At 47.9% G+C, this 576,716-nt stretch overlaps 7 protein-coding genes and 4 long non-coding RNA genes across 18 annotated transcripts; 6 read left to right on the top strand and 5 right to left on the bottom strand.

Moving 5' to 3' along the window:
* The first annotated feature begins 28,067 nt into the window (after nucleotides 1-28,067).
* On the top strand, nucleotides 28,068-29,247 carry LOC100722113 (ubiquitin-conjugating enzyme E2 variant 2-like). Its single transcript, XM_063237813.1, has one exon. The coding sequence runs from the start codon at nucleotides 28,212-28,214 to the stop codon at nucleotides 28,503-28,505; it is 294 nt and encodes a 97-aa protein (XP_063093883.1). The 5' UTR covers nucleotides 28,068-28,211; the 3' UTR covers nucleotides 28,506-29,247.
* A 22,731-nt stretch (nucleotides 29,248-51,978) lies between these two features.
* Rab7a (RAB7A, member RAS oncogene family) lies at nucleotides 51,979-114,191 on the bottom strand. The gene is made up of 6 exons (XM_003461493.5): nucleotides 113,969-114,191; nucleotides 64,208-64,268; nucleotides 61,769-61,895; nucleotides 56,214-56,432; nucleotides 55,577-55,705; nucleotides 51,979-53,260 (listed from the first exon to the last, which is right to left on the bottom strand). The coding sequence occupies exons 2-6, from the start codon at nucleotides 64,258-64,260 to the stop codon at nucleotides 53,165-53,167; spliced, it is 624 nt and encodes a 207-aa protein (XP_003461541.1). The 5' UTR covers nucleotides 64,261-64,268; nucleotides 113,969-114,191; the 3' UTR covers nucleotides 51,979-53,164.
* Nucleotides 114,192-144,204: 30,013 nt separating this feature from the next.
* On the top strand, nucleotides 144,205-180,852 carry Rpn1 (ribophorin I). The gene is made up of 10 exons (XM_003461492.5): nucleotides 144,205-144,527; nucleotides 156,694-156,758; nucleotides 157,966-158,272; nucleotides 162,365-162,574; nucleotides 164,380-164,572; nucleotides 169,988-170,087; nucleotides 175,186-175,324; nucleotides 175,407-175,526; nucleotides 179,214-179,459; nucleotides 180,315-180,852. Exons 1-10 carry the CDS (start codon nucleotides 144,267-144,269, stop codon nucleotides 180,495-180,497), a joined length of 1,824 nt encoding a protein of 607 aa, XP_003461540.1. The 5' UTR covers nucleotides 144,205-144,266; the 3' UTR covers nucleotides 180,498-180,852.
* Nucleotides 180,853-186,085: 5,233 nt separating this feature from the next.
* LOC134473452 (uncharacterized) lies at nucleotides 186,086-193,412 on the bottom strand. Its single transcript, XR_010043649.1, has 3 exons — nucleotides 193,059-193,412; nucleotides 192,147-192,283; nucleotides 186,086-186,268 (listed from the first exon to the last, which is right to left on the bottom strand). It is a non-coding gene; the product is annotated as an uncharacterized LOC134473452 (long non-coding RNA).
* Nucleotides 193,413-202,590: 9,178 nt separating this feature from the next.
* Nucleotides 202,591-206,049, bottom strand: LOC134473478 (uncharacterized). Its single transcript, XR_010043715.1, has 2 exons — nucleotides 205,793-206,049; nucleotides 202,591-202,868 (listed from the first exon to the last, which is right to left on the bottom strand). It is a non-coding gene; the product is annotated as an uncharacterized LOC134473478 (long non-coding RNA).
* A 1,187-nt stretch (nucleotides 206,050-207,236) lies between these two features.
* LOC134473621 (uncharacterized) lies at nucleotides 207,237-210,645 on the bottom strand. Its single transcript, XR_010043972.1, has 3 exons — nucleotides 210,122-210,645; nucleotides 208,422-209,122; nucleotides 207,237-208,231 (listed from the first exon to the last, which is right to left on the bottom strand). It is a non-coding gene; the product is annotated as an uncharacterized LOC134473621 (long non-coding RNA).
* Nucleotides 210,646-269,831: 59,186 nt separating this feature from the next.
* Gata2 (GATA binding protein 2) lies at nucleotides 269,832-276,888 on the top strand. The gene is made up of 5 exons (XM_063237811.1): nucleotides 269,832-270,060; nucleotides 270,338-270,979; nucleotides 272,396-272,541; nucleotides 274,436-274,561; nucleotides 275,004-276,888. Exons 1-5 carry the CDS (start codon nucleotides 269,832-269,834, stop codon nucleotides 275,301-275,303), a joined length of 1,443 nt encoding a protein of 480 aa, XP_063093881.1. The 3' UTR covers nucleotides 275,304-276,888.
* A 3,168-nt stretch (nucleotides 276,889-280,056) lies between these two features.
* LOC134473477 (uncharacterized) lies at nucleotides 280,057-283,069 on the top strand. Its single transcript, XR_010043714.1, has 2 exons — nucleotides 280,057-280,964; nucleotides 281,443-283,069. It is a non-coding gene; the product is annotated as an uncharacterized LOC134473477 (long non-coding RNA).
* A 6,920-nt stretch (nucleotides 283,070-289,989) lies between these two features.
* Dnajb8 (DnaJ heat shock protein family (Hsp40) member B8) lies at nucleotides 289,990-290,960 on the top strand. The gene has a single exon (XM_003461491.2). The coding sequence runs from the start codon at nucleotides 290,154-290,156 to the stop codon at nucleotides 290,856-290,858; it is 705 nt and encodes a 234-aa protein (XP_003461539.1). The 5' UTR covers nucleotides 289,990-290,153; the 3' UTR covers nucleotides 290,859-290,960.
* Nucleotides 290,961-322,057: 31,097 nt separating this feature from the next.
* Eefsec (eukaryotic elongation factor, selenocysteine-tRNA specific) lies at nucleotides 322,058-529,778 on the bottom strand. 7 transcript variants are annotated; one of them, XM_063237805.1, is made up of 8 exons: nucleotides 529,466-529,776; nucleotides 447,331-447,538; nucleotides 432,907-433,003; nucleotides 430,856-431,020; nucleotides 367,098-367,754; nucleotides 362,971-363,111; nucleotides 351,697-351,853; nucleotides 322,058-322,548 (listed from the first exon to the last, which is right to left on the bottom strand). In XM_063237805.1, the coding sequence occupies exons 1-8, from the start codon at nucleotides 529,734-529,736 to the stop codon at nucleotides 322,358-322,360; spliced, it is 1,887 nt and encodes a 628-aa protein (XP_063093875.1). In that variant the 5' UTR covers nucleotides 529,737-529,776; the 3' UTR covers nucleotides 322,058-322,357. The 7 variants fall into 7 exon arrangements, with proteins under 7 accessions (XP_063093875.1, XP_063093877.1, XP_063093876.1 ...); XM_063237807.1 differs by lacking the exon at nucleotides 529,466-529,776 and adding an exon at nucleotides 509,243-509,415; XM_063237806.1 differs by lacking the exon at nucleotides 430,856-431,020 and having other exon boundaries at nucleotides 529,466-529,777.
* A 13,056-nt stretch (nucleotides 529,779-542,834) lies between these two features.
* Nucleotides 542,835-574,415, top strand: Ruvbl1 (RuvB like AAA ATPase 1). 2 transcript variants are annotated; one of them, XM_003461489.5, is made up of 11 exons: nucleotides 542,835-543,076; nucleotides 547,050-547,136; nucleotides 552,257-552,389; nucleotides 558,977-559,128; nucleotides 562,451-562,540; nucleotides 563,299-563,448; nucleotides 564,918-564,981; nucleotides 566,136-566,334; nucleotides 569,685-569,787; nucleotides 573,429-573,520; nucleotides 574,096-574,415. In XM_003461489.5, exons 1-11 carry the CDS (start codon nucleotides 542,936-542,938, stop codon nucleotides 574,253-574,255), a joined length of 1,371 nt encoding a protein of 456 aa, XP_003461537.1. In that variant the 5' UTR covers nucleotides 542,835-542,935; the 3' UTR covers nucleotides 574,256-574,415. The 2 variants fall into 2 exon arrangements, with proteins under 2 accessions (XP_003461537.1, XP_063093874.1); XM_063237804.1 differs by lacking the exon at nucleotides 542,835-543,076 and adding an exon at nucleotides 545,698-546,142.
* The last annotated feature ends 2,301 nt before the right edge of the window (nucleotides 574,416-576,716 follow it).

Raw genomic sequence — 576,716 nt, 5'->3', positions numbered from 1 at the left:
ACCTGTTAGTCATTAAATGTTTGTTTTGTGTTTTCTTGTGAGATAATCAGACTTAAAAGCAGCTTTTGGTTAAAACTTTTAACCTCTGCTAGGATCCAATATATAGCTAAAAGTAGAACAAATCCTGACATTATAGTTTTTCAAAATTCTGGGTCAAATTCTTTCAAAATTCTGACTCAAGTTCTGCATTTTAAATGTGTATAGGTATGTTAGACATGTAGGAAATATGTATTTGAAAGTTAGCAAAATCAGGCCAACTGGCACGAACCTGAAATCCCAATACTCTAAGAGATTGTGGCAGAAGGATCAGAAGCTCAAGCCCATCTTGAATAACTGACTTTATTTGTCCCTTAAGATGTAGCTCAGTGGGAAGACCCTGGGTTCAATCACCAGTACAGAAAGAAAAAGAAAAAAAAGTTCATTTGACTAAGTTTATTGGTCCTAAATTTACCTAACTGATCTCAAGACATAGGAAAACAAGATAAGAGAAACTAAAGTAACTTTCAGGACTCAGAGGGACATCAGTCTTTACAAGGTCCAGTTCCAGACCCTTTCTCTTAGAGTGAATCCACTGTCTTCAACTGGGAGTCAACTAGTTCCCATGAATAGCAGAACCTTACAGCACTGGGACTGCCACACAGACACAGGTAGTCCCCGGGTGCGTTCTAGCCCTGCGATTCCTCCAGGGCCAGGAAACCAGCACTGAGGCAGTGACCAAGCACCCCATTGCTGGCATCCCTCAACCTGGCCCCTCCTCCTTCAGGGGTGTCCTGCACCACTCCATGGAAGCCCCTGTGGTTGCCCAAGCTGGCCCACCCCTCTTTCTCTTGCTCCCCCTTGCTAAGGGGTAGATACCTCCTTGCTCTCTCATTTCCCAAGTGCATCTCTTCCTCCCAAACTCTGCTTTGGTTCTGCTTCCTGTTTTCATGAAGCAAGGATCCACACCACCTGGGACAGAAGGAGCATCCTGGGGACTTAGACACCTGTGTGACCTGGCTTTCTAACTCCAACTCCCACCAGAAGTCCCTGCCAAGGTCCTGTCCCAGGACTGGCTACCCTGCCTGAGAACCATAGAGTTTGCCTGCAAACTCGGAAGCCTCCTGGTGGCCCATCCTACACCTCCACTGGACCTCCCAGCACAGGTTCTGTGCCCTTGTGCCACTGTCATTCAGGGATCTGGGAAGACCCCAAAAGTTTGCTCAGGAGCCAGTGGCGGGCATCCTCCTTAGGAACTTCAATATCATGAAAGCCATCATACAGACGTGGCCCTTGCAGAGAGGAGCCTGGCCTGGTTGCCACTGGTCCATAGCCTGCTGGTTATCTTCTTTCTTTGGGTGCCAGGGTCTTCTAGGCCTCTTAAAGCACTCCCCTCCCATGCATGAGGCCCTGTCTGGCTCCGAGTGCTCCTCTGCTTGTACCCCAGCCTTGCCTCTGCCCACAGGAACGGGTCTACTCCTTTGGGGAGTGAGCCTGAGCTCTTTTCTGGCTGTCGACTGTTGGGAGAGTCCAACATTTCTACCTCAGGCCTCGTGGAGCTGGGATGAGGCACCCTGATGCCTGGTGCTGACTAGGCACCAGGGTGACACCTGATGCTGGACAGCAGAATCAACAGCCTGTGTCCACGAGAGCCCCACAGACAAGGGAATTGTTCCCAGGAAGCAGCCTGCCTCAGCTGTATGCCACAGAGGAATGGGAGAGTGCAGGTTGAGGGAGGGCAGCCCCTAGAACAGAGCTGAACAGCGGGAAGTAGTGCCCACCTCTACTTTCTCAGTGAGGAAATGGGCTTGAGAGAGGGAGGCAGGGAGACTGGGCAACATCCTGACGCCTGCTAGGAATCTGGGCACTCAGTCTATTTAGGGTGCACTTGCCTCTGTTGTACCCCCTCACCATTCCTATTCTGTCATCTTGACTCCTTTGCACCTAAATTTACCTGGCTGAATTTTGTGTTATGCTCTGTCCCTCATCCTAGACCTCAACATTTTGAGACACAGAAGTTGCTCTTCGTACTTGGCCTTTGTTGAAGTAAAGAAAGACAAAAATAAACCCCCTAGGAAATACCAAGCCCAGTAGAAAGAGACCCTTGGAAACATCCCCTCTCTTTCTTCCCCTGGAACCAGGTCATTCTTTTGCAATTAGTGGTCCTGAGGAAGTGGATGGGAGCCATTGTGGGGAGCAATGGCGGGTCTTCTGGGCCCACTTGTCCACTCTGTGACTCTGGGCCCCTTTGTCCATGAAGAAACCGAAATGGGGCTGTGGCAGGGGCATGGAATTTGCTTCAAGTCTAATGAGCAGCCCAGTACCCTTCCCCTCAAGTGCAGGTCTTAGAGGCCGAGGATGGGCTCTGGGCAGGTGCAGGGCTTGGGGAAGCTTCTGACTGCCTCAGTGTGAGAAGCGTCCACAGTGTGTTGTCCTGGGCAGTGCCCTGGGACCTGCAGCCGTGTGGCTGCGTGGCTGGAGGAAGACCCTGAGCAGGACTGGGCCTTTCTGAGGAGCTTCCCAGCCCCTCTAAGCATGGGTCCTGCACATCTGAGGCAGCCTCTTAGTGGCCCTTGTGCTGTCTCACTCTTGCAAAGGTTTTTCCCTCCAGGCCCCTGCTGGCAGCGCTGCTGGGAACTGGCTGAGAAAGTAAAAATAAGAAGAAGAAGAAGAAAAAAAAATTGTCCACTTCAGGGCACGTCCCTATTACCATGTCCCTGAGATCTGAGGGCAGTGTATAACCCCAGCAACCCACTTTCATTTCCACTGAAATTCAGGCTGGCTTCTGTCTGTGAGGCTGGAACCTGGTTAAGTCTGCAACTCTCCATGTACCTCCTCCCAGTTTGAACTCTGCTCCCTGACTTCCTGGTGGCTTGAACTCTGTTCTACTATACCCTGACACCTTGGAGTCGCTAGGTGGATTCAGCCCACAGCCACTCTGAGTTCTGAGCTCAGTTGGCCCCTCTCCAGTATGCCTCCTGGCAAACTGCCCTCTCCAGGGGCAAGTCTGACCAGAACAACTCATCACCCGCTTCAGTCTGCTGCATCCACTGCTCCAATCCACTGATGTGTTTCTCCATGGAGGAGTCTGGTGTCAGTAGTCACCCTGTGTCTACAGGTTTGGGCTGCTCTTCCCATGCAGCTCAGGGACAAAGTGCTGCCTGCCACCTCCTTCTGCACGGAGGTCCCTCTCTTTGCTCTCCCCGTAGGCTTCAATTCTGACTTCAGATCCTCACTGGATCTTGGGAACCCACTTCCCTACTTCCTCACATTGCTGTATATCAGTGTCTGGACCCAAATCTCAGAGAGGCTGTTTCTTTGGTGTTCACCACTTCACCATCTTCCCAGATATCTTGTTACAAGTCTTTCTTTCTCTGTGAGCTTTCTTTTAGCACCCGAGTTTAGGAGTTGACAATCCAGTCACTCTACATTTGAGATTTATGATTCTGGCCCTAAAGAGGCGGCACTAGGTTTAGGATTCCAAGGAAAGATTTTGTGCACTGCATGTCATGTAGGCACAAGCATATGCCATACAGCCCTGACAGCTGATTCGAGGTCATTCAGCCCACAGCCACATACACCTGAGTAGTTCCTGAGCATAAAATCTCTATCTCCAGCCCTGCGATGCCTCCAGACCCAAGAAACCATTTTTAAGACAGTGACGGAGCACCGCATTGCCATCACTCCTCTATCTGATCCCCCCCTCTTTCAGGGGCAACTTGCACCACTTCATGGAGACCCCTGCAGCTGCCCAAGCTGACCCACCTAGGTTTCTCTTGCTATTCTTTATTCACAGGTATCTACTGCTTCACTCTCTCATTTTCCAATCACAGCTCTTTCTGCAAAATCCTGCTTTGTTTCTGACTTTCATTGTAATTGAAACAAGGAACCACACTAGCTGTGGAAAGGAGGACCAACCTGGGGACTTCAGATATCCCTGAAGGGGATTTGTCTCCTCCTGGAATCCTCTGCAGGTCCTGTCCCAGGCCTGGTTACCCTTCCTGCATACCTGGGGTTGCCTGTGAACACAGAAGCTCCCTGATGGCTCATGCTGGAGCCCCGGTGGACCTCCCAAGACCAGTTCTGTGCCCATGTGCCAGTCCCAGTGTCACCCAGGGCTCACAGCGGACCCTAAGGTTTGCTGAGGAGTGAGGGTTGGGCTGTCTCCCTAGGAAGTGCAACACCAGGAAAGGCACTGTGCAGGGGTGGCCCCTGCAGAAAGGAACCTGGCTTGGCCTCCTCCAGACAATAACCTGCTCAGCATCTCCTTGATTTGGGCCCTAAAGCACCCTCTTCTCATCTTCACAAGGCCTTCCCATCCTCTCCCATCTGCTTGCCCCTAGTCACTGCTGACAGGAAGGGGTCTGCATCCCCTGGGGTATGAGCCTGAACTCTTTTCTGGCTACTGACCATTGGGAGAGTTTGACATCTCTATTCCAGGCCCTGGGGGAGCTAGATGGAGACAGAGAGGCCATGATGGAAGTGGCCAAGCACCAGGGTGACACCTGATGCTGGACAGTAGAACCAACAACCTGTGGCCATAGAGCCCAACTGTGTACAAAAGAATTGTCCCCAGGAAACAGGCTGCCACAGCTTCAGCCACAGAGGAATGGGAGGGTGCAGGCTCAGACAGGGCAGCCTCTCGAGCAGAGTTCAGCAGTGTACAAAACCAAGTGGATGGCTCTCCTTGAATGCAGAACTATTACCTCTGCGTAATTTAAACTAGGTCTGTCTCCATATTATAGTGATATGTACACAGCTGGTCATGTTATTTCCTTATCCCTTCAATTGGCTCTAAGCAAGGAAAATAATATGTCATCTTTGAAGCCAACCTCTTTTCTCACATTGTGTTTCCTGGTAAAAGGTTGAAAATAGAGGGATGGCAGAGCCAGAAAGCTGCGGGAATAACAGCTGGGTGTGAACCTCAAAATAAGAGACTATGACTTCCCAGGTACAAAATTTCACATATCAGAAACTGAAGCAACAGCCAACTACATTCATTCATATGCTGTTCCAGCTGAATTATGTAGACTGGTCTGTTGGGAGCAGAAACCAGGGGTCCGGCAGTGAACGGGTATGGAAAACCACACACTGAACCTGGACCTCAACCAGTTCCTTATCCTGCAGTAACCTCAGCCTTCTAGACAAAGTATCGCGCTAATATGAACCTGGGAATAGCTTCATAACATAAAGAAGTTTCTCATGGGCCCAGGAACATGTTTACCTTTGCTGCATGCACAAGAAAGTGTCCGGAAGTGACTTGTACTGCTCTTTGTTTTGAAACACTATAAAAACTCTGGAGTCCTTTAATAAATCGCCTTTGCCTCCTGAGCAATCCGTTTTCCCTGCCTCTTCAGTCTCTCGCCTGACTCCTTCCCCGCGCTGGCCACGGCACTGGTCTTCCTGCATAGCTTTCTCCTTGCATATCGTAGAGGTGCTTGGTCTCTATCTGACTAGATCAGCTCACGTTGCTCACCTAATTCCCACTGTCCTCAGTGTCACTCATCCTTGAATCACTCCTTTCTGCATGAGATAATAAATTCTAGGAGAAGGCTTGGTTCAGGGTCTATATATCCTCACTTGAATTGGGACCCCTTGGCTGTCCATAACTTTGAATATGTCTTAGTGTCTTTGGTCTCACTGTGGGCTGCATTGGAGGTAGTTTGGAATTAACTTGCTGAGATGCCAATAACATCTCAATAAGATTACAAATATAACTTTCCAGATTGTTAGGAGGACTGGAAAAGGGATTACAATACTCAATACTTGGATTACAATAAACAGCAGGAAGCAGGGTCCATCTCTAGTTTCACAGAGAGGAAACAGGCTTGAGAGAGGGAAATTGATCAATATCCCTAATGATGCAGGCCAGGGATAGAGACCCTAGTCAGGTTAGAGTGCACTTGGATGCCTGTGTTGCTCCACTTCTCCATTCCCGCTCTGGTCATGTTGACTCCTTTGCACTTAAACTTTCCCTGGCTGAATTTTTTTTCTGTTATTCTCTGTCTCCCTCCCCAGACCACAACATGTAAGACACAGCAGTTGACAGTCTGTGCTCCTCACACTTGGCTCTTTATTCACAGAAGAAATGAACAAAGACAAAAAAATCCCACTAAGCAGTACCAAGTCCAGCAGAAAGAGACCCTCAGAAACACCCCCTCCCTTTCTTATCCTGGAACCAGGTCACTCTTTTTGCTATTAGTGGCCCTGAGGAAGTGGATAGCAGCCACTATGGGGAGCAATGGTGGGGTCCTCAGGACCCATATTGTCCACTCTGTGACCCTGAGCCATTTTGTCCAAGAGGAAGCCAGGGTGGGGCTATGGCAGGGGTGCGAAGGAGAGAGGAAATGGAGAGCTGTGGTGTGGGGAGTCCAGGCATGTGGAGGGAGAGACAGCGTCAGCTAGAGTACTTAGCAGTGAGGCTCTAATAGGCATTGAGCAAATTATGAGGCCTGAGGAGGGCCCCACTCTGTCATAAACGGCATATCTGTTTTGTCTAAGGAGTATTGGGGAAAGGAGGTGTTTTGTGTGATTATATCTAAAGTGATGTGTTATTTTGTTGGTTATAGTTAGGTCTCATGTCTGTGTGGAGGAAACAGGCTTGAGAGAGGGAAATTGATCAACATCCCTAATGAAGCTGGCAGTACAGGAAGCAGTGACAGATGTGCCGACGGCTGTGTAGTTTGTCACAAGGGTTTTGTTATCAGTTTTGGAGATGGTGGAGGTGGAGGTGGCGGCATTGTGGGAGCTCCTATAAAGGGTAGGGAGAGGCTGGATTTGAGTTGGGATATTTGTTGTTTGTTGTAGTACTGGAGAATTTTGGGTTGAACTTGGGATTTTAGGCTGGGATGTATGTGGGAGAGGGTAATAGTGAGGATGAAAAGTGTGGAGTGGGACTTCCGGGAGAACATGGCGGACAGATAACAGCAACTACCGGAGGCTCTCTGAAAGACTCGGCTCAGAAGCCAGGAATGGTGCAGACTAAGGAGACATAAGCAGGTGGAGATATGCTCTGCTGACTCAGGAACGAACTGGGCTGAGAGAAACCAACTTGGAATGCAGTCCTGGTGCTAAAACAGGAACAGAAAAGCCTCGGTGTGGAGGCTGGACCCCGCGCCATTGTAAGCCGCGATTTGGGTTTCCCGCCGCGCGGCGGCTGGCCGCCTCTACATCGGCTCGGCAAGGAGAGAGACGCGCGGAAGCTCTGAGAACGGCAATCTGCGAACGGCAGGGAGGCGTGCACTGACTTGTGGAGAGGTGAGTGAGAGAAACTGACACTCTACCACAGTTTGACTCCAGCAGAGGACTTTCTGGGCCCCAGCAGTCCTGCGGGAGCAGGGCGCGGTGGCGACTCCAGCCACACATCCCCCTCTCGAGCGGGATTGGTGAAAAGTGCCTGGCCTGCGTGACGCTGCCGGCGGACCTGGTAGACTGTCCCAACCCAGATCCCAGAGCCTGACAGTGGCCGGGAGGGGAGACACGTAGGCTGCCTGGTCCGTAACTCCCTGGTGCGCAGCAGTGAGCGGGAACACCTAACTGGCGCAATTCGATCAGTCTGTGGCTGACTGGGAGAGAAGCTGGGCCTCTTATATAAGCTTGCATATATAAGGAACAGAGAAGAAGAGGCAGCATGGGAAGAGGCAGCAACAAGAAAGGCTCCTCGGCCCCCAATTCTGAGAATCAGGCAATAGCAGACACCGCACCAATACACATAAGGCGCCATATAGAGAGCCTCATAGACCAACTCAGGAATGAAGTTATCAACGACCTGAAGCTAGAAGTATGCAGAATAGTTAGAGAAATGCTAAGCACCACCCAGGAAAAAACAGGTGGTGGAATGGAAGAACAGAAAAAAAGGGGAGAATTGTTTGATGGAGAAAACAGAGAAAGCATAGAATACGTGAAGCAGGTTCAAAGGGACTACCAAGATACTAAGAAGTCTATAGAAGACTGGCATAACAGCTTGAAAGAAACTAAGGACAGACTATCTGAACTGGAGGGCAGACTTGTAATATGGGAGAATGAAATGAAAAACTTCTTAAAAATAACAAAGAAACAAACAGCAATAATACAAAGACAAGAAGATGATAAGAGGAGCCATAACTTAAGGATTAAGAACATAAAAGAAGAAGTAGGGACACAAACAAGTGAACTACAAAAGCTACTCACAGAAATAATCCAGAAGAATTTTCCTAATTTAGCAAAAGGTAAAGATATTCAGATGTATGAGGCATACAGGACCCCAGCTACCTACAACCCAAACAGAGAAACACCCAGGCATATAATAATAAAAATTCCAGAAATTCAATACAAGAACAGAATATTAAAAGCTGTAAGAGACAAGAAACAGACCACTTACAAGGGAACACCCATCAGAATTGCAGCAGATTTCTCTGCACAAACCATCAAATCACGAAGAGCGTGGGGGGAAATAATTCAAGCTTTGAAAGATAATAATCTCCAGCCAAGATTGAGATATCCTGCACAACTGTCCCTGGAAATTGATGGAAAAACAAGGTGCTTCCAGGATAAAGAGGAACTGGGGGAATTTGCAACCACCAATTCAACTCTACAGAGATTATTACAGGATATTCTAAAAAAAGAAAAATACAAAGAATCCAGAAATAGTGGCAGAGAGGCCACAACGAATGGAGCAGAGAACAAAATGAAGAAGACAAACTGACAGCTACTGACAGAAAAAGAGCTCAACAGAAATGAGGCAGAGAAGATTGGATGATAGGAACAGCTATTTTGGAGAAAATGACATCTTAATAGGTAATGCTGATTTAGTATCATCTTGTTTTGAAGTCTCATCTAGCTTTTGTCCTTCTGTCTCCAATGGTCTAAATAGGCTGTATCTTATTGGATTTTATTATGTACGATAGTATAAGCAAAAACCTTTTAAAGACAAGGAGACTATACAGAAACCATTGTTCATTTTCTGTTAGTCGATTCTAAATACTCTGTAATGCTGTCATTCTCTTGAATGGTTTTATATTGTTTTGATATACTTAATGCTACAGTATACGAAGTTGTACTCAAGGATTTCAAAGAAAGAAACAATATGGTAACTACTTTTAGGTTAGGATTATCTGGTGGTGAAACACTATTCTGCTTAAATGGTTATGTTTTGATCTGCGCTGTTTCGTTGTTATGCCCTCTTTTATCTCAATCTCCACTCCATTATTTACTTTTTTAATCTTTATCCTTTTAATTAAAGGAAAAAAATAGCAGGATATATTATAGTAACCCACTTTGACTTTTCATTACCTTGATTTAAAGCCCTGTATTACTCTCACCATATGGTTTTTAACTGATGTTCCCCTATTCTGTTTTGCTGGATAGTATCAGGTTCGAAAGTTTAGGCATCAGCTGTGAAGATAATGAGATTCATTATGACGCCCATTCTTGTTGACTTTTATCTACTTTTGAAGACCTACAATGTCTCCAATGTTTTGGTTTTGTCGGTTTTATTCTTTACTGTTTTGTTCAATTGTATTATAACTAACGATATAGGCAATTCTATTAGAGATAGCGGGAGGCATTATGGTAACCATTGTTGATCACCTTGTATTATGTTTTTACATTATCTATTATGTCCACCCTTTTGACTTGACCGATTCTGTTCTGTTATGTCACATTTGGTTTCACTCTCTTCCAAAAAAGTAATAAGAACCGTGGGAGCAATGAAACCCAAAATGTGTAATAGTCATGGTACAAAAGAGAAGAAAAGAAAGTGCTCCAAACTATATAACTGCATGTATATTTAAGTGTATAAGATAGAAAATGATATCACAGAGTTTTATTGGATCAATGAACAGAACTGTTTGCAGTATCATTGATGGAATGTCCACTTTACAAGCTTTAATTTTGTGACTTGAACAATTATTTCTAAGATGACAATATGTAATCCATTAACTAGTGATTTCCTACTGTTCATTTTTTTCTGTAAATCTGTATAACTTGTACCCTTTCCCTGCTTTTTTTTTCTTTTCTCCTTAAATAAAATTAAAAAAAAAAAAGAAAAGAAAAGTGTGTAGTGGGCTCTCAGGAAAGCCGTGTGCCCTTGAAGGAGAATAAGCAGGATAGAGGAGGAGGGAGTCAGACCGAGGGCTTCTCTCCAGGCAGTGTAGGGTGTTTGAACCCAAAATTGTAGTAAAAAATAGAGTTTTGATGTCATAGGGAGACACTGAAGTATGACAGTGAAGCTGAGAACCACAGTAAAAATGAAAATGGAGGTAAAGGGAACAACACGGCTATGAACGGGCGAGGCGCAGGCGCGCAGGTCTCCTGACGAGACACGTGTGTAAAATCTATTAGCTTCTCTGGAGTGTGGCCACAAAATCAGTGGGTTAGGAAAGAGCCAGGTTGGTGTCTCTGAGGCAAGGTTTTGGCACAAAGTTGGCAGTTGTGAGTGACTTGATGGATAATATTTTTTAGAGAAGGATGAGAAGTAACTGGTTAGTTTATATATGGCTGGAGTGTCCATATGAAAGCAGCTATGTACATTAGTGATGGTGTCTAAGGCTTGTTGATCTGGGAGGAGGAGCTTTGATTTTTGAAAAATGTATCTCTGAGTGTCTTGGCTATAAGTGCATTTGTGAATTAACCATGGATGTGTAGGTGGACACTGTGGTGAGGGACAGGGGTTTGGGAGACAGGGGAAAAGGTGAGAGAGATGGCTGTCATGTAGCTAATTTGACCTCTGTGTCCACAAAGATGTTATCCTGAGAGATAGAGTCTGGTAATGTTTGGTGTCTCTTGTAGTGAATGATTATTATCTGTTTTGGAAGTTGTGTTGTCTCTAGCAGTTTGAGAATGAGGTGCATTAGTGATGGGGGTCACTGAGTGTTAATTAGATCTCTTTTTTGTTGTTAAATGGGATGAGAGTAAAAGGGTGTTAAATTTATATTTGGAGTCAGTATAGATGTGTATGATTTTGTCTTCAGTTAGTGTGAGGGCCCATGGCAGGGCAATTCGTTTTGCTGTCTGTGAAGATGTTTTGGGTGGCAGTGGGCTTCCCTCTGTTACCTTAGAACAACTGATTATAGCATATTTTGTCCTCTTGTGTTGGTTTTCTTGTCATCTATGAACCATGTATCAGAAGCCGTAGGCAGAGGAACACTTTAATGTGAGGGGAGGGAGTAGGGGTGGTCTGTAGAACCTCAACACAATAGTGGACAGGGGACTGATCAGAGGTGGGAAGGAAGGTAGCTGGGTTGAGGGAGCTGCTGGTAGGGGTGGTGATTGTAGGATCTTGTATGAATATTATGTGAACTTGTAGGCAAGAACGTATCATTAAGGCAGGATGTGTCGTGTGTGAAATAACGCCATCTAGACAATGGGGTGAGTGGACTGTAATTGTTTTAACGTGAACTTTTTGATCTTGTGTGTTTGTGTGGCTGCTGAGGTATGTGCTCAAAGGCAGGGGGTCAGCTCCGTATCATGTCTAATTATTTGAGAGGTGGGCTACTGCTTGGAAAGAAGGGTAAGTCTGTGTGTGTCTCTGTGTGTGTGTGTTTCCTAAAATTCCTACAGCATTATGATCTTGAGAGGTAGAAAGCTTGGGTTGGTTTAGGGAGAATGAGGGCTAGGACCTCTTTTAGTTTAGAAATGAGGAGTGTATAGGAGTAGCGGAGTTGAGAGGCTCTGAGAGGGAACCTTTAGATGTCTTAGAAAGAAGTTGGGCTAGTGTAGCAAACTAGGAATCCAGAGATGAAAGAAGTTAGTTAAACATAGAAAAGACAAAACTGCTTATATTGTAGTAAGCACCTGGAGATCATGGAGACAGGCTTTGTGGTCTGAGGTTATAGAGTGAGGTATTGGGGCTGAGGGTGAAACCCAGTTATTTAACCTTTGGTGAGGTTATTTGGGCTTTAGTATGGCATGCCCTGTGTGTGTCGTGAGGGAAAGTTGAGAAGGGTAGTCGTGTGCTGTACAGTTAGAGCACAGGATGGGGAACAGAGGAAAAGATCAACCATATATTGGGGAAGAATGTTAGGTTTAAGATTGAGAGCCATGAGGTCAGCAGCAAGGGCTTGGCTGAAGAAGTGTGGATCATCCCTGAAGCCTTGAGGAAGGACTGTCCAGATAAACCATGTAGATTGCAAAGTGTTTGCATTTGTCCATGTAAAGGAAAAGAAATCTTGGCAATCTGGATATAAGAGAATAGTGAAAAATGTATTCTTAGGGTCTAATACAGGAAAGTGAGAGGTACATGGAAGAATTCGAGACAGGATTGTGTAAGGGTTCGGCACCACTGGGTGAATTGGCATTACCGCAATGTTAATAGCTCTGGAATCTTGGATTAGGTGATAGGAGCCATTGAATTTGAGGACAGGGAGAATAGGGTGTTGTAAGGTGAGTGAGTGACCTTTAGAAACCCATTAGTTAACAATTGGAAGATTATAGGTTTGAGCCTCCATTGATGGTTAGGGGTTACTGGGTATTGGGAAACACAAGGGAAGACTGAGGAGTGTTTGAGGTGAATTAGCAGTGGGGTAGTGTGGGTGGATTGGAGGTGTCTCGGACTGTAGGGTCAATGAGGGAGGAAGGAGAGGGGCTGTGTCAGTGGCATGGGATGGTTGGGCTTGGAGTAGGAGAGCTGTGGGGAGAGAGAGTATAAGAGAAATTGAATATTTGGAGCAGATTTTTATCAAAAAGTGTTCAGGACAGTTTGGGATAACAGGACTGTTGTACACTAGCAAAAAGAGCTTCGTTATATTTGTATTATCCCAAAATACCTGTAATGTGGCCTACTGTTCTGTATGCGTTTTTCTTTTCCTCTGGGTGACCTAATTGATATGTTAATCAATGCTCCCCTCTGTAAAGAGTTATAAATCCCTAAAAATCTTACCTAATTGATATGTTAACTATTGTTGCTCTCTACAAATAACAGATGTGGTGCTAGAATAAGCTGACAAAGATTGTTAATTACTGCTAGATCTCTACCCCCTGCTAAGGAAAACAAAGGTGTTCCTCATTAGCAGTTTTCTTGACCCATACCCATACCCCCTTACTTTGTAAACTGTGACAGGTACTTAAAGGCAGCAAGTATTGAGGAGCAACACACAGCTTTTGCAATCTCCAACTGCACTGTGTCACTGGGCCCAGGATAAAATAAATCAGCACTGCTTTTTAAAATATGTTTTTGCCTCATTTTTTGAACTTGAGTTTGGGGGCTCATTGGTAGATTACAGGAACGACAATTGTGCATTAAAAAAAGTGTTTGGGACCTGCAGGGAGTAGGTCCTATCTTGGGGAGGCTGTGTACATTGGCTGTCAACTCCCACAACAGAGTCTGCAGACTAGAAACAATGGCCTTAAACCTCAGGAAGAACACTATTGGCAGCCTCCACATCAACAAGGAAAGAGAAGGTTTTACCTGAGATTTCCAGGCATACTTGGGGCTCTGAGAGAGATACCTAGGTGGGGCCGTGGGCCCTGAGCCCCGCCAATTCTCTTTAGCAGCAGTGCTGAGCAGATCAGGCAGTGAGGAGGTGCCAGTGTCTTATTCTGTGAGGGCGGGGAAGGTGATGACTGCTTTCTGGTGGACAGGGCAGTCGCACTTCCAGTGGCCCTCTTGGTTCCAGATGGGACAAGTTCCCAGTCATGCTGCAGTCAGGGCAGGCTTTTGTTCAGTGTCCTTTTTCTGACACACGGGAAGCATGGTGGGGAGGGACTCAGGTTTTTAGATTTTCTTCCAGCCTGTATTTTATCTTGAGCCCCGAGTGCTGCTGCAGCTGCAGCTACTGAGGCCAGAAATTGGCCTTGGAGTTTAGCCTGGAATGCAACCTTTTTAAGGTCATCCTGTTTTTGTTGTTTTTTCTATTGTCCAAGACACAGAAAACCATATCTAAGAGGTTACCCTGGAGGGACTGAGGACCAAGGTCTGACTTTTTGAATTTAGTCTGAATGTCTGGTGCTGCTTGGGAAATAAAATGGGAGTTTAATCTTTTGTTAAGGGGACAGAGTGGAAATGAGAATAACATGAGGATCTTTCTAGATAGGATTGAATAATGATTTTAAGCTTTTTGATAGAATTGTATGGGTCAGCAGCAAAGGATGCTCTATGCTGGAAAATATGTAAGAGACTGGAGGGGAAAAGGGACATGAACATGGACTGTCTTTGATACCTGTCACCTCACAAAGGGGAAGGGGGGTTGGGGTGAGATCATGTCAAAGATAGCTGGGTAGGGATAACGAAGGCAACACAAGGGAAGGATGGCCAGAGGTAGAGGGTGTGAGGGGACCCAAGATGGTGGTGAGAGAGGGGAGTGAGAGCTGGTGTGATGTGGTGGTGGAGAAAATGGTGATGGTGGAGTGGAGGAGGAGCAGGAAGGGGAGGGAGTGGTGAGGTGAGGAGGAGAAAATGGGGACAGAGGAGCAGTGGGGGAGGTAGGCGGTGGAGGAGATGGTGGCAGAGGAGGACAGGGAGAGTTTTGTAGCTATGTGGGGGGTGAGAACAGAAGGGATATTGTCTGTGAGGTCAGCGGGATTGTCAAGTAAGAGTTCTGGCAGTGTGGAGCAGGCCAAAAGTGTTTGGGCTGCCCCACATGCCTGAATGGGGGAGAGGACACAAAAGAGTCCTGAGGATAAGGAATCTGACCATTTGCCATTATGATAGCAGTAATTATCTAGATCCCTGATTTCGTAATCAAGAGTATCATCCTCTGGCCTATATTCAGTGTTGCTGAGAGGGTACATTGGCCAGAAAAATAAATTGTTTTGGTGTAATAACTTGTTTAGGCCCAGGTGCCTTGAGGCATCCAAGAAGAGTATGTTTTGTTTTGTTTTGTTTGTTGTTGTTGTTCTTCTTGTTGTAGAGATTGGGTATTTCCCATAATGACCGAATGAACAATGAACCAACAAGCATGAGAAATGGGTCACAAGCCTGTAGTGGGCCATCACCAACCACAGGAGCACATCTGAGTAGAGAACCCAACCACTGAGTCTACCAGTTGTCACCAGGGGAAACAAAGGGGACACCCCAAAGGGCAAGCCAGGCCCTGATGGAAGATGGCCTGTGTTGATCCGGGAGCCCCGCTCCCGGGCATTTTGTGTTTTCCCCAGTGAGACTGATCTGTCCCAGGCTTTCTTGGGAGCAGCTTTCCTGAGAGGGCAGCCAAAAGAGCAGCCTCGTGATGTTTATGGCCTCTCTTCTAATATCTCTTTGTCTTCAAAAGCTTTCTTGGCCACCTGAAGTAGCTGGGAGGCAGTCAGGCCAGAGAACCCTTCAATTTTGTGAGCATTTTTGTGGATATCAGAGGCACACTGGGTCACAAGGACTGAATTTATCATCTGCTGGTTTCCTGGGTCATCAGGGTGGAATGAGGTGCAGGCTCTGTAAGCTTTGAACAGTCTCTCATGGAACCCAGCTGAAGTCTCATTTCGTTCTTGGGTGACTTCCGCAATCTTAGCAATGTTAACAGGCTTTCCCCCTCAACTCTGCAATCTCTGACAGATTACCTACATGGCAGGGTCAACAACAGAGTTTGGGATTCTAGTCTATATCCAGTTTCGTTCCCTCATAAATATGAATACACTCTGCTGTACTGAAGAGGGTCAGGAAAATTTGCTGACAATCTTCCCAGGTAGGCTGATGTGTCCAAAGAATCAGAGGCAGGAGATCAATCACGGACTGGGGCTTTTAAGAAGTATAGTGCTCCCAGTTGAGAAGATCGGTAACCGAAAGACTGATAGTACAAAGCAGGTTGCTGGTTTGGTCCTCTCTGGCTGTGGAAATATTCATGGAGATGCATCCGGAGATGTGCTGAGCAGAGTCAGTGACTGACCGGGCTGGGCAGGTGACTCTTGAGGACTGGGTTGAACTAGGACAGAATGTACTGTAGAGACATAGTCAGCAGTTGAGATGGTGCTGTTTGTGTGGGGAGCTGTGGCACAGAAGGCAGAGAAAAGCAGTTGTGGGGCTGAGGAGGACAAGACTGGCTGACACGCTGAGGGCGTCAGCAATGGGGACAAAACTGGCTGAGGTGAAGGAAGTGTCAGCGCTGACACTGGGGCTGCAACAGGCTGTGACTGGGACAGAGCTGTAGAATCTGTGAGAATGGCTAGCAATGAGCTGGGAGTGTCAGGGATACTCTTGGGGACAGTGATGCAGCTGGACCAAGAGCCCCAGTGGCTGGCTGTTGGCTCGCTGGGAGTTGCTTTTGGGCTGGTGGTGGTTCAGATTGTCATCAGATACTGTGGCAGAAAGTCTTCCTCAGGACTTTCAGGCAGGATGGGATAAATCTTTTTGCCTTTTGAGTCCTTGTGCATCTAGGGAACTTTTGTTGTTTTTAATGACCAAAAGACTTCCTTCCTCCTGCCACGCATATGCTCAGCGCCAGGGTGGCAGATTTAGACACAAGTTCATCCAGCCATTGATATTGGGGAACTTTTCCAGGCTGCTCCCAGCAATCTGGTGCCAAACTTAGTGAACAATTTCTGTGTTCGGAGTGCCCTCTGGTGGCCTAGCACAATACAGATGAGGCCATTTGATTTGGCCAAATGCAGGGATGCTTTGGTTTCAGTTTCATGCCATGGTCTTCCACACAGGCTTTCTTGAAGTTTTTCATCATACATTCCAAGGGAATCATTTAATTCTGACCAGTGCCCACAGTTACTGGCTCCCCATAATGTGTGTAGTGCCTTTGAACAGAGTCACGATAGACAAAGGATGGGAACCTCTCACAGAGAAGCCATTCAGATGCAGTCAAGCCCCACAGCTAGCAAGCACCAATGTTGGTGCACAGGCAGAACCATCTGACTTACACTGCTCACTCTCACTGAGTTCACACACTCATGCACAATCAGACAGAGGTTAAATACAGTCTCACCCCCATCCCCGGGGTGAAATCTGTCTACATGGGGGAACAGAACTTGGTTGTCCTCGTGAATGCAGGCAAGGTGTGATCAGGGCCTCCCTCATCCCAGAATGGGATGGAAACAGGAATTGGCAGGCTGAGGCTGTTTACCGGTGTCCTAAGGGAATCTTACATTTTCCGACAGCTGACCAACTTAATTGGGTTCCGTGTCTTCTTAGAGTCTGATGAGCTCACTGATACCATAAGGGCTCCCTGTCCATAACTGCTGAGGAGACTCGGAGAAAGAATTGGAGGGCACGCTGCCCTGTCTGCGGTGGGGAGAGTCCCTAGTAACCAGCAGGCTCCTCACCAGTGACTGAACGGTCAGCACGGTGTATCCCAGATGAGCCCCCAGGTTATGACGTGGAATTCAGGGCCAGGCCAAATGGAGATGTGGCACCAGAGGGACTTTAGAAGGCAGCTTTACTGTGCGACTGGGCTGACGGGATTCTCAGTTCCAGATCACCAGCCTGACTGGCGTTTTCCAATCATTTATATTTCCAAGAGAAAGTACAAAAGGCAGATAACGGAATATCCTATAGTTGGTTACGCATGTCTTTGTCATTAATTGCTAGGCACAATTTACTCTTATAGAAACAGCAATTAAAGGAGGTTACCATCATACAACAGAGAGAAAGAATCCACCATTGTTTGAGTCTGGGCAGAGATGTCCTTGCAGTGATAACTCTCTGGAACTTGGAAGTAAGAAAAATATCTTTTTCTGGCTGAGCTACAATTACCTTGCAGTTGGCTCCTAGGGTGTCAAGGCTCATTAAGTTTGTAGCTTTCTTAACCACAGGAACAGGCTGTGTCTCCTAGTCTCACCATGAACAGTGTTAGAAATGTACTTAGTATTAAATTTATAATTTAACCTTTTTTCTCTGTATTAAAAAAGCTTCTACTGATTTAGAAACAACCCCAGACATACTAAGCCACCTTATCTTTGAAAAAGGTGCCAAACACATTCACTGGAAGTAAGATAGCCTCTTTAATAAATGGTGCTAGAAAAACTGAATCTACACATGCCAAAGATTAAAACTGAACCTATATCTTTTACCATGTACCAATCTAAAATTAGAATGAATCAAAGATCTTAACATTAAAACAGAAGCATTAAGTCTGCTGGAACATAAAGCAGGGAAAACCTCTTGAAGACATTGCTATAGGCAAAGGCTTTGTGAGCAAAATCTTTTGCACAGGAACTATCACAAAGAATGACTCTTTCAGAGGCTCTCACCCTCTGAAAAGCTTTTGTGCATCAAGAGGAACCACCAACAGAGTGAAGAGACAACACATAATGTGGGAGAAAATGCTTGACAGCTGTTTCTCAGATAAAGGATTATTACTGAGAACATATAAAGAATTTTAAAAATCAGTCCTCCAAGATTTAAAGATCCAATCCAAAAATGGGCATCTGAGATGAATATATACTTCTTAGATAAACAAATACAAACAGCAAATAAATACATGAAAAAATGTTCAGTATCACTGGTCATTCAAGAGATGTGAATTAAAACAACAATAAGATACCACCTCACCCTGGAAAGAATGGTTGTTATCAAGAAATCAAGCAATAACAAATGCTAGGCAGTCTATGGGGAATAAGGAGCCCTTCTCCACTATTGGTGGGAGTGTAGGCTGGTGCATCCACTGTGGAAATCAATGTGGTGATTCTTCACAAAACTAGGACTTATTTGACCCATCTGTTCCCGTTCTGGATGTCTTCCCCAAAGAATTAAAAGCATCAGACCACAGTGATATATGTGCACCCATGTTTATAGCAGCACAGATTGTAACAGCAAGATCTTGGAAACAACCTAAATGCCCATCCACTGAGGAATGGATAAAAAAGATGTGGTCTTTTTGTGCAATGGAGTACTACTTAGCCATAAAGAAGGATAAAATGGAGACTTTTATAGGTAAATGGATGCAACTTGAGACCATACTCATAAGTGAAATAAATCAAACCCAGATGTGAAAACATTGTATTGTTCCACTGGTGTGAGAAGCTGAAAGAAACAACATATGTACATGTGTATAAAAAGACAGTTAAGGTAGTTATACTACTGATTTCTCTGAGTTCACTGAGGAGAAAGATTTGTGCTGGTATTGTTCAGACAATTGAACGTAGTGTCTTGTGCTCTGGTTGAATGATTTAGGGATGACAGAGTGTAAGTATGTATCATTGATGCCGCTGATTGACATGGTTTGAAATTTTGTTGTACTTTTTTTCTTCTCCTCCTCCTCCTCCTTTCTCTTTATCCTTGAATAAAATGGATTTTAAAAAATAAACTAAAATAACTTCCACAACAGATGGATCCCACTGTGGTAGGTGACTGAATTAAATGTGTTTCTAACACGCGTTGCCTCTTCATCCATTCTGCAAGTCTGCTTTGTTTGACTTGTTGAGACCATCAACATTGGTGGTTATAGCCAATATGGACGGGCTCACCCTTGTCACATCATTTTCCTTTCGCTGCTTCTCTCTTTTCCCCTCTGTTTAATTTCTTGCCTTCCCTGGTGGATTCCTTCTGTTGGGTTCACGGAGTTCTTGTTATCTCTTTCTAGAATGTCCTTCAGAAGATTTTCGAGTGCTGGTTTGGTAGTCATGAGTTTCCTTGGGTGTTCTTTGTCACAGAACTATCTTTTTCTCGATAAATTCTGACAGATTCTTTATTGGGGTACATAATCGGGCCTAGAGTTTGTTTCCATTTGAGGTTGAAGTATTTCATTCCAAGTCTACTTTGACTTGACGGGTTGTGCTGAGAAGTTTGCTGATTCTCGTGGGCTTTCTTTATCGGTGATTCATTTCTTTTCTCTAATAGCTTGTAATATTTTGTACTTATATTGAATTTCTGGAATCTTGACTATTCTATGCCTTGGTGTACATTTTATTTGATCCTGGCTAATTAGCATTCTAATATTCAAAATATATTCTATATTTCACTTACCCATATGTCAAATTCTTTTTCCCAGTTTGGGGAGTTCTCTGCCATTACCTGTGTGGGCAGGGTTTTTTTTTTAATGTCATCTGCCCTCATGCTTTTTTAAATTGACTCTGATAAACCTTATATTAGTATTCTTTGCGTCATCCAGCAGCTGTTGCAGGCTTTTTCATGGTCCCTTGCTATTTTTAAGAAATCTTTCTTTTTATGCTAGCTAACCACAATCCTGTCTTGTATATCTGATATTCTGTTCTCACATTGCCTCATTCTGCTGCATATAGTAATCACAAATATTGAGTACAATAATCCAAGTATTATAACACCTTTTCCAGTCTTCCTTTCAATCTAAAAGGTTATTTTTGTAATCCTATTGAGATATTATTGGAATTCCAGCAAGTTAATTACAATATACCACCTGCAATATGACCCAAAATGAGAGTAAAGACACCAAGACATATTCAGAGTTAAGGGCAGCCAGGGGGTCCTCAATCCAATCCCTGTGAGGATGTGTAGACAAAAGTCCTGATCCAAGGTCTCTCCCAGGATTTATTATCTTGTAAAGAAGGGAATGGCTTGGGGATGAGTGACAGTGAGGGTGGCAGGAACTACACGAGTAGCTCGAGCTGGCTGGCCAGGTAAAGAGAAAAGCATCTTTGCAAAATGCAGACATAATGACACGCAGAAGCATCATCTGCATAATTCAATCAAGGTAGCAACTGAATTGTTTCTGGAGGCTGTTTCTTCAGTTTCTGACATATAAACTTTTGGGCCCTGGGGAAACATGGCCTCTTTATCTCGAGGCTCATACACAGTTGACATTCCTGTGCTGACTGGCTCTACCATGCCACTGTGTTCCTATCTTTTACAGAGACCAGTATTCCAGGAAACAGGAGAATGTCTGATGGCTTTAGAGATCACATACCAGGAAATACTATTGTCAGCTCTGAACATATCAGTATATGAAAATAAGTCTCCATATAATCAAAGGGCCAGTATATGTTCTGCATTCAAGGAGAGTCACACAAGTTGACTCCTACATAGTTTCAGAGGGATTTTTAACCTCCTGGATATCTGAATCTGTTTCATGGGTTCAATTTCTTAACTATGTGTGTGTTCACAGTTTCCATTTCTCTCTGAACTCCTCTTTGCATCTGCTCTAGAGTCACCAACCATGTCTATCATTATGGTCACCATTTCTGCACCTCACTCATCTCCTTAGTTACTTCAGAGAGTCCAGGCAGTAGCTTTCAAATCTTTCTACATCATTCCACCTGAATTTAGCTTTGGTGAGCTGGACTTCTGGGATTGCAGCTTCCATAAATGTTTTCTTATTTTCATTCTTTTAAGTTTAATCCTTGAGTTGATGCTCATAAATCGCTAATGGCAAGTACCTTTATTGCCAGTGTTTAGAATCCTTAGGAAATGACCACTCAGAGATGTCTCACAGGTATAGCTGGCTTTTGGGAGGTTTTTTTTCCTGGTGTAACAGCCTATCTCTTTAATTTATGGGGAATGAGAAGTTACTGCCTATTTGGCCTTGCCCCTGGTTCTTTGGCACTGGACTATAGTACTGTTTATGACCCTTAGGCAATCTTAGCCTAGGTATACCAGGAAGAGCAACTGATTAGAACAGTTTTGTCACCTTGGCTGAAGTATTACCATCAGCATTGACAATCACATGAAACACAGTCTAGAAAGTGACAAATTGTGGGAACTATTAATTTGCTACCTTTAACCATCTGGACTAGATTTGTGTAGAGGTAACAAAATGTAAAACAAAGCAGCAAATTGTATGCAGTGAACATGCCCTCAGTATGGTGATTTTACCCGCAGGGAAGAAAATTTGAAAGGGGTCGGGGGGAAAAATAGAGGAATTAAGAGGAGAGCTTGGAAACAAGGCTAAAGGACAAAGGAAAATTATACAAAGTTGGGAAACTGTTGAAGATAGGAAAAAAGAAAGAAGAAATGAAAAAAACAGAACAACAAAACTCTATAAATAATGTTCATACTCATTTAAAAACGTAATGCTTTTTTTTTTTTTTTGGTACTAAAAATTGAACTCATGACCTCACATTTGCCAGGCAGGCATTTTTGCCACTAAGCTAAATCCCTGGCCCCATACTCCTATAAAAGCAAAAGCAAAATCAAACAGTCATGAGAAAAGAAAATGAAATGAAAACAAGAGAAAAAGAAGAAGAAAATAGTCATCCACTGCAAGGCATGTCCCTATTGTCACTGGTATACAACATAGGCAAACGAAGTCTAGATCTGAGTTGATTAATCCCAGGAACTAAATTGTAACTTTATAGCAGGGTAATGGATAATCCAGGCAATCTGCACCTTCACCTCCACTGAATTTCAGGCTGGCTTCCGTCTGTGAAGTCAGAACCCAATTCATTAAGGCTGCAACACTCCATATACATCCTGCCAGTTTGAATCAACCTCCTGACCTTGGTTCCACTTCACTCTGCCACCTTAGAGCTGGTAGGTAAATTCAGCCCACAGCTGCTCTGAGTTTCAATTTCAGTTTGCTCCTCTCCAAGATGGCTTCTGGCAAACTGCCCTCTCTACAGGGAAGTCTGATCCAAACAACTCACCACCCACTGCAGCCTGCTGCACCCACCACTCCAATCCCCTGGTGTGTTTCTCCATGGAGGACTCTGGTGTCACAGTAGTCACGGTGCGTCTGCAAGTTTGAGCTGCTCCTCCCTGCAGCTCAGGGAGAAAGTGCTGCCTTCTTTCTCCTTGTGCACTGAGGTCCTTGTCTTTGCTCTCCCTGTGGGCTTCAGTTCTGGGTCCAGATCCTTGCTGGATCCTGGGAGCCCATGTCCCTCCTTATCTTCTTCACATTGCTGTATTCCAGCACTGGGACAAAAAAATCTCAGAGAGGCTGTTTCTCACCACCTTCCAGAACTCTTCTTGTATCTCTTTCTTCCTCTGCGAGTTCTTTTAGCACTCCTCCAGTCATTCCACATTTGAGATTTATGGTTCTGGCCCTAAAGAGGTGGTACTAGGGTTAGGAAAAGACACTGGGCTCCACATGTTGTGCAGGCACTCACCTCGGCCTGACAGCCCATGTGCAATGAATGAAGAGTTTTTTAAATTCAATTGTAAAAATGTTAGACTGGGCATGGTGTGCACAGCTGTAACCCCAGCACTGAGGATCGCTGTGAGTTCAAGGCCAACCTGAACAACCTGAACTCTGTCTCAAAAAACCAAAATAAAATGGCTGAGGGTGAACTGGGTATACTATCCCAGCATTCTGGGAGCCAGAGGCAAGAAGACAGCAAGTTCAAGTTCAGCCTAGGGGTTTTAGTGTGATGCTGCCTCAAAATAAAAAAATTTTTAAAAAGCAGCAATGTAGGTTAGTGCAAGGATACTAGGTTCCATCCCCAGTGCCATAAAACAAAACAAAACAAAACAAAAATGCCCTTTTTGTTAGCTCCCTGGACATCCCACATCCATATGTGGCTGAGCCCTCTGTCCCCAAGGCTGTATGGCACAGCTCTGTGCACTCCTGAGGGCTGGTGCTGCTCTCCTCTGAGGTTTTCTTAGTAGCTGGAGAAGCTGAGTGAGCAGATGTCACACCAGTCCTGACAGCTGGCTCTGTGTCGTTCTCTGGCCCTCTCCCTGTTGTGTGCTGCCTCTACTGCTGATGGCCAGCAGGGTGCCCGCTAGCTCCCTGTAGCTCCCTGCCGCAGGTCTGGAACACTCCATAGCACCACTGAGAAGAGCAAAACCGGATGAAGGCCTGGCCATTGCCACAGGCCTGGCAGAGCTCAGACCCCCACATGGCTGGACAGCTGCAAGGATATCATGGGCTCCTTTCTCCCTGGCCAGTTAATCCCAGCACTGGTGCTCAGCAGCCCTCTTGTTCCCTGAGCCATTGATTCCTACAGGTCCAGGAGGGGATTCCCAAAAGGACAGGCAAGCCATAGCTTCCTTGGGCGACCATATTCATAGACACACAGGAGGGGCCAGCTCACAGACCTTGCAGAGCTGCAGATGATGAAGGAAGAAGAGATATAGTTGCTTTTCAATAAACTTAACAACAAAAAGGGTGCTGGGCAAGTTGGTGCTGCTGTAGAAAACAAACTAAACACAGGAAGAAATGGCATCGAGGAGGTTAAGGAGGCAGTTTATTACACTGGCAGGCTGCTGACTAGCATCTCTTCAAAAGAGCCAGAGCCCTGCCTGGTGCGATTGCAGGGGTTTTTAAGGGTAAGTTAGTAGGGAGGTGCATAGGCAGATTTGGTACATATGGTTGGAGTATTGGGTGACATCACGGGTTGCTAAAGTAGTTTAAATTTTTCAGATTCTATCACTAGGCTATTAGCTATTCAAAGCATGGGTTGTACAAAAGAAATGTACTGTTACATTTCAATTTTATTTTAAAAATAGTAAAAATAGCACCCAACAAAACAAAGCATAACAAAGCCAGTCAAAATAAAGCAGCAAAACTAGCTCAGAACTTCAAAGCAGGACACTAGAAAAACAATAATAGCTAACATAGTATATCTTGTTATCTTCACAATAGTTGTCCATTCCATCAGATATAGCAAAGTCAAACCCAACACAAAACAGAATAAAACCAAGCAAAATAGAATACTGAATAAAACAAAACAATCAGAACAAAGCAAAACAGAACAATATAGGCCTTCAATGACAAGATAGAAGGAAATTCCCCAGATTTGCTATATTGCATACAGTCATCCTCCCAAGAGATAATCAACCAAATAATACAAGCATTCAGTTGCTTTATGGACCTTAGTTGCTATAAACTCTGCCTCTCCTCTGAATAAGCTCATTGCTTACAGGGGGGTGGCGGTGGAGAGGGGCAGGGGGAGTGTTTGAACATCAGTGTGTGCCCAGTAGGCTCACAGCAGGCGCTATCTGACTTCTTCCTGGGACCCGTGAAGCTTGTGCAGCTTACCAGAAAGCCTGGCTAGTTGGCTTCTTGTTGGGTCCTCCCAGTCCCAGCATGCCCATTACATCTTAAGTTACATTGTAAGTCCATCAGTTACACAACCGCAGCAAAGGCAGAGGTTTACACAAAGAGTGCTCTGTTACCAGGCCTTGGTCTTGGTGGGCATCCTGGGCAGGCTTTTATTTAAAATTTTAATTTTCTCCCTTCAATGCAACCTGGAATCCTGGAATTCAATGCACCTGGGAGATGGAGGCGGGAGGATCCCAAGTTCGAGGCCATTCTGGGCTACACAGTCTCAAAATTCAAAGATTCATTTTTAAAGGAAAAAAATTGAAACATGGCTCACTCAGTATGTAGCTCAGTGGCAGAGCATTCTCCTAGACTGTGGGAGGCCCTGGGTTCAACTCTCCATCACTGAAAACCAAATCACACCGTGACTCCTCCCAGACCAGGCCCTGAGGAAGCTTGACAGTGCACATGGGCAGGGGAATTTCCTGAGCTCAGCCTCCCAATGCTGTGGTCTGAACACCAAGTATCCCCCAAAGACTCATGCACTTGATGGGCTTGATGCCCACCGCAGTAGTGCTGGGAGGTGATCAGATAGCAGGAACACCAGCCTCGTGCATGCTGACAAGCGGTGAGCACACAGCTGAGGGGGCATAGCCCTGATGACCACATTGGGGTTCTGCCCCCTTCCTCTGGGCTGATGGCCCTGAGGTGAGCAGTGTTCTTCCACCCTGATGTTCCCACCTCAGGGTCAGCTCCCTGGCCCTGACACTGGTTGTGCAGGTGACAGAGGCTAGAAGCGTCCTTCCCTGGGCCTGTCCCATAGGGGACAGCAGATGGCATTCCTGTCACCTCTTCTGGAGGCAGGAGCTGCCAGAGATGCAGGCAAGCATTCTCGGGGTAGTAAGGCGAAGGAAATCCCCTCCCATCCCGCGACCCCACTCCCTCCAGTGACACCCTATAGCACGTGGCAGAGGTTGGAGCATGGAGCTCTGGACTCCAGTGGAGACCTGACCTGGTAGAGGGGACAGTGGTGAGGCACAGAGATGGGGGAAGGCAGATCCTGCCTGCAGCAGGGCAGAGAGCTGGGCCCTGGGTAGCACAGAGGCAGCTGTGGTCTGGTAAGGCTAAACCTAATATCCAGGTTCGTGTCACCTTTGACCTTCTCAGGACTGAGGATTGGCACCCCCCACTATGGTGAGCTACATTTCAGCTTTTCTAATCTTCAAACAGTGTTTTGCCAAATTACCCAAGCTGGCCTTCAGCTAGCCGTCATCTTGCTTCGGCCTCCTGAGTGCTAAGACTGCAGTATGCACCACCACTGTTGGTTATTCTTTTTGATGCTCTTGTAAATGAAATTTTTTGAACTGCTCATGGTTGGTGTATAGGAGTGCAACTGACTTATGAGTGGATTTTGTGATCTGTAAGTTTGTTGAATTAGTTTATCAGCTCTTAACAAGTTTTCATTTTTGCATTTCTGGAAATGGAACCCAGGGCCTCATGCAGGCTCGGCATGTGCTCTACAGCCAAGCCACATCCCCAGCCCCTTAGTGTTTTCCACATAAGGAACTGTGTCATGTATGAAAGATAAGCTGACCTCTTGCTCTCCATCTGGATGCCTCTGCCTGTATCTGTGGTCTGACCATCCCTTCTATGACGTGTGGTAGTTTGTTGAATAGAGGTGGCAAAGCAAGCACCCTTGCCTTTTCCCTGATCTTACGGTGGAGAGTTTCCACCAACGTTACGAGGTTAGCTCTGAAGCCAGGCCTGGTTTGCACACCTGCAATCCCAGCACCAGGGAGGCTCAGGAAGAAGGCGTGCCACAAGTTAAAGAACAGCCTGGACTTCACAGGAATGAAGACCAGTGTAGAATACACAGTGAGACCTCGTCTCAAAAGCGAAAAAGGAGGGTTAACTTTAAGGACTTCATATATCTGTTATTTACTTATTTAACCTTTCTAAAAAGATTTTAAAATATTTTTATTTAAACATTTTTCTCAAATCCACTTTATTTCAAAGTGAAAAAAGACAAGACAAAAAATACAACAAAATTTCAAAACATGTCAACTGGGGGCAACAATGGTACATACACTGTGCAATGTCATCCCCAAATCATTTACCCAGAGCACAAGACATCTACATTCAATAGTCTGAACAATACCAGCACAAATCTTTCTCTTCAGTGAACTCAGAGAAATCAGCAGTATAACTACCTTAACTGTCTTTTTATATACATATACATATACATATACATATACATATTCATATACATATACACACATGTTGTTTCTTTCAGCTTCTCACACCAGTGAAGCAATACAATGTTTTCACATGTGGGTCTGATTTATTTCACTTATGGGTATGGTCTCAAGTTGCATCCAAAAATTGGAGACCTATAAAAGTCTCCAGTTTATCTTTCTTTATGTACAAAAGTCTCCATTGTACAAAAAGACCAAATCTTTTTTATCCATTCCTCGGTGGATGGGCATTTAGGTTGTTTCCAAGATCTTGCTGTTACAAACTGTGCTGCTATATGTGTGCGTGTACGTGTGCATATATATCACTGTGGTCTGATGTTTTTAATTCTTTGGGGAAGACTCTAGAATGGGAATAGTTGGGTCAAATAGGTCCTAGTCTTGTGAAGAATCACCACATTGATTTCCACAGTGGATGCACCAGCCTACACTCCCACCAATAGTGGAGAAGGGCTCCTTATTCCCCATAGCCCGTCCAGCATTTGTTATTGCTTGATTTCTTGATAACAACCATTCTTTCCAGGGTGAGGTGGTATCTCATTGTTGTTTTAATTCACATCTCTTGAATGACCAGTGATATTGAACATTTTTTCGTGTATTTATTTGCTGTTTGTATTTGTTTAAGAAGTATATATTCATCTCAGATACCCATTTTTGGATTGGATCTTTAAATCTTGGAGGACTGATTTTTTAAAAATTTTTATGTGTTCTCAATAGTAATTCTTTATCTGAGAAATAGCTGTCAAACATTTTCTCCCATATTGTGTGTTGTCTCTTCACTCTGTTGGTGGTTTCTCTTGCTGTGCAATAGCTTTTCAGAGGGTGAAAGCCCAGTCATTCATTCTTTGTGATAGTTCCTGTGCAACTAAAGTTTTGTTCATAAAGTCTTTGTCTTCATCCATGTCTTCAAGAGTTTAACCTACTTTATCTTCCAGCAGATTTAATGTGTCTGTTTTATTTATTATTTTATTTTGTTTTTTTGTACCAGGGCTCAAACTCACAACCTTTCGCTTGCAAGGAAGTTGCTTATGCCACTGAGCTAACTCCCCAGCAATGTTTCTGTTTTATTATTAAGATCTTTGATCCGGTAGGAGAAGATGGCGGTCTCCACAGGAGTTAAAGTTCCTCGTAATTTTCGCTTGTTGGAAGAACTTGAAGAAGGACAAAAAGGAGTAGGCGATGGTATGGTTAGCTGAGGCCTTGAAGATGATGAAGATATGACACAAGGTGGACAGGCATGATTATTGGGCCACCAAGGACAAATTATGAAAACAGAATGTATAGCCTGAAAATAGAATGTGGACCTAAATACCCAGAAGCTCCTCCATCAGTTAGATTTGTAACAAAAATTAATATGAATGGAATAAATAATTCCAGTGGAATGGTGGATGCACACAGCATACCAGTGTTAGCAAAATGGCAAAATTCATATAGCATTAAAGTTGTGCTTCAAAAGTTAAGACGTCTAATGATGTCCAAAGAAAATATGAAGCTTCCACAACCACCTGAAGGACAAAGATACAACAATTAGTTTTAGTGGATCTCAAACTTGTCTTAAATCAACTACCTTCTACTCATATTAATGTCTTAATTAAATATCACAATGCAAAATACCCACACATTAAGTAAAAGAATTCCAGCTGATAAACATGACCTGGACATTTGTAAGAATATATTTAATATATGTTCACCCATTATGTTTTCAGGTAACAGGAGGAAAAATGTGGCACAATTTTTCTTTCTCTTGTTAAGGCACTGTCATTTAAACATGAACCTGGAGTACTCCAAATAGAATTCAGGTTTACAAGATGAAAGCATGGGAAAAATTGTCAGATGTCAGTGGAAACATGTTTCTGAAAAATAAAATCTCAAGAAGGAAAAACAGAAATGGCATACTTATCCATCTTGCTTAGTGAAAGAGCTGCAGTTTGAAATTGTTCAAGTAGCAGGTACAATGACTATTGTCACAAATTGTGTTAATTTTTGAAGCAGTGTGGGTGCTGACTACTAGTAGTATCAAAAATATGTTCAGGATTGTTTTGATACCTGTATTTATAATAAAAAATGTTGGGGGTTGATGAAATTCTGTCAAAAGCTGTTCTGTGTGTTACATGTAACAGACATGGTAATATTTGCTTACAGTCTTTGTTAAGTAAACCATGCATTTAAGTTTAGGGGAAGTCAACAAAAGGAAATAGGTGTATGGATATGTGATTTTGAGATTAGTCTTAAAATGTAAATAAAATGTGGAACGTGTCCTCAGGGGAAAAAAAGATATTTGATCCATTCTAATTTTAGCTTAATACATGATAAAAGATATAGGTCCAATTTTAATCTTCAGCATATGTAGATCCAGTTTTTTCAGCACCATTTACTAAAGAGGCTGTCTTACTTGCAGTGAATGTGTTTGGCACCTTTGTCAAAGATGAAGTGGCTTAGTGTGTCTGGAATTGTTTCTGCATCTTCTAATCTGTTCCACTGATCTTCAGGTCTTGTGTGGGTTTTTTGCCAGTATCACACTGTTTTTATCACAGTAGCTTAATAGTATAATTTCAAGTCAGGGATTGTGATGCCTTCTGTCTTGTCTTTGTTGCCCAAGGTTGCCTTTTCTATTCTAGGTCTCTTTTGGTTCCAGATGAATTTTAGGGTTGTTTGGCTAATTCTATGAGATATGCTATTGGAATTTTGATTGGGATTGCACTCAATCTAACAGTTTTAGAAGTATGGCCATTTTCGGTCTATTGGTTCTTCTTACTCAAGGGCACAGGATCTCTCTCCATTTTCTAATATCCTCTTCAAGGGGCCAGGGATTTAGCTCAGTGGCTCAAGTGTGCTTACCTTGTAAAGTGCAAGGTTGTGAGTTTGATCCCCGGTACCAAAAAAAAAAAAAAAAAAAAAAAAAGAAAGAAAACTTGTTCAATCTAATATCCTCTCAAATTTCTTTTTTCAGAATATTCTAGTTTTCAATGTAGAGGTCTTTTACATCCTTCTTTAAATTTATTCTTAGGTATTTCTTTTCTTTTCAGATGGTATTGTGAAAGGTGTTGTTTCCCTGATTTCTCTCTCAATGAGTTTATTATTTGTGTGCAGGAAAGGTATTGATTTTTGAGTGTTGACTCTGTGTCCAGCTATGCTATTGAATTTGTTTATTAAATTTACCAGTTTTTTTTGGGGGGGGAGTTTTTGGGGTCTTCTATGTAGTGTATCATGTCATCTGCAAATAATGATAGTTAAATTTCTTCCTACCCTGTGTTTATTCCTTTTATTTCTTTCCCTTGTCTAATAGCTCTGGCTAAAGTTTCCAGGACTATGTTGAATAAGAGTGGAGACAGTGGACAGTCTTGTCTTGTTCCTGATTTTAGAGTGAAAGCTTTCAGTTTTTGTACATTTGGTATGATATTGCCTGTTGATGTTGGCTGTGGATGGCTTTTATCAGATTGAGATCAAGACCAACAACTCCCAGTTTTCTGTAGGGTTTTTATCATAAATGAGTTCTGTACTTTGTCAAGAGCTTTTTGGGCAGCTATTGAGATGATTGTATGATTTTTGTCTTTGGCTCTATAAATATGGTGTATTACATTTATTGATTTGTGTATGCTGAACCATCCCTACATCCCTGGAATGAATCCCACTTAATCATGGTGTGTAATCTTCTTGATGATTTGCTTCATTCTGTTTGCCAGTGTCTTATTCAGGATTTTTGCATCTATGTTCATTAAGGAAACTGACCTGTAATTCTCTTTGTTGGTTGGTTCCTTCTCTAGTTTTTGGTATAAGGGTAATGCTTGCTTCCAGGAATGAATGAATTGCTTTCCTTTCAGTTTCATTAAAGAGTTTTAAAAGTAGTGGTAGTAGTGGATATTCTCTATATTTCTTGCAGAATTCAGCCATGAATCCATCAGGGCCTGGGCTTTTCTTTGTTGCTGTTAATTACAGCTTTGACTTCATTTATTGATACTGGGTTCAGATTTTTATATCTTCTTGAGTCAGCTTTGGTAATTCATATGTATCTAGGAATCTATCCATTTCATCTGTATTTTTCATCTTATTAGAATACAAGTTTTCAAAGTAGGTATAAATAATCCTCTGAATTTCTGCAAGGTCTGTTGTGATTTCACTCTTTTCTTTCCTAATTGTGTGCATTTGAGTTCTTTCTTTCTTTGTTTCTTTTTTTTTTTTCCTTCTGATAAGGTTGGCTAAGGTTTTATCAATTTTATTTACTCTTTCAAAGAACCAACTCTTTGATTGTTTGTATCTTTTTTAGTCTTCAATGCATTAATTTCTGCTCTAGTATTTATAATTTCCTACCTCTTATGAGCTTTTGGCTTAGCCTGCTCATCTTTTCCTAGAAATTTGAGGTTCACCACTCCATTATTTATATGTTTTCTCTGTTTTTTTCAATGAGTATTTATTGCTATAAATTTTCCTCTTAAAACTGCTTTGTGTTCCTTAAGTTATGATATGTTGCATTGTTATCATTCAACTGTAAAAATCGTCTAATTTCTTCTTTAATTTTATCTGTGACCCATTTGTTGCTCAGCAGGGTGGCTATTTAATTTCTATGTGTCTATGAAATTCTCATGATTACTTTTGCCATTGATTTCCACTTTCATTGCACTGTAGTCTGATAGTATGCATGGCATAATTTGAATTTCTTTGCATTTATTTAAGCAGGTTCTATGGTTCAGTACATGGTCTATTTTGGAGAATGTCCTGTGTGCAGCTGATAAGAATGTGTATTCTCATGTCATAGGTGGAATGCTATATAGACATTTACTAAGTCCATTCATTCAGTTTGGTTAAGTTCTGGTTGATTATTAATTTTTTGTCTGGTTGATCTGTCTTTTTGTGATATGGGCTGTTGAAATCTCCCAATACAACTGTATTAGGACTTATTTGATTTTTCATGTCTGTTAGTAATTGTTTTATAGTTTGGTGCATATATATTTATGATTGTTATTTCTTCCTCTTGAATTATTCCCTTTACAAGGATGTAATGACCTTTTTTATCTCTTTTAATTAGTCTTGGTTTGAAATTCACTTTGTCTGCAAATAGAATAACAACCCCTGCTTTTTTCTGGCTTCCTGTCACATGGAGTATTGTTTTCCATCCTTTGATTTTCAGTCAATGAATTTCTTTTTGAATTAAATGCTTTTCTTGAATGCAGCCTACTGTTGGATCTTTCATCTTTATCCATTCTACCAGTCTATGTCTTTTGATTGTTGAATTGTGACCATTAACATTGATGGTTATAACTGATATATATTGACTTATCCTTGTCATGTTATTTTCCTGTTGTTCCCTTGCCTTTTCCCTCTCTCTCAAATTGCTTGTCTTGCTTGGTAGATTCCTTCTGTTGGGGTTCATAGAGCTATAGTCCTTATGATTTCTTTATAGAATGTCCTTTAGAACATTTTGGAGAGCTGGTTTGGTGATTATAAGTGAAAATATCCTATTTCTCCATCAGTTTTGAAAGATAGTTTTTCAGGATACATCAATCTGGGTTGAAAGTTGTTTTCCTTCAGAGCTTGGATTACTTCACTTCAAGTTCTCCTTGTTTTGAGAGTTTGTGCTGAGGAGTCAGCTGTGCTTCTGATGGGTTTTCCTTTATAGGTGATTTGGTTTTCTTCCCTAATAGATTTAAGATTCTATTCTTTTTTTTTTTTTGTACTGAGAATCTAACTCATGACCTCACGCTTACAAAGCAGGTGCTATTGCTGCTGAGCTAAATCCCAAGCCCAAGATTCTATTTTTATGTTGAATTTCTGGAATCTTGACTGTAATATACCTGGCTGTAGAATTTTTTTGATCATGGCTAATTGGAATTCTATATGCCTTGCCTTTCTGTATGTCAAATTCTTTTTCTCTATCTGGGAAGTTTTCTGCCATGGCATCTATGAATATTTTTTAACTTTCATTTGTGGTGTATCCTACTTTTTCATTGACTCCAGTCAATCTTGTTATACTTCTTTGTCTCATCTAGCAGCTGCTAGATGGATTTCTCATGGTCCATATGTTTGAGAAGTCTTTCTTTTCCTGACCACTAACTACAAGCCTTCCATATCTGAGATCCTATCCAAACATTGGCCTCATATGCTTTGAATACTTTCATTGGAATTTTTATTCTCCTGGATATCTGCTTGAATCTGCTCTATAGATTCCATTTCTTTCATATGCTAATCTTTCATAATTTTTTTAATTTAAAGAGAGAAGAAAAAAAAAGAAAGGACAAAAAACAATGCAGTAAAAGGGTACAAATATTATAGTATTTCAAGAAAAAAATAGATACAGTATGAAATCACCAGTTAATAGTTTACACATTATCTTCCCAGAAACAGTTGTCCATATCACTAAAGCATATAAAGTGGACATTCGTACAGTGAAATTGGAGACAGTTCCATTCAATGATCCAACAAAAGCTCAGTTATAGGGGCTGGGGATTTAGCTCAGCGGCATAAGCGCCTGCCTTGCAAGCAGGCAGTCGTGAGTTCGATCCCCAGTACTGATAAAAAGGAAAAAGACAAAAAAAAAAAAAAAAAAAAAAAAGCTCAGTTATATGGTTTTCCATTTCATAATTTTCTTGAAATCATCTATTTTTTGTCTATATCTGCTCTAGCATCACTAAGCATGGTGTTTATCTGAAAGAATATTTCTAATTTCATTTTTTAAAGAGCCTCATCCAATTGCTTTGCTGTTGCCTGTTGTTTTCCCACTTCAGGGAAACCAGATGGGAGATTTTGGATTGTTCTACATCACTGGCCACTGGATTTGCCTTTGCTGAACTTGATGCCTAGGGTTGCATTTTAGTGTCTTTTTTTTTTTTTTTAGTTTAATTCCTGGTGTGATGCTTGTAAATTTCCTATGGTGCTTTATTGCTAGTATTTAGGATCCCAAGGTGATGGCTACTTCTCTGAGGTATCTTTCAGGTGTAGCTGATTTTTGGGTTGGAGCCTGTTGGAAGATCCTACCTCTTCAGTTGGAGATGAGAAGTTGTTGCTTATTCGGCCCAGGCCCTGGTTCTTTAATACTGTGCCACAGTATTTTCTGTGACCCTTAGTTAATCTCAGTCATAGAAAAGCAGGATGAACAGTTGTTTAGAACAGTTATGTCAATTTTGGCTATAGTAGTACCAACAGCATCAGACACACCCTTTTTAATGACAAATGGAGCTAGCCCTTAATTTGTCACTTTTAACTGTATGAACTAGACTTTTTGGTTATATAACAAAATCTAAGACAAACCAAAAAATTATACACAGTATACAAGTCAATTTTGCCCTCAGGGGTTAGAATTTAAAATGGATTAAGGAAAAAATAGATAAGTGGAAGAAGAGGAAGAGATTAGAAGCACAGTCAGAGGACAAAGGGGGATCATGCTAATTTCAGGAAACTGGTACAGAAGACTGGAGGAAAAGAGAGATGGAAGGAAGAGAGATAAAAGGAAGAACCGAACAGAACCATAACCACAAAGAGGCTAGGAATCACATTCACACTCATGCAAAAATAAGATCAATAATAAGAAAGAGAAAAAGTAGAGAAAAGAAAGAAAAAGTGATTTCAGTCCTCTTTTATGACTTTGAAAGTCATAAAAGCTACTGGGAATCTCAGTTTTGAATGACTAGCCCCGACCTGAGGTTAGCAGTCTACTTCCAGGATTCTGTTTGGTTCCACTAGTAGACAATGTATGGAGACAGGGTCCTGATCTGTGCAAATCTTTCCTAGCAAGGCAGCAGTAGCTTTCTGGCGGGGCAGTGGATAATCTCAGCCAGGCCTGCCCGGAGATCAGGATCACTGGGCTCACTGCTACACAAGCAATTTTTGTGGGTCTGAGCCCAGCTGGGAGCTGCTAGATGGAACTGGCAGCAGTTCTGGGTCCTGGGCTTATCTAGCCCATCTCCAAGATGGCTCCCAGCTAATCACTGTCTCCTGCAGAAGGAGTCCTCTGCATTCACCACCAACCAGTGCAGTCCCTCATGCCTGCTGCTCCCTCCACCACCACATCTCCCAATAGAGGGAAGCCTCCAGAGTTGCCAGCCATCAATCTGGGTCAGCAGATTTGAACTGCTCCTCTCATGCCGTGAATCCCACCTCAAGGAGAAGGTGCTGCTAGCTACCTACTTCATTAGAGTTTCTCTCTTTATTGTCCCCATGGGCTTCAATTCACACTTTGGATTCTTCCTGGGTCCAGCAGACCCACTTCCTTCCTTCTTGTCTTCCCCATGATACTACAGTCCAGTGTCTGGATGATGACTCTCAGAAAGGCTATTGTCTCTGCCCCTCCTATTTAAAGATTTATTTGATATTTTTATTTAATATTTTTGAGACAGGATCTCCCTATGTAGTTCAGGCAGGTCTTGAACTCATAACAATCCTTCTGATCTAGCCACCCAAGTATTGGGATTACACTTGTGTGCCACCACATCTGGTTCATTTATCTTTCATTATGTTGAGGGCATTTTGTTTGATCATAAAAGGCTGTTGGATTTTGTTAAATGGCTTTCCTGCATCAAATGAGAGTATGTTTTACTTACTCTGTGAATGTGATGGGTCTTGCCATGTGGAGCTGCCTGGTTTCTCAGAAATGAATGCCCTTGGTCATGCTTTAGAGCAATGCTGCGGCAGCTTCCTTAGAGCTCTGAGACTTGGTGACCTAAAAGGGTTTGGTCTTCTCTGTAGTGATTTCAGTCCCTGACAGAGGCCTGGAGAGGCTGTGCCCTTTTCTAGGGCTCCAGCCAAGCTGACAGTCCCCTGGGTACTCAGTGATGGGGGCTCCGAAAGGCTGTTTGCTGTGTGGTAAAGAGGTATGTCTGCCATGGCCCAAGAAGCGTCCCTTCCTCTTCTAAGGAAGGAGGTGGAACAGGGTGTGTAGGCTGACCCCCATTGCCCTGCCTCTTTCAGCATCTTCCAGCCATCCTGAAGTTCAGGACAGGGAAATGTGCTACAGAATTCAGGACCAGAGCAACAGAAGATCAGAGGAACTTTGAAAGTCATAAAAGCTACTGGGAATCCCAGTTTTGAATGACTAGCCCTGACCTGAGGTTAGCAGTCACTTATATGGATTTTTTAAAGGAAGTGAAAAAGACAGATAACATAATATTTTACAGTTGGTTATACATGTCTTGTTACATATTGTTAGGCAGCATTAGGCAGGATTTATTTTATACAAGTTAAATGAAGTTACTATTGTATAATATGGAAGAAAACGCTATCATTGTCTGAGAATGGGCAGAGGAGTCCTTGAAGTTATAACTCTGGGACTTTAAAGCAAGCAAAACATCACTGTCTGACAAGTCTCACTTATCTTGCAGTTGGCACCTGGAAGATCAAGGCTCATTAAGTTTTGTTATGGGCTGTGTTTCTCAGTCTCATCCTAGAACACTGTTAGAAATATACTAGTATTAGAAATATAAGACTTTAAAGTTTTCTTTTCATTTAAAATAGCCTCTACATTTTCCTTTTGTTTTACATAGAAAACTCATTTTCCCTACTTTCAAGCTAATAGAAAGAAGCAGCCTGTAGGAGAAGTTTTTTATGTATGGCTTTAAATCATTTAGACAGAAACTGATTTAGAAATTGAATCCCAAAGAAGCCAGAGGAAGAACTGACAACATGGCCATTATTAGTCCATACAACACTCCTGTGCAGTGAGGAAGAAAATCCATGGATCTCCAACTGGAGGAAACTCCTATCCTGTTTTCAGCTCCTTGCTCCAGAGTTTTCAGAGCTGATGGAAGTTCTTTGCAGTATTCCTGACTTGTTGCTAGTAAAAGCATTTTTCTTCCAGGAAAAGACAAGTGTCTCCAAGCTGGGCTGTCAGGACATCTAAAACTCCTTTTATTTTGGCGGATGATTGCAGCCAGAGGGTTTATTTGATATTGTAGTGTGTATAAAGGTTTGTATGTTAGCAAACTCTTCTGATATCGGAGCACTTAACTGTGAATCTTGTTGTTGACCTATACCGATGGTTGTGACACTAAGAATTAAGCTCCCTGCTATCACTATCTCGGCTACAGTGGCCACTATAACAGGGTTATGCTTTTGATGTGACTGGTGAGTACATGTAGAGCCTCACTGGCCTGAGTAAACAGAGAAGTCAGGGACCAGAAAAGCAGGTACACAGAGGCTCACTGTAGCACTATTAAACTTGGGGTGAACCCCATCAGAACAAAGAAACTTCGTGGCGAGCCACTAGGGAACCTGAAGTAACAGTCAACACCTTTATACAGTCAGCAGAGACATTGTGTCCTTTGGAGGAACCTAGGAAACGAGGTATTTCCTCACAATACCTTGGGACATAGCTGCAGTAATTGCTCAGGGGCACTTGTAGAACTGAGTTCACAGTTATTCTGGATTAGGCCTGGAGCTCAACAAGAAAGCATTGAAGCGGGTACATAAAGCCAGCAGTCACTGCCCAACTCTGGATTTATAGGTTAGAGGACCTGAAGGGCATCATTAACCAGCAGGTCAGGGCTCAGAAGTCCTATGGGATTTGCAACAGGTGCAGGAGCCAGTAAGAACAGCAGAGTCTTGGGGAAGGAATTTTAATGGGGGGGGTACCCAGACTTTTATGGTTTTTAAAATGAACCATGGATTTTGCCCCTGCCCATGCACCTCAACTCTTATTTGGTGACCTGATGACAAGTCTTGATGGGAAGGATCTGGAGTAGTGTACTACAATGAGTTACAAGCTCCCCATAGGCAGGTTGGACTTGAGGGAAGCTGAGTTAGGAGACCATCTTTAGTTTCACCCCATTCTGTAACACAGTTCCACCTTGGACAGAATGTAGCTGGAAAAGGGGTTTATAGCACTTTTTGGTTTGTCACCATTCTGGACACCCATACTTATTATTGGAGAGATATTCTCATTCCCAGTCTAGTCCTCCGCATCCTGAGGAGTAGCAACCATTTTTCCAATTTGGTGTTTCAGCCTGAACTGGGCATGCATCAAAATAAAGGCACACTTCAAGTTGAGAGGAGTACCCTCTGGTCTGATCAAGAGTTATAACAGGATTTAAACTGTAAATTTGAATTTTCATTTCTCAGTAACCTTAATTACTGTATGTTCCCAGTATGTTTAGGCATATTATCCATAGAAAAATTACAACAGTTAAGAGTAATTAGTCCAATAACCACAACAAGATAGAAAAGAACAAAAGCAACCTTTTCCAGAACTCCCCAATCCTCTGGGGACACAGTCCAAAGTTCAACAGCAAATATCAAGACTAATGGGAGGAAAAAAGACTAAGAATTCAACAGAATAACAATATATCGAAGCTATAGCTATTCCAGGGTAAGATGTCCATTCAATTTTCAGTCAGGCAGTGACTCCCCAGCTTCCAGGGTGATGAGGGAAGGGCTTAAATGCATTGCTTCTTCAGCTTCAGGAGAGCTGTCTTCTGAGGTAGGCCTTCTAGCAGTTGTCAGGATAGGCCCTTTTGATTCAGAAGGGATGAATTCAGGGATGGGTCTCTGCTATTTTTACTGCAGTGGGAGCACTCAAAAAGATATGATCTCCTTCACCCAAGGGATAATAGGTCCTTTATCTAATCTTTAACCCAAACAATGTCACCTTTTAGGTATATGTAGGAATATCAGCAGGAATGGGTGCCCATTTAGCTATACTTTTGTGTATCTGAGAGAATGTTTTTCCTAGCTGAATAAGCTATTCCTATAAGTATTTCCCAACTTACATAGTCTACCTGGAGACTCTTTATTGGAGTCAGGGGCTTCCCAAACAGAACTTTAAAAGGGAGACATCTATCTAGTGTGCCCAGTTGATGTCCTGACCTTCAAGTGGGCCATGGGTAGCAAATCTAACCATAGTACCTGAGCCTCTTGATAATATTTAGTCAGTGTTGTCTTTAAAGTTTGGTTCATTCATTTCAATCTTACCAGAACTTTGGGGCCCACAGGCAGTGTGAAGTTTCCATTTAATTTTCAGTTGGATAGCAAGGTTTTGGGTTATTTTTGCCACAAATTACAGCCCATTGTCACTGCCTATAGTCAAAGGTATCCCATATCTTGAAATAATTTCTCTTAATATTCTGCATGCTTTAGAGGCCTTTTCAGTCTAAGTGGAGAATGCTCTGGCCATCCAGAATAAGTCAAAACAAGGACCAATAAGTACTTATATCCCTGGCATGGCTTAATTTCAGTAAAGTCTACTTGAAGATCCTCAAAAGGAGAGAGACTTATATGCTGAATTCCAGATGGTGGTTGTGGGCCTGCTGAGGCCTCAGCCTTTGCAGAAGTTTGGCATCTTTAATCAACAGTTGCACAGATTGATGTCAATTTTTGTATGTAATAGTAGTGGCTCAGAAGCTGAATCATAGCAGTCTTACTCTGTGGGTGATGTCATGATGATGTTTTACCCAGGAGTAAGGTAGCTTTCTGGTACGATCATTTGATCATCTGGCAGGACCCACATACCATTAGGATTTACAGCTGTCCCTTCCTGTTGTGCCCATTTTATTTCCGCTTTAGTATAATAGAGAGGACCTTGTTGGGAAACAGAATGGTCTTTGGTGGAATCTCATATAGTTCTTTTAAGTTCTGAATGAAATTACTCTCTCCCTATGTTGAGCCTTCCACGGCCAGCTTGGCAGCCTCATCTGCCTTCCAGTTCCTGAGGGTGATGATGTCTTTTACATTTTGATGCCCTTTGCAATGTATGACAGTGTCCAGAAGTTGCAGAATTTCATCTTTGTGTTTAATTTGTTTTCCTTCAACTGTCAGAAGGCCACATTCCTTGTATAGCATCCCATTAACATGAATTGTAGCAGAGGTATAATTATGTGTTTGCCTTTTTTCCTTTACTCAGTTGAGGGCTTGAATAAGTGCCCAGAGTTCAGCTCACTGAGCAGACCAATCTTGAGGAAGAGGCCCTGCTAAAAGCACTTTCTCAGTAGTAACAACAGTGTAGTGAGCCTTGCATTGTCCATCTTTAACAGAGCTACTTGCATCCATGAACAGAGTGTACTCAGTATCTCTTAAAGCCTCCAATTTGAGATCAGCCTAGTAGAATATAGGTCATCTGTCAACATAAGGCAATCATGATCTGGCTGACCATGCTCTGTGAGAAAATATGTGTCTAGGTTCAGAGCTTTAACTGGCTGGAAAATGAGTCAGGAATTTCCGACAAATAGTACTTGATACTGGGCATGCAGTTACTTGAAATCCATCAGTGTCCCTGATTGTTGAGAAATTCAAGAACAGCATGAGAGGCGTGGATTATCAGGCTCTGTCCAAAGTCAGTTTCTCTTCCTCCTCAACCAGGAGAGTAGTAGTAGCAAGCACCTGAAAAAAAGGAGACCATCATTTTGATACTGAGTCCCAAATAATAGAAAGGTAAATGACTGGCCTTTCCCAGGGTCTCAACCATTTGAGTTAGGACTCCTGAAGCAATATGTTATCAATAAACAGGTTAAAAAGATGAGTCACAACTTGGATTCCTAAGGTTGGGACTAAGACTAGAGCCCCTTTGACTTGCTTAAAGTCTTCTTTTTTCTAAAGTCAAATTTTTTCTAAAGTCAAATTAATCAGTGTCCCCCTAAGCCTCATGCAGTCATGGAAGTTGCTGAGTCTAGCACTTGTGATTGGTTTGTTGTCTAGAGCTAAGATTGCCAGTATGAGTGCTGCACCCACCCAGGGGCATATAGCCAGTGTACAGTATAAGGGAGGAAAGGCTGTGTGCCTTCCCCTTTTGCTATTTTTTTCCCCTTTGCTCTTGTCACTTGTGGAAGCCATGAATGGCTGCCCCTCAGTAATGCCACCCTGCCTTGAGTGACCTAAGTATAGACTGAAATATCCAAAAACTGTAAGATAAATAAACTTTTCCTTTCCTAACTTTGGGCATCAGGTATTTTGTCTCAGAGAGACAAAGACTGAGAGAAAAGTAACTAAAACAGAATTTGGTACCAGAAGTGGGGTCATTGCTGCGACTATACCTGACCATGTGGTTCAAGAGCCTTTTGAAATGTCTTATGGGAATAGTTTTTAAAGGTTTGGATATATTGCCTTAAGAAGCGGTACTGGAACAGCTTAGGCTGTTCTGTATGAGAGACTCTGGTCAGAGCTCAGAACACCAGAAGGCTGATTAAAAAATAAAAACCCTGCCAGTAAAGGCTAGGCTCAGGAAGTTTCTGCTGGAAAGGACTACACTGGTTGCTGGACTCAAGACAATATGTGTTATAGCTTGGCAGGAAGTTTGTCTGCATTTTGCTCATGTCCAGATACTTTGCCTGAGACTAAGATTAAGGGCAGGGAACTGATAAATTTGGCAAAAAAAAAATTCAAAACAGTCAAATGTTGAGACAATGGTGTGGCTATTGTTGGTGGTTTTTAGCCAGACTTACATTGCAAATCAAGACCAAAGGGTCCAGCAGAGCGATTTAAAACATTGTGAGTTTGGCCATAAAGCTGTAAACTATAAAGATAGAGCTGAGATCTCAATTGCTGAGAAAAAACAAACAAAAATAATAAATAAAAAGGATGACCTGTGGGCATCACAGGAAGAGGCAGTGTGTTCCCACCCTTTGCAGCCTCAAAACTGCAAAAGTGAAAGATTTGCTCAGAAGAAAAAGCTGCAGAGTGCCATGCTCCAGAATGGCAGTGGTGGTTGCATCAGATTCCAAAATGGTGGCAGCACAGAGAATCTGTTCCTCACAATCAGGTTCACAGTACTCAGCTATCCAAGCACTAAACCTCTACAGCCAAGACAAAAACAGTGTGGCTACTGCTCCAGTTGGCAGCAGATCTTGGCAGCATCCACATGGGGCTGGTTTTAGGTGCATAGAGAACACAAGAGTTCTGAGGTTAAGGCAGCTTCCACCCCAATTTCAGAGGGCTTGGGAGGCCAGGCAGTGTGCCCCTGACAGGGAAGTATGTAAAGCTATGAGTATAAAGACAAAGGCACAATAGAGACCCTAAAAGTTTTAAAAAGTCAGGATTGTGTATTGTCTAAGAAAACCTGCAAGGAGAGAGCAAAGCCAGCCCAAGAAAAAAAGCCATGGGAACTAAAACCCCTAAAAGTGCCATGGGGGTGGAATCACTCAAACTTCTAGAGCTCACAGTTTGCCACAGGTTGCTTCAGATGCTGGGCACAAAACTCCAGGACTTAATGTTTCTTTTTTCCCCCCCAGGACTTAATGTTTGCCCTGCTGAATTTTAGCCTTTCTTTGGTCCCATTCCTTTGTATTCCCGCTTGTACCCTTGGAATGGTAATGTTTATCTTGTACCATTGTATGTTGGGAGTGTTTAACTTTGTTTTCATTTGAACAGGGTGTTTCAGCTAAGAGTTTGCCTTAGATCTACGAGGAGACTTGGGACTTAGACTTTTCAGCAATTCTGAAACTGTTAGGACTCTGGCAACTCTTCAAGATGGACTAAATATCTTTTGTATAAAGAAATATATGTAAGTCTTTGGGGTCATGGGATGAAATGTTATGGTTTATGTCTTGGTGTTCCCCTAAGCCTCATTTACTCATGGGCATGAGTAAATCTAACGTTTATGATTGTTTTGTTATCTAGTGCTAAAATTGGCAGTGTGAGTGCTGCACCCACCCAGGGTGGGTAGGTGGTATACAATACAAGGGAAGGAAGGCTATGTGCCTTCCCTTTTTGCCCGTTTTGCCCTTTTGCTCCTGTCATTTGTGGCCTCTCAGCCATGCCACCCTTGAAGCCACCTGAACACAGACTAAAACCTCCAAAAACTGTAAGATAAATAGACTTTTCCTTTCCTAACTTTGGGCATCTGTATTTTGTCTAAACAATGAGAGAAAGTTAACTAAGACAGTGTGGTCTTGCCTTTACAGGAAACATAGGTATCCATATCCTACAAAATCCAGCTATTCCCAGGAATTCTATTAAGTTCCCTTTTGCACTTGGGCCATTGAATGAAGCAGATTACTTTCTTCTCTCTGAACCCAGTTCTTGCTCTAAGTGAAATTCTCAATATCTGACTTTTTGTTTACAAATCTGAGCCTTTCCCAAGAGACGTTATAGCCAGTGACCAGCAGGTGGTAGAGGAGGGCTTTACTTCCCTTCCAACAGTTTTCTGTGGTAAAATGTCATCCTAATGTGCAATGTATGCACCATTGTTGCCCCAACTGATGTGTTTTGTAATTTTGTTTTAGTTTTCTTCTTCTTTTTTCCCTTCAAATAAAATGGATTTGAAAAAAAAAAATCATGAGAACCAAAACTGAAAATAAAATAAAATGTCATCCACATACTACAGGACTATACAGTTATGTTTTCCATTGGCAGAACTTGGCCAGATCTGTAGCCAGAACTTCCCCAAACAAGGTCGGAGAATTTTTAAACCTCATGGCAAATGATTCCACGTAAGTTGTTGTGGGGAACCACAAAGATGATTGTACTTGACTCTCCTTGGAAAGAAGAGCAATTATCCCCATTTTTGATGGACTTGGCCCTATCTCCATGTATTGGTATGTACAGAGCTGGCTAGGCTATTTCTTTGTCCCTTCAATTGGCTTTAAGCAATGTAAATTGTGCTGATTGAGGAGCTGATGTGCAATCTCTGAAGCAAAGTGACAGGTCAATGTTACCCCACCCAGTGACTCCTCAAATGCATAGTTGAGCCAGGCTAGATGGTGAGCCATGTTCCACACTGTCAGCTGAGACCAAGCCTCAAGAAAGAGGCTATGACTTTCCAAGGCAAAAGAACTAAAGCACCGACCCCAAATTATCATTTGTGTTGTGCTGATTACTCTTTCTGCATTTCTTGCCCTCTGCATATCACAGAGGTGATCTCAGTCCTCCTACCGAGCCCAGCTCACAGTAGTCATGGCAGTCATGTATTTCCACCACTCTCACTGTCACTCATCCCTGAGGCACTCCCCTCATGGAGAACTAATAAAACCTGGGAAAGGCTCTGGGTCAAAGCCTTTGTTCTGGTGAATCACCATCGTGGCAGGTCTTAGGACCCGTTAGCACCCCATAACTGTATATATGTCTTAGTGTCTTTATTCCTTCCATGAGTTGCACTGGAAGTAGTAGATTGGAATTAACTCACTAGAATTCCAATATCTTCTCCATAGGATTACAAATATAATCTTCCTGGACGGCAAAGGAGGGTCCTCCTATTCAAAGGCAAATAAAGTTTGGATGACAGGGATCAATTGCAAGAAGAAAGTATCTTTTAAGTCCAAACAGGTGAACCAGGCAACATCAGGAGGAAGCCAACCAAGGAGCATGTAGGGGCTCAGGACTATTGGGTGTAAAGTCACATTGACTGTATTGATGGCCCGAAGATCTTGCATGGGACAAAAATCACCATTTGGGGGGCTGGGGATTTAGCTCCGCGGTATAAGTGCCTGCCTTGCAAACAGGCAGTCGTGAGTTCGATCCCTGGTACCAATAAAAAAGGAAAAAGACCAAAAAAAAAAAATCACCATTTGGTTTTTTTACTGGGAGAAGGAGAGTGTTCCATGGTGACTGACAGTTTGTTAAGATCCCTGCTTGCTATTATCTGGAGATGTGGGCAGGAACCCCAGGTAAGCTCCTCTCAATATTGGGTATTGTTTGATAGCAACAGGAGAGACAATGGGTTTGAGTTCAATTATCAGGGGGATAGGGTTAATAGTTCACTTCAGCAGTGAGACGTCTGCCCATATGTGAGTTCAATCCCTGGTACAAAAAAAAAAAAAAAAAAACACTTCAGGATTGGGCTGGGGATATAGCTCAACAACATGGAGCCTTCCTGACAGGTGCAAAGTCCTGAGTTCAATACCTAGTTTAAAAAAAATGTGGGCTGGGGATTTAGCTCAGTGGCATAAGCACCTGCCTGGCAAGTGCAAGATCCTGAGTTCAATCCCCGGTACCAAAAAAAAAAAAAAAAAAAGACGTTAAAACCTCAGGATTAGTCTTCAGGCATTTCTTATTGTTACATTTGCCATTCTTCTTCCTGGAACACAGTCAGTGCCAATATCATCTGGAGCCTCAGGCCTAACTGTAAGAGATGTACACTGGTTTGAACTAAAGAAAATAGTTTTTACCAGCTTTAAGAGGAGGACCCTCCTAGAAGAGAGATGGAACATTCAGGCATATACAGGAATGCATGTTTGACAAAATGTCCACCAGTTACACAAGTTCTGCTCTGGCAGAAGTTCTTCTCAGATGAGGTTCTAGTGGCATCAATACTTGCATTTTCTAGGCGTTAAAGGAGCAATGGGATGAGTTACTATAGAATGTTCTGCTTCACTGTCCACCCGAAAGTCGCTGGTTTGGCCGTGGTTCTAACGGAATTTCTGGAGACTCAGAGTCAATCTAGCAGAGCTTAGTCATCCCTATGTGTCATTGTTGAAAAATGGGAATAAGGATTCAAGCAGAGAGTGCATGTTCACCACCCTGGAAGCTTTTTGATGCCTCAGGCAGAGGACATTAGTTCTTTCAGTGTCCCCCTTGTTTATATTGGTCACATTGGTATGGAGCCAAAGCATTGGAGGACTGACTATTTTGAATTGGGAACTCTGCGGGCCTTTGTGGTCTTTTCCTTGCTGGAGAGACTGATTCATCTAGAATTTATCCAGAAGTAGTTTTTTCCAAAATCACAGTCAAAAGAGTAGTCTCAGGTCATTTGCATTCTCTCTATTCTTCTCTATTTACAGAAACCTTCTGGGCTATCTGAAGCAGCTGAGAGGCATTCATGCTGGAAAGTCCATCAATTTTTCTGAATTTTTCTGTGGATGTTGGAAGCACATTGGGTTACAGAGACTGAATTGACCATCTGCTGTTTTTCTGGAGCCCCAAGGTCAAAGAGACAATATGTTTTGTAAGCTTTGCATAATCTTTAATAGAACCTAGTTGGCCTTTCATTTGGTACTTGAGTGACTTCAGCTACCTTAGACATGCCAGTAGCTTTCTTCTCCCTTCTTTTATCCCTATCAGAAGAGATTCGTGGTATAATTTCAAAGCATCAAGGCTCTGTTATATTGAAGTCCCAGTGTGTATAGGTAGAAGGGAAGGCTCTGTTTACCCAAGAGGCAGAGTCAGCAACAGAGTCTGGAATTTTAGTCTTTATACAGTTTTTCTACCCTTGTAGAGACAGGTGCGATTTTCAGTACTAAAAAGAGTCAGAATAATTCACAACAATCTTTCCAAGTAGGCTGATGTGTCTGAAAAAATCAGAGTCAGGGGATCAATCATGGCTTGGAGTTTTTCCAGGCAGAAGAGGGTGTGATGCTCTAGTTCAGGAGACTGGTGAAGCTAAAAGGTTGATAGTACAATGTGGGTTGCTTATTTGGTACCCTCTGGCCACGAGGATATCCTTGGAGAGGAGCCTGGAGATGTACTGAGCAGAGTTGGCAGCTGACTGGGCTCAACTCAGGCGACTCCCAGGAACTAGGCTGAGCTGGGGATGGGATAGGCTGTAGAGATGAAGCAGCCAGCAGGGAGGGAGTTGCCTGTGTTGTGAGTGGCAGTGCAGATGGCAGAAACAGGGCAGATTGTGGTGTGGAAAGTTCCAGTAACAGGGACAAAACTGGCTGAGGCTTGGGAAGTGCCGGTGATGGGGAAGAAGTTGTCTGGGGTATAGGAAGTGCTGGCATAGGCTGTGATGGGAACAGAGCTGTAGAGTCTAGGAGAATTGGTGGCAAACTGTGTGGCAGCGTCAGAGGTGGTGCACTTAGAGATAGTGATGACACGCCAGTCCCAGAACCCAATAGGATGGCTTGTGGCTGGCTGGAAGGAGGGATTCTGCTAGATTCAGGTTATTGTCCCTCGATGGTGGTGGAAAATCTTCCTCAGGACTTTCAGGCCGGATGGATAAATCCTATTGTCCTTTTGATTCTTTGTGCATCTGTGGGATTTTTGCTCTGCTTTTGTTACCAAGAGAGTTCCCTTCTCCTGGCAAACACATGCTTACAGCTGGGGTGGTAGATTTTGACATGTTTATCCAGCAATCAATATAAAGAAATTGCTCTGGGCTGCTTTTGGTGATCTGGTTACAAACTTGAGGAATGATTTCTGCATTCAGAGTGACTTCAGCAGCAAAGCAGGACACAGGGATGGCCACCCAGTTTTGCAAAATGTGCAGAGGCACTTTGGTTTCAGTTTCTTCTGTAGCCTTCCACAAAGTCTTTTTTGAAGTTTTTCACCATATACTTCATGGGAGTCAGCTTATTCTAGCTAGTGTGCACACTGACTGGCTCCCTATATTGTGTGTAGTGCCCTTGAACAGTCACCACAGGCAGAGGAAAGGAGTCCTTCAGAGAAAAGCCATTCAGATGCCACACCTCTTGCAGAGTCTTAGGTAGGACCTCGCTAAGGAGGATTCAAGGCCCTTGTTATGCTGTATGTTGATCACCATGGAAACACAGGTAAGAGCCCAATCAAGCACTGTGACCAGTGCTTCCAAGTCTTGGTGCACAGATGGAATAGCTTATTGCATATGCTGTGTGTTCTCACGCAGCCTACACATCCACACCCAAAACATAGAGGTTAAATACATCCCTGTCCCCAACCCCCAGGGCAATGTCTCACTAAATTCAAAACAGAATCCGGCTGTGCAGGCTAACACAAGCAGGCAGGTATGATCAGTACCCCACCATCTCACATGGGAGACAGAAACAGAAACAAACAGACTGAGGATAGCTAACAACTGTCCCTGTGGCAATCCTATTTTATCCATCAGCTGGTTGGCTTTGTTGCATTCAGCATCCACTTAGGGTCCAATGAGTCACTGCTGCTACAGAAGGATTCCCACTCCTTTCCCACTGTGGGGACTCCAAGGAAAGAATTAAAAGGGTGTACCTTCTCATTTGCAGTTCAGAGATCAAGTACCCAGTAGTCAGCGGGCCTCCTCACCAGTGACCAAATAGTCAGCATGGTGTTTCCCCAAGCAAGTCTACATGATATGCTGCAGAATTCAGGACCAGACCAAATGGAAGACAATGGGCACCAAAGGAACTTTAGGAGACATACACATTTATTACTCTAGCAGACTAGTGGGGACCTCAGTTCCAAATCACTAGCCCTGACTTCAGGTTAGCAATCATTTATATAGGTTTTCAAAAGGAAGTACAAAATGCACATAATATTTTACAATTGACTACACATCTTGTCACATTGTTAGGCAGTGTTAGGCAGGATTTTTTCTAAACAAATTAAGTGAAGTTACTATAACATAGAGGAATAATCCATCATTATCTGATGCTGGGCGGAGGTATCCATGAAGTAACAAGTCTCAGGGACTTGAAAGCAAGCTAAACATGACTGTCTACTTTATACTCATCTTGCAGCTGACACCTGGAGCATAAAGGCTTGTTAAATTTTGTAGTATCCTAATCATGAATATGTTGCCCAGTCTCATCCTTGAACAATGTTAGAAATGTACTAGTATTAGAAATACAAGATTTTAAAATTTCCTTTACATTTAAAATAGTCTCTACAAAGGGAGTCAGTGGAAAACAGGCAGCAGTCCTGCTAGCTGGCACCCAGCCTGGCCCTGACCAGGCTCCTCCAGCTGTCCTGAGAACCCAGTGGGTTATTTCCCTTGGCTAGTGTCACACTGGCAGTGATCCTCCTGCCTCAGCTTTACAAGTGCTGGCTATAAGCTGCCTTTCTGACTCAGGAGCCAGGTGGGCAAGATTCAACTCCTCCATGAGCTATCACTAGGAGATTTTCAAGAAGGGAATCACAGGGTCGGGTAACCCAGTTTTCTTACAGAAAAGCCAGAACCTTGAACTTGGTGTACTACTTTCCAATTTGAGACTATGTAGAGAAATTGGATCACACAAGACATAGAGAATGCTGTTTCTTGCCTCTGCAATAGACTTACACTGCTGAGATACATTTAGATTAGTTAAGTATTACCTACATATCAGAATGATGTGGAACATTTTTGTTTTCCCTGGTAGTGGAGATTGAACGCTGAGGGCAATCCCTTTGGCCAGAGCTACCTCCTGGGCCCATGATTATTAAATTTTGAAATAGGATTCTGTAATGGTTGTTACATTATGTCAACTTGAGAAATATAGCTGTTTAAACATTCTCATCTTGTGCAAGAGGAGGATATGGAGATGGTGTGAGTGCGACAGCTGCCCTAGGTAGAGGAGGGGGTAAGGGGTAGCCTGCTTACAGTGTAAGGGAAGAGGCTTATTCTCCCGTTTTTGCTCTCGGTGCTCTGGCTGTCTTCTGCTGCTATGAGCTGTTGCCCCTGTGCCACATCATCCTGCATTGCAGTCAGTTGATTACGGACTGAAACGTCTACAAACTGTGAACTAAATAAACCTTTACTCCTTTAACTTTGGGTGTGGGGATTTTTCTCAGCAGTAAGAGAAAAGTAACAGAATTTGGTACTAGAGGAGTGGGGTAGTTGCTGTGATTATACCTGACCGTGTGGTTCCACAGCCTTTGAAGAATGTCCCATGGGAAGAGTTTGGAAAGGTTCAAACATGCCGCCTAAAGGTGTTAGAGCTAGAATAGCCTGGGAGAGTCTGGTCAGAGCTTAGAAGACCAGAAGGCTGACAGAAATTCTTCCAGTAAAGACAAGGCTCAGGTTTCTGCAGGGAAGAAGCTGCACTGGTTGTTGGACTCCAGACAAAGTGTGTTACACGTGGGCAGATCATTTGTCTGCGTTTTACTTACATCCAAGAGACTTTGCCTACACTGAGATGAAGGGTGGTGGACTAATTAATCTGGAAGAAGAAATTTCAAGGCAGTCTAATGTTGAGGCATGGCTACCACTGGGGGCTTTCAGCCAGATCTATGTTGACTCTCAAGAGCAAAGACCCCAGCAAGACGATTTAAAGTATTGTGAGTTTGGCCAGAAAGGAAACTCCAGTAAAGCTGTAGACCAAAACATAGAACTAAGATCTCAATTGCTAAGAAGACTAGAAAGGATGGCCAGAAAGCATCACAGAAAGCAGCAAGTCGCTATCCTTTGCAGCCTCAAAACTGCAAATATGAAAGACTGCTTTGAGGCTTTGAGGACAAAGCCACAGAGCACAAATTCAAGAATGGAAGCATTGGGGCTGGGGATTTAGCTCAGCGGCGTAAGCACCAGTCTTGCAAGCAGGCGGTCATGAGTCCGATCCCCGGTACCGATAAAAAGAAAAAATAAACCCTGAAGAATGGAAGCACGAGATAACATTTGTTCCTCAGACTTGTATTCAGAGTACCCAGTGATCCAGGCACCTGACCCCTACAGACAAGAAACAGTAAAGCCTGGTTGCTGCTCCAGCTAGCAGCAGACCTTGGCATCATCCACATGGCACTGGTTTTTGGTGCATGCAGAATGCAAGAGCTGTGGTGTTAAGATTTCCATCCCATTCTCACAAGGCCTGGGAGGCCAGGCAGTAACTGAGAGGGCAGTATGAGAAGCTGTATGAAAACAAAGGTATAGTGAAGACTAAAGTGTGGAAAAGCCAGGAGCCTGGATTGTCTGGGGAGAGCTGCAAGAAGTGAGCAAAGTAGGTCTAAGAGAGACCTGTTGGGAGCTCTCCCAACAAGTGCCATAGGTGTGGAGCCACCCAAGGCCTTTGGAGATGACGATTTGCCAGACTGCCTTGGATACTACACATGAACTACAGCACTTATTTTGTCCTGGATTTTGGACTTGCTATGGTCTCAATCTTTTGTATTCTCATTTTTAACTTTTGGAATGGAAATGTTTATCTTGTGCCATTGAATGTTGGAAGGGTTTCATTTTTTATTTGTACAAGGGCTTGCAGCTAAGAGTTGCCTTATATTATGGAGAAGACTTGGAACCTGAACTTTTCAGCAATGCTGAAACTGTTAAGACTTTATATAAAGGGATGTGCATGAGTCTTGGGGGGGGGATGCTATGATTCCAATGTTATATAATGTTGATAATCTTAATACTGGTTCCTAAATATTCAAGTTGTAAAATGATAGTAGCTCTTTGTATCTGGAAAGCAGTTTAAAGAAATGTGTTTGGCTGTCAAGTTAACAAGGGCTGGATACATTTTGTCAACTGGGGAAGTTTAACCCAGCAGGGTGCCAGGGTCCTCACTTTGCAAATATCTCAAACTCTGCAAGAGGGCACATAGTATGAGTGCTACTCCTGCCCTGGGAAAAAGGGGCAGTCTGCTTCCAATAGGAGGGTTAGAGGCTTGTTCTCCCTTTTTCGCTTACTGCTTTTGTCTTCTGCCAACCTTGAAGTATTGCCTGGAATTGCTGCCCTTGTGTATCCCACTCTGCCTTGCAGCCAGCTGATTATGGTCTGAAACCTCTACAAACTGAACTAAATAAACCTTTCCTCCTTTTAACTTTTGGTGGCAGTATTTTCTGAAATGAGACAAAACAGTGAGTCTTATTTACACTGGCTGGGCCTCCAATCCTGAGGTCAAGTGATGCTCTTTCCTCAGCCTCCAAAGTAGCAGGACCTACAAATGTATGCTGGGTACCAGAATCTTATTACTTATCTTTGAGACAGAATCTTCCTATATATAATCCAGTCTAGGTTTGAACTCACTGTGTAGCTCAGCCAGCCCAGGCTGGCCTCAAACTTGTGGCGACCCTAATTCAGCCTCCCAAGTGCTGGGCTTACAGGCATGTGCCACCACAACAATAGAGAATGGTATTTCAAAGACAGCAGTAGGAACCTAAGAAGTCATCAGACAATGTCATCCAGGTAGCACAAAGGGCTACGTCAGAAGGCACACCTGCAAAACCTAGCCAGATGCTCTGGAGGACTCATCAGTGCTTTCCTGAAATCATTCAGTGGCATCTAGTCAGGTCCAGTTTGAGACTGACACCATGTTGGTGTCAGGAGCCTTGTTGCTCAATCTTCTGATTACATAACACCTGAGTGTTAACCACATGGTCAGGTGACACTGACACACCCACAGGCAACACATGGCCCCAACCACCAGGAGTTCACTCTGTGCCTCCACTCAGGGTCCTCTCGCTCATCCTGGGCATCAGAAATTGCCCCATCCTCCTTAGGACACACACCACAGGGCCCCTCAGAGAGCTGGTGAGTCCAGGGTCTACAGGAAGGAATAAAGACAGGGCAGAGGCTGTTTGCTTTGTTTTTGTTACATTTTATTGGCATCGCTTTCATCTCTTTACAGGAGAACTCAGCCTATACCTAACACAGAGACCTCTGGTGAGGCGTACTCTGGCCAGGGCTCCAGGCAGGCCCAGGGCAGGGGCCGAAGGATGGGACAAGGCCTGCAGGGAGCGCCTTCGAGGATGGAGGGAGGACACCAGGACAGATGGCCGAGCCTTGTCTGGTCCTCACCTCGAACAGGGGAGGATGATCTAATAGGAGTTCTTGTGTGAAGCAGAAAAAGAAACAACTGAAAAGGGAGTGAGCTTCAATTTCAGAAGTAACAGCCGGGGATCCATTGCATACACCGCTGGATTACGCAAATCAACCTTGGGGAGAATCCAGAGCCCCGGGAGCCAGCAGCTCCCCTGCAGGTGCAAGCTTTCCAGCTCAGTCTCTGAGAAGAGGCGTGCGTTGCTCGGGTCTGCTGTACACAATACTGCTGACAGCTGGATGCCACACCTGGGTCGCCAACCCTGCCATCTGTACAGGGTCTGACCCTCCGCCTTCCATGCCTACATCACAGGACTTCAACACATCATCCAAGGGTTTCTTACACTAATTTATACATTTTAATTGGTTGCATATATTAACATGTACTATAAGATTCTTTTCTAAGAAGCATTACATAATAAATGGATACTGTAAAAAGATCTGATTAGTTAAAAGTAACAAGCATTAACAGATACATACAAAACAGCCTGATCGACTGGGGTATGGGCAGGGACAAGCAAGGGCACCAGCCTTCCCAAGGGGCCTTCGAGGATGGGGATGGGGAGGGTAAAAAGACCACAAGACCGTTAAAAAAATCAGGTGACTAATTAGACACAGATTAACTGTAAACAGTTCTCTCTCCAGTGGACAACAAGCCTATGCTTCCCATGCCGACTGCTCGCCAGAATGGTTTCTAGAGAATCCGGCCCACCGCTGCCAGGCTCAGGGCTCATGGGCTCAGAGCCCTAGGACCATTGAGGCATGGGCTGCCGTGTGTGCGTGTGCGTGTGCATGTGTGTATGTGTGTGTGAAGGGTGGGGGAAGGTTCCTTTTGGCAGCTGACTGTGAGAGATCCATGTCTTTGTGTCGAGAGAAGGGGGCTGTGTTGAAGGCCTAAGTGTGTTCTTGGTTCTGAAGGACTCTGTGCTTGGTGCCTGTCGCCCTCAGCAGCTGCAGCTCTCGGCCGAGGGCTTGGCCCGGTCGTTCTTGTCCAGTTTGATGGGTTCGGGGAATTCATTGTACAGCTCCACCTCTGTCTCCTGGAGTGGGGCGAGGGAGAAGGACATGGTCATTATCAGGGCCTACAGGGCGAGGACAGAACATCACCCTCAGAGGGCAACAAGAGGCAGTGGACATGGGAGCTGCTGCCCAATGTCCCCAGCCAATGGCCACATATGGGCCGCACCAGCCGGCAGTGCTCCATGGATGATGCAGGCTTCACTGTGCTCTCTGCTGCCCTGAGAATCACGGTCAGGGCTGTGCACCGGCCGCCGCAGCCCCACACACTCACCCACACCCCACTGCAGGCTGGTCTTTCTGGGCTGCTGCTCTATGGCTTGTTTTCTTTTTCTCCAAAGGCTTCAGAGAGATCTGCTTCTCAAACGCTTCAGGCTAAGTGCTACTGTTTGTGTCTAGATTTCCCCCTTCTAAGCCTCACACAGTACACATGGGGATTTTTCAGAGGGGATGCTGGGATAATTCGCAGTGCAATGCTAGGACCAAGGGTGATAGATTCAAGGATTAGCTGTGAGTGCTACCTGCCCTAAGTAGGCTGCATGAGCTATACAAGGCAGAAAGAGCATCCATGGTCGTCCTTCCTTGCCCTCGCCTGCCTGCTTGCTATGGAGTATTTCTCCTCTGTGACGCCCCTTTGCTTATGCACCCTGCCTGGGGCCAGCCAACTATTTGAGCTGAAACCTCTATAAACTGTGGACTAAAAGAAACCTTTCCTCCTTTCAATTTCTCTCCTCGAGAGTTGGGTATTTTCTCTCTGCGAGCAAAGTAACCAAGACACTTAGGAACACAGGTACGCAGTACCCTATTTTCCATCCCATGTGTGGGAACTGAGCTCCGTGCTTGGCTCTGGAGGAAAAGCAGGGGGGTTTCCTAAGACTGGGCTGTGGCTCAGGGCAGAGCACTTGCCCAGTGTTCGCGGGGCCCAGGTTCCATCCCCAGCCTTGCAATAGAAGAACTGCCTAGAAAAATTATTCATATGCTTGGTAGTCAGATGGGCTGCTTCATGTACTTACAAACTGGGCAGTCATCACTACTGTCAGTCCAGAACATTCATCACCCCACAGTGCAGCTTCCGCCACTCTAACCCTGGCTCTGGCAGTCACTCATCTATACCCTGTTTCATGCATTTCCTCTTCTGACCTGTTTTGTTCTTCTGCAGTACAAGAGCTGGAGTCCAGGGCCACCGAGCCATGTCTTAGGCCTAGACATTCCTTTAAAGGGAACCATGGCATGTGAGGTCCCTGTGAACTGCCCTTTCTGCTCAGCATCCTGTTACAGCATTTGTCAGCTCTTTCCTTCTTAGAGATAAATTAATATTCTAGAGCATAAATAACTTTTTTATGTCTTTCTTTTTTTGGCTTTTGAGACAGGGTGTGGTGACATATTCTGGATTAGCCTTAAACTCACTATGTGGCCAGGCAGGGCTGACCTTCAACTCTCAGTGATCCTACTGCTCCAGGCTCCCGAGTGCCAGGATGATAGGTGTGTGCCTTCACACATGGCTTAGACCCTGTTTATTCATTTGTTACTTGGACTTTCAGGTCTACTTTCCGATCATGACAAGTAACAGCGTTCTGCACACCAAGTACCTGGAAGAGTGTGCAACATGAAAGGCAATGGAGCTGAAGAAGTATAAAGCCCTACTGAAGGGTATAAGACAAAACCTAAATTAGCAGCTGCTGTGGGCAGGGTGGCTTTGTCCTTGCCTGTGTCCTGGCCTCACTGTGGGTCCTTGATGGGCATCTGTCCTCGGGACACAGCTTGTAACGGTTCCCACGACCTCCCCTCAACAATGTGCCTTGCCTGGTGCCACTGAGAGCCAGGGACCCCTATTGGTAGCAGATCCTGCCTTGCCCTTCCCAGCTATCACTGCTCCTCCAAAGCTCCCCTCACACGCCAGCAGCTGTCACCGTGTGTATGTGGTGACACCTGGAGCCCACCTTCACCTGACTTGGTCCCCAGTAGAGCTGCTCCACCTGCACCACCTTTGTCACACCTGTGGCCATTGTGGAAGGGATGGTTGACAGGAGCTTCAGGACTCTGAATCCTTGCTAACCTCTTCCTGCATTCCCTTTCCTAATACATACTTCAAAGTGTGCCCTTGCAAAGCAGGTGAGAGGACAGCGTTTCAGAGGACATTAAAGCCCCCATTTTAGGACTGACATCTGTCCAGGCCTCCTGAAGGCCTGACCGCCTAAGAGCACGGAAATGAGCCAGGGAAGCACAGACATGTGGGCTGGCCTTGGCCCAGGGCTTCATGGCTCATGCCTCCCACAGGATCTGATGTGAGCAGGCTCCCAGGGTTGGAGCAGAGCTCAGCATCTTCCCTGAGGACTCACCTGCTTGAGCGCGTTCCGGGCGATTGTCTGGAACGCCTGCTCCACATTGATGGCTTCCTTGGCACTGGTCTCGAAGTAGGGAATGTTGTTTTTGCTGTAGCACCAGGCCTGTGCCCTCTTCGTGGCCACCTAGAGAAGGAAATGGGACCCCAGTGTGCTATAACACAGATGGCTGCCCTGACTCGGGAATAAGACAGGGGGACCACAGACCTGGCCTTGGCCACCTGCCGGCCAGCTCAGATCTTTTAGCCAGGGCTCCCTTACAGCCATTAGGAAGTGAGTGCATCCTCCCTGTTACTTCTGTCTCAACAGAGCCACAGGCTCTGTGCCAGCATTCTGAAGCTCTTGCCCCTAACCCTACCCCAATCCAGCCCAGGATGATCTTGGCAGAGGGCTGAAAGGCAAGCATGCTGTCACCAGTGTAAGGGCACGTCTTCACAGAGACACATGCCTGACATACACAGGTGATGCCACCCATGCCTGAGCCATCTCGTGCACACCAGAGACCCCACTGCAGGTGACAAGTTAACTCTCCTCTTGCCAAGTACAGGAACAAGGTCTGGCTCTGAGAGCAAGATACAGCCCAAACCACAAGGTAAGGGACCCTTCCAGCATAGCACTAGTCTCTGGCACTTACTTGTCGGTTTTCGAGGTCGATCTTGTTCCCCAGCACGACAAAGGGGAAGTTCTCAGGGTCCCGGGGGCTGGCCTGGATGAGAAACTCATCCCTCCAGCTGTCCAGGGTCTTGAATGTGTTGGGGGCTGTTACATCGAACACCAGCACACAGCAGTCTGCGCCGCGGTAGAAGGCTACGCCAAGGGACTGGAACCTTTCCTGACCGGCTGTGTCCCAAATCTGCAAAAGACAGCTGGGCGTGGTGGCTCACGCCTGTAATCCCAGCACTTGGGATGCTGAGGCAGGAGGATCGTTGCGAGTTCGAGACCAGCCTGGGCTACAAAGTGAGCTCAAGGCCGGCCTGAACTGTCTCAAAAAGACCAAAAAAAAAAAAAAAAACAACTGCAAAAGAAGGACAATGGTTGCTAGGGACAAAGGCAGGGTGCCCTGGAGATGCACCAGGATAAGGACAGGGACTCTAGAGCAGTATCCAGAGTGGCTCTACATTCAGACTGAGTCTTGCAAGCAGTCTGTTTCTGGGCTACTAGAAAAGTTTTCATATACTTTCAGAGTTGACAGTAAAACTATGGCAAGGCATGTACTGGCTGAGAGCATTACCTGCGAGCTACATTCCTGGGTCTTTTTAAACATTTCTCAGGCTGGTCTTCAACCTGTGACCTTCCTCTCTCTCAGCCTCCAAGTAGCACTGTATGGAGACACTCTGGGCTCGGGGGTGCATACCCATAATCTTAGCCACTGAGGCTGAGGCAGGAAGACTGCATGCCCATACCAGTTCAGGCAACTTAGCAGGACCCTCCCTCAAAACTGAAAATCAACAGGAGTGGGGTGTTTGTCTTGCATGCAGAGGGCCATTAAGTTTCTTCTCTAGTACTGCAGAACAAAATGAACTTTAAAAAGTTTGGCTTCTGCAGTACTGGACGTTGAACCCAGAGCCTGCACAATGAGTGACAAGCACAATTCTCTTCTATTTTTTATTTTTAGGCAGGGCCTCACTAAGTCTCCAGGCTGTGCTGACTGAAACTTGCAATTAACTATCCTGCCTCAGCCTCCCAAAAAGCCAGGATTACAGGTGTGTCTGGCTCAAAAGCCAAGCTTTAAAGACGAAATGTGAATCCAGAGGCAAATTAATCACACACACACACACCCATCAGGAAAGTACAGTCTCGCAAACATCTGGAAAATAACTAAACAAAGCCAAAACCAAAGCCACACCTAACCCCAGCCCTGGGCCTCACGCAGCAATCACTGTTCTCAGAGCCACACCACCTCTCAGTGCTTTTCGTGCCCTCTCTGCATGCCCCTCGGTCCTGTAGGACAGCACGCCACTCTCCTGAGATGGGGCCCAGCTTCACTTCTGCCCAACAAACTCGGCAAGCTGCTCACTCTGGCCCTGAGAACACTGGTCCATTCTTGCCAACAGCTCTGCATTATACTCACGTGTAGCTCAGCTTTCCCTTGGAAAATGGCTTTTACCAGCAGTGCTGGGAACGAAAGCCCTGCACTCTACTAGTGCTCCAGCCCCAGCCCTTTCCCTTTCCGTGTGGAGACAGACCCCACATTAGTCTCCCTCATGGCTGGGATTTCAGGCCCATGTGGTCCCGTGGCTTCCTCTGGACAGAACCCCAACAGTGGCATTGCTGAGAACTCTCTTTCTCCCAGGCGTTCGGAACCCGTGGTGATTTGGAATTCAGATAAACGAGAGAAGGCCAAGGAATGGTTAGCTGAAACAGGAGGGGCTGTTTCCAGAAACTTCCAAAGGTAATATAAATTCAAATTTTTATCTGAGTGGTCTTTTACATTTAAAAAAAAAATTTTTTTTTTTTGAGACAAGGTCTTGTTATGCAGTACAGGGTGGTCATAAACTCTTAGGTGGCCCAAGCTGGCCTCAAATTCATGGCAATCCTCTTACCTCAGCCTACCAAGTGCTGGGATTAAAACATGTGCCTCAATGCCTGGCACATTTTCAGTATTTTAATAGAAATATTTTATTTTCTACATTCAAAATTATACATTTACCTACTCACTGCTTTAATGTAACAAAACAAAACTGTTTGTAGCAAATGGGCAGCGAGTCCTATGCAGGCATGGCCTAAGCACACGTCCTACTGCCCATGCACCCAGAGGTGACAAGCTGTGCTGACACCACGACTTCCATCATTTTATAAAAAGAGAAAAGTTCAGAGTCACCTTTCCCCATGACATTGCTCCCCAGAAATTGGTGGCCCCAAAAGACAGCTGTTACACAACTCTACTCTGTGTGTCTCTGCATTGGTCCCCGCTTGTGCTCACAGAGGGCAGCCATAGGCCGGCAGTGCACAGCCCCACACCCTACTGTGACCTCCGTAGCCTCAACCAAGTATCTCTCCTCCTAACCTTAGGTGGCAGCCAACAGCACTATTCTGTCCTCCTCCCCTGCCCAAAGGGACTCCTTCAGGTCGCAGCCAGGACTCAGAGCCCTGAGACTACCACTCCATCCCACCCCCAGACACGAGCTTCCCTGCTAGGCACTAGCCTTGTCTGAGGGGCAACTCCTCAAGACCCAGCGCTGACCTCCAGTAAATCCTCGCCCACCACCCTGAAGGCTGTCTGTCATCTGGGTCTGTCTGTATTCTTTGGGAGTCTTGTTTTTCAGATGTGTAACATCTTCAACCTTTTATGATTTGGGTCTTCTCTCTTCTAAACGCCAAAGGTCTGCTGGCCTAGAATGAGTGAGGTCCTCACCTCTGTCCAATCCCCAAGGCTCTCCTGTCACCCCTCAAAAAAAAAAAAAAAAAAAAAGAAAAAAAATGCCAAAGCTCTGAACGTCTCTATTTTTAGTCAGAAACAGTAGGCACAAGCCTGCTTTCCCTGTATTCTGGGATGTTGAGGCAGAGGGATCAGAAATTTGAGTCCCACTTGGGCAATTTAGCAATGTTCTTTCTCTAAAGACAAAAAGGGCAGGAATGTAGCTCATGGCAAAGGCCCTGGGCTCAGTCTCTAGTACCAAGAAATAAGGGTCTGGGATTCACCCAGCAGCAGATTGTGATGTAGTCACATACATTTTTCTGCCTTGTCCTTATTCATTACACGATGGGAACGATGCATGATAGGCACTACTTCCATACAGTCAGCCACAGGTGACATAGGTAGACACACAGGAGGACATGCCTAGCATATTTCAGGGACCTGAGTACCTGTGGAGGAAGGGGTGGGGATCACCTGGACCAAGCCCTGTGGACACCAAAGGCCGAAGTTTGGAAACTGCACATCTACTTTCCTTCTTTTTATTTTCCCAGTCCCACAGAGTGAACCCAGGGCCTTCATGCTGAGTTACATCCCTGCTCCTTTTGATCTCAGATTATAGACAGGCACCACTGCACACAGTCTTTTCTTTTCCATTTTTGTTTTCAAAGCCTAGGGTCTCACATGCACTAGGCAAATGCTCTGCCAGTGAGGCACAACCCAGTTTAGGAAAGAATACTTTCAGTTTTTTCTTGACAGAGGGTCTTGAACTCACTATGTAACCTAGGATGTTCTCAAACCCAGGATTCTCCTGCCTTAGCATCCCAAGTGCATGCACATCCTGTCAGCTGCACACTGTTACCTACAGAACACAATAATAACATACAGCACCATGCTACATGGTGCTCTAGAGGCCTGGGTGACAAAAACTGGGTCTTGGTTATTACTGTAAATGAAAAACACTCAGAATGACTAGGGAGGATGCATCTGTGTTCCTCCTAAAACCCTTTTTTTTCCTTTGATTTTCTTTTACTGCTAAAAGTCCTTAAAAAGCATGTAGGGGTCCCTTGAGATCTAGGATGATAGCTGGGCACGGGCATGTGCTGGGTCAGATTATGAATTCAAGGACAACCTTGGGAACCCCAGAAAGACCAGGCCTTTAAAAAAAAAAAAAAAGAGGCTGGGCATGGTGATGCGCCCTTGTGATTCTAGCACTCGGGAGCCTGAGGCAACGATCAGTTCAAGTTTGAGGTGAGTTAGAACTACATGACAAGACCGTGCCTCAGGAAAACAAACAAACAAAAAAAAAGAGGTAGGGTACCATCTTGCCCAGACATGACACTTCTGATTAGCTTCTGGGTTGCAGTCTGAACTTAGCTTCAGTCACTTCAAGGCCCTTGAACTTAAGCATGGGCTTCTCGGGGTAGCCAGGCCAGGCAGGGGACAGGTGGACCCCCAGAGTATCCAACTCTGTAGGCCATAACACACAGAAACATACTCCCAAGCTCTGCAGGGAGGGGGGCAGGGAGGTCCAACCCCTTCTCTGGCCTAACCACTGCCCATAGATCCACTTAATCTTTCCTTCTCTGGTGGCTCTTAAGATTTTGCCTTTGGTCTTCTACAATTCTGAAGTTTTCTTCTAGGAAAAATTCTTGGTTCTAGGAGTTTACTGTTTTCTTCGGCTGTGTGTAATCTAAGGTTAACTGTTCATTTAGTTTATTTCAGGAATCGTTTTTCACTTTCTTTTTTTTTTGTTTTGTTTTTTGCTTCTTGAGACTGGATCTTGCTGTGTAGTTCAGACTTTTAATTCACTATGTAGCCCAGGCTGGCCTCAAACTCACAGTGATCCTCCTCCTTTCTCAGCCTCCCAAATGCTAGGATTACAGTTGTGAATTACCAAGCCTGATGGTTCTTGCTTCTTGAGGATCTGTGTTTTCCATATTCTCATTTTACAGTGCCTTTTTCTACTGCAGTTTCTATTCCCCCAAAATTCTGTGTTGTTAACATTTCTCCTGGCACATATTTCCTCGTGTAGCTATGTACACATTTGCCCAGTTTCAGGTGTCCCTGCAGACTTCTCTTTGCCATGATAAACTCTTCAGACAGACTTCTGTTCTTGACAGAGTACAGTCTCTGAATCCTTCTGTGATGGGGCAAAGCTCCAAACCTGCAGGATCATAACACGTGCCACCTGCTTCGGGGGAGACACCCAGTCCCTTCCAAGCCTCGTGAGGGCTGGTTGGGCAAGCCCCAGTGCCACAAAGAAAGGGAGAAAAAGTTCAGACATTCTGAAACATACGCAGGAACCTGTAAGATGCCAGATTTAGCAAAAACCAAAACTCCAAGCCCTGGACAATCAGCAACAACCAAAAAAATCAGGAAGCCCAATTAAACTCCAATTTCACAAAAACCATGAAACAATTTTAGTGTGTCTTATCATGCATGTGTTATGACATTCCAGTTTACGGCTAAGTTGTGGCTCAGTGGTACAACTCCGTTTTTTGTAAGGGTGCTGGGAATGGAACCCAGAACCTCAAGCACACCACAAATGTGCTCTCCACTGTACTGTGTCATTTCAAGGTCCTCAAACTCAGCATGGGTTCCTCAGGGCAGCCAGGCCAGGCAGGGTAGGTGGCCAGGGGTGACAGTTTTAACTCTGCATGCAGGAGCCAGAGGCTCCATTCTTACTGGCACTAAAATGGAGGGCGGGGGGAATACATTTCATCCAGGTGTGTGCTATAGGTTTGACAGGCCCGTAGCAGGCCACCCACAAACACAGCAGTGAGGTGTGGGACAGCGAAGGGAAATACTGAGCTGGTGAGTGGCAGGCCTACCTGCATGGTGACTAGTCTGTCGTCCACCATCACCTCCTTCGTCAGAAAGTCTGCTCCTATTGTGGCTTTGTACTGGTTACTGAATTTCTTGTTCACATACTGATTCATAAGTGATGTCTTTCCGACCCTAAAAGTAGAGAAAAACCACAAGTCTAAGTCAAAGAGGAAAAGACTGAAAGCGACCCTGATACCCGCAACTTCATAAGGAACCTGCAGGTCCTGAAGCAGGAGCAAGGAAAGGAGGAGCTGTGCTCAGTAGCCAGTGCCAGGAAATGGCCAGTGCCAGCAAATGCCAGCAGCATCCCAGGCGCTCTACTCTCTTTTCTGGGTGAGAACACTATGCAGGGTGGAGCTCAATGGGGAGCCCCATCTTAACACAGCCAGCAACCACATAATGGGGCCGGCACTGGGGAGAAAAGGAAATGACAAAGAAAATAGAGAGTCCTGATGTATACCAAATGTTGAGAAGTTCTGGTACAGGATGCTCTGTGTAAAACCTAGTTATCAATCTTTTCCTTTCCAGAAGGATGTCAGCAAATCGCTCCTTCTAAAGAAGCTGCAGAAGCTGGGCGTGGTGGCTCACGCCTATAATCCCAGTACTCGGGAGGCTGAGGCAAGAGGACCACTGCGAGTTCAAAACCAGCCTAGGCTACAAAGTGAGCCCAAGATCAGCCTGAACTGCACAGCAAGACCCTGTCTCAAAAAGACAAAAAAAAAAAAAAAAGAAGAAGAAGAAGCTGCAGAAATAAGATTGCTCCATTATTTCAAAATATTCCTGCAGTCTGGGTGTTTCTCCTCTTGGTGGCTGTTATACAGCTTGATGCATCAAGGCTGGAAAGAGCATGCTGCCCCAGAGCAAGCAGAGATGTGACCAAGAAGTCTACCATATCACAAGGCAGCCACTCCAAAGTGCTTTCTCTACGCCACGTTCACCACGAGGTGGCGTGTGGCCTTTTATGGGCCAAGGCGAGGGCAGCCTAAAGACTAAGTAGAAGCACCCAGGCCAACAGCATCACCTATGACCCCCAAAGAAACGTATTATTTTCCTTCATTCGCAGGGTTACTAGCCGGACAGCATCCACAGAGTGCCCGTCCACCAGACCACCAGAGCCAGATCTGCCAGGGGAAAGGAGCAAGTACTGCAAGGAAAGCTGGAATGAGAGAGCCTACTAATTCTTCTCAGGTCCATCTGGCAATGCAGGCCTAAGTATATGATGGTCCTGACAGTGCAAGGGGACAGGGCACTTAAACCCCACCCCACTGATCTAGGACTGGCTTATTAAAAGGTCCTCAAGCTGTTTGTAGAAGCCAGCAAAGAAAGAAAAATCACTAACTTTCTGAAGCGAAGGGCAGCAAGTCTGGGACACAAGGGCATACCTGTCTATAGTTTTTATTATTCTGAAGATAGGGTCCTGCTATGCTGACCAGGCTGGACTTGAATTCCTGGGTTCAAGTGACTGTCCTGCCTCAGCCTCCTGAGTAGTTAGGACTACAGGTTTGTATACCATATCCAGCTTCTTACTGTTATGTTTAACAAATATGTAAGCCTCCCATGAGTTAAGGCCTTCCTGAGTCATTTCAGACACTGTTATGATTGAGACACTGTTGTGATTGATATATTACACCAACTTGAGAAGTCTAAAGTTAACTACATGATTCAGCATGGAGCCAGGGTCCTTACTTTGTAAACATCCTCATTCTGTTCAAGAGGATGGCACAGAGGTGGTGTGAGTGCTACACCAGCTCTATGGTTATAACATACGGGAGTAAAAGACGCTTGCTTTCCAATCCCTTTTACTCTTGCTGCTTTTGCTGTCATCTGGGCCATGCCACCCTGCCTTGGAGTCAGCAGAATATGGACTAAGACCTCTAAACTGTGAGCTACATAAACCTTTCCTTCCTTAGCTTTGAGCATTAGGTATTTTGACTCAGCAATGAGAGAAAACTATCCAATACAGATACCAAGTCTGAAAAGCCCACCAGGAACTCTCAAAAGTTAGTGGCAGATTTAGAAGTGGAAACCTGGTCCCCCTCTGCAGGCCTAAACCACAGGTATCAGAGGCAATGCACAGTGCATGTTGAACCCACATCTGGTAGAAAGCTACAGGCAACCCTTCTGCAGCAGTGGCACTGCATTGGCATGAGCAGGCCTCCCCGCACAGGCTAACTCGGAAGAAAGACACTCATGAAAATGAAACTGCTGAGCTCCACCCGCAGTCTTCCCCCTGCCAATCATGCTACGAAAACCAGGAAGCGTAAGAAGGCTGCAGAGTATGAGACCATTATCATTTCTTTGCTGTACCCTACCAGCAGGTGAGGAACAGCCCAGAGCAGGACACAGCAATGCCCACCAGCCCAGCCAGGGTGGAGAAAAGGAGATCCTGGAGGTGAGGCTCAGCTCCAAGCCAATGTGATGGTACAAATACAGGGGATGCTTACCCTGAGTCGCCCAGGATGATAACCTTCAGCAACACTTTCTTCCTTGAGGTCATCCTTCACACTGCAAGGGGAAGGAAAAAGCACAGTGAGCACAGGAGGAAACATGCCTTAGCAAAGCCAAATGCCTCTGGGACCTCTCTGATAAAAGGTCCATTACTGGAACCTGGGATGGGACCGCTTGGCCAAACAGCATGCTGAAGAGGAGGAGGAGGAAGAGAAGGAAGGAGAAGGATGAAGATGAAGGGGATGGAGGAGGAAGGCTGTATTCTCCCACTCATTACTTGTGGGGCTCAGGAGTTAGGATAAAACCTCCAAGCTTCCCTGGAAGCTTGGTCACTGCTTCACCCAGGTTCTGTAGCACTGTGCAGCAGAGAGGCCACTGCTCTGTCTGAAGCATGACCTCCCCTGTCCCTCATCCCACTAGATGGTACCACTCACTGCTGTATTCAGCATATGCATCATCCTCACACTGCATCTGTCTGTCCTCTTGAGGACAGGGCCACAGCCCGTGGCACACAACGTCCAAGAAATAACCTTCAGTGTGGGCCCTGTGTACAAACCACACTCGAAGCTGCAGCTAGATGACACCTCTGCAGAAACCTGCAGCCTTCCCTGCCAACCACAGTACTGCCCTCTTCCGGCAGAGGCCGTGCCAGTATAAGGGCTCCTCAGGAAAGTGACCTTGCCCTAACCATGTCTCCATCACCAGAGCCTGCCTCAGTGACTTTCAGAAAAACTAGGCATTAGCTGATTAGGATCTGGTAAGCAGTTAGTAAGTATTGGCTGTTATTATTTTTAAATGCACCTAAATTAGAGATGAATAAAAATGGAACTGAGTCCAGGAGTCAAGGAGAGAGAAGCAGATTTGGAGAACTGGGTCTCACCCCTTTTCCAGACACCTGGCCGTCACCTGGTCTTTCCTAGCAGGTGGCACTGCCCTGAAGACCAGTTATGGTTTGTGTTCGGATGGCCTCCCCAGGCCTCATGCATTCATGGACATGGCTGGATCTAGTATGTGACTGGTTTCGTTGTCTAGTGCTGGGATTGGTGGCATTACTGCTGCATCCAGCCAGAGGTGGAGCTGACACGTACAGTGTAAGGACAGGAAGGAGGCATGTTTTCTGTTTTGTCCTTTTTGCCCTTGTTTGCAGCTGCCAATGAACAGCTGCCCCTCAGCCATGCCACCCTGCCTTGGAACCCAGCCGAGTATGGTCTGAAACCTCCAAAAAGCTGTGAGATCAATAAACCTCTCCTTCCCTAATTTTGGGCAGCAGGTATTTTGTCTTAACAATGAAAAAAAAAACAAGTAAGACAACATGTTTCAGCCTAACAGACTGATACAACATGTTAGACCCCACTGCTGTCCCATAGGACAGGGTCAGGTAAGGGACCTATTCTTGAAGTCACCTCCATGGTTTCCACATCCATCTCTGGCTCCAGGCACAGTGTGGGAAAGGAGAGTTATGTTCATGAGCTACCCTGAAGGTGATGCTCTCTCAGTGCCCAAGGTTGGGTGCCCATGGCTGATCTAGCAAGATGCCACTTCTCAGCTGCCTGCCTTTGTTCAGACCGTTCCTTGCAGGCAGGAGCAGCAAGGATGTTGGAATTCCTCAAGTCTGTTTCCTCGGTCCTCTTCGGTCCTGAAGGGGGTCTCTTTGATCAGCAGAGAAGCAGAGGCCATTTCAAGCCTTTCATTACATGGCCCCTCCTGCCTGGGGACTGACTGACCAATCCATGTCTCAGTCTAGTGTCACCCTGGTTTTGACACACACTGCAAACTGGAGATCATTATGGCACCAGGGTGAGGTCCAGAGCCAAAGATGGGCAGACTGCACAGACATGAGCAGCTCTGCAAACTGTGCTGGAGAATACATATGAGCACACTGCCCTGTATGTGTGTGGCGGGGCAGGCCCTCTGAATCACCTATCATCAGTGTCTCTGGACACTGATGCTGCTTGTTAAGGCTCTAGAGGACTGCACCTCCATCTTCAATGGAGACCACTACAAAATGGCTCTGAGCAGGATTTAAGATTAACTAATTGGCTTTCTATGTTTATCTGTGAGTCTATCCTAGGCCTAAGCCCCTTGTCTGGAGACGGGCAGCCAATTCATAGTAAGTGAACTCTATGAATCACTGGTTCTGGCTAAGACTTGTAGTGGCATGTAATGCCAGAGATGCCTCAAAGGGCAGGGTAAGGCCACAGCTGAGGACACCTGGCTCCAATCCCAATTAAGTATCAGAGACTGCAGCTGCAGGCATCTCACTCCTGTCTCATTCCCACCATAAACATAATCACGGAGATAAAACAGTTCTCCTAAATTGGCATAATTTACAATTTGGAGAAGTCTTTGAAGTAACTCCCAAGGTCCAGCTCAGTTTCCACACTTTCCTCAGTATCTCCTCTCTGTTTGAAAACCTAATAAATATGGATCACCCAGAGAAGTTCTTTGTCTCAGGCCCCAGAGTCTCAAACTCTGCTAGAGGGTTTTGATCCTCCTGGAGTCCTAAAATCATACTACTTGTCTCATTTAAGCCTTCGTCATACATTCGTTTGGGAGACAGGATCTTGGCCAGGTCCCCAGTCCACTTCTGCACTCCTGCAGGATCCATCCCCACTTGTTTCCTTCCCATGTCCCATGTGGCTCCGAATGGGGTTAACCTTCCTGTGTACTGCAGCCACAGTGATTCTAGAACCTGTCTGACATGGCCCAAGCCATCCAAAGCCCACCACAGCAGTGCACATGCCCATGTGCCCACTTCCTTTATAGGAGACGAGAGAAAGGGTGTGCTGTAAAGAACTCTCACACCTGTCTGTGGGACGGCCCACACCTGTACAGGATGAGGGGACCTCAGGTAGCAACTGGCAGTGGGCAGCCTAGGCTGGGAAAAATCAGCAGCCCAGATACCTGACCTAGGCACCCCTACAAATGAGTGAATCCTCCACAGGGCTACATGGGTTCCTGTGAGGGACACAGTATGGTAGGCTCTCTACCCCGACAAAGGCCATGTGGCTTACTACATACTGCCAGCCTCTCAATGACCAGCAGTGACATGCCAACCAGAGGACACAGACAATCAGTACCAATAGTAACAGGGTCTACCTGGTCCCATGGAAAGCAGCTAGAAAAAAGAGCCAAAAGCCTGGTGTGGTGGCTCATGCCTGTAATCCCAGCACTCGAGAGGCTGAGGCAGAAGGATCTTGAGAGTTCGAGACCAGCCTAGGCTACAAAGTGAGTTCAAGGCCAGCCTGAACTGCATAACAAGATCCTGTCTCAAAAAAAAAAAAAAAAAGACAATAGAAAGAAAGAAAAAGAGGGGACTGGGGATTTAGCTCAGCGGCATAAGCGCCTGCCCTGCAAGTGTGCGGTCATGAGTTCAATCCCTGGTACCGATAAAAATGAAAAAGAGAGGGCTAGGGATTTAGCTCAGTGGCATAAGCGCCTGCCTTGCAAGCAGGCAGTCGTGAGTTCGATCCCTGGTACAGATAAAAAAGAAAAAGACAAAAAAAAAATGAAAAAGAGAAAAAAAAGAAAGAAAAGAGAGCCAAAGGCTATATTCAAAGGCTAGGCACCCAATCCACAGATGCAGCTCAGAACAAGGTAACTCAGTCAAACATCTTCCTGACTTCTGCTAACTCACTTCCTGATGAATTTTTCCAATTTTTACTGCAATCACTATTATAGTGCTTCACAGGTATTAAATGATGGGAATAATAATTTTACTGGGATGAAGAAAATCTAAATAAAGAAAGAGACTTTTTTTGATACCGGGAATTGAACTCAGGACCTTGCATTTGCCAGGCAGGCACTGTGTCACTGAGCCACACTCTCAGCCCCAGAAAGACACATTTTTTTTTTTTTTTCTTTTTTACTGGTACCAGGGATCGAACTCACGACTGCCTGCTTGCAAGGCAGGTGCTTATGCCGCTGAGCTAAATCCCCAGCCCCTGAAAGACACATTTTTAAGGAAGAAGCCTTAATGTAATTATGTGAATCCTCCCTTATTAAAAACATTCTAATAGCTGAGCACAGTGGCAGATGTCTGTCACCCTAGCATTACTGGAAACTAAGGCATACCGATTCAAAGTTCAAGGTCAAGCCGGGTATGGTGGTACACCTGTAATCCAGGCACTTAGGGGGCTGAGGCAGGAAGATGGCCATGAGTTTGGGCCAGACTGGGCTACATAGTAAGTATGAGGTCAGCCTGAACTACATAGTGAGCCCCTGTCTCGGGATCAAACAAACAAGACAAAAAGGAAGAAGGTAAGTTCAGAACAAGCCCCTGGCAAGGGGTAGGGTGGGGACTCAGAGTGAAGCTTGGTGACAGAGTACTCGCCTAGCATGTATGAGGTCCTGGGCTCAATCTCTACCCCTGGAATAAAAAACAAATTCAAGATTGTACGTTGCTTGGGTTTTTTTGTTGTTATTATTGTTGAGACAAGGTCTTGCTATGCAGCCCAGGCTAGCCTTAAACTTTGCAGCAATCCTCCTGCTTCATTCTCCTGTGCTTTGGGATTACAGTCGTGTGCTACCATCCTCAGCTAAGGTTTTTTTTTTTGTTTGTTTGTTTGTTTGTTTGTTTTAATTTAATGAAATAACTCAACTATGTTCAAAACAGTAAGAGTATAGTAAACCCCTTCTCCCTTCTTCCCCACCAAAGATAGTAGTGGCAAGGGACTTGCCCTAATTGTCTTAGAAAGCATGCCACAGTAGCAAGCTGGACATGATGGGACATATACCACGATGGTAGTCCCAGCTACTGAGGTGGCTCAGACAAGAGGATCACTAGAGCCTGGGAGTCTGAGGTCAGCCTGGACAACACAGTGAGACCCCATCTCATAAAAAGGAAAGTACACTGTGTGTGAGGATGCTCACATACATATAAACACAGACTTGGGAGACTGAGGCAGGAGGACTGCCATGAGTTCAAGGCCAGCCTGGGTCACATAAACAAGTATGACATGAGACCGTATCTCAAAAAACATACAAATAAGCAGAAACAAAATAAAAAACAAACAAACAAAAAAAACAAGACAAAACACAACACAACCTGACACAATACAGTGTGGGAAGGAAGACTAGATAGATCAGTGCAAGACACTTTGAAAAATCTAGTAATTTTTCTTTTTGGTGCTGGTGATTCAGTCCAAGGTCTCATCCATGCTAGGCAAGTACTCTATCACTAGCTACATCCTTAGTCGAATGTTTTCGTTTTGGCCTTAATCTTGAGATCTTCCTGCCTCGGTCTCGTGGGTAGTTGCAATTACAGGTATATGCCTCAATGGTGGCTAGAAATGAGTAATTCTGACAAATATAGAATAAGATTCAGGTTACAAAAAAATAGACAACTCCCCAAATGGTTAAAGCCAGAAAATTTCACTGAGAGTTAAGATCCCTACACTTCATTTTTCAAAATGAACCTTTCAAAAAAAAAAAAAAAAAAAAAAAAAGATTTCCAAAGGAGTTAAAGATTTAAACATAAAAATGGTTATAAATGAAGTGAAAGGCCCACACAAAAATGCTAGCAAGTTTGTCTGGGTAGTAGGATTACAAATGGCTTTGTTTCCTCATGCAACATGAATTTACCATAGTTTTGTTTTCCTTTTTTTTTTTTTTTTTTTTTTTTTTTAAGACAGACTCTTGCTATATAGTTCAGGGCCATCTTGAACTCACTATGTTGGCCAGGCTAGACTGGAACTCATGGCATTTCTTCTGCCTCAGCCTCCCAAGTGCTGGGATTATAGGCAAGCACCACCACACCAGGCACTTGCTGCAATTTTTAGTACATCATGTTAATTTTTTTACATACAGAGTCTCACTGTGTATTCCAGTTTGGCCTTGAAGTTACTATTTAACCCAGACAGATCTCAAACTGGTGGTGATCTTCCTGCCTCTGCCTCCTGAGTGCTCAGATGACAGGTATGCACCACTATGGCCAGCAAGCACATTACTTTTATGTTCAAAAAGCTGTCAAACTGATTTTTTTCAAGACAAACTGCCCTCAGCTGCAGATCTACTGTGAGGTCTTGCTGTGCCCCTCGAAGATGCTACAAAGGGCAGCAAGCAGGCAGCTGCAGGAATTCCACATCTGGCTTGCCAGGGCGCCTGTAGCTTGAAACTGGCTTAAGTTCAAGGCTATGTTTTTGTACTTCATGTTCTCGAGGATCAAGAACCTCAGTCCTGCTTTTAGAAGAGTGCTATGAAACAAAACAAAACTAAAATCCAACTAAATAAACACAGATAACTTCCCCCCAGGAAGTAACCCTAGCAGAGGCTGACTACACAATAGCGCTGGGCAATTTCTGCTTCTGCTCTCCATTTCTTTTTGTTTTGTCTTGTTTCCTTTTTAGTTTTCTGAGACAGTCTCCCTATGCAGCTCAGGCTGGCCTCAAACGCACTGAGATTCTTGCATACTCCACTATGCCTGGCTACTTCTGTCATCCATTTCTATTACCCACTTCAGGTGTGTATGAGGACATTATCATTTAAATATTGCCAACACTGAGAATTTAGCCCAGGGGCTCAAATGCTTGCCTGGTAACTCTGAGGTTGTGAGTTTGATCCCTGGTAACAAAAAAGACAAAATAAAATACTGCCAAATTGAGATTTCTAAGTGGCGAACAGTTCTCCAAAGCACACTTCCCCCAGAAGAGTCTGTGGCAGGCTGAGCAGAAAAGAAGGAAGGGTTGCTTGGGGCCTCTGAGTCCCTGCCCTGGCACTGAAGGCTTCAGATAGCATTTGATGACACCAATGTGCAAAGAGCCTTCGCAGTGCGGCGACCACTGCTGCCAACAGACACCAGTGGAGTCCAGGACTGGCAGATGAGAAGCTAGGATCCCTTCAAGCAGTCGCAGCTCTTCATCCCCGAAGCACAGCTCTAAGCCAACAGCTGCCAGTGAGCAGCCAGGCAGAGTCAGCAAGGATAGAGAGGGGTGCACAGGGGACTCGGGGCACATCTCACCTCCTGAGGTCAATGGTCTTGCTGTTGCACAGCTGTCAGAGGGGATTCTAACTATTCCCACTACTTTTACACATACAGTGTTCATAAAAAGATTAAGGTTCCACACCCAGCAGCACAAAAGTTTTAAAAAGAAGTAAACAAATTACCTTTGACAAACATCTGTGGCAAATGTGTCTCAGTAAGGCTTGATCATCTCTGGCTGCCTCTGATAAACTTTAGTTACAGGGTGAACCCGACTGTTTTGATACCATAGAAACCTGAGGTTACAAACATGTAGCACAGAACAGGTATGGTGATACACACCTGTAATCTGTAATCCTGGCACTCAGGAGGCTGAAGCAGGAGGCCTGCCACAAGTTCAAGGCCTACATAGTGGGAGGCCATGTCACAAGGTCCTGAAGCCACCAAGCAATAAAGAGCCCACCCTGTGGTGCTAGGAGGGAGCGTCCAAGGTGCGGAGCCATCCCCTTGCTGGGTGGAAGTAGCACAACAAGGAGGCTGCTCCCAGTTTATAGCTGCTTCATGGCTGTATGAGGTGGGGGACCTTCTGGGGCCAAGGCAAAGGGCACAGCACTTAACAGTCGGCCCATCACAGTGACTAAGCAGTAGGAACTCCACATGGAACCTGCCTAGGTTTACCTCTGGAGACGGCAGGGGGCCACAGAGAACTGTTTAATTCTAGATATACTACATTTTAGCCTGTACTCTACACCAGTATTTTGCATTAAAGCTCACATGTCTGCCAAACTGGTACTCACATACTCCAGGAGCAAACGGTGTAATAAGGGCCCCACAGCTACTGTGGGTGGGGCCACCTGTGACCAGTCAGGGTGGAATAAGCCAGAGGGAGCCTGCCCCTGGCAAGCCCAGCCACATCTGTGCTGGGGGGAGAGCAGGGCCTGTGGCATCGCCGGCATGCTAAAGCTGAGCATACTCTGAGAATTTCAAGAGCTGCACCATTTGTAGCCAGACTGAAGGATCTGGCAGTGAACACTTACAAAGCCACATTCAATACTTCCACACAACAGGGGACAGGAATTCGAAGATTAAGGACAACAGCAGCTGGAGTGAATCTCATCACCTGGGGTGACCCACCAGCCCGATCTACTTTTAAAGACAAAGATGTATGTAGGGATATCTTCAGTTCACTGTAACAGAGGGAATACTTGTTTGGGCTATGATTTTACAACTGAAGCCAAATGCCTGTGCTAAACTGGGAACATCAGCATTCAGACAGAGAATGCAATACAGGCAGCAACAGCCAGCTGGCCCTGCCTTTTTTTAGAGGTGCGCAGTCTGGTGAGGCAGACAGCTTCATCAAAGCACCTGGCAACGCAAGCACTACTAGCAGCACTTCCCAACACTTCAAAACACAGCATGCACTACAACACTGAGCCCTGGTCCATGCAACACCTAAGGACTAGCGTGCCTTCTTAGGCACTGTCAGAATCAGTCAGTGGAGACATTTTACTTGTTATTAATCCTTACAAGCCTCAAAGCAGCTCTCAGGAAGTACTGTGGGACATGGTGAGGGGACTAGGATGAGAAAGAAAAAACAGAGTGTTAGTTCAGAGCAGAAAGCCAGAGTTACAGGGCATAGATCAAGGAGACAGCTGGAACACAGCAACACAGTCTCAGGGTACAGGGCCACCAAGGTCTCGGCTAGTGTACAAAACTATAAACAGTCCAGACCTCACAACCTTTCTCCAGCATAGGCCCTACTCCCAGCCCCAAAAGCTGGTCCCTCCCCAGGGTCCTGTTCACATCACATCCTCTTTAATAGCTGCTTATCTGGGAGGGGAGGTCCCCTGACCAGCCCCCAAACCCCATAGGGTGAGAGGAGCTTTAGGTTTCTGACTGTCATTACCCACTCACTGGGGGACATGCAGGCCAGGAATAGGGAGCCTGGGAGAAGCACTGCCTTTGTTATCCTCATCACAGGATCATTTTAGGTTCCTGCTTCCAGTGCTGTCTGCTGCAGAAGGTGGCTTGGTAAACCACTGCACAGAGGATGTAGGGACCAGAGGCCAAAGGAGGGACAATGGCCTCCTTTGTTCAAATGCAGGCTTTTGGGTTCCTACCTGGAAGGGCCACTTCCTAGACTCAACTGAGGGTGGAAGAACTCTCAGAATTCACATGGAGGTTTTAAGCTTCCTGTCCATTACGACAGTTACATATGCCATACTAAATAAGAAAAGTTGGGTGCACATCAGAAGTAACAAGTACTGTCCCCTTCTCACTTAAAAGTCAGAAACAGTTCAGATCCGAAGTGTTATGTGGTCAGAAGATGCAGGCTACTGAGGCACCATCTGCAAGGGTCTGTTTTTGTCCCTGGATTCTCCCCTTTACACTCTGCTTCCCGACTGTCATGAGCTAGACAATTTTCTTACACCAGGCCCTCTCCCACGAAGTTTGTACCCAACAGCTGGCCTACTACCAACTGAACCTTCTGAAACTGTGAGCCAAAAATAAACCTTTGCCTTTTAAATTGTGGAAGTTGGTATTTTATTCTAGCAACAGAAGAGTGGACTATTTTTTTTTTTAATGTTGGGCATGAACCCAGGCCCTTAAGCGTGCCAACCAAGTGCTCTGCCACTGAGCTCCAACTTAGAAAACTTCTTGCCAGGTGTGGTGGCGCACTCCTGTAATCCCAGTACTTGGGAGGCTGAGGCAAGGCAGATCACTGCAAGTTCGAGACCAGCCTGGGCTACAAAGTGAGCCCAAGGCCAACCTGAACATCACAGGGAGACCCTGTCTCAAAAAAGACAAAGGAAAAAAAAAAAAAAGAAAAGAAAGAAAGAAAACTTTTTGGTGCTCAGTAGCTTGTGATCCTTCAACAGTACAGGGCTGAGTATATGAAAATCCAGACGGTTCACACATGCCTGTGGCATTGCCGGCATGCTAAAGCTGAGCATACTCTGAGAATTTCAAGAGGTGCACCATTTGTAGCCAGACTGAAGGATCTGGCAGTGAACACTTACAAAGGCACATTCAATACTTCCACACAACAGGGGACAGGAATTCGAAGATTAAGGACAACAGCAGCTGGAGTGAATCTCACTCCAGCTAATTTTTTACTCCAAAACAGGCCACCTGAATTCTCTCTAACCAAGTGCCTGTAACTGTTTTCACAAGTTACAATGAATTCTGTCAATAGCCCCATGCCCTACAACGGTGAGAGACAACCGAGGCAAACTGCATGTGTTCTGTTCCCACGACAGAGCAGCTAATATCAGAGAAGACAGTCATTTCTGGGGTCACTCAGCATGGGCAGGCCTAGTGCAGAGACAGCAGTGCTGTCCCTTCCATGCCAGCCCAGCATATGTGGTGCCAGCCCTTTGGCACACTGCTGGCAATCACAGTGCTTATTCATTCAGCCTCACCTGAAGTGGTAATTTTTTCCTTTGCCAGAAGACACATAAAGAAAAGTAAGGTACCTCGTCCAAGCCACATGCAAACCTGGGCAGTCTGTGCTCTGAAATGATGCCTTTCTAAGAGGACCCTTTTCCAGCATTCATACATTCTGGGACTGAGTACAGGACACCAGGCCAGGTTCTGGTCACTTCTGCTTGATCATTCCATTCAAAGATGCTTGTGGATCCTGAGGCCACGGCCCCACCACAGCCTACCAGAGGGGCTGCTCCCAAACTCTCATGCTAAATGGTTATACCAGACACTGAAGAAAAAAGTCTGGCCAGAAATCACCAAAACAAAGCAACTGCAAGCCTATACTTGGCTGGTGGACTGTAGCAGTGGTTCAAATCCCATCTTAAACACAAGCAGCCTGCTCTCTTATGTAAACCATGGGCCCTCTACAAATAAGATAAGGCCTAGAAAGTTCCTGGTGTCTCACCTCACACAACAAACCTATTTCATGAATGGCTACATTACATGAAGGTTAGAGTTAGGGTCCGAATCTCACTCCTGTAGTCTCTTGTGCTAGTGTGACTTCTGCTGCACTCAAAGTTAACTCCCTGAATGCACCTACTCCTTCCTTCCTGTGCCAGCAACACTCTTAATATGAGTGTTCATCCATGCACTGCCTGAGACCAAGTCACGGTCAGCACAATGCACCGCATTCACAGCAGAACAAAACCCAAGTGGAGACTCAGGTATGGTTTAAGACCCCTGTCAAATGAAAAAGACGTAAGGAGACTTCTATGACCCTGAACTGGCCAGGGCAGGAAGAAGCACAAAGCAGCATCAGACACATGGCACTGGGTCACTCACTGACCAACTCCCATGTTCTGACTCAAATTCCTACTACAGGTGCAGCCCCCTAAGGGCTTGGGGACTCCCGCGATCCTACCACTGTAGGCTAAGACAGTGCCTGTCCTGACACCACTTCCACAAGTCCAACTGTGTGCCCCATATAAATGCTGTGATGCTGCAGTCACTGATCATGACCTAGTGGTGAACACAGCTGTCAGCGCTGAGGATTGCTAAGCACCCATGAGATGATTACTAGGTTGCTGGACTTGGGGGATGAGCCATAGACTAAACGCAAATAATTTTTTACTCCAAAACAGGCCACCTGAATTCTCTCTAAGCTGATAAATACAACATTCTGCTTTGTGGCTTTGCAAATGTTAAACTGGAAACCGCAAAGGGCAAATTCTGTGGCTACCTCGCAACTGTAGAGAGGACAATGGGACCTATGTTAATTTATAAGCACAAGCTAATTATGAAAAAAGAAGCAAAGCACTTTAAATTCAACCATAATGATTCCTGAGCAGTCATTTGTTCTCAACTCTTCACCGCTCCAGACACTTGGTCCACAGCACTGCCACAAGGCAGACAGATTTCCGCCTCCGTGACCCAAGTGACAATGCCCAGCTCCTAACTGGTGCTTGTTCCCAGACAATTCCAAAGTAACTGAGTGTTCAACAACCCTCTCTGATTCTTCTACAAAGCTTCCTCTTCCATGAGGCCACCTGTGACCAGCCTCAGCCCCTCCCAGATGACACCTTGTGTTTGGAGTCGTTTGGGTCACTAGCAGTGAACGTTGGCATGGGTGCCACAGCAGGCAGGCATAGAGGACCTTCTCTATCTGAGGCTGACCCACATCCCCCCAGCAACCAAGCATTAGCTACCAGCTGTTTTTTCTAATGTAAAACCACAGTATTCAGGTTTAATTGCATTGTTGGCATTGTATAGTAAATAACTGGGTTTTGGGTTGCAGTTTGGGCAGTGGGTCTCAAAAAGGGTTTCCATCACTGTCCTAATCTCTCTACTACCAAACTAACATCCAGGTCCTGAAGCCTTCATCGCACAACATGGCTTTCAGCTCCCTAACCTTTGGCTGCCTGCCTCTGGCTGGGCCAGATGAAGCACATCTCTTTAAAGGCCTGTATCTCTTTACCACTGCAGCCCAGTTCTCTAAGACTGCCACCTACGGGAAAAGTCTGGCCAAGAGTCCTGCTTAAGCTTCACTATGATGCCAACCCTTGATTAGTCTAATGAACCATGCCCTTCCTAGAGGGGTGATAGTAATAATTATTTGTGGCCCTAGATCTAACAGCCACTGTCTGTATGTGAGATGGGAGTGTATGTAGCATATTGTTTTATTAAAAATTTCCCTGTAGTTTGAGTGTGGTATGCACACTAGGAGGCTGTGAGGCAGGAGGACCACTTTAGAGATCAAGGCCAGCCTGAGCTACACAGCAAGACTGTCCAAAAAACCAAACATAAAAAAAGTTAAAACTTCCCTGGGAACTAAGGAATGCAGCTCAATGCTCAAAAGCATTTGCCTAGCATGTATGAGACCCTGAGTTTGATCCCCAGCACTGAAGAGAAAGAAAATGAAAATAATAATAACAATGATAACAGAGGCAGAGGAGACATTAGAAGACTTACAGGGTAGGAGAGAGGCATGATAGTCAAACAAGGAGTGGGTACACTGGCCTAGATGTGACCTATCTGAACCAGTGGTACCAGCCCCAAGCAATGCTACTGTATTTCAAGAAATTAGGGCAGCCCCTCTGCCAGGCTAGCACATGCAGGTGGCTGGTGGTTACCACAATGAACAGTGTACATACAAGATACTTCCATCACTGCAGGAAAAATTCAACATTTGGGGGCATTTTACTAGGATCATTAGAGAGTCATCAGCTATCTCTATCTCAATTTATGACCAGTGTTTGTTTTACCATTTGCTATCCAGTCCACCTCCTTTCACTCCCAAAAGCACAAGTACAAACACTGGCCCCATGAAAATGGGTCATTTTCCACCGCAGTTCCTCCTCTGAATGCTACTCTGTGAACCATAGGATGAGGATTATATCACAAACACTTTGAAATATATTCAGCCATAGTCCTGGGCAGACTAAGATGCCCAGACACCATCTAGGCTGAGGTTGAGCTCCTTACTGCTTCTAGCCATGGCACAAGAGTCACATGTATTTAGTCAAGGAAGCAGCTGGCCAACAACATGACGCAGTGAGGCCAGGGCTGACCCAATGTCGTGAGTGGCCTTCACAGAGCCCTTGCCGGACTGGGTGAATGTGAAAGGCTTTGGCCATGGTCTCCAGCCCTGTGCAGCACCGAGCCTTCTGGGAGAAGTGTCCAGCTCGCTAGTGGCAGATTAGACTCACCAGCTACACAGTCTCCAGGAATTCCATGCAGTTCAGTAATGCGCTCGCATGTCACATGTATTGTGTTCTCTAGTATACATGTCATGATGTGAAACCACCCAGTTGAAAAGAGGTCAATACTCAAAATGTGCAGAGTAACAAGTCAATTAAAAGTGGGCAAGGACTTTTCTCGAAGATGGCCAATAGCATACCAAAAAAGACAGCCACATGCCAATAGTTACCACAGCACTATGCACACAACCTACAACACAAAGTCCATGTAGTACCCAGGGAAAAACAAATGGACAGAGAAAGTATGGTGCACGTGTACAACAGAGCACAATTCTACCACAAAGACACATGTACTCTGGAATTGTGGCTAAGTGCACGAAGGCCATCAAGTCACACAAGATCAACCCAACACAGAAGCAATCAGTCCTGCACACGCTCTCACACGTGGGAGCACAAAGTGTTGATCTGGAAGCACAACAGTGACAACTAGAAACTGGGAAGAGTGGAGAAGATGAAATATGTCAGGGCCAGGTGAGGCTGGGTTTGATCAGAGTGCATGTACAGAACCTGCTAATATGTACAACTAATTCCTACTACACATTCTGAAAGATACAAAGCCAGGTGTGGTGTAGTGGCTTTGTAATCCCATTACTTGGGAAGCTGAGGTAGGAGGATCACCCTAAGTTCAAGGGCAGCTTGGGCCACACAGAAATGAATAAAAAATTAAAAACTGAAGACATGTAAGATGCAACAGTCATTACATGTCGATATCTAGGGTGTGAAGTGAGAAACCAGTTCCATACTCATTGCCCTCAAACAGGGAAACCCATCAAGTGTGCTGCAAAGAATGGGGGTGCAAAGACAGCACAGTACACAATCATAATGGAACAGACCTCAGCCTCTAACAAGACGAACTCAAAGAGAACACTGTGCTAAACCAGGCCCTGATGACAAGTGTAGCAAGCCCTTCCTCCCGTGGATCCAAGGAGTGGATGTCAAGTGTGGTTACCAGGGGCTGAGATGTTGGTCCAAGGACGTAAAACATCTCAGTTAAACAGAAGTAAGTTCAAGAGACTGATTGTACATCACGGTATCTAGAGTTAGATATCAGCAAACCCAGCAACATATCCAGTCCAAGAGCTAGATATAGATACAGGTGTAGATATAGCTATTATATATATCTTACAAACAGTTCCATTTCAGAGGAATATTTCCAAGTCAGATTCATTTGTTGAGCTGGACAAAATGAATCTTTCACTGTATTTTCATTTTCAGTTCTATGGTTATTGCTTTGTGCTTCCTAGCAGTCCCATCCACATCACCACTGCTTTCCCTCTATTTCCAACATCCCCTGGGCTCGGATGGGAGAGCTGTACTACTTACACACTATGTCATTGTATAACGAGCACACAACAGCACAACTATGACAGAGTCCGACAGACACATGAGCTACTTTGGCAACCTGTTCCTATCTACACATATTCACGGCCCATTAGCCTCTGTGAAAGTTCTTAACTCAAACATTAAGTTGGGGACTTGTCACAGTGTGTAACTATGGCAGTGCAGAGAACAAATACTTACTGGACGACTTAGTTCAAGCACAGAGAGGGGCAAAGGAACTACTCAACCAAGATCACCCAGCATAGGGACGCTGTCAGGAGTAGCTGGGAACTCTCAGGCATTTCAAATATCAGTGTAAGAGAAAAAAAAAAGCAGAAGGAAAGCAGTTTGGGCAAGGAGCTGTCTCAAGGGTAGGCAGTGTTTTGGGTGAAGAAGAATGATGGTGAGACACAGACACAACACAACTCACTACTCTGAACTGTATAACCATTCATTCCTCACAGTCCTGCAGTTTAGTTGTTTACTTCCTGACTGCCAAGTAGCCCACGTTTCCCTCTTTATGGTTTTACAGGATCAGGGGTCAGCATAAGCAAGAAATATAGTGTAGACAGGTACTGAAGAAGGTCATCAGGGGGAACTACATATACATAAAATCTATGTATATATACACACACACACACACTGTGAACTTTGAAACTGAAAACTGCCGAGATTTTTTTTTTTTTTTTTTTTTTTTTTTTTTTTTGTATCAGGAATTGAACTCATGACCATGCTGTGCTTGCCAGGCAGGCACTGTGCTGCTGTGCTATATCGCCAGCCCAAGAATAATTTTAAAGTGTTCTCACAACCAAAAATGGTAAGCAAGCTGGGTATGGTGGCACACACCTGTGACCCTCAGGAGTTTCAAGCAGGATGATCACCTCAACTTTTGAGGCCAGTTTGGGCTACACAGTACACTCAAGGCCAGCTTGAACTACAAGGCAAGACCCTGCCTCAAAAAAAAAAAAAAAAAAAAAAAAAGTAAGCATGGTAACTAGTTTGAGACAGCTACTTCACAAGGTACTTACAGCATTAACATGTTATATACCATAAACAGGTTTCATTTTCACTATTTTAGGGTTTGTTTGTAGTCCTTAGGATTAAATTCAGGGCTGCTCTATCACTATATTCCAAGCTCTTGATTGTTTGACAGATGAATTTTTGTGGTAGGGATTGAGTCCAGGCAATGCACATGCTAGGTAAGCACTTTACCACTGAGCTATAATTCCAGACCTTTAATTTGGTTTAATTTTATTTTGAGATAGGGAAATTGGGCCTGCTAAATTTCCCAGGTTCGCATCAAACTTGCAATCCTCCTGCATCAGTCTCCCATTGCTAGAATTACAAGATTGCACCACTGTGCTGAGCTAGGACAATGTATCTTAAATTTGCTGAATAGGATTCACTGTGATAGCAGCTAACATATTGTGAGCATTGTAGCCCATAGAACCAAACTCAAGTGGAAAAAGATATACTCCTGAAACTTCTTCCTAGAGACCAAAATTTATTGATTTTCTGTTTGTTTGTTTTTGGTGAAATAGGGTGTCACACTCAATATGTATCCCAGTCTGGCTTTCAACTCATGGTCTTCCTGTCTGAGTGCTGCAATTGTAAGTGTGTGCCACTGATACAGGAGGAAAATGCAACTCCCAATCTGCTAGATGTTAGGTCCACCTGAGTTCATATTCCTTGAAATCTAAGAATGAATTTTAAAATTTATTGTGAAATAGGGATGGAGAATAGGAATGAGGAGTAAGAATAACTCCCAGGACACAGAAGGAGTATTGAGTGGGTTACATTTCTTAAAATTGAGACAGGACCTCACTTACCAAATTGCCCAGACTGGCCCTGAACTTACAATCTCCTGGCCTCAGTCATCTGAAGAGCTAGAATTACAGGGATGTACCACACAGATCAATTTTACTTTTTAAAGAAGTAGGGCTGGGGATTTGCTCAGCGGCATAAGCACCTGCCTTGCAAGCAGGCGGTCGTGAGTTCGATCCCCGGTACCAATTTAAAAAAAAAGCCATTTTTAAGAAGTTAAGTGGTAGATGTGGTGGTACATATTTCTAGTCTCAGAACTTTGGGAAGCCGAGGCAGAGGGATCCTCAATTCAAGCCCAGCCTATTACTCAAAAGCACTTACTTCACACTGTTTTGCTTCTTCAGAAAGGAAGACTTGGGATACTTAGAAACTTTTCAGGAAGAGAAAGATGGGATCTGTTCCCACTTCCTTTTTTAAGTATAGCGATCAAACCCAGCAACACATCCAAGAGTAGCTTCTTAAACATGTTTTTCATAAGTTGTCAGCACTGGCTCTTATCTATATGCATTCGTTTGATTTTTTGTTGTTGATGCTTTTGTTTTTTGAGATGGTTCTGTGCGGTAGCGTCAGGTGGTCTCAAACTCAGGACTCTCCTTTCTCAGCCCTGTGTCCCCACTCCTGATCAATACATTCACTTGAGAGCACACAGAATTAAGCCATAAGCTATGGAGACCCAGGGTGAGAAGACCCCACATCAGAAAACTGGCTGACAGGGTATGCTGCACATTAGTGACAGACAACTGAGCAACTATACGATGAGCTCTCTAACTTCTTCCCACACACCTGGAGGCTATAGTGCATCCTGCCAGAAAGGTCACACATGTGAATTTCTGCTGGAAGAGACACACAGATGAGAAAATATTTTAAACCACGTATCTAAAGACACAGACAACATATAAAAGGCACCCAAACTCGGTAAGAAAAATGCTAATAAAAGGGCACAGGATTTAACAATTCCAATGTTCCATCAAAGAATGAGCACACAAAAGGTGCTGCGGTGCCATTACTCATGAGGGAACAGTGAATCAAAGCCATGTGACACCACTGCACACCTAGAACAGTTATAAAGTCAATGGCCACTCCAAGTGCCAAACAGGACAGCTGCAAGCAGCATCGCTTCACATGCTGAGGGATGTGCAAACAGAAACGCATTCAGAAGTCAGACATGCACTGTTTCAGACTGGTGAAAACACTCTGGACTTATGCAAAGCCGATGGTCACATATATGTGCATGGATACTAAAAAGCAGTCAAGTATACACTTCAAGTGGGCAGACTTTATAGTATAGGAACTATTTCAACTTTCCAAACTAGGTTATACATAGACCTCACCACCACCACGCTCAACTGCCTTCTGAAGTACCTACCCAAGGAAGCCAGGGGCAGGACCAGGCAGACTGGGCACTTGCGTTCACATCAGCTTTCACCTAAGAATCAGCGCTGAGCATCAGCCCCACCAACCACCCAGAGAGGAAGGACCTGTGGTTCAACTGCACAATGGGACACCACTCAGGTGCAGAAGGTGCACAGGTGGACCTCAGAATAATGTGGAATGGGAGAGCCCAGATCAGTCCACAGCACTCCCACCAAAGTTCCAGAATGGACACACACAGTGCAGGCACAGGTCTCCTTACACAAGGTTGGTCAGGAAAGACAAGGCAATAAGCACAGCAGCGGTTACCAGGAGAAGCGTGAGGAATGGGTGGAGGGCAGGAGGCACCATCACAAAGGAACCAGGCAACTCTGGAGACAATGGTTTTGTCCACATTCTCGACTGCAGTGGACTGCGGTGACTTCATGGATACACACTTACACCAAAACTCAAAGCAGCTGCGACTACCTTAATACAATCATTAAGTTATCACTTATTACACCAACAGGAAGACAATAGAACATTAACTGGATAGCATCTCCCATCAGGCATGCCGATACATGCCTATAGCTCTGGAACTCAGGAGGAATGCCATGAGTTAAAGGTCAGCCTGAGCTATACAGTGAAATCTTGTCGGAAGAAAGAAGGGGGGTGGGGGGAGAAAAGACAAGCAAGCAAGTGAGAAAGTGAGCACTAGCACACACCTCCCAAGAATTGTGGTCAAAAACATACACTGTACCAGGGATATGGCTCAGCAGCATAGCACTTGCCTCGCAAGTGCAAAGTCCTGAGTTTGATTCCTAATACCAAACCAAAAAATAAATAAATAAAATAAAATAAAAAATAAAAAAAATCCCATACTGTGCACCCCTGTAATCCTGTAAATAGTCAGATACAGTGGTGGAGGGAGCTGGGGAGTGGAAAGAAACCTCCCTCTTTACATAGAGAAATACTTTAAAACTTAAGGAGACCCAAACCTTCCCTCTTTATCATACACATCCAAGAAGAGGGCAAGAATGTCCTAAGAGGCCAGGGATTTAGCTTAGTGCACGAGGGCCTGCCTGACAAGTGGGAGGTCAGCAGTTCCATCCTTGGTACCTCCGCCCACCAAAAAATGGCCTGGGGTAGTGATGGTGAACCTTTTAGAGTTTATGCCCAAACTGCAACGCAAAACCCACTTATGGCAAAGTGCCAATAGTGCAACTAAACCTGAATACTTAGGTGTTAGTTTAGATAGAACAACTCTGTATTAATATCTTAAAAAGAAAAGCAAATTAATGCGTGTGCCATAGGTCTGTCACCACTACCTTCCTGTGAGCAACCTGGCTCTACTCCATTTTCCTGAAAACCAAGACTTTGTCCCATGTATGATCTCTCACTATTCATCCTGGGCAGGCCAAATGAAATTGCCTTAGGCTCCCAAGAACCAGGATGGATAATCTGGGTTACAATCCCAGCAACTTGGTAGCTGAAACAGGAGGATTACAAATTCAAGATCCATGTGGGAAAGCTGATGAGACTTGTGTCTCAAAATAAAAAATGAGTACTGGGCATGGTGGTACACACTATAGTCACAGCACTCTGGATGTAACGAACCAAACCTAGAATTTGTGTATTCTGTTGGGACAAGCCTGGGCTTGGGGCATACCACACCAGTAGAGCACTTACCTAGCAGGCCCAAAGCCCTGTATACTTACCCTGAGCTTTTCTATGATAAAGACAAAAAGAAGAGGGGAGCCCACATTCGACACTCACATATTTATAAGTATGGATCTACAGATAAAGCATTATGATGCCTAATTCACTTTGTAGTAGTCCAATCAAAAAGGCAGATAAACTAGATGTGGTGGTACACACCTTGTGATACCACCTGATTGGAAGGCAGGGGCAGGAGGATCTCAAGTTTGTGCCCAGTCTCTGCAGCTTAGTCTCTGCAACTTTAGTTTCTAAAGAAAATAAAAGGGTCTGGAGATTTAGCTCAGTGTGGGCCCCTGAGTTCAACTGTCCAGTATGGCAAAAGGGAAAGAAAGGAAAAGAAAAGGAAAGAACAGAGAGAAAGAAAAAGGAAAGCAGGGGAGAAGAAAAGAAAGAGAAGGAAGAAGAGAAAAATAAAAGGTAGGTAGAACAAATACATAGCAGATAAAACTTCAAATTACATAAGAAGCTGCAGAGATGCTGTAACTACTCACAGCAAGATGAGTGCAACTTCGAGCCAATCCTAGGCAATTCAGCAATCCATCTATGCGTGCAACTTCTTCATAAAAACACGTTAATGAGAGATGGTGGCCTTGAGCCACCTAACAAGCAAAAATGCTTCAAGTCAACCTGCCAAAGCATCAAACTCCTTAGCGTGCCCTCAACCAGGAATGTATTTTTCCCATTTGAAGAGGATGGAGTTTCACTTCTCTTTCACATTCAAGTGGCCTCCAGGTCTTTAGGTAATTTCTTCCAAGGTTGGGCGTTTTTTGGTTTGTTTTGGAGGGATAGTGGTGGAAGGATAAGACTGCAGGAAGTAAAAACAGAGGCTTAATAAAGAATAAATAATATGGTTTGCTTGACTGACTGTTGGAGGAAGGAACCTGAAAGGGGAATGGAACATTTCAAAAACACTTCCAATTGTTGGGAAGAGTGGAGAGAAACTAAAAGATGCAGTAGGATAACAAGTTTAAGCCCAGCTGGGCCATTTAGTGACTTGCTAAGATCCTGATTCAAAATAAAAATGAAAAGGAAATGGACTGGGGCTCCAGCTTGCTGCCCTACATTTGATTCCAAGTACTGCAAAAATATGTGCACGTGTGAGCGTGCGCACACATATGTACACATACACATAAATTACATAGGCTAAGACTGGGCGTGATGACACAGGCTTATAAACTCTGGGAGGCTGAGGCAAGAAGATTGTAAATGTCAGCCCAGTCATAAACAAAGGGCTAGGTATATGTCCGTGGGTTCAATCCTTAGTAACAGAGGGAAAGGTATTGTTTATTATAATTTATGTATTTTAACTTATCTTGCCATTCTTATCACTTCTAGGTATACAGTTCAAACAAATTTATTTTACAGCAGACTTAAAATCTCACTTTAAACTAACTGGTAGGCGAGGTGTGGTGGTACACGTCTGAAATCCCAACACTTGAGAAACTGATGCAGGAGGATTGCTGAGAGTTAAAGGCCAGCCTGAGTTACAAATGAATTCACAATCCAGCCTGAACTGCATAATGAAATCCTGACTCAAAGAAAAAAAAACTGGCAAAACAGAGATTAAACACAGCCAAGTGCAGGGCCACCAAACAAAGGCCTGCCAGTGGGGGAGCCACGAGAACACTACATGCCCAATGCTTTCAGCAACCCCTAGAACTGTCTCATTTTGATGACTAGTTCCACACTTGAACTGAATTCTGTAGTCAGACCCTGCCCTCATAATTGAAAACAGCAATTATTTTAAAAAGAATTTACAGATTGACAGTTATGGCTCAAGTGGATACTCCTCACTTTTAAAGAATACTGTAGGGGCTGGGAATTTAGCTCAACGGCATAAGTACCTGCCTTGCAAGCAGGCGGTCCTGAGTTCAATCCCCAGCACCGATTAAAAAAAAAGAATACTGTTGCAGAGAACTAAATCTTGGTGATCTAAATAAATAAAAGGTTCTAGCTTGGAGGTCACACCACCTTCAGCTTCAGCGTCAGGCCCTGATACACAGGCCTACTCAGGAAGTAGCAACTTCAGATTCCACAGATTTGTTTCTGAAGCACCTGCACCAGGCAAACTGCTCAAGACAAAACGATGGCTAAGAAATTTTCCCTCTTTGAGCTTGATCTAATAGATACTTACTGCAAAAGCAAACATGGAGACGTTATGTGTGTGATGTTACAGGAATAGTCAAGGTTTCCTCCTCAGAGTGGAACAGAAAGGAATGACAAAAATACATAAATAAACATACACATGTGCGCTGCCATAATTGAACTGTTAAATTAACAAGCAACTGTACTCAAAAGAAACAACAGAAAATAGGGAGCTGAAGGTGATCGGGAACCTGGAGCAACCTAGGCTGATGGTTCAGAGACTGTTCATTCAGTCTTGGTGTTTCACTTGCTGTGGTTGCTGGATGACTGCACATGAAGGACAAGCCGGTTTGGTGACAGACCTGACCTTCTGACTAGGACATCTGGCTAGTACTCACAGACTTCAGTAGCCAAAACTATGAGGCTCGGGTATAGAAATTATCAATAAGGATGAGTCAGGGCAAAACCCAATCCTTGGGCAAAAGTGATTCTATTAATGCTGGGTGTATTAGGGATTCTCCATAGAAAAAGAACCAACAGGAGATTACATTGAAGAGATTTATACTGAGGAATGGTTGTGTGACAATGGAGGCTGAAGGTCCCACAATCTTCAATCAGAAGGTCCAAGGACCAGGAGGGTCAGAATATAAATGCCAGTTGAGACCCAAACGCCTCACAACACCGATGTCTCAACTCAAAGACTCCGTCAGGCAGAAAACATGAATTCTCTCTTGCGCAGCCTTTGTACAAGCCTGGCCTCTGAGAGAGGAAGTCACAGCCGAGGGCAGTTGACTGGACTTGCTACCAGTTCAAATACCTACCTCACACAAAAACACCAGCACACTCAGTCAGAGGCCAAACAAGTGACACACAAGATGAACTGTCACCTGACTAGATAGGAAAGCCTCATCAGGCTCACCTAGCTAAAGTTCAGGTAATAGGGGATGCTGTAATACTCAGGCACAAGCCAAGTTCTGCATGCTGCAGAGGAAGCACAAAGGACAGAAGGTTGAGTTGCACAACACTCTGCTTCTGTGTCATAGTTACATCACTGTAAACTAGGTTTGAAGGGACTCAAAAACCATCCTTACACTGCAATGACTTGGCTTTACAAAGGCCCACCCACCTCCAAGATCACCAACACATAGCCTCCCTCAAAAAGCCTTTACCGTTAACCACAGAACCAATGACACTGCGCAACAATGGTGACTGAGGAAAAGGAACCAGTGTTCTCTCAAACACTGGCTCCTAAGCATACTGTTTACTCGGCTGTACTCCCAGGGCCAGTACATTTACTTTATAGTTCTCAGTTTCCCTGGAGCTACCCAACATCCTCCATGTAACTACACAGCCACAGCTCTTGGCCACAGGCCATCACTGATGATACAGTTTGGCACTTGGGGAGGAATAATCTGAAAAGAGGAAACATACTGATCTCAATTTCCTCTTATAAAATCTAGGAGCTCCAGGGTGGAAATTCCTTTCACTGAACATTAAGGCAGACATCAAGTTGTACAGTGTTTACTACTTAACCAAAGTTGAGGTGCATTTAAAACCAGAAGACCCCTAGATTTTGTTCCTTGTAGTAACACCCTCATTTCAACTGAGTTTTGAAGTGAAGCCTTAGGTCTCAACAGTAGAGCTCTCGAGTGGGCAAGAACAATTTAATGCCCTGCCACCAAAATAGGATGTCTACAGAGTTCAAGTTCTGTCCCTAGCATGACACTGATCTGTCCTCTCACGGTCGTTATTTGGCATGACTACACCAATGCTCACAGACATAAGCACAGCATACCTGCACAGGAGCCCAGGAGTGACATCTCAGAAGCTGTTTAGAGTCACTCATTCTTGACCAATTAAAATACCAAACATTCCCCTCAATACTGCCTCCCTGCCCTGGAATGATACAACTGCCCCTTGGTCCTGTGTCCATCTGTGGTTCAGGCACCACCTTCCCTGACCACAGGCATGGCATGCTGTCACTACAACCGGCATCACATGCCAAGTCACTGTTCTCCAAAGCACACTCTAGACAGATGTATGCTGTCTGTCAAGTAGAAGCTAGGTAATAACAGGTTAACTTGCAGTTGCTGCTTGGTTTGTGACAAAGCTGAAAAGCAGACAGCAATGGTGGCTAAAGCCAAGAACTGTGTGCTTAAGGCCCTGGGCTCCATCCCCCACATACTCCAAAAGGAAAAGGATAAAATGTCCCCACACAAAAATCAAATACAAGGGATAAAATGGCAAATTTTATTACAATTTTAGAAACTAAAAAATTTTCCTGCACATGTTTGTTATTTCGTTATTCCTAACATCAACACATGCTCAATTACTATTATTAAGAAAAAGAACCACAGGACAAATCTGAACTTCTCACCATTATCATGCTGCTTTCATTATTTCATTAGTGTAGCTTGTATTAGGTTTTAAAATAAGGAAGTGTGACAACTCTACACCTTGGGTTTAAGCTTTCAAGATTATATTCTGGTTACTTAGGGACCCACACCAGGTTTTCTACTTGTACAACAACCATCTCTTGATTTCCTTCAGGACTGCACTCTTCTTCAGTTTCTTCCAGGAAGGTTCTGACCCTAGACAGAGGCCCTGACTAGGCCCATGCCTAGACAGAGGCCCAGGTTAGATCATGGTCACCCAGGAATCAAGGTGAACAAGGTGGACCTCAGGCTGCAGACTGGGTCACACTCCAATCCCAGGAACCCGAAACCCTGGAATTTATGCTTTGGACAGGACAAGACAAAGAACAGATCCAGGAATCTATGCTAGGCCAGGAATGTGATGAAATCAAGGCCAAGTACTGGATACTGAGCCACAGGCAGCTCGAGGAGGCGGCCTCCACCATGACGATGAAGCTCCTGCCTGAAGCAGGCTGCGCCAACCTCTGTTCTTCCCCATCTGCCCATTTTCTTTCTTTTTTTTTTTTATTTAAGGAGGAAAAAAAAATGAAAAAGGGTACAAGTTATACAGAATTTCAGAAAAAATAAACAGTAGGATTACATATTGTTATCTTAGAAATAGTTGTTCAAGTTACAAAATTAAAACATATAAAGTGGACTTTCAAACAGTGAGACTGGAAAAAGTTTTGTTCAATGATCCAACAAAACTCAGTAATATGGTTATCCATCCTACACACCCAAACATACATGCAGTTATATCATTTAGAGCACTTTCTTTTCCTCTCTTTTGTACAATGACAATTACACACTTTGGGTTTTATTACTCCCACAGTTCTTATTACTTTTTTTTTTTTTGAAGAGAGTAAAACCAAATGTGACATAACAGAACAGAGTCAGTCAAATCAAAAGGATGGACATAATAGATAATGTAAAAACAAAATACTAGGTGATCAACAATGGTTACCATCCTGCCTCTTGCTATCTTAAAAAGAATTGCCTATATCATCAGTTATAATAAAATTGAACAAAACAGTAAAGAATAAAACCAAAGGGGCTGGGGATTTAGCTCAGCGGCATAAGCACCTGCCTTGCAAGCAGGCGGTCGTGAGTTCGATCCCCGGTACCGTTAAAAAGTTAAAAAAATAAATAAATAAAAACATTGGAGACATTACAGGACTAAAGAAGGTAATATTCAACCGGAATGGGCGTCATAATGAATCTTATTGTCTTTACAGTTGTTGCCTATACTTTCGAACTTGGTACTATCAAGCAAAGCAGAATAGAGGAAAATCAGTCAAAGCAAGATGGTGAGGGCTGTACAGGGTTTCAAATCAAGTTAATAGGAAATCAAAGTGGGTTACTATAATGTATCCTGCTATTTTTTTTTTCATTTTTCCTTTAATTAAAAAGAAAAAAATAAAAAAGTAAATAATTTTAAAAAAGGAGACTGAGATAAAAGAGGGCATAACAACAAAACAGTGCAGGTCAAAGCATAACCATTTAAGCAAAATAGTGCTTCACCACAAGATATCCTGACATAAAAGTAGTTACCATAGTGTCTCTTTCCTTGAAATCTTCGTATACTGTAGCACCAAACATATCAAGACAATGTAAAATCATTCAAGAGAATGACAGTATTACAGGGTATTTAGAACCAACTAACAGAAAATGAACAATGGTTTCTGTATAATCTTGTCTATAAAAGTTTTTGCATATATTATCACATATAATAAAATCCAGTAAGATACAACCTGTTAAGACCGATGGAGACAGAAAAATAAAAGTTTGATGGGACTTCAAAGCAAGATGATACTAAATCAGCACTAGCTATTATGATGTCTTATTTTCTCCAAAATATCTGTTCCTACCATCCAATCTTCTCGGCCTTATTTCTGTTGAGCTCTTTTTCTGTCATTTGTTGTCAGTTTGTCTTCATTTCGCTTTCTGCTCCATTCATTGTGGCCTCTCTGCCACTGTTTCTGAAGTCTTGGTATTTTCCCTTTTTAGAATATCCTGCAGTAAGTATTCTCTGTAGAGTTGAATTGGTGGTTGCAAATCCCCTAGTTCCTCTTTATCCTGGAAGTACCTTGTTTTTCCATCAATTTCTAGGGATAGTTGTGCAGGATACATCAATCTTGGCTGGAGGCTGTTATCTTTCAAAGTTTGAATTATTCCCCCCCACACTCTTCGTGATTTGATGGTTTGTGCCGAGAAGTCTGCTGTAATTCTGATGGGTGTTCCCTTGTAAATGATCTGTTTCTTGTCTCTGACGGCTTTTAGTATTCTGTTCTTATATTGGATTTCTGGAATTTTGATTATTATATGCCTGGGGTGTAGCTCTGTTTAGGTTGTAGGTGGCTGGGGACCTGTATGCCTCATACATCTAAGTATCTTTACCTTTTGCTAAATTAGGGAAATTCTCTTAGGATTATTTCTGTGAATAGGTTTTGTAGTCCATTTGTTTGTGTCCCTACTTCTTCTTTTATGTTCTTAATTCTTAAGTTATAGATCCTCTTATCATCTTGTCTTTGTATTATTGCTGTTTGTTTTCTTGTTATTTTTAAGAAGTTTTTCATTTCATGCTCCCATATTACAAATCTGCCCTTCAATTCAGATAATCTATCCTTAGTTTCTTTCAAGCTGTTATGCCAGCTTTTGATAAAGTATTTAGTTTCCTGGTAATCTCTTTGAACCTGCTTCACATATTCTATGTTTTCTCTATTTTCTCCATCAAACAATTCTCTCCTGTTTTTCTGTTCTTCCATTCCACCATCTGTTTTTTCTTGGGCAGTGCTTAGCATTTCTCTAACTATTCTACTTATATCTTGCTTTATTTCGTTAAATACTTCATTTTTCAACTCATCTATGAGGCTCTGGAGATAGTGCTTTATGTCTTTTGGTGCCGTGTCTGATACTGCATGTTTTCTATCTTCCTTTACGTTTTCCTTTCCTGGATCAGTGTTCTCAGGATTGGGGACTAAGGACCCTTTTTTGTTGCTTCCTCTTCCCATACTTTTTGTTCCTTCCATACAAGCAAATGTAGGAGGCCCGATTTTTTTCTCTTTTTCAGTTACAGTTTGTTTGAATTGTGCCGGCTAGGTGTTCCCACCCACTGCAGTGTACTAGGGAGACACAGACCTGGGCAGCCTCTGCTGGATCCGCCCCTTGAGGTCAACCTACTGAAGGCTTCACCACTAGGGTGCACCTCCAGGCGCTGGGACCTGGTTTGGGCTAGCCTACTGGGTCTTAAGTCAGTGGCTTCACGTAGGCCAGGCACTCCCCACCAATCCCACTTGAGAGGGGAATATGCAACTAATGTCACTGTGGCACCTGTTCCGGCTAGTCTGCTCTCCAGTATGTCCTTTGCTGGAGCCTTCTCTATGAAAGGGTCCCCGTTCCGCTCACTCACCGCAAGTCGATGTAGGGCTCCCTGCTAGTCCTACTCTCAACTCTGTTCGCAGATTCTCACTCTCAGAGCTTTCATGCATCTCTCTCCCTGCCCGGCAGATTTGGACGCAGCAGCAGCAGGAAATTCAAATCGTGGCTTCCAGTGGCACAGGTTCTAGCTTCTGCGCTGAGATTTTATCTGTTCCACACCATTCCTGGATTCTAAGCGGGGTATCTCAGAGAGCCTCCGTAGCTGCTGCTATCTAGCCGCCATGTTCTTCCGGAAGTTCCATCTGCCGATTTTCATCATCCACCTGCCACCACCCAGAGAGGAATGGGCAGCTGCTCTCATGCTGCCACTGTCACCTTAACGGAGCACCAAAGGCAAAGGCAATGGGCAGCAGAAAAGCCAACATGTCTGCCAATCCCCTGAGCAGTGCACATACAAGACCTCTGCCCACAGCACACCCCAGGTCCATGGTGAGACCCAGAGATCAGCAGCAGAAGGAAACTTGGTGCTATGCCCTCTCTGAGGCAAGAGCCAAGGCAGGTGAGGTAGCTATCAGCCTGCTGCTGGCATTCTAAGCACATGGAAGACGACTTCCCGGATCCTAATGATACAGTGCAGAGGTGAGCTGGACACATAAACCAAGTAAGCAGGGTGAGTGGTCAAGCTATCCTTTCTGCATTGTTTTTATGTTCTAAGTTTTTATTAGTATTTTTGACAAATTATTATTCCATACATGTATGTGTTATAATAAAATGTTAAGATATATGTACACAATGTGGAATGAGTGAATCTGTTAATTAACATACATAATCTCAGAGAAACACTGAATGACCGTGCTTCCTGTTAGAATCTACATAGAACTCACCAAACCAGAAAGCAGGATGACAGCTGGGGATGGTGGCACATGCCTGTAATCCTAGCACTCTTGGAAGGCTAAGGCAGGAGGATTGCTGCAAGTTTATAGCCGCCTGGGTTACAAAGTGAGTTGAAGGCCAGTCTGAACTGCAGAGCAAACCCCTATCTCAAAAAGGAAAAAAAAAAAAAAAAAGCAAGTAAGCGGGATGATGGACACTGAGGAGAGGGCGGGTGGGAGATGCTGTTGGCCAAAAGGAATCAAGTTGCAAAGGATGGAGGGGACAGTTTTCAGGTCTTCTGCACAATAAGGTAACTATAGTCAAAACACCAAAGAGAACCAGTTTCGTTTTGAAGGGAAAGAACACCTGGACTCCATGAATCCTGCCATCATGTGTGGGAGCCAGATGCAGACTCAAACAACTGCAGTGAATTAGCAGGCAGTAAATATAGGCTGCTATGCACCTCTGTTCAGCAGAGAGGGAGGCATGCAGCACGTCCTATGGAAGCCTGCATGGGGCACCCCACACTGCACTGTTTCCCCTGGATACCACTCCCAGGGCTGCTCCTCCTCATTTCATCCCTGCTCCTAGAGGAAAGGGGAGGTCCTTAGTCAGTAAGTTTTCTTCCAAATCTTATTTAAAACTGATCCCCCAGAAAAACGGATGCAAGTATTTTGCTGTTTAGCATCCTCTTTGGATGGGCTTCTGTTTGAATACTGTGTGTTATAATCTGAAAAATTTAGCCAGAATCCAGCAGATCTCCCCAGCAAAGACCACCAGCCCATCAGCCACTCAGGATTACCAGGAATCAAAGCATTCCAGCATCAGGATGTTTGTGCTAAAGGGACCCTTGCTGTATTTGATGGTGGCCCCAAAGATCAACACAGTAGAGCTGGCAATTTAGTTAGCCAAGAGCAGCACATACTTCAAGTGGCAACATCAAAGCTCTCAATTTAGGAAAGGGAAACAGTCACAGGCTGAGGTTGGTAAGATATATAGCAAGAGTAACTCTACTATCCATGAAACTGTGAAGAAGAAATAAATAGGAGACGTTTCAGTGTTTGTTTTATTTCTAGTGGTGCTGGGGATTGAACCCCAGATACTTGCGCATGCTAAGCACATGCTCTACCACTGAGCTACTCAGTTCAAGCTCAAGCTATTTCTGTTGTACCATGTCTTACTTTTCCTGTTGCTGAGCTGCAGTCCCGGACATTCACAACTCAAAGTGGGAGAGGTTTATTTTGGTCCATGGTTACAATCCACGGTCAGCCTGCTCCAAAGAAAGAGCATGGTAGAGGTCAGAGTAGAGAGTGCAAAGCCAAGAGCCAGGAAAAGAGGTATATCTGCCTCTGCCTACCAGATCCCACCTGCTCACACCAAGTCAGCCAGACAACCCCATGGTCCAGTCACCTTTTCAAAACTTCTAGCTATGAGTTAATGAGGCTTTGAGGAAGGCATCTAGACAGAAACAGTAACACAGTGCAAAGGTTGTATCCAAAGGTCCACGATAAATCCTCAGTTAATTAAGGTGAGAAAGACATTCAACTTTAGCCATGAATGGTTGTGTGTGCCTGTAACCAACACTCTGGAAGGCTGAGGCAAAAGGATCCCAAGTTTGAGTCCCATCTGGGCAACTCAGTGAGACCTTGTTTCAAAATAATACATATATCCCAACATTCAGGAGGCTGAGGCAAGAGGATTGCAGTGAGTCTGAGCTCAAGGCCAGCCTGCACTACATAACAAGTCCAGCTCAAAAATAAATAAATAAATAAATAAAGGGCCGGCCGGAGATTTAGCTCAGCAGCATAAACACCTGCCTGACAAGCATGAGGTCATGAGTTCAACCCCATACCAAAAAAAAAAAAAAAAAAAAAAATCAAAATTGCATATAAAAAGGGTTAGTGATGGCGCTCAGTGTGTGTAGGTCTTGGATCCAAGCTAGTGCTGCCAAAACAAGACAATCTGTGAGTAGAAGACATGAACAGAAAATGTGCTCAAACTGACAACAAGAAAAGAATGTAGTGCATGCCTGTAAGCCTAGCACTGGGGAGACTGAGGCAGGAGGACTGTCACAAGTTCAAGGCCAGCCTGGGCTACAAAGTGAATTTAAGGCCAGCCTAAACTGCAAAGCAAGACCCTATCTCAAAAAGACAAAAGACAAAAATAAAAAAGAAAGCACTGTAAATACAGTCAAACTGCTTAACAGAGGTTAAGTTTTGGGAAACGTCTCATTAGGCAAGTTCTTCTTGTGCAAAGACCATCAAGCATGCTTACACAAACTAAACTGGTTACACAGTCACCAGGAGATCACTGTCATAAATGTAGCCCACTGTTGACAAAAACATCATGACACAGGCATAGGACTACATGGGGTCCTGCAGGGTTTTCAGCATCTACATATCTCCTGTGGTAAAGGGAAATTACAGTACTGTACTGTATTTTTCTGTGCCACCATTCACATTCATTCTTTCTCTCTGCTTCTCTTATCCATGTCTAAGTATTCTCATTTTGTTTAGAGACTGTACTCCAGATCTCCTTTAGTTCAGTCTGTGGTTTCCTTTAGCTCTTTGATCTCATATTCCCTCACAAATGTGCAACTTCCAAGTGGACCATACTCTGTTGTACATTGTCATTTCTGGGGGAAATGGATGCTCTTGAGTTGAACGTGACACTCTGGCAATGTGGGTCTCCCACTTTCCTGAGTGCCTGTTTGTGTTTTGGAGCACCAGCTCACAGAATAGCCTCTCTTTCAAAGAGCTCTCCAGATTGCTGTGACTTATAACAGGTTACAAAGTCCCCAAAAAGTCCTTGTTAATCACTCTCCAACTTCGTCTAGCATAAAAACTGGTCTTGACACTTCTCTGTTTCTGCCCTTTTGCCCAATCTCTTTCCCAGTCTAGAAAGCTAATAATTTAAATGACCCATTCAGATGTCAGGTCTTTGACCAAATCACCACTAATTCTCTCAGCACAAAATTTCAGGTCTGTGCATGTCCAGAGGACAAATGGTTGGGATCTTTTTGTCTATGAGACTACTACAGAAAGAGATCTGAAACATGACAGAAACAAATCATCTAGAATTAAAGCAGACTGAGTCCATCAAACTAGCAGATCCTGGGTTGGGTGTAGGTACTGTTGAAAATATCAAAGTGAAATTCAGCGTAAGAATAGCAATACACTCTGGCAAGGGGAGACAAGAGGACCAAAAATTCAAGCCCAGCCTGAGCAACTCAGTCACTTAGGAAAATCACTGTCTCAATACAAAATTAAAGAAGAGCTGGGGTCTGTATGTAGCTCAGGGGTAGAGCACTTGTCTAGATGCACAAAGCCCTGCAATTCAATCCCCAATATTATGCACATGCACAAAGCCTGGAAGGAAGAGATAAAACTTACATCACGAGGTTTTTAGTGTTATTATTCACTTTGCTTTTAAATTTTCCTATACTGGAGATTTGCCCAGGCTGGCCTCAAACTTGCAATCCTGCCTTAGCTTCCCAAGTGGCTAGTATTATAGGTACATGCCACCACACCCAGCAAGGTTCTTTACTCTCAAGGTTCTTTACTCTAGAAACAAAAAACTCCCCACTACTCTAAAGCTGCAGATGAAGTTAATACTTCTAATTCTGAGCCTAGTATTCATCAGAACTTTTATTGTGTTGCTAAACTATTTAATTGTCTTTGTTTTATTGGAAGCACAGGTAAGAGAACATACCAAGACAGTTCTCCACAGGGAAAGTACAGCAGATACCTTCTTCAATCTCTGTCTTAAAAAAAAAAGCCCTTTTTGAGCAGCTAGATTCTATCAGCAGGATAAACTAGGACTTAGCAAGGACTAACAACAGTTCTCAATCTAAACCTAAATGAGGAACCAATCTTCATTCTGTGCTGATGCCAGCATTGGTAAGTGCACAGGGGGAGATGACAGAGTGACTCACAAGCTGCCCAAGGCCCATGCTCACTCCTCTTCCCCTACTCCCTGTGCCCTGTACCCCACGGGCCTGCAGCAGGCTTCACTTCCCAGCTTTATGGCACATCAGGCTTGCAACCCTGTGCTGGATTAGCTGTAATGCCTCAGCCAGAACAGCCTTCATCTGACATCATCTTCTTGTTACCCTTTCTCACTATCCTACAGGGGCAGATTATCATGAAAAATGCCTTACTGCAAGAACTTAGGGAGGCATTTTACTTTCTGTCACTTCATGGCCCCTCCCATCCGAGCTCCCAAAAGATACCACACTGGAAAGCATCAAGCTCCTGAGGCCACCTGAGTAACCCCAGCTCGCTCCTTACCACCATCATTGCCTAGCCATGATCTCCTGCCAGTGGCACACACCTGTGACCTCAATCACTCAGGAGGCTGAAGGAGGACTGCAAATTCAAGGCCATTCTGGTAAACTTCAACCCTGCATCATAACAAGAGAAAAGGGCTGGGGTTATAGCTCACTATAGAGCACTCAAAGGGCATACAGGCACTCTAGGCTAAATCCTTGGTTCTACCTAAACCAAACACACACAGACTTTACTAACCTAGAGAGCTGGATGCCAGGTTCTGTCACATTTCCATAGGTGAAGCAGGTCCACTTCTCCCTGCCACATGCACAATTGTGTAAAGAGCAAAATCAGCCAGCGTGGTGGCACACACCTATGGTCCCAACACTCAGGAGGCTGAGGTGGAGTATCAACCTTGAGTTCAAGGCCAACATTAACTACACAGTGGGGGCCCTGTTTCTAAAATCCAAAACAAAAGATAAAAATGTTTTTTTTGAAATTTTGAGATACAGTCACACTAAGCTGACCAAGTTAGCCTGGACTTGTAATCATCCTTCCTCAGCTTCTTGAGGAGCTAGGGCCACCGTACCTGCCAATATTTATACATTTTGTTAAATGTAAGATGGAGACCAAGTTGTGATTCTCTTTGTGTCTTAACCTATAAATTTTTTTTGTAGGGCAAAACACAGTAATTCCACAGGGCTCCACAATTCTCTTACTAGTACAGATTGAGATGGGACGAAGATTTTCAGGATTTCCTTTTGTACAACTAAGCCTATCAAGATACCACTATTCATGCATAAAATGAAAAAAAATGGCCAAAAGTCTGCTTTCAAATTTTAACTTTTAGCTGGGTATGGTGGTATGTGCCTGCAGTCCCAACACTCTGGAAAGCTGAGGCAGGAAGATCTCAAATTCAATACCAGCCTTGTGTTCTTCCTCTTGTAGGTAGCTTTTCATCATCACAGTCAAGCAGACAAGTTCCTCCAGGGCAGACTGCCTTGCTATTGGGCCCAGCACTCAGCACAGAGCACCCATGGGCATATTCCTCTTGGTTTCACACTCTCCTCCCCTTGATCCCAGGGGTAGAGCTGGCACTGATCCCTGTGCAGCACTGGGAAGCCAAAATACTCGGCTAGGGCCAAACACTGTTTGCACTGGTGAGGTTACTCAAAAACAGTCTACACCCAGCACCTGGCGGGAGTGGAGACAATCCAACATCCTCAGGAGAAGACTCTAACACAGAGACAGAAAGTTGTGGCTATGAGCAAATGCCACAGGGGCCCGGAACTGCAAGCCATGAAGAAAGTCATCTGGCAGTGACAACTGGAGATGTATGTGTAGACAGGGGTCCTAGAACAGCTTGCAGAAATGATTAGCTACACTTTCAAGTACTGGGGCCTATGTGATAGATTATGGGGGCCCTGATTATATGACTTAAATCCCGTCGTGCCCCCCCCCAAGTCAAGTGACCGTGCTTCAGCAACAGGGATGCATATGAAAACCACATGTCCTTGATTTTGGGCAGAATGCTAATAACTTGGCCCTCCTGAGCATCTGGTGAGGATAGTTGTCAATTACAGGCATTTGGCTTTAAGAGAAAAATCTGGTTCCTCATTAAATTAATGCTTATCCACTCATTTCTATCATTGCTCTTCCATGAAATGCATGATACCCCCACCCCTGCACTTCTCGCTAGCCAATAAAAGCCAGCCAACCTCGGAGACAGGTGAGCCAGTCCAGTAGAAGGGAACTCCTCTTGGTCCCCCTTGTACCCTGAAATTTGTCTTTGTCTTTCTTTATTCCCTGTCATCCCCCCTACAGGTTTCCAAGGATCTGATCAGCCTCTCAGTATTTGAGAGGTGTCAAAAAGCAAGGACTTGACTGACCCATCATACTTTCCTTGTGCCTAAAGGCAATCCTTTCTCCCACTCCGACTGCTAATGTTCCTTTAAAAGTTCTGAAGATATAAACTGGCCCAATGATTTATTCTGTGAAAATTAACTCTCTTAAATATATTAAAATTAACAGGAAAGCAGTAAGGAACATTTTCAACACATACAAAGCCTGAGATATATCTTTATGCAGTTTTTCATTAATAACCTCCCACAGGGGTTGAGGATTTAGCTCAACAGCATAAGCGCCTGCCTTGCAAGTGTGTGGTCATGAGTTTGATCCCTGGTACCGGTAAAAATACCAAAAAAAAAACCTCCCACAATAAAAATCACATGTCTTATTTTTGTGTTGCTGGTAATGCTTATGCTTGGCAAGTGCATACATTGAGTCAGCCAACAAACACCTTGCAGGTGAGTGGCTGTGTAATGCTCACACCAAACAAGAAAGCCAAAGAAGGCAAAGCAAGGAATACCTGGAAACTTCAGAAACATAGTTAAACCTAACACTTGCTTTTCCAAGTCCTTTTGAACCCATTCCCTATGGATGAGAAGATAGGCACTACGACTCCACAATGCCCTGAGCTCCTTGGAGGTAGGAACCAAGTTTTCTACTATTCCTAATTAACTCCTTACACAAGGCCAGGGACACAGCAGGTGGTCAATAAAACCAAATGCCCACACAAACAATTTTACAGCCTTTGCCCCACATATATTGCAAGAAAAGTTTTTCTTCTCTCTACTGACATTAACTTTATTTTTACTGGGCAAGGTGGTAGAGGCTTGTAACCCCAGCCTGGCTGAGACAGGAAGACTACGATTCTGAGATCAGCCTGGGGATGAGTTCTAGGGTAGCTTGGGCTACATAATGAGACCTAGTCTAAACAAACAAAATTTTCATTTTCTTTTTTTTTTTTTTTTTTTTGGTAATACTTAGGATTGAACTTGGTGCTGTAGCACTAACCTACCTCCCCAACTCTTTATTTTTCATTTTGAGACAGTCTTGCTAAATCCCCAAGGCTGACCTCAAGCTTGTTACTCTCCTGCTCCAGCTTTCAGATTAGCTGGGCTTATAGGTGTGCACCACAGTGAGATAGGAGATTAAGGTGTGGCAAAAACTGGCTGGGGGAGTAGGTGTGACCTATTAACTACAAAACCCCAGACACAAACACAGAACAGTTCCCAAAACCCTAAAAATGGACTTCTCTTATGAGAAGTCGAGCATGTTTCCCATAGCATAGTCAAGACCTGACCTATGCCTGAGGTGTGGGATCTCAGCACGAACTTGAAGGATCCAGACCTTTATGTTCATGCACGTTTCCTGGAGATGTGGACAGTACAAAAGAAAGACAGCCATGAGAAGCCAGTGCTATCAAACTCTCCATGATCACCATACTGTATTTGCCAAATTCAGCACGTACTATCTTTGCTCCAGCCCTCTTTTTCTATTAACTCAGTCCAAACTTGCTCTCAGAACCAGTTTCTCCCCCACTACTCACTTTTCCTTTCTCAAATAGTTTGCCACTGCTTTTTGGTCTTTTCATTCAGTTCTTTGTTATGAGTTGGGAAGAACCTGGAATTCAACTTCAGGAGGAGCAAACAATCTAGAACCCAGTAACATGTATTAGGCAAGCCACTTTTTAGAAGAGAGCTACCCAGAAAGTACAGCATGGCCAATTTCTTGATGTCTGAGTCTCCCAACCAAAATGACCAAGGGACCAGGAGAGCAACAACACCACTTTCATCAGAAGCAAACGATGAGAACCAGATGTGGTGGGGTGCATGCCAGCAATTCCAGTAATCAGGAGGCTGGAGCAGGAGGATCATCAGGAGCTTAAGGTCAGTTGGGCTACACAGTGAAATCCTGTCTGCAAAAATAAAAAATAAAAAAAGGCAGCAGCAGCAGCAACCATGCATTTGAGCCCAATTTCAGCAGAGTGTTATGTAAGATGGAAAACTGCCTTGCTTCTAAACATACCACGAAGTAGAAGTGAATAAGGTAGTAGAATAGCCCCAGAGACCAAGAATGAAACGTAAGGATTGAAAAAAGATGCACATGGGTGAGAAATTATGATAAAATAACTTAGAGTCAGTGAGGAAAGGGTAACACGATGAAAGAGCAGTGCAGCTATGCATCTGGAAAAAGAACCTGATGTCATACAGTGGCACTCCAAACAGGCTAAGTTCTGGAAGAACTCCTTGTCCTGAAGTGGGGAAGGACTAAAATAAAACCTGGAAAACAAAACTAACTGACAGATGTGACAGGAGAGAACAAACCAGGAACAATGTTTACAACCTGAAAAAAGACCAAGGGGCTGGGGATTTAGCTCAGCAGCATAAGCACCTGCCTTGCAAGCGCATGGTCGTGAGTTCGATCCCTGGTAACAATTACCAAAAAAAAAAAAAAAAAAAAAAAAAAAAAGATCAAAAGTCTTGCCCTATGAAAAGCTTACAGGCACATGTGATAACTATTTACCTATAATCCCAGCACTCAAGAGGCTGAGGCAGGAGGATCAGGAGTTCAAAACCAGCCTAGGTCACTCTGGGAGACTCAGGCTAAAACAAATAAAATTAAAATACAATAAACAGTTTATAAATGGAATGAGTTATTTCAGGCTTTAAAGAACAAGAGCCAATTCACAAAAGAATATAAATGACAACTGGGAGAGGTGGCCCTCTCACTGTGGTGAGGCAACAGACAAAAGGCCAGCAAATTCCAGCCCAGCCTGGGCAATTTAGGGAAACCCTACCTCAAAATAACAGAAATTAGCTGGGTGTGGTACCACACACCTGTAATCCCAGCACTCAGAGGCTGAGGCAGGAGGGTCACTGAATTGAGGCCAGCCTGGGCCACACAGTAAATTTAAGGCCACTCTAAACTATTCAGTAATACCGTGTGTCAAAAAAAAAAAAAAAAATGGATCCGGGGGTGTAGGTCAGTGTGAGGGCCTTGGTGCAGAGGCATTGAGGGCCAAGGGAAACCACTAATATAGTTTTGTTTTGTTTTTCTTTTTTGTACCAGAGATCAAACTCACAACCTCACACTTGCCAGGCAGGCGCTTATGTCACTGAGCTAAATCCTCGGCCTCTAATATAGTCTTGAACATTAATCTTTAAGAAAAAAAAATTCTGGGCTGGGTGTGATGTCACATGCCAGTAATCCTAGCACTCAGGAGGCTGAGGTAGAAAGACCTGCTATGGGCTCAAGGCCAGCCTGAACTACATAGTGAGATCCTGTCTCAAAACAAAACAAACAGAGCCAGGCGTGGTGGCTCATTCATGTAATCCCAGCACTCGGGAGGCTGAGGCAGGAGGATTGTTACGAGTTCAAGACCAGCCTGGGCTACAAAGTGAGCTCAAGGCCAGCCTGAACTGCATAGTGAGACCCTGTCTCAAAAAGACAAAAAAAAAAAAAAAAAAAAAAAAAAAAATCAAAGAACCTAGTACCTATCTATTCTGCAATATAAGGACAAGAGATTAGAGTGTGGCAACATTGGCTGGGGTACTAGGTGTTACCTGTTAAATTACAAAATCCCAGGGTATATCCACAGAACAGTTCACAAAATCCTGCATGTAGACTTCTTGCAAAAACTCAGCTTTTTGATAGGAGACTGACATCAGCCTAAGAAGTACAGGATACAGAGAAACAGTCACCATTGATCTTTTTGCCACTGTGTCCTCTCTTGCAGGGATGCCTCACTCTCACACTATAGGTGCACTTCCTTTCTGACTTTTACTTTGCCAAACTCACTGTGCAGAGCCTTTTTTCTACCTCTAATTAAACTCTGCTACCATTGTGCTTGTCTTAACCAATTCTTTGAGCAAAATAACCTAGTAACCACCTCCAGGAGACTTTGCTACCCCAAAATCTGGTATCAGTACTGGTGATTGTGCCCAGAAATGTGAACTGAGCTATATTACCAGCCTGCTTAAAATTTTTTATTTTAAATCACTACCTTGGTCCTACTAACTTGCAAAATTACCAGGCTAGGCTCAAACTTATTCTCTTGCCTTAGCCTCCCAGAGTGCTGGTATTATAGGCATGTACCACCATGCCCAGTTTCCAAATTGTAAATGTTGAGTTGTCATTTAAACTTTCCCTGTTCATTAAAATAGCAAAGATTAAGAAAACTGACAATTGGCACCTATACTAACGTAATCCCTGGAGAAAAAGAAAGAAAAGTTTAAAAAAAAAAAAAAAGGAGAAGAGAAGAGAAGACAAGGAAACAAAGCTAAAAGCTTGTGTTTGGCAACACAAGTTACATCATGTACAGGTACAAATTCTCTATGATGAATGTGATCAATTATGTATATCTAAAATGTGGTTTGGAAAAAAGAAATGTAGTCCTTAAACTACAAATGTTAAGTATACCCAACTTTCCTGGAGGATGCTGGGCAAGGAAAACTCAGATACTGAGGACTGATCCCAGGGCCTTCATATTAAACTTCTTGAGTGCTAGGATTAGAGGCCTACACCACCATGCCCTACCTGGTGGTACTTACACTTTACAATTTATTAAAATAAGTTCTGGATTTTTGTCATCAAATTATCCAGAAGGGGTAACAGGAAAAACTACTGTACTCTGCTTAAAGACTTCTAGCAGAGTGTGGTGACACGTGCCTATAAGCATGGCACTCAGGAGGATGAGGCAGGAAGATCACCATGAATTCAAGGCCATCCTGGGCTACAGTGAGTTCAAATCAGCCTGGACTACAAAACAAGACCATATCTTTAATTTAAAAAACAAAAAAAGACTTCTATCCTGCTACTATAATTTAGAAACAGGCCCATGGCCCTTTGTTAAGGAAAAAAAAAATCTAATAGTAAGGTTATCCTCCCTTTCCTAAAATGTGCATGCAAAGCCATCAGCATAACCTGGCGTCTGTGTCAAAAAAAAAAAGGGTCACATAGCTTCACTTCTGAGGCGTCAGTTCAGGTTAGGTTAATGTGAAAGCCAGAGCCTATGACCAAGAGCCAGGGAGTGTCAACACTTGCAAGGACATAAGGATGGCTAATGCTTCCTTTTTCACAAGTGGAGGTGGAATCTCACTAGCATGGTCTTGAAGACCATTCTATGGTCCTGTGTGAAGGAGACAGGACAACCTCATAGCTCGTGACCCCACTGCTAAGATCAGACAATTTGGGGAGTTTATGGGTGCTGTTTTTTTCAACCAAGAATCACAACAGATGTGTTTGTACCTACTAAAAGCCACGTGGGTCCCATCTTTTAGTTCTGTCAAGTGGCTCAGATCTTTAGGGTGGGGAGGAGAGACCTACACTGCAGCCCACCTCTCCTAGATGGTAAAACAAACAGGTTTGGTCACAATGTGAACTGCCACAAGCCAAGAGAGTTCTAGAAAAGATGAGACTGGTATGAATTGGTCAGGAGAAGCTCAGATGGATGGGTGTCAATAGATTAAGTACTAAAACCAAGACAGAAACAAAAAGAAGTCTCAGGAAACAAGACCAAGGAGGTGAGGGACAAAGTGTGGTAGCAAAAAGATAAGCAAAGCAATCAGCATAACCTGGGATCTGTGTCTAAGAAAAGGACTAAGTTGGATACTGGTGGTGCAAGACCTGAGCAGAGGTCTGAAGACGGTGGCAGGGACCAGCATGCTATCCTGTACTTCAGAGCTACCAATCCACACAGGAGGCATGGGGGTGCTGCACAGGGAGCAGGGGTCCCAGGCCAGGGACACTGGGGATAGGAAGGAGCCATCTGTCCATGGGATGGATTTCAGCACTAAAACATGGGAAGCCCACCCTGAACGACTTCTTTCACACCTACCTTTGTGTTTCAAGGCATGAAGACTGTGAAATTGATCCCTTAAAGGAAACAGGTTTCTTAGAACAGAAGACAAGTGAAGACAGCTCAGCGTCCAGAAGTGAGCTCTTTTTAGCATTTAAACCACCCATTGACTGGAACAGGATCTATAAATGAGGGCTTCTTTCTCCCAGCAGTTAGGAAAAGCCAAGTCTGCCACTGGTGCTGTTTCCCAAATAGTCTGGCTGGGATGCACAGTGGAATACACTTAACTCCTGTCACGATGTGACTCCTTACAGCCAGTGAGTGGCCAGCAGAAGGGATGTGCCACTTCCGCGTTTGACCAGCTAAACAAGTACCCACCTCTCCCGGACTGTAAAACACATTGTAGGACCAAGAGTCCCCCAGCAGTTCTTTTCCTCTGGGCCAAGACAGCCAGCTTTGTTCCACAAGGTGGCAGCTTCTTCCGCAGTAAGGTATAAGGAGGTGCAGACAGAGAGCCTCCAGCAAGCCTACTGGACCCCAGGGTGAATGGGGAAGGACAGGACTGCCCCAATTGCTCAGGCTGTCACTAGAGACAAAGTCAGCTTGGTTTGTAGATACTGCTGGGAAACTTGTCACCCAGAAACTCTTAACTTCACAGAAACACACACAAGCCCTCAGATCTCTCTGAAAAACATTCATATGCAACTGTCAGCTAAAATGCAAATCATACATAGATGATATATTCTTCTTGCCATTGTGAGGGCTACTCAGCCCTCCCACCCTAAAACCTGAACCCAAAGCAGCTTTGGCCCAACTACAGATTGGCTCGACAACACCAGCACAGTGTGTCCTCACAACCACTTTCCTCATCTGCAGGAAGACTGACCCAGCAAACGGCTGAGTTGGGACTTGTGTCGCTTAAATTTTATACAACAAGAGAGCTCTACAAACAGGAGAGGCCTATTCAACATGCACACTATCTGACAGGTCGGACTGTTTATTTAGTGGACACATTCTGGTGTCACATTCCCAAAAACAAAGGCAGCTTTTACAAAGCAGGAAGCTCCGTGGGAAGTAATTCTTATTTGGAGGACTCTGCCTCTCAGAACAGCCCCTAGAATATGAGAACACCATGCTGCCTATCATCCAGACCTTTTTGTTTCCGTGATACTGGGGATGGAACCCAGGCCTCCCGCATGCCACACAAGCACTCTACCACTGAGCCATGTACCTGGGAACCTCCTCAGCTTTCTAAACTCGCACACTAAGCAAAGAGGGATTTTCAATAAGAGATGAGGAGGACATGCCTCAACAGACAAGAAGGCAGATAGGTGGTAGCAGATGATTATGTAAGGCATCACTGCAGCAGCTCCAAGCCTTTGCTCTAGTGCTCGACAGGGCAGGCATTCCCCAGTAGACACCCTGCCTGTGTGCACTTAGGAGCCCATGCTGGGCTGGCAGGCGAAGGAGGAAAACCAGAGTGAGCATGAAATGCTCTCTCCTCCCCCATCCGCATCAGCTTCTACTCTGCCCTGCAGTCAGGGCAAGGTCCAAGCACAACACCTGCTCCTCAGCCCAGCCCAGCCCTATTCCCTGGTCTCTTTAATTTGTGCCAGTTCACCTCTTCCAGAAGAGAGAGGGATCCCCATTCAACAGAACCACAGGCGCCACAATACACCATTTCCAACAAAGTTACTACCCTGGTAAGCATAACCCTGTGACAGAAGCACCTGTCCCCTGTTCCCACATTCCTCCCTCCTCCCAGGCCTGGCCCCCATACTATGATGAATGGTTCCCAAATCAGAGACATTGCAGTCCCTACACCTTTCATCTATCTCCTCCCAATCCCTGCAACCATAATGGTTCTCCCACATCTTCCATCTGTCCACTCGGCCCCTCCCTACCCACCCCAGCTGTCCAACAATGATAGCATTTTCATTTTCTTTAAGCTATTTTTATGCTTCTCATCTGCCCCATTTTCACAATAATTCCTGACCCTCTAGGGCTCTTATTTTACATTCCCCACAGCTGCCAGCAGTGTTTTCTTATAGTAGACAATCAAAACCTCTCAAATGAGCACAGAATACAGTCTATCATTTTCCTGAGAGCTATACATACTAGCTATGGGCTTCATGTGCTACAAGGAGCAACCTACTCTGCAGTCAGATGGTAAAACTATAAAACAAGCTTAGTAAGTAATATCGTCCAGAGTTTCTACAGAACAGTGATTCATCCCTGCTCTCAGGGGCTTGGAGGTGGGATGGGGCAAAGTCATCTGATAATTATCTTACTCAATTGAGATATGAAGCCTATGTTCAAAGCTCACGATCAGCCAGGCATGCTGGTGCTCTCTGCAATCCCAGCACTCTGGGAGGCTGAGGCAGGAGGATCTCAAATTTGATCTGACTCTGGGCTACTTAATCAAACCCTGTTTCCAAATTAAACAATAAAGCAAAGCTTGGGTTGTAGTCCATTGCAAATGCCCCAATACTTAAACACTAGAGTAAGAATATGCAAACAGGCAAAACAAACCCATTTCTAGCATATGTATGAGGAAATCCAGTATTTTAAAGACTCAAGCAGCAAACTAAAATGGTGAACAAAGTACTGTTTACTTGGCCAGCATGGAGGGTTCCTTCCTTGCTCCCTCCTCAGATTGAGGCCACTTTGCATTCCTATCTCTGACACAATGAAACAGCATCACAAGGTGTCTTCAAACCATGACACACCTTGCTTATGACACACCTTTCTCTTAGCCCTTCAAGGTTTCAGTCCACTACAGATAAGGAAACAGGCTGTACCCAGGGATGCGGAAAAGACCGGTTCCTATCAGAATAGCAGAAAATTAACAAGGCTAAGGCAGGAGGATCATTTTAAGTTCAAAGCCCACTCTGGGCTACAAAGTGAGTTCAAGGCCAGCTTGATCTGCATGGTGAAACCCTGTCTCAAAAAAAAAATTTAAAAAAAAAAAAAAAAGAAGGTGGCCATGGTGGTGTGTGCCTGTAATCTATGTAATCCCTGCACACAGAAAGCTAAAGTAAGAGGATCTGAGTTCATAGTCCAGCCTGGGCTACATAGTGAGTTCAAGGACAGCCTGAACTACATAGGGAGAGTGTCTCAAAAAACAAACAAACAAACAAACAAAAGGAATGAACAAGAAAAGAAATGTGGGCCAGGGATTTAGCTCAGCGGCCCTAAGTGCCTGCCTGGCAAGCACAAGGTTGTGAGTTCAATCCCCGGTACAAAAAAAAAAAAAAAAAAAAAAAAGGAAGGAAGGAAGGAAAGAAGGAAGAAGGTTAGCAAGGATGTGAACTACTTAGAGGTCCCATGTATTGCTGCTACTACAAGTGTAAACTAGTGCAACTGTTGAAAACACCCTATTCAGAAGAAATACAATCCACAGTACCTCAGGAGGTGACTATTTGCAGAGAGAGTCCTAAATGAGGTCCTCAGAGTAGGCCCTTTCTGTGTGTCCACAGCCAAGGAGGCTTCAGAAGAAACTAGCCTCTCCAGGAGCCTGACCTCCATACTTTCAGCCTCTAGGATTGTGAAAAACAAAGTAACTTCTGCTGTGAAAGCTGCCCTTAAATCTTAACTTACTAAGACAACCTTAGCAAACAGACACATTCTGTGCCTGTCCTCTCTTTCACCCTGAATGGACTGAGAGGCTCCACCAGAGGGGACTGGATTGCAGGGCACTGTGCTCACTAGCAGACAAGCCACGGGAGGGGGCTCAGCTGGAGGAGGTTCTCTAGGGCACACCTTTGTGAGGGTGTGCCTCTTTCCTTTTATTTTCATCTCTAAAGGATCTATCGCTTGCTAGTTGGGGTCCTCCCTTTGCTCTGTGTCCTGGCCACCATAAAGTCAACAGCTGGGCTCCCCTCATTTTCTTCCAGGACTTTCTGCCATGGCGCCAACCATACAATGCACCCTCTAAAATCATGAGTCTTTCACACTGCGTATGTCAGGCATTCTGTACCCACAACAGAAAAGCCAAGCAATACACACCCTGAAACTCAGGCTATTTAATTCTATTTTTTTCTGGCATTTAATTCTGAATGTATTATGATCGAGCAAATCCTGGAATACTAAAGGGTAATAAAAGTGAAATTAAAACCACTTGTAACAACACAAAGTCTCACAAACAACACCTACTAAAGAAACCAGGCACAGAACAATACATACTATATGGTTTACTTATACTAAGTCCAGATTAAGCAAAATTAGTGTGTGAAATCAGCACATTATCCAGAGTAAGGGATGATAATGGGTTAAAGGAGACACAAGGGGGCTTCTAGGTTTGTAAGACATTTTGTCATTATGCAGGCTCAAATTCAAAACTTTATCAACTGGAAATCAACTTTTAAACAATTACACTGACTGACACACAAAGTGGAAACTAGGGAAGGAAGGATCTGCCTTATGCAGTAATTCCTTAGGGCTCCTCTGAAGTGAGAGTTATCACCCAGGGAGACAGGAAGGTCTCTCAGAGGGCTGGCAATGAGACCTTCCAGCACTCACGCCAGCAGGCAGCTCCCAGCAGGCACATAACCTACCCCTCTTGAGGCTGCAACCATACACAATTCCTAGGACTGGCCCAGTCCCCGGGCCAGCTTTGTGCTAACAGCAGTCTGCCCCAGGCTGAGGCAACAGGGAAAGGGACAACAGAATCATGCAGGCCGAGCATCAGCAGTGGTGACGTCATCTAAACAGAAAGCCTTGGCGAGGGCGACAAGGCCTGATGCGCTCACTGGTCTTCCAGCAAATGAGCTGCCCTGCCTAGGCTGCTGTCACCACTGGACCAACTCCCAGGCTTTCTTCCTCCCCCAAGGAGACATTTGCAAGTAGCTATTCTTAAATTTGTTTTTTGGAATCAGTTGATTATGAAAACTGAAACCAGTCACAGAGACTAAGAAGACTGTTCTGCCTTTACTATACCAATCACCTTTACCTTTCACTCACAGATGACTGTCCCCAGACACCATTCAGAAACTGAGTAAATTTACATTTTAAAACATAAATGGATTCCTCTTGATTTTCCAGTTTTGTTTAGAATGACTGTTACAGGTTTTATTTGGCTGCTTAAAGCCAAAATTAGCTCTTAATTCTGACTTCATGGACACTGTTGGGCAACATACAGTGCATGGTGCACGTATCTGTCCACTCTTAGAGCATTGCTTACCGGTTTTTAAAAAGATGCTGTGCTGTAAGCCGGGCGTGGTGGTACAGGCCTGTAATTGGAAGGCTAAGGCAAGAGGATCATTGCAAATTCGAGACCAGCCTGGGCTACAAAGTGAGCTTAAGGCCAGTCTGAACTGCATAGTGAGACCCCGTCTCAAAAAGACAAAAAAAAAAAAAAAGGATGCTATGCTGTAAAATGGTGTCTGTCATATTTGCTATTTCCTGAATCAGTGTAGTTTTTCACCTTTCATTTGAATAAAGCATAGCACCAAAAAAATAAAAATAAATAAAACACAAATAGAAACTTTTCTAGCCTTTAATGCCATATGAAAGGAACAAAAACAACCCAGGAAAGATGTGAGTCAATAATTGAAGCGGTAACACCTTGCAAAATAAATGCTCCTGCAGCAACTGCAGACGGCAGGCACAGCCCTATTAGATGACACTCCCAGACAGGTGTGTGATGACACAAAGAAGGGGTGCCCAGGAACACCAAGGCAGCCTCCAATGGCAGTGTCAGCAGCAGCCAGGAGGCAAGACAGCAGTCTGCATGGTCAACCTCACACTGTTTAGGGTCATCGGTCAACCTCTATCTCAGGACTCCTCCCACCACCTACATGCCCAAGAAGAGTCTGCCCATGGCTCCCAGCCACTATGAGGCAAATAAACCCCAGCTTTAAATGCTTGTTTGTATGGATGGAACCTTGGGCCATTTATCACAGGAAAAAAGGTTTTGTGTGTGTGTGTGTGTGTGTACCACACACACACACACACACACACACATATATATATATACATATACACATATATATATTTCAAATTCCAAAGAGTACCAGTGTGATAAGGCAACTGTCACTCCTGAGGTTTGAGGTCTAGATTTGTTTCACTTGAGCACTGAATGGTTAACACCAGAGGGCATGGTGGAGTGAGCACACTTATAATCCAAGCTACGTGGGAAACTGAGGCAAAAGATTGTAAAGCTGAGGTCAACCTGAGCAATTTAGCAAAACCCTGCCTCAAAATAAAAATTTTAGTTGGGTGCAGTGGCATACAATTGTAATCCTAGCCCTCAGAAGGCTGAGGCAGGAGGATCACTGAGTTCAAAACAGCCTGCACTGCAAGAAGAGACCCCGTCTCAACAAAAACGAACAAACAAATAAAATTTATAAATGGGATTAGAGAAATATTCAGTGGTAAAGAACTTCGTTACCATGTACCAGGCACTGGTTCAACTGCCAATACAACCAAAAACAAAAAAATTTAACTCCCAGCGTATAGGCTAAAATGTCTTGAGTTCAGGCCAGCCTGGGCTACATAGTGAAACCCTGTCTCAAAAAACAAAAAAATAAAATGAAATGTTAATAGTGCAGATCTTTTGAAGACTGATTAACAAGCCAATCGAATAACCGAAGCTTTGTATTTCACTTGGTGGAGTCAGACTCAGGAGTTGCACTTGAAGGCACTGCTCTTTTGATTGTAGGGCTTAAGGGGTTTGATTAGGAGACACAGTTGGCACAAAAGGGAAAAAAAAAAAAGAAATTAGCCCTAGCAATTACCTGAAGGTGATACTAATAAACTATTTTTAGAGTGCCTTCTGCTAAACTGCACCTTCTGCCTCCCCATGTAACTCTAACAAAAACGTAAAATACAAATCCTCCTTTACAGAAGGAACCCAAACAACCTGGAGACTGGGTAGCATTGGATCTTTCCTAAGACAGTACTGATACTGTGACTGGCAGCTGCCACAGTAAGTTCTCTTGTCAGCTGAAGAAAAACACAGCATGCCAAATGTGTCTCTGCTCGAAGACGTTGCAGTGCAGTGTAATGACAGTGTCACAGATTTCCTCTTGAGTGATCAAAAATGCCACTAAAGCAAAAAGAGAAGTTTGTGGAAGGTTACTCTTCAAAAGAAAAAAAAAAAAAAATCAGCCAGCCATGATGGCGCACACCTGTAATTCCAACACTTGGGAGACTGAGGCAGGAGGGTCACCGAATTCAAGGTCAGCCTGAACTACATAATGAAACCCTGTCTCCAAAAAAAAAAAAGCCAAAAAAAACCAGAGACATAATTATCAGAAATGGTACTATCATCTTCTGTTCTCTTTTAAGAACACACCATACAAATGCTGTTAACATAAACAAAATTTCCCAATTAGACTTTTTACTGACCCCAATGGAGGAGAAATAACTCCTCTTTCCAGATGCCTCAAGTTTTGTTGCCAAGTTATTCCACAATGGCCATGATCACTCACCATTTTACAATTCCTTAAGCACAGGAACCATGCTGACCTCATTGACACATGCAGAGTAGACAAAACATTTCATGAATGAATGCAAAGGCACTCACCATCAGGCTCTTCCAAAAGCAAACAAGCGAGCCTGCAGCACTCATTAGTTACTCACATGTACCAGATCAACGAGCAAAGTAAAATGAAATAAAACAAACACAGACTAGCTAGAACACAACAGGCATGAAAGCACTATCTTCACAAGCACTCGTAACTCACTTTCCAGTCAAAGACTCATCTGAAGTTTGAAGACAGGAACACAGTAACAGGAGACTTATTAATCAAGGATGAAAAGTCATGTGGCTGATCAGCTGTTTAAGTCACAAGGAAGAAACAAGAGACTGTTCTTTTGGAATCCAAAGATTCAATAGGGAAGAACCACCCATCAACTGTTGCTGAATGGGAAGGTTCACATGGCAAGTCTGCCAGAGCTAACTCAATTTAGAAACAATTTAGATAGTGAAAACTTTCAAAATTTCAAATTCTGCCAGGCATGGCAGGGCACACCTGCAATCCCAGCATTCCCAGCACTCAGGAGGCTGAGGCAGGAGGATTACTGTGAGTTTGAGGCCAGCATGGGGCTACATATCGAGGTAAAGCCAGGCTGTACTGCTTAGTGAGACCCTGTTTCAACAAAAACAAAAAACAAAATCTCAAATCCTCTGCCAGAATTTGAGAGCCTCTCACATGGTAGTACTACACTACAGTATCATGACTTATAAGCCCCAACTGCAAATAAATATAGCTTTAAGGTAGAACTAATTAAGGCAGATGGGCTCTTAAAAGTCATCACTGGAAAGAGGTGGGATACCAGAGGTGATAGACACCAGTGGGTAAAAAATAAATCCAAAGCTTTAGGGGCAGTTAAAAGAAGTTCAATCCAAAGGCTGTGGGTACAGTGCCCTGGAAACAAGGTCCTGGGACTTGAATCTCTTGCTCTGTACTGACCAGCGGCCTGACCTTGAACAAATAACTTAATCTCTGTATTCTTCAAGTTCTCAACTTCTAAGAGGGCACAACTACAGTACCCGAGTTCGTCAGAGAACTAAACATAACAATGGGTAAAGATATTGCTGAGCTGCCCGGCATACAAAAATACTCAGGTCTTTGCCACCGTTCTTACAAGTTTACCACTTCCACGAATCCTTAGGTACCCAGCCTGAACTGAATGCACCTCGTGGTCGCCAAGGCGGCCGGAATCCAAACACAGCTCTGCAACCCACTACCATCTTCCCCTATTAACTTTGGAAACTTCTCTCAGGATTTGCTGTCCATACTGTGACAAAGATTCCCTGTCTCGCGGGGCTGCGGCGCTTCACAGGACACAAGTGTCTGGGGGCGAATCCAGCCAGGACTCGACTCACAGCCAGACCCTCACAGGTCGCCAGCGACCCTCCGCCCTTAACAGGGTCAGGCAGTTCACAGGGGATGAACGGTGGCTCAGTCCTGGGCGTCTGCCCCGGCGTCTGCGATCCGCGACACCGCGGCGGGCGGGGACGGTGCTGACACCCCAACTGGCCAGAGCGGCCGAGTCAGGACATCCTCCTGGGCCCCGATCTCGACGCCACCAGTAAACAAGGCGACCAGAATCTGAGGTCTGGAGGCTGCAACTCGGGAGGAGGTCAAGCCCGGCGACCTCTAACCTCTCCCGACCGGGGCGGTCAGGTCTGAATCAGATAGAATCCTGAGAGACTCCAAGGTTCCCCGCGGGGCGCAAGCCAGACCACGAGCAAACCGAAGACGAGGAGGGCGCGAGGCCCCGGCGCCAGAGGGGCCGAGCGGGGGATGGGGCCCAGCTGGGCCCGCTGCTTACCGCGGCCGCTGCGCTGGAGACTCCGGGCCGGGTGGGTCGCAAGAGCTCCCGCCGAGAAGGAGACGACGGAGGGCTGGGGCAGGGAAAGCCAAGTTCCAATTTTCAAAGGCTCTGCCGCGTGCTCCTAACCTCCAACACCGCCGCCGTCGCCGTCGCCGCCGCTTCAGGCTTTATGGCCAAGACTCCGGCCCCGCTCCCACTTCCGCCACTGCCGCCGCCCCGAGCGGAAGTGCTTGTCACGAGACTCTGGACGCCAGGGGGCGGGGGCGTAGCTCCGCCTCAACCTTGCGTCATTTTCCGGCCTCCCCGAGTTTAGGATTGGGTCACGTGTTCTAAACATGTCTGCCCCCATGTGGAGATTGCCATTTTTGAGACCACCATCAAGATCAGGACAGCGCCATATTGGACCCGTGAACGCTTTCTCAGCCATCCCTTTACCCCAGAATAAATGATGCTAGAGGAGAGAAGCCTAGCGGAAACTAGCTTGACAACATTGTCCCTCTCGCGAAAGCCCTGATCACTCAACCAAGTAGTCCTACTGGATACCCCACTGTGCAGAACCCACAAAACTTGCTGTTGAAAAGGATTAACCCCAAGTGGAAATCTCCAAGTAGTGAAGGCGTTTCTGTGTTAGGTGGGTGGATGAGGTGTTCCTTTTTTGTTTCTTGAGTCATGGTCTTGTTATGTAGCCCAGGCTGGTCTCCACCTCCTGGTGATCCTCCTGCCTCAGCCTCCCAAGTGCTGGAATTACAGATGTATACCACCATGCCTGGCTGGAGACAATGTTATTAGATGAATGTAGAGAATGGGAGTGTGGGCCATTATACTTACTGTGCACTTTTATACTACATCTTTTTTTTTGTTGGTACCAGGGATTGAACTCACGACCACGTCCTTACAAGGCAGGCGCTCATGCCGCTGAGCTAAATCCCCAGCCCCTATACCACATCTTTTGATTGTCTCCATTTGCCCCTACTTTAAGGAATGCTTAAGGAATGATAATTGTCACAATTTCACACAAAAAGAACAGAGATCCTGGATTTGTCTCCATCCATCCAAATCTGGAACACAGCTAACCTCTGTCTTTTTTTTTTTTTTTGGTCTCTTTCCTTTTTATCGGTACCGGGGATCGAATCCACGACTGCCTGCTTACAAAGCAGGCACTTATGCCACTGAGCTAAATCCCCAGCCCCCTAATCTCTGTCTTGTCATATTCGTTTCTTGTCTGGCTCCCAAGAACCCCATTCTTTTGGTCGTTCCACTCCAAAATCTTGAAATCCTTCTTCACTCCTGTAGTGGGTAAACAAAAGACCTCCATTGCAGCACGTGTAACTGTGACTTTTCTTTTCTTTTTTTTTTTTTTTTTTTTTTTTGAGACAAGGTTTTACTATGTAGTTCAGGGTGGTCTCTTTATGTATCTCAGGCTGGCCTTGAACTCATGGCAATACTCCTGCCTTAGCTTCCCCAGTGCTGGGGCAACAAGCCTAGACCACTATGCCTGGCTTGTGACTGCAACTTGATTTGGGGAAGGATTTTTGTACATCATGGATCTCAAGATGAGATCACCTAGATTATTTGGGTGAGATCAACATCCAGTAACAAATTTCTTTAAATGACACCAAGAGAACAGTGGTGAACACCTGGAAACCCTGAACTCTGGAAGGAAGACAGGAAGGTTATAAATACAAACCCAGCATTAACAAGAGCCTGTCTCAAATAAAATAAAAACATTTTAGGGCTGGAAATTTAGCTCAGCAGTAAAATCACCTGCCTGACAAGCACTAGGTCATGAGTTAAAGTCTGGGAATGTAGCTCAGTGGATAGGCCCTGGATTAATACCTAGTGCCTCAAAAAAGAGAGGGATGAGCCAAATGTGCTAGGCTCTCACTCATGAGCCTACAGCAGCCCAGTGTGGTGGTGCCAAAAAAAAAAGAGAGAAAGAGAAAGAAAGAAAGAAAGAAAAGAAAAAATAGAAAGAAATGAACCAAACAATTATATATAATAAACTGGGTGTGGTGGTGCATGCATGTAACCCAGGACTCGAGAAGCTGAGGAGGATCATTCCAAATTCCAGATCAGCCTGGGTTACAAAGTAAGCTCAAAGCCAGCCTGAACTGGAGAGTGACACCCTGTCTCAAAAAGTATATATATATATGTATATATATATATAATATATTCTCAGCCACTGAAAATTCAGTGAACAATAGCACCAAGCTATACTTTTTTTTTTCTAAACAGGAAATGGATTAAGAAATATTATTATACTATAAAGTGAGGTGCAGAAGCAAATTATGACATTGAAGCTTCACTGACAACTTGTTTTCTGAGACAAGTTCTCACTGTATAGTTCAGACTTGGATTTAACATAATTCTCTTGCCTCAGCCTCCTGAACGCTGAGTTGACAGGTGTGTACCACCACACCTAGTCCTCAGACCACTTTGTCAGGCTACCAATCCCATTAGTGAGGCTACACTGTGTGACAGTCGTCTCAGGTCATGGCTTAGATCTAAAATGTCTCCCACAAGCCTCATGTGTCTGAAGGAAGATGAGTCTAGTTGGAAAGGGCTAGTCAGTGGAATCATGAACCGGAATACCTGCTTCCTGGCTGCTATGGGGTGAGCACCTGTCTCCTTCCAGGCCCTCCCATCTTGGTGGTGGTGCCCACCAACCATATATGGAGCACATATAAACCGTCAGCTAAATCGACCTCCCCTCCTTTAACCTGTGGGTTTTGGATATTTTGTCCCAGCAACAAGAAAGCCAACTTATATAGCTCCCAGAAGCGCCCAGTTCCCAAAACCATCACCTTGGAGGTGAAGTATCAGTACAGATATATTCTATGAGGCCAGCAAGAAGACACTAATACTTAGACCATCAAACAAACCAAAATCAAGTTGGAGTGGTGGTACACAGGCCTGTAATCCCAGCACTCAGGAGGCTGGGACAGGACAGTTGCCACAAATTAGAGGCCAGCCTAGGCTACATAGTGAGTTCAAGAACAGCCTGAACTACACAGTGAGATCTTGTCTCAAACAACAAAAAGTCAAAATAAGGAAAGCAAGAAGTTGGATACAATTTTGGGCTCCTCTGTCATCCATGCCATATCTACATATCCCCTCCCTTTCCTTCTTGGTCACCACTCCCAATTGCAGCCTGTCACTCTGTTTCATGGAAGGTCAGTCTCACCAGGGACTATGGCAGAGTCAGGCCCAGGTTCTTCCTGAATGGACTCAGAGGGCCTGGCCTGTCCAGTGGCCACCTAGAAGAGCCATGCAGTGGAGCCCACGAATGTAGGGGCCTATACCTCCTTGCTAGAGCCTAAAACTTAGATGGCTCCTGAAGGGAAGTCTTGATAAATTTACTAAGTTTCCCAGGCAGGGCTTGAATTTATAATCCCCCTGCCTCAACCTCCCAGAGTGCTGGGATTACAGGCATGTACCACCATGCCTGGCACCTTTTCTCTTTAAAACTTATCATCTCCGATATTTACTATAGTGATGAGAAGCTAACAAATCCCCAGGCAAGTCTGACCAGGAGGACTCAGGATTTGGAGGAGCAGAAAGGTGCAGTTGACTTCGCCCCTCCTCAGTAGCCTGTTCTGTGGGCTCTCTGGAGACATCTGCGGGCCTGGGGCTCTCAGATGTGGAAATACAAGTGATGCTCGGGATGAGTGTCACTCGAATTGTCTGAAACTCAGATTTATTAAGCACTTGTGTTTGAGCTGCAGCCCTGTGTTGCAGGGTTGACTGAGAATCCTCTTGTCTCTTAGTGTGCCCGGGTGTCCACTTCTCCTTCCTCCCAAGCTCTTCACCCTTTATTCCCTGGCCCAGCATGGGGCTCCCAGGAAAGGACCCCCAGGCAGCTGGGTGTGGGGCTCTGTGGCAGCCGGCCAAGGGAAGCACAGACAGTCCCAGCAGGGTGTCTCGCTTGCCTCCTCGGAATCCTCACCACAAACCTGTGTCCTCTGTGTCCTCTGTGTGCAACGAGGATGACAATTCTTGTCCCCCTTCCCCCAGGGCCTTGGATGAATGAGAAAACTCAATGGTCTTCAAAGGGAGGGCAGTTACACCACTGCAGTCACCCCTGCCACCCTGAGCTTGTGGGTGGGGCTTGAGAACATGGTGGCTCATGTCACATGGACATCTCTCTTATCCCACTGCACCTATTTTGGGGCTCCAAGGGGACCAACCTGCTCTGTCTAGCAATTCTCTCTGCAGTGGATGGAGCCCTCCTCTGTCCTTTCCCTGTAGGGCTGTGGGTGACTGCCTTGGTCCTGGGCTCAAACCCCAAGCATGATCCTGCCCCTGGGGACCTTTGCCTATGGCCCCAGCCCATTTTCTGTTGCTAATGTCAGAATACCACACATAGACTGGGTCAGGAACATTATACAGAGAGGGAGATTGTTTATTTACTTTGTTTGGGGATTGAACTCACGACGGTGCGCCTGCAAGGCAGGCGCTTATGCTGCTGAGCTAAATCCCCAGTCCATGGTTTGCTTCTACTTTTGAGACAGGGTCTTGCTATGTACTTCAGGTGCTATGTGTTCCAGGCTGGCCTTGAATTCTTGCCTCAGCCTCCTAAAAGCTGGGATCACAGGTGTGCATCACCACATCCGGCTCATTCCTTCTTTGGCTGAATAAGATAAACTGTACTTTCACTATTTGCTTATTGGCTGGTGGACATTCAAGTTGTGTCTGTTTCCTGACCTTTGGAATAGCAAGATCCTGCACCCACTCCAGTAACTAGGAGTGTGCTTAATATATGAGGCATCCAGTATGACTGAGGCTAGAAACAGATCCTCAAGTAGCAGTGACAACCATTTCCCCCCACCTCCAAATGCCTCCACAACTCCTAACACAGTGGCCAGGTTGGAACCTGAAGTGGTTAAGGCTCAGCTTGGTGAGGTCTTTGGTGCAGGTGCTGATCCCACAGGACCTGCTTTCCTACTGCATGGAGACACCCAGGGCCTGCAGTATCTCCCCTGTCTATGCCGACAGAGGACCCGTGAAGACAGCAACCAGACAGTGAGCCGTGAAAAGGGCAGGGACCTCCAGAAACAGTCTGCCAGCATGTTTTCCCTGGTAACTGAAACTCTGGGAAACTGAATTTTGCTTGTTTTTCTTTTTTCTTTTTGAGGACCTATGACAAAGAGTATCTCTAGGTAGCCCTCAAACTCAAACTCACTATAAAGCCCTCTGACCTCAAACTCACTATAAAGACCAGGCTACATAGAACTTACAACCTTCCTGCCTCAGCTTTTTGAGTGCTGGGGTCCAGGTGTGGGCCCAGCTCCCTTTTTTTGTATAAGTCTCAGTTCAAGTGTCACTTCAGGGAGGCCCTCTAAGATCTTCTCCACTGCTTAGCCACTCTTCTCCAAATCCACATAATCAGAAATGATCCTTTGCCAGGCATCATGGTCATATCTGTCATTCCAGCACTTAGGAGGCTGAGGCAAGAGGATTCCCTTGAATTCAAGGCTAGCCTGTGCTGCATAATGAGTCAGGGACTAGCCTGGACTACATAGTGAGACTCTGTCTCAGAAAAAAAAAAAAGACCCAGGCTCAGTGGCACATGCTTGGCATCATCACAGCACTTAGGAGGCTAAAACAGGAGAATTGCCATTAGATCAAAGCAACCTGGGTTACACAGTGAGTTCAAGGCCAACCTGGACTATAAAGTGAGAAGCAGCCTCAGAATAACCAAACCAAAACAGAACTCAGCTCTGGGAGGCCCTGTAATCCCTGTGCCAAGAGCTGCACCTGGGTTGTCCTCAGTCTCTAGTGAATCACTGAGGTATTCCTGGCTCCTAGCCCCCAGGAGGAATTCCTGCTTGTCCTGTAAGACAGGTCTGGTAAGGAGTTTTCTCATTCACTCAGCTGCTGGACAAGTCCCCTCCCCAGGGTCCAGTACAGACTGGACTGTAGAGCACTCCCCTCCCTCAAGACTCAGGAGCCTACCTCTCCTTCCCAGAGGCCACCATTCCCTAGAGAACATCATTATCTCAACACAGCTGGCACGTGCCCACACCTACTTCCTAAAAAGAGGTGTGGAAGTGACGTGGGTGGCTGCTCAAGTTCCTTCTCAGGAGCCAGAGTGTACCCACACCTACCCCACAGCGGGAGCGGGAAATGGGGAGGCGCATTTGCACATTTCGGTGGACTACTTTCCACTTGTTTCACAGATACAGCATAATAAATGCCAGAACAAGAGGCAAGGCACCGGGGCTGGGGATTCAGCTCGGCAGCATAAGTGCCTGCTTTGAAAGCAGGCAGTTGTGAGTTCGATCCCTGGTACTGGTAAAAATGAAACACACACACACACACACAAAATAAAGAGGCAAGGCACTGGGCGGCCTAAGAGAGGCACCCAATGTAGCCAGGAGACAGTTGTCAAGAAAAGACAGATTTGTCAAATCATTTTTATTTTATGTAATAGAACTCAGGACCTTATGCTTGCTAGGCAGGCACTATGCCGCTGAGCTATATCCCTGGCCCCAAGAAAGGACAAATTAACAACAACAACAGGGCATGGTGGCGAATGCCTATGATCTCAGCACTGCGAAGCTGAGACAAGAATTCCATGAGTCCCAGGCCAGTTTGAACCACATAGCAAGATCTGTCTTGGAAAAGAAAAGAAAGGCAAAGCTTGCACATGTGACTCAGGAAGATGAGTAAGATCTCTGCCACCAGAACGACACTGTGTGAGGGGCTTGGAGGACGTGGCATGTTGCACTCTTTCTGGAAAGTACTGAGGTTGTCACCAGGGCAGCAGAGTTAGGGGAAAGGAAACTTAGACAAAGGCCAGGTCACAGGCCACAGAAACCTGGACTCATGTGGAGGGATCTTTGTGCATTCTTGGGTTGACTAGCGGGGCCCCACATCAAGGAACCTGCAGAGCTGTCTGGTCAGACAGGAAATGAATGAGCCCCAGTGCATGGAGAGGCAGCAGAACCAGTCCCAGGGCAGCCCCACTCTGCCTGATACCCCCAGATGAACAAGAGGATAGGAGGGGATCCCCCAAATTGCTACCCTTAGTAGGAGGCAGTTGTGTGGTGTTGCTCCTTTCTCATGGTCCTCAGAGCTGGAAGTGGGCATGATGGGGACATGGACATCTCATCTCCTGGGATCCTGCCTGCCCTGCCTCTGTCCCCCTGGATGATGAAGAACGTGTGCTAAGTCCCCAGGGAGACTGAAGGACAGGACTTTCCCAGAGCCCAGACATTAGTCCGGAAGGGCACTGGACTTGAGGCACTAAACTGGTTGTCTATTCCTGCATGGCAAAAACTTTTCCCCAGGTGAAGTAACACATGCCTGTGATCCTAGCACTCAGGAGGCTGAGGCAGGAGGATTACCTGAGCTCAAGGCCAGCCCAGGCTACATGGTGAGTTTAAAATCCAGACTGAGGGGCTGGGGATTTAGCTCAGCGGCATAAGCGCCTGCCTTTCAAGCAGGCAACCATGAGTTCGATCCCTGGTACCGATAAAAACGAAAAAAGACAAATAAAATAAAATAAAATAAAATCCAGACTGAAGGGGGCTGGGGATTTAGCTCAGCAGCATAAGCGCCTGCCTTGCAAGCAGGCAGTCCTGAGATTGATCCCCAGTACCGATAAAAGGAAAAAGTCAAAAAAAAAAAAAAAATCCAGACTGAATACATAGTGAATGCTCTCAAAAAAAGCCTAAATAAACGAAGGAAGGAAGGAAAAGAAGGAAGGAGATGTGGAGATGTGCTCATTGCAACGTCCTTGTTCAACTCCCAGTCCTATTAAAGTCACACACAGTGGTGTCTGCATTACCCCGCTGTGACGCAGATGTACCTTGGTTCAGGGGAGAGGAAGCAATAGATCCATGTGTGTGTGTGAAAGGCAGGAGTGAGGACCCAGGCCCTCATGGGGCTGGAGACTACCCCACCACAGATGTTGATTTGCCATCACTGTGGAATGACAGCACAGCTGGGGAAGGCAAGGATAAAAGACAGTTGCTTGGTCCCAGCTTAGAGGGGACAGTCCAAGGCCAGGTGGGCCCAGCAGTTCAGGGGGCTGGGGATTTAGCTCAGTCGTGAGTTCGATCCCTGGTACTGATAAAAAAAGGAAAAAGCCAGATGGCCCCCAGGGCGGGGTCTCATGGTCACTTGTGTTGACCATGGGAAGCTCCTACGTGACCACAGCCCAGAGGTGGCAATGATGCTGGGTCTTCTGTGAACAGGACTAGTCTTTCCCAATGGGCCTGTGCTGTCACTTTCATTCCTACACCTTATGATGCGGGCAATGAGGTGTGACAGATAGGAGCAAGTGACTTCAGTGGATGCCTGGAGTCCCCAGTTACTTGAGAGGCTGAGGCAGGAAGATCACTTGAGGGCCAGCTTGGGCTACATACAGAGACTCTGTCTCAAGAAACAGAAAAGAAAAGAGAAACTGGTTCTAGTCTTCCTCTGCTTTTCTGAGCCAGAACTGTCCATACAGAAGAGCTGCTTGGGTGAGAGCAGAGCAGACTCAAGACACCTCACAGATGCGTCCTGACCCATCCCGCCAGGAAACAGAGCCACACCCAGACTGGGGGACACGGTGCAGGCAGTCCGCTGGGCTCCTCCTGGGTTAGTCACCTCTGTCCATCCCTTTCTTTGATTTCTGTGTTCTGAGACAGGGTATCACTGTGCAGCCCAGGCTGACCTTTAATAACGTGTGGTGATCCTCTTGCCACAGCCTCTACAGTGCTGGAATTATAAGCGTGCACCACCATTCCTGGTCAGTTATTTTTCTTTTTTAGTGCCAGAAATTGAACCTGAGGCTGCACACATTCCAGACAAAGGGCTCTGCCAAAGAGCTGTGCCAGCCTGGTCTGAAGTATTTCACTGAGGGTTTCTTTTTAAAATCACAAAAAAATTGGGCTGGGGATTTAGCTCAGCAGCCTAAGTGCCTGCCTTGCTAGCAGGCAGTCGTGAATTCGATCCCCAGTACCAATAAAAAGAAAAAGACAAAAAAAAAATTTTTTTTTGGTCATCAGGTGAGTTGGCGTATGCCTATAATCCCAGAGCTCAAGTGGCTGAGGTGGAAGGACGGCTGTGAACATGAGGCCAGCCAGGACTAGGGAGTGAGTTCAAATCCAGCCTGAACTGCATAGTGAGACCCTGTCTCAACAACGAAAGAACACACAAAAGCAGAATGAGCTAGAGAGTTTTCACACTTTTTGGTTGAAAACTGGATAATATAATAGGGCAACTATAGAAATCACATCTAATTCCTTGTTGGATTTATTGTTAGTGCTGCTGTTTGTAGCAGTTATTATTTAGGGCTGGCGGATGACAGTCTTAGAATGTAGACTCAAACTTGCACTCCTCCTGAGGAGCTGGGAGGCAAGCTTCCACCACAGCGCCTGACGCAGCTACTGTTTTTGTAGGGAATAGAAATTGTGACACGTTTCCTCAGCCATTGCAGAGTCACAGAAGCTATATTTGCACAACAAAAGGCAGACTAACCAGAAAAAAACACAACTTATTTATCTATTATTTTTATTTATTTATTTATTTTGAGACACGGTCTCTCTTTGTAGTTCAGCCTGGCCTAGAATTCATGGTTATCCTCCTGCCTCAGTCTCCTGAGTGCTGGGATTACAGGTGTGCGCCACCACACCGGCTTAATCAAAGTGATGCAGAGAGTTCAAAATGAAGACTCGATGACTCAGGGAAAACTGACTGACTTGTTCTTTGAGACTGGGTTTCATTATGTAGCCCAAGCTGTCCTTCAACTCACAATGATCCTCCCGCCTCAGCTTCCCTAGTAGTAGGGTTATAGGAATGCAGCCCCATGTCCCCCTCTTTTTTATTTTCTATTTTGAGACAGGACCTCCTTAGGTCACCTAGCTGGGTTTGAACTTTCAATCCTGCTGCCTCAGACTTTACCTTTATTCTTGAATAATGTTCTTCAGGTTGCTGCAAGTTTTCATAGCTTTCCAAAGTTCTCAGAGTGCTGATTCTGGCATTTTTGCTACTTTTGCAGGGAAGGTGATTTTTGGATTTTTTAGACTGGCATTTTTACTGACCTCATTTACCACTACGTGCCCCTGAACTTCTCCAAATGGGACTAATTAGCGTAAAATGTACTCTTCCACGAGTGGTCAGCATTCCACTCCACGTTGGCAGGGATGGGGAGGCCCCAGGGAGGGCTTGGCAGACTCTCCAGAGCCTGCTGCACACTCCCCTCCTGATGCTGAGCTCAGGGAATTGTCATTAGCAGCTTTGAATCAGCCTAGAGTAGGTGTCTACACCACAGAATTTGGCAAAAACTACACAATATTCCTCCCTACCTAATCAACAGGCAGCTTTGTTTTGTTTTGTTTCAGGTTTGATTTTTTGGAGATAAGGTCTTGCTGTGTAGCTCATGACAGTCTTGAACTCACTATGTGACCCACGTTGGCCTTGAACTCATGGTGATCCTCCTGCCTCAGCCTCCTGACTGCTGGGATTATTGGTGTGGACCTGGCTGGATTCTTGATCTGAGTATCATTTTTTAATCATTTTCCACTTAGCATGACTTCAAAGCTTATTATACACTGACATACAATTGCCACCATCTTAATATCTGCAATTTCCCTTAAATGAATGAACCATTATTTCTTTAACTCGTCCTATGCTGACTTCCAGTTTGATTACTTATTGTTCAAAGACATTCCACAAGAGATGTCTTTGTTTAATGAGCTTTCTGTGGCTTGTTGAAACCTCTTTAAAGTGTTGCCATGGGACATATCACACATGGTGCCATATACCTGTAATCTCAATTACTCAGGAAGCTGAGGCAGGAGGATTGCAAGTTCAAGGTCAGCCTGAACAATTTCGTGAGACTCTGTCTCAATGAAATATAATAGCAAGGGGCTGAGAAATTAGCTCAGCGGCATAAGCACCTGCCTTGCAAGCAGGCAGTCGTTAGTTCAATCTCCGGTACCGGTAAAAACGAAAAAGACAAAAAAAAAAAAAAAAAGAAAGAAAGAAAGAAATATAATAGGAAGGGCTGCTGGTATAGCTCAGGGCTCCCTGTGCTCAATGTCCAGTCCTGGAGAGAGGAGGGAAGAGTTTGGACCAGGCCATTTTACCAAAAGGGTAGTCAAGACAGAATAACAAAATATACTACCTCCTAGATCATTAATCCCTTTATATAGTGAGCATCTGCTCTATGATCCAGTTTAGTACCTGTTGCAGGAATCCTGAAAGACCATGATCCTTTGTGGATATTCTCACAAAAATGTTACATTTATCCTCTCCCCTTTTTTTGGATTTTTTGAGACAGGGTCTCAATATGTAGCCCAGGCTGGCCTCAAACTTATAGCAACCCTCCTGCCTCAGCCTCCCAAGTGCTAGGATTGCAGACATGGGCCACCACACCTGGCAAAAATTAAATTTTTTCTGATCTGTGAATTTTAGTACCTAAATTTTTCCTCCATTTATTTTGAAAATATTCCTATTATATCATAAAATATAAGATATATCTAATCTTAAAAGCATTAAGCTGTTGGATTTAAGGTTTTAAACTCTACCAAGAATTTTGCTGTCCTAGTTGTTCAGCCGTCATCTTCTCTTCCCCTTTACCACCTCCTCCCTCCTCCTCTTCCTCCTGCCCCTTCTTCTTCTTTTTTTTTTTTAAGATTGAGGATTAAAGTAATGGGCCCACGCCTTGCCCATTTAACAGCATGTGATGACACGCAGTCTTTGCCTTCCTGTTAAGTGTAAACATGCAAACAGACCAGTAAAGAAAGTACACAGGAAAAGCCACAGGAACCTGAGTGCTGTGGTAAACTTCTGTGAGTCCATCGCTGAGGGAGGCTCAGGCAGGAGGATCAAAAGTCAGAGTCCACCCATGATTTACCAAGATCCTGCCTCAAAAAATTAAAATTAAAAAAATTTATTTGTTTATTTATTTATTTATTTATTTATACATTGTCTTAGTCACGCCTCAGTGCCAGGACACAGTATCTACAACTTAAGGAAAGAGAGGTTTGTTTTGGCTAATGTTTCAGTCTCTGGTCAGCTGGCTCCAAGGCAGAACCCGGGTGACTGAGGGGCCCAGCAGAAAGCGCTGCTTACCTAATGGTGCCCAGGAGCAGAAGGAGAGAGCAGGATCCTGGGAGGTAGATAAGTTCCCCAGGTCACGTCCCAGGGACCACCTCTTCTGACCAGGCCCTGGCCCTAACAGTGAGGCAGCTACAGTACCTGTAATCCACCTCTCCAAAACTCTGGCCTATGGATGCAAGAGGCTTTGGGAGCCATCTCAGAGCTAAACCAAACATGTCTATGGCGTGGCTCAGTAGTAGGATGGACCTAGGTTCGATCCTGGTATGACTAAAAACCAAAGCAAAACGAAACAAAACTATGGGAGGCCAGAGTGGGACTTTTCCCTGGAGGTCATGAGAAGCTTATGAGAAGTGGCAACTGAGTCTCGGGATGGGAAATTGAGAAAGAATATCCCAGCAAAGGCACTGGGTGCTTGAGGGGCCCCTGGAGCTCTGTCCAGTTCGTGCTGCCTAACAAACTGCCTAAGACTAACTACTTTGTTTTCCGTTTTTTTCTTTTCTTGGACACAGGGTCTTGCTATGTAGTCTAGGTAAGCTTTGAACTTCCAGGGATCCTCCTGCCTCACCCACCTGAGTGCTGAGATTACAGGCATGCCTGGCAGCCCTGGTTCCTTTTTTAAAATTTTTTTTTCCTTTTTTCTTTTCTCTTTCTTTCTTTTCTTTGTTTCTTCTGACAGGATCTTGCTACATAGTTCAGGTTGACCTTAGACTCATGGTATTCCTCTTGCCTCAGCTTCCCAAGTGCTGGGATGACAGGAGAAGGCCCTGGATCTTAAAACCATGGCATTAACTATCACATCAAGACACCTGAATTTCCCTTTTATTGTTTTGTTTTTCTCTTTAAATAAAAAAAAATTTTTTAAGGGGCTGGGGATTTAGATCAGCGGCATAAGTGCCTGCCTTCAAGCAGGCAGTTATGAGTTCAATCCCTGGTACCGATAAAAAAGGAAAAAGACAAAACAAAACAAAACAAAATTTAAAAAAAAAGACACTTGAATTCTGCAGGAGACATATTCAGAACATAGCACCCAACCAAATGAGCTGGGTGAGAGGCTGCACATGCAGCAGCAGAGGTGAGCTGGGCCCAAGCCTTGGCCAGTAGAGGTAGTGGCAGCTTCCTCCCTTGGGATCAGTTCTCTTAGTGGCCTCCCGACTTCCTCTTTCCTCATTGTGGGAGAGGCTGTCTCTCCCACAGTGGGCTGGTTCTGCTGATTATTCAGGTACATTCTTGGAGGAATATAGATCCCCTCCACTACATCTGCCAAGATTTGCTAAGCATCTAATTGCCTATGGTAAATTCCTTTCTAGCCAGGTGTGGTGGCACATGTCTGTAATCCCAGTACTTGGGAGGATGAGGCACGAGAATCTCTGAGAATTCAAGGCCAGCCTGGGCTATATTGCAAGATCCTGTCTCAAAAAGTAAAATAATACCTTTCTGATTAAAAGGACTGAAATGGTTCTTGTTTTCTGTAGGTGAGCCCTGGCTCATGCAGAGGCTCCACATTACTAACTGGCCAGCTTCATTCCACCTCAAACAGTTCTGCAGAGCCGTTGCTTTTCCGTCCACAGGCAGCATGGACACGATCACCTGGAAGATTTCCTGACCTGGGCTGCTGCCAGTGAAAAGCAGGCCACTCGGGAGGATGAGCTGGAGTAGCATGGACACTGCTGCCTTGGGGCCTACCCTGGGACAGACCTGCTCCTTCCATGCCTGAACGACACAGGAGGGCCCTGCACTCCTGGGTCTGTGGCCACACACCAAATGACATCAAATACCCGTGAGCACAGGGATTTGGGGATTTTCTCTTCCTCTGGAATACACGGGGCCAGCCATACCCAAGCCTCTCTCTGTGAGTCAGCGCCATTCTCCTACTGTGGACAGAGAAAACTAGGCCCCATGGGAGGAGACCGCCCCCATACCAGCACCATGCGTGTGCCCCTGCAGGCGTGGGTAGAGTGAGACCCAAGCCTCTCTCCCGGAGTCAGTGTGGACTGTGGAGGAGAGAACCAGGCCTCACAGGGAGGAGATCCCCACCGGAAACCATATCATTATTATTATTTTGTTGGGTTGGGTTTTTGTCTTCTTTTGATTTGTTTAACTCTGATGGCATCAGCAGCTATGTGAAAGCTAGCAAGACATGTAACAGGAGCCATTCTGTATTTACTACTGCCTTGTTTTGATGATCTTTACTGTATGCATTGTTTTGTTTTTATTGTTTCTATTCTTTTCTGTTCTGTTCGATATTTAGTATGTCTGAAGGCAATATCTTCAGCTATTTTGAAGACAACAAAAGCATTACAGTAACTATTGTTGATTTCATAAGGTTTGGAAGTCCTGTATCATTTATTCTGGTTTATTTTTATTGATTTTATTGTTTCATTTTCCTTGGTTTTATCCTCATTAAAATAAAAATAAAATACACGGAGCCAATTAGATTAGAGACTGGGAGATTAGGAAGGGAGTGCAAAAACAGAGAGGGGCTAGGCCTGGTAGTGCATTGGAAGGCTGAGGCAGAAGGATTCTTCTTTTTTTGTCTTTTTCCTTTTCCTTTTTATCGGTACCTGGGATTGAACTCACAACTGCCTGCTTGCAAGGCAGGGGCTTATGCCACTGAGCTAAATCCCCAGCCCTGGCAGGAGGATTCTTGACGTTCAAAGTCAGCCTGGACTACATAGTGAGACCCCGTCCGAGACAAAATAAAACAAGACAGGACAAGAGAGGAGAGAGTCAAGTGATCGTACAGCAGCCATTGTGTCAGCCCACTGTGGTGCACATATAAATATTTGTTACTTTTTTGTTGCTGTTTTTGAGACAGGGTCTCACTCTGTAAGCTAGGATGGCCTGAAATTCACAGCGATCCTCTTGCCTCAGCCTTCTGAGTGCTGGGGTTACAGCTGTGCACCACAATCTCAGGCATTTTGTTTTAAAACAGGAGCTAGGAATTAAACTCAAGGCCTTGTTGGGCAAGGGCTGCGTGACTGAGCTATGTCCCCAGCACTGATGAACATTTTAAATTTTAATCGTTATGTTTTATTTTTAGGTACAGCAGGGGTCTATTTAACCTATGAAATAAAGCCAGTATTTTAGAGTAGCATTGCTTACAACATAACTATTTAAAATGAAATCTACAGGGATAAATGAACACTCATGTTTGTAGTGCCGCAAGTCATGACAATTAAATATTGGAAGCAGCATTTAAGTCCATCAGCAGATGCATGGATAAAGAAGGTATGGGATTTTTTGTTTGTTTTTGTTTTGGGGAATCGAAGGTAGACCTTGCACTAGCCCGCAGGCGCTTGTGCCACTGAGCTATATCCCTAGCCTTAAAGTGGGTTCTTCCATGCAATGGAGTCCTACCCTGCCATAAAGGACAAATGAATCATTTGTAGGAAAATGGATGCACCTTGAGACCATGATGTCTGGTGAAATAAATCAGACACACAAGCTTAAATATTGTATGGTTTTTCTCATCAGAAAAGCTTGAAGTGTAAATAATTTTAAAGCAAAATAAAAGACAGATAATAGGAAATTGAGACAGATGTTTAGAAAAGGAAAGGGGACCATGAGATGGAAGGAAGGGGGAGGGCACAAAGCTGGAAAGCATGAAAATGTGTGGTGTCTATGGCTGACTCCCGGCAGGAGTGTGATCATCACGTGCTGCAAACATACACAGTGCTAAAACAAACAAACAAACAAACAAACACCTGTTCCAGGGGGATGTCAGGTAAACAGCAGCAGAACTGGCATGGAGCAGGCAGGGGCAGGCTCCTTTACAAAAATATGCCCACCACAGGACCATAGTTAGGGCTTGAGATAACCATAGTTAGGGCTTGCTTGCTTTGGACCCATCTTGGGATGGAAATTTGAGGGCCAGAGGCTGAAGTGAGTTGTCAGGACCAGGGGACCCTAATGGTGAGTGACAAGTTGGGAGCCTTGTGTCTGCTTCCCCAGCTTCCTCCCACATCTGTGTGTGTTTGTTTGTTTTCCTAGTTCCATTTTATTTTTTTCCTGCCACATCTTATCAGTCTTATCACAGACCCTGAAAGTTCCCAAGACACCACTTGCTTTAAAGTCAGAAAATAAATAATAAATAAAATTATTTCAGAAAATTGAAGATGAATTTCTCCCAAACTCATTCTCCAAGGCCACCATTGCCCTGATACCAAAACCATAAACAACCCAGGCCAGGTGGCACACACCTGTGATTCAGCACTTGGGAGGCTGAAGCAGGAGGATCACCATGAGTTCAAGACCAGCCGCAGCTACACAGAGAGACCCTGTCTCAAAAACACTAACTAAATAAATAAAATCTTTGGAGAAGTGAAAAACTCTCCAGTCCACTTCCTCCTGGTGGTAATGGTGGCCCCCCAATCCTGCTTCCCCTTTGACAGGCTGCTCATCTACACGGAGCTCAGGAAGTCTTTTTCCTGCACCTTCTTTCTATCTCCTGACAACATTGTTTTTCCATCTTTGTCTATAAAAGTAAATAAAAGCCTACAAAAATACATAAGCACTGACAGACTTCTGGCTAGGGGAAGCCCACAGTGTCCTGGAACTCACAGCAACCCTCCTGCCTCAGCCTCTTGAAGTGCTTGGATTACAGTTGTGTGCTACCCAGCTTGATTTTTGGGGGGGTGGTACCAGGGATTGAACTCACAACCTCACGCTTTTCAGGCAGGCGCTTATGCCACTGAGCTAAACCTCTGGCCCATATTTTTTATTTTTGAGGCAGGGTCTAGCTGTGTTACCTGTGCTGCCCATGATGGCTTTAAATTAATTCTCCTGCCTCAGCCTCCTGATTTATACCTGGTCTCACCATTTTACGTCTAGTTTTAAACGTTTTATTTTATGTTTACAAGCTTGGGGATTGGACCCTAGGCTTTGTGCATACTAAGCAAGTGCCTGTCCACTGAGCACCTTTCCCTAATTTTTCTTTTTTGTAAAACCTATACCTTTTCTTTCTTTCTTTCTTTCTTTCTTTCTTTCTTTCTTTCTTTCTTTCTTTCTTTTTGCTCTTTTTCCTTTTTATTGGTACCAGGGATCAAACTCACGACTGCCTGCTTGCAAGGCAGGCACTTATGCTGCTGAGCTAAATCCCCAGCCCCTACCTTTTTTTTTTTTTTAAATGAAAGTGAATTCATGTGGTTAAAGAAACCTAAACACGACTGAAAGACTGTAATGAAAGAGCCACTCACCCTCATCTTTCACTCCCAGGACTGCTGCTGGGACAGCCATTCTTTTTTTTTTTTTTTTTTTTTTGTGCTGGGGATCAAACTCATGACCTGGTGCTTGCCAGGTAGGCAAGTGCTTAAGCCACTGAGCTAAATCCCCAGCAGGGACAGCCATTCTTACAGCTCCTTCTTTGGCTGCTGTCATATGAGTTTTCCTGGGATTTACTTGATAACCCTAAATAATGTGCTTATGCTGCTATTTCTAGTGACATTAAATTTAGATGATAATTGATTTCTTGCTCAGTGCAGGATTTAATATTTATACTCTGACCACCCCTACTCTTTCCAATAGAGTTTTTAATTACTATTTTTAGTCCTTATAATTTAGGGCTCAGAAATTTTTTTTTTTTTTTTTTTGAGACAAGGTCTCATTATGTAGTGCAGGCTGGCCTCGAACTTACAGAGATCCTCCTGCCACAGCCTCCTGAGTGCTAAGATTACAGGAGTGCACCATTACCCCCAGTTGGTTTCTGATTTTTTATGACAAAGTCCTGCTATAGGGGCCAGGGATTTAGCTCAGTGGCAAAAGTGCCTGCCTGGCAAGCACAAGGTCATGAGTTCGACCCCTGGCACAAAAAAAATCCTGCTAGTCAGTCTAGGCTGGGCTTCAACTCTTTCGGTAGCTCAGGCAGTCCTCAAACTCATAACAATCTTCCCATCTCAGCCTCTCAAGTGCTGGGGTGACAGGCATGTACCACCATGTCCAGCAGAAATGGCTTCTCTCTGACTTCCTTTTGCACACTTCTTCCTCAAGGCAAATCAGAAGAATCTTTTCCATTGTGGGCAAAGAAGTTGAAACCTCTTCCCTGGAGCTAGCCAGAAAGCTGGCCATGTTACGGAACCTTCCCTGCTTTGCTCAGAGTTGGCTAGGTAACAGATTCTGTTTCCTACCAGGCTGACTATGGATCCCAGGCCCAAGGTCCAGGGCATCCTTTGCCATCCAGTGAGCAGGACCACAGGGGCAAGAACATGACAAGCACTGTGGCCCTGTCCTCCACCTGTCACCAGTAGATTCTACTCTTTGTCAGCTCCCATCTCTATAAGGCTGTGCTCTCTTTCTCACATCTAAACAGAAAACATTTTTCCTTCTGTCTTTGGGTCTTCTGAAGACCCCTATGTTCTATGTCACATAAAATTTTTTTTTTCAGTGCTGTGGATTTCTTGACACTGAACTACAGCCCTACCCCTTTATTTCTCATCTTGAGACAGGGTTTTGCTAGATCATTAAATTTCCCAGGCTGGAATTGAACCTGGATCCTACCTCAGCCTCCCAGACTACTGGTAATACCAGACATACACTACCACATGAGGCACCTCTTTAACTATATTTAAATTCATGAGATTAAATACTTTCACACTTCTTGGGGCCATCACCACCATGACCCATCTCCAGAAAGTTTCCATTATCCCTTCAGGGTTTGATCACCTAATCCTGTTCTCCAAGAGCACCCGTGTTGAAGATTTGGTGACAGTGGTGACACTGGATGTGCTGTGGTCCCTTCAAGAGGTGAGGCCTAGGGAGGACTTTTTGGGTAACAAGGGGCAGAACCCCGAGGCATATGGTCTCTTCTGTCTCCTTCTTTGCTTAATGGATCCTTAGCTCCTACCTTTGCTCCCACCTCATCATGCTGCTATAGGCCACCCTCAGCTGAGGCCAAGCCACAGGGTGCTATCTGGAGCTCTGAATCTCCCCAAACTGTGAGCTAAGTTATTTTCTCTTATCCAAGTACACACCTGTAATCCTAGCACTTGGATATAACATGGTTTTTTTGGTACTGGGAATTGAGCTTAGGACCTTGGCCTTACCAAGCAAGTGCTGTGCTACTGAATTATAGCCCCAGTGCCAGCAGTTGGAGGCTGAGACACGATTGCCATGACTGAGGCCAGGCTGGGCTGTTTAGTGAGTGAACTAAATAGCGGGACTCTGACTCAAAATACAGTCCCACCCCGAGACTGTACCTGTTAAACAATAATTTCCATCACCGTTCTGCCCTCTCCAAGTAGTCTGGTTACAGGGACAGTGGATTTAGTAGAAAAGCAGGTTCAACTCTTTCTTGTTCTTCCCCTTTCTTGTTCTGCCATGGGATTGTTACATTTGGGAATGTTGGGGCCTCCTAGAGGTAGTTTCTAATTCTTTCCATCCCAAACGAGGAATTGTTGAGATGGGTGCAAAGCATAGCAAAGTTTTACATTTAGTAGAGGGAAGAAAAGAAACATGCTCTGCAGAGTTCAAGCTAAGGAAAGGTAAGGACATACATTTGCAAACTGCAGGCCGGGGAACTGAGAGTTCAGTGTCTCTGGCTTGATAGTGGCCTCTTTTGTACCATTCACCCCTCAGACTGATGTCAGATCTAGGCTATCCATCCTTGGGTGACTCCCAGCCTCCACAATCAGGAGCCAAATCTGTTCTTTATAAATTACCCAGTTTTAGGGCTCATTATGGTACTGCAAAAATGTACTGAGTCTGAAGGTGAAGGTTTTGACTTTTTTTGTGGGGAATGGGTGATGCTGGGAATCAAACCAGGGCCTTGCCACATGCTAAAGGTGCACTGTTATCCCAGCCCCAAGAACTTCAATCCTCATGAGTGTATGGATGCTCAGAAGAAAACCATACCTGCAAATGGATGGGATATTTCTAGGTCAGACTGTTCTTAGATTTTTCAACATTATTTTTATTAGTCCAGGTTTGCAGTATGATTCTACTTGTGGGAAGTTGATCCACATATACGACACATTTTGATTCTTTTTATTTTTCCTCCCTCATTACTTTTTTCCCTTCCCCTCCATCTCTTGGTTCTCTTCCGTTTTGCAAAAGATGTTTCTTATCATACATCTCTTAATTTCCTCTTCAAATTATTTATACTTTGGACTTCTCATATAAGAGAAACTGTGATATTTAAGCTTGCATGTCTGATTTCTTTTACTTACTCTTATGTTCCCAAACCAGGGATGGTGGCCTACACCTGTAATTCCTGCACCTGGGGGGCTGAGGCAAGATGACCACCAGGAACATTGATAGGATTATTTCCAAAAGATGGTAAGTATAAAACAAAAGAGGCCTTTATTCTGAGAACACAGAGAGAAACAGCACCCCCGACTGCTGGAGTCCAGCTTTCTCTCTGGCGGACACGTGGCGTCAGGGGTATTTAAGTAGCCTCGGTTTGGGGTGGAAGCTAAGGGGGCATCAGGGATGCACGGGTAGCCCATTGGTCCTAGGTTTGGCACCATAGGTAAGTTCCCAGGGGTGGGGAAGATGACATCACAGGTAAATTCCTAGGGGCGGGGGAGATAGGAGCTAAACCCTTTCAAACATGAAGTCAGCTTGGTCTACACGGTGAATTGAAGGCCACCCTGAACTACATAGTGAGACCCTGTCTCAAAAATCAAAAGCAAAACAAAATAAACTTATGGTCTTTATTTTTTATTTTATAGAGAGGGTCACACTGTGTAGTTCAGGCTGGCCTTGAGTTCACTAAGTAGCCCAGGCTGGTTTCAGACTTGCAGCAAACCTCCTGCCTCAGCATCCCAAGAGCTGGTATTATGGGTGTGTGCCACCGTGCTCAACTGAACACTAGCATTTTAAAAGCTCTCAGAGACCCAAAGTTAGAAAACTGATCTTATTAGTGAGGCATTATTGCAACATATGCTCCTGCTCACATATTTACTCTGACTTGTTCTCCTACTGGAAGTCTGGCTTCTTTATGACTATAGAAGGCTAGAAAGGCAGCTGTATTTTTCAGTATCCCTGCAGGGATGGGTGGTCAGCTGATTCAGTTGTAGGTAGTGCAGTGGAAGTGGAAGGCGCTGGGTGTGGCTTCTTGAAAAGTTCATTTAAAGAAAAGGCTGAGTAAACCAGAAAGTAGTTTGCCACTATCTCCCCCTTTATCCAGCCAGAAATGTGGATGTGATAGAGGAAGCCGCAGAGTCATCTGGGACTCTAAGGTGACAAATGTGAGCCACGGGGTGGCTGAGTAAGAGCATGGCCCCATGGAGACTGTCTTTGGACTTCTCCATTTTATAAAGCAAGTGAAATCACCAGGCACAGTGGTTCAGGCCTGTAATCTCAGCCCTTGGGGGGCTGAGGCAAGACTGTCATAAGTTTGAGGACATTCTGAATTACACAGCAAGAACCTGTGGCAAAACACAAAAGTAATACAAACTTTTAACTGAGACTAAACTATTATAGGAGTACAGATCAGGTAGTGCCTACTATGTACCCCGCACAAAGTGCCTCACATTAATCACTGTTCTTGTTACTTTTTTGTTGTTGTTCTTGTTACATTTTGAAAGAGGTATTTATCTTACTCCTAGGGTATTGGAGCCAGAGAACTACTTTATCAAAGGATACACAGTGAGAAGAAAAGTTCTTTCCAAATCATGTGGCCTCTGCCAGCCCTGGAGAGCCTGAGGCAGAAGGGTCACCTCGAATTCAAGGCCAGTGTGAATTACACAGGAAGATCCTATCTCAAAAAAAAAAGTAAAAATAAACAACAGAAAAGATGCATTAAGTGAAAGAAAGAGCAGGAGTTGTCTGGCTCCATTAGGACACATTCTTGCAGGACCCAACCTATCTGCCAGCAGTGGCACTGTTCTCAGGTCAGCACTGGTGCCCTGGCAAAACACAGGAAGCCATCAAAAGAGGTAAGATGGAACATGGAATCCTCCAAACACTGGGACATCTGAAGATACCCGAACATTTACGCTAGACACCTCATGGACTTTGGCCCTGAAGTAGGAGACATCCAGAGAACCGTAACCACTGAGGTAAAGGAAGATCTGCCTGTCCCTTGCTTTCTTTCAAGACCTATAAACAAGTCCACTTCTTTCTATTCTCTACACATAGTGTTCTCTTTTTATTAGTAAGTTTATTGGCACATTTTAGGTACACATAATGATCATATTCACTACATGGAATTTGTACCTGTACATGCTGTAACTTGATTTTTTTTTCCGTTTCCCCACTCTCCCTTCAACACCTCTTCCCCTCCTCATTTACCAAAGCTTTGCCTCCCCCTCATTTTCTCCTTTTCTCATCACAGATGGTCTTTTAGTCATATTGCCTTCACACAAGCCTGGTGATCTTGGTTGCTATCTATACTTTGTGCCATTCCTTACAGGTGTGTGTATAGTAATGCTATTTATATTATTTTTAAAAATCTTTTACCTTTTGAGACAGTTTCACTATGCCAGAATTCACTCTGTAGCCCATTCTGACCTTAACTCATAGCAGTCCTCCTGCATCAGACTCCTGACTGCTGGGGTTACAGGTGTGGGCCTCCATGCCAAGCTATTGTTTTTGTTTTTTCTTTTTTGTCTTTTTCCTTTTTATCAGTACCAGGGATCGAACTCAGGTCTGCCTGCTTCTAAGGCAGGTGCTTATGCCGCTGAGCTAAACCTCCAGCCCCTGTTTTTGTTTTTAAAAGACCCATATAGCTAAAGATACATGAGCTGTGACCTATGGCTGAGAACTAAGACCCTGGTATTAGTCTTTGCCAAGTGTCATCAAAGCCTGAAAAGATGCGATCGGTTTTCATGTAAGATCACTGAGACCTTCTGAGGTAGGAAGAGATGGTAACAGGTTTATACACTCTATGATTATGATTTAAGGGCACAAACTCTGTTGTTGTTTGACGAGACAGGTTGTTGCTATACAGTTCAGGCTGGCCTTAAACTCACTATGCAGTCCAGGGAGATCTAGTGCTCTCTGCGATCCACTTTCCTCAGCCTCCCGATTGCTGGGATTACAAGCGCGTGTCCCATGTCCTGCCTATGCTTTGATAGTTTTAACGACGCGGGCGATTTCCTGCAAAGCCAGCACCCATGCCGGGTGTCGCTGCTGTTCCTCTGCGGGAGGCAACCGAGGCTTGGAAGGGTGTCTCTGCGATGATCTTCGGGAATATCGCTTCACCTAGTGAGGTGCCACCAGCCCTCGCCAAGGCACCGCGGGCCCCCTGCACCTCTGAAGTGACTGACCCTGGTTACGGTCGGTGACCCCTACCGCGCCGCCTCCTTCCTAGGTGGCCCGTGGTCGCCGCCATCTTGGGACGCGGGCCGTCATCTCGGAGAGCCCACGCGCCTTCCACCACGGCTGTCTTTGCAGAGAAATCCGCCCACGAGCGCCGCACGCAAACCACCGCGCTTCCCGTGCAGGAAAATGCTCCGCTTTTCGTACAAACACAGACGGTGCTGCCATCTTCTAGGTGGACCCTACACTTCCGGAGCCGGCCTCCTCCACATCCGCAGCCTGTCCGCTGCAGTGCAAATGCGAGCCAACACGTCGCCTCCCGCGTCCCCTGGCGGTGGTGCACAAGTAGCGGGTCCGGGTCCGGCTTTGCCCTGTGGGGATTTCTGCTTCCGGGTCAGTTTGCGCTCCTTCCCTACGGGGAAGCCGAGCTTGCGCAAGGATCGCCGGGAGGGACCTACCTGGTGGGTGGGGCCTGGTGCGGAAGGGTGTGGTCCGGGGCGTTGGAGGTGCCTTTTCATGACTGAGTGCGCCAGGTATTATTACTATTTACAGAGAAGGAAACTGAAGCTCGATCGGCCTCACTTCTGTGGAATGAGCTAGCCAGCGCTGTGGGGATCCCTGTGAGGTCTGAAGGCAGGTTCGGGTGGCAGCGCTGGTGTCTTCCATGTGCAGGAGCTCTCTGGGCGTAGGCGCGTGCTTGGCCCTCGCCCGAGGCCTCTGTGGTGGGCAGCCCTACCTGTCCCCTTTGACAGATCGGGACAGGGAGAACAGCAGAACTGATATGACTCAGCAGTACTACAGAGTGTGTGGCCTCGGGTGTCACACATCATCTCTAGTGATCAGGCAATGCAGGAAGTGCGCCTTGATTTGCAGAGGTTGTGAGAAATGACCCAGTCATCAAGGTAATTATGTTTTAAGTTTTACATTATAAATTTCTTGAATGCTAGATGAGATGGCTCATGCCTATAACCCCAGCACTCGGGAGCTATTGGCAGGAGGATCGATCACTATAAGTTCGAGGTCACAGTGGGCTACATAGTGAGTTCAAGTCCCAACGTGGTAAAACCCTATCACAACAAAACACAAAAATATACAGTATAAATAAAACAATGTAAGTCTCTTGAAAGGGTTAACAAGAGAAATTGTTTGATATGCAGGCCCTATCTAATGATTACACTATAATAATACTACACTAATAATCTAATGATTACACTATAAGGTTATCACACAAGTTATCATGCAGGTACACCAGTTGTACAGGTTTCACAGGCAAGTTTAGACTTAGTAAGTATGGACCAGACAGAAACATAAAGTGCCTTTTTTTTTTTTTTTTTTAACGGGAATTTATGACCTCTCACTTGCCTGGCAGCAGGTAGGCACTTATGCCACTGAGCTAAATCCCCAACCCTGTAAAGTGGCTTTTGTCCCAGACACATTAAACTAAGTTTGATGATTTTTTTTTTGTTTGTTTTTTGAGATAAAGAGTCTTGCTGTGTAGTTCAGGCAGGCCTTGAGCTCACTATGTACCCCACGTTGGCTTTAAACTCAGTGTGATCCTCCTGCCCCTGCCTCCTGAGTGCTGAGATTACAGGCATGCTCCATCAGGCCTAGCTTGAAAGTAAATTTCAAACCAAACAAAAGCATTAAAATGACTTCTGTCTAGCTCATATCAGAGACCCTCCAAAAGGGCCCAGACTCCGTTTCCTTTGCTTCCTGTTTCAAAATGTAATCTTTTTCTAACCATAGCTGACATGATGCAGATATCTGACTTTAAGGCTCCAGAACTGTGGGCCAAACAGAACCTTCTTTATAAGTTCTGCCTATCTCAGGTATTTTGTTACAGTTGTGAAAAACTGACTAACACAGCCACCATGTACAGACATAAGTGCAGAGATTCACCCAGTGTAGGCTGAGTAGTGAAACCTATGATAACTAAATTGCTCATCAGTAGGAAACAGTTTGATTTAAAAAGTATGCGTCCATGTAATGGTAATAGTACCATGATGCCCCTAAACAGAGCAAGGCAATATGGTTATGTGTTGAGTTCTAAGATTTATCACAGATAATGAATGTGTTAGGTTGCAAATAACAGACTAACCTTCTATGATAGCTTGGACAAAGGTTAATCTATCTAATGGAATAAGTATTCCAAGAGAGATCTGAGGCTTGAATGGGGTATGGTATACCATTCAAGCATATAGACCCTTCTCATTTAAAATAATTTTTCCCTGGCTTGTTGATTTTTCTCTCCTCTCTGTCCTTATTTGCAGTGCATAATGACCACTTTCCTTGTGGGGAGTTGGCACATGTACATGACACATTTTAATTGCTTTTTTCATTCCCTACCTCTTCCTCCTCTCCTGACTCTCGTTTTTAAAAATCTAAAAAGTTTTCTAAAACTATGAATCATGATATACACAGACAAGTGCATGAAACTTATGTGTTCAGTTTAATAAGTTACTATCAGAGATGAGTATCTGTGTGAAAAAATAAAGGAACATTGCAGCCCCTGAAATTCCTTGCCTGCTTCATCTCAAAGGCAAACACTATCCTTCTTTGAAATATTTGCTGGAAATACAGGCTTGAAACACTTCTATCTCTTAAAAGCTTTATTATTTCACCTTCATTCATTCCGTGTGTGTGTGTGTGTATGTGTGTGCATACATGCGTGCATGTACGTACATGTATTTTGAGACAGGTTCTTACTATGTAGTTCAAGCTGGCCTTGAACTTACTTTGTAGCTCGGGCTGGTCTCAATCCCGTGGTAATGCTCCTCACTCAGCCTCCTAAATGCTGAGATTCCAGGCATGCATGACCATGCCCAGCAACTTTCTCTCATTTGAAGTAACCTGAGTTTTCGGTCTCCTAAATAATGAGCCCTAAATAATGCAGGCCTCACTTGACCCCCAGCAGCACTCAACGAAAGGCTTCTGGACCCCTGGTGGACAGGGGAGCAGGCATTAGGCAGCCAAGAGGCACAGTCCCTCATCACCAGTTTCTAGGTGAGATCAGTGCAAAGGCCTGGGCCGTAAAAGTGGCCACATATGCCTTTATCCTCATCTACTCTGCACGTTTTAGGTTATCCTGTAAGCTGAGGCTGAAAATGTTAAGATTGTCAGCAAAGGGACTATAGAGATTTAGCTCAGTGGCATAAACGCCTGCCTAGCAAGCGCGAGGTTGTGAGTTCCATCCCCGGTACCAAATTAAAAAAAAAAAATGTCAGCAAAGCAGGGTATTAAAGTGATGCTGGCAAGGTTTTTGTGGTGCTGTGTAATCCCAGCACTTAGGAGGCTGAGGCAGGAGGATTGTGATGAGTTTGAGGCCAGCCTGAGCTACATGCCATGGCAAACAGAAGCACTAAAATGACCTCCAGGATTTGAAGGCAGAGTTATTTTATGTCGACAGGCACTAACAAGGAATCAATCCCTATTTTATGGGATTGCAAAGGGAAATACAGAGGTAGCGTATTTGACTGCCATTGATTGATTCTTACAGTTTACACTGTAGTGATCAGCTGTTTCTAGGAGACTGTAGTAACAGGAACTGAATTAACTGGAGGTTCCCTGGGCAACTAACAGAAACTGAAATATACTGGCTGGGGGGGGGTTTGCATATTTTGCTATATACATGCTGAGTTCAAGGCCAGCCTGAACTTCATGATGAGACCTTGTCTCAAAACAATGAAAAAAAGAAAAATCGTTTTGGTTTAAGGTTTGGGGATTCCAGGCTATGATGGATTGCCCTGTTACTTGGGCTGTTGTAGACATACAAGGTGCAGCAAAACAGCTCCCTCCCATCAGTAGCCAAGAGGAAATAGCAGGCTTTCTCACCCCTGCCTTCAAGGGCCACCCACCAGTGATCTGGGCCCTTGAACCAAACCCACCTCTTAATGTTTCCATGACTTTTCCATAGCGCTCATCTGGAGACCAAAGCTTTAGTACAAGGCCTTTCAGAACATTTGTCATCCAAACTATAGCAAAGCTTAATCAGGTGTGGTGGCACACACCTGTAATCTCAGCATTTGGGAGGCTGAGGCAGGAGGATTGCTGTGGGTCTGAGGGCAGCCTGGCTGACATATTGTATTTCCTCAGAAATAAGACTGAATCTTTGCTACAAAAGATGCAATAGGGCTTATTTTCAGGGAATATCTTTTTTCATGAACAGTAATCTACATTTACTCATATGCAGTCCTGTCATATTCTGGAACATCTTCATAGATCCCCAAATCTTGAATTCCAACCTGAAAATTTTTTTGAAACAGAGTTTCACTGTGTAGTCCACAGGCTGGTCTTGAATTCAGTATGTAGTCCAGGGTGGCCTCAAATTTGTGGCAGTCCTCCTGCCTCAGCCTCCCAAATGCTGAGATTACAGGTGTGCACAAATCACACCAAGCTCAAGCCTGAAATTTTTACAACTCCATTTTCTATAGAATCATTAAGCCCAATCTCATATCCAACAGTGAAGCTGTCCATAAACGAGCCCTTTCTATTCAATGAGTCTGTTCATAGTGCACTGACAACATGGCTGTCATTGACTTTATCTCATGAATTCTGCCCACGGTCATGACCTCTTGTAGGCTGGGCTTCATGAAGTTTCCATTAAATCAAATATTAATTGATTTAATGTGCTGACAGGAGTGGCAACACAAATGATAACAGTTAAGAATAATGGCCCACACAAAAGACAAAAAATTGCAGGCACCAAAATTCAGAAAATGTTTATTTCATACAAGTGGATTATGTATGTCCATTACAACACATTATGTGTTGAATTATGAGTATTGAATTATGAAGATTCATAGAGACACAACCATATCCATTTGTTAACAAGTGCCCACTGGGTCCACGCACTGTCTCTCTACTCTGGTCATTCAGCAGGAAGTCTTGAGTTCATCTGTTTATCCCTTGTCCAAAGCCACCTGCTAAGTTATTTATAAATACTTAATTATAATTTGTTTAAGTTTTTGGTGTTTTGTGAGACAGGGTCTTGCTGTGTACTTTAGGTTGGCCTTGAATTCATTGTGTTTTTTTTTTTGTTTTTTTTTTGGTCTCTTTCGTTTTTATTGGTACCAGGGATCGAACTCATGACTGCCTGCTTGCAAGGAAGGCGCTTATGCTGCTGAGCTAAATCCCCAGCCCCCCTTGAATTGATTGTACTGAACTAGATCTTTTTTGGGGGGGGGTATGGGGGATTGAATTGATGCTTGCCAGGCAGGTGCTTGTGCCACTGCGCTAAATCCTCAGCCCTTGAATTCATTGTGTAGCCCAAGCTGGCCTTGAACTTGCAGTTATCTCCTGCCTCATCCTCCTGAGTGCTGGGCTTACAGGTGTGCACCATCATGCCCAGTTTATATTTTATAATTTTAGTATTAATGTTAATATTATTTACTTATATTAATGTTTTATAATTCAGTGTCTGTTGTGTGTGGCAATAGATATACTGAATGAGTTGTATACTGGTGATCTTAACTGGGGCTTATTTTTGGCTAAAGCTTATACTGAAAAAATCATGCTAGGGCTTATTTTCCATTTAGGTCTTATTTTCTTTTTTTTTTTTTTAGGTCTTATTTTCAGAGAAATGTGGTAATGAGTTCAGGCCAGCCTGAACTACAGAGTAAGATATTGTCTCAAAAAAAAAAAAAAAGAAGGAAGATACACATACAATTTCTGGGTGTGCCTGTGGGGGTAGTTTTGGAAGAGATTAGCATTGGAATTGCTACACTGAGGAAAGCCGATTAGTCTTCCCAGTGTGAGGGGGCATCATCCAGTCATCAGAGGCATCAACAGAAAAGTGGAGAAGAGGAAAATTCTTTTTTGGCTGGACTTGAGCTTGAGGTGGGACATCAGCCCTCTTCTGTCTTAGAGTGGGACACACACCATGGTCCTCAGGTACTCAGAGCCACTGGAATCACATGAAAAATTCCATAGGATAATCTTACTGTGGAAAAATGGCTATTATAAAGAAATCAACCGATAGCATGCTAGAGGGGCTGTGGGGAAAAAGAAATCCTTCTCCGCTGTTGGTGGGAGTGTAGACTGGTGCAGCCACTGTGGAAATCAGTGTGGAGATTCCTCAAAAAAAACCTCGAAGTCTCATTTGACCCAGCTATCCCCCTTATGAGTATCTTCCCAAAACATCATACCACATTAAAAACATCATACCACAGCAATATATGTGCACCTATGTTCATAGCAGCACAATTTGTAATAGCTGTATCTTGGAAACAACTTAAATGCCCATCCACTGAGGAATGGATAAAGAAGATGAGTTATTTTTATGCAAAGGAGTACTATGTAGCCACAAAGGATAAACTAGAGACTTTTATAGGTAACTTGAGACCATACTATAAGCGAAATAAATCAGACACAAGTGTAAACATCGTGTTCTCACTAGTATAAGTTGAAACATTATATGTGTATATATATGTATATAAAAAGATAGTTAAGAGAGTTATACTACTGATTTCTCTGAGTTTATTAAAGAGAAAGATTTGTGCTGGTATATCTTGTGTTCTGGGTGAATGATTTGGGGATGACAATGTGCAATGTATGTATCACTGTTGCCCCTGATTGACGTGTTTTGAAATTTTTTTTCTTTTTGAAATGGATTTGAAAAAATATGTTACTATTTCTCCCTTTGTAATTACAAAGTATTTCAGGAGAGATACTTTGAGACGCTCGAGGTACCTTGTTTCTGCTTAAACTTTTGCCCACTTATTTTAGCATCCACTGGATGTTAGAGGAGAACTTTTACTTTCTAGGTCTACATTGTATTGACCCAAAAAACGGAAGGGCCAGAGTCACTGTAGGAGAGTGGTAATTGAAGGCAAACCAAGTATCACTAGCAATTGCGTGGCAGAAGGGCTGCGAAGTTTGCAGTCAGGCGCAGGGCTGGCCGCCTGGTTGCCCTGGAGACGGGGTCCTTCCAGGCCGGTGGTCGCCATCTTTGGCGGCAGCTGGGACCCAATAAGCGGCTGCGCAGTGGCAGGGGGCGGGCAGTGGCGGCGCTGGGCCAGGCCTGGCGCTCAGCGCAGTCGCGGTCATGGAGGTCCCCGCCAGCCACATTTTTCTGCTTCTGCTACTCGGCGCTTGCGGCCGGGTGCCAGGCAGCGCTTTCTCGGAGGCCCCGCCGCTGGTGAACGAGGATGTGAAGCGCACGGTGGATCTGAGCAGCCACCTAGCCAAGGTGACGGCCGAGGTGGTCCTCGTACACGCGGGCGGCGGCTCCACATCGCGGGCTACCTCCTTCCTCCTTGCCCTGGAGCCCGAGCTCGAGGCCAGACTGGCGTACCTGGGTGTGCAGGTGAGTGCTGGGTCTTTCCCGCCGTCGTCGCCCGAAGCTCAGGGTCTGGGGTCTCTACTGCGCCCCCGGCGGGAGTACGGAGCTTCGGGCAGGCAGGGCTGGAGGAGCCGCTCGGAACCCCAGGTCTCGTTTAGGTTGGGGGTGGGCTGGTCCTCCACTCCAAATCTGCGTCGCGCCGGGGACACGTCAGCTCACTACCGCTCCGCCTTCTTTTCCCCTGCCACGTGGGCTCCGCCCCGCGACCCTCCTATCCCGCGCGGGGATCTCCGGCCACTCTGGGACGTGGCCAGAGCAGCCTGGTATCCTGATCTGCACGCTTTTGTACAGCGGGATGCCAGGCCGCATCGGTGAATTGCAGTGAATTTTCTTTGCTTCGTTTCCTTTTCCTTCAGGAATTTCATTTTCTCCTTTTTAAGTGCTTCCTCCTAGACCCCATCCAGAACAACCAGAAATGTAACGGGCTTCTAGTGTTTGAGACCCCCACCCATAGAAGACCCTTAAGGTCGCTAACGAATGCTAACTGAAAGTTGAAACTTCTCCCAGTTAGTTTGAGCTCCTAGGGATAAGAGAAGCCCTTTGATACAGTCCAGAAAGGTAAAGTTGACCTTTCTCCCTTGTGGCTTCTTTCTTATTGTTACATCTCAGCCCTAAATAGCTTCAGGTTTGGCCCCTGTACTTCCACGAAATTCCCGGAACACATGTACAGCTTTGGAAATAGAAGGAATATGCATGCATAAAGGTTTGCTTTTTATTACTATTTTCATTAAACACTTAAGTGATTACCCAATTATTTGTTAGGAGGAAACTAGTCATTATAGTGTCAATTTCTTTTAAGCACACCTTATTCGCTGGTTGAATGTGGCACTATAAAGCTGGGTTTATGGTGATTGAGTTTCTGAAGTGAAATTCCTTTCCTTTCCTGTCCTGTCCTGTCCTGTCCGTGATGATATACACAGTTTTACTCAAAGGTTTCTGAAAAGATATATCAAAACATCATTTAAATGTGCACTACTAACTTTGAATGTTTTTTTGTAGTGCTGGAGATTGAACCAGAGTCGTGTACTAGAGTTTCATTTTCATACCTTTTTATTTTTGATTTTCTGGGAGTACTGGGGATTGAATCCAGGATGTCACACATGCTAGGCAGGTACTCTGCCACTGAGGTACATCTCTAGCCCTTTATTTTTTAAAATTTTTTTTTGTGGTACTGGGGATTGAACTCATGACCTTGTGCTTGCCAGGCAGGCACTTAAGCGACTGAGCTAAATCCCCAGCCCTGTCGCCCCTTATTTTTGATTTTGACAGTCTCACTAAGTTGCCTAAAATAATGGCAAACTTGCTGTCATTCTGCACCAGCCTTCTGTGTAGCTGGGATTACAGGGATAGCCATTGGGCCTGGCTACCTTTGAATATTCTGACTGCTACATCTCATTCTTTCAAAAGAGCCAGTTATGATTTAAGGAGATGGTCACACTGTAGCTGGATCACAGCAGAAGCCAACTGTCCTGCTCTCCCTGCTGGCCTTAATGTCTCCCAACTTTATTGAAGTGTAATAGGTATATAAAAACACTATAGATAATTAATGTATACAGTTTGGTTAGTTTGGGTGTACAGTATTGTACACTTCTGTTACTTATAAAAATCCAGGCAAGAAAAACATTGTCATCCCCAAAGTTTCCTTGTGTGCCTTAGATTTTGTTTTGCATTTGAGGTAAGGTTATTTATTGAGAGTCTACTTTGTCTCAGGTATTTTAAATATGTTCCCTTTCAATCCTCATAGCATCCTTTTATTCTTGAGCAGCCAATGAGAGAAATCTGTATGTGTGGAAGTTGGGTAGCTCCACCTGATTGTCTTCCAGTGAAGATAGGTCAGGCTGCCCTCAGGTGAGCCTGGACCACCCTCTGAGTATGCTCTTGCAATTCCCCTGGCCTCAGCCTGCCAGCCTGAATGACTTTGAGGTAGCAAGGTTGTGCTGGGGTGTAAGACCATCAACTACACTGCCAGGGATCTTCAGAGTCGCTTGTTGACTGACCAGTTCTAGGGTATACGTTCTGCTTTACACTCCTTATTTGGATGATAAATTTACGAAGAGTGTGTGTTTTCCATAGTTGCCTTGGAGACTGGTGACTTTGTGGAGGCTCTTGATGGATTGACTTCAGAGGTTGGAGAACCCTTTCAGGAGCTGATGGGACTCTGGAATTACTGATTAGGAGTCAGTGGGTTCCCCTGTACCAGAAAGACCATCTGATAGTTTCTTTCTCATTTCAGTATTGTATTTGAAAGATTTTCCTCTTATGTCTTATTAAGGAATTTTCTCTCTGTCTCTGTGTGTGTGTGTGTGTGTGTGTGTGTGTGTGTTTGTGTGTTTGTGTTTGTACTGGGAATTCAATTCAGGACCTTGCGCTTGCCAGGCAGGCACTTATGCCGATGAGCCCTGTGTAATATTTTTCAATAAGACCAGTAAGCCTGTATATGAACAAGTGTTCATAAAAACCATGAGTATGGTAAGATTCTCAAGGTAATGGAACTTTTTTTTTTTTTTTTTTTTGTCTTTTTCCTTTTTATCGGTACCGGGGATCGAACTCAGGACTGCCTGCTTGCAAGGCAGGCGCTTATGCCGCTGAGCTAAATCCCCAGCCCCGGAACTTATTATTTTTGTTGGACTGTACAGTTTTATTGAGGATGAATATGTGAATTTATTTATTATATATTAAGTGAACCCTTGACTTACAAACTCACTTCATTTGCAAGGGCTGATTGTAATTCAAGCTGGTTGTAAGTCAAAGCTATTTTTCCCTTAAGAAATAACAGAAATAGATCTGCGCCCAGACTGCTGGAGTTCCCTCAGGCTTCCAGGTGCAGTGAAGGAGAGAGGTGGGTTTGAGGCTTCCACATCAGCCTCCCCATTCCCGGCTTCATTTGGAGACCTGCTGAGCTCCCCATAGGTGGGCGGGCCCACACTACCAGCCTAGCCCAGCCTGTTTAGCTGCCGCGCCTGGCCATAGGTCTGCAGAGGAGGAGCTGGGCAGATCTGGGGTGCCCTCACTGGCCTCTCTGCGTGTCTGGAGGACTCTGGATATCTGCGCCCAGACTGCTGGAGTTCCCTCAGGCTTCCAGGTGCAGTGAAGGGGAGAGGTGGGTTTGAGGCTTCCACATCAGCCTCCCCATTCCCGGCTTCATTTGGAGACCTGCTGAGCTCCCGATAGGTGGGCTGGCCCACACTACCAGCCTAGCCCAGCCTGTTTAGCTGCCGCGCCTGGCCATTGGTCTGCAGAGGAGGAGCTGGGCAGATTTGGGGTGCCTGCATCGGCCTCTCCATGTGTCTGGGGGACTGTGGGTATCTCTGCAACCAGGGAGGGTCCACAGGTTCCTGAAGCACTGCGACCTGTGGTGAGTACCCTAACCCGGCTGCGATTGAAGAACTGTGGAGCTTCCAAGGGGCAGGTGGGCGCACAGTGTCCCTGAGGCCCAGCTTGTCTGGAACTGCGGAGTTCTGAGCAGGCAGAGGAGGGCCACTGGTTCTGTAGGCCTAATGGCTTGGGGTAGCGCGGCGCCAGAGTCTCAGTAGCTCCAAACATAGAAGGGGATTTTCAACAGATCCTGAGGAAGTTTTCAAATAACACTTGAAACACAGAAATATAGGAAAATGACAAAACGAAAGACCAAATTACAACCTCAAACCTCCAGCCCATCTCAAGAAACCCTAGGAGTGATGTATATAGAAGAAAATATATCCCATCCACCTCATATATCGGACACAATAGCCACTGAAATTGACAAGCAGCTCCAGGAAGCTTTAAAGAAATTCAAACTCGAAATAATCTCCCAGATAAAAGAAGAAATGATAAAAGAAATGAAAGAGATTCTAAATATATCTAAAGAAAACACAGATAAAAAATTGGAGGAACTAAACAAAAAGATAGAATCCCTAGACGAGCAATATAAGAAACAAACAGAATACATAATGCAGATGCACAGAGATATACAGGAAATAAAAAACTCCACTGAAAGTTGTAAAAACCGCCTTAATGAAAGTGAAGATAGAATTTCAGACCTTGAAGACAGGATTGCAGCTAGTGAACAGGAAAGGAAAGATCTTTTGAAAATAACAAGGAACCAGGAAACAACAATTCAACAACTGCAAGACGATGCAAAGAAGAATAACATAAGAATGATAGGGATTAATGAAAGAGAGGGAGACAACATGAAGGATGTCAGGAGGATATTTAGAGAAGTAATAGCTGAAAATTTCCCAAGCATGAGATCAGAAACTGACATCAGGATCAGTGAAGCATATAGAACTCCAAACAGTCATAACCAAAATAAAACTACACCCAGACATATAATAATCACCATCCCAGAAATCCAACACAAGAATAGATTATTAAAAGCTGTCAGAGAGAAAAGACAAATCACTTATAAAGGAAAACCTATCAGAATCACAGCAGACTTCTCAGCACAAACGATAAAGTCAAGAAGAGCATGGAGTACAACAGGGGCTGGGGATTTAGCTCAGCGGCATAAGCACCTGCATTGAAAGCAGGCAGTCGTGAGTTCGATCCCTGGTACCAATAAAAACGAAAAAGGCAAAAAAAAAAAAAAAAAAAAAAAAAAAAAAAAAAAAAGAGCATGGAGTGAAGTATTCCAGATCCTAAAGCAAAATGATTTCCAACCAAGACTGATATATCCTGCAAAACTATCATTCAAAATAGATGGTGCAATACGATACTTCCATGACAAAGAACAGCTGAAGAACTTCATGAACACCAAACCAACCCTGCAAAAAATATTGAAAGACAGTTTAGATACACAAAGGAAAAAACCACTAAGCAAAGCAAATAATTAAACAGAACCGAAAGATAAAGATGCAACAGCAGAGAGATAACATTCCTACAATTAACCAGCATTTAACAGTAATAACCATTAATGTAAATGGTCTCAATGCACCAATCAAAAGAAACAGACTAGCAGAATGGATCAAGAAACAAAATCCAACCATATGCTGTTTACAGGAAACCCATCTAACCCAGAAAGATACTCACAGACTGAAAGTCAAAGGATGGAAAACAATTCTTCATGCAGCAGGAATCCAAAAAAAGGCAGGAGTAGCCATTCTGTTTGCAGACAACGTGAACTTTAAACCAACAATGACCATAAAGGACAAAGAAGGTCACTACATACTCGTAAGGGGAAAACTCCAAGAGGAAGAGATAACTATCTTAAATATATACGCACCAAACTCCAGAGCACCCAGTTATATAAAACAATTATTAACAGAAATGAAAACTCAAATTATCAGTAACACAATTGTAACAGGAGACCTTAATACACCACTGACACCAAGGGACAGATCAACCAGACAGAAAATGAGCAAAGAAATAACAGAACTGAATCACACCTGTGAACAAATGGATTTGATAGACATATACAGAATGTTCCACCCAACAACATCAGAATACACATTCTTCTCAGCAGCACATGGATCATTTTCTAAAATAGACCATATATTAGCTCACAGAACATATTTAAGCAAATGCAAAAGAGTTGAAATCATCCCTTGCATATTATCGGATCATAGCGCTCTGAAATTAGAAATTAATGACAAAGGATACTGCAAAAATTCCGCAAACACATGGAAACTAAATAATACACTCTTGAGTAATCAGTGGGTCACAGAAGAAATTAAAGAAGAAATTAAACAATACCTAAAAGAAAATGAAAATGCAGATACAACTTACCGGAATCTGTGGGATGCAATGAAAGCCGTTCTGAGAGGAAAATTTATTGCACTGAGTTCCCACATCAGGAAAACAGAACGAATACAAATAAATAACTTGATGCTACACCTCAAACAGCTAGAAAAAGAAGAGCAAGTCAAGCCCAAAGCCAAAAGAAGAGAGGAAATTATAAAAATCAGAGCAGAAATCAATGCAATAGAGACTAAGAAAACAATCCAAAGAATCAACGAATCAAAGAGTTGGTTCTTTGAAAGAATAAATAAAATCGATAAGCCCCTAGCCAACCTTATTAAAAAAAGGAAAGAAAAAGCTCAAATTCATGCAATAAGAAATGAAAAAGGAGAAATCACTACAGACCCAATAGAAATACAGAGGATCATCAACACCTATTTCGAAAACCTCTACTCTCAAAAGTTTGATAACACAGAAGAAATAGACAGATTCTTAGAAGCATATGAAGTACCAAAGCTAGATCAAGAGGATATAAAACTGTTGAATAACCCAATCTCTGCTAATGAAATTGAGAATGTAATTGGGTCCTTGCCCACCAAGAAGAGCCCAGGCCCAGATGGATTCACTGCAGAATTCTACAAGAAATATAAAGAAGACCTAATGCCGACACTCCTCAAACTATTCAATGAAATTGAAAGGGAAGCAATCCTTCCTAAGTCATTCCTGGAAGCAAATATTACTCTAGTACCAAAACCTGAGAAAGACCCAACTATAAAAGAGAACTATAGACCGATCTCCCTAATGAACACAGATGCAAAAATCCTCAATAAAATATTGGCAAATAGGATCCAGCAAATCATCAAGAAGATTATACACCATGACCAAGTGGGATTCATCCCAGGAATGCAAGGATGGTTCAACATACGCAAATCAATAAATGTAATCCACCATATCAATAAAGCCAAAAATAAGAATCACATGATCATCTCTATAGATGCAGAAAAAGCCTTCGATAAGGTCCAACACTTGTTCATGATAAGAACTTTACAGAAAATTGGAATAAATGGTCTTTACCTCAATATAATAAAGGCCATTTATGACAAACCAACAGCCAGCATCATACTAAATGGCCAAAAATTGAAAGCCTTTACTTTAAAATCGGGTACAAGACAAGGATGTCCTTTATCACCACTCCTATTTAATATAGTACTGGAAGTACTAGCCAGTGCAATTAGGCAAGAAAGAGAAATAAAAGGGGTAAAGATAGGAAAAGAAGAAGTTAAATTATCATTGTTTGCAGATGACATGATACTCTACATAGAAGACCCCCTAAACTCCATTGAAATACTCTTAGATACAATAAATAAATTCAGTAATGTGGCTGGATACAAAATCAATACTCAGAAATCAATAGCATTCCTATACACGAACAACAAAATTACAGAGAGGGAAATAAGAGAAACTGGACTATTCACATTAGCAAGCAAAAAAATGAAATATTTAGGAATTACTCTTACGAAAGAAGTGAAAGACTTATACAGTGAAAATTATAATACACTGAAAAAGGAAATTGAAGATGATCTCAGAAAATGGAAAGACATCCCTTGCTCATGGATAGGAAGAACAAACATTGTGAAAATGGCCATTCTCCCAAAACTGTTATACAGATTCAATGCAATCCCAATAGAAATACCATCAACATACCTTATAGATCTAGAGAAATCACTCCTAAATTTCATCTGGAACCAGAAGAGACCTAGAATCGCAAAGGCAATTCTAAGCAGCAAAGACAAAGCAGGAGGCATCACAATCCCTGACTTGAAGTTATACTACAAAGCAACAGTAGTAAAATCAACATGGTATTGGAATCAAAACAGAACTGAAGATCAGTGGAATAGATTAGAAGATACAACCACAACTACGAACACACTCAACCACCTTATTTTTGATAAAGGAGCCAAGCAGGTTCACTGGAAGAACGACAGTCTCTTTAATAAATGGTGCTGGAAAAACTGGCTCTCCATTTGCCGAAAACTAAAGCTAGACCCATGTCTATCACCATGTACTAAATTAAAATCTAAATGGGTCAAAGATCTGAATATTAAAACAGAAACACTAAATCTATTGGAAGACAAAATAGGTAGAAACCTTGGAGACATAGGAGTAGGTAAAGAATTCATGAACAGGACTCAAACTGCACGGGAAATACTTCCCAGAATCAATAACTGGGACCACTTCTTATTAAAAAGTTTCTGCATGTCAAAAGAAATCTCCAGCATAGTGAAAAGAAAACCCACAAACTGGGAAAAGATTTTAGTGAACTCTCTCTCAGACAAGGGCCTCTTGTCTAAAACATATAAAGAATTAAAGAAACTCAGACCTCCGAAATTCAAAGATCCAATCCAAAAATGGGCATCTGAGATGAATATGCAATTCTCAGATGAAGAAATGCAAATGGCAAATAAATACATGAAAAAATGCTCATCATCATTGGTCATTAGAGAAATGCAAATTAAAACCACACTGAGATACCATCTCACTCCTGAAAGAATGGCCAGGATCAAGAAAACCGACAACAAATGCTGGAGAGGCTGTGGGGAAAAAAGAACTCTCCTGCACTGCTGGTGGGAGTGTAGACTGGTACAGCCTTTGTGGAGATCTGTCTGGAGATTTCTCAAAAAGTTGGGACTGGAAATCCCATTTATTCCAGCTATTCCACTTCTAGGCATATTCCCAGAAGAACTGAAAGCATCATACCACAGTGATATATGTGCACCTATGTTTATAGCAGCACAATTTGTAATCGCCAGATCTTGGAAACAACCCAAGTGCCCATCAACTGAGGAATGGATAAAAAAGTTGTGGTATTTCTATACAATGGAGTATTATTCAGCTATAAAGAAGGATCACATTGAGATATTTATCAATAAATGGGCGCAGCTTGAGACCATACTCATTTGTGAAATAAATCAATCTCGCATGTGTGAATACCGAATAGTTTCCCTAATGTAAATAATGATTCAAATATATAAAAATATGTGGTAATCATGATTCCCCATTAGGTGGCCTTGAAGCCTTATAAAGTTTTCACTCATTAATTAGAAAGGCTTTATTCTGGGCTTCTTGATATGAAAATATTTGAAGCTAGAGTATATGAAGTTTTATCCAAATATTTCAAGGAAAAAGACACTATGGTAACTACTATTAAGTCAGGTTATAAGGTGGTGAAGTACTAGGTTGTTGAAACAGTCATGCTGTGACCTCTATTGTTATATTGTTATGTCCTGTTTTATCTCAATCTCCCCCTTATTGTTTCAAAAAAAATTATTTAGTCATTTCTTATGTTTGTCTTAATTAAAGAAAAAATTCAAAAAAATTAGGATATATAAATAGTAACTCTTTTCGATTTCCTATTAACTTGTTTTGAAGTCCTGTAGTACTCCCACGATCTTGTTTTGACTGATTAGACTCTGTTCCATTCTATATGATAGTATCAAGTTTGAAGACATAGGCAACTACTTTGAAGACAATAAGATTCACTAAGATACCCATTCTGGTTTGACTATTGTCTTCTTTGGAAGTCCTGTAATGTTTACAATGCCTAAGTTTTATTGGTCTTGTTCTCTACTGTTTTGTCCAACTTTATAATATCTAATAAGATAGACAATTCTTTTTAAGGAAACGAGGGACAACGTTGATAACCATTGTTGATAAACTTGTACTCTGTTCTACACCATGTGCTATGTCTATCCTTGGTATTGACTGACAGCTTTGTTTTGCCATATTTGACTGTATTCTCCCCCCCCCCCCAAAGAAAGTAATAAGCACTAAAGAGTAATAAAATCCAAGATGTGTAAATTTTGTTGTAAAAAAGAGAGGGAAAAAAAAAAAAGAAAAAGAGCTCTAACGGATATAACAGCAAGTGTGATTGGGGGTGTTAAATAGCTGACTTTATCAATGTTTTTGGAACATTGAACACAGCTGTTTGCAGTCTCCCTGTTTGAATGTCCACCTTGTGTTCTTTGATACTGTGATTTGAGGAACTATTTTCAAGAAGATAGTGTGTAATCTACTAGCAGGTGACTTCTTACTGTTATGTTTTTTTGTTTTGTTTTGTTTTGTTTTGTTTTGTAGTTCTGTATTGCGTGTACCCTTACGCCGCTTTGGTTTGTTTTGTGTTTTTCTCTTTTTCCTCTTAAATAAAAAAAAAATAATAATAATAATAATAAAAATTAAAAAAAAAAAAAGTAATAACAGAAATACCCATAGTGTGTTCTGAATTTCCCAAAGCACCCCTCAACTAACCTTTTCATAATAAAAAAGGATTGTATAGGGCCTGGTGTTTAGCTCAGTGGCATAAGTACCTGCTTGACAAACGCAAAGTCATGAGTTTGATTCCCGGTCCAAAAAAAAAAAGGGGGTTGTATAAAATGTATAATTTACCAAAAATACCAGTACTTTTCCTAGTGTATTTACCAAAAAGTTTCAAAAAGTTTCTGGTTTATCAGAAACAACAATTTCCTGCTGTACTTACCATTTCAGCTGACATCTTTGGCTTGTAGGAAGGGAGAATGAAATGGAAAGTGGTTGTTGTTTGGAAAAAAAGAGTCCTGTCCCATAAGAACATCAGGAATCTGGGCTCAGACTGATGCACACGTATGCTTATATAAGCTTTTCTGGCATTGCAAATCTTCGTTTACAGTTGCACAAGTGGTCAGCATTCGGATAGTAATTCAAGACTTTGGTCCTAAGATGTAAAATTCTAATTGTAACCCAAGTCGTTCAAATGTGAGGCTGGTCATATCTTGAGGGTTCGGTTTACTATTTTGTTGGCACAGTACTGAGGATTGAACACAGGGCTACATCCCTATCCTTTTCATTAACGTGTGTGTGTGTGTGTGTGTGTGTGTGTGTACATTCTTTGTTTTTTTCCTTGAGAAAGAATCTCACTAAATTACTAAATTGTCCAGGCTGGGGTTAAATTTGCTGTCTTGCTGCTTCAGCCTCCCAGAGTGCTGAGATTATAGGCATGCACCACCATACCTGATTTTTAATTTTAGTTTTTTCTTTTTTAGTCCTGGGGATTCAACCCAGGATCTTACACTAGGCAACTGCTCTACCAGTGAGCTATATTTTAAGTCCTACTTTCAGGTTTTTTTGAAATACTGAAAGTATTGTTTTAAAAATTCCTCTTGGGGGGCTGGAGATTTAGCTCAGCGGCATAAGCGCCTGCCTTGCAAGCAGGCAGTCGTGAGTTCGATCCCCGGTACCGATAAAAAGGAAAAAGACAAAAAAAAAAAAGAAAAATTCCTCTTGGGTTAGGGCTGTGATCCAGTGGTAAAGTGTATGCTTAGTATGCACAGGCCCGGGTTTAATCCTCCAAATAGCTTTGAATGCCAACTAGAAGCACTGCTTTAACCCTTACATAGGGCTAACCCATTTACGTGTGTGTTTGGATTGGCAGAAGGATTGTTGGGATGTATATACATGTGTCTTATGGTCTCATGTGATTTGAGGTGCCTCCTCAGGAAGCCCCTGCAGCACCCTCTCTTGGTTATGAATAGGGATTTGCCAGAGTGGCTTTTGGTACCTTGTCCCCAAGGGCTTCTGCCACTGTTACTTCTTCTGTGAGAATAAAGATAGTCCTGTTCATGACTAGGACTTCTGTTAAACTCTTCTTCTTCTATGCATGTGTATATTTGCATTTAAGGAAGATATTTAGAAAGGGGCTTTTGAAGCTTGCAGGAGATATATTTGGCAATGTGATCTTTATTTGTATGTGTGCATTTGGTTATTCAGGAAAAGGTTTTACATTTATAGAGCTGATTCTGTATAGCAGTAAGTCTTCAACAATATCCTTATGCTCCAGATTTTAAAAAGCTGTGGTAGCCGGGCGTGATGGCACACTACTGTAATCCCCAGCACTCAGGAGGCTGAGGCAGGAGGAACATTGCAAGTTTGAGATCAGCCTGGGCTACGAAGTGAGCTCAAGGCCAGCCTGAACCACATAGCAAGATCCTGTGTCAAAAAGACAACAAAACACCCAAAAAGCCTGTGATGGGGCCCGCACACTTATAATCCAGTTGCTGCTTGGTGGGGGGAATATGGTAGGATCCCAAGTTTGAGGTCAGCCTAAGCAACTTAGTGAGACCTTGTCTCAGAAAAAAAAATTTTTTTTAAAGGCTGAGGATGTAGCTCACTTGTCTAACCTAAGCAAGGACCTGGTTTCCACCCTTAGCACCAAAAACAAAGTTAACAGAATCAATAACAAACTCCAGTTTTTTGTTTTTTGCAGTACTGGAGATGGAACCAAGGGCCTGCCTCATGCTAGGTGCAAGCTTTGCCACCAAGCTGAGGCCTTACTCCCAAACTTCAGTTTTGAAGAAATTCTGGTAGTTTGGACACTTCAAAGCAGATATTAATTATGACAACTTAGAAAACAGAGGACTGAAGAACAACCTTTCTTGTGTTACAGGTGAAGGGAGAAGAGGAGGAGGAGAACAACCTGGAAGTAAGAGAAACTAAAGTGAAGGGTCAAAGGTGAGCAACACACAGAGCCCCTGGAAGCTTGCTGGTGTTTGAGCTGGGCACAGGAGGACCTTGCAGCTCCCGGTAGCTCTAGGCGTGGCACTAGTGAGAGGGTGGCTCCGTAGGCCCAGAGCTGGAAGCAGGTGCTGGGGTACCGAAGTGGTCAAGGAGGTGCCTAGGAAACCTGTGAAAAGCTGAGTTTAGAGCAGAAGTAGGAAGAGTGGATGAAACTGTCATGGGAGAAAATGCAGTGCTCCTTATATTTTGCATAGTGTGATTCACAGTCATGATGTGAGTACACCAGAGGTCACCCATCTCAGGAAGCCACCTGTGTTGTAAATTTTGAGGACAGGTTCCATAGGATCAGGTTAAAGTGCCTTCTGTTTTTTCACTAATGTTTTCTGGGTCTGACAAAAATTGCTTTTTGTGTGTTAGCTTAGAAAACTCAGTTTCATTTTAGAGTTTATTTACACTTTATAAATTTTAATAGTTTCTAGGCTCTTTTTCTTTAAAATGCTACTAGATTTTTTTTTTTCTGGTTGTGAGATGGTACAAGCTTACTGTCAAACAAATTGGGAAAAACAAGCTTATTTTTCTTCTTTAACGTAGTTACCTTTAATGTTGGCTTGGATGTCCTTTGAGGTAACTTTCATTCACATAAGCTGGGATACAGAAGTGTTTCACAGGGAACCTGGGCTGGGTGAGGCTTGGTGATGTGTGCCTGCCTATCTGCCCAAGACCCTGCTTCCATCTGCAGCAGCACACAAGAGAAACTGATAAAGTGACGTCCTCCTGTGTCTCATGTAAACTGATTTCCACTATTTGCATTGCACTTGGACGTCTTTCCCTGTTTATATCGACCCATAGCTCCAAGCACCTTTTTTTAAATTGTTGTTGTTGATGTTGTTTGCATAGTATCTTGCTATGTAGCCTGGGCTGGCCTTGAACTTATGACCATCCTTCTGCATCAGCCCTCCAAGTGTTGTAATTATGGGTGTGTAGTACCACACCCAGCAGAATGGGTATTACATTATTCTGCTGTTACAGACAGACTGGGGTGAATATCTAGACATTGTCTTAAGAGACTTATATTAAAAGATGAGAGTTGTTACTTTTAAGTAACAGTTTTTGTCTTTAAAAGCAGAAATTTGCTCTGAATTTGAACTGCTGGCTTTGGTCTTGGGTTCCATATTTTAACTCTCTTGCTTTTTCCCTTCAGTGGGAGGTTCTTCACTGTCAAGCTCCCTGTAGCTCTTGATCCTGGGGCCAAGATTTCAGTGATTGTGGAAGCAGTCTACACACACGTGCTGCAGCCGTACCCAACCCAGATAACTCAGTCAGAGAAGCAGTTCGTGGTGTTTGAGGGCAACCATTACTTCTACTCTCCCTATCCTACCAAGACGCAGAGCATGCGTGTGAAGCTGGCCTCGCGCAACGTAGAGAGCTACACCAAGCTTGGAAACCCCACACGCACTGAGGACCTCCTGGATTATGGGCCTTTCAGAGATGTCCCTGCCTACAGCCAGGTATGCCTCGGTAGGGTCCAGCCATCTCTGTCTGTGGTGGGGCTTGCAAAGCTGAAGTCACCAAGACTGCCCTCATCACCTTCTGTGAAGGGACCCATCCAGTCCTCTCCAGGGCATGGGTGGAGGTGGAGTGGGGTCAGGGTGGAAGGAAGCAGGATGCTGCGGCTGGAGCTTAGAGAAGGTGGAGGTCTCAAGATGGGAAACCGCTATGGCTGGTCCCAGGGTGGCTGAGAACTGTAGGGCCTTGGGCTTCGATCTGGAGAAAGAGGAGGGAAGTTGGGCTGACAGTTTTTAGTGTGGAAAATTTAAAACATGCGAAAGAACAGCTGATAGGATGAGGGCCCCCGAAAGCCGTCACTTTGTGTTAGTAGTAGTTGTTACCGTGCTGCGCAGCTGGCCCTCTTCTTTGTTTCTTTCTGCGTTATTTTAAAGCAAATCTTAGGAATCCTGTCATTTCACTGTCACACTTTCACATCTTCTCCTAAAAGCTTGGATACTTATGGTGGTAAATTGTTCTTTTTATCAGTGTGTGTTTGGGACTTGTCTTTAATGTTGTGCCATCAAAGCACTGTGTCCTAAAGCCACGTGAAGAAATTGTTTTCTATCTGGGCTGGGCATGGTGGCCCACACCTGTAATCCTATCACCTGGAAGATGGAGGCAGGAGAATTGCTGTGAGTTTGAAGCCAGTCTGTGCTACAAAGTAAGTTCAGGACCAGCCTGTCTTAAAAAGACAAAAAAAAAAAAAAAATTATTTTCTGTCTTCTGTGTCTCTCAAATATAGTTTGCTATACAGTTAAGGTCATTAGTTTTGGATTATCTTCAACTTCTAGGAATTTGTATTTCATTTTTGTTTTTTGGTACCAGGGATCAAACTCATGATCTCATGTTTGCAAGGTAGGTACTGTGCTGCTGAGCTGTGTCCCTGCCCTGTATTTGTTTTCTTTTTTTTTTTTTTTTTATTGGTACCAGGGATCGAACTCACGACTGCACACTTAATTGTAAGGCAGGCGCTTATGCCACTGAGCTAAATCCCCAGCTTGTATTTTGTTTTCTGAAGTGTGAAAACATGGCTTCCATTCCATAGCCAGAGGCAGGAGGCAAGGCATTGGAAGAGGTTTCTGTTTCCTCCTCCCAGCCATCCATCCAGCCTCTAGAGCTGGTTGGTTGCCCCTCCCAGTCTCATTCTGCAAGTGTGTGCTCCCTGTGGCTCAGTGCTTTACCTGAGGCTGGCTCGGAAGCCTCGGGAGCCTTGGGCTAGGATGCAGGGCTCACACTTTCTCTGCGGAGGCCCTGGACTCCACCCTGAGTGGTGCTTTCTCTGGCTTCATTGATTCCCTTTCCCTGCTGGAAACAGGTTGATTTCATACTGGGGCAGTGATTTGATGATTTTCCTTTTAAAGATTTGAATATTTTGGGCTGGGGGTATAGCTCAGGGGTGAGGGGCTTGCCTAGCATGTATGAGGCTCTGGGTTCAGTCCTCTGTATCACTAAAAGAAATGGACTTTCTTCCATGTAAAATAATGTTGCACTAGCCAAGCTCTCTAACCCTGAGTTGTACCTTGAAACTCATAGAGATCATGTTATGTGTAAAGTATTGCCTAATTCTTTTTTTTTTTTTTTTTTTTTTTTTTGTCTTTTTCGTTTTTATCGGTACTGGGGATCGAACTCACGACCGCCTGCTTGTACTTATGCCGCTGAGCTAAATCTCCAGCCCCCTAGTTCTTTTTACTTAAAATATTCTTTCAACATTTTACTGCATTACCACATTATTTTTGGTAAATATTTTCTTTTTTTTTTTCACTGTGAAAATCTGTATGGATTGGTAAATATTTTCAGTGGCCATCCCACAGATGTACTTGTCCCATAGTTTATTTCTCAATTTGTAACTGTTGGGCAGTTATTTCTATTTAGTGCTATAATATATATCTTTTTTGTTTTTGTTTTTGTTTTTGTTTTGGTACCAGGGATCGAACTCATCACTAGTGCTTGCCAGACAGTGCTTATGCTGCTGAGAGAAATCCCCAGTTCCTGTATCTCTTTTTTCCATGTAACTTTTACTTTTTTTTTATGACTATACATTTGCAGTACTTGATTATATCCTTTGTGGAGAGTTGGTACATGTACATAACACATCTTAATACTTGCATATCACTTTGTATATATTTTCAGGACAGGCTTTTTCCTTTCTTTTTGACACAAGGTCTAACTATTATTCCACCCTGGCTTTGAACTCACTATGTAACCCAGGCTGACCACCTTGAGCTCATGGTGATTCTTCTGCCTCAGCCTTTCCAGTCTAGGATTATTGGCCTATACCACCATGCCCAGGAGGCCAGATTTTCTAATCTTTTTTGTGGTAATGAAGATTGAACCCACAGCCTTGTGCATGCTAGGCAAGTACTCTACCACTGAACTATATCCCCAGCCGTTTTATTTCAGGACAGTCTATTTAAGTTGTGCAAGCTGACTTCACACTTGAGATCTTTTTGCCTCAGTCTCTTACATAGTTCACATTTCAGATGTGTAACTACACTCAGCTGAAGTAATTTTCAAATCAAAACACAAACATTTTAGAAATCTTTGTTCTGGGTAGAGGTTGGTGCTAGTTGAACCTACTGTCTAATGCTTGCTAAGGAATGCTCTACTACTATGCTCTGCCTCAACCCTTCTAAGCCTCTTGCGTGCTTCACCCAGTAGCTCGAAGAATTCAGCCCATCTCTTCTAACACCAGCAGTATGAAGCCCCAGTTTTTTTGTGCTCTTGACCTTACTAAATGCCCACTAAATACTGTTGAATGTGACTGATTATAAGTTAGTTGAAACAAAAAAGTCTAGTCATAAGATGAAAGAATAAAACCCTGGGAGTCATAACAATTAACAAGTTTTTATTATTATTTTTGGTGGTGCTGGCGATTGAGCCCAGGCCTTCACATTGAGCTGCATCCCAGACTGGTTGTTTTGTTTTGTTTTTAAAATTTTGAGACAAGATCTATGTTGCTGAGTTGCCCAGGCTGGCCTCACACTTGTGATCCTCCTGCCTCAGCCTCTTAGAATGCTGGGATCGAACGCCTCTATCATCAGGCCTGGGTAGAATATGTATTAGTTTATTCTTTCCTTGGACTTTTGGAAAGAAGGGAGTTTTTCTGACCTTTGGTGTTTTTTATTTTGCATTTTCGCAGGGTCCCAGGTTGTAGTCATCGAAGGCCTTTAGAATGATTCAATGACCAGATTTTTTTTTGTTTAAGCACTGTCCTGACTTGAGTGGTAAAACCAGTGAACATGTTGAGGGATGCTGGAGCTACAGGTGCTGGTCCTCCTCATCCACACGTGGTGGCAGAACTTGCATGTAGTCGAATCCCTGAAGTCCTAGCGTGCTCCTTAGGCTCGGGACCTTGAGCAAGGTTGTAGAGAATGCTAGGCCTTGGGCCTTGCTTTTTTATTTGTGTAACGAGGATGAAGAATGCCTACCTCAGCCCGTTGTGCTGAGGATGAAGTGCTGTGACACACTTATCTAGAGGTTATAAAAGGATAACTCACACATGTATATGTATTGGCTGTGACACGTCAGCTACGTACATGTTAGCTAGAAGTGTTTCCCTTGTAAACTTTTTCACATGAGAAAAATCCAGTAATGCTGTGTATCTTCTTGAATTTTTAGTATCTTCTAGCTTATTGCATGATATTTAAGGAGTATTGGTGTTCTTCTATGTTTCCTAGTCAGTTTATTTTTTTAATTTACAACTTTTTTTTTTTTTTTTTGTCTTTTTTCCTTTTTATCGGTACTGGGGATCGAAGTCATCGTTACTGTGATAGGTGACTGGTAGACGTTTCAGTGTTTAAGGTAGACAAGGTATTTATATGGGAAATGACATGTCTTCCATTCTGTTTGTCCAGTCAGTACTCTGTGGACACGTTTATCATCATCAGTCAGCAGATAGTCCCTGTAGTCATAATTGTAAAATGCTTCCTATGTTAGTCGTCACTGTTTAATCTTCTGTTGCTCATGTAGCCGTTCTTTTGACTCATTTCATTTCAACTGCTGTTGTGTCCTTTGTTGGCAAAGCATGGAACTGCTTGTTTCCTCCCTGCCAGGATACTTTTAAAGTGCACTACGAAAACAATAGCCCCTTCCTAACAATCACCAGCATGACACGTGTCATTGAGGTCTCGCACTGGGGCAACATCGCTGTGGAGGAGAATGTGGACCTGAAGCACACGGGGGCTGTGCTGAAAGGGCCTTTCTCGCGCTATGACTACCAGAGGCAGCCGGACAGCGGGATCTCCTCCATCCGCTCCTTCAAGGTGGGTGTGGCAGGCTCCGTGTCTGCCCTTTCCTTGCTTTCTAAAGCCAGCCAGATGCAGACACTTCTTGAGGACTGATTGTGAGTGACATTGTCAACCTGCAGAATCTTTAAAAAAAACTAGACCATGTTTTTTAACTATTAGGTTTTTTGATCAGTTGTTTTTTGAGACAGTATTATTTTGTGGTTCAGGCTGGCCTCCTCTCTCAGCTTTCATAGTGCTGATATTACAGGCATACACCACACATAGAGCACAGACCATGTTTTTTAAAGAAAAATACTTTTAGGAAAAGAAAGACCAGATGTAGTGGCAGACACCGGTAATCCCAGCACTCAGAAGGCTGAGGCAAACGAGGATCACTGTAAGTTCAAAGCCAGCCTGAACTGCATAGCAAAACTTTGTCTCAAAAAGAGAAAAAAAAGGGGGAAAAAGGAAAAGGAAAAACATACTCAGTACTACCACCCAATCACTAGTATTGTGGATATTGGTTTTTTCGGTACCAGGGATCTAACTCACGACCGTGGCTTGCAGGGCAGGCGCTTACGTCACTGAGCTAAATCCCCAGCCCCATATTGCGTGCATTTTTGAGATACTTTTCTCGAATGTGTTTTAAAAAAATTTAATCATGCTGCACATGTAGTACATTTTTTTTGTACAGTAATTCTGACACCACCAGTATAAATAGGACATGTTTATTTCACATGGCAACTATGGTCAGAATCTCATGCACATGTAGTTTTATATCTTTTTATTTAATTTTTTTTTTGGTCTTTTTCTTTTTTATTGGTACTGGGGATTGAACTCATGACCGCCTGCCTGCAAGGCAGGTGCTTATGCCACTTTAAAACCCCAGCCCCAGTTTTATATCTTTTTGTCTTATCAGTGAAATTTTATAAACATTTTCATGTGTTTACATGTCACAGAAAGGCACACTGAACAAAGGTTTTATAAAATATACTTGCAGATTTGGAAAATACTATAATATTACCTTGAAAAGTAATATTCCTGAAAGAATTAAGATCATATTACAATAGTTTAAACACAACTCAAAAAAGCTAAATCTTGAAAGTAGGCTGTGTGTCCATCAACAGATATCAATATAGATAGTGTAGTGCTACCCAGCTATAAAGAAGGAGAAACTTGAGTCCTTCATAAGAAAATGGATGCAGCCTGAGTCCATAATGTTAAGCGAAATAAATCAGTCATCCAAGTTTGAATACTGTGTGGTTTCTCTTATACAAGAAACCCAAATTATAAATAAAGAGCAAAATAAAAGACAGTAGGAAAAAGGGAGATAGACTGTGGAGGTGGAGGGGATTTGGGAATGGGAGATGAGAGGTTGGGGTGGAGAAGGGAAGTTGAAAAGGACTAAGAGGGATATATGTGTGTATGGTTCCCCAAGTGGAATGTAATTTATATGTGTTGTGAATGTATGCCAAAAAAAATAACAAGAAAATATCAGGCAGAGAAATTTCTTTCATAAATCCTACCACCTAATAATTTGATGTCACTTCTGTTTTTAGTTCTCCTCATTGCAAAATAGTTTGCAGTGTTATTTTTACCTTTGTATGAAGTCCATAGTATTTGCAGTAGTATTGTTTAGAAGATTTTGTTACCAACCTTGATTGAGAAGAATTAGATATGACCTCTAGATATTCTGAGGCTTTCTGTTGGGCTGGTTGTTCGAAGTTGGAAACTGCATGGTTGGATGGTGACAAGGACCTGGGTGTGAGTAGTCTCAGTCATGCTTGAGCTTACTCGGCCCTCGTCGGCTCCCCGAGCTCACAGAGTCCCCATCTCTGCAGACCATCCTCCCTGCAGCTGCACAGGATGTCTATTACCGGGATGAAATTGGCAATGTCTCCACCAGCCACCTCCTGATCTTGGATGACTCTGTGGAGATGGAGATCCGGCCCCGCTTCCCCCTGTTCGGCGGGTGGAAGACACATTACATCCTAGGCTACAACCTGCCCAGCTATGAGTACCTCTACAATCTGGGTGAGTCTCCAGACGCCTGGGCTGTGATAGCAAGGGACAGGCTGGCTTTTGTCTTTTTTTGTTTTTTTAAACTCGTCTTTAACTTGTTAAAATTGTTTTTCCTGTTGTTATCAGTAAGCTTTTCTTAAATGTTCTCGTCATTTTTAGGAAGGCTGGGGATGTCAGGAAAACTTCTGTGGCTAGGTGCTGATTATTCTAAAACTAATACCTGTAAATGGTAATGAGTTAAAATAGTATGGTAAAAAATTCTCTTCACACCTGAATTCTCATCAAGTGGAGCTGCTTACATTCTTTTCAGTGATTATTTTTCTTTTTTTTTCCCTCCTTTTTTTAGGGAAAAAAAATTGTTTTGAGACATGGTCTAGCTATGTAGTTCAGGCTGCTGTCGAACTCACTTATGTAGACCAGGTTGGCCTCATACTCATGGTGATCCTTGTGCTTTAGCCTCCCAAGTACTGGGGTCTTAGGAATTGAACTCATGAGCTTGCGCTTACTAGGGAAGGCACTGTGCTGCTGAGCTATATCCCTGGTCTTTCACGTGATTTTTAATTTCAGGGTTTCCTCTGTTCTATTTTGTTCTGTTTTGCTGTTGTTATTGCTGGAGATGAAACCCAAAGCCTTGCATGTGTTAGGCAAGGGTTTTGCCACTGAGCCTCACCCCAGCTCTTAATTTGAAATATTGAAAAAAATGTAGAAAAATTGAGAGGATAGTGAAAAACTACTTTCATAAAGCAACTAGAGAAACATCATGATATGCACACGCATGCATACATGTTTTTTTGAGATACAGTCTCACTGTGCTAGTCCAGGCTGACCTCAAATTTGTGGTGATCCTTCTATCTCAGCCTGCTAGTGCTGGGATGACAGGTATGTGCTACCATGCCTGGTGTACCTTTTAAAAATTCTTTTTAACTTCACTAAACAAATGGTGCATAGCTCAGTGAATTATTAACAGAAGGACTAGCTTATAATCACCACCCAGGTCAAGAAATAAAAATCTATCAAGCAGCCATGATACCAGCTGCCAGTGAGTCTGAGGTAGGGCAGTGGCTGGAGCTCAGAAATTTGAAACGTCCTTGGGAAGCATAGCAGAAGCCCATGAAAAAAAAGAGGAAAAAATCAAAATTTGCCTGCTACTAAAAGGTTCTTCGTATTTTTTTTTTTGTCTTTTTCCTTTTTATCGGTAGCGGGGATTGAACCCACGACTCCCTGCTTGCAACGCAGGCGCTTATGCCACTGAGCTAAATCCCCAGCCCCTGTGTATTTTTTCTTTTCCCATAAAGAAATCAACATGTAGACTTTTAGTAGTCACCTTTTTTGGATTTTCTTCATAGTTGTAACCCGAAATATCTCTAGGTAACTCATTATCAGTTTTGCCCTCTTAGAAATTCTCATCCTTGGGCCAAGAATGTAGCTCTGAGGCATAGCACCTGCCTGGCAAGTGTGAGGTCATGATTTTGATCCCTGGGACCAAAAAAAAAAAAAAAAAAACCCAAAAAAACCTCATCCTAGTCTATTTTATCTGTTATCCAGTGTTTTCTTTCCAATTCATTCACTGAAGCCCTTGAATCACCTGCAGTGTCCCTGCAGGCTGGAGTCTGCTGATTGTGCCTCTGTCTTCTGCAAACTGGCAGCTACCCCATGACTTGTTAGGCCCAGGTTTCCTCCTCTTAGCAGACTGGAGGTGATGATATGTCCTCCTGCTAGAAAGTTGGTTCTGTGGTTTTGGTATTGCTGACTCCCAGGCTGGATTTGAACTTCCTGTTTAGCCCAGCGTGGTGTAAAGTTAACGATCTTCCTGCCTCAGCCTCCTGAATCCTAGGGTTGCAGGTGTGCACCATCATGCCTGGCTGCACTCCCATTCAATATCTCCTTTTGTAATGCTCAGTTCCTAGATACCGTACATTGCTGGGTACAGTAGATTACTGGTCTTTCCAGCATTTCATTTGTTAGGCAGAATTTAGCAGGTGACACTTCCTCTGCTTGCCTATGTGGAGTCACAGATTTGCAGTTCAAGAATCAGGTAAATGCAGCTGAATGCTTGATTCTTTCTTCTTATTTATTGGATGACCAAGTTTTTTTGTTTGTTTTGTGTTTTGGTGTTTTGAGACAGTAAATGTGGTTCATACATGGCTTGAATTCACTATGTAGCCCAGACTGACCTGGAACTTGTGGTGAACCTCCTGCCTCAGCCTCCCAAGTGCTGGGACTGTAGGTGTGTACCACCACACCTGGCTCTTTTTTCCTTAAACAGTGCTAGGGATTGAACCCAGAGCAACATGCATGTTAACAAGTGCCCTACCACTGTACTGTACTCCAGGCCCAGTTTTGAAATTAATTATGTACTTTTCTTTTCTTTCTTTTTTTTTTTTTTTTTTTTTTGGTCTTTTTCCTTTTTATCGGTACCAGGGATTGAACTCACGACTGCCTGCTTTACAAGGCAGGTGCTTATGCCGCTGAGCTAAATCCCTAGCCCCTAATTATGTACTTTTAAGATATAAACATTCTGTGGGTTTCATTCTTTCCTTTCCAGTTATGATCCTAGTTGATGCTCATGCTCTTCCATCTTTAGCCAGTGACCTCTTCAGACTAAATCCTGGTCTCTTACTTCCTTGCTGTCTTGGAAAAAAAGACATTTTGGCTCAACTTGTTTTCTGCTCTAGACCTGTAACCTGCTGTTTCTCCAGGAAGCCCTGCTTTGTCCTGGGGAATGGCATTGTAGAAGCCTAATGCGAGAAGCCAGGGAGGCTCACTGCCTTGAGGTTGGTCATGTTCTAGGCTTTTGGTCTGTTGTGCTCAGTGTGCATCGTGCCATGTAAGAAAACACAGTTCACGGTGGGGCTGGGCTTCCACGTCATAGCTGTCTCCCTCCACATGTTGATTCAGAGGGCACAGGATGACAGTTACAGTATTCTATAGTCATGTTTTATTCGGTCACTAACTGTCTTACAGTGTTTGAAACACACCTCCTTTCTCTGTTCTGCCCTTGCTTTTTGGAATGCCATGAACACTGAGAGCAGAGCCTGCTGTCTGGGGTGCTTGTGGCCCTGGCTATCCAGCGTGCTGCACAGTGATCACTCACCTCAGTTGCTGCAGCTCATTTCCACTGGGTTCCTCAGCAGGCCTCATGGGAATATGTGCTGCAGATTGATGCAGGTTGTGCCTTGAGTGACAAGTTGCTTTTGCTGAACACAGAATTCACCTCCTTCCTTATGTATCTTAAATACATTACTTCAGTTTTGGGAAGGAGCATAAAGTGTTTGCATCAAAGTCTAATGATAATCTGATTTTTCCCCCTTATAATCGGCAGGAGGGTAAACATGCATACAAGGAAATTGAAAAATACGGTGAATTTTTTTTTTTTTTTTTGTCCCGGGGATCAAACTATGTACTTGCAAGGTAGGTGCTTATGCTGCTGAGCTAAATCCCCGGCTCTTGGTGAATGTTTAAGTAAAAATTTATTATAGTGAAAGACGCATTTCCGTATCGCCCCAGCATCCTTCCTCTTGCTTCAAAAACAGTTACCCATGGCTCCTGCCACTTTCTAAACTTTTCCTGAGCGTCTTTACAAAGTGTGATCAGAAACACAGTGAATGCTGCAGCCAGGTACCCCCCAACAGAAAGGAAAGCTGTAAAAATGATGCTATGTCCTCGTCCACCTGTTCATTGGTTCTGGCACTTGTATCTTCAAAGTGGCTCTTCAAAGTCAGAGTGACCACAGAGAGTAAATGCTGTGAACTGATGTAGCAAGGTTGTGGGAGGCAGGAAGTGAGGAAAAGGACAGCACCCTTGCTGGGGGCTCCTACAGCTGACAGGAGGAGAGGCTTAGTGTGGCTTTGTCCCCCACCTACTTTTATGTAGCTGCTTTTCAGGGACTCTTCATTAAAGCTCTTACTGGAGGGGGCTGGGGATTTAGCTCAGTGGCATAAGTGCCTGCCTTGAAAGTGCATGGTTGTGAGTTTGATCCCCAGTACTGATAAATAAAACAAAATTAAAATAAGCTCTTACTGGAATTTGACTTGGCAACACCTGTCCTGGGGATCAGTTGTGCTTTTTGAGTTTGTAGTCTGAACCTTTCTGAAGCTTTTCTCTTTTGGAGAGTCCCATTATTTCTGTGTTGGAGCCTTTCTTGTCTTTACTGTTTGACATGTTCTCTTGAATCTTTTCTTTCTTTAAAATCATTCTTCTTTTACGTTTCTTTTTAGTGTAGGGCATTATCTGTTGTGTTTATTTACTTTTTATTCCATCTACTTTGCCCTTCTTTTTTTTTTTAATTTTACTTTTAATTTTTTGATACCAGGGATTGAGCTCAGGACCGTGCACTTGCAAGGCAGGTGCTTATGCCGCTGAGCTAAATCTCCAGCCTCTTCATTTTCAAAATGATTCTTTTACTTTTGAGTTTTTTTCCCCTAATTTCTATCATTTTTCTAATTTTTTTTTTTTTTTTTGGTCTTTTTTTGAGGCAGGGTTTTACTATATGGTTCAGGCTGACCTTGAACTCACTTTGTAGCCCAGGCTTGGCTTGAATTTGCAGTGACCCTCCTGCCTCAGCCTCCCAAGTGCTAGGATTACAACATTTTTCTAATTCTAATTTATATTATTTTTTCATGACTTTGTTATTTCCCTTATTTTTAGCCTATTTTTGGACAAAAATAATAACTTTTATGGTTTTGTTTTGTTTAACGGTAACAAAATTTAATTCAATGTAGGAAAAGAAATAGGCTCTGCAGAGCAAGTTTGGGCCAAGTAAAAAAGTAGGAAAGGAAGTACACCCTGGGGTCAAGGGCAGGCTATTCATGCCTTAGAGAACATAATGGCCAGTGGTTTTGGTGGCTTTGTGGGTATCTCTTGTGGTTTGCTTCCATTTTCTCCAGGGATATATTCTGTTGTTGGCTTTTCCTTCTATTACTTCTCTTCACCGTCAGACACCTTTACGTATCTTGCTGGTTTTTGTGTGGGCATCAGGCAGAGGCTGGCTCAGGACAGCCCCGTAGCTGCTGGTCTGTCTTGTTGTGGTGTGGTATTCAGCAACGCGTGGCTACTCCTGAGCATTCCCACGGCTGGTTTTTCCTGGCTGTTGTCCCTGTTGTACTCCATCCTGAGCTGTTTGTCCAAGGGCAGGGCACCTTCCCTGAAGGGACTCTCGGTCACTGTATCTTCCTGTGGGAGCTGGAGAGGACCCAGACCATGTTTTCCTCTCCAGCTGTAGATGGCCTCTCTTCTCTCCCTCTTGTGGACACTGGGACTGCAGACACTGCTTGTTTGTTTTCCATTTTGGAGGGTGAGGGTTGGTTGCTGGGATTGGAACTCAGGGCCTTGCATTTGCCAGGCAAGTGCTGTCCTGCCAAGCTCCATCTGTCCTCTGCTGTTCCATCTGGTGTTCACGTCCTTGTCTGCATCTGTTTGGCCCCGTAGGTGACCAGTATGCACTGAAGATGCGGTTTGTGGACCATGTGTTTGATGAGCAAGTGATTGATTCTCTGACAGTGAAGATCATCTTGCCTGAGGGTGCCAAGTGAGTAGCTGTCCTTGTCCATCCCACATGCCCCCAAGGGATTCCATGTTCTAGAGGTGCCCAGTGGGTGCTCATTGAACAGCTTGGCCTGACAAGCTGGTAGGGAGCCACCTGCCCACAGTCCATTCCCCCTCAAATTCATTTTATTTCAAGGATAAAAATTTAAAAAACAACAAACTACAGCAAAATTTCAAAACATGTGAGTTGAGGCAACAATGGTGCATACATTGTGCATTGTCACCCCCAAATCATTCACCCAGAGCGTAAGACATCTGCATTCAGTTGTCTGAACAACAGCAGCACCAATATTTCTCTTTAGTAAATGCAAGAGAAATCAGTAGTATCACTATCAACTATCATATGTGTGTGTGTGTGTGTGTGTGTATATATACACACACACACAGTTTCTTTTAGCTTCTCACACTAGTGAGACAATACGTTTATACATGTATGTCTTATTTATCTCACTAATCAATATGTTCTCAAGTTGTATCCATTTACCTATAAGTCTCCAGTTTATCCTTCTTTATGGCTGGGTAGTACTCCATTGCAGAAAAAGACCACATCTTTTTTTATCCATTCCTCCATCCATTCCATTTAGGTTATTTCTAAGATCTGGCTATTACAAACTGTGCTGCTATAAACATAGGAGCACGTATATCGCTGTGGTATGATGTTTTTAATTCTTTTGGGAAGATAACCAGAAGAGGAATAGCTAGGTTAAATGAGTCCTCTAATCCTAGTTTTTTGAGGAATCTTCACGCTGATTTCCATAGTAGCTGCACCAGTCTGTATTCCTGCCAGTAGTGGAGAAAGGTTCCTTTTTCTCCACAGGCCATCCAGCATTTGTTACTGCTTGATTTCTTGATAATGACCATTCTTTCTGAGGTGAGGTAGAATCTCAGTGTTGTTATAATTTGCATCTGTTGAATGACTAGTAATGTTGAAGTTTTTTTTTACATATTTGCTGTTTGTATTTCTTTATATAACTGAGAAGTGTGTATTCATCTCAGATGCCCATTTTTGGATTGGATCTTTAAATCTGGGAGGACTGGGGCTGGGGATTTAGCTCAGCGGCATAAGCACCTGCCTTGCAAGCAGGTGGTCGTGAGTTCGATCCCTGGTACCGATAAAAATGAAAAAGACAAAAAAAAAATCTGGGAGGACAGATTGTATTTTTTTTTTTTTTGAGTTCTTTATATGTTCTCAATAGTAATCCTTTGCCTGAGGAACAGCTGGCAAACATTTACTCCCACATTGTGGGTTGTCTTTTCACACTGTTGGTGCACAAAAGGTTCTTGCTGCACAAAAGGTTTTCAGGCCAGGGATTTAGCTTAGTGGTGTAAGTGGCTGCTTGGCAAGTGCAAGGTCATGAGTTCGATCCATGGTACCAAAAAAAAACAAAAAACAAAAACAAAAAAATGCTTTTCAGTAGGGTAAGATCCTAGCTGTTGATTCTGGTAGTTCCTGGAAATCTGGGTTTTTGTTCATAAAGTCTTTTCCTACACCAATATCTTTAAGAGTTTTACCTACTGTGTCTTCTGGTAGATTTAATGTTTCTGTTTTGACATTAAGATCTTTGATCCATTCTGGTTTTAGTTTAGTATATAGTGAAAGATACGGGTCCAGTTTTAATCTTCAGCATTTGTAGAACCAATTTTTCCAGCACCATTTATTAAAAAGGCTATCTGTCTTCCAGTGAATGTGTTGGGCACCTTTGTCAAAGACAAGGTAGCTTAGTGTGTCTACAGTTATTTCTGCATCTTCTGATGTGTTCCATTGATCTTTAGGTTTGTTTCATTTTGTTTTTGCCAGTACAATGCTGTTTTATCACAGTGGCTTTATAGTATAATTTCAAGTCAGTGATTGTGATGACCCCTGTCTTGTCTTCATTGCCCAGAATTGCCTTTGCTATTCTAAGTCTCTTCTGGTTCCAGATGAATTTTTGGGTTGTTTTCTCTAATTCTATGAGATATGCTGTTGGAATTTTGATCGGGATTGCATTGAATCTGTATAACAGTTTTGGAAGTATGGCCATTTTCACTCTATCAGTGTCTCCTACCGAAAGAGCACGGGATAGCTCTCCATATTCTAATATCGTTTTCAATCTCGTTTTTCAGAGTACTGTAGTTTTCAGTGTAGAAGTCTTATACATCCTTCATTAGATTGATTCCTGTTTAACGGATGCTATTGAGAAAGGTGTTTCCTGACTTCTCTCTCAGTGAGTTACTTGTAGAGGAAAGGTATTGATTTTTGAGTGTTGACTTTGTAACCAGCTACATTACTGACTTTGCTTATTAAATCTAGAAGTCTTTTGGTGAAGTTTTTGGGGTCTTCTAAGTAGAGTACCACGTCATCTGCAAATGATAGTTTAACTTCTTCCTTTTCTATCTTTATTCAGTTTCTTTCTCTTGTCTAATTGCTCCAGCTAACGTTTTGAGGACTGTGTTGAATAAGAGTTGAGACAGTGGGCATCCTTGTCCTATTCCTGATTTTAGAGAGAGTTTTCAGTTTTTTGTCCACTTATTATGATGTTGCCTGTAGTTATGGCTTAGATAGCTTTTATCGGATTGAGGTAAAGACCATCTATTTCAATTTTTTGTAGGATTTTTATCATGATTGTATTCTATACTTTGTCAGAAGCTTTCTACATCTACTGAGATGCTCATATGACTTGTTCTTGGCTCTATTAATATGGTATATCACATTTATGGATTTACTTATATTGAACCATCCCTGCATCCCTGTGATGAATCCCACTTGATCATGGTGTACAATTTTCTTAACCATTTGCCACAGTCTGTTTGCCAGTATTATTGAGGATTTTTGCATCTGTGTTCACTAGGAAGATTGGCCTATAATTGTCTTTCTTATTTGGGTCCTTCTCTGGTTTTGGTATCAGGGTAATACTTGCTTCCAGAAATGAATTTGAAAGTATTGTTTCCCCATTTAATTTTTTTTTTTTTTCTTTTTCCTTTTTATCGGTACCAGGGATCGAACTCATGACTGCCTGCTTGCAAGGCAGGTGCTTATGCCGCTGAGCTAAATCCCCAGCCCTGTAAGGCTATTTTCATTGTGTCCTACAAGTTCTGGTATATCATTGTCATTATCATTCAACTTGTAAAAACTGTCTTAATTTCTTCTTTAATTTCATCTGTGACCCACTGGTTGTTCAGCAGATTGCTATTTGATTTCCTTGTGTTTATGAAGTCCCTGTGGTTTCCTTTGGCATGGATTTCCATTTCATGGTACTGTGGTCTGATAGTATGTGTGCGATAATTTCAGTTCCTCTGCATTTACTTAAGCATGTTCTATGAGTCAGTATATGGTCCGTTTTGAAGAATTTCCCATGTGCAGCTGAGATGAATGTGTATTGTGATATTGTGGGGTTGAACATTCTGTAGACGTCCATAGGTCCATTTGTTTTAAAAGTTTCATTTAGGGTTTTTTTTTTCCCCTTATCTTTTTTGAGACAGGGTCTCACTATGCAGTTCAGGTGGTCTTGAACTCACTTTGTAGCCCCGGATGGCCTAGAACTCAGAGACCCTCCTACTTTAGCTTCCCAAGCACTGGGATTCATTTAGTTCTAATGTTTCATTATTGTTTTTTGTTTAATTGATCTGTCTTTTTGTGACAGTGGAGTATTAAGCTCTCCCAATACAATTGTATTAGGGCTTACTTCATTTTTGTAATTATTTTATATAGTGGGGTACATTGATATTTGTTGCATATATACTTATGATTATTATCTCTTCTTCTTGGATTGTTCCCTTTATGAGGAAGCTTTTTTATGTCTTTTAATCAGCCTTGGCTTGAAATTCACTTTGTCTGCAAATAGAATAGCTACCCTTTCTATTTTCTGGGTTCCTGTTATATGGAGTGAATTTCTTTTCTTTCTTTCTTTTTTTTTTTTTTTTTTTTTTTTTGGTCCTTTTGGGACAGGGTCTTGCTATGCAGTTCAGGCTGGCCTTGAGCTCACTTTGTAGCCCAGGCTGGTCGCAAACTCGCAATGATCCTCCTGCCTCAGCCTCCCGAGTGCTGGGATTACAGGCGTGAGCCACCATGCCTGGCTTTGGATTTCTTTTTTTAATTAAAGGTGTTTCTTGTACGCAACTTTTTGTTGGATCTTGTTCCTTGATCCATTCTGCCAGTCCGTGTGTTTTGACTAGTGAATTGAGACCCTTAACATTGATGATTATAACTGATATGTATTGACTTACCTTTGTCATGCTATTTTCCTGTTGTTGGCTCCCTTTTTCTGACTGCAGTTTTAAAGGAAGTTAGACTCAAGAGGTCTTGGGGATGAAGTGCTAAGTCTCCCAGCAGTGGTGCCCTGTGTGATGGGCACAGTTTCCTTGTCAGAGAAGCAGCTGGCTCCTGAGTGTGTGGTGCATCAGGAAGGAGTGTGAAATCCAGCTGGCCAACTGGACCTGTGCCGTATGAGCGGAGCACAGAGGAATAGTGTGCCATGTCTGAATCTCTCTGGGTTGGGGATCCAGGCTCATATGGGAAGAGCTCCGGTGATATGCCAGGGTCTGTGGTCACAAGTGGACTGCCTGGCAGTCTCAGCAGAGGAGATTGTGGTGAGGGTAGGAACCTGTTGTGCAGTGATGGCAGATCTTGAGGAGGCAGACTTTGGAAAGGGGCCCAAAGTATTGCTGGAGTCCCATCTGGCAGGGACGGATGAGCACACGCAGACACCTGCCCTTGGTCTGGTGACTCTGCTGTAGGTCCTCTTTGGCTCGTCTGGCCTTCGGGGTTCCTGTGCCCCCGCTGGTCTCCAGGATGAGAGGTGCCTGGAGTGTCTTTTCTGTGGATAGTGTCTTGTGGGGCAGGCTGTGCTGCTCCCAGCCCTGTGAGGTGACGCTATTCACAGGAGGAAGAGGAGCCTGCAACTCCCTGATGCAGAGCATGTAGAAGGGCTGTGCCGCCTCTATCTCCAGGGTATGCAGCTGGTGCCTGGGGGTGGGGGTGGGGACTCCAGGCTGCTGATACCTGATTCCCAGGCTTTCTGACAGTGCCCAGCCCTCTAGGGGAGCAGGGGAGGTGAGCTTAATGACTGCAATGACCCAGCCACATCCTGTCTGTTTGCATCCAGGAATATCCAGGTCAACAGCCCCTATGACATCACACGGGCCCCGGATGAGCTGCATTACACCTACCTAGACACCTTTGGCCGCCCGGTGATTGTGGCCTACAAGAGGAACCTGGTGGAGCAGCACATCCAGGACATTGTGGTGAGTGGCACCTCGCTGGCTTGCTCCCGTCCAGCTCCCTGAGTCCTACAGCCCTGGCACCTCTGACTCCTGCTCTTTCCAGGTGCACTACACCTTCAACAAGGTACTCATGCTGCAGGAGCCCCTGCTGGTCGTGGCCGCCTTCTATATCCTGTTCTTCACTGTCATCATCTACGTGCGCCTGGACTTCTCCATCACCAAGGTACTGGCCACTCGGCCTCCCTACTCAGTCTGCCCTTTACGCCCACTGAGCTGGTTTTATCAGCCTGACCTGAGCATACTTGGAGCCAGACACTGTCACCTGAGAGCCTCCTGGCAATCAGGGCCTCTGCTCATCCCTTCCCAGATGCTTCGGTCTCCAGGGCACCCTGGGAAGTCCCTGTTTCCTGCCTGCCCCAGTTCTGGGGACTGAGGTGAGGTGGAGAAAGGTGGCCATCCGCATTCTCTTTTTTCCTCCCTTGGCTGCTGCTCGCTGACCAGTCAGGCCACAGCATACCACAAGGCATCAGTCATCTTCCAGTGTCCCTGCTCCTTTCCTTCATTTCCTCTTCTCTCCCATTGTTAACAGTGTTACCATTTATGAGAGCACCCAGTCCTGGCACCAGCAGTAGGCTCTCAGGGTCTGGTGGGCATGGCAGGAAAGGACAGCAGGCTGCCGCTGGTACGTGACCCCTGGCACATTTACCTGGCACCACTTCTTGTTGATGGCATTGGGTGCAGGGCAGCTGCCCTGAGGAGTGATGGGCAGAATGGTGGGAGGGGCCTGCAGCCACAGGGGCTTGACAGGACCTTCTGTGGTAGTGAGGTGCCCTATTGCAAGGTGGGCAAGGCTTCCCATGGCTGCTGCCAAGTGAATTTGTCCTACAGTGTGTAGAGGAGTCATCCCCATGTCCTAGGACTTTGTTTCATTGATTTATATTGTGTGTGTGTGGAGGGGGTTTGCTATATAATTCACACTGGTCCTGAATTCACTATGTAGTCTAGAGTGGCCTCACAGTCACAGTGCCTCAGCTCCTGCCTCAGCCTCCCTGGTGCTGGGATCACAAGGATAGGTCACCACACTGAGCTGTTTCATTGATTTTTAAATTTGTTTTGTTTCACTGGTTTTAAAAACCTTGAACTGGCTGGGGATTTAGCTCAGCAGCATAAGCACCTGCCTGGCAAGTGTGAGGTTGTGAGTTTGATCCCCAGTACCAAAAAAAACCTTGAAAGAACAATAAAAAATTGTATTTGACATAATTATTTCCTATAATTTTGCTGAATGATTTGAGCAAACATGTCCCTTTATCTTTGAACATTTAAGCATGTCTGTACCACCAAAGGTCCTCCATAATCTCAGCACAGTGACCATATTTTGGAGATATGACCTTACTAAAATGGCACTGGTGGGACACATTGTCCCAAAGATGAGGTCTGTAGCAGTGTACTCTGGTATTATAGTGGTATTAAGTTGCCTCGGCTTGGCTCAAACTTGGAATCCTCCTGCCTTGGCCTCCAGCAATTGCTGGGATTCCAGACGTGCACCAGGTTCTCATAGCAGTTACTTGCATAGTCAGGATTCAGTGGAGGTTAGTCTGTAGTCTCCTGTAATTGGGAGCAGCTGCTTAGCCTGTCTTGGACTTCCTGAGCCTGATGTTTGTGGAGTGAAGACCAGCTCTGTGGCATGTGCTTTAGTTCAAGGTGAGCAGTGTTTCTTCCTGATGAAATTGACCAGGACACTGCAAAATGATTCTAGTCTGCAGGTGTCACAGCAGGAGGGGGCCGATGTCAATGGGTCCCCCACCTTGGTGACATCGACTTTTCTCTGCTTAAGCTGGGGCTGTTGGGCTTCTTCATGTAAAGTTAGTCTTTTCTCTTTGCAGTTAGTATCAATTTGAGGCTGGTTAAGAGATGACCAAGATACACCTTGAATGTTTAAAATATACTTATGACAGTAAAAGACACATGACCGTGAACCCTCCAGTCACCCCCTTACTTCAGCGCACTGATCCCACTGCTCTTGACCCTGTGCAGCACTTCTGGAGCCCTCCTTCCTGGGTGCCTGGATGAGGTGTGATCAACAACATGGTGGATGTGGCTGCCAACTGTCACCTAACAGAAAAGAGGCTTGTAAAAATGTGATGCTGTGTCCTCTTCCCCTCTTCACTGGGGTATGGCCCCCTGCGACATCTGACTCTTCCCTAGAGTCAAAATGACTGTAGAAAGGAAATGTTTTGAATCAGTTCAGGACATCAAGGCAGCTCAACTCAACTAAATACACTCATGGAAGAACTTTCTAGAACTGGTTCAGAAAACAGCAAGGGCAAGATCAGTGGGATCAGGGAGTGTGCAGTGAGGGTGAGTGACCGCAAGGGGGTTCCTGCAGTATCTTTTAAGGACTATAAATTTTAAAAAATCGTTCATTGTATTTTCCAGCTTTGCTGAGTATGACTGTTGCTGATCAGTAGTATATTATTGATCAGTCTTAATCTTCTTAGTGTGATGGTCGTTACTAATCTGGCTCCCTTTACATTTCTAGCCAGCTTTCTGCAGCAAGGGATAGGTTTCTCCTTGGCTGGTTGATTGCATACATGGTTACTGTTCACTGATGCTGTTGGTTTTGGTGTTGATATCATCTCAGATTTGCTGTCTTACATTTCCTTTTTTGGTTTTGTTTTCTTGAGTATTTCTTTGCTCTCAGGACAACAGCCTGTTGTATGTCTCACAGCCCTCTCCCAGGAGCCCTGTGTTGCTTTGTGTGGCGCTCTGCGTGGCACCTGTAGCTGGGGTGATGGTTGTTGGTGGGTAACCCCTTGCATCTAGGCCTTACAGCAGGCAGCTGGGAAGAGATTCTACCATCAAATTAATCCTGGCATCTCCCAGCCGTCCAGTGCCCTGGGATCTTGCTGGTCTTCCTTACTCCTTCCCTGAATCCAGCAGCTGGAGCTTATTCCTTAGCTGTGTCTGCACACGGCAGTTGGTTTTTGGTTTTTGAGACAGAGTTTTGCTGTGTAGTGCAGGCTGGCCTTGAACTAGATTATGTAGCCCAGGCTGACCCTGAACTCACAGGGATCTTCCTGCCTCACCCTCCCGAGTGCTGGGATTACAGGCATATGCCACCCTGCCCAGAAAGCTCATTTATTTACATTTGAATTCTATTCTGGTATCCACTTCATTATTAATATTTCGACCATGATTTCACAGGTTTAATTTTTTGTGTGTGTTGTATTGGGGATCGAATTCAACTCAGGACCTTGCACTTGCCAGGCTTATGCCACTGAGCTAAATCCCCAGCCCTAACTTTAAAATTCAAAGATGGTACAGTTTATTTTATTCTTTCTAACCCATATTCTGTGGGGGGTATCAATTTCATTAGTCTCTGGTGTTCCTAATTTTTTAAAAAAAAACCAAAACCACAGTTTGTGTGGCTTTTTCATCTGAGAAATCTGTCCTGGGAGCACCCCTACCCCAGCCTAGTTGACAGCGCACCTCTTCACTGTGCTATGGAATGGCTGAGCTGAGCGTTCCTTGACAGTTAGTTCTCCATGTACTTGTCACTTTACTGCAGAGCTTTGTTGATTTCCTGAAGACAGAATTGAAAGCTGGTCAACAGCATGTACCTGAGCTGTAGTTAGGAGTGGGTGGACATGGGGCAGGGTGGACCAGCACAATTCACTGTCCCCCTTCAGGTCTCTGTGTGTCCTGTGGACCTGCCACAGCTTCATCGTCATGGCCGTCACCTTCTCTGTTGCCGAATCTAGTCCTGACTGAGTGTTGGGAAGATTTGGTTCCTCAACTACTTGAGAAGGGGACTTCCTGTTTGGGTGGCTTATAGCATTGGGTGTTTTTTGCGGGGATCAGGGCAGAGTGGGCTCACATCTGACATTAGCTGTGTGCCTCTGTCCTCTAGGATCCAGCCGCAGAGGCCAGGATGAAGGTGGCCTGCATCACTGAGCAGGTCTTGACCCTGGTCAACAAGAGGATAGGCCTCTACCGCCACTTCGATGAGACCATAAATCGGTACAAGCAATCCCGAGACATATCCACCCTCAACAGTGGCAAGAAGAGCCTAGAGACAGAGCACAAGGCCCTGACCAGCGAGATCGCGCTGCTGCAGTCCAGACTGAAGACTGAAGGCTCTGACCTGTGTGACAGAGTAAGTGGCTGTTGTGCAGTCCTTCCCAGCCACGTTGGGCACTGCTATTGAGGGTGGCACCCCACTTCTCTGTCCAGGTGGGACCGGGGGCTCACTGTGAGCTCCTGTTCACCGTGTCCTAGGAGATGAGATCGTGGCCCACCCTGACCTTGACATGTGGGGCCTGCCTTCATGGTAGAAGCATGTTGGGGTTTGGGGATGGAGTGGGCTGAGGGAGCTGCTTGTTTGCCCAGTGCTTCGTCCACATGGCTGGTCTGGAGATCAGCTGCTTCCTGCATGTAGACTGCTCTGGCCGCAGTTGGCTTCTAATCTAGGCTCTAGTTCCAACCATGTGAGCCTGGGCAGGTGCCTCACTTCTGCACCCCCTAACTGGGACCAGTTTCTGTGGCACTTGCTGCTTCCAGAACAGTTTCTTCATCTGCTTACATATTCACTGTGTGCCAGCTTCATGAGGACTTCAGCCTCATCCTTGTGTCCTTTTTGCTGGCTTCTGGGCTGGGACTTGTGCCCAGGCCATGCATGGCTATTACTTGCTAAATGCTGAATGAAAGTGACCATATAGGCAACAGCCTGGGGTCTTTGGCCTGCCTGATTTAAAGGGTCTAGCTAGACAGGCACAGGGAGGCACAGAGTATCGAGTATCCTGCCTGCCAGTGAGGCATCTTGGTGACTGCACAGCTTCCACACAGGGCTCCACAGTGCTGTCTGCAGGGAGGCCCATAGCGTGAGGCATGTGGGATGGTTTTCCAGGTGGTAGTGCTACTCCCTCTGCCCCTGATGTGCTGGAGTCCAGGTGCGTGTGGTGGGCTGGGAGTGGGGGTGGGGCCACACTCAAGTACCGCTCTGCCTTGCCAGGTGAGTGAGATGCAGAAGCTGGACACGCAGGTGAAGGAGCTGGTGCTGAAATCAGCGGTGGAGGCTGAGCGACTGGTGGCCGGCAAGCTGAAGAAGGACACATACCTGGAGAATGAGAAGATGATCTCAGCCAAGCGCCAGGAGCTGGTCACCAAGATCGACCACATCCTGGATGCCCTGTAGCTTGTGAGGGTAGTGGGTGGATGGGCCAGTGGGAAGTTGGGCACTGAAGTGCAGGGCTGTGTGTGAGATTTATAAAACTAGAGGAGCCAGGCCTGCCCCTGTGAGGAGGCAGGAAGCTGGCCCCTCTGCCCTGAGTCTTTCCTTTTTTTAAAATTGTAATCCCATTCAGACCCAAACCTTTTTGAGTTTTGAACAAAGATTGGCACTGTTTCGTTCCAGTGCTCGAGTATGTTTTCAGCCTGGACACCCCTGCTTTGTACCTTCTGAGTCCTGATGTTCAGTTCTCTGGTGAGGATGTGTTTTTTTTTAAACTGTGTGTGACTAAGTGGAAATAAAGCATAGACTGTGAACTTTCGCTCTGTTTCTGTTGGAAATTACTTTTAACTTTGGGGACAGCCCTGGAATCAGTGGCTTTTTAACTCAGTAGTGCATTTGCTCCCCTGAGCTCGTTTCAAGGTGGGTATTTAGATTTTATATATGAGAACACTGGCATATTAATTTCATTTTTACTCATGTATCTTTGCAATGCAAAATTATATTGGTCTTGGGGGGCTGGTACATATATATCACACCTCAACTGTTCATAATTATGTCCCTTGGTCCCCTGAAGTCATTTAGCACTAGAACACACTTGAACCTGTGTGGTCACAGGTCACAGTGGCCTCTTCCTGTGCCTGATCTATGCCCATCTGCTCAGCATGAAGGAGGCAGTGAGGGATGAGAGCAGAGATGGCTCTCACCGGGGACATTCAGGGAACTGAGCACAAATTCAGGTGCTGACCAATTAGCTCCACCACACCTATGGGAGACACTCATACAGTGGGAGGGAGGCCCAGTGGGGCCCTTCGGGGAATACCTTCTCGCTGAGCCACAGAGTCCTGAATGGGGGTGTAGCAGCTGCCAAGGCCCTGGGGTGACCAGGACTAGGAATGCTGAGGGGGTCCAAGGAATGGGCCAGAGAATATGCAACACAGGGCTGCATGATTGGGTGAGCCCAAGAGGCAGCTTTCAGGGGATTCTTACGATTAAGGGGAGCTTCAGCAAGTGAGACAGGCTTAGGTTTGTGTTCTGGCTCAAGGTTGGTGTGAGATGAGCTGAGGGTCTGCACTGGGCATGCAGGTGGTATGGAGGGCTGGGGATTAGATGGGGTCCCCAGCACTCAATTCCCTGAGGTGTTCCTCCATCTACACCCAGTCACCCAGGTTCAGATTCTATCAGGTCCCACCACAGCCTCTGCCCTCCTGTCCCTCTTCACCTACATTCAATGCTTGTGACTCCCCGTGGCTCCTCAGGCTGCAGGTGTCATCCACTGTGCCTATCCTTACATTTACACTTGTTCACATTCACATGTGGCACACAGGGCTGTTGAGTGCAGGAGCAGTTGGCACAGCTTAAGTGTGTGTATGGGGGTTGAGAGCTGATGCCACCACCAACCTAACTGAGGCAGGTTTTGCAGGCCTGGGCATTGAACCCTTTGTACTGACTGAGCTGCATCCCCAGACCCTTTGGGATAGTGTCTCGATACGGAAATAGTGGAGTGGAGGTTATCTAGATCCAGGAAGAGAGTAGCGTAAGAGATTCAGCCACCTGTGATGGTATGTTGCTATAGTCCCAACTGGAACTATAGGCCCAGGCAGGAGGCAGGAGGATCTCTTGAAGTATACAAATTCAATAACAACTTGGGTAACACAGACCCCTCAACAACAAAGACTATCAGCACTCCGTTATTGGCCATTTGAGAGGACATCATTGTTAACAGGTTGAAAAGTGGTAAGAGAAAGACCGGGACACTGGTGTCTGGAAGCCAAGTGAAAACATGTGTCAAGGCCTGAGAGATCAGGCCAAGCAAGTGGAAGACAGCGATGCCCAGGGTCGCAGTGGCACCCACACTGAGGCCAGGCTGTCTTCCCTGTGGGTCGGAGCTGGGCTGTACCGCACTTCGGCTGCATCCAGGGTCGTGTCAGAATCTGGTTGCAGGGCTCCTAGAGCTGATCTAGGAAGGGGACAACCCAGGGCGTCAGGGGACAGGAAGGTCCGGATTCTAAGGTGGGGATGACCCAGGGTGGACTCTGAGCATCGGTTTCCTGCAGTGTGAATCGCAGCAGCGCTATTATCTGCCTGTGGACAGTTGTGAGTTGCTATGGTGTGCTGAAAGCCAAGTGGCACAGCAAATGCTTGCCACCTGGCAACGGCACCCGTGACTCCAGTCTCAGGGCCCTGAGTCCCTGCGGTCATGGTTGGCGGAGCTGCCTGGTAATTGGCATTCCCGGATAATTTTGCCTCCCAGGGGTGGAGTTGGGGGCCCAGGGCTCGCTCTTTCGGGAGCTGCCGCCCTCCACACTCAGATGCGCCCAGCCTCCTCGCCAGCTCCTTGCCTCACCCACAGGAAACCTCGCTCACTTCTTGGAGCAAAGTCAGGAAACTGCCGCCGAGTACTTTGCTCTGGCCGCACGTTAGGCGAGGGCATCCTCCGCCCAGCAGGCGCCTGCCCAGAGGCCAGGGAGCCAGCCGCGCGTGCGTGCTGGTGTTGTTACGGAACCCACCGGCGCTTCACTAGGAGGCGCCGGCCCAGGATGGCGATTACGCAGGCGCAGAAGGCCGCCTGGGGGCCTGAGAATTCGCGCAGGCGTATGACTGCCTCGCCGTAAAGTCCCTTTGGGCCCGGCTTTCCCAGGAAGGCAATTTTCTGGGTGGGGCGCCACCTAGTGATGCAAACTAGGATCAGTCGCCCCTGCCCCGACCAGAACTGGGTCTGGGGTCAGCAGGAGTGGAGCTGCAGGTTGAACAGGGTACGTGGGCGAGAGCTGGGTTTGCAGATGCCTTGCCTGGGTCATGGGGACAACTAGGCCTCCAGAGCAGGTGATCCCCACAGCATCGTGGGCGGGACTGTGTGGAGGCATCTTCAACCCACCCAACACCCCACCCTCCTCTGATCCTGGCGTCCTTGGCTCTCAGAGGCATGGCGCATTGGGCTGTGAGCAGCCTTGTGCTTCCTTGGCCCTTGATTTCCCCAGTAGTAAACAGCGCCTCAGTTTCCCCCTTGTACATCTCAGGGTGAAGTGGGGCTTTGGTGCAAAGCCTTGGCTTAGGCTTGGCCTTACTGGGTGCAGGGTGACATGCCCAGACACCTGTCATCTCTCCTCTGGCTTTGGACCCAGCATGTCACTTCTGTGGCCTGCACATTGAATGAGGAGTGGCCTTCTCCTCCCTCTAGGGAGTGGTCTAGGTCCCCAGGGTGGCCCAGTCCATGCAGTCCCTGCTACTATGAGGGTCTTCTGTGGCCCGGGCCTGTCCTCCTCAGCTGCAGCCCTGAGATGTTCCTACAGCTATCCATTGGGTGTCAGGGCCCCAACCCTGGCAGGTGCCTGCTGCCTGGCTCCTGACTCAAAGAGGGGAAAACAGAGCTGAAGAAGGGCTGGGTGTCACTCTCTGCCTCCATTTGTCTTGGAGGTGACATGGGAGAAAACCCCAAAGGACCAGTGCACCCTCACAGTTTCACCACAAGTATCCTGACCGGGCGTCTGGTGCCGAGCTGATAGTGCAGGCCCCGGCCGCAGCCCTGCCGGAAACCCGTGCTGCCAGCGGTTGGGGGCCACAGACTCAGACAGGAAGCGCCCCCGAGTGTACCCCAGGGCCCATGTCTTCCACAGAGGCTGCTGACTTGGACCAGGCCGGGCGCCATCTTGAAGCTGGGTTTGGGCCTGGCCTGGTGTGGCCTGAGATCTGGCAATTGCACTGTCACCTGGAAAGACAGGTTTGCTAGGTGACAGAGAAGAAGAGAGGACCTCGAGGCTGGGCCAGGCTTGAGCCCAGAGCTGATTGTGTCCTGTGCACCACCATAACTGTACCCTCCACAGTGCCCCAACCCAGCCCTTCAGAATCTCAGCTCCTACCAGTCTTTTGGTGCTCAGTGCACTGTGCCAGGCTTAGAACCAACCACAGGGTACTGAGAGGGGACATTACAGCAGGAGCCTCAGAAGGGCAGATGGAAGTGAAACTGTGGCAAATCTCAGGCCTGATGGGTTTGTGAGTGGGGCTGATTGCAAAGGAAACCCAGAGTCCAGGATCCCCTTTGACTTGCGCTCAAAAGACAGAATCCATAGGAGTCATCTTAAGATGGGTGTCTCTGTCTGCTTCTGCTGCTATAACAAAAGACACAGGCTGGTGGTTTAGCCACAGGTTCTGGAAACTGAGAAGCCCAGACCAGGGCATGGCAGTTTCAGTGTCTGGTGAGGTCTTGCTTCCTGGTTCACAGATGGGGCTTTTAGCGGCATCCTCACAAGCCAGGGAGGTGAGGGGCTTCTGAGGTGCTTTCATAAGGTCACTTGTTTCATTTATGAGGTTATCACCTCCCAGGACCCTGAACTTGGGAGCTGGGTTTCTACATAGGAATCAGGGTGGGGTGGGGGACACAAACTGCAGTCTACATCCATGGGAAATTCATCAAACTTCCCAGGGGAAGGCAGCAGATAACAGTGAAAGGAGTTGCAGGGCAGGGAAGTAGCCACTCAGGAGCCCAGCAGAGACAGGTGGGCGGGATCAAGGACTCACAGGTACCTAGTATCCTGCAGGAGCCCAGGTAGCCCCAGCAGGCAGCGCCTAGCACTGTCCTGGAATGGAGGGATTGGTTGCCTTGTGAACTCAGCACTTCCAGAGGTCATTTCTCACATGTCTTTACCGTGTACCAGAGACTGAGCAAGGCCCAAGGGGTCTAAGGAAGGAGATCATCCCAGAGAGGAGGTGTGGCATGGGGTATGGATCTGGCCTAAAGATACCCTGGCATTGCAGAGGTACCCTGTGGCCCCTACGTACTGCTGGCCCTCCTGGACCACGCCAGCCCAGCTGCTGGGGCTCAGGACCTCCATCTCCAAGTTGACTCCACTGCATGCCTCCTGCAGACCCAGCTGCCTCAGTGCCCTGGTGCCCCTGGGTTGCCCCAGCCTACGTGTCAGGATGCGGTCACATCCATGCCAGGCCTTGGACTGCTTCTGATTCCCTTGAGATTTGTGGCTTGTTTCTCCTCTCTTTGTTTGTCTCATTTTTTGGCACTGGGGATTGAACCTAGGGCTTTCTTGCTGAGCTGCGTCTGCAGTTCTTTTTATTTTTGTTTTGCTTTGTTTTTTGTATTTCTGAGACAGAGTTTCAGTGTACAGTTCAGGTTGGCCTTGAACTCACTTTGTAAGCTAGGCTGGCTTTTAACTTGAAGTGATCCTCTTGCCTCAGCCTGCCTAGTCCTAGAGTTACAAGTATGCACCATCACGCTGTTCTTTTTATTTTTGTTTTTTATTCTTTTGGTTTTGGGGCTGGGGATTTAGCTCAGCGGCATAAGCGCCTGCCTTGCAAGCAGGCAGTTGTGAGTTCAATTCCTGGTACCGATAAAAACAAACAAACAAAAAAAGAATTATTCTTCTGGTTTTTTGGGGACAAGGCCACAATTTGTGGTGCAGGCTACCTTGAACTATGTAACCCCGCCTGGCTGGGGACTCAAGGCACTTCTCTTGTCTTGTCTTCCCAAGATTGAGATTAAAGGCTAGCTTTTTTATTTTGGCACAGCATATCATTCAGTCACTCAGTTGTCCAGACTGGGCTTGAACTTATGTCTTCTGGCCTTAGCTCCCTAGAGCGCTGAGATTACAGGCACATACCACACCTGGCCTGAAAGTTCTTTTTCCAGAACCTCATGTTGCCCATCTGGAGGAGGAAGACGGTGATGCCAGGGGAGATGTGGGTCCTTCCTGAGGCAGTGGCCCCTCTCTGTCCTTTCTCTGTACCTGCATTAGGGGCACAGAAAATGGGTCATGCACACTCCTGCTGGGTGGCTCCCGTGTGCAGACTTCACAGGGTACTGGGTCCTCCGGGCCTGTGGTTCCAAACAGGCACTGTCCCAGTCTGGGGGTGGCAGAAATGGCACTAAGTCTTTGTGAGCCTGGGGCCACTGGGTAGGTCGAGCTCCCTTCTGCATGGCAGCCTTGCTGGGTATCCAGTCCCCTCCCATAGGTGTCCATCTTCTGTCTGTGACCCAGGCACTGGTGGGTGCTGGGAGCCAGGGTGACGTGGGGTCTGTGCTCAGGGTATGGGAGAGGAAGAGGTGGTGCGTGTCCTGTCTGTGTGTGTGCCTGTGTGTGTCTGTGCATCTGACTGTGTGTGTGTGTGTGGTGGGAGACACCTGGGGCAGCCTCAGAACTGGGTGGGCTCAGACTCACATGGAATGGGACCGGGTCCTGCCCTCAGGGCAAGCTGAAGAGAGTTACCCAACATTTTTATTTTTTGCAGTACTGGCAGTGGAACTAGGGCCGTCACGCTGACCTACATTCTGAGCCCTTTTTTATTTTGAGGCAGGGTCTCACTCAATTGCTAACTTGCCAGGTTGGGCTTGGACTTGAGCCCTCCTTCCTCAGAGTTCTGGGATTATAGACACAGGACAGCACACCCAGGTAAGTCACATCTTCTCTCTTGTGTCCCCATTGTAACAATACACCTGTCCTAGTGTGGTGAGGGCAACCCCTGGTACCGTGTGCATATGGCACAGCAGTAAGTATCCATGTGGCTGGAGGACCTCAGGGCCTGTTGGGGCTTGGGAACAGCAAGCGTTCACAGAGGGTCAGAGTACCGCTGTGACTGTCTGTGGTGGTGGGGACACTGCCTGCCTCATCTGACCATGCTCAGCAGCCCAGCTGGTGCATGCAGGGCCTTGGTCTTGGCTGCCTCCCAGTTGCTGTTGATAAAATGCTTGAGGCTGGGTGCTTTATAAAGCAGAGAAGTTTCTGTAGCCTGTGGTTCTGGTAGCCCAGGGGTACAAACAGCATGGCTAGGGTTGTGTTAGAAGGTGGCAGAGATGTGGAAAGGCACTGGCTGCATGCAGAAGGGTGGCCTTGTGCCATAACAGTCTTGTCTCCAAAGGTCACTGGGTGACACCAGCCCCCTCTTATGTGCAGTGCAGCTCCACCCCAGGGATGGAGCCCGGACACCAGCACCACCCACTTGGCCCCGCCTCTTAAAGGCCCCAGCCCTCAATACTGGTGTGATTGGGACCAAGCATCTTATGCAGGAAGGCCGGGGGACTTAAACCACAGAGGCCTCTGTGACAGATGGGACAAGTGACCCAATGGGCATGGGAGACCCGGTGCCTGAGTAAGTCAGGTCCTGCCCCGGGCACTTTGGTGTTCATTTTTCTTTTTCTTTCTTTCTTTCTTTTTTTTGTCTTTTTCCTTTTTATTGGTACGGGGAATTGAACTCACGACTGCCTGCTTGCAAGGCAGGCACTTATGCCGCTGAGCCAAATCCCTAGCCCCGGTGTTCATTTTTCTACCTGGGTCTTTACTTCATGTTGGGGGGACTGCCCCCATTCCCGCTGCATCTTCCCCTGTGCCCAACCCCATATCAGTGCTTCTGGCCCTGGGACAGCCCTCCTGGTTACCATCCACAGATGTGTGTGCACCTTGGGAGACGTGTGGTGTGTTTGTGTGTGTGTGTGTGGTGGGTCCATTTGGCCAAGAGTATACTCTTGTATGTTTTGAGGCAGAGTCTTGCTATGTAGCCCAGGCTGGCCTTGAACTCATGAGATTCTCATGCCTCAGCCTCCTTGGTGCTGAGATGACAGGTGTGCATCACCATGCCTGGCTGGCCACACCCACTTTTGGACTGGAAGTGTTGGGATCATCGGGGCTCAGAAGGAGGGGTGTACTCTGGGTCTCAGCAGGGAAGGTTCTGAGCACAGTCCAGTGATGCAGCAGCCACTCCCTGCAACTCGAGGATCAGCTGTGTCCAGGTGCCAGTCTCCCTACTGACTTCCCAGTCTTTCTTACCAGAATGGAACCACATTTATTTGACTTAAAAAAAATTTTTTTAGGAGACAGAACCTCACTATGTAGTTCAGAGTGGCCTTGGACTCACTACGTAGCCCAGGTTGGCCTTGAACTTGCAGTAATCCTCCTGCCTCAGCCTCCTGAGTGCTAGCTAGGATTACAGGTGTGTACCACCCCAGCTGTCCACTTTGGTTCTTAAAACAGGTAGAAAGGTGTCCCCGGCAGCAAGTGTCACAGTGTAACTCAAACAACCCATAATAGAAGTCTTCGGCTTCCATTTCATAGGGTAAACTGAGCCTCTCTGCCAGTGCCACACTCTGCTGGACTCAGGAGGCCACGGGCGCTGTTAAAGGAAGCTGTCTGGGGTCAGGCGAGTTTCAGTCTCAGGCCATGACACCCACGGGAGGGAGCCACCTGCTTTGCGGAGGTCAGGTGAGGCTGAGCGTGCAGTGCACACACAGGCTCTCAGTCAAGCCTGGGCAGTGGCCACAGGCACAGGCCTGGCCCTGTCCTGCTCCCTGGGCATGGTTAAGGCTCTGCATGTTCTTGGAGCCTTGGCCACCTTTGCAAAGAGGGCCCCAAGTGGAGAGGGCAGGGAAGAGCTGTGCAGTCCCCACCGGCCACCAGAGGGTGCCCGCCCCCAGCACGTTGGCAGCCAAAGTGGCAGGTGGCACCGTCTCTGCATGGGGAGGCTGGACACGGTTGGGGTTCAAATCCCTGCCCTGACACTCTGGCCCCCAGGAACCCAGCCTGCCTCAGTTTTCTTATCTGTAGCCCCTGGACTGGGCTCCCCAGACTGAGGACTGCAAGCTGAGGACAGTGTGGGGACACAGGGCCTCATCCTGCATGGTGGCCCAGGTCCCCTTGGCCAGTCAGTAGGGGCTAAGCCAGTTCATGGGGGGCCTGGGACAGAGGGGACCGCAAACTACCACGTGGCTCAGCTTGGCCAGAAACTCAGGGGTCACTGCTCTCCTGAGAAGCCAGGTGGCAGTGGGCAAGCTGGGCCCCTCCTGACCTGGCCCTGCAGGCCTGTGAGACCGACTCTGGGCTGGCTTGTGGGCAGTTCCTGCACCCAGTTGGCTTTGTTACCAATTTCCCATGAATTCCCTGAGAAATACTTTTTCTGTTTTTTTGAGAAGGGCCGGCCTGAGCTCACAGCGATCCTCCCGATTACTGAGGTCTGATGCTGTCATTCCCGCCTTTCCCTGAGAAATGCTGCTCAGAGGTGCAGTGTGTCCACCAACTCCAGTGGCCTTTAATTATGCATCTGTCCACACTCCACCCCTGAGCCAGACTGGGCGAGGTGGACACCAGAGGCAGCACTGGGTCCAGGGCCCATAGAAGGTGCTTGAGAAATGCCACACTGTTCAGTTTTATTTGCTCGGGTGGAGCTTGGCTGTGGGGCCTGACACGAACAGCCCCTGTGGATAGGTGCTCTCTCCACAGAATGTTGTTATCACTACTAAAAGCTGAATGCATTCCATACACTCTCCTGTTTTCTCTCTTGCAATAGCAGAGCTGATCAGGCCACTTCCAGCTCACACAGCTGGAGCAACCCACACCTGAGCCCCATGAGGTCTGCATGTCTCCATTTGCTCCCACCTCACACACTCAGTCCCTGAACTTGCCTCTGCCCGTGGCTGGCTCGGGAGCCCCCAAGCCTGTGACCACTGTCCTCGGTGACCTAATGAGAAGGATGGGTTTATATCAAGTGGCAAGTGCTGAGACTCACTAGTGTAGGGACATGGGCCAAGGTCACCAATGCCAGGGAACAGGTTTCCTCTGGAGGCTGGTACCTTGTGACATGGGATACAGAGCTGGCCTGTCATATGCCATGTGAGGGGCATACTGATTATAGGCTCCCTGCAAGGACATGAAACTCCTGCTGGAGCCCTGGATGGGGCACCCCGGGTATGGCCACCCAAGGCTGCCAAGTCCCTCTGTGAAGGGGACACAGGTCCTGCAGAGAGCCACCTCCTCCCAGGGCCAATGGATTGGGGCTGGCTGGGCAGCAAGTGTCACCAAACTTGGGCATCATAGCCAGGGCCTATGCAGGCCAGGGACAGCTTGGGGACAGCTTGGGGCAGCTGGGCCCCACCACATTCCTTGTTCCTTCCTTCCCAGTTGCCCGTGCCAGGCTGGTGGCGGTGGGGACCCTAGCCCGGGGCTGAGGGCAGGGCCAGCTCATTGTCTCCAGCTGAGGGCTCACTGTCCTTCCTTTCTCAGAGTGATCCCCCTGACCGTGGGACATGGAGGTTGTTGACAATTTGTGCATTAATCTCTCTACCCGGGCCTCCCGGTCAGGTGGCGCTTATCAGGGCCCCACTCCTGTCCCAGGGGCCTTCCGGATCCGTGGGCGAGGTGGGGGTGAGGCTGCCTCACTGTCCCCGTCCCCACGGTGCCGCTCACCACATCAGGATGCGAGCATTGCATGAATTCCGGTCTTGATGGAATTATTTCAGGATTCTGGTCAACCGCAAGCTCAGGGGGGTGGGGGGGTAAACCATCTATCACTGCTGCGGGGGGCGGGGCCAGTGGGGAGCAAGTAACGGACGGAGGCAGGCAGCCCCTGCCCACCCTGGAGGTGGTGTGCCCCCTCCAGTGTCACTGTGGCTCTGTGCACAGGTGGCGTGGCCTCTGATATCTTCTGTGCCACCAACTGCGGTGGGACTCAGCACAGGCTGGCTCCCAAGAAAGGCGGAGATGCCAGGCCCAGATTGGCAGTTCAAAGGCAAGGGTGTCATGGGTGGGTCCATTGCCCCTGTACCATCTGGGATCTCGGTGAGGACTTGGCCAGCCTCAGTTGCTGCATCTGTAGAATGGGATTGTGGCGTCTACCCTCCATTTAATAGAATTTGGAGCCTGTGAAAATTCTTATACTACAAGAATTGTTGTGGGGCACAAGCACTTGCCTGGCAAGTGCTACACCATGAGTTTAATCCCCGGTACAAAAAAAAGAAAAAAAGAAAGAATTGTGGGGACATCATCTGTCAATAGCCTAGCCATAAGTACATGCTCAAGACCAGGATGGTGTTGCACACTTGTGATCTCAGCATTTGGAAGACTGAGGCAGGAGGATCGCCACAAGTTCAAGGCCACCCTGAAATGTGTAGCAAGACTTTGTCTCAAGAGAAACAAAAAACAATAACAATAACAACAAAGCAGAGTATGTGCTCAGTGGCCTCCACATGTCATCAGTGCAATGGTGACAACTCTGGTACCTCTTCCCCTGCTGTGGGTGACAGGGACAGAGAGACCCTGTCTCAGTGATGAGGAACATGTGGTGTGTCTGTGCCTGTCTCCGTGTTGCCCAGCAGACACAGCCAGCAGGTCTTCAGGACATGCTTGGCCTCACCCTGAGATGGGGGCCTGGAACCCTGGTCACCCCATGGTGACACCACTGACTGAACGGTGCGAGGTGGCCACCAATGCTGACAGGATAGAAACCAGTGGGGGAGGGCTCCCTACGCTCCTCCCGCTGCCTGGGGTTCCCTGTGGCTGCAGCCCTTCCCGTGGGCCTCTGTGCCATCAGCAGGGCCCCTGGGCCTGCCTGGAGTGGCAGGGATTGGAGTGTGTTTGGGGTGACACATCTCTGACACAGGTAGGAGGTTCCAGGGGCTCAGGCAGGCGTGGGGCTGTCCCAGGAGTGTCTGTACTCTGAGTGTACTCAGCAGGGCTGCCCACAGCACGGCCTGAGCCCAGGGGCTGCTGCCCAGGTGGTGGCAGCCAGTGCCAGCAAGGAAGCACACACCAGCCCAAGTGCGGGAGAGTGGCCCTGACCCTCAGTGCCCAGATGCCTGGCCACACGGCCCAGCCATGAAGGAAGCACAGTTGGGAAACTCACCTCGAGACTCCCTGGTGCCTCCAGGGAATTTTCAGGGAGGGGTGAATTCTGAATCAGCCTGGCCTATGCTGTAATCCCAGCACCCAGGAGGCTGAGGCAGGAGGATCCTGGTGAGTTCAAGGCTACATAGTGAGACTCTGTCCTCAAAAGAAAAGAAAGAAAAAGACCAACATGGAAACCCAGGACTCTGGGCCTTCCTGTCAGGCCATGAAGGGCTACGGAGCCCAGCCGGCCCCTGAGGGAGGCTAAGTCATCTCTGTTCCCATTTCCTTTTCTTGTCCTCATGATGAGCCCCTTCTGCGCCATTTGTCAGTGCAGCCCAGGGCCTGTGTGTCACTGCCTGGCCCACAGCTGCTCTGCCCTGTCTGTACTGTGGGGATCGTGCATACCGGCTGCCTCTGCCTGCCTCAGTGTTTGATTTTTTAAAAATTTTTTTCTTTAGGAATAAGTTCAAAGTTACCAGAAAGTTAACAACAAAGCAGGCGTGGTGGCAAGCAACTGTAAGTCTAGCAGTCTGGCAGAAGGATTGCAAGTTCAAATCTGGCCTGAGTCATTTGCTGAGTTTGCAAGACTCGGTCTCAAAAAATGAAAAGGGCTGGGAACGTAGCTCAGGGTGCGGGCCCCGAGTCAGTCCTCAGTATCACACACACACACACACACACACACACGCAGACACACACACAATAAATGGGGTGTGGGGGCAAACACTTGTGATCCCAGCTCTTGAGAGACTGAGGCAGGGGGATCACTGGGTTTGAGGCCAGCCTGGGCTAAGGAGACCCTGTTGCAAAAGGTAAGGAAGAAAAACCAGCAGGTACTAAGAGCAGCAGAGGGATCGCCTGTGTCCGCTGTAACCCACACGTTAGCACCTCTGCACCCTCCCCTGTGGGCGCCACAGCACTGAGGACTTACGTGGGTGTGGCACACGTTTTGGGGGAGGCATCCAGGGTGTGTGGTATACATCTTGGCTCCTTAGATTTGGTGACAGGGATGTCCTTCCACCCCAGCACAGAGAGGGCCAGGAGCTGCATTTCATTTCCCGGGATTTCACAGTTCACGATTTGCTGCTGGGGCTGGAGGCTTCTGCGTGCTGTGCCTGTGAGGTCTGTCCCCAGCCCGGTGCAGCCTGGGACACTCGGAAGCTGCCGTGGCTCCTGGAGTGGCTGCTGGCTGGGACAATGTTGACAGAGCAATGAGGCCTGTGAGGGGCGTTTGCTGGGCTGAGGGACACTCATGGGGCCATGCGGGCCAGCCTTTGGGGCTGTTCTTTCCCTGGCGGTCTCATACAGGGGCAGAGAGAGCACAAAGAGGACGATTTTTTTTCAGTACTGGGGATGAAACCCAGGACTTCAAACAGCTGCATTCCTAGACCTTTTTATGTTTTGCTTTGAGCCAGAGTCTGACTGAGTTGCTGAGTTACCCAGGCTCTGCCAAAACTTGTGATCCCCTTGCCTCAGCCTCCTACAGTGTCAGGATTGCAGTCCTGTACCACATGCCTGGCCCCTTATCAATTTGCTTTGTGCTGGGAATTGAACTCAGGGTCGTGCACTTGCCAGGCAGACGCTGTGCTGCTGAGCTACATCCCTGGCCTCCTTTTACCATTTTTAAGTGTTTCCTCTATGTTTGCCTGTGAACCTATTAGTAGGTGATTTAAATGACTCTGAAGTATATCAGCATATACAGAAAATGAATTTTTTCTGCTATTTCACTTTATATTGCAGTCTAATGTCAACAGTCCAGGGGATGATGATCAACTTGGGGACAGGCTGAGGAAATAGGTGGCCCTGAGACAGGACAGGGCAATGGGGGGCACCCTGCTAAAGAGGGCTGCAGGTGAGAGGGAGGCAGCAGATGGCAGAGGGTGACCCTGGGGGACCTTTCCAGGGCCCTGCTTTACACTAGGTGCTGTCCTAAGTACTGCTGATCTCTGCATCGACCTGAGGACAGTCCTGGTCCATGTTTTGCCCATTTTAAAGAGGGACTAAGCTGAGAGCAGATATGGGGCCACCACAGAGCCAGGTAGGAAAGGGGTGACCCTGGACTGCACAGCTCTGAATCTCTGCTCTTCATTTACTTATCTTTTTTTTTCTTAAAACAGAGGCACACTATGTAGCTTAGGCTGACTTCAAAGTTGAGGAGATCCTCCTGCCTCAGCCTCCCAAGGGCTGAGATGACAGGGGTCTGGCACCATTTCTGACTTTTTAAAATCAGTGGATTCCATTTTACAGAGAAGGGCTTTCATTCATGGCCATGCATGTGCATATTACATTTTGATAATTTCTACTCCAAGCCTTTGTGTAGTTTTCAAAGGCTGGATTCCCACACATGGATGAACTGGGCAAAGTTGAAATATTTTAAACATTTTTAAAAATAGTTGGCAGCTATCAAGTGATGATGCCAAATCTATTTTCTTTAATCTGAGTTTTTCGCCCAGACTTAAACTGCCAATCCCTGAGTGGCATCGGACAGCAGTGTCATGACTGGAGGACACATTTCAGTGACTTTGAGGACTTAGAGGAAGTGCAGTTAGCCTGGCCACTATCACACTATCACCCCTGGTCATCTGGTCATCTCCGTTGCATTATCAGAAACACTTTCAGGAAGTTTGAGGGGCTGACACCACCCAACTCAGCCTCCAGGCGTTTCTGGGGAGGGACTGATGTCTGCCACAGAAGGGCCCCATAAGCTCCCAGGCAGACGGCCACTGAGCTCAAGCAGGAGGCCTGGTGTACAGGGCTTGGAGTGGGGGCTGAGGCCCCAAACCTGTGCAGGCAATGGGAGATGCCCTTCCCACCCACCGTGAGCAGAGATGAACTGAGCATTGTGCAACCTTGACCACCTCCCAGGGTGACTCTGTCAGCACAGTGAACTACATGGAACGCTCTTCATTTCCACGAAGTAAGACTCACAGCCCTGCCAGGGATTTAGCTCAGTGACATAAGCGCCTGCCTGGCAAGCATGAGGTTGTGAATTTGATCCCTGGTACCAGAAAAACAAAAAACAAAACAAAAAAACCCTCACGGCCTTTCGATTAAACTTGTGTTCCAATTCTGAGAGACACGTGTCCAAGAAGTATGTTCCTGCCACTGGGATAACCCAAGTGCTTTTAAAATGGAGGGGGAATCTCTGCTTCCGTGTCAGGTAGCAACCAGGAGCAGTGGGGACCATAATGAACTGGCAAGGTGTAGCCACACAACGAGCTGAGTGGTCCTTGGCATCAGCTGATTGGAGCTCGGGGAGAAGTACATTTATTTTATTTACTTAGTTTTGAGAGAGGCTAGTTCAGGTCCGCCTTGAACTTGTAGCAACCCTCCTGCCTCAGCCTCAGCCTCCTCAGTGCTGGGGTGACAGGCATGCACCATCACACCCAGCTTGTGCTTGTAGTTTTAACCATTAAAATTTTGATGAAAACATTTGCAAATGCATGAGCAGTTGTGAGCTGTAGGCTTTACCCAGAGGTGACCTCTAGTGAAACTACGATATGGTATCACAAGCGGAAGCTGATGGCTCCCATCCCACTGACCTTACTCTGATTGGCCTGATTTGACCTGTACCCCCATAGTGCACCTCTGAGCGAGGTGTTACCCTGACAACCATGTAGAGACTACGGTGAACACAGCAGCTCCCAGACAGAGCCAGGCTAGGTGGGCGCCAGGGCGGCATGCTCGGTCGCTCTGCTTTCCACGTGTCCCTCAAGTCTATCTGTGTACATACAAGACACCTGTGAAAGTTCTTTTCCCTTTTTTTTTTTAAACAGATGAAAGAGTGCAGTGGACACACGGCTGTCCACAGGAGTCCTGGCCCCTTTCTATGTCTGTGCATAGGCATCCTTTTCATTTCCCTCCTTTCAATAATTGAATACAATTTTTAAAGATAGCTGGTTGTGGTGGCACACGCGTGTTATCCCAGGACTCCAGAGGCAGAGGCAGGAGTATCCCTGTGATTCAAGGCCAGCCTGGGCTATGTAGTGAGATCTTGTCTCAAAAAAAAAACCAAAATAATACAAAGTGAAAACAAACTCCTCAAAAAACCAACAGCAGCAAAACTACATTTTAAAAAATAATACATTTGTGATTTAAAATTCAAAAGGACCAAAAGAGAGCTCAACAAAAGCCTCTTTTGTTATGCTCTGTGATGACAAGTATACTCAACTCCTCTGGAATGCTTCTACATTCTCCCCTTCTATTACTATATTACTATTATTATTATTATTTTGTGCTGGGGATGGAACCCAGGACTTGTATATGTTAGACAAGTGCTTTGCTGCTGAGCCCCACGCAACCCCTTCCCCTCCTTTAGATTTGTTTTTTGAGACAGGCTGGTTTCAAATGTACAGGGATACTCCTGTCTCAGCCTCCTGAGTGCAGGGACAACAGGTGTGAACCGCCGTGCCTGGCCCCTTGTTCTTACATCCAGGATTTTGAACCCTGATTTTTTTCCTCTGGACATCTTTGGGAGCCCCGTCAACGAGGAGCCCCCCTCTGTCACAGTAGTGTCTCAGTGCCCCGTGACACCACCTGTTAATGTCAGTGGTTTCCTGGGTGAGCTCCTGGGCTGGTCCCCTTCTTTCCTTCCATCCTGTGCACGGTAGAGGAGAGAATCTCTGAGGGTAGAAACCCAGATGGGTGCAGAGAAAGCATCTGGCACCCCTGGGAGCACTGTGCCCACCCAGAGGCGGGGGGTAGCAGCCGGTGTCGCGCGGCAGAGATGCGGCTCCTGTGTGTGCGCGTTTCCTCCGCGGGGCGGCGCGGGCTGGGCACTCACGTGCCGTTGGGTCCGCAGCCTCGCTGCTGTCTCCCTCCCGAGGCTCGGGTCAGAGGCCCCCCTGTCGGCGGGCTTTGAACCTACGGCGACCTGCGAGGCGCCAGCCTCTGCTCTCGGTCTGGGCGCAGGCAGCGCGCCCTACCGGCCGCGGCTGAGAGCTCGAGAGCGCCCCCTAGTGACCCCGGCCAGGCGCCTCCTCTGCGCCCCGACGCCGGGCTGGCGCTGGGGGTCTCGGGGGCGCGGACCACCCGGCTTCTCTGCGGCGGCTCCCTTGCCTTGGGGACGGCCTCCTCTTTCCGACAGACCTCCCTACCCAGGTCAGGCCGTCGCCACCGTGACCTGCATTCTGCACCCAGAAACTCCCCTTCCTCATACTCGGCTTTGCTTCAGGGGGCCCACGCCCCCCAGCTCTGTCCACAGTGTCTGTCCTGCATTCCCCTCTTTAGCTCTCACATACGCCTGCCTCCTCCCCAGGGTACTGGAGCTGGGTCTCGGGCTTGACACAGCCTTCTTGAACACCTTGGGCAATTTAGGATTGTGACACTGTCTCAAAATAAAAGTTACAGAAAGCCTGGGGACGTAGCTTAGTGTGAAAGCCCCGGGCTTAGCCTCCAGTACTGAAAGAAAAAAACCTTAACTGTACATACAGCATGAGTGAGCGCCGCTGCGCTAACAGGACTGCATCCTGTGTGCTCCCAGGGATGAGGCACCTAGGGAGGCAGAGAGACCGCTGTGGCTCGGCTTAGCGGTGGGGACACTCCAGTGTGGCTTCATCATGGTGGACGCATGTCACCGCGCATCTGTCCAAACCTAGAGAATGACAACACTGCGAGTGACCTTTCTGTGAGCTGTAGGTGTGTGTGATTGTGACGCCAAGAGCGGCACACTGATTGTGCCAGACAGGCCTCTCTCATGTGGGCACACTGGTTGGGGGGAGGCTATGCATGTCTGAGGGTGAGAATTATGTGGGAAATCTCTGTTCAATATGCTCAGTTTGGCTTCCTGAACCAAAAACTGCTCTAACTTTTCTTTTCTTTCTTTCTTGCTTTTTAGTCTTTTGAGACAGGATCTTATTATGCAGTTCAAGCTGGCCTTGAGTTCACTTTGTAGCCCAGGCTGGTCTTGAACTTGTAAAGATCCTCCTGCCTCAGCCTCCCAAGTGCTGGGATTACAGTCATGTGCCACCACACCCAGCTCTAACTTTTCTTATAGTAGACAAGGTCTCACTACATTGCCCAGGGTGGCCTCAAACTCTGACATTCAAGTCATCCACCTGCCTCAAGCCCCCACAGTACCGGGACTACAGGCAGGTGCTTCTGTGTTGGGCTCAATGAATGAATGTTATTTAAAAAAATTTTTAAAGGAAAACTAAAAGATGTCACAATCACAGCTGTGACAGAGGTGGAAGAAAACATACCCTTGTTCAACTTTAAATTCATGCTCCACTGGTTACTGCATGTGTTCCTCATGGCAACTCTAGCTCAGCAGATCGGCGTGATGTGTGAACAAACACTGGGTGACAGAGAAGCAGCCAATGCTTTTTTGTTTTTTTATTTTTTGTTGTTGTTGCTGGGTTTTGTTTTGTGTGTGTGTGTGTGTGTGTGTGTGTGTGTGTGTGTGTGTACTGGGAATTGAATTTAGAGTCTTGTGCTTGCCAGGCAGGTGCTGTTCTACTGAGCTAAATCCCCCAACAAGTTCTTAAATAAAAAATATTACAATGAAAGATACATGGCCACGAACCCTCAGCCCCACTTCCAGCACACTGATCCCATCTTCCTTGTCATTTTTTGCAGCATTTCTGAAGTCGTCTTTCCTGGTCTTTATGAGGTGTGATCAAAATGATAGTGAATGCTATTGCTAGACCCAACAGAAAGGCAGGCTCAAATTGGCTGTGCTGGAGCATGCCTGTTAATTCCAGCACTTAGGAGGCTGAGGCAGGAGGACTGCTGTCAGTTTGAGGCCAACCTGCGCTACACAGCAAGACCCTGTCTCAAAAGGCTCGTGAAAACACGGTCTTCTGTTTTCATCCACCTTATTTATTGGATCTGGCACTGTTTGACTCCAGCTCTTCTCCAAACTCAAAATGACCATGAAAGGGAAATTCAGGTCATCAGCCAGCCAGGACAATGCAGCTAAAGACACTCAGGAAAGAAAGACTCCAGAGCTACTGCAGAAAGGGGCAAGGAAATCCAGAGATGTGGCACACACCTGCAATCCCAGCACGCAGGAGGCTGAGGCAGGAGGATGGCTGTCTGGGCTACAAAGTGAACTCAAGGCCAGACTGAACTGCACAGTGAGACTCTCTCTCAAAGACAAAAAAAAAAAAAAAAAAAAAAAAAAGATGGGGGTGTGGGGCAAGGATGATGAATCAGTGTGTTCAAAGTGAGGGGGACCTGGAGAAGATTAATGGTAATGTGTGCTTTACTGTAATACATTTTTTAAACAAATGTAAGCACACACTGTAGTTTTCAATCACACCTACACCTCCTCATTACCTCTGTGAGCATAGTGACACAGCAGCTTTATAGTGTTAGAAGCACCAGGGACACCCTGTGACCTCGTGGCCACGCATTTCTGTAACTTTGTATTCATAACGACCCAGTGAATGCAAGTTGGCAGGGCCTGCTCCCTTGTGAAGGTGATACGAATGCACCCTTCTTCATCCCCTTTGTGACTCTGAGACCACACTTCCCTCTATCCGGACTCAGCAGTCCCAGTGAGCCTTGGCTCCTCTCCAGTACCTGGCCCCACCCACGGGGCCCTGGCCCCACCCACGGAGCCTTGGCCCCACCCAGGAGCCCTGGCCCCACCCACGGATCCCTGGCTCCACCCACAGCACCTGACCCCACCCAGAAGCCCTCCTCAGCTCCTCCTTCACAGTGCTTCTCCCTGCGTTCCCCGTGGGAACCTAGATTTGCCGTAGGAGAGAAAGGAGGTACAGTTGTGAAACCGATCAAGTTCAGCTAAAAAATCCCAGGGTGTTGAATTTGGTTGGAAGCGGGAACTGCGTCTGGCATGCTAAACTGTATTTAATGTGTTTTATCTCGGCTGTTCAGGGAGCACCCTCCCATCTGAACTGTGGGACTGCTCCTCAGCAAGGCCGACAGGGCTCCGTGGAGGAGAGACAGGTGCCAGGCGCTGGCTGGGGGTGACAGGACCAGTCGATGCACCGGTGCACAGGAGAGCAGGGGGTGGGGCTCCAGAGTTTCCGATGTGCTTAGTGTGTACTTAGCATGTGCTTAGCACGTCCAGAGCCCGATATCCCATCCCCAACTCCACCAAAGCAAGCAAGAAAGAAGAAATGTCCCTGAACATAACATATTGCCTCTTCCTGGGCCTTCCTGGCCCCGGGCTGGTGCTCCTGCCTCGGTGTCACTGCACCTCCTCCTCAGTGTCTGCCTAAAAGGTGCATGTAGCCCACTCTGCCCTCAGAAAAGCAGGCCTTGGGACACAGAGGGAAGGCCATGGCCCCAACGGGGCAGGTGGTGACACGACCCTCCTGCCAGGAGAACAGGACCTGCCAGCATGTCACAGCGTGGGGCAGGACGGGCAACACTGTGACTGCTTTTGGGATCATGAGTGTTGACATTGCACAGAGTGACACGGAGCCCAGATGCACTGGGCTGTTGGGGATGCAATGCTTGAGGCCCTGGATTCCAACCCAGCACCAAAAAGAGAAGAGAGACAAGAAGAGGGTGAGAAAAACAAAGAAGAAAGAAGAGAGACAGAGAGAAAGGGATGAGAGCTGGGTGGAGTCCTGCATGCCGGCAATCCCAGCACTCAGGAGGCTGAGGCAGGAGAATGGCTGTGAGTCACCCTGTCTCAAAAAAAGAAGAAAAAGGAGGAGGAGGAGAAGGGGGAGGAGAAGAAGAGGAGGAAGAGGAGGAAGAAGAAGAAACAGAAGCAGAAGCAGCAATGGTGAGTGCAGAGACAGCATTGAAGCCTACTGCAGGTCCAAGAGGACAGTGAATCAGGGCAGCAGTGGACAGTGGACATGGGAAGCCCCTGCCTGAAGAAGTCTGAGGCTTGGGGTTCTCTTGAAGGTCAGAGGTCCTGGCTGCTAGTCCCTAATACTGCTCAGAGGCTCACAGAAACCTGGTGGGATGCAGAGTGTGGGGCCTGACTGCCATCCCAGACTCCTTTGGGCAGGGAGGGCATTACTGACTCAGCAGATATTCCCTCAAAACCAAGGAAAGGCCTTCCCGGGCTCTGGGGACTTGGAAGGGGCAGCAGGTCTGTGCCAACTGCTTACCCGGCCTGAAACCTGTGCCAGCCTGAACCGCCTACCCCTGCTTCCCAAGCTCTCTTCCCTAGGCTGGTGATGTAGGGTCTCTGTCCCAGCTGGGGACCACAGCATGGGCAGTGTGAGGACAGCAGCAGAAGCCAAGGAGTGGAGACCTTCCCGGGGTTGTCCCTGCTAAGGCCACAACAGCGTGAGCAGGGAGAAGGGGTCGGGCACCAGGAAGGTGACGGGAGGATGGAGAGAGAGCCTGAACAGGGCACAGGGTACCCGGGTCCGCTGGTGGACAGTGACTTTGACACTGGGACCCAGGGGCAAGTGAGTCCCCCCACCCCTCATGGAAGAGCTGCAGGGACATGGAGGTCACTGCAACCTGCAGATGGTTGTGAAAGACGTGAGAGATGGGAAGAAGCTGTGCCAAGGACTGTGTTGGTGATGAGCCATTGCCTTGTCAGAGGGTGACCCCACACTGTCCGGGAGCAGCTGGTGGAGTACAGTGGGGTTGGGGTGGGCTGCCGAGGCATCCAGGATGGCCCCAGAGTCCCTGGAGCAGAACACACTGCTTTCCCAGGACTTGAAGGCCTCAGGTCAGGTGCAGAAGGTGGAGCATTCCTTTGTTCTACAATGACTGTGATTCCCACAGACCTGGGTTTTTTGTTTGTTCATTTGTGTTTTTGAGACAGGATATCTATATATAGTTCAAGCCATGTAGCTCAGGCTGCCTCAAACTCATGGGGATTCTCCTGCCTCAGCCTCCTGAGTGTTGAGGACTTTTGGCTCCCAACCTTCAAGGGTACCCTTCAAGGCACTGCTACTGGAGGGAGGAAGTTGCTCCAGATCTTAAAGTGAGGAGGCTCTTGAATTCGACCTTTGAGCCCACTACTTCCTGTCATCTGCCCGTGTCATGGGTGATGTCACAGAGGACGTGACCAGACTTGGTCAGCCTAACACTGTAACAATTTGCCCCTCGATAGGGTTTGGTCTCTCTGATCACACATCCCAGGCTTCTGTTTACCCCCATAAGAAACTGGGTTGGTTTCTGGTTTCAGAAGCCTCATTCGTCCCCCAAATGTGCAGAAAGACAATGTGCAGCTTGGAAAGAGTGGAGGAGACAGCCCTACTGAGCTCAGGGCTGCAGGGTCCTACTGGAGAGTGGCCCTCCTGGGAACCTCCTTTGAGTGACATAGTGGGCAGAGCAGGGAGGGCGCTGGGCTCCTGAGCACAACAACCAGTCCTGGCCTTAGGGGTCCCTCACCTCCCTGCCCCATTCAGAGTGCAACACTGTTGCCTCAACTGCCCCAAAACTTGGATGAACCTGTCGCAGGTGTCTCATGGTGCTTCGGGAGGATAAGGCCACCTGCAGATCAATGTGGAGATGGGGATGACAGGACCAGGAGGGACGGCCAAGGACAAGGACAAGAGCCCAGGCGGAGTCACAGATGATGGAGCGCATCAGAGTCGGGGGACCTAGGGAGATCCTGAGGGGAGCTCTGGAATCTCCGACCGCAGCATGAAGGATCCTCGGAGTATCCATGGATTCAGGTACCTCAGGGTTTTATGCAGATGTGTGTAGGAGCCGCCACCTACACTGGCCACCAGCACAGAACTGACCCACTTAGGCCTGAGCTTCGTGCAGCACGAGGTAATGCTACTTCCACCACCGTCAGTGCACTTTCTTCTCTTGTTTGGTGTTAAAAGACGCTGACACTTGGCCCAACCTGGCATTGGGAGGAAAAATATTGATTTATTGGTTCTTTAATCTAAAAAGTTGGGGGCAGGGGTACAGCCCAAGGGTAGAGTGCTTGCCTGGCAAAGGAAAGGTCCTGAGCTCTCTGGCAACACAAACCAAAGCAAACCAAAAATCACAGAAAGTGAGATGTCTGTAGAGTCATGTTCATACACATGGATACACACACATGCATGCTCACACACATGCACACACACTGAGAAATGTCGCTGGGCAATGCTGGCGGGGATCTGCCCATAGGTTGTATCCAGAGGAAGTTTCCTGGAGGAGGGACAGGGCTTAGTTGGACACTACATTTGAGGATAGTTCTTTGTTTCAAGAGAAGAGAAAGAACCACAGTAGAGATGGAGAAAGCAGAATAGCTGTGGGCCAGAGGGGCAGCCTGGTGATGGCTCCCCATGGGCGATGTGTCCTGCCCTGAACTCCTAGAGAACCTTCTGCCTCAGCCTCCTGGACGTAGAGATTACTGGCATGCGCCACCACACCCGCTAAAGGGCCATTTTTCAAAACTAGCATACTAATATACTAATATTTGTAACCTTATGGCCTCATTGAAGAAGCCACTATGACTGTCTTCGTCAGCTGACAGGAGGTGGCCACCATGGATGGAACATGTTGGAGGCTGGGGCATGGGATGGGGCAGAACTGAGAGGATACATGAGGCCATGGAGTGGCTGCTCTCGGAGGCCCAGGTAGGATGTGGAGCAGCGTGCAGGTGGGGAGGGTGCCCATGGGCAGGGGCCAAGGCAGATGGAGTGGGAGCCGGAGATTCATGTGTCCAGCAGCACAGTTTGTTCCATCAGGGCCGGCGAGGGTGCAGGGGCACCTATCTGGCCTCCTGGAGCGCTGCAGCCCAGCCCTGCGGCTGTGGTGGTATTTTCCCCTCCCCCTCTCTCTGTCTCAAATTTTTTTTTTTAATAAAAATAACTATAAAGGGTCCGAGGCGCTTTTCTTTCACAACATCTCAGCACTTAGGTCCCAGCAGCGCATCGGTGGCAAAGAATGTCCCCTGTCACTATGGCTGCTTGCCTTTATTTGAAGTGTCTGGCTGAGCTATCTCCTACTGACATGCTTCTTTCAGGGCGAATTATTCATCCCCCACGGCCCCACCGCTCAGGCCCTGGGCTGTGCTGCCCCGCAGGTGTGAGACAGGCCCGGCCTTTGTGTGCAGGCACGGGTTCCCCTTGGATCCCCTCCAGGGCTGTCAAGTCTCCCCTCTCTCCAGGCTCTGCAGCGCTCAGGCTGACGTCTCCTGTCATCCAGGCGAGGGCTGCACAGCCTCCAGCCCGCCTCTAATCTCCCCCACCACAAAGGGCAGCCCTGTCACTCAGGGGGATGGTGGTGGGAGAGCCTGGATCGGGGCTGCGCGATAACATGCCCACCCTGCCCGGGGAGGAGGAAGCTCAGCAGAGCGGCCACAACCTCCTCACGGTGCACGGCGGGCAGCAGGGGCAGGGGGCAGGTAGGCAGGAACAGCAGAGCTAGCTCGGGCACACACGGCACTTGGAGTAGACAGAGCAGTGCTGGCGAGTGGGTAGCACAGGGTGGGTGGCCATCTCAGTGCCATCTGTGAATGTGAGGGAGGCCTGAAGTAGCATGGCGCCCTCTGCCCCTCTGCACATATTTTTCTCTCTTCCTGTAGATCAGTGGTGCGCAAGACACAGGGAGGCAGGGACAAAATGAGCAGACTTGGCAGGGGCTGGGTGAGGCTGGGCCACCTGCCTTCGTGCATTTCCTTCTGTCCATTGGGCATACAGAGGACCTGAAGACACATACAGCAGGCCCTCGCTGCTGGTAACAGCATAGTGGTGCAGGGTCCAGCCCCTGAGTGAGCCCCGGACATTTGCACATGGCTGTTCCAGGTATTCGAGTTGCTAACAGGGAAACTCAGGGCAATTGCATGTGAGAATCTGGCTACCCAGGGCCACACAGACCAGGGCTGGGTAGCAGTTCTGAACAGGCAGTGTCCCCCACCATGCTTTCTTCATCTCACACCCAAGTCTCACACGTTCTATGCTTGCCTGATCTCTGGAGACACTGGAGGCTGAGACTCAGGGTCCTGGACAGACCCAAGTTTACACCGCACCCCCACTTCTCTCCAAGTCTCAGTTTCTCCATCTGTAGAATGGGACTCACAGCTGGGAGTTGGGGGTCAATACATGCTTCTATCCCAGTGCCCTGGGAGGCTGAGGCAAGAGGATCACAAGTTTAAAGCCAAACTGGGCAACATAGTGGCTTCATGAGACTCTTTCTCAAAAAAAAAAAAAAAAAATTTAAAAAGGGAAAAACACCCAACATATGAAAACAAGAGAAAAATGTGTCATGTACCTCAGCCTGGCACAGGGGGCGACCCCTAGTTCTATATAAGAAAAAATGCCGTTACCAGGTTTTATTGTCACTGCTGGTCACCGACATGTGGTGAGTACCTCATGGACTAACCTCTGTCCAGTGGGTGGGCTGGCAAAGGTGCCAAGGGCTGAGCAAACTGGCCAGGCCTCCCAGAGCCCAGCCTGGTGCCTGTGGGGAGGTGGCCAGAGGTATAGTGGTGGTGTCCCCCACTGGGAAACTGTCCTCTGGAAGAGAAAAACAGGTGTGGCCATGGCTCCCAGCTCTGCACTGTAAATTAATCCAACCAAGCAATTGGGAACAGAAAGTGTTTCCTGTCCCAACTGGGACAATGAACAATAAATGCAGCCAGCCTGCTGGCCCCAGCCCCTGGCCTCAGAGGCTGCAGGAAGAGATGACCATGCCTACATCTGGGCTGAGCCCAGCTCTGCATTGTTCTGGGCTTGTGGCCGGTGGCTAAGCAGAGCCCCTTCAGCCCGGAGATCTGCATTCCTCACTAAGAACGCATTTCCTGGGGGGTGGGCGGAGCAAGTGTCCTTTGGCACTTACCAGCATGTCCTGAAAAGCTGCTGTCCCACTCACCAGCATTCAGACAGTTGACACCCAGACCCAGCCGACATGGTCCAGACAGGGTCGTGCTCTGTCCCACTTCGAAGGCTGACTGGACACAGTCTGCCAGCACTGGCCGAGAAGGACCATTAGGAGAGTCGCTCATTCATGACGGTGGTTTCTGATCTCAAAGCAAGACTTGGGGCGCTGGTCCCCTTGGGCAGCTCCTTGATGGCAGGCTCAAGGCCCTGCCACTGAGTTTCTGAGACCAATAACCAGGGTTGTAGTGGCCCTGAATAGACGATTAACTCCAGGAATGTTAGGAGCTCGCCCCGCCTGGGAGTTAATAATCATTTTTCCTTCAGGCACGCTCATATCTGACCTTTACAGAACAATGCACTGGCCAGAACCAGGATGAAACCTGGGCCTCCCTCATGCCAGGCAAGCACCTGTCCCTGAGCTGCACCCTGGCCTGGCCTAACATGCTCCTAGAGGAGGGAAAAGAGGGTCTCTGTCCAGCCCAAGGGAGACCCGGTCAGGAAGCAGCCAAGGTGCTCTTTGGATGCATGATGGTCCCATTTTTCCTGCAGAAAATTCGAGCTGCAGGGAGGTGGGGGTGGCAGTGTAGTAGAGGAGAGGCCCTGTCCTAGGCACTGACGGCCCCTAGCTGACAGATGTCTGCACCAGCAGGACAGTGTGTGCAGCAGGACACCTGGACATCCCTCCCCAAAGAGGCTTTTACCTGAGCGTGTGTCATGGCAGTAGCCACAGAGCCTGCAGGGGAACCATCGGGCTCCCAGTCCCTGCAGAGGTCCCACAACAGGCCCGCCTTTCCTGTCCCCTGGCTGGGATCATTAATAAACCACTCTCTCTCTTTTTCCTCTTCAGCGAGGGGGCCCTGGGAATCAAAGAGGCCCTCGGTGACTCAGGCGCTTCCCATTGCCCTGTTGGAGCATCCTCTGCTCTTAGCGGCGAGCTGTTCACGTCCTCTTTGGACCGATAGGAAACCCTCCCATTGTTTTGCTGCAGGGATATTAGTGCCGATGAAGGAAGCAGCCCATCAGATAATCGGCCGGCGGCAGGGGGGCGCTGGCCTGCGGCACCAGCCCGGGCACGCGCAGGTCCCACTTTGCAGCACCCCCAGACTCCCAGCCCTGGGTGCCTTGGCAGACACAAGAGGGGTCCTGTGTCTTGCACCCCACTCTTGTCTAAAATGGAGAGGGAGGAGGAGGTGACTGAGAGATTCTCAGCCAAGTGCTGGGGTTCAGCCGGCTCAGTCACTTATAGACCCTGGGCTCCTCGGGGAGCCCCTGCCTGCTGTCCCTTTGATCTGGCTTTTATGCCTTCTTTTTTTTTTTTTTTTTTTTTTTTTGAGACAGGGTCTCTCTACGCAGTTCAGGCTGGCCTTGAGCTCACTTTGTAGCCCAGGCTGGTCGCGAACTCACAACAATCCTCCTGCCTCGACCTCCCGAGTGCTGGGATTAGAGGCATGAGCTACCACGCCCAACTCTCACTTTTTTTTTTTTTTTTTAAAGCCAGTCAAATTTAGCAGTGGTGGGAGGTGGTATACCAACTTTAGTGACACTAATGTTAATAAGTTCTGATAACCCACTGCCATCGGACCAGCCTTCTTTTTTTTTTTTAAGATTTCATTTGAACAAAGGGTTCTGCAGTTGACACACAAGAGAAGGACCATCTTTGTGTTCTGGATTTGAGGAGGGTGTTATATACATACATGGGATGCTGGAGGGTGAGGACCACAGCAGCCCAGCTTCCCACCCAGAGCCAGCCCTAGTAGATACTCCCTGAATAAATGAAAGGTGTCAGCCTTCCTTTCCTGGTTAGAATGAGGACCTCAGGTTCAGAGATGGTGTGCGATTTTCTCAGCACCACACAGCAGGATTTGAACCTCAGGTGAGACCTGGGACAGAGCTCTGTGATAGTCTGGATTGAGTGCAGGCAGCTCTGCAGAGTGAAAGGGGGCAGTGGAGGGAGAAAGAAGAGAGGGGTGCGAGCCGAAGTGACAGTGCCTTTTTTCTTCTTTTCTCTGCAGGCTGGGACCTTGTGGAACTTGTACTATTTTTTAACAATTCCAGTCACCGTTTACTGAGCACCTATTTTGTTCCAGAGGCTGCACCCAATGCTTGACACACAAAGTCCCTTTAAATCCTCCCCACCCCAGAAAGACCTTGGTATTTCTGCTTTCCAGTGGGGACCCTCAGAGAGTCCAATAGCTGGCTTCCTACCCCAAGAAGAAAATAGCAGAGCCTGCGGGCAGAGTCCTCTTGAGTCTTTGTGCAACCTCACCCCAGACTGCAGCCTTTTGGAAATATTTTGGATCACTGTGCCTGATTTAGAGCCAGGAGTGGTGGCACAAGCCTGTAAATCCCAGCTCTTGAGAGGCTGAGACAGGAGGATGGTCATCAATTCAAGGCCAGCCTGAAACACATTAGGGAGACTCATCTCAAAATAAATAATAAATGAACAACAGCAATAAACAAACAAACAAACAAAAAGCCCAAAGCCAGCTCTGAAGCCACCCCTGCCTCCCCAGCTGGCGGCACAGAAAAGAACCAACAGCCGGCCCTGGCCGGAATCCTGTTTGCTCTGTGTCGTCAGTGCCTCTTACCAAGCCCAACTGCATTCCAGGTCTTCACTGTCACACGCGTGTGTCGCTGAGTGCGCAGATAGGTCAGCCAGGCTGGAGGGCTCGCTGAGCCGAGCCATTTATAACTTTGTTTATGTGGGAAAGCAGTTCCCTCATCCAAACAACAGCCTCGCCGGAGAATTTTAGGAGCACAATCAGTTGTAAATTGAGAATTTCCTGTCTTTGTCAGGGCAGGGCAGGGAAGAGAGCAATAGTTAATTTCAAAGACTAAATGAGGATAATACATTGACATAAAAGCCCAAGCTGGATGTGGTGGCACATGCCTGTAACCCTAGCACTCTGGAGGCTGAGGCAGGAGAATCACTTCAAGTCTGAGGCCAGCTTGGGCTACACAATGAGTCCAGGCCAACCTGACGCTCTGTTTCAAAAAAAAAAAGTGCAAAACACTGGGATAAATGCATTGAGCACCCCTCTCCCCAAAACCCCACAACAGTTGCTATGATATTAAACTGTTATTTCACAGGAAGACAAATGTGTGGGACTCAGGCCCCAGGACGGGGACCGAAGGCTTGCAGGTGGTAAATCTCTCCCAAGGCGCAGGGATTCCCATGTGCTGAGGCTGCTTACTGTGGAAGGGCTGGCAGTGCGCCGCCTGCTGCAGGAGTGCCAGCAGTGTCAGGGTGCAGGAGCAGCTGTCTGTCCATCGCAGAAGGCACTTCTGGCTGCAGAATCAAACCAGTAACAGACTCGTCAGGAGAGCCAGGCACAACTGCAACAGCAGGGTCTTTCCCTGGAGCCAGAAAGTTCTGAGTTCGAGTCCCAAATTTCCCTAGCCCAGGGATGTAGACCTCACATCATGATAGTTAAATTACAAGTAATCTAAAAGATAAACAAAAAGCCAGGTGTGGTGGTGCATGCCTGTAATGCCAGCACTTAGCAGGCTGAGGCAGGAGGATCGCTGCGATTTCAAGGTCAGCCTGGTGACAGCCAGGTGACAACTTGTCACCTGGTGACAGCCTGTCACAGACAGACAGATGAACAAACAAACGAACAAACACAAAAATCTTCACATTTAGAAATTAAGCACTTCTTTGCAAAACACTCAAAATGCTAAAGAGAACAGTGTGATGGTGACTAAAATTATACTTTAAACAAGTGATCTTTAAAAGGCTCCATACCAAACTCGTGTGCAGTTACAGCGGCTCTCTGAGGGAGAATCATGTCTCTCACACATGCCTGAGACCCTGAGTGCCGGTTGTCATCTCTCTCTGGTTTATGAGTTTTGTTGGCCTTGCTCTCCTCTTGATCCTCCTGTCTTAGCCTCCTGAGTTCTGGGGATTCTGGGGTGCACCTCCACACCCCACACTCTAGTAAGTTTTGTCTTTCTCTCAGCTTGCTTTCCTGTCCGTGTTCAGTAGCAACTGGCTGAACCTTGCAAGAGCTGACTGTGTGCCTGGCTCCCGAATCCCTGCTGGGGAACCCCAAGTAGTAGCTGTGACGAGGATGAGGAGGAGGACACAGGACTAGGATGAGGTGGGCCCCACCCACTGGAGCCTGCGTCTCTTTAACCCAAGAGCAGCTGCCAACACCAGGCCCCGGGGACTGCTGTGGCCTGTGCCTCCTGTCTGAGCTGTGCTTAGTCCGGTGACAGCTCGCTCTTCTCCGGTTTCGTAGGCCTTCTCTTGCACAGTCAGTCCCTTGGCCGCCTCCCTTGGTCTCACCTCATGAGCCCAATGACAGCCGGTGACCCCTAAATGAACAATCTGCAGCCCTGACTCCTCTCCTGCTGTGGTTTGGACACGTGTCCCCCAAGGAATGAAGTATGCAGTATGAAGGTTCCAAGGTGGTCTGAGTAGTGCTGTGAACCTTTAGGAAGTGGGGCCTTGGGGAGGTGCTTAGGTCAGGGGCGTGGCCTCATTGCCAGGGGCGTGGCCTCATTGTCAGGGGCGTGGCCTAATTGTCTGGGGCGTGGCCTGGAAGGGGAGCCTAAGGGCCTGGGCAGAGATGGAGAAATGGTGGGCGCAGTGTTCTTCAATCTTTGGTTTCAGAAGGGATGGAGAGTGCGTAAGTGGAAGACAGGTGAAGGCGGGACAAGGTGCCTGAGGTCTGAGAACTCTTCAGGGAAGGAAGCAAAAGATTAAAGTGAGGGAGCCTCTGTGTCACAGTTACGGTTATAATCCCAGCTACTCAGGAGGCAACTCAGAGGGTCGAAAGTTTTGAGGTCAGCCTGGGAAACTTAGTGAGACCTTGTCTCAAAATATAGATGGTGTGGGAGATAGCAGGTCCACTTTGGGGGTGGAGACACGGTGGCTGGTTAGAGTCAGGGCACAGGGACAACGTCAGGCCCCCCTGCGGCTCTTTAGTGCCTTCATCTAGCAGAGGCAGGAAAGCCAAGGGCTTCTCTAGACCACTCTAACTGGAGGTGGGCTGTGACTCAGTCATGAGCCATGATTAGCATGGGAGTAGATTTAAGAAAACATTTTCCTTCTTGACAAAGTGAGATGGACAGCTGGTCCAGTCCTTCCTCTTTCCTTCTTCTCCATGCAAGAAGAATGGCATGAGCTGATGGCAGGAGCTACAGCAGTCATATTGTGACTATGAACAAAGAACATCACTGATTTCAGCCAAGAAATTTTTAGCCATTGAACAACACTTCTGATTTCTCATTGTATAGGGGCAAAAACCCCTAAAAGCTAAAATCCTAGTTGACTTAAATCACTAGTTTGTTTTTCTGTGACTGAACACAAAAAACTGTATCCCTGTCTATCGTCAAGTTGGCCAACAGACAGGCATGACTGTGTGCTTCCTTTTGCTTCAAATCCTTCCCAAGGGAGATGCCATTGTCCTCAATCACATGACCCTGTGACTGGGCTGTGGGGTCCGCATGCTGTAGTGCACAGCCTGGTGACCACAGGCACAGAAGTGTACTGCGGTGCCAGGCTGCACCACCTGGCCCACAAGCTGTCTACTGTGCCGAGCCCTCTGCACCCTGAGTGTGGGTGTCTCACCTCCCCGTCCCCACACCTCTGCCCAGGGTGGCTGTCTTGACTGTCCTAATAAATAAACCCAAGAGGCCCCAGACTTGGTGCCAGCTTCCTGTGCCATCCTCCAGATTTCTCTGGGCAACCAGAGTCTCCTCCCGTGGCTGGTTCTGCAGCAGAGGGGCTGCAGCCTCCCGACGCTGTGCAGCCGGTTGAACATGAGTCAGGCCCAGCGTAGCACCCCAGAGGCTGCCACAAGGGATACTGTGTGGCAGGGAGCAGGGACAGCCAGGCCCACGAGAGGCAGCCACTGTCACGGAAGTGGGCGCAGCCACAGGAAGCGCCGGCCTTGGTGAGACTGGCTGGCTGGGGTGGATGCGGCCTGTGCAGCTGGACTGGGCTCAGGTTCCTGGTGGTTCCAGAGTGGCGGGCCGGGTGGGGCTGTGGCGCCGTGGGTGTGGGTACCCAGGAGGAGGCTCGGGGCAGTGCCCAGCACTGAGGCTCATCCTGGTTGCCGCCTGGGGGTCCCATGGCTATAGAGGCTGCTGTGGGAGAACAAAGCGTCCTGCAGGAATTCCGGCCTGGCCAGGCCTGTGTTGTGGTGCTGGGCACCGAGCCTGCTGCCCTACAGGTCCTGCCCATGGCTCAGGGCTATGCGTGGCCTCTGACTGCCCTGCATTCCACAGCTGCTTCCATGCTGCATCGTCTCTCCCCTTCCTGTCCTGGAAAGGGTGCTGGCCCCGGCAGGAGTGAGGGTTTCCTTCCTGCAAGCACAGGCTGCCTGCCTCAGGCCTGGTATGGGCTGTAGGACCTTGGCCCCAGGTGCATGAGTGCCCAGGGTTCTGGTACCCTAGTTTCCCCCAGTCTTGCACCCTCTCTGCCTTCACCCCACATCCCAAATCTGGTCCTTCTTTTGTCCCCCACTGCCACGTGGTCACACTGCTGAGCTCCTCTCAGTTATTGTGGCCCAGAAACTGTAGACAAGTCCTGTCTGCCCCAGGGCCTTTGCACAGTGGCTCCCTCTTCTGGAAGGTACTTGATATACAACTATTGCAACCGAGATGATGCATGGGAAATAGTAAGACAGGGTGGCACTCGGGGGTGTCAATTATTATTTATTATTTTTACTGCAGCTTTAGTGCTTCTTTGCTGGATGGCCTTCGTGGGCCAGCATCTGTTTCCTATTTTGTCAACTCAACCTGACTCCCTCTGAGAACCGCCCACTAGTCAATGCCCTGCCCTCCCTTTCCCGCAGCTTCGGGCTCAGAGATGGGTATGATTCAGGGTGAACCAGAGACATCCTTTGTTTCCTGATGGCTTCAAGGCCTGGCAAATGTAAGAGCTGGAACACTGCAGCCATCTTGCCACCAGGAGGAGAGGTCAGCCACCAGAGAAGGTAAACCAAGGAGCAAGACAGAAGCCAGAGTTGGGTGACAGTGGTGGCTATTAGGCCCCTTTGGCTGTGACCCTGATCCATGTCTGGATTCGTCAGCTATTCCCATCAGTAGTGATCATTTCAGTTAAGCCAGCTCAGGGTCAGGTATTTGGCCACCAATTGTCCTCTACTTCATCCTCTGCGCTCTGCACGCAGCCCCTGGCAGCCGGTTCTGAGTGGCACCTCCTGGTCCTCTTCACCAGGCTGATGGCAGGGCCGGTGGGTGGGGTGAACAGGTGCCCTAATGAGAGGGTTCTGGCTCCTGAGTGCTGTCCCTGCCTCCCGGCTACTTCTAGGCCACATCCTTGGCCCCTGGCTTGCTCTGCACTCCCTGCCACTCAGCCCTGCCCCAGGAGACACTTGCCACCCCCTGCCCCGCCATGCGCTCTACCTCTCTGTCCGGCCTCCTCCTCTCTCACTTCCAAGCCCCGCAGTTGCCTCCTCCAGGAAGCCTTCCCTGACCTCCTGGCTCTTCCTACCAGGCCCCTTTCTGTAGCTGTCATTCTGAAGCTATTTTACCTGTCCTCGCTGCCTCCCTTGCTGGATCATGAGCTGCCAAGGCTAGGTGTCACTGTCCTTCCCTGGTCTGCACTGCCCACACTCTGCACACTCAGAGCTGTGGCCTCATTCGCTTCCCCAGGCTGGAGTCCATGGCATCCAGGATGTTTTCAGGTCCCCTGTGTGTATCGGCTCCCCAGTGCTGCAAAAATACTGGGACAAATCACCTTTAAAAAGGGAAGGGTCTAAACTGCTAACGGAGATGCCAGGGTCCTCGTGGCCACACCCACCCTTGCAGGCCACTGCCTACTGCAGATCCCGGCCTGAAGCCACTTCAGTTGGGGCAGCTGCAGTGGACACCAAGAAGCGGAGCCTCGACCTCTCCACAACCTTGCAGGACACGAGGAGCTGCTTCCTTCTCCACACCTACAGTGGGGCACTTGATTGGCTGGGCCCAACTCTAGGTTTGCAGAGGCACCAGGGAAATGCTGCTTTCAAAGTCTTCCGTTCTGTGTGGTGTAGAGAGGCACAGGAGGACTAGGACGAGGCCGGGGGTCATTGGTGTAGCTCAGGAGATCTTTCCTGACCCCAGCATGGGCTCAGGGCCTTGTCATATGCTTCTGGTGATGATGTGCCCGCGTGGTCACTGACGAGGCCCAGCTCACTGCGAGACCCGCATTTTCACTGCACCCCGCCCTTGCAGGAGGAAGGGGTTGCAGCCCTCTCTCCCTGAGGCTGGTGTCGCCCTGTGATGGTCCTCTTGCACACCCCTGCTCAGGCTGCCTCGGTCCTCGTTCCCCATGGCCCTGGCGGGCAGCTCCATTTTGATCTCTGGGATCCCCATATTTCTGCTGGGTGGCAGGAACTGTGTGTCCTTGCAGGTATGGAGATTTCTATGGAATAAGCTGTAAAAATATTGGGGCTCAGTGGTAAGGTCTAGCAGTCTTGAGATCCTGAATTCCATCCCCAACACCATGAAAAAAATCTATGTATGGCCTCAAAGTCACAGTGCTGCTTCTGCCTCAGCCTCCCAAGTGTAGGGATTACAGGTGTGCACCACCACACCTGGCTGAAGATGGGAAGAGTCACTTTTTAGGGCACAAGCCGGGGTGACCGAGGCGGCAGCTAGAGTAATGGGGACCCTGATTTATGTCCTGAATGGGACACACTGGTCCCCAGGCTTGTGGCTGCTGACCTGGATGCAGCAGTCCGTGTACAGAATAAATAAGGATTCAGGAACTACCCCAGTCCAACCCAAGGCACACACACACACACACACACACACACACACACACGCACGCACACACACGCATGTGGTTTCTTCCTGAATCAGTCAGAACCCGCCTGGGCTCCTCCTGCCTCCCTGGTCACCACCACCAGTGCGCTGGCTCTAACAGATGGGATCTCTTGGCCTGAGGGACAGAAGTTCCTGTTTCCCTCTGGAACTTGCACTGCGATGATGTCAGTGCTCCTGGGTCATTGTGGGAGGAGATGGAAGGAGAAGAGGGGGAGGAGGGGGTTGCGCTGAGGCTGAGTGGCACCGTCCCTCTGCTCCCTGCCTCCTGCAGCCCTGTCATCCTGCCTCTGTCACCGAGCATGAGGGCAGTCAGTGATGGATCACCAGCTTCTAACTGAGCCAAGTGGGAACTGTTCCGGGGTGGCTCATGCTGCAGGTGTGAGTGGATCCAGGCGCAGGACAGTGTCACAGGAGCCAGTCTCCCCAGTCCCCTGGCTCTCTTTTCCTCTCCCTTGCAACCAAGCTCCATAGAGCTCTTCTGGCTATGTGACAAACAGCCCTATTTGTCCAGGGCCCTGGTTATCTCCAGATCAAATCCTCCTCAGGGCATCAACCCCATCGGACCCCATCAGACAAGCAGAGATGGTCTGTGGATCTGACAGTTACGGCAGGATGGGGTCCTGGATCTGCAGGCACAAGTCAGAACCCTCCTGAGGCCAGGGGCTGGGGAGGAGCTCGGTAGGTGTTCACTGAACAGTTTGAGGACAGGGGGTGATGGACCTCTCCACCTCAAGAGCAAGATGGGAGGAAGGTACAAGTCTGTCCTGAGGGCTGCTTGGGGCTGGCACAGGAGAGACCAGGGCAGGGGACAGGAGGCCACAGGCCCGATGGGTCCGTTGGTCTTCTGTTCCCCTCACAGAGCACCTGTCATGAGCTTCTGTGGAAGAAGGGTTTATTTAGCTCAGTTTACAGAGGTGCTGAAAACAGACTTGAGTGGGCTCTGAGGCAGGGCCACCCCCTAGGGGTGTCGCAAATGGCAATGGCAGGAGAGTCAGAGGGAGCAAGATGGCACTTAAGCTGGGGGGCCAAGGGCTGTGCACTGGGCTGCTCCCCATCCCCTGAGAACCCCCTCACATTTAGGTGACCTCGGGACCTTGTGAGCCCCTCTCCCTCTGCACCCAGACACCTCTAATTCTGCCCCCCTGAGGACTCCGCTTCTAGGGGGGATAAGAAGAGCCACCATCTGGACCCCAGCAGGTTATACAAGGGGCTGCAGGGCCCTGGGCACATCGCCCTCTAATGTGACCCTTGTCTGGGGGACACTGGCCAATGACAGGGGCTTGTTCTTGGGGAGCTCAGGACTCTCCGGGTCCATGGGTAGAGGCTGGCCAACCACCGAGATCTTCCGTCCAGTGTCAGCCAGGGGAAGAGCCCTGGATGCAGGCACAGCCACTCTGAAAGAGGCCATCAGCATCCCTTGGGCAAGGTGGCCTGAAGCATCATGAATTCTCACCCTTTCTTCCCTCCTCCCCTCCTGCTCTGGGGATGAGCCATCTGGGACCACACAAGACAGTGAAGAAACAAGGCAGAAAGAACCTGGGTCCCCCGTGCTGGTCACTTTGAGACGCTCTACCCAGGCCACTGGTGTTTCACTTGTGCTGCTCTTACTGTGGGTGTCTGTCCTGTGACTTAGCAAACCAGAGAGGAGAGGGCACAGGAATCTGGGGGACCCCACCGAGAGGCTCAGTCATCTCATCACTAGGCATTCCCACCCCCACGGGATTCTCTACGCAGTGATCTTCCCAACCTGATACCCCTAGACTGGGTAAAGCCCCCTGTGCCCCATCCCTGCCTCCTCTGAGCCCACTGTGTGTAGCAACGCTGATGACGAAGTGGCCTTGCCCCTCCCTGGCCTGAAGTGGTCATCTCCTCCAGGCTTTCCCTGCTGGGTCCTCTCGGTCCACGGCCACCCCGCCACAGGTCACCTCCCTGCCTGGCCTCAACACTGCCCGCCTCCTGGCTGGCATGTGCCAGGGAGCACCAGGGGTCCCCGTTGTCTAGAAGGGGATGCCCCTGGCTGGCCTGCCCAGGCCTCTGTAGCCCGCCCTTCCAGAAAGTCCCCGGCCCCTTCCTGCCTGGCTTCCTGCCGAGCCCTTCCTGGAAACTGGGCCCCCTGCCCTGCCCCCAGCCCAGTGCAGTCCCCCGGGTGACTCACCGGCCCTCCCAGCAGGCAGGCCAGACTGCCTTCCACTCACTGTCCTGGGAGTCTCGAAAACAACTCAGGGTGGGAAGCAATGTCCAGGACCCACCGTGTTAGGCGACCCCAAGGGATGGGGCAAGAGAATAGAAGGTTTATATTTAAACATTTGCCTGAAAAACAACTCAGTGGAGTTTGCCTAAAATGCAAACAGCCTGCTGCAAAGCAGGCTGTTTATAAACATGTGCATGTTGGGTATGGGTTCAAAAGGGTTTTTTCATTTTTTTGGAAACCCAAACCGGGGCTCCTGTCACTGAGTTATACATCCAGTCCTTTTTATGTTTTAATTTTGAGATACGGTCTTGGTAGTTCCCCAGGCTGGGTTTGAATTTATGATCCTCTTGGCTCAGCCTCCTGAGTAGTTGCAATGACAGGCCTGTCCTGCCATGTCCAACTTGGTTTTTGTTTTTGCTTTCCTATGAGGTTGCATTATCTACAAAGTTTGCTGACTTTCACCTACCTTCTGCTCAGTGCCTCCTTAGAGGGAGAAGAGGGGGACTCAGGAAGAGGGGGACTGGCCTCGGCTACTGAGGAGCCCCATGGGCTACCAGGTGTTGGGATCACAGGTTGAGGTAGCCCAGGAGGCCCCACAATGGCTGAGTGATGGGTGGAGAGTGCAGGGCTTTTTGTTTCCTTTAACCAACAAGAAAAGGGCAACGTTTATGCCTAGCAGAACAAACAGGACCCTGACGTTGGCTGTCATAAACTGTGCCCAACAAGCTCACGGGAATGGATGTGGCAGAGATGCCTGAGAGAAATGACTGGCTTCTGAAACTGGGAGCTACACCAGCTTCAGGCACGGCTGGCTCCAGAGCTCCACTGGTTTCTGCCTGTGGTAGCAGGAGCATTCCCAATCCACAGGCTCCTACCTGACCTGCTCAAAATTCCAGTCAAATGACAGCTGCTCTTTCCCATAAATCCCAGGAAAGAGTCAACAGCTGGCTGAGGCCTGGTTTGGGCTGGGTTCTGCTCCATTCCCTACCCTTGCAGCAACTCTGATTATCTAGGTGTGGGCTGTGAACACACTCCAGTGGCTGAACATCCCTCCCAGAACATCCTAAGGAATCCCTTGGGAAGACTGTTCCCTGCAGAGCGGGAGGTAGAAGGTGGGCAGCCAATGTCCTTCACATTTATACTGCTGACTTTAGGGGCACATGGCTGGAAATACAGGGCAGTCTTTCCAACAATTACATATTTGTTTTTCCTTTACACAGTATCTTGAACCATTTTCTGTTGCTATAATAAAATACCTTTGGCTAGTTACTTTATAAAGGAAAAAGGTTTGCTCAGCTTACAGTAGTTCCTCTGCCTGGCTTTGTGGTGGATGGCATCATGGTGGGAGACCACATGCAAGACTAGAAGCCAGAGAGATCGAGCATCCAGGCTCAAGCAGCATGAAAACCCATTCTGAGCACACCAGCTCACTGCACAATAGCAGCACTGCTGTCTGTGAACCGCACCCCTGACCTCTCTACCTATGCTCCTCTTCTTAAAGGCCCCCAGCTCTCAGTGCTGCCACATCAAGAACCAAGTCTCCAGCCCATGTGTCCTTGAGGGCCACACAAAAACTAGGAGTGAGATATGTAGCTGTGGCCTCTGGTGATGTGTTTGTGCAGGCAGAGTGGGGTCTGGACAGTTAAGCTGGGTACAGACGTGGTAGGCACTCCAGGCCTGGAGTGGACTGTAGCCTCCTGGGGCATTCTGGTCCTGGGGTCTGGGGACTGTGCATCCTGGAACTTGACAGCCAGGACAGCTGTGCGGCTGTGGGAAGTGTCCTCTCCCACTTGGACCCTAAGTCCTGGTCTGTCATTCTGTGGGTAACCCCAGTGTGTGGCTTCCTCTCCCTGGGACCGGGCAGGGCAGTTTCTCTGGGATGCAGGGCCCAGCCCTGGATGTGCGGCAGGCTGGGAACATGCGTGATTACTGCAGCTCCGCTCTGGGCAGCGCGTGACCAAGGCACACAGCCGCCTGGGCACTCCCACAGCAGGCGGGCCCGAGAATGTGGGTTACAGGGACAGAGAACTCCTGCTTCATCTCCCTCATGTTGCTGCGGGTCACCTCTCTCCTTAACTTGTAAGACAGGACACATGTCACCACCGTCAGGGGTATCACCTGCCCTGCGGCGGCTGGAGACATGAAAGGACTTCTCCTGGGTGTCACTGACGCTGAGGCCCTGGAAGTGACTGGGATTCAAGTGACTGTTGTGCCCCTCATCCACCCTCCCTGTGATGAGGGTCACAGGCCTGGCCTGCTGGATCCGAGCTGGACCGCAGCAGCCCTGTGTGATGTCAGAAAGAGAAAGCAAAGACTCTGAAAGCCTGCATCATATTTGTGTTTTTCGGTGCTCCATTGCTGTGACAAAATACCTGAAATAATCAGTCTCTAGGGAGGAAAGGTTTGATCTGGCTTGCAGTTCCAGAGGTTAAGCCATGGTCTCTTGGCTCCACCCCTTTGGTCCTGCAGCGGCTCAGAACATTGCACTGGGGGAAGAAACTGTTCATCCACAGTGGCCGGGAAGTACGAAGGGTGCTGGCACTCAATGTCCCCTTCACTGTGTAGCCCAGTAACCTGCCTTCCTCACACAGGGCCTCTCCTCCTAAAAGCTGTCCCACCTATCAATAGTGCCCCAGACGGTGACCAAACCTTTAGACACTGGGGACCTCTCAGATAAGCCATGACACTGTCCTCTGCACCATGATGACAGTGGGTGACCCCACATTACAAGGTGCTCCTGAACAGCTGGCCAAGGTGGCCAGGCTTGCTACAGCTCTTCCCAGGCAGGTCTCTTTCTCCACACTTTTGTGTCTGGGTTTGGGACTTGTGACTTACATTAAATGGAAGTGACTCGAGCCTAAGTTTGAGAGCTCTGTGCACACGGGGGCTGGTCCATCCCTTCTTTCTGTTCCCAGAAGCCAGGCCAGCCCCCTGGATGATGAGGGCCACTGTGGCTGGGGCTTTGTAGTTCTGGCCAATAGCCGGCCCCTGCCACATATGGGATGAGGCTGTCCTAGGTCCTCCAGTGACAGCGGAGCACAGGCACTCGAGACAGCCTAGTAGACCTCAGTGACCTCTACCCTGACCACACCTCCTCAGTGGATCTGTGGTTCTTTGAGCAAAGTCAGAAGGTGGCATTAAAGCATTAAGTGTGAAACAGTGAACTGGGTCAAGGAAGCAACAGGAGGTAGCTCCTAACCTCCAAAGAGGATGAAAAATGTCCACACAAACAAAATCTATCAGCTGGGCATGGTGGTGCTTTTCTGGGAGGCTGAGGCAGGAGGATTGCAAGTTTGAGCCCAGGTTAGGTAACTTAGTGACTTAATGAGATCCTGTCTCAAAATAAAATGACGGCTGGGGATGTAGCTCCGTGGAAAGGCTCTGGGTTCAATCCTTAGGACTGTGTAAAGAAAGCTGATATATCAGATACCACAGTGTGAACAACCGAACGTCCACCATTCACAGACTTGTGAATAGGCAAGTTGACGCAGTCACCCAATGCAGCACTGTTTGGCCATAAAAAGTGTGAAAATGTGCTATGTGCATCTTACCTCCCTGAGGCTGCTGCTGTGAGAAATAAGAGCAGAGAGGGAAGTACTCATGTGTGTGTCATGGTGGAAAACCCTTAGGTTCTCACACCATGTGAATGTAGGTACGTAGAATAAGCCTTGAAAAGCACAGTTGGTGCCTCGGTTAACTCATACTTTTGTTTGTGAACAATCTGGTTTGGTGAAATTCTGCTTTCATTTGCAAACTGTACAACCAGTGACAGACACAACCGTGGGCATCTCTCCTGCACAAACACGAACATGGCCATCTTTCCCAGAATCATGAAATGAATTAAGTTCATGAACCAAGGTACCACTGTACTAAGAAAGAATAAGATGCTCCAAATTTCAATTTGGAATATGGTCGTTGTCTTTGTCTCTTTCTTTCTTTTGAGACAGGTCTCCCTATGCAGGTCAGACAGTCTTGAGCTTACCTTGTAGCTCAGGCTGGTCTTGAACTTGCAACAATCATCCTGCTTCAGCCTCCCCAGTGCCGGGATTATAGGTATGTGCTACCATGCCTGGCTTGTCTTTATCTACGTCTGTTGCTATAACAAAATACCTTAGATGGAGGAATTTATAAACAAAGTTGAGGACTTCTTACGGTTCTGGAGGCTGGAAGCCCCATGATGGAAGGACCAGCAGGTTTAGAGCCTTTGGCTCTGTGCTCATATAGCACAGGGACCAAAAGGGCTGATTGTATTTCCTTGAGCCCTTTTAGAAGGACACTAATCTCATTCACAGGGTTGAGCCCTCTTGGCTTAGTTGTCTCCCAAAAGACTCACCTCTAAATACCATCACCGTGAAGTCCAATTCCAAAAGATGAGTTTTGCAGAGAGACACACATTCAAATCGAGGCCCTTACCCAGCTAAGGACTACATTTCCCAGTCTTCCTTTGTAGCCAGGGATGGCCACATGACTAATCTCGGACCAATAGGATTCCAGGACAAGTGATCCCTGCCAGGCCTGAAATTTTTCTTTCTCCTTCCTGTGGACTGAAATGCAAACATGGAGGTGCCTTTAAGGCTAAAGAAAAAGCCTTAGGACTGGCAGAGGAGCAAGATGGAAGGACCTGGGTGTGCAAATAATCAGAAATGGCTGATGCCTTGAGTGGGAGAGGAGGTAAAAGAGGTGTTGGAGAAAGTCTGGAAGTAAACACTGAACATTTAAAATAAAACATCACCCAAAGCATTGAGTTCTCATGGCTCTCAGGGTGGAAATCAGAATTCTGAACACAGCCTCCATCGGGCCCTGTTTCCAGTCAAATCCTGGATCAAGGCCAAGGTGTGGTCCTGCCCAGTCCTGAAAGAGAGTGGGTCCCTGGGGTACTCTCATGATCCCGACAGCTGCTCCAGAGCACATTCCACTTTTTATAGCCTCGTGGTAACTTTTGTTTCTTCTTTGATGACATCTGTCTTCTTCCCCAGCCTGGGAAGTTGACCATGGCCAACACTTGACTTGTGAAAATTGCAATGTATTATTTTTTGAAAAAATAAATAAAGGAAGAAAGGTGTTATCTTATAAATTAGGGGCTTTTATCAGTCAGGATCTTGACTGCAAGCAACAGAATTGCAATTCAAATGTTTACACAAAGATAAAGCAGCTATGGCTGACAGAACCAGGAAGTATAAGGGACTGGACAGAGACAACACCATAAAGAGCACTTTTTCTCCACTGCTTCTCTGTAGTCTTCTGCATGGGTTTCTTACAGGATACCGCAGAAGCCCACAGCACTCTCATCCTACCACCTGTGGGGAAAAGTCCTGGGATTTACTCTGATTGGTCCTGCCACATCACGTGATCCCTCATGAGCCAATCATCGGAGTGGCTGTTGCTTTCTTCTACTTGGAGTGATACCTGAGACAAGTTTAGATGCAGAGGAAGAATTCTGAAGGTGACAATAGGCAAGGGGCTTAGCAGGCAATGGCAATGTTTGAGCAGAGGTTCAGGGTGCATGGCAAAAGTGAGCAAGGCGAGAAAAGCCTTGTATCCGTGGCATGAAGGTTGAGACAAAGGCAACTGAGAGCCAGACCAGGCACACAGGCCTGGGTGGACAGACAGAGGCACTGCCCCCTACCTGCTCTGGACACTGGTTGAGTCATTACTTTGCCCTACCTGGGGCTCCCTACCTATGAAATGGGGATTTTAAAGGCACTAAGTGACAGGGACTTGTGAGGATTTCATGAGACAAGCAAAGTGCAGGAAAGAGGGTCGTGATCAGGAAAAGGGAGGGGGCCGACGCCAGTGTGTGGCTGTGGGGGAAATGGGGTGTGCATCCTGGAGGCTAGGTGATGGAGTCTTTGGGAGGAAGGGGTCAGTTGGTTTCTGTGCATTGCAAGTGACAGGCAACTTTGTCACTTTGTCAGTAGAGTGCTTATTTTTTTCCATCACATGGAGCCCAGAGGATGGCTAAGTCAGTGGCTCACAAATGCCACCAAGCACCTGGGTGCAAGTCATCAGCACGTTCGTGGTCACAAGCTGGCCTCTGTGGCTTCAGTGCCAAAAGCACAGATACCACATCTGCAGAACACACAGGAAAACTTCCTGTCGGGGCTCTCATCTGCCAGCAACTCAAACTGCCTCTAGGTAATTCACACTTATATCACTCCCCAAAAGAATTTTTTGGGTAGTGAACAGTTAAAATGAGATTTTCTGCAAAAAAAAATCCCCCCAATTTTTTTTTTTTCTTTTTGAGACAAGATCTTGCCAGGGATTTCACTCAGTGGCATAAGCGCTCGCCTGGCAAGCACGAGGTCATGAGTTCAAGCCTTGGTACCAAATAAGGAATTGGTTTGGCCTTGAACTCACTTTGTATCCTAGGTTGGTCTGGAACTTGCAAATGATCCTCCTGCCTCAGCCTCCCAAGTACTGGGATTACAGTGTGAGCCACCACGCCCAGCTAAATAATGGTGCTTTTAAGAGATGAAAATTGCTGGTGTGGGGCCACACTCCTGTAATCCCAGCATTTGGGAGGCTGAGGCAGGAAGATCGCTGTGTATTCAAGGCCAGCCTGAACCTGAGTCTCAAAAGAACCCTGTCTCAAAATAAAAACAAAACAAAAGCAAAAAAAAAACACCCCAAAACAAACAAACAAAAAAAAAAAAGCAAAGAAATGAAGAAATGAAGATGACTATGAAAATGCACACTGTTATGGATTAAAAACTGATGGTCAACTTAACACCAGTGGAATTAAATCACCATGCTGCTGACTATAGGTGTTACGCCTGAGGAAAGTTGCGAGCATAAATAGAGACGTGGAGAAGGAGAAGCTATGCGTTGGTGCATTATTGCGTTGAGGTGTTGAGGGATCGTGGGTTCTCCTATGAGTTGCTGTTTGAGCCGTTGGTTCTCCTGGAGAAGCCCTGGTCCTCACGTCAAGCATCGCTTCCTGGCTCCGGAGGGGAACATGTGTGCCACTTTGTCTTCAGGATGAACTCGTCACACTGGCTTCCTGGCACGTACTCAACTATGCTTATCGTTGGAGGAGCTCGGGGCCTCTGTGTCGCTGAGGATGGCTGTGGTGCCTTTCAGGACAGCCCTGGTCTTTATTGTGAGTGTGACTTCTTGGCTCCAGTGTAAAACCCTCATCCCATCAGCACAGCTCCTTCACCCCGCTGGCATGGACAGTCTGGCTTCCACTGCTGACCTTTGGGCCTTCCCGGCACGGATCCGTAAAAGAGACTGGTGTGAGTCCTTCTTGTGGGCTCTGGGCCTGCAGTTGGACTCGTAGGAGGCATTGTCATGAGCTCTAGGTTTTCATATGAACTCATGTGGGACATTGCTGTGGGATTTAGGCCCTTGGCTAAATAAATATTCTATGTCTTTGGTGTTGCAGATAGATTTCCTGCATTTTTTTATGTTAACTCCCGATGACCATCATAAAACAATATTATAAACTCCATGTCCTGATTCTAATTGTTTTTTGCACAACCTCTGACTATAACACACACCTTCAACTTGACAAGTCCCAAAATAGATCATTTGTGGCTGCTATGGATTTTGGTAGGGTTAGAGACCCAAGATCTTTTCAAATCAATATGCTGTTGTCATCAAATGACCCAAGATGGCATTAAGACCTTAAGACATCACATCCATGTTCCAGGTACCAGGATGAAAGAAGGGCAAAGAAAGGGAAAATCTCATTCCTAGGTATTTACTCAAGACAGAAAAATATACATTGACACAAAACTCCAGGAGCAGGCTGGGGACATAACTAAGCAGCACAGTACTTGCCTGGTAAATGTGAGGTCCTAAATTCAACTCCTAATGCCAAAAAAACACAAACACAAACAAACAAGCCAGGGGAGAGCAGTTACAAACGTTCTATTCATAATTGGCCCAACTGGAAAACAAGACAAACTATCTGCCAGTTGGTGAAAGTATGAAGAGCCTGTGGTATATCCACATAGTGGAATATTACATGGTAAAGAAAAGGGCAGAGTCAGTGATATACAGTATAGGGGTGAATTCAAAAGCATTCCACAAGACAGAAGCTGCATGGCCTTTTATGACTTAGCCTTGAGGGTGACATAGCATAATTTCCACCACACTATAGAGAGAGATCCAGTCAAAAACTTACTAGACTCAAGGAAAAGGGGCAAAGGGAATGAATGTTAAGAAAACTTCATACCCACATTTAAGGCAACCACAAGGGCAGGACATGGTTGTGCCTATCTACAATGTTTGGCATTATGGGAGGCTGAGGGAGGAGAATTGTAAGTTTGAGCCCAGTTCAGTTAACTTTGTGATTTAGCCAAATTCTATCTCAAGCTTTTTAAAAATTTTAAAGGGGATTGGAGACACAACTCAGTTCAAAGGCCCTGGGTTCAATTTCTAGTACCACAAGATTAAATAAATAACTAAATAATAAAGTAAATAAATGAAAAAAATCACCCCAAGGAGCTGAGGAAACCGCTCAGAAGCGGCATTCTTACTCAGCACGTGCAAGGCCCTGGGTTCCATCTTCAGGATTGCAAAACACAAAAAACAAAAACAAAAACAAAAACCTTCCAGAAAACCCACCACAAATGTCACATTCAAACAGAGGCACAGCCAGATGGCTGAGGGTGTTGGGTGTTTCCTGCACAGATAGAAGAAGCTCAAGAGGAATTCTAGCATTTGCACCATGGGAAGCCTCTGCAGGGCCTCTGCAGACAGCAGTGGTGGCGGCAGGACCCTCAGGGGTCTCCCCTGCCTCCCTGCTCCCTCCACCAGCCTGTGCAACCCAATTCTGCCCTATCACCAAAACTTTGGAAAGTCCTCTGTCTCCACCAGGGCTACCACAGCCACCCTCCTGCTTTGATCTCTACCCTTCATCCCCTCTTGGATCCTTGGGGTGTCCTGGATGCCCCTTCTCTGATGTCAGCTCCCCACCAGCCCCCCTCTACCCATGGCTCAGTTCTCTCTCTGTGCCATCTGCATACCTACCCTATCCCCTGGGCACAAGGGTGGCAGGTGGAACCTCTGGGTTAGGCACTGTTACCCCTCATCCTGTGCCCCTGTCTCCCTCCTGTCCTGCAAGCCAGCCATAAAGCCATTGGGTGCCCTCATCTCCCTGCACCCTGCTCCCCTTGCACTGTCCATGATCAGGAGTTCATGGGGGCTGTTGGTCCCACCCCATCTGTGGATTCCACTGTCCCCACCCTATTTATTCCCACTGCCAGCCTCTGTTGAGGGCAGAGTGCATCTTCCCGGGTCAACCACTCCTCTGAGAATAACCACATGACCTGGCCTGAATATCCTGGAGTGGCAGGGTGGGGGCTGAGAGGCCAGCTGCTCTCAGTGGCAGCTCTCCAGGTCACTTCTGACCCTGGACGCTGAGTCGTTCCCACCACGATCATGGGCCTGGAGACATGAAAATCAGGGGATACCACCAGGAAAGAGGGGCTTTGGTAAAGGACCCAAGTTTAGACCTCCAACAGCTGCACCCTGGAAATGAGACCAAACCTGAGCTTCCACATCAACCTGGAACCATGAGAGCCCTGTGGATTCCACTGCCAAAAAACTGCCCCAAAATATGGTTTTTATTTTAATTAACTTTCATAGTGCTCGGGACATTACCAGGGCCTCCAGTATGCTAGGTAAGTGCACCACCATTGTGCTATGCATCCAGCCCATGAAAATTATGTTTAAAACAACTATTTTAAGCAGACTCTGGAAGCTGGTGCAGGGCTGCACACCTATAATCCTTGCACTGAGGAGGCTGAGGCAGGAAGATTGCCATCAGCTCAAGGCCAACCTAGACTGCATTGTGAGTTCAAGGCCAGCCTGGACTACATAGTGAGATGCTGTCTCAAAGCCTCAAATCAAATCAAATCAAGTCTCTGGAAACAGTCCTAAGAGCATACAGGAAAGGAAGAAACATTTATTCAAGAAAACCTGAAACTCAGGCACAGTCTGTGATATTCCAGTCAAGACTCCCTTTCCCAGCCTCATCAGGGCAGTGACTCAGACCCCACCCATCCTGAAGGCAAAGGTCACAGGACTCTCCTCATCCAGCTCCCCATGAAGGCCAACATCCTTAGATTGCCCCCAGCTTCAGCTCCTCCTACTGAGACCTCACTGTGGACGGAGGGGCAGAGCTGACTGCAGCCCTGGGAGGGTCCTACCAAGAACTCGGGGTCCCTGCTACTCTTTCAGGGCTTATGGGGTGGGACGTCCGCAGTGGGACAGTGACCAATGCCCTCTCCCCGTCCTGGGTCTCCTCCAGGACCCTGTCCAGTGAGCTCTGAACACTGGGTGTCGCTGGGAAGGAAGTGCACTGTGTCCTCACCCTGGCGCCACGGTGTGGCTCGGAGACCTTCCAGGGTGAGAAGCAGGCCTTAAACATGAGCTCTGACTCCTCTCGCAAGGCTCTGAGTCAAAACGTGCAAGGTGAGGCCAAGGGCGTCCTAGGCACGGCCGGATGGTGATGCGGGTGGCTGGGAGGACGAGAGGTGGTCACTGGAGATGCGGTCGCTGGAGCCGCAGGCCAGCACAGGGACACAGACGGAGGGGAGGGACCGTGTTGTCTGTGCATCTCCCACCCTGAGCTCAGGAACCGCGTGGCACTGGGGAGTCACAGCCAGAAGGAACATGACGTCCGTGGACCACCCTCCCTCAGGGCAGCTCAGGGGTCCTGATGATTCACCAGAACAAGGAGAATGCATGGTTTATGGCAGGGACAGACACGGTGAGGTCAGAGGAAGGGGAGGGCAGTGTGCGGTGGCTGAGTCAGCACGGGACACCACAGCGCGGCAACACGCAGGGGGTGCTGCCCACCGGGGGCCTCGGGGTTTGACTACTGGGGCTCCCTTACACAGATGTGGGTGTCCCGTCACACACAGTTAATCTCTGCCTCTAGGTTCAATGTCGCCAACCCCAAGTTCCCACCCAAATCTCTTCACTGGTCACAGTGACTCCAGTGTGGCTGGAGTCCGCAGGGTGTGGACATCCCCCAGCCCAGCCCACACCACATCCTTTCTCACCTAGTGTCACCCAAGGAAAGCAAGGCCCCTTTACCACACAGCCTCCCAGAAGTTGGGGCAGCGGTCAGATGTATTTGAGGGAAGGTTAAGGTTTTTATTATCCGCTGCCCCTTCAGAGGGGCCTGGATCAGACTGGGGCATTCAATATTACTCTAGTTAGTGGAGCTGACAGCCCGAAGCCTGCAGTGGCGGCTGCAGCCCTTGTCCCGAGGACGTCACAGGGCAGGGCTGTGGGCAGGAGGTGGCTTTTTGCTACCCTTCATCGCTCACTCCATGAAAACCAGGCAAATCCAGCGCCATGCCAGGGTGGAGAGGAGACCAGGACCAGCTGCTACAATGTAGTCCCTAAAATGTTTCATTTTAAATGAAAATAGTGAGATACAGATGAGACAGGAAAGTGGGACCCGCATAGCCGGGGAAAAGGCAACAGGAAGTGACTCTTAGCGCCACAGCCTTGACCGAACAAAGACTTTGATGTAGCTGCTCTAAACATATCCAAGAACTAAGGAAAACTGTGACTGGAGCAGCAAGGCAAGAGTGATGACAACGTCACATCAGAGAGGGACTGTGCACGCCTGTGAGCCCAGCCCTCTGAAGGCTGAGGCAGGAGGGTCACTGTGACTTTGAGGTCAGCCCAGGCTATAAAGTGAGACCCTGCCTCAAAAATCAAAACAAGAGAGAAAGAAAGAAAGAAAGAGATAACAAAAAGACCACAGAGAAATTATTTTGAAAAACAATTAAAGCCTGGGGATGCACTTCAGTGCAGAGCGCTAGCCTAGCTTACAGAAGGCCCTGGGTGTGATTCCCAGCACTACAACTACACAAACAAAAGAATAAAAAGCACGCCGACATGCACAGGAGGGCTGTCGGAGGAGAGAAAGTCGAAGAGCAAATAGTTGATAAAGTACACACTGGGAACTTTCCAGTCTTATTTAAAAAATCTGAATCTACTTATTGCACTGGTGTGGTAGCACCCAGCAGGAATAAACACACAGGTCTACCACCAGAGCCTCAATAAGACTGTCGGCTGAGCAGGCCTCAGGGGTGCAGAGCTGTAACCCCAGCTACCCTGGAGACTGCAGCAGAAGGGTCACAAGTCTGAGCCCAGCCTGAGCTGCTCAGTGAGACGCTGTCTCAAAGTCAAAGAAGTGAAAGAGAACAACAGCCACATTTCCGTGAGAAGCAGAGGTGGCCAAGAGTCCAAGGGAGCATCTTTAAATCGTCAAAAAGGACACTGTCAATGGAGAATCCTCATCCAGCAAAGCTGTCTTCAGAAATGACGCAGGAATAAAGATAGCCTCAGCGAAGCAAACTGAAAATGCGATACGAGCAGGTCTGCACTACAGGAAGTACTAGTGGACATTCTTCAGGCTAAAAGGAGCTAACTCTACACGGTGGTTAAGATCCTCACAAAACCAAAAAGAAAACCAACAGAAAAACACACCTCTAAAAGTAATTATAAAATAATTATATTGAAAGTACAGTTATCCTTACTATGTTAAACATAAAAGTGGAAGTGAAATATGAGTCCCTTTGCCTCCTGTTGCTCCTGACACAGTTGCACAAAGCAAAATGCAAATGATGTCTTCCCGGGCTGCTGCTGCATCCAAGTGTAGAGGATTCGCCAGGCAGGTGGCAGTGAAACCAGCTGGGTTAGGAAATGCACCAGAAACTCAGCAGCTTGAATCTACACAAACACATGCAGAAACTCAGACAGAGACGAGAAATGGAGAGTAACATTTGTAACAGTGTAATGCTGGGTTGTAAATTAGTGAAGATCCATCAATAAAACCACCAGAAGGGGAAGTGAATGAAGTGACGTGAGAATAACATCTCACTGGAATTGGGTTAGTGTACACCAGAAGATGGTCATAAGCCTGTAGCAACCGCTAAGGAAACATCTCAGGAAGATACAGTGGTGCAGGGCTGGTGGCACGTGCCTGTCATCCCAGCACTGCGGAGGCAGAGGCAGGAGGATGGCAAGTTTGAGCTCAGCCCGAGCAAATTAGTGACTCAGTGAGACCCTATCTTAAAATAAAAAATGGATGGGGTGCATCTCATGGTGAAGATCCTGGAATCAGCCTCCAATACTAGAAAAAATATATAGTAAAAAGACTATAAGTAAATTTAAACACTACACTAAAAAATCATTTAGTACAAAGGAAAGGGAGAAAGAGAAATAGGAGATGCAGGGAAAAATTGAATGGCGCATATAAATCTAGTGGTATAAATAGTAACATTGAATATGAGTGGATTAAACAAGTAGTCAAAAGTAAGAGATTGTCCCATCAGAAAAACAAAATTCAATGATATATTTTCTAAAGGTGGTACATTTAATTAAAAGACATTAATAAATTGAAAGTAAAAGAGTGAAAAAGTTATACAGAATTCTTCATTTAACGACTGAGTTCCATTCCCGTGACTCAGTTGTTAAACGAACGGGTCGCTAACTGAGGAGCTGCACATAGTATGTGCACGACAGTATTCAGGACAAAGAAGTGGTCAGAGGAAATTCCAACCTGGTGACTTTGCTTTTGTTTGCATAACTTACATGCGGTACTTTAATGTACAACAATATAAAACTACTGTACTGTACAGTAAAAAGTGTAGTACGATATAATAAAGTATACAAAGAAGACATCAAGGATCTATAAATAAAATGTACAGAACTGTATGAAAAAACCCTACAAACAAGCTGGGTCATAAGGCTGAAAGTCCTTAAACAGGTAGGTTGTTAAACAAGGAATTCTGTGCCCTACAAACATCAACCGTCAGGAGGCTGGATTGGCTGTGCTAGTGTCAGGCAAAATAGGCTGTTGGGGCTGGAGGCGTGGCTCAGGGCGCCTCGCCAGCATGGCTAAGGCCTGGGCCGGATCGATGGCAACATGCACGCACACACTCACACACACACACACATGCACACTCACACACACATACACACACACGAACACACATACATGCACACACATGCAGGCGTGCACACACTGACACACGCATACACGTACACATGCATGCACACTCACTCTCACTCACCCACACACTCACACTCACACACGCACAACCAGACAATTTCACCAGTGAAGTCTCCCAAACAGTTTAAGAATTAATACTTATTTCCATAAATACCTTTTTTTAAAGCAGGATGGGGAGGAGGGGGAGGGGAGGAGTAGCAGCAGTGGTGATGGGGACAATTCTCAGCACATTCTTTTATGATGCCAGCACTGCCCTGATACCAACCCTAAAGACATTGAATGAAAAGCAACTACAAACCAATATCTCTTATGAATATGGATGTAAAAACCCCAAACCAAACGCTAGCAAACCAGATCCAGGTATGTATATACAGAGCCATATGTCTATCATGATCAATGGGAATTTATTCCAAGAATGCAGGTTTGGTTTAACACAAAATAACTAAATCATTCAAATATATTATATTAATAGAAGGAAGGAGAGAGCACACATAATCAGGACAGGAAAAAGCATTTTAAAAATCTAAACTAATTTAAAAAATCCAACAATTTTCATGATAGAAAAAAATTTAAATAGATCAGGAATAGAAGGAATTTCCTCAACTGAGAAATGGCGTTTAAAGAAAATCACTGTTAGCATCCTACTTAATGCTGAAAGACAAACTACCTTCCGCATTGTCATGACTGGCATCTAGACGCCTCCCCAAAGCCGGTGCAGGCATGTGTGGGCTTTCCGTCCGATGCTGGGGCCCAGGGTGTAACCCCGGCACTGACTCACAGTACGGTGTTAAGGTTGGGGGCGGGCGTGCTATACGGACAGGAGGCCTGGAAAAAATATGAGAGGCAGAAGAGGGCTGATGCTGGCGTTACCTGCCACGTGTCACTTCTGCTTGCTGTTTTGCTTCTTCACTACCTCGCCGCCTTCCGCCCACCATGAACAGCTTCTCCTCCCTGCTGCCCCAGCCTGGCCACTCCGCCTGGGGGCCAGCCCAGTACCAGTTGGATCCTCTACAAACTATGAGCTGAGTAAATGTTTCCTTATTTATTTATTCCTACCAACTTTCCTCTTTTAACTTGTGGGTATTGGTATTTTGCCCCAACAATGAGAAAAATAACTAAGATATCTATAAAATGAGAAAAAGTCAAGAATGTCCACCTTTGCCACTTTTAATCAATATTATACCAGATGTCACAGCCACACAATTAGGTGATGTATATATATCACCTAAGATAGCACCCAGATTGGAAAGATAGAAGTGAATTATCTCAACTCACAGGTGGTGTGATATCATATACATAAAATCTTAAGGAAACGACTGAAAAACTATTAGAGAGCTAAGATCTATCATGTACAAATTCCCTATGATGAATGTGATCATTATGCATATCTAGATTGTACCAATAAACTTAATTTTAAAAAACTATCAGAGCTAATAAATGAATTAAGCAAGGTGGCAGGATATAAGAGCAATATACAAAAATCAGTCATATTTCCACACACTTGCAATGAACAATTTGAAAGTAAGAAAACAATTCAATTTCCAAGGCACCAAAAATAAAACAAAACCAAACCTTAGCAATAACTTTAACAAAACTTTAACAAAATATGTATAAAACATATTCCCCAAAAACTACAAAACATTGCTGAAAGACACTAAAGGAAATTAAAATAAACAGAAAGACATTTCATGTTCATGGGTGTAAAAACAATATTGTTAAGATGACATGCCAGGCATAGTGGGGCATACCTATAATCCCGTCCATAGGAGGCTGAGTCAGGAGATCATGGTGAGTTTATCAGCCTGAACTACAGAGTGACTTCAAGGCCAGCCTGAAACTACACAGTGAGACCCTTTCTCAAAAAACAAAACACAACAAAACAAAACCCAGTGACAATATTCCTCCTAAATGGCCTACAATTGTTCTGTCAGAATCAGAGTTGTCTTTTGTCTTGGTTACTTTTTTCTCACTAAGACACAGCATCTGACCCCATCATTTAAAGGAGGAGAGGGCTATTTTGTCTGGCATTACACTGCATGGTCAGCAGGCCCCCACACAGTGGAAGGGCCCAGGCAGAGGGCAGCTGCGCTCGAGCAGCGGCAGTCAGGAGCAGCGGTGAAGAAGGGCTGGGAGGGAGACTCCACCAGTCCTGCTGCAGTGTCTGCCTCCTCTGACCAGGCCCCACCTGCTAGCACACGTTTAGCCATCGCGCCCCACCATTCAGTCATTTATGGGCATGTGAGGCTTTGGGGAGACATCGAGATACAAACCATAATAGCTTCTTTGCAAAAATAAAAAAGCTGGTTCTAAAGTTCATATGGAATTTCAGAGGGAAAAATAAAAAAAATAACACTGAAGAACAAAAAAGGAGGATTCATCTTTTGTGATCTTATTACTTACTGTAAGGGCTGATGGGCTAGAAGTGAAAATCCAGCTTGTGCATTTGTAATCAACTGATTTTTTCATAATATTGGCAAGGTGGAGAAAGAATAATTTTTTTCAACAAATACTTCTGGGATAAATGAATAGCCACATGTGAAAAAAAAAAAAAAACAAACTTGGACCCTGTTGTCAGGGTTTACAAAGGAAAAGATTTAATACATGACACATAATTTTGTAATACTAACCCAAAGAGTCAAATACAAAAGATTATGGAAGAATCTGACCATACATTAGCGACAAAGAGTCTAGCAGAGGACCTGGATCCCATGAAATGTCCTGCTTGAGTCTAGATGAAGACCAAGAGCCCACGACAGTGTCTCATGTGACTCTGTATCAAGGGTCTGCACTGAGAATGCCGAGGGTCAGTGGTGGAAGCTAGAAAGTCTGTACCTGCAGGACAAAAGATCTGCACCAGCAGGACAAGGGATCTGCATTGAAGTCAGGAAGCGACGTTCAAGGTAAGGACCAGAGCTTCCATGAAAAGAACTGCAGGCTTCCTCAGTGACAGCAGATCTGAGCACCTCCGATGATGAGAACATCTGAGTTCATATCAGGAAAACCAGCACAACAAGCTTCTCCAAGAGAATCCACAGCACACCACCTTCCCTTCCAGCTTTTGATGTTGTTGGCAACAGTCCTCAGGTGGGCCCTCCACACCCAGAACTACGCTGACTCAGTTCAGCTGGGTGTCACAAGTTGACCTTTGGGTCACCACAGTCCCTCACCTTCCACCATGTAAGATTAACTCAGAAGAATCAAAGACTTAAGGATAAAACTCAGAACTAGAGAATTATTAGAATAAACAGAAGTGTAAACATGAAAGACCTTGAATTTGGCAATAGGTTCTGAGGTGTGACACCAAAACATAAACAACTGAGAAAAATATAAATAAATGAAACTTAATCAAAATTTTTAAAAATTGGCATTTCAAGGAAACCATCAAGAGAGTGGCCCAGCAACTCACGGAACCATGTCTCTGCTCAGGGACTTGTGCTTGTATAAAGAAATTATACAGCTTAGTAATAGACAAATATCTATCAAAAGACTTCCATATATGTTTCCCCAAAGAAGACCAGTAAGCATGCAGAAATATATCCGGCACCCTTAGTCATCAGGGAGTAAGAGTCAAAGCCACGAGATACCGTACTGTTCATCTCTCTTAGGACAGCTAAAACAAGAAAGTAAAGTAATAAGTGTTGGTGAAGAGCAGAAGAAACTGGAAGCCTCCTGTACTGCAGTTGGGAATGTGATATGGGGCAATCATTTTGGAAAACAGACTGGCAGTTCTTAAAATGGGTAAGCAAGCCTACTCTTGGATATCTTAGATACACTTATATATCTACCCACGGGACACAAAAACTGGTAAACAAATGCTTGTAGAAATGCTGATGGCAATGCCAAAAGGTAAAAACAACTCAACTAATGGATGGGAAAATAAAATGCAGTACATCACACAAAGGAACATTATTCAGTCATAAAGAGGAGTGAAGTTTGCCACATGCTATGACTTGAATGAACCTTGAATACATGCTTAGTGAGAGCAGCCAGCCACCAAAGACCATATATGGTAGGATTCCCTTTACATGAACCTTCCAGAGTAAGTAAAACTATATAGACAAATGATCGATCAGGGCTTGTGTAGAAACAGAAGATACAGGGCTGACGGTGGTAAGAGGGGTCATAGCAAAAAATATGGGATTTTTTTTTTATTTTTATGATGGGGTCAGTGATTTACTCAAAAGAGAGAAGACAAGAGTCATTCCATAGAGTGGGAGTGAGAGTCAGTGAGAGGAGTTCACAGCCCAAAGGGAACTTGGTGCTGAGGGCTTTGAGCATTAGCATCTGAGGTGGGGCTGAGGGTTGGACCTGAGTTATAATTTTGAACTTTGTTCAACTGATATGGGTTTTTTGATCTATGAAAATATTCTAGAATTGATTATAGTCATATTTGCATATATGTGCAAGTATACTAAACATCCCTGAGTTTCATATTTTGAATGAGTGAATTATATATGTTAACTAAATCTCAATAAAATGTTATTAAAAACCAGGCAGTGATGCATGTCCATAGTCTCAGCTACTAAATGACTGAGGCAGGAGAATCACTTGATCCCAGAAATACACAACTGGCCTGGGGAACACACAGAACTCACTTCAAAAGCAAACAACAGAAACCAAGCAAAAATGAACCAAAAGTAAGCTATCCATCATACGAACTGGCATCTGGTTTCAAACCATCTCCCTGGTTTGATTAAGATGACCTAAGGTTCTACCCTAGCTGTTTTCTAGAAGCAAATTTAAATCTTTATGGAGGAAATATAATATCATCCAAAACTTAGTGTCCTATACTTTTTCAGAGACAATGCACAGTAACCAATTACAAATCACCAGGCAGACAAGAATACAGGATAAGACTGAAAACCACAGAAGAGAACAGAGCAGGCTTCACAGTACCTCCAGCTTCCGCGGAAACGTCACTTCTCAGAAAGCTTTCTCAATCCCCAGACCCACTGAACCCACTGGGCAAACTCACTTCCATTCCACCCTATGCCTCCCTATTGTTTGCTTGATATCTGTGAGCAAATTATTTAACTGTGTTCAGTATATATATTTTCACCAACCAAAACTCAACCTGTTATAGAACTTCAATTATATCTCACCTTCCTTGAGAATGTGAAATTTATAGAAAATGTTAAGTTGTAGTATTGTACATATATAGAGAAATGCGCAGCTAACTCACCAGTATACCTTCCTCTTCCTCCTCCTCTTGGTGCTAGGGAGGGATCCTGGGGCCTCATGCATGATAGGCAAATGCTGTTCCACTGAGTGACCTTGTGTGCATTTTGGTGAATTTTTACTACCTGTGCAAATCCATGTAATTATCACCCAAATCAAGACACAGAGCATTCCCCTCTCACCCCAGAAACCCGCCTTGTATCACTGCTCAAGGGTAATAAATTCCTATCTTCTGACACCTGTCTTTCAATGCTTCTAGGATTAGTTTTATTTGTGTTAGTTCAATATATTTTCAAAGAATACAAAAATGCATGTTTGATACTACTCACTGAAGGTTAGTTTATGACAGCAAGAGATGGAGAAGAGCTCAGATGTCCACCAGTGAGAGATAGAGTGAATTTCGTATGATGTCTCTTACAATAATATTCTACGCAACCACTGAAAGCAAAGTCTCAGATATGAATACACTGGCATAGAAAGACAACCAAGATTCATCAGGAAAGTGGAAAATCAAGTTGTTTTTTTTTTTAAATCTCTCTGAATATCAGTTACATGGGAAAAGTCTGTACTTACTTGTACCTTTATAGTTGCTAAACCCATGGTCTGCAAGAATACGTGCCAGCTCTTACAACTGAGGAAGGGGATGGGCAAGGAAGGGGAGGAACTGGCATCAATAAAAGAACACAAGGCTGTTAATCTTTTTCTGCACAAAGAGAATGCACTCTTTCGCAATTCTATTTGTTTGTTTCTTCTTCAGTGTTGGAGATGGAAGCCAGGGCTGTGTGTGCCAGGCGAGTGCTCACCACTGAGCTCCGCCCCCTTCCTTTGTAGTTTTATAAAGGCGATTGGAACGCTTAGGAGCGTGCAGCACGAGGCTGGAGCTCACTCGCGGTGTTATTTATTAAGGAATGTTCACCTGTCCGCATCCATTTTACAATGACAAGTGCCTGTCCTGGGTGACAGGGACCATGGGTCTTTGGGAATTCTCTCCAGCAGCCTGTGGAACCACACGCTTGGAGGCCGTGGAGACTCCCACCATGGGCAGAGTGAAGCCGTAGAAATAACCTCAGTGCTGCTCATGGAGGAGGAGGTAAAGAGACCATGGCACTCACTGACAGCGCAGCATCAGGGAGGACAGGAGGGACCTGCGTCCACCAGCTTGGGGGCCTCAGGAGATTACCAGGTGCAGAAACAAGGTGCCGAACCCCACGTGAAACACAGGATGGTTTCCTACAACCTCTCCTCAGCCAGTGCTTGTATGTACACTTAGGGCACCAGAGAAGATCAAGAAGGTCGTGTTCCCAGTGACAGCGAGCTCTGTGTGTGAGCTTGCAGCCCAGGATAGTGGCAGCAGGCAGTGGGTTCCAAATCAAGCCAAATACCTCCTTCCCTTCCCTCCCCTCTCCTCTCTTCTTTCTTTTTGCTCTTCCTTCCTCTCTTTCTTTTTTTTAAACCAGGGATTGAACCCAGGGCCTTCTCACTGAGCTACATTCTCAGCACTTTTTACCTTTCTTATTTTGAGTCTGAGTCTAAGTCACCAAATTGCTTGAGCTGGGCTCAAATTGGCCATCCTCCTGTCTCAGCCTCCCACAGTGCTGGAATTTCAGGCTTCTATGATCACATGCAGCACTTTTCTGTTCTTAAGCACTAAGCCTGCACTTGGGGCTTTCCTGTCCCTCTCTTATCATCCACTGAGGAGAAACCAGGGCCGGTGAAGGGAAAAGACTATCCCAGCCACATGGGTGGTGGTGGATACAGCTGGGTCTCGGTTCTAGGTGAGCTGAACTTGATCCTCCCAGTCAGAGCTGTAGAGGGGTTCAGAGGTGCAGGAAGGACTCGGTGGAGACTATACACACCTGCTTCCCCGTTTGACTTGCAGAATCCCCATCACCACTGCTGAGCACCTGTTCAGGAATGGATGATGACGCACCTGTGGCAGGACAGGGGCCCAGGTGAGCTTTGGGCCCCTCCTATGGTGAGAGGTCCCCAGGCCACGTACAGAGCTCTCTGGTGGCAAGATGATCTGATGAGGAGCTGCGCTCTGCCCTGTGGGACCTCACCACAGTCTCATATTTGCCATCAGTGTCCCCTGCATGCTACTTGCTTTCCTTCCTGGGACAGCCCTGTGGAGCCTCAGGGAGCAGGACTGGATCCCAGGGTCTGCCTTCCCTGGGTTAGCTGCCTTGGCTGGGGTCCTCCAGCTTCTCACCAGGGCGTGCTTATCCCCAAGCCAAGACTGACCTTCCAGGGCGGGCCTTGGGACACGTGGAGCCAATGGCTCCTGGGGGTGCAGCACATGAAGAGGACCCTCAAAGGAAAGGATGCCAGCCATCCTGGGGCGTCATGGGTTGCATGCTCCCAAGCAACTTCAGAGCAGATGTGTCTCAGTTCTCGATACCCCCCAGCAGCCTGTGCCACCTTCAGACCCCTGACATGGCACCCAAGCCTTGGCAAGGGTGGCAAAGCCAGACATCTCTCCTGTCCGGGACCATGTTGTGGTGGTTTCCGTAAGTTGGTGGTGATTGCATAACCTTTCACCAACTGCCATGCCGGATATGTTTTGCAACCCAGCCTGCTGTGCCACACGTGTTGGCTGGCACGGCCAGGCCTCCCGCAGAGCCGGAGGAAGTCTGAGAGTGAAGGGGCAACTGACAGTGCCTGGCAGCAGCCTGCCTGTACCTGGCAACTAGTTCCCGACTGGCAGAGGAGGAGGCACCAGGGTCCCACGGCCTGCCATCCAGGGGTGATGGGAAGTCCATAGACCAAGCAGGGCAGGCGGGGCCTTTGGAGGTCACCACCATTGCCATGAGCTGCTCTTGGGCCTGTGTGGAAATCTCTCCCCAGATCCATCAGAGGGAGCCCTTGTCACTCAGAACTGAACCCTACACAGGGCGGGTGCCAGGAGGCAGCCCCTAGGCACGCGTGGTGACACTTAGTGCCCTATGGAGGTGAGGGATACTGAGGAAGAGGGCACAGGCCATGACCATCTGTGGGGGACAATGGGGGCCCACTGGCTGGCATGGGAAGAGAGGGGCCATCTTGCCCAAGACTGATGTGGATATTGGCAGGTATGCATAATGCTTGGCTGTCACCTGATTCACTGGTAAAAGTTATCCCAGTTTGAGGGATGAGCCAGGTGACTGTGGTGTCCCCAAAGCACACATCTGGGGTCTCTGAGAAAGTGGAACCAGCTGTGGAGAAAGGCCTGGAACACTGATGCATCTGCTTTGGACAAATCAGGGAGTGTGGAGCACACTGTGACAGTCCCCCTGGCCCAGTGCAGCCCCTGTGATGGGAATGCAGCTGCTGATGGCTCCCAGCATAGACTCATCTGAGCTGACTGTAGCCAAGGTCAGACCCCCTGTTTGGGGACAATGAGTGGAAAGGCCCAGCCCTTGCATACCAACCTGTAACCCCTTTGTGAGCCACCCCTGCTCCAAGGTCTTTGAGGTTGGCCAAGTCTTGCTGTGACCATAGTGTGGTGGGCCAACCTTGGCCCGGTCCTTCCTGGTTTCTTTCCAAGATGCTGATTTGGAGGCTTTAGGGAGTCTGTTCCCTAGGGAATACATTCCTGCACTGGGGCACAGAGGAGCAAACAGAGGAGACAAGTATGTTCAGGATGCACGCTCCCAGTTGGTCTCCTCCCACATGCCCCTGCCATGATGTGCCAGGCCACCATGGGCACTTGGCAAGGGCCAGTGGGCACAGTGTGACACCTCTGAAACTTGAGCCAGGACAGATCTGCCTCCTGCAGGAGCACACGTTTGGTGTTTGTCACAGGGGTGGAGAGCTAGTGTGCTAGCTTTTCATTATTGTCACAAGAGCCTGAGGACTACTTAAAGGAGGGTGGGTTTGATCTGACTCCTGGTTCCCCAGGTTTCAGTCCATGGTGCATGGGTTCCATTGCTTTTGTGGCACAGAGACCCAGCAGAGGAAGGCTGCTCACCTCAGGACAGCCAGGAAGCAGAGAAACAGAGGACCAAAGAGAAGGAGACTGCGGACAAGACTGAGTCCCCGAGACCCCTTCTCTAATCTGCAGTCTGCCAGTGTCCACAGTGATCCCAGGCTCTGGGTATGACGTCACACTGTGAGGAGCAGGGAAGTGGTGGTCCCACTGTGTAACGTCCCCATGCAGACACAAGAGGCATGACCAGATGCAGGAGCATAGAAGATAAGGAAGCAATTAGGAAGAGATGCATCTTGAGTCTTTGCTAACTTTATTTTTTAAATATGTTACATTTATATGGTTTAGTTTTTAGTAACTGGTCTGTAGGTTTGCAGAAGTTTAGTGATTGTCCTGGTGGGTTGGTAAGAGCCAGTTCACTGGGCGATTTAGGCTTCATTGAGAAGCAGTTCCTCCAGAGGATGCATCCTGTCATGTGTTACCCTCACTCACTTACCGTCAGTGGCATGGAGTCCCTCGGCATGGAGTCCAGCATCAGCCAGCTTTTCTAATCTTATGTTATACCGTTGTCTCCTCTCACTGTCTGGGACCTGAAGTCCACGCCTGTTCACTGTTCCTCCTGCTCTGCTCACTGTGTCTTTTCTCCTACTCCGTAAGATGCTGTGGCCCTGCACCTCTGGTGGTGATTGTCACCCAGCTTCCATTGCAAATGACAAGGGCAGCATCCAGCCCTCTGTAAATACAAGGTCAAAGATGTGTGAGATAGAAATGCCTATTATTATTATTACTATTATTTTGCAGTCCTGGAGGTTGAACCCAGGACATTTGCACTGACCTATATTTCCAGTCCTTTAAAAAAAACTCTTTTTTCTTTAAATTTTGATACAGAGTTTAAGTTGCTAAGTTCCCCAGGCTGGGCTCCAAGTTTCAATGCCTCAGCCTTTCAGCATGCTGGGATCACAGGTGTGTAGCACCATGCCAGGCCAAACTTCTTATTTTGAAAACCGGTAAATAAAGAGAAAGAATCAAGCAGGAGGATCACTGAGAGTTCAAGGCCAACCCGGAATACAAAGCAAGACATTGTTTCAAACCATTTCCCCTCAAAAGGAAGAAAGAAGCAAGAGAGAAAGAAAGAAAAGGAAGAGAAGGAAAGAAGGAAGGAAGGAAGGAAGGAAGGAAGGAAGGAAGGAAGGAAGGAAGAAAGAAAGAAAGAAAGATGCTGATTATGGAAATGCACAAATTGCATTGAGATCCTGCGTCAGCCAAGCTGCAGAACAACAATTCAGGAATTGCTGTTAATTTTCTTTTCTTTTCTTTTTTTTTTTTTGTCTTTTTCCTTTTTATTGGTACCAGGGATCGAACTCATGACTGCCTGCTTGCAAGGCAGGTGCTTATGCCGCTAAGCTAAACCTCCAGCCCCTGTTAATTTTCAAAAATGCAACAGCTTGACTGTGGCAACGCTTTTCAAAGCCTTCGTCTTCCTAAACAGGGATAGGCTGGCCTGCCGGGTTAGTGTGCAGGGCGAATAGTTTCCTACTGTTGCGGTAACCGATCTCTGCAACCTGGTGTCATCCCGCAGCACACATTCATGGCTCGGTATTTATTTGTTTGCTTGCTTTTTTGAGACAGGGCCCTGCTTTGTAGTTCAGGTTGTGCAGCCCAAGCTATCCTTGAACTTGCAGTGATTCTCCTGCCTCAGCCTTCTGAATGATGGCATTACAGGTGCGCACTACCACACCTGGCTAACATTTTTTTTACAAAATGCTTTTCATTCCATTTATTAGGCCATGTTTGTGGTGCATAAGGTTTACATCCCCTGTGGGGTACAACACGTCTTAATTCCTTTTGCCCTGCCTTGCCCTCCATCTCTTGATCCCCTTCTGTTTTAAGAAAATCTACATCCATATGTCATATTATATGGGTTTTTGTTTGTTTGTTTGTTTTGGTTTTTTTTTTTTTTTTTTTTTTTGGTACTGGAGATTGAACTCACCACCTAGCACTTGCCGGGCAGGTGCTTATTTATACTTTGGGTTTCTCATATAAGTGAAACCATAAAATTTTTATGCCTGTGAGTCTGATTTATTTCCCTTAGCATGATGGTCTCAAGATGCATCTGTTTCCCTACAGATGACTAAAGTCTCTCCTGCTGACAGCATAGTACTCCATGGGTGTAATACAACATTCTCTGTCCACTCATCTGCTTCATTCTGTAGGTTCAGAATGTGTGTATTCCAGGTTGGCCTTGAACTCTCGGATGTACAGGTGTGTGATGTGGGGGAGCTACTTCCTGCCTCTTCAGCTTCCAGCGGCCCCTACACCCTTTCTCCTGGTCTCTTCCTCAGCTCTGCCCTTCGTCCATGCTCCACTCTCCACTTTTGCTTTTGAGCGTTCACACAGTGATGTTGCCTCCCCAGATGATCCGGGCACTCCCACCCCAGAGTCCTCCCATGGTCTCATCTCTAGCTGCACAGCTCATGGAATGGGTGTCCCCAGCTTCTGGGTTGGGGTGTGGCCCTTGGAGGGGAGGATGCTGTTCTGTTAGGGGTGGTCAGAGATTCCTGCTTGCACTCTGCTTTTGTGTAGGTTTAAGATTTTTTCACAGAATAAATGGCTCCTGTCACCAGCCAGAGGCTGGGCTTGGGGATGGTAGCCAGCCAAGTCTTCGTGAAGAGGAGACACCCAGCTAGGACAGGCCCATGGCACTGGGTATGATGTGTGATCCTGCAGCTAAGCACAGAGGACACCTGTGGGAACAAGGCTGCCACAGGTGGCCTGGGGGGCTGCAGGAACCGCCTGCTGGGGGACACAACTCTGGCTTTGCCCTCTGAGTTGAAGAGCCACCAAAGCCATCACGGGTGTGTGTTGCAATGCACAGTTGCTGCTGTAGTCAGGGTTTCAAGGAAAACAATTACATACAGGACACATAATTTATAGTGTTGTTTGTAACTGTCACCCAAGAAGGCAAATACAAAGAAAGTCCAGGAAATCTGTTCACACACTAAAGACCTAGAGAATCCAGCTGAGGGCCTGGATTTCATGGCAATGTCCTGCATGAGTTCAGCTGAAGACCTAGAGCCCATGATAGTGCCTTCCAGGAGTCCAGCTGGAAGCCTAAAGCCCATGACAATGACTCATGCAAGTCTGTTCCATGGATCTGCACTGGGAAGGCCTGAAAGTCACTAGTGGAAGCTAGAAAGACTGTGCCAGCGAGATGAAGGATCTGTACCGGTAGGCTGAGGGTTCTACACTAGAGCCAAGAAGTGATGCTCAAACTAAGGACCAGGGCTCCCCTGAAAAGTACCACGGCCTTTGTCAGCGACAATGACATCATGAGCTCCTCCGATTATGAGAGCACTCGAGTTCATATCAGGAAGCCAGCATGACTGAACAGCACACCATTGTCCCCTCCAGAGGCAGGAAGTGGTAGAGATCAGAGCTCCCTCAAAGTGAACCACAGCCATTCTCAGCATGAAGGTCCTCAGCTCCTCCAATGTTCATATCAGGGGAGCCAGCTCAACAAGCTCCTCCAGGAGAACCAACAGCGCCAACATCAACACTTCGGAGCACCCACAAGGCTACCTTCTGCAGTGCTCCTTTACATTTGTAACAATCCTCAGGAGAGCCCCACTCGGCACCACGCTGATCCAGTTCAGCTGGTGCTGACCCCAGTTTTAACCCACCATGGCAGCCTCGGAAGAGAGTGTGTTGGGCATCACAGGAGTGTGCTGACTTCTGGACCTAACCGCAGTCTCCCCGTTCTACTGCCCTGTGCCTGTAGGGTATGTAGCGGTGCACTTTGTGTGACTATATTAGAAATCTCCAGATCTCTGGTACTTTTTATACTATTGGATCCTTAATAATCAAATTTTTTACTAGGGTAGTGAACGCATTTAGTCTTGTTAAAACATTTAAAATATTTTCAAAGTAATTTTTAAGTTGAGGTGTCAATTACTTATAATACAATTCTTTCATCTTATGTGCATTATTTGATGACTTTGGCTGAAAATGGATTTGTAGCTTCCACCATACTCAAGACCATAACAGTTCCATGACCTCCAACATTACCCTTATGCCCCTTGGCAGCCCATACCTTCCCCTGCCCGGTGACCACTGCTCTGTTTTCTGTCGCTGGACATTTGCACTTTTAGAATTTCATGTAAATAAAACCATATAGTATATGAGCTTTTGTGTCTGACTTTGATTCCTCAGCATAATATTTTTGAGCTTAATCCACACCATTGTGCAGATTAATATTCCATTTCTTCTCATAACTGAGTAATATTCCATAATACAGATACATTCTACTTTACTTACCCATTCACAGCAGATGGTTCTAGGCGTTATTTCCAGGTGAGGACTAGCATGAATAGTGCTGCTATGAGTCTTTCAAATCTTTACGTGGACATGTCTTCATTTTACATGTAATACCTACGAGTGGGATTGCTCAGTAACATGTACATAATGGTTAATTTTTTTTTTTTTTTGGACATGGGATCTTTCACTACGTAGCTCAAGCTGGCCTCAAATTCCTTGGGATCCTCCTGTCTCAGCCTCTGGAGTGCTGGAATTATAGGTATGAAACACCACGCCTGTTTTCCAAAGCAGCTGTACCACTTTGCACTCCCACCAGTGATAGGTGCAAATTCCAGGTGCTCCGTTTCGTCCTCAACACTGGCTCTGTTAGGGGGTGTTCAGTGCCTTTGGTTTGCATTTCTTCAGTGGCAAGCGATGTGAAGCAGTTTGTCATATTTCTGTTGGTCTTTCCATGCCCTTCATAATGAAAGAGCTGTTCAAGTCTCTTGTTTGTTTAAAATAATCAGGTATTCTCGTAAATGAGAAACACAAGATATACACAAAGAACTTTTTTTTTTTTTTTTTTGTCTTTCTTCCTTTTTATCGGTACCGGGGATTGAACTCACAACTGCCTGCTTGCAAGGCAGGCGCTTATGCCGCTGAGCTAAATCCCCAGCCCCAAGAACTTTTTTTTTGATACCAGGGATCAACCTTGTGCTTGCTAGTTAGGTGCTTGTTCCACTGAGCTATATCCTTGGTGCAACCCAAAGAACAAATTAAAAGGTAGATCATGGGAAATAGGGAGGTAGCACTTCCTCAAACAGGAAGGGGATCAAGAGATGGAGGGAGAGGGTGAACAAGATAGAAAAAAATTAAAGAAAAAAACAGAATAGAACTTTTGTAAATGGAAAGGGGGCCACGAGTTGGAAGAAGCATGGAGATGTGGAAGAGAATGAAGGTGTTTTATGTGCATCTATCAACTCCTCACACTGTAAACACACAAATAAAAAAATAAACTGCTGTGGGAAAGATAAAATAATCAGAAAATTTGAATTATATTAAGTCATAGGAGTTTTTTTTTTTTTGTTTTTTTGTTTTTTTTTTTTTTTGAGACAGGGTCTCATTGTATAGTTCAGGCTGGCCTTGAATTCATTATGTAGCCCACAATGGCCTCAAACTCATGATAATCCTTCTGCTTCAGCCTCCTACATGCTGGGATTATAGACATGTGCCACCATACACAGCAGTTTTAGGAGATTTTACAAAATAAACTTTGGGTATAAGCCAATGAGTTTTAATAATAAATTAAAAAAGAAAATGAAACAAATTCAAAATAAATTTTCCAAAAAAAAGGAGATAAAAAAGAACAGAAGTCAATGAAATAGAAAATAGAATAAAAATAAATAAAGTAGAAAAATAGGTGTGGTGGCACATGCCTGTAATACTAGAACTCTAAAGGCTAAGGTAGGAGGATCACCGTGAGTTTAAGGCCAGCTGGACTACACAGCAATACCCTGTCTCAAAAAAAAATGAAGAATAATAGATAAAAATCAATGAAACTGTCTTAGTTGCTTTTCTTATGTTCCTGGAACAAAACACTCAATACCCAAAGTTAAGAAAGGAAAGGTTTGTTTAGCTCACAGTTTGTGGAGGTTTCAATCATAATCTGCTGGCAGGGTGGCCTGGTAAGAGGCAACAGCTCATGGCAGCGGAAGACAGCCAAAGCAACCAGAGCAAAAAAGGGTGGCGGGAACAAACCTCTTTTCCTTCCTTATATTGTATACAGGTTACCCGCCCTGTGGCAGGTGTAGCACTCACACCATCTCTGTGCCCTCAGTTTACAAAGCGAGGAACCTGGCCCCTGTTGAGTCACTAAGTTAAATTTCTGAATGTCCCATATTGACACAATCAACTATTACAGAAACATAACCTGGTTCTTTGGAATGATCTGTAAAATTAATATGCCTGTGACTATACTGATCAAGAAATAAAGATCCAGTTACTAATGTGAAGACTGCAAAGGGACACTGCTAGGAACCCTCCAGAAACTACGTAATTACAAGGGCATTTTTATGAGCAGTTTTGTGTCAGTCAATTTGACAACTTAGATGAAATGGATAAGTCAAAAATTACCAAAACTTGTCCTAGAAGAACTAGAAATTTTTGAAGATCTGTATATCAAATAAGGAAACCAAATTTGTTATTCAAATACTTTCTACAGAGAAAATATTTAAGAAAAAATAATATGAATTCTACACAGACTATTTCATAAAGCAGATGAGAAAAGACTGTTTTTTAACTATATTTGTGAGGCAAATGTTACCCAGATGCCAAATGCAGACAAAGCATCATAAGAAGAGAACTTGGGACCAGCACTGCCTATGAGCATAGATGCAAAAGTCTTTAAAAGCCAGGTGTGGTGGTGCACACTTGTCGACCTAGCAGTTGGAGGCAGGAGGATTGCCACAAGTCAGTGGCCAGCCTGAGCTACATAGCAAGACTCTGTCGCAACAAAAAGAGATCTTTAATAAAACTTCAGCGAGCTGAATGCAGCAGTATGTAAAAAGAGTAACACTTTTACCAGGTGGAGATTATGCCAGGGAATACAAAGTTGGTTTACTATCCAGTATCAACCAGTAGAATTCATTATATTATTGCTAGGATAAGAAGAAAACTAGACGATCATTTTTAAAGATGCAGAGAAGACTGACAAGATTTAACACTGACTCACAGTGAAAAACCTCAGCAAACCAGGAATACAAGGGCAGGAACTCAGCTTGTAGCACAAGCAAGGCCAAGTGGGCTCACTTAGTGGTGACAGATTCTAAGCTAATTAGGGTCAGATCAAGGCAGCCCAGACAGGTTTGTGTCAACATCCTCACTGATGTTATCTTGTTGGTTTTGGGAGTTGTTTGCTTTAGGTGAGGATACACTTTCTCCTCATATCTTCGTTGACCTTTGGATTTCTTCTTGTGCAAAGTCCCGGTTACTTTTCTTTCTCATATTGATTTTTAGGAGCACTTTGTGTATCACAGGTAGCGGATTTCCAATGCCACATAGCTTGTCTGTGGTGTCTTTCACTAAGCCAGGGTGGGAGCTTACTGTGCGTTCCCTGGGCTGATCATTCACTTTAGAGTTCCCTCCTGTGGGGTAATCCATAGATGATCTCCTCTAACCTCAAAATCACAAATAAAGCTGTGTATTTATTCTGGGCTTCACCTCAGTGTCATGTTTTTATGCTTAAAATCGCTATTGGGTACACAGGAAATTTTTTAAAGAACAGAGAGAGAAAAACCTGGTAAAGTTTGGCTGGGCGGGGGGTTGTTGGGTTGTTTTTTGTTTTTCTTCAAATAGAGTCTAGCTATGTAGTTCAGGCTGGCCTTGAACTTGTGGCAATCCTTCTACCTCAGCCTCTCAACTGCTGGGGTTACAGATGTACACCACCTTGCCCAGCCCTGATAAGTTTTTGCTTGGGTTGTACTGCAAGAAAAACTCCAAGTCTGCATGAGAACAAAACAAAATGATTTTTTCCCAAAGCTTATATGACATTTTCTCCAAGCCTCAGCAGGCTCTGAATCTGAGAGCTGTCCCACCAGGAGTGGTATCTGTTGTGGATGTGAGCAGGGACAGGGCTCCCAGACAGCAGAACTGGACAGCTGAACCCAAGTGCTCAAAACTCAGCATCCTGTGGGGACATAGTTGCCAGTACTCCCTACATCACTAAAGACATACAGAACCACTTGCATTTTTATCTATACTCTGTGCGCACTTTGCTATGTAAATAAAGCTCTCTTTTCGTGTGGCCTTGGGGATGGAACCCCCGGGTGCCTGCCCCTTCTTCAGCTCTCTCTGACTTATCCAGGCTTGTGATTCTCCTGCCCCAGCCTCCATAGTAGCTGGGATTACAGGCTTGTGCCACCACCTCTGGCTAAGTAAAGACTTTTTCTGTTGTTATTTATATAATACAGTTCGGTCATGGACATCATAGCAACGTCTCAGGCAAGAAGGATCACCCACAAAACGGTGTCACACAAGAACGCAATGGGCAGGGGCTGGGGGTTTAGCTCAGCGGCATAAGCGCCTGCCTTGCAAGCAGGCAGTCGTGAGTTCGATCCCCGGTACCGATAAAAACGAAAAAGACCAAAAAAAAAAAAAAACAAAAACAAAAACAAAAACAAAAACGCAATGGGCTTGAAAGGCCAGGGCGTGGCCAGTGGCAAGCGCTCCTACAATGTAGGAGGCTGTGGGTTCCTCCACCAGTGCTGCCAACACCGTGCCTCCCCTAACACCAACTTGAAAAATTCCTGTCTCCTGTGATGCAGGGGTGCGACAGGCTGAGGCGAGTGCTTGTGATCACGCATGTGCGTGCACTGGGAGGGCCAGGTCCTTGGTGTGGCTCTGGCAGCTCCTGGACCCCTGGCAGACATTGCGAGGTGCAGGCAGAACCTATTCATCTCGGCATCTGGGACCCCACAGCTGGGGGCGGGGAGGCCCTTTCCAGGGCCTTCCTCACAGCGGGGTGACAGAATTACTTTCTTCTCACAACGGTCCTCATGCCTCCCAGTACCCTGACATTGCCTTGCTGGATCCTTGAGATCCCACACTGGGCGGGGGGGGGGGGGGGAAACCCGTGAGATCCCCGCATGAGGACAGAGCACAGCCTCTAGGGCAGGCAACACTGTCGCAGTCTGCAGAGGTATGCCTGATATTCGCGAAACAACAAAACACCCGGTGACACATTTTTCAATGTGGATCCGTGTCCATAAGCACAGCACAACTCAGCAAACTCACCCACCCTCACGCTGGCACATGCCTGGCATCCCAGCCACTCAGGAGGCTGAGGCAGGAGGATCACAAGTTCAGGGTCATCCTGGGTAATTTAGTGAGGCTTTGTCTCACGGGGGTCGTCAGTCAGCACACTCTGGTTTCAATCCTCGGTACAGAAGACAAACAGAAACCTCCAGCCAGGAAAAGTGTAACAGTCAGCGCTTTGGTGCGAACACACAGGATCGCACAGCCATCAGGTCTTCATACAGAACCATTTCCTATCGGCAGCTGCTTCCTGTTCCTCCCCAGCTCCTTGTGACCACTGGTCTGTTTTCTGTCTCTGTTATCAACATTTTGTATCAATGAAGTCACAAAAATGTATCACAGGTGGTTTTATCTTTGCTCAAACACCAGCTTTTGATGTCCTGTCCATTTCATTAACGTTTTGAAGATCCATCCACGCTGTGGCTGCATCAGAACCCGTTTCTCTTCATGCTGAGTAATATTCCTCGGTATGGCTTGATCTGGTCATCAGCTGTGGGACATGTGGGCAGCCCTTCCTTCTGGGCCAGCATGAGTAATGTGTGTATGAGCCCTGCATACAGGTTTCCCTGTGGACCTGTGTGTTCACCTCTGTTGGGCAGATTCTGAGGCTGGCACTGGTGAGTCACCAGGTAGCTTCTTGTCTGAATTTCTCACATCCTAACAGCCCTGCAGATGTGCTGTGAGCCAGGAACACCAGCACTGTGATCTCGACCCCTCCTGACACTGGAGATGAGTTGGACTCTGTGTCTCTGGGCCCTTGTTCTGGGAGCTGGATGTGTGGGTGGGAAGCAAAGTGTGTCACCTCTGGTGTTCATTTTTTCTATTGCTGTTGTTTTTTGAGACAGGGTCTCTGTAAGCTGGCCTTGAACTCACGGCAATCTTGTCTCACTGCTGGGGTGACAGCACTGGCATTTGCTGCCTGCTCCAGGTTGCCTTTGTAAAAGCTTGGGCTTTTATGGGCTCCTGTGCACCCACGAAACTCACCTGTTAGGTCAAGACGCCACTGTACCTTGCAATTGGCTGGGGTACCCCACACTGCACAGCTTCCCCTGCAGGTTTCTGCATTTGAGACCATGCTGGAGACACGATGTGCTTCCCTCACTTATTTCACACCTGTTTCCTAAAAACCAATTCTATTCTCTAAGTCTAAGCATCTCGAATGTCTGGAATGCCATTGCTTGTCCCACAAACGTCCTCTGCAGTGATTTCTGTCCTGCCCATTTGGAGGCCTGTCTTTGTAACTTTTCTCTCATTGTTGAGACAAAATACCAGATGCCCAAATTAAAGCGGGAAAGATTTATTTCGCTCACAGTTTGTAGATGTTTTAGTCCATGATCAGCTGGCGCCAAGGCAGGGTGGCAGAGGAACAACACTTCCTGGCAGTGGAAGACAGCAAAAGCAACAAGGGCAAAAAGAGAAAGGGGGAGCTTCTCCTCCCCCCTTAAGTTGCACACAGGCCACTTGTCCTAGGATGGTGTAGCGCTCACACCATCTCCATGCCCTCCTCTTGCACAGACTTAGGATGTTTACAAAGTGAGGGCCTTCAGGGCTCGGGATTTAGCTCAGTGGCATAAGCACCTGACTTGCAAGCAGGCAGTGGTGAGTTCGATAAAAAGGTGGGGGCCTTGGGCCTTGGCCCATGCTGGGTCACTTTGTTAAACTTCTAAACTCCTCAAGGTGACACAATGAATCAACTATTACAATATCCTGGAGCATAAACAGCAACTCTAGGGCAAGTCCTCTACACCCTAGGGTATGGAACTGCAGTTACTTAGTTAACTCCTAGATTTCTCAAATTGACACAACGTATCAACCATTACAAAGCCTTGTCGCCAAACACAACTGATTGTCTGAGATTCTGTGGACTAAGGATGCAATGTAATTCAGACATGGTGGCACATACATGTCATCCCAGCGCTCTGGAGGCTGAGGCAGGAGGATCACTGAAAGTTTAAGGCTATCTTGGGCTACATAGTGAGCCCCTTTCTCAAAAAACAAATTAATTCGACAGGTAAATTAGGAGGTGGGGAAACAATGCAGCCCACAAGAGAGGGACGGGGCTAGAGGACTCATGGTCCTTTCTTGCCCAACAGGGAAATCGTCCCCCAAATTCAACCAGTTAACTGGAAAAATACCAAACATTACATTGCACCTTGGGGATGGCATCTATGACCAAGAGGACTAGGTAGGGTCCCAGCACTGTCCCCATGTCCACTTGTCCCCAGGTGGCCCCTTTCCCTCCTGGGATGGTGCTTCCCTAGTGGAAGCCTTCAGCTCAGACTGGAATCACTGCCCAGAGGTGCATTCATGGTGAGTCAGTGTTACTCTTGGGGACCTCCTGGGGACACTTCATGTCCAGACCACAACAGTGTCCTTCTGTGATTCATCTTTCCTCTCAGTGCCACTGCTGAGCTCTGTCCCCACTGGTGCTCAGTGCTGCCAAGCTGGACTGTGTGGCATCCCTTCCTGCAGTTACCACACCAGCAAGGGCCCATCAGGCTGTTCTCAAGCGGGGTGCTTCTGTGGCCACCTGACCACGGAATGCCAAGACACCACGTGCATGTCTGTCATGGCTGCTGACTGCCTCCCCAAGCACCTTCTGACACAGATGACCAGGGTGGTGCGGCTGGACCCCCTAATGCCAAGCCTGGCCCTTAATTCTGCTACCGTGTCCTGCTGGACATAGGGGGGTCATGACATGCCGGGACAGGACGATGCTTCTCAGCTCTGCCAGCAGCTGGCCATCCCCTCGGTGGCACGTGTGGCATCTTGGCCTAGGGATAGGCTGCATCTTCTGCCAGGGAGACTAGAGGAGCCACAGCTGGCGGGAACCCAGGCCTGTCCCTAGGTCCAGCATTCTCTCTCTGTCTCTGTCTTTCTCTCTCTCTCTCTCTGTCTCTCTCTCTATCTCTCTCTATCTCTCTCTCTATCTCTCTGTCTCTCTGTCTCTGTCTCTCTCTGTCTCTCTGTCTCACTTTCTCTCTCTGTCTCTCTCTTTGTCTCTCTCTGTCTCTGTTTCTCTCTGTCTCTGTCTCTGTCTCTCTGTCTGTCTCTGTCTCTCTATCTCTCTCTCTGTATCTCTCTGTCTCTCTGTCTCTGTCTCTCTGTCTCACTTTCTCTCTCTGTCTCTCTCTCTTTGTCTCTCTCTGTCTCTGTTTCTCTCTCTCTGTCTGTCTCTCTGTCTCTGTCTCTCTCTCTATCTCTCTGTCTCTGTCTCTCTGTCTCTGTCTCTCTCTGTCTCTCTCTGTCTCTTTCTCTGTCTCTCTCTCTGTCTCTCTCTCTGTCTCTCTTTTTCTCTCTCTCTCTCCATCTCTCTGTCTCTCTCTCTGTCTCTGTCTCTCTCTGTCTCTGTCTCTCTCTGTCTCTGTCTCTCTCTGTCTCTCTCTGTCTCTGTCTCTCTCTGTCTCTGTCTCTGTCTCTCTCTGTCTCTGTCTCTCTCTGTCTCTGTCTCTCTCTGTCTCTGTCTCTCTCTGTCTCTGTCTCTCTCTGTCTCTGTCTCTCTCTGTCTCTCTCTGTCTCTGTCTCTCTCTGTCTCTCTGTCTCTGTCTCTGTCTCTCTCTCTCTCCCCCCTTCTTTCCCTGCTTCTCTCCCCCCATTCCTGTGGCTCCTGTTTTGCTGACTGGACCCTGGGCTCTCGGCCCTGTCTCTGTGTTCTTTATGTTGGAGCAGAGGGCGGCAGAAGCTGAATGGATAAGGAAACGGGGCCTCATTTGTAAACCTGATTGTCCTACGCGGAGGAGGGAGGGGAAAGGCTTGCTCTCAGCCTTTTTCTGCTCTTGCTGCTTTTGCTGCTATGAACTGTTGTCCCTGTGCGATGTCACCCTGCTTTGGAGCCAGCTGATTATAGACTGAAACTTCCACAAACTGTGAGCGTAATAAACCTTTCCTTCCTTAATTTTGAGTATCTGATATTTTGTCCCAAAAATGAGAGAAAAGTAACCAAGACACCCCTGTAACCTTTCTCCTGCTCAGCCCCACCCCTAAGGTTCCCCAGAGGCTGAGAGCCAAGCCTGCACAGGGGCCCTGGGGAACATTTGGGATCAAACTGGCAAGTGGCTCCTCCTGAGGGTGAAGCTTGACAAGGTGTGGGGGCAGAGGAGTGAGGTTCAGTATGCAACCAGCAACCAGAGGGGTAGCGAGGAAGCCCCAAGTTCCTGGACGTCCACTAAGTGTCGCCTTCCCATCATGCCCTTCACCCGATTGTTCATAATCAGCTTTGTGGTAGCCAGCACACAGCAGGCACTCAAAACAGAAACTCTTCAGAGCAGTGATCGTCTTGACGAGAATGGCGCCCATAGGCGTCCACGTCAGGGACTGCCAGGGTCTTCCCAAAACCCTTCTTCCTCCTCCTGCACCATGTAGTTCAATATGGCTTCCTAGGGGAAAATTACTTCCTTCAGACTCTTTGGCAGCTGGACCTGGTCATGTGACTACTCTGGCTAATGAGAGACATAGGTGTGTCAGCTTTCTAGAATCATCCCCAACAGATGGCTGATGTCCACTTTTACCCTTCCAACTTACTCCTTCCTTCCTATTCCCTGGAATGTAGACACAATGGTAGGATGGTAGCAGTCATCTTGGATTGTGAGGTGATGTTTCGGCAAGACTCACAAGCTAGGAAAAGTCACCAAGGAGTGGCAAAGCAGTCCTGGATCATGAACCTCTGAATTTTTATGTCAAAGGGATAAACGTCTATCTTTTTATGGGCAGTAGCATCTGGTTCTTTCAATACAGCACTAGAATTTTTACTTGATGAGTGAAAAATACTGATGTTCAGAGAGGAAAGTTGTCTCTGGGATCATAGCAGAGCCAGGACTCCAAATCAAGGTCATGTGCCATTGAAACTTGCGAGCCACCACCTAGTCATCCAGGTCGTGGACAAGCGCGGGCCGCTCCAGAAGGGAGCCAACCCCTCCCGCCTCTCCCCCACTCTTCAAGCCAACAGGTGTCTGAAGCTCTAATAATCACTTTGCTAACAACTACTGTTCCATTTACCGTACAGTACTGCGACTGTAAAAACCCTTTTGGGCCGGGCATGGTGACATAAACCTCTCATCCCCGTACTCGAGGAGGCTGATACAGGAGGATCACAAATTCTAGCACAGCCCAGGCAATTTAGTTTGTCTCAAAATAAAAAATAAAAAGGGCTGGGGATGTAGCTCAGCATAGAGATGCTGGTTTGGTTTCAATTCTCAGTACCAAAGCAAAACAAACAAACAAAAAAAGCCACCTTGACGATTGCACTTTGCCTCAGAGACCCAAAGCCAAGAGTAATCTGGAGTCAGGCCTGGGGGCACCGATGATGTTCTAGGAGTTTGACTCCATCTCTGTCTGTCTCAGCTCCCATGCGGTGAGTGAGAGCACTGGAGGAGGCCCAGGGCAAGGGTTCCAGCCAGCCTCAATGAGACTCTCCCTGGGGCTCCCTGGGCCAGGTGCCCCCCCTTAAACTTGTTGATAACCTGCCAGGAAGGCTCTGATTGGCTGCGTTCCTGGATGGACGCAGCACCAGCTCAGCAACCACGTCTCCCACGCAGGTGGTGAGGATGGGCCCAGGGCGAGTCTCAGCCCCCGTGTGGAGCCCTGAGTCTCTCTCCTGTCTCTGCCGTCCACTGGCCTACTGAACCCTTGACCTGTGCGGGAATATCTTTGTTAATTAATTACTTAATTTTTTGAGGCGGGATCTCATTATGAAGGTCAGGCTGGCCTTGAACTCATAGTGATCCTCCTATCTCAGCCTTCCAAGTGCTGGAATTGCAAGTGTGTACCACCATCCCTGGTGGGAATATCAATTTGGCTTTCAGAAATAATCTGGAGTCTGAGGGCGCAGCTCAATGCTAGAGCACTTGTCTGGCATGGGTGAGGTCTAGGGTTCCATCTAAACACTGCAAAACAAAACAAAAAACAAAAAGCAGCCTACACTGAAACCAGGAAAATAATGATGATGGGAACTGATTTAGAGGAAAAGATGAATGAATTCTCCCAGGCCAGGAACACATATGACAAGATTTCTGCAGATTGCCAGGGAAATGGCTGGGCCCTGAAAAGGCCTGGTCCAAGGTGTCCCAAATCTCTGGGAAGAAGATATTCAGATTTCTACCCTCATCCCAGCCATAGGGAGGTCTTAGCTTTCCCAGGACGAACTGAACCTCATAGGCCCTGGGCCTTTGCACATGCTTCTTCCCAGATCATGCTTTTTCTTTTGCAAGATTGTAACTCACTTTTCCTAAATTTTTGTTCCATCTGGAACTGATCTCGCAGCACATTCAAGCTCATTTTCTTGCAGATGGAACTTGGTGGTGCCAGCACTATTTGTGACCCATGTGCCCTTCTTCCTCGGACCTGAAATATTATGTTTGTCATATGTCATACTCTCCTTCAGACGAGGGTCTAATTCTAGATGCCCTATTCTTTTCCATTGACTGTTCCTCTGCCAGTGCCATACTGATTTGATTATAGTGGGCCTGGCCTGTGTTCTTATTTCCAGTAAGGCAAAAACAAAAACTCCATACAACTATCTTTCCAGTTTTCCTTGATTATTCTTGGGCAATTACTCTGTCACATAATCTTTGTGTTCATTTTATCCAGTTTTTAAAAAATCCCCCTTGGTATCCTTACTTGAATTATATTAAGTTTATACTGAGAACAAGAGAACTAATGTTTTTTGTTTTTTTTTTTTTTTGTCTTTTTCCTTTTTATCGGTACCGGAGATCGAACTCACGACTGCCTGCTTGCAAGGCAGGTGCTTATGTTTTTAAGGTTCAGTGTCTCCTCACCTGAGCGCGGGGCATGGCTTGTTCTGTTTTAGAGCTGCCATTCATGTCTCTGTGCCTTTACCCCATCTGCTTCATTTCCATAACAATGGAAAACCCCAGCAGTTCCTTCTGCTCTAGGCTCTGTTTGCCTTGTCCTGGCCCCCAGGGACCCACACCGGTGGCTCTCAGCCTGGCTCACCTGCCAGGCACGCTGGGGAGGTTATCAGCTGTGTCCCAGTGTCCTGCCAGGGTTCCATGCATGCCAGGTAGGTGACCCACCACTGAGCTACATCCCCAGCCCAAAACTTACCCTCCTCACTCTTCCTAACTTTTCTCTCTCTCTCTTTCTTTTTTTTTCTTTTCAAGACAGGGTCTCACTGTGCTGTTCAGGGTGGCCTTGAGCTCACTTTGTAGCCCAGGCTGGTCTCAAACTCCCGATGAGCCTCCTCCTGAGCCTCCCTAGTGCTGGGATTACAGGCATGAGCCACCATGCCTGGCTCCTAACTTCCTTTTTCAAGCAGCGCACTGTGAGTGTGGTGCAGAAATCTCTTTGGCTTTGTGTCATGCGCCTGAGAGAGGTGAATTGGAGGGTCACGTGGCTTTTCTTGGAGGGGCGGGTACTGGGAGGTGGAACCCAGGATTTCACACTGAGCTACACCCCAGCCCTTTTTCCTTTTGAAACAGCACCCTGCTCAAGTGTCCAGGCTGGACTTAAACTTGCAATCCTCTTGCTTCAGCCCCTCGGGTGCTGGGATTCCAGGTGGGTGATGCCAGGCCTGTGTGCTGTTTGTATCTTAATCTTTCTGGACATGTTCAGATGGCTTTGCAAAATACTTGCACCCACTTACATTCCTGTCAACAGGGCAGGAAAAAGTTTGTCTCATTGTGTTCTAGCCCCTGAGAGTTTCCCCAGCTTCTTCTTGGTGAATTTCTACTCTTCCCCATTTTTATTTTTTTAATCCAAAGGGTTATTTAGGGTTTGATTTCCAGCACTGCAAAAAAGGGGTTCTCTTGTTTTAAATTTCACATTTTACTCTGCCTGTGTGTTTATCACCTATCATCTTATCTATCTGCAAGTTCAACCAGAATCAAAGGTGCATGGGGAAGTCACCCCACACCTATTTCCATGCCCTGAGCCCATGTCCCTTGCAGATGTCAGCCATTGCTAACAGGCTTGTTGTCAGCTGCCCAGAGAGATTCTGTCTCTTCTCTCCTAACCCCCATTCCTAGCCGGTGACACACTGATCTTTCGTCTGCACATTGCTTGCTTGATTGATTTTGCCCTACTGGGGACTGAACCTGAACCCAGGACCGTCACACGGAACGGCATCCCACACCTTTTTATTTTTTACTTTGACCCAGGGTCTCACTAAGCTGCTCAGGCTGGGCCTGAACTCCTACTGCCATGGCCTCAGTCTCCTAAGGAGCTGGGATTACAGGTGTGTGCCTGTACATGGCCCACTCAGAACTACTCTTTTCTTTTTCTCTTCTTTCCTTTTGTTTTTTGTTATTTTGTCAGCAGCATGATATTCCATTTGTAGGACATCTTCTGCTTCCAATCTTTTTGCCATGATGTATGAGGCTGCAACCAATTTCCTTGTAAATTCCACAGATGTGAGAGCACATTTGTCAGATGCATCCCTGCAAATGGAATCCAGGCTCACAGTTGTGTCGTGCATGTATCAAGGTCCCATTGCCCACCCAGCTGGGTGTCTGACATTCCCACCAACCTGTTTCCTCCACCCTCTTGTGGGGGTAATATTTGTGCTTCTGAGAAACAAACCTGGGGGATCCACAAATGCTAAACAAATACTCAACCAATGGGCTGTACCCTTTGGCCCTTTTCAGAACTTTTCTTTTTGAGATGAGATCTCACTAAGTTGCCTAGGCTGGCCCTGAACTTGCAATCCTCCTGCCTCAGCCTCCCAAAGTATCTGGGGTTAGAGGCATGCAGTACCATACCTGGCTGTTATTTACTTTTTTATGGTCTGGGGATCAAATCCAGTACTTCTTACACGCTAAGCAAGTGCTTTACCACAAGCTATCCCAGACTTATTTATTTTTTGAACAGCTTCTTGTGGTATAAGTGATATCATAAAGGTACCTAAATGTGCCCTTCAGGGGCTGGGGATTTAGCTCAGCAGCATAAGCGCCTGCCTTGCAAGCAGGCAGTCGTGAGTTCGATCTCCGGTACCGATAAAAAGACAAAAATAAAAAAATAAAAATAAATAAATGTGCCCTTCAATGCATTCTCATCAATCTCCACCACCATCGTGTATTTCAGTTCATTTCCTTTCACCCCAAATTCATGTTTTAAATTTCCCTTTCTCTGAGCGAGGCTGAGTGTGGCTTTGTTCATTTAAGAGCTGCCTCGTTCTTTCTGAAGAATCTTCCACTCGTTCCCGTTGCCGGTGCTCAGATCCACTGTTCCCGCTGACCCGTCAGCGACGCTCTTTACACACTATGTTCCTGGACAAAGGTGCGTGGCCCCCTTCAGCAAGCAGCCTGCCGTTCCGAGCCTCATGGGCCAGGCTCGCTACCATTGCCCGAGGCTCACGCAGGCCTAGCCGCTGAGCCGGGCCCGCATCAGCCTGCATGTGTTCCTCCTGCCCTCAGCATTCTCAGCGTCATTTCCGAGGTTTTCCTGAACTCATCTGATGTGCTCACCGGACTGACTGCCCTGGAGTGAAGTTCCCATGGCTGCATACCCGGGGTCCAGCACACTGTTTAAAAGGACTGACTGCATTCATTCATGGAGTAATTATGAAGTAGCAGATGGACACAGCAGGAGAGAGGTAAGTCCCAGTATTGGAAGGAAAGAACACCAACCAAATCCAGCACCCAGCATCTGCACAAGGGACATGTCCATGACATGGGACCTGGGGGGCGGGGGGGGGGGAAGGGCTGGTCGCACAGGGTGGCTCTGTAGACTTCAGCATTCATCGCCATGGGGGTGAATGTTTAAATGGACTGTGAGAGAAGCAGGGAATGAGCCTCCGCTGTGAAACTCCCCACTTCACGCAGTTGGCTCTGCTTAGTTGTGGTGTGCAGGGCCCTGAGCAAAGGCCAGGTTACAAGACTTTTAAAATACTAGGAATGGCAAAAAAATACAGTGAATGTTTACTTTTTTAAAAAAACTATTACAGTAAAAGACATATTGCCATTAAATCCCCTCAGAATCCTCTCCTCACCCTGAAAACTCGTCCCATGTACGTGCCACTTTCCACAGAAGCTCTGGAGTCCTCTTTCATGAGGGTCCATAGTGCAGTGCCACGGCTGCCTCCTCCATGTCCTGAATGATTCTGAGGAAGAGCCAGAAGTTGCGGGTGCCAGATGCAGTGAATAAGGTGGCTGGGGACAGTGTCATGTTTTTTACAAGCCTGCCTTTCTGTTGGATGGCGCTTGGCAGCAGCATTCACTATATTTCTTTGGCAGTGGGAATTGAACTCAGGACCTTGCACTTGCCAGGCGGGTGTGGTACCACTGAGCTATACTCCTAGCCATAAGGTTTTTTGTACCAGAAATCGAACCCAGCCTCTTGCTTGCCAGGCAGGTGCTGGACCCCTACGTCCCCACCTTGCATTCGCCATACATTGATTGCACCTCATAAAGATACTTATGAGAGAAGACTCCCAGAAGTGCTGCAGAAAGTGACAAGGAGTGTGAGCCCAATGTGCTGGGGGGGGTGACCTTCACAGTTGTGTGTCTTTTACTGTAATAAATTAAAACAGAAACACCCCTCACATTCTTTGGTCACACCTGGCACATGCTGACACATGATGCCCACTCAGGCTGGAGGGAGGAGTGAGGCTCCCTGGGGGAAAGTGACATGCCTGTGTGGAGGAGGGGCATTCTGGTGACCCCTGTCACAGATCTCAAGCTGCCTTTGCAGGAGTAAGTTGGCCTGATCACTGCTCAGTGGGCCGAGGCCTTTCTGCTCCAGATCCTGTCCTAACATGATCAGCAATTAATCAGCACAGCTCCGGGCATCTCCGGCATAATTACCTCATATTATGAGCGATATGTCACCTAGCGGAATGAAGGATGTGGATGGACTGCTGCATCTCCCCATCAACCTTTGGCTGCAGCTGGGACAAAGGTGGGGGGCAGAAAAGAGCAATAACACCACAGGCATAGTGGAGTCCACAGTGCTGATACTCAGCGTCTGGCTGTAACACAGGGACACGGACCTGGCTGTATACAGTAATCCACTCTGGAAGCTGCACTGGCGCAAACAAATTGCCTGCAAACGTGCCTGCGCTGTGCAATAAACAGTGCGGAAGGGAACGCAGGGCAGAGGACAGTAACTTTATCCCAGCGTGGAGGACGAGGGGGGTGGAGGTGGGGTACACGTGAGAGGCAGAATTCCTAGGCTGTCACATAGAAAGAGTGGGACAGAAAGAAGCAGCGAGGTCTAGAGGTCAGCGAGGCTGCTGCACAGGTTCCTAAGGAGTCTGACTTCCACGCACACAAATAGTTTTTTGTTGCCAACTATGGGCCGTGACCTTTGGCAATTGGGCCCTGTCTATAATTTCCTGTCCATCCGTCCATTCCACAAACATTGATGGAGCATCCTCTGTGTGCTGTCCTGGCTCTGGATACCTGTCAGGGACAAAACTAAACCTCTGCTTCTTTCCACCTTTTTAAGGAAAAGACCCTAGCCAGCCCACCTCTACCGCCCATGCTGAACGTCGCCATGCCTCCACGACCGCCAGGTGGCGCTCTGCGCTCGCGCAGGGACTGAGAGCCAGGGTCCCCCAGCAGCCTTGGAACCCGGGCGGGGGAGGGGGGAGGGCGCGGGAGCGGGCGGGGCCAACGCGGCAGGTTGTGTGACTTTGGGTTTGACCTGCCTGGAGATGAGCTAATCCCGCCGTATAATAGACTCTGGCAGATAGGAAAATGGCTGCGGCGCTATCTGCGTCGTCATGGGGACCATCGGGCGCGCACGGGCGGGGTGCAATTCTGGAAAAATACAGCCTTTGTTGGCGACGCGTGCCACTCACCGCGAGGGACCCGGGCGACGGAGCTGGGGTCCGCTGTCCCATCTCCGAAGCGCGGAGGAGAGGATTTGGGCCAGGACACCGGGGGTTCCTCAAACTCCTCAGGTTCCCCTCTCTAGGTTCCATCCCGGTACACGTTCCCTTTGCAAGCACTCATGAAACGCGGTGCACCCGCCCAGCTGCTCTGGCATCAGTCACACCTGCACATACGGATCTATCTCTTCCTCAAGCTGCAGAGTCTGCAGCCCTAGCTACTCCTGGGCAGAAAGCTGCCCGAGGACAGTACCCCCGTGGGGCCATGCACACCCCCAAAACGCCCGAGGCACTCGCCCAGGCAGCCAGGCGCGCACCAGCTGGCAAGCCTGCAGCCTGCGAGGCGCACACGGTAGAGGGCGACTTGCGCGCGCTGAACACCCTCTCTGCCCCGCGCTCCGGAACTGAGCCTCCAGCGGGTACGTCGAGGCACTCAGCATGCCCACGCGTCACACTGGGCGTGGACACCTACTCCTTCCTTCCCAAGCGTCCTGCGGGTCCCCAGCCCACAATGCGGCACCTGCGTGCACGCTCTGCGGCCATCTCCAGACACTGAGCCTATGCGTGCCACGCGTGTGCACACAGGTGCTTTGGGCAGCACACTTGCTTGGCACAATTGCACGCACACCCGCAGCGTGGTTTGCTCCCTGCCCACTCCCACGTGTCCCTCCACGCACGCAGGCACCGGGGAGGGGCGCTTGGCGACCAGGCGCACACGGCGCCCCCCGCGGACGCTATCTGCCTGCCCATCAACGCGCGGATCTGCGCCGGTAAATGCTGCTTTCCAGGGCGGCCGCATTTGTTGTGCGCGCTCTGAAAGGGCTCCGATAATCTGGAAGGCAGAGATAAGGAACACCATTTATTCCGCGGCACTTTGGAAACAATTCCCAGCCCAGTACAACCCCATTCTCGGGCAGCCTCCGGGAGCCGGGCAGATAACGATTGGCTATTCATTATCTTCGCCGGGAACAAAGATTAGCCGGCCGAGATGAAAAATTACCCCGGACAGCAGTGCGGCCCCGCGCGGACCCCCTCGGCCGCCGCCGCCCGCGCCCGGTGCCCCACCCGGTGTGGACCCCGTGTAGCCCCGCGCGCTGCCGCGCCGGCCTGCTCGGTGTCCAGTCGCGTTCCTTCCTTTGTGTCCCCGCTTCTTTCAGGTCCTTTCCCTGCTCGCTCCGCTCCCCGGCAGGGCGCTCAGCCTCTACAAGGTTCTCTTTGCATCGATCTGGCGCTGTCTCTTGTTTTATCTTTTGGCTCCTGTCTTTTCTCTGGCCAGCACTTTCTTTGCCTTAATTCCCATCTCTTTGACCTCTCTAGTACTTTTTAGATGTTTGCCTATCTGTCTCCGAGTGTTCTCGACCCCTGACCCCCAAGCCTGCCAGTGCCTCTGTCCTCTCAATGGCCACTGTTTTTACAAATCTGTCTCCTGTTCCCTCCCTGTCTCTCTGGTCTCTCTTTGGTGTTCATGTATGTCTGTCAGTCCACTCCCAAGCCAGCACTCACAGGTCCCCGGGCCTCCTGCCACCTGTCCTCTGAAAGCCTGGACCCTGGCTGAAGTCCAAAGACCAGGAGGCTCCAGCAGGCTCCAGCCGGCCAGCCCCAACCCTGCAGGGCTACAGTGGGTGGGGTACTGTGCCTCCATCCCAGAGGACCAAGCAGAACTAGAAAAAGCCCCAGACACCCAGGTCCTGGGGTGCAGAGCAGCCACCTGGCCCATGAGCCTCCCCAAGGCGGGTGGGGGGCTCAGAGCGGGTGGTCCCAGAGAGGCCACTTCATTAGAGCAGTTATTCTGTGTGGTACTGGAGGCAGCAGATAAGCTTATCAGCTCATCTCCCTCTCCCACAGACAGACAGAAAGGGCCCAAGTGAACAGCACCCTGGAGCTGCACTGGCAGGCTGGCAGCCCTGCTGGTTAGAAAAGGTGTGAGTGGCTGGTGATCTCAGAGGGTGCACACACCATGTGACATCCAGGGACCTTCTCTATGTTTCACAAAGTGTATTTGACTGCACAGTACCCACACCCTTGACACTCAGACAAACAGAAACTCACAAACAGACTGGACACAGCTGCCCCTCCCCATAGGTCTAAAGTTATACAAGGGTACCTATGTTTTGAAAGACAGAGCCAGGCATAGTGGCACACATGTAATTCCAGCTACTAAGGCCGGCTGAGGCAGGAGCATTCCAAGTTTGAGGCCAGCTTGGGTAACTTAGCAAGACTCTGTTATAAACAAGCAAACAAGGACTGGAGAGGTAGCTTAGTATTCCTGGGTTCAGACCCCAAACATACACACACACACACACACACACACACACACACACACACACACACAGAGAGACAGAGAGAGAGAGACAGAGAGAGAGAGAGAGAGAGAGAGAGAGAGAGAGAGAGACAGAGAGAGAGAGAGAGAGAGAGAGAGAGAGAGGAGTGAACGTTGGGGATGTAGCTTAGTGGTAGAGCACTTTCCTAACATATGTAAGGTGGCCCTAGGCTTAATCTCCAGCACTAATAAATAGATAGAAAAAGAATTAAATAGAAAGATGCACACACATTTATACACACAGGAGAATGTACATGCAGATACACTAACACTCCTAATACTCATCAGTTAATAAGCTGAATTTTATCGACACTGCAACACATTACACATACACATAACGGTTCGAAGACACACAGATAAACCAGGTACACACTGTTAAAGACACAGTAAAAGTGTGTCCCCCAACACAAATTCATTCACACAGGGACTTGCACACTGCTACAGACAGAGATACATACTAGTTTGCAAGCAAACACTTGGAAATACTCACTGTTGAACCCATCTGGAGGTGAGGATTCTATAGATACCCCATCCCTAGAACACACATCTAGATTCACAGACACACTCCTGTGTGCACTACTGGCTAGCACACACATTCCCCTGAACCACCAAAAGAAATGGATGTGCTAACTCACTCAGTTCTGCAAACACTTTTATGTGCACAGATTCACACAGGCCACGGGATACCAAGCCACAGGTACAGAGCACACACACAAGGCACTGTCACTCCCAGATGTAGCAAGACTCACCAATAGCAGGTGGCAGACCCATTCCTTCCCTGGAGGCACACCTGGGTACCAGCCATATATTTCTGGTCCCTGCAAGGAAAAGCACTTTCTCTCTGGGCCCAAGGCAACCAGAATGGGCTGGAGAGGTGAAGGGTTGGATTGCTCTGCTTGGTGGGGTCCCCTGGGCTCCCCTATGGACAAACCTAGGAGCCTTCTAGAGTGAGGACCCCACCCCCACCCCTAGCCTTCTAAGGATTTTCTCACCTTTGCCAGAGTCAGTGGACCAGGGCCACACCAGAAACTCCACTCCCCTCTGAGCTGGGACTTGGGATGGGAGCAGGAAGGAAGGGTCGCCTTACACTCAGCCTGGTGGTGAGGGTTTAGGTGTGCGCTTGTGTGTGCCTGTCTGTATGTGTGTTGGCCCTACCCAGGTCGCCTGTCTGAGCCATGCACACACGCATAACTGCCTATGCGCTGTTGTGTGTATGTTTCTGTCAACACTATGGGTCGTGGGCTTAGAAAGGACGAGCTGGTGCATATGTACCTGTGTTCATGAGTGTGTGGCCCAGTGCTGGAGAGGATCCCCCAGGACAGCCCACAAACAGACAGGACATGGCAGGCTTTCTGCCCTTGCATCCGGGAGAGCAGGGGACCCCCCCCCCCCCGCCAGAGCACTCCAGTAATCTGGCCCGGGGATGAGCAGAGTGCCCAGTGGCCCTCGGCGGACAGCCCAGAGGCTGGGCCCAGAAGTCAGGATGTAGAGCCTGGGTCACCCTCCTGCCCCACTGTGGCACCACCCCCCCCCGTTGGTGAAATAAAAAGGAGCAGTGCGGCAGCCAGCCTGTGAAAGGGAGAGGCCGCCGGGCGAGCTCGCCAGGGAAGCGGTGGCTGGGCCGCTGCTCCGGCTCTGTCTCTATCGCCGTCACCCACCCTAGCTGGTCCCTCGGTCCACCGGGCAGACAAAGCAGCCCACTGCGGACTACACCATGTGACTGCTCTGTGCACTGCCCAGGGCCCTGCTGCCGAGTTCCACCTTCGCCACCAGGCCACTCTGGGAGCCCCGCACCCCGCACCCCCGGTGAGTCCCTTCCAGCCTGCCCTCCTGCCTGACTTGGAACTCGGCTTGGCTGTGGAGCCCCACACTGCGTGGCCCCTGGCTCCGTAGCCCTACCTTTGGGATTCTGCCTGGCCCTGTCAGCTTTGAGAACCGCTGGCCTTGCCCGGGGTGGATTTAGGCACCTGGGCACCACAGGCTGCCTCGGGCCTCTGGGCTGTCCATTCCTTCTAGCTCTGGGTCCCAGGACCCTGGCTTCCCATGGCTCTGCGATTGCCCCCACATCCTGGCCCCAACTGGAGCCTTTGTCTTCTGCCCCTACCAGGGCCTGCTGAGCCAATGCGCCCCAGCCGGGCCGAGCAGGCTGCACCTGCCGGCTGGTCCCGTGCACCGGCTTTGCAAGGCTTAACCCGGCTCACTCCCGCCTGCCGTGCCCCGCAGCTTTTTATCCCATGTGGCTGGGGTGCAGGTGGGGAAGCACACTAGATCTGGAAGGCTCCCCTCTTCCGAAAGCTGGAGTCGGAATCCGTTTAGTGGGATTTCACTAAGAACGGGGCAGTGCGGGCGGCAGGCATAGCCAGCACTTGGACCTGGCTGGACTCCCAGCTTTTAGGATCACTCAGTGGTAGCCAGCCTTGAACTACAGTTTGCCTCAGCCTCAAAGGGAAAATTATGATTTTCAGGGTTTCCAAGGTGTGTCGGTCATTTCCTTACCAAAAAGCAAGAAAAGAATTTCGTTTGTTTTGGAAAAAGCCGTGTCTTCCAGGTCAGGAACATCTGGGCATGAGCTCCTGGTCTATGCAGGTACCCCGTGCTGGGATTCGTTTATGGGCAACAGACCTTGAGAACCAGGTAGAGCCAAAGCGCAGCCCGAGTGTCTGGAGAATGTTTCCCAGCCGGGTTGACAAATTGCAAACAAATTGCATCTAAGGAAAGGGATTTAGCAGTTGTCCTGCCGCAGGGCACCAGGTGCTGTGAGCACCGCTGAGCTGCTGGTGGAGGAGGCAGAAAGGCGGGGTGATCTGTGGGTCTCCATGGGGCTTCGGTGGCCAGCCGCTCAGCAGTAAATTAGAAGCTGCTTAAGAGATAGAGCCCCAGTGGTGCCAGGGCCAGGGTGTCGAAGCACCCAGGACCGTGGGCCCCAGGATTCCACAACAGGATGACAGAGCCAGCAGGAAGGCCAAGGAAGACAGAGCTTTCTAATTCGAGGGGCTGGAAGTGAACCTCAAAGAGCAGAGGGCTAGTTGCAGCGGCAGTGAGGAAGGAGCTGAACCCTACTGGCCTTGGCGTGCTGGTGACTTCCCAGTGTCCCCTGACGATGAAGCCTTGGAGGCTCTGCCTGGGAGAGTGAAATACTCCTTCATAAGGCTGTCCCTAAGCAAAGGCTTCCTCCAGCCCCCACCCGCTGTGGGCCAATTAGCTGCCCAAAGGAGAAGGTGAGAAGAATTAGGTTTCAAAGAGAGCGAAAACTTAGGATCCCAGAGGGGCTGCTAAGCACCGGTGAAGTTTAAACAAAGGGCGCAGCATGGAGCCGTGAGCCGGGTTGCTCAGGGCCCTGGCTTGGCGGACCGTCATGGTTTTGCACCAGCTAAGTGGCCCTCCAGAACCCGGTCTCCATCCCAGGCAGAAGCCCCTGGGCTGCATCGTTAAATGCTCTAACAGGGATTCTGGGGTTACTTGCAAAAGTCCGTTAGAAAATTCTGTTTGGTGACCGATCTTTCTTTATCTGGAGAAATCTTGTTTCCCATAAAGAAAATGACAGCTTCTTAACGTGATCAAAGGCCTGCATTTCTAGCTCCGAACGAAACAAAAATTGAAAAGGGGATAGTGTCCCTTGTGAGATGTTCTAAAATCCCTAGTCCCAGTATACGTATGTGCAAGAACTGGAATAAATGTGCTGTCATCCAGGTGGGAACGGCACCCGCAGAGACCTCAGCCCTTCCCCGGGGCTGCGCTGACTCTCCCTGTAGGTCTGCTCCGAGGTAAGGTGGTAGGGTCATCCAGCAGGCCTGGTGGGTGAGGTCCTGCCTGCCCTGTCTGGCTCTCGCAGCTAGTCACAGCGCAGGACCCATTTATCGGCTAGCGCAGCGCCCTCCTTGCTGGCGCTGCGATTTTCTCTACCACGCGGGTTCATTCCTGCGGGAGAACCGGCGGTCCCGCCTCCGACGCAGGAGCTTCGGTCTCAGTGGCAGCTGCGCCGAGCCGGCTGCTGGCCTGTAGTTTCTAGGAAGGCAACTCTGGGGGCCTCTGAGGACTTGGCAGAATTCCCTTCCCCGTTTTCCTCTCCAGCCTAGAATGCGGGCAGGCAGGCTGCTGCGGGTCTCCGGAGGCCCCAGCTCAAGTGCTGCTTAACTGCCCAGCAGCTAAGCCCTGTGCGCAGCGATTTTCTGAGACGCGGAGCGGGGTAATTAAATCCCCACCTGCACTCGCTCTGCCCAGGCCCGAGAGGGCTCTCTGGCGGACACTGGAACACGGGGCTCAGCCGGGCCGGCCACCTCCGCCGCCACAGTCTAGGACCAGCCACCAAGGGCAGAGGCCGAGCTGGTGGCGCTGACACTCCAGCCACCAGCACTCGAGAGCGGTGGATCTTGGAAACCGCGCGTTCGGGGGAAAGCGGCAAATTACCTGCTTTGCTTTGGCGAGGGCCTCCGTGGCCACCTGCCTGCAGTCGCCGCTGGTCACTGTCGGGAGGGGACCTTTCGATGGGTTCCCGCACCTACCGCCCGCGGTCGCTCTGGCCTCCCGCGCCGAAGTGCACTGAGCCGCTTGCCGTACGCGGAGCGGAGGTCCCAGAGATCGCGGGCTTCAGGGACTCTTCGTGGGTTTTAAACTCTGTGGTGGCGTTGGTAAATCCCGAGTTATGGGCATGGAGAAGCGAAAGCGGAGGTCCCGAGAGGGGCTGGGCGGGGGTCCCCAACACACCTGAGCTTGGTAGACTCCATTGGGCCCAGGGCGCTAAGCCGGGGGGCCTCAGAGCCGAGGCGTGAGGCCCCGCTCCCGCCTTTACCTGCGCCGGGCCTGGACAGACAGGCAGACGCCGATCGCCGAGGCAAGAGGGGTCTGGCCGAGCCTGAGCCGGCCTGGGAGGGCGATGGGGGCGCCGGGGAGCTCAGCGCGGCGGCCGGGCGCCCCGGAGCCAAGGGGACACGGCTCTCCTCCCGCCTCGGATTATTAAAAAGTTAATTTCCTGGCGAATCGGGTGACGTCAGGGACCCGGCGTCGCGGTGGCGGGGCCGCCGGCCGGAGAAGCCGCCTCCGGTTACCCAATTACCGACCGTCAATCGCGCCCCTCCCCCCGGGTGGCCGGGACCCCCGCCCCCCAACCACTGAGGGGCCCGGGGCGCCCACTGAGACTTAAACCTGAGGTCGGTGGCGCCCCTACACCCCGCACCTGTCGGGCTCCCCCCAATGTCTTGTTTCCTGATCCTCCCCCCAGGCTTCAGGGTCCCCTGTGCCCACGTTCCCCCCAGGAGCTGCGGAAGGGTGCAGGAAGAAGCGCATACCCCGCCTGCCCCCGAGATAGTTCCCGGAGTCGGGATGTAGAGAAAGCAGCTCCGCGGACCTGGAGACCCTGGACTGGGACCCCGCCTCCCCTCTCTCTGGACCGCCTTGGGGAGTACCCCTGGAGGGAAACGGCTGCGCCTGCCCGGGGCGTCTCTCCCGCTGGCGCCGGCGCCAGGCCCGCTCTCACCGCTTAGCCCGGAGCAATGCGGCCAGGGGTCTACGAGGCCACGCCCGAGGGGACGCCCTCTCCTGGCCACCTCCCCCTCCGCCATCTCCCTGGACCATCTCCCCCGCCCTGCCCAGCCCAGCTCTGGCGACCCCGGGACCCAGACCCAGTACCCTCTCGGAAGCCCGCGACCCCCAGTGCCCCGGCCCAGGACACAAGTCAGGGGAGGTGGCGGCTCCCGGTGGAGCGCGTCGGTGGAAAGTGGTGTGGCCGGCATCCTGTGTAGAGAGGGCCCCAGGAACGGGTGAGCCTCGGGGACCCCTAGGTCCGAGGGACCGCGCTCGGGGCGGGGGGTCCTGGGACAGGGGCGTAAGCCGCGGGGCCGCCGCCAGGGCGCTAGGAGGGGGCGCCCGCGGCCGGCCGAGTCCCGCGGCGGAGTTGCGGGTGCAGCCAATAGGGAGCGGAGGCTGGGCGGCGCGCGGCGCTGATTGGCTGGCGCCGGCTTCTTAGGCGTGCGCGGCCCCCGCTTCATGTCTGAGCAGGAGTCGGCAGCTGGCGCCAGCGCGGCCGGACGATGCCGAGCGGCCGGAGCCGGGCGGGCCCGAGGCCGAGGCGCGCGCCGTCCCCCGCCCCTGCCCCGTGAGCCGCGGCCTCCACACGCGCCGTCCCGAGTCGTAGCGGCGCTCCCCATTCTGCTCGCGCCTCCGAGCTGTAGACGCGCTGCGTGCGTAAGTTGGGGTGCGAGCGCCGTAGGGGTTTAGCGGCCCCAGCTCCAAGAGGTCTTCTCGGGCTGGGCCAAGGGGCGGGAACGCCGTGGGGAGAGCGTCTAGCTTCGTGGCTTCGAGTTCGGTGGGCGCGGGGGCGGGTACGTGTCTTTGGAGGCCGAGGTCCATGTTGTGCTGGCTCCAAGAGTCGGTGTGGACGCGTCGCCGCGAACCGGCGCCCGCGGGTGTCCGGGCACCAACTTTGAGTCTGAGTTCGTGTTTGTGCACCCGAAGGCCGGAGCGCAGCCTGCCTTGGGCCATCCACTCGCGTTTGCAGGGTTTCAGCTTGTGTCCCTGGGTGCATGGGCATGCGACTCGGGGACTACGGGTACCTACGCGAGTGTGCGTGGCTGGGTCCCCTCCCCCGTCTTCCTTTCGTTTCGAGCCGAGCGTTTTCTTCCTAACTCGGACCAGTCCTTCGCGGTGCCGGGGTAGGCCTTTGAGGGTGGCCGCAGCTGGCCGCGCTCCTCACGCCCCTTCATGTCGCCAGGGTCGCCACCGTCCCGCACAGACCTCGAGTCACCGCCGCGGGCCATGGAGGTGGCGCCGGAACAGCCGCGCTGGATGGCGCACCCTGCGGTGCTGAACGCGCAGCACCCCGACTCCCACCACCCGGGCTTGGCGCACAACTACATGGAACCGGCACAGCTGCTGCCCCCCGACGAGGTGGACGTCTTCTTCAATCACCTGGACTCGCAGGGCAACCCCTACTATGCTAACCCGGCGCACGCGCGGGCGCGCGTCTCCTACAGCCCCGCGCACGGTGAGCGCGGCCCCGGGCCGGTGGGAGGGAAGAGGCCGTCTGCTTCCCGGATGTGGGAGCTGCAGAGCCGGGCGGGAAAGGTGGGGGCCGCGGTCCTGGGGAGGTCAATGCTTTTCTAGCCTGCCTGTTGAGGGTCTTCTCGACACTGTCCTTAACTCTGGACTGATCTTCCAGATTAGGACCAGTCGGGATGGTGTGTTTCGTTTCGAGCTCTTTTTGGTGAGGAGCGTGCTACTGTAGTTTTCCTAAGTTGTGACCCGTTTCCCTTTACCCGCAGCCCGCCTGACCGGAGGGCAGATGTGCCGGCCACACTTGTTGCACAGCCCTGGCTTGCCCTGGCTGGACGGGGGCAAGGCTGCCCTCTCGGCCGCCGCAGCGCACCACCACAACCCCTGGACCGTGAGCCCCTTCTCCAAGACGCCACTGCACCCTTCGGCTGCTGGGGGCCCGGGTGGGCCTCTGTCTGTGTACCCCGGGGCTGCAGGTGGGAGTGGAGGAGGAAGCGCCACCTCAGTGGCCTCCCTCACTCCCTCAGGGGCCCACTCTGGCTCTCACCTCTTCGGCTTCCCACCCACACCACCCAAAGAAGTGTCACCCGACCCCAGCACCACAGGTGCCGCTTCCCCAGCTTCGTCTTCTGCAGGGGGTAGTGCGGCCAGGGGAGAGGACAAGGACGGTGTCAAGTACCAGGTCTCACTGACCGAGAGCATGAAGCTGGAAGGTGGCAGTCCTCTGCGCCCAGGCCTGGCCTCCATGAGCACTCAGCCTGCCACTCACCACCCCATCCCCACCTACCCCTCTTATGTGCCCGCTGCTGCCCACGACTACGGCAGTGGACTCTTCCACCCTGGGGGCTTCCTGGGTGGCCCAGCATCCAGCTTCACTCCAAAACAGCGCAGCAAGACTCGATCCTGCTCAGGTAAAGGCGGCTAGGGGACCTGGGGACTGTGTGTAACTGTGGGAGCAACTGTGCTTTTGGAGAGGGGTTAGTGTCAGTCTCCCACCTGAGGATGGATGATATTTGAGGCCTCTCGAACTTTAACAATTCTGGTGGCCCCAAAGCTCAGCTGCTCATTCTTTCTCTGCAGTCTCTGAACAGAACAGGAATTGTCCCTTCCCTTCCCTGAAACTCAGCACAAATGCAGCAGCCTCATGACCTAGTGTGTGCGGGAATGCAGGCTGGAGGTGAATGCAGCCGCATGTGCCTGTGCCTGTGCCTGTGTGGACGTGTCTGTGAGCGTGTATGCTCGTGCTGCGGGTCCTGCAGAGCTCCCAGAGCCTAAAGGAATCTGGCTGTCCAGTGCAATCAGTCCATCTTAGAATTTCAGCAGCTCCTGATCTCCTTGGGAGATTTTCCCCAGAGCAAAATTCCCAGGACTTGTCTCTCACTCCAGCCCCCAGCATGTCCTCCAATGCCTCCCCCTGAGGGGCTGGGTGAGGGGATGAAAGCGGGTGCCCGCACCCCTGGACCAGCAGCAGCTGGACCAAGCTGGGTTTGTCCAGGAATCTGGCGACAGGGCAATCACCAATGGCCAGCACAGGGTGCCTGCTGTAGTTGCCTCCTGCCCAACTCCTTTGAGCCAGGGAGGGGGAAGGAGAATACTTAAAACTTTTTCTCCTGAGTCCAGGAACTGCCTTTTCTTGCTGGGATAGATGGGCAATTTATTGAAACCAAATTGAGGAGACCTTCCTGGGTGACAGGTCAATAAAAGGTGCCTGGTTGCTGCCCCAGCCTGGGTGCACCCTGGTCTACGGACCAGCTAGTTTGCCTGCCTGCTGTCCTTAGCCTTTTCTCCCAAGTTGTTTGTGTTTTATTTTAATTCCAGATGGCCTTTTAACAACAACGAAAACCTAAGAAACAAGACCACTTAGTTCAGAGTGAAAGAACTTTTTCTTTTACTTTAAAGAACAACAAATCTGACCGCATCCAGGACCAAATTCCAGGGTTTCAGGGAAGGGGAGGAAGAAGTTTCCTTTCTGACTCTGGATGGAGAGTAGAGGGACCTTGGTGGGGCTGAGGATGGAGACTGAAGATGGTGGCACTAGGGGAGATGAGAGGGGGACATAGGAGGAGGAGGAACAGGAAGGGGATGTCCGTCGTTGCCCCTTCTTTCCCAAACCGCCCTGCAGGATTTGGAGCAGGGATTTGGCCTTTAGAGGCTCTCTCATGGACACTTCCTGTGTCCTTCTTCCAGTGTAGACCTGGGCTTTAGAGTCACACACACACACACACCCCATCTCAAACTCGATGGGACCGTGTCTTCCCTGATCTTCCTCCCTCCCTGGCTTCTTTTTCCGTGAGCAACCTTGTCAGGCTCTCCCTGTCTCCCCGCAGAAGGCCGAGAGTGTGTCAACTGCGGGGCCACAGCCACCCCTCTCTGGCGGCGGGACGGCACTGGCCACTACCTGTGCAACGCCTGCGGCCTCTACCACAAGATGAACGGGCAGAACCGGCCGCTTATCAAGCCCAAGCGAAGGCTGGTAGGAGTGGGAGCCTCAGGCGGGTGGGCAGGCAGGTGGGCATGCAGACAGCAGGCACAAATGGCCCAGGGAACAGGGCACAAGCAGGAGTTTTTGAAGGGGGCATGACCTGAGCAGGAGCTGGGAGTTAATTACGGAGAAAAAAACAGGGCAACCCCAAACAAAACAAAACATAACAAAACAAACACACCCCAGAGCCTCACCACCTGAACTCTTCTTTTATCATTAAAATCTTTTGGGGGTCAGTGGGGTCACCCTCCTTCCTGGCCAGATTCTTTCCTGCCAGACTTCCTGCTCCCAAGCCCACCAGGTACCCTTGTGCCATCGTGCTCTGGGGATCCCCAGAGTGTGTCCCAGGGGCCACCCTTCCTCCTCTGGCCTCATCTCACTCTTTTTTAAAAATAGGGCCCTGAAGTCCTTTCCCGAGGCTGGTCTGGGCAGCCCTCCTGGTCTCCCCAATTCACTATCTCCTCCTGCTTATTTAAATAAAACAGGCTCACACCAGCCACCAAAAAAACCTGCCCTTTATTATTTTTCCATGGAGTCACCTATACTGTGTATTTTCATTTGAGTGATTTTTAAAAAAATGCCCTTTCGGATCTCCTGCCGGAGTTTCCTATCCGGACATCTGCAGCCTGAAGATAAGGAAACTTCGTGTATCTGTTTCCGGACTGCGAGAGTTTTCAGAGAGGCTCCTCGGCTCAGTCCTGCCTCTCGCTGGGCTGTTTTGAAATTTCTAATACCCTTCGCTCTGCAAATAATGCGTAAAATGCTAAGAATAATAAATATATTTTTTCAGGGCGAAGTGATTTATGAGGCTTAAATCGCTCACTGCTTTGGGGGCCCTTTTTTTCTGGCCTGAGGCAAGGGCAGGGTGAGGGCCGGCCGGTAGGGTAGGGTAGGGTAGGGTAGGGTAGGGTAGGGTAGGGTAGGATGGGGTGGAGGACGCGCAGTTGGTCCCTGAGTCAGAATTCCAGCTTCGGGCTGCTTACTCACCGCGTCCCTCCCCGCCCCCATGCTGCAGTCCCATCCATCCCCTTGGTGACCACTCTAGGTCCTAGCCGCCCCAGGCGCTGCTGGGAGGGGGGACTCCAGCCCCGGCTCTCTGGGAAGTCTTGGGAGAACTCGTGCTCTTTCTGTTTGTGCGGGGCTGGCGCTGGTGGAACCGCAGGAGGGGAAAGGTTCCATCATGCCTGGGTGCCTTCAGCTTCTTCGCTCGGGTCCAGACCCTCCCTGCCAGACCCCACCTTGGCCTGGCATTTCCTGAGGTTAGAGCTCTGAGGTTTGAGGAGTGGGGCTGGAGGAGGGAAATGTCCCAGATCTGTTCGGCTGGCCAGCCAGCTCCCGCCGTGGTAGGCTCCAGTCGCATGTGACCGTGGGTCACTAGGACTTCGGCCAGTGCAGTCGCAGGAACTGACGTTTTAATTTCAGCAAATGTAGCACAGTTTAATTTCAGTAGCCCTGCGCAGGCTAGTGCTTGTCATTCTGGAGGGGCCACTCTGTACTCTACACCTGGACCCCAGAATTCTGGGTGTTGGGAGTGGTGGGAAGGAGACCCAGTCAGCTCCAGCCTCGGGGGCTGGAGGGGGCAGAACCAGCTCAGGATGCCCGCACCACTAAAAGCCTCAGTTTCCTCACAGCATTAGGGTGCTCAGTAGCTGGGTGAGGTGATTTTCTTCTTAGCTTTTACAGTTGCTTCTAAGATCAGATTTCTGAGAGTTCTTTCTTCTAAATTTGTGCGGTTCTGGTATTCTCAAATTCTGTATGCCATGGTTCTGAGATGTGCAATTCCCCTGGGAGATTTCCACTAAGTGGCGGGCTGAGGGAGGTTGAGGTGGGGCGTGGGAGCCCAGCCTGCTGACGCGGCCTTTCCCCCTCCCCCCCCCACCCCAAGTCGGCAGCCAGGAGAGCCGGCACCTGCTGTGCGAATTGTCAGACGACAACCACCACCTTATGGCGCCGCAACGCTAACGGGGACCCTGTCTGCAACGCCTGTGGCCTCTACTACAAGCTGCACAATGTGAGCCCGCCCCGCCCCTCCCGGGGGACCTCTGGTCTTTGTGCTGCTGGGCACGAAGCCCCAGCCACAATATCCAGCTTGGCTTGGCTTGGGGAGCAGTGGCCGCCTGCCTGTGAGGCAAGCTTGGAGCCCCAGAAGGGCTTCCTGTAAGAGGGGGTGCTACTGACCAGTGGTCTCTGTGTTAGCCCAAGCTAGGGTCAGGGGAGGATTTGGGGTGTCCACATGGTGGCCATGATGGCATTTGTGAGCAGGAGCCAGGAAGCTTCAAATTATCCTTCCTGAAATGGTGGTAGTCCAGGCTTAGAGGGGCTTGGACAGGTGGCATTGGAGGCTGGACTAACATCACAGCTTCAGACAGCCAGAGCTCCCCGCTTGGCCTCCTTTGTCTCTTGGGGAAGCAGGGCCTGGAACCTGCCTTCTAAAGGGTCCGTGCTTGCCCTAGGTAAACAGGCCTCTAACCATGAAGAAAGAAGGAATCCAGACCCGAAACAGGAAGATGTCCAACAAGTCCAAGAAGAGCAAGAAAGGGGCTGAGTGCTTTGAGGAGCTTTCCAAGTGTATGCAGGAGAAGTCATCCCCCTTCAGTGCGGCCACCTTGGCCGGACACATGGCCCCTGTGGGCCACCTCCCGCCTTTCAGCCACTCGGGACACATCCTGCCCACTCCGACGCCCATCCATCCCTCCTCCAGCCTCTCATTTGGCCACCCCCACCCATCCAGCATGGTGACTGCCATGGGCTAGGGATGGTGTCCTGCTGCACAGACAGATAGAAGTCCAGGATGGGGGCACTCCCAGGATGGGTGGACCAGGCCCCACGCAGCCACCCCTCCCTGGAGACTGATACCACTCCTGCCAGCCTGCCGCCTCCAGGGCTCTGCAGCGCAGCAGCAGCAGCCGCAGCAGCAACAGCAGCAGCAGCAACTGCCGCCTGCCGGCTCTTACTGTGAATATTCTCAACCCGGCCAGCGGCTGCCCCCATCCCCTGTGTTGGCGAGGTCCCTTCGTGGACAATTGTCTGCAGAGCAAACAGGGACAACTTCGTGGAAAGACATGGAGGGGGTCGGGGAAAAACAAATACAACCATTTTTTGGAGGAAAAAGTAGACAAAGATAATTTATTTTGCTCTTGTTTCTAACAGGGACTCAGAAACTGGGAGGTCTGGGCTGCCCCGTACTGCCTGGGCCCTTCCTTGGGCCCATTGCCGCAGGGCTCTGGGGGCAGGTCTGTGGGGATGTCCCCCATGCCTCTCTGCTCCAGCTTCCCTCTCTGAAATCACTCAACTCCAGGCTGGGCCGCACGGAGGCCCTGGAGGCCGCCGGCTAGCTGGGGCTGGGAGCCAGTGTGGCCTGGCGGCCAGGCCCTGGAGGGCAGAGACAATCGCGGGCGGTCCTGCGCAGATTCCCAGGCCAGGGCTGGGTCACAGGAAGGAAACAACATTTTCTTGAAAGGGGAAACGTCTCCCAGGTCGCTCCCCTGGCTTTGAGGCTGAAGGCAGTGTGACTTGTGTGCCCCTAACGGGTCAGAACCACAGCCTGACTTCTGTGCCAGGCGGACCCCTGTAAATACATCTTTTTTCTGCTTCCCCCTTGACCTCTTCTCTCCTACTCTGAGACAAAATACTCAAAAACAAAACTGTATAAGCTTCACTTGTTTTCATTTTTTTAATTTTTAAACTCTTTCTGGGTCCAGTCAATTGTACGTTGCCACAGAAGCTTTTCTATGGGAAAGAATAAATCCAATAAACTAAGGTTGGCCCTTTGCGATTCTCTTTGAAAGTGTTCTTGAATATCATAGCCCTAGCAGGAGTAGGGGTGGGATTGGCTGCTCCTGATGTCCAGGACCCAGTGGGCTGGCTGGTAACAGAATTGGGGGGTGGGATCAGTGCCTGGGTGGAGAGGGCGTCCTGCCGGGGTCCCAGGGTTCTGTTCTGCTGTGGCTGTCTGGATCCTTGCAAGGTACAGCTGTATATAAACATGTCCCAAGACTCTGTACCCAGTGGTGGTGAGGTGCAGTGGCCAGCGAGGGGTCCCCCAGCCCAAGAAGACAATTGTGCTGATTTAGTTGACCAAGTGCAATAGGGCCTGCTGATCGCTGCGAGGAGCACCATAGCCAGAAGTAACTTATTTTGTACTAGTATCAGCATAAGAAAAAAAAATCAGCAGTATTTTCTGTTTTGATGTTTTATTTGGCTTGTTTTATTTTTGATTAGTGAACTAAGTTATTGTTAATTATGTACAACATTATATATTGTCTGTAAAAATTGTATGCTATCCGCCTATTCCTTTAAAGTGAATACTGTTAAGAATAATAAAATACTTTTTGTGAATGTTCTGGCCTGTCTTGTGGGTCCCAAGGGCACTGCGTGGCAGGTCTGAGCTAGGCAGCCTGTCCTCAGTGGGGGACTGAGGGCAAGGCCTCCTAGTTCTGGGTCTGCTTTTGACACCCTGATACTCTCTCCCTGAATCACTTCCGTTTAAGTTCCCTTTGATACCAAACCAAGATACCTGTGACTGGCTGGTGCTTTTTGAGAGCTTGAGAAGTTTCTTTTTTAATTTTTGTCTTTTTCCTTTTTATTGGTACTGGGGATTGAACTCACGACTGCCTGCTTGCAAGGCTTATGCCGCTGAGCTAAATCCCCAGTCCCTTGAGAAGTTTCTTGCACAATCCTAGGACCAACCTGAGTTCTTGTCCTTGTTCACTTTCTTGTAGGTACTGATGTGTTCTGAGTTTTGGTATCCACAACTCCTGTTCCTTGACAAATCTAATCAACATCTTTGATCACTGATGTCATTGATTGCTGTCATCTTTGATCAGTGATGCTGTTCATTAGTGACAGCCATGTCTGATGTTCCTGATCAATGATATTCCTGCCACCACACAGCTCATGGCTAACAACCAATTACTAAGAGGCAGTCACCAATATTTTACCGATAGCTCTGATGGATGACACATCTGACACTGACATCACAGAGCGTGGTCATCAGTGTCTCCAGTATCTCTCCTCTTGCCAGTGTGTTGATCACCAATGCTCCCTGTCGCTAACATCCTTTGCTAATTATACTAGCGCCAGTGTCACTGACCAGTGTTTTTTTTTTCTTTCCTTCTTAAAATTTTTATTTATTTTGGAATAGAGGTATCACAGTGTTGCCCAGCCTGCCCTCAAACTCCTGGGTTTAAGTGATCATCCTAACTCAGCCTTGTAAGTAGCTGGGAGGGACTGTGTGTACCACTAGACCAGGTGATTGGTGTTTCTGTGGTTTGATTTTGTGGCACTGGGAGTTGAACTCAGGGCCTTCACATTGAGTTATATCCCTAAGCTTTGTAGTCTCACTAAGTTTCTAAATTTCTTGTGGTGGTGGTGAAGCTTGAACCTGTGATTCTCCTGCCACAGATCATTCTTTTTTCTAATGATGTGATCATTCATGTGCGATCTCCAACATCACCAATCACACTATTTCTCATAACCAATGTCTCTTTAGCAATGTCCTCAGCCACTTAGCTCTGACACCAATATCTCTAACCAACAATGTCCCTGATCACACAATCCCCTCACCATCAAATTGTCTACCAAGGTGGTCACCAGTGAATCCTTGGTTGCTCACCTCCAGTCATCTCTAATCCCAACATCAGTGAGCACTGAATCTTTTTCACAGTCTCTGGTGGCTAAATGTCCCTGTCCCCCAGAGTCCTTTATACCCCTGGCCACCTATCCCTTGCCATCAGCATCACTAGTTACAGTGATCACTAGTCTATAATCAGCAATGCCTTTGACTTCCAGTGGGTGACCTATGGCTCTCTGTAGCAGGGTCTCTGGACGCCATGTCCCCAGTTGTTAAATCTGATCACCAAGGTCTCCTTTATTTTTAGTCATCCAGGATCTGAATACCAAATGCTGTCACCACTAACACTCCTAGTCACTTGCATCCTTGATGGATGATTGATGCCATATCCAATCCAGGATGGCTTTGAGCTCCAGGACTCCTAAGTGCTGCCTCCTGAAGGTCAGAATGTGACTGCAACTCTCTGATGGTATTTTGTGAACAACATCATCTCTCGGTGACTCTCTCATCCTTCATTATAAGTCACTCATCCCTAATCACCATCATCTCAGGTCACCAATGTCTATTCTCTGGGGCCCCTGATGATTAACATTTCTGATTGTTTCTTGACAGTTCTGAGGCCCACCTGGTCTAGGAAGTTCTTACTCTTCCTGGTGCTGGCAGACACACCCCCACCCCCACCCCACTTCCAGCAGGGGTGGCCAAGGTCCAGATATGGTACCACGTCCCACTTCAGACTCCTCCCTGTGGAATTGACACCACAGCAGCCAGTCAGTGCTTAGCTGGGTGAGCCCTGGACTCTTACTGGAGTGCTGTGGCCATGGGCGCCCTGCGCACCCCCATGGCTTCAGAGCAATCTTCCTCAGCCCTTCCTGCCAGCTGTAGCCACAGTGAGGGCAGGGACAGTCCCTGTGCTGTCTTCTAGGTCACAGCTGCTGGACTGTGTGTCTGACCACATGTTCAGATGTGTGTGTTGAACAATTCCTGCATGCCATGTACCTTTCTAGGTTAAGGCCACATCTGTGAATAAAATAAGCAAGAATTAAGTGAAATAATGATGCAATACTACCTGGTATACCTACTATGCTTGCCAGGCTCATAGTCCAGAGCCCAAAGCCAGAACCAGGAGTCCAGTGCATAGAGACTAGAACCTGTGGCCTAAAGCCCACACCCTGGAAACTGGGAAACAACCCCAGAATACAGAGCACAGAGCTTGGGCCCTGAAACCCAGAATTTAGAGCTTGGTGCTCAGAGTGTAGAACGTACCTAAGAACTCTAAGATGTAGCTCAGAGCCTCAGAATCCAGCTCCAATAGTACAGAGAGCCCAGAACTTTGGCCTTGAATGTGGGATCCCAAATCCACAACTGAGATCCAGAACCCTTAACTCAACATGGAGGACATGAAGGCTGGGATCTGGAGCCGGGTTCTGTGGCTCCCAAGTGACTCAAACCTAGAGTCTAGAACCCCACATCCAGAATCTAGAATGTGGCTGAGAACCTACAGTATCCAAAGCTCCAAACTCAGACCCCACAAGGGGCCACCTTGTTTCTCGGAGCACCTTGGCTTATTGTCCTTTCTCCCGCTGCTGGTGGCCCAGTTTTAGGGAGTACCCAGTGCTGGGCGTGGCGACTCCAGCCAGCAGGAAGCAAACACATGAGCAGGTTCCCTGTCCAGCCGCAGCAGCTGCAGAGCTCTGGGACTGTGTGCAGTCACCCTCTCTCTCTCCACTGCCAGCTCAATGGTACTTCCTGCGGGTCTACTGAACAGATTTGTTTACTCCACACATCTACTGACCTTGCTTGTTCCAGACATTTAGGTGGAGAACAACATACACACCAAGCCCCCGCCCTGGTGACAAGCTTTTGGCACAGAGGGCAGCGATGGGGGAGGCTGGGTATCTAGTTGGGGAGGGTGAGGACCTGAGGTTGGAGTCGCAGCAGTCACTTGGGAGCCACAGAACCCAAGCTAAGGGGGCTGCAGTCTGCAGCTTCTGTTCCCCGCTCTATACCCTGATTGTGGAGAGCCCTTGTTCCACACAAACAGTTTAGGTTCTGTGGACACAAAGCCCTGGGCAGGGCTGGACATGCAGCTGGGCGCTGCCAGTAGCCGCTTTGGGCAGGCAAGGTCCACCTTCACGGTTCCACGGGGCTCTGGCGCCAGGGCCGCTGGGGTGGGGTCAGCCTTTGTTCCATCTGTTTGCACCCAGGTGGGGCTCCCGGCCCTTCCTCTCCTCTGCTAGCTGCAGGCTCTTGGGTGTGGCTTCTTACTCCCATTTTCCATAGAAAGAAAGCAAACCACCTCTGGAATTCTTAGGGACCAGCTCAGTGCTGCTCCAGACCCTCCTCCTGGTGCCCCGGCCCTGAGATTAGAAAAGGATCAGACTTCCAGCTGGATCTCCAGGCCACAGATGGGGGGCTGTGCCCCCTGGGAACTATGTGGGGAAGAATGGGGGCCATTCATCTGCCTGACCCTGATCAGGGACAAACCTACCTGAGGTAGGACAGAGGACAAACAAGGTGGGGCGCAGTCCCCAAGGTGGGTGAGCCCTCAGTGAGTTTATGATGCAGATAATTCCATTCAATGCCATGGGCTGTTTGGGTCTGTTGTTTGTAAAGGCAATATGATAAAACGCTTCCAAACTTTATCTGGGAAAGATGAACAAGCAAGGCCAGCAGAAGAAATCAGAAAATTAGGGAAACTAAAGTGACAAGTATGTATGGGTATATGAAATGCTTTCCCATATAAAACAAGATTCTGTTATCACAGCTCTTCAAACCTGGTGCTGGCTGTTAGAATAAACACATCAATGGCAAGCCCAGAACAGATCCTGTTATTTACAAGGTAATGAATGAAGCTGAGATCTTGGATCAATGCCAAGGTAGGGCCTATTCAACCAAGGGGGTCTTGAGAACTTTTTTGGGGTTGCATGATATTTTCTAAAATGTGGACTAATGGCAAATGTTTCAAATTAGAAGATTCAGCCAGGCATGGTGGTGCACACCTATAATTTCAGGACTCGGGAGGCTGAGGCAAGAGGATCACCTTACAAAGACAGACTCTCTCTCAAAAAAAAAAAAAAAAAAGACAGGGACAGAGAGAGAGAGAGAGAGAGAGAGAGAGAGAGAGAATTCACATAAAAATACGCGGAAGATCTGTCTCTTCTCTAGGGTACGCAATTTCTTCAGAAATCTCCCCCTCCTGTTACCACCATGCCCTCCATCCTATTTCAGAGGAGTACATTTGAGTCCTGACATGTCACACATATCCTATTCCAGGCTTGAGATTTATTAAAGGCTTACTCTTTTCACTTTTTTCACAGTTCTGGGGATGGAACCCACAGCCTGGAACGTGTTCTCCACCCCCAGCCCTGACTGCTCACTAAAGCAAGATTGAATCTGGAGCACAGTCTTCACGCCCCACCCAGCTGGCGGGTCCAGTCTGGTTCCCCTACAGACTGTCAGAGGGACACTGGGAATGCAATGATTGTGTTTCATCTTTCTAGGAACCAAACAGAAACACTGGTGAACAAAAAGGTGGGCAAGCCTGGGTGGTGAGGAGGGTGGGTGGATAAACTGGCGCTTTAAGAAATCGGCTTTAAGGTGACAATTCTAGGTTGAGACTTGACTGTTACATGGTGGTCTAAACATCCTTTCCAAGCAGCTCTGGTCCCAGAGATTTCCGGGATGGCATTACGGACAGGATGGAGAGATTGTACACACCCTACATGCTCAGCCACAGAGGTGGTGGGCAAATGCCCAAAGAAATGAAAACATCAATGTAGACACGTGCTGGACGCCAGAGCCACCCACAATAGCCGAACGATGGTGGTGACCAGATGGGAATCCAGAGAGGATGGATGAACCCGATGGGGTCCTTACATACCATGGAACATCATTTAGGCTTACATGGGAAGGAAATTCTGGCGCGAGCTGCCTGTGGATGAAACTTGAGGATGCTAACAAGCCAAACCACAGGACAAACACTTTAGGGGTCCACTTATTCCACTTCCCAGGGCAGTGAAATCCATCACAGGTACTGGTGGTGTCCTGGGGCGTCTGGGACCAGGGCAGAGATGGAGATTGCATTTCACCGGAGTGGTTTCTCTTCGGGAAGATGGAGGCGGATGGTGCTGGGGATTGCATAATGCTGTGAAAGTGTAGAGCACCCTGGCCAAACACAGTCCCTATGACATCCCAGTGGAGGTTCACATGGTGCTCACAATGACATCTATGTGTAGACGGTTTTTTCCTTTCCTCCATTTTCTAAATGCTCTGTAATATGGGTTAATAACGTTAATGGTGAAATTAATATTCTACACTAATTATGACAGAATGGGAGTCAGTTTCCTAAAAATATGCAAAGATTCAGAATAAGAAATGCAATACAGAGTAAAAAGACCACCACCTTCAAAAAGAGAAACACACCCAGGAGGATAAAGAGGTCACCTCCGACGTAAGTGGCAACAAGCAGCCAGCAAGCATCCCCACAGGTATCTGACTGCAGGAGGGACAAAACCACCCAGGGACACCCAGGTTTTACCTCTCACCTCAGCAATCACGGCAGAGGCCAGGCAGACCCTGCAGGCTCCCATGGGTGGAGCTGACCAGCAATCCCGACTGTCTGGCCCAGAAATCCCAGAATGTCTGAGAAGTGGGTTGTAGAACAATATATAAAACATGATGGTATTTTTTGTTTTAAAATGTTAGTCTAAGACTGGGCAAGGTGGCTTATGCCTCATAATCCCTGCATTTAGGAGGCTGAGGCAGGAAGATTGCTGTAACTTCCGGGGCAGCCTGGGCTATACAGTGAGTTCAAGGTTAGCCTGAAGTACATAAGGAGACCCAGTCTCAAAAAAATTAAAAAGTCTGTATTTCATTAAATGTACAATGTTTATGGTTTTATGTGTCAACTTACATTTTTAATTAAAAAAATAAAAATATAAAATATTTGTGTTGACCTGGGAGTGTGGCTCAGTGGTAGAGTAATTGTCTAGTCTGTATGAAGCCCTGGGTTTCATTCCCAGTACTGAAAAAAAAAACAGAAAAAAAGAAAACCATCTAGGAAGATATGAGACTGATTAACAGTATTTCTTCAAAGTATGCTATCAACTAGGTTGTTTTCTTTTTTTTTTTTCTTTTTTTTGGTACTAGGGATTGAACCCAGGGTCTTTCAACTGAGCTACACCCCGCCTCTTGTTTTCGATATGAAATCTCTCTGGGTTGCTAAATTGCCCAGGCTGGGCTGGAACTTGAGATCCTCCTACCTCAGATTCCCAGACTGCTGGGATTACAGGCATGCACCGACATACTGGGCTTGCGCTAGTTTGATAATAGAGAATCATGAACCCCAAAACACTTGCCTTCCCCCAGGACCTCCCTGAAAGCAAGAGCACACCTTGCAGGACTGCCGGGCGCTAATATGACTGATGCCCATCTCTCCTGCTAGGCTATGGCCAGCTGCTCACCCTCCCAGAGTCCCACAGTGCTCACCGCACCATAACCACCTTATCCTGTGGCACCGATGTGCACCATGTGCTCATACACGCTTATTTTGTGGTCTCTGAGGCCCTGCAGCCCAGGCGTGGTGTGGCCAAGGCCATGGCTGCTGAACATGCCCCACCCTGTGTGTGCTCTATGGGGACAGCAGTGTCATTGTCCCTAGAAACCCTGCAGGGCAGGAGGAAGGGGGCAACTTGATGTCCTTTACCTCTTCCCATCTCCAACAGCAAAAGTATCAAGCCCCTCTGGCCCTCTATTCCTGTCCCCAGGGTGACAGCAGACAGGTCTCCCTGCCCTCCATGAAGGTTGTCACACTTTCCCCCTACACGGAGGTCCCTGAGCCCAAGACCTATTGTGCTGGGCAATTTTACATTTTCTGTAAACATAGTCACTTCTCCAATGGCAGGGGACAGGTCCCAACACCCCAGAGGCAGCCCAAAATCATGGACAGTGTCAAGCTGTAAATATGCTGGCTTTTCCTTACACGTATCTAAGATGAAATTCACTTTAAAATTTAGCACCTCACCCCTACCCCAGAAAAAAGAAAAAAAATTAGACCCGGTGCCAGGCATGGTGGTACAATACTTGTGATGCCAGCACTCCAGGAGGCTGAGACAAGAGCATGTCAGAGCTCAGCTTTGGCAATGCAGTGGTTTAGCGAGATCTTGTCTCAAAGTAAAAATCAAAAAGGGGGCCAGTGCTGTACTCAGTGCGAAGGCCCTGGGCTCAACTCTCAGTCTTGCAAAACTAAATACATAAAGCTCAATAAAAATTAATAATAAAACAGAGAAATCATACCACTTTTGCTGTTAATAAAATTGCCAGCATCACAACTCTTGCTGTCTGAAGCTGTTATTAAGTGAAATGTGGATCCTTTGGATTTTGAACTGTGATGCTGGCTGTGCACACAGTGGGTTATGGGCAGAGAGACGGTTCGTGCCCAGGCAGGATGGGGGAGGGTGGTGTCATTGAGCTACTTAGCGTGAAGAATGCTTTAAGTGTTATGAATGTTTATTCCTGGAATTTTCCATTTCATATTTTCAGACCTTGGTTGACCTCAGGGAACTGAAACCTTGGAAAGCAAAACTTTAGATAAGGGGGACTTCTGTCATGTCACAATCATGTAGCTGTTTTTCTACCACTTACCTTTCTTGCTGACCATCATAATTATAATGCCCATTCACTTTAATGTATAAAATTCTGGCTCATCCATTTTCACGACAGTATATTAGTCCATGGTATGAAGATAACACCATGTATTTGCTCATCAAATAGATCAGTGGGGAGTATTCTTGTCCCTGTGTCCCTGTAGGTGAGTTCCTGAAACAAGAGTCTTTATACCCTTGTAACTCTCAGATAAGGCTGAACTCAGGAGACTGAGGCAGGAGGATTGCAAGTTTGAGGCTTGTATGGACAACTTAGAGACACTATTTCAAAATTTAAAAGAACAAAATAACTGAGTTGTAGCTCATTGGTAGAGTGTCCCTCGTTTCAACCTCCACGACCTCAAAAATAGAAAAGAATATAAGGCTAAAGAATTGTTCAGCTTGGGGATATTGCTCTGAGACACAGCGCCCTGCCTGGCAAGCACAAGGCTGAGTTTGATTCCCAGGGCGGGGGGATTCTCCATACTGATTGTTGCAATTTATATCCTCACCATCAGGGTACAAGAATTGTTCTATGTCCTCCTCAATACTTTGTACAGTCAAATTTCCACATTTTTACCCTTTGGGAGGAACAGAAGGGAATATTGCTTTTGGTGAGGGATCGGAGGCCTCCCTGTTCCAGGGCAGGACCCAGGCTTGCCGGCCTCGCCCACTGACTGGTCTCTGGTATGTGTCAGGCCTTCATGCATGATCAGTCTCTCGGAAATCACCTTGCCAGGTGTCAGCTCCATGAGGCGCGGCTCTGCCTATCGTGTTCACTGGCACAGGGACCGCAGCCCTGGCGTGGAGTGGCTCAGGAAGTGTGTCTGATGGGCATGTGGATGGGTGAATGGGTGAATAGTTGGTTGAGTGGCTGGATGGGTGGCTGGATGGATGGATGAGTGGGTGGATGGGTGAGCAGATGGGTGGGTGAGTGGACGGTTGGATGAGTGAGTGGATGATTAGCTGGATGAATGGTTGGATAGATGGATAGATAGATGGGTGGGTGGATGGATGGTTGGATGGATGGATGGATGGATGGATGGATAGGTAGGTGAATGGGTGGGTAAAGGGTGGATGGATAGTGGAGGAATGGGGGATGAATGGATGGATGGATGGATGGATGGATGGATGGATGGATGGATAGGTAGGTGAATGGGTGGGTAAAGGGTGGATGGATAGTGGAGGAATGGGGGATGAATGGATGGATGGATGGATGAATGGGTGGATAGATGGATGGGTGAGTGGATGAATGGGTGGGTAGATTGTGGATGGGTGAATGGATGGATGGATAGATGAATGAATGGATAGATGGATGGATCGTTGGGTGGACAGATGAGTAGATGTAGTGGGGAGAATGGGTGGATATCTGCCAGTGTTGATGAGTGCATATACATGTAAGTTAAAAGATACTTAAGGCTTCTTCATTGGTCTTTTTGGAAAGACCAAGTAAGCCCCATACTTGAGAAGTGGCAGAGGCCCAGCAGTTGAGACCTCCCACAGGATTAGGGGCAACTATTGAAACTGATGTCCAACCCCATCCAAATCTGATCCAGGGAGGGGTAGACTGGAGGCAGGCCTGAGGGTGGAGTGTAACGGGTCTCAGAGGGTCTTGCAGACTGATGCCTTCGGGTAAGTAGACACCTCCATTCAGGGCTAAAGCTGATCCATGAGACCCTGTGGGCCACCAGGAAGGGCAGATGTGTCCTACAACCCCAGGAAAGGAACAGGACCCAAGTGGCACTTGTTGCCATGGGCTAAGGGTGGACAAGAAGCCTTTTGGGTGCAGGAGCCCATCAATACCAGGACCTGAGCTGAGGTGGCTGCATCACCTCTGGAGAAGAAGAGCATCTGTCCCTACTCTCTGCAGGACGTTCATGTCCCTTCCATGTCAAGTCACTCCCAGCTCTTCCACACCAGAGCACAACCCATGGACTTCCGATCCCCTCTCCTGTGCCCCCCCACCAAGCAGCCCCTTTTCTCCTCCACAGTCTCTTTCCCCTCTGTCTGTCAATCCACCCGTGACCAACCCTGAGAACACTAGCAAACGGAAGCACACAAGGCTGTCTGTTCTGAGCTGTCCTCACAGCCAGCTTACAGAGCAGGGTGAGGTATTGCCCCCACTGTACAGATGAGAAGAGGAAACTGAGGTTAAGCAAGGTTAAGCGACTTCCCAAATAATACACAGCAAGAAGTGGCAGAGCTTGGATTCAAACCCCTGGCAGGTAAAGCCCTTCACCACCATGTGATCTGTTCCTCTGTCCATCCGTCCACTCATCTCCTAGCTGTCTGCCACTTGTCCACCCATCGGCCCATCCATCCAGCACTGTCACCCATCCATCCTGGAGGTAATGCAGTTAGAGCACCGGGGCCCTGCGGGGCAACAGGCCCCAAATTGCCCATCTGGTCAGGCCAGGGAGGACTGAGTGGGGGCTGCCCTGGGCAGGCAGGGCTGCGCGGGACTGGAGGGAATTAGCCGAGTGACTGCCAGGATCATCTAATTAGGGACGCTAGTGATAAGCAGATAGCATCGGGGGTGATTAGAATCCTTTTAAAAAGCTACTCCATTAATTACGGAGACACAGAGGGGCCTCTGGCTGCTCAGAATACCAATCGGCTGCCTAATCACCCCATCAGCTTCCCAGGAGGACTTCCTGGGACTGCTGTGTGACCTTGGGTGTGCCCAGCCCACTCTGGGTGCTCCTGGGCAAGGGGTCAGGCGCTGTTGATCAGCCTCGTACTTCAGGTCCTTTCTCTTTCCAGACTGTGGGCTCTGGGGTGGTCTGTGGCCAGGGACACTGGACACCAGAGGTTGAGGCCAGGGAGGTGAACCCCAGAAGGGCTGCCACCACATGCTGGCGAGTTGGGACAATACCTTGGAGAGAGATATCAGAGCTAGGAGAGACAAGGACACAGCCCAGTCTCCCCCCAGGCCCTATAGAGGGAGCTCAGAGGGCCCCTGTGGCCCCGCAGGACCCTCAACCACGTTAGGCTGTAGGACCCTCAAGCTCCTCCTCCCTGGGGGCCAGTTTGTGGCTCCCAGTGCCACACTCTCCCTTATGGAGAAGCCCTGACACTGCCAAAAGTACCACTGTGTCCGTCATCACCACCACGATTGCTGCCACCTCCACCTCAACTTGTCACCATTGTCCACACACCACACAGCCACTATTACCATCACACTGCCATCGTCACCACCATCACCATCGACACAGCATCCAGAGTCACCATGCCCACCACCACTGCCTCTGCCACCTCTGCCAATGCCTCCCTTATCTCTGACTCCCTCCACACCACCTCCATGGCTACTGTGACTACCTCAGCCAGACACCATCACCCCGAGTCCCCCTGGTTTATGTCACCTCTGACACTGCTGCCCACATCGATGCCATCCTTGCCTCCCTGCCCTGGGCGACCATCACCATGACAAGGACAGTCATTGACAGGGTGACCTTCAGCCCAAGCTCATGGGCCCAGAGCACACCCAGAAGCCGTGGGGCTCCGGGTTCCAGGATGCTTCCCTGTGCTGCATCTGGGAGCTCCACAGACTTTGAATGTCACAGGTCTGCAACCAACATTTTCCTCGCATGGTCAGTCCCAGGTCGGCAACTCTGACTGGACTCCCGGGAGGAAGAGGACTCTGATTGTCCTCCTGCCCTCCAGGGTAGCCCTGGAAAAGGGTGACAGTGCTGCTGAGGTCACAGACCCAGAACCCACCCCACCAGTGCCATCACCCACTGCTCCACCGGTAAGTCCTTCCCGTGTTTGGCATCTTCCTCACCATGACCTGCTCATCACCATCCTCCACTGACAGGCAATGAGTGCCACCTGCCGCATCACCACCGCAGGTGTCACTGATCCCGTGACCCCACCAGCCACAGAGCCATCCCTCTTGGGATGCATCAACAGGGTCATCAAGGCCATGGTCTCTGCCCACATGTTGCGGAGTTGCTTGATCCATCCTTGTGCCTCTCGGGTGGGTGCCTGGGATTTGCAGAACCTTCTGGAAGGAGCAGCGTCCCCACCTGTGTGGCACTGGCAGGGATGGAGGTGATGGCAAGAGTGATCCCGTCAAGGTGGTGCAAGGTAAGAGTCGCTGCCAGAGGGGTGTTGGTCATAGTTCCCAGATGCCCTCAGATGCCAGGTCAAGCGAGAGAAAGGTTGATGCTCAGGACCATGGTGCCCTTCACCTTGTTCTAGGGCCATTGCAACAGACATCTCAAACCAGGTGGCTTCAAAAAGCAGATATCCGCCCAGCGTGGTGGTAGATACCTATAATCCCAGCACTTGGAGGCTGAAGCAAGAGGGTTGTCAAGAGTTCTGGCTACATAGTGTGTGCAAGGCCAGCCTAAACCATCCCAAAACGCAAAAATAAAAACAAGCAAAAAGCTTCTGTGCAGAGCAGAAATCTATTCTCTCACGGTTCTGGAAGTGGGGAACCAGCTCTACAGGGCGGGTATGCGCTCAGGGAGACCTACCTGCTTTTTCCTCTCCCGGTGGTGGCTCTTCTGGCTTCTCTCACCTGAGTCTGTCTCCAGACAGTCCCCTTCATGTGTTAGATTCATCTCTGTACCCGTTTTTCCAAATAAGCTCATGCAGGGGTTTGGAGGGGAACACAGTTGTTTAGGGGTTGGGGGTACTGTTCAGCCCAGAGCACTCACTTGTCTATATTATTATCTGCTTCCATTTTGCTCTCCAGGGTTGAGTGGGATCTAGGAACTCATTTCCACGACAGCCCCACACAGCCCTGCATTCTGACCTTCCTCTCCCTCATTTGCTGTGTGACCTTGAGCAGGTTGCTGCACATCTCTGAGCTTCATTCATTCAACACGTTTGCCAAATGCCATGCTCTCTTACCTCTAAGGATCTGAAGGGATAACAGGGTGCAAGCTAAACTCCCACCATCCATTACCTCACGCTTCCTGCTACCTAGTAGCAACCTGGCCACTGGGCCCGGGGGACACGAGGACTCATGTCTCGGGAAGTCCTCTATCCCTCCCCTGACCCCTGCCCCAACCTCCTAAGCCAGGAGCCCGTGTCAGGTGCCACCTCTGTGCGGCCTCCTCAGGGCTCGGCCAGCATCCCAGGGCGGCCAGCCTCTGGTTCAGCCCTGCGTGCCCAGCCCTTGTGTGGGCTCCGGTCCATATGCCCGGCTCTGCCTGGTCCAGCATGGGGGTGGGGTTGCCACGCCTTGGAAGCTGATGTCACAAAGGCTGGGCTCCAGCTCCTGAGACCTGCGGCCGGCCCCCAGCAGCTCTGCCCCTCCCCTCCCCCTGCCCCTCTGCAGACGGGGACTATGACGAGCTAACCCACTGAGGGGCACAGTCTCGCCTGGACCCCACAGCTTCACACCAGGCCCCAACTCTGCCACAGGGAGCCACGTCACCATGGCTAACTACTACGAGGTGCTGGGGGTGCAGGCCGGAGCTTCTGCTGATGACATCAAGAAGGCCTACCGCAAACTGGCCCTGCGCTGGCACCCCGACAAGAACCCCAACAACAAAGAGGAGGCCGAGAAGAAGTTCAAGCAGGTGTCCGAGGCCTACGAGGTCCTGTCCGACCCCAAGAAGCGCTCCGTGTATGACCGTGCGGGCTGTGATGGCTGGCGGGCAGGCGGCGGGGCCAGCACCCCACACCGCAGTCCCTTCGGCAGCGGCTACACCTTCCGCAACCCCGAGGACATCTTCCGAGAGTTCTTTGGTGGCCTCGATCCCTTCTCCTTCGACTTTTGGGACAGCCCGTTCGGGGGCAGCGAGCGTGGTGGAGGCAGCGGCCGGGGCACCGGCCTGCGCAGCGCCTTCTCGGGCTTCGGCGAGTTCCCGGCCTTCATGGAGGCCTTCTCGTCGCTGGACGCCCTGGGCCGCAGCGGGTCCCGCACCTCCTTCTCGGCTGCCGCCTTCGGGGGCTCTGGCTCAGGAAGCTCGGGCTTCAAGACAGTGATGTCGTCCACTGAGATGGTCAATGGGCACAAGGTGACCACAAAGCGCATTGTGGAGAATGGGCAGGAGCGCGTGGAGGTGGAGCAAGATGGGCAGCTCCGTTCGGTGACCATCAATGGCAAGGAGCAGCTCAAGCGGGTGGACAACAAGTGAGCGCCCGCCACCCGCATGGTCTTGGTTGCATCCCTGTCCCTGCGCCTGGGCCGTGCCTGGGCCACAGTGGTAGCTGAGGTTAATAAAGGTGCCTGGCAGTGAGTTCATGGAGACCCATAGCGGCTCTGTGGGGTGGGCAGGGCTCAGGGAACTCAAAGCAGTGTGTCCTACGCCACCTGCGTTACCTGTCCAGGGCACCCTCTGCCCTGAGCAGAAAGACCCCACGCCAACTTCCTCATGGGGACCCTGCCCAGCCCCCTGCAGCCTCCTGACCCCATCCTGCCTCCCTGAGCTCCAGCCATGCCGGCTGCCTGCCTCTACGTTCCTGCACTGCCCAGGGAGCACCATAGTCTCACAGCCTTTACAGGTGGTGCTGTCCCGTGAGCACCTGCAGGCTTAGTCCTCCACCTTCGGGTAGGTGAAGCAGGTTGGGATGAGCAGCTCCCAGCTCTCTGCAGGGCAGACACCCTCAGGGTATGAGTTCCCCACTGCAGAAGAAAGGAGGGTGAGGGGGCCATGTTCTGATTATGAGGCCTATTAAGTGCTAGTCTTTGTATTTTTACATTTTATATTTTTGTCTTTTTGAGACAGGGTCTCACTACGTAGTTCAGGCCAGCCTTGAACTTACTGTGTAGTCCAGGCTGATCTTGAAGTCACAGATATCCTCCTGCCTCAGCCTCCTCCTGAGTGTGATGAGTATGTCTTTTACAAATGTATATTTTAAAGGTTTATTTTAAAACAATCTCAAACTTAGAGATAGATCAGGTATTTTTATGTATTTCATTCATACTTGCATGATGCTGGAGATCATCCCCAGGGCCTCCCACAGGCTAAGACCCTGCCTGACTGCTGAGCTCACCCCGACTCCTGCAGGGATTGAACCCAAGTCCTTTGTACTGAGCTACATCTGCAGCCCTTTTTATTTTGAGACAGTCTTGCTAAGTCTCTAAGTCACTTGAGTGAGATGGAACTGGAAATCCTCCTGGGTTACAAGCTGAGGTTACAAGTGGGCTCCCCAAGCCTGGATTGGCCCTTTTAACTCCATGCGATAGAAGGGATGGTAATCGAGCACCTATTTGTGCCAGACATGGATCTAGGCGCTGTGATTATGCTTCAGGTCAAGCAGTCAGATTCCTTCCTCGTGGAATTAGGGTCCTGGGGACAATGAACACTGGATGGATGCACAAGCAGCCATGCTGAGGGCAAAGGGCCTGTAGGACACAGAGGAAACCTTAGAGAGGGGTGATGGGGGGCAGGACATTGGGCCCCGGGCCATAGGTGAGTAGAAACTGCAAGGCAAATGCCCCGAGGCCGGAACAGGACAGGCAGTCACATTTAACGCTGCCCCTCTCTCAGATGGAGCCCACTGCCTGTGGGATTGGGACAAAACTGAGGCACAGAGAGGGGTCCCATGGCTGGCAAGAGGCAAACCCAGAACCCCATCCTGGCTGTTGACTCCAAATGGCTCTACCTTTAAAATAACAATTATTATCAGCACTTCAGCAACAGCCCAAGGTAGGTGTGTGCCTATGCTGACCTACGCAAGCAGGTGTGTGCATATGTGTGTGGGCGCATGTACATGTGAGCGTGTCTATGAGAAGGACTCCTCTGCTTCTAACTCCTGGGGCTGCTTTCTCTGGGGCTGGAGCAGCAGCCAGAAAAGAAGATGATTCCAGGTCTGGGGCTCAAGGCTGATGGGCGACAGGGTCATTTCTGTGGCATCTGACTTCCAGCAGGTGCCTGATAAACAACGTGGAGTACTATTCCTGGGAACAGCAGGGGCTGTGCTCAGAGGACACCACTGGAGCAGACAGGTGGGGGACTGTACGAACCAGTGTGGATCCAGAGCTGGGTACAAAGCTGAGCAGGCCGGGAGGGATGTCAGCTCCCTGGGGCCCGTACAACCCATGTGGGTGCTGTAGCCTCCTGGCTCCTGGTGGCAGCTGCAGGCGGCTAACTGCGTTACTAGAAGCTGGGCCGGCCTGGCCTGCAGGAGGTTGGAGCCCACACCCCATCCTGCCCTGGGACTAACTTCATCAAAGCCCCACACGGCTCTGACTACCTGACCTCTGTCCTCACTGACCCAGACCTCTGTGCCCCCCGACCTCCTAATTTCCCCAGTCACCGTCCACCATGGCTGCATCAAGTGGTCGCTTAGCTGGGACAGCTGCTGGGCAAATGTGATTAGAGCCGGCTGGGAAGGTGGGCGTCTGTAGGGCCCCATGTGCCCAGCACCCCAGGAGCTGCACCCCAGGTGCCTGGCAGGACATGGCTTCTTGTCTGGCATAGCCCGGCCGCCGCAGTCCCTGTGCTGCTCCTGCGCTATCCATGACCCCAGCATGCTGAGACCACATATGGATGCTGAGGTCTACTTTATCACTGGACAGAAGGAATTGGGGGGTGCCAGGGACGAAGGGACCCCCAGCCACGGCACTGCCTGCCCCTCTTTTGGCATCTACGATGTGCTATTCCCTCTGCCCAGGCCACCTGTCATCTGTGGGCCCCTGGCCCTGACCATATATCTGGGGTGGAGGCACTGTGGCAGTGAGGGGCCCACCCCTACTTCACCTGGGAGGCTGCACAGGGCTGGGACAGCCATGCTGATGCCCCACGGTGGGCTGGGACATCCATGCTGTCCGCAAAAGGCCCACATCACCTGGCTTGTGGCCCCCTGGCTCCCCCAGCTTCCCTACTGGAGACACATACCTGGCCAGTGTGTGCCAGCTGGCCATGTGGCTGCTGCTACCTCCTCCCAGACCCCCGACAGCCCCTCTGCTCCCTGACTCCACGCTGCACCCTCTTTCTCACCTTCAAAGTTGGTGGATGTAGACCCCCTCACCTGGAACCCCACACCCAAACCCACACAGCTAACACCTGTCTCTGTCTCCAGTGTCATCGAGCTGTCTCCATAGGCTTTCATGGCCCTGGGTGTCTGAAGGGACCCAAATCCTCCTGGGGAAAGGGTAGACATGATGACTTTCAATAATGTCCTAACTGGGAGTGGTAGCACAGGTCTATAATCCCACCACTCTGGGAGGCTGAGACAGGAGGATCACAAGTTCAAGTCCAGCCTGAACATCCTGGGGTACATAATGACAGCAAAACTCTGTCTCAAAAGTAAACAAAAGAGCTGGGAACATAGCTCAGATCTACCCCCAGTACCTCACACACGGAAAAAAGGCAACATCTTTCCTGAATTAGGAAACAGTGACAAGGGTGACACAGCTCAGCCACAGGGCAGCTCGGGGGCTGTCACCAGATCTAGGGTTCTGACAGGGCACTTGTGAGATCTCCAGCCCCATGGGTACCCGCCCTCCGCTGGGAGATCACTCAACCCATTTACAGACAGGGACACTGAGTCTCGGAGGTGGAAAGACCTGGCCAAGGTCACTGGGCAGTCTGCACCACTCACCCCCTCCCCCTCAGCTGGGCAGTGGGTGGGGCGCGCCCCTCCCCACCTTCCTGCTTGTGATGTTATCGCTCTGATTTAATTTCAAAGACGGATTGAGCTGCGGGAGGGGGAGGGCTAATCGCTGTCGCCATCTGCCCCGTTGCCATGGGGATGGGCTCGCCAGTGCGATGCAGGGTGCACCCAGATAAGGGAGTGGGCCAGGGAGCCAGGGAGCGGGGAGTAGGGACACAGGGACGCCCATGGAGCAGGGAGCCCCAGCAAAGGGGAGCCTGGGGCAGGCCTGCAGTGCTAGAGGGTGAGGAGGGCCCAGGCCAGCTGGCAAGGAGGTAGCCAGGATGCCCGGCAGCCCTGCCTGCCCTGTATCCAGCAGTTTGCTGCTGGCTGGCAGGGGACTCCCCTAGCAGCCGCTGGGGCAGCGCCTGGTGACAGGGTCACTGCACCACAGACCCCAGCTGAGCAGCCCAGTCCAGCATGGAGGCATCAGTGCTGGCACCCTGGGACGGCTCCGCAACAACTGTGACAGTCCCTCGAGTCAGCACCAATGTCTCCCCACTAGCAGACATCACCTGCGCCTGCAGTGGGCACCGTGCTGACACCTGCACAGCACACAGGACGGGGTGGTCAGAGTGCCAGAACAGAGAAGCCCAGAGCATCCCTGCCTGTGCTGTCCTGTCCAGGCCACTCCCTGCTGGACATTGTGCTGCATGTCCCTAGCTGGCCACTCTACCACCATTCCTGCTGGCTAGCTGCACCAGGACAGGTCCTATAGGGAGGGGAGCACAGCTGCCAAGTGTCCCAGCACCCAGCAGGCAGGAGGTCCTCAAGTACCATCCACATCACCGTGAGGCAGGGCCACAAGCTTGACGAGTACCTCAGCCACTAGGCCTGACCCAGCCTTTATCACTGACTGCAATCACCTCCTGGGACACAGAGCACCAGAGGTGACTCCCATGTGGACTCTACCTCCCCCACTGGGGGACACTGGGCAAGTATCCCGTGCCCTTGGCACAGCCATGCCGCCTCAGGGGACCCAGGGCTCTAGGGTCCTCACTGGGCAGCACCAGGTCGACCTTGTTCAGGAATTATTCAAGTCCAAAGTCCCCAAGAGGACTCAGCCCCCAGGTCTGCCTTGGAGAGGGATACCTGTGAACCCCAGGACACCTAACAGGACTCAGGGTCCCCGGCCCCATGAACTTCTGGCCCTTGAACCTTCAGTGACTACAGGTTCACTTTAACCTCAGTAAGAGAGGCACAACAGGGGCTGGGGATTTAGCTCAGCGGCATAAGCGCCTGCCTTGCAAGCAGGCAGTCGTGAGTTCGATCCCTGGTGCCGATAAAAACGAAAAAGACCAAAAAAAAAAAAAAAAAAGAGGCACAACAGAGAGCTTCCTATACTACCAAAGCCCCGAACAGGGCAGTTTGGCAGCTTCAAGGGCAGTCAGCATGTTGTGTGACCATCACCAATGGCCTCTGCGGAGCTGTCCCATGTCCCCATCCTATGCCATCCCACTGCCCCCCACTGGGCCCTGACACTGGCATGCTACTTCCTATTGCTGTGGATTCGCCACTCGGCCTGCTGCACCAAGTACAGCTGCCATGCATGAATTTATTCTCAAGGGGGCACTGGGGTGGGACCCAGGGACTCGAGCGTGCCAGGCAGATGCTGTCCTCCTGGAAGCTGTCTTGCTCTCCACTTCTGTTGCACGATCACCTCTTCCGGACACAGTGGGCTGCAGGGTCATAGCGATGTGAGCTGTGCAGACACCTCCCAAGGCTGGAGGGGTAGAGCCAGTGCCTGTGAGGCCTGGGGCAAGGGGGGACCACTTTGTAACTCCTGCTTGTTGTAACGAATTTTGAGTATCCAGACACGGTGGGGGCACATATGTAATAACAGCACTTGAGAGTCTGAGGCAAGAGGATCTCTGAAATTGAGTCCAGCATGGACTACACAGTAAGACTGTCTCAAAAAAAAAGAAAGAAAGAAAGAAGAAAGAAAGAAAGAAAGAAAGAAAGAAAGGAAGGAAGGAAGGAAGGAAGGAAGGAAGGAAGAAAGAAAGAAAGAAAAAAGAAAAAGAAGAAATAAAGAAAGAAATATAAATTAGAATCCCAATCATGCACCCACACCAGAGGTTATGCTAGGATCAGTTTGCTGAGGACCTTAGCTGACATTTTTGGAAACTGTAATACACATATGTGTATGTTTCCCATTTTTAAAAAATTGTTAAGTTAAAAAAATTTTTTTTGATAATGAGCAGTTCCATGTTGAGACCAGGCTTGAACATTCAGGTGACGCTCCTGCCTCTGCCTACTGAGTACCTGGACTGCTGGTGTGCACCACTGAGCCTGCTTTGCTCTGCCCGATATGTTGTGGACGGTGACGCTCTGGCATCTTGTCTGGATGTACCCAGGGCGGCCGCTCCACGTGCCAGGTGTGGGCCAGGGGAGGGGCCGGGGTCTGGAGTCGGGCAGCTGGGGCGGCGCCTGGGCAGGCATCTCTGAGTCTCAGTTTCCTGTATGCCACCTGAGTGGTGACTGACTGAGCGTGGCATTCCTCACGCAGGCACTGGCCCTTGTGTATACACGCGTGTGTAATATCAGCTTGCAGAACACATCCCAGGGCTGCACAGGGTGGGAACACCCAGCGGGACTCCGACCCGCAGGCCCCAAGACCACACTCGCGTCTTAGCTCCGCGGTCTGTGGCACCCCACCCGCACCTCCACGCATGCGCACCGCTGCCCTGCCGCTTTGAGGGGGCAGAAGCCAGAAAATGTCTCCCTACATGGGTGGACAACCATTGCGGCCCGGCTGCATAGTGTGCACACATGACTGCAGGTGGGCGACGGTCACGCGACACATGAATTCAGACTGGGGCCTGGACACAGGTGTGCGCACCAAATGGCTTTGGTCCAAGGTTGGCTGAACTTAGATGCTATCCGCAGAGCTCAGGAAGGGGCGGGCCAGGTCTTTCTAATGCATCTCTCCCAGGTGACCTCATACTTGGGTTTTAATAGATTTATTCTCCCCCAGCAGTGTGCACAGAGGGGCTGGGGAGGGCCAGAGGTTGAAAATGGGTTCCAGAGGCTGACACCAAGCTGTCCCCAGGTCAGATTCCTTTTGAGGTCTGCAGGACAGTCATCTCCTGGCCTTTTCCAGACTCTGTACTCTGTGGCCTGTGACCCCTCACTCCATCTTTAAGCCCCCAAGCCTCCATGGACTCCCACCCTCCTTCCGGCTCTGACAGGGCCCAAGAGAGTCACCCAGGATAATGATCTGTGGGGCTGGGACATGCCTTTTCCTGCCCTGGGTCCTGAGGGCAGCATGCTGGTCCTGTCTCCACAACAGGGGACAGAGGGTGAGGGTATTGGACCTCCTGTCTGGGAGGCAGAGTTTCCAAGTGGCCCTCTGTGACACATGGTCTCCGTACTGTCCTCCTAGAGGGCAGAGTGAGGATGCAAAGAGAAAGAGACCTGGGGCCTGGGTGACCACAGACTATGGCAGGAGGAGATGCCCAGGACCTGCTTTGCCCACCTCCTGGAGTCCAGGAGGACTCCTCTCTGTGGAACGTGGGTGACCTCCCTCTGCCCTGGCTCCGGGCTCCCAGAGCTCAGCTCCCCACAGCTGTGCCCCTGGTCTCAGAGCCATGATCACAGATGTCTCCATGGAAGGTGTTAGTCACCCTCTCATGTCACCCCGTGCCTCATCCCAGCCCCAGTTCCCTGGAGGACCCAGCAGTACAGGATGGGGAGGAGCTGTGACCCCATTGGATGGCCCAGGACAGGGACAAGCATATGGATGCAGGTCCATAGGCCAGTTGGGCTGTGTTTCAGTAGCGATCTGATGACAGTTTCTGTCAGCTTGCTCAGAGGCATCCAGGCCAGCCCCAGTGAAACGTGGCTTGGTGACCCCTGATTTGTTGCTCCCAATCCCAGGGCCGTTGGCCCAAGGCCTGGCCCTGGCGTCTTCCACTCCATGGGTTTGGCTGGGACATGGCCATTGCTACCAGGACCTGGGAACATGGTTCTGGGCTCTCATGGCCAAGGCTACCTGCCCGCCAACCACACTGCACTGTCACAGAACCAAGCAGGAACCTGGCACCGCCAGCCACTTGAGCCCCCAGGCGCCGTGGTTACGCCTGCGGTCACCCAGCAGCCGGTCAGGAAACCCCCAGGGTCATGGGGGTCTGGGTTGGGAGCGAGGTGCACCATCTTCTCCAGATGCCGCCTGCCTGCCCGGCTGTGCTGGCGTGGGCCACCACCCGCCACCACTGCTGCCACCACTGCTACCCCTGCCACCCGCTTGGCGCCACCCCAAGGGCGTGCTCTGCAATGTAGACCGCCAGGGCCAGCCCTCCATCTTCCTGGGCCTGCAGCTACCATGCCTCCCCACTTGGGACACAGGACCCATCCCTCTCTGCTCACAGGTTCCCGAGTGTCCTCTAGTTGGTCCCCACTCCTCCAGGGCACGAATGGTTGTGACATCCAGGCATTGTCTCCAGCTTGCCCAGCACAGGTGGAGCTCCTTGGGAGGAGAGCAGAGAGAGCTTTCTCTGGCAAGGGCTGTGGAGGTGGGGCGTGCTCCTATTTCTATCCTTGTTTGCAACTGGTGTTTACTTGGGGAGTTAAGGGTTAACTGGGTCCATCCAGTGGCCGGCTGTGGCTGGCTCGCAGGCCACTGCGTGTATCCCGGCCTGGCCTCAGCTTCAGCCCCCATGGCTACATCCCACATGTCTCCTGGGGGGCATCCTTCTACCACCCACGCCTTAGCCACTGGTCACCCTGCCACTTCTGATGGCCACCATTCTTCCTGCTGCCACCAAACCACCATTGTCATGGACTTGCCTTGCTGTGACTGGCAGTACAGCCACCAGCACTGAACGGCACATGCTGCGTGACTGTGTGGACAATGTGTGGACCGTGTGGACTCCAGTGAGCAGTGGAGCCCCTGGCCTTGCAGTCATGGGCCCGAGAGCGAAACACATAGCGAGAAAACAGAGCGAGAACTTTTACTACAATCCAAAGTGGCAAACTACAACTCAGACAGTGCCATGGCGGACAGATGAGATGCTGCAAGAGACAGAGGTGCCCCCAACGGGGATGAGGAAAGCTGTCCTCGTCCTGACCCCGGTGGAAGGCTGCACACAACCTCAGAGGCCAACAGTGCAAGGCCCTTCACATGTCTGGTCCAGGGCAGTGTGACAGAGAGCAGAGTGGCCACAAGACCCCAGGGGATGAGGCCACTGCCTGGCTGGGGACGAAGCAGCACAGTGAGCTCCGGGGTCAGGGAACAAGGGGCCCACACTGGGGCAGAGTGAGCGCTGCTTCAGACAGACGCACCAGGAACAGGGGACAGGGCACCAGGACCCAAGCCAGTCCTGGTGGGTGGTGGACCTGGGGTCAGGACACAGGGAGCTCGGTTTGATGACAGGGAACAGCAGGGGGCGGGTCAGCAAGGGCCAGCTCGGCAGGAGCCAGGCTGTGCTGGGGCAGTGGTGTTACTGGACTGTCCCCCAGTGTTCCATGTCTTGTCGGGGCAGGGCAGGAGCCTCTGGTGAGAGCGACACTGAGCTGCCTGTGTGTGAGACGCAGGGAAAAGGGAGAGCTGCAAGGGGCAATGCAAATAGACTGTGGACTTTTGGGGACAGGGTCTTGCTATGCAGTTCAGGCTGGACTTGAACTCACTGTGTAGCCCAGGCTGGCCTTGAACTTGCAGTGATCCTCCTGCCTCAGCCTCCCTTCTTTTCTCATTTTTTTCTACTTTTCTTTATTTTCCCTTTCCCCCTTTGAACATTTTCTTCCTTTTTCACAAGACCTAATAAGCATTTTGATCTTTCTATACATTTTTGGTTGCTTACACCAGAGAATGCGGTGTTTATTTCATTTATTGATTGATTTTGCTACTGGGAATTGAACTCATGACCTCGTGCTTGCCTGGCAGGTACTTACACTGCTGAGCTAAACCCCTGGCCTGAGAATGCGGTATTTATACATGTGTATCCGATTTATTTCACTTTTGAGTATGATCTCAAGGTGTGTGCATTTACCTAGGAATGTCTCAGGCTTATCTACCATAACGGCAGAGTAGTACTCCATTACACAAAAAAGCCCACGTCTTCTTTATCCAGTCCTCTGGTGATGGGCATGTGGATTGTTTCCAAGATTTGGCTACCACAAACTGTGCTGCTATAAACGTGGATGTGCAAATATTACTGCAATATGATGATTTTAATTCTTTTTGGAAAGATACTCAGAAGAAGAATAGCTGAGTCAAATGAGACCTCTAGTCCTAGTGTTTTGAGGAACTTCCACACTGATCTCCACAGTGGTTGCACCGGTCTGCATTCCCACTAACATTGGAGGAGGGTTCCTTTTTCCCCACAGCCCTGCCAGCATTTGTTATTGGTTGATTTCTTGATGTTAGCCATTTTTGCTGGAGTGAGATGGAATCCCAGTGTTGTTTTAATTTACATCTCTTGAATACCAGTGATATTGAACATTTTAAAATATATTTATTTGCTAGAGGCTGGGGATTTAGCTCAGCGGCATAAGCACCTGCCTTGTGAGCAGACGGTTGTGAGTTCGATCCCCAGTACCGGTAAAAAAAAAAAAATACAAAAAAAATTTATTTTCTGTATGTACTTCTTCATCTGAGAAGTGTGTATGCTTCCCAGATGCTCATTTTTGGACTGGGTCTTTAAATTTGGGGGATCTGATTTTTTGGTTCATTATATATCCTTTGTCTGAGGAACAGTTCTGGCTCAGCCTCTCCAATGCTGGGATTAAGGTGCCACCACAGCAGCCCAATCATGAACATTTAAATTTATTATGGTGAGCCAGGTGTGGTGGTGCATGCCTGAGATCTCAGCACTTGGGAAGCTGAGGCAGGAGGACCACTGAGAGTTCGAGGCCAGCCTTGGCTACATACCAAGACCCTGTCTTGGAAAAATACTGATTATGGTACAAGACACCTTGCCTTTCACCCTCTTGGAATCCTTAGGAGAGTGGGACAGAGACAGAGGGGACTGTGCTGTGCAGGGCAGAGGGGGGAGGGAGGGAGCCGAGGAGTGGCCAGCATGGCACCAGGGGAACCCCTGGTAGAGTGGGCGTGTGCACGGTGACCCTGGAGAGGGTGTCCAGGTCTCCCAGATGAAGGTCACTGACTGCAAGGTGGTCAAGGAACGGAGAGGTCTGGCATGGGACCGAGACCCTTGGGAAGCTCAGGACCAAGCGGAAACTGAAGCATGCTCAGAGGGGCTGTTGGGGGTCTGGAGAGCAGCCACATAGATGGGGGTGGAGGCCACCATGAGGGCTGAGGAGGCTGACATTGGTCCACATCTGCACTAGGAGTCAAAGGGCTTCGCCAGGAAGCAGAGCATAGCGAGGGCCGGACGGGGATGCCACCACCCCCACACTGCCACTCACCCTCATCCCTGCTCCCTACATCCCTGTCACCATTGATGTCACCATCTCTACCACAGCCCCTGCCACTCTCACATCAGTGGAATCTCCATCCTGGCCCCAGATGTGACCTTAAGAAAGCCACAATCACCAGTGCCACATCACAGCCACACCCGCCAGCACATCTCCATCATCAGCACCAGCAGCACAGACACCGCCTGCCATCACCTTCAGGGCCGGCATCCGTTGCCACCACCACCAGCGCACAAGCTGCCATCATACCGTGGTGGCCACTGTCCCCACTGATACACACCGCCACTGCCACCATCCCGTCAGCTGTCTCCACCCACAACTGATAAAAGCAAGCTCACACACACACCCTGTCACCACTGCTACAGTCAGTGTCAGCACGAGCTCTGTCACGGCCACCTGTGCTGCGGAGCAGGGAGGGGCAAAGGACAGGCACAACCTCAGGGAAAGGAAAGCAAGACAGAGCTGCTGGCCATCCCCAGTGCACGCGTCACCCTGCTCGATGGCCACACTTGCCCGGGCTCTGAGGTACGGTCAGAGGCCACAACCGAGCTGGGGGAAGGAGGTGCAGCGGGGACTCTGGAAGGCAGCTGTCACCTCCTGTCCGGGCCTTGCAAGCTCCTGCTTCCACTGTTTCTGCCTCCTCCTTTGCTGCCAGACCACATGCAGCAGCCACGCGCTCAGCTTCCCCGGGAGCTGACAAGAAAATCCAAACTCCCTATCACAACCTGCTCCCTGCAGAAGGTGGAGATCTTGCCACCTCTTTGTTCCTATATCCCACCAGGCTCCTCCGCTTACGTCATATGTGCCCTGCTCCTCAGGAGCCTCTGAGGTGTTGGTGGTCTCTGGGTGGCCCCAGGTTCTTTGCACCTGCTCTTCTCTGCCCAGAACGTCCTTCAAGTCCTCACTGCTACACATCCTTCAGGATCAGCCCCAGTATCCTTTACCTCCAAGATCCCTGCTTGGCCCCTGCCATGTGGGCCCTTGTGCATCCTTGCTTGGAGGTAGGTGTCAAATGGCAAATTCAGGAAATATGCACCCTCCCCACTAGCTAGGATGTCCCAGGCAAAGGTATCTGGGGGTGGGTTCTCCATACCAGAAACAGCAACAGCCCCTGGACATCTTTGTTGAAAAAACACACACAGTGTTTCAGGCTGGTCCAGCTCTAGGTCGACTCGTGCCGTTTCCTCAGCTGTAAAGTGGGATCATAGTGAACCTGGCTTTGCAGGGCTTTGGGGCCACCTCTGTGCAGAGTGCCTCTACCCCGATATGTCCCCCACTGACGGGTTGTCCACGGGAGCACATGTGGCTTCTGTCCTGCAGTTGGGCCTTGTGTGGGACCTGCTGGCTCTGCACAGCACCTGCTCTGGGTCCACAGAGACCTTGCTGTCTATAAGTTGTCCTGGGGTGCACGGAGCCCAGTAGTGGCCACTCAGGGACCACCGTATGGCTGTGACTGGCTACTGAGGATCCTGCGTGGTGAAAAGAGGGCACAGATAGGACCCGGGGCCTGTAGATCCCGTGCTGCCACCAGCTCAGATGTCAGTCCCCTGCTGGAGGAGGGAGGAATGGCCAGGCTCACAGATGGGTCGGAACCACAATGGGTCCCTCTGCCGTGGTCCCAGCCACCCTCAGAGCGTCCCCAAGGAGGAAAGATGGAGCTGCACTGGGTGAATGCAGAGAGGAGAGGACACAGCCCAGGGGACTGTGGGAGGGGCTCAGCGGCCTGATTGGCTGCCGTGGGCCTGGAGGAGCAGGAGCCCTGAACCTGAGACCAGGGCATCTGGATTAAACGACAGGGTAGGTACAGAGCTGGGCACCGGTTCGGAGCTGTGTGACCACCCAGCAGGGCCAGCCCTGGGCCTAGGCCACCCCAGAGCTTGCACACAGGTTTAGGAATGGCAGCCCCAGCAGTGGAGACAGGGACAGAAGTGTCCCTGAGCTAGGCCTTCCCCACTCGGGCTCCATGCCCGTCAGTCCCCTGTCGGAAGCAGCACACGGGAAACATCCCCAGTGATGGTTTCTTCACAGTCCCTGAAGACAGGGATGAGGACAAGGACGCACTGGGCAGGGACCTTCTGGGTACAGGAGAAGAATTTGTTCATTGCCTCCAGCACAAACCGTGCGTGGTCCAGGCTTGATTCTTTTAGGAGCCCTTGTGTCCTACATCTCTGTCTTCAGCTAAGGGCACAACAGGACAGGGAGTCCAGGCCCAGAGTTCTCAACTCAGTCCGTATCACTCAGAAGTGGCTTGTCCGGCCGGGTATGGTGGTGCATGCCTTAATCCCAGTACCAGGGAGGCTGAGGCAGGAGAATCACTGAAAGTTGGAGACCATCTTGGACAACATAGAGAGACCTATTTTGTTTCAAAACAACAACAACAAAAGAAGCAGCTGGTCCACAGGGAATGGCCCGCCCAAGGGTGCCAAGTTGTGTAATGCAGTCAGCAAGTGACCCCATGGCTATGACATGTGTGTGTACTGGGCGCAGGACAGTGGGACTTCTTGTCCTTCCAAACCTCGTGACAGTGGCCACAGGCTGGCCATAGGCAGCGCACTCCGTACCCTAAGGAAGTCCAGTCACCGCCCCAGGCGGGTCCCCAGCAGCTGGCTGTGGCGAGGCTGAGTTGGGAAGAGGGTGGAGGGGGACGAAGTGCAGGAGGGCACTGATGCTCGTCCCCTGGGTTGAGCGCTGGACACAGACGTGGTGACAGTGTGGGCTGGGCTGGAAGCCTGGCTGTGGCAGCCCTGTCTTTTCCCTGAAAATGTCCCAGGTCCTTGATGAGAACTCCCTTCCCTCAGGCTGCAGGACTCTCCACTGGTGCCATGAGGAAACCTGGATGGGCAGGCACACCTGGTCTCCGTGGTCACGCACTTCATCTCCAGGGCTCCGGCCCCTGGGGCCACAGCCCAGGTAACTGAGCACCTCTCTGTGGTCCAGAGCCCCGGTGCTTCAGCCTGGCCACCTGACCTGCAATCACCCCTCCGCTCCTGCGTGAGAAGCCAGGCCACATGCGTTCTCATGTGGCCCCATGTGGCTGCTGTCCCTCCTCATGGGAGCTGTCACAGTCTTCCTACAGTGCCCCTATCTATGCCTCAGTTTCCTACTAAGGCACTGATCTCACTTTCTGTGATACTGGGCTGGAACCCAGAGCTAACCATGCTTGGCACAGGACACACTCGGCCTTGGACAGGATGTCAGGCCACGGCCAGGACTGTGGCCCAGCTCTGCACAGGGCCACCATCCTGAGTGGTCGGTAAACCAACTCTATGCAGATCATCACGACAGGGCCCCGGCTTCCTACCCTGCGTGCCCTAGCGCAATGCAGGGGCCCCAGGGAGGACTGCCAGGCTGGCAGGTGTCCACTGTGGGGAGGGACCAGCAGCTACGTGTTCCCTCCCGTGCCCCTTGGCTCCCCAACTTCCAGGGGTGGTCCATGAGGATCTGGCCTCTGTGTCTATTCCCCATCCCTAGCAGGATCCCTGTGGCTCTCCCTGTGTCAAGGTAGCTTCTGCAGAAATCCCACAGGTGCTGTCCCCAGGCCCTGACAGTGAGGAGGTCACTGTCCCTAAGAGCTGCAAGGACAAGGACTTGCTATCCTCTGTCCCCACCCTGGTCTGGGACTCCTGAGGTGTGGGCCCTTGCTGGGACTCAGCAGATGCTGCTGCTGCCATAAGAACCAGAGCCGGGAGCCACTCTGGGGACTGGGGGAGGCAGCTGTTCCTTCCACCATGAGCCCCAAACCTCACCTCAGGGAACCGGGCAGGACAGACCCAGGGCCAGGTAGCAGCCCCGTGAGGAAGGGCAAGGCTGCAAGTCCCTGCAGCGCTCATCTGTGCCTCAGTTTCCTCACCTGGAGTGTGGGAACAGCAAGGAGCAGCCCATAGGATGGGAGGGGCAGGAACAGAAATGGGGATGTCCCCCCTCCAGCTGCCCGAGGGAATTATGAGCCAGGCGATGAGAGGAATGGGGAAGTTACATGCAGCTCAGCTCCCCGTTCCTCAGTTCCTCGCAGAGAGCCTAGTTCTGTGCCTCCATTTTCCCTCTATAAAATTGGGCAGTGACACAGTTAAAGTTAATCAGTCAGGATCCTGCAGCCAAGAGATGACACTGAAGCCAGGTGACCTGAGGAATGCTGAAAGGATACTGGAGGGGACAGTGACCTTGGAGACATGAGGTAGGGCGGGCACCAGGAAAAGCAAACTCAGAGGGGACTCCATGCCCCTGACCCTCCAGGGCCCCACTGGTACCCCAGAAGAGTCAGAGAAGACAGACCAGGCATTGGGTGACTTCAGAAGACCTGACCACTGAGCCCCAGGGAAACTGAGCAGAGACACAGATGACCAAGCTGGTGCCCACCTGAGACAGAGTCCCACACGGACACTCCATCAACCAGGCAGCACCGCTCCCCCCAGGATCACATCTTCCTGAGCCTCCCAGAGGCACCCACTGGGGTGACAGCAGCAGGACAAGAAAGGGCCCCACCCCACTCTGGGTCAGTCAGGGCCTGAGCCACCCTGTCTTGAGTCTGGGCCCTGAGGCTCCTGCAGCCCAGCAGTCCTTATCAAGGCGCCATCCAAGCCACCTGGGCGAACCAGTCTGGCTGGAAACCAGATCTACCCTGGAGGCCCCACCCCTCCTCCTGGGGGGTCTCTTGCTCCCTGGGCCAGGGGCCCCTGGGGTCTCCCTTTCACTCAAGGCCGGGCTGGGTCTATGACTAATGATGTCAGTCCCTGTCCTTCAGCAGGGCAGGTGAGGGAACAGTCTCAGGGACTTCCTCAGAGCCAGTAGCTGCCCTGGGAGCCCCGAGACCAGTGTGTCTTTGCTCACAGTGAACGTGGATGCCGAGAGATCCCCTTCTCTGTCTGCAGCTTCTCGTTTCTCGCTTGGCCGAGTGTCATGTGGTCGTCTCCTTCCTAAGGCTGGAGCTTCTGATTTTCCGCAGCTGGCCCACAGGGGACAAACGTCACCATTTTTCCTCCTGAGACAAACGAGACGAGGTCATGCCCAAGGCCACACAGTGTGGACCTGGCTTGGTGGGACTGGGATCCTTGCTGCCCCTTAGAACTTTGTTCTTGGCCATGTGGCTGTCTTGTCCTGCGCATTCCTTTGAAAGATGAGTCCTCCAGGGTGGATCCCCACGTCAAAGTCACTGCTGGATTTTCAACTCGATTAGTATTTTTCTTGCTGTTGTTTTTCAAGACAGGATCTCACTAGGTAGCCCAGCCTGGCCTTCAGTGTGCAGTGACCCTCCTGCCTCAGCCTTCTGAATGCTGGACTACAAGCATACGACGTCACTCCCAGATTCTGGCGTGATTTTTTTTTTTTTGAACCAGGAGTCGAACTCACGACCTTGAGCTTGCCAAGCAGGTGATTATGCTGCTGAACTGAATCCCCGGCTCCCGGCTCCCGTGATTAATAGTGACAGGGCACTTAGGGAGGTGCCCAGCGTGTGCCCCACCTGTCTTGCAGTGATGATGCCCATGTTTGTGGTGGAGAGCGTCTGCTCTTGGGCTCTGCACAGCAGGGGGGCTGCTCTTCTGGACTTCTCCTTCTGGCTCAGGGGAGTAGGTGCCCCCCCAAGGGCGCCCTCTGTGCAGGACTTGGAGCCCCCTGAGCTCAGGCAACCTCAGCAGCCTGGCCTGCAGCCCTGCTCCCAATCCCCACCCGGCTGGTGGGCAACCTCCTTGCCTCAGCCTAAACTCCAAGTGCAGGAGGAGGGCAGAAGAGGACATGAGCCACACGGGCCGGGGCGGGTTCCTGCCCCTCTCCCGCAGTGTAGACAGATACCACAGGGACAGCTCTCTGGGCTGTCGCTGGGAACACCAGCCCCCGGGCAGGGCCCCAGCCCACTGCAGCAAGCCAGTCCTGGGCACCATGGCCACAGTCACCAAGTGCCCCGTGGCTGGGGGAGCGGGCTGTCCTCACCCAGGTCAGCTGCCGGGAGCCATCTGCATGACAAAGCCATGGCGTGGTGGGCGCAGGAGCAGCCCGCAGCTGCCCGCTAAGCCTCACCCTGCGGCCCAGGAGATTTGGGGGGCGGGAGCTGCACGAGAGCCTAGCTCAGCTGTGTTTGCTGGGGCGCCACGCAGGGTGGGGGACAAAGGCCTAGCCCGCGACCCCGCAGGTGGCGCGGGGGAGGGGAGGCCGCGCCAGGAGCTGAGCGAGTGGGAGCCCAGGCCTAGCATCCTGTTAGAAGCAGAGCAGAGTTCCTCTTGCCCTGTGCAAGGGGAGTCAAGCCAGGCCCGCACAGTGGGCACAGAGCCTGCCTGGCCACCCCTACACTACTCCCTACCTCTCCCCAGACCCAGCCCTGTCCCTCCTCATGGTCTGATGGCCACAGGATCTTTGCACAGCTACCTGGGCTCTGGAACCTGCTTTCACCCCTCTGCGGCCTCACACTCACATTCGCTCCAGCCTCTGGCCTTCACCAAACCCTTCTTGCCCTAAAACCTCAACCTCTTCCTTTTTCCTTGTATCCAGTCAGTTTCTCCTCTGGCTGCTTGGCCTCTGCACACACTGTCACTTGGTCATTTTAGTCCCCTGTAACTCAGCAACCCCTGGCTGACTTTCTGGCCCTCAGTCCTGGCGTGGTTCCTGTGGCCCTGCAGGTGATCAGTGGGGATATTCCTCAGATAAATGAGTAAGGTAATCATTTACTCCACGCAACCCTGCGTGTCACCTCTCCATTACTGAGAGAATGGCCAGGCTCAGAGATGGCACACAACTGGCCCCAGGTCACCCAGCATGCAAGGGATGAGCGTGGGATATAAACTCCAGCCCTTGAGTCCCCATAGCAAAGCTGGCTCAGAGCCTCTAGATTAAAAAGTGGTCACAAGTGATTCCATCTCTTTCCGGAACTTCAAACCGCACAAAAGAGTGCTCTGCCACCGCTCTGCCTGCGCCCCCACAACCTTTCCTCACTGTCCTTGGCTGTCACCTGGGAAACTGCCCCTGACCACGCTGGCCAATGGCTACAACATGGACCTGCTTTGGGGAGGCCTCTGCTGTCCGTGCGGCCAGGAGTGAACACAGGTGACAGGCAGTCCCTGGGGCCTGCCAGGGACTTGGGGGTCACTGTATATCCTAGTGAAGACGGCTGTGTGTGACAGGGTGGCTCCGGGTGGTGCATACTAGGTCCCTGCAGGAGCACAGGCTCGGGTGAGTACCACCCGTGTGGCCGTGGCCGGGACCTGGCATTGCCAGTTGTGCTCTGGACCCAGCTATTTCAGGATGGGAGGATGGGAGGGGGCCTCAGTGGCATCTCCTGTGACCACCTCACGGACACCACCCTGTTCCCTGGCATCCCATGCCAGTCAGCATCCTTAGCCTCCACATGGTAGTACCATGTTGTGTGCTGTCCTCTGCAGAGGACAGCAGCACCTCTAAGGTCACCACGCCGGGCCACAGGGCTTGACATGCTCCTCCAACATACTTCTGGCCCCTCCAGTGTTAGTGACTGAACAAGTGATCCAGGCAGGGAAGGGAAGTGGAGGAGGTGGCTGTGTCCCTGCTGGCCAGGTGAAGGCTCTGCTTCTGATGACAAGGGGCCTCTGCTTGGCTCTGTCTTTGTTGTTCCCAACCACTAGTTCTGTGCCCACCTGGCACTGAGGATTGAACCTAGGCCTTCACTTCAGGCTGCATCCCCAGCCTTTTTTTTTTTTTCTCTCAATTTTAAGTCAGAGTCTTGCTAAATTGCTAAGCTGCCCATGATGGGCCTGAACTTGAGACCGTCCTGTTTCAGCTTTTTGAGCACTCGGGTTACAGCCATGCACCTCCATACTTGGCTCTCAGCCACTCTTGATTTCCTCCTTGTATCCCGAGGGCCCTCCACTGCCCCTGCCCAGGCCGCAGCAACCCCTAGGCCTGAGGTCCTGCAGCAGGATAGTGCCACCAGCCCGCGTGGTAGGTAAACCACGGCTCCTTAAAGACTGGCTTTCCCGCAGCTTGCTTTCTCGAAAGCCTCCACAGCCCTGGGCTAGAGGAAGAGAATTTAGCTGTGTGCTGGCGGCTTTTCCTTGGCGGGATCAGCATACAAGCACTGGCCCAGGAAAAAGTCAGGCACAGTGGCACATATCTATAATCACAGCACTCTGGGAGGCCGAGGCAGGAAGATACAAGTTCAAATCCAGCCCAGGGAACCTAGCCACTTAACAAGGCCCTGTCTCAAAACATAAAATGAAAACAAGCTGGGGGGTAGCTCAGTATAAAAGCCCTGGGTTCAATCCCCAGCGGCACAAAAGGGAGAAAGAGAGAGATGCAAGGGGGGGGGGGTCTCACTGTCACCCCAAGCCTGGTGTATGACCTGGGTTGTACACAGAGGGTCTGCAGGCAGCGGCCCAGGTGGAGGCAGCCTCAGCCTCCCTGCATGTCCCTGTGAGCTGAGGCCACCCCGTGCCCTGCGTGACTATGGGCACCAAGGCCCTAGGCCTCCCTCAATGGCACTGCCAGTGCGTTCCTGGGCCAGTGGGGACCTCGCCCAAGAGCCCCTTCAGACCCACCAGGAGCCTGGTACCCACACGGGGGCCTTTGTCCCTTTCTGAAATGACAAGAAACACACAAAAGGGCTTTTAATTAAATCAAAGGAGGGGGAAATGGGCCAGCCGGGCCGCTATTATGTTACCAAATGCGAAAATGAAAACTTTTTTTAAAGCTCTGGTATTAATTTGAGATTATTCAGATAGTTAATTAAAAGTGCCGCATGTGTTAAATATTATTTCAACAGAGATTATCATCAGGCCCTGTAACTGGATCTGCGGATGGATGGGGATTTATGCAAATACAGGGCCGGGGGGTGGGGTCGAAGCCCTGGCCCTGGTGGCCCTTGAGGCCCCTGGTGGAGGTGGTCACACCACACTCTGGCACACACATCTGGGCACCTCCAGGTGTGTGGCGCTGCCCAGGGTGGCCCAGGCCTATGCTGAGCAAACCACGTCACCTTTTACGGCTTTGTAACAGACTCACGTGAAGGTTGCCAGGGCCGGGGCGGGTGCTGAGTGTGGTGCGCTTCGGTGACCCAAGTCACCGTGCGAGCTGGGACTTTTCAACAGCTACGCACTAAAAACATGTCTTTCAAGCCTGGGTCCCATTGTGTGGCTGGCCTCAAGCTCCAAATCCTCCTCCTGCCTCAGCCTCCCTATGCTGAAGTTATAGATGTGTGCCACCTCGCCCACACATTTTAAAAATAAAAAGAAGGGGGTGCACAGTTTTTAATTCCAGCATTCTGGGGGGCTGAGGCAGGAGAATAGAAATTCAAACCTAACCTGGGAAGTTAGCATTTTAGTGAGACCCTGTCTCATAAGTAGATATAGATAGATGATACATGGATCAGTGAAAGTCATTGTCACATTTTACTTAAGCCAGTATATTCAGAATACTACCACATCCACATATGACCAATATAAAAAATGATTGAGCCTGGTGTGGTGCACATGCCAATAATCCCAGCACTCTGGGTAGCTGAGGCAGAAGAGTCTCAAGTTTAAGCCCACCGTGGGCAGTTTAACAACTCTGTAGGACTCTGTCTAATAAAATGGCCAAGGGTTGGGCATCCAGCTCACAGATCACAGGCCCTGGGTTCAATCCCCGTACGGGAAAAATCTCTGCGTTGTGCTGTAGAATTTTCTCAGCCGCATTCTAAAGGCAGCGCATCTCGGGTCCCACAGTGGCCCTGCACGGACAGCCACGTTGCCACTGGAGGGGACTCGTCGGACTCCCACTCCGGCAGGTGCTGCGGAAAGCGGGGCGCCATCCGTCGTGCGTGCCCAGGGCTCAGGCCGCTGCTGCCCTCTGTCGGCACAGGTTGGCAGCGCAGCGTTCCCCGCTGCCCTTCCTGCCCCACCGGCTGTCAACATCGGGTTGCCAGACTTTCTGGGCCCACACTGCGGTGGTAGGGCGGGGTGCCCGCACTAAGGCACTTCGCGAGCCCCACCTACCAGGTCCAGTACGGACCCTGCTCCTCTTGGCCTGGGTGTGGGGCAAGTGACAGCCACTCTGAACCTGGGAGTTGCTTGACTGTGAACTAGGGGTGACGATGCCCACCCCCATGGGGTCCTGAAGGGCTGAGTAGAAAGATGGCTCAGTTTGTAGCCTGGTCCTAGTTGTCCCTGAGCACCCAGGACCTAACCCCAGGGCCTTTGCACCTGTGACCTCACCTCAAGCGGCTCCTTGCTACCCCTCTAGTTCTTCTCTCAGGGGACTGACCTTGCAGGGACCTGATCTCCTCTCTGCTGCCCCTGGACTGGCATTCCTAAGGGCAGGGCCTGCTGTGCTGCCTGCTTCCTCCTACCTCACACAGTGCTGGGTCCCAAGCAGGCATCTGAGCAGAGTATGTTGCCCAGAGAATAAAAATGCTGAAGCTGGGATGGGACAGTGCTGGACAATGTCTCAAGGTGCCTTCTGCAGGGAACATGCACTGCTCCCCGCCAAACCCACAGCTAGAGTGCCGACCAGAGAAAGGGGCTCCAGTTCTTAGCGGAATTGTCCGTCATCGCCCCAGGCTGATAGCACCACAGATGGCTGCTGGTTAGAGAAGCCAATGGCAGCACCTGCATGTGGAAGAATATTGCATAGCCAAGAACAAGAGGCACTGCGGGTGTGCAGGACAAGGAGAGTCCCTGTGGTGGGAACCCCGCATAGAAAGCCCTCTTCCCCAGGCTGAGGGCCGAGAGTCATAGCATGGCATCCTGGGAAAAACAACACTGGGATGGGGCAGGGACCAGGTGATGGGGTGGGGTGCAGCTGCTCTGTGCTGTACCTCAGTGGGGCCGATTACTGTGCATCTTCCAGAATCAGAAGAATTGGACTAATAGTTCAATTTCTACTGTATGTAACAAGCAGCGATTAAAAACCCAGTCATGGAGCTGGGGATGCCCAGAATCACGGAGTGACTCAATTTCACTGGTCTGGGCCAACTCTCACCTACTGGTGAGAGTTTTGCTGGTGTGTTCCCCACCCAAAGAGATCACTTCCCTGGCTCATGCAGTGGCCCATGATGAGACTGAGCAAGGTCTCGAGCTGGGTTTCTCATGGAGCTGGGAAAGGGCAGAGGGGAGGATAGAGCTGGTGTGACCCGGGGGCTACTTACGTCACTTTCTGCTTTATCCCTGTCCCTGCTCCTGCCCGTGCTTGGCTGGTGTTGCTAGTAGCAGGCATGGAGGCCTCTGTGATTTTCTGTGTGTTTGTAGTGTGTGTGCGTGTATGACACGGGGCTCGAACCTGGGGCCTTGGCAGTGAGTTACATCTCCAGCCCCACTTTTTTTGAGACAGGTCTCACTAAATTACTAACTTGCCTGAGCTGGGTTTGAACTTGTGATCTTCCTACCTCAGACTCCCAGAGTGCTGGGCTGATGAGCAGGTGCTCAACATGGGCCTGGCCACCCACAGTTTAGCCCTGTGGGATCCATCCCCACAGCTGCCCCAGGACATTTTCACCCCAGCAGGCACCATGCCCTCTTTCCGTCTTCTCTTCCTCTCATCCCAACCCTGGCAGCTTCCCCACCTGGCAGTCCAGGCTCTGAACCTCGTGACTTCTTTTCTTCCGCAGCGTCTCCTGCCCTCGCAGGTTCGTTCTGCTCCGGCACAGAGGGCGAGACACCTGCACCAGTCCTCGAGTCCCAGTGCAGCCCGTGTTGCTCACAGCAAGCCTGCAGTGGTTGCTGCCAGGTGTAGGTGCCACCCATGCAGCATGTGAGACACTTGCAAGGCCTGTAGAGGGCCCTGAAGGTGGAGTGGGGGCTCCCTGCCTGTTCCACAAGCTCCTGCCATGCCTGTGGCCAGAATGGCTCTCAGATGTGTGAAGGGCCCATGTCCGGGCCTCCCCGCCAGCGCCCAGATTTGGAAAGAATCCCCTGGAGCTCTCTGGACCTAGGGCTTCCTTTGCTGTCCCTGGCCTCGAAGCTGTAGCCTGGGAAGTTGGGGCCAACGGTGGGGTCCAGGCCTCACCCTACAGGACTGATGGGGACCTGGTAGCAGGAAGCAGGGAGGTGCCCACAGCTCCACCCCCTCCATGCTCTGTCCCCGGTCCATCTTTATTACTGGGTAATCGGTCATCTCTGGGAACAGAATTAAAACACACACAGTGAGGCCAACCCGCCCTTGCCCTCCACCGCGCCTCCCAGGCCTTCCCAGGTGTGGCATCGCACACCCTTCTCTACAGTTAAACACAGGCGCACATCCACGGAGCGCTGGCGGTGTGGGGCTTCTTTTCTGCAGAAAAAGCATCATCTGCCGCGTCCTCTGTGACCTTGTTCACGTTTTCAGGATTTATTCGCAGCATGTGTGACATCTGTTCTTTTTACCTGTCATAGCAGATTGCACTGTGTTCTGCTCAGAAGCATCACGTGTATGCATGTCACCTGACCAGCAGCCACCAGTGGCCCTTTGCCTCCTCTGTGTACCCTCCAGAGTTTGAAGGGAGCCCTCAAACCAGGCACCTTCAGCCTGATGGAGGCTGCCCATTCCCCACCGTGCTGGCCCACTCTTCACCCACACCTGATGCCAGCTGGCTTTTGCATCTTTCTTTCTTTCTTTCTTTTTTCCTTCCTTTCTTTTTTTTTTTTTTTTTTTTTTTGTCTTTTTCCTTTTTATTGGTACTGGGGATCGAACTCACGACCGCCTGCTTGCAAGGGAGGTACTTATGCCACTGAGCTAAATCCCCAGGCCCGGCTTTTGCATCTTTCGCAGGTCAGTGAACACAAGGTGGCTTCTCTGTGGCTCTCACTTGTGGGAAGGTGGAGAGCCGGTGGGTGCTGTGCTGGGGTGTTAGGTGCAGAGGGGTCAGGGAAGGGGGAGGGGGACAGTGTGTGAACGTCCCTTCCACCAAAGCCCTAGCCATGGATGGCCTCCTCTCTCTAGGACCCCTGACTCAGCACCCTGGTGGTTGGGAACCAGAGCAAGCCTGCTCTGGGCTTGGAGCTGAAGTGACACAGGAGGAGGCCACATAGGCCCCGCTGTCCCACAAATTCCATAGGGGCCAGGGCTGCAGCCAGGACCCAGGGGACACCGGATGTAGGGGACCCGATGCAGGTCGGCTGGAGAGGGAGGTGGGGACATGCAGAGGGCCGGGTGGGGAAGGAAACAAGGTGGGCCCCTGACCCCCTGCTATTCTACTGTGCACTCCGACATCTGCCCCAGCTGGAGCCTACGGGGCTGACCTGGACAGTGCCCTCTCCCCAGGCTTCCATCCTCTCCCCACCCTGGATCCCCGGTCTCGGCAGCTCCTGTGGGCCCAGCTGAGCTGTGTGGATGGAGGCCCAAAGCCACCCCGGAGCAGGCAATGCGCCAGCCACAGGATCCTGCGTGCTCTGCCCAGCCCAAGACAAGTACAGGTAAAGGGACAGAAAGCCATCTTTGCTGCTCATGTCACAGTGGGAAGGCACAGGTGACGAATGAGGGCATTAGCTCCATCTCGAGTGGCCAGAAGTCACATGTGTGGGGAAGAGAGCGAGGCTGAGCGGGACAAGTTCCCCGAGGCAGCCACTGGCCACCAGCACGTGCAAGCCCTGGGGTCAGGAGGAGGGGCTGGGCAGGGTGGCACGGATGGCAGGGTTTCCAGCTGAGGAGAGGGGAGGCCTCGGGGAACTGGGCCCCTCATACCCTGCTGCTTACAGAGGGGATGCAGGGGTTAGGACAAGTGGCATGGGGCAGAGGGGACCACAAGGCTCTGAGCGGTGCAGTGAGAGGGCCGGGGGTTGGACGGAGCTGTGGGACAGAGAGACCCTGTCTTGCTGTGGTCACCAGCTCAGGGGGAAACTGAGGCACAGAGAAGTAGCTCAAGATGTAGGCCAACAAGGGCCCTCATAGTATTTTGGTGTGCAATACCTTCATTCCTTTCTTTCCCTCCCTCTTTCCTTTTCTTCTTTCTCCTTCTTTCCATGCTGGGATGGAACCGAGCCCACTCTGGCCCTGAACCTGCCAATGAAAAGGGCTGCTCAGAGCTGGGCATAGTGCAACATCCTGTGTTCCTAGCACTCTGAGAGGCTGCGGCAGGAAGGTCGCATGTTCAAGCCCAGCCTGGATAACTTAGGGACTGAGGGAGATCCAGCCCCAAAATAAAAAAACTTTTTTGGGGCGCTAGGGATTCAGCTTAGCGGCATAAGCACATGCCTGGGAAGTGGTAGGTCGTGAGTTTGATCCCCAGTACCAAAACCAAAACCAAATACAAAAAAATCTTATTTAGAGCTGGAATGTAGCTCAGTGCAAAGGCCTTGGGTCCAATCCCCATAATCCACCACCACCCTCCTATTCAAAAACATAAACAAAAGAAGTAAAAGTGTCAGCAGCCAGCCTGGCCCATCTGCACAGCCAGTGCAGGGTCCGGGGTGGCAGCTCAACCAGGTGGCCAAGACAGAGCAGGTGTCTACCCTCCGAGCCTGACAGTGGGGAGGTGACACAGGGCCAGCTCATGGGCTCTTACGGAGAAGATCTGTTGTGGGCAGCTGCGGCCTCTGTGACTCCTTCCTGAGGCAGGCAGGGCCCAGGCCCACAGAGCCAGTCCTGCAGCCTTAGTTAAAAGGAGGGTAGGCTCAGGTGCGGTGGGACCCAGGGCTTCAAGGAGGTCATCAGGGTCATCTTTCCATGCCTCCGTCTGTGTCTCATCATGGCATCCTCCTCCAAGCTGTCCACTTTGATTCCTTCACCTTGATATCCTGGAGCAGCTTTGAGTTCACACCCGCTAACACTGCAACTTGACCAGAAGGAAGAGATTGGTCCCCATGGCTCCAGGTATGGACACAGTGGCACGTGGGGCCCGCCACCTATGCCAGGAAGCAGGGACATCACTCATCACTGTGCAAACACTACCCACACTACCCTCTGGATTGACTGTGGGCTCCGCACCCTCAATTTCAGCCCCTGTCCTGGGGAGAGGTGGGGACAGTGGAGTTTGCCATCACAGAGCCCCCTTGGCCACAGCCCAGCAGGGCTGCAGTCACCACAGTGACTCCTAGTGACAGGAGCTGAGAGTGGTGAAGGGAAAGGTCTGGATTCTGGGGAGTTCAGGGATGTGGGGTGAGGCTGGCCAGGACTGAGTGCTGGGGGACGAGGGTCACTGCTATCACTCCAGGCCCTGGTGGCCTCTGCCCAGCTCAGTGGCCTCTGTGTCCCACCCAAGATGTGAGAACCCCTGCTAGCCACCCTTGCCTTCCAGCCACCGGGAGATGCTTATCTGGTTATCAGTGGTGTCCATGATGGTGACAACTGTCCCTCCTTACCGCACCCACTCGGTCCCATCCTCACCAGGTCTGTGCCTAGGCCCTTAGCAGCCACATCCTTCATATCCCTGATCTGGGATGTGCCACTTGGGCACATGGTAGGAGAGCCCTGGGGGCCTGAGCTTGCAGAGTGCTCGTGGGGCAGGTGGCACAGGGCAGGAGGGTGTGGGAGCGTGGGTACTGAGAAGCAGCTATCACCCCACAATCACCCGATCTGCTGATGATTAGGACGTGCATTGCTCCATCCCACGCCATACCCATTACACAAGAGCCCTGCCTGGTGCCGGCTGCACCCATAGGTACCCAGGGGTCCTGGCCCTGCTGGTGGGAGCTTGCCCTCCTCCAGCAGCCTGACATGTGGCCTGTGGGGTCTCAGGTGGGTCCCCAAGCAGCTGGGTCCCCAAGAGCTCCCTGTCATGCAAGTCTTTCCCTGCCCAAGTTCAATGCCCTCTGTGGTCACAGAGTTGCCAGGCCACCTGCACCTATGTGCCAAGGACCACATTGAGATTTTGAGTCCTGCCCTCCTCTACAAACCTCCCACTCCTTGATTTACATGGAACCTAGAACCTCGAGCCCAGATCACAGCCATACCAAGCTGAGCACAACTTCCAGTGCCTGGGCTCCAAGGGGGCTAAGACCCTCTGTGCCTCTTGGGCATCTCACTCCTAGGCCAGATCTGCAGGCCCAGTCTCCCCTTCAGCTTGTCCTCAGCTGGCCCCTGCCAGGCTCCATGATACCAAACTGCTCTGCGAGGACCTAGCTGAGGCCCTTTCTGTGTCAGAGTGCCCTGTTGGGACGGTGGGTCTTCCATAAACATGGCAAAGTGGAACTTTGGGTTAGAGCTAGGGACACAGAAAGAGAAGGGGCTAGAAAGAGGAGGCTGGGACATGAGGGGAGGTTGTGGTCAAAATGGCATTGAAGTCAGCGATGATGGTGAGGTCAGGACAGAGCAGGTGAGGTCGGGATGGAGGTTCGTTGTAGTGATGCCAGGGTGAGCTTGGGGTGACTGTTGGGCACAGGTATCCACATGGTGGCATGGGGCCCTGCTGGAGCAGGGCACCTTGGTGCAGGGAATGTGATGCACCGAGGCATTGCCCTTGTCCTGAGGCTGAGCATGTCGGGGCTTCCCCAGAGCTTCTGACCCTCCACAGGTTTGTTCCTTCCATATCCAGCCAAGAGCGTAACTGATCGGCTTGGCTCACAATGGGAGCTTAGGAACAGTGTCAGTGTGGCCAGGTTGTGGTGCCCTGGCCTGTGGTGCCCCATAGTGAGGTGGAGGGTTCCTACAGGGACGCAATCCTAGGGAGTAGTGACACCCTTACCCCTCCTTGGTCACCCCATCCTGCTCCAGGTGGGGGCCCAGCCAAGGGAGCTGCATTTGGAGCCTGGCTGTGGGAGCGAGAGGGGCAGGCGAAGTGGCAGCCCACACACTGTGGATGCCTCCTCTGGGAGCAGGTAGCCTCCATGACCCTTGCACTGTGACAAGCCACGTGGTGCTGGCCACAGGTGCCTTTGCTCTTGGGGGCTCGGTGGAGCTCCTCAGGCCGGAGCCTGCTCCCCTGTGGCCCCCGGATGGCGCAAGAGCCAGGCAGGGCTGGCCACCTGCTGGCTGGACAGTGGCTGAGTTTTGTGGTGTCTCTGGGTGTGAGGTGTGGGCCGAGCCTGGCCAAGTACCCCAGCCCTGGGCTGGGCTTCCAGCGGCCTTTATCTGGGGCCCCAGCTGTGGCCACGGGAAGTGGCCGTTTCTGCTGTGCTGTGTCCCGTGGGGCCGTGATAACGTGGGGCAGCGTGGGGGGTTGAGCAACACGGGGTGGGGGGAAGCCAGGATCATGTGACCTGGGATCTGTGGCCTAGGTGGGGCGGGATAAGGGGGTTCAGGCTGCCTCCTGCTGGCCAGCACACTGGTGGCCTCTGTCAAATTTGGGGGATGCATCTAGAGCCTCTTCCCAATCTGCCCCCACACTGCAGTGTCCTCATGCACACACACTTGGCCCACAGTCTTCCCAAGCCTTTCTCAGCTCCTGTCTACCTAGTGGGCCCCTTCTCTGCTCCCCCATATCTGCCCAGTAGCACCCATCCAGGGGTCCCCCAATCCACAGCCTGCCCCTTTCCATGGTGCTCATCCCATGGGAGAATCCCCGGGTCTCTGGAATCCCAAGCTGCCCCCTCCCATGTGGGCCCCCTTGGGCCTAGCATTTTGGTGCCCCCAACAAGCCTGCTGGCTGCTGGGCCAATTAATGGCTCACTCTGTTATCAGCTTTGACTAATTGCTCTTCCTAATCAGGCAGGGGTGTGAGGCTCCTGTAGGCACAGCAGAGGACAGAGCTGTGACTTCGTGGAGGGGGATCCACTGCTACACCCTTGCCTGCTCTTCCCTCCCCCAGGCCCCTCTGCGCCCCGCATGCCTACTCTTCGAGGCCTTTTCCAGGCGACCCCTAGCGGGAAGCCCCCACCCCACCCCAGTGGGCAGCAGAGCACAGATGAGGCTGAATGCAGAGTGGGTACAGAGGGGAGGGGCTGGCAGTGAGGCTGGCACGTGGGAATGCAGGCCTCACAAGGACTCCGCAGGGACATAGGACAGGGACCTGGACCGCCATGGGCACCAGGGCGAGCTTACCTAGCCAGATGCTCCAGGCACTGGCGTGCTCCTCTCGCATGGAGTGATGACCCCATCTCCTGTCCCCCAGGTCTTGGAGAAGATGCCCCAATCGGAGTGCCACTCCTTGCACAGGACTATCCTATGGTGACACCCAGAACGTGGGCACCTGCCCTGCTGAGGATACAGACTTGGGGACATCTGCACAGGGAAGCACACAGACAACAGAAGCTGCCCCTTTCCCTGCCCAGCTGGCCACAGGGCTCCGTCATGTTATCTGTGGAAACTATATTAATCCCGAAGGCCGTTCCCATCAGTCTCGATTCCAGTGACATTTCCAGATAAGCCTTATCTCCCTACAGAGCATTAGCCCCAGGCTGGTCCTCGCCTGCCAATCACAGTAGCCCCAGCCCACTCCATGACTCCATTTGGGGTAGACAGGGGAGGGGTGGGGGGGGCTGCCTGCATCCCAAGCAGTGTCACGAGGATGTCCCAAGGTGCTGGGTCAAGGGGTGGCTCCTGGGATCTTGGGTTCCAATCCCATTCCTACCTGAGGTATTGAGGCGCAGCCCCCAAGGTCCTACCTGAGGGTGGACGGACACATCCTGGTGAGTCCGTGTGGATGGTGGCTGCCAGGGAGCATGGATCAAGTGTCACCTGAGGTGTGGGAGCTGGGAGGGGACACATGTGGCCATATGGTGATCCCAGCTGAAACGGGCTGCCATTCACACTATCCCTCTGCTGTGACCCACCTGTGAAAGCTATGCACCCTGCCTGAGCCCATAGTGGGTGCTCCAGTTACTGCTAATGCAAGTGTGATAGAGGCCTCTCCTGGGACAGACCCTGTGCACTCCCAGGCACAGTGAGAGGCCGGTCTTGCTGTCTACTCGCAGGCCTAGGGCCTTGGTGGGGGTCACACAGGCCGTCCTTGTACACTTCTCCATGTGCTTCTCTAGAGCCTGCCCTGCTCCTGGAGCTTCAGGTGAGAGTGGGGTAGAGTGGCGTCATCTCACAGAAGCCGGAGAGGCTGCCCTGCCCCTCACGGGCTGAGTCCTCCCGTTGCAGAGGGGCAGTGGCCGCTGGCCTGCTCCAAGCTGCAGGGAATAGCCTGGCCAGCTCTGTGCCTGGCCTAGGTAAGTCCCTGCCCTAGAACCCTGTGGAGCAGCTGCTGCCCTCTTCTCCATTTCACAGCAGGAACGCTGAGGCACAGGTCTCAGGGACTTGCCCAGGGTCACACATTTCATGTAGTACAGGACTTACAGCCAGACCCAGGTGACTTGGTCCCAGTTTGTTGGGGCCCCGAGAAGGGATGGCAGGGAAGGGCTGGCCTCGAGGCTCTAGGTCAGGGAGAAGGCGCCCTGCTCAGCTCCTTGCTGGGAGCCCAGGTGCTGGGCTCAGCCTAGTTCATCTCACTGGAGGAAGCAGGTCTCCGTCTGTCCCCACCAGACTGCTGTCCCTTGGAGTGGCCCAGCAGCTGACAGGTGCGAGCAGAGGGGCCTCGTGGGACAGGCTGACTTAGCCCCTCATGGCACTGAAGCAGCACTGCCTTTCCAGGAGGCTGACCCACTGGGCCAGGTGGGGCTGAGTCAGAGGGGCACGGAGCCTGGCATACAGCCTGTGTACTTGTGTGGTGGTAGGGGAGTCCCAGGCGGAGACCCAGCTGGGCCCATTTGAGGGGGCCAACCATGCTGGTACTGGCTGGCTGCAGCAGCAGCAGGCACAGTGGTGGTGTGCACAGGACACACCCTGCTCCTCTGGGCTCACTCCAGCTGGCAGAAGTGGGGCATGTCAGGCCCCTAGTGGGCAGGGAGAGGAGCCTGGTACCTGTGGCCTGGCCACCCCGTCTCCTAGTGCCTAGCTGCTACCTGGGTCCTGGCCAAGGCTCACGCCAGGTGGCTGTGCTGGCTGCTCCTGCTGGCCTCCCTGCAGCACGAGGGGCTTCGGTATACTTAATTAGGCGCTGCTTGCCTGGCTGCTCGGCCACTGTGCATGGGGACACCATGTTCCATGCTCCTTTTTGCTTTGCCTTCAGCTCTGGGGCTTAAGAGCACCAAGTCATTTGATCACAACCTGCCCTAGTTAATATTTTTAATACCATTTTTGCAAATTAAAACATAATGCACCGATTACTGGGATAAAAGGGAGGCCTCCATGTCTGTCTGGAGGCCAAATAAAGGAACGTGCGAGCATCTGTTCGCCCCACAGTGTCCTGAAAGCTTTGATTTCCCTCAGCCAAGTTGTTCTATCTCATCACTTCTCTGAAATTGCTAAGAAGTGGGTACTGGGCAGGCTGTAGAGGACACAAGCAGGACACATTCAGAGACATGTGGTGCCTCAACTCAAGGGCAAGGGCCTAGGGACCTCTAGGGACAGAATGGAGACGCCCCCAAGCCTGCTGCTCCCCCCAAAGTAGCTCAGGCTACAAGAACACCCCTAGTCAGCGCCCTCATAGCCCGCCCCCCCCCCCCACCAAGGCCCAGGAGACACCATAGCCCCTGGGCTCCTTGAAGCAGACCCGGGTCCTGGGACACAGACACACAGAGATCAGCAGAAGGCTGGTGCCATGTGACATTTATTTTCAGCCACCAAGGGCCATTCACTTGGGCAGAGCTGAGGCTGGCCACTGGGCTCTCTGGCTAGGCCCTTTCCCAGCCGGTCTTGGCTGTGATGCCTGGAGGGCCCTCTTGGCACTGTCCCTACCACCCTGGGTTTGTCACTATGGCTGAGCAGGAAGTCCGAGTGGCAGTGGAGTAGATACCCTACTGTTGCAGGACTGTGTGGAGTCACTGAGGGGAGGCTGAGGCACATCTAGCTGGGTACCAGGCACTGCAGCCCAAGCAGGTCATGGGGTCCCTCAAGGGGACTGCACCATGCGCTTGTGGGTGTCAAAGACATAGCGCTTGAACGACAGGCTGAGCCCCACGTGCTGAGCGGGTTCGGGGCGCTCAGTGCCCTCCTCCTGCTTGGCCACTTCCCCATGGCCTGCCCGGCCCCGCTTCTTGACAGCCGTCATCAGGATCTTCTTGGACTCAGGACTGAGGCCACCTGCAAGGGACAGAGGAGACCCTATCATTCTGCCACACACCCACCTGCCTCCTTCATGGGCATCTTACTGGCCCAGTTCTGCCTCCCACCCTGCCTCAGGAACACCCCAGCCTTCTGGCCAGAGCCAGGAGGAGCCCAGTGTCTCTTTAGACAGGAGGTCCAACTGGAGGCCTGGACCACACACTGCCACCTCAATCCTGCACCTGGCTCCTCCTCCAGATCCTGATCACCCAGCTTGTGGCACCACGTGACTCCCACCGCCTGTGCCACACTGGGCCTGCTCCCTCAGACCCAGCATCCAAGGCTGAGAGACCTCTTATGGAGATGCCCTCTCCACCTTTCTGCATGCTGGGAAGGAGGTCCACTCCAGGCTGAACATGGTCAGAGTCCATGCCCTCTGGTTTCAGGCTGGGTTAGCAAGTCAGAGAGTGGGAGGAAAGGGCAGCAAGCATTTACCCCAGTTCCCCGGGCTCTGGTGGGTGCTGGCCCCTCCCACCTCATGTCTGCATCCTGTGGATGTCCTGCCTTGTGCCCACTTCATGCTTCTGTCCTGGCTGTTCCTAGCTAGGCTCCTGAGAGCCTCTCACACATGTCTGGGGCTTGATTTTATTGAAGGTCCATATTCATGGTGTACACCATGATGTATGAATAGCCATACACACTGTAGTGATCAGATCAAGGTAATTAACAGTCCTGCCATTTTACACACTTATTTTCTAGGTGAGAATGTTTAAAACCTACTGTTTGTAACCTTATGTCTGTTTCATACTTTGTCATTCACAATAGCCACCATGATGCTCACAGCCCGCCTGATCTTAATCCCCTTGTCTAGCAGAATCTTTGTCCCCTGTGGCCAACACCTTCCATGTGCCCACCCACCCCAGGCTCTGGACACTTTCCTGTCCCCTCTGCTTTGTGGGCTGGCATGACATGGCATCTGTCCTGTTCCTGGGCTGCTCCCTCAGACACAGCATCCAAGGCTGAGAGACCTCTAATTGTCCCTGGAGATGCTCTGCTCTGTGCGCTATCCGCAGGGGCATCTCTGAGGCTGCAGGATAGGGTGCTGTGTGCCTCATGCCAGCCCCACAGCCTGCCGAGTGAGCAGGCCAGGCACCATGCAATGGTACAAGTCTGGAACACCCATGGGAGTGGTGGTGAACACTCCAGGGATGGGCTTCTGATGAGGATTTGGAATGGGGGGTCTATAGCTGCAGCCATTTAGAAAAGTGGCAAGGAGCCAGCAGGCGGGAATGAAGGGCTGGTTTCTCTCCAGCAGGAGAAGCAAGGTTGTTGGTCCCTTCAGACCCTAGCTCCCTGGAAGTCTGGACAGGCGACTGTTGTTAACTATGGCAGGTATCTGCGCCTGTGAATCAGAGCCCTGGCCCTCCTTCTGCAAACAGAGAAGGTAGCTGGCACCAGACCCTGACCAATGGCATGGGTGGCCCGTCTTCCCCTGGTGCCAGGAGGTCTGAAGGCCAAGAAGACACGGGGCTCCCCGGTGTCTGCAGCGACTGGGGAGACAGGCAGGTTCCAATCTTGGCCCATCTTGCCCTGACCATGCTGGGCAAGTTGCACAATGTGGCTTGAACACTGAGTAGAGCAAGCCAGAAAATCTATCTGGTTCTGGCGAGGATGGGGCCAGTGAATTGCCCCACTGTGCCACTCAGTTCCTCTGCTCCATGCAGCATGGCCAGGAAGCAGCTTCTGCAGGCCCCACCAGCAGGGGACTGGCCACCATGGTTGGAGTTTGTTGAAGTGTCATCAGGAGCTGCTTTGCTTCCTGGGTAACTTTTTCCCTCAGTCAGGTAGCAAGTGGAGGGAAGTGCCCAGCAGGGAGTCTCCAAGCTGCCTGGACCTCTCCCCTGGGGACCTTCTGGGTGCACTGCAGGAGGGGACACATGGTGTGGAACCCTGCCTGGCCTGGCTCCCATGGCATTTACCAGTCTGAGAAAGGCAGACAGTAAACAGCCGGTGAGATGGTCAGATAGTGTACTGGGCTCGGGACTGGCCCCACTTGTCCCAGGTAGGGCGGTGGCTTTGAAGGAAGAATGCTCAACCCAAGGTCAGATGACAGTGATTGCTGTGGTGATTGAGGTAAAGGGTACCCAAGTGCCAGGCCAGCGAGGCGCCTGTGTGCCAGGCTCTATCATAGCAGGTGCCTCGAGCTGAGTGCCTATACATCTGGTGCCCCCTCTGCCACCCCCTCTTCAGTCCTCATGGGTCCCCTTGCATTAAGGAATGGTGGCATTTCCTGTCCCCACAAGCTTCCTGCAAGAGTTACCCCAGAAGTCCCCATAGCTCATGCTTGTAACATCTCAAAATCATCTTGCAGAGGCCTCTCATACACCTTGTAGTTGTACCTCAATGCTCTGAAGGCCCTGACCCCAAACTATTTGTCCCTACAGTCCTGGCACTTTCTACCACACACTGCCATTGCCCCATTTTAATGTTTGTCATCCATCCCTGCTGCAATAAGACATCCTCACACATAGAGATCTCTCTGGTCACTTGCTGCTGACTCCATCACCAGAACAACCCATGGCTTGCCGGTCCTCAGAGGGCACTCTCAGTTGGGCTACAGGGAACCCAGAAAAAGGTGTCTCAGAAGAGCCTGTGCAACAGTCTCATGAAGGCCCCAATAGGAACTGAGAAACCTCTGCTGGGAATAAGCCTGATACACGGAGAAGCCCCACAGTACCCACAGCATGGAGGCTCTCAGTTATACAGCCAGAGTTCAGAGCCAGTGCAGAGGAGCTCAGAGCTCACTGGGCCATATGGCTGTGTGGGGGTAGCACTGGGTGAGCACTGGGTGACAGAGGTGGCTGGATCCCAATCCCTGCACCAACGACAGGTTTGTGGAATCACAGAGGGGCTCCACGACCAAGGGGAAACAAGATGAAACCAGATCCACTTGCTGTTAAGAGATGACATCTAAGAAGCATGAGAGCAGCACAAAGGAAGATGTATGTTGGGAATCCAAAAATGTAGCCATCGGGCTCCGTAAGAGCGCCTGCAGCTCTAGATACAGACAGAGGACTGGGAGGCTGTGTCTGGCTGCTGGGCTCAGGAGAGGGCTGCAAGCTCTATTTCCTCTTCCATTTTCCCAGACTCCTGCTGTGATCCAGTTACCATAGGAGCCGTTTCTGGAGAGGCCCTACAGCATGGCCCTGGTGCTTGCTCCATTGCCTTTCTGGGCCCCAGGCTAGAGCTGGCTGGGCCCATGGCACTGGGGGAGCAGGAGAGAAGGGGTCAAGCAGCAGAGGATCCAGCTTGGTCCCTATGGTCCAGCCAGGGTCTCAGAGCCACCACTGGACTTGAAGCATCTCTAGGTCAGTGGCCCTGAATCCACCATTCTATGGTCTGCCTGGGAGGACAGGGCTGACAGTGTAGGGCTGCAGGGTGCCAGAAGTCAATGGCTCTGGCTCTACAGCCATGTGTATTGTGAGAAGACACATGGCACGGACCCACGAACTGCTCACTCCTGCAGAGCACCCACCATCATGGGTGCCTCTGAGGCCACACTGGGCCCTGGCCTTCCTCCCAGTTCCCCAGCCATGCTGAACCCATAAACCTGGTCCACAGTGCTTTCCCAGCCTTTCTATCTTTGAATTCCAACCCCAGCACCTTGGAAGGGCTCCTTGTAGGCCCAGGCTACCACGGGCCTGTGGGTACCCAACTCACTGTGTTGGGGCAGGGAATACACGTGCTCCTGTCCCCCATGTGTGCAGAGAACCAGAGGTGCAGGGCAGCAGGGCAAAGGCCCGGAAGCACCTGTCCCACTTGAATGACCCTGGGACACCAGATGGCCTGAGTGGGACCCAGTCCCCATCTTAGGATCCTTGGAGTCCAGACCCCAGGATGCAAGGGATAGATGGTTGTGACTTTGGGACAACACTCTAGCCTGGCTTCCCTGAGGACACTATCTCAGGACCAGGAGGGCCCTTTCTCAGCAGCAGGCCAGCAGCCCCACACAAAGGCACAATGGGCCAAAGGCGGCCTGCACCCTGGCTCAGGCTGGGTAATCAGGGAAGAATGTGCGAGGCCAGCGCTGTGCAGCATTTCCCAAGCTCGACTGTGGTGCCACTGTGACATGTCCATCAAAGGCCTGCAAATTGCCTCCGGTCGCTGGCATGTCACTTTCATGTTGGGGCCAGGCTGGGAGAGGGGCCTTCTCACTGGGGGCGGCTGGCACTCCCAGTGGGAATGAACCCTGGCAGGCAGTTTGGGGTCACTGGCCCCTTGGTGGCCCCCTGGGGCTGGGGTCACTGCAGTCATTCAGCACTTCCTCTGCAGTCACAGCAACTTTGGAGGGGCTGCAGTATCAGGGTAGGAAAGAGGGGCGTGCAGGGCTGGGGCACTTTGGGAAGCCATAGTAGCAGGGGGATGGTGGCTCAGCAAGGACAGACCCAGTCCTCACCTCATGAGGGATGAGCCAGGAGGATAGGAGAGCAGGTGGCAGACAGGAGCCTGGCAAGCATGGCCCTCTGTGCCACGCAGGCAAGGGTTTGGGTGCCCATCTCAGGCATTGCCGTCTGCGTCCGTCTGCATCCGTGGCTCTTGCTTCTCCCTCCTTCCCTTCCCTGCTATGGATGGCGTATGTAAACAAAGATGCAATTTGCTTTAAAAAGATAAAGTGATTAAGTTTTTATCAGACCTGTCCTGCAACAAAAGGAATTAGGGGAAGGCTGCGTGGCGGCCTGCGGAGCGTGTTCTGGCTGAGGCTCTCGAGCGCACACTTGATGGTGCCTGAGCCTCTGTGATTGGGCAGGAGCTGAGGCAATGGGCGCTGCACCCCCATTTTGATGTCTTAATGTTGCCTAATTCCTCCTTTAATTTATATTAAGCTTCTTAGCCGCAATGATGAATTCTTCAAAAACAAAAAAGGGCCCTTTGCAGAAATTTTCCCCATGCCATGTAAATTGAAATTATAACACAGTCAAGGCTTTGGAGATTGGGGTATGCAGGGAGGAGACTGGTGCATTATGTGGAAGGAGTTTTTTTTTTTTTTTTTTTTTTTTTTTGGCATTAGCAAACTGTTCTGAACTAGGCAGGAAATGACTTGGTGTGGAGGATCTGACAGAGGCTGTTAGCAGAGGGAGGGAAGTCTGCTGTCCTGAGTGCTTGGCCCTGTGACAGTCCAACAGCGTTTTGGAGGGGCAGCTGGCGGGGAGCTGCCCCTCCTCATGAAGGTCAGCTCCAAGGCATGTGCTTGCTGCCCCAGAGCCTCACAGACTTCCCCAGCCCTACCCTGAGCCCCAGGAGGGACTCAAGTACCCTTCCTGCTGTTCCGCTCAGCTCAGCCTCTCCCAGTGGCAGATGTAACCCAAGGCTCTCAGGAGACCCTCATGACTTGCAGACCTCACCCTGGGCCCTGCCCAGTCTGGGCTTTTCCCGACTCTCTGCAATAAGGTTCCCAGAGCTAGGACTCTGCCTTGTACTGTGTCACACCCCATCACCTCCAGGTCAGGACAAGATGGTGGCCTCAGCCCACCTGCTTAGACTCTCTCTGTTTCCAGGGCAATGTCCCTTCCCACTGGCTTGTTGGGTTCCAAAGGCCTCCTTAGCCCAGGATCCTGGCAGGGCCTGGCAGGCCACAGAGGCCAGGCCCACAGAGGAGTAGGGAGCTGGAGTACCACACTCTGTCAAGCTGTCTCCTTAGGCAGTAAATGTGTTGCCCAGCCCTGGATGCCTCTGTGCTCCTGGGGCAAGAAGGCTAGGAAGGCACCTTTCCAGGGGCCATGCTTCCTGTGGGTTTCAGAGAGCACAGGCTCCTTGCTGGGTGATGGGGTGAGCACGTAGGGAACAGGATTTGGGGTGATGCCCAGAGTTCTTTGTGGTTGGTCCTCAAAGAGGCTGAGATCTGATGGCCTCTGGTTGTAGACCCCTGTGAGACTGTTGTGTCCCTGGGAACAGCTTAGGCAATGCAGGCTCTGCAGCCTGGCAGCAGGCACAAGGTCACCTCTGCCACCACCACAATGTCCCCCTCATGAGCATTCCTACAAAGCAGGGCCACTGGGGACAGTGTCTTAGCCTCCAGATGTCCTATGAGCTACCTGGCCCAGTCCTGCTTCTTGCTAGGACTCAGCAGTAGGGAAGATGACACCACCGACTCATGCAGGAGGGAAACAGCCCAGAAATGCAAATGGACTTGCTTAGCCCAGGCAGGAATGGCAGAGAAGGGGCTACGCTCTCTGCTACTCCTGCTGAGCTGGAGGAGGAAGAGCCATTCTCTGCTCTGACATCTAGGGACAGAGACTACACACGGGCTCTGACATGCAGGTACCCAGTGTAGATGGACACACACTGAGAAGCTTGGGGACAGTGACCAGGCCAGGGGACCCTTCGTGGGCTCAGTGCAGGCTGGGCAGCTGAGCAGCGCAGCTGGGCAGGGTGGATGGCCTGACCTCTTCCTGGGTCAGGAAGGATTGCAGGCACCTCCGGATGGATGTGGACAAGTGGGTGCTGCTGTCCTGCAATAGCTGTGATGAGTCCAGGATCATGTCCCCCTTAGCTGGGGGTGGCTTAAGCTCTGCCTCAGCTAGGTCTACTCCTACTCCTGACTAGCTAGGTGCTGGGTATGGGCGAGCCCAGTCATGGCTCCTGGGGACCACAACTGGAACCCTCTGCCTCAGGCAGAAGCGGGCTGTTAAGGAAAGGAGCATGGTACCCGGTTTGGGTGACTGTGGCTGCAGCGGACAGGAACTCAGAATCAGATCACAGCAGAGAGCAGTGAAGGCACTGGGGAGAAAGGGAGGGAGTCACAGACTGACAGACAGATGTGTAGGGGGAAGGAAGGGATGCTGGGTCTGGAAAACTTTTGGGGGAAGTGATATGTTCCCAGCAGAAGCAGGGGTTAGTCTGAGAGTGGCCCCAGCCATAGCTGGAGCCACCATTGCCACCCAGCTCCTGGAGCTGTGACCTGGAGGATAGGCCCTTTTGTAACAGGGCAAAGGCCTCACCCCTGGATGTGGTGATGATGTGGTGGAAAGTGTCTGTGGATGGGGGGCCAGAGACTGTGGGCAGTGGGGCCCCAGGATGCTCAGGGACTCCTGGCACGAGGTGCTACAGCAGACACACTGTTTCCCCTCCCTGTTCTGCACGTCCAGATCTCAAAGAGCGAGAGAGGGGCCGTGAGCTCCAGGGCTGCCTCTGCTCCTTGGCCTGCTTCTTCCACAGACTACAAAGACTGCAAAGGGAGGTGGCCCCTCAAGGATGGCTGCAGGGCTTTCCTGGTGCCCCCCTCCCCCAGCGCTGCCCCTCTACTCTGCCCCAATGCTCCCCCGCAAATGTGTACACTCTTTAACAGCAGTTAATCTTCAATTAAAATACCTAGAGCAGAAACTAAGATAACTGGTTTAAAAGGTAGAGCTTATTGACAATAAAAGTCTTCTTCATATTGCTTTTCTTTAAAAAAAATTCCACATATTAAAAATGTCATTTTTATGACTTGGGGGAAAAAAAAACCCATCCAGAATAATGAGGGTGAACAAAGGCTTGGGGAGCAATCATTTTCCAGGGCCCATGTGTGGCACCATGATTACTGCATCTGCCTGGCTTCTAGAGTGTGGGGAGAGGCGGCGGCAGTGACCAAGTGGCTGTCCTCCGGGCTGGCAGGAAGGGCAGGGTGGTGCAGCCTCCCGTCCTCTCTCTCCACTCCTATGACTGCACTCCTATGACTTTGACAGTCTGTCCACTGCCTGGGCCTGCACCCTGGCTGTGCAGTGCCCAGGCACACAGGCATGGCCCGCAGAGGCAGCCCTGGAGTGGGATGCAGGGGGCAGGCATGCCCTAGGGAGGCCCTCTGCCAATGATCCCTGCATCCCAGAGTGCAGTCAACCATAACCTCAGTTGTGGAGACAAAGTGAGTAAACACAGTGTAAGAGAGGTCGGCTGGTGCCTTATAACCCAAATCCCCAAGGGGCGGCACCCCTCCTCCCAGGTTCCCTTGTCTCTGCGACCCAGCCCAGGCCACCTGCCCCTTGCTGGTGCCACCTTACAGCCACTACTCCCTCCTGCCATGCAGCTCTTCACAGGGGTCTCAGGTGGACCAGGCACTGTGCTCTCTGGAGCTCACCCACCTGTGACCTGGGCACAACCTCTGCTGTCCACAGCTGGCTTAAGCTCTTGCTGCCCATGACCCTGACATCAGTAACAGTGGCTGTGGTTCCCCGAAGGGCAGTGAGAGTATCTGGGGCTCTGAGCTCAGGAAAATGATAGGGTTCATGGCACCAGTGAGATGCAGCTAGGAAGAATGGCCAGCACTCAACCTTAACATGCCATGTGTTACAAGACGGGCAAGGCATGCTTTGCCGTCTATGGTTAATGCCACCTTTGGCCTCAGGCCATCACACAACCAAAACACCTCAGGCAACTCCCACTGCCACATGTCTGAGCTGGGCAGAGTGAGGCCAGGCTGGTGCCACCCCTCCCTCTCTTGAGGTAGGTGCCACGCTCCTGTCAGGGTGCGGCCGTGAAATCACTGTGTCGAATGGAAACCAAAACCCTCCCGATTTTCTCATAACCAGACCATGTTTATAAATTGGGGCTTCCTGCCACCAACTGCCAACCCCACCCTGTGGTGTGGGGTTAGGGACAGTGGGGGCTGCTGCCAAGAGCCCCAGGAATACCCTTCCCAGGGCTCAGCCAGAACTCTGGGCTCCAGGTCTGGACTTTGACTTGCCATTGATTGCTGTGTGGCTTGAATGGCCACAGGTGTTCACTGAGCTGAGCCCTCATTTGGCAAGTCGGGAGCCCTGTGTGTCCGGTGGCTGAGGGGTATTGGGGGATTGGGCAAGTGGTCTGTGGAGATTAGAAGACTCTTGTGTCCTCACTGTAGCTGCCAGTGTGGGGGACAAGAGCTGCTCTCCATCCTCCTCTACCAGAATGTGAGGTCCCAGGGAGTGCTGGCCTCTCTGCTTGGGACCCCAGCCCACAGTGCTTCCTGAAGGCCTTGCTCCAGCCTCTGTCCCCACAGCTCCAGGGCCAGGAACTTCCTTCCCTCAGCTTGCCCACTGACTCACCCTCCAGGCCCGTGGGCACGACCAGCAGTTCCCACAGGCCCTCAATCCCTGCCCAGAAACAGGTGGGCACCTGGGTGGCCAGAGAAGGCCCTAGGTAGGGTGCAGAAGGATGCAAGGAGACTTCCTGGGGACAGAGGCCTCACAGGCAGTGTCTTCCTCAGGAGGCAGGTGGGGCCCAGTCAGCCCCTCCTGGAGACAGAGCAAGAGGCACATGTGTCAGCTCACAGGACACTGAACCCTGAAGACCACCCAGGGGTGACTTTAGTGATTTCACCCAGGCTAGGCCTCTGCTGACTACATCTGTAAGGAGAAGCCCACAGGCAGGCAGACAGGGGCCAGGGAGGGGTCCGGGCAGTCTGCAGAGGTGACTTGGCCAGCAGATCAGGGTGGAGGGTGGCCTCTTGCAGGTGGTTTAGGCTGAGTGGGGTGGTGTTGAGGGGCTCAGGTCAGGGTGAGCCAGGGTCTGGTGGTGGATGGACCCCACAGCCCTTCCCTGGCCTTCCTCTCCCTTATCAGCTATGTGACCTCCCACCTTCACCTTACGCACAGTGCTAGCCAGTCCTGGGGTCCCAATGGGCTGAACTCAACTGTAGCCACAGCCCCGGTGCCCACTGGCTGTCATGCCTGGCTTTTGCAGCTGAGACCTGAAGCCCATCCCTCTGGATGTTGCCTGGGTTCCCTGCAGTCCTTCTCAGCTCTGTCTGCCTGAATCTCCTGGTGAGCTTTTACCCTGGGCTAGGACTCTGGCAGGGCAGGGCACAAGGGGGACCTTCAGTGCCAGGGGCAAAGACAGTGTGGCACACACATTTATTCAGTAAATGCTGCTGCTGGGCTCTTGTCTGCATGGGGCTCACAGGAACATGCCCCAGGGTCATGGGTGGGCACAGCCACAGTCATGGCCACTGGAAGTGCCCAAGTACATCCTCTGCAGAGCCACACGAGCCCGTGGGCAGGTATCATGACTCCTTCCACCCTAGTGTGCCCATCAAGTTTCTCAAGGACCTTAGGTCTCCAGCTTTCATCTCAGTGTCACTGTTTAGCCAGATCCCTGCTGCCACCTCCACCTTCTCTAAGGATGTCTGACTTGCCTACTCAGCTTGGCAAACACGACATGCTTCCCTGGCCTACTCAGGCTCCTTGTTGCAGAGACAGTGCCTGCCAAGACAAGCACAAGGTGAAGAGTATTCTTGTAGCCGAGGACCACTGAGCACCAACTGGAAAATGCTGCTCACCATCCCCATGGGCTCCCATGCTCAGTGGTAGGTCCCCTCATTCACACCTGTTCTTGAGCTCATCTGCTTGCCAGGGCTGTCCTGCCTCAGCCTCCTGTGCTCCCTCTGCAGGGACATGGCTTACAAGTTACAAGGTGATGTGTGCCTGGCTGAGCTATAAAGCACCCTGTACCTCTACAGCCCCAACATATGCTTTAAATATTGTGACTGTCACCGGTGAACAATGTGGCCTGCACCCTCGGGCAGTGCTTGGCCCCTTCCAACCCTGCTCTCCAGCTGGGCTGCTCCCCTGCACTGCCTGCCAGAAAGATGCAGACTTGTCATAACTGTGATGGCCCTGGGATAGTAGCTGTGCAGTGCCCAGGGGGACCCAGACTGACTGTCACACCCTGGGGTGGCCAGGGAGATTCCTGGAGCAGGGCCAGGGGAACCTGATAGGGTGCCCTGGTCCTCTGAGGTATGAGTCCCTGGATTGCAGGAAGTAATTGCAGGGACAGCCTTGCTCCTCTCTACATCAAGCTGCTGGGTGCTGGGGCTCAGAGCAGTCCAGGGGTCCAGGAGACCTGGGACCCTGTTGTGCCATGGCTGCATTGCGCAGCTGACCTTGGCTAGGCCTGGGTCCTTCTGGCCTCCAGTTATTTCCTTTGTGACATGGGGGCAGCACCACCTCCTCAGACTATGAGGAAGACTTAGCTCAGAAGGCCCAGGGTATGTGGAATGCAGGTGCTGGGGACAAGGTTAGGGACAGAGAGTGTCCCTCACCACCTGGTCTTGGACTTGTCCCCTCAGCCACAGCTTTGTTTGTGGAAGGTCCTGTACCTATTCTACCTACCCAGCCACTGGTGCTCCTGCTGTGTGTATGTGCATACAGACAAAACACAGGGTAGGCATAGGATCAGAGCACGAATGTCCCAGGATGGTCTGGGGCCCACACTCCAGCAATGTTCCTGTTTGGGCTGGACCTGAGCCTCGTCTGCCTCCTGGCTCTGAGGGTCAGTGTCACAGCTGTCCTCCAGGAGCAGCATCCTAACCCCAGCCTCTCTCTGCACTTCCCACTCTGAGGCATTTGTCCTCCTGGGACCCCCAAATTATCTTTCCACCCACCTCTCAGTGCACCCCATGGCCTGTTTATGACGAGAGACTTCCAGGCCATGTCCTCACCTCCCTCTGAGACGAAGCTTAGTGCCACCTCTTGGCAAGGCCTCCTCCTATAGCGGGTCAGGAGGCTGCCTTTCTCTATTCCCTGGCTGCCTGCCCAAGGGCCACCGTTCACCAAAGGATGGGGTCTGGCCCTAGGGCACTTCTGACACTGGTAAATTACTACTGACCTTAAACACTAGACATCTGACAGACCCTTCTGAATCTCCAGTTGGTCTGAATGTCCAGAGGCCCAGTGCCCACAGTCCCCTGCCTCAGGTGCCCTTCCATGGCACACACTATGCTAAAGGCTACTAAAGACTCTCGTGACATCCAAAGCATGAGTCCTAGGAGTGTTACCCATCTTTCCTGAAGGCACCAGAGCCAGTGTCTCTGGCCCAGGGCCAGCACCAGGTCACAATGGGGTGGGCACCCTTGAGGTGCTGGCTGCCTGCCAGGCATGGGCTTGCCCCAGGCCAAGTGTCAGTTTGGTTCCTGCTCAGTAGCCCAGCTCAAAGGGGGAGTGGCTCTTGTTCTTGTCTCCAGGGAGTCAGCTGTAACCACCATGGGCTTGGGTGCTACATCAGGCCATGGGACCTGAACACACTTGGCTTGGATCAGCCATGTGGCTTCACCCCAGACATGGTGTGGCTTGGTCTCCCCATCTGAAAATGGGGACAGCAGGAGCCCCTACTTTACAGGGTGGGTTTGGAAGACCAAAGTTTGCTGCTATCACAGAAGCACTTCCAACAATGTCTGTATGACTTGGAGTCTGGACTAGGTCAGCTCTTTGCCACTGTGCCAAAGCCACTACTGCCCATGTGGTCTGCAGGTCAGATGCTGCATGGGTGTGAGGGCCCTGGCCCTGGTCCTGAGTGGGTGCAGTGGTGGGAACATCATGTCTGCAAGGTGACAGACTCAGAACCAGTAAGTGGCCACAGCGGAAGCATCTGATGGCCATGAGGGCTAGGAAGGAGAGCAACAGGTGGCAGAGGTAGGCCCAGAGGCTGTGTGGCAAATGAGGCTCAAGGATAAGGGTCCAGAAGGAGCATGGGACAGGCCGTTCTGGGACCTCTGGGGCCAGCAAAGGCATGGGCTCTCTTCGGGGACACAGTAGACTGCCCCAAGGCAGCCCCATGACTGAAGTCTTTCTCAGATACTACACTGGATCATAGTTCCTTCCAGAACAAGGACAAGGATGGGGCAGTGAGGAACGTGGTGGCAGAAGTGGAGAAGCTGTGTCCTCTCTGCTCCCTTTTTTCAGGCTTGTCTGGCACTAACTGCGACCGCGTAGGGAGAGGGCAAGAGTTGAGAGTGGCAGGAATTTACGAGCTCAGAGTGCAGGCTGCCTTGGGCGGCTGGGGCGGGGGCTCCTTCAGCCAAAACAATATTTAATTTTTTTAAAGGCAGCTACAAAGCCAGGATTAAGCTTAGGGCCCTAAAACAAGCTCATAAAATCGAAAAATATTTATCTGGAAGGGTGGCAAGTCCAATAAAAGTTTTATGAATGTTTTACAACTGCCCTGTCAGGAAGCTGGCCTCTCACTCACCTCCCTCCCGTCATAGCCCCAGTGCACACAAGTGCACAAAGGCGTGTACACACAGGTGGACACACTGCAGACACACAAGGGCCCTGGGTGGAACTGGCCCTCTGTCTCCTGGCTGCTCCTGGGGAGACTGCAGAAATGATTTTGTACCCCTGTACCTCTGCTTCACACACTCCCTTCCTTAGTCCACATCTGGCTCTGGCCCTGGCTCCGACTCCAGGCAGCACAAGGCCAAGTCACATGGCGGCCAGCACCTCATTTCCCAGCAGAGCTACCCCCAGGTTCAGGGCTCTCTCTACTTCCTCTCCACTGCATCCCACTTCCTGTCCCACTGTGCCCCATTTAATCTGCACTGCATCCCACTTCCTCCCTCACTGTGCCCCATTTCCTCTTCACCGCATCCCACTTCCTCTCTCACTGTACCCCATTTCTTGTCTCACTGCATCCCACTTCTCCCATGGCACTCTACTGCCTTGCTCACTGCTTCCCTGTCACTGCCTTGGCCGCTGTACCCTACAGCTCATCCATTACAGTCTTCCCACTCCCTCTGGCCCAAATTCTCCCCAATGTTCTGCCCTCCTCCTCCAACCCTTGACCCTAGGCACAGGCATCCTTCTCTTTCATCTTGGCCCAGAATGCACTCCTTGTCCCCATGTGTGTCCTGAATCATAGCCAGGCCTGGTTGGACATTGCTTTTCTTCAGCTCTGCTTCTTTTCCCTGGAGCTCATCTGTGGGGAGACTCTGACTGGCACATGGTGAACCCCAGAGCCTGCGGACATGGAAGGTTCCTTGGAGGATGTGAGTTTTGGGGCCTTGTGTGGTTTAGTCTGGCCTTGAACCACGCTCACTCTCACCTCAGGAAAACTCATCCTACTGCTTGGGGAACGCCCAGTTTCCAACTCCCTAGCTAGATCATTCCCTTCAAGTAGTCATCACTGTTTCTTTCCCCTCACAATAAAGGTGACCACTCAGGAGGAAGGTGCCAACCACAAATGAGATATTCAGCAGGTGTCCAGATCTTTCGCTCATTCCATGTCCCCTTCCTAAAAATACTGGGACAGACCTCAAGGCCATGAAGTGACCACCTTGGGGCTCTCAGCAAACAGGGACTTAGCACCTCAGGCCACCTGGCTCCACCTTCAGCAAAAAACCAGAGAAAGCCAACAGGGACCTGGGTTCCAAGCAAACCTGCAAGCCTCCTTTCTCCCCCAGTGAGGTGCACAGGAGCCCCATTCCCTCTACCCAGAGAAGGCCAGAAGAATTCCTATAGAGGCCTGGGACTTGGGACTTAGTACAGACCTCTGAAAAATCAGGCCAAGGACTGCATGTGGGGAGAAACCAGATCACGCATCAAACTGGCAAGGCATAGTAGATCAGATAATGCAAATGTCACCTGGGTTGGGAGATCAGGATGGATGGCACCACCACCCACAGCCTCCATCCCACAGGTGCACACATCCCAAGTGCACTCATCCCAGGTACACATATCCCATCCCAGGAGCACACAGCTCTGCTTTTGGGACCTAGCCAGGAGGATTCATGCCTGCCTCTCTGCACAGTAACAGGTAGCAATGACCTGAGTGTCCTTGGATAGGTACCAGGTATATGAGCTGGTCCATTTAGCAAATGTGATAACCAGGATGGCAAGTTTCACAAAGAAAACAGCAAGCATTCTCTGACAACACCCAGTTCATTGTACAGCCATGCATGTGAAAATTTCACAGACACAAAAAGCACACAAGAGTTGAGAATTTCTAATCCAAAAGTCCAAAATCCGAAAGTGCTCTAAAAACCTAAAATACAGAGGACTTGGGGACATTTCAGCTTTGGGGTTTTCGCATAAGGGTGCCCAGCTGGTAAAATCTATGCAAATATTCCAAAATTTAAGAACCTCTAAAACTAAACATGCCTGGTCCCAAGCATTTTGGGTAAGGGATGTTCTGCACATGGATGAGGAAGAAAAAATATAATGGGATGAAGCCACAGGAAGAGGACAGTGAGTTACCTCCAGGGACAATGCTGAGCGGGCCTGGCTGCTTCTGTATTTCATTGATGGAGAAGGTGAGGGAGGCTATGAGAGCAGCATGAAGCCTAAGCTGAGTTCCTATTTGGCTGATCTTGCTGGTTATATGTTGTCTGTGCTCCTCTGTGTGGCACTGATTTGTTCAGTTAAAAATAAATTTTAATCTGGGCATGGTGGTATATATCTGTAATCTCAGGACTCTGGGAAACTGAGGCAGGAGGGTCAAAAGTTTAAGCCCAGTCTGGGCAACTTAGTGACTTGGCAAGAACTTGTCTCAAAATATAAAATAAAAAAAGGAGCTGAGGATGGAGCATAGGGCCAAGGCCCTGGATTCAATACCCAGTGCTGCCTAAAAAAAACAACAAATATTTTAAACAATCACACAGATATATGCATTGGCCTCTATTTCTTGTGTCAGCCTCAGACAGGTGTCATGGAGCAGGCACCCAGCCCTCACAGTTGTGCATCTGCATCAGGCCCTGTTCTCCTTCACTTGTATTCCCACCTGCTTGCACAGCACATGCCTGTTCCAGAAGCTACCAGCTAGTTGGCCTGGGGCACAGAGTGACCGAGTACTTATCAAGCAGCTACCCTACAGTGGGACAGAGTGAGGAACACATCCACCAACACGCAGAGAGGTCATGGGGCCTGGGAAACCACCTCTATGTCAAAGCGCCAAGATAGAGAGGCACTTGGGGACAGCAGTTGGGTCAGTGTACCTGGGGTCGTGAGGTCCCACAGGAAGCACCATGATACTCCCTTGCTTCTTCCACTCCCTGCTGTCTTCTGAACAGGTCTTAGAGCAGGCCTCTGCCGCAGCTGGGGCGGAGGCCCCTCTTCAGCCTCTTCCAGGGGCCCAGAGTCACGATGGCCACCCAGGGAAGCCCCTGGCCCTGGGCCCGCCCTGCAGAGTTGACAGGGGACCCAGCCCAGGGTGAGCTGGCCGGCAGATGGTTCCTGTCCACAGCGCTGTGTTTATGTTAATTGCAGATATTTTTAACGTATTGTGTTACTCCATCCATCTTTGTGAACGGTCCATCTTGTAAAATTCTTTTAATTATGTTATTTTTCCTTGCCTATCTTCATCATCTACAATTATTTATAATGTCACTGTCTTTGTTTCAAATGCTGGGTATAAACATTGTTGTAGCAGTTCTTCGATGGGGTTCATATAGTTTTTACAATTGCTTTGAAATGCTTCAATGGCCAAGGGGGAGGAGGCTGGCTGCGCGCGTGGGGAAGAGACCCCAAAGTGCTCTCTGCTCTTGGTTCCAGCCACTCCTCCGCAGCTCGGACGGTGCACACCCGGTGGGGGTGGCAGTCCTGGCCGGCTGCTGGATTAGGTTTCAGAGCTGCTGTCCCCATAGACCTGGGGCATGATCCACAAAGGGCACTGGCAGGGTAAGACGCCGGGGAGAAAGACGGATGGTTTGTTTTCATTTTTATAGGGATTTTCTGAAACCTCAACTTTCACCCCTCACCCTTCTCCAGCTCTTTTCTCCTGAGCAGACTGTTGGCCAGGTTTCCTATGAAAGCAGTGGAGGCCGCAGGGACAGTGCAGTGGAATGCCCACCTGCCTGCCTGAGCTTGGGGTGCACCCATGTCATGCCTCACAAAGCCAGTGTTGGTCCTCCCAAGGAGGCCAGAATGGACAGGCTGTCGAGACCAGGCCAGCAGCCCAGTAGGGCAGGTACAGAGGATACTTGGACCCTTTGGCCTACACAGCTTCCTCTGTGGGTAGTAGCCCAGGCCATACCACCTCTAGCCAGCACTGCCACTGTCTGAAGATACCCCAAACCCTGCCCTCCTCTGCCAAACACTCACAGTAGCTCCCTAGACCCTAGGTCTGAGCTGGGGCCCAGGTTCTACAGGGTCCCTGCCCTCAGGGACAGCTCCTCCTCTAAAGATCTGAGAGGCACCTCCACCCCCTCAGGGTGTGCTCCTTACTGCAGGTCACAGACAGCCCTGGGGCTGGGCTCTTGGCTCTGGGTTCAGAACATAGTCAGGGGCCCCAGGACCAGAGATGCCATGGAGGATGAAGGAGCAGCTCGGCAGCAGTGCCTTGAACTTGTGTAGGGCTCTGGGTGAATTAGTAACTGTGGTGAATCAGCTGTGGTGAATTAGTAACTGTGGTGAATCAGCTGTGGTGAATTAGTAACTGGTAGGAAACTTGTTAATACCAGCTGAACTGAATCAGTGTAGTGCCAAGCATGGATGGCACAGTTGAGGATTGCTGCCAAGATCAAAAGAACTAGAGAGGAAGAAATGGTGGTGTTGATTCTCCTGTTGTCATTGGTTCTCCGGTAGGAGCTTGTTGAGCTTCTTTCCTGACATGATCTAGGCTGTTCTCAACATCAGAGGAACTCAGGGCCTTGTTGCTGAGAATGGCTACAGTTCACTTTGAGGGAGCTCTGGTCTCTACTACTTCCTGCCTCTGGAGAGGAAGATGGTGTATTGTTCAATTTCCTTGTCACACGGGCTTCCTGATACGAACTTGGCTGTCTCATCATTGGAGGAGCGTGGGACCTCACTGTCACTAAGGATGGCTATGGTACTTTTCAGGGGAGCATTGGTCTTTGTTTTGAGTGTCACTTCTTAGCTCCAGTGCAGTACCCTCAGTCTGCTGGCACGGAGCCTTCATCTCACTGGTATAGACATTTCAGCTTCTACCACAGACCTTTGGGCATTCCCAGCACAGATCCATGAAACAGACTTGCATGAGATATTGTCATGGGCTCTAGGCCTCCAGTTTGACTCCCAGAGGGCACTGTCATGGGCTCTAGGTCTTCAGCTGGACTCACGCAGGATGTTGCCATGGTATCCAGGCCCTCAGCTGGATTCTTTGGGTCTTAATGTGAGGACAAATTTCCTGCATTCTGTCTTTTGTATTTGACTCTTTGAGTGACCATTATAAAAATAAAACTATAAATTATGTGTCCCACATTGTCTTGTTCTCCTTGCAAACCCTGACTACAATACTAGCTTACACCACAGAGATTTGCAGACGAGAAAGAGGAGGCTGTCCAGCTCAAGGACCCCTGCCCCGCGTGGAGCATCCTAACAGACAGGCTCAGAGAGGCCGACCCTCTCCGAGCCTCTCTAAAGCAAAGTGGACAGGGTGCCATGGCTAACTTCACCAGTTACCACAGAAATGCAAAGGAAAAGTCAAGATGCCATTGTGGAATTAGGAGGGCAAAAGGCACAAGGAGCCCAAGACAGGAGACAGTGGAAGGACAGACCCTCTACCCAGGAGACAAAGCATATGAGGGGATAGTTCACTAGGGCTCTCAGAACCTTCTAAAACAGCTGCTGTATTTTCTTTGTAAAACTTATAGGACTTCAACCTCTGAGAATCCATTTTAAGAAAATACCCTACATATTAAAATACAGACCAAGATGTCCTTAAAGATGCTATTTACAGGGAGACGGTAGAGGCATCTGAATTTGCTGGGAACTGTACTGAACACTACTAGTGCATTTGTATTTTCCTGCACAGTCAGACCTGGGGCCTCTGCCTGGGACCAATTATAGAGATGAGACTGAAGCTTGGAGAGGTCCATTCTCACTCCATGTTTCAGTCCTGGCCAGTGACAGTGCTAGGATTTGGGCTAAAGCTACCACAATGTGGCTCAATCTCCCCAAAAGACAACAGAATAAAGCAGTAAAAGAATAAACACATTGAATAGTAGTGCTAATTGGAGAGAGCTGCACACACAATTTTATACCAGCCTGTGTTGTCAATCACAAAGAGCAGCCTTTGCAGGAAAAAGACAAGAGACCTACATTGAAATACCAATGATGGGACTATGGGAGCCTTCTTTTCAATCTCCTCCACAGGAACAGCTCCTTGAAAGACCATTACTCTTATTTGAAGGTTACAAAACAAAAATAATTTACGATTTTTTCAAGCTACCTAATACATCTGGTTTGCAGGGGGCTGGGCCTGACCCTTCTGTGGGAGGTCATGCCATGCAGGGACAGGAAGAGGCCAGCGACACTCTGGGGTCAGAAGCCTTCTTTCCTAGGGACAGGGCGATCAGCCCTCTCGGTGAGGGTTCCCCAAGGTCCTGGGTACAGCACAGCAGCCCATACCTCCCAGGCTGTGGTAAGAACTTATGCCTGTCTGAGGCTACTAAGCCCAGGTTTGCCACTGGCAAACACTTGGCTCTTCACTGCCTGGCCAGGAGTCACCTTTGTGCATTGTGGCAGGGCTGCTGAGAGTTCATGACACACGTGCACCACCAAGAAGAGTCACTGGGAGTAGGATGCGCTACAAGAGCTGACGGAACAAGGTCCCTCAAACTGTGCATACAGGAGCCACAGCTATTGGCCTGCAGTTGCTGCAAGAGGACTTGGCCTAGAGACTGTGGAGGGAGAATGTCTCTGCCCCAGGCTGGCAGAAGAAAGGAAGTATGAGGATGGCATGGCACAGGTACGATACTGTAGGTGGATGTGGAGTATGTCCTTCCCCACCTACCATCTGTTCCAGGCATGGTCCTTGGTTCAGGGAACTAACAGGGACTTAGGGGAGGAGGAAGTGAGGTCACTGACAGCATGGCTACCCAGAAGTGACCAGGCCTCCACTACTGAGTACAGCCACCATAATGTGCCATGATGCCACAGGCCAGGAGGCAACAGGGCCAAGTACCATAGGCTGAAAGGCTGAGTCAAAATAAACCTCTCCTCCTTATAAACTGGTTATCCCAGGTGTTTTACAAGTGATGGAAAGCTGGCTCACACATGGCTTTCCTGCCACTTCTACCCAGTGCTTGGGGCAGCCCCTGGGATCCCTTGGGGAACAGAGTTCCAGAGCAGAAGTACCCAGCCCAGATTATCCCATGGTCCTGAGTGCCCAGCCATAGGGCTGGTGTGGAGATGAGTATGGGCCTAGCATGTGTGTGGAAGGAACATCCATGGCTCTCCTGGGAGGTTCCTAGAGGAGGCCCAGTACTGGGATCTTGGGATACTGGGATATAAACCTGGTGGGTTACAGCACATGGGTCAACTAAGGCATGTTCTGACACTTGACAAGTAATTGGCCCATTTTTCAGTCCTATTTGGCCTCAGGGGGTGACACTATAGCAAGAGGCACAGTGGAGATCCAGGGGGGTCTGCTTACTACGCTGCAGCCATGAGCATGTGCCTGGGACTTGCTGGTGCCATGGATGCCACCTTGGAAGTATGTGCTGACCAGACAGATCCCTAACTCCTGAGCCCCAATATCCCTGATGGCCCGGGATGACAGCCTGGGCAGGGGACAGGACAACGTCAGGCCTACCAAAGGTGAGAGGGATGTGGAGGCTTTGCAAACACTTCTTCCTTTAGCCAGCAGGGCTGCTCCCTTTCTATACACAGGGAAACTGAGGCCCTGAGCATTTCTCTAACAGACTCAGCCTGGGGACCAGGGGGACCTGGATTCAAATCACAGCTCTGGGCTGTTCCTCGGCTTTGCTGTACTGTCACTTCCTCCTTATAAAGTGGGAAATTCATCATTCTAACTATGGTTAATAGTTAATGTGGTCAATATTAAATGACATCATTCTATGGGAAATGGTTTAAAATACATGGCACGTGCTGATAACTATGTACACATTTGTACCATATTTTTGTAAAAAATTCTAATTCTGAGCATGGAATTGAAGAAACAAACATTGAAGAAACTCAGAGACCATGGTCACACTTTTGTTGCTTCCCTTTGCATGATCCCATAGTCATTCCAAGAACTGACTGGCACCCACCTTGAAAGTCCCCCAACTCTCCCCAATGCCCACACTGGTGCACACTGAAGGGGTGTGCGTGAGAGTGACAGTGTGCACCAATGGGACACACCCTCACATTCAAAGTCAGTGGAAAGCTCCAGGGTGACTCTGGGCTCTGCCACAGTAGCAAGAGAAAAATCTGTAGGTGCCTAAGCAGAGGCAGTCAGGAGGTAACTGCGGTCCCTTTGCAGGTGATGCACTTCCCTCATGGAAGTGAGGGATGTCCAGAGAGCAGTCAGAGTCCCGAGGAAGAAAGCAGGTAATGTGTGGAACGCAGGGTAGTCTCTGTCACTGAGCTATGAAGATGAATGACGGCACTGGTCGTGGCCTGAGCAGATCTGCACCCCGGATGCTGCCCATGGGCAGCCAGCCAAGAAAGAGGGCACTTGGAGGGTTAACTCCTGGCTGGAGCTCTCCTGCCACACCTGTAGCCTGTGGAAATGGAACTAAAGTCCCTGGGAGGTTGGGGTGAGGAGACTGGGTGACTGTTTCCAGCATTTCACACTCTCTCTCTAATGCAGCCACGTGGTTTCTATGAGTGAGAAGTGGGTTAGGAGATGCACGAAACACTGGGTCTTTCTGATTTCCACCTAAAGGTGGGAGATGGGGTGAGGCATCTTGCCAGGAAGCTGGGCCCTGTACAGCCTGTGTTGAGGGGAAGGTTGTACATGGGTCAGGACTCCTTGGATGGGGGCCCATCCTCTCTGTGTTTCTGGGCCCTTCCCACTGGCCAGAGCCTCCCCAGATGGTCTGAGGTGTGGTCTATTCAGGATGCCCCTACTTTACTCTGTACCCCAACAGGCACTGAGCTGCTCTTCTACATCTCTGTCCCCTCTCCACACATCCCACATCCCACATCCCAGCCTCAAGACCCTCAGTCTTGTCCTCACCACCAGCTGTAGGAAGCTTTCTGATGTCACTCTATACACGCCAACCTTCAGGGGCCTCCATTAACCCCTTGGACCTAGGGTTCTTGACAGGAAGAATTTGCACTCCAGGGGACATGTGGTCACATCAAGAGAGGGCTTCCGTTGTCACATCTAGGGGTGGGGTGTTACTGGGAACTTTCGAGAAGAGGCCAGAGGCACTCACAGGTGGCCTATGGTGCCAAGAGCCAAGACACAGAAGCATCATATGCCTGGGGAGGGACTCTGTAGAAGCATAGGTCAGATGCCAGTACCAGAGATCGTCTCCTCCCCTCCCAGTCCTGCCAGGACCCTACTGGAACTGAAGTGAACTGCCAGAGGCTTCTGGCCTTTGCCCTGTGTGATACCTCAGGAGACCCAAGTGGGAGGTGCTGTGGCTGTAAACCCTGCTCCCACACCAGCCCTTGAATATGCCAAGTTAATGCGCTCCTACACACAAAGTACTGAGGAGAGGTCCCAGTCATCATGATACAGGACACATTAGTTTCTATTATCATTTCCCTGCCCAACCTCTGGGCCCTAACATGTTCTGCTCCCTCTGTCCTGAAGGCTTGTCCTCTCTTTTGCTACCTGGAGAAACTGCCTCACCCTCAAGAGAGCCCAAGCTTGGCTACCTCGGTGAGCACCCACACCTAGGAAGCAGTCGTGTTGTCCTCTCAGTCCCCATGTCCCCTTCCCCATTGGGTGTCCAGGGTGCTTGCTACCTTCTAAGTCCTCTCGGTCCCCATGTCCCCTTCCCCATTGGGTGTCCAGGGTGCTTGCTACCTTCTAAGTCCTCTCTACCATCTGTGCTTGGATCTGTTGTCAGTCACACTGGGGAAGAGAGAAGGGAGAGGCCTAGGGGAAGTAGTCAATCCCCACTTCCCCATCCCAGCTTAGTCCCTTGGGGAATAGGGAGGTAGGGTGTTCCAGGATCAGGCCCCAGGGGGCCAGTCCACCTCATTGCCAACAGTTCCTGACTTCCAAAGGGACCACAAAAATATCCTACATGGGATGTAGCCACTGAGCTCCCACCATACAGTTGTACACAGGCCATCTTTATGCTCAGCAAAACTCCTTCAACAGCCAAACTGAGCACCACTGTGTATATCCCTGCAGGCTATGCTAAGAAGGACACTGGATCTCCTTGGGTGATCTCCCAGAGAAGCCCAGTTGTGACAAAGCATCAGGTGGGCAGACCCGAGGAGTGCAGCCTAGCTCCTTTTCAAAACAGCCATGTTGGGGCTAGCAGTGTGTCTTGGGTAGGGGCCTTGGCTAGCATGCCAGAGACTTGGGTTTCACCTCCTGCACTGCCAAACCAAACCAGACCAGACCAGACCAGACCAAACCAAATGTTGGTGTCAGGAATCAAAGCAGACCTCACAACCCATAGTGGTGCCCTTCCCTGAGCCTGCATCCAGAAACATCTGAGAAGTTACTGGGATATCTTAAGTCACACAGCAAAAATGTTAAATATCTCAAATGACAAATGTATTTCAACCCTACAGGAGGATGCCCTATTCCTAGGGACACAGGATGAAGATCACAGGCATGGCACTGACAAGACAGCAGGAATTCAAAGGGCTTATTGTGCACACTGGGAAAGTGACCATGACAGCCTGATACAAGCTGTCTGGCTCTGTGGGGAAGCGGTCTGAGGGCTGCACTTTGATTTCCCTCCTCCTCAGAGTCATTCACAGCACAGGGAGGGTGACCCTCAACAGAATATATCTGATGAGGACACTAGCTCAGGAAGGCTCACGTTCTGGCAGGGACTGCAGCTCCTGCCTGCTGATTCTTGCTTGGTGATGTGGCCTGGAGCAAAAGGTGCCAAGTGTGCATGAGCACCAACCCTGCCAATGTCTTTCAGCAAAAGCCAATATGGTGCTGGCAGGAGCCATGCTCCAGGCAGCTGGCTGAGGGCTCCAGTAGAAGCTCAAGGACAGGTGGCAGAGTTGCTCCAGATTGCAGCTGCCACCAGAAGGCTGGCAGGTCAGGACAGCATGTTTTATGTGGGAAGGAAAGCAGCTTCACCTGAACCCCAGGGGAGCACATGGTCCAGCAGCCTGCTGTTGCGGCCCCATTCATGGAAGCACAATGACATCCACAATCTCAGAGCTGTCAGCGTCCTCGTCCTTTGGCACAAAGATGAACTTTCACTTTTTTTCTTCACTAGGTTTCTAGGCATCTCACAGCCAAATGGTGTCAGGTCCCCTTCTATCTGGGCACTCCAGGTCTCTAGACTGTCACCCAGGTGTCCCTTCAGGGAACTGGGAGGAAGGATTCTCCAACAGGCTGCAGCAGGCGAAAGGGACAGTGTGTTGCAGTGTATTCTGGCACCAGCACAGGAGCCATACCTGATGGCCCACATCTGAGAAACTATTGTGTAAAAGTAATTCGTGTTTTTAGTCTCTCTTCAAACACTTCCAGGCACCAGGCACATGAGATTGGCTTGTCATCCACTATACCAGCTAGGAGTGCAGAGATGCTCTTCAGAATGGGCCCAGGAAGGTGAATGTGTAGGGAAGGTGGCCTGACACACAGTGCAGTGGCCACGGCCAGGGAGGAATTTTAACACAGGCAGTTGTTTAAACTCCTCTTCCTTCAAACAAAATACAGAATATGCCATTCCTTGTATGTGGCGGCTGCCCATCTATACCAAATGTAGCCAGCCAGCTAACACTGTGCCTGCTGTGGCTGGAGACAGAAAACACTGTTGCTGATCTCAGACAAAGGCTGTGACCCAGGCCCAGGCATGCAACATCTCCATGCAGTCCAGGTGGCCCAGATCTCCTGGCTGATGGTGGCAGGAACCATTGAGCAGGCAAATGCAGAACCCCAGCCCCATGCACAGATGCCTGTGGGGAAGCTGGCTCGTACAGCTGGTTTTTCCACCTGCCGGATAAAGCCAGGACAAGGCAAGGCTGCCAACAGGCCCAGCTGCAGCTGAGATGTCCCTCTCATGACTGGTCTTTAAGCCCAGGCTCCTTCCTTGTAATGTGGGGTGGGAACTTAAGTTTGTGGTCCTTAGCCTAAAGACAGGTAGAATCCTGTCACAGTCTGAGATGAGGCTCTAACTCACAGGCACAAGAACTCACACTGGGGGTGCAGGGTGGGAATAGGGGACAGCAGATGAGTGGCTGCTGAGGTGACACACAGGAGCAGCAGGAATGGCCCACCCAGCACTGCTATGTCCTTTATGCTATGTGTGCGCTGACCCAGACATGTTCTAGGAACACAGAGGCTCCACATGTCCTCAGAGCCCAGAACAGTGCATCCCCTTCCCAAGCCACTTTGATGTCAGTCTTATCCAGGAGCTCTGCAATACACCTCATTGTACCATGGCACATAGCACATAGGTGGTTCATGAATGTGGCTCACAAATACGCAGGAGACCATCTGCATAATGTTACCCTTCTCACTGTGACAAACTGAATGTATCCCCACCTTCACAGGCAGAGGACCAGGACCTCAAAATGCAGCTGTTATATTGAAAGAGGGGAAGTTAACATAAGGCTATTAGGGTGGGTCCTAATCCTGTAGGTGACTGGTGTCCTTGTTAGAACAGACAAGGACACAAGCACACACAGAAGACCATGAGCAGACAGGTGCCTGCTATGGGACCCCAGGCTGAGCCACAAGATAGCAGGGGCTCTGAGGGCTGGGTGCACATAGCCTTGTGGACACACAATTCACAGTGAACCCACGGATCTGGGCACCCAAAAGCTGCAATTGTGCCTGACATCAGGACAAAGGCTTATACATGGAAGAATAGGTATGTGATACAGGAAGGCTGGCAAGAGGAAAATGGCCAGTGATGCCAGGTCTAATGGGTAAGGAGGGGACCAGCAGGCAGTTCCAAGTACCACAGTCCTCCTGACTCTGATCTGGACAATCAAGAGCCTGTATCCCTGGCCTGGTTCCCTGCCCTCCCAAGCTGGAAAGAGGCACAGAGAATGCTGCCTGTGGGTGGCCAACACAGGCTCCACATCACCTCCAATTCTACCCCAGTATCCAGCAGGAACTATGACAGGGCAGGGCCTCTATCAGCAGTACCAAAGTCCCAGTGGAGGGGCAAAGAATGCCAGTTGTCCTGAGACACAGGTGACAGAGCATGCCTGCTATCTCCACACATGGTACAGGAGCTTGCTGGAACCTGAGTCCTGGGGAAGAGCGGGAAGCTCACAGGGAAAAGCCAGCTGGCAGGGTGGGAGCAGCCCCAAGAGAGGGGCTCTGCGTCCACAGCAGCCTCCCTAAGGACGAGGGGAAGATTAGGACATGGATACCACTGACTGTGCCACTGTGAACAAGGAGTCTCCAACCCTCCTCCTGCAGAAAAGGACAGTGTCACATGTGGCCATGGAGAGGTGGGCAAAGTGGTGATGGTGGCAGCAGTGCTGGCTGCAGTGGTGGCCAGGACTTGGGGGCAATGCTGCCTGTCTAGTTTTTGCACAGAGGGCATCTGGTAAAGTGGTCAAGAATAAATGCTCTGGGTTCGAATCCTATCTCTGACACTTACCAGGCAGGCTGTGCCATGCACCCTGAGCCCCGGCTCCTGCCCTGTAAGGGATGACCTGGTGCTGAGGGCCGTGAGGACAATGCAGGGGTGGATGGCAGTAACCTTCAGAGGCTTTCTAGACTCCTCAGAACCCACCAAGGAGTAAACCAAGGTGCCTATGGGTCCCACCTATGGATATGATTCTATAATTTTCTTTCATTTGTGTCTCATCTGCCTAGAGTCCATGAAGTTGTGACTGATAATTTAAAAGCTTATTAAAGATCCCCAAAAGCTGATTACGTGAAGTGAAAACCAGCGGGATCCACAACCACTAGTGATCTCATAAGACCAAGCTCCTGACTCACAAGGAAGCACTGGGCTCTTGGCATGAGGTCAGCATCCATAAGCAGGATGGGCACTGCAGTGGTCCTGGGCAGGCACTGTGGCCCTGGCCTCAATCCAGCAAGAGCTTGAAGCTCTGTGCCTTGGCTTGCTGGAGAGAATGTGAGCAGAAAGATGCAGGGCCCATGGCTTTCTGTGCCAGGCTTGGGCTCCGTGCCCCCTGTGCTGGAGCAGTGCTGAGGGAGCTTCTCTGGAGTGGCTGATGGAGAACAGTGCCCACTGTGCACTTGGCTGTTGGAGCTGACACATGCTTCAAGGTTTCAGAGCAGAAAGTAGCATGCATATCTGTCTCTCCCTCTTCCAAGGTAAGCAACTCAGAGCTGGAAGGTGTCAGGAATTAGTCCCCTCCACCTGTCACTCAGCTCTTCTCCAGCTCTTCCCCATGAGGAGCCTCTTGTCCCCTGCCACGTGGGGATCAGAGGCGGTTGGGACCTGTGGCGCTATCTCAGGGTTCTCGGGATGTAGTGACACAGCCACACAGGCAGAAGCCTCATCAGTGCCCAGCACCTTCTTCTGGCCACCTTTTCACCAGCAAAGCCACTGTGGGGGCCCAAGAACTCTGCGGGAAGCAGTTCTGGAAGCGTAGGCTTCTCAGTCCTTCCTCCAGCCTCTGATTGCTAGCTGCCCCAGTGTGGGCTCTGCTTCATTGAGACAGTGTTTATTTTTAAGCATGGGGTGAGACAGAAGGGACCCAGGGTCCACATCCCCACACAGTGAGTCAAAGCGCTGCCTGTCACCTGGCTCTGCAACCCCTGCTTGGCCCTGGGGGTATCTGACCTGCAATCCCAGGCAGGGACTGCTACAAGGGCACCCCGAGGATGCTGCCTATCTGGCCCAGCCTAGCTTGCTCTGCAGGGTGCAGGCTTGGCCCCGTCTGTTCTCCTTGCTGAAGAACCTCCAAGCATGGGACTCAGCTTCCCCATCGGCCTAAAGCCCACCACAGCCTCTTTCCTACCCTGGCACGGGGTGACTCTGGCTTACTAAAGATGCTTTCACAATGAAGGCTTCTCAAAAAGGTTAAAGGGAGGCACCAGGAGGAGGGCCAGGGAGGGATGGAAGGAGGAGGGTAGATGAAGGAATCTGACCAGTGATGTTTAACAAGAGCACCACAAACAGGAAGCAGACAACTAAGAAGGCAGCTGACCTGCAGAGGAATGTGAACTCCTGTGCACCACGCTGCTACATCCCTTTTCCCTCCACCCATCCAGCCTGGGAGAACGCCCACACTGCCTCCTCCAGAAACAGCCAGACCTCAGTGTGTCCTGGCTAGAGGGAGGGGAGTTAAGCGGAGACCAGAACGGCTCTAGACCCCACAGAAGGGCTCAGAGGGGTTTCCTCCCCTTGCCTGGGACACTGCTTTGGGGAAGAGTAAGCATGCTGGGCTGCCTGCCCATTGGGCACTGCCCCTCTGGGTGCCTAGCCCTGCTGAGGCATCCCACAGGCCCTCCTTTGCAGAAGGGCGCCCCATCCTGGGAGCATGATCTGGAAGTTAGGCCACCCAGCTAATCCCCTGAACATTCCCTGAGCCCAGAGAAAGGCCCAGGCTCTGGGGACAACACACACCCAAGAAGAAAAAACCCACAGGATTCTGGGATGGTTGGAGGGGGCAGAAGCCGAGGGATGATGGGTGGGTGGACAGGGTTTGAAAGATGGAGGATCTCACAGCTGAGTGCATTGCCTCTGTGGCTCAGATCCAGCTTGGCAGAGGCCTAGGGATGCAGTTAAACAGAGTCAGTCCAGTGCCATGGAGAAGCAGGGCCCTGGAAGCTGTGGCCTCCCTTGGAGAGGGTGGTGTCATCTGTGGCCTCAGGGCTTGGAGAAGGCTCTGGGGAGGTTACAGCCCCCTCATTTCAGCAGAGGAGCTAAGGAGCTCCACTTCCTGGCTGGGGCTGGCACCCTGCCTTGTCTTTAGATAGATTTCCCCATAGATACCACACTGCTATGCTGATGGAGCCCCCTTGTTGGTTGCCCCTTGCTTTCACCTCCAGCCTGGAGCTTAGGCTGGAGGATAGGAATGGCTCTGGTAACACGGAAAGGAGACTGACAGGGATTCATGGGGAAATGCTTTAACTTGGCTGTGTTGGAAACTTTTTGTAAGACAATGTTGGGGATTAAAAGATCACAGATCACAGTGCATGGATGTGAATGTTCCCTTGGTCCCTCCCATACCCCATTTCTGTGCAAGCATGCACATGCACATATACACAAACACATGTGGGGGTATTCACTGTCTGTCTCTCCTAGATCTCTATAAAATGCAAATGAAATCAGTGCCCAAGTGCCCAGGGACCAGTTCAGAGAGAAACTCAAAGTTCTGCCTCCTTGGCCCATTAGCACCTAAGGCTAGCTAAACTTCAAGTGTGGTCTTTGTCCTGTATCTATGCTGCCCTGTGTGGTTATCACTTTATCCTCTCTCACAGAGGAGCTAGGCTGTACCCACGGTCACCCCCAAAAGATGGAGTGGGAGCTTAGACTCTGACCTTGACTCTGCCCAGGCCAGATCCTGACCTCACATCCAGACTCCCAGGATGTATGCTGGAAAGACAGGATCTGTGACCTGGGCCAAGCAGCATGTCCTGGCACCATCCTTTGTGCCCCAGAGATGGAGAAGACAGTGCACTTACCAGGGATATGGACCTTGAACTTGCCGCTCTGGCCAAAAGCGCTGTCGATAACCCCCAACTCCCCCGTGGACAGGTGCACCTTGAGCCCCACAAAGAGTTGGATATTGGTCTCCTTCTTGAACAGAGAGCGGCCAATCACACTGTAGTCATCCATTGCCTATGCGGATAGCCAGCATAGAGAGAGGAGGAAGGCGTCAGTAGTGTTTGCATTTTCTGTAGGACCTGCATCCCTACTGTCTCATGTCTCTGTGGGCACTGAGGCTGAGAGGGAAAGTGAGAGTATGAAGACTTGGTAGGGTCCAGCCCAATTTTGCATGAGCTGTGCACATCTGGAATCTTCTCCCAGACCTCTCCTCCCTGGCTGGGCCATCTTGTCTTCACTACCCTGCTCTGCTGATCCTCTTTCCCATGGCAAACTTGGGCTGTGACGATGAGTGCCCTCCCACTGGGGACCGCATGGAGATGACAAATGTATAGCCTCTGCCCCGTCCACCCCATCCTTCTGTAGGAAAGTGTTAACCCACGGTAGCAAGTGGCCCTTGACCTCTATGGGCTGAGCCAGGACCATTTGGCCACTGTGTTCTGCATTAGATGCAGAGTGTGGAGCAAAGGAGAGAACACTCCCCTCCCGTACCAACAGAGACAGATGTAGGAAAGGACTGGGAAGCAGCTTCCCCATGCCCAGGGATTTTCACACCCCCGCCCCTCTCCACTGTTGGCCTTTGAAATGCATGTGTGGATGAAAATACTCAACAAGTGACCCTTCTATGCTGTGGGAAGAGGACAGATTCCTTTGGTCACTTCTGGTCCATGAGGACATCTGCCCCACTCCAAGCTGGGCAGGCTTTCTGGTCATGCATTGGACTGCCCCAGAGAGCTGCTCAGGTCTCCAACAGAGCTGCCCTCTGCACTCCAGCCCACATTCTCCAAGTCAAAGTCACACGTGATCTACCAGGCCTCTGTATCTACTGACAACTCCAGGCCAAGATACTCATCCACTTGCCACAGTTCCTCCAGGGCAGGGGCTGAGGCTGGCTCATCACCATCTACCCTACAACAAAACACTCACTTACAGAGCAATGGGCAGGGAATAGAATGGCGATGGCACTAACTCTGCCTTCTAACCTAGTAGTTGTGTGACCTAAGAAAGGTGGCTAACATTTCTGTGCCTCAGTTTCTCCAGCAGAAAATGTGAAGATTAAAATAAGAGACAGCCACGCACTGAGAGGAGGATCTGGCAGTCACTGAAGCATAACTGTAGGTTAGCTGGTCAGAAGTGGCAGTTATGTCCAGTCACAGGCCTCCCAAGGGACACAAGGAAGCTGACCCAGAGGTGGCACAAATGGAGGACTGGGTGCTCCAGGCTTCCAGCAGGTCCCAAGGCAGTAGGGACTGAAAGTCTCAGGGTCTGAGACTGGGAGAGCCACACAGGCAACTGTGCAGACCCGAGTCTAGCTGCAGGAGGCGTTGCAGCCTGTGGAATGGTGTAGCTCCTCAGAAGAAGGGGTCAGTGGGTACAGCAGCAGCAGGACAGAGATGGGTCCCAGGTTGGAGAGGGGATGGGTCCAAATGGCTGTATGCAGGACGGTTCTTAGAAGGAAGTGTCTCTTGGTGGAAGCTGTTTTCTACCCCTCAGGTTTCTGGATGGTACGACACCTAGGGGAGTCCTCAGTCCCAGTCCCAAGGGCCCTAGGGCAGGTGCACCATCAGGAGGCCGTTAGGCACATCTGGGAGGAATCATGTTTGAGGTGCAGCCGGGCTCAGGCCAGAAAGAGGCTGGTGGAAAGTGTGTAAGGGTCCAGGTAGAGGTCCTGAAAGTCATATCCACAATGCCACCACTCAGCCAAAATGAGTGGCAATCTCCCATTCTGGAAACCTTCCTGGTCTTGACTTCAGAAAGCGTGGCCTATACTAAGCTCAGACTTTCAGAAACTTACATACATTTCTTCTGGAAGGAAAATCTTAGTACTAACAGAAGCCAGCAACCATCTGCAAGAAAGCCAGTAACCAGAAGTACAGCCAAAAAGAGACCTTGCATGGAGGCCTTCATCCATGCTGATCCTTGCTGTTCCTGCCAACAATGCTGTGTGCATGCCAGGCTCAGGAGAGCAGGGTCACCCAGCAGGGAGGGCCATCCCTCCATGTGAAGACAGGGCTGTGTACATCAAAACTGGCTCCATTACTGGGACTGTCAGCTTCTGCCTATCTGACCAGGAGCAAGTGGGTACAACTGCACTGTTATCCAAGCCTCCAGGTTGAGCAGATTCAGGAAGGATCTTGAGCTTCCTCCTGACTCAGCACCCAAGAGCATGGAGCATCTGTGCATCCCAGGCAAGCCCTTGTGGTGACAGCACACTGACGAGATGGTGGCTTCCCTCTGTCCCTTCCCAAGGTGGGGTCCCCTGGCATCCCCAGGGCTCTTTTCAGCCCTGGAAGCATCTCATTTCTACTCAGGCTTAGCTATGGGCCCAGATGGATTATTTTGAAAAGTAAAAACTGTCCCATTTACCCTAAGAACCTTTTGGAAAAACATATCCTATTCTATTTGATTCATAGCACCAGATAAAAGGTACTCGCATTCCTCTTCTCCCTGGTGATTGATGAATCGGATACAAATAATGATAAGAATAATAATTTCCACTTGCACAGCTCTTTGTAATTCACAGGCCTCATTCCCACACAGAGTCTCCTCCTCGTCCTTCAGGACTCAGCCCCTGGGCTACTCCAGCCCCAATAGCTGGGTCTGCATGGGCCTCTGCCCAGTACTACCACCTCCCCAGGGAGGACACAGAGAGTCAGCGCAGGAGGATATGCCCAGATGGCACAGGTTAGGCCCTGTCACTCTGTCTGGCTTTGCTCCCCTCTGCCCAAGGCTCCTGTCAGCTCATCCTCTGCCACCAGTCTGGGCACTGAGTTGAGCAGGCCTGATGGCTCTGGGATGGCTCCCTCCTATGCTTACCCAACCTGTGTCCAACAGGTCATCTGCTGCAGGAGAAAGGTGTCCCTCAGTCTGGCCCTTGCTGACTGGGCTCCTTTCCATAGAATTTCTCTGTCCCCCCACCTGCAGGGACTTTGCTCCTGCTGCAGAGAGACTGGAGCTGAGGCTGGGATGAGGTGTGAGTGGGCCTATCATGTGACAGCAGCAGCATGGCGGAAACCAGAAGCCTGCACCCATCAGGCTCAATACTAGCGAGGAGTGAGTGTGGTGGGTTCACTTGGGATAGAGTGGCAGCCAGTATGCCCAGGAGCCTCTTGGAGGTGGAGAAGGGGGTCCCAGGCCATTCTTTAGTCCTACAGACAGATTTGACTGAAACTCAGAGCTGGCTCCAGCATCAAGAGCACCAGAAATCCAGAGCCCACTTTAGAGAATGGCCTTCTAAATAGCACTGGCTGGACTGGGCCAGGGTTCCCAGCCAGTCACCCTCCTGGTCTTCCTTTCTGCCCATCAGCCTTGTGGAGCCTGCCGTGACCTGGAGTGTGGCTGTGAAATGGCCCTGTGAGCAGCCCAGCACAGGCTTTTCCTGGTCTGGGTGGGGCTGAGGGTGGGGGACACCAGCCTCACAGGCAGATCAACCCTAGCATCTTCCACCACAACTATCCACCCTGTGATTATTCCTTGTAACCTCCTGACCATGGACTATAGCCCCACACTATGAGCAAGATAAATCCCTCTTCTACACTGTGTATGACAAGTGTTTTGTCCCAGTGATGAGAAGCTGACTGAGGACAGACACTGAGAGCTGCTGGCACCTGATATACCCAGCACAGGACCAGATCCAGGCCGAGGCCAGATCCTGACCCTGAGGCCACGGCCTGCCTTCTTGCATGGCTCCTTCTCCTTACTCCCCCTGGGGACTGCACCAACATGCCCAGGCTTCATTCTGACACAATTCCTTTAGACTGCCCCCTGAACCCCAGAAACAATCCTGAGCCCTTCTGGCCTGAGGTGGCCACCCTGCCTACAGCTGGCCCACCCATCTCACTGGACTGGACACTGAAGAAAAATCTGTCTCCAAGCCTGGTTTCATACAACTCTGCCGCCCCATGAGTCCTGCTGAGTTAAGTACTCACTAAGGGGTGATGAAGTAAGCTCAAGGGGGATGAAGAGACAGAAAGAGGGACTCTTTGGGATAAAACTTGGTAACTTGCTGCCAGGGAGGTATCTGGGGCACAGGATGCATCTGAAAGTGAGCCGACCACCAGACCCTGTAAGTGCACATGACAAATGCTCTGGCCTGTCCTGCAGTGCCTACTGGGTGGCCAGGGCCTGCCAGCCTCAGAGCCTACGCTGACAGCAGATTACCTATGCCCCACAGAAACCCTGAGAGCTCCCTGGGCACATCTTCCCTGCCCCTTCTTTTTTTGGGTTGTAAACCATTGGCTTAAAAAAGCCAAAGGCAGAGACAGCAGAGGTCCATCTTTTGTTAAGCCTGGGTCTCACAAAGAACACAGACTAATTTTATTAACTCCAGGGAACTTCAAAAAGCTTCAGGGCTTTCATGCCAGACAGAGATGACCCCAGAGTTAGTTTTAGTGCTACATAAACAAAGGAGGAGGCCAGAAAGCCAGGGCTCCCGTGCATGTTTACATTCCCCTGTGACCGCACGGGGCAGTGTGCGGGCACCAGGCCCTGCGCTGTGGGCTGGTTCACTGACCTACACAACCACAATATTGTTCTAAGCATCCGGGATAAGGTAGGCACGGTGTGTGTGTGGGGTGCTTGGTGACCCCCTCATGAGGGGCCTAACAGACTCCCTCTTGCCACCCAGCCTCACGCTCCCACTGTGGCTGGAGTGGAAGTTAGGAAAGGATTCCAAGTTCAAAGGAGGGTCCCGGTCACTCCTGTTCCTGTGCTTTATGGCTTGGTCAGAAGATGCAACTGCACTGAGTGAAAGCATCATCCCCTTCCTTGAACTTCTGTGTCTTTGTGTGCAACTGTTGGGTCAGGTAGGGTGAGGCGGGGAGTAGAACTTTAGCACATGGCTTGGAACCCTGTGTGATCCACACTGTCACTTTACAGCAGCATGTCAGTCCACATAGGAGACTACGGGTGACCTGGTGTGTACTGTGAGTGTGGCCACCACTGAGGGAGGGGAGGCTGGGGCAGGGAGCCTGCTCATACCACCGCAGACAGAATGGGTCCCTGGCCATGGCATAGGGAGGCACCCTCATGACATCCTTTACTCTTTAGAAAAACTCTGCTAGAACTGGTAACATCAGAAGTCACACAGCCCGGGGCTGGGGATTTAGCTCAGCGGCATAAGCACCTGCCTTGAAAGCAGGCAGTCGTGAGTTCGATCCCTGGTACCGATAAAAACGAAAAAAAGCCAAAAAAAAAAAAAAGAAAAAAAAGAAATCACACAGCCCATACTGATGCAGCCTGGCAACAGGAACCTCTCCAGCTGCCCAGGGCCCCATGGAAGGCCAGGCTCTGTCCATCTGAGGCAGAGAATCCACCAGTGGGGGCCCATTTTCTCTGTTTTCCAAATGGTGGGCCTCCACCCTAGGGGCACCAGGTGGCCTCTTTCCTGCCAGTCTCAGCTTGGGAAGACCCAGCTCCCTGGAGAAGACAATCCCTGAGCTCAAGAATCCTAGGCTGTCTGGTGGGAGAAGCTGAGGCTTTAGGGGAACTTTGGAGAGGCCAGGGGACATGGCTTAGCTCTGTACTACTCAATGCGGGAAGTGGAGAGGGAATGACATGGGACGGGACATTCTTCTCCAGATCGCGGGCACCCCACAAGAGGAGAGACCCCATAGAGACCAGACAGTAGCACATCCAACAAGGAAACCCTTTGGAGGACACAAACAGTTGGAAGGTTTGCTTTGCCAAATCAATCACGGTGATGTCAAACCTAAGGCAAGGCCTGTGGGACCTGCTCCACGGTCCCTGCTCCTAGGGACAATGCTGAACTCCAGCCAGTTCTGCTAGCACAAAATAGCCCTGCTGGGGACTCTCCCTGTCCGCATGGATAACTTGCTGTCTCCTGGCTTCTTGGAGAGGCATAGAGCTCCCCAGAGCAGTCGCTGGCTGCACACAGAAGTCCAGGCCTCACTTACATGCCAGGTGAGTCCCCATTGTCCCTGGCCTTGGAGTGGGGACTTGGCTACTGGTGCCCATAATTATGTCATTACATGTGCATCTTTCTTTCAGGGCTGAGCTCCCAGGAGGAAGCTTGGGACTTGCCCAAGGTCTGAAGCAACCATTCTAATTCAAATCAGAGAAGCAGCACTGAGGAGGGAGAGGAAGCCAGCTGTGAGTGATGCTGGGCAGCTCTGGGTCTGCCATGCTCCAGGTAGAGCAAGGGTAGGAAAGGTCCCTGCTCTTCTGCCTCATGAAGCCCTGTGGCCTGGGGTGTAGCCTCTCTGAGCCTCAGGGGTAGGACTGGGGGTTGATGCTGGTCAGCACAGCAAGCCCAAAACTCTACTGGCAGAAAGGATCTCAAACAGCAGATGTGCAAGAAGCTGATGTGCGGAACAGAGGTGGAGCAACAGAGCCCTGCACAGCCCACAGGATGGGGCTGGCTTGTGGCCTAGGTATTTTGGGGACTAGATAAGCCACTCCCTCCTGAGACTCAGTGTCCTTTCTGTAAAAGCAGGACCAGTGCATGCAACCTTTCTCCCTGCAGGCCCTGGTAGACACTCAGGAAGTAAAGTAGCTTCATCTCGTTTCATCAAATAGTATCCCGAGGTCCAGAACCTGGGGTCCCTCCCTGGGGTGAACGTGTCCTATGCCCTGTCCCCACATACTCTCATGCCACCATCCACAGACCCAGCCTCCCCACCCCCAGGAGAGGGCTCCCAAAGGCAGTGTCTATCCATGGAGAGAAAGGGGATGGTATTTTCCAGAACACTTGTTCAACACCAGACCCTGTGCATGGCTCTTTGCACATGCCTTGTTAACCACCCCCCACCAGGGCTCCCAATGGAGGGGACATAACTTACAGCCTTAGGCTCCAGGGCAACAAGGGGCCATAGGACAGGCCAAGAGGCAGCAAAGTTCCAGCATGACTCTAGGGTTAAGGGGTAGCAGGACCAGCCTGGGCCCATGAAGCTCTGCTGGGGCAGGTGGAAGGGTGGCCTGCGCCTTAGGCTAGCACGCTTCCTGGTGCCCTGGGCACCTGTGAGAAGCCATCATCTGTGGAGGAGGCAGAGCCAGGAGCCAGGAGGCAGTGCGGTGCAGACTTCAAAGCTGTTAGCGCTCTGGGTGGCGCCTGCGTGTTTACACTTGGTTGAGTTCAGGCCACAGGCTGCTGTGGCCCAGCCCTTGGGCCTTCCCGACCGGCGCCAGAGCTGCCTGGCCTGCACTGGTTGGCATGACTAGCCTGATTCCCACGTGGGGCAGTGTCTTGTTACCATCCAGCCAAGAACCAGGCACCTATGCCATGCAGAGGGTACAAGTTAACAGCAATGATGACACCGTTTACCAAGGGTCCATTCAGAGACAGGAACTGCCCTTGCTGTCTACACTTCTGTTCCTCTTCCCTATTCCACCCCATGGGAGAGCAGAGGTCCCCAGCTTCCTTGAAAAGTAGGTAATGGTCTCTTCTCCTTCAGCCAGGTCTCAGCCAGCATCTGCCATCCCATCTTCCTGCCTATTCTCTGACATGCCCTGGGTCCCTATCCCAGCCAGAAGCAGGACAGTGGCCATGTGCTACATATGCTTTTCATCTGCGCCCAACTAGAGATGAGGGTTGAAAGAAGCCTCCACAGGAAGAGCTGGTAGGGCTAACTTCTAAAAAGTGAGGTAGATAGAGCCAGGAATGCTGCCAGGGGCATGAGGCTGAAGAGATGGGTGAGAGGGGAGGCAGATGGGGTGAGAGGAGGATACGCCAGGTATGCAAGCAGGCAGAGGGATGTCAGGGACCCCAGTAAACACTGCAGGCATTTCCTGTCCAGGCGCCCACCTCTTGTGCTCACACTAGTGCTGAGGAAGATGTAGCTGTCACAGATGGAGAAACATGGCCCCACTGAAGGAGCAACTGCCAGGCTCCAAACCCTACAATAAACCAAGCCTCCAGGGCCAGGGAGAGCTGGGGGCTGTAGAAGGGCAGCTTCTGTGAGCCCCTCTGCCTGTCCCACGCACCCCTGTGGCAAGATTAAGGGCCTGGCCAGGGTCAAGCCTGCCCTGGCCAGCTTTTGCTGTCTTTCCCCATCACTTGGGGCCAGGAGCCATTTGGTCACATGTTCTAGAAGCAGCCTTGGCCTGGAGTGTCACCCTCTCCTTTCCTGCCTGCCCCAAGCATCTGACAGTGAACCTTCCAGCACCTCTTTGGGCCTTGCACTGAGCAGCCTACTTCCTCCGGCCAGGGTGGACATTACCTCCTCTCCTAACCCCACATCCTTTCATGGCCCTCTGAAAGAGACCCTTGGCCCTGAGCTCACCAGAGCAACAGCACGTGGCTAGAACACCAGGGATCCTCCTAAGGACACGGCCCATGGCTTCCGCCCTGCTTTTCATATGCCATTTAAGGCCTCGTCATTTTTGCCAGGCCTTTACAAATCTAGAGTATTATTTATCTAACATTTTTCTTCACATACACCAAAGAGGGAAAGTTTACACGGAACACTAATGAGAAAAGAAGAATTTCTAGCTATAAGGGAAGTTAATGTAAAAGTACACAAAACAAAACAAAACAGAAAAACTGGTTCCTAGTCAGCATTATTGCTATTGGAGGATATGAGTCCTGGCCCTGTTCTCTTTTTCTTGAAAAGCAGGAAATGCAGGAGTTTCATACACCTGCCAACCAACCTAAGACTTTCCTGTGATGTGATGTAATCAAAGTATGGAAAGAAATTGAAAAAAGAGAAAAAAGTTATTATGAAAGAGTTCAAGAATATGTGAGAGTATGAGAATCTGCTATAATCACCTGAAGAAGAATGTATTCTTTGGTAATTTCTAAGCAGTGAAGATATGAAAAAATATATATGTAACTGCACTGAGAGTTATCTCTACATATCTGTCTAGAAATTCTTCATGTCTAATCTTAAATGTTTCATGATTTTTACTTTTAAAAAGCTATTAGGGCTTTCCCTATAGTCACAAGTTCAACTATAGTCTTAAATCCTATGAGGGCAGAGATTCTGTCTTTTTTATTCAGTGTGATTTCCCCAGCCCTTAAAAACAACACATTGTAGATATTTCACTTTTTTTCTGTGACACTTGGGATTAAATCTGTGGGAATTCTTTCACTAAGCTATACCCAGAGCTCTTTATTTTGAGATGAGGTCTCAGTAAGTTCCCAGAGCTGGCCATAAACCTGCATCTTCCTACCTTGACCTTTAGAGTAGCGGGATTACAAGTAGGTGCCACTTCACTTGGCTCTGCAAATATTTTTTGGATAATGATTAAATGCTCCACAGACATACATAAAATGTATGCTCTATTCAAGGATGTTAAGGGTTATACTAAAGCTCAAGCTTATTATTTTTATGATGCCTGTTTATCCTTATCTAATAGTCTGCCTCAGGAATGTATATTCTAAAGTGCTTTGCAGTAATCATAATTCTATTTTTTAAATCAAGTTCCTTGGGCTTTCACGTTTGTGCATACAGGTTTATAACTGCCTCTGTCACTATGTGATGTCCCTCTTTACTATGGTCAGAATTTTTAATGTTAAGTGCCCCCTAATCTGATTTTAACATGATTCATGCTTTCTTTGTGTTTATAGTCATTTGAAATCCTTTTGTCCATCTTTTTATTCTAAACATTTGCTCTTTACTGTAAGTGGGTCTGTTACAAATAACATATACAGTGGACCCTCAAGTTATGACCTGCTTCAATGAACAATCTGGGTTATGACTGGAATTTTAGGTTTAACTTACAACCAAAGTCTTGAGTTATGACCCAAATGCTGGGCACTTGTGCAGTTGTAAACAAAGACTTGCAAGGCCAGAAAAGCATTTGTAAGCACACACATCAGTCTGAGTCCAGATGTGAGTATTTGTGGATGTGGTTTTGGTCAGTGCTTTATACAACTACTACAATTACTGCTATCAAAATGGCCCCCCAAAAGCTAGAAAAGAACCTTTAAAAAGTTAAGAAGCTAAGGAAAGACAGAAACAGACAACCTCAGTTTTTAGTTCTAAAAAGGCTGAACCCTAGTGAGCCAGCTTCTTGATGTTCTTTTGGAAGGGGACTCTTCTTCCAAACAACCACCACCTTCCATTTCATCCTCTCTTCCTGCAAGCCAAAGATGTCAATGAATGGGAGTAAAGATTGAAATTGTTTCTGGTAAACTAGATACATTTTATAACTTTTTGTGAATATACTAGGAAAATTACTGGTGTTTCTGATAAATAATACACATTATAAAACTCTTCTTTATTATGTAAAGGTTAGTAAAAGGGTTCTTTGGGAGGTTCAAAATGCATTATAAGTATTTCCATTACTTCTCATGGGAAAAATAGTCTCGTTTTACAATTAACTTGAATTACAACCAATTTCTTCCCTCATGAAGGAAGGAATTGAGTTCGTAAGTCAAGGGTCCACTATAAGGAGATTTTGTTTCAAACCAAACTATCAATCTCTGTATTTAAACAGTAGAACGTGGCCACTCATATTTAGTGTAATGAGTGACAGTTAATTTTGCTGTGTTTTTGTTACTACTTACTAACATTGTTCCTATTTTCTTTTCTTTTTTTTTTTTTTGTCTTTTTCCTTTTTATTGGTACCAGGGATCGAACTTGCAAGGCAGGCGCTTATGCCGCTGAGCTAAATCTCCAGCCCCTATTTTCCTTATTTTTAATGGTTAAATTTATTCCAGCTTTTTCTCTGTGAATGTGAAAGTTCTACACTGCTGCTGTTCAGTTACTCTGTTCAAAATCAGACACAGTAATTCTATCTTTTTACTTTTTTTCCCTTTTTTCACTGGGGGGTCTGGTTTTCTGAGGCTGGGTCTTGCTATGTAGCCCAGGGTGGCCTCAAACTCTTGTCTTGGCCAGTCAAGTGCTGGGGTTATAGGGTGTGCCTCTCTCTTTTTACTTTAAACAACACAATACCAACTATCTCCCTCACTAGCAGATGCTATATTCTTTCCCCCACCTCTCCCCAAGAAGACCAGCTCTTTCAAACACCCTCATTTCCTCCTTCTCTCCCTTGGATGTCTTTACCAACATAAGTCCCCTAACCCATGATCCCACTTCTGAGGTACTTGAAGCTGTAGATGATGATCAGAATTTTCCTTGAGGGATACTCATCCTATTTCAAGAATCTCATTCACTATTTAAACCCAGGGTCAAAGGACAATAGTAAGGGGGTCCAATTCTGTCTGCTACCTGGTTTTGTATGGCTTCTGAGCTAAGAATGATCCTCAGATGTTGAAAAACGGCTTTTAAAAAGAGAACTTCATGGAGCTGGAGGTTTAGCTCAGCGGCATAAGCGCCTGCCTTGCAAGCAGGCCGTCGTGAGTTCAATCCCTGGTACCGATAAAAAGGAAGAAAGACAAAAAAAAAAAAAAGAGTACTTCATAACATGTAAAAATGATATGACATTCAAATATTAGTATTCATAAAAACATTTTACTGGACAGTGCCATATATATGTACTGTCTGGGTTTCTTTTGTGCACAGTAGCATAGCTGAGTGGTGGAGACAGAGAGGGAGGGAGGAGCATGGTGACTGTGAGCCTCAGCAATGCAGTTTAATTCCACAGTGTCTTGCCCAAGTGCAGCGCTGTATTTCATCACCAGTGCATACCTGTCATGTCCAAAGTAAGGGAAAGATCAGGGAACTTCCAACATCACACTCTCAAGGTTCAGTAGGGTGTGGATTCCAGTTTTAGAGACTCACTACGCAATGTTATTAGCTGAGCTAATAAGATACAGCATACACTGACACTGCAATATTCCCATATCACAGAAATACAATGATCAGAAAAATGAGAAAATTTAAAACATTATGTTTATCATTGCAGACAGAAAATTTAAAACTGAGAATGGAGCTGCGACCCAAGTAAGTTTCTGAGTAGTTCATTTGTTGGCTGAGCAAGGAAAGCCATTACCAGGGCAAGTTAATTAAATTGTATTTGATTGCAGCACTTGGAAAAACTATCTAGAAAAAATAAGCTTGTTGAAGATTATTAGATTTGGGGCAAGAACAGTCAGTTTCACAGGCATAGCCCACGGACCATCATCTGGTCTGCCAGTGAGTCTGGCCGCGTCAGCTGCCATGGCGTGAGCAGGCAATACAGGGCACAGGACCTGGAGGGTGCCACAGGGGCTGGAGAGGTCCCCATGCTAAGTGTTGTCCTGAGCCACGTATATTACAGCACTCTGTTCTTTCCTTTCTAGATATCATTATATCAGAAGCCACAACTTACGGTTCATTATTGGCTTCTCCTGTGAGCATAAGAAATTTGTCCCTCTTGTATGCTCAGTGCCTGGCATGAACCAGGAATTTAGTAATCACCTGATGACGAGTGAATGGAGCCTTTTTCAGGAAACAAGACAGAAGGCCTTGTGCCTAGGCCCACCCCAGGTGTACCTTCCTTCATCATGAATTGATAGCTCAAGGCACAGGGCGGAGGTGCCCAGAGAGCCAGCCATGCCCACAGAGCATAGTAGGCTGGGAACTGCTGGTGTGCAGCACAACCTGGCCTCCTAGACACCTCTCTGCACACAGGTGTGCCCAGGGAGCTGGCGGGGGGCAGGCATGGTGCCACCAGGACCTTCTCGAGACACCATGCACACCATTAAAGCCACTCACAGCGCCCGCCTCCCATTCAGCCCTGCCCACTCTCAGCAGTCCTCGGTGGTCCTGACAGTCCCTGTGTCTTTCTGGGATAATGAAGCCCCTCAAAAGGAGCTCAAAGTGTCAGAATTTACTATTTTGACCCTTAAGAGTTTAAAAATTGGTAATAACAGATTTAAGCATGTAATAGGAACCAAATATGGTTCTTGGGCCCTTATTTCCAAGCCCATTTCACCTTCACCCAACCCCACAGTGCAGTTCAGAAAAGCAGGTCCAAGAGCAGTGAGCTCACAACCTGCCCCAGTTTCCTGGGAGAGCTGGGTAAGGACCAGGCCCCAACGTGCACATTTGACCCAGTTGGCCACGCTGACCTGCAGCTCTCTGAGCCACCTAGGCGTGCTCATAGCAAACAGCTGCCTTGGAGCCATCAACTTGCTACCCATGTGCCACGTGGGAGGTCCACCCTCCTAGTCACCTGAGCAAGAAAGAGTGCTGCACAGACGAAGCTGCCTGTTGACATTGGGATGAATGAGTGGATGGAGTAAGGTGGCTGCCCGAAGCACACAGCTGTTGTCTGGTTGGGTGAGGTTTTGAGCCTAAACTAGGGGACCCCAAGTTCAACACCTGGCCAACCTTGCCAGAAGGGAAGTTCCCACAAAAGAGACCCCAGTTTTTCAAGGACAAAAATCTCACACGTTGGGCAAAGTTCTGCCTGACAGAGTGGAAAGACAGCAGCTTAGGTTGTTAGTGCCTGGGTCACTGTGTGGCGCTGGACAACTCACTTCACACCTCCTAGACTGCTCTCCATTCTGGCTGCCTGTGAGGTAGGGACTTGCTGGCTTAGGCTCAAAGCAGGAAGAGAATTTATTTTTACTGAATTATTTTGTGTCAAGTTTGACTTTTCTAATTCTATGCATATATAATTGTAGAAGGAAGTGATTAATTGGAAAACTGTATACATCAGGAAAGTAAACCCCTCCTCAGAGTATAACAAGGGTTAAAAATAATGCATGCAAGGGCTGGGAGTACAGCTCAGCAGCAGAATGCTTGTCTAGCACTCATCAGGCCCTGGGTTTAATTCCTAGTACTGAAAAAAAAAATGCAGCTCACAAAGGTACCCAGTAGGTGCTTAATACAGAAGGTAGATAAATAGGGGAGGAGGAGGTGGCAGGAGGCCAGCTTATTCCTTTGCCTGGTCCAGAGGAAAAACATGGGCTGGAGGTCAACCCTGGAATCAACTAGGGCCCCAGAGAGAGGGCAGCCTTGAACTTTCCATCCTTCAGGAGCCTTAGAAAGCTCGTCTGGCTCACAGTACTCCAGAGAAACATCCCTGGTCCTCCAGGAGGCTGCCCTGGCTAAAGGAAGCCTATTGCTATGCAGGGTCACAGGCATGGGGTTTGGACACTGATTCTGTGGACTGCAAGTCTAGGACTCGCGGTCTTCCCCGGACTGAGTAGAGAAGCTGGGTGCCTCAAAGCTGCCCTCGGGTCTCCTGGCCCCTCCCCACTGTCCCTGGAGGCCTGGGTTGGTATGGAAGTCCATTCACTTGTTCCTCAGAGATGTCCTCCTGGTTCTCAAAGGAAGCAGCTTTGCATTGCCATGGGTAGGCCTGACGAGAACTAGACCCGGAGCTATATCAAGAAGGACACGGGTATTTTACTACAGAATAATTACACTCCCCAAGGCTGCTAATTGATGAAGCTGCACACAGAAGGGAGACATACTTGATCACCATTTTCAGTCAGAATCTTGGGGCTACACTGCGGCTGATGGCCTGGGCAGGCCTCATACCCTCATAGGGTACAGGTCCTCACTCCTGAGGGTAGCAGATGACAGAAGAAAAAGAGGACAAGACTGGAGCACCAGAAGCCTCCCTGGACTAGGGGAGAGGGATTAGGGTCCAGAGAAAGATGGGAGAGGATACCAGTCTAAGAGGGTCCTGAGCACCCACTTCTGATGACAGACACTGTGCAGCAACTGCCAGGGGCTGGGAAGAGGGGTAGTACTTGCTGAAAGCCTGGAGTGAACCCTGCTAGGGCCTAGGCCCCAGCACTGGGGTCTCTGGTGGCCTGTGCTCAGAGTAGCAATGCCCTGTCAAGTCCTAGGACCACCTACATCTGTCACTGCCCCACTCAAGCCGCAGCCAGAGGGCAGTCACAAGGAACAGTGAGGTCTGTTAGACATAATCCCTGTTCAGAATACAGGACAGATAAGAGGCAGGTGACTGCTAGGAGGTAATCCCAGCACTCAGGACAGACTGTGTGTCACATCTGCCCAATGTCAGGCCTGTAAACTAAACATGCATCCAGGGACAGTGAACTCAGGGGACCAGCTGTCCAGTGACCCTAGCCCCCACCATTGTGCCACCTTCCTAACATCCTCCTTTTGCTCTCTGATCCCTTTCCTCACTCTTCAGGCAAGGACAGAACTGGCTTGACCTGTGCTGTGGCAGTGTGCCCTCCAGATATGAAGGTGGGGTGGAGACAGGCAGCCCTCCCACCTGAGGGGATGCTGTACCAAGCGCAGGAAAACTGGGATTGGGTTGGGGGCCAAATGTCGCCACATGACACTGGTTGCAGGAGAGGCCACATCTGCTCAGACCACCTGTATCAATGGAGGGTGAGGTGTAGGCCTTGACTCTGGGGGACAGAACGAAAGTCACAGCACTGTAGAGGGAAGGATGGGTACTAGATCGCCACACAGGGTTAGCTCACCCGCTCCACAAGGCCATGCTTGTGCTTCAGCTTGTACACCTTCAGTGTGGGCAGGATGCTCTCTGTGTAGCTCCTGTCTTCTAACCCGTGCAGCAGCAACCCATGGAATGCCAGCCGGCACGCGTTGGCATGGATATCCGCATCCAGCCGAGAGCCGATGACCAGGCTCAGCCGTGGGCAGGTAATGGGCTTCTCGAACTCCACAAGGGCCCACTGCTGCCGGGGGCAGTAACCTTCTGCAGCCTGGCTTGTCCGCTTGTTGGTCTCATTACTATCTACCACGGCTGATGCTGAGTCCTTGCACAGGTACTGCTCCTGGAAGAGGTACTCTTGAGAGAAGTCAAAAGAGTCCAGCACAGGCTCACGGTCAAAACTGTCGGGAGCAGGGCTGAAGAACAGCAGGCGACCCATGACCGTCTCGTGACCCACAGTGATGTGGAACTTGGCCTTGGTCTGCAGTGGCCCCCGGAAATATGAGATCTTCTCCACAGAGATGATGGCTGCATGGACAGTGTGCAGTGACTCAGGGGCACACACTAGCCCACGCTCCAGCAGCTTGGGGTCAAACTGGGTGACACAGATGCCCAGCCGGTCTCCCTGCATGGCGGTGGTGACGGGTGTGTGGAACATCTGCATGGACTTCACTTTCTTCACCACCTGACCAGGAACAAGAGGGACAGCATGAAACCAACAGGCCTCGGGGCTGAGTGGGCTCCAATGGGGACAACTCCAATCCCTATGCTTCCTAATACCCACCTGGCACCTGGCCTGGGGAGAGGACACAGGGCCAACCAGCTGAAAGGAGGCTAGGGGCCCACCCCTACTCTCACTAGATAGAGTGGGCATCACCCTAAAGACCCAAGATGCAGAACTGCCCTCAAGGTTGCCAGTCCTCACTCTGGGCCACCTTCATCTCTCCCTCCACCTGGTCCTGCATCCATTCAGTCCCTCCGGCTTTCCTAACTTTCTGCACAAGCACTGCCACCCAGCCCAGCCTCTCATGTCCCCAGCCTGCCAACCTGTACTCCTGCCCCGTAAAGTCTAGGTTAGGCACTACTTTGCAAAGTCCAGGTCCCAGTGGGCAGGATTGGTCCCTGTCTGTAGTGGCCCCCATCTCTTTTGAAGACACAGCCTACAGCAAGTCTCTGGTGTACATCTCTGGTGTACATCTATGGCCTGCCTGCTGGCCTCTACACTGCCTGGTGATGGGGTCCCTCTCCAGCTGCACCACCCATGTTCCCCAAGGACCTGCTATGGGTGTTGAGCCAGCCCTGTTCCAGGGGAAGGAACAGAGCAAGCTTGGATCCTGAGAGCTTAATAACTAGAAGCTGACAACAAAGTGATACTGAGAGGAAAAATTATATATATTGTAATATGAATTCATATCAATAACAATTATCTAACATGTAGTATGGATAGCATACACCATGAGAGAACAGCTCAGGACGTGCCACGGAATGGGCCTATGGCCTGGGCATGTTGGCATCTGGCATCTGTGGACAGTGGGGGAGGTGACATCTGGGCTAAGACTTGCAAATATGCAGCAGCAGTTCCTGGGAACTCACAGCAAAGGGACTTTGAAGGGGACAAACCAACAAGGGCCAGGCATGAGGTGGGAGAAGTTTGCTAAGGCCAAGAAATAAAGAGGCAAGAGGGTTAGGGTTAGGTCAGGGGGAGGTGCAGGGGAGGTCAAGGCTTGTGTGCCTGTGCAGCCCCATGTAGGGCTGCCCAGAAGTCACCCAGGAGTTTAGGCAGAAGGGAACCTGATCTTATCTTGGTTTCTGCAAGATAACACTGATGATGGCACCTGGCAGATTTTGGCTTTTGCAGTTCAAAAATCAGGAACAGACACAGAAAAGCCCCTAAAAAACACTCATGAAGTGGATGAGCATTCCAAATGTGATCTGCTCTGGGATGAAGTACTATTTCTACAGGTTTCTGTTTAACAAAGCAGAGGAGTATAACTTACTTCAGAAATCTGCCACCCAAATCTGAAACCAGAGGGCATCCTAATGTTCCAGCTGGCAGTATCCGCAGCACACACCCTTTCTCCCGGGTGCTGGGCCCAGCATGCTCAGGGTAACTAGCTGGGGACTTTTGAGATCCATCATGCTCCAATGTTTATTTAAAGATCATTAATGACCTATTCTAGAGGCCAGAGGGCAGGAAAAGTGAGAAGCACAGTGTCAAAAGCCACAGCCAAGATCAATCAAACAGAAACATAAAACATCTCTGAGATAGTCTGTCAAGGCATGGGTACACATGACTTTCAGGAATGTGACGCAGAGCAACTGGAGAATATCACCTTACGCAAAGTGTGTCTGTCATAGAAGGCAGCCTGGCCTCTCTCCCTGTACCCCTACCTAAAAAGTGTACCTTTGTCATCACCTCCGGTCTCATCTTCTATCTCATGACCCTCATCCTCTTTGATCATAGCTTTTAGGAGTAGGAAGATCCCTGGATCACATGACATTCTTTGAGGACCTTGGAACCCCTCTGTCACCCAGCAAGCAACTCCACAGGCCTGGCCTTTTCTTGCCTCCAGTGCCGCCTTCCTGCCCTACAAGTTTGCCATCTCTTAGGCTATAGGCTGTGGACACTGGGACTAAGTCCTGTTCACAATGTGGTTCTGTCTCCGTGCTCTGGCTCTCTGAGCAACTTCTTGGCAGACCCATGTCCATCTCTAACCCCAGCATCACAGCCCCTCTGGGAAGGACTTCCCTGCCACTCCAGGCCTAGTCAGCCACTCTGACCTGACCTCTCACACTGCCAGCCTGTTTACAGGTCTCTGCAATTACAACACAGTGAACCCCTGCAAGTCCTCATCCACCCCAGGGCTTCAAACACTACTCACTACTGACACCTGCCTGTGTGTTCTCCCACTGCCTGGAACTGCGGTACTTTCTTTTTATATATGAGTTTGGTGTATAGAGGCTCAAAACATATATAGCACATATGCTGAGCCAATAATTCATGGTGGTGTGGGTTTCAGTGCTTTCTGCAAGGGTCACATTGCAGTTGTGACACTGAAGATATCTGAAGCTCACCACTGCAGATGATGACTGGTACAATCCAGGCTCTATCACTGTACATCAGGGGCATTTCCAGGTCTGCTCTCGGCAACCTGGGATGAATTTGGGCTCTCCTGAGAACCTGACCTGGGGCAGGCCTGGAGCAGGGCTGCGGGATCAGGGAAGCAAAATGAGCTTTTGCCATCTGGGCACCTGAGGCCATTGCTACCAACACTTGACAGTACAAGACTGACATGTCTACCTATCAAATTTGTGTCTCTCCTAACCCAGAGACAGGGCCAGGGTACAACTTCTTTTTGCATTCTTGGTGCTCACACAGCGGCTCCCCAGGAGACATCCCACTGTGACGGGCCCTTCCAAAGAAGGCATCCCATTGTTCCAGAAAAGGGAAAGACGCCTCAAGGTACTGTCATATCTGGTCTGATCCAAGCTGGGACCTCAATCCTGCTGGGTGGAGCATGCTATTTATGAGTCATCCTGTACCCTTGAGGCTGGTCCACCAGCTAGCCCCCACTGCCCAGTTTTATTTCAAGCCTGTTCCCCTATCAACGGACCTTGTGTGCTTAGGACTAGAATAATAAAGAAGCCGTGTGGGGGTACCGTGAAGAGCAGACAAATAACTGTGCAGATCAAGATTTTAAGGGCCTAGACAGGAAATTATGAAGCAGATAGAGTTGGGGAACAGGCCGGCAGGGCACTCCTGTGGGCTCTCATAGGGTGAACACAGCATCGCCAGTGACCCTTTGAGACATAGGGACATAGAGACTGAAAAACTGGCTTAGCACATTACAAAAGAGGAAAGTGGAAAGCCTGAGAGTGGGGAAAACAGACTTCTTTTAGTTTGTTTATATTTTTGTTTTTTTAAGCTAACTTTGAGAGACTCTGTCTATAATTGATGACTCAGTCTTTGGAAAGGCTGAGACAGAGAACATGTGTCCACTCAACATACTTAATTCCTCTGCATGCCAGGCCAGGTTAGGACACAAGGACAGCAAAGCAGCATGGTCTCCTGAATGCCCTGCCGGGGGGGACAACAGGTACTAACAGAACCATCAACTAATAAAATGTAGAACTGTGGAGCTGTGGGAGATTCTCTGAGAAAAACAAGCAGGAGCTTTGACAGAGAACGACTTGGGGCCTAATTCATCCTGGATGGCTAAAGAGGGCCTCCTTGAAGAGGTAGGTTGGAACCCAGGCCAGGTGGAGGAGGAGAAGCCATGCACAGGGACAGAGAGATGAACAGAGTATGCTGGGAAGAGGGTAGCAGGGCTGGCTGTGGCCAGGGTGGGTGATACCCACTAAGGGAAAGAGCAATGGGTAGCTGAGTATGGGTCCAGAATGACGTTTTCTACTTTGTATTGTTAGAAGATCGCTCCTACTATACAGAGTGGGAAACAGATGGAGAAATAAGAAAGGAAAGAGGGAAACTGGGAAGGAGGACCTCCAGTCGGGCAGGGGAGGAAGAGGAGCGCACAGGAAGACTCCTGGTCTCCAGCAGGCACAGAGAAGCAGGGTGCTGGGCAGAGCTGTGAGCTCTGCAAAGGAGAAGCTCTTCTCAGCTGTGGAATAGGGGTGGCCGGGGGAGGGGGCCACTGAAGCCACATTCCATAAAGGGGAGTTGGTGTGGGGAGCATGTAGCCTCACAGCTTCCTCAGATGGCCCCTCTCATCTCTGGTGTCTGACAAATGGCCGCTCAGTGCTCCTAATACTCAAGTGAAAATTTGAGTTGCAGCCTGCTCTCCTCGCCCTCTTGCCACTGTATTCCAGGCATCGGGTCCTGGGAAACAGGCCTAGTGCCTGGCCCCCTTCTACACTCTCCCTTGCCAGCTTGTCCTGGGTTGCTGCCCCACACCTGTTGTCTCCTCTCTACATAGGATGCCATGCCAGGAAAACTGCTACCCTCACTGTGACTCCCACCTGCCCTGTCTTTTCTCTGTATTTGCTGGTAGGGGTCATCCCTATCCTCACTCCCTGCTGCTCAGGTCTCTTCTGTCAATGGGTCTTCTTGCTTCCTTTTCTCTAAAGATGCTGGGTACACTTGTGCCCTGGAGCCTTTACACTCACCAGCTCCTTTGCAGGTGATGATCTTCCCCAAAATACCCACATCTCCCCCTGGCTTCCTTAAAGTCTCTGCTTTTAAGTCATTTAATTAGGGTCTGCCACTGATCTCCCAAAGAGCACTCCACATCACCATTGCTATCTTTTTGCCTTATTTTTTCCTTGCAGCATTTACCAGCACTCAAATTCCGTATCTCTTCATTGTCCATGAGGACAGGAACTTTGTTTTCTGTTGCTTTCCTGCCTCCTTCCTCATGCCCATACCATGCTGGCATATAGCAGCTGTGTGTGGGTACAGCCCATGGTACCTCATCAGGCTCCGGGACTCCATCTTCTAGGCCCAAGAACAACTGCCCTCCAGGATCAGGGATGTGAGCTGGCTCCCTGGCAGGGGCTACAGAGGTCTGGGTAGCAGGACGACTGGCGCCTGCTGAGCTTGGGACCCCCAGGGAGGCCTAGGCCATGGGCTCAGCTCCTCCCAGCTTCCTGTCTCCGACAGTGAGAAGGGAGGCCTGGACACCGGGAAGTAACAAGCAACAGAGGAATACATCAAGTGAGCAAACAATTTTCTAAAACTCAAGTTCATGCTTACTAAGCATTTTGGTTCTTTCTGATTCACAAAGAAGCTTTGCCATCATTTGGGTCAGTTATTCTTCACAAAAATCCTATAAGGCAGGTCAATAATTTTACATTCAATTTTATGGATGAAGAAACAGAGGTTTTTGATGTCTCCAAGGTCACAAAGCAAAGAGGCTAAGATGGGACAATAACTGTGGGGACTGCCAGGCAGGCTGACATCCGAGGACTGGTTGCCTGCCTGCCATACTACCAGGCTCACAGTTACTCCCTCTCCCCAGACGACAGTAGACTCTGGGTGCTGGGGGCGTTCACAGTGGATGCCCTATATAGTTTGAGCCCTGAAAGGAGGCTCCAGATGGGGGCTCACACCCCACTGTGATTCCCCCATGAACACTCTGGGCACCTTTCCTTGGTGCAGAAGGGGAGGGCCTGCTGGGGTCCAGTGGGGGAAGGCAGGCATGGTTGGCCTGCTTTTTCCATTGCCCATGGCCACTGCGCTGCCTGGAGTAGTCAGCCTTTGGCAGCACTCAGACCTGGCTTCTCAGCAGCCCTGCTCCTGTCCAGCCCCATGTCTTCTGTGGTAGGTGTCACAGGGTGTTACTCTAGACGATGACAGCATTCAAAGGCTCCTGGAATCTTTTGAGTCTTTGTGTCTTGCAACTTCACTGGGCAGCACTCGGGACTCTATGTGACACTGTGCTCTCAGCGACCTCTTCATTCACATGTATTTCTGATGCTGCTAAATACACCTGGGGGTGGTTGTAGCTGGCACTCATCCTGGCTGACTCCAAGTGCCCTACTTGAACAAGGGGAACCCAGAAGATCTTTAGACCTTCTGGGTCACTTTGCCAGCACAGGAGATGAAGATGAGGAAGACTCAACATCTGCTGGACGCTTACAGTGTGAGGAGACTCACAATGAAACCAAGGCTCACAGCATCCAGATCTGGCTGTCACGAAAGCACAGGTTCTTCTGCATCCCGCCATGGACACACATCTGCTGGACCACGTAAGTCCAAGATGAAACAAGATTTCACGTGGCGGATTGCTCTGATGTGCTGCTATGGGGTGGAAACAGACATCCTGTACCATCACAACACCCATCAAGGAACAGTGGAGGCACTGTGCAGAACAGACAGGTGTTTGCACAGGGCAAGCAAGAGCCTGGTGCTTGGTGGTCTTTCTGCTGGCAGAGTTTTGTAATGGTGGCACCACTGTGATGAGACAGGACCTTATTATCACTAATGACCCTGGGAGCCCTTGGCTGTGCCAAAGGCAAGGGGTGGACCTCACAACTTCATCATTATTTAATCAAATGTAAACGGGGAAGAAAAGCAATGTGCAGCCTTGACACTAATAAGCTTACAGCAGGGATCGGTTACTTCAATTCAAAGAGGTTCAGACTGGAGGGGAAAATGAAATAAGCTTTTAAAGATCAGTCTAGGTTTGGCTCCATCAGACCTAACCAATTTTGTTTAATAAGGTTTCAATTTGGCTGCTCTTATTTCTCCCTCTTCTTCTAGCGGGACTGTGTACAGATAAGACATTTCCCTCCACCTAATGCATTTAATCGCATCTCACACACAAAAAGTCAAGCCCCGGGTTCTACTCGGGGAGCACACAAAGTCCCTAGGGGCTGGCAGCACCTCCCCTGCTGAGTCCAACCCCAGCCCCCTCCATCAGGTCAGCTTTAGGAAGTAATTCCACCCATTTCCCTTTAGAAAAATTAAAGGCATACAGAGAATCAAAGGACACAATGATGACTTATGTTCTCACACCTGGAACTGACCACTAGGTCTGTGTTACTAGTACTTCAAGTTTTGAAACCGAGTTGAAGACCCCTAGTCCTACTCCCCTTCCTCAGTAACCTTTATGTATCCATCTGTCCATTACACCAATGCATGTGTCCTCATGTTATATGTGTACTTGTTAGCCTATGCAGTGACATTTCATGACTATTTAATTCTGCCTGTTGCCCTCTTTCTACACCGTACTTTTTTTTTTTTTTTCTTTTTCATTTTTATCGGTACCAAGGATCGAACTCATGACCGCCTGCTTGCAAGGCAGGTGCTTATGCCGCTGAGCTAAATCCCCAGCCCCCCCTACACCGTACTTTTGACCTCCATCCACACTAAGATATCCATATGCACATACATATATCTGTAGCATTGTTATCTTTCCAGTGCTAGGGAAGAACCCAAGGCTTTGTGTGTGCTAGCCAAGTGCTCTGTGCTGAGTTGCACCCAGCCCTGCTGGTTATTTTTACCTGCTTCATAGTATTTTTTGATATGGGTACCTCAGCTGGGGGTTGGAGGCTTCTTGACTTTTGCCAGCACTGCAAGCCTGAGGTTTCTAGTTTGTCCTACTGCCAATTATCGAGTACAGAGAATGTGTATGCACCTCCCCCATGGTGAGGACAGGATGCCTTGTTGATATACCCCAGAGTCCAGGCCATACAAGTGAGGGGAGCTGGATGGTCCCCACTCTGCTCCCCTCCTGGGCTCTACCAACCTGGGCACCAAGCCAGGCAATGGGCTCCACTCCCAGAGCCTGTCTCCCTCTTCCCTGGGCCTCCACTAGAGAAGTTTATTCTGTACAAAAATTCCATCAGGCCTCAGACAAAAGACCAACTGTCCTCTGGGCAGGGAGCCGTTCTTAAGGATACCAGTGTAAACCTGATTCTCCCATCCCAATTTCACGATTGGAGACAGGAAGGAGCTTTGTCTGTCTGTCAGTATCTGTCTGCACTCTGTCTCTCCCTGTGCTCAAGCTACGCCTGAACTTCCAGTCATCAGTGGTACCCAGACACAGGGTGGTTCGTGTTGCCTGGGGCCTATGGCCACCTCCTGTCTGCTTGCCACTCTGCACCCATCCTGGTGTCAGAAAGCCAAGCTGTTCACCCACTTTCAGATCTGGGGCCATCCCAGCTCAGGTCACTTGTCATTGAGCCTTGGGTCACCCTAGGATGCTCTTCACAGCATCTGCACCCCCACATATGTGCTGTGTTTTCTAGGAGTCTCGGAGAGGGCCAGCACCCCTTGGTCAGGCAGGTTTCTCTCCAGCACCCACGAATGCCTGCTGGGCCTGCCTCAGAGGGAGCACTACAGGAGGAAAGGAATTGGTCTGGCCCTTGAGGCCCCTGCCCATGCAAGGCAACCTCATAAACAGACCTTGGGTAGGAACCTCCTAGTCTCTGAAACAATGGGACCGTAAAAGTGACAAGGGGCCTGTCAGAAGCCTTACGCTCCTCCTCCCACACCCTCCACATCCCATAAAACTTTAAATTGAATTACAGCAACACTGGAGTCTTCTGCTTTCCATGCAGCTGGGCTGTAATTGTTTTTAATGACCCTGGGCTATTTGGGGGGTAAGGAATCCTTGAGGCAGCTGAGGGAGCCCACTCTGTCCCGGGCCATGAGCATCAAGCATTGTCCTACCTGCAGCTTTAGGGTGGACAGAAAGGACTCCCAGTGGCCATGTCACTGTGCCCAAGCCCCCAGTATTCTACCCCTCAGTGGACACACCAGGCCTCTTGATACCCAGCACCACCTCCATGCCTACTGATGGCTCTGACAGGACTAAGCTGGCACCTCCTCTAATCCACACTGTCCTTGGCACTCAGTCTCATGCAGCTCCACAGACTGTGCTCACCTGGGTCCTACCCTGAGCCCTGCTTGTGTCTAGCACACACTGTGGAACCATCACTCAGCCTCCCTGTTGGGAATGATCAGAAACTGGACGGGGTGTGACAGCGCCTCAGTGGGGACAAGGCACGTGCAAGGTGCAGCGTTTGCCCTGCCACAGCCCGCAGTTGCTGTGCATATCAGGGTCTCCAAGGCTATCTGGCTTCTAGGCTCAAGCCAGAAAAGGGCAAATGCTGCACACAGTGAGGCCACAGGTTTACAAAATGGGGCAGTGCATGTTTATGAACACAAACCAGAGACAGGTTTGAGCATAGACATGAAGCAGCCAATGGAATCCCCTCCAGTTAGGGGGCCATGGTAGGCTGGGATGCACCAGAACCAGCTTCCCTCATTGAAAGCTTCTGTTTTTATTATAAGGAGTTATCTGCAAATTAGCTGTGCAATTAAAAATTAATTTTTGAAAGATATAGACCTTAATCAATTAATTAATTAGGGTCAAATCCATTTACTGAGCCCCACTGCGAGGTGTCAACACAGTGGACAGTTGAGGGGCACAGGGCAGTGGGAGGCAGGGAATCCTTTGGGGTTTCCTGGTGGGGTTGCTCTTAAGTGCTGACTGCATCTCAGCTTCTCTAGCAACACCTGGAAAACACAGGCCAAGGCACTAGACTTGGAGCTAACCATGGAATAAGAGAAGAGCCGCAGGCATGCAGGGCAGGAGCAGGACCATTCTGAAGACACTGAGAAGTTCTGCCCCAAATCTGAGCAGCCTGGCCCTCACTGATGTGCCCAAGGTGAGTGATTCTTATTGCAGTGACCTAGGGACCTGCATCCATCCACCCTGGAGAGCACCCTGATCCAGGCCCAGACCCCAAGATGTTCATTTTACTTTATAACAAGAATCCCCTCCAGAAAGCTCTCTGAAAGGTGAAGGTGGAAGTGCTGGAGGCTTCACTGCGCTATTATGTCATCTGCCCAAAGACAGAGACAACCTGGTACCTTGAAACGCAGAGACAACCGAACAAAGCAGCAGGCATGATGTCACCTCATGCAATGCACAGGGCAATTTTATCAGCATGAAAAATGCTTTCCCTATGACAGTGAACAAAAAGCAAAGCACAAAAACATATTTTAAGTATAATCTTAACTATGTAGTTACCTCTGGATTGATAGGCTTTTAATGAGTTTTTCCCTCCAGTTTCTTGGTATTTTATACAAGTTTCTAAAGTAGCCATGCATTACTTTGTGAAAGAAAGGCTTTTTTTTTTTTTTTTTTACTGAGGCAGGGACTCATTATGTAACCCAGGCTGGCCTTAAACTCATGGCAATTCTCCTGCCTCATCTTCCCAAGTGTTGAGATTATAGGTATGTACCACCATGACCAGCTAAAAGAAAGATTAAAAAACAAACAAGCAAACAAAAAATCCTAAATTGAAAGGCAAAGAGCATGTCACCAGGCAGTAAGAATGTGCTGTCAGTGGCCACCTAAGAATCCTCCCAACCAAATGCCCTCTCAGGGAGCCAACTATAGCCAGAGCTCACTGGGCATGGATGTTGTTCTCTCAACTGAACAGGAGGCTGAGATCTTCACCATCTGACAGAGGAAATGGGGCTTAGTTACCAACCCCTAGCCAGTCAGCCAGCCCAGTCAGCCAATAAGGGTGACGAGGACTCAAACCCAGTGAAATCTGCAAAGTCAGGGCTCCCTCAGCTGTAGCGACGGCTATGACAGGTACAGAGGCTCAGTTCCAAATCTGGGGCAAACCAAGGAAGTTGGCACAAAAAACAACCTGGGCATCATCAGCACTAGACTTGGAGCTAACCATGGAATAAGAGAGGCTTGCAATGTCTGTCCCAGAATGGCAGGAAGGGGTGAAGCCAAGCATGGTGGCAGGAGACAAGGCAGGCAAAAGAACTGCCTCAAATTCAAGGCCAGCCTGGACCACACAGTGAGTTCAGGGTCATCCTAGGGTGTGGCTCTGTCTCAACACACACACACACACACACACACACACACACACACACACACACACACGCAAAGGAGGGAGAGGCCTTTTCTTCCTCCTGGCTCTGCAGACTGTGTAGTGTGGGCAGTGGTAGTAGTCATGCCCAGGTCCTCAGGAAACACAAGACTTGTCTTGGGATGCTAGGCTTATCCTGACTACAGGTGGAACAGACACCTGACCACTAGAGTCTCCTTTTGTTAATCAGCTTTCTTTTGTTGTAAAAGTAAACACCAAGGGAAGGTCTGGGGCGAGGAGAGATGGCCTGATTCACGTCAACATGAGAAGACACTGCACTGAGGACATCTTCTTTTCATTTTTCTGTATTTCCCAAGTTTAACCATTAGTAAAAAAGAGACTTTTAAAGAAAATAGTCAATGTCCCAATTTCAAACTCAGACAAGTCACCTCGAATTAACTCTTAACAACAATAATCAGAGGCCTGGGCTGCTGCGTGCCTGGCTGTTCTGCAAGCAGATGTGGGCCAGCCTACTTCCTGCAGGAGGGATGAGTGGGCAGGAGCTGGACTGGGAAGGCAGGGCCATTCTTCCCTATGGCTGTCTCTTCTCTGTTCCATGGCCTCTCAGGCGCATCTCTAAGGTACCTGAAGACCCCAGAACTCGCAGATCCTGTCTCTTGCATGGGCCTGAGTCCCTAAGGGCCTGCGTGGTGCCACGACACCTGGGAAACCATAAGCAGCGGTGCTGCTTCCCACTGGAACAAAGGGAGAAGAAATCACTTTCAGGGGACATAGATGTTCCCTGAAGTCCTAAGTTTAGGATTTTAAGATGGAAATTTTATATTCTCTGTCAGAAGAGATTCAGGCTTAATATAAAAATAATGCTTGGAATTAACAGCCCTTAGGAAAAAAACACACTGGAGATGAATCTGCTGGTGCTGTCCCAGCATCTAGTCTCAGGTGCATGGTGGCACTTGCCCCAACCAGCCACCCTTGATAAGAGTCACTCAGCGCAGGGATGTAAGCTCACAGGCTGGGAAGGTTGGGTGAGGACATCTGGTCTGGTGTTGGCAGCAAACCTTTGCCAGTGGGCACCCAGCTCACATGCTTGGCCTTCCTCCAGCACCCCTGCTCTCTAGGGGGCATCCAGCCTGTACAGAGGGTGTGTGGGCCATGTATAATACCTGCCAAAGGTTCTCAGAGCAATGCCACCTCTCCCCAGCTTGACATGGACCTAGCTTCAGAATGACAGCCCTGTAGAGAAGGGATCCAGTGGCCAGGCAATGCTCTGGCTCAGGAGTCAGACCTACCAGCCAGCAGACAGCACAGGGTGCCTACCTCTCCGAGTGTCAGGTAAAACAGGCACAACGCCAACACCTGCAGAGCCACAGGTGAACTATAAATCACAAAGGAAGGGCAACGCCAGTGAAGACCAAGAGTGAGAGTAAGTGAAAGATGGTGTTGGCCAGCATGTAACCATCACATCGAGACGCAAGGCTGCGGCTCCACACACACAGCTGGCCTAGGCTCAGCACACTCCCTGAACACTACCTCTGGGGACCCAGGCCACCCAATGGGCTCCAAAGAAGGCTCCAAACTGCTTCTGCCAGCAGTTTCTTCCTTGAATGCAAACTCAGGCTGACAGCACTTTGCTAGCTTTCTGCAAACTTAGCTGATGACAACCATCATGTACCATTTATGTGGGCCCAGGGAGGTCTGTACAATAGCTGTCAAGAATTTATGTTGTAACTTTAAAAGTAGGTTGAGATGTCAATATTACATATGACCTTAAACATTTAAGAGTCATCATTAAGATTAGTAGAAGCTAATCATATTTGGCAGGTACTCTGAACAGAAAATAAAGGGAAAGCCACTGCCCTACAGTAGGTGGAGGAGTACCCACCAGCAGAAGAGCCAGAAGGCCCTGCCCACAAGGTGCCAGCCCAGCAAAGGAGGCTAACAGCAGGACTAAAGCCCCAAGCAGCCCTATCTTGTGGGCTGTTTACCTGGGCTGCCCCTGACCTAGCACCTGCTCTTCAGCTGCACACCCTCAGAATTCTGAGTGAGGTGCTCAATCATCAGGGCGCCCAAGCCTCTGCTCCATCGGCTGCTGCTCTCTGGACCACCTGCATATATTCCTATAACAAGCTACCTCATGGGCCAGTGGCCAAGATAGGCTCTTTCAGGATACCAAGGCCCTGCCCCAGGAAGCTGGTGATGCCCTTCATGCTGTTAGAGGTTTCTCAGATTCAAAGTAAAAAGACCTCAGTTCCCTGCCAAAGTGGAAGCCTTGGTTTCTCTGTGGACAGTGCTTCTTTGGAATGAAAATGATAGCAGCAGTAACAGCAGCAAACATTGAGTATTTAGCTGTCCTTAATACTGTGCCAAAAGGCTCCAATCTAGGCAGAAGGACTCTAACTCCAGCTCTCTCCCTATAATGCTTGGACCTGGCCCTCCTCTCTGTCCCTTGCCTGCCTGTCTGCCTGGATCACCCTATCTTCTCAGTCTAAGCTGAAGATCTCTGCCTTTGGGCAGCATTCCAAAACTGCCTGGTATCCCCAGGGCCTCCTGTGCCCATTCTTGACATTATGACCATTTTTACCACCCTGTTACTGACATTAGCACCACAAACTCACCTTAATTAGGTGCCAACCTAATTAATCCTCATAAAAATCCTAACCCTTAGGTGTCCTTCTGTGCCACACTTCACAGGCCACCCACTGTGCTTAGCAAGACTGGATGGGTTGGCCTGAGTTCATCCAGCTAAGCAGTGGCAGAATCGAGGCAGGCACCTAGGTTAGCTGGTTTGGATTCTGTGGTCTCCAACACTTGTATGATGGGGAATGGCTTCTCTCTTGCTTGCCTGTCCTCAGAGGCCTCCTTGGAGAACAGTCATTCCGGCTCATCTCTGTACAGGCCATATCCAGAGTGGGTCTGATATCTTCCTAATGCTAATAATAGTTTGATAAAAAGAATACACAAGTAATGACAAATGACTGACTGTCCTTCCAGTGCAGGAGGCAGGAAGTCTCATAGAGGTCCTATAGACAGACTTCCTGGGATCAACTGCTAGGTGTTAGCTGTATGACCCTGGGCCTTAGGCAAAGAAGTTCCTCTCTCTAAGTTTCCTTAAATGAAAAACATACGCATCTCACTGGACATTAGTGAAATTATACTGAGATAATCCATGTAAAATGATCATCGTGACATTTTAAAAATCTGTAATTAGATTGTCACTGTCAAGGTGGACACAGAGCTCAGGAGTACAGTACTTACCTCGCATGCACGAGGATACAGGTTCAATCCCCAGCAAAGCGAAAAGGTAAAAACTCACCAAGAACCAAATACCTGTCACTATTAATATTTCCTCATCAGTAAAATGGAGATGAGGGTCCCAGCTTTGTTTGGTTTGTGGTAACAACGAGGTTAAAAGAGAAAAGATGTGTGCTGCCCCCAGCAGGCAGCTGGCAGCAAAACAGACCTAAGAGAAGCAGGAATAGAGTACTTGGCCCTGTTGCTGAAGCCTGTGGATCGGTGCAATAAACATCTGTAGAAGGCAACAGGAAATAGTAGCGGGCCCTGGGGCATCTGGGGCTGATGATGGGACTATGCTGTCAGGGGCACTACTTATAAAAACAGGTGCCAGACTGTCATTGCTGATGCCCTGGAATAGAAACTCATTGTACCTGCAGCTACCAGACACACCTTGGCCCAACCTGTGGCCAAGCACACTGTGGTGCCAGGCATGGGGCACTGCCCACACACTGGGTCAGCAGAACAGGTGAGATCCTTACAGAATAGGTCCCAGGCGGGTGTCATGCTCAGCCATTATCTGCCAAGCACCTGCTACTCTTTGGGCACCCAGGATGGGTGAGACACTGCAGATGAAGGGACAGCAGTGCAGTGTGGACAAAAAGTTGCAACAGACTATGGCATAACATTCACATTCAGGCTCCTGATCTGCAGTCCAGACATGAGACTCAGACCCAGGTCCTAGAAAGCAGAGAGAAAGAGTTTGTGGAAGTCCCAGCCAGCTACAAAGTGCTTGTTATTTGGACCCGTCTCCAGGAAAGCAGGAGGAGAGGCCAATCCACTTGAGAATGCTCTCCGAAGCTTAAGGGTATAAGCTTCCTGCAAAGTCTATTTGGGGTAGAACGCACAACACACAGGCCAACTCGAGTCATGTTCTATCGCAAATAAAAATCGGCCCATGAATATACATAATCCCCAGGTAATTCTCCCAATCTCAGCAAGGTAATGGAGCCACCCTCGCTTACTGAGGCATGAATATTTACCGTCCCCTGGCTTTACTGCTCTCGATCTGGGTTCAATTTTGCAAATTAAAATGAGGCCTGTGTGGACAGAGAGATTACAGAGGAGCCTCTGAAGGTTGCTGGCCCTGGCAAGGCGGCCGGGCAGGGTGAGCTGATTCCTGTCCACTGGAACTATGCCTGGAGGACCAGGAACCTCAGAAAGTGGACCATGGTCCACTTTGGTCAGGACCTTGGCAAACCCACAGTAGGAACATAAGGGCACTCAACTTGGACACCTGGTCCAGGAGGAAAGGCATGGATATTCCCAGGACTTCCCTTTCTGATGATGGCAGAGCCAGAAGAGCAGGGCTTTACACACAGATACACGTGGACCTGGACTCTGCCTAGAACTTGAGAGTGAGGTGTGTCACCTCCCTTTGTGGCCTTGGCTTCCTGGCCATAGGCTTTGAGGGTGCCTGGCCCAGGGTCTGTGCAATGCAGGAAGGAGGTGGAACATAGTCTGTGACCTCATGGGTGAGGACCAAGAGTTTGATGGGGGTAGTGACGCTGGTCATGGGTGACTCGGATTTATAGGAAGGGAGCCATCCCAGAGTACCAGCCAGCTTCCTGAGGCCAGGAGACTGAAGGTGCCCTGCCCCTGCTCTGTGCCGGGTGACAGGACAGGGGAGAAGAAATCAAATGCAGGGGAGAAGAAATCAGGTGGACTTCTCAGAAAAGCGGTGAGACCTGCTGGCCTCCAGTGGATCCAGCACATCTGTCTATACACCATGAAACTTACTCCTTAGAAACCAAACTCCAGCAACAGTCATTTAATCTGCCACAGCTAGAAACCCAAGCAGAACAAAGTTTCTGGGAAATGTGGTCAGACTAACTGATGAACCTTTGCAAAGGACAGTGCTTGCCACTTGCCAAGCCATAACTGTGTTTCTGGCATGGGCGGGGGTACTTGCTGAGCACCTGTGATACAGAAGCCCCCATGAGAGGACAACATGTGGCCTTGGCAACATGTTGCCAGGTGCTGTGGCTAGGCTGGGCTGGGTTTAGTGTTCCTGACCATGCCAGGCAGCTTCTGGTACACACAGCCTGTTGCACGTCTGATAATCCCCACACCCAAGGCGACAGAGAGGAATTGGATACATCCTCCCCCCACCCCCCACCCCCCAGGAGCACCTGCCACCAACCCTCAGTTCCTGTGTACTGCATAGCAAGGGCTCTCTGTGGTAGCAAGGAGGGCAAGAGCCTGGCAGGGGATGCAGAAGAAACCCTGAAAAGAGATGCTCTGAGGCCAGACAGAGAGGGCCCAGGTCTGCAGACCCCAGGTAGACACACACTGCTTAGCAGCTGGCAAGCTCAGTGTGTGCAGCCAGGGCTGCAAGCTGAAGTGCCAGGCTCCAAAGGCTGGTTCCCTACTGGCAGGAGATATCACATTGGAAATGGGCCACTCCAGGAGAGACCCGGATGCCAGTCTGAGCCATGACTCTTGAAATCATTATATTTGCATGCAGCATACTTGGGGAAAAAAGGGCACTGTTTCTCCCACCTGGCAACAGTAGGAACTGGTGTCATCCCTAAACCAGTGCATGCACTGTCCCTGCAGGACTCATAATGTGGAAGTGAGGCCTGGTACCAAAGGGTTACTGGTTGTGCCTGGAAAACCCAAACCCACCCGGCCTGACAAAACATCTATTTTCCCTTCTGCTTTCTTCAAGACCCCAGATGTGTTCTTGCACATCAAAAGAGAACAACTTATAAAGTTAAACTAAATCAAGGGCTTTTGTTCTGAGGCATCGTTGCTGAACTAATTATTCCTGTATGTTGTTTAATGAAATAGTGGTGCCATATATTAAGCCAGTTAACAGGATGAGCACATGAGTTACAAGGAAGGTCGGGGCTGGGATTATAAATTTAACTTTTTCTTAAGAAGAGATGAAACAAACCACTCAACTCCCCGCTGTCGTGTGTCATGGGAGGGGAAAATGATGGCACCAAGTACACTGAGGGAGGGTTGTGCCCTGGCGGACACTGGCTCTCTGCCCCGTTTCTCTGCGCCCAGGCAGGCTTGGGGCTGGGTGCTTGGCCCCCAGGCGCCCTTGGCCCCCAGACCTGCAAGCTCACGTGACTGCCTTCCAGGAAGCCAGAAGCAACCCTAACCCACACTGAGCAGCGATATCGTGCAGCATTAAAGGGTCTTAAAGTCAATCACAAAGGAGGGGTGACAGTGAGGGCACCCTGGTGCGGGCTGGCACATAGTATGGCAAGAGAATAGAGAGACAGCCTTGGGCAGCAGGACATGAAGGCCCTGCTACAAACAAGGTGCAAATCCAACACAGCAAACAGTACAAGTAAGAAGGTTTGTTTTCAGCTACTGAGCAGGCTTACAAGTTCCAGTCCAGCCTTGGGTAACTTAGCAAGACCATGGCTCAAAAAAAGAAAAAGAAAGAAAGAAAGAAAGAAAGAAAGAAAGAAAAGAAAAGAAAAGAAAAGAAAAGGTCTGAGGATGAAGCTCAGTGCTTTCTGGGTTCTTTCCAGTACTTTTATACCTAAGTATGTGCACAATAGTACATGATGCATTTATGTGCCTACAAAAGTATGAAAGGATAGTACATGCTCCAACCTTGACCATCTCCAGGAGCACAATTTTAGAGAGCTTTAACCTTTAACATGACACAACAGTGCATTAATTTTTCACAAGAAGCATGCATTTCTATGATAATTGAATAAAGTAATAAAGGAATAAAACTCTTTGGAAAATAAATCCACAAACACACCCTAGAATCTTTGTGCCAGAGGCTTCAAGTAAGGTAATGACCAAAAAGGACTCGGTCTTTTTGGCAATGTATAAAGTATTACAATAAACTATATTTAATATATTATTTACATAATTAAAATTCACTTAGAGAATCTAAGGGACCAGGGTTGTAGCTCAATAGTAGAACACTTGCCTAGAGTGTGAGGCCCTGGGTACCATCCCTAGTGTTGGGGAAAAAAAAAGAGAAACAACAACAAAAAATCTTAATAAAAGTAATACTATGCAAAAAAAATACTATGCAATAAGATAGCAACCGGCTTAGAGTTGTCAAAGACATGAGGACACAGGGAACATGCTAAAAGTCATCAGGAATGGAGGCATGACATTAAGTAGAAATTAAACAGAGTGATTCCCACTATGCAGATATAACATACAATCACAGGAAAGTGAATTAAAAGAAATTCATATACAAGTGATTGCTCAGATTACAGGCAATTTTCCCCCTTGCAATTTCCTATATTCTTCCCACTCAGCAGGCATGCATTATATTCATGATCAGAAAAAAGGTCAAGGGAAAAAGAAAAAGAGACTAGAGCAGCATCCAATCCCAGGCCTGGCCGTGCAGGAGAGGGTCCACAGGGCCTGACCAGTTTGGAGGACCCCAGCAAGGTCTCAGAAGCATGCAGGTTTCAGGGAATGAAGCCTCACTCTCCACACACAAGATGCTGCACAGGGATCTCAGCCGAGGACACTGACAGATGATTAGCTGGTTACTGTACACCCAGGGTACCAACCACAAGCTCCCCCAGAGCTAGGCCATCTTCTGTATTTGCAGGCGCTCAGCTCACACTCTGTTCTTGCCACCAGAATCTGGGGATCCCAAGACACAGCTCCATTCTCTCAAAGCTCATTTCCTGAATGTAAAAGGGTAAGGGTTTCCTACTGCTCAGGACTGTGGGCAAATTCACGTGCAGACATCAGTTGGAAGGTCCTAGCACACGTGGGCTCTCGGCTGCTAATTAGTGACAGCTGGCTAACACAGCACGTGTTCCATGCCCAGTCCACATGAAGTATCCAACTTGCATTGATTCATCAACCCAGCACCAAGTAGGTAGGCACTTTTATTGCTGAGGGAAACAAGTTTCAGAAGGGGCTCACTGCACACCACCCGTGGGTTCGTGCACACACACATGTACGTTTGAGGGAACATGTGCAACAGTGCAGGGAAGAGAGGCACAGTCTCTCAAAAGTTGTTCCTTGAGGGACAGGTAGAGGACACTGAGGCTCTCGGCTGCCCCAAGCCTAGCTTTCCCAGCCACCACTCAGGCCCACAACAAAACTACCCAGCTCCCCAAATTCCACCAGAACAGATGCTCTTCACCTGGGTGAGCCCTGTCCTGGGAAATCTGGCTCCATCTGGACCCACACACAATTCTGGTTATCACAACAATGGGGGATGATAGAGGAGGGAGGTCACTGACATCTCTTGAGTACAGCCAATGATGCTTCCAAATCACCTTCAATGCCCAGACAGCCTGGCAACAAAGAACTATTAAGTCCAAAATGCCAGCCCTGCTAAGGTACAGAAGCCTGTGTCAGGGCAAGAACAACAGAGCTCTCACTGGCTCAGCATATTCTGCACTGTGCCCTCAAAACTACTCTCAGGGACCTAAAGCCATGGAGGCCTCAGAGCAGACAGGTGCATATGACACTTGGCTAACACTGGATACCTAGTCCACACTAGAGTGGGGCATGCACATTCACAAATGTGCAAAATGCCCTGGCAGTAAATTCCTATGCAGCAAGAGGTTAAAGAGAAATTAGGCATGGTAGTATACACCTGTATCCCAGCAGTCTTGGATGTTGAGGCAGGAAGATCATAAGTTTAAGCCCAGCCTAGGCAATTCAGCAAGTTAGTACAACCCTGTGTCAAAGTAAAAAATAAAAAAAGGTTGGGTTACACAGCCCAGTGTGAAGGCCCTGGTTCAATCCCTAGGACCAAAAAAAAATTTAATTAAAATAATTTGAGAAGGACAACATAAAAGGACCTCAATTCTAGCCTGGAAGGTAACAAAGATATGGAGTACTCTAGATAGGGACTGTGTAGGATGGTGACACCCTAGGAAGGTGGGGCTAGGATCAGCAGAGGTGTCAGGGACAGACCCCAAACTTGGCTCTTTTGTACTTCAGGTATCTGCTGGCTATCACCTTTTCAAAATAAATAAAAGTGTATTGCCTTCACCAATGCCTATGCTGGGGCTTTCTCCTATGCCATCTCCTGTGAGGCTGGGGTAAGGCCCTACTGTGCCGTCCTATTACTCAGGTTTAAAATGCTCCACTAGGGGCTGGGGATTTAGCTCAGCGGCATAAGCGCCTGCCTTGCAAGCAGGCAGTCGTGAGTTCGATCCCCAGTACCGGTAAAAAGGAAAAAAACAAAAATAGATAAATAAATAAATAAAATAAAATGCTCCACTAAACAGGGATGCTGAGGCTGACCCTGAGAACCCCTTCTCAGCTGGCGGATCAGTTCTGAAGCAGACTTTCATGCACCAGGCCTGGGCACCCTGAGGGCTCCAGAGCTGCCCACTGATCAGCCAGCTGGGTGAGAGGGGGCCTGGGCTCTGACCTAACATGGTGATATGGAATGGTAAGACACAGGGTGAGCACAACAGTGCCTCCTGTAGCACAGCTTAGGTGGGCCCCTGCCATCTCTCCTTGCCCTCAGTTTCCACAAAGGGTCACCTGGCATACCACTCTGTTTCTGGACAGCCCCTACAGGTGGTGTCAGGAGACACCAACTTCTCTCTTGTTGGGATGATGATGCTGTCATTCATCTGGGATGCCCAAGATGTGCCCTTTCCCAAGGGCTGGCAAGAACTGGAAAGACCTGTGTTTATCCAGATTCCTCGGTGTCCTGGGTGATTGTTATGATGATCCTTATAGCAATGCAAGGCCATGGACAGAGCAACAACAGGGGCTATTTGGTTTAACTCAATTCACATGGCCAGGAAGTGATAACCCCGAGATTTCAACTAAGGGCCGTGTGAGCCCAAAGTAAATGCTCACTCCTAAACCAGGTTATCTTCTCAGGGAAGTATCTCTTGACAGGAGTATTAAGAACATCTATACCTGGCAGAACAGAGAAACTGTCTTCCAGGTATTCTTTCACACAAAGATACTGCTGAATGGGTAGGAGAGAGAGAGGAGCAAGTCTAGGGGTCCCTAACTCCAGTTTGCTGCTCCTGCCCTGTTACCTGGCTGGATAGCTACACCTGCTCCAGCTCTACCTATTGTCGGCACCTCAACAAGCAAGTCAGGACATGAAGCTTGCCACAAGGATGGTGGCCTGGCCATCTCTCAACTGCTCCTCATTAGCTGGGACATTCCACTTTTCAACAAGCAAGGCTGCCCGAGTTCCCCACTCGAAGGTGAGGGCGGCCCCTCTTCTGAAAGCTGGTATTCTGAACAATTGTGGGTGCACATCCCAAACAAAGGTCCCCCTATCCCAGCACAATCTGGTCACACAAAGGCTGCCAGCAGGATCCCTGTGCATGCAGAAGTAGAGGAAAGGGAGTTGGCCAGGCTCCTGGGTACAGAGAGCTACTAGGGAACCTCCCTGCCACCCCAAAACTCAATACTGTCCACCGTAGCCATGTGACCCAGGAAACTCTAGAGGTCATGATGGCTCCTATTCATTCATGGGTCACCAAAATTTAAATCAGAAGGGAAGACAACATGCTCAGCTCATGTTTGCAGCTGTAGGGTCTAGCTCTGTCTCCTAATTGTCTCCACACAAGGTTCCCAATAGCCACTACTGCTCTACCAAGGAGGGAAGTGGGTGCATCCCTGCAGAGTACACTGACATTCTGAGTGTTCAGCATGAGCCAGGCAGGGGCCAGGCGCTGGGGCTCTGGCTTTGGGATCAAGAGCCTCCCCCAGAGGATACAGCCAGCAGGAAGTGGTGACAATAACTGTGATAAGGAGAGGGCCAAATCTGTCCTCAGGACAGGCAGCATTGGGAGAAGTAGGATGTGGGAACTGAATTGTAAGGGTTTGTAAGTGAGTCCAAGAGTCAGGGCCAGCAAGGTAATCTACGCACATCACAGCAGATGATGGCACCCTCAAACAGCCACCCATACACATGATGGTCAGCTTAGTCTCAGAACCACTCTAAGAGGAGATGGAGGCACAGAGCCATGGTCCCTGATCCAGGTCACAGAAAGATGGGTGCTTACTGCCAGAGCCCAGAGGGATCGGGGATAGCTGCAGGATGGGGTCTTCGCTTTGGGGCTGCAAAGAGGATGGAGTAAACGCAGGCATACATAGAGCCTTCAGGCTGCGACTTGAAGGTCCCAGGACCCCCAAAGGCTATATGTGGACACAGTGGGCCTGCTAATTAGTGGGTGCCTGAAACAGGCCTGCAGGCTCAAGTCCTTTCTTCCTTCCAGCAGCCCCAAACACATCCACGCCTCTGACTGCCTCTCAGGTGATCTACCCTGCAGTAAGACCACAGACTCTTATATTTGCCACATGTACACTTTTGAAAACTACAGAAAGGTCAAATTTCTGTGAAGACAGCTACATTTTCAGTGAATGAAGACACCATGCCATTCAGGGAAGCTCATGGTTAAGCCTTTTCTTAAACCCATTACTATTCTCTCAGGAAGGGCTCTTTGCTCTGAATCCAGATTTTATTTTTTTTACATTTTTCTTACACAGCTCTTTCTGGCACTATAACTCATCTTTTGTTGACTTATTTTTCTAGTTAGTTCACATTGTTGTGTAATAGGTTTCCTTACCAAGACTCCTTTTTGAAAATAACAAGCAGCTTTATCAAGGAGCCTTTCCCACACAGACCAAGCCTGCAGCGGAGGCCTCCTGCGCTGCCACTGTGCTGCCACCACCAGTGGGACCTGAAGGTCCCTGCCGTGTGGGCATAAGAGGATAAGAGGCCATTTTCAGAGACCAAGCTCCACCATGCTACTATGCTGTGAGCACAATCCAGGAGTTAAAATCAACTATTTTTGTTTTTAAGTGAAAAGGAGACGAACGGAAAGGAGTTAAAGAACGTGACACAAAACAAGTCAGAAGGCCAAGAAGCAGTTTTCCCCATATATGAGCCTAGTCATGATGTTGGCCTTTCTGGGCGCCTCCAGAGGCAGCAGGATCCCCCTTCCCTCCAGCTTCCCTGAGTGCTGGGAGCTAGGGAACAGGAGCTCACACAGCTGCAGACCTCTGTAGAAGGTACACTGCAAGGGTGAGGTAGAGATACAACCCCGGCAGTCAAGGCCGTTGGCAATGGCCTGGTCTTGTGGCTCAGTGGCTCCAGAGCCGAAAGATGTGGGGTGGCTCTGTGCAGACCCTGGCTTAAAGAGGAATACAGTTTTATTTAAATACACAGCTATGGTGAGCTTGCAATTCCTAACCTTGCTGAAAGGTGCATCATGCACTGAGCCACAAGAACATGCTCACCGTGCCTCAGAAGGCCTTGAGATGCTGTGACCAAAGGGCACTCAGGCGATAACAAGGACACCTGCTTTTCTTCCTGAGAAATGCAGATACTGTGCCCGCATTCATTCTGTTAGGACTTCATTAAGTTGCATGTAGTGTGTGTGACTGGAGAAACAACTGCTCCTTGAGTTGCTTTTCAATTTTCTCTTCTGAAAGTGTCTACTTTAAATGGGTCAGTGGGTGCCAAAGCCAGGAAAAGATGACATGTGACTTGATCACGGAGTGTAGTGCCCAGCACCTAGCAAGCCAAGCCAGGCCAGGGGAGAGTCACATAGGTGGAGGCCCAGCAGCCCTAGGGGTTGTGGGACATGTGCTACTTCCCTCCAGTTAACAGGGGTTTCTGGAGGCCTACACCTTGGAGTCAAACATCATGCTTCAGACTCAGTTGCACTCCTCAGGTGAATGGCCTCTCTAGGTGTCTTCCCTACCCTCCGCCATGGAGCCTCTGAGATCCAACATGAATCCTCACTTCTGAAACACCAGAGACATGGTCACAGCTGATGATCTTTCATCAGCAGTAAAAATCCAGATCTGAATTCTGGTTCTGTCACTTACTGTTTATTTCTTCTTTGAATCTCAGTTTCCTCGTCTGCAAATTAGGAACTGAGAGTGTGCTCCATGGGTATGGTGAGTACCTGTATGTGCTCACTAGGCCCTCTCTTTTCCCCAGCTTGGTAAAGGTCCCTGTAGCTGACTTTGCTGCCTGCAGGCTCTCTGACCTCCTTATTTCACCTGTCCCCTCCCCGTCCCTCCTAGCTGCCTAGGGCTGAGTCTCTGGCAGTTCCTGCTCTTCACATCTATGATGGATGCCAGCAACTCAGGCTGTCCCTGTGCCTGAGGACTGGATATGATGAGTTGTCCCATCACCCTCCTAAGACCAGTCCCATCAGTCACCAGTGAATGCTTGCAAAAGAATCAGTGCATAGATACACAAATGCCTGCTTTCATATCTGGCTCACAGGCAGAGTAAGCACCCCACAGGAGCTCACAGGTGTAAGCTGGCAGACCAAAGTTGAGTGACCTCACCACAACACAAGGACCCACCTTCCTGACTCTTCTTATTGGCCTACAAAAAAAAAGCATAAGGAGCTCCACTTTAGAAACAGACATTCAAGCTCAGGTTCTGTGCCCCACGAAGGCTGTGCCTTGAGCTTCCATGCACACCTTGGTGCCTAGGAGTACAACCACCACCTTGGGTCCCAGGGGGTCCTGTAACCCCAGGAAGAGACGTAAGGCTGCCAACAGCAAGGAGATGGGGGAACAGTAGACTCCTTTCTGTGAACGCAGAGTGAGGGCTGTACACACAACTCCATGTGGTATTCAAGTTCTGTGATGAAAAACACTAGGAATCCATTGGCAGGAGAGAGCAGCAAAGTTTAGGATTTGGAGAAGCTGCTTCCACTGGCTCCAGCACCAAAGAGCTGTGCAATTGAGTGGTACCTGCAGCAAAGCATAGTGGGCATGCCTGTAATGTCAGCACTTGGGAGGTTGAGGCACAGGAGGATCACCACTAATTTGAGACCAGCCTGGACTATTCAGTGAGTTCAAAGCCAGCCCAAGCTACACAGCCAGGTCCTGTCTTCAAAAAAAAAAAAAAAAAAAGCATTTGCTTCCTCAATGTTCTTATCCACAAAAATGGGATGAGGATCTCAGCTCTGAGATGCTCCTGTGCAGGTTAGAGATGAGTATACAGAGAGCTTGGCTCCCCATGTGGCACACAGTAGGCCTTACGAAAAACTGTGTCCTCTCACACACTCCCAATCTAGCCCATCATGTGCACTAAACTCAGGGCAAGGCTGGCTCTTTCAAGGCCAGGCTCCTCTGGACTGAGTGGGCAAGAACCTGGGCCACTAGGTACCCTGATATCCTGTACCTGATCCTTGTCCCAGGAAGCCAGCCCCAGGGTCTAAAGGGCCAGTGCATTATGTGCAGGCACAGAGTAGACCTAAGAACAGCTGTGAGTTCACAGTGCTTAGCCACATGGCCCAACCAGAAAGAAAGATGATAATAAGTGAGCTCAGGTCCCTGCACGGGCCACACCATCTGGGCCTCCTAGGTGGGGGACTAGAAAGCACTTTGGGGTCACCAAGTACCAGTGAGTATGTGTTTCTCCCTGCCACATAGCCTAGGTGAACACTTGATGGGATCTGTCTTCCTCACCCCAGGAATCAGTGTTACCTCTTTGTTACACAGCAGACCCCATGGGACTAGGGACAGCTGTGCTCACACAGCTCAGGTGGGGAGGCTGGGCCACCTCCAACTCCTCCAGGGAAGCACAGCCAGGACACTCCTTAACTCTGATGCATGGATGCCCCAGGGCTCTGACTCAATTCACCTTCCTATCTGTACTTTCGCAAACCAGCACAGCCCAGTGGTTCCTCATCAGCCAGTCCCTTCTTGGAAGCAGGCCCTGGAGGAGCAGAGAGACAGCAGGCCCAGACTGCCTCGAGGCATGGAGTAAAGGCCATGCTTGAAGGAGCAACTCTTGTTGGCTGAGCCCTTAGTTTCTCCTCCTATAGACACTGATGAGTTGTAATCCCACCAGGGAAGTATTTGAGAACCGTCAGGGCTCATCTCCATCCCCCCCCACTGCTGCCCAAGAACGAAGCCCTTTTCTCCACCTTCGGCCCTGGCTCTGGGCCCAGGAAACAGGGACTCTGAACTAGTGTCATTTTTCTCCAAGTCTCTGGCTCCATCTGCTGTCTCTCAATGTCACATGGAGCCAAGGCTGCAAAAAGTGCCCAGGGGGTGCCTGTGAGCCTGAGGACAGCCAGAGAGCCCCTGGGTGAGCAAAACCCTGCGTGTGGCCAGACCCCCTGACCCCGGCACCCCTGCAGCAGGGCCACCCTTTAAAACCCAGGTTTTAAGTGCAGGCAGGCAAGGGCACTGGCCAGGAGACTGTTTGCTTGACCCTTGAGCCTATGTCAGTCTGGTTCCAATTAAGTACAAAAATGAACCTAGTTACTAGGTTACCCTACTTGCCACGACTCATCTTAAAAGCCAGAAATCATTTCACACAGAGTGACCTGAGGTTCCACCCACAGTGCAATGGTTGCTCTATGGGCTAAACAAAAAAGAATGAGGAATTTGGAATCAGAAAGCTCTGGGTTGGGATGAGCTGCACCTTAACCAATCACAGAATAAATTGTGAGATCTTAGAAAAGTTACGTTCCTGAATCTCAGTTTCCTCATTTTTCAAAAAGGGTAAGAAGTGCTTGGAAAAGATGACATATAAAGCATGCAAAATGAGAAGCACAAGCTTTGTCTTATCCAACAGGTTCTTTTTTTTTTTTTTAACCTATCCACTTTAAAGACAAGGAAACAAGTTCAAAGAATTTTGTGCGACTTTAAAAATATGTGTCCATTAAAAAATGGTACTATGATTATAAAAGAAAGAATCACATCAATAACAAAATGACTCAGAAAGGTGAAAAGTTAAAAAGAAAACTGTCTTGCTAAATTTAAACCTGAATTGTAGGCCAAGGAGGTTACAGGAGTCAGGAGCCACTAATGACCAATGAAGGGTTTAATGCATGATGAGGATATGTGTAGTAAATATTTACATATTCAAAAACAGAGCAACAAAATACACAAAGCACTAAAGGCAGACAAGGGAAAAAAGTATCTAAGCTGTGGATATACATCACAGACTTTATAACCTGATAAGAAAGTGACTGTGCTTTAAGAGCCCCTGGGACATGAACAGAATCATATATTAGGCCATGAAGGAAAACCCAATAAACGACTGACACGACACAGACCACACTCTCCCCACACAGTGCAATAAAAACTAAATTCATAACAAGAGTAGGAGGGAAAAAACTCAACAACTTGGAAATGAAGACGATGTCTCCATTAACTCCTGAGTCAGAAGAAGACTCAAACCAGAAGTCACTGGGAGAGACTCTGGGCAATACCAGCCTACAGAAGTATACCAGGAAAGCAGGGTACACAGCCTGAAATACCAAGACAACCATACAATCAACACGCAGCCTCCAGCCTGCACACAAGGAGGAGGGGCGAACAATATATCTGGCACAGCTGCCTCAGGTAGAACACAGAAAAGCAGAATTGACAGACAGGTGAAAAGTGAGTTCTTAAAAATATACAAATTAGAAATAAAAATAGGAAATAACTATGAAAAATTTTTAAAAGTTTACTTTGCAAAACTCTATGCAAATAAAGTTAAAAATGTGACCTAACAAATAATTTTCTGGAAAAATTTGCTACTAAAATTGTTCCTGGCAGAGACCAAAATCAAGAAGGCTAACAATACAAAGGAAAAATTTTAAGTTATACAGGTCCTGCTCCTCCACCCAAAGTATCAAGTTCAGATGGCTTCACAATGTTCTATGGAATAGTTATGTATTTTAACTGTTTAAGCAGAATTATAGGGGAAGACTGTCAAATTCGTCCTGTGAAGCTTTTTCTATTCATGTAATGCTAACACTTGACATAACAAAAATACTCAACAGAGATTCCAATTATAAACATTAATGTAAAAATCTTAAAATATTTACAGTCAATATTAAAAGAATAAAACATAACTAAGTAGGAGAGTGACACAGTAAAAATATAATATAGCACAACACATATATCACTCCTAAAGATAAATGAGATCAAAAGCTAGCATCTTGTTAAGGATAAAATATTAGCCATGTTCTCATTAAAAATACAAACAAAAGATGTCTGCCTATAGCCTACAGCAGTGAACAAGTATACATATTTCACATAACCACTTACATAGTAAGATAAGGGAAAATGGAGGTCAACATATATGAAAGAATAGAAATTATCACTGTTTACAAAGAATCTGTACCTAGAAATTTAGAGAATCGATGAAAAAACTAAAGAAACAGTATTGAAATCTGTTTCAGTAAGGCAGTGAGGGTTACAGAATTAATACTATAAAAACTAACAGCTTTTCTACACAAAGACGCATTTAGATCCTGGGCTGGAGTATAGTTCTGTGGTAGAGCTAATATGTATGAAGCCCTGGGTTTGATCTCTAGCACTAGAAAGCACAAAAACAAGAATATGAACTGCAAAGGGAAAAACTTAAAGAATATGCAGAATCTTTTAGATGAAAACTTGTAATCTCTAAGTAAATGAAAAACATATAATACTTTTAAAAGGAAGACTAGATGTCATAGAGAAATAAACTTTTAAAATAGCCTGTAAATGCTTTTTGAATTTATCTATACTCAATTTAATTACAATAAAAACACTAAAAATTATTTTTTTGGCAATTAGAAAATGATACTTAAGATTATCTGAAAAACAAACATGAATTAACAGCTACAAAGACACTGAAGGAAAAAAAGGAGAAATAGAGAGGGTACAGGAGTAGAGGAAAGGCAGGAATTAAAAAAAAACACATAATATGAAGCTAAAATAATGAAAAAGAAAAGAGAACCACTTTGGCATAGGAAAAAAAGAAAAAAGGAATAGACCGGTGAGAAGACAGCAATGGAAAGTTCAGAAGTGAATTTAAATGTTTTGTTAACTGATAGGAAAATAAAGTTAGATTCTTTTTTTGTTTTTGTTTTTTTCTTTTTGAGACAAGATTTCACTATGCAGCTCAAGCCCACCCTGAACTCACTTTGTAGCCCCGACTAACCTTAAACTTGCAGTGATCCTCCTGCCTCAGCTTCCTAAGTGCTGGGAGTACAGGCGTGAGCCACTACACCTGGCCTTAAAGTTAGATTCTTACCTTGTTCCTTGTGCCAAAATAAAGGTAAATACTAAATGTTAAAGAAAGAAATTTTTCAGAAAAAAGCATGTGATGAATTTACAATCTTGGAGGCCACTTTATACAAGACAGAAAATCACAGGTTTAACAAACTAAATTATGTGATATGTGACACTTCCAAAGTAAAGAAAGAAACCAAGTGGAAAGATTAATGAAAGAAGAGATGATCCTTGTTTACAACACAACTGACATAGAAATTTTTTTCATTTTACAGTTTATATTAATTAATAAGAAAGAAATAGCCCAATACAAAAATGAGGAAAGCGATAATTTATAGCTACCTAGGTAAAGATACCTTCTTTCATAAACCAAAGAAATGCAAACAGAGTAGCAAGCAAATTCCATGTGCCAGGTCAGGTAAAAATTACAATTCCTGAAAACACTAAATTTGGTCAGAAATCTGGGGACAGTCATCTGAGCAAGGACTGTAGGAATGTGATAGGATGCCACCTTTCAGGAGGGAAATTAGGCAGTATTTCTCAGGAATTTCAGCACAGAGCCAGAGGTCGTCTGGCCCATCAACCCCATGGCTCCAGCTATATGTGCAGCCATCCCCACACAAGCCTACCAAGACACTGACAAGATGACAGTGAGATACACATGGCTGCAACTGTTCTAGAAAGGCCAGAGTCCATCGACAGGGCTAGATGAACACAGACAGCAGTACCTCACTGTCTAAAGGCTCCAAGCTCAAACTTTCCACTACTCAAACAGCAAAGTTTGAAAAAGCTTTCCCCAGTGTTTGTAACTTCGCTTGATAGTCAAACTAAAAATCTGACTTGAAAAAACCTGTTCAAACCAAGAGGGAGTCACCCACCACAGACACAAAGGGGTGGGTGACGCTTCAGTCTAAGCACTGCTCTCACCGAGACTCCATACAGTGCTTGTGTAATTTTTGGACCTCAGAACCAATTATTTGGTTTTCTATTATCTCCTATGGGAAAAATGTGTTCAATTCTCGAAATTTTGGGGGTTTGAACACGAATTTGGAATAAACTGCATTCAACAACTGAGGTATCACTAGGTAAACAAAATATAGTACAAGCACACAACAGAGTATTAGGAAACATATAAGCATAAAATTGCTTTTGGGGAAATTAGAAAAAACTGTTAACAATGGCTATATGAAATGGGTCTAAGGTGGAGTAGGAGAGATTTTCACATCCTTTATTCTGGAAATTTTGTGCTGCTTGAATTTTCTAATCATATACATGATTTACTGTAATGTATTAAAAATGATCTGCAGAATATTTTAGAAACTCTTTCCTACACTAAGCATGTTTCCTATATAGTACATATTTCAAATATTTTGCTTATAAGTTGAGCAATATTTGTTTTTTTAATTACAGTGGTACCTTGGTTGAAGAACTTAATTTTTTCCATAATTCTGGTTGCAAACTGAATTGGTCCCAAACTGAATCAAATTTCCCCATAAGGTCAACACTGAACCTAATCGTGAATTTGATTCAGTTCTCATCCAGCTTGGTTTGTGACGAGAATCATGCAAAGAATTAAGTTCAGGAACCGAGGTACCACGTATTTTAGGATATTTTCTTTTCATTTTCAACCCAGCTCTCCCTTCAGCCTTCTTCATGAACATGGCTGCTGGGTTTGCTCTGTTCTGAGGCCAAGCACACCATTACAACTAAAATCCACACTGATTTTACAAGTGATCATCAACACAAAACATTATTAGCACAGCAGCTTTCTACCACAAAGGGAACAAGCCCTATCTCTGTGGATTACCTTTCCCCGCCCCCAACCCACCACCCCTTCTGCTTTCGGCCCAGAATGATAAATGTCATGCCAAGAAAGTTATCATTATAACCAATTCACTAGGAAGTAGGGGAAAATGATTTAATTTTGACAACTAAATGAGCTTTGACAAATGACTTAACTAACACTCTAACCAACTTGCCCTGATAAAAATCAGGCAGTTTTTCCACTTCGATGAGAAAAATTCATCTTCACTCCATCACGTGCACTGAGCAGCTACCCAGGGTCTGGGGGTGGCCTGACCACACAGGTCTGCGACTACTTTCCTGACAGGCCTTAGGCTGAGCCCCTTCCCCATCTGGGGGTCTTCTCCATGGGCTTCAGGGATTTCTCTGCTCATCCCCTCTTCACAATTCTAAGTCCTTCCTGGGTACTAGTCCCCACTCTGGCCCCACTCCCAACCTCACTAAGTTCTTCCCTCCAGCTCGTGAATCATGGAAGGAGAGGAAATGAGGCAGTGAGCAGAGGGGCCTAGGAGGCAATGGGCAGCATGGGGTTGGAGGGGAGAGAGTTTGGTCTCTGCAAGTGAGCTAATGAGGCCCAGAGTGCAGCAGCTCCTCCCCTGGACTTCCAAATGGCCTCCCAAGCCTGAATCCTGAGGACAGGGCCAGAGCTAGGCTCCCTGTGAACTGCAGCAGGAAAGTCCTGCCAACGCTCCACTTCCATGTGTTCCAGTCCTAAAGCCACCCTGAGTGGTGCTGGGGCCTGGGAGAAGCTCACAGCCCATGTAGGCTCAGGGTGCTCAGGAGAAGGGAGCTGCACCAAGCTCTGCTCATGAGGCAGGGAAGGGCAGCCAGGGAAACTGACAGAGAGTGAGGCCCAGGTCTCCTAACAACCCTTTCTCATTGTGGGTGAGTCTCCAAAGCTTCCTCCACTGCCTCAACTCAGCAAAGTTTTCTTTAAAGCATGGCCCGGGACCCACTAGCACACATATGATCTGCCCAAGCCTGGGTCCCGGTGGCAAACAACCCGTGAACCCATGCTGTGGCAAGTCAAGTTTCCCCAAAAGGAAGCTGGCTGAAAAGAACCAACTATAGGATTTGATGTTTCTCCTTATTTAACCATAATGATCAAGGGCAAAAACCTGAAATCACCTTAAATATCCCAAAAAAGATGGTGGTTTACAACATACATAAGAAACATGGAAAAAAACATCCAAGCACAAAACAGCAGGTAGTCGGGCTATAAATTATGTTTATACACACATGGGATACCTGGAAGAATCAATCTGCAACTTAACAAACTTCTTAGGAAATTGTACTAAAAGGCACTTTTCCTTTTCATACTGCATTAGGATTATTAATTCAACACATAGTTCCCATATGCAGGCATGTGTTGTTCTAAGCTACTAAACTAGGGTACAAAAAACTTAGTGCTCATTAATTACAGAAACAACAGGAACAGAAATAGCAATGGAAAACTCATTTAACTGTCATTAATAATATAACACATTTCATCACTGGTTTTTTACCATCATTGCAGTCTCTCATGAGATCAAGGGCCAGGTTCCTATACATGGTGCTAGAGTCAAAAACAGGACATGCTAGAACAAAAGCAAAGGTAGGATACTCTAGGACAAAGAGAAAGGCAACAGGGAAGGGCCCCAAGAGTCAGCCCAGGGTGTCAGGATGCATGCTCCTTTCGTGGGCCTGTATGAGCAGGAGAAAGAGACCCTGGGCCAAGTTAGAGGCCCTGTCAGAAACTCAAAGGTCCTCCTAGGGGCTCTAACCCATCTGGAAGGTGAATGGGGCTCTTGAGGTTTATGCTTTTCTGGCTGAATTATCACAGTGACTCCATAGAAGAAAAGCAGAGGAGGCTGAGGTACATGGAGGATGTAGTCCTCTCTGGGAAGCAGATCCCACATCAGAGATGAGGGCTATGGGGTCTCAGAGGAGCAAAGCCCAAACCCATGTGCTGTGGGTCATACTGAGCCAAGATCTAACCACAGGCCTGACTCTGGGCTGGCTGTTACCCTTCTCCAGGCCTAGCCATGGACAGCACATCATGGACATGAGCAGCACATCATAGGCATGGACTGCACAAGTCTCTGCGGAGCGCCCCTCAAACAGTTTCTGACCACACACCCTGTGTTATGGATTAAAAACTGGTGGTCAACTTAACGCCAGCTGGATTACATCAGCATGGTACTGAGCATAGATGTTCCACCTGAGGCAAGTTACCAGCATGAATAGAGACATGGAGAAGGAGAAACTATGTGTTGAGGCATTGAGGCACTATGGGTTCTCCTTCGTGTTGCTGTTTGAGCCATTAGGTTCTCACATCGAGCATTGCTTCCTGGTTCCATTGCTTCCTGGAAGACATGTGCTGCTTAGTCTCCAGGATGAACTCCTCACGCTGGCCTTCTGGCACGTACTCGACTGTGCTTATCGTTGGAGGAGCTCGGGGCCTCCGTGTCACTGAGGATGGCTGTGGTGCTTTTCAGGACAGCCCTGGTCTATGTTGTGAGTGTGACTTCTCAACTCCAGCATAGAATCCTCAACTTACCAGCACAGCTCCTTCACTCTGCTGGCATGGACTTTCTAGTTTCCACTGCTGATCTTTGAGCCTTCCCGGCACGGATCCATAAAAGAGACTGGCATGAGTCCTTCCTGTGGTTCTAGACCTCCACTTGGACTCGTGGGAGGCATTGTCATGAGCTCTGGCTCTTTATCTGGACTCATGTTGGACACTGCTGTGGGATTCAGGCCCTTGGTTAAATATTCTACCTTTAGGGTTGTGGATAGATTTCCTGCAGTTTCTTGTGTTAACTCTGGGTGACCATCATAAAAATAATATTATAAACTCCATGTCTTGATTCTAATTTGAGCCAGATAGGTATTAAGGGCAAACTGTCCTGATCTAGGCAATACCTACTTCTCCCAAGGTGAAAAGTGATTTCCTGAAGCTGGTGTGAGCACAGCTGGTGGACCACCTCTGCACCCTGGGAGGACCCCACTCCCACTCCCTCCCAGGCAGTACCCCAGCCCACAGAGCCACGCCTATGCCGGGACTCCAGGCACTGTCCCCCACAGGCAACCAGGAAATGTATTGGGGAAGCAGCAGTGCTGGCCACGAGCTCACAGACTACAGTTTCCTGTGCGATTGCAATGGGCACTAGTTTGAATCTAAAGTCTGAGGGTCTGGTGAGAGTAGCTTCACAGAGCTGGCTAAGAAGCTCCTCAATTTATTTTTACTTTTACTTTTATTTATTTATTGTATTTATTTTGTGGTGCTGGGAATGGAACCCAGCACCTCACATGTTAGGGAGGGATCTACCATGGAGTCACAGAAATGCAAAATTTTAAACCTTTGTATTTTTTCAGTTGCTAAAAATATATTTGTTTATAACTGGCACAGAGAACACAGCTCCCAACATAAGTCAGGATGTAGGGTGGCCTCAAAAACTCAAGCTCCATGGGGACCTCCAACAGATCTCAGAGAAAACCAGGCAGCTCTGGGGCAAAGGGAGCCACTGTGACATCAGCTTCTGTGCTGATTCCACAGCATACATTGCCCTGTGGTTGCATCCGGCTGGCTCCCTAACATAACCATCTCCCTCCTGAAGCATCTCTGTCCACAGCAAGAGTGGGGGTCTTTTAACCTTCCCCCCAAAAGGCAACCACTTTAGTGAGGTTCAGGCCCCCAATCCAAAACAAAGACAGGGCACTGGGAAGCTGTCACCCAGTTGGACAGCAACAGAGAGCAGAGCCCCTGTCCTGAATGCTGCCTTAGGCTAGACTTCCATCTTGGCACCTCGGGACACCGAGGCTCTCAGTGGCCGCTCCTCCCCACGCCTCCCTATGGGGCCAGAATCATATCACTTATTCAGAGTGCCACTCATCCCCATGCACATCCAGTATTCCAGAGGTCCCAGGGGCTCCCCACCCCTCTAGACAGCACATTTTTCTATCCCTGACAGAAAAGCCTGATAGGGTCTGGTCAAACCTCTGGGGCCCTGTGCAGTGCAGAACATGAGGCCCACCTTGGCGACAGGAGTCCTAGACAAGCTGCAGTTCCCTACCCTGCTCCAAGGTCACCAGTGGGGGCCTTAACATTGGCACATACTTAAAGCCAGACTTTATACCATCCAGACAAATCCAAACCCTCCCATAACAGGAGTACAAAAGCCAATGGGTAACTACAGACAGGTAGCAATACTGTTCAGATGTCAGAATGGACAGATGAGGAGGCAGGGCATATGCACAGGGCAGAGGGGCAGGAAGGTAAACAGGAGGTGACCTGGCCACTTCCCTGAGAGCGTGTATGGATGCACCTCACATGGATATGGAGGCGCACAAGTTCTGCAGGTGTTGGGGTCAGCTGAGAAAGCAGAATTTCAACTGTTCTGTCAGAGAAAGGAAAGAGCCAGGCCCACACTGGGGCAGCCTGCAGGGTGGTGCACTGTGTAGAAGGTACAAGGACAGTTTAACGATGGCCAGAACAGTATCAGAGTATATTTTATGGTGTTGGACACAACTCAGCTCAGTTTCCTTTTTTCTCTGCTCCCATCTTATTTTTCTCTCACCCAAAAGGAGCAGGAACCCCAATTCTGCTAGTTATATTTCAAGATCTATGTAAATTACATTTCCAGGGTACACCCCTTTACCCACCAGCCCTGATCTCAGAGGATGAAGTCTCCTGTCTGCCAGGAGCCCTGGAGGAGGAGGCTAGGCAAACTGCGCTCTAGGCCCTGAAAATCTCTCTCACTCTTGCCCTTCCTCTTTTCTGGGGTGATCTGGGGACCACAGTGATGGGGCAGTCTCCTCCAGTCAGTCAGTCATGAAACCTGAAACCAAGCCCCTAGACTGGAAAGCACTCTTCTGGCTTCTTTCCTGCTGCCGTCCATCCACACCCTCCCCATGGGGACTCTGGGCAGGAGGATGACTGGGCTGGGGACAGTTCAAGACCTTCCTTGGTTTCCACTACCCCCACTGAGACCCTTACTGGTGTAGGTGGGGAAAGTGGGAGATAAGCCTCTGCCACACACTGGGTTATCTGTCTCCCTTGCTGGCTGCTGGAGAGCTGTCTGGGACAGCGACTCCGACAGGAAGGAAGTGGGCACAGAACTATGTGACTTCCCCCAGGCTTGGATCCTTTACCCACTCAATCCTAGCTCTCAGGAAGACTGAAAAAAAAAGAAAGAAAAGAAAAGAAAGGGCAGGGATTGTTGGAAGGCCATGTTACACAGTTTGGAATTGTTTATTTTGTAAACAAACCAATGGCAATAAATTATGCTGAACTTTTAATAAGACGCACATCATATTAGGTCTGTATTTTTGCCAAGAAAAAAAAAAAGGTAGGGGGAAATAGAGAGAAAAATGCCTTGAAGTAAGGATCACAAAAGGGGTTTCCTGTTATGAGATACGGATGCATTTCCTTGACCAAAACCAGACTGATGAAAATGCCAAATCAAAAATTATGAAAACTACAAACAGGTGACAGATTTGAACTTGCTTCCCTTCCTGCCTAGACCCAAGGCAGCAGTGCCTCTCCTAGCTCCTATGCTTTGCCAGCACCTAACGCAGCACTGAGGGCCGGGGCACCACTGCCAAGGCCAGGTAGGAAGCAGCTCAGAGCGCTGCAGTCTGCTGTGGCTGGCGAATTGACATCCTGTGTTTCACCGAAGTTTGGAGGACCCCATAAAATGTCTTGCCCTAGATAAGCACCCTAGGTAGAGCCCCAGAATGCTCCATGCCAGGCAAGTGCTGGCACAAGGACAGTAAATTTCCCAGCACTGCAGATACAACAGAGACTGGGGTGGCAGCCAGGATAGATTCCCCACAATGGAGCAGCGCAGGGAGGAACGATGTTCCTGCTTCCATTTTCATTTTTGCTATTCCGCCCCACCAGGGTGTAAATGTGCCTCTCCCTCCAACGGAGGACCCTTCCCTTATAATTTTGCTTAGGGAACACACACTTCCAGGAACTAGGCACATGCTTATTTCCAGAGCCCACCTGTCCCCATGGAGCCACCTATCCCTCCCATGGGACCCTCTTCCCCCCTGGCTCTCTTGTATGCTCTGATTTAGGAACAGGTCCCTGTCACCCACCCAGGGAGGCATATAGCAGCATTGCTGAAGGCCCTCCCATCATCTGTGCCTGGCAGAGATGACTTGTTTCTCCTACAGGCATGAAAGTTGACATCTGTGAACTGTTAGGGTAAGAGGGCTTAATCCCCATCTGCTGTAAGTTTCCCCTCCCACAACAAACTCCAAGAAGATGTAAGGACTCAGGGCAGCCCTGCTGGCATTAGCAAGCTGTGCTCCTGTCTATCTTCAAGGTGAGGAGCAGAAGCAGCCAGGACCCACAGTAGGGTGCTGTAGGTAGGGCCCCCAGTGGCTCCTAACTGCAGCACCCCTGGGAGGGCCCTGGGCTAGTCATCTCCTCTGGGCCCCTAGGGTCTATCATTCAGCCATGGGCAGGAAACAGCCTTCCCAACAGCAGCCACAAGAACCCCAAGGGAGATGCAGCCACCTGTGAGCATAGGGTTCCCTGCGCTCTTTGAGTGCTGCTACAACCAAAAAGTCTCTCCCATCTACAACGCTGGGATTCATAAAAAAAATTATCTCTATGTAATTTAATATATAGTACACATTTAATATAAAATATGTAAAATGTAATTCTCCAACATCAGAGGGAAGGTATTCCCATCATCATTTTAGGAAAATTAACTAAGCCCAGAAAAATGGCATCATTCATTCATGGTACAGGTCAGGATGCAGCAGAGGTGACATTTTCTACTTCTGTAGCTTGGATGTTAATGTGACCCTAACAGGGATGCACTAATGGTGGCTGAGAAAGGCAGAGAGAGCTGGAAAGGAGAGCTCGGCCTTACAAGGAGCTCTCCTTCTCAAAACTGGGTCTCCACGCACCCTCCACTCCTGTCATCTGTGTGATAGCTCCAGAGCCCCTCTCTTCCTGGGGTGCAGTTTCAGCACAAGTCACAGGCTGGACCATAAAATAACTACCAACACACTTGAGGCTATAGTGTTTGTTCTCAGATCACAGTGGATCAAAGTATAAACCAACAACAAAAGGTAACCAGACAATTTTCCAATGTTTAGAAACAAAGCAACACTTTAATAAATAATCAATGGGCTGAAAAAAACCCCCTATAACATACACTGTAAACAGTTTTAATTAAATAATCAAAACAATGCCATGACAGTGGAATGAAACTTACAAGAAAACTTAGTTCTAAATGTATGCATAAGAAAAGATGTCAACAATTACTTAGGTCTCATCTCAAGAAACTAAATTTGCCAGGTGTGGTGTCACCTGCCTGTAATCCTAGCACTTGGGAGGCTGAAGCAAGATCTTTGTGAGTTCAAGGTCAGCCTGGGCTATAAAGTGAGCTCAAGGCTAGCCTGAACTGCATAGTGAAACCTTGTCTCAAAAAGATGAGAGAAAGAAAGAACAAACTGCTAAGTAATCATAAAAATGCAGAAAAAATGAAATAATTTTTTTAAGAAAATCAATGAACAAGGGAAAAAAAATCAACAAAACCAAAGTTAGTTAATTGGAAAGGTAATTGATATTCATCTAAGACTGATCAAAATAAGAGGAGAACAAAAATTAGCAATATTAGAATAAAGTTGTAGAAGGAAACAAAAAAAGAAAAGAAGTGAGGTAGTATACTTTTAAATCTAGCACTCTGGGAGATTGAAGTAGATAGATCACAAGTTTGACTTTGTATATCAAAAGGAGTGGGGGTACAGGAGGCTGGATTCATATAGTTCAGTGCAAAGATATAGGGTTCAATTCCTAGTATTGGAAGAGGGGGTGGGCAGGAAAAAGAGGGAGAGGAAAGGGGAGAAGGAGGGAGGGAGAGGAAGAGGGAAGAGGAGGAGAGATGGAGATCTATGATATCGCTATATTCTAAAAAAAAAAGGATCAAAGGGAAATGCGAATATGATTAATTTTATACCAACAGACAAAATAGGCCTCCTTTTAAAAATACAACAGTAATATAGAAGTAAAAATCTGAAAAATTTCATTTACATGTGCATATGTATGTATACATTTAAAAATACATTGAACCTAAATCCATAATCAAAGGCAGAAAACTAGGTCTGAACACCTCCTAAAGGTCCCACCTCCTACACTGTTAAAATGGCAACTAAATTTCACATGAGTTTTAGACGGAAAAAAAACCACATCAAAACAACAACAATGTATGACTAAAATATATAATCAAATGTATTTCTATACAGTAGTACAAATAACTACAACATGAAAACTACTTTCCATAGCATCAAATAATAAAATACAGAAACAAATTTAGTAAGTGATGTATAAACTGCATTTAAAACTCCAAAGCACTACTGAGAGAAACAGGAGACTTTGATCAGGAAAGCTATACCACATTCATGGAAGGGTCCTCAGGGTCAGTGTCACTAGTCACCAGCATTCTGCAGATGCCTCCCAATGCCAAAAGCCCAAACACATTTCGAGAAATTACTGGACCAAAGGTTTAGCTCAGAGGCGTAAGTGCCTGCAGGGATATGTGAAGTCATGAGTTCAATTCTCGGTACAAAAAAAAAAAAAAAAAAAATTACTTTGATTTGAAAATTTTATATGGATGCAAAGGACCTGGAAGATCCAAAGTAATATATGAAAACAATGAAGTTGAAAGACTCATACTACCTCATTTCAAAATTTACTATGAAGCTATATTAATCAGGCAATGAGATTGGAATGAAAGCAGACAGATCAACAGCACAGAATAGAGTCCAAAAACAGACACATGCTCAGTTGTTTGATTTTTTTAAATACTAAGGCAATTCAATGAAGAAAGGCAAATCTTTTCAATAAAAGATGCTGAAACAATTGCATAGACATGCATTTTTTTAAAAAAGAACTTCAATCTTTTCTTCACACCATATAAAAAATGAATTTGGGATGGAATACACGCCTAAAAGTAAAGGCTAAGATTAAAAAGCTTCCAGAAGAAAATATAGGAGAATATCTTTACAACCCTTGGATCAACAAAAACAAAGATTTCTTAGAAAGAAACCAAAAAGCATAATCCATAAGAAAAGGATAAACTGATGTTCATCAATAAAAACCTTCAAAAGATACAATTAAGAAAACAAAAAGGCAAGCTTCAGATTGGGAGAAATAATTTCGATGTTATCTGATGAAGGAATTGTGGCCCAAAAACATAATAATTCCTACACATCAAAACAAGACAAACTACCTTATATGAAAAGTGCGTAAGAGAACCCAGCAGTCACTTGGCAAAAGGAGGTCAGTGGATACCAGTAAGCACAGTGAAAGTTGAGCACTGTGGTCCCTTCTACAATACTGGCGGCTCCCCAGTGATGAGTCTGGCACCTGCAGTTTCTCTTGTACGCCCCACATAGGACAAGGAGTACCTGGAGAAAGGTGGCCGAGAGTGCCCTGTAGAGGTGAGCAGAGGTCCCAGAGGTCACCTGAAAGCAGGATCCAGGCTGCAGACATATATTTCATTCATGCTGGGTGATAGACACTGCACTTGAAGAGCACAGTTGTGCAGCTCCCTGAGGATTGCAGAACATGGGCCTTACCCCACCAAACCCATGAGTACTTGCTGGGGGCAGTGGTCACAAGTGACCCCTGCCCATGTCCAGGGCTCTGCTGTAGTCCTTGAGATCTGTCTCCCCAATGAGGGCCCTATCCAGAGCCCACTGACAGAGCAAGGCAGTGCTTGAATTCACACATCCTCCCAGACACAATGACATGAGCCAGGACATCCAGACTCAAGGTTCCATTTTGGCACCCCTCTGACCTTAGGCAAAACACATCCTTTGTCACAACCTTCATTTTATCTTAGCAGCATTTGACAAGCAACTTCCTAAAGAGTCTCAGAAAATGTTTTAAAAACCCAATCACTTACCCAAGATAACTGAAAAATGCACCCATACCACAAATTTAAGACAAAAAAGGGAGAAGTTAAGGAAAAGGTTAGAAGCAAGAGAAAATGTTTGTTGTGAGATCATGTGTTTCCTGCCCAGGTCTCAGCATTCCTCCTGGAGCCCAGCTCCAGGAGGTCCCTTCTACCATACCTCCTGGAGGTACATCTACACCATCCCCATCACGGCAGATAGAAAGAAAACAAGGAAAAACTCAACTTGATCTGTTCTCACACGAGTGTCTTTCAAGCACCTGTAGTGGTCACAAAATTCAAGGTACAGTGCATGTTATTTTTTATTTTTTATTTTTTTATCGGTACTGGGGATCGAACTCACGACTGCCTACTTGCAAGGCAGGTGCTTATGCTGCTGAGCTAAATCCCCAGCCCCAGTGCATGTTATTTATACACAGTAAAGATGGGGTGGTTATACTGTGATGTGTGAATGTGTACTGCGGTGGGAAATATTTTACCTCTTTTACATCATTTGGATTTTCTCCCTAACATGACAGTGTGTTACCTACATACTAAACAATTATAAGTAAGTTCAAGTTATCTGCTACAGCTGCTGCACTCTAAGAGGCACCCTGTTTTCAAGGGCCCTTGGATGTCCCCATCCCAGGGGTTGTCGCAGAGACCCTCCTCTCCTGCCCACACCCGGGAAAGTAGCCTCTGGGGTTTCCCAGTCCACAGCTCTCTGAGTCATTCTCTCCTTCTCCTTGCTAGAGTCAGCCTTGTGTTCCTGCTAGTAATTCCAGTCTGGCTGAGGCCTTAAGGAAGCCATGGCTAACAGAGCTGCCAAGGTTCCATCCTCTCTCCAGCTTCCTTCTCTCATTAATTAATGCAGCTGGCCAGCTGGCACAGCTTCCCAGGGTCTCCTTCCTTCTGCACCGGGGCAAGGTTCTTCCTGCCTCTCTGCACCACTTCACAGGAACTCTTTCTTCTGAGCCTGTCTCCTCTTCCACCTGCTGGAAGAAGGACCCTATACTCCAAGGTGAAGGCTATCACCATTATACTACCAAATCAGTTTTTGGTGTTTACGCTTTCAAATGTCTCCCTGAACAGAAATATCAAAAATCGCCTCTACTAGCCGGGTAAGAATTCTACAGCAGGGGCATAGGAACAGGCATCTCACTGTCAGAGGTCACAGACAAGCAGGGACTGAAGGCTGGGATCAGTGTGGACTAAGCCTGCTGGCAGATACACCTACACCTGTCACTTAGGGTACAGGTGCAAGGTGAAGGGGTCACTGTGCATAGCATGTTTCCTATCTCTTGTCTGCTGGAAGGGCCTCAAGGCAATGAGACTCCAGCACCATTAAACAGTCCCAGTTTCTAGCACCATCCTCCAGTAAAGAGAGCTGGGCTCCAGGAGGAATGCTGAGACCTGGGCAGGAAACACAAGATGAGCCTGGAGCATCTCTTAGTGCCACGGACACAGAACCCAGCCTAAGTAAGCATTTAAGGATCAAGGCCACAATCCAAGGGTGGCAAAATAATGCAGTACTGGATCACAGCTCAAAGTATAAAGTGCATCCCTATGGTCCACAATAAGTGAGATACATGACCAAATTAATAAATAGTGGAGGTAAATCTTTTAGGAGAAAAATCCAAATTGAAATAGATGCTCTTCCCTAAGGAGGTGTACCTGACTCCCTGCCCTGAGGCAGAATGCAGGGGCACCAGTGGGGACAGACACTAAATACGAGTCCTATGTGCACACAAGAGTCACAGGGAAAGGTGTCAAAGCCCCCTTGGGAACATCCATCCCAAAAAAAGATAGATAAATGAGTTACAATATGCAACAACACATGGCAGGAAAATCCATGGACAAAGACTGCATCTACTGGTGCAGGTAATCCTGGAAACCAAGATGCTGAGTGAGAGGAGAAGAATGGAATGGGATTATGTGGAGAATCTTGCCATTTATACACAGCTGTAAAACACCTGAAATATCATCATACACACTGACAACTACAACATGAGGGACAAGTATTGATACCAAACTCTAGAGAGAAAGGCGTCTAATTTGCAGAGAAGGTGCATGTTCATGGGTACTGCCAAGTTGCTTCTTTAGTTAAACTGTGTTGTTCAAGCCTCCCCGGAGTCCATAACCATGCTGCACAGGCCTGGGACCAGGCAGGAAACAGCAACTGAGGGGCTGAGGGCGGGCACCTCCAGAACACTGGGGCTGGTGTGGGACCAGACAGGCAGGCTTCAGGGTGTTGTCTAAAATGGTAGGATGAGCAAGAAAATGGCGACAGACAGGAGGAAGGGGATGCACATGGGTGGCCAGAGGCAGGCCCAAGCACAGTTGACCCAGGCACCCAACTTGCAGCTGCCCTGAGGCACTGGTAGAGTACAGACAGGAGGGAGCTGCTGCCTCTCTGGCCAGTCCTTCCGTCACAGGTTCATTCCCCTCAGCCAGGACAGTTCTCAGGAAGCAAGTCTGCACCCCAGAGTCAGTGACTGTAACCCCACAGCAGTACCAACCCTCTCCTCACAAGAGCTGGAAGCCCAGCCACCCCACATCCTCCTCTGCCATGGATGCAGCCATCATGAAGGCTCCCGGCCAGAGCCTGTCCTCACTCTCTCCCACCACCACCCCATACCACAGCAGCACAAGCCCCAGCCTCGGCCCAGCTGTCTCCTCACACCCACACTGGGCGCCTGAGTCATCTCCACACAAGCACAGCCAGGGACCCTTCCATGCTCCCTTTGCCTCAGTTGCTCTCTAAGGGCCCAAAGCCCAACACGGGACTGCTGTTCACATCCAGGTCTTTCTGAGGAAGGATGCCTGGTGGACTTCAGGACCAGTGTCCCATCCCACCTAGCAGGCCACCAGGGCCCTCCTGGCCAGCTTCCTGGGAGCCATTCAGTGAAAAAGCACACACACACACACACACACCCCACTTTTCTACAGTCCTCATCACACAAAAACAAGCAGCTCATCACAATGAGCTTAGTCATTAGAAAAGATGAAATTATAAGCAGCATTCTAGGAAGAATTGTGTAGTTCAAGGAAACAAGGGAGTATAAAGTATCTTTTAGAAAGATTCTCAAACATAGATAACACATAATTACTTCTGTACTTTATAGTCACCATCATGGCTGTTTGATCTCTATTTACTGAAGGGAAAAGATGTCCATGTCATGTGGGCAGTGAGCACAGCAGCCCCTTAAGAGCAGCATCACGCACCCTGTGGTGTGGGTGTGTCAATGCACAGGTTGGGGGGCTGACACGTGGCCCCATGCTGTCCTTAAGGGGCTGAGGTTGGAGGAAAGTATCTCAGTGCTGACATGTGGGTCTCCTCTTCCCTTCTAGCTATGTAAACACAGAGCTGAAGCTCCCCATCTCCCATGGTGGACGCCTTTGCTAACCAAACACCAGAAACAGGTGAGGTAGATACAAATGGGTGACAACAGCTTTACACAGATGTCACTACATTTGCTCATTCTGCCCTGGTACAGAAGGCCCATGTGAGCCACCTGCCAGGTCCTAGCATCTGGCCCCTGGGGGAGACTGCTAGACACCCCTTGCCAGTTACACCCCTCGTGAGGTCGAGTCCTGGTGCTTTCCAGCACTGCAGGGCATGAGAAGCTGCCCACAGGAGGCAGCTTTTTGGGCTTGAGAATGTCATGGAACAAGACAGGACATGGACATGTGGTATTGAGATTGAACTCAAGTTGTTTGTATAAACTGTATCTCAGCCCTCAGTCACTAAGTTGGCTAGGTTGAGTTTGAACCTGTTTGCTCCTTGAAGGATGGGAGTCCATATCCAGGACGAAGCCCACCAGATACCTATGAACAGGAGCCAATGCACAGAGAAAGAAGTCAGGTTCACAAGGAGCATCTGGGGGTATCTAGCTAGATCCTACAGCCCCAGCACACTTGTCCCAGCATAGCCTGAGAGGTAACTGTTCCTGGTTTCTCCAAGCCTAACATACTACACTGCCAGTACTTAAGGACAGAAACCTTCAAGATACAAGTCCTGGGGTGCTTCCCCAAAGACTATTCCCAGGCTGTGGACCTCCATGGGTGCCGGCCAATTCTCCCTTATACTATGCGCGTGCACATGTGCACGCGCATATGTGTGCCCTGGCAAGTAGCTCCGGTGCATGTCAACATATGGATCTGCTTTCAATTGCACTGGAACAATTCTACCTGGTAAACAAAAACAGATCCAAAATAACCTTTGGCAAGCAGCATATTTTTAAAAGAAAGAGAAGATCCGAATGAACTGGCAAGAGTAATGCTTAAGCAAACAAACTTGGTCAAGCCAAACATCCATGGTGCACATCAAAAAGCCCCTCAAAGGGCTCCCTGTGAACCACAGCCAGCAGTGGGAAGAAGGCTGAAGCAGACGCACTGCTGGCATGGACAGGACTGACCGCCCACGTCCTGCCACTGGCCACTGGCCTTTCACACAAGTCACAGGGTCAGACCTTGAGCAGCAGCCAGGCGGGCAGAGCTCTGCTCAAAGCAAGGCAGGGCAGAGGGCCCAACCAGGTTTCCTACTCTAGATAGCACCTCACTGAAGCCGAGTAGGCAGTGACAGTGACGGCTCTTGGGCAGCAGCATGGCCCAGGCAGAATCAGGGCTGGACACTGCCTGCTCTGCATCCTGCCAGCACTGCTCAAGGGCATCCATGGGCCTCCAGCCTTCCTAAGCTACAAAACAGCAGAAGAGCAGAGAGTGTAATGCCAGCCTGGTCCCATCACCAGCAATAAAGTAAAACCTCACACAGCTGCAGCAGGATGCCTGGTCCCTACTTCAGAGGCCAGTGAGCTGTGAAAGACACAGCTGTAAGAAACCAGGTTCTGGGGGACTCCAGAGCACAGGCTCCATGGCACTGGCCAGGTGAGGGATCCCTAGGGACCACTCAGAAGACAAGAGGAAGGGACCCACCTGGGAACACTGTTCCCAGCACAGGGCCTGTACAGTGCAGTTCCCTCAAGCCCCCTGGCACCGGCCCAGAGCTCTTGTTCCAGGCTTTTTGTGGGGTTTGGAATCTCCAGGTATTGGTTTTTTCCTCTCTCTACTCAACATACACATACCTCTATGCACAGCTGAGTTTCTAGAACATGGTGTTGCTGGAGTGGGCTGCAGAGGCCACTCTACACCAGACCCCTTCTCTCTCAAGACCCAAGTCTCCTGAGATAGTTATGATCGTGAAGAGCCTATGGAGCTGCTGGCAGTCAGGTTCCTACCCAGGGACCCACAGCAGCTGGGGAAATCTGGAACATGGGGAGCCAAATCAGGGGACAGCTCCAAGGATGTCACAGACCACTGCACAGTCACAAGTAAGACATGGAGGCCAGGTGGTGAATACACAAGCTTTGGAGCCAGTTCCCTGTGTCTAAACCACAAGACTTCTCTGGGTCTTAAATTCTCTTTGCCTTAAAAAGAGCCTAGGAGTGAGAGAAAAGAACTGGCTGTGATGTGGAGGGATAAAGCCTGGTGTCACTGTCACCACCATGCAGCTTCCCCTACTGTGGCAGAGGGGCAATGTAAGCATTGCATCTGGTCTTCCAAGCATTTTCAGGGAAGGTAGCAGCCCCTACAAAAGGGACAAGAGTATTTGTATATGCTAATGTGCAGGAGGCCATGGAGAGCCTAGGAAGAGCCATAACAACAGGTCTTTATGCCTCTTTGAGGAGAATACAAGAATGGGGAGAAAAGGGCTGTAGCCTGGGACAGTTGAGGAGAACCAGCTGGGAGGGGATCTGAGGCAGCCAGGCAAGCAGGAGGGGCAATGGGCTGCACATAAGCCTGTGACAGCAAGGCTGTGTACTCTTAATGCGCCGCACAGGCAGCCACAGGGACACACTGGGTGACCACAAGCCACCCTAGGGCAAGCCGGGGACCCCTTCAACTTCCCCAGCAGAATGGGTCCAGGCCAGGTGCTGGATCCCCATGCAGAGGCCTCCCCAGCAAATAGCAGTTCTCCAGGGCCAAAGCCAGGTGAGACACAAGGGAGGCGCGGGAGGCAAGAACAAAAGTTGCTCTTCCTGTGGGTCTTACTTTGCTTTCATAAAAGTCACACAAGGCACAGATGAATGCTAGCTGGCTATAGAGCTGAACACCAATTACACAGCCAAGGACATGAAAACTCTCGCTCAGCTCCCCAGTTCTATGTCTTGCTGCCCCAAGATGCAGTCACTGTTCACAATGAGCGCTGGCTTACAGGCCTCTCTGACACACATGCACACAAACATAGGTGGATGTGTGCAGCTTTCTTGTGTAAAGTGGACCAAACCATACATGTCATTTTAAGACTTGCTTTTGCACTCAGAACTATAGTCACAAGATATTTAGTAAGGGCCCAAAAATGCTGCATTTGTAGTTCAAGTGATCCTTGAGCTGTCCTTTAACATGGATGGTGTTATGGTTCCAGAGCTTTGCAGTACCCCTGGTCTGGAGCCACACATGGAGCTCATCTCTGTTTGCTCTCGGTCTGAACACCGCTGAGGGAGACACCCCCACGCATACTTCCTCAGACCACTGCCCTCTGAATAGTCAGAGAAAAGGGATAGTGTCCCAAGCCTGCCAGGAGGTGAGCAAAAAGGCAGGCTTTGTGCTCCCTGCACACAACAGAAGAAACAAACACAGGCTCTGCTGGGAGTAGTGGGTGGAACAGCGATGAGCCTGGCTGTGGCCTCCGACTGTCAAACAACCCTGAGAGGTCATATCCCCCACCCTGGCTGTCACCACACAGGAATCCCTCACACTTGCTCAGGCCGGCAGTAAGAGCCACCAATGTGAGGCCAGTGGTTTTCCACTAGGGATGATGCCCCCACAAACACTGAGGCTGCCTGGAAACAGTTCTGGTCATCACATCTCAGGCAGGGGCGTGGGTGGTGAGTGTGCATCAAAGCAGAGATGCTGCTAACCAGCCTACATCCAGGACAGACATTGGGAGGGTGACATCCGAAAGGAACAGTTCAGCTCACACTCAGCACTTGAAGGGTTAAGTGGCCGCACTGTCCAGGCCACCTCACTGCCTGCCTGCCTGCAAGGACTGCATTATGCCTGACCAGGAGATGGGCTGCTGCTGCCCGCCCGCCCACCAGCCAACCAGCCGTATGGTTCACATTAGCTGCGCTCTGCTTGGCAGCGTGCCCTCTGGCGGCCTGCCTTCCCTCCCTACCCCTCCACTCTCCACCCCAACTCAAAGAAAATACCAGGATCCACATATAAAACCAGCGTACTCCCCTCCTGTCTCTTACCGGGTCTTGAATCAAATGAGCTCTTAAACTCCTGACCTTCCGCCCAGTCACCCCGGTTTGTTTCTCAGCAGCAGCAGCAGCAGCAGTAAGGATGGTCTGGGGAGAGGGGCAAGTAGCTGCTCTCCCTGTTACCTGGCACTGGCACTGGGCAGCCTGGTGCAGCTTCTCCCAGGGTGTCCCCAGGAACACTCTCTTCTCCATCCTGGAAGGCCAAGGCTAAGGTGCTCACCCTCACCTTTCAGAACCAGGAAGGCTTCCAAGCCAAGAAGGAAAGGGGGCTGGGAGCCTGGGAGCCTGGAAATACAACCTTCCACTTGGAAACAGCTGCAGCTTGCTCTGTAATGTGTCTCGTCCTTTATAGCCAGGGGCCTGACTGTAAAGGTTGGATCCACACAGCTCACAAACCTCTGCCTTATCTCAAACTCCTCTGAGCATCAGACCCATGGCAACCTGCCTCCTAGAACTTGCCAAGCAGATGCCCCATCTACTTCAAATTTACTGAGCCCCAAGCCCTGCTCCCAGCTCATCACAGCCCTCAGATCAGTCAGCGTCTCTGCTCTCAACATGGGCTCCAGCACCTGGCCTACTACTCTAAAAAGAACCCTGGGCCACCTAAGACATGCCTCTCACTTCACCAAGCCCTTGGGTCCCTCTCCTAAATATTTTAGAAACCTGCTGCAGTGTCATCTGCTTGATCTTGGCCATTTCAACCTACCTGAGCTATCACAAAGCCTCCTCACTGGGCCCAAATAGGTCCTGGCACCCTGGAAGCCACTGTCCACATCTGTCTTCCCTGCCAAGATGTATGCCACAGTGTCCCACGTACACCACCAACCAGCTCTGTAAGAGGATCTTCTCCTTGAGTCCTGCTTCTCTCCTCCAGCCAAGGGCTTTCCTCCCTGTCCCCATCTGGGGCCTCTGTGTTAGACTGAATGCCCTCTAAAACATGCCAAAGCATTCCCTCTTGGAAGTCCTCTGCCCCTTCGGACCTGGATGCTCACTCTGCCTTGGTCTCAGCAGGCTCTCTGTAGGCCATGCCCACAGCCAAGAAGGCACATGTCAGCCTTGCAGGGCTTGTCCTTGTTACACCCACAGTGACACTCTCATAGCCCTATCCCAAACAGGCCAAGGGGTGCTACACAGCCTTTGTTTGACAGCTCAAGGACACAAAGTCTGACTTGGACTCCAAATTACCAGAACCAGTTCATACAAATAGTATGGAAAAATAAAATTCTGAATAGCTGGAACTTATTTTTATTTTTATTTTTGTTTATTTAATTTTTTTGGTATCAGGGATTGAACTCATGATCTCACCCTTGCCAAGACAGGCACTTACGCTGCTAAGCTAAGCCTCCGGGCCTGGAGCTTATTTTTAACAAGACAGTAGAACAAAGTATTTTAGCAAAATTTCAAACAAAAGCAGACGAGTATCTTTATTTTAATAAGGTATCTCATTTACCCTTTAGCTGTGACTCTTACAAGTCACGGCCTATGGATGTGTTTGTGGCATCTCTGTTACTACCTCTTAAGAGAGGGAATTACAAATAATCCATTGAAATGATGGGATGCTCTGTGCACACTCAGGAAACTCTCAGCTTTCCTCTATCAAGGAAAACAAATACAGAAGGTTGAAGCAGAGCCCTCGTGAGGCCAGGGTGTGAGGAGCTGAGTGCTGGCCATGGGTGTGGCCAGGTCTGGTCAGGAAAGTGAGGAGCCAGCACCAGGAGTACTTCCAGGGCTTACCCAGTCTTCTCTCTGAGTCTCTCCTCTCCCATACCCAGGCCTCAAGCTCCCTGTCCTCAGAGGGGCTGTGTCCTTTCTGCCAGGCCACATTTCCAATGTTGCCTCCTCAGAGAGAGCTCTCTAGACCTGAGCAGTCCTCTGATTCCCAATCACTGCTCTGTAAAGAAAGCAAGGCAATGACTGAGGCACGTCCCACAGTGAGACAGTGACACCTGCAGACACAGCACCAAGGGCTTGGCCTGCCCCAAGCATCCTCTCCCCCATGACCTGGCCTCCCCACCATACATGGCAGGTGCCGCATACAACGTGCAGCACAAACATGCTGAGCACTTCCTTTCACCCGTCATGGGAATACTGCACAATAGGCTCCATCGCCAATACTTCTTCCTTCAGGTGAAGAAGCTGAGAGATGTTAAGCACTGGGGCTGCAAGTAAGTGGCAAGTCAAAGCCCTAAGTTTCCCTAAATTCCTTATGAAAACAATCCCCTCTCCCCACTCAATCCCCAGTATACAGGGTGAGAAGTCTTCTTGGATGATCTGGTTACTTCAAACATTATCATGAACATTAATTCCCTGGCTTCTGCTGCCTAGAATTCAAGGACCTGTGGTGCAACCAAGTCTTAATAAACATTACAGCAGAGGACTTCCGGGAGAACATGGCGGACAGATAACAGCAACTACCGGAGGCTCTCTGAAAGACTCGGCTCAGAAGCCAGGAATGGTGCGGACTAAGGAGACATAAGCAAGTGGAGATATGCTCTGCTGACTCAGGAACGAACTGGGCTGAGAGAAACCAACTTGGAATGCAGTCCTGGCGCTAAAACAGGAACAGAAAAGCCTCGGTGTGGAGGCTGGACCCCACGCCATTGTAAGCCACGATTTGGGTTTCCCGCCGCGCGGCGGCTGGCTGCCTCTACAGTGGCTCAGCAAGGAGAGACGCGCAGAAGCTCTGAGAACGGCAATCTGCGAACGGCAGGGAGGCGTGCACTGACTTGTGGTGAGGTGAGTGAGAGAAACTGACACTCTACCACAGTTTGACTCCAGCAGAGGACTTTCTGGGCCCGAGCAGTCCTGCGGGAGCAGGGCGCGGTGGTGACTCCAGCCACACATCCCCCTCTCGGGCGGGATTGGTGAAAAGTGCCTGGCCTGCGTGACGCTGCCGGCGGACCTGGTAGGCTGTCCCAACCCAGATCCCAGAGCCTGACGGTGGCTGGGAGGGGAGACGCGTAGGCTGCCTGGTCCGTAACTCCCTGGTGTGCAGTGGTGAGCAGGAACACCTAACTGGCGCAATTCGATCAGGCTGTGGCTGACTGGGAGAGAAGCTGGGCCTCTTATATAAGCTTGCATATATAAGGAACAGAGAAGAAGAGGCAGCATGGGAAGAGGCAGCAGCAAGAAAGGCTCCTCGGCCCCCAATTCTGAGAATCAGGCAATAGCAGACACCGCACCAATACACATAAGGCGCCATATAGAGAGCCTCATAGACCAATTCAGGAATGAAGTTATCAACGACCTGAAGCTAGAAGTATGCAGAATAGTGAGAGAAATGCTAAGTACCACCCAAGAAAAAACAGGTGGTGGAATGGAAGAACAAAAAAAAAGGGGAGAATTGTTTGATGGAGAAAACAGAGAAAGCATAGAATACGTGAAGCAGGTTCAAAGGGACTACCAGGATACTAAGAAGTCTATCGAAGACTGGAATAACAGCTTGAAAGAAACTAAGGACAGACTATCTGAACTGGAGGGCAGACTTGTAATATGGGAGAATGAAATGAAAAACTTCTTAAAAATAACAAAGAAACAAACAGCAATAATACAAAGACAAGAAGATGATAAGAGGATCCATAATTTAAGGATTAAGAACATAAAAGAAGAAGTAGGGACACAAACAAGTGAACTACAAAAGCTACTCACAGAAATAATCCAGGAGAATTTTCCTAATTTAGCAAAAGGTAAAGATACTCAGATGTATGAGGCATACAGGACCCCAGCTACCTACAACCCAAACAGAGCAACACCCAGGCATATAATAATAAAAATTCCAGAAATTCAATACAAGAACAGAATATTAAAAGCTGTAAGAGACAAGAAACAGACCACTTACAAGGGAACACCCATCAGAATTACAGCAGATTTCTCTGCACAAACCATCAAATCACGAAGAGCGTGGGGGGAAATAATTCAAGCTTTGAAAGATAATAATCTCCAGCCAAGATTGAGATATCCTGCACAACTGTCCCTGGAAATTGATGGAAAAACAAGGTGCTTCCAGGATAAAGAGGAACTGGGGGAATTTGCAACCACCAATTCAACTCTACAGAGAGTATTGCAGGATATTCTAAAAAAAAGAAAAATACAAAGAATCCAGAAATAATGGCAGAGAGGCCACAACGAATGGAGCAGAGAACAAAATGAAGAAGACAAACTGACAGCTACTGACAGAAAAAGAGCTCAACAGAAATGAGGCAGAGAAGATTGGATGATAGGAACAGCTATTTTGGAGAAAATGACATCTTAATAGGTAATACTGATTTAGTATCATCTTGTTTTGAAGTCTCATCTAGCTTATGTCCTTCTGTCTCCAATGGTCTAAATAGGCTGTATCTTATTGGATTTTATTATGTACGATAGTATAAGCAAAAACCTTTTAAAGACAAGGAGATTATACAGAAACCATTGTTCATTTTCTGTTAGTCGATTCTAAATACTCTGTAATGCTGTCATTCTCTTGAATGGTTTTACATTGTTTTGATATACTTAGTGCTACAGTATACGAAGTTGTACTCAAGGATTTCAAAGAAAGAAACAATATGGTAACTACTTTTAGGTTAGGATTATCTGGTAGTGAAACACTATTCTGCTTAAATGGTTATGTTTTGATCTGCACTGTTTCGTTGTTATGCCCTCTTTTATCTCAATCTCCACTCCATTATTTACTTTTTTATCTTTATCCTTTTAATCAAAGGAAAAAAAATAGCAGGATATATTATAGTAACCCACTTCGACTTTTCATTACCTTGATTTAAAGCCCTGTATTACTCTCACCATCTGGTTTTTAACTGATGTTCCCCTATTCTGTTTTGCTGGATAGTATCAGGTTCGAAAGTTTAGGCATCAGCTGTGAAGATAATGAGATTCATTATGACGCCCATTCTTGTTGACTTTTATCTACTTTTGAAAACCTACAATGTCTCCAATGTTTTGGTTTTGTCGGTTTTATTCTTTACTGTTTTGTTCAATTGTATCATAACTAACGATATAGGCAATTCTATTAGAGATAGCGGGAGGCATTATGATAACCATTGTTGATCACCTTGTATTATGTTTTTACATTATCTATTATGTCCACCCTTTTGACTTGACCGATTCTGTTCTGTTATGTCACAATTGGTTTTACTCTCTTCCAAAAAAGTAATAAGAACCGTGGGAGCAATGAAACCCAAAATGTGTAACAGTCATGGTACAAAAGAGAGGAAAAGAAAGTGCTCCAAACTATATAACTGCATGTATATTTAAGTGTATAAGATAGAAAATGATATCACAGAGTTTTATTGGATCAATGAACAGAACTGTTTGCAGTATCATTGATGGAATGTCCACTTTACAAGCTTTAATTTTGTGACTTGAACAATTATTTCTAAGATGACAATATGTAATCCATTAACTAGTGATTTCCTACTGTTCATTTTTTTTCTGTAAATCTGTATAACTTGTACCCTTTCCCTGCTTTTTTTTTCTTTTCTCCTTAAATAAAATTAAAAAAAAAATAAAGTACCTTTCAGTACTAAAAAAAAAAAAAATAAAATAAACATTACAGCAACTGTGGTTGGCCCACCCTTACCAGGGAGAAGGGTAAGCAACAATGACTTGATCCCACCAAGCCTGAACCCTTCTATAGAGGGGAAGGAGGACAAGAGTGACGGCAGGGCCTGGAGGTGGTGGATGGTCTATGCTTGAGACCTGGGGACCCTGGAGGGCTCTCCCAAGCCCAATTCCAGCAGGACAGAAAGCACTCTTGGGACATGCATGAAGCAGCCCATAAGAAGGGTCTACAGCTGGAACTTCCTCTTCCCCACGGCCTTCCAACAGCATCCTACTCCCCTTCTAAAGACCACAAACCACCACCGACATCCCAGGCCCCTGTCTCCACCAAGAGGAATTTCCTTTCCCTCAGCTCTACTAGTATCTCTCACCTCTGGCTGTGCTACTCCTGCTCAGCAGTCCTCCAACACCCCCACCTCCAGCACAGCCCCAACTCCCTGGCATCCCTGCCCCAGCAGAGTATCAACACCCCTTATCTGAGAAACAGGCCAGAAACTCTCCTGGGTATCCCCTCTTATCCCCTCTTGCCATTCTCAGCTAGTCTTACTGCAAGAAGGGAACAGTCAGGGACAACCACCCTGAGACACAGCAGTGCTGGTGTCATGGTGCACTATCAGCCAGGTCCTGCCTGGATGGCCATGCTGCCCACTGAACCAGAGCTTGTTCTCAAGGTAAAACCGATCGTAGAACTCACAGCAGAGACCAACTCTCCTGTGTGGACTGTACAACACCTGCACCCATGTGGCACAGCCTGGCACTCCTGCCACTTCCACCTGGTTCTCTGCCCCTGGCCTGATGCCCACTCCTGACAGAGGGACTCAGTCACTTCCAGCTTACATTTTCCAGGCCCTCAAGGACATGTGTGTAATCTTTAGCTCACAGCTAAGGGAGAAACAACAGCCCCAGGGCTCTAGGCACAAAGGTCCCAGTGAGCCTGCATCCATGTCACCCTGTCTCAGGACTGACTGCTCCTGAGTCACACCTTCCCCCTGGCCTTCCTAAGATGGTGAAAGCAGAGGGCCTGCAGATGCAGGGAGGAACCCATCCCCCTGGAGACTGTGTTTGTTTATTAGGGAACTATGATGCATCCTCGGTCATAGAGCAGGGCTCCCCAGTACAACTCCATCATTATGTGCAGGCCCATTACTGCTTCTCCAGGAAGCAATGAGAGTGACTTAGTTCCACTCACAAGATTTCAGCAGTCAGGGGGTCTTACACAGGGCTCATGAGGTGCTATGGCATGCCAGGCCCCTCAGACCTGGACCCCATAGTGGATGGCTTCTGCTAGAGACACAGGAGGCTAGCTATACTATCTGTCCCTAGCCAGGTAGGTTTATTGTGACTGCAGGAGCAGGTCAGGAGGGCCTTGGGTGAACCTGGACAGACAGCATCAACTGCTCCTTGTGGTCTCCTTCAGGAAACCCTTCTCAGGGTACAGCTGTCACTTCTCCCATATTTCAACTTGTCTGGGCAGCCAGAGTCACCCCTGCAAGGATGCCATAGTCATCCAAGTCTTCTGCGTAGTCAACCAACAACAAGCCCTGGGGAAGAAGAAATAGGCCTGAGGTGCCCCTCTGAGGTCAGGTTGATGCCACAGCTACTTCTCGCCACTCAGGGCGAGTGGCAAGGGCTCTGGTAGGACTCAGTGCACACACTTTAGACTTGGCACCAGGATGAATCCACCTCTCCCTGATCAGCCTGGAGGGATTCAATGCCACGGAGCAGAACCATCCTTACAGAACATGGACAGTACAAGAAGCAGATTTCCATGCCCTTTGGCCATTAATACTTGTGAGATACTCTGGGCCTCCCCTTATGCAGTGCCAAACTCCACTCAGGCTCAAAATGCTGCCCCCCATGGGCCACCAAAGGGCAAGCTAAGATGATGGAGACTTGACACAGATACCATGGAAGTCTGACATGTACCATAGGCCTCAGTACCATAGGAGACACAGCAGCTGGGACCCACATCATGGGGAAGGGAAATACTACCCCCCACAGACACATAACAAGATGGCCTTCCAGGAGTACAGGCTGTGGGGAGAAGGTCTTCACTACTATAAGCTCTCAGAGTAAGAGGACCCAGGTCACACTGAGCCAAGGGTGAGAACAGGCCAGAGGAATTTGTAAGCAAAGGTCTGGCAGAAGGGCATTGCTCCTGTCATGGCCATAGGATGCTGAGCGAGGTCTCGAACAGTAAGCGCCCCAACAGAACTAGCCTGGATCCCCATTCCTAAGGCCAATCTTTGCCCTCACCCGAGCCTTGTCCCAGTGAGGACACCACAAGATATTATACCTTGGCCAAGGATGTGACTCTCATCCTTAAGCCACAAGTAAAGCAGGACAGTGGCAAAGGCCTCACAGAGCCCGAGATCCCCAAATGTGTGTAGGATGTGGAAAGCTGGGACCCTCACCTGAGCCATGGCACTCCAGAGGCTAGGTAAAGGCTAGTGGAAAGGAAGGACATACACGACACAGGCTGCTGTGATGGAAAGACGCCCAGCCTGGCCTGTAAACTTTCTACACTCTGACAGTGTGGATCGCGTCAGACCCCAGGAAACTCTGGCTCTAGGAGGGGATATCAATGCCCCAGTGAGTATACAATAGGACAGCACTGTCCACTGTATGGAGTTACAATGGCATGGACACATGGGAGCACCTAATGACAGTACCCCAACTTTCTCAGGGACCCCCCCCACACCCTGCCGGCTCTAGGGCTGAATGTGTGGTCTTCCTTGCCCAATCACCCATGTTTTCATCCCAGCTACAGGGATAAGACCTTGGCCAGCCTGGCCAAAGATTCCTTAACTGTGCTCAGAGCCACAGCAAAGAAAAGCCATTTGTTCCTGTCACTTGGGCTATTTGGCCCACATGACAGACACTGTTGATAGGCAGGCAGGCAGGACCTAGCATCTTTCACAGACAGGACATTGGAGCAGAGCAGAATGGAGAGGCCCTTGGGGCTCTAGCTCTTACCTCTGTCCTCCACAGTGTCCATGACAAGAGAAAGGCTGTCCTTCCCTTATTCTCACTAAATGGGCACATCATGCTGGTGAGCCATGTTGGTGAGCTGGCTACAAGGACTGTGATATGTTGGGTGCTGAACGGTCACCAGAACATGCAGGGCAGGTCAAATCTGGAAAGGGCTTGGGGCCTGGTGCCCTGAGCCTTCTGCTTCCTGACTGTCTGATGGCAATGCAAATTTGTGTCACTTGCAGTGAGTCCCACCTGATACACTAAGAGCACTGGGTGACCTTATGAGGCACTAACGTAAGAAAACTGAGGCTGGGGGGTGACAAAACATACACCTGCCTTCTAAGCCATGCAAGGCACTGCAGGTTCTATCCTGAGTGAGTTCCGGGGAGAGCCAAGGGGACACTGGCTGGAAATGGTGGCTCTAACCAGGCCTTTCCATGGATGTAGGAGGCAGGGCCGGATGTCTTCGGCTGGGCCGAAGAGGAGCAGGGTGCTGAGGCATGGTCCTGATGAGTGCAGGGAGCTGACCCTGCAGTGGCCACAGGGCTGCCGTGGGCCCCACATACCGGGGCCCTTCTGCAGCCAGCTGCCAAGAAGGCTGATGTGCTCTCAAGACCACATTGCCACCCACCCCCCAGCCCTTCCAGAACTGTCCCAATTCCCCCACAGCCTTCTTCCTGCTCTGCCCACTCCACTTGGTTGCCACTGATACACAAAAGCACCATGAACAAACTCCGGTTTTTACCAGCAAAGATCACCAGTCACTGAATGCTGAATTCATAAAAATTCCTTCCTTTACACATCTTTATGAAACAGGAAATAGGAAGATGAAGGTCAGGCAACATTTTATAGATGAAAAGAAATGGGCAGAAGGAGCTCAGTCCTGCAAGGAGCTGGGAAGCCAGCTCTGAAGCCCAAGGATATGATACCTAATTGCTCCTCCCAAACAGTGCCACAAAGTGCCACAGGAAGTTCTCCACACTGTCACTGATGGAGCAACATGATATAGCCCCAAAGAACCCCATACAGGAGCCCAGAAGGAGTGACAAGCTGTCCTGTTCCAGGTCTCTGCAACTGAGCTTGCAGTGGATAGTACTCCTACTGTCTCTACAACACCATTATCTATCTCCCACCAAATGCCCAATAAAGGCTAAGTTACTTGTTGCCTTTATTGGCTTCTTTCTATTGCTGCATTCATTGGATAAAGGGTGCTGAGAACACAGGCACAGACAGAAGGGATGTTTAGAGACCAATGCAGCACTGCCATGCTAAGGGCCAGCAAGAGAGCTCACAAGCTGGAGGCTTGTGTGCCAAAAGGGGAAGTACCAAAAGGGGAAGCCTCCAGCTAAGTGGGCCAACGCAAGTCTTCAAAAGCCCTGGCTGGGGGCTGGGGTTTTAGCTCAGCGGCATAAGCTCCTGCCTTGGGAGCAGGCAGTCGTGAGTTCGATCCCTGGTACCGATAAAAAAACGAAAAAGACAAAAAAAAAAAAAAAAAAAAAAAAAAAAAAGCCCTGGCTGCAGGCTTGTTTAGGCAGGAAACTGTATTGCTTCCAGATGTCATAGTTTTATGTCACCTTGTGATTACCTTTCAAGAGTAAGGACAAAGGGAAATGCAACAACATCCAGTAGTAATCAGGACTTTCTTGTTCCTTTCTGGGGTTTTTATCATTTTTTTATTAGTAGTACATGTCTGCAGCGCATTAATGATCACGCTCCTTGTGGGAAGTTGGTGCATGAACATAACACATTTTTTAGGCTTTTTTTTTTTCTAATAAAGAAGAAAACCTGAACATGGACCTTACTTGAATTCTGTTATCAAATTCTGAACTTTTCTCTAAATGTTTTATCCACTAAAAAGAAATCCAATCTGTTAGTGTTTATCACCACCACAACACTGGCTAGATTATTAAAGGCATTTCCTTACCATCGGAAAGGGCCCTACATTATGACTTCTGGCACCCCCAGCAAAGATTCCACATAAAAACAGTGTCAAGTGGCAACAAGAGAGATGACAAGCATGGCAGCTAGGACTTGCTTGTCTCCTAGTGCACGAGTTAGTCCACATCATACCCTCTGGTCCATTTTCAGAGCCCCAGACAGCGCCGAGCATACAGCCTCATCCTATGCATGAGCTGAGTTGGAGGAGCAGAGGTTCCTTATCTCTGCAGTCAGTGGCTCTCACTACTTCTGATGTTATAATCCTGACTGCTGATCACCACAAGGAACATCGTTAGCTTAAAATTCCAAGGTCTATTTCCCAAGCTGAGTAATGAGGGAGCCAAAAAGCTGCGGAGAAAGCTGGTGACTTCTAGGATATTTGGTGTTTAAACGATTCTAGGATCTAAGTGGATTTTTTTTTTTTTTTCTTCATTTACTCCCAGTTCCCAACATTTCCCTGTTTAGCTAATCAGTCACAGCTGGGAATGGATGCAGGCAGCAGAAATAGAGGCTGGGGTATGGCAGGCTCCAGCAGGCCAGCCAGGCTAAGAGAGAACTCGACTATTTATTTGGAATGGCTGTGTCCTGCCTCCTAGGGAGTTCAAGCGGTCAGATATGTCCAAGTCCATTAGTGAATTCTGACAGAGACGTCACTATGCTTGTGAAGAGGTCCATGGCGACAGCTTCATGCCTGACAGGCATGGCCACCAATCGTTGCTAGAGAAGGGCAGTGGTGAGAGGTCAAAAGAGCCGAGCCTCGGGGGCTTCTGACATGGGTACCCACACCAGACACATTCTGCATGGCACATCAGCGTGCCCACAGGCTTCCAGGCACCACCTTTTGGATCCTCCCAAAGGAGAGGAGACACAACCAGTGTGTCTCCTCAGGACAAAGCCTGAAGCCTGTAGTTGGACACATGCCTTCAAATCTTGGCTCTTCTGCCATCTGGTTGTTTTGTGTCCCGATAAAGCGTGAGCCTATAAAGCCTCTGAATGCTAAAGTAGTACCACAAGCTGAGGTGACTCTTCCATAGATAGTCAAAGCCTACTCCCAGGATAAGGACACCAAGGTTTATTCCGATTCCAATCCTTCCCATCCAAAAGCCATATGTGTTTCCTAAGGCTACCTAACAACTTGCTATGAACTTGACAACTCACAACAGAAACTTCTCCTCAGACCTGGAAGCCAGAATCCAAACCCACTCATGGGCAAGTCTGGTCCCCTTGGGGCTCTGAGGGAGGATCAAATCCATACCTCACTCAGTTTCTGATGGCCACTAGCAACACTGACTCTTGGTTTGGGGCTCCAGGACATCATCCTTTGCCCGGGTGTGGACTTCTCTCTCTGGGAATCACTTCTGCTCCTTACTAAGACAAGTGCCACTGAGTTCAGAGCCCACCCTAATCCAGGATGCTCTCATTAGAGGTCCTCACCTTAGGCACATCTGCAAAAGACCCTTATTCCAAAAGGTCACATTCTGAGTTTCTGGATGGACATTTTTTTAGGGGCCACAATTCACTGCACTACAGTTCACCCTCTGATCCCTAGAACTTCACATTCATTCCACATCCAAAATAAACACGCATCCCAGTCAACATCTCAAAAATCCCACCCATTAAAGCATTATCTATATCCAAAATCTCATTTAAAGAGCAGTCTGGAAAGTCTCTAATCTCATCATTTAAATCATCTAACCAGGCACGGGTGCTACCTATCATCTATTCTGGGGCAAAATGCCTCTGTATACGTGCACCCAGAAATCAAGTCATCTGCTTCCAAACTACAATGCTAAGATAGGTGGACAGACTTTCCATTCCTCAAGGAAGACAGTGAAGGAATATAAGGGTCATGGGTCCCAAGCAAGTTTAGAGCCCAGCAGGGCAAAATTGAATTTGGTCCTGAAATTGACCCTCTGTGGCTTGATTCTCTTCCCTCTGGGCAAACAGAGGCTCTGGTTCCATAGCCCCTGCCCTCTGAACTCATTCTCTAGCCTCTGCTAATAGGTCTGGGGCGCCATGCAGCCGTGTGTGTGTGTGTGTGTGTGTGTGTGTGTGTGTGTGTGTGTGTGTGTGTGTGATGTGTGGTACTACAGATGGTACTCAGGGTCTTCACACTGACAGCACCATGCAGGCTCATCCGTGTGTGTGTGTGTGTGTGTGTGTGTGTGTGGTACGAGGAATGGTACATAGGGTCTTCACACTGAGCTCTCTCTCCAGTCCTGTTTTAAAATTTTATTTTGAGACAGGGTCTCCCTAAGTTGCTCAGACTAGGCTCAACTTCAAACTGTCAGTGGTGAAGCCCCTATCTCGTGTGTACTTTGCAATAGGATAGGCTAAGACCTCCCCCAATCTTTAAGTGTTGATTCTTTTTTGCTATTAATTCCTCCCTCAAGCCACTCCTTTCCCCTTACATTTTGCTACAAGAAGCAAAGGAGACGCAAGGCTGCATCTTCCATGCTTTGTCTGGCAACCTTCTTGCCTAATATCCAAGGACATCCCTTACAGTTCCTGCTTTTTTTGACCAGTCAAAAGTGGACCAGACAGTGGTGGATGCCAAGAAAGTTGCACAGTTGGCTGGAGGAAAACAACAAGAGGGGATGAAATTTGTATCTGCCATGCCGAATTTGGATTTGCCATGTGTACAGGACCAGTAACCTGGAGCTGACAAGAACACTCCACCTTTCTATGGTGGCCATGGAGCTCAGGATGTGTCCCCTTTCCCATGCATCCACCTGCTCATCCCGCACCATCTGCCTCAGTTCTCCTCATGCCACTGCAGCCACTGCCCCTCTTGTCCAAGACCTTGTCCTTCCCTGAGAGCCTCTGGCGCCCTAGTTCAATCTACCGAGTCCCTCTGACACCCCTCTCCTACTCCCAGCTCCTCTCCCAGGCTGCCCAGGGTCTCCCAGGGGACAGGGAAGCTGGGTCAGGGTGGCCCCTAGAGGTCTGCTGGAGGAACACAGGGACTGTTAGGAACTTTAGCACTGATCTGTTTTCCTGTTCAAACTAAGAATCACCACACAGTCACAACTGTAATCTCACTTCTGTTAAATATAAATTTATTTTCATGATTTGAGGCTTTATTTTCTAAGACTCACAGGTTTAGCTCTTGAATTAAAAGTGATTTTGTGGTCTTTTCCCTAGGTCTTCAGAGAGAGAGATCTAAGATATAGCATAGAGGAGAGGTTATTATCAACTGTGTGGCAGGGTCTAACCCTAGTGAAAGGCAACACTTTGCCATCCACTCCTCCGCCACACCCACAGGGTTGTGAAACCTGGCAGGAGCGAGACTTTTTTTCTTTTTCTGGTTGATCCTTTCTCAGGAGACTTCCCTTATACCTCTAACCTCTACAGGAGAAAACAATAGCTACAGTACTGTCAAGTGAAGAGGGAGCCTGAGGCTTTCTTCAATGTGGGGAGCCCCATTTTTCCCTGTCGCAATGCATGTCCCTGCCCTAGGTCCGCACACAAGGCCTGGCGGCCACAGCCCTTTCCCCTTCCCTTGCCCTGGACTGGCGCTGGTATCACAGCCCTCCTGCTTTGAAGCACGTTTCATTTTCTGTGCCTACTTGGCTGGGCCACAATGCCCAGCTACATGCTCAGAGATTATTCTGAGTTTCAGTACAGGGTTTTTGTGTGAAATTCTCATTTAAATTGATAGACTTTGAGCACAGCACATCCCTCCTTGAAGAGGAAGGAATCAGCCAGAAAATGGCCTTCCAACTGCACCTTCACCAACGCTTCCACATTCTTACCCTACCCTGCCAATTTCAGACCCGCCAGGCCCCTCAAACATGAGAGCCAGTTCTACATACATACATTTCTCCACATAGCTACACTTGTGGACCACGAGGGGTACTGACCAGGGCTCTTGGGGTGTGGACATCACAGTATCTCTAGATCCCTATACCGAGAGCTCTATGTTTCCCACTGGTCCTGTTCTCCAGAGAACCAGACAATTGGTTTGGCCCAGCATCCCACACAGCTGCTCCAACCAGCAGCCACGTTGAGCCTACTGACCCAATACCTCTTGTAGCTGGCACTGCCCCTGGCCTGGGTCCCCTTAAGGACTGCAGAGGTGGTCCTTCTCAGCTCTTGGCAAGTCCTTGTCCCTACCTTTTCCTTCTGAAGCAGGAGGGGAGTCAGGGAGGCTACATCGTCCTTGACCTGTAAACTGCACCTATAAGAAAAATCCTCTGAGAGGGGCTATCAAGGCCTGTCAAGTAAGGACCAGGGCACAATACAGGCCAGTGGGGGAAATGGTGAGACCCTAGATGCCCATCTTCCCATGGGCTTAGGAGGATGGTGTGGTGTCTGCCATGACCACAGGGAGTAAGGAATGATCAGAATTTCTCCCTCAGTGAATGACACTAAGAGCCACCAAATTCAAGCACTGTATGATTTTCAACCTTTGTAATTGAGAAAAAGGTACCCAGAAATAACCTCACTCTTATGTCCATCCTGCAGTGGAGTGGGGGTGCCAGGGTCCCTGGGTGTTACCTGTGAGCTCAGAGTCTTCCTGGGGCCTCAGAGTCTTATCCATGTAAAGAACACCTACCCAGAACTTTCCCGGGACACCACCATCCAGGTGCGTGGTTAGGACACTTGGGAAAGTGAGGGGTTGTGGAGCCACTTGCGGCAGGACAGCCCAAGGGGAGGGAAGCAGGAGTGAGAACAGAATAGGGCAGAGAAGTTGGCAGGGCCCTGGCCAGCCTTGGGGTGCAGGGGTAGCTTGGGCAAGCTCAGCAACAGAGGCGCAAAGGGACTGTCCTCTCCCCCTCACTGCGAGAGAGGGAGATGGAAAGGAAGGACATGAGACTGACCTTGAGGGCAGGAATCTCCACGCTGTCACCAAGGCTGATAGAGCCCGAAAGGATGGTCCCAGTCATCACTGTGCCTTGGCCTTTGATGGAGAAACAGTGGTCCACAGACATGAGGAAGGGGCCCGAGGGGTCTCTTGTTGGGATGGAAATCTGGGACCTCAGGAGCTGGAAGAGAGACGCTGCTGCCACAGTCAGGCAAGGGGCAGAGCAGGTAGTGTGGTCATGTGGCCAGATGGCATTCACCAAGGCCACTAAGGTGCCACCTGGCTGGGAGGACTGCCCTGGCAAGCTGGCCAGAGGTAGCAACCTACTCCCCAACTGTGCTCCAAGCTTCTGCTGGGCTCCTGCACCCTCGGCTCAGCTACCCCAGCCCTCCTGATGGCACTCCTGCCAAGTCTCCACAGCTGCAAAGGAGAGCTGTTGTGGGGGCTCCCAAGGCCCCTCCACCCTGCCATAGGCTGGAACCCAGCAGCTACCCTTCTCCCTCTCTGAAAAGCTGTTCCTGTAAGATCACCATAGTCAGAGCAATAGTGTGCTCACCTCTCTGTCTCCAGTGGAGATTCTAAACATCCATGGTAGCTGCACCGGCCAGAGGAAAGGATAAGTGAAGGAGGGACAGGGGATGCGAGAAGGGAGGAGGAGAGATGGTGGCTGCAATGGCTGCTGCCTGGGCCTGAGGCTCTAGGCAAGAGCTGTGCAACATGACCTGGAGCCTTCCTGCCACTTTGTCAAACCATAGCAGGAACAGAGGACTAGTCCTATGTTCCCATGGCCCCATTCCCACTTTTCCTCTCCCCACTGACTTCACACATGCTTCAGCCAGTCAACTCTCCAAACAGAATCATGTGCTCTGAGATATTGCTAGAGCTGATTACAGAATGAATCAGGTGAACACAAATATTCTGTTAGGACTTTCCTTAAGCTACTTTTTGATTTCATACAGGAACAGGTTGTCAAAAAAGTATGGGAGGTAAGTGTGCCAGTTCTAGTCTTATGATAATAATCCTTTTAGAAAAGGACTGGCGTTTCCAAGCAGACCTGGTTTGCTATGTGGGCAGAGGCCTCTTAATGGAAAAGACAAACATCGTTCAGAGGCATGTTTTTGTGGATTTTGCTTGAACAAAGACAACAGTCCCCCGGCTCCCATATAAAGTGTGCTCTGGAGCTGAGGAAGAGGTGACAGAAGCTTCACCAGATATTTGGTTTGCAAGGCAGGCCAGTCAGCTCTGTGTGAATCACAGAAGCCATACCTGACCTCGGGTCTATGGGTCCAAGTACATGCTGTGAGAGCTGGGCTAGGCCACTGACCCTGTGTGAGTATTGGTGTTTCTCTGGTGAGACAGGGATTAAACTGCTCAGGTCCTTCAGGGTGGCTGTGGATGTTAGCTATCACCTTTGTGGAGGACTCAGTTTTTGCCACAGCAAGTACGGATATCTCACTTAAGACCCTACAAGACCCAGGGGCCAATGCTTCTGAGCAGACCCTTTGCCTGGGTTCCCAGAGAAAGCAGGTGACAGACCAGGATAGAATGCAGTGTCCAGCCCAGGCACCCCTGCCCCTGTGAGCACTCATAGAGGAACTTGATGGTCCTACCCTCACTGTCATCCTCTTAGGTGCCCACCAGAACCCAATATGCCCCCCCTGCTGGCTGCCTTGGCCATCAAATCCCTCACTGTAGCTGAGTCTGGAGGAACAGTCTGGACCTCACCAAAGAAACTGGCACAATCTGAGGGTAGGAATGGGGGACTGGCCACAAGGCTCCAGTGTTGGGTACTGCTTCATCTGGGTAGAGGCAGTGACAAGAAGGAAAAAGTAAGACACAGGAGGAAGTGTGGCTTCCTCAGAGTCTTGGGCTCTGAGGCCTGAGAGTTCTTAGTCTTTGCTACTCTTATGGGAGTGAGGTCTTTGTCCCTCCTCCTGAGCAGGGAAGTGAAGGGAGCCAGCCAGGTCTCCCGAGGGGGCTGTCTCTCCCCTCCCTCAGGGAAGGGGGCCACACGCGCCTACCCAAGCAGGCTTGGCTTAGGATGACCTGTGTTCAAGCAGACAGTACCTCAATGAGTTCTGGGATCCCCTGTGGGGCTTCAGTCTCAGGGGCTTCTGGTCCCCCAGGTTTGGCTGCTACAGGTATAATCGGAGCACCCCGGAACCTGCAAGAGGAAAACAAACACCATCACCCTCACAGAGTGCCAGCACAGGCACAGACTATGCAGCCCCTATAAGCCACCATGCAGGACTTGCCTCTGTCATTCCACTCTGCCAAGGTAAGTGAGGCATACAGTGCTCCAATTAGCCATGATTAAAACTCTTCTGCACAGCAAGGAAAACAACCAACAGAATGAAGAGACTACCTAAAGAATGGGAAAAATTTTTGTCAGCTATTCCTAATATCTAGAATATATACAGGATTAATATCTAGAACATAAAAAGAACTAAAAAAACCTCAGACTCTCCCACAAAGTAAAAGGCCCAATAAAAAACAGACAATTGAAATGAATAGACATTTGTCAAAAGAAGTTCTTCAAGTAGCTAGTAAGTACACAAAAAACTGTTCAATATCTCTGGCCATTACAGAAAGGTAAATTAAAATAATACTGAGTGTCTATCTTACTTCCAAAAGAATGGCTATTATCAAGAAATCAAATAGTGGAGAAGCTGTAGAGAAAAAGGAAACCTTCTACCTTGTTGGTGGAAATGTAACCTAGTACAACCTCTACAGAAATTATGCAGATTCCTCAAAAAAACTAAAACTAGAAATTACATTTGACCTAGTTATTCTCTTTCTAGGCATCTTTCCAAAAGAGTTAAAGATATCATATTACAGGGATCCATGCATGCCCATGTTTATGGTAGCACATCTCATAAGAGCTGAATTTTGGAAATGGCCTATAGAGCCTTTAACAGATGAATGGATAAAGAAAATGTGATATTTATACACAATGGAGTACTACCCTGCTATAAAGAAGAATAACTTGAGCCACCTATAGGAAAATGGATGTACCTTGAAACCATAATGTTAAGTAAAATAAATCAGACACATGAGCTTAAATATTGCATAGTTTCTCTTATATGAGAAACCGAAAAGTATAACCCAAGAGCAAAATAAAAGAATGCAAATAGGAAATAGGGAGATAGATCTTTTGCAAATGGAAGGGGGTCCAGAAGATGCAGCAGGAGGTAATGAAAAAAGAATTGAGACATGTAATGCACCTGTATCAATTCCACCAGAGGAATGTGATCATCAAGTATTGAAAACAATAAAATTGAACAAAAAATTTTTTAATTTAAAAAGAAATATTTTACATGCTATAGTATGCATACAATTTCATATCCTGCCAACTTATACCATTCTGTCACAGAAAGTTTTCTCTTGAACGACAGTAAATACAAAAACAGTAATTACACACTTGGCCAGGCCAAGCATGTGACATGGATTCTTTTATTTAAAGCCTCACCACACCCCTGTGGTGCTGTCATCACTTTACGGAGGAGAAACTGAGCTATTCATTAGAGAAGCTAATTACCTTGTTCCACGTTGTGGGTTATCACGCTCAGAGCCAGTTTTGGATCCAGTCCTTCTAAGCATGGCACCAGAGCTCTGTGTGACAAACCACCTTCCTCTACATTGTTGACAGTTGCCTAACAGTGTGACCCCAAATTTCCCCCAAAGTTACTTATTTACAATATTCCACCATTTATAAATGGTAACTGATAAACATCTCAGAGGCGTTACTTTTTCTTTTCTCCCTTGGCTTTGGGACACATGCACAGGACGTAACCTTAGCCTGAGTGCACACTAAATGGTTAGCAGACGTGGTCAAGTCCCATTAGCCAAAAAGCCTCTCTTTCCTGAAAGAGACACAGGTTAGATGGACCCCATCAGCCTTCCCTGAACTTTGGAACTGACCAAAGATTGAGCTTGCAATGTCCTTAAGAGAAAGATGGTAGAGTCTTGATGAGAACAGGAGGGACATGTTAATCTGTTGTTCCCATCCTCCTTCCCAACTCTGCAGTATTCTTGAAACCCAATTGCCACAACCATAGTGAAAGCAGCAGCTGCAGGCAACAGTGGGGAGAGTCGGTATGAATTCCTTCAAAGTACCTGTCCCAGAGACCTGTCACTATTCTTTCACTCAGGTGGCTCCCTGGAAGACTCTATCAGCAAGCTGCCTCTGTCTAACTTGCTATGGAGTTGCCCAACAGCCTCTGTAACAACCATTATCTCTGGGAAAGCACTGAGGATAATCAGAGGCAACTGTTTAACAGCAAGAAAGTAGAAGATAACAGTTCAAGCAAACTGTAGCCTGCTCAGAAAGCTTAAATGGAAAACCCAGGACTGAGTTATCCCTGGAGCATGTAGAAAATCATGCTGTGGCTTGCTCAAGGCCTAGCTTACCCTCTGGCTGACCTCAAGGCTCTGTACAAGCAGGAAGTAAAACAAGCAGCGCTGTTAGCTGCCTGTGTGAACACTGACAGAGTGACCCAACATGCACGTAGAGCCCCTTGACCAAGATACACAGTCCAGGCATGAGGGAGTCTCTGTCCAATTAATTGGCCACTAACTAAATGGGCAGAGACTTTAAGGGGTCACCCATGACAATGAACATAGACCTCCTATCACTCATTTAGAACAGTTACTAAACTATAACAACAAATGATTGGGCAGGCAGGGAGGGGGTGGTATCTGATTTCCAGAACTGTCACATTATTTTAAATGTCTAGGTTTCAACAGAAATTTATAGGACCTAAAAGAAACAAAGTATGGCCCATGTGTGAAAAGACAAAGAGTTAAAAGAAAGTGTTCTCTGAAGAAGCACTACTAGACAAAGACTTTAAACAAGTTATTTTAAGTGATTTTTCAAAAGTAAAGGAGCAAGGCAATGGTGGTACACACCTGTGATCCCAGCACTTGGGAGACGGAGGCAGGAGGATCACTGTGAGTTTGATGCCAGCACAGGTCACACAGTGAGACCCTTGCTCAAATTTTAAAAAAAGAAAAATAGTAATGGAAACTTGTCTAAAGAACTAGAGGAACAAATGACAGAATCTGTCTCACCAAATAGAGACAATAAAAAAGTTAGAAATTAGTTTTTAAAATAAAAAACACAGAACAAGAATTCACCAAGAAGCAAGCCCTTCCTGCAAAACTGCCATGAGCAGGCTGCCACCACTGAAGGGTCAGCCAGAACTCAGCCCCTTCCAGTGCAGGGTGAGAAGCAAGAATAGCCAACCCCATCCCCTCCCTTCCATTAAGCAACCAGTTGATCCAGAGAAACACAGGCTGGGATGATAGCTATTCAGGTGAAATGCAATTTGATGCTTGTGATGTTTGGTGTTTCACTGATCTTGCAGGGCTAGGGCCAGTGGTCTAATCATCTCCTCAGAGGATAATGGTATGCACTGTGGCATCTATGCAGATCTCTTTCTGAAGGTGGTAGCCATTGTTTTGAAGTCCTGTATCATTTTCATTGTTTTGTTGGGTTGGGTTTTATTCTGTTTTGTTTTGTTTAATTCTGTTATGTCCAATGTCATGGGCAGTTATTTCAAAGACAGCAAAATATATTATGGTAGCCATTTTGGATTTACTATTGTCTTGTCTTGAAGTTCTTTTTTGTATTCATTTTTTTGTTTTTATTGGTTCTATTCTGTTTCATTTTGTTTGATTTTTACTATGCCTGACGGTATGTGCAGCTGTTTTGAAGACAACAAGAGGCATTATGGTAACCATTGTTTATTTCATATTGTTTTGAAGTCCTGTGTCTCTTACACTGGTTTGTTTTGATTGATTTTATTCTGTTTAGTTTTGCTTCATTTTATTCTCTTTAAAACAGAATATAAAATAAAATACAAAACAGAGAGAAATTCTAGAGTTGAAAAATGTAACAATTGAAATGAAAACTGGGGCTTACCAGCTGACCTGAGCAGGAAAAAAAAATCATCAAACTTGCAAAGAGGCCAGATAAGATGAGCTTCACAGTCACAAGATGCCACCAAGAGAACTGCTGAGGCACATGGAGTTGGGTAGTGAGAGAGACCAGGCAGAGAAGATCCTGGGAAACCACAGTCCAATATGTCTCACATCCGGAAAAAATACTACTCTGCACATCTGCGATGCTCACCAAGTTCTAAGCAGGATAAACTTATAGATGCTCACACTTACATATGTCACAGCCTACTGGGAGCCAAAGACAAGGAAACAATCCCAAAATATTCCAAGAGAAGTGACTGTGTTTGTATACAGAAACACAGTGGGAGAGTATTGGCTTCTCAGGAGAAACCATGGAGGACAGAAGATGACAGGATAGCATCTGAAAAGGTCTGAAAATTAAAAAAAAAATATATATATATAAAGTCTGTCAACCAAGAACCCTATATACCCAGCAGCAAATTACACTTTGTGGGTGGAGAATACAGAATTACAAGCGACTCAGGCCTGAAAGAACTGAAAACAGGGACCCAAACAAATACAGTATATGTCCACACATGGTCACAGTATACTATTCATGCAACCAAGATGAAGACAGCTCAGATGCCCATCACAGACCCTGGTGTGTCTACACATGGGGTAGTACCTGGCCCAGGAAGGAATGGGGCACAGAGACAGGCTTCACAGAACAGCGTGCTCAGGGAGAGATGCCAGAGATGCCCCTTGAGAACATGGCTGAGTGGTTCCCAGGCTGCTGGGCAGGGAGTAGAGCGGCAGCAGCATAAAGGGTAGAGGGTTTCCTTTCAGAGCCCGTGATGCTTACAGATGAGAAAGGGGAAATCTAGGATGTGCTCAGGTCTTGCCTCACCTGTGTGACCCAAGAACCTCTCTGTGTCTGGTAGAAGGTGAGACACAGACAGAATGAGAGAAAGGACCTTTAGCGAGCCACAGTAGACACTTCCTCCCCTTTATTACGCAGGCTTTTGGTAAATGCTCCAGTCACAAGCCAGAGAATAGCAGACTGTGATAAAAAGCCAGCTTTGTGGTTACCACCACTCAAAGCCAAACAACAATGCTTCACCTGCCCAGGCTAAAGGAGGCTGTGTGCCACTAGCACTTGCCACAAATAAGAGTGGAAGCCTCCAGTGCCTCCTATTTCCAAGACATTTATTAATCTTTCTACTTCCTTATCAAACCTGCACCTCATACCTGTGAGCAGACACGCACACATAGCACACCTAGAGGCTCACTGGCTGTGCAGAAGAGGCTACTTTCTGACTTCTATCCCTGCCAGTTGACATTCATGCCAAACAAGAGATGTGTTGGCACTGCCACTGACTTGGCAATGCCAGTTATTAGTGTTACTATAGCAACATAATTTAATTTAGCATCATAAAGCAACCATGTGAAATTGCTATTTCTATGAAAACTAAGTTGAATGTCCTGGAAAGACAGGATAAAGGCAAATCTCCTTAAAACCTAGTGTTAAATTAGCTGTGGATAAGAAAACTATAATAGATTCAACAGGAAGTTGCGTGAAAATGTGGAACAATTCTGCACTCAGACTGCTTTGCAAGTCCTGCTTCACTATTTAAGAAATAGAAATGTAGACACCACTCTAGGGAGTGGTTTATTATTCAAGAAAACTCAGACCTCCAGTCAATGGGCACAGGCTAAGTAGCATCATCGCCAGCATCAGTGGACGGCAGAAATCTACCAGAGAAAAGAGACTGCTGCTCAAAAGCCCTCAGAGAAAGGAAAGTCTTCTGCTGAGGTCCCTTTCTGTGCCTTGGGTAAAGCTACTGAACTCAGGATGTGCCACCAAGGAGAACTGTGGCAAAAGGGGCAGATATGCCACTCCTGCAAAGAGGAAAAGCTAGGACACTAATCATGGTGGCAGTCAACCACCATGATATGTCTGGAATCCACAACCTACTTCTCAAAATTGGCAAATCAACAAATATAAAAATGTGAATTCTGATCAAGAAGTAAATATAAAGGATTGAACCTTTACAGAACTTCAAAGGAATTAGAGATGAGTATGGATTGTGACCATGTGCAGAAAACCAAAATTATGAATGATGAAGAAAACATAGATGCTTCAAAACCAGTGCAGGCAGAAGATGAGAGAGCATAAATTCCAATTGTGAATCTGTTCGCTAAAGAGGAGAAAGGGGGCCCAGAGCTGGGATCCGCCCTAGCTCCTCTGTCTCAACTGTTATATTGATTTTATTAGATGAACATGCATACATATATTTTAAGTGAAAATATTATGTTTAAGGTATGAATGTGCCATTCTTTTTACTCTCTGCTCTAAGTGACTTTTTTTGATTAACCAACAGCAGCTCAATCTCAGGGGATAAGAAATTCTCTACTACCACAGCTACAAAAATAAACATAAGAAAAACAAAACAAAGCTATTACATTCTAGCTAGATACTATTACGTGCTGAAGGCACTGAGCCTGGTTAAAAAGTTAGGGAAATCTTGAAGACATGACAGCATCATTTTGAGACATTTTTCTGAACTCAACAAAGGAAATTAAAGATAAGTGATAAAGGATTAACTTCCTCCCATAACCCATGGCATTGTGCTACATCCAAGTGTACCCCAGACTCATTGTACCCTGTGTGTAATGGATCCCTCACTCAGGGTCATGGCATCCCGGGGACCCTCATGTTCCTCCACCTGCCAATGCCACTTGCAGCGAACAGCAAAACGACCCAGCCAGAGGATCATGCCAAGCAAACCAGCTGTCCCTGGCTCCTCCTGTGCACACACCTGAAGGAGCCTCTGCTGACCCAGCCAACCTTTCCTGCCTGCCCAGAAACTCAAGCCCACTCCCTCCTGCAGTCCCAAACTACCCTTCTCTTTGGGGAAGCTCTCTGTTCAACACATGTCCACTGCACTCTTCGCAGCTGCACCCTGCTTCCCATCCATCAAGCTTCCGGACAACCCCCGTGGTGACTTCCTCCACAGTCTCCGTCCTGTACAAACTGAAGGAAAACCTTGCCTATGTCAGGTTCCAGTGCATGAGGAATGCACTGAGCACTCCAGGCAATGGGGTGAGGGGCATGGCTCTACAAAGGGCCCCAACTCTGCGTGGCACTAAAGAATGGGCATTTTTAAGGACCATTACCCACACTCCAAGCCCTGTTCCCACAGCCCTTGCCTGTCTTTCACCTCCTCAACAGGCCATTCTTCCTCCCTGTCCCCAAAGGTGCTCAAGAACACCACTGTTCTCTGGCAACCTCTACTCTGACAACATGCACTGAGGCTTCCAACTCCACTGCGCACATGCTGGGCTGGGATGACCACCTGTCTCTGCCTACACGGCACCCACATCTCTCTGAAGTTGCCCCATCTACACCCTGCTCCAACACACCCTGATTTCCATCTTGGTTGGTCATGCAACCAAGGGCCCTCTGAGCTCCTTTCCAGCCTTGCTCAGCTCTACCTATAGCAAGAGCCTTGCAGCAGTAGCCATGCCCACCATGATCGCTCCCCTCCTTCACCTGCTCCCTGTCTGTCCAAACCTTGCCCGGGCAAGGCACAGGCTCTCAGAGGTGGATTCCAGTAAGGATCCTTGCCTGTCTCCACTCTAGAGCCACTTTCACTTGGCCTCCACTTCCCTGTCATCATCCCTGACCCTCTGGCACCAGTGCTCATTCCTGACTCTGGCCAGAGCATGTTCTCCTGGGTCGTCAGCTCATGCTGCCTCTGGTTCACTTGTCCATCTGATCTTTCCTGCCCAGTCAAGACAGTAAGCTCCCTCTCAAGGGGCTCTCTACAACTGGTCACTGAATCCTCACCATACAGCCCCTGTCCTAGATGGGAATAAACTCCTTAAAAAACAAACAAATACACAAACAAACAGACTCATCAAACTTTCTTTCATTTTTTGGAGACAGGGTCTGGCTATGTATAGCAGCCCAAACCACCCTGGATCTTACTGTGTATCCTAGGCTAGCTTCAAACCCACAATTATCTCTCTTCAGCCTTCTTGGTGCTGAGATTAAAGGCATGGGCCACTGTGCCAGCTTAGGGTTTTGCTGTGCTCTATTGTGTTTGATTTTAGATATGAAAGAAAATAACTCAGAGAAGCTGGAGTCCCCAAAGAGTAACATAACGATTAGAAGCCACTGGCTGACCATCTGATGTTTGTTCAGGAGGGAGCTTCCACACAGGACCTAGGTCCCGCTCAGCAAGCACAGCCAGAGAAGCCCCAGCATGGATGAGGACTTAGGTCTTGGAAGAAAAAGGAACTTGAAAAGGGGCAGAGGCAGGAAAAAAAGAATAAAAGGAAAAATACTAATGAGGAGAGGGATGGAAAAAAAAAATAAAAGAGCATAGAGGAAAAAAGAGGGGAAAAAAGCACAAGAGAAAAACAAGGGACAGAGCATAACCCTCTTTATGCCCAGCAGCAGGCATGTGCCCACCATGTGACACCAAGGGCGAAGTCAAGGGACTAGCTTGGGGCTGTGCAGCACAGGCCAACTGTCCATGGAAGGAGGCCAGGGGTGGGAGGAGGTCTGGCATGAGGTGGGGAGGGGGCCTCTGGCCATAGTGCTGCCTGAGCAGGGACCCAGGACAGGCAGCAGGCCATTTCTACACCCTGAGCCCAAGGCACAGAGGGGCAGACAGGGTAAGCACATGCACAGAGAATTCCAGTGATTAACCAGAAAGCTCTAGGAAATTCAATTATTTTTATTCAAACCCTTTTGGGCAGTGTATCTTAAGCAAACACAAAGGCGTGCTGGCCGGGTGTCTGGCCCCTTCCCAGGCCTGAGCAAAGCTGGCCTTGTTGATTTCCTGAACCTGTCACACACCAGGACCTCTTGGCTCCTACACACAGCAGGGAGGCCCAGCCTCATGGAGCCCTGAGGATCACAACTCAGCAACCCAGGCTGATGCCTGAGATACAGGAACACAGGGGATCCAGGGAGAAGGCAGACACCCAGCTTCTGCTGTTCCCATCACCCTACTACCCCTCCAGAGTCTCCAGTACATCACGGTGTCATGTGGCCCAGACCTGAGTGCTGACTGTGCATGAAGGCTGATTTGCCCCACAAAACAGTCCCATAAAAGGGGGGGGGGTCTCTCTTTTTCTGTCTGTCTCTTTCTCTCTCTCTCTCTCTCTCTCTCTCTCTCTCTCTCTAACTATAAGCCACATAAAAGAAACTGAAACAAACAGAATATAAGCTTGATATTTGGGAGAGGAGACTTCAAAATAGCCACATTTATCATGTCTTATTCTCAGGAGTCAGACCAGAGGCAAAATCTATTCCTTGGTGGAACCATAAAGAGCCAACTGATATAATCAAGCCTGCATGGGAAGCCCCTTGCACAGGCCAAGGACACTGTAGGTGCTTCACACATTATAGTCAGTAGTCCTAAGTACCCATCATTTGGCAGGGCCCATATCAAGCACACCCTTGTGACAAAGGTTGTGAGACTAAGTACAATATCTTTCATGCTACAGAAGAAGCAGTAGCAACTCAGCAAGGAAAAGTGAGTCACCTAAGATCACACGGCTAATCAGCCACATTGTTAAGAGTCCACATAGCAGCAGACAAAATCCCTTAAGACTGGCATCCAACTCAATCCCAAGCAGAGAACAGGACCAGGAGACCCACGGGTGGGCTCCAAGCAGAGGGCCTTAGCTATAACAGAAAGCAGGAAACAGAAAGTGTTTTAAAACCAGGAAGAAACCCAAAGAGAGCCTGGGGAAAGATGTATCAAGGATGCTGTCAGATGATAACATTTAGTGGAAAAATAAACAGAGAAGCCTAGTACACGGAAGTGTCAATGTGGTGATAACAGTTACTTCAAATTATGTACATGTGGGCAAGACTGACAGGGTTCGTAGGGAGAAAACATTTTAATTTGATGCACTGGGAAGATTGTGGGTACATTTTTATCTTCTATTCTGATTTCTGTTAACATTGATAAATGCTTATGCAAGAGTAATTTTAAATGCTTTCAAAGATAAAGAAATCACAAAGAAAAACAATCAAAGAGTTTGACTACATAAAAATCAGAAACTTCTGCCTGTAAAAAAAAAAAATAACTGAAATGGAAGGATGATAAATGCTACTAAAGACTTGGTTGTAGAAAATATGATAGCTAAAGGGTTAACAGCAGAGTCATTAATATTAAACACTCCTGCAAACAAAAACAAAGCATTAAAATTTCTAATAGACATAATACACAGCTATAGATCACACACACAAAATCCAACTGTTTAAGGAAAAAGTGTTTACTTTCACCAGTAATTTAAAAATCATATATAGTATTAACAAAACAAGAGTAAAACTCCATGAGTATTCTATAGTTTCAAATATATTTTAACCTTATAAAGCAAAGTTATCTGCTGACCCCTTTGTAAAATGGTAGAACCCTTTGGAAAATAATATGGCAGTGTTCAACAAAAGGTTTAAAAATGTTCTTGCCTTTGATCCAGTAATCTCATACCTGGGAATCTATCCTGAGGAAATAACTAAAAACATAAAGTTTAATGATTTATAAAGATGTTCAGCCCAGGAGAAGGAAAACGTAACACAGTCTAAAGGGCCAAGAACAGACTGATAGTTACCTAAAAAATTATCATGTAAACATTAGGTAATAATAGTAGCAATTAAAAATGAAAATACCAGGGCCAAGGATGTAGTTCAGCTGCACAAGTCTGGCAAGTGCAATTCCTAGGAACCTCCAAATCCCCAAAAAAGAAAATACCTCATGATTACCACTAGATGATAGAAAAGGGGAGAGAGGTTAGAGTCAGCAATGATACAGGGCACAGCATAAACAGAAATGAGCTATGTTTCTATACACTAGGAATAAAAATATAAAAGGGAAATTCAAGGAGCAATTCCAATGACAACAGCATCAGAAAGAATTAAATACTTAGGAATGAATCTTACCACTAAGGTAAAAGACTTGAACACTGAAAACCACAAAATGTGGGTGAAAACACTTTATAAAGCCCTAAGAGCATAAATGGAAAGCCACTGCATGTTCATGGACAGGCACAGTTCTGCTAAGATGTCATTAACCCAAAGCAACTGACTGATTCAGTGGCAACAAAAGAAAAAATTATATTCTTATCAAAATTAACTTGTTATACCAAAAGGGCACTATCAAAAAATTAAAGGACAACGTATAGAATGGGAGAAATAATTTAGAAATATACTTTGTCATTAATTAAGAGATTAATGTTCACCAAAGAAATAATTTAGAAATATACTGTATCATTAATTAAGATATTAATCTTAAGAGATTAATTAAAAACTATATAAACCTATAGTTCAACAACAAGATAGCCCAATTAAAACATGAATGAAGGACATGAAGAGGTATTTCTCCAAGAATACATACAGAAGGCCAACATGCACATGAGAAGATGCACATCTTTGGCAAAATATAAATCAAAACAATGAGATACCATTTCACACCTATTAGGATGGCTACCTGAGGGGAAATATAATAAATGTTGAGGAGGTCATGAACAAATTGGGATCCTTATGCATGACTGGTAAAAATGTAAAATAATACACTTGCAATGGAAAATAGGACATTCCTTAAAAAGTTAAACACCAAACTACCACCTGTCCCCATAATTGTACTCCTAGAAAAACAGGAGTATGTATTCAAAGGACTTGAAACAGGGACTCAAACAAATGTTACTTCATAGCAACATTATTCACTATAGCCATGTATACATAATCAGAGAAGTAGATACACAAAATGTGGTAGATACAATAGAATACTATATGGCCATGAAAGGACTGAAATTTCAAGATGTGCTACAACATGAGTTTGAAAACATTAAGCTACCTGAAATCTAGATACAAATACCCGACTTTGTAGGATTCCATTGATACAAGGTACACAGGATAGGTAAATTCAAAGAGACAGAAAGTAAAATAGAAGATCCTAGGGGGTCAGACAAGTGTAGAAAAGAGGGTATTGCTTAACAGGCACAGAGTTTATGTCAGGAATCATGAAAAGTTTTTTTTTTTGGGGGGGGGATGAAGTTATAGCATTATGAATGCATTTAATGTCACTAAATGATATCCTTCCATGTGATTAAAATATAAACATTCTTTGTATTTTATCACAATAAAAAATGTAGAAAAAAAAGAGGCCAATACTGCATATAGTAAAAAGATAGAAATTTTTAAAAACGCAAAATGTTAGCAGCTGCTATTTTGAGAAAAAAATCTCTGGGTGGTCCCCTCTTTCTTATAACCACTTTTGTGTATTTTCTAAGTTCTCTTTTAATTATTCTTTGTACAGCAAAAAGTTTTATGTTTAAACATGTTTCAGGGTTCATTGGTTTGTTTATTTGTTTGAGACAAGGTCTCACAATGTAGTTCAAGCTGGCTTTGAACTCACAGCCATTCTCCTGCCTCAGTCTCCTGAGTGCTGGGGTTACAGGCATCTGCTACCACGCCTAGCTCACTTTTCAAGTTCTGATACATGTGTGGCTCACCAGTACACATTTGTCTTTTCTAGTCTTAGACTAGCATTTACTAAGCAAGAGACCAAAGGAGGGCTAAAAAGTCCCTTAAAATGATTTAAGAAGCTCCTGCTCCACGGAGATAAAAGCTGCCATTCTCTTGCAAGACAATTGGCCTGCCCAGCACTGGCCCTCTAATCACACCCATCAGGGTGACCATCCTTTCCTTTCTCTGCACCCTTGCATGCTGCAAGCAGACAGAGTTCTGAGACTCTTCCAATGGACAATTTCATTTGGCTGTTTAGGAAAGTTCATGTGACCTTGAACCAATAATTTAAAATAGGAATAGTAATTCAAACATGCAAGTGAGAAATTTTCTTAAATTTAATTAACCAAAATGAGAACTATTAATTTACCTCCACAAGTATGCTAAGCCCTTTTCTGGTCTGTTTATATGGAAGGTGACACTGACACTGTGTTGGGTTTTTATGCAGGTGTCCAAAAGACCTGTTCTCCCTTTTCTGACAAGTAAATAAAACAGCAGGGAGATCAAATAACTCACTAAAAAGAAGATATAATTTTTTTATCTTCGTTTTTACAGTCTCATATCCACTTCCGTTGGGAATAACAAAGTCTGAATTCTTATGCAACACTTATCTAAATGTGTCGATTTTATCGGATTGATGAATTTTGCTAACAAAAGGCAGCGCTAGGAAATCTTTTATGACATATTTGGCCCATTCACAGGGCTGGAGCTTTAATTTAACCAATCTGAGAATTCAAGGGAGAGCTGCAGGTGTTGGATCTAAAAAAAAAATCATAAATGAGAGGCTGTATCAATCTTTATGACAGGGAAACAAAAACACTTTCTACTTGCTTGCCCTCCTCAGGCTGGATAAGGAGAGGTGGCAGTAGCAGGATATTGTCTTGGGCTGCATAGCAAAGAGGAAGCATCCCTGTCTCCCGGTGACTGCTATTTAGTATTGATCAAAAGGGCCCAGACTAGAGAGGAAGTAGGAAATTGATACAACAACAAGGTTTGCCTATGCTGTATGCTCAACAAGGACATTCACTCATCTGAACCGCATCAGGATCAGTCACCCTGCGGCTGCCTGAGCCCAGGCGGCTCCTGGTTCCACGATCCACACCTGCCCTCACTATCTTGCTCTGACCAGTGGGCCTGCACCTTCCTGCCCAGACAATCACCAGTGCCCATGGTCAGACAAAGTCTGAGGGGTAGCCTCAAGAGCCCCAGGTCACCTCCTCCCTCCTGCACTGCCCTGACTCAGAACCACGCTACCTGTCCCCGAAAAACTACCAAATGCAGCCTGCCTTCTCCCCTTCTTCCCTGCTGCCTCAGTGTCCCCTGAACTTCCCTACCAGGCCTAGAGCTCCTAATGGGTTGTCATACAGTCAGATTACAAAACTCTGCAACCACTTCCTCTGTCCACAAGACAACACATTTCTAGCACAAGCTGCTACAGAAGCCCTGTGTCATTTGCCTTTTCCTCACCTGGCCTCCAGCTGCACCATCAACCCATCTGTCCACCCAGTATCACAAACTTCTGTCACAGAAAAGATCATTTATCAACCAAAATTCCTTGTTGCCTATTGATCACCAAGATGTGGAGAAGCAGATAGAGAAAGGACAGGGCTGCTAGCTGCTCTGCACTGAGGTCTCGCCTAGATACGTAGGCAGGACTGAGAATCCAAAAAGGGCCATGCCCTCCACACCAGACCTTCCACACAAGGCAGAGCCCTTGGCATCTCCTTACGGGAGCAGAGGCACATGAGTGCCAGCGCCTTATTCTGACCAGAGAGATGAAGTGTGCTCACAGTCTGAAGTAACAGACAACAATACCAGTCGCCAACACACCTCATTCATGTGGGCAAACTTCTTGAAAGACAGCTTTTAGTTTTTCACATGTGGATTTTGGCCTTTTAACAGCCTGTTAGCCTTTTCCCAGCTCACAGCCTTGAAGGGTGCAAGTACCAGGCAGGATTCCACTTAAGGCAGGGGAGGCTTGTGCTGCCTGCCCAGTCTGTACCAAGGCCTCATGCTAGAGGAGCTCCTCCCACTGGCAAACCTACTTGGTGCTCTCCAGGGTCTTTTGCATTTTCTTGGTCATTTTGTCAATGGCTGTTTGTCTCTTCTCTTCAGCTAACAGGTCTATTTTATTCAGCACCACGATTAGCTTCTGGCAGGCAATCTGGCCAATCACGAGGCACTCTGCTGATTGGGTCTGCATCCCCTTGGTCACATCGATGACCAGCATCATCAGGTCGATGATCTGGGCTCCTGAGATGAGAGAAGACAATGTCAGTGAGGCATGGGGGTGGTAAGGCCCACAGAAAGTCACCTACACTGCAGGTCAGACAAAGCTCTGCAAGAAAGTGGATAACGAAAAATGGACAGTGACCACAAACCTCTTGGCTCCAGGCCATGGATGAGTTGCTTGGACCTGTGAGGTGTCACTAGGCTTCAGAATCACTGAGATAGCTGGGGAAACTGAGACCCATAACACACAGCTTGCCCAGGGCCACACAGTTAACGTGCAGCAGGACTAAGCTCTACCGAATCAGACCCACACACCTTACTTTACCCATCCTGTCACTTGCATTCCAAGCAGGAAAAGCTCATGTTTGTTGTAGGCTTGGACAGTGCCTAGACACTTGCCCTTGTTTAGAAAGAGAAAAAAACCCAAGAGGTAAAGGGCAGGAGCCAGGAGAGTGTGTGGTGCTTCTCATAGTACTGTGGGTCACGTGGAAACCTGGCTACAACTCTCCTTGCATAGCAAGACTGAGCCCAATCACAGCAAATGGATGGAAGGTGACAGAGCAGCTAATGGAGGAAACCCAGTGTCACTCTGCAGAGGGACTGTGTCCTTTTTAATGATACTTAAGAGTCATTTCAACAAGAAAACAAGGTGGTATGATTTTGTGAATGGGGAAAACACAAGTATTTGCCCTGCTGAAAGCAATCATAATTTCACCTTCATTTACAAAATGCTCCATGAGAGGTTTTCCAGACCCAATTATGGCTACTAGTACGCAGAGGAAGACTGCTGACAACAGCATGGTGAAGGGGAGACCTGTCCCCTCATGCTGGCACTGACAATATGCACTACATCCTCCCCACTACCTGTGTTTCAAATGAGGAAAGAGAGACTTGGGGGCATGTGGACTCATGCTCTAGGTCACATGAGCAATAGACACCAAAGGGTGCTAGAAGCCAGGGCTGTTGGCTCCAGTCACTGCTCTGCTGCCAGTACTTCTTGGGCAGGAGGCTCAGCTGTGTTAGGGTTTCTATCTGGATGTCCCCTAAAACCTCATGGACTCAAAGACAGGGCTTTTGGAAGGTGAGTGGAGCACAGGGGCAGATGTTAACTTGTTGTTAGGAGGTAGAGTCTGTTTGGAAGAGATGGCACTGGGGTGACCTGGCAGGATCTAGCTGGCACATCTCTCTTCCTGGCTCCTCTCTTCTCTCTCTGCTTCCTGACTCCTGGAAAGGGAGAGACTTTCCACTGCCCAGGCTCTTCGATCCTGCTGCCGACCATGCAAGGACTGAAAGTTACAAAAACAGGAGCTAAATGAAGTGGCTCCTTTCCTAAACTGCAGGTGTCAGGTATTCTGGCCCTGTGCTGAGACAGTGTGTGTCTGACTAGGCAAGCCAGCATATCCCAGATCCCTTACCACCCACCCCAAGGTACCTCGCCTCCTCATTCCCTCTGTCTTGCCAGGACAGGAACCTCTCATGGGGTTCCTGCTACCTGGGGGCCAGGTGTGCTCACTGTCTGCTAACATGCACTACGGACAAGTAGCATTTGCTTCTACATGGATTCAGCACACTATGGGAGTGTAAGAGAAGGTGGGAGGCAGAGAAGAAATTTTTCCTGGCACATTTGTCTACTCTCATCTCAAACAAGGGTATGCAGAAACCATTCAGAAATTCACATTTTAAGTGCACAAATAATAAAATAAACCCACACTAGGCATAGTTCTTTCCTGCTAAGAGTTCTCACTGCCCTCTGAATACAAACTAGCTCCCCACTGAAGCTTCAGATCCCTTTTCTAAATTAACCGTTGCTCTCACACTCGCCTTGTGCCACACACTATCTCTTGTCCTTCGCAAATGCCTTTCTGGCCCCCTTGTCTTACCCATGGCCCCACAAAGCCCACATTTGCCTCCCACAAGGTGAATGTGAGCTCATCTTGCTGGCAAGAGGCCACTGGCACCCCCAATCCTCCCACCCACAGCAAACTCAGGGCCATGTCAGGCCATGAGGCTGGCACTGAGCAGGGGCTAAAGTTAAGAGAAATGTGTGGCATCCCAGCTGAGACAGCCCTGTGAGGCCCAAGGGTCCTGGCAAAGGCCAAGCCTGCTCTACCTCATGGGCTTCTCAAGAGTCGCTCAGGAGTGATTCTAACCTCAGGTCTCCTTCAGGACAAAACACAGCCCACACTTTATAGATGTTGAGACTGGGGCTTTGTAGAAGTTGGTGGAAACCATGCTTTTAGCCACAGCACCACACAGCCTGTCCTTCCCAGTGAAGCCGCCCTCCTCTCCAACATGCTCCACCTTGCCCTCAACCTTTACTTAAGAACCAGGCACAAAACCACATTTGCTCTCACACCTCTCAGGACCCCTGCCTGAAAAAAAGGCCTGTGCCTTGCCTGCCCTGCTCTGCCAGCCCACCCTAGGCTGACTGCTTGCAGCCAAGGCCTGAGGCTTTGTTTTGCATCCCCAGCATAGGACCAGCTTGGGCATAGCTCAATAATAAACTCTTGTTGGGCTACACTGATCAACGCTAGCTCCATGCCTCCTCCACTCTATTCACCATGACTCACTTCCCTTTTTCTAAGATTCAATTTCCTATGGGCAAATACAACTATCCCAGAATGCTGAGTCCTGCTCCGTCCATGTCTTGGGCCTTCCCACACATCGGGATCTTGTGCATGGGAAATGACATTGACTGACAGGCTCAGGAAGCCAAGGGCAGACATGCCCAAACTCGGGGGAGCCAGGCAGGATTCCATCTGCAGCCTTATCTGGCATCCACAAGCCATCTTTGTTCCAGCAAACACACAGCTCTGCTCCCTCTCTGCGGCTCAGCCTGCACAAGGACTTCTAAGGAGCCCAGAGGTCAGGGCGGCCTGACTGGCCACACTGAGAACTGGGCACTGCTGAACACTGGGGTCAGCAGCAGGCAAGTGCCTGCTGCCTGGCAGTTGCTCTGTGACTCCCGTTTCTTCAGCAAACTTTGATCAGGCAACAGGAAGTGACACAACCGGCCCGCTTGTCTTGTCTTCTTCAAACTCTCCAGTATTTCCAGAGAATGAATCAAACAGTGTCCTTCCCTGTTCCCACGAACCCAGAGTAGGAAATCACCCTGAGACTACAGGGACAGAGGGACCAAGTGGGTGGGAACACAAGACAGAAACTTGAGGCTGACAAATGACCCTCTATATTTCCAATCTATCAGGGCTTTTCATCTAGCTGCACTGACTGCAGACTCCTTGAAAGGTTTGCAGAGTAATTATAATAGGGTTAAAGTTTCTCAGTACTTTTTTAAAATTACAATTTCCAATTCTGTGGACTGTATATTGTAATCATTTCAAAAATAAAAATAATGAAAAACTGATAAAGCTCAGAATTTAACAAAGTCTAAGTTATCTCTGAGGATGGAATTTTCCATCTGGGACTGGAGGTGGGAGTGCACTCAGAAAAAATTTTGGCTGGAAAACACGAATATAAAAATTTAAACATATTTAAGCAACCTCAAATCAGTTTAAATAAGAACTTATAAGTATTCTAAAAAGGGTAAATAATATTATATTTAAAATCTAGAAAAAATTTGGGGCCGGGGATATAGTTCAGTGACATAAACGCCTGCCTGGCAGGCACAAGGTCCTGAGTTCAATCACAAGTATATAAAAAAAAATCATATATATGAACAAAATAAACTGTGGTGGCAGCTGATGTCCTACAGACATAGTAACCTCTGCCCCACTTCCTGGTAAAGCCAGGGAACACAAGGACAGTGCTGTGGTCGCTGAGGTGCAATGACAATTAAATGAAATAGCACACAAGAAGTGCTTCAGAGAGAGAAGCAAACAGTCAAGGTCAAGCACTAAGGAATCACAATGCAGTCTACAACTGGTCTCCAGCACAGCATGTCACACCCCTGGACAGCAGCATCTGCATCCAGAACACAACAGTTGCTCTGTCCCTGGAGCTACACCCAAGTTGGGTAGAGTTCCAGGTTGGATACTCCAGGACACAGACATCAATGCCAGAGGTCCCCACCTGGGCACCCAGAGTGGGAGGGTGTGCCAAGTGGTCCAGAAAACAAGTTTCAGGCAGTTCAGGTGCCAAGTATCTATAGAGGCAGAGCTGACTCAGCACACCACTGTGCGGTGTAGACCGCACAGTGCAGCCACTGCAGAATGAGCACTGGGCTAAAGTTAGGCCTGGGGCCTACTTCACTGGCTACAAAAGGATAAAAGTGAGCCACACTGGGACAAGCACTGTTTCACCTAACCAACACCTGTAAGCATAGCCGTGCACTGCCAACATTCACCATTCAAGGGACAGCACAGAAAAGCCTGTGCAAATAACAAACGTAGTAAAAGTGAAACCAGGTCTGCATATAACACGGCCAAGGGGCTCCTGTCATTCTGAGAATAGTCATTCATTCCCACTTTCACACTAGCCCCACAATTCCTGATTGCCTCCCACCCTCCTGCATGGGCATCAGCTTGGCTCCTAATAAGGGTTCCCCTTTCTCCAAAGACAAACCTCAGATCTAACTTGCACAGCAGTAAACTGCCAAACTCCAGGCAGACTCAAGAGCTGCCTGACTCCAAAGTCTGCACTTCCTACTACCAGCTGCTTCTTGGTCACAGTCCTGAATTCTGAGTCTTCTGGGAACCCCAAGGCATCCAGAGGAGCAGGTGGGCAGAGCCCTACAGGTGGCAGAGGAAGGGGCACAGACCACGTGCAAAGGCAGCTTGCCAGTGTCCTCCAGGACACACGTGCCACCAGAGGCCCATCTGCAGGAGGGAGCAAAAGGAGACATTCATCATCACCTCAGAAGCCCTGCAGAGAACAATGAGGGCCATGTCAGTGGTGGAGGAACAGGGGGGACAACAAAGAGAGGCCGTGTAGGAGATCAAGGGAAAATTCAACAGCCCCAGACAAGACAGCAGACAAATAGAGGTGTTGGGCCCTTGCCAAAAAGAAGAAAAGCCAAAGAACAATAAATGCTGGAGCCTTGCTGCCAAACACCCACAGAGTGGAAAGGAGGGCAGTGCAGGATGCCAGTGCATTTGCTGGCAAAGAGATCTTAGGGGGATGGCTTCCCTCAGTTGAGCCTCGTGCACTTCATCTGTAACCGGAGACAATCACACAGTTGAGACAGGCAAAAGGAACAACAGGCAGCCATGGAGATAAAGTTGGATCTCTTATCTTGTACCTTATACCAAAATAAAAATCAAGTGGATCAAGATTTCAAATACCAAGTGGACCAAGGTTTGGTTTTAAGAACATAAAACCTAAAAGTACCAGAAAAAAATGTGCGGAAAAAAAATTTAGGACCTTAAAAGTAAAAACTACCTAGATAAAATACCAAACCCAGAAACATGAAAGAAGAAACAGAAAACTGACAAACTGAACATGAAAAGTCAAACATGGAAAAGGATACGCAAAGGAAAGCTTAAATTTAAATGTTTAAATTTAATACTTCAATTTAAATGTTTAAATTGATAATGTGAAAGAGCAATAACTCAGCTGAAAAACATAAATGCTATCAACAGCTGGCAGCACATTCTTTCAGCAGGTTCAGGCACTAGGCCCAGAGTGTGAGGCTGGCATAACTGAGCGGTTAGGGAAAACAATTCCTACCTCTTCGCATCCAGTGAGGGAAAACAAGAGGCCAACCTCAATCTACGTCAGTTTCATGGCAGGTCAAGGATGCTGGTGTCATGAGCCACACAAGGAAGAGGCAGCAAACTCAGAAATGTCTGGAAGTATCATCCAGGAAAACCTCAGGCAGGCTCCAAGGACAGGGATAAGCAGAAGAAAGACGAGTGGTGCAGGCAGTGAGAAGAGCAAGGGCAAAAAGGAGGAGGTGAAGGCAGACAGGGAAGCAGTGGAGAAGGAAATGCAAACAGCGCAAACCTACAGCAAGATGTCCCACGGTAGCCAAGAGAAATCAAAAGTGAAGCCACGTAGAAATTCTCTTACTGATCATAACAAAAGGACCTGGCATGTTAAGCACTCACCCTGCCTGCATTGATGCCCATATAAACTGACTCACTGAGCACTCCTGACACCAGCCCTTGCCACCCCACTTACAGAAGAGGAAACTAAGTCACCGGTCAGAACTGGTTCCAATCCAGATGGCTGTTCCCCTCAAAACTCTCACTAATGCCAAATAGCCAGCTAGCAGTGCTGGTATTGCCACTGGAGCATTCCTGGCAAAGCCTCTTTGGAGGCCTGCAAGGCAACAGCTGTCAAAATGCAAAGGCACACACCCTAGGCCCAGCACTGCCCCTCCTGCACATGGGCACATGCACATGGCCTGTGCCAATATCTGTAATTAGCAAGCACTCTACTGCCTCCTCCAGAGTGAACTGTGGTGGAGCCATAAAGCAAATCTTGCACAGTTGTTTAAAAACACCAAACAGCTGGGCACTCACAGGGACCGAGCCCTATACCACATGTCCAGCACACTGCCACTTCTAGGGATCTGCAGCAGGAAGCATATGCTTGATGTCTCTGAGCATCCTTGGAATCTGTAGAGGAACTTGCCTCTGAGGATGTGAATGAGGCAAGCAGGGGACAGGAAAAGAAGGAAAGGTCACTTTTTGCTGCATATCTTTGTACCTTTAAAACTCTGTACCACAATAATTTATTTTTTAAAGTAAAGTTGTGTATCACTGGAAAACTAGCATCATTATAAAGTTTTTTTAAGTAAAATAAAAATAAAACACTGTTACTAAATCCTAGCCAACACCAGTGCTGCCACAGGCACTGAGCCTGCCACTAAAAGAAGCATCATGAGTTCCCAGCATCAACCAGACTTTCTTGCCATCGTGAGAAGGACTTAAGAGTTTTAGAGGGAAGGACTCTCTCCCTGGGGTCAACACCATCTCTACTCGAGGTGTATACCTCTCCCACTAGGATGCTATGATGGAGCTGGCTCTGATCCCTCCAGCTGGACTGTCCCCAAAGCGGGCGGAAGCAGAGCGAGGCAGCCAGCTAGCTGTACTGTTCAGGAGGCATGAAGATATCCTATGATTGCAGTTTGGAGAGTCTGTGCTTACAATCAGGCTTGCTAGAAAGGACTCCTAAATCCAAGGCCACCTTTACCAAAACTAGATAGACTTACAGCAGGATGATTGAAGAGATCACCCTAGGGCAAGGGGTATACGGAAGTTCTCTGTGCTAGCTGTAGGATTTTTCTGAACATTTGAAATTATTTCAAAATTAAACCTTAAAAATGGAAATAACAAGAAAAAAGTGGGGAGGGGGGCCAAAACAGATGTCTATGGGTAAAGGGTTAAGGAAAGAAGGAATTAGTTGAGGAGGAAACCTGCACCAGGTATGATAATCTTCACAACAGCCCAAGATGACAGGATCATACCTCACAGGTGACAAATCAAGAACAGGCAGTCCTGAGGTGACTTGCCTAAGGTCACACAGCTAGCAAACCAATGGATGCATTCAATCCTAGACAGATTTATGTTGGTAAAGCCTGTCTTGTGTCCCAGAGTCCACATGTCCGCACAGCCAAGGAAAGGCCAAGGGCAGAAAAATCCAGGAAGTTGCTCATGGTCAGAAGCTGGAGCCAGATGTGCCCAGCTAAAGGAAACAGGAGAGGAAGTGGTCTCCCCAGTAGCATCAAGGAGCTAAGATGGTCTACAGGAGAACTTCCTGAGCTGTTTGTAAGGATGGGAATGGACACCTGCCTCAAGATTCATGTTTTCTTGCTTCAGGCTTTTTAGTGGGTTCTGCTTTAGGCAGGGAGCATAGATTAAACTAGGGTTCCCCATTCACGCATCATCACAATGATTTCTGCTCTGCCCATGACTCCCACCTCTACTATTATGTATATATATATGTATGTTTAAAATGAGTGGTTTTTTTGAGATGAAGTTTTGCTATGTTGCAAGGCTGGTCTCAAATTCCTGGGTTCCATTGCTCTTTCTGCCTCAGCTTCTCAAGGGCTGGAGACTCCAGGCATGTGCCACTGTACCTAACTAGAAAATGAGTCATTTTTTTAAAACTCAAATTTGTTTACACTTAAGAGAACTTTATGTGACAGTAAATGCAACACCATCAGATTCAATGGTGTAATAGAAATTAACTGTAAAGATAAATGAAACTTTAAAGCAGGAGATTATGATTACTGGATGATCTCTGGACAGCATGGCCTGCTGGAACCTAGAGCTCCTCTCTCGCAAAGCAGGGATCAGCAAGAGAGGAGTTGGATAAGTGTAGCCTTGCTACACTCAGAGTGGGCGGTGAGGAACCCAGGCTCAGGAAGCTCTGAGTGTCACCACTCAGGCATCCTTTCTCAGGAGGTTCAGGGCAGAGCGAGCATCACACACGACACAGGGGTGTCCACACAGTCCTTAGGGCCCAGGAGCCATGGCTACCACTACGTGGCCCAGGAGGAAGTAAGCACAAGGGCCTGAGGGCCACAGGCTCCCACCTAGTGGGGAGCCTGGCCCCTCTGCTTCCTTAAGCTACTGTGCCCTCATTTATTTGGGGTAATCTTTTTAGCTGACTTTGCATAACAGTACAACTCCTGTTCAAGAGCAGTGAAAAGGAGCAGAAAATAGAATTTGAAATGTAGAAATAAAATAATTGTGGGTCGTGAGCTATAATTTGATTTCATGCTTTACAAGGAAATGAAAGAAGGCTTCCTTAAAACGTACCGTCTCTTGCCCTGCACCCCTCCCCCAGCCCTAACCATTTTAGGATTTCCTCTAGCACCGAAGAGAAAATAGGATTGTGGAAAATGTTCAGTTCTCAAGTGTCACTACCACTCAGGGCAAGCTCGATTTTAATGTGAACTTCCCATTCTGGGTAAGAGGAAATTCTTCAATTAATAAACCGGGTGTGCGGAGGCCAGCCTTTAAGGTTTAATCAATTTCATCTGTACTTAGGATAAAAAGACTGACTATTCTACATTTTTTTTCTCATTCTCCTTCTTTAAAAAAATAATAAAATGAATGTTTTATTTTAAATTCTTTGAGTTCATATCTCCTGTTTCAGGAAACACTGTCTATTTCATGTAGCGAGTATGAACCCCCCCATACACACACACACACACACACACACACACACACACACAAACTTTCTGCCTTTTGCTAAGAATCTTTATTCAAAAATAACTAATTGTCCTCTGCCCTTGTGTACTATACAGCTTGGGAGGTGACAGAGTATACAGAGCTCTGGAGACACCTTGAGAGGCAGAGAGAGAGCCAGGCAGGGAATTGGACAAATCTCCAAATATGGGCACAAGAGCCTCTTCTGGACCAAACAGCAAGAAGCAGACACGGGACATGAATTGTGCAAGGTGGCTGAGCAGTCAGTCAGCTGAGTCTGAGGCCAGGGAAGAGACCTTGCCCACACGATGCTGAGGCACCCAGTAGGAGTGGGTACCAGAAGCCACTTGGCACCTCAGGATGGAACTGGGGATCTTCCCTAGCAGTCTTGACTCAGCATTCCAACTCCGTCACCAGCTAGGACTATACTGAGGCATGAAAACTTATCTTTGGTTCCACCTTCACTGGCTACTCTGAGCCTACTCAGGACCCTAAGCAGAGGTTATGTGAGTCCCACAGTGAAGAGGTAGGAGTACAAACTTTGTGAAGGGTCAACTGAAGCCTAGATCCCACTTCCAGGAAAGGTGGTATTTCACAAGATGCCTGAGCTCTCAGTCCATCCTTAAAGTGAAGATAAAACCATTCCTAACCCCTTAGTTATGTGATGCACCTCATACAGGGATTGGGACATAGAAAGTACCTACTTGGTCCATAGGACAGGAGGATCAGAGCTATAAGACCTGTGTGATTCTGTGTCATCTCAGGTTTTTGTGCTATTACTAAAAATGCTTTACTTTTTTTTTTTTTTTTTTTTTTGAGATGGGAGTCCTACCCAACTACCTGGACCCCAAGCTGGTCTTGAATTCATGAGCTCAAGTGATACTCCCACCCTGCCTGGTCCTCTGAGTAGCTAGGACTACAGGTATGTGCCACCACCATCCCACACCTGGCTTGTTTTTATAAGTCAGTATTTCATAGAAAAGTAATTCTGAGGTCCTATCAAATCACAGATTTTCATTGTGAAAATGAGCAAGCAAACTTCATAGTTGGTAACAACTAGCTACCAATTATCAAGCGATGAGAAGGGCTGAGGCTCAAAAAAGTTAGAAACAGTTGAACACACAGAAAGTAGTCACTCTGTGAGGGGTGAGGGCAGGCAAGGAGGGAGGGAAGGAGGAGTGAGAGAAGCAGCCAGGGCAGCTCTACAGCCAGAACCTGAGAGGCCAGACCCCAGACCTGTCTGTAAAGGGATTCACTTTCATTCCCCCAGGCTGCCTCCCTACAGTGCCACCAAAGAGGATTTCTCTTTAAGACAGCATCCTCTGACCCCAAAGGACACTTCACTAGGTGTCACTGCACCTCTGGGTTTCAGGCACAGTGCAGGGAGAAGAGTATGTGGGGAGATGACAGTGGACTCCACTCCAGCTTGCCCTCCCTGCAGGTCATGAAACCTGGCTAAGCTTCACCCCCACCTCTGCAGAATAGGAGTCGATTTCTCATGAGACTCTATGAGCCTCACACATGAGGCTTACCAATCTCCCTGGGAACTGCACCCCCATGGCATTATCCAGTTCCTGAACCCAAATGACCATGGTCCCTGATAAATTCCAGCATGGGATGCTGGGGGTTGTGGGGCCCACTCCCACAGCTTCAAGAGTCTAAGCAAGACTGCAGAGAAGGGAACTCCCAGCTCCATCTGGAGGGGCCAGTCTCTCCTCAACACAGTCCATCTCGAAAAGAGAGGAATGTGAGCCTGGAGTTGCCAGACTGTCTGATTTTTCAAGAGAAGCCAAAAATCTGGACTAGTACATGAAATTTGCCAAATTTTAAATGTTGACAACCAATTCAAAAAATGTTTAAACTGTGTGGCCCAAATAAAACATGTCCATGGGCCAGGCCCGGCCTGCAGTTCCCTCATGTGAGACCTCTGGAGTGGGTTTTTTCTAGAAAGGAAAGCTGGAAGGAGCAAAGTAAACATCCAGCTCCTTGGAGTCGGCAGTGTGCTTAGACCGTGGCTAGCTGAGCCCAGTAGAGGCAGAGCAAATAGCAATTCTTGCTCTGGGAGCCGCCTGGGTTTTGATGTGCGTGGGAAAGGTGAACGGCAGAAAGGGTCACCCTAGAGGGTCAGGGCAGTGGATGCCACAGGCAGCCATAGGCTTGGTCCCTCCAGCCTGGCCACCAGATGCAGTTATGTCCCCTTCCTGGCCTGGGCCTCAGCCAAGCAGCAGAGGAGCAGCACTGGGGCACACCACGCTCATCCCAACATTTGGGGCTAAGGTCATGTCAAAACAGTCTCTGTTTCAGGATGGTAATGAGGCCTAGAGGAGTTCGTGCAGGCAAAGGCACTCACTATTGTTAACACGTGATTTTCTCTGTCAGGGTTTCCTCCTATAGCTTAAAGCAAACACTTTCAAACTGAGTCTCAGCATAACTCCAACAGTTAGAAAGTCCATAAACAAAGGAATACAACACTGTCCCGGATGAGCAAACAAGAAAACCAGAGATGCCAGGCTGAAACCTCCTCTGGGACAGGCACTATCTCACCAAGCCCCTGGCATAAGTCCTCCTCATAGGAACTGGACTTCTCTTCCTCCAAGTGCTCTCCCTATGCTGGCTCATTGAATTCTATCTCCTTTATCAGGTACTTTATCAGCAGCCCATTTTGCAGATGAACACTTCACAGCACAGAGGTTAAATCACTTGTCCAAGCTCAAAGACTGAGGCAGTAGTAAGGACAGGATAGGATCCAGGCACTTCCTATCTCCCTCTCTGGAGAAAAAAATGACAGGAGGGCACAGTTGGAGCTCCCGAGTGCTCCAACTAGTGGCTATACCTACCCCTATTCCTGGGTCTAGGCAGGAATGTGAGCCCAAAACATTCTTCCTGCCCCACACCTTCTCTGGACCCCTGCGCTTCACCTCTTGGCTTATAAGAAGCCCTCACACTGCTCAGGACACCCCTCTTCTATGAGTCCCTTGAGCCTCAGCCAGTACAGGACCCTGGCACCCAGCAGCACAACACAAGTGCTCATTCCGGCTGTGCACTGTTGATGCAGGAAGGTCTGTGAGGCCCTGTCAGAGAGGAGACATCCCCAAGCCTGAGGCAGAGCACACTGCACTCCTAGGCTGAGCATCACTCCAGCAGCAATGGATGCAGTCTCTCTCCCTCAGTGAGACGTCTGAGCACTTCAAAGGCTGTGTGTGCTTGTTTAGAAACAGAAAAGAAGGGAAAGGATGGAGTCACTGGCATAACCAAGCCAAGGACAGGACCATACATCAGGGAGATCAGGGCTGTAAAAAGGCCCCAGAGCCACCAAGGAGGGCTATGTCCCCTCAGAGAAGACCCCAAGAAATCTGAGGCGGGGGAATGATCCTCACTGTGCACTTTACAGATGAATAAAGTGTGGCTCAGGGCAGCAAAGAACTCATCCAAGTCATGTGGCAGCCAAGGAGGATTGGAGCAGGGACCCAGCCTGCTGACCCCACCTTGGCAGCCACAGGGTCACCTCCCAAGTGCCTGCAGCAGTGCCATGTGTACTAGCTCTTACTTAGGCTCTGAGAAACAACAGGCATAGCTGTGCCCTTGCACACAAACATGCCCTCAGACCCTGGGGAGCCCTGCTCCAAAGCAGAGAAACCAACACAGAGCTTTCACAACCAGCCGTAAGCTGGCAGTGCCAAAGGGCCAGGGCCATCAAGAGCTCTGCCAGGGGAAGTACCTTGAGGGAGAAGTTCATACAGCCAGAGGGTGGCTTAGAAAACTGCACTGAACAAGCAGGAGACAGAAAAAGAGAAGTGGGGGAGGCAGAATCTACCATAAAAAGTAAGTAAAATCAGCAGAATTCCTTCATAAAAAGGGTGGAATTAGCATATGGCCTCAGCTGCCAAGTGAGGCCATTGAAGCAAGCAATGTAAATGAGTTCAAGATACAATTAGACATTTTTCTGGATGGAGACAGACGACTGAAGAAGGCATGGCAGGTCACATTTCAGAAGGAGCAGCAGGAACACATTTCACTGTGAAGCAGCCTGCAGAGCCCACCAGGTCCTGTGAGGGCCCTGCATGAGCAGCCACAGGGACAGGATGCAATCCTAGCCATGCCAAGAGCAGTGAAGCCCCCAGAGGAAGTGACAGACAGGCCAACTACTGTCCCAGGTGGCATCCCCTCCCCCTCCCCACTTCAAAATGCCGCCTGGGTCCCCACAAACAAACCAAGACCCAGGCTTCAGCATTGGGTCCTGAAGTGAACACTTGGTTCTGTTCAACTCTGGACATCAGCAAGGCTGTCCTGAGGACTGGGTCCTGAGGTTCAGAGGCAAATCCAACCCAGCCCTCCCCTCAAGAAGCTCCCAGTCTGCTAGGTCACACCCTCACACACACACACACACACACACACACACACACACACACTCTACCAACACTGTGAAGTCCATAAACGTGAAATGAGAAGTGTCTGTAAACAAGCACAAAAGAGAGGCTTCAGCAACTAGAGAGGAGAAGCCCGGAAAGGCAGGGGAAGAGGCCGTTCCGGGCAGAGGACACAGCAGGAGGCTGCGGAAGCCCAGGCTGCCAGCACTGCAGAGGATGCTGAGCACGCAATTCCCCCGGATCTTTGGAGAGGCAGCCAGATCACCTCGAGCTTTGCTAGGAGAGGACGGAATGACCAGAGGCGCCAACCGCTGGCCCATGGACCAGATATGACTCAATGGCAATGACTCGGGACAGCTGTTCCCAATCTTCTGGAGAGCAAGCACATGTGGCCCACCCAAGGAACACAAAATGCTGGGTCCTTGTGAGGGACACAATTTATTAGGCCCTCTCTAACCCAATTGGTTCTGATGTCCCCTTTATGTGGCTTGCTGCACGGGCTGTCTAGCTTTGTCAAGCTCCTGGGCCCTGGGCCCCTCCCTAAAACATTCATTTCCTTCAAGGTAAAAGAAATGTTTATTCCTAGTTACTCTAAAAGGACCACAAACATTTCCTTTATACTCTCAGCACACACTCTGGCAGCGCATTTCCATGGCCAGTTCTGAGCAGGGCTCCATTCTCCTACATACCCCAAGATCAGAATAGTCTGCCAACTCCATAAATAATGCTCTCAATGTGAAACCAGAGTTTCATTCTGCACACTTTGAGAAAAGTGAGGCAGCCTTAGCCATGCCCAGCACCCACATCCATGAAGAGCCATTGGAGCAGACTTGTGCAGTGACACAAGGACATGGGCTGAGCGCTGGGACATTTCCTCTCTCCAAATCTGCTGGTGCTCAGAGCCGGGGTCCCCTCAGCCCTGAAGCTTTGTCCTATAAAGCTTGGACACCAGCCATCCAGTCCAGGGAGGAGGAAAGAATGTGAGCAAGTCCTGGGGCTAGGGCCAAGGTTATGGGGAATGTGAACAAAGCTGTGCTGACTTCTAAGCCACAGTGTGCTCTCCTCTCCTCTGGCAGAAAAATGCCAAAAAGCTATGTTCATAAACCACATACCAGGCATCATAGTAGGGATGCTTACACCTGCATTCTGATAATCTTTGTCACAATCTGCAAAGGAAACACTGTAATTCCATGTGCCAAAAGCAGAAACCAGGTCAGAGAGGTCAATTTGTGGGCCTCAAATGCCGCCCAGTGTACCGCACAGCAAGCACACTATAGAGCTTAGATTCCCTGGACCACGGTCTTCCATAGCTTTCAGGATTCCCTGAAGTCACGCATCCTCTTTTCATGGGGCCTGGCTATTGCACCTATCCCAAAAGAAGCTGCCTAGCAGGGTGATCAAACCAAAGAAGCCACAGTACCCCGGGCTTGGGCTGGACTTGCCTCACTGTAGCATCCAACACTGGCTCACTGAGCACAGCCACTCCACACCAGAGAGGCTTTGCGGGGCACATTCATCTTCCCATCCACCCACTCTCTGTGGGGTGAAGCTTTCAGCTGAGGTCAGAGGCTTCATCCTATTTAGATGAGCAGATCTACACAATGGTGTAAAACACAACATCACTACAAGGCAAGGATTCAAATCCCAGCACTGGCAACTGACTGAGAAGGCCAACTTGTCTCCCTGAGCCATAGCTCCTAGTCCACAGCGAAGGCCTGGGATGTACAGGTTTTTAAATCCTTTGATGGGAATCATATGTGAAGTACATTTTCCATAGAAATTAAGAAAATTCTGACTATAAATAGTTTTAGATATTAAACAATTATTATTAGCTGTGATAATGACACTGCTCTAGTCAAGAAGTATCTGTATTTACAGAGATGCATATATAAGCATTCAAGGGTAAAATGACTAGAGATATGATTTTGCTTTAAATATTTCTGTAAATATAAAAAGAAAGCAAATATTGGAGGAGGAGATAAATAAATAAAACAAGCAGACAAAATTAGTAACAGTGAGATCCACCTGCTGGGAACAGGAGAGTGCATCACTCTGTCATGGGTATGTGTGAAAATGCTCATGGAAACAGAACTCCCTGAAGACAGATCACCACAGAGGGGAGTGTGTATGTGTGTGACAGAGTACATGTGCAACAGAGAGCTCAGCACGGCCATAGAGATCCAAACATGTAAGATTCAGACCAAACAACTATTTCTTCCATCATTAAAATAAGGCACTTGTTACCTACCAATCACATTTATTGTGATTCTTGAAAAAAAGAGATACATGTTATAAAAATGACTTCACTAAAACTGAGAAAAAACTCTGAAACAGAACCAAAATCAGAAGAGGTGCTGTAGGCGCTGGAGAAACCCCTGCATAGGCAGGTGTAAGTCAGACTCCTAGGTAACTGCTGGGAGAATCATCATCAGCAGTAAGATGCAGAACAAACATAAATCTGTACAAATTAAAAAAAAGAAAAAAGATCATATAGAAAATAACAAGAATAAAGTAAACAGAGCACAAGGGAGCACAGAAAACATTTTTTGAAAGTAGACCATGACAAAAGATCAAATATATACTAAAGAAAAGGAAACAAACTAACCTTTTAAACAATGACGTTTTTCAAAATGAAACACATACCTCTACTACAACATCTTTAATGTTATTACAAATTATTTCCTCACTCTTTTTTTATTTCTAGCATGGACATCCTAACATTTTTGTGACTGCTTTCTAGGGCTGGGTACTGAGCTAAGCACTGTACAGAGATTGTCACGAAACAAGAGATCTAAGTCACTTAATCTTTCACTGTTTTAGGGTACAACTAATAACATATCACAAATTGTGTTCTATAATCAATTCTGACATTAAACACCTGGAGTTAGTGCCGCTGAGGGTTCAGTCCCCAACAAGACCCCTCTCATCTCAGACACCAGCCATGAGTTCCAAGGTCCCCAGGCCATCACACTTCTGACCAGATGAAGTGCAAATCCAGGGGTTTCCATAGCCTCCTTGGATGCGATGATCACTATAACTCACCAAAAGTGCCACAGTCTAATTGCCAGGGTACAAATGAACACCAGGAAAACCAAGACACACATAGGAAGGCCGGGAGGGGCCTGGATGCAGTGTCCAGGCCTCTCCCTGTGAACTCAATGCCTCTGGGCACATGCACGAGCTCATCAATCAGGAAGTTATCCGAGCCTCCATCCATTTCCAGAGTTTTTACTGAGGTTTCATCACCAAGGTAAGCCTGATTGAGAGACAAATCTCAACTTCTCATGCCCCATCTCTCCCCAGGTCATACCAGGTTAGGATGAACTCTCTAATCACATTGTTGATCTTGGGAGCATGACCAGTCCCTACCCTGAGTTATCCCTTTAGCATAAACTCAGTAGTGTCCAAGGGCCACCAAGAACAATAGACATTCCCATTGCATGGAAAATTCCTACGGTTTTGGAAGCCCTACTCCAGGAGCCCAGAGTACATGCCAAGTTCCTTATAATAATAAGGCTAAAAATGTTCACATAGTCTTTTTCCCCTCCCCACAAAGTGTAAATCCACACCTATCAACCAAACATCTCATCTCTGGTAATCTACCCTGAAGAATAATCCAAAAGGCAAACAATGTTCACCATACTGTTATCTGCATAAGCAATACTGCGCACAAAGCTGTGTTCATCAAGGAGCAGGTAGAGCAAAGCAAGGAACGACGGTAGAGCACAGAGCCATTAAATATGCTTTCGCAGAATATTTAATTATGATGCAGAATAATCCTCATGGTTCAAAAGTTGTTTTAAATCAGGATTTAAAATTTTATAACAAATAGAATCTCTTAGAAAAAATTCAAAATATTAACAAAGTTATCCTGGATAACAGGTTCATAGCATTTTCCCCCTATGCTGGGGACCAAACCAAAGCCTGGCAAGTATTCTACCCCTGAGCCACATCCCCAGCTCTTGTAGATTATTCTAACTTTTTCCTCATACACATCCTCTGCTTTCCATCTTTTCAATACATATTAATTTTGTAGTCAGAAAAGAAACTAAAAAAAAATTATAAAACCATCTATGCTAATTTCCATGAAGCACTAATGAGATAGTTAACCTGACAGTACATTTAGAATGTTTTTGGTAATTTTTCAAAGTTACTTATTCTTTTTTCCTAATGTTTTAATCTTGCTATGCCTTCTATTCTTTGATTTCCACTTCAAACAGTCTTATTATAAAGTCTCTTTCGGATTATTCTATGGTTCTTAGGCTATGAACTTACCCATTTATGTTAGTCTCTTCTCACTGTGACAGTCTTCCTTTCTGCCTAGTGACTGCCTGCTAGCTCCTCTTGAGCTTCCTGTGTATGACTATACAGTTCATCATAGAACAATCAGGGCCATGGCCAGAGCACACACCAGGAACTCTCTCCCCTGAGAGTCAAAGGACCTTTCTCGGCTCTCCTCCCAAGTTGAGAAACTCAGCCTCATCCTGATGGAGGAGAATTTCCCAGTCCCCATCCTCAGAGTCCAAGGGAACCCCTCATATCTGTGGTTCAGAACCCACTATATACCATCTCCCATTCCCACATGTGCTGGAATCTGCTTCCTCTGTGGATCCCACCCCAGGACACTTCTTTCTGCTCCCGGGCTTCACTGGCTGCTCCTGTCTCTGTAGTGCTCCTTCACCTTCTCCAGCATTCCAACAGACCTGAGATGCCTGGCTGCTACTGCTAAGCGCAAGACTGGGTGCATGTGGCACACCCATCTTGGCCTTCTCATCCCTGGTAAGCACCCATGAGACGGAGTCAGCCGGAGGAACCAGAAGCCATGTTGGTGAATAGAGAGCTGAGAGCAGGAGTTATCCTGCAGCCTCTAGGTTAGAAAGACTCAGATTTCAACTCAAATGATGCCAATCATCATCTAGGGCCACTTGTTGTCACACTACCATCATAGGATGCCCACAAGAAGTAGCTGGCATACACTGTACACACAGCACCACAGAGAGACACCCCATGCCTGGCCTGCTGCAGGATGTTTCAGGACAGTGACCCTTCCTCCTTCTCAGTCTCTCAGTCCCACATTCAGGGAAAGGCCAGGACCATTTTGTCCCAATGACGTCAGATGGCAGGGACTATAAAGGCATTAAGACTCTCCCTGGAATGGCACAGGAAAATCTCTGTAGCTAGAAAATCCTAAGACTTTGGGATTCCCACAGCTGTTCATCTCCAGGAGATGTGGAGCTCCTATGTTACCTCGTCTTTCTGGCACTATCTCCAAGAAGCCCCAGCATCGGACAGTTCAGACACTTTACCTTCTCTACACTTGCTGGGACTTGGGCATTAGGGACAGCACTGTCTATCCCTGAACCCAGTAGTCAAAACAGGGGACTGCTACTCCTCCTCACCGCACCTCAAGAAAGAGATATATGAGTACCCAACTCATTGGACTCCAAAGCCACACCCTCAAAGAAGTCCTCCCCTAGCCTGCATGAGAGAAGACCACTCTGGAGCAGAACATCTGGGTTCAGGTCTCAGCTCTGCCACTTACAGGACCATCCCTCAGCTTCACCACAGGCAGAGCTGTGTCAGGAAGATACACTGCTACAATAAAGCGCATGGAGTGCTGGATGGTCCCCGTTACTACCTTAGCATCCTTCAAACAACCAACTAGCATCACAGCATAAAGTGGTGACGTGCCGAGAGGACAGTGTGCTAGCAATGCTGGTCAGGAAGGTTCCCTGCGAGATCAAAGTGAAAAGTGATCTAAGTAGAGGAAATGAAGGAACAAAGGATGGCAGCATGGTAGATATGGGGGAACACAGAGGGTGCAGCCAGGAGTTTGGAGCCATTTTCCTTGTAAGAGAGGCTCATCGTGGTTTGTGAAGTGAGGCAGGGAAAGACCTGGTATATGCTTTCTGACATTCCCTCAGCAACTGCCACTGTTCCACCAGGAGTAGACAGTGGCTGGGGCAAGACAATGTACTATGTATGCTGTTCTGCTCTGCTATGTTCTGCTCTGCTCAGGGCACGCAGCCAGCATGAAGGAGCCAGGTCTCCAAGAGTGGTGCAGGCTATGGGGCAGAACTTGGCCAGCACCTTCCTGACACAACATGTCCACTCCTGCATCTGGCCTTGCATGGCCCTCCACACACACATACCTCAGCTGCAGAGTGCACTGTGCCTGAATATCTGCAGTGGAGGAGGAGCCAGAGGAAATCTGCCTTCCACAGGCGGAATTCTGTAGACAATATGTAAAATCGAGCTAAAGGCAAAAAGTGGCACAATAAACATGTTTTTAAAGGTTCTATAAAATACTCAACAAACAAGGGTTGAGGATGTTTGCCTGTGTATGGAGAGGGCTCTGTCCTCTTACTATGTGGCACCTTCAGGGCTAGCACAGAGCCTGCCCCACATGCAAGAAAGGGTTGAAATGACAGAATGACAAAGGGAGATCGGTGCAGAGGCGCTCCTTCAAACCCACACCCTAGTCCTGCGAGACACCGAGACAGACCACAAGGAACACAGCCAAGCAAGACTGAACTGCAGATCGAGGGGATAGAGTGGCTCATAGAGCCCACAGAAGACACGCATGCTGGGCCTAGCCCACAGAGCCAGCCGCATCTGTTTGTTTAAAGCAACTCAAACAAAAACTGTTTTAAGTTACAGCTGGTGTCTGGGCCACTCTATCAAGCACTTAAGATATAGAGCTGATTATTTTTCTGGCAACAATGAAGAAAGACAGGCTGAAAGTATGGTGTCCTATTACCAGCTGTTTCCGGAGCAGTTCTTACGATCTATGTCTGTGTTGGGGCCAGAGCCAACTGGAGAGGTCTGTACATGAAACTGTTGTGGTTTGTCTTTTCTGCCTTCATTTTTCCTTGTCTGCATTCCACTTACTTCGACTACGAAGAGGACCACTCTTGGGAGGGTACTTCTGAGTGCTGTCGTTGCAAACAGGCTCTTAACATCAAGAAAAGGACCACATGCAAGCTGTTGTCTCTGGCTCCAGACCTCTGTCCACTTGGACAAGGATTCCAACTCAGGCCCCCAGTGACCTGCCAGGTAGCCCTGCCCTGCCACATTCTCCTCAGGCCTGTTTCCTCCTCTGCAAAACCAGGATGCTGAAACACACCCGAGAGTATACAGTGGTTACAGCGGAAAGGGTATATGCACAGTGTCAGGCTCAGAACCTGAAATTTCCAAGGTGTTCACTCAACAGGAGGATCGTCAATGCTGCTTCCTGCTGCCTTGATGCTGTTGGTGACCCTGTAATCTGCTGCCCATGCAAAAATACCACAATACTGCAGATCACAGTGGAAGCGACACTTATTTCATGTGCTTGGGTGATGGGGGTAGGGGAGTGGCACTACCCCTGGTTCCTAGACTTTCAGGTATTCATTAACTCAAATGCCTCCAGCAGGCCCAGTCCAGGGTCCTACAAGCCAGACTGTAGGTTCAGATGCATGTGGAAGAGTTATAGGCTTTCAACAAGCAGCAAGCTGTCAGCCCCTTCCTGCTAGCAGGGGAGAGAGCAAGATGCCATTCCTGACTCTGTTGGGGTAGCCTAGGGAGGACAGCCAGGGTGCTGCTCTACCCACCTCCATTTAGCCCTGGGAAGATACTGCACAGTATGTAGGCAGCACACAATAGGCCCCCAAAGGACTGAAGGCAGGGCTCTCCAGGAGCAGCCCTGCAGGCTAGGTGCCCCTTTGTGTCCTCCCATTCCTTCCCACTGTCACCACTATCGCCCTGGCTTTTGTCCCAAAAACAGACTGGGATTGTAATATCCTGAGCCCCACCTTGTATAGTCTACTGTGTATGAGGTCCACAGAGCGGCAACTAGCACAAAGCAAAAGTTACCCAAGTATTAGCTGTTCCTATCAAGAGGAGCGGGTCTTGGGTAACTTCTGTTTTTTCTTTCTATGTTATTTTCCTGGTTCCTATTTAGGAACAAGAAATCTTACTTATGACACTTTATAATAAAACATTTTATAATAAAAGGTATCTATTAAAATACTAAAGTAAAAATACCAACCAGGTTAACCCCTGAAACAGGCCTCAGGTCACTGCCAGGCCAGTAAACAGAGATCCCTACCTGCTCCCCTGCTGAGTACTCTGGCTACCTCATAGTTAATCACAACAAGGGGACCATACTGGGCCATCCCAAGAGCAGCTGACTCAGAAATAGCCCAAAGACTTGTGACCTCTGTGAGCTGGGATGCCAGGATCCCTTGACAGTTGGTGAATGACCCAATTGGAAATGGGGCCAGAGTTGGACCCTGAGGCAAAAGCTGTGAGCCCACATCCAGAGGTCAGAGTTGGGTGTGAGTTGGCTAGCAAAGGGGCAGGTAGGTGACAAGGCAGGTGGCAGACATACTGCTGTGGCTGCCTGGGCTGGACAGTCTCCTCCTATAGCTTTGGCCAAGGAGGACTCTGCCTCCCCTGAACAGACATTTCCCAGAGCCAGCAGAGTTGGTTTGTAAGCTAGTTTGCTTCTGCTTCCTGCAGTCAGGCAAGCCTCAACTCGAGCTCCAGATCTGCAAACCTGTCAGCAGACATGAAGGGTCCCGGCGGAGGCTGAGCTTGGTGGGTAGCCAGGCTTTGAAGTTCCTCCATCCCACACTTGCCTGAGTCTCGGACCTGTTTATTTTTCCTGTATAACTTTTGTAATGTTCCAACTAAACACGGCAGTTTTATCAACAATTTCCAGGCAAGAAAAAGCAGAATGCCCAGTTTATAATGAAGATTGGTAGATTTGCAAGGCCATGCAATGGGTGAGAAAAGCTCCTACTTCGAGAGATTTGGAAGCCAATACAGGAACTCTGCATCCCCTGTAGTTTAGAGAGCGCCTTCAGGCCCAGCTCCAGGGGTAGGCATGCCTTGGGATGGTCGCTCAATCTCCCGTGCCTTCTGCTGGATCTCCAGGAAGGTGCTCTGGCTGTGCTAGGGCATCTGGGCTGACAGGAGGAGGAAGGGAGCAATGACAACTCTGCAACTGCATGGGAAGCAGCCTGGGAGGCTGGGGCACTGATCATCTCACCTCATCACAGGCCCTGGATCAAACTGTGCTGAAAAGGAGTCCTATGAGCTTCCTAGGTTTAAGAAACAGTGTAGACTAGATTTCTGTCTTTCATAATTTAAGATTTAAGCCTAATACAATGTATTAGTCCATGCTTTACTGATGCAACTCAGCCTAAATATCATTATTTAACACCTTTCTAGTATCTTCCGTGCTGCTGAAGCTACTACTTCCTTGAACCATTCCCTCAGACCCAATAGCAAGCCAAGTGCATTTGGAGTATATACTCAGTCAAGACCCAGTGAGGGGGCTAACTTCTGCCAGCACTGATACTATCATCATCATTTTATTCAAAGCCACATGGATATCATTAATGGAGCCAGGTCTTCAGAATAAACACCCACACTCCCTCTTCCCCCAGAGATGGCACTGCGGCCTCTGCTCATGCACTGTAGTGCTGCAGGCAGATCAAAAGGGGCGGGCACTTCACCCCTAACATCCAAGTACTTGTACTAGTCAGTTAGGGATGCTGATAGCCATAATGTCATTGAGATGCCAAATGTGTGATCCAGAGACTGTCCACACAGCAGGAGAAAAGGGCTGGTGCTGGACCACAATCACAATACCTTGTGAAACATCACATTTTCTAACTCAGCTCTTCACAGTCCCTCCATTCTCCTGCCTCCACCTTCAATGAAGGTTCTCTGTGTTGGGGATTTTGCCCTGATAGCCACATCCTAGTCTGCAAAAGCACCCCATCCTCTCTGCACCCCAGGAAGGACACAGATCATATTCACAACTGCTCCCCACCACCTTCTTCAAAAGCGCCATAATTACAGCTTGCAGGTAGCACACAGCAAGATAATTTCAGTTTCCCTCCTGGAAATAAAGAGATTTCAGGTAGTTCTATAATCCTACACTGCGTCATTAATATTCTAGTGCTAACTGATGGCCTCAGGCCCCAAGTCAGGTCATTTTCTATTGAGTAAGTGTCTTAACTGTTGGCTGCAAATACAGCTACTGAATGTATTCTGCCCCACTGATTCAAACAAAATTTTTAATTTAGTCATCTCATTCTATATAACTGGGAAGACTGAATTTTTTTATCTCATATTTTCTAACCAACTTACATTATATTAGTGATGTGTTAATGAATGATTTTTCTTAGGTCAAAATTTCTCTTATCAAAGTATAATATATTATTAAAGATATGTCCCAGAAATGAAGAGTCAGCAAGGACTTCAAAAGGACTTGAAGGGAAGTCCCACAGCACAATACTTCTCAAATGTCAGCCATTCTTGCACCACTACAAGATACTTGAAGCACGAGGTAGCAAACACAGCATGCCCAGCACACATTTGCTACAACTATAAACACTGTCACATTTGTGTGCACATTTAAAGCACACACACTCTCCCCCCCACATACACACACACACACACACACACGTAGCATCATGCATTGTCTAATGGTAGAGACAGGTACTAAGAAATGTATCATTAGGCCACTTTGCCACAGTTCAAAAGATCACGTAGCATACTTACACATTTAAGACAGCCACAGGGTCGGTAGGTAAAGGCCACCATTGTACATTCAGTCCTTTGTGGTTTTTGGTGTTTGTTTGTTTTGAGACAGGATCTCACTATGAAGTTCAGACTAGCCTTGAACTCACTATGTAGCCCACTATGGCCTTGAACTGCCAGCAATTCTCTTTTCTCAGTCAGTCCACAGTTGACTAGAATGCTGTTATGCGGCACATGACTGTAAGTAAAAAATGCTTCCTGAAATGGAAATAGTTCCCACATCACATTAAAATAGGCTGTTAACACAACAGCATGCGAGCCACTCACATCTCTCTTCTCAGAATTACATTTTCCCACCTAGGACACTTAACACTGAATCACAGTATCATCTAATCTAAGTCTGATATTCAAATTTCCCCCCAGTTATCTAGATCATGACTTTGAGAGCTGCTCCTGTGTTATTCCAAATCTGATCTCTCTAGTTAGTATATTTAGAAACTTTGTTTGCCCCTGTGGGGGGGGAAAAAAAGGGTTCATTTGGAACTTTGATATCTTTTTTTTCCCTTTGGTTTTTGAGATAGGATTTTACTGTGTAGTTCAGGCTGGTTTTGAACTTACTATGTAGCCCAGGCTGGTCTCAAACTTGCAGTGATTTTCCTGTCTCAGCCTCCCAAAGGCTAGGATTACAGGTATGCACCACAAAACCTGGTTAATTTTTGACACTCTTAAAAAATCTTGCCTGGTTTATTACTTACTTGTTATTTTTCTTCACATTCCTTTTTTATTTTTTATTATGAGACAGTGACTTGTTAAATTGCTAAGTTGCCCAGGCTTATTTGGGATTTTTCTATTATACATCAAAACAGGTCGGAAACCTAAAGTTAGAAGTCTAATTGCTCTTCCTCCTTGCATGTCTCTTCATAAGCATGTGCCCTGCTTGTGAAAAGTCAGTGACCTCAGTCCACCCTGTTCCCACCTTCCTTGCCTGACTTCTCTACTGGCAGGAACTTGTACCTCCCAGGGCTCCCAGGTCTTCCTGGGGCAGCTCCTCTGCTATGGTGCTCCTTCCTCAGGAGGGCTAGAATCTACGCCCCCACGTGGAGAGATGGCACTGGGCCAGGGGTTGCTATGAGGTAAATGTTGCACTCTTCATGTAGCTTCCTAGAGAATAAAATGTTTGCACCAATCTTCCAGCAAGACTATAAAAGCACTTTCCCACCAGGCTTGTTGGCACATACCTGTAATCCTAACACTTAGAAGGCTGAAGCAGGAGGATCCCACAAATTCAAGGCCAGCTTGAATTACCCAGTAAGTTCAAGGCCAGCCTGAACTACACAGTGAGACCTGGTCTCAAAAAACAAAAATCAGCTCCCTACACCCTCACTGATATGCCAAGCTCCTCCCTCCTGTCCTGGCTGAAGATTCCCAGACCTACAACCAGCATTGTCACCTAGGCGCCTCTGGGGAAGGGCTCAGACTCAGGAAGATGGACAGGAGCTGGTGCAAAACACGGCAGCTACCACACCTGAGGCCTCAGGTTCCAGCCTCCATCCCCATTCACCCTGCCCAGCCAAGGCTTGAGAGAAATACACCTAAAGGTGATGCGATGACACGATAGTGACAAGCTGCCACACCTCTGCTTCACACATGATACCAAGGACAGGGGCTTGGGCTCTGGCTGTGAGCTCCTGGAACATGGACACTATGCCCACAGGGAAGAAGTGCTTATAGCTCTGGCATGGGGAGCCAGTAGCCAGAGAGCTTCAACATTCTCTGTTTATTCTAGTTTCCTCTCATTGCGTCCCAGTTGACAGAGTTCATCCAAACCTAACGTTGCTGTCTCAAAGACAGCAGAAACTATCTTATCAGCAAAATAGGAAGTAGAGGCCAAGACAACAATCCTCTGTCTTTAGCCCTGATCTCCCCATAGCAGTGGGGTGCTCGCCCAACATTCTCAGGGTACAACTTTTCAGTCAGTTTCCATTCTTTCTTCCACTGGCCCTCATTCTGTTGCTCTCCACTTTAGTATTAGGGAAAAACATAGGCTTTCCAGAGCTGTTGGCCAAGAGCAGGGCTGAAAGTGCCACAGACAAAATGCATGTTTCCCTGGACATCTCCACAGTGACTTCCCCAAAGCCAGGATGGGTCATGTGCCACTGCACCCACCTCTCTGTAACCTCAGTTGGGACCTTTTTGGCCTCTTTGGAAGACCTGGCCATGTCACCACTAGGTCACCCCCTTCTCTACTGATGTCCCCAAATCCTGCCATCCTACTACATGGTGAAACAGTCTGTCCTCCCAGGTTATGGCCATGATCTCAAGGCCCAGACCTTTCACCCTTCTCTCAAGGATGACCTCAGTCTTCCTGCTGCCAGTCTTAAACATTCCAAGCCTATGCATGAAATTGTGCAGGCCGGCCCTCTAAAGCACAGATGCAGCAAGCATTCACAGCTTGTGATGGTCCCCACAGCCCACAGCCAAGTCCCCTCAGTGGGAGATGTTTTGGGTAGTATACTGATCTGGCATTATACTGTAAGAAAGTTATTGATTTCTTGTTTCCCTTTAGTGGTGGTAAAGCTTAACTGTGTCAACTTGATTGGCTTGGGAGAAGCCCAAGGAATTAGTAAAGCTCTCCTAGGTATCTGGTTGGGTCATGGGGGTGTGTCCTTGAGTACTACAGTATTTGTGGTTCCTGACCCTTCCTCTCAGGCACCGTTCCCTGCTCTGCTTCCTGGTTGCCATGGGCTAAGCATCTTTGCTCCCCCACATCCTTCCTTCCTTATGCTCCTGCCTTGGGGCCAGATAACTGTGGACTGAATGCCCTGAAAAAACCAAGGCCAAATTAGACCACTACTCTTAAACCTTGAGGGTGCTGGATATTGTGTCCCAGTGATGGGAGAGTGACCAGTGCATCTTTCTGTTTCCCTAATTGAATAAGGAGCAAGTCTCAACTAAGGGCATAATATACCTAATTTCTCTCTACACTGTCCCAATCTCCATTCTTACAAAAGCACATCATGGCACAAGTTCATAGCCTGTGGCAGACTAGCATTTGGCAACTGTTTGGTCTGCAGTGTCTGTGTGCATGTGTGTGCCATGCAAATATGTGTTTATTCTCCCTACAAAGGGGACACCAGTTTTCTATTGGCCTTAGGTGATACAAAACTTTCTTATATTGATCTAAAATTTTAAAACTAGATCATAGCAATATATTAAATCAGAACACACGTAGCATCAACCTCAAGACAGAGAGCAGCTGGTTGTAAAATGTCCACTGTTTGGAAAGACCAGCCACCTAAAAGCATTTCTCAGAAGCTGGTCCACAACCTCAAGGCACCTCAAGTTTTTGTATTGCATTTCTTGCCTACATTCCCTCTGCTCAGACATACAAGCCTGGTTTCCTGAATTAGCCATGGTCTTTCAAGTCTTCGTGCTCTACATATGCTATCTATCCTGGCTAAACTAGGTCTCAAAGATAAGTTTCAGAAATGCCAAATACTATATCCTGCTCTTTAAGACTCACAACACGGAGCAGCGCATCAAAGATTAAAGGCACTGAACAGACCTTTAAGGGAAGGGGAAATTACTGAACCCAGTATAACCAGCACTTCTCAAACTACCTGACCCCCCTCTCTTCCCATACTCTTATCAACACAGAGTATGGGAACGAGCGCTCCATGGAGCACATTTTGAGGAACACAGGCCTCTCATATCCTTCCCTCCTCATCTGTCAAACTCCCTCACTGACTTAGGCCTCACAAACTTCCCACATGCCAATTCTTTGAGCAGCCCCCTGCCTCTCACACAGAACCAGTTGCTCATGCTCATCTGAGCTCCATTGAGGCTGAGCAGGCAAGTCCCACACATGCTTACTTTACAGGAATTCAATTGCAGGTGCTCCATGGTGGGAAGGCAGGAACAGGACCAGTAGAATAGGTGATTATGCCCACCAGCCTCCATATGTGGTCATGAGAGCCTCCTGGGCTACATCTGCAAGGCCAATGTGACTCTAATGTCTAAAAGGTGGTCATGTGGCATACACCACAGCTCTTAAACATTAGCCACGACCCAACCTGTGATCTCTCATGGCTGCAGCATGCTTCTTCCTATGCCAGAAAAATAGGCCCTGTGAGGGGCTGACAGAGAAACATGGCATTTATCTTCCACACAGCCTGTCCCCAGGGAACACAACACCAAGGGAAGATGCAACCTTCCGGAGCACACATTAGCCTCCCCTGTCTGCAGCTGTAGGTCTCTGTCCCTCCAGGCTGTGAGCCCCAGAAAGGGAGAAGGACTCATCTCTGTGGTGCCTAGCAGTCAGCATTCAGTATCTACCTGACAATGGCAGAGGGAGAGAAAGTGAGGCTCCAACAGGACATGTTACTTGGTCTCTCTCAGCACTAAAGCCACCAAAAGCCTCTCATCTGGTCACCCAAACACTATGGATGCTCAGCTGCTGGGATCTAGGGTGCCTCATGCCATGGTGCCTGCTCTTTCCCAGTGATGTCCTTATTTGGACTGAGCTAAATGCCCATGGTGCCCTCAGTGATGTTAACTCAGGCCCCTAGGGCAGAAAACTATGTAAGGGGGGCGGGGAATCACTCACCAAAGAGAAAGTGGATGGGCAGCCCTGCCAGATGATTCTGATACTGCCACCAGCCTGTCATCCCTATCAGAAATTACATTTGGGAGCCACGACAAATGAATGAGTCCTGATGTCAGAGCAGACATTCATTGGGCAGTGAATAAGAAACTCTTCAGTATCTTTTATAAGTACCAGATAGGGGAGGGTTACAATGAATGATGTTACAGACAAGGTTTACAAATGAAACAATTTAACACAGGACACACAATTTATAGAATTATTTTATAATAGTCACCCAAAGAGTCAGATACAAAAAAGTACAGGAAATCTATTCTAGCACTAAAGACCCAAAGAATCCAGCTGAGGGCCTGAACCCCATGGCAACGTCCACATAAGTTCAGCTGAAGACGCAGAGCCACAACAATGTCTCACACAAGTCTGTTTCATGGATCTGCACTGGAAAGGCTCAAAGGTCAGCAGTGGAAGCTAGAAAGGTCTGTGCCAGCAGGCTGAGAGTTTTGTACCGGAGCCAGGAAATGACACTCAAAGTAAGGACCAGAGCTCCTCCGGAAAGTACCACAGACATCCTCAGTGATAATGAGGTCCCGAGCTCCTCCAACAATGAGAACAGCCGAGCTCATATCAGGAAGGCAGTGTGACAAGCTTCTCCAGGGGATTGAACAGCGCACCATCTTTCCCTCCAGAACCAGGAGGCAATGCTCAAGGTAAGCAGCACAGTGCCTCCAAAGTGAAATGCAGCCATTCCCAGTGATAACAAAGTCCCGAGCTCCACTGATGATGAGAACTGCCAAGTTCAAATCCAGAAAGAAGCTCAACAAGCTCCTCTAGGAGAACCCACAGCAACAGGAGAATCAACACCACCACTTCTTCCTCTCCAGTTCTCCTTTTTTGATGTTGGCAACAATCCACAGGTGGGCCATCTGCACTCAGCACCATGCTGATACAGTTCAGCTGGGTGTTACAAGTTTCCCACCAGTTATCTGACCACAATGGATATGCACCCACTACTAGTTCCAGATTAGTGAACCCCAAGTTAAATCCCTAATAACAGAGAGAGTACCTGCATTCTGACTTCCAGTGCCCAAGATGGGACTCAATGTGGGGAACAAAAAGTTCAAGTTACTTTACCTTCACTTTGCTTAATCCTGGGTGTACATGCGCATGCACTCAATGCATCCACACATGTACAAGGGATGTGTCTATGGGAGAAGAGGAGACATTATAGAAAGGATGCCATACGAGTCTGATTCAAAGCTGGTGTGGTGGCTCACACCTGTAATCCCAGCACTGAGAGACTGAGGCAGGAGGATCGTTGAGAGTTCAAGACCAGCCTAGGCTACCAAGTGAGCTCAAGGCCAGCCTGAACTGCATAGAGAGACCCTGTCTCAAAAAGACCAAAAAAAAAAAAAAAAAGTCTGACCCAACTTTACAATCCCAAAATTGGACCCTCAGTGTAGCAGGCCATTGAATACCAGCCTCCCTGGCAATTTACTGTCATCTGGTATTTAGAAACAAACACAGCTGCCCTTCTCCAAAGTTCACGGTGTAAATCAACCTCAGAGGAGATGAGCCAAAGGAACACACTCCAGAGACTGCTTTCAGAGCCCAGGGGAAATAGGTCAAATAACAACTGGATCTTAAATTAAAAGAAGGAGGGCTGGGGATGTAGGTCAGTGGCACAGTACATGCCTAGCAAACATGAGGCTCTGAGTTCAACTCCTAGTACTCCCACCCCCAAAAAAAGAAAGAAAAAAAAAGACAAGACAGGAAAGGAGTAAAAGAGGTAAAGAAAGAAAAGTAGGGAGACAAACTGTTAGTTTTTAAATACTACTTTAGAAGACTTATTCAAGTACAGTTGAATTTGATTTACTGTTTATTCATTTGTTTGAGACAGGGTCTCCCTGGCCTTGAACTCATTATGTAGCTCAGGCTGATCTCAGTGAATCTCTTGCCTTAGCCTCCTGAGTGCTGGGCCACCACACCCGCTCTTAAATTTGGTATGTTAAAGTTAAGGACTTGCCAGGGCGTGGTAGCACACTCCTGTAATCCTAGCACTCAGGAGGCTGAGGCAGGCAGATCATTGCAAATTCAAGACCAGCCTGGGCTACAAAGTGAGCCCAAAGCCAGTCTGAACTGCAAGGTGAGACCCTGTCTAACGAAGAAAAAAATAAAATAAAATAAAAGGACCCCTGAATTATAATGCTAAAAATACTCTTTTTCTCATTTTTATGTTCAAAAACACCATATATTTGAACTAGCACTCTGAGGGGATAGTGGGGAGCAGGGTTCCAGTATAAACCAGCAAAGATCTGGCCAGCAGAGACTGAGTTTGGCTTTGGCCCTTGGCTGCCCAATAGCACTCTTCCTGCAGCCTGGGTTTCTCTTTCCTGCAGGTGCCTTCTTCTGTCGCCTGGCAACTGGGAGAAGTCAGTGGACAGCAGGCAGTGAGGCACAACCCCATGCTAGCACCACACTCCTGTGCTTCAACATCCTCATCTGTTCAGTGAGACTGCCTGCCTTACAGGTCAGCGTGAGGTCAGCAGCAATGCGTGCAAAGCACCCAACTGTGGTGGATGAAAAATAAAGACCATTATTAGGTCTACTCCTCCCTCTCAAAGCAAAAGGTTCCTCCTCTACACTGGCTAAAGAGCAGCTTCTGCCAGCTGCCTTGTGTTCCACAGCTGGCTGTGTGTCACACACGTGCCCATTCTTTTCACATATGTGCTCACACATGCAGGCCAAGGTGACTAGCCTGCTCCAAGTCCAGTTCACCCCTGTAGCAGAGAGGGGTGATCATCACCCTTTTCTTTAATGCTTGGGTTCAAGTTCAAAACGTACCTGATAAAGATACAGATGATCTTTGAAGGTTTATGCTGGTCAGATGCCTCCAAGCAAGCCAACCATGATGGCAGTCTAGGGAGATCCCAACACAAGGTTGTTTGCAAATACAACCAGGAGGTCAAGGAGCAATATTCTGCCTAGGGCCTAAGACTTAAGCTGTCCAGACTGGGCCTCCACGCCTTGCCCAACCACTTACATATCACAGGACCCAACACTGAACATCGGGTGATTACAGACTGCCTTCACTCCCTGCATCTCAAGCACTGCACTGCACTGCACTGTAAAATCCTGACAGAGTCACAATGTTAACTTGAGAAAGGAGACTACACACTTGCCCCAGATGGACAGGTACACTGAATGGATGGGTGCACTGGGGATCTCTCACTCCCAGAGGCACTGCTGGTAATTCTTCAAAAAGAGTCATTCCAACAGGCAAACGACCATGAAGCGCTGAAGGACTTCTGACACACCAGAGCCTCCAAGGGTTATCAAGTCCATCTCTCAGCCCCAGGAGAGCCCCTACTTCCTCAGTTATACCAGCCCTGCAAATCAAGCGGAGTCATGGACTCAGTAAATTAGGTCAAAGAATAAGCCTCTGGGAAGCAAGTTTCCTAGAAATAGAAGTGTATACTCGGCTTTCTCAGGCATTAGGAAATGTGGAAGAGGCTGAAGGCAATGTAATGGTGTAATAAAATGTTTCCAGGGAAAAGGATCCTTATCGATATTGCCTGAGATCAGCAGGCCTCCTACTGGGGTCTGCGGACCCTCTCTGTTAGGCAGTTTTCATGGTGGTGGCACCTCCTAGTCTGTGCAAGGCCTCTAGGCCCCTCTTGGAGCCACCACCCACCAGCAGAAGCCCAGCCCCCAATGCGTCTACTGCCCCACCCTGCCCTGCCTTCCTCTCTCCTGGTTTAGCTCTGCCAGTCTCAGTGGCACTGAGAAGAGGGCTTCTGTGCCTGCTCCCCACCAGACCAGACTCCGCAGGTGGAGTTTCACCAATTCCATCTGCATCTCTGAGCTCAGCCTGAGGCCAAATGTGAACTTAAGGTAAGTGCATGAGTGAGCCAAGCAATCCCTGACTGAACCAGGACACAAATAAGTGAAAAAAGGGTTCCTGTCCCTCAGTTCAATTATTTTTCAAATGTCTTGCACACCACAGTTAGTACACAATGACTCTGTCTGAGAACCCTTCCAGGGAGTCCACCATGAAAAGGAACCAGTGGGGAAATGTGATGGCAATGGCTCTTCTCTCTTCATTATTGCAGGTGGTTAAATCTGATCTGTTCCTGAACAGGCAGAAGTGGTTCTATTCGAACATCTTTTGTATTTGTGCAGGCAGGGACACCCCAAGGTGGGTGAACACATAACCTCCCACCAATATGGTGCAATCCAGCCTGCTAGGCAGATGTTCCTAGGGCTGAATGGCAAAGAGTAATGGAATTGTAACAACAGATGTGGGTGCTCAAGAGCAACTCCACAACACACTAAGCACGAGGAGCTGGGACACAGACAAACACAGAGAAATCACTACGCGATTTCAAACTCGAAAAGGAAGTAAGCCAGGCATGGGGTGCACCTTTGTCATACCAGCATCCAAGAGGCTGAGGCACCATAAGTTTAAGTTCAGCCTAGACTCTATAGCAAGACTCTGTCTCGAAAAGCCAAATAAAAAGAAAGGAAGATAGGAAATACCCAATTTACCAAAGCTGCACTGGGCAAGGAAGTGCTTCCAAAGATCAAGAAATAAATATTATGGTCAGGCATGGCAGCGCACACCTATAGTCCCAGCATTTGGGAGGCTGAAGGCCAGTCCGGGCTATATAGTGTATTCAAGACCAGTCTGAACTACATAGTGAGACCCTGTCTTAAAATAATAATAATAATAAAATAAATATTAGTAACAATGCTAGCTAATATTTTAATTAATTATGCATCCAGCTTTGCTTTATGCATTCTATATATTAGTTCACTAATCCTTAGAAGGACCATTATAAACACATACTCTTTTATTATCTCTGTCTTAGACAAGAAAAACTGGAATGCGAAGTAGTTAAGTCATCAACCCAAGTCTGCAGAACAAAGTGACAAGGTCAGTTTGCACACTCAAGTAAATACTGTATTAGAGTCTCTGCTCTTAAAACTCCTACTCCGCTATACCATCCTGAAGTATATATTCCTCTAAATTGCTTCCTCATAAAAGTTAACCACAGTACACAAAGGACTTGTTCCTCGGGAATATGTCATAATCTTGTAATACAGAGTCACTGAGAAAACTGGACCTACTTCACAGCTCTGCTTTGCAGTCCGCTGCAAGAGCTCCATCTTTAACATGATACTTCCACAGACAACTCTGGCATTTCTTTGACATCTGGTAACCATGTTCCTAGGTACTAGGTTTTCTTACCTAATGGAGCATCAAGCTTGATTATTCCACAGGCCAAGTACAACAGTGGCCCAGTTATCAAGTCAATAACTAGTTGAATCACTAATAGATTATCCTGGGAACTTCTGTTACAGCATTATCCTTAAAGTTCAAAGATGCACTCCAAAATTCAGATTTCCCCATACTGCAAGGCAGCAAAACACAGAGACTATCAGCTCAGAAGACTAAAAGATCTAGGCTCCAGACCCATTTCTGGCACTACTGACTATCCCTTTTACCCCTAATTCTCACAAGTCTCTATTCTTCAGCTATCCCTGACTCTCGGGTCAGGATCAAACAAGACATCACATGTGAGACATCTGATCCAGTACCTAGACATAGTGGCAGCTGGGACTGGCTGACCTTCCCTCTCAATACCCTGGAACTGGTGTCCACCACCTTCCGACATCATCACCAACGCTCAACTATGGTAAGAACAGCTCTGTAAGGAAATGGCCTACCATGACTGCAGACCATGAATGTGGGCAGACCCAGCAGGAGCATCTTCTGGAAATTGATATCGCTAGAGGGCTAAAAGCCCACCCAACCCCACTGGCAGGTCACTGGCAGAACAAGACCTTGCTGCTTCCCTGTTTTCCATTTTCAATCCTCAGGACTGACTGATCACACCAGCTAACATCTGTGTTTCACCCACTGGCTGAAGAGAGTCATCCTCTTACAGAAATAAAAATTTTCCAAATAATTGTGTTAAGAAAATATAATATGCTAAGTTGAAACACTGTTTAAAGGGATATTTACAATATTCATGTTTAACATTCAAAAAATTCTGTGTAATTCTCCATATTAACAAAAGAAAAAGAAAAACTATATTATTTCAGTACATACAGAAAAAAATACTTACCAAATTCAACAACTACTTCTAATAAGAAATGCTTGCCACACTGGGAACAAAAGAGACACAATAAAGGACAGGTACCAAAAAACCCACAGCTAATATCACACCAATGGAAAAACAGTAAATGCTTTGTTTCTATGTGATGGTTGATCTAAAATGTCCTCCAAAAGCCTCAAGTGTTCAGAGGCGGGGCTTGTGGAAGTGACTGGGTTATGGGGGCCACTCTACTCATCCACTGATGAGCTAGCTTCTGAATGTGCTATTAAGAGGTACGACTTGGTGAGAGGAAGTGGTCCTTGGGGACATGGCCTAGAAAGGTGTATGCTTGTCCCTGGCTCTTCCCTCTCTCTGTGTGCTTCCTGGCCATCACGTGATGAGCAAGCTGTCCTCTGCCCATGCCCCTTTACCATGCTGTTTCTGCCTCAAGGCCAGCAGACCACAGACTGAACCCTCCCCAACCAAGGGATACATCTAACTCTCTCCTCCTTTAAGCTGTGGGTGTCAGGTATTTTGTTCCAGCAATGAGAAAGCTGGCTAATATAGCCTATCAACAGAACAAGATAAAGATGTTGACTCTTACTATTTCTTGCCAATATTTTATGAGAGGTTCCATCCAGGATGAAAAAGAACATACAGAATTTTTAAAGGTATGAACATTAAAAAGAAAGAAGTAAAGCTATCTTTATTCATAAGCAACATGATTGTGTATGGAGAAAATCCTAACAGTCTATAAAACAACCACTAGGACAAATGAGAGAGCTTAGTAAGGTAAAATCAACATATGCAAACTAATTATATATTAGTGACAAATGAAAATAACACATAATAGCATGAAAAAATAAACTCAACAAAATATGCACGAAATACTTATACTTTTATTACGAGACGCAAAAGAAAGAAAGAAATGTGGTATGACAAGTTCACAGATTAAAAGACTCAATTCTCCCCATAGTGACCAATAGATTCAATCTAATCCCAAACACAATTCCAGGATTATTATTTAAGAAATTGGAAAGTTGAGCCAGGTGTGGTGGTACACACCTGTAATCCCAGCACTCAGAAGCTGGGGCAGGAGGATCATTGTGATTTCCAGACCAGCCTGGGTTACAAAGTAAGACCAAGGCCAATCTGAACTGCATAATGAGGCCCTGTCTCAAAAAGACAAAAAAAGAAAAAAGAAATTGGAAAGCTGCTTCTTTAATTTACATGGAAATACAAACCCAGAATATTCAAAGCAATCCTGGGGAAAAAAGCTGGAGGATTTATATTATTTAACTTCAGAACTTACTTTCTAAAGCTACTCAATAAGGATGCAGTGACAATAGTATAGGATAGATGACAGATCAATAAAACAGAATAGAATCCAGAAACAGATCCACACTTAAGTGGTTAAATGATTTTCAACGAAGACAATAAAATAATCCAATGAATGAAGGAAAGATTTTTCAATAAATGATGAACTAGAACTAGACAGCCCTAAGGAAAAAAATGAATACTGACCCTCATTTCACGCTGTACAAAAAAGTTAATTCAAGATGGATCACAGATCTAAATGCAAACCCTTAAGCCATAAAACTTTATAGAAGGTAATAGGATGTCTCCATTACTTGGTAGTAGACAAAGGTCTTAGACAGGACACTGAAAGCAATAAGCGAAAACTAGGAAAAAATGATCAATTAGACTCTATAAAGATTTACAACTTTAGCTTTTCAAAAGTTACCACTAAGAAAACAAATAGCATGCCTCAAATTGTAGGAAAATATTTTTAAAACATATATCTGACCAAAACTGGTAAACAGATTTTAAAATCTCCTATAATAACTCAAAATAATACAAAATTTAAACACAAAAAATGGGCAAAAGATTTAAACGATGCTTCACAAAAGAAGATATACAGACAGCCAAAAACATATTAAAGGACTTCCGGGAGAACATGGTGGACAAGTAACAGCAGCCACAAAGGCTCTCTGAGATTACCAGTTTAGAATCCAGGAGCAGTGCCGCATGAGGAGTCCTACGCCAGGGGAGATGTACCCTGCCGACCCAGGAACGAACTAAGCTGAGAGAAACCAACCGGAAATGCAATCCTGATGTTATAACAGGAACAGATAAAATCTCAGTGCGGAAGGTGGATCCCGCGCCATTGGAAGCCACAATTTGAATTTCCTGCTGCCCATACTGCATCCCAATCCGCACGGCAGGGGGAGAGACGAGCAAAAGCTCTGAGAGCTGGAATCAGCGAACCAGACGGCGTTGAGAGTGGGACTGGCAGGGAGCCCTGCATCGACCTGCGGTGAGTGAGAGACATGGGGACCCTTTCATAGACTAGGAGGCTCCAACAGAGGACATTCTGGGAACGAGCAGATTAGCCGAAACAGGCCCTGGAGTGACTTTAGTCGCATATTCCCCTCTCAAGCAGGAGTGGTGGGGAGCGCTTGGCCTGGTGATGCCGCAGACTAAGATCCAACAGGCTAGCCCAAATTAGGTCTCTGCGCCTGGCGGTGCACCCTAGCAGTGAAGCATTCAGTAGGTTGACCCAGAGGAGCAGGCCCAGCAGAGGCTACACAGGTCTGTGTCTCCCTAGTACACTGCAGTGGGCGGGAACACCTAGCTGGCGGAGTCAAACAAACTGTAACAGACACAGAGAAAAAAAAAAAAAAAAACTGGGCCTCCTACATAGGCTTGTATGGAAGGAACAAAAAGTATGGGAAAAGGGAGCAACAAGAAAGAGTCCTCAGTCCCCAATCCTGAGAACACTGATCCAGGAAACGTAAATGCAAAAGAGAATGAAGACAGAAAACATGCAATATCAGACACGGCACCTATAGACATAAAGTGGCATCTCCAGAGCCTCATAGACGAGTTCAAAAATGAAGTATTTAATGAAATAAAGCAAGAAATAAGTAAAATAGTTAGAGAAATGCTAAGCACTGCCCAAGAAAAAACAGATGGTGGAATGGAAGAACAGAAAAAAAGGAAAGAATTGTTTGATGGAGAAAATAGAGAAAGCATAGAATACGTGAAGCAGGTTCAAAGAGATTACCAGGAAACTAAAAACTCTATTGAAAGCTGGTATAACAGCTTGAAAGAAACTAAGGATAGATTATCAGAACTGGAGGACAGATTTGTAAGGTGGGAGCATGAAATGAAAAACTTCTTAAAAATAACAAGAAAACAAACAGCAATAATACAAAGACTAGAAGATGATAAGAGGATCTATAACACAAGAATTAAGAACATAAAAGAAGTAGGGACTCAAACAAATTAACTACAAAAGCTATTCACAGAAATAATCCAGGAGAATTTCCCTAATTTAGCAAAAGGTAAAGATAATCACATGTATGAGGCATACAGGTCCCCAGCCACCTACAACCCAAACAGAGCTACACCCAAGCATATAATAATCAAAATTCCAGAAATCCAATATAAGAACAGAATATTAAAAGCCATCAAAGACAAGAAACAGATCACTTACAAGGGAACACCCATCAGAATTACAGCAGACTTCTCGGCACAAACCATCAAATCATGAAGAACGTGGGGGGAAATAATTCAAGCTTTGAAAGATAATAACCTCCAGCCAAGATTGATATATCCTGCACAACTGTTCCTAGAAATTGATGGAAAAACAAGGTGCTTCCAGGATAAAGAGAAACTAGGGGAATTTGCAACCACCAATTCAACTCTACAGAGATTACTGCAGGATATTCTAAAAATGAAAAATACCAAGATTCCAGAAACAGTGGCAGAGCGGCCACAATGAATGAGCAGAAAGCAAAATGAAGAGGACAAACTGACAACTAATAACAGAAAAAGAGCTCAAAAGAAATGAGGCAGAGAAGTTTGGATGGTAGGAACAGCCATTTTGGAGAAAAGAAGACATCATAATAGGTAGTGCTGATTTAATATCCTCTTGTTTTGAAGTCCCATCAAGCTTTTGTTCTTCTGTCTCCATCGGTTTTAACCTGTTGTATCTTATTGGATTTTATTATATGTGATAATATAAACAAAAACTTTTATAGACAAGGAGATTATACAGAAACCATTGTTCATTTTCTGTTAGTTGATTCTAAATACCCTGTAATACTGTCATTCTCTTGAAGATTCTCTTGAACTCTTTTACACTGTCTTGATATGTTTGATGCTACAGTATACGAAGTTATACCCAAAGATTTTAAGGGAAGAGACACTATGGTAACTACTATTATGTCGAGATTATCTTGTGGTGAAACACTATTTTGCTTAAATGGCTATGTTTTGACCTGTGCTGTTTTGTTGTTATGCCCTCTTTTTTATCTCAATCTCCTTTTTATTATCTACTTTTTCATTTTTATCCTTTTAATTAAGGGGAAAAATAAAAAATAGCAGGATATATTATAGTAACCCACTTTGATTTCCTATTAACTTGATTTGAAACTCTGTATTGCTCTCACCATCTTGTTTTGACTGATTTTCCTCTATTGTGTTATGCTTGATAGTACCAAGTTTGAAAGTATAGGCAACAACTATGAAGACAATAAGATTCATTGTGACGCCCATTCTGGTTGACTATTATCTTCTTTTGAAGTCCTCTAATGTCTCCAATGTTTTGGTTTTATTGGTCTTATTCTTTACGGTTTTGTTCAATTTTAGGCAATTCTTTTTAAGCTAACAAGAGGCATTATGGTAACCATTGTTGATCACCTTGTATTTTGTTTTTACATTATGTATTATGTCCATCCTTTTGATTTGACTGACTCTGTTCTGGTATGTCACATTTGGTTTTACTTTCTTCAAAAAAAATAAGAAGAAGAAGAAGAACTGTGGGAGTAATAAAACCCAAAATGTGTAATTGTCATTGTACAAAAGAAAGGAAAAGAAAGTTCTCTAAAAGATATAACTGCATATATATTTAAGTGTATAAGATAGATAACCATATTACTGAGTTTTGTTGGATCATTGAACAAGACTGTTTGCAGTCTCACTGTTTGAAAGTCCCCTCTATATGCTTTAATTTTGTAACTTCAACAACTATTTCTAAGATGACAATATGTAATTAACTAGTGATTTCCTACTGTTTTTTTTTCTGAAATTCTGTATAACTTGTACCCTTTTTCTGTTTTTTTTTCTTTTTTCTCCTTAAATAAAATTTTTTAAAAAACATATTAAAGAGTGTTTATCATCATGACTCATCAGGGAAATACATATGAAAACCACAGTGAGATACCACCATACACTACTAGAATTTCAAATACTGAACTCTAAAATATCAAATATTCCCAAGGATATGGAGCAACAGGAACTCTTCCACACTGCTGGAGGTAGTATAAAATGGTACAAGCACTTTAGAGAAAAGTCTGACATTTCTAATGAAACCAACATATACGTAACCTATGACCCAGCAGTTCCACTCCTAGGAATTTACCCATGTGAAATGCAAACACAAGTCCACACAAAGCTGAGGACAAAAAAGCTCCTGGCAGCTTTATTCATCCCAGTGCAATGCTGGAAACAACTCAGCTGTCCATTAAGAGGAGGCAGAGGAACATATGGAGGAAAAGCCAGACAACCACACATGACAAAGTGATGAGTTGCACATTGAAAGAAGCTTACACAAGTGTACATTGTGAAGGTCCACTTAGGAACAGGAAAAATTAATCTGTGGTGGAAAAGAAGCAGAACAGGGATAATTTCTGGGACATGAGGGCATGAGGAAGATAGGTGAGTAAGCAGTGTTTTCCAGCATTGTACACATGCTGTAATCACCTGGGGATCTTCAAATGCCCATGGCACAGCACATGCACACACCTAGCAAGTAGGCCTATGTGCCCCTCCTGGGGGGGACCTGGGCACAGTCTTTGTGGGAGCACACAGATGACAGCTGCAGGAATTACCGTTCTAGGCTGACAGTAATCTGTGTCAAGGAAGGATTTGGGTTACATATTTGTACGAGTTTGTCAAAAAATCAAAAAAATTAAGCCATTAATGTGTGTTTCATTGTATATCCATTTTACACACAATAAAACTGCAAAAGAAAAAAGTTTTTTTAAAAAACATAAATTTAGAGTTACTTCACAAGCAGTACCCTGAGATCTTCAGAGTTACTGAACTGCATTTTTAAGAAGATGAATTAGAGGGCTCAACAGAGATGGATCCCATGGATTCACAAGTGCTAAAGCAAATAAAATAAAATAAAATGTTAAACTCTAGGTGGCAAGTACACAGGCATCTGTGGTAAAATTTTTCAACTTTTCTGCACATTACCAAATGATAAAATGCTGGGGAAGGTGCATCATACACAGGAGTCCCATGGGCCTGAGCGCTTCAGCATCAGTGAAGCAGCCACACCACCCTATCTCACTAGGCTTCCTTCACCTGACAGAACCAGGGGCCTCTGTCCCATCTCATGGGTCCCTAGGCTGGGTGTCTGTCCTGTGTTGGGCCAGGGCCCATCTGAATACCAAGCCAAAGGAAAACCACCTGGATGTGACCCAGTTCATCATGGGCACTGCCCAGGCCCTCTCTGTACTGGCTCTCGACTATAGTCCATGGCTCCTGCCTCCCAAGATTCCCTGACACGAACTCTGCACTTAGCAGCCCCTCTAAACCCACCAGAATGACCCTGGTCCCCCACAAGATCTTCACGCCAAGAAGGACCAGAATTCAGGGTCAGCCACTCCTGCCATCTCCTATCCATCTCCCCACAGCAGCAGAACTCATGCCAACCACTTGGCAGGCAAAGAGGTGTAGGGCAATAGTGAAAGGGGCTGATAGCCACTGGGCTGGTACATCTCTCTAATCCTAGCACTCTGGGAGGCTGAGACAGAAAGATCGTAAGTTTAGTCTCAGTCTGAGCAATTGAGTGACCCTATCTTAAAATAAGAAATTCAAACGGACCACAGGTATAGCTTATTGCAAAGTAACTGGGTTCAATCCCTAGTACAGGGAGGAAGGAATTAAGGAAAGGAAGGAGGAAGGGGAGCAGAGAGAAAAGGGAGAGAAAGGAGGGAGGGAAAAAGGAAGGGAGAGAGATAGAGAAGGCAGGAGGGAGAGAGACAGAGGAGGGAGACAGGTTAAAAAGAGAGGGCGGGGATATAAAGTAAAATAAAATTTACAATCAAGAAGCTGTGAATAATTCAAGTCTGGGATTACCAGCAGCCAAGCTGTGCCATCCCACAGCTGCCAGTCAGGCTAACATCAAGACCAAGCCTAACCACGCTTAATCCTCAGCAGGGTCAGGCTGCTCTGTAAGAAGCCTGCATCCGATCCACCTCTGCATGAGTCCATGCTGCAGACTTACTTCTCCCCAGGGCTGCAACTCATGTGCCTTACCTGTCTACCCAGGTCGTGCTACACAGATTCCTGCTAGGGAGAGAGATCGTTTGCAAATGGGAAGGGCCTCTAGAGGCAGAGGGAGGAGGCAGGGAAGGGAGGGGTAGGCAAATTTATGTGTACCGACTCCCTTAGATGAATGCACATTATGTACTGCAAACATGTACTGATAAAAGGAAGATTGCTGTGACTGAGCGCAGTGAGAGAAAGCTTCCTTGTGTATTCTGTCTGTGTTGCTTTAGAATCAACAGTCAGGCACACAGTAGGCACACATTAAGTGTGTGATGAATAAAAACTGACTAATCTTGAAGTTGGGGTTTCTGAATCCAAGTTTGTTAACCCAGGTGTGTATAATGGCATGTCAGGGCACAGAAAGAAATAAAATAAATGTATTCTAAGAGTTTAGCGAGAGCTTTGATTTTCCTAGATAGTAATTCACTTAAGATACTATTTTAATAAAACAAATATAATCAGTGTGACCTGGGGGACGGCTATTTGGCAACAACTATTAAAATGCAATTATTCTAGCAATTTCTACTTCTAAGACAGAAACATTTCTACAAGATACAAAAAGATATGTTCATCTAAGTCAGGCATGATGGCATATGCCTATAACCCAGCAGTGTAGGAGGCTGAGGCAGGGTGACTGCAAGACAATTAACCAAGCCTAGACAATTAACCAGCCTAGACAATTAACCAAGATACTATCTCAAATGTTTTAAAAATGGGGCAAGAAGGGGGTGGTTCAGTGCAAAGGCCCTGGTTCAATCCACAGTACTTAGAGAAAAAAAATAGGTTCACTTTACAAAAAACCAGAGACACTAAAATGCCCACCATTAAGACTGGTTAAATGGTACATAGACACACACCCTATCCTGCATCCATCAGGCCAGGATGAAACTTAACTCTGCAGTCACAGGTAGTGATTCCCAAGATACAGGACAGTGGAGGGACAGCAAAGTGCAGCACAGAGCAGGTATGACACAAACATTGCGAGACCTAAATGTTAAAATGGAATGTTCATACATAAACAGAATGCCAAGAGAACAACATCTGGACAAAGACAGATGAACAGACACCAATCCACCCACTGCCCACAACCTTAGATGGGGTGGGATGAGCATGCACACCTAAAGCATCTATGATACAGTGGAATGTTGTGGAAATTTGGTGGTTAAAAGGTTTAAAAAGAAATGAGATATGTTCACATGGAGAAACATTCACAAGCACCCATATGCACACACACACACACACACACACATACGTACACAGGATAGAAATGTTCCTTCCTACAGGTCTGTCCTTCACATCTGCCCTCTATGTCCAGGCTGAAGCTCACTCTGCCTAACCACAGGACCCTCGAAGCCACACAGCCTCTGAGTAGAAGTGTCTTGCTATAGACAGCAGCTTCCTGCAGGGAGAATGCCTCCAACATCTACTAAAGAAAAGATGGCCTCTGGCACTCTCTATGGGCACACAAATGCCTTGTCACTGGTCTCCAACCTTCCGGCTGCCCTGTGCAAGAATCACTGTGGATCTCAACTTGCAGCCAGAAGCAAAGTCATGTGCATGTTCTGAACACTCTGGCTCTGTTTTAGGGAACATGGAGGTCTTTGGAAAGATCCCTCCTTGAGATTTTTGCTTTTATTTATATATATGTATACATAACTCAACCCTGAGAAATATTTCCCAGGAAAAAATGCTAAAAGGCCCCTGGGAAATGTAAGCTTTACTTAGGGCTAAGCAATCTGAAGGAGAACCAGCCTCCTGAAAATCTAAAGGAGGAGAGGGTGGAAAGGAGGCGCTCCACTCCACAGTCTCATAAAACTACAGCATCTCTGCCAAGTCCACAGGATTGCTGAAGGCAAAGAGAGCTGAACTCTTTTTCTCCTTCCCTCTCATCCAAGCCCCCACCCCCAAATAACACTGCTCAGGGCTACAACCAGCTGTAACTACCAGGGGAAGGTATAATGCACACAGAGACTCTTGGACCCACATATCCCGGAGCTTGGAACTATACTAACAAAAAGTTAAGAGAAGGGCGACGGAGTAGAGGGAATAAAGGCTTAAAGATTAAAGCACAGGCAGAGACAGACGGCTCCATTTTTTAATAACTGAAAACGCCAGTTGGGTCTGAATGTGCTCATTGTTTAGCAGAGGGAGCTGTCTATGCAGGCAGGACTAATGGCGACAGGACTGCCTTCCCATCAGAAATAAGATTTACCAAAAGTGGGGAGGCTGGGGGTGACCCCAGCCCTGAGCTCTGTTTACTGATTGGTGGAAAACAACAGCCAGGTGAGAAGCCAGCGCTGCTGGCCTGGGCCTGGGGGAAGCAGGGCATGAAAAGAAGGCCCTGCTCACAGGCACTTCCAGGACTGTGTGACCCTGTCCTGTTTTTGCTTCTGCAGTGCTGCTGGGGCTGTAGACTGGTGCAATTTAGCAAGCAGAGGCTCAAAAACGCATCTGCCCTTCAGCCCAGTAAATTTACTTCTAGGATCCCTGCCCTGATAAACAATCTAACCCAGGGCAGACCTTGATGCACAACGATATTCTGTGTAGCATTATTTACAATAGCAAGAAATCGGAAACAACCTGAATATCTAATGCTGGAGGGAATATTTAATGTTTATTTATTTATAATCTGCCTTATTGCAAAAAGGATGTAAAGCAGCTTACAAAAATACACAGAACAAGGCCGGAGAAGATACAAAGCAGCAATGAAAGTAACAGAGAAAAAAAATATTCCTTTAAACACCAAGGCAAAAGCTGGGTTGCAAATTCCTAATTCACTGTAAACATCCAAACTCTTCCAATAGGGGCACAAGATAAAACTGCTGCTGCCTCTAGTAACAACAGCAGCTACAGTTTGTTGAGTACCTGCTATGTCCCTCTCTCTCAGTAACCAACAAGGTAGAGAACTAAGCCAGGGGCCAGCCAGAGCCAGTGAATGACAGGTACAAGTTTGAACACAAATTTCTCTAAGTCAGTGCTTTACAGTCTACCACCACATGCTTAAATAAACTGTACATTCATGCAGTGGATGCCTACGGGCACAAAAATGAGCTGTTTGCAGAAAGAGATTAATGGCGTGGGAAAAATGCTTAAGATAAAATGTTAGAGGGGGCTGGGGATTTAGCTCAGTGGCATAAGCGCCTGCCTTGTAAGCAGGCAGTCATGAGTTCGATCCCTGGTACCGATAAAAATGAAAAAGACAAAAAAAAAAAAAAAAGATAAAATGTTAGAGTTAAAAAGCAGGAGAAAAAGTTACATGAAATGCATCATTTCAATCATGTAAACCAGATGATTTAGTTCATAGCTTATTATCTAAAAATAACTAGAAAAAAAGTCTTTATATCATAAAAATACATAAAGGTCACTGTGATCTTACATCACTCTGTATATATCCCATGCACATTTGCATCTACTCACTTTTGTCTTAAATTCAAATTTTACATAAATAGCAGAATCAGAAAATATACATGATAAGACTCAGCAAAGGAGAATCTTGTGTTTTTATGCACCATCACACTGGTCCTGACAATTGCACAACTTGAAAGCATTTTCTTTGCAATTATTTGGGGTTAAGTGTCAGAAGACAAGTGCATAAATCAGTCTGCTCCCTTTCTGTTTTTCCCTTTAGATACACATAAACAAGCACAGTTGTAAACATGTATTCTTCAGCCTTCCTCTGGCGATAGCAGGCATAGATCCACCCACGTATATAACAGCCCCATGAATTTGCAAGGACCAAGAGCAATCCCTGCAAGCTCACCCCCACCAAGTCTACCAAGGTCACTATTACCCAGGTCAGGTTCCACACCTGAGGCCTGAATACTCAAAAATAGTGATGTGCATTTTTCTGGGAGAAGAGCTTTGCCCAATTTTGCAAGGGCTTTTCTAAGCTTGAAGGTAGATGTCCTGGTCCCTGTTGTAACAGGGACCAGGACAAATTCAATGGCTTTAGGATTGGCCTATGATTAAATACCAACCTATGCTCCAAGGATGCCAGGAAAATTTAAGCTTCAAAGACTGACAGTGTATGTGTTCAGTATCTAGGCACATGAATACCTATCCCAGAGACAGGCCTAGAGGTGCTCCACAGTCAGAGCTACCTGTGTGGGTCAGGTCCCTCACATTGTACCAGACACAAGGGATCTCAATGGCAGGGGCTCCTGTCTTTGGAGGGGGCTTTTCCTGCTGACCACCAAACACTGCTCAATCTTAAAACACAGGCTTGGTTTTCTACAGGAGACAAAATAACAATTTCCCAAAAGCTACTTAATGACTTCTCTAAAACTTGCCTCACCATTACCATGGAGTTAATCACTCACCCAGGGAGCCAGTTTCAGCACTGAGCTGCAATGCAGTCAGCTGTATTTTAGTTATCTGAAAGAAGGGGAAGAAATATTTTAAATGCTTTAATATTTAAACAAATAGAAGGAAGACAAATTTCTTTCATGTTTCCAACTCTAAAATCCACAGATCAGCTCGACCCCTAAACTTCTAAATGAGTTTAGACTAAAGGAAGTATCTCAATCTGCCAACAGATTCTAGGCAAAGATCGTATGAAATATTCATTCTGCTGCTGCCACTGGGCAGCACCCCAGTGCTCCAAGAAGGTGCTAGATGAAAGAAGGGAACAGATAGTGCTAGCGGACTACACCTGTCATCTCCCAGTACCCCAACATCTGGTGGCTCTCCTTGATAGAGAACCAAGAGGACGGCAAGGAGGACCTTCAGTCAGAGCTGCATGATTATTAAACTAGCAAGGTGGACTATAGAAATTTTGGAAAATCAGGCATGGTGGACACTCCTATAAACCCAGCTCTTGGGAGGCTAAGGCAGGAGGACTGTTGCAAGTTTGAGACCAGCCTGCGCTGCAAAGTGAGCCCAAAGCCAGCCTGAATAGCATAATGAGACCCTCTCTCAAAAAGATAATTAATTAATAAATTTTGGAAAATAATAGAAAAGAAGAAAATCTATGAAAAGACAGAATTGGTAGTGCATGCCTGTAATCTCAGCACTCTGGGAGACTGATGCAGGAAGACTGAAAGTTTGAGTCCAGCTTGGGCAGCTAAGTGACTTAGCAACATCCTGCCTCAAAATAGAAAGTAAATACACACATACATATATATACACACAAATTACAGTATGTGTTTATTTATTTTTATGGCTTGGGATTCAGTGTGAAGGTTCTAAGTTCAATTCTCAGTACTTAAAAAAAAAAAAAAAAAAAAGAAAGAAAGGAAAAGAAAAAACTCTTCTTTATAAACTCAGGGCTGGGGATGTAGCTTAGCAGCATAGCACCTGCCTGGCAAGTGCAAGATCCTGGGCCCAATTCCCAGTACTGGGGCGGGGGGGGGGGGGGACGGAAACTCAAAATCACTTGTACCCCCAGCCCCTGAAATGATCCACAGTTAACATTCGGTATGTGTTCCTTCTGTCTTTTTCTCAGGCCGATACAATTTGCACGTTACTGAATTAAGGTGAAATAAAATCCCTTACCCTGCTTTTTCACTTAGCATTAGATTTCATATGGTTGTCATGTCTTCCTAATTATCATTGTGAGGGATGCATGAAGTATCTTAACTTGCTTCATTTGGGAGGCTCCAGATTTTTTGTACTTGTAAGTAATGCTGCAAAGAACATCTTTGTGCAGAATCTCAAATTATTTGTGCTCGTCTCAAATTATTTCCTGCAAGATGAATTATGAAATCATAAAGTAGAACTATTTAAGGATCCAGAGAGATTTTCCACAAATCCCCTGAAAGCCTGCGTCAATTTGAAGCCTTCTAATTACCTTTCAATAATTACCACCACAGGGCCAGGGATTTAGCTCAGAAGCACAAGCACCTTCCTGGCAAGCACAAGATCATGAGTTCGATCCCCAGTACCAAAAACAAAACAAAAACACCACCACACTCCTATCAGGACTACTGGGCTTGACCCCCCGGTATCTGGCCTATAGAGCTCCTGAAGGGGAGCCCCACCACCCCAAAAATGAACATGGGCCACCAATAGGACCGATCTTTGCCCAGGACGGAGCCCAGCACTCTCCAATGGCAAGAAAGCTTGGGGAGGCTCCAATATCTCCCACCCTGCTGTTCCATTAAAAATACTCAGCATGTTCCCTGGGTGTATGTGAACTAGAAGGATTTAGTGTCCTGAGAAGGAAGAGAGAAGAAAGAGGGATTTGAATCGTGAACTCCATAGAAACGCCTAGGTGTCGCCCACACCCTGGGCCTGGGGGCCATGTTGTTTGGTTTGGGGTCTTCTCTGCCTCATTTAATCCTTGAAGGAATCCGTCTTTCCCCACATTCCCTTGAAGAAGCAGGTGACACTTGCACAGCAAACAGCCCTCAGCATCATGGCTCATTCTCTTCCCACAGCCAGCCACTGGAGGAAAGACCTGCCTGCTGAGACCAGAACTCCTTGGTTGGAGGGGAGAGAGGCCCAGAGGAGGAGGGACAGAGCAACTAACACAGAATGCTGCCATGGATAAGTGTGTCCAAACCCAGCTGCCACTTAAGAGTGTGTAACGACCTAAGACAATCACTTCCCCCCAGTGATACTGCCATCTTTCAGAGTTCATAGTGAGGACCACAAGAGGTCACGTTTGTAAAGCACATGGTGGTTGATATGAAGCAAAGCAGTTAATTCATTTTTAATGATATTTTTAAACCATTATAACCTCTGAAATAAATAAGCAAATTATCATCTGCAGGGGAAAAGCACAGAGAGTGAGTGAATGCAAGAAAACACACCTTTGCCACCCCAGGCCTGGCAATGCCCTGAGGAACACTACCAGATCAGCCCAAGAGCAATCCCATTCTCAGTGGCCCTGCCAGAAGAAGGCACAGATGTCCACCTCTGCTTGTCTCTCAAAGCCACTTTTCAAAATGCTTAGTTTCTAGTTTCTTGATTTTTCAGACTTGTACTTGGGGCCCCACTGGTACTACAGCATCCATTAATCCCTCTAGGATCTCACAAGAGAACTTCAGTGACCCATAAGGACAGGAAACATGAGGTCTGGGAAGACATGCTCCTGGGAAAGAAGATGCCATTGCATGTCTTGCATATCTGCACCTGGAGAGTGCTACCCCTCTTGATCTTCACCACAGCCTAAGAGCATCATTCCCAGGTGTCAGTCAGGTAAGGTCATGTAGAGCTCTGTTAAGAGGCGATCCCTAAACTGGAAGGTACAATCTAAAACACAGGCTCTTTTTCAAAATGGTGAACCATCCCTTAATTAAAGCAAAGAGTTTCTCCTGTCTGAGACTTTGAGTGACCTCTCTCTCAAAGGAGAGAAAATACCTGCTAGGGCCTAAAATGCATTATTGCTACTCCCAGCCAATTTCCAGGACTTCTTTCTTACTACCCAAGTAAACTAAAAGCACTGCAAGAACACAGCTCCTCCTTCCTACATCATGGTCTCAATAAAGGTCATAGAAAGAGTTAATCAGCTGCCTGATGAAATGAGAGGTCCTAATCCACACAAGAATGAAGCAGGCTCAGGCACAATGGCCACCACAGTGTGGCCACACTCTGCATCTGAGGACCTACATCACATAGCAACAGGCTGAGGTCCAGACGCCTTATTTTTTTTTAATCCCTTTCCCTTTAAAAGATAATTTATTGCTGGGTGTGGTGGCATGCACCTGAAATCCCAGCATTCAGGAAGCTGAGGCAGTAGGATCTTTGCAAGTTTGAGACCACCCTGGGCTACAAAGTAAGCTCAAGACCAGTCTGAACTACATAGCAAGACCTGGTCTCAAAATGACCAAAGAGAGAGAAAGAGAAAGAGAGCGAATTTATATTACTCTCTCCAACAATTCCAAATTCCACTCCCAGGCATGTACCAAGGGAACCAAAAAACAGATATACAACTGCTGCTCATAAAAGGCAGGAGATATAAAGGACCCAAGCACCCACCAACCAATGAATGGGGAAAAAAGATGGGGTCTACACATACTCTGCCATTCTCCTCAGTCTTCAAAGGGAGAAAATTCTAAGACAAGCAACAAACAGAGAAGACTTAAAGATACCATGCCAGCAAAATAAGCCAGATACAAAAGGTTCACAAGTATATCATTCCGTTCCCATACAATGCCAAGAGCTGTCAACCGACAGACAGACAAAGTGGAACAGTAGTTGGTAGAAGCTGTGGGAAAGAGCTGAGGGGGTTCGTGTTTCACAGACAAAAGGTCTCAGTTTGGTATGATGGAAAAATCTTAGAATATATGATGATAATGATTGTATAATGTAATATAATCCTATTGAATTGTATATTTAAAAATGGTGACACAGATAAATTTTATGTTCTATGTATTTTATCACAATAAATTGACACCACCAAAACAGGAACCCCTATGTGACTTGCTATCACGGGAACCAGACAGGCCAAAGTAGAAAGCACTACTTCTACCCAGAAATGTCGACACACTTTGTCTTCTATGAGGTGCCTACCCATCAGACAGAGGCAAGACAGCAGCACTCAGGAGCTAGCACTCACAGGCCCCTCCTCAAGTGGTCAGAGGAACCTACTCAGGAGGTGGTCCTGGCAGCCCCTGATACAGTGGTGGAGAACCAACTTTGGGAGTCTCTGTGCCAAGGCCATGCCACCAAGCTGGACTCCATGGGTGCCCAGGGTCCTTACTACACATGCCCAGCATCTCACAGACCCACCCTGGAAGAAAACGTTGCTCTGAACTGCACCTGCCTTGCATGAAGGGGCCTCCATGAATCTCCCAGGAGAGGAATCCAGCAGACCACCATGCACCCACTGAGAGCTCCTGGACATCAAGGAACCAGAAGCCCTAGGAAAGGGGCCTAAGGCCAAAAGGCTGCAGATGAGGCAGCCTGTAAGTGCAGGGCAGCTGGCAGCATACCTCAATTGTACAGTCAAAATGTACAAGGACGTTAGGAAACAGTCAATTAGATGTGATACTGTGGAATAATAATACCAAAGGTCCGGAGTGGAACACATTAGCTATGCATTCCAAACACCTGATTCCAGAGCCCAGTCTGCAAGGCAGATACTTTCACCATCCAGTACAAAGGGTCAACAATACCAAGGCTGCCAAACTTCTGCCTGGGGGCCGTGTGGCAGCTGGCCAGCAATCCAAGGCTGCACTTGATTGGCATAAAACACAGCCGAATGGAGTCCCTTTCATCTACCCCACAGAAGAGGGGCCTGGGGCTGCACCCTTGCCCTGCCTGCCAGGCCCCATCAGGAGTGCTGTGGAGCTCTCACCCCTCTCCCCATACCCTCAGCATGCCTTTCTCTTCCAGGCATCCTGGCTTCTTGCAGCTGCACGCCTGCTCACCAGTGTACTTCCTAACTTGGGTTTCCTCCCTGCTTGTCTCTCCTCCCTCCCTACAGATGCCAGCCTGAGAAACAGTCTCCAGGCCTCTTCCCTCCACCCACCAGGGCCAGGGTGAGCTCTGCAAACCATAGATCTTTCCTCCCTGCTGAAACTCCTCAAAAATGCCTCCTGCTCCCAGAAAAATACCTACATGACTTGTCTTCAAGACTTGAGTTCTTCCTAACTGGCTTCCAACCAGCAGCACTAGCTCACTCCTCACTGTTCATACCTGCAATCTAAATACACACCTCCTCTAGGCTGTCCAAATGCTGGACCTTAAAATATGCCGAAGCCTCTGCACAGACAGTGCCTATTTCCTGGAACTCTTAAGCCCTCATCTACCACAGGAAAACTCCAACACACCCTTTGGACCCCACACGAACATCACCCTCTGGGGAGTCTTTGCTGGCTCTCACTGCTGAGCTGCTAGGATCCATTTTATGGTCCTGACCACAGCTCATCTATCTACATTCTGCACATTTGCTTTCCAAATCCATCTCCAATACTCCAACTTGAAGATCAGTGAGTCCTGCAAGCCAACTATTTGAGTGGCCAGCATCCAGAAGGCCCTGCTTACAGCAAATGCTAATAGCAGCCACTCTACTGCATGGACCTATATTCACTGATGGATTTTTTTTTTCTTGAAAGCAACAGCAACAGACATGATTGTAAGCAAAAAGGAAGCCTTCATAGTAGCTCTGGGCGATCACAACAGCAGAAAAGCCCTCAGGACCTCTATAATCTTCTCTCCAGTCCAGCAAACTATTTCCACCAACATGTAGATTTCTAGACCTCCTTGTTTGCCTGCTTCCTCTGGCCAAGTTTCAGACTTCTAGGGGAGAAGAGCTCCAGCTTAGTCTACCTTGGTTCAGGTATTTATTCTTGAACCAACCGAATATGGATAAGGCTGGAGGTGGCAGGGTGACCAAGCTCAAATGTGGCCTTAGGAGACCACCCCACCCCTGTCTTAACAAATAGGGTGTTCAAAGACACAGATCAGGGTGCAGAGGGCTACAGAGCTTCTAATGGTGCATATTCACAGTCAGGTTTGTCCTCTAAGGCACTGAAATTACAGAGCCAGGTCTGGGCCTGCATCCAGCACTGTCCTCAGGCTTCCCCAGGACAGCCTCCCAGGAGCCCACCTGCTGAGACGACAAGCTGGAAGACAGGCAGGCACCAGATGTCTAGGGAGCTAGAAAAACAGAGCCCTCTCTTGGCCCAGCAGCAGTCTGTAGCCACCTAATCCCTAGGCCCTGGCCCATTAACGGTTTTCAGAATTGAGAACTTTGTAAAAAGTAGCCCAAGAACAAGCTAAACACATAAAGAAAGCAATGGGACAGAACCAAGAGTCCAGAGAGATACCCTCATATTTACAGCCAGGTGACTTTCAGCAAGTGTGCTAACACAACGGGAAAAAGAATAGTTTGGTCAAAAGTACTAGATTAACAAGACACTCAGAAGCAAAAGAAATAGGGTGGGCCTCTATCTTATAATACATACAAAAACAAACTCCAAAGGGATCAAAGACCTAACCATAAGAACTGTAACTAGAAAACTCCTAGAAGAAAACATAAGTATAAATCTTCACAACCTTGGACTACTCAATGGTTTCTTTGATCTGACCCCAAAATATAAGCACCAAGAGAAAAACTGAACTTCTTCAAAATTAAAAACATTTGTGGGTCAGGGATTTAACTCAGTGGCTCAAGTACTTGCCTGGTAATGAGGTCATGAGTTCGGTACAAAAAAAAATTTGCGCTTCAAAGGATAGAAAGTGAAAATATGGTGAAATATTATACAATAGGGATGAATCTCAAGAACACTATGCAAATAAGTCTGGCACAGGAAGGCAAGTGCCACATTCTCTTCACATGTGCCGGTTCAAAAGTTGATCTTCTATAGAGATTAATAACAATTATCAAAGGCTGGCCAGGTCAGGGGGTAGAAAGAGGATGATTAATGGCACAAAATTACAGTTAGATAAAAGGACTAAGTTCTAATATTCTATGGCATAGGATAACTGATTTACAGCACTTAAATGAATACTGCAAAACAGTACAAAGATCTGAATGTTCCCACTACAGATATGTCAGCATTCTAAGGTAAGACACATTATTTTCATGTACTGAAGGATCACACTGCACTACATAAATATGTATAATTATCAATTTTTTAAAGTGCTTTAAAGCATTTTAAAATGCTAAGACAACTCAGAGCTGTGAGTGGTGGTTCATGCCTGTAATTTCAGCACTTGGGAGGCTGAAGCAGGAGGCTCACAGTGAGTTTAACATCAAACTGGGCCACTTGGTAAGTTTGAGGTCAACGTGGAATACATGGCAAGACCCTGTCTTGAAAAATCTCACACACACAAACACACACACACAAATTTTAAAATGACAACTCACAGAATGGGAGACATATTTGTAAATCATATATCTAAAAAGGAGCTAGCTGGAACATTAAAAACTCTTACAACTTAATAATAAAAAGACAACCCAATTTAAAAATGGGCAAAGAGCTTAAGTAAGCATTTCTCCAAAGAAGACAGATTAATAGCCACATAAAAGATGCTAAACATCAGGGGAATGCAAATCAAAACCATGATGAGATAGCACTTTATACCCACTGGGATGGGTATAATCAAACAGACAGACAGTAATAAATGTTGGCAAAGATGTAGAGAAACTGGAACCCTCCTCCACTGCTAGTGGGAATGTAAAATGGTACAGCTGCTGTGGAAGACAGCTTGGCAGCTCCTCAGAAAGTGAATACAGTTAGCATATGATCTAGCAATCCTGTTCCTAGGGATGTACCCAGGAGATCTGAAAAGCCTGAACCAGTCTCTTCACAGTAGGACAGTTTCTAGCTGTGAAAACAAACCAAATGCTCATCAACTGGTAACTGGATTTTTAAAAATTTTGTCTATTGATACAAAGGAGTATTATTCAGCCTTTAAAATGGATGAAGTACAGACTGATACTATTACTGGGTGAATCTGGAAAGTAACACGGGCTAGGGCTGGGGATTTAGCTCAGTGGCATAAGCATCTGTTTGGCAAATGCAAGGTTGGGGCTGGGGATTTAGCTCAGGGGCTGGGGATTTAGCTCAGCAGCATAAGTGCCTGCCTTGCAAGTAGGCAGTTGTGAGTTCGATCCCCGGTACCGACAAAAAAGAAAAAAACAAACAAACAAACAAAAAAACAAAAAAACAAAAAAGGCAAATGCAAGGTTGTAAGTTTGATCCCTGGTACAAAAAAAAGTAATAGACTAAATGAAAGATGACAGATATAAAAGGTCATGTATAAACATATAATACAACTTATTAAAAATCCTCAGAATAAACAAATCTACAGAGACAAAAAGTAGGGCAGAGGAAAAAGAAAATGAAAGTGACTGCTATTGTATAGTCTCTTTTGGGAGCTAAGGTATTCTAAAATTGATTACAATAGTAACTGTACAATGATGTAAAAATACTACAAACTAACTCCTTAAGTGGGTGAATTGTATGACATTTGAATTATGACTCAATAAAGCTATAAAATGTTTTAAATATGGTATGGTTACTATACAAAGGAATGTGGTATTATAAATCAATGTCATAGAAAGATGCCATAGTGTATTATTCTGCAAAGTTATATATGAAGTACTTCACAATATTAATTATAAAGTTATAAATAAATACAAATATTACCCCAAAAAATAGTTCAGTACAAATACAAAATATCACATATTATATAACACTCTACCACTCCCTATAATCAAACATTCAATATTCACATTGATGGGAAAAATAAAAGCTATTAAATGGCCTCACTCAACTCAGACAGAGGGGTTTTTTGTTTTGTTTTTTGTGGGGGTTTTTTTTGGTACTGGGGATTGAACTCACGACCTCGCACTTGCCAGGCAGGCACTTATGCCACTGAGCTAAATCCCCAACCTCCTCAGACAGAGTTTTACACTCAAACTCCTTCCTGCTTTCAGTGCTTACAGTTTCTTGCATTTTGGTATTATGGAGACATTACGGTAGACCTGCATTTCTCACCATTCCCAGTAAGGTTCAAGAACTAGTCATTGCTGCTAATTCATCCTAAAAAGTTACAATGCAACAAGGAATCTCACAAGTCATCCTTGGTCAGTGTTAATTATAGAAATACACACAGCTAATTCTGTCAGGTATAAGGAAAAGAAATCTATAGTCTTCATTTTACACAGAATCAGATGTAGTATGTCATTACTAAATCCCAACCATCAAATAATAACACTGAAATTGCACATATTAAGTCAAAGCAAAACATAAAACTACAGAGATGGTTATAAATAAATACACTGCAAGGCATTCATACCTGTAATCTATGCTTTCAGTGCTTGGAAGAATAAATGAATATTATTCAGCCTTTGAAGAAGGAAATTCTGACACATCCTACCACATGGGTGTACTCTGAGGCTATTAAGCCAGGTGAAATAAGGCAGACACAGGAAGAAAAGTAACAGATTCTATCTGTATAAAGACTCCAGAGCAGTCAGATTCTGACAGGAAGGAACACGGCAGTGCCAGGGGCAGGAAAGGGGCCTGGAGAATAAGTGTGTAACTGGGGAGGTCCAGTTTGAGAAGGTGAAAAAGTTTTGGAAATAGGGGGTGGTGATGGTTTCATAGTGTGGTGAATGCCAGGGAATGACACACTTAAAGGGTTAATAAGGACATTTTTACCTAGGTATAGTGGCACACACTTATAATCCCAGTACTCTTAAAAAGTTGCAGCAGAAGGATTGTTAATTCAAGCCCAGCCTAGACAATTTAGTACTCAGTGACACCTTGTCTCAAAAACGTAAAAAAGGGTTAGGGATGTACTCAGTGAGAAGGCCCTGGATTCAATGCTCAGTACTGAAAAAAGAAATTATATGTTATTTTCTACAATTTGAAAGGTAAACTGGAAGAAAATATAAGAAAACATTAGAAGCAGTCAGTGGGGGATCTGAGAGTATCTGGAAGTTCACACCAATCAGATACATTCCTTGTTTTGCTTCGATGTCTCTCCACTTATTCTCATCCTCTTTCTGGAGAGCCCTAACGTATGGTCCAGAGTTGCATACAAAAGCCCAAGGGTTTGCATTCTGCTGTCTACACATCTCTGGCAACAAAGGAAGTCTATTTCCACAGTCACTGAAGTGCCAGGAAACACACTGCACTTGCCCCACCCCTGCTCACAGCCCATACAAGCAACTTTGAGGACACATAGGAGTCTAGGAATGGGCAAACAAAGGGAAGAAAGAAGTGGTACACTAACCAAGGCCCTGCTATGTGCCAGCCTATGTGAGTGAGGTCCCCTCCACACAGCAGTCCCCACCCACACACAGAAGACAAAGTGCTGCCATCCAAGCCTTACAGACACGGATCCTTTGGTGCAAATAAGGAGACTTAGGCCAGGTCACATTCATTCATCCATCCATTCATTCATAGCAGTACCAGGAACAGAACCCAAAGCTAGGTAAGCTCTCTATCACTGAACTATATTCCTTGCTCCAGGTCAGCTTCTAATCAGTCATACTTCAAAGCCTTCCTTAGGAAGAATGAAGATATAAGAAAACAGGGGGCTGGGGATTTAGCTCAGCGGCGTAAGCGCCTGCCTTGCAAGCAGGGAGTCGTGAGTTCGATCCCTGGTACCGATAAAAATGAAAAAGACCAAAAATAAGATGTAAGAAAACAGCTTAAGATTTGCTGTGAGTAGAACTGAATGACTGGAGAATCGCACAGTATGTGCAATCAAGTCTGGTAGAGTTTACGGGAGGCCAGCACAGCCTAGTGGTCAAGATCATGCACTCTGGAGTCCAACAATGGGAGTCAGTTGTTTAGCATTCCTTAGCTAGATGGCCCTCTACAAGGAATCTATCTGATGTGATTTCTAGTCACATATTGGCAATTGTGTCTAACTTTTTGGGGGTCATCAGGATTAAATAAGATAGCACAGGTCAAAAGATTTAGGGCAGTGCCAGACATAGCTGAAGCACAACAATGCCAGTTACTGGAAAACTAGCAGGTCTGTGTCAGCACAGTAACTTTAACAGGCAGGTATTATAAGTATCACTTCTAACTAGAGTAAGTCTAGAGCTCAGAAAGGTCATGTAAGTTACCTAAATTCACTCACCTACTAAAGTGGTAAAACTAGAATTCAAGCCAGGATCAATGAGATTTTGATGAAAAATAAGATTATACAGCACAATAAAAGAACAGACTGAAGTCAGGGGTGGGAACACACACTTGTCATTCCAGAACTTGCAAGGCTGAGACAGGAGGTTCATGTAAGTCCAGAAATGTGAAGCCCAGCCCAGGGAACACAGTAAAATGCATCTGAAACTGGAGAGCAAAGTCTTTTCCTGCTCCTTCTCTCTGGTAACCCCACCTATCCCTACAGCAGCCCTACTTGGATGGTCAGCTGGAGGAAGCAGCCTTCATCCAGTCTCTGCTGTGGCTAGGCTGAGGGACTCCTCTAGTCTCACTGAGCAGGGGTGGTGCTAGTGTCAACTGAGAAGGCAGGGTCAATAGCATTTGCAAAGCCTGGGTGCAAGGGCCCCTGGGTGCAGGGGGCTCTGTGTACAGGAACTGAGCCTGGGATGCATGGACACCAGTGCAAGGGTGAAAAGCCGAAGCCTGGTAGGCAGTGGGTTTTGAAATAGCACAGGTTGACCCTGGGGATAAGGCTGTTGGATACAGACATGGCCCCATCTTCACAAGTATGGCGTAAGAGCAGACTGTCGGTGCTGCAAGGAGAGCTGCAGGCTGAGCTGCAGAGGCAGACAGAAGCTGGGCCTTTCTCTTAAGCCTTCATCATTATTTGAGTTTTGTACCATGCATATACACCAACACATCAAAATGTAACAACTATTTTTGATGTTTGATGAGCCACCTTTCTGCCACAGAGTGGGGTACTTATCTACCCTGTCTGAGTCGCTTTTTCTTCCTTCACTTAAAAAATAAAAGCCAAACTCCTTCCATGGCTGTGAAGGCATTCAGCAAGCAAATGCAGAGTAAGAGGCAAACACGGAGCTTTATTATTGTTGCTGCCATCCATAAATTTAATCTGAGCACCTCTTCCCACTAAGAAAAACAAAACAAAACCATCCTGATTGAACAACACCAGGCCCTCATTGTGTGCTTCCTTTCTTCTTGTTTGAGACAGCTGTGGAGTGGAAGTGCAGCCTAAGTAAAAAGCCCACTCCCTATCACTACCACACGAAAGACCCTCAAAGGAAGAACACCCGCACAAATCCTTATCACCAGCTGCTGTCAAGTTCCACCTCCATTGCATAGTAAGGTTTCTTTCCAGTTTTGGTTTTGGTTTTGATTTCTTCTAAATCTGGAGTCAGGATGGAGATAGGCAGTGTCCCTTGAGAACCAAGGACCAGGGCTGAAAACGCGCCGCAATGCTCAGAATGCCCGCCAAGTGCCAGGCGCATGTGACCTGTGGAGAAGAATGTCGGCATGGGCTGTGGGTCCTGATGGGAGGACAGAAAACAAACAGACAAACTCAGAGAGCTCTCCACGCACAGAAAGGCGCTTGGGAATGGGAACAATGACAGTTATTCTCCCAAATATTTTATCCTTCATCTGAAATAAAAAAGCTGTTGCGTTGGCTGCAGAGGAACAACTCCACAGGAAATCTTGGAGGCCCTTTACCAGGGAGCCTGCCACACACCCTCTCACCATCAGGCTGAGTCCCCATGTCACCCGCCAAAGGACACAGTCCACCATAGGTTCCCAGGCCACGTCCTGAAGTTGCCCCCGGAAGCACTCAAGGCTACGTCGTTTGTTTTCCCTATCGGAATTAGGAATGGAACCCAGGCCCTTCACATCCTCAGCCCTTTTTAATTTTCATCTTGAGACAGCGTCTCACTAATTTGCTCAGACTAGCCTTGAAGTGGCTCAGTATGGGCAACCACCCAGCCTATATGGTTTTGGGGATATTTTTGGTTTTTTTTTTTTTGGTACCAGGGATCGAACTCACAACCTCATGCTTGCCAGGCAGACGCTTACACTGCTGAGCTAAATCCCTGAACCCAGACTATATTTTTTAAGGGATGAGCAAGCCCCAAGGGAAAAGGTAGCTGCTACTCAGAAGTGATCTCTTGAGTTATTGAGGTCCAAATTCCTGAAATTAAGCAGTCGGTCAAATTGAAGCTTTTAGAAGGAAAAGATTTCCACAATATAGGAAATAAAGGGCTGTATCACGCCAAGAGCTCCACATTTTTACATTTTTCATTTTTAAATTATATTTGGTTTTCAAAGACTAAGCTTTCCTGTTGCTTCAGTCCCCCTTTTCTGGAGTAACAACCCCCAGGCCTCAGTGGCACAGTGGTTGTCAGGGCTGCTGGGACTAGGCTAGTAGGGCCAAGGTCTCACACTCAGCTCAGTGGAGGAAGCCACATCTCCACCGTACTATGCTGAGTCCTTCTCTACTTTCCCAGTGTTAAACAACCCTGTGTCCCCTAGAATGCAGCACAGACACTGTGCACAAAGCAATGTGTCACACAATGAAAATCTAGATTGTCTCCGACTGCTGCCAGGTCAGGACAAAACAGGTACACAGCCTTCCCCCACCAGGCCTTGATGGTCGAGAACTCACAGGGTCATTTGGGGAGTACTTCTCAATTTATAGCACACCCTTGGGCTTAGCCGTACACCCCAGACCTTTCAGTTTCGTCTAAGTACTCAATCTGATGGGACAAAAACAACTTCACGTGCTTTGATCTGTTCAGCAAATGATTTTTTTTCAACAACAATAATTTTAAAAAATCAAGTTTCAACCCAAGCTGTTATAAACGAAAAGGAAAATAAAAAAGAACAACAACAACTAAGGACCTGGAATCTCCTCTTGTTAAGCATAATGCAAATAATATATCAAAAAAATTTTAAAGCAATTATTCCTTCTTGTGTGTTTTGGTAGTTAAATCTGGCAATTTGAGGTGACTATTCTCAAACACGAATCTTAAACAATGGGTTTTTATCCACCTCCAAAAAAATATGGATCTTTGAGAAGGAATTTTTTTTTTTTTTACCTCTGATAAGACAGTAATCTCCTACCTTGCTGACTCAAAAGTACTTGCATATTAATTGCTTCAGACCCCCAAAATCCCTGCTGAACTGGCTAAACTGTGGGCCAAATTCAATAATCCAGCAACCTCCCATTCAATAGCTCACCAAGATAACTTTGCATGTTTAATTTAAAAGTACCGATCGCTGTGAAATGAAATGCTAACGCAAGCCCGTCTGCACCCAAGCCATCGCTACATAGTCTCTGATGGACAAGCGGCATGTTGCAGAACTGAGACTCAGAGCAGCCTCTGGACAATGAGGAAAACACAGCTTGCCATCTCTCTTCCAAATGGTATCTGTCCTTCCAAATCAAACTTTTAAAACATGCCCCTGTAGGTTCATTTCCCTGATACAGAGGCAGGGAGATCTGCCCTCAGATACTCAAATATTATCTATTCCGATTGTATCTAATTAGCAAGAAATACACAATTCTCTGGCCAATGTGAATCTTGTGCTATTCTAGCTGAACTGACCTAAGGCACTTTTTCCTTTCTCTTTTGCAACCGTGTTCTATGTTTGACCCCTCAAATTTATTTTAAGTAGTTTTGCAAACAGCTTCCTTTCTCCCTTCCTCCCCCATGTAACCAGCAGCTCACGTTTCTCGTGCACAGAACATGTTTTGTCCACTTTGGGAAGTGGCACTGGGAAAGTGGAGAGCCTGTTTTCGGTAAAATCAGAGCCAAAAATCGGTCTCATTCATTCAAGAGACTAAAACAGTTTCAAGAACTAATTTATATTTTAACAGAACAAGTAGGAATTAAAGCATCTGGTAGTAAAAAACAAATATCTGGCTCTCTGGTGTTACAGAAAATATGCCCAGAAATGTATCTGAAATCCCAGCATTGTTTTACTGCTTAGACATACACTGGTACTAATCACCATAATCAGAATACTTCATTGAGCTTTTCAAACTAAACATCTAAAGCTTGTTCAATAACAGTAACAACAATAACTGCTACAATAAAATAACAATTATAACAACAATAACAAGGATTTGGAGATTAATGGAATAAAGGACAGCAAACAAAAATAAGCAGTTTTTAGTTCATTGTAAGTAAAAAAGTTTTGACAGACAATACAGGAAAAGAACAGTAAATCAATCTGAATTCATGAAGGTTTCTGGGCTTCTGGGGTCATAAATGCCTCATTGTAAAGGTTCAATGTGAATTTTTCAAGCATCAAAGAGTAATAAGTTTAAGGAAAAAAAAGTGCTGTTCTGTCATTGTATTTTACATACTATTTCTACTGCTTTGCTTGCCCCAAAAGAGAACCTACCTTCAGAAAGTCTGATTTTAAAATGTTCCTTTCAAACTATGCCTGTGTCTCAGAAGAACGGCAGCAGAAATAGTTGCAGCTTAGGAAACACCCACAGGGTGCTGCATCTGGGTGTTACCCGCTTCTAGGGTCTCGGGGGCTCCACTGTCCAGCGCTCCTCCTCAGCTCCCAAAATACATGTTCCTTATCAAAACTACTTCCAGTTTCACTTTTCATGCTAGGAACTTTCATGAGAGAAAAAAAAGGTATTTAAATGTTTCGTTTTATAGGAAAATAAGATGATACTTATATTTCAAAGTCACCCAAAAGACACATTTTGAGAGAATTAAAAAGATCTGGTTCTAAAACAACAAAATCTTCACAACAAAAAAAAATATTTAGTCCATGCGCTTTTACTACATAACTGACTCTGAGCTGTTGTTTGCTCTGCTTGCACTGACAATAAAATATTTTGCTATGTGTCTTTATACATGGACCAATATACATACAAACTAACCCAAAACCCTGAAATTCACCTTGAAGTTCAGTGTTTGTGTCAACGATACTTTTTTGAGAGCCAGATGGTGTACACATTTGCATAAATAATGTCTATCTATCCATTAGGGCTGTGATTTCTCCAATCAAGCTCTAAATGTGACATGTTATCTCTCCTATCTGCTACTCTTCACTCAAAATCAATATTCTCTGCAAATCAATTTTCCGATCTATAAAAACACACTTGAGCTTGCTTCCCTAACACAAAAACAACAAACTGAGTATCTTGATGATTTTTTTAAATTCACATCAATTTCTTACTTAGTTTAAGCGATAGGTGCCGCTGCAAAATGAAAGAACACTGGCGCCTCAAAGTTTGATGAACTCCTGATACAGAATTCCTTACCAGTCCTAAAAATTTCCTTGCCATCCTCACCCAACATATTTCTGGCTCAGCTGCAAATGTGACACTTCAAGAAATTCCAGAGACAATCAAATCTTTTAAAAACATGTACAATGGTCTAATGTTTTATTGATAGTTTTAAAACTTAAAAATAGATTATTTATATTTGATGAATTTGGATATGTGCCAGCCCCAAAAAATCAACAGCAAATCAAAGAGGGAAAATTCCCGAATTGAAAAGAGAGCACGTTAATATATCTTTTTAAAAAAAATCTAATGTTTTCTAAATTTTTCCCTTTTTCTCCTAGGCCTACACACAGGCCTTGCCTAGGTTCTCCAGTATTAAGCTAGTAAGGCTAGCTTAATACTTTTAGGACCTGGTTTTAAAAATAATGAATCAATAACAACAACAAGATTTCCAAAATGTGGTCATATAAATACTTTATAGTGCTTGAATCCACGATCCCGTAAGGCCAGTTATACTGCAGAAAAAAAATCTTAGCATTTCAGGAAAGCTCACATTTCTAGCTGGCAATGTAAAATCACAAGAGACTGAGAGTCTTTATTATCAGTAGTAAAAGTAATGGTAATAATTATAACTATGTTTATTAAAAATTTATCATGCATCAGATATATTTCTCTAATCCTCAAAACAATTCTTACTGATTTTTCAGAACAGAAAGTTGAGACCCAAAGAAGTCATCTGCCCCTGATCACACAGTTAAGAAACACTGAAGCCATGATGGAAACTTACTTTCTCAGACTGTAAATCTCAAGTTTTTTCAGTTATCTCTGTTTGCCTTTATGCTTTTCTGTGCTGTTTGGTTGCTAGTTTTTTTCTTCCTTAATACTAGCATGTAAGCTGTTTCAAGAAAACTTCTTTTCATCACATATTCTGAGGCACATGTGCATTTAGTAGTGATTGGCACCTATCATTTTCCAAACACAAAATAAACCAACATTTCCCACAGACGGATCCTCCTGGTAGACAAAACACACTGCTTTCTAATATACCATCCACACTTCTCTCGTTTTGTCCTTCTGGTCACATCTGCTGCTCCCTGCTGTGGCCTTCCTCTTCCCGATTCCAACAGCATTCATAATCTTATGGCCAGACCAACATAATTAAGCACTTAAACCTCAGTCTACTTCAGTGTGCTAATTCAGTTTCTTCCTAATTCAAGTACCACCAATTCAAAAGTAGTGACAAAAATCATATATTACATATGGTACCAGACACAATGTATCTAGTGTGCCTTCCCAACCAAAAACTGGGAAATTGAGATTCTTGAAAAATGATTTATTTTCATATGAGTAGTCCAATAAGGATTAAAAGTTAAATTGTATTTAATTATGATTACAATAGCTAATACCATTTACTGAGTACTGTTTCATACACTGAAATAAAGTACTCCATGTAGCTTATTTCCTGAGTCTCTCAAAATATTTATAAGATTATTCTCTTCACTGTAAAAACAACAACACTGAGGCTCAGAGGGAGCACAATCCCAAGCCAGCACAAGGATGGGGTTCAACACTCCAATGCTTCCACCACTCTTAACTGAGCACAGCAATAGGTGTCACCAACATACCCTGAAACAGCCAGGGAAGGACAGGGTAGAGACCAGGCTCTGTGTCAAGGCCTCCCTGCACATCTGATCACAGGGTTCACATCTGAGCCCACAGCCTCCCCCTCTCTGAAAGAACTTGCCTGGCAAATTCCCCAAAGGGAAAACTAAGTCCTTTTCATCGGGGCTTTCTGAGGCTGGCAGAGCTCATGCAATGGTGAGGCGATACTGAATTTTATCAGCCCCTTTCAGCCTCTCCTCATGTCTGCCAGCCTCCATGCATCCTGGGACACCAGGCCAGCCAGCCCAGAGGTTCCCCACATTATTCCATCCATGCCCAGCTTCTTGCAAACCTGTGTATGACAATATCACGCTGTCACCACCCACTGCCCAGCCTGCATGACTGGGGACTGTGACAGCACATGCCCATGCTCCAGCAAAGTGTGTTACAGCACCTCTCTAGGGCATTCCACCCAGGCCACAGCTAGCCACAGGGGCAGCACCTGGCACCTCAAACGGAGAGCAACAGGAAATGCTGGAGAGGAAACCGAAGGGCATGAAGGAAAGTTTCTCAGTGCTACAGCAGCTCCAGGGCGTGAGATTTCATCCTGGCTGGGGCTGAGATGGACTTGCAAAAAGGAGAGTTTTGTTGTAGTGCTGGTAGGAAGGGGAGTGTGGGAGGTGAAGGAACAGAAGAAAGGGGAGGGGGAGGAGAAGAAAAGGAAGAAAAAGAAAAAGAAAGAATGCCGATGATGACATGAGACAGGAGAGAGGCCAGCTTTGTCCTGCATCCTGTTGAATAGCCAAGGAAAACAATGAATCTATTTTTCCCCTCCTCTTCTTTGCCTTAAAAAAATTCAAGAATTTCATTTCCTTCGTTGAAATATAGCTCTTGCATAATTTTTGTGCTCCTTCCTGCAGTCTGCAATGCTGAGGGAAAGGATATTTGACTTCCCAAGGACTTCAGGAGTGGATGCACAGGGGTGCCATACATGGCAGGGTAGCCCAGTCACAGGAGGTAGCAATAAGGGCTGGTTCCACGTATCATACAACTGTCACACAGCCCAAATGGCGCTATCAAACTATCAAACCCCCCACACACAACAGGAGAAACTAGGGTTCAGAAAAGTAACATGCACAGCGTACAGACAGCAGAGGAGGAAAAATCCCACTGGACTCTGCAACCTCAGAGCCCAGATTACCATGCTGCCATGTCCTAGCTTTCTAGAAAAGCAGAGGCTGAGCCTCCTCTGCACTTCCAGGGATGGGTAACAGGAAAGCCAAGGCAAGCAGATAAGCTGTGGTTACAGAGTGTTTGCAAATGGGGCTATGCCTTGGCTCCCAGCTAGGAAAGAAAACTGAAACCTGCAGCTCTCAAAGGTGGAGAAAATGCCTGCTCAGATAGGGAAAAAGCCTTCTTTCAAGCACGCTGGGACACCACTACCATGAGTCACCAGCATACCATGCAGAGAAGGCAGCACACTCCGCACACTCAGTCTGCTTTTGAGCCCTCGGCAGCGCCTCAGGTGCACACGGGCCTCCAAGCAGCCCTGGCTCCCTGGCCTTCTGTCCCAGTTTAGGGTAACCAGAGCTCACAGGACCCAGAAAGGCAGAAAGGAGAGCTTCTAAAAGCAACAGTCAGGGTAGCACTCCAGACAGGAGCAGCAGGAACAGCTTTCCCAGCCTCGTCAAGTGACATTTCCCCCAAAGATGGCGCACAACTATGCCCCTTCAGTTCCCTTCATTTACCCACAACAGCTGTGGATAAGGCTGGAGCCAGGGACTCAGGCCATCTACATGGCAAGCCAGGTCTTCAAGATACCCTTCCCTTACAGACACATGGTTGCACACAATCCTTGGGACACTATGCTCTATTTCTGATTCCTCCCTGGTATTGGTAAATATTGATAATTACCTCCAAATGCAAAAGTGAAAAAGTGGTTTATGTTTTGAAATGTGGATCATAATTCAAACTAGAAGCTGACACTAATCATTTGATGTTCACTTGAAAAGACCAGATAGGCTGTACATTTCAGTAGGGGGAACGATAAGGAAAAGGGAAATAAAAGTTATTGGTATTTACTCAGCCTACATTGCTGGTAGAGAGAAACTCTTTTAAAAGGGGAGCACTTCAGAATGGTTATTCAATCTGAATTTTACAGATAGCACTGGAAATATTTTCTCACAGAATGCACTCTATCTCTACCATCATATCTCTGAGCGCCTGCACGTCGCTCATTGCAGGAATTCTCACTCAATTCTGCTCCATTATGAGCTGACGGTGACCCAGCGCCTACAAGGCATTCAAGAGTCTGACTGGAAATTACTACCAAGGAGGAACATCTGTCCCCCGTTCCCTGCTTGCTAACCCTGCCTCAGGGGGCGAAGACGGAAAACAACCCAAGACCAACACACAGAAACAACTTTTCATTCCTCTTACAAATAAGGCTCCTCTGGAAATTGAGAGTTCCGGCATTTCTCAGAAATTATGTTCCTGGAAAAACATGGCATGAGCCTGTGTGGAGAGTCTACCGCTCCAGAGCCTCGCTTTCCTACCAGATCCTTCTAACAAAAACCAGGACAAGAGCTTTGCGGGGTAAGCAAATGGGAAGATCACCTATGAAAAGCTTTGCCTGGTTCTGTCAAACTCAACTTTTGTTCTAAATATCATAGATCAATTAAAAGTTCACCAGGGTGTCACATATTTGTCTATACCACGGCCTATGTGGCATCTTACAGATACACTCCTTTTGGAAGATTTACATTGGGATTACAAAAGATTGAAAGACAATGTCTGATTTCACAGAAGGCTCAACATAGGACACTCCTCTCTGCAATGGCTATCAAAGGACTGAGGAAGCGCAGCACCTCCCACCTGGATTTTGCTACAATTTGCTGCAGGGCTGCCCAGGGCCACGCAATGGACTGGGTTCTATGAATCAAGTCAATGCACAACCTGCAAAAAACTGGTTTGTCTCTTGGCAAAAACTGGAGTCTGTGCCTCTATCCTCACATCCACCAAGACCTCACTACCCCATGTGCTTATCAGGTCAGTGGCCCAAGGGACCATGGCCCACAATCCCTGTTCCTTACTACATGCAGAAGCTTTATGGGCACCCTCTTGTCAAACCTACCTAAATAAGACATCACCTGCACTGGAGGGACGCAAGCAGGCCAGAGAGGCCAGTCAGTCTTCATCGCAGATATGAGGGTCCTGCTGGGCTGCACACCCATCACCTCCAGCACATCCTGGATGCTGGGCCTAGATCTGCATGGTTTTCAACTGTATTCTTGGACACCACATCCTGAAGGTACCTAAAGTCAGCCACTCCAGGGTGGGGTTGTGAGATCCCAGGTCCAGCCCATGCTGGAATCTGGTGAGTCAAGAGCTATACACCAAAACTAGTCTTTCTGGTGGGAAAGTCTCCATGGCCGGAAAACACCAAGGAAGAATTGAAAATAGGTAAGTTCTTATTCAAAAGCAGACACTGCCCTTTTCAGATAAGATATCATATCCCTGGGAAGCAGGAGGCTCACCTTTTTCTCTCCTGCAAATGCCTTGCTTTTGGTTAAAACCATAAACTTGAAAAAGAAAACTAAGTATAGAGCACTTAGTGACTGAAGTCCACATCTTCAAATGCTTTAAACATTAAGTCAGATAATCTCTACACTGATGTGAACGGGAGAGGAAATACATTTGACCCCTTGCTTCAAACAAAATCTTTCCATCTGGTTTTTAATTAGAAAGCAGTTGTTTTGCTTCTGCAACACTTTTTAACCTCTGCCACTGTAGGTACAAGCCTGCAAACCATATTTTCATTGATTAAAAAAAATTAAATGTTGAAAGAAACAATATTTTCTTTTTAAGGAAAAAAGAGCAGCAACATTTTGGCGGGGTCAGTCACTTAAAGGCATATAGAGAAGCCATCGTGGCCATGGCTTACTGTTCAGTTTGTCTTGAACAAGTCCGAGGTCATTTTAACCATGCTGACCTGTGGACCCACACCGGGAGCCAGCACTGTAAGCAAACACTGCCCTCTTGTGCACCGAACAGCTCCAGAGCCGGCACCCGTGGACAGTCTGTGATGGTGCAGCTGGTCTCCCTGCCCAGGATTGTCAGGAAGAAGATGACACACATCTGTTACTGGAGAGCTCCCTAGAATATCCTCTTCTTCAGAGACAGATTTCAAGATAAGAGGAAAAGGAGACCATTCAGCAGAAGAAACCAGACCAAACCTAACCCACTATTATCTTTCCTGGAAAGTACTTATTGCTCAGGAAAACAAATTCATTGATTGTCTTGGGAATTTATGGTATATTTTATAAAACTTTTAGGGATAATTAATGAACCTAAAATAAGAAGTAGTACCTATTTTTATCTAGGCAGAGGCTGGGGATTTAGCTCAGTGGCATAAGCGCCTGCCTTGCAAGTGCGCGGTCCTGAGTTGGATCCCTTTTAAAAAAAAAAATAAGGCAATCAAAACTATTTTTATCTAGGTAATCTTCACCAGGAAAAGATTCCATTCTATCTTAAAGGAGTAAGGGGCAGGGGCCCTCAGCTGTTGTCACTCTATAAATCCCCTAGAGCTTGGTCACAGCTCCTCCTCTCTTTTTTGAAGGCCCTCAACCTGGGATGACTTGTGAACATTCTCTTCTCTAACCTGTGGTCAGTGTTTTTGATTCCAAAAGGCCAAAATGGTATGTCAAGCAGAGCCTTAAAGAATATCAATTCTTATTAAAGAATTTGAGGGGCTGGGGATTTAGCTCAGTGGCATAAGCACCTGTCTTGCAAGCAGGTGAGTTCGATCCCCGGTACTGATTAAAAAAAAAGAATTTGGGGCTGGGGATTTAGCTCAGCGGCATAAGCACCTGCCTTGCAAGCAGGCAGTTGTAAGTTCAATCCCTGGTACTGATAAAAAGGAAAAAGACAAAAAAAAAAAAAAAAAAAGAATTTGAGAAAAAAAATCAAAGGATAAAAATTATACACAGGAGTCTGATGCCTGTTGGGTAGAGGGTGCAGGGTTGAGTGAGGCTCTGGGATTCTCTAATGTAAGTTTCCAGGTCAGGACTAGATACCCCATCAGGAAGAGGGGAGGGAGACACTGAAAGGAGATATGGAAGGAACGGACCTTGACCCAGAGGCACAGGCAGCCTGGACGCCAGCAACATTGTATTATTTATGAGCTCGGTGACTAGATACCTCACTTAACATCGCTGATGTCCAATTCTTGGTTAGTGGCTCAGAACTGTTTCCTTACCCTCCGTGTGGCCTGCAAATCAAAGGCAGCCTGTGTGCCAATGTTTAATGGCCAAACAGAGTCGCAGAGAGGTGAGGAATGTCTAATTCATTTCGTGCCAGGATTGCCTGCCAAGCCTATTTTCACTCCAGCCCATCCCACTACCCTGGGAAGAAGACATGGCCATAGTCGTAGAAACATAAGGACTCAGGATGGAGCAAGGCTGTCAAGACAGCCAGGCTGAAGCCAGGCTGACACCTCTCCCTTCTCAGTTCTCATACTAAGACAAGACAACACTGTCTATCCTCTAGCAAAACCAGGATGGGGAGGCCCAGATGGCCCACGCATACATATCCATCCAAATACTTGCAACCCTCCTGCACCAGATCCCCTCCTGCAGTCCTGCCCCACAGCACCTCTTGCCTTAAGGCTGTGTGCGGTTCTGGTCTAAAGCACCCCAACTCTCCAATGCCCTGACTCCCTTCCTCTTTCAGCTGTAGCTTCTACTACACTGCCTCAGAAGGGCCTTCCCCAGCCTCTACCCTGGGCATCCCATAATGTCCTTCTTAGCACTTGCCACAATTTACAATTCTATACATCTCTGTTTACCACTGTAACAACTGCAACATCAGGTTACCTACGTGTGAGCAGGAGCCACGTCTGCCTCACTGGCCATGGGACAACTGATGCTTGGCAGGCAGCGGATTCCTTGGGGCTTGCTAGAAATGAATCCAAGTGACAACCCACTTTCCTTCTATATCATTCGGTTCAAGGCATAAAGTTATACTACCAAATCTTCCTCCTCCCCCCCTCCCCGGTACCGGGTATCAAACTCATGACTGCCTGCTTGCAAGACAGGTGCTTATGCCACTGAGCTAAATCCCCAGCCCCATGCTACCAAATCTTTACAACACAAAGAATCATGGGAACCAGGCCAGATGCTCACACAGCCCCCAAGCTGTTGCCAAGGGTGTGACACAGAATAGCAAGGAGCTAGCCAGGCATGGTGGTACATGCTTTTCAGCACTTGGGAGGCTGAGACAGAAGGATTTCTGTGAGTTACAGATCAAGACCCAGTCTCAAAAAACAAACAAAACAAAACAAAACCCCCAAGGATCTGCCTGGAGGCCTCTGCTGAGGCTCAGTCTCACATCCATGTATATCATGACAACAGCCCTGAAGCCCCAGAGGTTCTGTGACAGTGACATCCCACATTTATAGGTTTTCTATGACACACAGAAACTAAAGGGTAAGACTGGCCAGCAAGTGGAGATGTGTGAAAGGCTGGTTCTGCAGCGAGGCACACACCTGCAAAGACTTAGAACGAAGATCAGGACAAAGGCAACGTTGAGTCTCTGTCCCATCACCTCAAGGAGCTTCCTTCCTCTCTCTCCAAGAAGCTTCCTCCCCTGGAAGCATTTTGCTATGGTGAGTATGACCTCAATTTCACTTCTGCCCTGCCAGGTACCTAACAGATTGGTACTGTAGGAATTCTGTATGGAATAGAGCTCGATGATCAGAGCCAGTGATCTCCCCTGCTGTGCCATGAGCCAGCACAGCAGAAGCCTCTGCTGGCAGTGCAACCCTGGCTGGCTTTGGAGGTCTCCTCCCCTTCACCTCCAAGGCTTCACCTTCACAACTCTTTGCAGGCAATCACTGGCATCAGCCACAGGGTTGCATTACACTCATTTCCCCGTCCCCAAGCTCAAGGGCAAGTTTAAAAATCCTTGTCCTGTCTGAGAATCAGGTCTGAATTAATATCCTTCCTCAAAAGAACTCCAGTAGCAAAGTGAAAACAGACATACTAGACAATGCCCTTTGAAAGTTCCAGCAGGGACAACTGGTGACAATGCAGCCCCCAACTCTGAAAGAAACCCTAAGGTTAAAGGTTCACAGAGGTAGGAGAATTACCAAAGTACAAGTTTGTTCAAATTTCCTCCGGCAGATTTAAACAACCAGGGTCAAGCTGAAGATTGCCGGCAAGAACCTACAAGACAATTCAGCCCCTTTGAACTGTGTGGAGAAAGGAAAATATACGGCCTGGGAGGGATCTACATTATAGCTTTTCAAAATGTTCTTGAAAGGGTCAACCCTGTTAACTCAAAATCACCCTGTTGAAAGATGTGTGAGGACTACTTCTCTAAAACAACACGGCCACCAGGCCACACTGTGTGCAGTGAGCTGCACTGAGGTCGCTGTGTTCCTGGCATTAGTCTGCTGACCCCTCCATGGGCCGTGAAATTAACCATCAGCACAGTAGAAATCTGCTCTGAGTTAAACTACTTTGCTACGCAAAGTGGCCTGAAAATGAAATATGAGGATTGAATTTCCATTGAAAGATTAACTAGTCTAACCTCAAGGCAGGCTTCTTCCCCTGTTGAACTCTGTTCAGCCAGTTGTTTGAAGCACCATGTGAGGGTGGTAATTGGTACAGGCAGTGGGAAATGACTTCTTCATTTATTCATTTATTCATTTATTCATTCATTCATTCAATCAATCAATCAATCATGCATATAAGCATGTATCAGGTACTCCTTCTATGTCAAGCTCTTAGAAACAGTTGAATGATAACAGGACGATGTTTCCAAAAGAATCAAGTCCAATGGAGAATAGAATCTAGTAAATTGATAATGACGTAAGATGGAAAGAAAATGAAATCCTAGCAGTATGTGGAACGTTGGAGGCTCTCAAGTGAAGGTCACTGTATCGGGGGGGAGGGGGGCTGATGGGCTTCCCAGAAAGTATATGGAGCCAGAACATGCAGCCTGAGAGCATGGTATGTCCATGAAGCAGAGACAGACAGACAAAGACAGACAGACTCTGACCTATCAGAGAAGGCCTCATCAGCCAAGCTAAGCAGTACAATCTTTACACAGGATAGTAAAAACGTATCTCACCAATTTAGAAAGAGTTCTTGGTAACTGAAGGAACGAATGCTTACTCATCGCAGGCAGTGGCTGCAAAGATGGGAACAGGTAGGGAGCAAGTGGGAGGGACAGGGATGACCGGTTACTTGTGTGAGTGAGAACGCACTGAGGACCATGGCAAGGGCCTGCCTTGTGAGAAAGGGAAGCTGAGCAGGGGCAACGCAAACCCAGTCTAGAGTAAGCAGGCAGAACTCAACCCATCCCTCAGTCCTGAAGCCTATGGTTATCACATACTGATGCCAAGGGCTAGATGCAGGTCCCTACTCAAACTCAAACTAGGTATAAAGAGATAAAATGGCAGCTCCTCAGTTGTACCAGCTGCCATGCAGGCACTCAAATGGCCACATGAGGCTCCGGGCTATCCTCTTGGGCCATGCAGTGACAGAACTTGCCCATTATGACAGAAAGCTCAAGTGCTGATTAAGCCCCTTCAGAGATTTTTTTAAAACACTGTCCTCTTCCCTCTCACTGCAGTGCTGAATGCTGAGTGAACTGGGCTGCCCTAGCTGACACACTGGGACTTCTCTTTCCAGCCTGTCCTGGTCTACTTGTCTCTGAGCACTAGGCAGCAAATGCTGAAGAAATGACTCTTGCTGGTATAAAGTCTTTCTCTAGAGCAGATACTCTGCAGACCACCTCTTAGGTACCTTGGGTCACCATTCTAGAGAACACAATGCTGGGAACATGCACATGAGGGTCTTTGGGATTTAAGGCAAATGGACCAGGAAATGACCACAAATACAGCAAGGGCTTCTAAGTGCCCCACTGCAATGTAACTAGGAGAGCTGAGTCCCAGTGTCCAATGACCAAGGACAAGCCATGGACCCTCCCAGGGCTTTAAGTGACCCGAATAAATCTATGGCAAAGGCAGAGTCACGTGGCCAGGCAAGGCAGGTTCCTAGGGCCAAGCAGGGCAATGCTAACAAATTTCAAGCACTAATTTAAAAAAAAAAAAAGTCAAGTTTATCTTTAGGTAGCACCTGTGCATGCCACTCAATAAATATCCTCAGGAAGTAGGTTAGAGACAAAGGAAATTATTTTAGTCTTCCTGAAGGCCATAAGACAGGCAAGGCATCATCACAAGAGATATAGAAAGAGAGAAAGTCAACTTCTTTCTCAACAACAAAAGTTGTTTTTTCTCCTGCCAAGAGAGGATCACCCACATTAACTAAGTCCTCCCTACCCACCCAACAAAGGCCACTTCAAAGCAGTAGGAGCCTAATCACACAGCACAAGAAAATGAAAGACCCAATTAACAAAAAACAAAATCCAAATAATCCAGGGAAGAATGGCAGGGAGTTCTCTCCTTATGGCAGTTGACTCACTGTGTGTATAAACTGCTCCCCCAGGGAGTTATGGTTTTCTCCGGATGCACCTGGGGTCTAAGGCCTGAGAGCCAACCCTGGGCAAAGCCAGGCCCCTGAAACCAGGCCCAGGTGGAAGCGCAAGCTGGCACAGTCCCACCGTGTGGCTGGCAGCAAGCTGCTTGCCTCTCCAGCCACACTTTTCTGAGCTGCGAAACGCAGAAGGCTCCTCTTGTGCTCTCTTCTTCAGCTAGATCAAAAAGCTGCACTTGGAGAAGGGAGCAAGTCCCTGGCCCCAAGACACCTGTCTCAGCCCTCTCCTCTGACTCAGTCTCCCACTAAACCTCTCATACATGCACACAGGGGCCTCCGGGCTCTGGAGCAGTGCCCCACCCCCACCCCGCTCACTTCTCCAAACCCTCATTTCTGTGTCTGCGTGCTGAGCCCTTTAGCTGGAATAGCCAGATCTTCACCATCGTTCAGGCCCTCCTTCCAGAAGCCTCTCAAGTAGTCCACAGCAGCCTTGCTGATCTGGCCTCTGTGCTGCACTGTCCCAAGTCTGCAAGTGCCAGAGACATGGCCATGCTTACAGTAGCCCAGGACTGTTTTGAGGCTGTTTCCTATGTCTACTCAATGCAAAACCTCCAGGGCATCCTTTACAGCCAGGCCACAGGACAGGACACTCTTCCTGCCTGTCCCACTCTGAGGCACTCTTCCTGCCTCTCTGTGTCCCTTCTGATCAAACCCTAACAACTCTGCATTTTCTCTGAGCTGGTTGTTGGAGCTGTCTCCACTTCTTCCTCCCTCTCAGGGATAGTATACCCCTCAAAGACAGGTATGGCCACCTGTCTGCCTTACTTCCAGAGAAGCTCAGTATGTGAATAAGAACACCAAATACCAATGCCATGGATCCTCTCCCACCAAGTGGGTTCCCCAGCACTCCCAAAATATGGGGCTTTGAACTCAGTGCCCCCGTGAGGCCAGACATATTAACAAAAAGGAGCAACTGAAAGAACACATGCCATTGCACCTTAAAATGCTGAAGATACACACTTTACATGTATTTCACCACAACTGGAATGTAGATTTTCTTTTAAAAAGGAATGAAGGGTAGGTTCATGCTATAATGTAGATGAACCTTAAAAACTATCTGCCAAATGAAAAGTCAGACTCAAAAGGTCACATAGCATATGACTGCATTTATATGATATATCCAGAAGATACCAATCTAGAAAGCTATTAAGGAGATCAGAGGCTGCCTAGGTCTGGGTTAGGGGGTGGGAAACAGTTGAGTGGGCACAAGCTTCCCTTATAGGGTGATGAAAATGTTCTAAACTGAAGAGTGTGGCAATGGCAACATAATTCTATGAATATCCTGAAAATTGCTGAGCATACACTGAAATGAGTGAACTTTATGATACGTGAACTGTATCTGAATAAAACTACGTTGAAAAATGACCAACTATCTATATCTACCAGACCCCTCAAGCTAGAAATGACTCAGACATCATCTCTACCCTCAACGCTTCCTGTGTCATGGAGATGTGGAGCCAGCAGTGTGGCACAGCACAGTGATTCTGGCATCCCACTCAAACTCGGGCCTCCAAGGGCCTCCACTCTGTTCCTGTCCCAAGGCCTGTCCCAAGGCCACACCCTCACGAGGGCTTTAAGAAAGTCTAGTGCTAGCGCTTCAGGTCCCATCAGCTTCTGTGTGACACCCAAGCCTTTACCCATGAATCCCAGGTACAGAATCACACTGAGGCAAGAGATGCCAGTCCCAGCCTAGCTCCAGCTCTGTCAAAAAATAAAAGAAAAAAGAACTGGGCTGGAGATATAGCTCAGCAGTGGCACAAACACCTGCCTGGCAAGCAAGAGATCCTCAGTTTGATTCCCAGTATCAAAAAAAAAAAAAAAAAGTAACTGCAGAGAGGGGAACATGTCCTAAGAATGGATGGGCTACTTCCTGGGATGCCTACCCTAATCTTACTCTAACATGAATGGGGAGATTTTGAAGAAAAGTCCCAGAAACATGCTGTAGAAAACAAAGGAGATGCTCAGTGAAAAATTTAAAAGCAATTAATTTTAAATGATCACAGCTTTACCAAAAGCTATTGCTGTGATTTCCTTCTGACTTTGATTATAACCTTCCAGCAAAATATTTGCCTCGAGAAGGCAAAGTCTTTGCATTATTTTCTATTCCTAGCATGACTACAAAAATATTCTTTGATTTAACATTTGATATGTTTTGTTCTCAAGGGCAAGCCCCGTGAGAAGAAAAATGTACCACAACAAAATGAAATATGACTACCTGCTTCCATTTTTCTTTCCTGTTGGTGCCTGCTCAAATATTCTGCATTAATTTAAACTCTAGGCTGTGTCTCTGATGTGCTCTACTCTTGCTCTGTCACCCAAACCAAAGTCACCCACCGTCTAGCACTAAAAGTAAGTGCTGTGGACAAAGCATGCCTTGGGTCTCCGAGACAGTGAAAAGCACCCAGGCTTGAAAGGAGACTAGGCAGGGACTACAGTAATAAGGTAACAGGCAAAACAGAAAAGCCTGCACTCACAGAAAGGCACCCTTCATCATGGGGCTGGCTTCCTACTGGACAGAGAGGCTCTGAAGCAAGCATCAGCCCACTGTCACTTAAGGGCAGAAAATAAAGTGCCAGACAGGAGCCTCTTCCAGTCATGGTGTGTGTGCCCTTCGATGAGGAAGGAGGGATAAAAGGCAGTTGTCACCAGGCAGGCACAGAGAAATAGGGTCCTGTGGCCTGGCAGACTCTAGGGCTAAAGATGCTTCAGTGAAGAAATCATTTCCCCCCTCAACTCCCTGAAATATGCTTCAATATCATAGGCCACACATATATGATTACAATTTAATATCATGTATTCTATACCAATTCTCATAAAAAAAAAAAAAAGTGAAGGCAAAGAAAACCACAAGTGGCTTTTGTTTGCTTTGCATTACAACAGCACAAGTTTCTCCTAGCAGCCAAAGTCTGTGTCCAGTTCCCCTGCTTGCACCCACTGGTATCTCTGTTTATACCATGTGGCTTTCTGGGCCTGTGTGCAGACCCTCAAGGGTGTTTCTGACTGAAAACTTCTCTGGGTCACACATAGGAATCCTATGCATTCAACAAGTCCAAAGGCAGAGCAGGAGGACAGCAGGGCACACAGGTACAGAGCTCCTGCCCTGCCACCTTGACACCCAGAGCACAGATTTAGGGAATACACAGAAGGCAAAACAGCTGCAGAAACAAAACCCCTAGACTCCTGGCATCATCCCTCTCCAAAGACAGGGACCTGTGTCAAACTCTAAGATGTTGGCAGGTCTTGTCAGCTCCAGGCAGGGAGGCCCAAGCCATGAGCCACAGGCTGCAGGAAATAGCGCTGGCACAGTGGGCACAGCAGGGGAGAGATGCAGGCGACAAGTCGACAAGTGCCAGCACCAGAGCTACTGTTCATTAACAACAGGAACGAAAGACCCAGAGACAATATGCTGTTAATCCTAGCAGCTACTCCAGGACTATAAATGGCCAGACTAGGGTCCCAGCATTTTTCAGCCCTCCTCTTCACTGCTGGAGTAAGATTGAGGATGAGTCCAGGTCCCTCACCCCCAGCCCCTTTAAAACATATATTACTGAATCTTTTCAAAATTCTAACCCCTGAAAGATTTATTCTCTAACATGGATTTGAGAAAAATACAGCCCTGAAACCTTACCATGGGGGCCAGCATGGATGCGCACTTTTTCATCCAGGCTGAGAAAGCTGGAGCATAGGACATGGAGTCAGAGGAGCTGAGCTCCTTGGCCTCCCCCCGAGACACAATGCTTTCATCTATACAATGGGACCATCACCTTTTGGACCCACCATGGTTTTGACAGTGAAATGGCAAGAAATAATGACAACACTAATTCCTAAGTACTATTGTCACCATGAGTCCCTCACATCAATCAAGAGAGGTGAAAACCTATTTTCTTGAAGTTAAAAAGGATTCTCTGTGTGTCTGGAGATTATCTTGGGGCACCAGATGAATTAGAGAGAAAAGGCTCCTATTTAAGAGACATTAAGCTCAGAGATATCACCGTGGATCACAGAAGCCCACTGCAATTCCCTCTCCTGGGGATCGCACATTCCATTCCCCACAGGACCTAACTCATTTGCAGTGAGCCAGGAACTTGAACAAAAGCCCAGGGAGCCCAGGTATGGAGCCCATCCTGTTGCCAGCGAGCACTCTTGCTCAGCAATCTTTCATCCTTCTGTCCTTAGCTCAGCCAATCCCGCCATGTGCCTACTCCAACAGTGTCCCAGGGAGTTATCTCTGAGCCTAGACTAACACAAGGGCATGATTAAGCTTCACAAGCGGGGCAGCCAAGAGAGAGCTCTTCTGTCTCCACTGTCCCCCATGCCCCAGCTCTCAGCAAAGGCTTATTGCTACCTTTGCCCAACGTGCACAGAACTCCAACAGCTCACTAGTAAACAGTGCAGCCTCCTCTTCCCTCCTGTGTAGCTCCTGGCGGGGAGTGGCAGGAGCCAAAGCAGTGGGCACTCATGAAGCATAGGCCCTATGCCAACCACCTTCCATCCTAGAAGGTTGTCTGCACACCATAAACAGCTAGCCAGTAGCTAGAACACAGCTTTTAGATTTTACTAACTGCCCAGCCTGTGCTAGGTTCTGGCCCAAGCACTAAGAACATGACAGTAACTAAAGTGGGTAAAGGTCACACTCTGCTCTTGTGGCACCCCTTTCTAGCACAGAACAGACAACAAGTGAGTGAACACATAAACAGTACCCAATGACGATGTCAGGAAAACAATACAGGGACAGAAGAGAGTGTGAGAAGAGGTAGGTGGAGAAGGCTGCTCAGGGAGGGGACATTCAGGCCAATGCATAATGATCAGAAAGCAAACATACCACACAGAGGCCACCACAGGTGCAGCAGGAAGCAGTGGAGCAGAAAGGAGGTGGTGGCTGAAAGTGGGGAGCCAGGGAAAGCAGTAACCGAGGAGGCTCAGAGGAAGGAACCAGGCTGGGGGTCCTGTGGACCTGATAATGCAAACGGCTCTTCCTCTAAGTGTTGTGGGAACCACTGAAAAGTCTTAATGTCTCGATGCACATCTCTAAAGAGAGTATACTGCCAGCTACACAGGGAATAAAGCAGATGGAAAGAGAGCAAGCAGTCCAGATCCAGAATGACAGGATTTCAGGTACCTTAAAGCAAGATCTGGCCACACCCTACAGGGCACGGTGATAAACACCTATAATTCCAGCACTCAGGAGAAGAGGCCAGCCTGGACTACACAGTGAGTTCAAGGATAGCCTGAACTACTTAGCAAGACCCTGTCTCAAAAAAAAAAAAAGAAAAAGAAAGAAAGAAAATCTGGCCACATCAAGAAGGCAAAGATGTTCATAACTTACAGCTCATGAGGACAGCTGAGGGTCTTCACTGGCCCAGCTCAGAAGCAGCAGAGTTGGTTCCAACATCAGCCCACGCACTCTACCTGCTAATCATCTGAAAGGCTAATACTCCCAACACACAGGCACACAGGCTGTCACATACATGCACATCATGGCAGCAGGCTGGGACAGAGTACATACTCAAATGCAAGCACTCTTCTGTTCAAACGGAAAGTAAATTTCTCATTCCCCAGGAAGTTGGAACTCTGACCTAAAGGAAGAATGGTAGCCACTTTAGACTCACTGTGGCAATGTACCCAGGACACACTTTGATGCTATAGGAGGTGAGAGTAAAGCAGTAAGAACAACTATGTATATGTAAGAAAAGAAAAATTCTTTTTAGGTTTTACAAACCAAGGACTTGCAAATTGTTTGGTGTTAAGGTCTATAACATTTGGTTATAGAATCAGGCCAGTAACAAACTCTGTTAGTCCCATAAAGGGTCTAACTCTGTACCTATGCTGGAAGGGATAAAGAAAGTGTGGAAAGGGCTTGGACCTTGGAATCAGGCAGACCTAGACCTTGTCACTGACCAGCTGCCTCCCTGAATCCCCATTTCCTCAATAGTCACATGAAAATCACCTCACTCCTCACAGCATTTGGCTGGGAAGTAGCAAACATTTGGGGAAGGTCAGTAAATGCCTACACAGCTCTCCTATCTACCAGTGACAGGAGGTCCAGAATTAGGTTCAAAGGTCACACAGCTGAAAGAAAGGAAAGCAGCTTTCGTGGCCTGATCTGCCCAACTTCAAAAGCATGTCCTTCGCCACTGGCCTTAATTACAGATGCTCCTTGACTCATAAAAGGCTGTGTCCCAGTAAAGGCACCAGAGGTTGAAAGGTCACTATATGGAACATGCTCTTCACTGAACCTACCGAAGACCAGTGCTGAACCCATGCACCATGTCACCACAAAGCAAAGCCTGCCCCTCCATGATCTCCCGGCACACAGCAAGCTACAGTTCACTACCACTGCCCTGAACCACAAGAATCACATTACCTTCAGCTCAGAAAAGATCAAAGTTCAAATATAGTGTCCACTGAATCTATTACTTACACACCTTTATACAGTTACAAAATCATAAGCTGAACCACTGAAAATCAAATTCTCTGTGTTCACCAGAAAGGATGACAAATTTAGCTTCCCTTTTTTTTAACCTAGGTCTTCCACTTCCAATGTAGAATGGCTTAGAATACATGTCCTAAAATGTACTTAAGTACAACAAGAAAAAATTCAATTATAAGGACAGAGGGACTGGCATGGTGGTGAATACCTGTAATCTCAGCACTCAGGAGGCTGAGGTAGGAGGGTCACCATGAGTTTAAGGACAGCCTGAGTTACATAGTGAGTTCAAAACCAACCAAAACCACAAGTGAATTCAAGACCTTGTCTCAAAAAAACAAAGGAGATTAGAGGTAGTAAAAAAAGTTTGAAAAAGGAATCACACAAACATACATCTCTCTGGAGAGATGACGGATCCAGAGCTGTCAAAATAAGACTTTTGCTTTATTTGTAATTTTCCACCTCTTCATAAGTAGCATGTCTTTCTGTATTTTCTGTAAACAGTAATTAAAGATTCATTAAGTGACACAATGTCTCACGAAGGTATTTTAGCAGTACTCTTAATAACTGAAAATATAACCTTCACCCTGGACAGGTCAGTTCCAGTTAAGCAGTAACCAAGTCTACAAGTCAAAGACATCTGCTCAATATTCACCGCAGCAGAGGTAGCAAAACACTGAGACAGAAATGAGATAGGATATTAGGGCATGACAAAACCCGGCTGGAAAAGTGGGCTGACTTGTTAATTACAACACCTTCTGGAGAACTGAGCAGGCTTTCCATAGGATGGCCTAGACCAGACCTTAGCCTGGAGCATAGGGTCCCAACACCAGCTCACAAGACCCAAATACAGAAGTAAGAGTTTTAGACAGCACAAAAGAAAGGCCGCCATAAAGAACCATGCTATTATAACTTTCCAATGATAGCCCAAGCTGTTTCACAGATGCAGCACGTACTTTTATCTTTACTGTCTCCCTCTTTTTTCTCTTTACTCAGCCCAAGATTGCTTTGCAGAGCCAGTTTCTGTCCTGCTCTTCACTTCTACTTTGTCAAATAAACTTTGCCACTGCTTTTTACTTGTTTCATTCAGTTCTTTGTTCCAGACAAGAAGAACCCATAAGGCGAGGCAAGCAACTGAATGAACCTGGTAACTTTTTAGTGGGGAGCCACTTTTTAGAAGCAAACTACCTGATAACAGAAAGGTCCATCATTAAGATATCAGGGAAGGCTAGGTATGGTGATGCTTGCCTGTAATCCCAGCACTCTAGGAAAATGAGGCAGAAGGTTTGCCAAAGTCAGGCCCAGCCTGAGCAACCTATTGATTTAGCAAGATCTGCCTCAAAATTTCAAAATTTTTAAGAGCATGGGAGTTGCTCAGTCCAGCAGCTCAGTGCAAAGGCCCTGGGACCATAAAAAACAGAAACGAGTTTCTCAGTTGAGACACTGTTGGGTGGAGTTTATAACAGGACTTTAAATGAGCTTTAAAAAGAACCGTGTCTTTTTACAGGCACAGATACAATGACCTCTCCTGACGGGGCTGAAATGGTTTATACAGGGGAGCAGAGGGATGTATACGCACACCGACATGCTTGTGTTTCCACAGAGTCCTTGTGAAAGGACACGCAGGAAATTGGGGAGTGTCTGGCATGTGAAGCACAAGCACTGTGCGTGGTGACTTCTCGCTGAATTTCCCGCGTGCCCTGCGCGGGCTGGCGTCTCTACCTCGCTCATGCGCGTGACGCGCGCGCGTTTCCGAAGGTCCCGCCCGTCCGCCCACCCGGCCCGCTCACCGCCGATGATGGTCCGGATGAGCGAGGCGTGCCCGGGGCAGTCCACCAGCGTGACCTGCAGCAGCGCCTCACCGGGCTCCGCCGCGCCGGGCAGCGGCACCGCGAAGCACGAGAAGCCCAGGTCCAGCGTGATGCCGCGCTCGCGGCTCTGCGGCTGCTTGTCGAAGGCTGCGGTGGACGCCGTGGTGCTCAGCGCCCGGGCCAGCGCCGTCTTGCCGCTGTCTATGTGGCCCAGCACGCCCACATTCACGTTCACCCGCCGCCCGGCCATCCCGCCCGCCGCTGGCGCGCCCGCCCCTCGCCCTCCTGGGTCGCGGTCCGACGCGGTAAACGGCCCCCCCCCCTCCCGGTGCCGGCGCACCAGTTCCGGCCCCGAAGTTTCCGCCTTCCCGGAGGGCACGCTGCCAGCAGGTGCCTGGGGCGAGTCCCTGGAAAGGTCACTGTGGGCGGGACCTTTGGCTCACCTGGCTCCGCCCACCTGAAGCTTCTGGAGTCCCAGATTGGACGAGGCTTCCATTCTTCATTCACTTCAGAGAATGCCTGCTAGGTACCAAACACTGCCTACTTAGTCCCAGCGCTGGGACACTGTGCCCTGGGGTTATCATAGGAATCTGGAGGCATCAGGCCACAGCCAGGAGAACTAGCAATCAAACTGGACCATCCAAGAGTGAGAAGCCTTCTGAGGAAAATAAAGCCACACATAAAGAACTGAATATAATCAGTCCTTCCAGATTTAAAGACCCAATCCAGAAATGGACATCTGAGTTGAATACACACACTGCTCAGATGAAGAAGTGCAAACAGCAAATAAATATGTGAAAAAAATGTTCAACATCATTGTTCATTCAAGAGTTGCAAATTAAAACAACACTGAGATTCCACCCTAGAAAGAATGGCTATTATTAAGAAATCAGTAACAAATGCTGGAGGGGTTGTGGGGGAAAAGAAATCCTTCTTCACTGGTGGTGGGAGTGTAGTCTGGTGCAACCACTGTGGAAATCAGTGTGAAGATTCCTCAAAAAACTAGGACTAGAGGTCCCATTTGACCCAGCTATTCCCCTTCTGGGTATCTTCCCAAAAGAATTTTAAAAATCATACCACAGCAATATGTGTGCATCTATGTTTATAGCAACACAATTTGTAATAGCTACATCTTGGAGACAACCTAAATGCCCACTGAGTAAGGAATAAATAAAAAAGATACAGTATTTTTATACAATGGAGTAGTACTCAGCCATAAAGAAAGAAAAACTGGAGACTTTTCTAGGTAAATGGATGTAACTTGAGATCACACTCAGTAAAATAAGATACATGTGTAAATATTATCTCATTAGTGTGAGAAGTGAAAAAAATTTATTTGTGTATGTATATGTATGTAAAAATAGTTGAAAGTTATACTACTGATTTCTCTGAGTTTAATGAAGAGAAGGATTTGTGCAGATATTGTTCAGCCAGTTGAATGCAGATGTCTTGTGCTCTGGGTGAATGATCTGAGGATGACAATGCGCAGTATATGTACCATTGTTGTCCCTTGATTGACCTGTTTTGAAATTTTGTTTTATTTTTTTTTCTTTTTCTCCTTGAAATAAAAGAAATTTGAAAAAACTAATTAATTAAACTGTGTCCAAAAATGGTTCTGAAGAAGTCTAGAGAGACGCAGTTACTGGATACACAGGGCTGCCTGTGGCCAGGACTGGCAGAACACACCCCAAAGCCTTCAGCAGGGCATGGCCCTACAAACCCCTTGGTTTTGGACTGTTAACTTCTAGGCTGATAAAATAAATTTCTGTTGTTTTAAGTCAAAAAAGAAAGAAAATAAATAAAACCCCACATGCAGCCCACAATTCCAGCTACTTGGGAGGCTAAGGCAGAAAGATAGTATGCTTCCAGGCCAGCCTGGGCAACTTAGCAAGACCCTATCTCAAAAAACATGCACCAAAAAAAGAGCAAAGATAAAAAGTACTTGAGTGCCAGGGGAAATAGCTACCTCTCAAACTCAAGTTCCAGTGGTGAGCAGTCAGTTATGGTGAATTCTGGGAAAGACTGGTAGAGAATACAAAGGACAGTGTCACCTGTAATTTGAGTTGTTGCCATGGGGGCCGTAGTGTGGTCTCAGGAAGGGCTGGGCTTCTAGCTGTGTGTGAAATGTGCTGTGGCTGTGCTAGATACCACAAGTCTCTTCAGAGTCCATCTGATGAGAGTCACTGCAAAGATTATCACCTACACTCAATTATCAGGTCCCAAAACTATGGTCTACTTAGGCCAGGTGGGGAACTCAAAATAGAGAAGTCACCTGGGTCTGCTATGCCCTAGGGTAGGGACAAGTCTGTCCTCTGTAAAAAAAGAAGCCATCATGCAGTCCCAGCCAGCACTTGCCAGGCAGAAATACTAGCCTGCATTTTCTGATCTTTCCAGTTTTTTCAAGAGAAAAGATTTCCATATGAAATCTCACCTTTTGCACATTGCAGACTAATTTAATTTTTAATTTAAACATCATCATGGCCAAAGGCAAAATTCACTGACTTATACTTGATAGCCAGCTTACTGATCTCAGTTTACTGATAAGGCCATATACTTTTGGAAAGTGCTCTCTGATGTCCAGGATCTGCACTGAGGTCCCTAACTTCAGCTATATTGGGTTCCCCAACTTCTTCTGTTGAAATTCTGATTCCCAGTGGGATTGATGGTATTTGAAAGTGGGGCCTTAGAAAGGCCAACTAAGATTAGATGTCATCACAAAAGGGGGGCCCTTGTGATGGGATTAGTGCCTTTTTTTTTTTTTTTTTTTTTTTTTTTTTTTTTTTTTGGTACAGTGATCCAACTCTAGACCTTGCACTTACCAGGCAGTCACTCAGGTAGCTGAGGTATATCCCCGGTCCAATTAGTGCCTTTTAAATAAGAGGCCAGGAGGGCTGGGGATGTAGTTCAGTAGTAGAGAACTTGCCTAGCATGCCCAAAGCCTTGGCTTCAATTCTCTATACTGCAAAAATTAAATTAAATTTAAAAACAAATATTGAAGTCTAGTTAACAGTATGTATGCCAGAGTACTCAGGAGGAAATATACTCTTTCTCTAACTTTAAAATCCCTCCAAAAAAATCTGATTAAGTTGGGTACCATAACATGTACCTGTAGTCCCAGATAAATAGAAGCTGAAATAGGATTGCTTGAGCCCAGGAGCTTGAGGGCCAACCTGGGCAACATAGCAAGACTGCTTCTAAACAAACACCAACATGGATTAGGGAGTGTACCTTGACTATAGCATACGTGCCTAGTACAAAGCCCTAGGTTTGATCCCTAGCACTGTAAAAACAACAGAACAAAACACCTATGTCAATGAGAGGAGGGAGGACTGGCTAGACAGACAGACACATGATGTGATAATAGAATATGGATGATGGGGGCTGGGGATTTAGCTCAGGGGCATAAAGGCCTGCCTTGCAAGCAGGCAGTAGTGAGTTCGATCCCTGGTACCGATAAAAATGAAAAAGACCAAAAAAAATAAAAAGAATATGGATGATAGATACACGTAAGTGTTCATTGTAAAATGCTCTAAATAGTACAGTACTTTTAGACATTTCATAATGAAGTTCTGGGGGAAATGAAAAATAGTCTACATTAAAAATAAGAAGTTACTGTTCTCTAACCTTATCCATATTTACAAAACTTAAAAAGTTCTGAAAACAGCACATTTTCTGACAGTTCTCAGGAAGTAAACCACAGGCTGACACGGAAGAAGTCTGGCTTCAGCTACACTGCTGCTTCCCACAAGCACTTGCATATTTTACTGCCGAAAGATTAATGTGCTTGACTACCTGATACATCATATGATGAATGCCTTATCCTCTGCATTGCCTCTTGAACAACTGAATTCTGAGACAAGCTTGGCCCCAAGAGCATCAGGTAGAGAGCTAGAAACTCAAAGATTTCCATTGACAATGGGATGTGGTGGTACACACCTGTAGTCCCAGCACTCTGCGTGGCCGAGGCAGTAGGATCACAGATACAAACCCACTTTGGGCAATTTAGTGATTTAACAAGACCCCATCTCCAAATAAAGTAGGGCTGGGGCTATAACTCAATGCAAAAGCTGCAGGACAGTTCGGTTCCCCAACACCACAAGCAAACAAAATCAAGTTTGAGTCCAGCCTTAGCAAGAAAGTCTCAAGATTGAAAGATAGCTCAGTGTGATGGCCCTAGATTCAATCTCCAGAACAATAATAACAACAAAATTCCCAGTGACAGGACACTGTGACTAATTGGATGGGCAATGAGAAAGGAGGGGATTCTAGAGTGCTCTCTGCACTGGTTTGGATAAGTATCCTGCAAAGGTCTATATGTTAGAGAGCTGGTCTCCAGCCAAGGGCCACTACTGGGTGGTGGTGGAACCTTTAAAAGGTGAAGCTGAGGGGGACATTTGATCACTGGGAACATGGCACTGAAGGTGCTCCCCGCTCTTCCTCCTCTTTTGTCTGCTGCTTGGACCTGTGGTGCTGTTTTGCCACAGGCCCCAAAGCAATGCGGTCACTATGGACAGAAACCTCCAAAGCTGTCAGCCAAAACAAACCTTCCTTGTTTGTAAGCTGTTAGAGAAAGCTGACTCAGTCTCCAAATTTCTGACTTTGAATCTCCATTTCTTTTTGCGTTGTTTCTTGTTTTTGCAATACTCAGGACGGGACCCAGGACCTACAAAGTGGACTGCATCTCCAGTCCTTTTATATTTTGACAAAGGGTCTTATTAAATTGCCCAGAGTGGACTTCAGTTTTGATCCTCCTGCCTCAGCGTCCCAGACATAGGCTACCATCCTTCATTTACTTGGTTTTCCAAGAAATACTGATTGACCACCTGCTGTACGTGGGTTACATTAGTGAGTAAGAGAAATAGCATTTAAGTGTTTTAGGTGAAATGCACACTTGAGAGGTTAAAGCAGAAGGAGTGCCATGAGTTCAAGGCCATCCTGAGCTACATAGTAAGTTCAAGTTCAGCGTGGACTACATAGCAAGACTCTGTTTCAAAAAGAGAAGAAAAGAAAAAGAAAGAAAGCAGAATCTCAGTAATGTTGAGATTTGTATTGTAACATCACCCAGACACCTCTCCTTATGTAGGATCTAGTTAGTTGTACGGCCTACTCAGGGTCATAGGACCAGACTAATGCAAATTGTTCTTTGTAATCCAACCAGTGCCACACAGTTACTGCCCAGCTCTTACCCTTACCCATGAGCTCTGTTCCTTACAACCTTTGCCTGAACTTACACAGACAGGAGAACATAGCAGATGGCCTTGGGAGTGTGGCTTCTCTTGCTCAGTATAGTGTAGGTGAGATGAGTCCATCATGCTCATGGAACTGCAGTGTGTGTTCCTTTTTATTCTCTGGGTCCATGGTCATGTATTGACCCATTCACTTTTTTTTTTTTGTCTTTTTCCTTTTTATCAGTACCAGGGATCGAACTCACGACCGCCTGCTTGCACAGCAGGCACTTATGCCACTGAGCTAAATCCTCAGCCCCAGACCCATTCACTTTTTGCATGATATCTGAGTTGCTTTCAGTTTGGGGCTATTGAGGATGAACACAACTTTCTTTTTTTTTTTTTTTTTTTTTTTAATCGGTACCAGGGATTGAACTCACGACCGTCTGCTTGCAAGGCAGGCACTTATGCCGCTGAGCTAAATCCCCAGCCGCTCGTGAACATAACTTTCAATCAGGTTAAACACTTAGAAGTGGGGTGGTGGGGTCACATGATCAGTGTTACTTTCACTTTGTTAGAAAGGCCAAGCTGTTTTCCAGAGTGGCTGGTCCATTTTACATCCCCCTAGCACTGTGGGAGTTTCATTTTCTCAATGAGTATGAGTGTAACACTCATTACCAAGAGGTTTTTTTTTCCCCTGGGCCTTCACACAAAACTACATCTCCAGCCCTTTTTTACTTTCTCATTTTTGAGACAAGACCTCCCTAAATTGCCCAGGCTGAGTTCCAATTTTCAGCCTTTCAGAGTGCTGGGTTTAGAGGCATAAGCCATGGAAACCAGCCTGCCTTTTCAGTTTAGCCTTTCTGGTAAGCATATAGTGGTATCCTGTGATTTTCAGCTTCTACTCTTGTTTTTTTTTTTTTTTTTTTCTTTTCCTGCTTCTACTCTTGATCCTCAACTTTCCGTCCTCCACAGCGCGGCCAGAGTGAGCCTTTGCAAACATCAGGGCCTGTGTTGCTCTTCTCAAAGCCGAGCGCCATTTCCTCTTGCACAGGGCGAGAGCCCACGTCCTTGTAGTGGTGCAGTGGCAGGCAGGTGGCCATCCCAACACCCGGCCATCCTCTCGTCACACCCCCTTTCCTGCCTGCTCCAGCCACACTGGGCCTGCTGTGCCCCTGGAGCCTCCTGGAATGACTCATTCAGTAGCCTGCACCCACACATCGCGGGTTCATCCTTACCGCTCACTTCCATAGAGAACACAGTCCTTGGACGGTCACCGAGAAAGACACCTGCCCCCGCCAGTCTCCCTCACCTTCCTCACTTTTTTTTTTTTTTTTTTTTTTTGCACATATCACCCTTTAACACACGTTCAGAATATGATCATTATTATTACGTCTCCCCCCAGCTGTTTGACCTTTGGCTGAATCCCAATGTCTAGCGCAATGCCTGTAGGGGGTGTTTATCTCCAGGGAAGAAAAGAGGGAAACATTTTATTTGAGATATGTTAGTAATTCTCAAAAAAAAAAAAAAAAAAAAAAAACCAAAACAAAACAAAAAAAACCCCACCTTTTTATTTTGAGATACTCTGTGTATCCCAGGCTGGCCTTGAGCTTGTGGCAATCCTCCTGTCTCAGCCCTCAGGGCTGGGATCACAGGCGTGTCCCATGGTGCTAGGCCACAATTTCTCCATTTAAAATTTTTTTTTAATTTTTAATTTTAATTTTAATTTTTTTTAGTACTGGGGATTGAACTCATGACCTCATTCTTGCCAGACAGAGCTAAAACTGAGCTAACTCCCAGCCTTTCTATCCTTAAAGTAGGTGGACATAGTAGTTCCTGACAGAGTTGTGAGGTATCAGTGAGTTCGTTTTTCCACAACAGTGTCTGCTTTATGGTAAGTATTGTATCAGTGTCCATTAAATTTTTAAAAACCTAAGAAAGAAGTTGGGGAAGAGCTTGTTTCCAGGGCTCAGAGGACAGGGTATCTGTCTTTCTTTCTGTCCCACCTTCCTAGGCACCTCCATTTTCAGGCCGTCTCTGTCCTCACTGTGACAAGATGGCTGCTGAAAGCCACAAGTTACAGCCTCAGTGACTCCACAAATCACATAGAGCTTCTTTGGCCCAAATGATGCCATGTACCCAGGTGCCAAGAGGGACATATTGTGTTCTGCCTGCCTAGGTGTGAGTCACAAACCCACTCCAAGAACCAGGAGGAAGGCAAGTGCAGTGGCACAGGCCTGTAATCCCAGCTCTTTGAGAGGTTGAGGTAGGAGGATCTCAAGTTTGAGTTCCACGTGGGCAGCCTGACTCAAAATAAAAATTAAAAAAGCAATATCAAAAAAGAGGCCCTGGGACTGTAGCTCCTGGGTTTGATTCCCAGTCTCTCTCACACACACACACACACACACACACACACACACACACCTGAAGGAACAAGGAAAGATGGAGGGCCTGGACCACTGCCTGGGAGAAATGGAGGAGCTGTTACAGCAAAATGCAGGACTCCTCACGCTTTCTCCTGGTGTGCTTTCTCTTAGCATCTCACACTCAGAATCTAGTTTGCCCCCACGTTATTGCCCACCCATTCGCATGGGCTGAGGCTACCTTGAGCAAAGGTGCCACATAGCTGCATCTTGAACAGGCCCCACAAATGCAGCCCAGGCAAGCACCCTCCCCTCAGCACCCTCCCCAGCCCTGCACGGTTCTCCTGGCTGCACACAGTCCCTGGGAGCCGTAAGGCTGGGAAACAGCCTGCAGAAGCGTGATTATCTGGGATTTGTTCTTAATGTTAATAGGATGCTGGTTCCTTTCTGTTTCTTTAATGCCATTTTGCACTCAGGTAGTTCAAAGTTCTTTACAAACCGCCAGTAATTAATTCAACTTCATTAAGGACAATTAATCCGAGATTAATTATAAATTTGCCCAGAGGAAGTTATTATACTTTGCTCTTTGATTTGAGTTTTGGCTTTAAAGGTTCTTTCAGGAATGAAATGGAAATTTCCCTTTCCTCCAAGGAGCCGCCTGGCAGGCGACTGTGTTAACCGTATGCTTTCCCCACAGTGGTCCTCGGCAACCTCAGCTCACAGTCATCCAGGCTTCAGATTCAGCTCCCCGACCTCCCCAGCCCCAAAGAGACCTGCTGGTGCCTTGCTGAGCCACAGCACAAGGAAGCCTGGCCAGCAGCAGAAATGCATCCCCTGCCATTTCTAAATGACCTGCAGTACCTCACACATGCTGCGTGACATCACCACGATTTTCATTTACAAAATGAATATCACAGTATTTCATGGGAACAAAGCTGGGTGTGGTGGCACACACCTATGATCCTAGCACTTGGGAGGCTGAGGCAGGAGGATCACCTTGAGTTCCAGGCCAGTCTGCGCTACATAGTAAGTTCAAGGCCGGCCTGCACTATACATAGAGACTCTGTATCAAAAACAAAAAACAAAAAACAAACAACAACAACAACAAAAAACCCCAAAATTTCTTGAATCCTTATGGTTTGCAGCAATCAGTGCTACATCTCCATTCCCCTTGGAAGCTTGTTGCCTCTTTTCCCCAAGGTTATGGGAGGAGGAGCTCCCAGGGTTAACCTAAGGCTCAGGTCCAATCCATCAGTACCACAGCTCTTGTTTTGGCCCAATTTGGCCCAATCAAAGAAGGCCCTAGGAGCTGGGGATTCAGCTCATGGTGTGGGCACCTGCCTGGCAAGTGTGAGGTATCAAAAAAAATAAAAATAAAAATAAAAAGAAGGCCCAGGACATTTCTCCAGGGCATGTAATATAAAAGAATGTTCTCCACTGCTAACTAAACCTGGAGAGGACTGGACTGAAGGTAGAGCACTTAATTAGCTCATGCTGGACCCCAGGTTCCAGCCCCAGCACTACAAAACAATTTAAAAAAATAACAAGCTGGGTGTGGTGGCACATGCCTATGATCCCATTCTGCACAACTTTGACCTTTTTCTGTTTAAATTCGGGTCAAGTACACATAGCATGACACTAATTTTCCACACCACGTCTAAGTGTGTGCTCAGTGGTGGCTAGCACCCTCAGGATGCTCAGGGGCTGAGGGCAGAGCTCACTGGTGTGCTGTGTTCAGCAGCGTCAGGCCCCGGGGTTCAATCCACAGCTCCAAGAGATGAAAATGATAAAACACTGTGGAAGCATCAGTGATATTTATTCCCAGAATTTTGTTATCTGAAAAACAAACTGTTTCCATTGGGCATAACTCTCCTCTGCTGCTGCCTTCCAGTTCCTCACTGCAACCTCCACGTGGGTTTCTTTTTAACTTTAATTAATTAACTTATTAATTTTGGGGGGGCTGGGGATTTAGCTCAGCGGCATAAGCACCTGCCTTGCCAGTGTGTGGTTGGGAGTTTGATCCCCGGTACCGATAAAAAAGAAAAAGACAAAAAAAATTTATTAATTTTTTTTGAGACAGACTGGCCTTGAACTCACTATGTAGCCCAGGCTGGCCTTGAACTTGCAGTGATCCTGCCTCAGCCTCCTGAGTTCTGAGATGACAGGTGCGCACCACCACGCCCAGTATTGCATGGGTTTCATGTAAGTACAGTCATAGACTACTTACTCTCCATAGCATCTTCCTGACTCACATGTGCTGTCCCATGTATTCAGAATGCTATTTCTTCTTCACGAGGGATATGACTCCATTGGAGGGAGACATCACGTTTCATTTAGCATCATCTGTTGATGAATAGTTGGTTTCTTTACACCCTTTGGCCCTTGTGAGTAATGCTAATTCTTTTGGTACTAGGATGGTAGAGGAGTTTTTGGGTTGCATGAGAAGTCTACCTTTAACATTCTGTGGAGCCAACATACTGTTTTGCACAGCAGCTACACTATGACCTATTCCCATCAGCAACATACGAGAATTCCAATCCCTCCCCTTGTTCTTTCGAATTTTTCTATTTTCGTTTCTCCTTTCCAATGTTGGCCACCTTTGTGGGGTGTGTATCCCCTAGTGGTTATGGCTTTCATTTCCCTAATGACTAATGAAGTGGAGAGTCTCTTCATGTGTCTGACAGCCATTTGTACATCTTTTTTGGAGAAATGCCTAAAAAATCCTCTACCCACTTTAAAATTGGGTTGTTAGGCTTTTGGTTTAAATTGTAGCTATATTTTAAACTCTACCAGATTCAAGATTTGCAAATATTCTCTCATGCTGTGTCCTTTCACTCACTTAATAATACTCTTTGATGCACAGAAGTTTTCAGAGTCCAACTTACCTACTTTTTCTTTTGTTGCCTGCCTTACTAGGATCACGAGTTCAAGGTCCTGCACAGTGAGTTCAAGGATGGCCTGCATAGTGAGATCCTGTCTCAAAAAAGAAACAACAACAACAAAAACACTGGCTTCTCATTGTGTTTTGTGGAATCCTTGACTTTTGAGCCAGGAGATTCAGAACAATACAAGAGTGAATTCATGCTGCATTGGGCTAGGAACTAGAGACTGAGAAATGGAAAATGTTGAATGAGAACTTTGCTAGGAAGAGGATAAAATCAAGACAAAGCAAAGGCAGAGGGTGGCTTCTGAGAGGTGGCCTTAGGTATGTTTGCTATCTGGAGCTCAGTGAGTCGAAAGGAATATGTTGGCTGTGAGGAATCATGTGGGCCCCTGAATCAGGTTACAAAGAGAGTCCAGTAGTTCCTGGCACACATCAGCATCTTGGTGAAGAGACCAAGGTTTCCTAGCCTTTTCACATAGAATTGATTTGGATTATCAGACTCCCTTGCAGCTAGCCACAGCCATTTGATTCTGTTGGGCTGGGAGTAGAAATGACAGTGTAACTTTTGGGTCAGGATTAAAAGGAAAAAGAATGTCTCCTTCTTTTCTCCTTCTTTCTGCTGCAGATTTGGACCTTGACAGGGGAGCCTGAGCACCCACCTTCTATTTCACATGATAGAAGATGTGTGGGGGGATGCAGCGCAACATCACAGGTGCCTATGGATCCTCCTTGGGTGGCAAGCCAGTCCATCTGCTAGAATGCTGCTTGAACTTCGTGTGAGAAAAAGTAACTGGCTCTTGTTTTATCTACTAGTATTTTGCTTGTTTTGAGACAGGATCTCACTATTTGGCCCAGGCTGGATTCAAACTTGTGATCCTCCTGCCTCAGCCTCCGTAGTGTTGGGATGACAAGTGTGTGTTACCACTCCTGGCTCTTATGCTGTTCTTAGCTTTAGGATGGGTGGAGGCTAGAGATCTGCTTAGTGATACTAAATTTACTAGGTTTACTTAATGTTAACAAGGATGTTGGGTCAATACAAAGGTTGTAGGACATGGCTCTTACAGGACCTAAATTGGAGTGAGTTAATGCTAGCTCTTTTTTGTTGTTGTTCTTGTTTTGGGTTTTTTGGTTTTTTGAGACAGGCCCTGCTATGCAGTTCAAGCTGGCCTTGAACTTACCATGTAGTACAGGCTGACTTCAAACTCTTACTGATTCTCTTACTTCACTCCCCCGCCCCCCCCCCAACAAATGCTGGGATTACAGGTGTACACCACCATGTTCCACTAATGCAGGCTTTTGACCTATAACCTTCCTTCTCCCCAGTCACCATTTTTCAGTCAGCCAAGGTCAAGCAGGCTGTACGGTCTTCAATGCAGATGTGGTTTCTTCAGAGAACTTCCACTCACAAGTAGTTCACACAATTACTGGACACATGTCCTTCTCTGGCATGGCTTCTCATTCCTCAAGGATGGACCACCTGCCTGGCTCAAACCATCTTAAGCCCTGAACTAAATGTCACATTACACTGTAAGCAAGGTGAGGCTTGATGCAGGGAGTTCATCAGGAATCTCTTTATGTGGGCTCTACTTTCCTTTGTCTTGGTTTTGTTGCAGGTGGAGTCTCCTGCAAATGCAGGAAATGCAGCAGCTTGAAAACCCAGTTCCCCTTTTTGATCTCTCAGGTAAGTCACAAGGGTTGGAGCACTGCTGACTGGTTGCTCAGGTTCCTGATGCCACTGCATTTGTGGAGAAATGAGATGCTCTATGGGGCCAGGTTAGGGTCATACTCACCCTAACACGGCTAGCTGTGGGTCAGTGTGCCCAAGACACTCAGGACACCAGAAGAGGAGAAAATAGCTCACCAAACAAATCTGAATTATTGCAGCTGGAAGTGGGCTGCACAACCCTTGGGTGGAAGTCACGTCTGTCCCTTCCCTGTCCTGTCCTGGACATAGTTAGCTCTACAACTGGGCACAGCATCTTTTGCACAGTGCTCTGTGTCACTCATTTGAACAATCTGTAACCTTGGTCATTCCTGAGACCTCGTTTTCCTCCTTGGTAAAATGAGACCGCTAGGGCAGATAAGGATCTGTGAGCTCTGAATGGTTCCTTAGCAGCAAAAATTAAAGCTCTGGTGGAAAGGCCCTGCAGCCCCATTGCCACTCTCTCAGCCTTCCTGTCCCTCCCATTCTGGCCACCAAAGGAATCTATAACCACCATTTTGAAAGCTCTGGATCAAATGGTTTGAGGATGCCCCATGGCTCTAAAATTTTCACTCCTCTTCTGTTTTCTGGCTGGAAGATCCTTCTCTTTGTGCTACAAAAGACAAAGCTTGGGGCTTACAATAACTGTGAAAATGGATCCAACACTCCCACCCCCATTGGATAATACACAGATAATTCCATAGAGCATCTCACTTTGATCAAGAGGTGGTGAAAAGAATTTATTCTTGTCTAAGAGTCAACCAGGAGTAAGTCAATGAGCGCCTGTAATCCCAACACTGGGAAGGCTGAGTGAGGCAGGAGGACCTCTCCTGGTTACAGGCCAGTCTGGGGTACATAAGGAAACCTTGTTTCAAAAAGACAAAAAATCAATAATCAGCTCAGAGCTCAAGCTCCGAACCTCAGTTCATCTTCAAAACTGAGGCAGTAACTTGTAAGGACGTCTACACGTGTTAACTAACGGGAAGGCTGGCACGAACATTAAGAGCCAGGCTGGCCACCAACTAAGGTCGGGGCCTCAGGTCACATCTAGTCCCCTGGGCTCTCGGCGCTTCTTCCCGGCAGGAAGCGTTGACTGTCGGGTAGCCAACCCAGGACACAGACGGAAGTGAGTGGGCGGAACTCCACCGGCGCTATGATGGGTGCAGCCATAAGCCAATGGAGAGTAAAAGTGTTCCTGTTTCCGCCAATGGAGCGCCGACAGAGGCGGGATTTTTATGTAATGCCCTAGTAACGGCCGCATGGTAACCCCGGCGCGGTGCGCACTGCACTTGCTCCTGGTTTTCCACGCTGGTTTGGGCTCCTCGCTTCTTTAAAATGAAGATAGAGGAGGTGAAAAGCACCACGAAGACGCAGCGGATCGCTTCCCACAGCCACGTGAAGGGTCTGGGGCTGGACGACAGCGGCCTGGCCAAACAGGCGGCCTCGGGGCTCGTGGGCCAGGAGAACGCGAGAGAGGTTTGGCCGCAACCAGGAGTTGGGAGCGTGATCGGGCGGGTTGCGCGCCAGCATCCCCGGGCGTTGTGGGCACATAGAGACAGCGCGGGGAGCGGGGCCGAGCAGGGCGCTTCTCGAGGGCTTGGCCACTGAGGACGACCCTGCCGCACTCCTCATTGATGGAGCCCTCGGGTAACTAAGTATAGGGAACTCCTGATTTCCCTGATCTTGCGTTCCTGCGTGGCGAGAGACAGCGAGTAAACACAGGCACGCCAGCAAACGATTGTTGTATCTCGATACAAGTCTGTACCTACAGGCCTTTGTCGCCTGGTAAAGAAATTGGACTTCCTTGTGAACGCAGTGGCAGGCTCTGGATTTATGGAGGAGGGAATCGACCAAGCTGAAAAAGTTGACTTTGGTTTTCCGGGCCTGGGAGCTGAGAGAGAGAAGTAGGAGTTATGGAGAGGAGCAATCTATAGTTGAGTCTGCTTTTGTAGTGTGGTCAGTTCATCGCCCATTTTATTTTTTTGCAGATGAAAAAGTTGAGGGTGGGAGACGTTACTCTTATCAATTGCCACTCAGTGCATGATGATAAAGCTGAGATTTGTACTCAGACTCATTTCCAGGCCCCACATCTGCTTTCTAGATGATGCACAGCTGTGAAGGAACTTGCCATACTTTGGTCTCAGAGCCATGAACCTTGGCCTCTGGAGAGGCCTAGTAGCTACAAGGGCCTTAATTGAATACAAGTTGAAGATGATTATCTCTGCAACTCTTGCTAACAAAAGGCCAAAGAGATGCCTCTTTTTTGTTTTTGGTTTTGTTTTTTGAGACAAGGTCTTGCTTTGTAGCTCAGACTGGCTTTGAACTCACTGTGTAGCTCAAACCCACTTTCAACTCACAATGATCTTCCTGTGTCAGCCTCCCAAGTGTAGAGATAACAGGTGTGTGCCATTACACCTGGCTGTTTCCATTGTCTTGTTTTTCATCTGCAGAATGATTGTCCCTTCTCTACTTTTATATAACTTTTCAACTTCTTTACCAAAGCTGAAATGCTTTTTTTTTAAATTTGGTTTTTAGATATAGGATCTCACTGTGTAGTTTAGACTGGCCTTGAACTCACAGGGATCCTCCTGCCTGAGCCTCTCAAGTGCTGGGATTACAGATGAGTACCATATATCTGACTGAAACACTTTTATAATAAAAACTCATGGAGCTGAATTTTATAGTTAACATTTTACTGTGTGGCTTTATCATATAATTTCATCTATCCATCTCTACTCCACTTTCACATTTCCAAGTAAACTGCATACATCAGTGTACATTAACCCGTTAGCCTATATGTCACTACTACGAACTTCTGTGTCCAGACAAATAGTATGACTTAACAGAGGTTCAGTAACTGGGTCTGAGGTTGTTTCAGTGGATAAGAGGTAGAGCCAATATTTAGACTCCAGTCTTTGGGACTCCATGCTCTTAACTCTGGTGCTGTATGCCTTTGACCCACCTCTGCTACGAGGTTCTTGTATGACTGTTTACATCAGTAGCCTCTGCTAGTCAGTACTTTCTTGTGAAAAATAAGGTTGTTAGAATCAGTGATCTTACAGGCCCTGCCAGTTTTTGTATCATATTTGTAACATATCTTATAGAATTTGTAACATATCTTACTGAAGGAGAATGAATGGAAGAGTTGTTCTCAGTCTGACAATTCAGTACATGGCCACATTTAAGAAAATCTCTTCACCCTTTTTGGAGTAGACAGAGTACCAATGTGAAGGGTCACTGGACAGACTGCAGAGGGTCTTTTTGGAGAAGTCTTAGAGGGGCTATTCAGGGCTCTGTGCTAGATGAAACAAATGGAACAGAACACCATCTCATTACTTGAGCTTTTTTTTTTTTTCTTTTGATACTGGGAATTGAATTCAGGACCTTGTGCTCACCGGGCAGATGCTACACTGCCGAGTTATATGCCTGGTAATTGGTTTTTGAGGGCTATTTGTGGAACCAAGGTGTTTTCCAGTCCATGGGGGACAGGACGGAGGAGATGCAGTACCTTCACAGGAGCCTCTGGTCACTGGGGTGCAATGTGATCCCTGTGTAGTGACAGCACTGTGGTCTTGCTTCACACACAGAAAAACACCTTTCAGGTTGTCACACTTTAGTTATTAAATCAGTCTAACAAATCTTGTGTTGGGTAGTCATAGGCTGGAGGTGCTCAGTAAGTGTGACTTCCTCAGTCTTTTTTGCAGTCCAGTATTCTCTAATGTATGAAGACTGGTGATCCATTTATGGATCTGGGGTATGTGAGTTTATGCATATATTTTGTAACTGGCTTAATTATCAGAGTAGATTCAAAATATATAGGTAGATGACCAAGTAATGGAGTCCTGAGGATTCACAAGGTGATTCTGATGGTGGCATGGGTTTAAACCTCATAGTCAGTATTTGCTCTACAGGCTCCACTCATGGCCAAGTATGGTCTATCATAGGTTCTTCTCCTTCTCTTCCTTCATCCTGCCTTCCTCCTCTTCCCTCCCCCATTTCCCCTCCTGCCCCTTCTCTTCTTCCTTTTTCTACTCTCCATCTCCTTTTCCTTTTCTTTCTTATTTTCTTCTTCTTTGGCAGTACTTTGCAGGACTTTTGCTCTGAACTACATCCATTCTCAGACTTTGTTTTTGAGACAGGTTCTCATCAAGTTTCCCAGACTAGGCTTGAACTCAGAATCCTCTTGCCTCAGCCTTCTAGAATGCTGGGGTTATAGGCATGTGCCTCTATGCCCAGCTATCATTGGTTCTTAAGCCTTAGTGGGTAGGAATTTGATGAGAGCTCTGGGTCTTCTCCCTGGAGAAATGCACATATGAACACGTATACACAATTTTGTTTCTGATTTCAGGAGGCTTGTGGATCCTGGAGTCTTATTCCTATACCCCAGGCTAAAAATTATTACTCCCATTACCTGTCTATGGTCCTTTGAGACAGGGTCTTGCTATAGAGATCAGGCTGGATTTGAATTTACTTTGTAGCCCAGGCTGGCTTCCAACTCATATTGATCCTCCTGCTTCAGCCACCTGACAGCTGGAATTACAGGTATGTGCTTCCATACTTAACTCTATGGCCCATATTCCAAGCAGCAGTCAGGGTGATCTTTTGTTTTCTTTATATTGTTTTATTTTTTGTGGTGCTAGGGATGGAACTTTGGGTCTTGCACGTGTAAGCAAGTGTTGTACTACTGACCTACAGCCCTTGACCCAGGGTGATCTTTTAATGACACACAGTCTGAGACCTCTGCAGTGACTCTCCATTCGACTGCCCTCCTCTGACCCTTTCTACTTTTCAAGCTCATCGTCCCCCTGTCTTTTCACTCCACTTTGGTTACTGCAGCCTTTCTCTTGTGAACTTGCCAGACTCTTGCAATGTTTTTGGTTTTAAGCTAGGTCTCACTATGTAGCCCAGGCTGGCCTGGCACTCATAGCATCTTCTTGGCTCAGGCTCCTGAGGGTTGAGATTACAGATGTGCGGCACCCTGCCCAACCTCTCTGCTGTTATTGTGTGTGTTGTTCTGTTTTGTTGCAGACTGGGGATGGAACTCAGAGCCTTATTCATGCTGAGCCAGTGCTCTACCATTGAGCTATACCTCAGCCCTGGGTACTTTAAGCTCAGTTAGAGACTTATTCATATAAATTCCAGGAGCCATGGGGATTTTGAACTCACTATTTCCTTTGCCCTGACTACAGGCATATGTATCAAATATAATTAAAGAGATCACCCCCTGTCACTCTGTGGCCACCCACTCTGTGTAGTCCTTTCTTCTTAGTAGTGATGTTGTGTGATGTTCACGCGTCACTGGAGTTCAGCTGGAGCTCAGGGCTTTCTGTGCTTCTGTAGGGTCAGCTGCGGGGCTTGGTTGGATGCCTATGCGCTATGTAGACTAGGAGCTGAATCTTCCCAGGAAGCGTTTTAATACTGACTGATTATTTCTTTCTATCGTGTGCAGGCATGCGGCGTCATAGTAGAATTAATCAAAAGCAAGAAAATGGCGGGAAGAGCTGTCCTGTTGGCAGGACCTCCTGGAACTGGCAAGGTACTCTTTCTCTCATTTCTTCAGCTCCCCAGGAGAATGATTGCGATGTCTAAGCCAAATTGGATTCATGTCTTAACTAGTCTTTGTTAAGCTGAATTAGTTATGTGTGTGTTTTAAAAACTAATGTGCGATAATACAACTGGGTGTCTGAAATCCATACTTTTGGAATTAAAATTACCCTGGCCTTCCTCCAGCTGAGAGTCAGGTCTGCAGAGGGCTCTCATTGTCTCTGCAATTTTTCCTTTGTCTTCTTCAAGTCTGTGCTTTGGAAATGTGTTCTTGCTGCTCTGGGCCTTCAGAAAATCTCCAGAGTGACATCTCATTTGAGAGGAAATAAAATACTAGCTTCACCCATTACTATTTTGACTGGGTAAGAGATGAGAAAGAAAAAGAGACAGAGAAAGAATTAGGAACATGGTTTTTATCTTTGAGGGTTTGTAGTCTTTTTAGGACAGAAATACAGGAAGTCATGACCACACAAAATAACTTCGCTGAATGCAGTGCTCGTGGGCTCGCTAACCTGTAGGAAATGCAGCTGGGATCTGAGCTGAGTTGGTGAAACTGGAGAGGTGGAGACTGGGCGATCGCCCTCAGCTGGAGAGGTTCGGCCTTGGAAGAAGAAGAGGCCTAGGCAGGATCTCAGTGTGGCTCACTGGGTTCTGTGAGGGGAAAGGCTGGATAAGAGAAACACATCCGCACACCTAGCCTGAGCCCTGCTTGTTCCTCCAAAGCGCTCGTAGGTACAAGGAGAGTCAGAGCCTGGGCTGTGAAGAAATGGGCTTTAGAACCAGGTGCACACCTGTCATCCCATCACTCGAGAGGCTAAAGCAGGAGGATCACTGTAAGTGTGAAGCCAGCCTGGGCTATACGGTGAATTTAAGACCAGCCTGAACTGTAGCGAGATGCTGTCTCAAAGACGAAAACAATAGAAATGGGTGTGTGTGTTATGTTCTACCTCTGGTATTGACTTGCTTGTGAAACCAGAAGTGGGAACACAATTCCACTCAGGTGTGCGATGGTGTTAATTCTGAAACAGTATTTACTACACTGATGGCGTGACTCACCTTGGAGGACAAAGGCCTGTGTTGGTACACTGCTGACCATCGTGAGGCTCAGGCCCATAGCTTGTCCATGGCATTTGCCATGCATTTGCTTACTGTTCCTCCTCGGGTACTATGCCTCCCCTCGGCCTCCAGGTTTCCTCCTGAAGTGTGTTCCCTGGAGGTTCCTTCTGCAGGTTGCTGATGAGAAGGTCTCTCAGGTCATATTTATTATGTTGTCCTTGTCTTGAAAGATAGTCGTGCTGGGTTTATAATTTAATTGATAGACATTTTCTTCAATACTCTTTCAATGTTATTTGCTGTCTTTTAGCTTCTGTCACTGCTTTTAAGACAAATTTTGAGGATTTTGCCAGATGTGAGGCATACATCTATAAACCTAGTAGTGGGCAGGCTGAGGCAGCAGGATCACTGAGTTGGAGGTGAGCCTGAACTACATAGCAAGAGCCTGTCTTAAAAAACCTAAAAACAATTTTTGGGGGAGGGTTTTAACATTTTCTTCTGAAAGTTCTGGAGATGTGCTTGGTTTTGGTACTTTACTGTGGTGTACAGTGGATGGATTTATTTGTATTTCTCCTACCTGAGATGAATTGTGCTTCCAGGGTCTCAGTATTTTGTCTCTTGATAGTTCTGGAAAGTCATCAGTCTTTAACTTCTTTTGTCTTTATCTCCCATTCTCCTCTCACTATCTGGAATCGGTTAGTCGAGGTTCCCACTGTGGTACTTTTCTTCTAGGGGCAGTTTGTCTAGCCAGGCTTTTCTGTTGTCCTAACTCAAGTAGGTGCAGTGAGATCTAGTGGTTGGAGGCCCAAGTGCTGTTGTCGTCCTGTCTCTACAGTAGGGATCTGCGGGTCCTAAATGGCATCCAGACCAAAGCCAAGAAGTCTTGGGCTAGGGCTTCTCCTTTAGGATTTTTTGTCTTTCCGCCTCTCATATTTTCTACCTTTTGGTTTTGTTTTGATGTTTTGAGATAGGGTCGTACTACACAGACTAGGCTGGCCTTGAACTCACAACATACCCCAGACTGGCTCTGAACTTGTAGAGTTCCTCCTACCTCAGCCTCCCAACTGCTGGGATCACAGGCATGTGCCACCACACCCAGTTATACAAATGTATAAATTTTTTTTGTCTTTTTGAGACAGAGTTTCGCATGCAGTTCAGGCTGGCATTTAACTTGCCTCTGCCTCAGCCTCCCCAGTGCTAGGATTACAGGCGTGTATTTCCATGCCCATTCTGCAAATACATGATTCTTTTTTATTATTATTATTATTATTATTTTTTTTTTTTTTTTGGTCTTTTTCATTTTTATCGGTACCAGGGATCGAACTCACAACTGCCTGCTTGCAAGGCAGGTGCTTATGCCGCTGAGCTAAATCCCCAGCCCCAAATACATGATTCTTATGGAGGGTCCACTCCTGACAGTCTTTCACTGTTCATAATGGAGTATTATGATTTGGATTTTAGAAAGGAAGATGTTCAGATGAGATTGAAAGTAAGTTTCCTCAGCCTTTTTTTGGAAACACCCTTTTTTATGTGCCACTTGGTACTTGCCTAGGGTGGTGAGACACAAGGAAATGATGGCTTTGGAGAGCAGTGTGTGCATACTTGTTCTGTTGTTTGCAAGTTCTTTGATGTTGGGTGAGTTGGTAACTGTGCACTTCAGTTTCTTTTTCTTTTGAGATAGGGTCTCGCTTATAGTCCAGGTTGGCCTTGAACTCTCTGTAGCCCCGGCTGGCCTTGAACTCCAGGTGATCCTCCTGCGTCAGCCTCCCAAATACTGGCATCACAGGCACACACCACCCTACCCAGCTTCAGTTTCTTAATCTGAAAAATACAAACTAGACTATCAAGTTCATAGGTTGGAAGCTTAGTGAGAGCTGTCTGTTGCCATAGCGAAGGGGTAAGTGTAGTGACAGTGCTCTATATTGTAGGAAACTAGACAGGCAGGAAGTATTTCTTAGGCAGGTAGTTGTCTTATTTTAATGAAAATATGCTAATCATCTCTGTTAGGTAGAGGGATGCAGGAATACCACTGAACTGGATATGTTCACTGTCAGGGAGCTTGGAAGCTGTGACTAGGATTTGGGGACTATGGAATTCAGGCTGAAGAGGCAGAGGGACCAGGAGAAAGGGGCCTGGCCAGTCCACAACCTGGTGGTGTTCTAGTGTTCAGGTTGCTCTTGTGCCTGTCTGTGCTGTTCCTCTTACTCTCTGAATGCAAACCCTAGATGCCTAGAGGGACAGCAGCCTGTGTGGGCACTAGTGCCAGCCAGGGGGCTGGCGCGAGCTCTCCTACAGCAGCAGCTGCTGCCCAGGAACTGGTGTGCACTGTGGCTAGGTCTCCTTTTCCTCCTGGGAGGCTAAGTGATTACAGACCAAGTTTCAGAGCACGTGTGGGACTGTAGGACTTGGAGGGTCAGTCCGTAGGCAAGTTGCAAGCTCCTGGGGTCTGGTCTGCCCCTTCATACCACAGTGGATAGATAGGAAGCTGGCCCTGAGGGGTTTGCTGAGTGCTCAAGCTTCCAGTGAAAATAGTGATGGTCAGGACTGAAATCAGTCTCTGCTTGGGTGCTAGAGCTTCTTTTGCTTCTAGATACTGAGCCTTCACCAGCCTCTATTGTCTGCCAAAGGGGCACTGAAAAGAAAATCTAAGAGGAACCTTTCCTGGCCCCCAGCCCAATTTTTATTTTTATTTTTTTGTCTTTTTCATTTTTATCGGTACCAAGGATCGAGCTCACGACCGCCTGCTTGCAAGGCAGGTGCTTATGCCACTGAGCTAAATCCCCAGCCCCCCAATTTTTATTTTTTATTTCTTTTTAGTTTGTAATATTTAGTGTTGTTTGTTTTTTGAGACAGGGTCTTGCTTATGGCCTGGGGTAGCCTTGACCTTGCAACAGTCCTCCTGCCTCGGCTTCTGGAGTGCTGGGGTTACACTCCGTGGTGTGCAATTGTGCCTGGCTCCCCAGCTCAGTTTGTAAGCCCTGTCTTTAAGTTCATATTCTTCCTGAATGGCAAGCAGGCCTTCCTTAACCATGGACCTGGGAGCTGCCCTTCTTCATATTCAGGTTTCAGCATTGAGGAGAGGTAGAAATGGCATGAAGAGGCCATGGAATTTCCAGTCCTATACCAGCCTTAGAGTGCTTGCCTTTCATTCCCAGCATTTGGCCACATATCTGTTACATCTACTCTGTTTTGTATTTGCCAGCCACAGTTACGTTCCCAAACGTCAGTTTGTAGCTTACTGTAGTGCAAGTTCGAGTGTAACTTGTTAAGACCAACTCATAGCTTCAGAAGTTCCCTAACTTATCTTTGTCCGCTATTTGTAAACCACATACTAATAAAAGGAACAGGAAGCAGCATATTCCTTTGGTACTGATTTAGATTGGCACCAGTTTCCTGCATTTGTAAAACAGAAAGCAGGATCTCAGAGACCTTGGTTGAGGGTGCCCTGAGCAGTCAGATGGCCAGACCCTGTTGGGAGATTGAAGGAGCAGGTGTTTTTGAGACAGGGTCTTGCTATATAGTCCAGACTGGCCTTGAACTCTCCTCAGCCCTGCCTCCACCTCCCAAGTGCTGGAGTATAGATGTGTGCCATTTTACCTGGCTGGCATGGAAATAGTTTTGGAAGAACATGCTAATGACAATAGGAGTGTGACCTCTGGGTCCTGCTGCCAGCATCTCCATCTCTGCTCTGCCTTTTCCTAGGTCATGGTGCCTGGGCTATGTTAATGAGTCCTTGTCTTGGCTTCCTTCTTCCTTCATGGGGTGTGGAGTAGTAGCTTCCTGGGCTCTGAGCGTGTGGGAGGTGCTTAGGGTTGGGCTTGTAATGGGCAGGGGTCCCTAAGAGAAGTTCATCAATTTGGGAATGGTCATTGTTGACACTTATGAAATGATTGTCTACAGAAGTCAACACTGACTGTATAAAAATATGTCAGTAGGTGTTAATTTAATGTAGGGATTAGCTTCTTGGTCATTCTGGGTTAAAAACTTCTATTGGCTGTGTTTCTAAATCACTATATCTTGAGGACTGAAACAGATCCGTGTCATTCTTATCTTTTGCAGACCGCTCTAGCTCTGGCCATTGCTCAGGAGCTGGGAAGTAAGGTCCCTTTCTGCCCAATGGTGGGAAGCGAGGTTTACTCTACAGAGATCAAGAAGACGGAGGTGCTGATGGAGAACTTCCGCAGAGCCATCGGTGGGTGTGGAGCAGTGATCTTTGCTGTGTCCTGGGGAAACGCCCTTTGTGATTTGTTGCTGTCCTGTACCATTGCCATTGTCTTTACAAACAGGACAATCAAACCATGGTTTTTTGACTTGAGATGGTGTGACATTGGAGTGCATGTGGACCCCAGTTATGGGACTGAGCTTCTCGATGTGGTCAGATGAGTCACTGGTTAAGCGTGGTGTGTAGCTGAGGGCTAGATCATGTACTTAGCATATACAGGCCTTGGGCTTCTGCCCAGCAAGTCCTTTCCCAGTGTGGCTGTAAAATGGCCTTTTAGGAACAAGTTTGATTTCCTTGGCAGCTCTCTTCTGCTTTGAGAAATGACTGTCTGCTGAAAAGAATGGGACTTGATCTGGCACTATCATCTGCCAGGCTGCCAGAATCCTGTGGTGCTCGGTGGCAAGCCAGGTGAAGTGGCCTTAGAAAGGAGGTGCTGTGTGACCACTGGCAGAGCCCTCTGTCTGTGGTGCTCCCTTGTTGGGCCTGGGGCTTCCAGGGTGTTGCCAGGCTTTTGCTCCTTTACCAAAAGGGGTCAATCTGCATTTGCTTGGAAAAAAAAAAACCACACAGCCTGGGCCTGGTGGTGCGTGTCTTTAATCCTAGCTACTCCAGAGACTGAGGCAGGATGATTATAGTTTCTAGACCAGTTTGGACCTTCTCTGCCTCCAAATGAAGACACTAGTATGGCTGGTGTAGCACGCTTGGGTTCCATCCCCAGTGCTGGTGAGAAGAGAAAAGTGAAAGAAAGGAAGAAAGAAAGTAAATAAGCCTCTGAAAGTTAAAGAACTTGCTAGCGACCTGGGTGGTAAATAGCAACCCTCCTGTCTGGTTCTGCTCTGAGCACTGAAGGTTTACTGTGAGGAGAGAATTGTCAGTCTTGCAGCCTTTTTTTGCTGGTCTAATTCTGAGCAAACCCTAACTTCCCTCAGATCTGCTAATAAAAATAATTACTCCCTTACTGTGGAATGATAGCCCTTTTATCTTACACATCTTAATGGAAGGTAGTTTTTTGTTTTCTTCAATTCTTGCTTTTCAAAACAAGGCAGCCAAGAAATGTCAAGCCTGTCTCTGGGCCCGTGTGCATGAGTCTATAAGGTCTACTGCGGGCTTACTGTCTCGGACGCCCGTAAACATTACAGTCCCTTACCAAGGTTGGCATTCAGAAGATAGAAACTTCCTAGAAAACATGCAAGTGATGAGAATGGAAGACTGGTAAACTCTCGCTTAGTAGGGCTTTGGGAAAGCAGCTGAAGAGGCCCAGGACCCATGGGATCTGGCCTCTGATAAGATGCCCTGTGTTGGAGCTAGGCAGGAGGGTGAGGATAGACTGAGGACAGAGAGCATGAGCAGGTTTTGGTAGGGGCGTGATCTGGGGTGGTGACAGTAGAGGTGCTTTTAGATCTATTTGCATGAGACTGAGAGCTGGCAGGATTTCCTCAAGGGTTAGGTATGCGGCCGGAGGAGCAAGGAGCCAGGGAGATGCTAGGTTGGGCTGCTTTGGGAAATGGGAAAGCATGGGGAGGAGCCGTGGCTGCTAGGGTGTAGGGGACTCTATTTGTCATGTAGCCCCAGTTCTGGTGCAGAGCGGGTGTCCAGTGAGGTTTTCGAGCTTAAAGAGACAAGCAGGTAGACCCTGAAGCAGAGAAATTTATGGCAGATGATTGCTTGCAGTGACAGACACTCCTTGTGGACCTGCATACATCTTGTAAAATGAGAATAAGTTGTGAGTCTGGGCACTGGCTGATGTCATATGCACCACTGCCGGCCTCTAGAGGACATGGCTGGCCGTGCACCAAGGTCCTGTGGGTGCGGCTCCCAGGGCACCTCCCTCCCCAGCGCCGCAGTTGTCTCTATCTTCCCACCAGGTCCCCATGCGCATTAACACACTGTACTCCATTTCTTGCTTACTATTTTGTGGTGCCGGCGTTGGAGCCCAGGCCTTGTGTGTGCAAGGCTGCTGTTGTGACCAGAGACAGTGAACTGCTTGTACTAGTAAGAGCAGTGTCATTTTGGATGTAGACTTAATTCAAAAACTACCAAATATTTTTTTATTGGAAATATCTTTTACCAGGATATAGGGATTTTTTTTTTTTTTTTGCTACTTGATGAGTTTAAATGTAGCAAATACCTGAAAAGCATGTAAAATATTAGCTAATTATGAAGTAAACATTGATGCAGTCACAATGCAGCTCAGAGCACAGCTGGCAACCTCAGTGTTACCACCCTCCCTGGTTACAGTCCTCTCTGCCAGGTGGGTAGTGACAAGGAATTCATTTATACTTATTTTAAATGAAATCACAGTGTGTATGTTCTTCATGTTTGACTCTTTAACAAAACATTTCTGTTACCTTCAGCCTACATTGTTCTGTGTATTGTATCCTGTGGAGTCTTACACTTAACCTGGAACAGCAATAGAAATGACTCAGAACTCCCTAGGGTTTAAAATCAGTACTCAGGAGGCTGAGGCAGGGGGATTGCTGCAAGTTCAAGGCCAACCTGGGCTCTGTAGGGAGACCCGGTGTCTAAATTAAAAAGAAAAAAGGAAACAAAGGTTTCAAATCTTTTTGAGTACTTTTTTTGAGGTGGTGTTATATTGCTGGACCCACAGGTGTGCAGCCACCATCTCAGCTGACTTTGAGATTTTAAATGTATGCCAGTGTTTTCATCAGTCTTGTCATTAAGTGATAAATAATAAACTGTTATGACCGATTTGGATGTCCGAATATTTTAAATAATTATTTAGAAACCAATTTTCAGACAGTGATAAAATCTAACAAAACTAGCCTTCAGAGGGGTACCTGTGTTTAGATTGCTTAAAGGTAGCTTAAATGCTTTCCACTGTAAATGACTGTGGTATCGGGCTGCCATTTGCCATTTTTGGAAGGGAAAGGACAGTGTGATTCTTTGAGGGCAGCAAGGTGAAGAGAAATTCCTTGATCCTGTCACAGTATGAAAGAGTAGCCGCTGTCCGGTTTCCACCTCCCGCCTTTGAATTCCTTCGCGGTTGGCAGGAGTGGGAGGAAGCGGTGAGCCCACCAGAAATGAAAAGCCGGCAGTCTGTGCTGTTTCCTTGACATGATGAAGGTCCCTGTCAGGGATTTAGAAACCTGAGCCAGCAGATGAAACCTGTGTCATTTGTGTTGTCGTTGCCAGAGATAGCGCCAGCTCGGCCCCTTTCCTAGCTAACAGCCAGTCCCATTGTCCTCGTGCGAGTCCTGGCTGCTTGTCAGCACGAGCAACTTCTAAACAAATCCAGGGCTAGTGAGAGATGGGAATGCCTTTTTTCCCCGGCCCAAGGCAGTTCGTGTCAGATACGGGTGAGCATTCCAGCACAAGAATTTATCTCTCTGGGCTGTAAAGGTTTGATTTTTTTTTTTTTTTAAACTCAAGTTTTCTTTAAAAGTAATTTTGCAAGTTGGTCATAATCTTGTATTTGCGAAGATTCACATTGTTGGGGAATATTTTTGTCTTGTTCCTCAAGAGGACTTGGTAAAGCAGAAATGAAATCTGTTCTGTTTTTTGGGACTATTCCAAAACCTCCATTTATAGCTATCAGACGGAGGAAACTTTTCCTCCTCTTTACTATCTAAATGCCTCTGTCCTGATCAGGTTTCTTGGGGAGAAAAGACACCCACTGCATGATAAGATAACTTGCAGGTAAAGTGGGGAGTGCCCGGAGTGCCTGGCACCATGCGGGATGCTTTTCTATCAGGAAGAGGCAGCTTAGTGGTGGGGACACCAGAACCACATCAGGGCATCCCGATATCAGGAGCAGCCTCTGTCTCCCCTTGTGTCAAGAACAGAGTTCTTCATTATTCTTTAGATAAGGGCTTCTCACTCCAGGTGGGCTTTGGGATCTGCCAGGGAACTGTGAGCCAAGAGGGCTGGTAACCCAAGCCCAGAGACTCGTGGACATGGGAATGGGAGGTGCCCCTCAGGTGGGTTTGGAGGTTGGGCACCACAACTCCGTTGAGTCCAGCAGAGGCCAAGAGTCATGTCTGTAACCCAAGCAATCTGTGTCCCTCCTTTGCCAAGTCCCACAGTGTTATTTCCTTGATTGTTTCTCTACCTGGTAACCTTGTGTAGACATAAAGATGGCTGCCCAGAGCATGACAGGTAGCCTGGTGGGTTCCCATAAAGTGAGTACCCTGAGAACCCACTTTAGAAAGGATGTCATCTGTACTCCTGAGCACCTTTACATCCACTTCTGGTTACCATCTCTGCTGTCCTAACAAGTGAGGGGTGGTGTTTATTTGTTATTTCAGTGCTGGGAATTGAAGGCAGTTCCTTTTCACTGAGCTGCATCCCAACCCTTTTTACACTTTACAAAATTTGAGGCAGACTTTTGGAAAGTTGCCCAGATGGGACTCAAACTTGTGCCTTCTGCCTCAGCCTTCTGAGCCCTGATATTACAGGGTTTGACACCACACTTGGCTTTCCATTGTCTTGTGAGTGGTCTAGCATGTTTAGAGACTCGCCTGAATCCAGACACAGACAATCATGTGCATAACAGATTGGTTGGCATCTAACTTCAATCTTTTTCCCCTTGGGGCACAGTGTAAATGAGATGGAGACAAGTGTCATACCCCTGGGCTAGTGGAAGGGAATGGAGAGGTCATTGGCCATGTGTCAACCAGGAGGGGGCAAAAAACAGAGCAAGATTGTGGAACAGCCTTGGTAGAGAGCTGTGGCCTTGGGATTGGGCCAGGGGGTGGCCCTAATCTCATGACCAGAAGCCCAGGTCTGTCAAGGGGCAGGAAAGGACTGGCTTTTCTCACTGTGAGACAGATGTAGCTGGGCACTTAGCCTAGCAGTGTCATGGGGCTAAGCTGCAGGCCCCACCTCTGGTTCTTGCTGCTTTGGGGCCTCCAGGGAAGGATGAAGAGCCCACTGCCAGAAGAAGTTTGTATGTTATGACTCTGGGTGTGGTCTGCCTGTTTGCTTGCAAGTTTAGGGATCTTCCACTGTACATCTTCCAGTTCAGCCCTGGCAGTGTTGGTGCATGCTGGCATGGCATGGTGGGGCTCACCAGTGGGTGTTTAGAATCTTTTGAGAATAGATGTAATAGTTGCTAATTCACTTGTGGCTTGGCATAGCCTCAGAGGAAGCTGTTTTATTTCCTTGGCTTGGACTTGGGGGTTATGAAGAGAGGGTATGTGTGTGCATGCATGTGTGTGAGGTGGGTGTGAGGTGTGTGTTCAGTGAAGCATGTTTGGTGTTGTGCTTTTGTCTTCCTGTTGAACACCTACGGTGACTGATGACTGGGCTGAGGTGTTAGAAAGATCCTATTCCCTTTTCTCAATTTAGGGTAGATATTAGGGTCTAATGGAGGGATGAAGAGGTTTAGTCCAGAGGGACCTGGATTTCACATGGCTGCTTCCTTTGAGCCCTGGGGCTGTGGGTGGGCAAGGAGGAATTATGTACAGATGCATTGCTGGGTGTTAAGAGTGCCAAGTGACAGTGCCCTTGCTCTGTGACTTCCTTCACTTGTCCATCCGTGTGTGCCTGCTACATGCTGCTAGGCCCTAAGCTCTGGTGTGGATGGTTATGGGGAGTGGTCAGGGACACATGTCATGGCATTACTGTGGCCCTGTACTTTGGGCATGTAGGTTTTCTGGAGGGCGACGTGGAGAATGCCCAAGAAAGACAGGTAAGGTAGCTCCAGAGGGGATACTGTGTACCCTACACCGAGTCTGCAGAGAGGTGCCCAGGGTTTTGGGCAGCAAAGACATTGTATAAAGAATGGAGACCACAGTTCTTAGATAACCAGAAAACACAAATTAAACAACTAATGTGGATGATATTCAGAGTGAAATTCAGAGAGAAATTTCCTCAGTTACCATATTCAAATGCAACAACTTACTTTGGGGATAAGCACTATTGTTACGTCTTGGGGAACTGCAGAACCATAGTGTAGACAGTGACCAAAGCCCAGTACCTTTGGGGATGCAGTGGGCTAAGCCAGGGCCTATGCTGACTGTCTGGAGTCACCTCTGGGCATGGGTCCTGCTGGCCTCTGTGTCCCCTCAACTGGGGCTGAGGTGGTGAGTGAGAGTTTGCTGAGTCTAACTCAGGGTGAAAGGTGGCCCTTAAGGTGTCACTAACCAGTAGTGTTACCTGCTGTGGAGAGAGACTGGGTGAGCAGCTAATGCTACATATCACCCTCTGGGGTCTGGGACAGTTTCTAGAATCATAAATCTGAATCTAGAAAGTTCCTTCAAAAGCTGAAATGAAGTTGCTTTCCTACATTTCTGAATAGCAGTGGCTCCAATTTGTGTTTTTGTGTTTATTGCTTTTCTGCCTACGGTGACATTCTCGAAGTTACAGCTCTTTATTTTTATTTATCTATTTATTTTTGCAGCTCAGGAAACCAAAGCCAGACCTTGCGCACCGTAGGCAAGGAGTCAACATTGGGTGGCACCTTCTGTGTACTTTCTTAAGGTCTCTTTGCCTCCCTATGACAGGAGGTTTGGGCTAAAGAGTTTATAAGTGAGCTATCGATGGATTGTGTGGAGAGGGCTGTGCTGCTCACCGTGACCCATCTATGTCCCTTCCAGGACTCCGGATAAAGGAGACCAAGGAGGTTTATGAAGGTGAAGTGACCGAGCTGACGCCGTGTGAGACTGAAAACCCTATGGGGGGGTATGGCAAAACCATCAGCCACGTGATCATAGGGCTCAAGACTGCCAAAGGCACCAAGCAGCTGAAGGTGGGCACCATCCATGGGTGCTGTTCTCTTGAATCTCTTGGCACAGTGTGGCTTTCAGTGGACGGTGTGACCTGTCTGCATCCTGGGCATTGTGCATTGTGGTTTGCGGAGCAGTTGGAGAATTGTATGTGTATAAAGCAGGAGCCAGCATAGGGCTTGGACACAAGAGGATTTACTGAAGATAGCTCTTTATTACTCTTTTTTGGTTTTGGGTTTTTTTTTTGTACCTGGGAACTCACAACCACGTGCTTGCAAAGCAGGTGCTTATGCTGCTGAGCTAAATCCCTGGCCCAACTTTGTTATTTTTTGAGGTGGTGCGCAGATTGTCCTTGAACTTGTGATCTGTCTGCCTCAGTCTCCTGGGCAGCTGGGACTATAGTCGCTTGCCCATGGCTTACCTTTCTTACTCATTTTGTTATTCACTCATGTGTGTATGTGAAAACATTACCTGGCAGTTAAGCAAAGGATCACCTCTGCCAACCTGTACCCTGTCTCATGACTGTGGCTGGAGGCCTGGGCCTTCCTCTGAGCCTGAGCCTTAGTTTTCCCAGTTTCCAGTGCTCACTTGGCACAGGAAGTGTGCCAGAAGCATGGCACAGGAAGCATGGCAGTGATGGCAGGGGACAGACAGCTCCCTGGGGCCACCATAGACTCCTAACTAGTTACTTACATGGGGCCTAGAAACCTGAGTCAGGCCCTGTAGAGAGGTGATGTTGTAGACCTGTTGGGGACCTTCCTCAGACATCATCCCATGAACCTTCAAGATGTGGGCAGCAGGCACCCCAGGGAACAGCGTGACTTTTGGCATCATTCTTGTGGGGATCCTGGCTGTGCTACCATAGCTCTGTGGCATTAGGAAAGCAACCTGGTCTCTGACCAATGCCTCTCCCTGTGGTAACTGGGAGTAATGATTGCTTATCTCACAGTTACAAGGACAGAACTCATAACTTGCAGTGGGAATTTTGATGAGAGCCTTCAGGGAGAGAAATGGGGTGATTGGGACTGTAGACTCTTCATTATTATTGTTATTATTATTAATATTTGACATTATCACTTTACCTCTCATTTATTCTGTGTGCCAGGCATGGGGTAAGAGCTTCCACAAAGATTGCATGTAATGTCATTTATAGCTCTACATGTGCATACATGTGTATCTCATTTCCTTGTCCACAAGTGAGGGACCAGGGCTCCCAGAGATGAAGGTCACCCTGCAGTGGCACAGCTGGTTCAGGGGTAGGGCTGTCTGCCTGCCAGCTGCCATGCAACTCTAAAAGTCATCTGCACTCTCTGGGACTCAGTTTTCTCATCTATAAACTGCTATAGATAATTTCTCCATCTTTACTCTGTACTGTGATTTTATGGTTCTCTGATTCTGTGAGGTTGTTTCTTAGTCACTGCTTTATGGAGATCATAAAAACATCACTTGCTCAGTGGGCCATTTTTCTTTTTCCTACAGGACCTCCCTCTCAGGAGCTTGCCCTAGGCATCTCTTTTATACCTCCCCCTTGTCACTCCAATGGCATTAATTAGATCCCTTAGTAGGGATACTCCACCTTTCAGCCTTTACCTCTTTAGTCAGTTCATTTGGGAAATTAACCGATATAAAAATGCTCCAGGCAGCAGTGTCTGGTGGCTTATGCCTGTAATCCCAGCACTTAGAAGGCTGAGGCAGGAGGATTGTTGTGAGGCCAGCCTGAGCTACATAGTGAGTTCAAGGCTGGCCTGAAACTACATAGTAGACCCTGTCTCAAAAAGAAAAAGAAAAAAAAAAGTACAGTTATCAGTGTTGTCTAAAGGAATGCGGTTTAAATTTTAACTGCTTTGCATAGTATATTTAAGAAAATAACAAAGAAGAATATAAATTTTCCTTCTAAAATGAATACTTTTGTGTACTTTTAGCATAGGTAAAAGGTGTCAGGAGAGAAGGACCTCAAAATGTATTTGAGTTTGTGAGTAGCTTCTGCAGCTCAGCAAGGAGACCAGCATTGATGTCTCGCCTGCCCTTCCCATGCCTGCTCTGGGAAGCCGGGCACTGTCCCAAAGCCACACAGCCAGCCAAAGGAGGGTGCCTAGTCTGCTGCTGGGACAATGGCTTTGGAACAGCTTTGTTGAAAAACAATTCTGTGTACAATTTGCCCATTTTAAGCAGTTTAGGGAATGTTAAATTACTTGCACAGTCATATACCCATTGCCACAATCTAATTTTAGAAGATTTTCTCCACTCCCAGAAGAAACGTGCTTCCAGTAATAGGCACTGCCCGTCCCCAGCCCTAGCCCTGGGCAACCACTGATGTACTTTCTTTTCTGCAGACCAGCTTTTCTAGGGGACGTCCAGGAAGCGAAATCATACAGTGTGCGTTGTTCTGTGTCTGGCTGCTTTTGCCAGCCCCAGGTTTTCCTCGTTAATTTTGTTTGGGGCAGAGTCCAAGTGTTTCCTACCACAGCCCTATTATATAATACAGCTCTCCTTGAAGTTTAATCTGGAGAAACTTGCATTAAATGCTGGGTCCTTAGTGAGGGAGCTGCCCCCGGGGCGTAACTCTGGGGGGCTGGGAAAAGCAGCCCTGCTGTGGATGCAGAGGACTCGGGTCCTTGGCTAAGAGGTTGCTGGCACATGCTTCCTTTTGGGCTGTGCCCCCCTGGAATTACACTTGGTGCTGCTATGTAGATGGGGAACCCAGGGCAGAGCCTGGTCCAGCAACACAAGCCTGCAGCTGTTGCCTGGAGACCATTACACCACCAGCAGTTGCCTCACTGGGGGAGAGTACACCCCCAAACCTGGGTGGGGAGAACAGGGAGGGGAGCAGGGACAGTGCTCGCCAGAGGGTGTGGGCAGGAACCCATGGGCAGTGTGGGCCCCTCCAAAGGCAGCCAAAGTCGTCTTTTAAAGCCCTTTGTTAGTTGGGTGTTGTGGCGCGTACTTGTAATTGCAGACCTCTGAGATGCTGAGGCAGGAGTATCATAAATTCAAGCTTAGCCTGGGCAACTTAGCAACTGAGTGAGAACATTTCAGAAAAATAAAAAAGGGCTTAAAGCCTAGCTTGATGCTGAGGCGCCCTGAGTTCAATCCCCAGTACTGCAATCCAGCAAAATGAGAAAAAATCCACCTGTCAGTTTCCAACCTCTGGGGGGTGGAGGGGAGAGGAAGGAGAGCAGTATCCTGGGCCTCTCGTGCTTATCTGCTCAGCACTTCGGGCTCTGGCATCCCAGATAGGGAGACGCGCTCCATACAGGTACTGGCTGTCACGGAAAGTTCCCCGGAAGGGGTCAGAAGGAAATGGAATGTGCGCTACAGCTCTCTGAGTGCCCCTCATTGTTTCAGCTGGACCCCAGCATCTTTGAAAGTTTGCAGAAAGAGCGAGTGGAGGCTGGAGATGTGATTTACATCGAAGCCAATAGTGGTGCCGTGAAGGTAAGACACCGTGTCTGCAGAAGGGGCCCGGGTGCTAAGGGGCCCTTGCACAGGGCACAGATGTGAGGGGCTGGCATCAGTGCCCTGCAGAGCCAGGCTTAGCAACTGCCCCTTACACAGAAAAAACTTTGCTTTCCTTTACCTTCCTCCTTTAACATTCTCACGATCAACGGTCTGTTAGAAAAACCCTAAAGCCTGCTTAGAGGGGGAGTACAGAGTGAGAAACCAAAACAACTTTAGTCATTTTCAAATTGAAATGTGCAGTGCATTTAATCTCCTTTTTATCGCTTTGGTGTTTCCTTCCTGAGATCTTTGCATGTGGGGAGGAGCACTGTGCTAGTTGGCACCCTTCTCTATCTGATCCCCAGTGTCCTTATAGTTCGCTCACGGTTTAATGGATGAGCATAATATTTCATATCATACGATAAATCACCCACCTACAAAGCAGCCTGAGAAGCTCCCTCTGTCTCCAGTTAATCTCTTGGATTTGCCCTTTATCAGGAACTGCATACGGTTAAAAGAAAGAGGGGAGAGATTCTTGGAGAAAGTATCAGGTGTTTCTCAACTGGAGTTTTGGAGCCCGCCGATGAGCTGATAGCTGACTTCTCCTGGCAGCAGGGGTGTGGGACATATTTGGAGTTTGTCAAAGAGCTCTTGGGCCCGCTGCTGGGAACTGAGACCTTTATCTCACTTAGCACTGTGCCACCTGGGGCCTTGGCAGTGGAAGCTCATGGGCACTTGTGTTTCTCTTTCTGCAGAGGCAGGGCAGGTGCGACACCTATGCCACAGAATTTGACCTTGAGGCTGAAGAATATGTGCCCTTACCGAAGGGGGACGTGCATAAGAAGAAGGAAATCATTCAGGATGTGACCTTACATGACTTGGATGTGGCCAATGCACGGCCGCAGGTACGAGTGTGTATTCCATCGCTTCTGCTGGGTTGACTAGCACTTCAGGCTTTTGTGTGTGGGCTGTGAATCTCTGGAAGTAAACTGTCGGAGTCTCACTGCCGCTTTGGGAGGCAGGCGGGCCTTTTCTGTCTGTGATGTTCAGCAATTAACATCAACATGAGCTATGCAGGGCTCCTTTGTTCTGATTCAAATGCACGAGTCACAGATGATTTCGTGCGCATTGTTCCTGTCCCAGCCAACCCCCTGGCCCGAGCTTGCCAGCCAGTGGCCTCGTGGCTGCTCTCCAGCAGTAGGCTGGAGACTGGCAGCTCCAGGTATTCCTGGCAGAGGGTAGAGTGTTCTTGGGTCCTGTACAGGATTTTGGAAAGCCTGACAGCTGCATTTCTGTCTCTACTGAGTGAAATCTCGAGATTTTTGGCTTTGAGCTAGAACTGTGGTGTGTACCTCTAGACAAGAAGGACACTTATACCTTGCTAATAAAATGTGGGAAAGTGTGCATTGTCTATGGCAGTTCTGGAAAATATGTGACTCAAAGCAGAGAAGCACAGCTGCTCTCTGCTGGTGGCCTTTCAGTTTGATTTCACCTTCACCCTAAAAGGCCATCTCTTCACTTGCAGGGAAGGGTTGATGGGTTTCAGGTTGTTGGCACCTGCTATGGGCCAGCAGGCCCCCTGGGGAGGTGGGTCATGAGTCTCCCAGATGAGTCCAGAGGCCTTGGAGTGGGGTGGGGAAGCCAGTAGCCCTGTCACTACCCACAAAGCTGGGTCTCTGGGCTTTCTGAGATTTGAGACTCAGTGATCTTATGCTGCTTCCTAGAGAACAGAGCTGTTTTGAGAGTCAGATGTGAAGACCTAGGAAACATTTGCTTCCTTAGTGTTGAGCATTTAGTGAGCTACCTGAGTCCTGTGGCCTGTGACCCCCAGATGATCCCTGCTCTTTTTGGAGCTGGCAGGAGAACAAAGGTGGATAATGAACTGGTCCCTCGGGCAGCCATCCTGCAGGGACCCCGAGACTGAGTTTAGGAAAGGAGGGAAGGCCATAGGTTACAGTGGGGTTTCACACTGACTCTTGACCATCCATTAGTTCCCAAGGGAGCAGGAGCATTGGGCTGGGACATGGGCCCAGAGGGCATTGGGCCTGACTATTAGTAAGAACTTGAGCTTCCCAGGAAAGAGTGTGCCTTTGCCTCAACTGCACTGGAATTTGCAAAGGCTCTAAGTCTAAACTCATGGGAGTCCGGGGAAGCGTTCAAAGTGCTGCATGGCTAGTCAAGGGGAAGGATTGGGAGCGAGCTGGCTTTTACTTCCCATGAAATACATTTGAGCCTTATTGCTAAAAATTTTTCTGAGTCCAGAGGCTCCTCAGGCCTCCCAGGGGAGGTGTATTGGTGTCTACACTGCAGGATCCACATGGAGCTAACTTAGGAACTTGCAGTAGTGAGGCCAACTGCTGTGTTTCATTGGCAGGGTGGCCAAGACATCCTGTCCATGATGGGCCAGCTGATGAAGCCGAAGAAGACAGAAATCACAGGTGGGGCACATGACGCGACTGTGAGCCTGAAGCAGGGCCGATTGGGCAGGTGGTGATGGGCAGATCTGGGTCCCAGTGTGTACTGTGGCCCTGGGAGGGCACCCTGACCTGGCCTGTGCCACTTGAAGCACCTTCTTCCCCAGAATTCGAGCCATCAGCCGTGGTGTTCTCTGACCTCTCAGCCACCTTAGTTTCTGCTTTCTTTGAGGTCCCAGACATGTGGTGCCCCTTCTTCCCCACTCTACCACCTGCCAGCTTCCAGGCACTGCTCCACAGTGAACACCAGCTCCAGGGTGGGCCTTACTGACCTGTTGGCTCCCCAGCTTCAAGCCCTTTTCTCTCTTATTACCACCTGGAATTTTGTCATCTTAAAATGTTGGCTGAACATGAAAGCCACTATTACCTTGAGACTGTAGCCGGCAAGCAGCTGGGGGACCTTTTGTGGCTTCTTCTGCATGGGGTAGCACACGGGCCCTGTGACAGTTCCTGTCCAAGGCCTAGCGAAGCCGCTGTATCAGGTCTTCCTGTTGTTTCTTTGTGAACAGCACAGGAGCTGGCTTGGAAAATGAGGGCTGTGACCTGAAGTAACTTTTGAGAGCCTTGTCCCCTTTTTTTTTTCTTTTTTAAGAGCTCTCAGCCCTCCAGGCCTCCTTAACCGGAGCAGTCTGTCTGCACTTGATTGAAAGTTAATTAACCAGCGCTTTGTTACATGGGGCTAACCATGGACCCATCATTGACTGAGGAGGGACAGGGAAATTTGCATATGAAAACTCATTTCACGCGCTCCCCACCTCTTGTCAGGATCAGAAGTGAGATGGGTGCTGGGAGATAATAAGGCACAGAGGGAGTGTGACAGGTCAGGTGCTGTGAGGCAAGGCAGCAGGGTGGCCTGAAGGCTGTCCTCTGCAAAATCATCTTGTGAAAGCTGTTTTGCAGACTTAAGTGAACTCATTTTCAGGGAAGGCTGTGACCATTAGGTGGGATTCTTCCCATTTTCAGATGGTGACACTGAATCCTGGAGTGGGGCAGACCCTGCCTGGGCCACCTAGCTTGTAGGAGCCCAGGCTGCAGGGTTTGGGTTAGACTGGGAAGGGTAGGGAAGAAAAGTAGCTCTTCCTGCAGGGGCTGACCCCACCCACCCTGTCATCTCCCAGACAAACTTCGAGGGGAGATCAACAAGGTGGTAAACAAGTACATCGATCAGGGCATCGCGGAGCTGGTCCCGGGCGTGCTGTTTGTGGATGAGGTCCACATGCTGGACATCGAGTGCTTCACCTACCTGCACCGCGCTCTGGAGTCCTCCATTGCCCCCATTGTCATCTTTGCGTCAAACCGTGGCAACTGTGTCATCAGGTGGGTGGCCACTTCTGCCTGGGCTCCTGGGCTCCTGGGTTCCTTGGGCCCTTTGTGTAGCCCTGAATGTCATGAGGTTGGGATGGGCTAGCTTTTGAAAAGAGAACATGCCACAGTGTCTAGTCCTCAGCCTCATTTCAGCATGGTCACTGGGGCAGTGACCACACTGACCAGAGGGTCTCTCACATGGTCCCAGGGTGACTGTGAGGTGTTAAGATTTGGTCATTTCATTGGCTGTGCAAAGCTGAGAGCAGGTGAGGTGGCTGTTGATAATTTCTGTGCCAGTCTCTTGAATCCTAGGTCTAACTCTGAGAAGCTTTGTTGTCCTCATTTTCAGGTGAGAAAACTGAGCAGCATGGTAATTTGTCCCTTGTCATTAAGGGTCTTTGTGATTACCTGATTGCTGCCCTGAGCCACCGTGAAGCTTCCTGCCTCTCCACGCAGGCCCCCTTGGTGACTGCTCTTGGCCCTGGGTATTGAGTGCTCCAGGCCCAGCTGCAGCTGCAGACGTCTCATGTGTCCTGCTTCTCCTAAGTATTTTGAAGGGCCCCAAACCCCAGAGAGCCCACCATCTCCCCCATCTGTCAAGCCCTGGTGTCCGTGCTCCTGGAACTTGACAGTTTTACTGCTCATTGAGCTTTCTGTGGGCCTAGGAGGACCTGAGTACTGGTGTTCTGCAGGGCAGCGCAGGAAGGGCCTCTCTTTTTAGTCTTTTTGAACCAGGGTCTCACTCTGCAGCTCAGACTGGCGTTGAACTCACTTTGTAGCCCAGACAATACAGGCATGCACCACTATGCCTGGTGAGGAAGGGCCTCTTCCAAAACCTGCACCAGAGCGGGTTGAGGATGAGGACCCTGCCATCAATGAGTATCTCAGGATAGCTAAAGCTAGAGCTGCTGACTGCCTGGGTCACCTGTGGCTGAGGGACTGTATCTAAGAATGTCATGAGCTTTTGATGGAGGCATTGACCAAATCCCAAGCAGCTAGCTCAGGTGGCCCACAGAGGATGACTATTCTGCTGGTCCCCCAGGGCTGTTCCCACTGGCAGTTGAGATCTGAATACCTCATCTAGGGCTGGGGATTTAGCTCAGCAGCATAAGCACCTGCCTTCAAGCATGCAGTCGTGAGTTTGATCCCCGGTACCAACAAAACAAAAACTTCATCTGGGTCCCTGTGGCATCCTGGATGCCACTCCGAGGCCCTGAGAAGGATCACTCCTGCTGATGTTTCTTTCCATCTTGGAGAAGGCAGCTTGTGTCAGGTGACCTGTTAGACTTGTTGGGTTTGCCTGGCCTGGGTCAGACCTGGCTCCCATGTGGCAGCTCAGCTGGTAAGGTGCTCAGCATGGATATGTGGTGCCCCCTGCTGGTGGGCTGTGCTTATAGGCGCCCCCCCCCATAACCTGGTAGATGCCAGGTCCTATGGGCATTAGCCCTGCCCAGGACAAGGGGCACAGGAAGGTGGCTTTGATCTGAGGACCTGGCCAGTGGATATGAAGCTCTGGTCAGCTGTAGACCTCTAGTAAAGGATCTTGGTACTGAATGCTTTTGGAAACTAAGTCCTAGTACTAATGATGACAACACAGTCATGGTAAAAAAAAAAAAAAACCTACTCACATTATGGGGAGTACTCTGTGTGTCTCAGACACCCATACTACAAGGAGGGACAGAAGCATCAGGGTGATGCCACACACAGTCCAGGCTCCCGATAAGACTGGGTAGGATGTGCTGTAACAAACTTTGTGGAACACTGATAAATCTGGGCAACATCTGATAAGCTGCCATTGCCTGCCCCCTGCTAGTGTTCCCCCTAGAGTTCGAAAACGAAATGACACTTCCTGAGGACCTCCTGGTCTTCTCAAGTGACCTCAAGGTGCTTGATGTGTTGTGGGCTAATAAGGCCATCTCCTGGTAACAAGCTGTCATGCCAGGTAGTGAGTGGGATCCAGCTAGGAGGTGGTGCTGCATGGAGGTAGCATCAGAGAACTCTGGGTACTGTGTACACAGCCATCACGGTGTCCCTCGTGCCATTGCACTCCATTTGCCTCTGGTTTCTTGTCATCTTCCTGGCTCTCAGTGGCCCTTATGAGCTGAGCCTTGGCCGAACTGTGCCCTGGTGGCTTGTGTTTCCTGGGGTGTGAATCCAAGTGTGAGCCAGGTTCCACAGGAAGTGGCATAGGAATTGGTCCTGTGGGATTGCGTGACCTCAAATGAGTCCCTTCACTCTTGTGTAGCAGCATTTTTTTTGTGGAATTATGCAATGGTCAGAGGTAGAGACCAAGGATACCGGTTGGGGCCCAGGCTGCCTGTGCACTTGGCTTGCCCTTGTGTGAAGTGATGTCGTGGGTTTGCATTTCCTGGTGCTTATTGCTGGTGAACATTATTTATTGTATTTTATTAGCCATATGTGTATTTTCTTTGGAAAAATGTTCAAATCTTTTACCCATTTGTTATTAGAAGATTAATCTTTTTATTGAGTTGTAAGAATTATTTGTATATTCTGGATACTAGACCTCTGTCATGTCTGTGGTTTGTAAATATTTTCTTCCATTCCCTGGGTAGTCTTTTCATTTTTTGGATAGTGTCACATACAAGTTTTAAATTTTGATTTAAAACTCCAGTTTTTTGGACTAGGATGTAACTCAGTGGTAGAGACCCTGCCTAACATGCACAGGCCCTGGCTTTGATCTCAACACCACAAACAAAATAAAACCCTCCAATTTATATATGTCTATTTGTCTGTCTTATCTATTGTGACTGTCTACTGAGTACTGAGAATTGACCTGAGAGCTTTTGCACGTAGCTATATCCCAGACCCTTTTCATTGTTTAGGACAGCAGCACATTCATTCACATGGCTATTTGGGGTCCTGTCTGGCACTGCAGCAGGCAGGGGAAATGTGCTTGGCTGTGTGCACTGGTAATGTAACTGCAACAGTGGAAGCTATACAATGCTCAGCACTTGGGGTTCAGTACCGTACTTGATCCTTTATTAGGTAAATAGTCAAGAAAAGATTATTAGGACTGAAGCAACTGAGACCAAAAGCATATGTATGCTTAGTCTCTCTGTGAAAATGCATATATGAAAGCTTTTTGAGTACCTTAGATTATTGCCAAGGATGATTTCTTGTGTTTTTTGCTTTTTGCCAAATTTCCTGTGATCCTGGGTAGTTTCTAAGTGGATGGAGATGCTTGCTCAGGCTGCCTGCATGTCTGTTGGTTTCCTTGTGCCTGGCTCTGGTTCTCGGATACTGACCAGCTGCCCTGTGGTCAAGGTGCCCACTCTGGAATCCAGGGTCCAGTGTCCTATCTTGGAGAAACTTAGTGATGGGACTGTGTCTGGCCCTTGCAGGGGCACTGAGGACATCACCTCTCCACACGGCATCCCTCTAGACCTCCTGGACCGTGTGATGATCATCCGGACCATGCTGTACACACCGCAAGAGATGAAACAGGTGAGCTTCCGAGGCCCAGCTCTCCTGTCTGAAAGACAGTTGCAGTGGCTGGACATGGTTGAGTTATTATAGAACCAGGGCGTGGCTGATCTGTCTTGCCAGTCCCTTCCTGATGAGCTTGGGGACAAGAATTGTGAGATGAGGGCCTAAAGGCAGTCACTGGGGAGGCCAGTGGCCCTGGCAAAGGGAGGCAATGACTTAGAAGTCGTCTGGTGTGACCCCAGCCAGACCCTGCCATGCCCTTCTGCCCAGAGGATGGAGCCATGTGCTCCTCTGTTTAGCAGAGCACGGCACGGGCAGCTCTTGGGGTGTGGGATGCAGCCCGGGAACCTGGAGGGGCCTTAGTAGTAGCATCTGTCTGCCATGCTGGACGGTGCTCAGTTTCAGGAGGTCTGCCAAGGCCTGTGGCTTTGCAGCATAAGTTTCTGAGGGCTGCCACCAGGTCCCTAGCAATCTTGGTGAAGTAGCGTCCCATGGCTCAGAGGGGCACCTGAGACAGGTCTGTGGCCTTGCAGGAAGAGCCTCACACTGGACATTGGGCCATGTCTCTGGGCCCAGTACACAGTGCCTTCTGCAGAGCCACACAAGTGCCTTGGGTTGGGCCTGGGCTGGTAGTGATGGGGTTGGGTTGAGTCTGTCCTGTGGGGTACAGTCCTGTCTCACAGGAGGCCCTTGCTTGATTTGTGTGCCTGTTATCGTCAGGGCCCCTAATGCTGGCATGTCTGGTCTCCCATGAGTTCCGTAGTTCCAGGTATTCCTCAAGATGACTGTGGACTTCCCCTGCCATGGCTGGGCCACTGAGCTGCATGGCTGGTACACAAAGCCAGACCAAGTCCTGTCCCTGGGCTGGTATCCCACAGGACAGCACATGTGGAGCTCTTTGCTCTGCTTGCCCTTGCCTGGGGTCTCTCTCCATAGGATCAGGCATACTTGGAGCTGTGGATGCTGTATGGTCCTTGGTGCGCTGTGCCTAGACCCCAGGGCTCACTGGGGCGTGGGCTTCTTGCTGGGCATAGAGCTGAGCCCTGGACAGGCCTGCCTGCATGGTTCCCTTGCTTCCCTGGTGATCCCATGCCAGGAGGCCAGCACTATTTCCATTCCCACAGAAGACTTTGAAGCTCAAGCTGAGTGATTTGTCCAGGTTTAGTGGCCAGGAGGTGATGGGGGTGAGGCAGAAGTTTAGGCCTTCTGTTCCATGCTCTTGGTCACTGCCTGGAGGTGCCCCAGGAGGGCTGTCTTGGCAGTTTGAGAGTAGGGCCTTTGGAATTGTTGGGGCTGTCAAGCACCCTTAGAGGCCTGGCTGGCTGGGCTGTGTGGCATTTCTTATGACAGCAACCAGGATAGGCTAGTGCATGTTTCCTGGGCCAGACCCCTCTGAGACCAGGCTGATGGTGTTGAGGCAGTGAAGCTTGTAGCGCCACTGTGTACTGTAGTAGGGGATGATGTTGACTTCTGGGCCCATCCCCAGGTGGGGGCTCTTGCTGCTCCGGGCAAGGGTCAGGTGGATCCCAGGAGACCACTGAGCAGAGGCAGAGACAGAAGCAGAGAGTCTTCGACTGTCCCTAGGAACCTTCAGTCCTCAGTACGCTGCAGAGCACTTTGCTGTCACAGTCAGCGAAGCCCTGGTGTCCCACAGGAGGCAGCCCTGCACCTGCAGCAGGCCAGGTGCCCTCAGAGTGCCCTGTGGTCCTCTGTACCCTCTGAATGACTTGGGCTACCCGGTGCATCTCTAAACCTCAACCCTCTCCTGCTCAGCAAGAGATCTGGCACCTGCTGAGATGTCACCAGGACTTAGTGGCTGCACCATCATTCTTCCTGCTGCCACTGCTGTTGGCGATGTCAGTGGCTTAATGCTTATCATGGATCCCTGCATGGTCCTTGTTACAGTAACCAGGGTTTGAGACTTGAAAAATACAGGTTCATGGCCATACAGTGAGTGACAGAGATGGGACCCCCTACCATGCCAGTTCACATTGCTTTGCTCCATCCATTCAAGCCCAGAGCCATGGCACAGCCTGCCTCAGGATGTAAAGTACCATGCCCACAGCAGTGACCTGTGCCGCCCCAGGCCATCTCCACCTGAGTCAGTGCTGTGCTTTCTTCTTGCCAGCTCTGTGGTCACCTCAGCCCAGCCCTATGTGCTTGTGTCATCCGCCCCCCTGCTCCATCTTGCTGCCCCCATACCCTGTGCCTGCAGGTGACCAAGCAGTGAGTGACAGGTCAGGGGAGCAAGGAGCAGTGCGTTGTGCTATCCCTGGAGCCTGCAGACAGGCATACTTGGTCCAACGTGCTGTCCTTGGCCAAGTGCTGTGGCTCAGTACATGTGTCTCCCCAGGATGTCAGGACATCCCCATGGGTGCTGTTCCTGCAGAGCCGAAGCCTCAGCCAGAAGCCTTGGATACATCAGGGGATGCTGTCTTCTCAGTGCTGGTTGGCTGCCTTTGGCTTCAGTCATCAACCAGGGAGCCTGCAGCCTGGGAGGAGCTCTTAGTGGGGAGCTCCTGGTGTGCAGGCTTCAAGTCCGACAGTGCTTGATCTTTTGAGCCCCTGGGGATATGTATGATGAGAGTCTGTAACTTACCTGGCCCTTGGGTGACTGAAGTGTGCAGGAATCAAGGGGTCTTGTGCAGGGCTTGCCCTCTGATCCTCTGTGAACCAAGCGAAGTCTCTGCTGGCAGCGCCTCAGGCTGTGGTGGCCTTGGTCACCGATCCAAGGCACTGACCTGGCACTCAGGACAGGCCCATCCCATCTGGACTCCCAGCCAGGGGTCCTGGAGCCTGGACTCTTGTCTGCGAGGTTGGGTCAGCACTTGGCTCTTATCCTTCTGGGAGGCAGAGCTGGGACTCAGCTTTCCAGTTCTTGGGCCTCACCCGGCTGTTTTTATGGGTTTAATTTAAACAAGGGCTTCTTGATATCTTGTTTACGGAGCTGCCAGAGTGAAAAATTCCTGTATTATATGAGGCTCGAAGTCCTCGAGTTATCTCAGCTCCACAACACACAACATCATTATCCTGCTGGCCCTTATCACTCAGCGCGGCTGTGCTGCAGACCCCATGCCACCGAGTGACGGCAACCACACTGCCTCCACCCTGTGCCCGCCAGGATCCCGCCACAGCCGCCTCTTGATAGATTAGATATCTCCCAGCGATGCTGTGCAGGCTGGGGAATCTTTAAAAGTAACTTTTTTTGATTTATTTAGCTATCATATTTATCAAACAACATAAAAAATGTCCCTTCTTACCTGAGTGCTGCTAGGCAGTGATGCCCAGCTGGAGAGGAAGTGTACAGCTGTAGGGGCAGCGGGCAGGCTGGGAAGAGGGCCCGGCTCCCAGTGCCAGGCAGGCTGGGGCTCACCTTTAGTCAGATGAGTGCCATGCACCAGCTGTGCCACCATCAGGTAGACTTGAAGGTGGCACATGCTCTAGAGGGGTGCAGCTACCAGCTTCCTGCCCTACAACCTGTGCAGGGTGAGATGACAGCATTGCAGGCACCTGGTAAGACTGGATTGAGTCCCATGCCATTTCACTGACCTGGCACTCGTGAGGCCCTGGGTTCTACTCCCAGCCCTGCAAAATCGAGACTTACTGTAGATGAGATACCAAAAGTAGTCCAATGCTGATTATTTCTTTTCCTTTAAAAGATCATTAAAATCCGAGCCCAGACTGAGGGGATCAACATCAGTGAGGAGGCACTGAACCACCTGGGTGAGATTGGCACCAAGACTACGCTGAGGTGAGAGGACACCGCTTGCCCTGGCACAGGTTACGCTGCTCTGCCTGCTGCTGGGGTTCAAGTTTGAGGTGCGGGAGGGAGCCAGAGCCAGTGAGCAGGGGGTGTCCTCTGGAGAGGCAGGGAGAGGGAGGGGTTAGGTGAGTAGACAGACTCGGGTTCCTGTGACTCAAAGGTATTAGCATAGGCAGTGTCCGGGTCAGTTGCACTCCCAAGAAGAAAGCCACTGCCTCTGGACATCATGGAATCTCAGCCTGGGTGGGTGGGGCTTCCGACTGGCTGAGTGTGAATTTCCTGCTGTCTTGGATGGTACCTGCCCAACACTGCACACACCAGAGGCTGCAGCACCTTGGCAAACAGTGACGTTCTTCACTGGAGAACTTGAGGCTGTGGTGAAGGTGTGGGGGTGGCATGTGTGTCGCTCTGGTGGCCTCCCCTCTCAGATGGGTTGTGACTGCAGTGCTCAGAAACAGTACCTCACTCTCCTTTCCTGCTGTGTCTGCAGCAAGTGGCTGCACTGCCTGCAGATGGGGGGCCTCGGGGGTGCCCCTAGGCTCACCAGGCCCTGTCCCCTGCAGGTACTCGGTACAGCTGCTGACCCCTGCCAACCTGCTGGCCAAGATTAACGGGAAGGATGGCATCGAGAAGGAGCACGTAGAGGAGATCAGTGAGCTCTTCTATGATGCCAAGTCCTCGGCCAAGATCCTGGCCGACCAGCAGGACAAGTACATGAAGTGACGTGGCCAATGCCCACATCCACCCTGGGAGCCATGGTGTGCTGTGCTGTCGTGTGCTGAAGGCTTGCTTTGTTATCATTATTCTCCTGTGGTTGCTTTGAAGAAACTCTACCTTACCTGATGTGTTTGCTAATAAAATATTATAGATTATTTTTGTGATACTTCTCTCTCCTGTAAGTTTTTTTTGTTGTTTCTTGAGACCCTCACAGGCTGCTTTGTAGTCCAGGCTGGCCTTGAACTCATGGTGATCCTCCTGCCTTAGTCTCTCAGGTGCTGGGACCTTTGTCACTGACACCTTAGTGGGTGGCTTGTTACAGTGGGTTCTGTCCTTTGTCACCCAGAACGCCTGCTCGTTTTATCTCCAAGGTTCCTCCTAGCAATGCCAAGTGCCCCAGATTTTCCTTGTTTTTGATGGCTTCAGCATTCAGACAAGGATTGGTCAGGTTTTGTGTCACATGTCTCCCAGGTGGAGTTTGTCTGTGCTTTTCTCCAAACTGGCCTGCATTCAGGGAAGACCAGACTGAAATTGCCCATCTCGAGTCTCACTGCAGACATGGACTGTAGGTGGCCACCTTGATCTCCCAACTGGCATTGTGTCAGTCAGTGTTCCCTGTGCCCCTCCACCCTGTGCTCTGTGCCACCCCACTTCCTGGACAGGGCCACGCTCCTCTCTGGCTTCATGTTTACCTCAGGTATTGGGGACTCTGAGCCAGAGACCGCCTCCTTTCCCATTGATTTATGGACCCATGGGTGCTGAGTGTACTTCCAGTTGTAGTCTCATACTGGTCCTATTTTGGCCTTTGAGCACACATCCCATTGGCTTTTGTGTTCGTTAGTGTCCTTGTCACTGTAGCTGTGTCTGTAGGGCAGCCCTCAGCAGCTCTGCATGGGAAGCTCCTTGCCCTAAGGACAAACAGGGTTTTGTGTCATGAGGCAACAGGGAAGTGTGATGTGACCATGTGGCCACCTGGGTCCTGCTGTTGCTTTAACCCAAGCAAAAAGGGGACCAGGCGGCCAGATATATCTCATCCCTCAGGTCTGACCCATGGCTGCAATTGGGCCCGATGGGTCTGGAGGGCATAGTGTGCGGATGTCCACATTAGTGCTTGGTATTTGTCTTGCCTTGCGGGGAAGGCCAGGGATGATGGTGCGGATGTCCGAGGAGGAAGATGAGTTGCAGATACAGGGGCCCCTGGGAGTCTGCACCTATCATTCCCTCCCATGGCTATACCACCTGCCTCAGCGTGTGGAGCTTGACTGGCTCGATTTGGCAGGAGGGAGCAGGTGTGAGATGAACCTGGGCAGCAAGGCCAGCAGCATCAGCAGTGAGGAAGGGGCCTACGACTCTTCTGTGGCCAGCTCTGGCATTGGTGTCAGGAATCCCACAGCACAGAAGGACCCCTTTGACAGTGGTCTGGCTCCCAAGGCACAGAAGGACCCTTTTGACAGTGGACCTGGCCATAGCGTGGACAATGTCCTTCAGCTGTCCAGGGCCCCCAGCACCACTGTGGCTGATTTGGAAGGGGTGCATGGCCTTGTTCTCTGGGCCCCTGGGCACCACCTCTTTTTGTCCTGGCCACAGGCATGCCCAGGGAACTGGTGTTCTGAGGGTGGTAGATGGCTCTGGATAGGTAGGAAGGTTTGGTTATTTTAATTTCCCTCCTATTTTTTCCCAGTAAGGCCTTTGATTATTACATTAATCTTCCAGGAGAAGTTTTTACGACCAATCCCTTGTAGACTATGAGAAGTTTCTCCATCCATTACTAAGAGGGAAACAGACCCTGGTGGGGAGGAAAATATTTGTTACATCTTATCAGCCTGACACACAATCTAACAACAATTACAGCAACCCCATTTTTTGCACTATTTCAGTTCCAGCGTGAAAAATTGTAATATTAAAAGTCAGGCGGGGTGGGGGCGGCTGAGACAGTGGCTGAATATTCTGAGTGTGCCCAAGCTCTTGGGTGCCTCCCAGTGAGCGATTGGGTGGCCAGGACATAAATCCCAGTTCCTGTCTGCTCTGCTAATGGTCTGGATGCCAGGGAACCAGATGGGCTCTTGAAAGACAGTCTCAGCCTGGTTGGTGGACCCTGGTCCTCTGTTGGGGTCTCTGCAGACATCTACTTTCCTTTTAGGGTCGCCCCTGAGATTGACAGGCAGGAGACACAGGGTCACACCTTGATTATACCAGAAAGTGACTTCCTTAGCCACCTCTGCAATGTGGTGGGTTGCCAAAGGAGGTTGCACTTTGTCCCCTCCTCTCTCAGGTCCCGGGGGCCCACCCTGGAAGGCCTTGCTCTGGAGGATGCAGCAGGATTCTCTGGCTGCATTGCCTGTGCTGTTCTCCACCCCCCACCCCCACCTCCTTCCCCGGTCTGGACCAGCCTGCCCTCTCCCCTCCTTCAGAGTCATTATCTCCTGTGCAGTCGGAGCTGTATCCCAGAGACGTGTGGCTTTTGTAA

This window comes from Cavia porcellus, unplaced genomic scaffold (genome assembly GCF_034190915.1).
Source record: "Cavia porcellus strain 051 isolate PalLab524CR breed Dunkin Hartley unplaced genomic scaffold, mCavPor4.1 scaffold_27, whole genome shotgun sequence".
Taxonomy (NCBI): Eukaryota; Metazoa; Chordata; class Mammalia; order Rodentia; family Caviidae; genus Cavia; species Cavia porcellus.
Note: the sequence above shows the minus strand (reverse complement) of the source record. Positions and strands in the feature narration are given on the sequence as shown.

Bases quoted from the DNA above. Each gene is read 5' to 3' on its own strand.
- LOC100722113 (XM_063237813.1), top strand. From the start codon at position 28,212: ATGATTATTGGGCCACCAAGGACAAATTATGAAAACAGAATGTATAGC.
- Rab7a (XM_003461493.5), bottom strand. From the start codon at position 64,260: ATGACCTCAAGGAAGAAAGTGTTGCTGAAGGTTATCATCCTGGGCGAC. The intron at 61,896-64,207 runs GTAAGCATCCCC...CTCTACTTTTAG, and splicing joins ATCATCCTGGGCGACTCAGG to GGTCGGAAAGACATCACTTA. The intron at 56,433-61,768 runs GTAGGCCTGCCA...TGTCTTTTGCAG, and splicing joins ACAGACTAGTCACCATGCAG to ATTTGGGACACAGCCGGTCA.
- Rpn1 (XM_003461492.5), top strand. From the start codon at position 144,267: ATGGAGGTCCCCGCCAGCCACATTTTTCTGCTTCTGCTACTCGGCGCT. The intron at 164,573-169,987 runs GTGAGTCTCCAG...TTGGCCCCGTAG, and splicing joins TGAGTACCTCTACAATCTGG to GTGACCAGTATGCACTGAAG. The intron at 175,325-175,406 runs GTGAGTGGCACC...TGCTCTTTCCAG, and splicing joins AGCACATCCAGGACATTGTG to GTGCACTACACCTTCAACAA.
- Gata2 (XM_063237811.1), top strand. From the start codon at position 269,832: ATGGAGGTGGCGCCGGAACAGCCGCGCTGGATGGCGCACCCTGCGGTG. The intron at 270,061-270,337 runs GTGAGCGCGGCC...CTTTACCCGCAG, and splicing joins CTCCTACAGCCCCGCGCACG to CCCGCCTGACCGGAGGGCAG. The intron at 272,542-274,435 runs GTAGGAGTGGGA...CCCCACCCCAAG, and splicing joins TCAAGCCCAAGCGAAGGCTG to TCGGCAGCCAGGAGAGCCGG.
- Dnajb8 (XM_003461491.2), top strand. From the start codon at position 290,154: ATGGCTAACTACTACGAGGTGCTGGGGGTGCAGGCCGGAGCTTCTGCT.
- Eefsec (XM_063237805.1), bottom strand. From the start codon at position 529,736: ATGGCCGGGCGGCGGGTGAACGTGAATGTGGGCGTGCTGGGCCACATA. The intron at 447,539-529,465 runs GTGAGCGGGCCG...CTCTCATCTCAG, and splicing joins CATCCGGACCATCATCGGCG to GAGCCCAGATCATCGACCTG. The intron at 367,755-430,855 runs GTCAGTCTCATG...GTTCCTGGTCAG, and splicing joins TGGAGATTCCTGCCCTCAAG to GTGGTGAAGAAAGTGAAGTC.
- Ruvbl1 (XM_003461489.5), top strand. From the start codon at position 542,936: ATGAAGATAGAGGAGGTGAAAAGCACCACGAAGACGCAGCGGATCGCT. The intron at 559,129-562,450 runs GTGGGCACCATC...TCATTGTTTCAG, and splicing joins AAGGCACCAAGCAGCTGAAG to CTGGACCCCAGCATCTTTGA. The intron at 562,541-563,298 runs GTAAGACACCGT...CTCTTTCTGCAG, and splicing joins CCAATAGTGGTGCCGTGAAG to AGGCAGGGCAGGTGCGACAC.